The sequence below is a fragment of the Ovis canadensis genome, chromosome 6 (genome assembly GCF_042477335.2).
Source record: "Ovis canadensis isolate MfBH-ARS-UI-01 breed Bighorn chromosome 6, ARS-UI_OviCan_v2, whole genome shotgun sequence".
Lineage (NCBI taxonomy): Eukaryota > Metazoa > Chordata > Mammalia > Artiodactyla > Bovidae > Ovis > Ovis canadensis.
The window spans coordinates 84,874,491-85,316,960 of NC_091250.1; the positions used below are offsets into that span (position 1 = coordinate 84,874,491).

General features: G+C 41.8%; 2 protein-coding genes and 1 non-coding gene across 3 annotated transcripts; 2 read left to right on the plus strand and 1 right to left on the minus strand.

Moving 5' to 3' along the window:
• The first annotated feature begins 24,433 nt into the window (after window positions 1–24,433).
• RASL11B (RAS like family 11 member B) lies at window positions 24,434–30,140 on the plus strand. The gene is made up of 4 exons (XM_069593094.1): window positions 24,434–25,991; window positions 26,631–26,687; window positions 27,826–27,902; window positions 28,690–30,140. Exons 1-4 carry the CDS (start codon window positions 25,850–25,852, stop codon window positions 29,158–29,160), a joined length of 747 nt encoding a protein of 248 aa, XP_069449195.1. The 5' UTR covers window positions 24,434–25,849; the 3' UTR covers window positions 29,161–30,140.
• A 4,072-nt stretch (window positions 30,141–34,212) lies between these two features.
• Window positions 34,213–434,475, minus strand: SCFD2 (sec1 family domain containing 2). Its single transcript, XM_069594121.1, has 9 exons — window positions 433,494–434,475; window positions 416,468–416,636; window positions 382,547–382,674; window positions 360,169–360,344; window positions 275,728–275,977; window positions 82,732–82,877; window positions 65,466–65,600; window positions 47,568–47,687; window positions 34,213–35,727 (listed from the first exon to the last, which is right to left on the minus strand). The coding sequence occupies exons 1-9, from the start codon at window positions 434,329–434,331 to the stop codon at window positions 35,635–35,637; spliced, it is 2,055 nt and encodes a 684-aa protein (XP_069450222.1). The 5' UTR covers window positions 434,332–434,475; the 3' UTR covers window positions 34,213–35,634.
• Window positions 156,826–156,898, plus strand: TRNAC-GCA (transfer RNA cysteine (anticodon GCA)). The gene has a single exon. It is a non-coding gene; the product is annotated as a tRNA-Cys (tRNA).
• Window positions 434,476–442,470: the final 7,995 nt, after the last annotated feature.

Sequence of the window (442,470 nt, forward strand, 5' to 3'; positions counted from 1 at the left end):
CTGCCTCAGCTCTGGTTCTCTCGTCTCCTCTCAACCTCCCCAGCCTTTGGGAAGCAATTTCAGGACTGTCTCACCATCCCTCACTGGGCTTCTCAGCTCTCCCATCACCCCTGTAACAAAGTCCTTGGAAGGCATTCCCTGTTGGAAATCCACAGTGGTTTTCCTTGGCCTCGCTGGACTGAGACTGATGGGATGATTCTGCAGCTTCAGCCCCGACTATGGCATGTGCTCTAGTGCCTGCTGCCCGCGGGGAGTGGGGCTGTGACTCTTTCAGCCCCAGGGATGGCCGACAGCACTGAGCAGCAAGCACTCAGCGGGACAGAGGCAGGGACTGTGCTACAATTCCACCCTTGGGGAACTTCCCTGGTGGTTAAGAATCTACTTCCAATGCAGGCGATGCAGGTTCGATCCCTGGTTGGGGAATTAAGATACCACATGCCACGGGGGAAACTAAGCCCACACACAGCAACTACTGAGCTCACGCACCGCAGCTGGAGAGAAGCCCAAGCACTGCAGTGGATAGCCTGTGCACTACAGCTAAGACCGGTGCAGCCAAATCAATCAATCAATCAATGTTAATCAATATTACAGCTAAGACCGGTGCAGCCAAATCAATCAATCAATCAATATTAATCAATATTACAGCTAAGATGGGTGCAGCCAAATCAATCAATCAATGTTAAGAAATGATGTCCTCACTTGGGGGGTGAGGAACCTGTTCTAGAATCTCACATTTCCTGATTCCCAGCCCATTTCCTTGAGGAGCCCACCTGTCACCTCTAGGGTCCCACCCATTACCCTGCAATCCTTCCTACATGCACCTCAGGTTCACCTGACTTCATTACTATCCAAGCGAGAATTTGTCTGAGCCCAGAACCCACAATCCCTACCTGAAAGTGCTGTTGTTTCCTTAGTGTCCTGAGGTGAAGGGGCAAAAGCTGGGCTGTCATTTTAAGCAGGACAGAGGTCTCAAGTCCAGGGGATCAGCCCGCAGAGTGATCAGGGAGTAAGCCAGGATTGCTGATGGAAGGGCAGGAAGAGGTGACAGGCTAGGCGGTGATTCCCTTGTCTTCAAGGCCCAGAGTTTCCCAGGTGAGTGCCCATCGCTTGGAGCAGTAACAGGTTAAAACCCACTAATATAGTCTCTTGGGCTTCCCAGGTGGCGCTAGTGGTAAAGCACCTGCCAGCCAAAACAGGAGACATAAGGAACACCCTGGGTCAGGAAGATCTCCTTGAGGAGGAAATGGCAACCCACTCCAGTATTCTTGTGTGGGAAATCCCATGGACAGAGGAGCCTGGCGGGCTACAGTCCATGGGTTCGCAAAGAGTGGGACATGACTGAACGTGCATGAATACACACACAGTAGTTTCTTGGTCCTGAACTGGTTGCTGGAGCCCAAAGGAGGGTGAGAACCAGCCAGTGATTTCCACTGGGGACAAATGTTTCTCTCATCCAGCCCTGTGTGTGAAAGCCTGGCCTCCTCAGAAGAGGCAGCCAGAAAAACCCACACTCCTCATAATCCTATGGTTTCCCCTAATCAGATGTCTAGACAAGAACAGCCCCTGCCCCCTTTCCGGTTTGCAAATCTGCCTTGACAAGTCATATCTCCCCTGACAATACCATTAAAGTGCTCTTTTATTTGCTCTGCGGGCCTTCTGCGACTGGGCTGCTGGAAAGACTGTTAGTTTCTGGATCTGCTCATTTCCCTGGACGTCATGCTCTGATACTCCTCTGCCTAAGTTTCATTCTCTTGAGACAGGTCTGTTAGCAAGGCGATTAGTACTCTCAGTGTAAGTTAGAGGACTGCAGGGTTCAAGGCCAGAGGGCCCACAGGTTGAACTTGGTTCAGGGTTACGGCGACTCTGGACAGGGTGCCGTTCTCACCGCGGCCCTGACCGGTTCAGACAACACAATGAGTTCCTTTAAGGCGGTGAGGAAAACGGTGGGAAGAGGGGTTTCAATTTCCACCCACCCACTGGAGACCAGGAGAGGCTCTCAGTTAATCCCTCTCCCTTGGCATGCTAACACAATGAAGGCTGAAAGCAGGATCTATTTACATATTCTAAAATTAGCAATAGAATAGCAGCAGAAGGCTGGCTAAAAGTGAACCTCAGCTTCTTACTGGAGAAGCTGGAGAACCTGGGCCCTGGGCTCATGGTCCTTATCACCCTCACCTCCCTCTAGACACCACCCAACCCACCCCTTACTCTGAGAGCTGGGCACGGGGATGGCGTAACTCTCAAGATCAGAGACAGCTTCAACAAACCCCCTTGACATGAAAAACACAGTGTCTTTGTTTTTCTTTGAAAACAGTACATGTATGCGGTATTTGGAGCCTCTCTATTTGCAATCAAATGGCTGCTCTGCCACTTACTAGAGGTATACACACTCTGTACCACAGTTTTCTCATCTGTAAAATGGTCATAATAAAAGTTCCTACATCTTAGGGCATGGTGACAATTTTAAGTGAATTTAAACATGTTAAGTGCTTAAGAACAGTACTTGGTATATGATAGTGCCAAATAGTGGAAAAGACCCTGATGCTGGGAAAGACTGAGGGCAAGAGGAGAAGGGGGCGACAGAGGATGAGATAGTTGAATGGCATCATTGACTCAATGGACATGAGTCTGAGCAAACTCCAGGAGACAGTGAAAAATGGGGAAGCCTGGTGTGCAGCAACTCATGGAGTCACAGAGAGTCGGGTGCGACTGAGGAACAATGAACGACAGCAAAGTGCCGAATCAGTGTTCATGATGGTAACAATACTTTTAAAAAAGTCCTAAAATTCAAATAGTATACATGGGGATGGAATGAAAAGTAAATGTTCCTTTGAGCTTGATTTGAAAGCTCTTAGTTTTCTTCTCCAGAAAAACCACAGTTACAAGTTAACCAGCTGTCAGCCAAGAGCTATTTAAAGCATACTTGTATACAAATATAGTTATTTATACAGATATACACATAACAGAGAGGCTTCTCAGATTGCACAGTGGTAAAGAATTTGCCTAGATAAGAGAGACTCGGGTTCTATCCTTGGGTCAGGAAGATCCCCTGGAGTAGGAAGTGGCAACCTACTTCAGTATTCTTCCCTGGAAAATTCCATGGACAGAGGACTGTGGCGGGTTACAGTCCATGGCATTGCAAAGAGCGGGACACGGCTGACCACTCACGCTACTACACTACACATAAGGGAGAGAAAGCTATAGATACAGATAGCTCCCAACTTAAATAAAATAAAACAGATTATACAATGATCTGTACTTTTAAATTTTAAGTGCAAGAAAATATTTGTTGTAAATGAGAAGACAAACAAATTGTTCCTTATTAATCTCTACAGATCCAGCTCATTCTCAGCAGCGGCATGAGCCCCTCTCTGGATGTGCAGGGACCCTTTAACCAGCCTTTGGGCATTTGGGTTTTTTCGCCCCCTTTGCCTGCATTGCTTTCGCTCCTACACGCTGCTCTTTGCCTTCCCTCACGTCAGTTAAGTGGCAGGACCCTACCTGAGTCTTTTCGTGAGGAATCTGAAGCAGGCCCTCACTTCTCCTGAAATAATCAGGCCTCATACTGACTCCAGATGTGAGCCAGGCAGCTCTGGAAGCAGCTCCATGTCCAGGTGGTTGACCACAGTCCGTGAGAAAGAAATTCACAGACCTTGAAAATGAACATGGTTACCAAAGGGAAAAGGAGGTGGGAGGGATAAGTTAGGAGTTTGGGGTTAACAGATGCATGCTACTATATATCAAGTAGATCAACAACAAGGACCTGCTATTAATATATAGCACAGAGAACTATATTCAATAGCTAGTAATAACCTATGGAAAAGAATCTGAAAAAGAATATATATACATACATATATACATACATGCATACATATACATATAACTGACTCACTATGCACTATACCTAAAACTAACATGACACTGTAAATCAAGTATACTTCAATTAAAAAAAAATTCAGAACACCTGGGTCTGGTCAGACTTCCAAAAGTTTGTTGAGTTTTAAAATGGATTTGAATGATTTTCAAGAAACCATTCCGAGAAGATAGTTGTTGGATGTATACACAATTGCAGATCACAGACAAGTGAAAGTCTGCATCTGTATTTATATATTTGTACATCAAACTTGTTTTTCTGGTCCTTGGGAACTCCAGGAACAAGCCATTATATGTGCACAGCCATTTATCTCACTTTCTGAATAGTTTTTTTTTTTCAGTTGCTCTTAGAGAATATTTAATTTTAGCATCACAATAATGATAACTCTGGAAAGTAGTCTCCCTTCCATCCTGACAGGCTTTCCAACACAATAACTTTAGGCATAAATAACAACTGGCATGTTAGAGTATTGTCCAAAGATTAGCTAATATGACTGGAAGAAAAAAATATGTCTTCCCTTCTCTCTAGGACAGGGAACATCTTCTGAAAGCTACGCCTTGGTACAATTTTGAAAGTTGGTAAATTTGTTTGAAATAACCAAAGGTCATCAGGGAGGCAGCTCTGTGATTATCAAATATCAAGGTTTTCAGCCAGATGGGTCTGCATTTGAACCTCCTCCCCAGCCCCAGGCTGTCCACCACATATTAGCCAGTCACCTTGGTGACTTGCCCTCCATAAACCTCGGAGACCTGAGCTTTGACACAGGAATCAGGTAACCCATGAGATCAGTGAGAGGGGTGAGAGGAGAAATGAGGTCCTGTGGATGAGCCTAGCAGGTAGCAAGTGCTCAGGAACTGTGCCTCACGTTATGGGCCTGGTGTCACTGTACTGCTCAGCCCTTGGAAGCACAGAGATGACGAGACTAGCAGCCTTCTCATCTTCCTTTCCTTTTAAATTATGTTTCTGTTGAATTTGAGTGAGGGGGCCAGGGCCCCCACCTCACACAAGGCCAGTGTCTGCGGCGGGGATGGCTGGGAGGCCCATTAGGCTGACCTGGGGGCCCACCAGGTCCCCATATGGTTTTCACATCAGCAGGCTTGTTTTGACTTTCTTGAGCTTTCTCGCCACAATCCCTTCATGACTCTGGGAGAGAGGAAGTGAGGCCATCCTGAGTGAGGGCTGTGCACACAGACTCGCTGAGGGTACAGGGAAGGAAAACACCTCTCAGGCCTGTGCAGAAGCCCCCAGAAGGGCCCCCTGCAGTGACTCTCCCCACCCGCCCCTCTCCTTCCCAGGCTCCCAGCCTCTAGCCTGTGTCGGCCTTGCAACGACTCAGTCATGTCTGCTCTTTCTTCCCAGAGGAGAACGGCCTGGGGAATTTGGCAGCGAACAAAAGCCATGAGCAGCGTCTGGTCTGGCGGAGGCGGGCCTTGGGCTCTGCTGGGTTATCCGTGGGCTGCACCCTCCCTCAGCTGCTCTTCGACAGTTGGTCCTCTGGTCAGTTCTAGTACCAGCAACTGGTCATCCAGAAATAAAAATGGATCAAGGAAATCAGGCCCTTCCTGTGCAGGGTAGTGGAGTGGGTCTGGATATAGCTCGCGAGTACTGTGTGAAGCCACATCAGTACTAATGATAATATTACTAATTATCATCAATTCAAGCCATATATGCTGAGCTCCATATTTATTTACTTTATTTATTTATTTACTTGTGGCTTCACTGGTTCTCCATTGCTGTGTGCAAGTCTTTCTCTAGCTGCAGTGAGCTGGGGTTGCTCTCTAGTTGCCGTGCACAGGCTTCTCATTGCAGTGGCTTCCCTTGTGGAGCACAGGCTCTAGGGAGCACAGGGTTTAGGGAGCACAGCTCTAGGCACAAGGGTTTCAGTAGTTGCAGCATGCAGGCTTCCTAAGTCTGGCAGCATGTGCTTAGTTGCTCTGCGTGGGTCATGTGAAATCTTCCCAGATCAGGGATAGAACCTGTGTCCTTTGAATTGGCAGGCAAATTCTTAACCACTGGACCATGAGGGAAGTCCGAGCTCCATATTTATTGAGCCCCAACTATATACCCGGTGCTGGACTAGTGCTGAACATGGGTCTATTGTATCGGCATGGGTGCAAATCGCTTTTCATATGCCATCTTAACTAGCCTGCTCCTTAACCTCATGAAGTAGAAAGTAAAGTTAGCCCCATTCTTCAGCTGAAGAAACTGAGGCTTAGAAAAATAGGGCAACTTTCCCCAAATATTATCACTAGAATGGAAGCTGCTGGTTGGGTGGTGGGCCAAAAAATGAAGCCAAGACCCTGACAGTTGTGCAGAGATCATGTCCATCCACCGTGGATAACCCCAAGGTCCACCCTAAGACTTCTGTTACATGCAGCTCATCTAACTTTAATGCTCTCCAAGATCTCTTCCCATTCTAGAGTCCTGACTATGAACACAATGTCCAGCTTGCATTGCAGCCGTTTACTTTCTAACCTTTAAAACCCATGTAGAGCTTTACCCACTCCTCTGCTTTCTCCTCTACCTCAGGCTTCCCTTGAATAAGGAAAGAGAGGTCTTCCCAGCCCTGGAGAACAGCCCTTCAGTTCAGGGGCGCCTGGCTCCACCCGCTCTTACAATCTCTTCTAATTCCCAAGTCCCTGCCTTGTTCTGAGATGAAGTTGCCATTTCCACCACAACCACCCTGGCCCCCTAGGATCCTCCTGACCCATCCTGCTGCTTGTTTGGTGCTGGGGGTCCCCTGAACCGGGCGCTAGCTGAGAGTTTGCTAATAGGTATAGGGAGGGAAGGAGCGAGCTTATGAAGGTCTGCGACTGGAGAAAAGCTTCCATTTACTGGCTCTAGCAGGTCAGATTGGTGGAAATGGAAGGCTGGTACTTCTGAGGTTTCAGGCCTTGGGTCTGGGTATCTAACTTCAAGGAAAGATGGAGCATAATCTCTTCTGCCCTTGTCTTCCACTCTGGACCCTGCAGCTTTATCATCAGTTGGTTGTGACCAACAGCTCCACCATCTTTTTAAGCTCAGTTTCAAGCATCTCTCTGACACCACTTCCCCCGTTTTCAGCTTCTTTTCCCTGCAGCTCGTCATGCACCATTCTCAGCCTCATTGGGCAGAAGGCTCCCTACAGCCTACAGGCAGTGTGCCTCCCCCACTTCCCTTCCTTAGTTGCCTCCAGCCCCAGTTTAGAGCCCATGGTCCACATCTATAGTCACTTCCTTGCAAGAACCTTCAACCCCTTTCCCTCTCTCTTTCCGCTGAACTTTTTTTGGTAAAACATGAACTCTACTATCCTGTTCCCCAGCTGACGAGATTGGAGGGAAACCCTCACCCATGCTGTCTGGTCTTCCTCTACATCCTCGACCACTAACCTCAGGTCAGTCCTGGGCCTGTCCACTGATCCTAGCATGTGTCTCCACGTCTCCTTACTTGTCCCCACTTGAAGTTGACGGTCTTGCTGTCTGCTTCACTGTGAGAAGGGAATGATGGGAAGAGACTCCCATGTGCCCTCCGCCCTGCTCCCCCTACCCCCTCAACCCCCAACTAGCCTGCTTGCTCCCATACACTGACCTCCCTCTGCCGGTTAGGAGAGAGGCCAGGGCCAGCTGCATCAAAGCCAAAGGTTTTCTTGCAACTCAACAAACCTCCACTTCCTCTGTTTCACTGGCTGGAACCATGCTTCATCCTCCTTGCTGTAAAGGAGACTGAGAAAGGAAAGGCTGTCTCTTTTGCTTCTGTAGCAAAAGCAGCAAGGACCAGGGGGTTATGACTGGCATTGGAGTGTCTGCCACAAATACAGTCTCATTCCCCGAGACTCATTCACAGCAGCAAATTGGTTTCCTGGATTATGTGATGTTCTTCTGGAGGGTCCTTCCCTCTTCGAAGTGGGTCGGGGAGGGGAGCTCATGGACACTGTTCTAGGAGGAGGAGGGTTCTCAGCCAGGCTAGAAGGTAGGGAACAGCTCTTGTGGGCTTTTTGACTTCCTATCTCCCTCTAGACCTTAATCAACACACTAACTACCACCTTATTCAATCTATGGGACACAGTCCCTACAACTTAAACTGAGCTGGAGGTTCTGTTCTGCTTATTTTTCTTTCTTGGTGATTGGTAGGTATTTTTTCATATTCTCTCAACCATGTATTTATGTTGGGGATTGAGACTGCTTTATAAAAAAAAGGCAAAGATACAATGAAATTCTAAACCAATTAAAACAATGAAGGCTTATTGATGAAGGTGCAGAATAGTTATACCAGGGTGTTCAGGATAAGGAAAATGCATTCAGTTAAGGGTAAACCTCAGGTCTGAGCTTCCTGGGCAATGTAATAGTGTATGGTAGCCACTAAAGAGCAAAAGGGTGTCAGGGGTAGGGAGAAAAAAGTGGATGAAGAGAGTCAAAATGTACAAACTCCCAGCTATAAGGTAAATTAGGTACTAAGAATATAGTGTACAACATGATACATATTTAATTGTTGTATGTTCTGTGTGAAAAGTTGTTAAGAGGGTAAATCCTAAGAGCTTCCATCACAAGGAAAAACTTTTAAAATTTTCCTTAGTATTGTATCTGTATGAAATGATGGATGGTCACTCAATTTATTGTGGTCATTTCATGATGTATGTAAGTCAAGTCATTATGCTGTATACCTTAAAATTATACAGTGCTGTATGTTAATTCAGTTCAGTTGCTCAGTCATGTCCTACTCTTTGTGACCACATGGACTGCAGCACGCCAGGCTTCCCTTTCCATCACCATTTCCTGGAGCTTGCTCAAACTCATGTCCATCGAGTCAGTGATGCTATCCAACCATCTCATCCTCTGTCATCCCCTTCTCCTCCTGCCTTCTATCTTTCCCAGCATGAGGGTCTTTCCCAATGAGTCAGTTCTTCGCATCAGGTGGCCAACATATTGGAGCTTCAGCTTCAGCATCAGTCCTTCCAATGAACACCTAGGACTGATCTCCTTTAGGATGGACTGGTTGGATCTCCTTGCAGTCCAAGGGACTCTCAAGAGACTTCTCCAACACCACAGTGCAAGAGCATCAGTTCTTCAGTGCTCAGCTTTCTTTATGGTCCAATTCTCACATGCATACCTGACTACTGGAAAAACCATAGCTTTGACTAGATGGACCTTTGTTGGCAAAGTTATGTCTCTGCTTTTGAGGAGAAAGAGTGAAAGTGTGTCTCACCAGCCTGACTCGGTTCAGAAAACAAGAAATTCTGGGGTCTGGTCTGGATCAGCTTCTTTCTGTTGTGGATGTCCCTGAGGAAGGTGGTGGCAGTGTCTGCTGTAACAACCACCATGTTGAAGTCCCATGGCTACAGAGGCTCCTCACTGGGGACTTGAACTTGGAGATGAACTACGGGAGCCTGAGGAGCTTTGTGAACAATGGGGAATGTTCACCAACTGTGAGGTGTTGGAAGAGGCAGGCACCAATCACTCCAGAGAAATTGTATTTGTCAGCAGGCCCCTGTGGAAGACGTCGAAGCTGCCATGTATGCAAGGCCTCTAAAGGTGGATGGACAAGAAAACTTCAAGAAAACTTCAAGGCTAGCCAAACAAGCTTTTCTCAAGAGAAGGCTCTTGAAAGCCTGCCAACCTGGCTAAGTTAGACACTGAAGAACTCCTCTCAAGAGGTTAGTTGAACAGTATGGAAGTAAATAATGAGGTTGAGTGATATTGTGATAGAATCCACTGTATTGATGGGCAAAAACTTCAGTGGTTATGGTGGTCTTGGTGACAGTCCTGGTGGAGAAGGCAAATGATGTGGGAATGAGGGAGGTGGCAGAACCCACAATACCCTTCCTTGGTCAATTACAATTAATCTTCAAATTTTGTTTCAGGAAAGGACCAAGACGTTAGAGGCAGAAACCCTGGTTCTAATGGTGGCAGAAGTCACTCTTCTGGCAAACCACAAGACCAAGGTGTCTCTGGAGGCTCCAGACGGTGGGAGCACCAGTGGGCACAGATAGTAGTCACTGTGGGGAGATAAGCCCTGGCAGGGGTGAAAAGCAGGAAAGCGAAAGGGCAGCTGCACTTCAGTCTGGGCTGATGGCCATCCCACATGCATTGTGGGGCAGCCTGAGTCCCTTTGAGGTCAGATTTTGTGCTATAAGATTGATAAGTATTTCCGGTGTTGCTCCTCAATAAAGCAGGTCTATGAATTCAGCCAAAGCAGTTCTAGGCCCTCTAAGCCCAGTTGTACAATGTGTCCCTTCAGACCCAGGCCTCCAAAATACCCCCACATGCTGCTCCTCTGGGGTCCTTTTCTTTAGTTGGACTGAATGGCTTGTAGGCTCCCCTAACAGCCCTGGTTCAGAGGTAGTCACAGAATGAGGGAATCTCAGAGTCATGAGTACGTGCGTGCTCATTTGTGTCCAATATGGACTGTAGCTTGCCAGGCTCCTCTGTCCATGGATAAAATCCAGGCGAGATTACTGGAGTGGGTTGCCATTTCCTTGTCCACTGGAGTGAAGAAGAGACCTTAGATGTGTTCTACTCCAACAACCTTATTTTACAGAAGGGAAAAATGAAGTGCAGAGAGAATTACCTTACTTTTCTGTTCAATATAAACTAGAGGCTGTACCAGTTTAAATCTCATTTGGCAGTGATCACTTACAATGAAAGAACGTTTATTACTATTTCCTTACAGAAAGTTTGGAGGGAGGTGATTTCACTCATTTTTTTCACTGACTCAAAGGTATCCACAAAGAGCTAGGCTTCTGCACTGCCATCAAGTTGGCTTTTTACCCTTGTGCTTGCTACCTCATGATCACAATATGGTTGCAACAGCTCCAGGCATATGTCTTCAGACAAGTGATCCAAGCAGAAGAGAATGGGGAAGGAAGAAACTATGTTTCTTTTCAACTAGGTGGAAAGTGATTCTCAAAACCTCCCTCAGAAGACTCCCCTTAATATCTCACTGGTCACTTCTTGTGGCAAAGGAGCCTGGGGAAGTAAATATCCCGTAGAGGGAAGTGGGAGAGTTAGGGTTAGCTTAGACTAATCATGAGGCATGATGAAGAGCTAGGCCCATTTCTACCCACAGCAAAATAGGGTATTGTTGGTGAGGAAGAAAGAATGATGAGGGAAAGAGATAGTTTCTAGAGGCAACCTGAGGTGTCTGCCACTATCTGCATGGTGGAGGAAATGTAGGCTTTGGGGTGAAAAAGGCTGGGATTCAAATCTTAGCTCTACTGTTTACCAGCTGGGTAACTGTGACTATGTTCCTTAGCCTCTCTAGGACTCATTTCTCTTTACTTTAAAATGCAAGAAATAGGCGTTCCCTGGTGGCTCAGTGGTAAAGAATCTGCCTGCCATGTAGGAGACATGGGTTCAATCCCTGGCCTGGGAAGATCCACAGGCCCTGAAGCGACTGAGCCCAGTGCCACAACTATTGAGGCTGCGCTCCGCAACCAGAGAAGCCATCACAATGACAAGCCCATGCACCGCAATCAGAGAGTAGCCCCTGCTTGCCTTAACTGGCGAAAAGCCCACGCAGCAACAAAGACCCCGATAAACACATATTTATATGTTCATTATATAAATAAATAACATTATTTATATATTTATAATTTATGTGTTAAAAGCATGGCCAAAAAAATAAATACATGAAAAATTTAAAAGCAAGAAATACAATGTATGTACTGACACACAGCTATTACTGTAACTACTAATTGTCTATCAAGCACTTTCTCATAATTTCAAGTATTCACATCCTCACCAGTCTTTGAGGTAGGGAGTAATTCCTTTGATTAACCTGTCCAAGAGCACATGGGAAGCAGGTGGTACAGCTGGAACTTAGACCTGGAGATAGAAACATCTCTGCCCTCCCCTCAACCCTCCCCATGACACTCTGATTGTCCAGTGTACATGGGCCAGTCATTGGAGATACAGGCTCTTTCAGAAATGCCATCTAAATCCTATTTTTCTGTCTTCCAGAGAGACACACTAAAAGGAAACAAGAGAAGTACAAAGCTCTCAAGGAGTCTAAGGCAATGTACCTGTTCTATTTCAGTGTCGCAACCCAGGACCCATATGAGTCAAATAAGACCCCAGAAGAGACTGTTCATTTACCTATAGGGGGAGCATGAGCTGGAGATCTGCTCTTTGACCTGCCTGCCATTCATTTCCTAATTATAAGCAACCTGTTTTCACTCCTGGTCCCAGCGATCCAGTGGGGAATCCAGACCTCTCCTGCTCTGCTCCAGGGCTGGGCATGTGATCTATACCTGATCGATCATCATTTTCTATCCTCTTGGTGGAGATGATCGCCTTTGGGTTGAGAATATAACCCAAGCTTAGCCAATGAGACTCAATCCTGGAACTTTCGCTGGAGATACTGGGAGAGAGGTTGTCTCTTTGAGCTGAGAGTTGCATGCTGTGTGGCTGAGCTCAGCCTGGAGCTGCCAAGGAAAGTCACCTGGCTAGAGCCTGCCTGGGAAAGAAATCAGGCAAGAGAGGAGAAGCCGGCCTGGGACCTGTGGACTTATGAACACTGTTGGAGCCTATGAACCCATATGTTCAGCCATACTTGAACTCCCCCAAGTCTACCTTTGGATTTTCTGAGCAGTTACACAAGCTTAGAAATTTCATATTGATCCTTGCTGCTGCTGCTAAGTCATTTCAGTTGTGTCCAACTCTGCGACCCCAGAGACGGCAGCCCACCAGTCTCCCCCGTCCCTGGGATTCTCCAGGCAAGAACACTGGAGTGGGTTGCCATTTCCTTCTCCAATGCATGAAAGTGAAAAGTGAAAGGGAAGTCGCTCAGTCATGTCCGACTCTTCGCCACCCCCATGGACTGCAGCCTACCAGGCTCCTCCATCCATGGGATTTTCCAGGCAAGAGTATTGATCCTTAAGCCAGTTTAAATGGAGTTTCTGGCATTTTTTTCCTGTAGAAAGTATCCTGACTACTTTGAAAAGAAAACTTCTCCTCGTATAGTCTCTAGATAAGATGAAAACCGTTCCACTAGCCTTGCTCCTTTGCTCTGTAGCTGAGACTAGCCCTGCCCTCTCAGCTAAACATCATGGATTATTTATTCTTCAGCATCACAGACTGACACCGTGATGACCCCATCTCCAACAATGACCTCAGGACTGAGGGATTTCGGTTTGAGTGGGAGACAGCTGTAAGCAGAGGCTTTCCATGGAAAAGATTCAGCTTTTCCATTGCTTTGCTGACTCAAGCTTTCTATGGAAATCACTCTTCATCATTGTAAGCAATCAGACATCCGCTGTGACATTAAGCCAGTTTTCTACTATATAAACCATCAGTGGGGCACTACTATCCACTTCCTCAAAGCATCCTGTGCCCTCCCCTGGTACCCGGCTTGTGACTGCTAGCTCATGTTCAAGAACTCATGTAGCTGATGAGAAAGAAAAGTTTTGCAGAAATGAGGGCAGAGAAGTCCACAAATTTTTACTGACTTCAATTTTCTCACTCAAGTAAGTGTTTAATGAGGTAGAGAGAAAGGTATCATAACAGGTTTGTTGTTATTCTTTGTCAGAGGCTTTCCAGAGGGAGTAAAGCCATTTGTTCCACAGCACAGACTAGAGAATCAAGTCATCTCAGGTGTCTGGTCTGTCTCCAGAGGGGCTGGATCTGTTTGTGCTCATACTGACCTTTCATCACCATAGGAAGGCAACCCCCTGGGGGCTTAGCGGAGGCAACTTTTTAATCTAGCGTTTGTCTATAAATGTGCTTTATTTCTCACCTCTCCTTCTCCAGCACCTCTCTGCCTGCAGTTTTCCTCACATCTGTTCTAATGGGCAGACAGGAATGACTGGGCACAAACAAGACCTGATCCCTGGGATCTGGCAGGATTTGCTTTGGGGATGTGAACATGCTTATCTACAGGGCTTCCCTGGTGGATCAGACAGTAAAGAATCTGCCTGCAGTGCAGGAGACCTGGGTTTGATCCCTGGGTCGGGAAGATCCCCTGGAGAAGGGAATGGCAACCCACTCCAGTATTCTTGCCTGGAGAATTCCATGGACACAGGAGCCTGGCGGGCTACAGTCGCAAAAAAGTCAGACATGACTAACGACTAAGCACAACACACACATGCATGTCTTATTCTCTTTTCTATGCCCTTTCAACCCTCAGCCTCGGCTGTTTCTATTCTTATATTTGACCACAGGAGACTTTCCTAACAGTCCAGTGGTAAAGACTCTGAGCTTCCAATGGAAGAGACATGGGTTTGATCCCTGGTTGGGGAACTAAGATCCCACATGCTGTGTGATGCAGCCAAAAAGAAAAAAATAAACGAAACAAAATATCCTTAGATTTGACCAGGAACCTAACTCTTCTGCACCTACATCAGTGCCTGACACATAGCAGCCATGCAATCCAGGCTACCTTGATGCACAGCTCCAAAGACCCAATTGATATTTATTCTACATGGTGCTCCAGTGGTGCCATTTATATGGAAAACAATGTGAATGGGCTCCCTGGAATCAGGCAACTCAGCGACGGCATTCAATATATTTTGCTGATGAATAGACAAATGAATGAATGAAAGAAATCTTGGTTGGTCGTGCTTTGGCTTCTCTCCTTTAATACCCATGGTTCTTTTCACTAAAATTCTATTCATAAATATTGACTGGATGGCATCAGCCTCTAGATTAATCCTGTTCCTGTACCTAGCTGCTTTCCATTTAAGAAATGTGATTGCTTGTTTTAACTTCCGGACAAGTTCCACTCTAGCAGCTAACTCTTCAGGGTTCCTGGCCTGTACCCCTCTCCCCATCCCTCTTTTATTCCTGCTTGATCCTGCATGTGGATTTTTGCTCCTGGACTGTCAAGGCACCAGTATCAGTGGTTTTAGCTTCTTTATTTCTTATGGAAAAATAAATGTCAGAAATGGACCGTAATTCAAGTTAGCCATTAAACCATGGTCAGTTTTTTTCTGCTAATGTTGTCCTTTTTTTTTTTTTTTAAGGTGATACTCTTTTTTGTTTTATTGATGTTTATTGGAGTCTAGTTTTTTGCAGTGCTGTGTTAGTTTCAGGCATACAGCAAAGTGAATCTGTTATGTGTACATATAGCTCCTCTTTTTTTGGATTTCCTTCCCATTTAGGTCACCACAGAGCGCTGAGTGGAGACCCTGTGCTATACAGTAGGTTATCATTGCTGTGGTCCATTTTTGACATTAACTATGGTCTCGATGTTTCTTCTCCCATTTCCTTTGCTTTCTTAAACCCTGCTGTGCTAGCACCTTGTGCCTTTTGGGACCTTGGGGTTCCCTGTTGGGTTTGGGCACCAGAACCAGTGTAAATGCCCTGCCTTCCAGCTTCCAAATGCTTCCATCTTCTGGCTACATCTTACTCACCCAAGCCAAGTAAGTTCCCACTCCATCCTGGCACAACTCCTTCATCAGGGCAGCCTCTTCTGCCCCTCTCTACGAAGCCACATTCATTCTTCCTTTAAATGCACTCTCTTATCCAAAGCTCACTCAACCCTCAATGTCCAGCTCCACTTGCAGTTCTTTTAAGAAGCCTCCCTTGGTTACTCCAGCCCTGTTGATCTTCCTCTTTCTCCTTAAGTACAACTTGACACTCTTTGTGTGTATCACCATATATCACCCATTCTTTCCTCCGTAAATCTTGCCTTCCTAACCAGACTACACATTCCCTGGGAGCAGGCATCATGCCAAATTATTTCAGTGACCTTCACATGGCCCCCCACACATGCCAGTTTAAACAAGTAAACAGATTTTACTTCATATTTAAATACCTAGTATGTCTGATGTATCTTCTTCTGTTAACATTTGAAAAAGCACCGGTTTTTTTGAACTTTTCAGCATCACGTTGATGAGGACAATTGAACATATGTTTGCCAGGGATGCAGAACAAACTAGAATACTCTCCTCTGAACCCCTGCTGAAGCCTGTTACCTGTACATAATGGTCACGTGGGAAGAACATATGAAGCAATCAGAGGGTCTATGAATGACTAAACGCTCAAGTGGGGCTGCGGCATTTGTCAACAGCCACCAGTGTTCAGCAAATGTGCTTCTGGTCACTGAGCACCGGGCCTATTGTGAGGCATTATCTCTGCTCTGAATAGGGCTGATGTTATATAATAGAAGGACAGGAGGTGGAAAAAGAAATAGACGAATGCCACTTCTCCTTTTTTAAAGTACCCTGCAGAGTACCAGGCTTGCAGTTGAAATTAAATGGAATTTCACTCCATAGACCCATTTCTAAGTACCCAGTCCCCCAGTACTGGTGGGGCATTGTTCCAGCAGGCCCCTCAGTGGCCCAAATCCACAGATGCTCAGTCTTCCCTCAGTTTCTGTGGGTTTTGCACCCATAGCTGTGGAGGGCTGACTAGAGTCTCTTTTTCAGACCTCGAGACTTCTGGGCAAAATGAAGAGGTAGTTGAACTGAATGCGTAAGTTAAATTCAAGAAGTGATACTCTTTCCTCTTCCCATCCTGGGAATAAGCTGAAAGTCTTCGTGTTGTCACTGCTCTTCTGATGAAACAATCCTCCACTTTCTGGGCTCTGATCCTAAATTGACACAGTAACACCCTGGTCACATCCCAGACCTGTAGTTGTGGCTGGGAAATGCTCTTACCCTGGTGGGTTATGTGAGAAGCCACTTTTAAATACATATGAGAAGTCATTTTTAACAGCTGCAACTCCTGCTACACCACACACCAAACACACACACACAGAACCTGGGACTCCAGCCTTTCCCCAGTCAGCTGCCCTCTTCATCCTCGCATTTCACATATTCTTTTCCAAATGCAAAGCCTCCCCACCTGCAAGTTGCACCAAAGATCAACAAGCAAGATGACGGCTGAGGACAGAGGGGACTTGGCTCCAGGGAGGTGGGACCGTACTGAGAGGTGGGCTATAGGTTGTGGCTGGCGGAGCTCTGGAGCCAGACTGTCTGGGTTCAGACGTTGCCTTTCCCACTTTTTACCTATATCATCTTGAGCAAAGTGCTGAGTTTTTCTGGGCCTGTCGTTAAACAAGGAGACAACAGTATTAGCCTTGTCTTATGGGTTTGTGGCGACAATTAACTGACTCAATACATATGGAACACTTGAAACAGTGCCTGTGATGTGGCCTCTGCCTAATCAGTATTAATTATCATTGTCAGGGAAGGCACATGAGTCCCCTCAGGACCCAGCTAAGACCCACACGAGACAATAAATGATAGAAAGCCACATAGGACTTGTTCCTGCACAAAATCTCCTCTAGCCATTAATTTTAATCAACAACTATTTACCGAGATCTGCTTCCCCAGTGGCTCAGTTGATAAAGACTCGCCTGCAATGCAAGAGACCCAGGTTTGACTGCTGGGTTGGGAAGATCCCCTGGAGAAAGAAATGGCAACCCATGCCAGTATTTTTGCCTGGGAAATCACATGGATAGGGGAGACTGGTGGTTTACAGTCCATGGGGTCACAAAAGAGTCAGACACAACTTAGCGACTAAACCACCACCAGTATGTGCCTGACACTTGCCAGGCACAGAGAATACAGTCCTGTCCCCCTGTGAGCTTATGGGCCAGCCTGCCTGTCTCTGCACAGACTGGAGGCTGGCTGTGTGGCACAGGGACTGGCCGCAGGGAAGGTCCGACAGTCACTCACCATTACTCTCTCCCTCCTCACAGACAGCCTGCCCATGTAGGTTCAGGAGTCACCTGCCCATCCAAATCCCAGATAAACCACCCCCTTAGTTCCCTGAGATGCCATACTCCTTTCTCTGCTTCTCCTTACCCACGTGGAATATTGTTGCTTGAGCCACAGCCCCCATATTCCTATTCTCTTTTCAGCCGGTCCTTTGGTTTCTGAAGCGTTTCAGTGGATTTGACTTGCCTGTTAGGTTCTTCTTGAGCTATCCTCACCACCACCCTGTCATTTCCTTGTCCTCTCCCCGAGTCTGGGCCATTGGCCTCAATTCTGCTTCCCAAGCCCCCAGTCAGCTAGCTGTAGCACCCTCTCCATCTTCTCCACCTGACAGTAACCTCTGACCACAAAGCCATCCTCTTAGTCCAAAGCCACCCTCTTAGTCCATCTCCTGGCATCAGTGGAAACAGTGAGCCAAGGCTGAGTCAGAGCCTGGAGCAGCCTGGAGCCTGCCTCACCTCTGAAGCCCTTCTCTGTCTGTGTTCTCCTCCCTACTCTCCTCCCTGTGCCCACTCTGGTCCTGACTCCCCCACATTCCCATCCACAGTTCTGGCTTCCTAGGCTGTCTTCACCACCTCCTTTCTCAATCCCTAGAAAATGCACAGATTCTTTCATCTGTTCACTTTTCACAATACCTATAAGTGTTAGTGGGCTTCCCTGGTGCTTCAGATGGTAAAGAATCCACCTGCAATGCAGGAGACCCAGGTTCGATCCCTGGGCTGGGAAGATCCCCTGGAGGAGGGCATGGCAACTCACTCCAGTGTTCTTGCCTGGAGAACCCCCTGGACAGAGGAGCCTGGCGGGCCACAGTCCATGGGATTGAAAAGAGGCAGACACGACTGAGCAGCTGAGCACGCACATGAGTAAGTGGGAGTATGCGCTATGTGCATGCTTCTGGGTTCTGGAGACGCAGCAACAAAGAACAGCGCATCTCTACTGCGTGGAGCTTACACTCCAGTGTGGAGAGTTAGACAATAAACAAGCAAATAGTGTGGCATGAAGGGTAAAGGATACAGCAGGCTGCAGTGTATTCCAGTGGCCCTGGGCCTGGCGGGTGAACTGGGAAGGAAGGATGGAGGAACAGGACAGGTCATGCCACAGAAGGGCCTCCTATAGGTCAAGGCTGTTTCTTTATAATAAGGGAGAAGCTGCTTAGGGCTCCTTTAAGATGCTGCTTGGCCAATTTGAGGAATTCCCTGAGCCGGCTGCTGTACAGCACAACCGCCTGGAAATTGCTCTCCACACGTCCTTGGGCTGGGTGTGCGCCATGACCTCAGGGAGCTGGCCACGTTCTGCCCTCGAATCAGAGTGGGTCTGCTTGATAAGCGGTACACTGGCTGGTCCAAAAGACATGATTCCACCTCTTGCCTGCAGATAGGGAGAGAGGAATGCCTTGGCTGGATGTTTTGACAAATAAACACAAGAAAGGCTTTATTCAGCCTTGCTCTTTGCAGCCTATCTCCACATTTAGGCCCAGGGAAAGAGGGATTTGAGGGAGGATTTGACTGAAATGTAAATAGACTTGTGTGTGCTAAGTCACTTCAGTCCTGTCTGACTCTTTGTGACCCCATGGACTGTAGCCCGACAGGTTCCTCTGTCCATGGGATTCTCCAGACAAGAATACTGGAGTGGGTTGCCACGCCCTCCTCCCAGATGTCTTGCTGACCCAGGGATCGAGACTGCATCTCTTATGTGTCCTTTATTGGCAGGTAGATTCTTTACCACTAGCACTACCTGGAATGCCTGTTGTCAATACTTCCCAACAACTGATTATGGGATGATCCAGGCTGGAAAATTACTCTGCTTCAGTCTCATAATGAAGATATAAAAGTATTAAACCTTGATAATTTTCAGAGCACTTTCATATGCCTAATCTTAATGGATATTCAACATATATATGGCACAAAAACTGTTATAATGTATTTACTATTGAGCTAAACATATTTTTTAGTTAATATGGGAGTACACATTCTTTAGGTGCTTCCCTGGTGGCTCAGCTGGTAAAGTATCTGCCTGTATTGCAAGAGATCCAGGTTCAATTCCTGGGCCTGGAAGAGCCCCTGGAGAAGGGCATGACACCCACTCCAGTATCCTTGTCTGGAGAGTCCTGTGGACAGAGGAGCCTTGTGGGCTACAGGTCATAGGGTTGCAAAGTGTCAAACACAACTTAGTGACTAAACCACCACCACGTATTCTCTGCAAAAGAAAAAAAAAATTAAGTCATTGTTGTTTGCTTTTAGAGCAAGGTAAGAACTGTCTCAAGCTACACTGGAGTTTTCCTAGCTTGACAAATACTAAGGTCATGGAGCGGCTAGCTTTACATTCCACATGAATTAATAATGGACTTCACACAACATTCCCGGCAGAGATGGCCCAGCATACCAAGCTTCATGTTCCTCAGGCTTGGAATGTGTAATTCCTCTATGAGCTACATTCTGCTGTGTGAAGCTCTATTTTGGGACTAGGTTGTTTCTTTATATAGAAACCAGCACCCTTGTCAAATTAAGGGAGTACATGAGTCATTTGTGCATTTCCTAAAAGCGATCGCATCACTTTTCTCATCTGTTATCCATTTTCTTTTTTAATCAGAAGGGAGATGCATTAATGCAAATATCTTGGTGCAAATCCTAAACTCTCATAGAGTTCTGTTGGAAAGAAAATGTTTTCTTATTTTTTGGCAGTGACTGAATTTCATGCTTGCTTAAGAAATGATCACATCACGATTTATATTTCATGAACCAAGTAATTTGCCTATCTTGGCTAACCTGGGGCTCCATTTCTATAATTCACAATATGACCTGTGATATTTTAGACACTCCAGAATGGCCTGAGCCAGAGATGCTAATTAAGGCTTAGAAAGTGTTTGATGGTTCCTGTGATTTTGAGAGCTAATTAAAGTAGTGAGAATCAGTAGCTTTGGCCCCAAACAAGACTTCGGTCCTGTTAATTCCGCCATCCAGGTGATCTTGGAATGAAGGGAAGTAGTAGAAGTTTGTTCTCTCATAATATGGCTGGATATTTATGAAGTTTTAATTTCCTTTTAGCTTCTCACCTTATGCTTAGAAGCTGAGGCTGTAGGGAGAGGCTTTGCTTTCTCTGCAAAGACAAATAAAGATGACTGAAGTGTTCTGAGGTGACCTTTTAAGCACCCTAAGAAAAGTTAGAGGGCAAATAATAGGTGTGTCCAATCTGCTTAGGAACTTGGAACCAATGATTCTACTAAACAATTGGCTCAATTGTCTGATTCTTTCTGAACCGTTTCTTCTTATGTTTATCACCTGATCCCAGAATCCTGTCAATATCCCAAGAGCATCACTCCTGCAGGACCAGTTTTGATTCCTCTTGGCTCCTTAGTCTTCTGGGCAAATGATGGGTTGGAGAGAGAAGGGGCAGGATCCTTGTATGCTTGCAGGATTCTTTGCACTGGAGAAAAGAAGATGAAAACGATCTCAGAGAAAATTAACACAGTCTAGTGCTAATATTCAGAGAAGGCAATGGCACCCCACTCCAGTACTCTTGCCTGGAAAATCCCATGGACAGAGGAGCCTGGTAGTCTGCGGTCCATGGGGTTGCGAAGAGTTGGACATGACTGAGCGACTTCCCTTTCACTTTTCACTTTCATGCATTGGAGAAGGAAATGGCAACCCACTCCAGTGTTCTTGTCTGGAGAATCCCAGGGACAGGGGAGCCTGGTGGGCTGCCGTCTATGGAGTCGCACAGAGTCGGACATGACTGAAGTGACTTAGCAGCAGCAGCAGCAGCAGTGCTAATATTGTAAGATTTTTCATTTAACTTAAGGGAACCCGAATCATGGCTTTATTAATAATGCAGTCCTGGAACTAATAATATGCAGTCCTAATAATAATTAGGAATTAATGCAGTCAGTTCCTAATGCTCAATATTTTAAAAGGCTTTGGGAAAATGCACCCTGTGAGTTTTCTTACTTTCCATGAAAACACAGTGGAAATTCACTAGCTGCTCCAAGTAATGTTTAAAACTTGAATATATTCTGAGTATTGTCATCAGTGTGTGTGTGCTAAGTTGCTTCAGTCATGTTTGACTCTTTGCAACCCTATGGACTGTAGCCTGCAAGGCTCCTCTGTTCATGGGATTCTCCAGGCAAGAATATTGAAGTGGGTTGCTATTCCCTTCTCCAGGGGATCTTCCTGATCCAGAGATTGAACCCACATCTCTTATGTCTCCTGCATTGACAGGCGGATTCCTTACTCCTAGTGCCACCTGGGAAGCCCCACTGTCATCAGATTACTTATCAAATAGGTCTTCTACGTTGCCAGAGAAAAACAACTTAGGCCTTAAGATATAAATCATTGAGAGGAGAAGAAAATCTCCAGTTTTGCCCTAAAGGACAAGGAGGATTATCTCCACTTTTTCTTTTACCTTCACTTTATGTACTACATTGAAGTAGAGAAAGAGAGAGGAGGAAACCTTCCAGAATATAAAGATAAAATCTGGTAGAGCAGCAAGGGATTATAATTGTAGAACACTAGCTCTTCTTTCTCCCTGAGTGTGGAAAGGGGGGTGGGGAGTGTGGGTCATTCGCTACCATAGAAACCAACCAAGGTATGTAGAGGGGAGGGAAGGCCCATTTGAGGAACTTAAAGATCTTAACTTTTTTCAAAGTTAAATTGTTCCGGTCAATAGGTAATCTTTCTAATGGCAAGAGGTATGTGTATGTGTGTGCATGTATCCTTTTTATTTGATTTCCAATCTGCCTTCCCTCCTTTGTCTCTTGAGCGTAGTTATTCTTTCAGTCCAGCCTCTGCAAAAGAGAAGGCTGACAATTTAAAAAAATCACTGTGCCCCCACTGTGTACCAGGCGTGACTCTCTGCAGCGGAATGCACGGAACTGCAAGACATTCAACACACAGTGCACAGAGCCATTGGGTGCAAACCCTCGGTTACACTTACTTCCATCTGGTGCTATTTCCACACTCAGAAAGCTCTTAGAAAATGAGCAGCTCAAAATGAATTCTTTCCCCTCTTTCATCCAGATGCTGCTTCTGAGCCATAGTTCTTCTTAATTGTTAAAACAGAATGATTGAAACGCTATTACAAGCCATCCTCAGTGAAGATGCAGGAGACTTGCCTCCAGTGGGTTTTTCTTGTTCCTTTAGGCAAGTACTTTTCCTTTTCTCTTATTCAGTCCTTTAGTCCTTTCCAAATAACATGGAAGGCTTGGGAGCAATGGATCAGGTGTTTGGAAAGCTGGTGAGGATGCCGACTTCTCCTTTTCAGGAAGGAGGCTCTATTCCCCTTGTGCCTTAATCTGGGTGGGTTCTGGGACTGACCAATATAGCTGAAGTGATGCTGTGCCAGCTGCTGTGCACAGGCCTTAAGAGACTGACAGCTTCTGTTTCCTTTCTTAGAATACTCCTTCTAAAGGAAGCCCCTCGGCATGCTGGGAGGGAGCCTGAACTAACCACACTGAGAGGCGCACGCGCGCAAGAGAGAGAGAGAGAGAGAGAGAGAGAGAGAGAGAGAGAGAGAGAGAGAGAGAGAGAGGGAGATTGGCCAGTGCCCAGCTGTTTCCGCCATTCCAGCTGAGATGCAGAGATGTCAGTGAAGAAGCCATCTCAGACAACTAGCCCAGATGAGGCTTCAGATGACTCCAGCCCAGCTGGTGTCTGACTGCAACAACACGAGAGGCCCCAAGGGAGAACCACCCAGCTGAGCATAGTCAACCCACAGAACTGTGAGATGTGAAGGCTGGGGGTGGTTTGCTGAGCAGCAGCAGAAAACTGCAATGGGAAGTAATGATGGCATCTACCTTTTAGGACTGTCACGAAGGAAAAAGGAGAGTTTTGCTTGTTAAATCCCTAATCTGCAGCCTGGAATAAAACAAGCCTTCAATGTACATCAATTCTCCTGCTCCTTCCTCTTCCTTTATATTAATTCTATGTATTTCTGAGAAGGGGTAACTCTCAGTGTCATGGTCTGAGGCAGGGTGGGGTGGAGGTAGGTAGGTTCTTTGCTTGATATTTGGAATCTGAAGAGCTTTCCCCCATCTTTTTCTTCTTTCTTTCCTTCCTGTGTTCTTTAAAGCACAGTTAGATGGTTTAGACCTAAAATAAGAATACCAAATTCAGCCTTTATGTTTCAGACAGAAAAATCATAGGCTTGGTACAGGCTCATGGTACTGAAAAATCAAGCTCCAGAAGCTAAAATGACTCAAAGCAAATTTCCCCTTGACAACTTTTGTATGTCTTTCTCTGTGTGTGTGTGTGTGTATAAAAAACAGTTAAACAAAAACTTTATAGAGTACACAATTATTTTACCATGTAAGCATCATAGAATTACCGCCTTTTTTTGGAGGGGGGTGGGTTGAAAAGTACATGGTTACCTGTAATTACAGTCTTCCTAAGTTCGATTTTATGGCAAAAAAAAAAAAAACAGCACATTTCTTTGGAGTGTTTATGAACAGCAAAATTCAAGTTTGAGTTAAACTAGACAGAAAAACATAGTGCATTTGGATATATCTTTTCCCTTTGGACTCAAACGGCTGAATTTCTGTCATTCTTGAGACCTCCCTAGAAGCCAGTCTTTCCTTGTGTTTATGGCTAAGGTTGTGTGTCTTGCTAATTATGTTGCCTTTTCTAGCAGACTTGCTGCCAAGCAACTTGAGATTACTCTCCTATTTTGTCCTTGAGTTCCTGCAAACACCTAAACCGTGACAGGCTAGAGAGTTCATCTCAGCATCTGAACTAGGTCAGCATCATAAATTCTGTCACATACCTGGTCAGTGAAGTCAAGGTTGGAAGGGGGAGCTGAACTAGATGCCTGATGTGTAGATAAGGGAATTGGTTTACTTCACGTTTACATTTTATCCTTTAATGTGGGTGTGGACACAGTGCCACAGTGCTTGCTCTCATATACCTCTAGGATAAAAGCCTCTGGAAGATTTGGGGGCTGGCAAGGTTGGGGAGGTGGTGAGGAGAGGGGTGAGATGGGGGGAGGGGTAAGCGGTCAGCCTGAGTGTCTGGTGACATTGTGCAGCAGTCCCAGCTACAGAACGTTGCTTGCATGGGGAATTCAGATGCCTTTCCTTGGTGAGGATGTGAGGGGTTGGAGCTTGGGATTTTATGAGCTCACACTGGCATCAAGTCACTTAACTGACTGCCATTCCTCATAACCAGACTAAGTTCAGATGCTTTTTGCCTCCCAATCTGGTCCCCGAGACAGCTGGGGCAACCGTTTCTTTCCTTTTCACAGCTCCTGGAGGAGGTGTGAGGTGTGTGAGGCGCTAGAAAGCTTGTTCTATAATTACTTCTAGATTTGCCTCTGGGTGTGCTGTACAAGCACCCGACCATATGTGTGTTCACGTGAGCTTGTCACTCTGCCAACAAGAGGTAGAACAAGAAGGGTGACTTTATTTCCCACCACCACCACCCTCCCCACCCCCACAACCCGCCAAAGTCAACGTCAAAGTGGGAGTGGGTACCGAGTCTTTTAATAGGTTGCCATTGTAGTCAAATCTGTGATCCGGGATATGCCACCACGGATGCACCCGAGTCAATGTCTCTCAAATTTAGGAGACAAGCACGCAGCTGGACAGCCAGACGAGAGACCCCGAGGGCTCACACCCTAGAGGGCCCGGCCTCCTGGGCGCAGGTTCCCTGAAGGTGGGCGGGGCTGGGCCCAGAGGTCCGCAGGCTGCAGGGAGTAGGCGGGCGGGCTGGTCATCCGGGAGGGTGAAGATGCCTAGGAAAGCTCATGAGGGACTGGGGCGGCGCTCTTGTGGGCTGGCAGGTAGCCAGGGTGCAGACATCTCCCACCGCCGACCCCAGACCCAGCCTCGCTTCCCCAACCCTACAGCCACAGCATCTGCCCCGTGCCGGTGCAGCAGGACCTAGGCCCGCGCCCGGCGCTGTTGTCCCCGGCGCCAGCCATTGGCTGCGCGGTCGCCTCCAGCCCCCCCGTTACCCGCTCCCAGGCTGCCTGTCCCATTTCCCCCACGCCTCACGGGGCCCCGCACTGGCTCCGAGAGACCCCAGGGGCGCGGCGCGCTAGGAGGGGCGCCGTGGGCGGGGCCTCGCGCAGGACGCCCCGGGATTGGCCGCGGGAAGCAAGGGGTGGGGCCGGTCGCGGAGAAAACAGCGCGCGCGCAACCCGGCTGCAGTCCCAGCCGGGAGCCTGAGCCTGCTCTAGTTGGCCTCCGCGTCCTCTTCGGTGCTTTTTTTTTTTTTCTTTTCCCCTTTCTTTTTCTTTTCTTCTTTTCAACCGCGGAGTCCTCTGCCTGGTCCTCCCGCCGCTGTCGCGCAGCGCGATCCTCTTCCTGCTCAGCAGGTCCAGTCCCCCGCGGTGAAGCCCCGGCCGAAGCGGCGATGCGCCTCATTCAGAACATGTGCACCATAGCCGAGTACCCCGCCCCGGGCAGCGCAGCCGCAGCAGATTTCTGCCTGGGGGCCGCAGGCCGCCGCCTGGTCAAGATCGCCGTAGTGGGCGCCAGTGGCGTGGGCAAGACTGGTGAGTCTTCGCGCTCCGGCGAGAACCCGCTTAACTCTCTGTCTGGAGTTCGGCGGCCCCCGCTGGCAGTTTCGACTAAACCCGGCTTGGAGTAGAGGTTGGAGCTGCAACCGGACCGCCTACCCTCTCCTATTGATCCGCGGTCCCTGGGGAAGGACCTTAGACAGCTTCGTTTCCACTCCCCCTTCCTTCATCAGATGAGGGGAACAAACTGATCCTAAATGGCTTGACGGCCCTCTGCACAACCGACACAACTGGGATTCGAAGTTTTGGGTTCTTGAGCCCCTGGCAGTATCTGGCACAGAAAGGGGAGTCAGTGAACGTAACCCTTCCTAGAGCTCTTTAAGGTTAGGAAAGACGTTTGTCTGCGGGCAGGCTTAGGTGTGGCTCGGCCGGGCTCGGAGAATGGGGGTGGGCCAAATGACCCTTCCAGCTGGACAGAGCCATAATTCACAATGCCTCCTAGCCCCCTCGCCGTTGTGTCTGGAAGTAGGGTCAGGGAGCTGCAGGGTAGGAATTTCATTTGGTGGTTGGCTTTTCCTGAGAGTTGTTTTTTAGGGTAGGGGTTAAAGGGGGGAGACCAATCTAACTTCTTGTGCCAAGGCTAACCCCCTTTCCTTTCTCTTTTCTGACCTGCAGCTCTTGTGGTCCGGTTCCTCACCAAACGATTCATCGGCGACTATGAAAGAAATGCAGGTGAGGAAATGTATTTGAAGAAAGTGCTGTTAGCCTGCGCTAGTACTGCTGTTCCCATTTTATAAGTGTCTACCAGGCAGAGTGACAGCTAGAGCACCGGGATCCTGCCCCTTCCAACTTTCCTAGCCCCCTCCTGTGTGCCCCCCCTTCCCATAACTGCCATCTGGCCTCATTCCATTCCAAACCCATTCATCATTTTATCAAGGGCCTGAAAGTATTCTCCTTGGTATGTTTTAACTATAGGGACCCCAGTTGGAAGCACCCTTTGTACTCAAGAGCCTCTCCCTTCAAAACACTCCTGCGAAAGTCATTAAAAAAAAAAAAAAAAAAAGATGGCCAGAGCCTACCCCCACCCCTCGCCTTCTCTGTTGGCTGCCTTTCAGAGGTGACCTTTTAAAGCAGAGGCCAAAGGAGCGCAGTTGTAAACCTAAAGTTCTCTTTTTTTAACAAAGAAAAATAACTACATGGTAAAATTTTAGGAGGAGAGTTCCTGAATAAATGATTGGACACCCTTTCAATTCCTGTGATTAAGGATATCCACTGGGGAGGCTTAAGGGCTTTCTACCTATGCACTGTTAGCAAATTGCTTAATTCCTTAGACCATATGAAGTACCTACAGGGGATTACTTCAAATGTACTATATAAACCATCCCCTGATAAGGCATGGCAGCCTTCTGCTTTGATGTAGAGTCAGCTATGTTACAATTTTATTCCAATTGATGATGTTGGCTGTGAATTTACTAACAATATCTGCCCACTAAGCCATTATATCTAATGGCTAAAAAATAAATTGGTGCCAAAGAGCAATAAGTACGAAAATAGAACAAGAACATTTTTTTTCAAGGAATTCTCTAAACATGTAAGTTTTGTTTAAAATTAGACAATTAAGTTTCCAGAAATGTAACAAGCTTTGTCCTAGTTTTAATAAACCTGCCTATGCAGGGTTGAAACTGCAGTTGTTTTAAAAAAAACATCTGAAATGTCCATTAAATAGAATAGACTATAGCTTATTTTGTGCATTGGTTCAGGTTATAATTTCTAAGTAAGAATTATCCTATGATGTTTTTTTCCTCCCTACAATGTTTTAAAAGTTGTACAAGAAGGAAGGACATAATCTTTTTTTTCCCCCTCTTTATAGGTAATCTCTATACCAGACAAGTCCAAATAGAAGGTGAAACCCTGGCTATTCAGGTTCAAGACACTCCAGGTATTCAGGTGAGTGTCTGAGATATGTGACTAAGTCTAAAAGGAGTCTGCTTGGCCACAGAGTTGTTCTCATGTTTTCAAAGTACCTTGTGCTGAAGAAGGAAAGAAACATGGGGAGTCAAGTCTAGGCTTTTATATATTGCTTGACACTTCAGTTGTATCTGGCTGTTGATCAGTCTTAGCCTAGATGGGAGACTTGGCTAAAGGGGCAGAAATCTTTTAGGACGATTTTACTCAGCAGGAAAGACCAAACCAAACACACTTGGATTTGGCAGAATGCCCGTACTAGGGTTTAAAAGGTCAGTTTTTACATTTGTGTTTTTGGCATTAAAAATCAAACATCTAAGTATCGTCTCCAAATCCTCAGAATCACTCTTACACTGTGGAAAGTTACTCTATAGACAAAGAGCCATGCTAGCATATGTGTGTGTGTGTTTTCCCTCTTGAACTGGGCAGTTATCCAGGTTTAAATGCTTCCAGCTCCTATCTTTACTTCCCCAGACTTACTGTCTAGCCAGTTAATTTCCCATTTTGTGCAACTACAAAGTCTCTCTGCATGGAGTTCTCTGCAGGTCAATTTTCCACTTGAGTGTGGTGAGCTGCTCTGTTATTTATTCCAGCTCCATGCAGCTGGATCAACATATTGTCGAGAAAGCTAAAGTGTAGGGGGATAGAACTTGTTGATGGCCTGCAACCTGGTGTTCTTGCTCAGGGCTCTTTTGAATTCTCTCTGTAGCTGAGCCAGGGCTCTCTCCGGTCCTTGCCCTTCACCTTGCTGTCACCCCTTCTCTTTCAGGTCCACGAGAATGGCCTGAGCTGCACCGAGCAGCTGAACAGGTGTATCCGCTGGGCAGACGCCGTGGTGATCGTCTTCTCCATCACTGACTACAAGAGCTATGAGCTCACCAGCCAGCTTTACCAGCACGTGCAGCAGCTGCACCTGGGTGCCCGGCTGCCTGTGGTGGTTGTGGCCAACAAGGCCGACCTGCTACACATCAAGCAGGTGGACCCACAGCTCGGACTGCAGCTGGCCAGCATGCTGGGCTGCTCCTTCTATGAGGTGTCCGTCAGCGAGAATGACAATGACGTCTACAACGCTTTCCACGTGCTGTGCAAAGAAGTGAGTCACAAACAGCAGCCCAGTGGCACGCCAGAGAAGCGACGGACCTCCCTCATCCCTCGGCCCAAGTCCCCCAACATGCAGGACCTGAAGAGGAGGTTCAAGCAAGCCCTCTCGGCCAAAGTCAGGACTGTCACCTCCGTCTGAAGCAGGGGTACTTGAGGGGGTTCGGTCTTCCCGGGAACGGGTCCGGGGTGATGCAGGAACGTTGGATGCTGGCGGTTACTTGTGGTTCCAGGAAGGGCTGGAGCAGAGAGGCCAGGAGGGCCTGTTGAACCGCTTCAGGAGAGGAAGTGTTGTCCTGAGCAGGGGGGCAGAACTGACATGGTGTGAACGAGCCACCTCTGATGATGCCAAACAGCCTCCACGACTTTCCCTCTGGAGTGGGGAGGGGTTGGGTGATGGCTTGGGATTTTGTTAACTACCTTGTAAATGACAGTCAGTTGTAGATTCACCCAATATATTGATGTGATTTACAGTGGGAATGAAAGAACAGATTAAGCATTCACAGACTTTTTTTTTTTCCCCCTTCTTTATTTTTCTCCCCCCAAAAGAAAGAATTGATTTTTTTATACAAGTATGTGTCTCTGGAATACTCTTCCTTATAGAGTGACTTTCAAACCTGAAGGATACTCAGATTTCTTTTTTTTTTTTTTTTGAAGAAAAAGAAGAAAATGCTACCTCCACCCTACTAGAAAGAGTGGAGTTTTGGGGCCGAATGTTATATATGCAGACTTGTGTAAGCTCCTGGGCTCAGACACAGTATGAGGATGCTGAGTTGGGAACGTGTTGGCTGGTTGAGAGCACAAACTTTTCAGCCCCAGACTTTTGAATAATTGTGAGGCTGTATAAGTTTTTTTTTTTTCCAAATCATTGCATCAGGTACAGAAAAACAAAATGTGTCCAACTGATTTTGATGTGATTTGTGTAAACACAGCAATAACGCTGGGTTGCTTCGAGACCTGGCCGAGTTGTGGCTTAACTGTGGAAACACTATCTTACAGCAAGTGAACAGATGCAGGGGCGACTGCCGAATCCCCTACACAGATGCACTTTAAAAAGCCACTCATGCTTTGGCTTAAACTGTAATTTATTTTGTGTACAATAAAGCTCATTTTAAAAGGGCAGACGTCTGACTTGGTCTTGATTGAAATGTTCACCTTTTGTCCTTCAGACTGTATGTCTCAGCACCTAGTGTTTCTCAGGCACGTCGAGCGGGCATTCTGCCTTCCTGGGGTGAGCCCTGGAGTTTCCCAACAAACCACCAAGGTGCATTCTATTCTTATCCCTGTTTTACAGATGAGGAAACAAACTTGAAAACAGGTTAGATAACTTGTCAAAGGCCCCGGCCTTTGAGTTTGTAAATTCTGGTTTGCTGCTCTTTAGTCAAGAGTAACACATCTATTCATTTCCTTCCTGATCCTCCAGGGAAACTTAAGACAGATGTCTGGGTCTATATTTTAAGCTGATAAGAGATGTCCTGGCTAAGCCGTGGAAGAGCATGCTCCTATACAAGATCACTGCTTATTCTTTGCCCTATTTGGCGAGCCTTCATTGGGTATGCCACTTTTGAAAAGTGCACGTTTTTCTCATGTTGTAGAAGCTCATAGCCATTGATGCAGGGTGGTTCAGGAACCCCTCCCGCGTGGCACCTGCCCCAGGTGATGTGCTAAAACTCTCATCTGCTTCCATCCGGGCCAGGGAGAACTTTCATACAAGCCAGGTGAGTCACCACCTTTACGGGGAAATAATTACACCTTGTATTTGTCTTGAGAATGCTTTCACATAACTGATCTCATGTAACCCTCAGGATAACCCCGTGGGGAGGGCAGAGGAGGAAATACCAGTGTTTCTACAGGTGAGAGAAACAGGCTCTGAGTTTAGAGTGATGTCCTTGAGTTCACAGGGCATGAATCAATGTCTTCGGACTATATTCAACGTTCTTACTCCTTCACAGCATTTCATATACGGGCCTCTGCTGCATGTATGGGGCCTTGGGACTGAGGGAAGCGGCCATCATGAAGAGTTGAGGGTCTACTATGGCACAATGCCAGACTTTCAAATCTGTTTCCCCACAGGGTGAATGTCCTGCCTGCTCTTGACAGGGCTTCTGGTTATGCCCTACACCTTCCTTAGGTGGAGGGCAATTTTCTACACTTCAAGCCTAACCTAACCTCTGAGAAGGTATTGGGTGCAGGGAGGGAATGGTGCTCACAGGAGGTTCTAAAAATCTCTTCTTTCAAAGGCAGTGACAAGGATCTCTGATTAGATTCTGCTCACATTTGGTTTTATTCATCCTACATGGCTATATTAGTAATGTCCAGTGAGTGAGTGGTTCATCTTTATATACTTAACAATGGTCTTCTACCCATGTTCTGGAAATAAGATGAGTGTTCCCCAGGGCTTTATCTTGCAGTGGTGCTGAGCAGTGTTGGACATCCTCTGTTTATGAGTGGTGCCTGGCTGCCTCCCTCTCCATCCCACCTGCTCCAGGAATCCGCAGAGCTCAGGCAGACCTCTCCTCCTCCCTCATGAGCTGTCCTTCCTGACCTCCTGGCACTTGTCCATTGCCTCTCACTTCCCCACCACACTGGACTCAGTCTCTTAAACTTCCTTTCAGAAATTCGGGCTGAAAGAGTCTCGGTTCTCATCCATCCTGGGGATAATGCTTCGCTGGAGGCCGCTCTGGAAGAGAGAGATTGACCCCTGGCTGGAAACCACCTGAGTTGCATTCCTGTCCACTGTCTCAGGCTGACTTGACTATTTACAGTTCTAGAGTACACCATGTTTTCTTCTCACAAATTTATCATCCTATTTCATTACCTTTGTTCTTCTCTTTCATTATATCTCTGACTTCCTCGTTGGTTTTTAGTATCTGCAATCACATGGCACCAAGGATGGTCCCCTCCTACCTAGGCCGGGGATGGCCTCCCTGCCACCTGGGTAGAAGAAGGGAGAGGTGTGTGTGTGTTCAGGGGAGTGAAGAAAGGAATCAGAATTACTGAGCATTTACAGAATGCCAGACTATAATCCATCTCCTTTAATCTTTTGAAGAATCCTGCAAGGAAGGTAATGATAGCACTTCCAGTTTAAAGATGAGAAAACTGAGAGTCGGAGAGATGAAAGCTGGGATCACACAGGCAGTCATTGTTTCTATTGACTGAAAACCTATGTCCCCAGCACTGGAGGGGGATTTGAAATAACTTTCATTCTCCACACCAACCCCACAATCCATCTTTAGTCCCTTCTACAGACGCAGAGAAGGGAGGCTCAGAAAAATGATCTTCTAAGTGGCAGATTCAGCTTCAAGACTCCACCCAGGTCTGCCTGATGCCCAGACGCCAGGCAGCCAGCTCACGACTCTGCAGCTCAGGCTCCTCTAAGCAAGCCACCATCGCTTCTCTGTTCCTCTGGCTTGCAGATGCGGGTCCTCCCTGTCTTGGCCCCGGTTCTTCATCAGGCTTCCCTTAGCCTCCTTGTTGCTACCCCGGGCTCGTGGCTCCTCCCTGGCCCAGGCCTGCCTGGCTGCCAAGGCCGCATCTGCTCTTGCCATCAGCCAGCTGCTCACTGGCCTCCAGTCCCAGCTCAGTAATAAAGACGTCCAAGCTGGAGCAGGGGCCAGCACGGCCCACAGCCTGTCTGCCTCAGCCCCAGATCCTCGTCTGTAGAGATGTCTGGCTTTCAAGTTTCCTCCCTGCTGCAAATCAAAACCATCCAAACACTCTACAGCCGGCCTGGCACTGAGCTGTGGGCTGAGGTGGCTCAATGCTCCTGGCCTGGGGCTCCCTGTCAGCACCAGGCCACCACCCTGCCTGAATCCCAGGTTCCAGAACTGTGGGCCTGCTTGTGGTGAGCCCCTCGTGCTGGTGAAAAATGAGATTTCAACATTCACTTTATACCCTGTGGAAGATAAAGCTGTTGCTCAAGCTTGTGGTGAAATCCCTTAGGAATGAGCCCTTGGGTAACTCTGGTGTAGGGGCTGCCCTGCTGAGTCTCTGTTGGTAAGTCAAGATGGTGCTTGGAAAAGGCCACTAGGAATTACAGAGCTTTATCTGTTATAATAAATAAACCAGGAGTGAAAACCCACCTTGCTAAGTGCCACAGGCTAGCTGTGTTAGGGATGGGATCCTTCTACAGCAGCCCTCTCACAAGGTGGGGAATGCTCATTATTCCCTGGTTTATAGATGGAGGCGCTGAGGCCTGGAGATCTCCACACTGCTGGCAGTGGCGAGCTGAGACTCAAACCCAGACAAGACTGTGGACCTCTGTTCTAACCACTGCTGCTTCACAAGATGCCAAGAGCACAACTGTTCCCTGCGTCCCCCCCACCCCATCCTCCACCCAGGGCCAGATGTGCTACTTCTGGAGTCCCTGCTTTTTCCTTATCTGCTGAAGGCCCTTTGCAGGATTTACACCAAGTCTTCATTTTGCTCCTGCTTTTCATTCAAGGAGTAGCACCCTGTCCTGTGCCTCCGACCTTTTTATTCAAAGCAAACTCTGGTCACCACGATCTTCTTTCAGCTCACCTTCCTCCAAAGCCTTCTGCTATCTGATTGTCTGCCTAGCTCAGTTTCTACAATCTGTGGCCACAGAGATGGAAAAAGATGATTATAAACTAAACTTTTGATGTTTCCCCCACCACTCAGAGACTGCCTCTGGCTATATTTAATCTAGTATTGTGAGCATTTGGGGAACACAGTAACTGATGATACGTAACATTTACAATCAGAAACTTCCTTTGTTTACCACTTCAGATTAGAAGCTTTGGAATATTCTTTTTATACAAGAGGAAATCAACTTGTAAAAATACAGTAAAGGCCCAAGAGTAATATATCAATACATCTACTGTGAAAATATTCAAATGACACAAATGTATTGAGAGTGAGGCGTCACCCTTTCTTAGTCCTCCTATGATAGACTCCTTCCCAGAGGGAACCGCTTGGTAGCAGTTTGAGTTCTGTATTTTCTGGAAGTTTCCTTTGCATATAGACATATGGTTTGAAACTTAACCTTGAGCAGATCCTCTCACAGGGCCCAAGCATTGGGAAAAGCCCCAGATGTTCATTCTGTGAGAGACATGGAGTCCAGCATGAGCCTCATTCCCCACTGTGTCCTGGAATGTTGGGGACTGCCTGGCACGTGCCACTGGGGAGTTGGGAATGAATGAGTGATCAAATGAATACAGATTGGAGACCCACACCAGGTTACTTATTTACTTTATTAATGAATTAATTAATTTATTGGCCATGCCTAGTTCCCTGGTCAGGGAACTAAGGGAACTGCAGGGAAAATGTTAAGTTGTAACCACAGGACCACCAGGGGATTCAAGAGGTTATTTATTCATTTTTAAAAAGAGTGATCTTGGCTTTAATGATCACTTCTTCGGAGCTATCTGCCATTTTCTCCCTTACTCAAATTCAAACTTCTCAGTAGAATGAATGAAAGCATCTGGGGTCTCCACTATTTCAGCACCATGAAAGAACCAGTGTTAGGTGGGAAACATACTCGGACAAAATAAAGAATGTCGGGGTCAAGAAAACCTGCCTTGATGACATCTCAAAATGATTTCCAACTTCACAGTTTTCTCATAAAATGGTAGTGTTTTGCACAGAACTAAAGGTAGAGACACATTTTGGTTTACATTTTATTTCTTCTGCCTGTTCAATTCACACCAGTCATTGTTTTTCAGCTTTCCCTCTTTATTATAAACATCTTTTAGAGATGCTAGAAATTTCCATCAACTGTACACCTACAAATGCATGGGTTCCAAGAGGTCCCTTTCTGCTGGAGTTCTTATATAATTCCACTCTGTGGGTCTAGGTTTTTCTGTTATGGCTAGAAGGAAGACTAAGATTCACAGAAAAGAAAGAAGTCGAAATGTGTAATCATAAGTCATAAGGGGTAGGGTTCCAACCTAGACCTCCTGGACCAGATATCTTTGCTGGAGCCTTGCTTTGGGAGGAGAGGAAACCTTTCATGGGCTGTCACAGTGCTCCAATCAACCTCTCTCCCACTCCTGTTCCAGGCAGGCTGGCAGCCCTGCCCAGTGAGCAGACAGGAACAACGCAGCTCTTTGTAAAGGCAGGAGATTTACAACAGAGGCAGACGATTGGCACTGCCCTAGCCGCCCCCCTCTTTTCCTTCCCTGTTTAGAAATGTCTCAGATCAAGAGAGAAACAAAGCCTCACATCCCATTTGCAATGTTCCCTCCTCAGCTACATTATCTTGAAAACCAAACTTTCCTGACACCCATGATTCTAAAGCATGTCTAACTTCTCCTGGAGCAACTGCAGATCAAACGGCTTGTAATCTACCAACACTCACTGACAGGCACTTGTTTGGAATGAATGAACTTGCAGGTGGAGTCGGAAAGATCACAGAGAGAGGGGTAAGGATAAATGGGCATTATCATGAATTAGGCCAGCTGAAAGGCAGTTTGATTCCTTTAGAAAAATGATTTTAAAAAAATCTCAGCAATACTTCACACTGTGTGGTTATGAAGATCCTTTGGACAACATTCAGTCATAACCATGATTAGTAACAGGGACACTGATTTGGATTTTAACAGATAACAATATTGGGATTTCCAGCTCAGGTAGGGATCATCTTCTTAGGAGATGCTTAGAAGCCAAGGTCTGGATGCAGCCGGTCAGTCGCAAACAACAGCTCAGGGATGTTAAGTGGCTTCAGGAGTCGCGTGGACAGCACGATTACCTAACAATGGGAGGGGCAAACACATTGCAGACAATTAGGAGAGCCAAGCCCAGCTTATTCGATAACAAGAAATAAAATGCAACACACTTCTTTGAAGGGAAGGCATAGAGTGGATGCTGTGGAGGAGAGGGCAGAAGGCAGCTGCTAGAATGCCAGTGAGTTCTCGAGTCCCAGGTGGAAGAAGGGGAACGCAGGCTAGGAAGGGTGGCTTGCAGGGACAGTGGGGCTGCGTCTGCTGAGCCTTTAACCGGTGGGCACTGGGCAGGGCCAAGCCTAGCCACCACCTTGCTGCTCAGTTGTACTAAATCAGACCTTTGCTTTGTGATCTGGTAATCTGAACTCCACACAGAGGTCCCTCTGTCCTCCAGGGAGGCTTTGCTCCTTCAGGGAAAGAGAGAAGGCATACTCAAGAGCAGCATGTTGCTGTGGGTGATGATGACGATGATGACTGTATCTATCTCCTAGTACCCAGTTTCCATGCCAGAAAGTCATCATCTCACAGCTCAGAAGGTCAGAAGTCCAAGATGAAGGTGTTGGCAGGTTGGTTCCATCTACGGGTTGCGAGGGAGAAGCTTCCCTCTCAAGCTTCCTCATGTCTTCACCCTGTCCTCCCTCTGCGTGTCTGTCTCTGGGTCTCTCTTTCCCCTTTGATAAGGACACAGTTGCATAGGATGAGAGCTTAGCCTAATGACCTCATCTTTTTTTAAAAATTAATTATTTTAATTGGAGGCTAATTACAATATTGTGGTGGGTTTTGCCATACATTAAATCAGCCATGGGTGTACATGTATCCCCCTGTCCCGAACCCCCGTCCCACCTCTCCCCCATCCCATCTCTCTGGGTCCCAGTGACCAGCTTTGAGTGCCCCGTTTCATGCATTGAACTTGGACTGGTTAATGACCTCATCTTCATTGTGCTCAGTTGCTCAGTTGGCCAGGCTCCTCTGTCCATAGAATTTTCCAGGCAAGAATACTGGAGCAAGTTGCCGTTTCCTACTCCAGGGGAATCTTCCTGACCCAGGGATTGAACCCTGCGTCTCCCACATGTCCTGCATTGGCAGGTGGGTTCTTTACCACTAGCACCACCTGGGAAGCCCTCATCTAAACTGATCGTCTGCAAAGACCCATTTCCAAATAAGGCCACACTCACAGGTACAAGGGGTTCGGACTTTAACATCTTTTGGGAGGGGACACATTTCCACCCATGACAATGGTGATAATAATGATATTTGCTAATATTTATTAGTTCTTAGGATGTGCCAGGCACAGAGGATGCTCTCATTTAATATCCATTTAATCTTCGTAACAACCCTATTTGCAGATACGGAAAATGAAAAACAGAAAGATTAAGTAACTTGACCAAGGACACACAGGAAGAAGCTGAATCAGGATTCCAACCCAGGCAGGCTGGCTCCAGCGTCCAAGTGCCTGTTGGGTCACTTTTTCATTATCAAGGGCTCTGGGAAGGCTGCTTACTCCCTGAGTCCACATGGACACTTGGACATCATCGTATCGTTGTCATCGTATCCCCGTCTGCTTCCCCAAGACTCAGCTATTCCTGGGGGGCAGAGTTCCCTCTGCAGCACTGGGAGAGCTCGTTCCCAGTGCTGGGCTGGGGCAGTGATGTGCTCTGTCAATCTGGTGAGGTTTTCCCAGGTAGGGGTTTTACACCCAGATGATGGAGGGAAGTGAGGAAGGAGGCACTGGAGTCAGATTCTGGAGCTCAGCTCCTGAGTGCAGGGGTCCCAGGTGGCCAGAAAGCCTGGGCTTTAAGGGGTCACACTACCTGGCTGGGTCTCTTGGTGGGGAGCAAGAGACTCACTCACTCTCTTCTCCTCTGCACCCCATATTGTGCTAGGTAGAACGAAACCAATAAGTCAGCAATTCACTGGCCAAAAACAGAGCCTACTCTCTTACGTGGAGGACAAGCAGAGGGAAGGGAGGATAGAAGAAAGCATTTTAGAATTCTCTTGTTCTCAGTATTAAAAAGTTTTCTGTTTAAAACAAAAATTAACCTTTGAAAGCAGTGATTACTTTTTATTTTGAAAGAGAATTATCCTTGAAAATATATGGTTAATATCAGTCAAGTCATATTTTTGGCAGAAGAAGTACACTGCAGTCTGTGCTCACGTTTTTCCTTGAAAGCCATGTGATGAGAGTTTGAGGGCAGAGAGTGAACGCTGGCATCGTCTTATCACATGGCGTAGACACCACTGGAATACGTGGCTCTGGAGAGGGCCTCTACTCACCCCTCAGGGTCTTCGAGACCAAGTCCAACAGATAGTTGAGAATGGTGGTACCCAGACCAGCAGGCTCATCAGATGCTACCAGAGCCCGGCACCATGACTGATTGGCTACGTACCCTGGAGAAGGTCATTCCACTTGTGGCCTCACTTTATCCATCCCAGGAGAAAAATAAATTTTGTAGAATTATGGCAAGGATTACCCAAGGTGAAGACTCTAAAGCACACAAGCTGCTCAGCAATTCTGAGCTGCTGTTTGATTGTGATTTTGTGACTGGGTCATGGTGGTTTAGTCACTAAGTCGTGTCCAGCTCTTGAGACGCCATGGACTGTAGCCCATCAGGCTGCTCTGTCCATGCGATTCTTCAGGCAAGAATACTGGAGTGGCGAGCCATTGCCTTCTCCAGGGAATCATCTTGACCAAAGGATTGAATCTGGGTCTCCTGCATTGCAGGCAGATTCTTTACCTATTGAGCCACCAGGGAAGCCCAGGCCTCCTTTTGAATATTATGAAAACTAAGAACTCTCTAGAAAAATACATGCATGTTCATCTATACAAGATTTTGAATACAGTTTCAGGTGAAGTTTGTGGCTAACTAGGATTCATAGGCCACAGGTTGTGCTGTGCTTAGATGCTCAGCCATGTCTGAATCTTTGTGACCCCATGGACTAGAGCCCGCCAGACTCCTGTGTCCATGGGGATTCTTCAGGCAAGAATACTGGAATGGGGAGCCACGCCATCCTCCAGGGGATCTTCCCAACCCAAGGGCTAAACCCAGGTCTCCCACATTGTAGGCGGATTCTTTATCATCTGAGCCACCAGGGAAGCCCAGATAACAAGTTAAAAGACCCTTATTCAGATATTTTAAAAAGAGCACACATAAAGACAAGAATCCTTCGCACGAGAGCAGACTCTCGTGAAGTACAGGAGGACAGGTAGCTAGGCCACAGGCCCCTCCCTTGCCCTGGGCTTGCCAGACCCCTCCACCTGGGTTAGATGGGGCTAACCACCATGGTTAGACCATGCTAACCCCTGGGGTTCTTAGTTCCAAAGCCAAGACTGCAGATTTCTCTCTGGCTCAGGTGAGGGCAAGTATAATGGCTAGAGCGAGTCTCTGAGGATGCGTGCGTCTCATGAACACAGTAGAGGAGCTGGGAGGGAAAGGCTGTAGACTCGGGTGTGTGCAGACTTCCAGGGCAGTGACAACTAAGCCCAAAGATCCATCACTCTCAGGGTGGAGGCTGGGCTTTCAGTCGTGGCTGATGGACTGTTGCCCAGTCACCTGCACTGAGCCAGCACTAAGGACCGGGACCCTGTCACAACTAGACAAGTGGTATTTGGCATGGGGGCTGAACCAGAGGCCGTCTTGGGTGTGTGTTCTGGAGGGTTGGGAAGAAACAAATGGAAAACAAAGGCAGTCTGTGAAGTAGCTGAGAGGTGTCAGTGTCATTAGCAGGGAAGGACGTTGGGACCAAGGACTCCCGCCAGATGGTACGGTGGCCTTAGGAGTGTCCAACAGGCCACCTGCCAGATGACGGACCCTAGAGAATTTGCTGGATCACTTTGAGCCTCAAGTTCTTTGTCTGTGAAGTGGAAATAATGACATCCACCTCACATGACTATCAGAAGGATCAAATGTGAACATAGATATAAAATATTCAGCACAATGACAGGCTCTGGAGGGGCTTAAAATGGTGCCTGCTATTATCACCTTCATTAGCAGCACCACCTTCTCTAGTCTCATCCTCTGCTGCGTTCCCTCTGTTCAGCACAGAGCAGTCACTGGGCTGATACAGGGGAGGCGGATGTGCCAGAGACGTCGTCCTCACGTGTAAGTCTGATAGCATTTACTCACAGGCTGCAAATCCTGACTGCCTTCCTCCACCCTTTCTAAGCTTGACCCTCTGATGCAGAACAGAATAAACAAAGAAGAATGAAAGAACTGAGGACAGTCTAATGGACCTCTGGGACAACATTAAAGGCATCAACATTCACGTTATAGGGGTCCCAGAAGGAGAAGAGAGAGAGAGAAAGGGCCTGAGAAAATATCTGAAAAGATCATAGCCAAAAACTGCCCTAATATGGGAAAGGAAATAGTCACTCAAGTCCAAGAACCACAGAGAGTCCCATATAGGATAAACTGAAGGAAGAACATACCAAGACACATATTAATCAAACTGGCAAAACTTAAAGACAAAGAGAAAAATATTAAGAGCAACAAGGGAACAGCAACAAATAACATACAAGAGAATCCCCATAAGGTTATCAGTTGATTTTTCAGCAGAAACTCTGCAGGCTGGAAGGAGAGGCATAATATATTTAAAGTGATGAAAGGGAAAAACCTACAATCAAGAATACTTTACCCAAAGGCTTGTTCAGACCCGATAGGGAAATCAAAAGCTTTCTAGATAAGCACAAGCTAAGAGCACTCAGCACCACCAAACTAGCTGTACAACAAATATTAAAGGAACTTTTCTAGATGGAAAAGAAGAGGCCACAACTAGAAATAAGAAAATTATGAATGGGAAAGCTCACTGGTAAAGGCAAATGTACAGTAAGGGTAGGAAATCACCCCCACACAAATACGAATTCAAAACCAGCAACCGTGAGAAGAGGAGAGTACAAATGCAGGCTATCGGACATGCATTTGAAATTAAGAGACCAGTCTTATATGTAGATAAATTACTATATCAAAAACTTATGGTAACCACAAACCAAAAATCTATAAGCCTGACCTTCTTAGAGAGCATCGCAAGACTTTGGAGTCTGATGGCTGCTCAGCACTCCACACCCCGGCCCCTGGCCACAGCATTCCCCTTATCATCAGTTCCACATTCTAGACACTCTAAACTATTTGCAGTTTCACAAATGGAACATTGGGGGTGTTTCTTCATCTAGAATGAGAGTTACCAACTCTTTGCCTGAAGACCTTTTAGTCATCCTTCAATGATCTGCTCAGGCATCACCACCTCCAGGAAGCCTTCCCAGACCACCTCTCCCTGATGACTGAGGATGTTCCCATGGCTGTTGCTATTACACTGTACTCCTTGTTTCCTTGAGTTTCTTTGTTGTTTCCTAGCACAGTGCCTGATACCTAGCAGATCCCTGATACAGTAAGTTAGCCAATGATTGATTAATTGAATAAATAAAAACAAGACTAGGAAGGAGGGAGTGGGTTTAGCCATGTTCAGCAGTGAGTTTTTCACACCAAGAGGCTCTGGTAGCTCAAATATAATGGCTCTGTATAAATTTGTTTCAAATTGGTTTAACTGAAAACCCATTTGTCTAAAATTCCTATTTTGAAGAACAAGCAGGATCATATGGCTAACATTTCCTTTACAGTATAATAGCTGATGGTCCTTAAGTATTTTCACATCTCAGGTGTCTTTTGTTCATTTTCAGTTTTCTAGCCTATTCAAGTGAAGGTATTTCTGCATTATTTGACTAAAATAGTCCTTAAAATTATAAAAATCTTAGCTAAATGGCGGGAGGGGGAGCAGAAAGGCACTCTAAAATGAAAAAGAAAATGCTTAAAGCAATCCTAAATCAGCCTGCTGGATATGAAATTTAAATGTTATAAACATAGTCATGAAACGTGCAACATGAGGCAAATTAAGCACTAGAGACTTCCTTTCAGAGGACCGGCTTTTTCTCAAGCAACCGAGGACAAGGATGAAAATCTCCATCTGTGAGGCAGGGCCAGAGGGCCCAAGGGCACCTTGGAACCAAGCCCCTAAAAAGCAGCCTTTGGGGCTCCATGCAGCTTCTCCTCCAGCCGAAAGAAGAACCGCTTGTCTCTGTGCTCAGACTGCCCTAGTTCCTGCGGGAGTGGCCCAGTCCACCTGCTTTCTCTCCACTTTTCGCTTTTTTGGGCCATTGCTATAATTTGGAGGTGCCAGCATCTTCCTGTTCTATTTCTGCTGAAAGACAGGAAGCAGGGCAGCCCAGGATTTAGACTCATATCCCTTGACTTCCAACACTGTGACTTGAAAGGAGCAGGGGACATTAATGTTTTTTCTCCATTTTTCTCTTAAACTTGGGAGATGCTTCCAGTACAAGCAACTCCCATGCACAGGCACCAACATGCGTATTCATCCAGCTGATGAACTGGCTCTTGAGCACATACCATATTCAGGGCACTATTTGTCCTCATTTGTACAGGTGTCACGTGTGTTAAACATAAAAGGTGTGTCTTGTTAAACCACTGGGATAGCGGATTAAAACAGACATGATCAAGCTCTCTGGAAAACCCATTGCCTTTGTGTTGCTGGTGGGGTGAGTGCGTTATGCTTAGGCTCTTCTAAAGAATCCCCTGAGATTTCAGATGTCTCCATTTTTGTCCCTTCCGATGGTTGTTTAAAAATAAGTTACTTGAGGGAAAACAATAAGAAACTTCTGTTGCAAATGACTTCAACATTGCTAAGAGGATTGCATCAAATATCAAAGATACACAAAGTATATAGGAATAAAGGGCAATATTAATATGAATAATATGAACATGTGTGATGCTGTCTAATGTTTCAAATTATAAGGTAAAGAAGAAAAATTGTAAATCTCACTGACATTTTCCTTGGAATAGGAAACTTCATAACAAATTAAATGCAGACCAGAAGAAAAAAAAAAAGAAGTTGCCTGACTTCTCTCCTTGAGGGCTTGCGTTAAATTTTAGAATAACCTGGGGCCAGGGTTTAGAGTCAGGATTTAGTTATCCTCGAACGTCTACAGTGGCACAAAATTGTAAGTGTATGAGCATATTTCTGGGTCTACTTCTTTTTTTTTTTTTGTCTATTACAGTCTCACTGAGTGTTTGGTTCCAGAAATGTAGACGCACATGAAAGCGTGGTTGGGCAACGTGTACCGTGAAGAGCCATGGCGGCAGGTCAGGCCCACTCTGTCTCTCCCTGTTTCCTGCACTGGCCTTTCCCTGTACTTTCTGGGAGGGTCCCTCCCTGTTATTTTCCTCCCACAATCCCAGCCTTTGGCTGGCATCTTGGCCACCTCCCAGCTCCAGGGTTCAGCCTGCAGAGCTGTCTGCAGTGAGAAGAGGCCAGTGCTGGGCACATGTGTTCCAGAGCCAGGGCAAGCCTGCAAAGTCAGCTGCTTGTGGCTGCGGCTGTTTGGGGTGGGGTTGAGAGGCTGCCTGTTTGATCCCTTTTTTTGTAGTCAGGGAAGAGGGCTTTCTCTAGCTGCCCACTTTCTCTCATCAGCACGTTTAGCAACAACCAGGGGAGGAGAGCAGAGAAAACATACCCACTGTAGTGTAGCACAGCCATCCTCTGGGACTAGCAGGTGCTAACGTGGTTTCTGAATGCCACTGTTTCATGAGATCCTTATCGCCCTCTGTAAAAGGGAATTTATTTCTGGATGTGCCTTGAGTGAGTGACAGTTGCTCAGTCATGCCTAACTCTTTGCAACCCCATGGACTGTAGCCTGCCAGGCTCCTCTGTCCATGGAATTCTCCAAGCAAGATTACTGGAGTGGGTTGCCATTTCCTTCTCCAGGGGATCTTCCCAACCCAGGGATGCTACACTGCAGGAAAGTCTTTACCATCTGAGCCACCAGGTAAGCCTACTATTAAGAGACATTTCTAGCTCAGTCGGTAAAGAACCTGCCTGCACTGCAGGAGACATAGGTTTGATCCCTGGGCTGGGAAGACCCCCTGGAGAAGGAAATGGCAACCCACTCCAGTATCCTTGCCTGGAAACTCCATGGACAGAGGAGCCTGGTGGGCTACAGTTGATGGGGTTGCAAAGAGTTGGGCACGATTGAGCAACTAACACACAACACACTCTAAGTATAAAGACAGGTCAACTTAAAAAGTATCAGCAGATACATGCTTGATTTTATCTTATAATCTATAGACAACACATTAGAATATGTAATGAATCTATACATCTTTTCCAAAGGAATATCTAAGACAGAAGTAGCAACAAAGTTATAAATGACAGTCATCAGTCAGATGAAATAATTTAGAGGAAGCTTTTCTCTCTCCAAGAAATGTGGGCCTTACGTGGCTTCTATTGGCAGTTTCCTTTGATGAGTGGATCCCTGAATGCCTTGCACATCTCAGCTCATCAACCCTCTCCTTCAGGAGAAGCTGATGCCATCGGAAGGACCCTCCCGCCTCCACCCCTTTCCTGCAGGTATTCCCATCAGAGCACCTGCCTATGTTCCAGAACACTCACGACTGGCTGAAGCTTCTGTGTTTGATGTCAGTCACTCACTCATTATTAGAGTGTAAATCCCATGAAAGCAGGTACAAGTCTGGCTTGGTCACTGCTCTATCCTCAGCACAAAGAACAGTGCTTGGCACAGAGGAGATGCTCAGTAAATGTTTACTGAATAATTAATCCAATTTAAGAGGCTGTTAAGTTCCTATTCCTGGGTCCAAAAAGCATCTATGTGGTATGGAATAGATATGAATTACAGCAACTGATGCAAAAGACAGGCTGGTCTCAGTTGTCCATAATCTCAGAATCAATAACAGGCTGGTATAGTCTCCAGAAAAACTGCTTTTATCTTACAGTACTTCAATAATGCAAGTAGAGGTTCTAGTGGTCAACGGTGATGGTTTAGTCACTAAGTCATGTCCAATTCTAGCAACCCCATGAGCTGTAGTCCCCCAGGCTCCTCTGTCCATGGGATTTCCCAAGCAAGACTACTGGATACCATTTCATTCTCTAGGGGGTTCTTCACCGACTGAGCCACCTGGGAAGCCCTCTAGTGTTCAATATTCAATGAGTAATCATGACACCCAGTGCCACATCCTTTCTGAGGTGCTGGAATGAAAATAAGTGCAAAGTCCTGAGGCTAGGGAGAGAGGCCAGCAGAAAGGGGTAGGAAAAGAAGGCCCAGCGGCAGGTAGGGGCCGTGGTGGGAGGAGGAGGTGGCCCCAGCACCTTTGCACTGCTCAGCCCCTGGCAAGGGAGGTGCTCAGGTGTGAGTGAGCCTGAAAAGAGAGACCAGGGTCCCAGGAGAGCTGCCTGGGAACTGGGATACCCAGGTTCATGGGCACGGGCTGCGGTGAGGTGGCTGGAGGGACTGAAGACATCTAGTTTGGCGAAGAGCAGCCTGGAAGAGGACCTGTGGAGGAGGGGTGAGCCTGATCTGTTTGGAGATTCTGTGGGGCCCGGGAGCTACAGGCAGCAACTGCTGAGTGAGACCTCAGAGGGAATGGAGGTGGAATCAGCAGAGCAAATGGTCCTAAGGGCCAAGGCCTCCAGGACTCAGGTAGGCTATGGGCAAGGGGCAAATCCTCATCCCCAGGGACCTTTACATGTAGGCTGGATTAGATATGTATCAGACAGCAGTATTAGATTCCTATGTTTAAATCATTGGTCAGGTTAGAGTCACTCTCTTGGTTGCCAGACCTGCCCCACTTCAGTTGTTCCCACGCGCGCCTCAACAGAGGTCTAAGCAGGCGACAGACCAGCAGGCCTTTCCGTGTATAGCCAGAGCATCCAGCCCTCATCCCTCTGAATGCACCTCCGAAGCCGGAGCTGGTTACATCTCAGATCTGGGCTGACTTAGCTGCCAGTCTGTGGAGGTCTAATACCGGGAGACCTGCCTCCGCAGGTGTCGCTCCAGCAAACAGGCAGGTAATCCACCTCCTTTCAGGACTTGGAATGAAGGCCATGATGGTAAATAACTCCTCTCTGGAATCTTCCTAGGCCCTGTTAACTCTTCAGGGGGAGCTTTCTGCACAAAGGACAAGCAGCAGGCACGCCTGCTCCTTAAGCCCCCAATTCTTTGAGCTACTCTCTCTGCAGATGATTGAGCACAAGGTCGGTCAGTTGCAACCCAGCCACTGAGCCACTGCAGATTCCGGGTCTCTGTTGTCAAACTCAGGTCACACGGCTTTGAAAAAGTGTGCATTTCATCCTTTTAGAGGGGAGATTAACATGTCTGTCAGCCAGTTAACAATGCAGCAGCTAAGAATTTGCTTCACCATGTTAGGGGCAGTGAGAAGCATGCTTGCTGATAAAAAAGAGAACGTCTTGCTCAAAAAAACAACTGCTCACTAAACAGACCCTGAACACTGCTGACAGAGTGGGTGTGAGATGAGGCTGAATTTACCACTTTATCCGAAATCCCACCAGCTATGACCAAGACAGGTGTTAGTAAGAGCAGAAGTGGCCATAGCCAATGACGGGTCACTCCTTTGCTCAAAAACATATCATGGCTCCCGGGACACCTGGGTCCCTTTCCTAAGTTGGGTGTTTGGAGACCCACAGATATCTGGCCTTTTTTACAAGGTGACAGAGCTCCTGTCCTGTGCACAGGCCTGGGAAGGCCCAGTCTTTGTCCTCAAGGAATGCACACTTGCTTCAGGAGGCTAGGTCAGCAATGGGGAGCCATCAGCAAGCTGCCTGGGATGCCAGCAGGGATAGGGGCTCCTTGGCTGGCTGAGTGGGTGAAAGTGGGAGACATGGGCATCTGTACCTCTCCCCTGGGGAGTTGGGGGGTGGGTCAGCCAGGCATGGCTGGAATACCACCAGGATTCTGTGCGGTTGTGGCGGACAGTTCTCTTCTGAGCCAGCATCCTACCCGAAGCACTGCACTGGCATCTCTGTTCTGCTGTCTCCAAACCACAGAAGGCTGCTGGCAGCATACAGACCCAACACAAAGCTGAAGACAGGCCCCAGGAGACAAGCCTCAACCTCAGGGTGAAGTCCCAGGCGCTCCAGTTCCGAGGACAGTCCTCGGCCCGGGGTGCCCACAGCAGCAAGCAGCCTGGCCATGCTCTCTGTACCGGCTTTTCTCCTTCCACTCTCTCTCTTCCAGTCCCCTCCCTTCCGCTTCTTGGGATCCCCTCCCATGTAAAGTCTGCTTGCGGCCTCCTGTTTCAGGCTGCTTTGGGAAACTACTAAGGCAAGGAGTTTTCAGTCCTACTGAGTTACAGGCTCTGCTGCCCCAGCCAGCTGAGAGCTTCCAGAGACAGGGAAGTCCTTGCCTGTTCCTCAAGTCCCTCTCCCCGAGCTCCTGCTGCAGGGTAGGGTGGCAACTGCTCAGAAGTGGTTTTTGATAATAACCTTGGCCACCTGTATCGAGGGCTGTGTGCTGCGCACAACACTAAGAAGCATATTCTCTCCCGTCTCTGAGTTAAGATTCACAGTCACCCCATCCTGTCGGTTCAGTGAGAAAACCGAAGGCTTTTCTCACCTGGCTAGTAAAAGGCAGATAGAGGAGGGCTGTGCCTTAACCACCAGGGGCATTTTGTGGGGAGGGAGACGGGGCCTGGCAGGAGGCAGAGAAGAAAGACATTGCACTTGTCACTGTCCGGACGAGGTGTCTTTCTGTCCTCTCCATGGGGTGGAGAGGGTCCCTGGGAGCCGCCCTCAATTATCTAGAGCCTGGTAAGAGTAATTAAGCACTGCTTGGACATCAGAGAAGACATGCCTTTCAGGAGTGGGTGGAACAGCACTGTAGCCCAGGGGTAGGAGAGGTCTCAGGCCTGGGACAGGCAGAAGGAGCAGGGGAGAGGACGCTGGGGGATGGTGACGCAGACGGCTGGGAAGCCTAACGGAGGCCCACCCTTCCCCCTGTCCAGGCTTCCCATTCAGATCATGTCACCAAGCGTCACTGACAACTCAGTACCTGGGTTCCCGGCTTCAGGGAGGGCACTAGGTCTTTGATCATTTTGGCTTCAGAGACTGTGACTCCGCCCACCACGAAGAGGATGAGGAGAGGGTGGTCGCTGGGATGAGGCCGGCTCACCTGCAAAACAAAACCTAGCATTAGAGGCGTCTTCAGGGGCGGTGAATAGCCATTAGAGAGATTATAATTTGTTAGGAGTACAATGTGTTAGGGGGTGTTTGCCCATTGACCAGGAGCATGCCCGGCACGTCGTCGCCTTCCTACAGCCCTTTACATAAATATTTTATTGAAAGAGAAGTTAAAGGAGTTGCTGCTGCTGCTGCTAAGTTGCTTCAGTTGTGTCCAACTCTGTGCGACCCCATAGATGGCAGCCCACCAGGCTCCTCCATCCATGGGATTCTCCAGGCAAGAACACTGGAGTGGGTTGCCATTTCCTTCTCCAATGCGTGAAAGTGAAAAGTGAAAGCGAAGTCACTCAGTCGTGTCAGACTTTTCACGACCCCATGGACCTCAGATATGCAGATGACACCACCCTTATGGCAGAAAGTGAAAAGGAACTCAAAAGCCTCTGGATGAAAGTGAAAGAGGAGAGTGAAAAAGTTGGCTTAAAGCTCAACATTCAGAAAACGAAGATCATGGCATCCGGTCCCATCACTTCATGGGAAATAGATGGGGAAACAGTGGAAACAGTGTCAGACTTTATTTTGGGGGGCTCCAAAGTCACCACAGATGGTGACTGCAGCCATGAAATTAAAAGACGCTTACTCCTTGAAAGAAAAGTTAAGACCAACCTAGATAGCATATTCAAAAGCAGGGACGTTACTTTGCCAACTAAGGTCCGTCTAGTCAAGGCTATGGTTTTTCCTGTGGTCATGTATGGATGTGAGAGTTGGACTGTGAAGAAGGCTGAGAGCCAAAGAACTGATGCTTTTGAACTGTGGTGTTGGAGACGACTCTTGAGAGTCCCTTGGACTGCAAGGAGATCCAACCAGTCCATTCTGAAGGAGATCAACCCTGGGATTTCTTTGGAGGGAATGATGCTGAAGCTGAAACTCAAGTACTTTGGCCACCTCATGCGAAGAGTTGACTCATTGGAAAAGACTCCGATGCTGGGAGAGATTGGGGGCAGGAGGAGAAGGGGACGACCGAGGATGAGATGGCTGGACAGCATCACGGACTCGATGGACGTGAGTCTGAGTGAACTCCGGGAGATGGTGATGGACAGGGAGGCCTGGCGTGCTGCGATTCATGGGGTTGCAAAGAGTCAGACACCACTGAGCGACTGAACTGAACTGAACTGATAGACCACAGCCTACCAGGCTCCTCCATCCATGGGATTCTCCAGGCAAGAGTACTAGAGTGGGGTGCCATTGCCTTCTCCAGTTAAAGGAGCAGGAGCTATTAAATAACAGAGAATACTGAGGGCAACTTTCCCTTCCTTTTCAGTCTGCAAGTCTCAACACAAACGTGCTCCTGCCTTACGGAGCCTGTGCAGTTCCTTCCAGGCGATAGCCACAGCCTGGAGTCATCGTCTCTGCTTACACACGTTTCTTTGATGGCTGTCTCCTTTAATGGAACACAAACTGAGGAGGCAGCAATCTTGTCTGCCTGGGTCACTGCTGAAGTCCCAGAGTACTTAGTGCCGTTTCAGAATAGGTGCTCAATAAATGCCTGTGGCATTGAAAGATGGTCACATCCCTAGGGGGGAGGAGGTGAAGGGTGCACAAAGATGCAAGAGCCCCGTGCCCACCCTTGAGGGCACTTCATGCCCTTACCTTCTGCAAACCAACCTCAGCTGAGGATTGCAGCTGCATGCAATGCTGCAGTGAATGTCATGGAGAATCCCTGCCGGGGCCTTAAGGTCGCACCAATGAGGCACAGCACAAACAACTCAAATGAGAGCACCTCCCAGCACCCTCTCAGGAAATGCACAATGCCAACGTGTACACCTGGTGACTAACTGAAGGGGACAAGAGGGGGTTCCTGAAGACAGTGTGTTTCAGTCCTACCTGCAAGTTCAGGATGGTTCAGTGAGGAGTGGGTGCAAGTGGTATGAGCCAAGTTCTGCAGGCAAGAGGTCACCAGCTGGAAGGAGTGAGCAGGACGGCCGCGTGGAGTCATTATAGGAAGGATGCTGCCAGCTGGCTGCATGACCAGTGAAGCCAGAGGCGGGAGAAGCAGGCTGGTCTCCAGCCAGAAGAGGGTAGGCAAAGTAGGTAAGTGTCTGTGCTCACAACACTCACTAACACGTAAGCCGTCTTTGGGCCAAAGGATGGTCCCCATGAGTGGCAGGGTGGGCAGCAGGTTGAGAGGAAGAGAGCCAGCCCTTCTCTTACCCTGGCTCCAACTCTATTTTCAACTTGGTTCTTCTGACTCCCTTGCCTAAATATAACTTTTCAGTATCTTATTTTAAAACACTTAGGAAGGTAATACATTAAATGCTTCCAGTTACATAAGTTATTCCTTGGCTTCTGAAGAGGAAACTCAGAGTGAAGAGGGAGGGAGGGAAGGATGGGGAGAAATCGGGGGAAGGAGGGGAAAAACAAAAGGCAGGAAGAAAGAAGGAAAAGCAGGTCTAAACTTCTTCCAAATGGGCAGTGTGGAATACTGGACAAAGTTACGGAACTCTTGGATCTTTAGAAAAAGACTCTAGACTCCCCGCCCCACCCCCCAACTTTCTGCCCTGTGGCTCCTTCCCTTGACTGCATTTGTTGATGGCTGTCTTCCAGTCCAGGTACCACACACCCACAGCCGTGCTGCTTCTGTCCAGCTGTCCCCCTGTAATAGCTCTCTCTATAGTCACCAATGGCTGTCACAGATGGGGGTCGACAGACATTTGTCTTCATTTATCTGGGCATTTCTGTGGCATGTGTCCCAGCTGATGACATCCTTCTTGGCCACCACAATAGCACTCTCTCTGGGGTCTCCCTGCTGCCTTTCCCATGGCTTCTTCTCACATTTCTTCATAGGTTCCTTTTCTTGGTCTGCTCAACTGTCGATACTCCTTGGCCTTTATCTTTGACCCTGTGCTAGGAATCAGCGAACTAAAATGGACTGGAATGGGTGAATTTAACTCAGATGAAATGGAGCAGCCATCATAGTCAACAAAAGAGTCCGAAATGCAGTACTTGGATGCAATCTCCAAAATGACAGAATGTTCTCTGTTCATTTCCAAGGCAAACTATTAAATATCACAGTAATCCAAGTCTATGCCCCGACCAGTAATGCTGAAGAAGCTGAAGTGGAACAGTTCTATGAAAACCTATAAAACCTTCTAGGACTAACACTCTAAAAAGATACCCTTTTCATCATAGGGGACTGGAATGCAAAAGTAGGAAGTCAAGAAACACCTGGAGTAACAGGCAAATTTGGCCTTGGAGTACAGAATGAAGCAGGGCAAAGGCTGATAGAGTTTTGCCAAGAGACCGCACTGGTCATAGCAAATACCCTTTTGCAACAACACAAGAGAAGACTCTACACATGGACATCACCAGATGGACAACATTGAAATCAGATTGATTATATTCTTTGCAGCCAAAGATGGAGAAAGTCTATACAGTCAGCAAAAACACACCAGGAGCTGACTGTGGCTCAGATCATGAACTCCTTATTGACAAATTCAAACTTAAATTGAAGAAAGTAGGGAAAACCACTAGACCATTCAGGTATAACCTAAGTCAAATCCCATATGATTATACAGTAGAAGTGAGAAATAAATTTAAGGGACTAGATCTGATAGACAGAGTGCCTGAAGAACTATGGATGGAGGTTTGTGACATTGTACAGGAGACAGGGATCAAGACTATCCCTAAGAAAAAGAAATGCAAAAAAGCAAAATGACCATCTGAGGAGGCCTTAGAAATAGCTGTGAAAAGAAGGGAAGTGAAAAGCAGAGGAGAAAAGGAAAGATATAAGCATCTGAATGCAGAGTTCCAAAGAATAGCAAGGAAAGCCTCCCTCAGTAATCAGTGCAAAGAAATAGAGGAAACAATAGAATGGGAAAGACTAGAGATCTCTTCAAGAAAATTAGAGATACCAAGGAAACATTTCATGCAAAGATGGGCACAATAAAGGACAAAATGGTATGGTCCTAACAGAAGCAGAAGATATTAAGAAGAGGTGGCAAGAATACACAGAAGAACTGTACAAAAAAGATCTTCATGACCCAGATAATCACGATGGTGTGATCACTCACCTAGAGCCAGACATCCTGGAATGTGAAGTCAAGTGGGCCTTAGGAAGCATCACTACAAACAAAGCTAGTGGAGGTGACAGAATTCCAGTTAAGCTATTTCAAATCCTGAAAGATGATGCTGTGAAAGTGTTGCACTCAATATGCCAGCAAATTTGGAAAACTCAGCAGTGGCCACAGGACTGGAAAAGGTCAGTTTTCATTCCAATCCCAAAGAAAGGCAATGCCAAAGAATGCTCAAACTACCGCACAATTGCACTCATCTCACATGCTAGTAAAGTAATGCTCAAAATTCTCCAAGCCAGGCTTCAGCAATACGTGAACTGTGAACTTCCAGATATTCAAGCTGGGTTTAGAAAAGGCAGAAGAACCAGAGATCAAATTGCCAACATCTGTTAGATCATCAAAAAAGCAACAGAGTTCCAGAAAAACATCTATTTCTGCTTTATTGACTAAGCTAAAACCTTTGACTGGGTGGATCACAACAAACTGGAAAATTCAAGAGATGAGAATACCAGATCACCTGACTTGCCTCTTGAGAAATCTGTATGCAGGTCAGGAAGCAATAGTTAGAACTGGACATGGAACAACAGACTGGTTCCAAATTGGGAAAGGAGTATGTCAAGGCTATATATTGTTACCCTGCTTATTTAACTTATATGCAGAGTACATCAGGAGAAACACTGGGATGGATGAAGCGCAAGCTGGAATCAAGATTGCCCGGAGAAATATCAATAACCTCAGATATGCAGATGACACCACCCTTACGGCAGAAAGTGAAGAACTAAAGAGCCTCTTGATGAAAGTGAAAGAGGAGAGTGAAAAAGTTGGCTTAAAGCTCAACATTCAGAAAACTAACATCATGGCATCTGGTCCCATCACTTCATGGCAAATAGATGGGGAAATAGTGGAAACAATGTCAGACTTTTTTTTGAGCTCCAATGTCACTGCAGATGGTGACTGCAGCCATAAAATTAAAAGACACTTACTCCTTGGAAGAAAAGTTATGACCAACCTAGACAGCATATTAAAAAGCAGAGACATTACTTTGCCAACAAAGGTCCATGTAGTCAAAGCTGTGGTTTTTCCAGTAGTCATGTATGGATGTGAAAATGCTGAGCACTGAAGAATTGATGCTTTTGAACTGTGGTGTTGAAGACTCTTGAGAGTCCCTTGGACTGCAAGGAGATCCAACCAGTCCATTCTAAAGGAAATCAGTTCTGACTATTCATTGGAAGGACTGATGCTGAAGCTGAAGCTCCAATACTTTTGCTACCTGATGCGAAGAGCTGACTCATTTGAAAAGACCCTGATGCTAGGAAAGACTGAAGGAGGGAGGAGAAGAGGACGACAGAGGATGAGATGATTGGATGGCATCACCGACTCAATGGACATGAGTTTGAGTAAACTCTGGGAGCTGGTGATGGACAGGGAGGCCTGGCGTGCTGCAGTCCATGGTGTCACAAAGAGTCAGACATGACTGAGTGACTGAACTGAACTGAAGTGAACTGTGGTACTCTCACTTGAGGACCTCATCTACTTATATGCCTCCAATAATCTTTTAATTCTTCAAATCTATGTCTTTAGCATCTCTATTTAGTTCCAGTGGCCATCTCCACCTGGATGCCTCCTGGCATTCCTAAACTTAACACATTTCAAATTTGATGCATGATTTTAACCACTGCCCACCCCCACTAAGTTTATTCCTTCTCTTAACTTTTTATAAGCATCACCACCTTCACAGTCCCCTGAGCCAGATACCCAGAAGTCATCTCAGATTTGCTATCTTTTTGATCTCCTAGGTAAGTCCTATTAATTCTGCCCCCTCCAATTTACTGATCTCTTTTTGATTCCCACTATCCCTGTTCTGGTCGGCTTTCATTTCTTCTTCTTTTTAATATTTATATTTATTATTTATTTTGGCTGCGCTAGGTCTTAGTCACAGCATGCAAACTCTTTGTTGTGGTATGTGGGATCTAGCTCCCTGACCCGGGACTGAACCCTGGCTCCCTGCAATGGGAGCTTGGAGTCTTAGTCACTGGACCACTAGGGAACTCCCTCATTTCTTCTTTACTAGATTATTGCTGCTGCTGCTGCTAAGTCGCTTCAGTCGTGTCTGACTCTGTGCGACCCCATAGACGCCAGCCCACCAGGCTCCCCCGTCCCTGGGATTCTCCAGGCAAGAACACTGGAGTGGGTTGCCATTGCCTTCTCCAATGCATGAAAGTGAAAAGTGAAAGTGAAGTCGCTCAGCCGTGTCTGACTCAGTGACCCCATGGACTGCAGCCTTCCAGGCTCCTCCATCCATGGGATTTTCCAGGCAAGAGTACTGGAGTGGGGTGCCATTGCCTTCTCCAAGATTATTGCTAGGGTCTTCTGACTTGTCTTCCTGTCCCTCTTCTGGCCACCCCCATCCATTCTTCTCATTCCTGCTTAAGTGAATTTTCTAAAGTGCAAGTATTTATTATTGAATCTTTGTGCATTATCTTATCTGATTCTCAAAAATCCTTAGGAGGCAAATACAGTCATTGGTATATGATGCAGATGAAGAGACTGAAGTTTACACATAGTGACTAAATCATGGAGGCAGGGGCCAAACTGCAGAGGTTACACTCTTAAACACCCATCACCTCCACCGCATGCTCAGAGCCAGGAAAGATAAAGTTCAGACTCCTCAATTTAGTACAGAAGGTTTTTCTCACATGGCTTTGCTTTTTGTCTCCATCTTCATCTCCTCCATATACACTGTTTGCTGAAGTCACTCAAAGACCTGAACCATCCATGAATGCATGATATTAAAAAAAAATTTTTTGCTAAACATGTAACATTTTACTGAACACTTGCCCTGAAAAGAGCATTTATCACAAGTGTTCAATTTGTTTTCATAAACTAAACAAACCCTTGTGACCAGTACTTAGATCAGAAACAGAAAGCTGGCACTCTGGATCCCTTCAAGCCCCCTTCACGTCACTACCTCGCCAAGGGGCAACTGCCATCTTGACTTCTAGCCGCTCAGTACTGGACTTTGCTTTTCTTGCTCAATGATATAATCTGAGGGTTTTTCTATATTAGTGGGAAAGATCTGGGGCCCACAGGAATTGGCTGGGACTGCACCGGTGGGTTTGGCCTAGCCACACCAGTGGCCTCTGTCTGCGCCCGTCACACTCTGAGCACCATCTGCATTGTTTTATGTTACGCGGCATGGATAACTTCCTCTGTATAAAGTGCCCTTGCCTCTCCTTCTTTGTATCTTAATATATGCATTTTATTGAAGTACAGTTGACTTACATTTCAGGTACGTAGCAAGGTGATTCAGTTATACAAATACACATGCATTATTTTTGAAATTATTTTCCATTATAGGTTATTATAAGATATTGACTGTAGTTCCCTGTGCTATACAGTAAACCTTTGCTGCTTGTTGCATATTTGTCTGCTCTTCTTTACCTCCTTCTTCTCTCTTTAAAAGCCATCCTTGCTTCTAAAAATCTCTCTCTAACCACCTCTCAACTCCTGCCCCACGACCCGAATCTGAAAGACACCTCTGCTCTGGCCTTGTCACACTGGCTGCAACCTTGATAGGCCTGCCTATCTCCTCTCCTAGACTGTAAACTACTGGAGGGTAGGGACTGATTGTATCTATCTTGGTATTTTGGGCTCTGGGCATAGAGCTAACTCACGGTAAACTTTCAACAAGTGTTGCGTGAATAAAAAGAATGAATGAATGGATGAGGTCCACGGGTTAACTGGAGATGTCTTTCTTTCCTTAGCTCTCTAAGAGAGAGATCTTTTAGACACTCCGTTCTATGCATGCTTTTCCTGGCTGAGTAACAACCTGAAGTTCCTTCCAACCCTACAAACAATTGTTTCTCACTTATTCCTGGGAAGGAAATACAACTGGCTTCAGAACTTCACATTGGTACAGCATGTTCTCAAAGACATATGCTTTCTATAAGAGAGTCCGGACTCTGAAATACACTGCAAGAATCTTGGAAGGATGCATTGAAAGATGAAAAGGAAAAAAGAAACAGCAACAAGGATCAATACCCCTGGGCCAAGGAGTTGAGAGAATGTTGATTTTGGTACAAATTAACGGGTGCCATTAATGCATGTTGCTGTTTGCTATTTTGGATTCTGTTTAGATTTATGTTTTGATACCAGCTTCCTTTATAGAACACATCAAGTTGGCAGACTATTGGGAAGTGGAGTCTTTCCAGTCTTTTCCATCAGAATAATACATTCCTTATAATCAGCCACACTCGGCTGAGTCTCATTTGTATGTGAGTTCACGGTGTAGGGCACTTTGAAGTTGCAAGATGTAAACGTCATTACTGCCATCATAAACACGCAGATTAATAAAGCAAGTCGGGCTCACTGCCCTTTCTTTCATTTTCTAAACCTTCACTGGCTGTGACTTTAAGACATTTCTAAACCTTCATTGGCTGTGATTTTAAGACATCAGTTCTGGTCAGAGAAGACCATTTCTCCCCACCATTTAGCCAGCCTTTGAAGCCAAGGCTGCTGACACCTTCTCTGCAGCTGTGGCCCCAAGAGCACTCTTTGATGTCCTGACTGGTTTCTATGGGAAGTGTTTCCTCTGCTCCTGGTTCCCTGGAGTTCTCTGGGCATTCCGGGAACCCAGCTGCTGATTCTCCTCCACTCTGTTTCTCTTCATGACTGACTCATCTGTCCCCAGCACAGGCAACAGTCAGGTCCTCCATTCTCCAACAGTGGGGGGGCATTGCAGGAGAGAGACAGCATAATGGGAGCATTGGCTCAAAGGACCCTGGGCCCTGAGAGCAGCTGTGCTGACTTTGAAGGTGGCCTCGTAATGGCTCTTGTCCCAAAAGGAGTCAGTAACAGCGCTGCTGCCGCCACTGAACACTTGACGTCCAGCTCCGCTTTTTATTCATTTATTCACTCATTCCACAAATACCTATTGAGCAAGTACTATGGGCCAGGCACTGCTGTAGGCACTGGGAACTCAGCAGTAAATGAACCAAGAAGAATTTCTGCCATCAAAGAATTTATATTTTTGTTGGGGAAAATGACAAAATACAGAAGTAAATTGATAAGTGAGGAAAGCAGTGAGTGCTATGGAGGAAATAAAGCAGGGTTGGGGTTCCCACGTGGTACTAGCGGTAAAGAACCCACCTGCCAACACAGGAGAAGTAAGAGACATGGGTTTGATCCCTGAGTAGGGAAGATTCCCCTGGAGAAGGGAATAGGCAACCCACTCCAGCATTCTTGCCTGGAGAAATCCACAGCCAGAGGAACCTAGTGGGCTATAATCCATAGGGCTGCATGGAGTCAGACACAACTGAAGCGACTTCACAGGCACGCACAGGGCAAGCATTACTTTGCACAATCTTAGGATCTATGAAGTATGTAGAAGCTCCATTTTACAGACAGAGACAGTGAGGCTTACAGAGGTGAAGTGAGTTGTCCCAAGTTTTCCAATTCATAAGCTATAGGGCTGAGACAGAAATCCAGGTCTGCCTCAGAGAAGAGTGGGACACATTCCACACGCCCTCATTTATAAACAGATTCTTCAAACTGAAAGCATTTTTACTAGCTTTCATCTCTTAAAACTCTGTACTTTTAGTCCTTTGGCAATGTCAGCCAATTACCAGTTTCCTCGTGGACTTATTTCATCTCAGTGCAAAGGCTGCCCTGCTGCCAAAGTCCCTCTGTCATTAGCTCGACCTCCCTGCTGCATTTGCTGCCGTGGATGGCGTCCCCATTCTGGAGACTCCCCACTCCACCCCAACCCCTCTCTGTTTTCCAAGCCCTCTCAGTGTCTTTCCTGCCTCCTGGGCTCTCCTCTTGCTTGCCCTGTCCCATCACACACTGTGTTCCTGACTGCTGGGGCCTCTTCTCCCAAACACCCTCCTTGAGTGGCCCTGCCCTGTCCATGGTCCAGGCCTCAGAGGGCTTGTGTCCCCAGGTCGCTACCACAGGCCCAGGCTCTGCTGAGCTGCAAAGCTGTCTCACAGGCACCTAAACTCTAAAACACAAGTTATTTTCTTCTCCATTTCTGCTTCTGAGTCAGAGAGAATGTAAACACCTGCCATCCAATCACCCCCGACTGGACGAGGGGCCCTGGACGATGCCCTCATTTACTTCCACATCCCATCAACGCCCAGTCCAGTGGGACCCACCAGGGCTGCATCCTTGCCTTCATCCCCTCAGCCCCTACCTGACCCCGACTCTTCTTACCTTCTCTCCCTAATCTGATGCCAGTCTGGCCTCGTTCCCTGCTGCCAGGTGATCTCTATAAAATATACACTGGTTGTTTTGGTGATTTGCTTGCTAAGTTGTGTCCAACCCTCATGACCCCATGGACTGTAGCCTGCCAGGCTCCTCTGTCCATGGGGTTTCCCAGGCAAGAATACTGGAGCAGGTTGCCATTTCCTTCTCTAATACACTGGTTCTATATTCCTAAAAAACATGGCATAAAACCTCATGGTTTCTGGTCAAATGTCAAGCCTCCAGCCCTTCGTGACCTGCCTTCTGCTTCTCTCTCTGTCTTAACTTCTTCCACTCCTCACAGGCTGCTCTGAGCTCCAGCCGTTTGGAGCTACCTGGAATTCCTTCGACTTAGCCCAGAACTTCCATCACTTTGTATCTCACTCCTGGTCAGACACATTCAGTTCCTCTGACTCCCTGATTAAGCCCCTCCTTCTCTGTACTCTCACAGCCCGCCCAGACACCACTTCTCTCTTGTCCCCACAACTCTCAAGGTTCCTGTCCTTCTCCCTAACTAACTGTAAGCTCTCCAATGTGAGCTGTGCTGTAGCAGGTAGGACAGCTAGCCTGTCTGCATCTTCCTTACCCACAGCAGCGACTAGCATGTAAGAGGCTCTCGGTAATTGTTCACAGGCAGGCAAAGTTTGTAGCCGGCCAAAACCAAGTTTGTGTTTAATGATTCCTTCCAAGATCTAACTCACTAGAACTTATGGATCTTATTTAGCAAATGTTACACAAAAATCAAACCACAGTATGGAGCATAATTGAGAAGGAGAAAATATAAACAATAGTTATAAATAGTATTGCAAACAAATTCCAAGACTTGTGCTGATTTAATCAACAGACACCAAATGCTGAGATGTTTTCCTCTCATCAGAAACGCTATTAAGTATAATGGGCCTAAGCCAACAGTTCATCTCTGAGTTGTGTTTTTCTTATGTAAACGATGAGGAGCTGGACTTGATGACCATCCTCAGTCCAGGGATCTGACATCAAATTGCACCTGAAGCTCATCATTTTTGCCCTTTGTCCTTACAGCTTCCTTCACCCCATCGTAGTTGCATCTGTAGATGTCTGTCCAGCTCACACATGAACAGTCCCCTCCATCTGCATGGCCACAGGGTGGGCTCCTGGCAGCCGTGTAGTTACAATGTGGTCCTGCCTTCCTCCGACCTCAGCTGAATGGTGCAGGAATGGGCCCCTGACCCAGGCCCAATGTGAGACCCTCCCCTGGGAATGGAGACTTGCTCTAAGACAGATGGGGCCCAGTCAAGGCTCCTAAGAAGCACCAGCACCTGTGGCACAGCTCCCAGCCGTTCACTTGACTCTCGTTCACTGAGCATGGACACTGAGCTGGGATGGTTCTTGGCATCTCTGCAGGCTGCAGCCCGTCTTCAAGAACTGTCTGGTTTCCTGATGGCTTTCCAGTTCTTGGGCCCAGTCTTTCCTGAGGCTCACTGCATGGCTGCCCTTGCATTCTCGGAGACACTCGGTCCTCCCGATGAGGGCTTTCCTTGATGAAGTTGGTGCCACTTGGTTAATTGCCAACAACGTATCTCAGCTCCAGCTTTTCCAGGTGGGCCTGAGCAGCTGCCCCCTCTATCCTGTGGGCCCAGGCCATGGAGCACTCGCAGGAACTCCTATTGAGGGCCCAGAGGCAAGCATTGAGTCTTCTGTGAGTGTTTTTCATAAATCTTTTATTTTTTTTTCCAGTTAAGCACGGCCATATACGAAAGGGAACAACAACACGCAGTTTAACAACGCTCGTAAAAGGAGGTAAAAGGGCCTTGTGCAATTTCATCAGATACAACCCGCCCTCCTCATGCCAATTTCAGCAGAGAAAACATCTTGACAAATCATGTCCTTTAGTCAAAACAAGTCGGAGTCCAAACACATGGAGTAGATATAAAATATATTATTTTCAGGAGACTGAAATCCAAACCACAAATTCCAGAAACGCATTTTCAAAGTGCTGCCTATTAGACATGCTCATTTTAAATTAAATTAACGCTGTTGTGAGAGTGGGAAGGTATGGTTCAACTTATTTATTAGATCGCTATCAAGTTTTTTTCTACAGAGATCAAGGTGCTTCACACACACAGGCATTGGGATAGAAGACTTACTTGACTGTTTAAAAAAAGTCAGGTTCTGCCAAAGCGGTTTCTCTGGACTTTGATACTCCCCTCCACCCAGGGCACTGCCCTTTGAAGCCGACAGTTCTGTGCGGCTAACCACAAGTCTAGCCTCCGGTGGAGGAGTACACCGAGTTGACTCCAAACACTTTCTCAGAACCTCAGGCAGAATGACCTTGAGGGTGCCCAGCTCTACTTCCCCGCCTGTCTCTTTCCTTGACAGGGCCTGATGGGTAGAACTTGGAAGAGCAAAATTCTACAGCTCAGTGTCTCATCCCTCAGGAAGGCTTTTATTATTTTTTGTTAATTTTTTAAAAAGACTATATTATTTAAAATGATTTTAGGCAAATAGCAAGCATGCCTTTTGCTATCAGAGCCTTGCCAGGCTCATTTATTTTGAAACCAGATCAGAAGCATGAGTGAAATTTCTGTCCTTTAGATTGAAGGGAAAACTTCTAGAATTCAAACACCGCTCTTGCTGGGCTGGACAGCCAATCCTACACTTAGGCGGAGGGCGGATGGTATTTTTCCAAAGTGGCCTCAATGATATTTTCTGCTCCTCATGCTCTGGTTCCCTTTTTAACAGGAAGAAAGCAGGTTCCTCCCCTCGAACCCAGGAAGGCATTTGTGACTGCCTCGACCGACAGACCACTGTGGGAATGATGCTCTGCGGCTTCTGAGGTTCCCACCTGGTGCTCTCTCTCAGGATGCTTGTCCTTGGAATGCGGCTGCCTTGCTGTGAGGAAGCTCAGGCCACGTGGAGAAGCCTGTGTGGAGAGGAACTGAGGCCTTCAGCTCACAGGCCGGGCTGAGCTACCAGTTGATGGTCAGCATAACCTTGGAGGCAAATTCTTCTCTGCTGAGCTCTGCCCAGACAGCACATTCATGAATAAAATAAATGATCAATGATATTTAAAGCCAGTGTTTCAACACGGCTTCTGATGCACCCATTGATAACCGGGACAGGCGGGGATGAGAGACTTGTCTGGAGAGTCTGATTTATACAGGAAAGCGTGCTAAAGCAATGGAAGGAAAGTGACTTCAACAAGCTGCAGTCTGATATCAGCACATGAGGTTCTGACTGTACTAAGGGCAGAACCCAGCCGCCTTGACTTCCCTCTCACAGAGGATTTGTTTGCTGCAGAGAATCTTGGACACATGGGCGTATCCCCTAACTTCCACCATCTGCAGACACGTACATCAATGAGACTGAATGCTGTGAGCCACTTTGGAGCATCTGGAATGGAAGTCTCATTTCCCTACAGCACAGAGGCTGTCTGAGGGGCACTTGTGGGGTGGAGCATTTGCCCTCTCCCAGGATGTGGAGACAACTTCTGTAGGGCTCCTGGTGGAGTTAGAGGCCCGAGTTGTTTTGGGCTTCTGCCTCCATCCCCCAGGTGAGGCCCAGCTGGCCTCTCCTTCCTTGAACCATCTCATCACAGCACATGTACGGAATCTCACAGGCTCTACAGCTTGCCCCAGGTGGGACGGTCTGTGTCCCCTGAGACTGAGGACACCCAGGCTGGACTCACAGGGGAGAACAAGGGGGTCTGGAAAACCACAGTGCGGTTGTACAAACACAGCTGTCCACAGGCGCTGAGACTCCATGTCTCTTAGCAAGACCAAGTCAGGAGTGAGAGAGGACATGGCTCGTGGCTCTGTGGGGAGGTGTCTAGTCTCTCCTATGTGATTCACTTGTTCACCCAGCAGTCGATCTGTATGCACCAAATGCCCACATGTTGGCTCCGCACAGGGATACAAAGATTCTCAAGGTGGCTCTTGGGAACCACACTCAGACCAGGACCATGAACTTGTAAAAATAAAAATAGCAAATATGTACTTAGCACTTACTGTAGGACAGGCACCATTGTAAATACTTTGTATGTATGAACTCACTTCATTCTCACAACAGCCCTATAAAGTGGCTACTATCATCCTCCTCAATTTATAGTCTGCAGAGAGTCGGACATGACTGAGTGACTTTCACTTCACTTCAATGTGTAATGATAAAGATGTATAATGATAAAGCAAGGAGTACGTGCAGCCGCAGAGGTGTGTGCGGAAGGTGTGGAGCCCTGACGATACCCTGGGGCCTGGGAACCCCTCTCCTATGGTCTTGCTATCACCGCTGTGGGGCCCACAGCACACCCTGCGGGAACATCTACCGGTCTACTTACTAGCACATCTCTCCCCGGCTTCTCACCCCCTGCCTAGGCTACAGGTCCTCCCTCTGACGACTCTGAGCCGATGTCATCTGTGAAACCAGAGGCGAGCAGCTCCGCTCCCTTTCCAGCACCACGGCTCTCCTATTTGGACGAGCAGTACTCCAAGCCGAGAAGGAGGCCACATGGACACCTTTATTCCATCAGGTTCTGTTTGTTTGCTCCTTTCAGGCTCAGCTTCGGTTGGCTCTGAGTGAGAAGGGGGTAAACAGGCCCCAGAGGCAAAGAGTAGGGCAGCGAGTGGCAGGAAAGCAACGGCTGTTGGCCGCTAATACAGAATGAAGCTGCAGCGTGTGGAGGCAACCCAACACCACTGCACACATTTCTCCTCCCGGGGCTGTACGGCCCACGAGTCCCTGGACTGAGTCCCAGAGAAGCAGTGCCAGCAGATGACCCCGGGAGAGCACCCTCACCTGGGCTGTTCTGAGGATCACTCCGGGCCGGGAGCTGATTGAGGCACTGCATAGATACTGGAGAGGGAAAGCATCTGTGCTAATGAGGCATCAGGAAGAAAAGGATTTATGACACATGAATACTGAACTTCCAAGAGAATACCTAGTAGCATCCTGGTGCCGAGAAACGTTGTGTGTAAGAGCGTGGACTTTGGAATAAGATAGGTCTAGGGACGAATCCTGGCATCCCAGCGGGCAGGATGGCCCAACCCTAGCCTTCTGAAAGTTTCTGTCTGCTGCGTACCCCTTCTGGGCTTCAGTTTCCCCATGGGTAAAGCAGGGATAATGAAAGGGTCATCGTGAGGTTTGAATGTGAGAATGGCTGATCCCCGGGTACAGGTGACCACAGCTTAGCTGCCTGACTTTGGTAGCGAGAAGCCTCAGAGAACAGGACCAGGGAGACTGGTGAATGGCCGCGGCCATGAGAGCCTCTGCCGCCTCCCTCCACATCCTCTTCTTTCCACTGGCCTTAAACCAAAGGAGAAGACATCCTCTCCCGATGGCACACCCCTGTGTCAAAGATGGAGCTCCATAGGAAATCAAAGGTGGTTCCTCAAAGCCCTAGTGTTCTTCTTTTCATTTACTGCAGGTTTTTCAAACCCTGACACGTCGGCTGCCAGTAACTTTCCTTGCCAAGTTCTCTGGAATGATGGTAAGAGCCAGCCATAGAGGCCCAGGTAGAAACAAAACGAAACGATTCTCCCTTGGGGTGCTGGGGTGGGGAGGGTCTGCCTAGCCCACCAAGACTCTCCCACCACCTGCAGACAAATGAGATGCCCCTGGTAAGTGAGTGCAGAGGCCCAGCAGCTGGGGGCTGAGCATTGGTCCTGGCAGCTGCTGGGAGAATGCATGATTCTTTTTCCTAAATCCGTTAAATGGAAACCTCCCTTTGGGATCCATCTCTGGGGGCAGGAGCATCTCTGCATGAGCCCTAACTCCAGGGATTTGAATGGAGAGAAACATGGCAGCCCAGTGATGGCCCAGGACAGTTCTAAACATCTCCCCAGGCAAAGCCCGTCTTAGGACAGTGAAGCTTCCAACTGCGAGGAGAGCTGCAGAAAACACACTGTAGAGTTTAAAAGGGTAATTAAAAGATATGATGTCTCATGGTTCATGAAACAGTGATGGAAAATGCAAGTGGACAATCCTCCTACAACAGATGGTCTCTGTTGGCCGTCGGAGAGTTGCAAAGTCCATTAGTGTATTAAAGGCACTGTGACATATGACAGCAAAGACTTTTGGTTTAATTTTCTGTTTAACTGAGGGTTTTCTGAACATATTTTGTCACAGAACCCTTTTGCCAGGAAACTGTTCTTTTGTGGAACATCACTGGAGAGTTATGTTCGGGCAAGTTAGGTGTCTCACTGACACCGTGGCTCTCTGCAAATCAGAAACTCCCGCAGTGAGCAGAGCATGGGCGGGTTCGAGCCTCCACTTGGGCCCTTGGCCAGACTATGGATGCAGCAGGCTGACTGCAAAAGGTCACAGTGGGCTGTCCTCAGACCTGAGCGACCAGGGCAGGGAAGTCCACACTTCTTATTTTAGTTTCTCTTCAAGGTTAAGTCCAAGCTTATGAATGAAGCAATAGAGTACTCAGGCAGAGAAAGTCAGAGAGCATGTCTAGCCGGGAAGCATCTGTAAAAACCAGCCAGTATGAAGAGCTGCTAGACAACCCTGGCTCACATCTACACAGGAGCCCTTGAACACTTTTGAGACGCTGATCTGTGCTGTATTATTAAAAACAAGAAACAAAAAACAGATAGAGGGAAAATGCCCAGCCACATGTTGCATCAGAAGTTGATGATGACTGGGAGCACTGGGGAGGAGACCTAGCATCCATTCCAGGTGCTCACTGCTTGGTTTAGAGTCTGACTGGCTTCCGCCCTCTGGCTTTTGGAGCGGACCAGTTTTCCTGGCATATGCATTTATTGAACTCTGAAAGGCCAGATTGTCTATGAAGATTAATTCATGATTTCAAAGACGCTTTGAAACTGGCAAAACATTCTGTTATTTCCAAGAGTTATTACAACCGAAATCCTGGCATAGACAAGGAGGTCAGCCTGTAATCTCATTTAGATCTTTTTAAATTTAGAAACTTTACAGTGGGTTAAAAATAGATCACATTTGTGTACTTTGCCTCCTTTCATCTCCACTGCAAAGGCGGTTTGGTAATTTTGACTTAGCCTCGATATTAGCCAGAGAAATTCTCGTACTTGTCACCGGGGAGTCTGCTAAGCCAAAATAAAAGTCATTTTCAAATGGATTTTGGGATGATGCTGGTTATATGACTGAGGAGAGTTACTTGTTATCCACACAGTAAGCTCTAGAATTAAGGGTACAAGACTACCACCAAGATCTGTATGTGGATTTGTGTTAAGTGAAAATGTGAACCAGGAGGGATATTTTCAGTAGTGCTACCCTGGAGGGCTATGTCCTTACCTATTGATCACAAAAGGATCATAATACTTAGGTCAAGGGAAACTAGAGGGTCAGGCTGTTTATAAGCAAAAGTTACATGACGATTGTACCTGGTTTCAGAAAGGCCAGACATTCTCTTCTGCGATACTCACCAGGGTTAAGGAGGTACCAGCATTTTCAAGTCCAGCAAAGATAGCATGACACTTAGGATTACCTCGTCATGGTGACTTTACCTTCATGAACATGCTGAATCCAGTTTTAAGGAGATCAGTGAGGCCTGAAGACATATGTTCAATGTCAACTGGATCCGGCTTCTCGGGATTAAATATTTCCTCCACGACCTGCTTCAACAATGGTTTATAGGATGCCTGGAAAGACAAAATATTGTGCTGTAAGTAAAAGAGTTTGTTTGCTTGTCTGGAGAGAGGATAGTTTTATCTGTACCAAACGAAGCAAAACAAGTTTATTTTTGATCCTGAGCAATGGCTATGGTTTTGTGTATGTGTGAAAAGATAATATAACAACACTGACTTTTTGGGAAAAATGTCTATTCCACTACACTGGCACTATTCTTTGTTTCTCATACTCCCTTCCACAAGCAAACAACTCTTACCAGAGCTATAGTTATAGGATGGCTAATTTTTCAATCTAGATTTAAAGTGACAATTTAATGTATGAAGTATAAGTTCAGTTCAGTTGCTCAGTCATGTCCGACTCTTTGCAACCCAAAAGACTGCAGCACGCTAGGCTTCCCTAATGTGTCCATCACCAACCCTCCCCTGTCCATCACCAACTCCCAGAGCTTGCTCAAACTCATGTTCGTCAAGTCAGTGATGCCATCCAACCATATCTCTGTCGTCCCCTTCTCCTCCTGCCTTCAATCTTTTCCAGCATTCAGGTCTTTTCTAATGAGCCAGCTCTTTGCATCAGGTGGCCAGTGTATTGGAACTGCAGCATCAGCATCAGTCCTTCCAATGAATATTCAGGTTTGATTTCCTTCAGGATTGACTGGTTTGATCTCCTTGCAGTCCAAGGGACTCTCAAGAGTCTTCTCCAATACCACAGTTCAAAAGCATCAATTTTTTGGCACTCAGCTTTCTTTATGGTCTAATTCTCACATCCATACATGACTACTGGAAAAACCATAGGTTTGACTAGATGGACATTTGCTGGCAAAGTAATGTCTCTGCTTTTTAACATGCTGTCTAGGTTGGTCATAGCTTTTCTTCCAAGGAAAGAGTGTCTTTTAATTTCATAGCTGCAGTCACCATCTGCAGTGATTTTGGAGCCCCCAAAATAAAGTCTCTCACTGTTTCCATTGTTTCCCCATCTTTTTGCCATGAAGAGATGGGACTGGTTGCCATGATCTTCGTTTTCTGAATGTTGAGTTTTAAGCCAGGTTTTTCACTCTCCTCTTTCACTTTCATCAAGAGGCTCTTTAGTTTCTCTTCATTTTCTGCCATAAGGGTGGTGTCATTTGCCTATCTGAGGTTATTGATATGTCTCCCAGCAATTTGGTTCCAGCTTGTGCTTCGTCCAGCCTGGCATTTCGCACAATGTAAGTTAAATAAGCAGGGTGACAATATACAGCCTTGACATACTCCTTTCCCTATTTGGAACCAGTCTGTTGTTCCATGTCCAGTGCTAACTGTTGCTTCTTGACCTGCATACAGATTTCTCAGGAGACAGGTAAGGTGGTCTGGTATTCCCATCTCTTGAAAAATTTTCCACAGTTTGTTGTGATCCACAGTCAAAGGCTTTAGCATAGTCAATGAAGCAGAAGTAGACATTTCTCTGGAACTCTCTTGCGTTCTCTAAGATCCAGCAGATGTTGGCAATTTGATCTCTGGCTACCCTGCCTTTTCTAAAAACCAGCTTGAATTTCTGGAGGTTCTTGGTTCATGTACTGTTGAAACCTAGCTTGGGGAATTTTGAGCATTACTTTGCCAGCGTGTGAGATGAGGACAATTATTCAGTATTTTGAACATTCTTTGGCATTGTCCTTCTTTGGGATTAGAATGAAAACGGATCTTTTCCAGTCCTGTGGCCACTCCTGAGTTTTCCAAATTTGCTGGCATATTGAGTGTGGCACTTTCACAGCATCATCTTTTAGAATCTGAAATAGCTCAGCTGGAATTCCATCACTTCCACTAGCTTTGTTCGTAGAGATGCTTCCTAAGGCCCACTTGACTTCACATTCCAGGATGTCTGGCTCTAGGTGAGTTGTCCCACCATCATGGTTATCTGGGTCATTAAGATCTTTTCTCTATAGTTCTCCTGTGAGAACTCTCTCTCTCTTGCCACCTCTTCCTAATATCTTCTGCTTCTGTTAGGTACATACCATTATTTTACCCATCTTTGCATGAAATGTTCCCTTGGTATCTTTAATTTTCTTGAAGAGATCTCTAGTCTTTCCCATTCTATTATTTCCCTCTCTTTCTTTGCATTGATCATTTAGGAAGGCTTTCTTATCTCTCCTTGCTATTGTTTGGAACTCTCCATTCAGATGGATATATGTTTCCTTTTCTCCCTTTCCTTTTGCTTCTCTTCTTTTCTCAGCTATCTGTAAGCCCTCCTCAGACAACCATTTTCCCTTTTTGCATTTCTTTTTCTTGGGGATGGTTTCGATCACTGCCTCCTGTACAGTGTTAGGAACCTCTGTCCATAGTTCTTCAGGCACTCTGTCTATCAGATATAATCCTTTGAATCTATTTGTCACTTCCACTGTACAATCAAAAGGGATTACATTTAGGTCATACCTGAATGGTCTAGAGGTTTTCCCTACTCTCTTCAATTTAAGTCTGAATTTGGCAATAAGGAGTTCATGATCTGAGCCACAGTCAGCTCCCGGTCTTGTTTTCACTGACTATATAGAACTTCTCCATCTTCGACTGCAAAGAATATAATCAGTTTGATTTTGGTGTTGATCATCTGGGGAAGTCCATGTGTAGAGTCATCTCTTGTGTTGCTGGGAGAGGGTGTTTATTATGACTGGTGCATTCTCTTGGCAAAACTCTGTTAGCCTTTGCCCTGCTTCATTTTGTACTCCAAGGCCAAACTTGCCTGTTATTCCAGGTATCCCTTGACTTCCTATTTTTGCATTCCAGTTCCGTATGATGAAAAGGACACCTTTTTTTGATGTTAGTTCTAGAAGGTCTTGTAGGTCTTCACAGAACTGTTCAACTTCAGCTTCTTTGGCATTAGTGATTGGGGCATAGACTTGGATTACTGGGATATTGAATGGTTTGCCTTGGAAATGAACAGAGATCATTTTGTCATTTTTTTAGACTGCACCCAAATATTGCATTTTGGACTCTTGTTGATATTGAGGGCTACTCCATTTCTTCTAAGGGATTCTTGCTCACAATAGTAGTTATAATGGTCATCTGAATTAAATTCACCCATTCTGGTCCATTTTAGCTTACTGATTCCTAAAATGTCAATATTCATTCTTGCCATCTCCTGTTTGACCACTTCCAATTTACCTTGATTTATGGACTTCACATTCCAGGTTTCTATGCTTCGGACTTTACTTCCATCACCAGTCACATCCACAGCTGGATGCTGTTTTTGCTTTGATTCAGCCCCTTACTTCTTTCTGGAGCTATTTCTCCACTCTTCTCTAGTAGGATATTGAGCACCTACTGATGTGGGGAGTTCATCTTTCAGTGTCATATCTTTTTGCTTTTTCATACTCTTCATGGGGTCCTCAAGGCAAGAATACTGAAGTGGTTTGCTATTCCCTTCATCATGAAGTATGCTGAAAAGCAAAATACTGTCAACTTAGATAGACATGAAGATGCTCTCAGGTCTTTCCTAAACATCCTTAGAATTATGCTCCCTTCCTTAGGATCCCAAATGTTTTCTTACAACGTATTGTCACTGACCAAGCCCAAAGAGATCTCTTTTTTCTAGAGAAGTCAACTCCAAGTACAACTTGCCCACAAAAAGAAGCCAAGTTACCCCAAAGATATCTGACCAAGGTCAGGACTTAGAGAAAGGATGCCACGTGAACAATAAGAATCTCAGTAGGGGACTTCCCTGGACACTCCCAACACAGGGGGCCTGGGTTCAATCCCTGATCCCGGAACTAGATCCCACATGCTGCAACTAAAGATTCCACATGTCACAACTAAGACCTGGCACAGTTAAATAAATGAATAAATTAAAAAAAAAAAGAATTTCAGTAGAATTAAGTGGATGTGAATTTACAATACCTACAGTTTGGTAAATGGTGCTACATCTATCCAGGTTTTGGTAATATTTGGAGGCAGCTGCCTCTGACCAAATGTGTATTCTAAGCAAATTCCCTTCCTCCTTTCCTTGGGTCTCCTTACTACCAAGCTTTTCCTCTCTCCTTCCCTTCCCATCAGCTGGACTGCTTTCCTCTCAGTCGTGTTGCTGCCTTTGCTGCTCCAGTTCTGTATGGCACCCCAGTGAAACCATGAAGGGTGAAGGAAGAGGGGTGTCTACCCTCAAAGCACTCTGCTGTATCTATCACAGACTCAGGAAAGCCAGCGCTGCAGAGATGCGGTGATCTATCACAGACTCAGGAAAGCCAGCGCTGCAGAGATGCAGTGAACTGTGTCTCTCTTTGTACTGGCCAGATCTGTGACCGACCTCTAGCCAGTGTTGAGGACATCTGGGGTGCTGACTTCATCTCTGGCCTCGTCCTGCTTTCCCTACAGTCATGTTTTACTCTTAGTTTCCCCTTATTCCAACTTTCTTACTTGAAATATCTTAGAAGTAAATCAGGGTATAAATCATCACAATCCTAAACAATCACTTAGCTAGAAGGCAACTAGTGCATTTAACAGGGATAAGATGCAGGGAGAAATAACAACTGTTGAATTGAAGCTGCAGCTCTCCTCTGTTTATTAATCAAACAGACCATGGCATGCCCAGAGATCTCATAGGCAGATGCTCATGAAAGGGAGAGCACTGTGCAGAGACAGGGAATTTTATAAAGAAACAAAACTACAAGTCAACCTCCTCATTATAAAGCTGTAACACCAAGTTAGATTTTTAAAATTTATCATACAGGCAAAAATGCAGAGGTTTGAAAATATACTCTTTTGACGAGGTCACAGGGAAACAGACATGCTCATATACTGCTGGTGGGAGTGTAAATTGTTACAATCAGCACAGAGAGTAATCTGGAGATACCTGTCAAAGTTATGAATGCATCTGACCTAGCAATCCCACATCTAAAACTTAATCCTACAAATATGCTACTGTATGCAAATGAGATCTATAAAAGTCTATTTGTTACAGCAAAAGATTGGAAACTCATGTGCCCATCAATAGGGAGCTGTTTAATAAATGGAATCCATCTCCATGAAGGAATGCTGTGGAAGTTTAGAGGGGAACTCTGTGTTGATAGGAAAAAGCAAGGTGAATAAACTGTGAGTGGAGAAAGCAAGATGAGGAACAGTATGAATAATGGGCGTTTGTGTAAACTGTGCCAAAGGGAATATGAAAGTTTGCACTTGCTGAAACATGCAAAAAATAAACTCAGGTGTGATATACAGAACCACCATGAGCAGTGATCATGAAGTGGGGGACCGGACAAGAGACGAAGATGGGAGGAAGTCTTTTCACTGTATTCCTTTTTTACAAAGTATAGTTAAAACACTACCATACCCACACACATCAATACCCACACATACTCCCACAGATCAAGAACGGTCTTTTTTTTCCTCACTTGTTAAAAATTAGTAAGTTATTTATGTCTGGAAGAGGTTGTAATAAAGCACACGAAAATGTAAACAAGGGCTAATGCTAGGTTCTGCAAGTAGGGGACTCTATTTTCTTCTTTTTCCAAAACTTCAGAAATTAACAGGTATATTTCTGGAATTGAAACAATCCAATATGTATTTTCAATGTTAAAAAAAAAGTTCACAGAATGGCCTCTGACTTTTCCAAATCCTCCTCCCCGAGTAAACTGTCTTGAGTAATTTTCTACCATCTCAGCCTTTCTGGATATTTAATCTCTTAAACTTTAATCTCTCTAAACTGCTCTCCAAGGAGAAGTCCTTTGGCCAATACTCTGCTAACTTATCAAATATTCATCAACTGCTTCCTTAGAAATAGAACCAGTTTTTGGCCAGGCACATGATCAATTGGCTGAAAGACTTCATTCTGCAGCCTTTCTTGCTGCTGAGTCTGGAAGTTTTGGAGAATGATATGCAAGGAGAAGGGGAGTGGGTCTTCTAGAAGCTTTCCTCCCCTTTCTCTTTTTTGCTGCCTGGAATATGAAAGTGATGGTGGCAGCCCCAGCAGCCACTGTGGAAAACTGAACCATTTCTTGGAGATGCTAGAGCAGAGGGCTGGAAGAAATCTGGGTCAGTGGAGACTCATGGCATTACTACAGCGCAGATGGACTGAATCAGAACCTACATATGTGACAAGACGAAACCTTACATGTTTGAGCCATTGTGTTTCAGATCTCTGCTACTTGCAGCTTAATAAAATTCTGTTACGAAGCACAAAGGGAAGATAAATAAAAAGCCCACTTTTCTTTCCCGGAGCTTATAGTTATTTATTAGTCTACCTATAGTTATACAAACTAACATTGGGCAGAACCAGAGAGATACACATAGGCTGCCACATTTAAGAGAGGAAGGAGAATACCCCTCAACCTACAGAAACCAAAAGAAGGCTGTTGCTCACCATAGGATGCACCTTCAGTAAGTAGGATGAGCAGTGACCTCAAGAAGAGCTCAGGAATAGGAAAAAGGCCGTCCTGTTGTCCAGCAAAAATATTATGTCGGGGCCCCCTCTGTACAAGGCACAGGGTACCAGGGTGGCAGGACTGTGCTCAGGGCCCCAGAAACCCCTGTGTAGACTGGAGACAGGAAAAGAAGGAAGCATGGAGGGTTAGACATCCCCTTTCTCCCTTGCTCTACTTTCAGCTCAGCCCTGCGGAATGCAGCTCCAGGGAGAAAGGCCCTTCGAGTCAGCCTCCCCTTGAGGGTGAGCAGAGATTTGGAAGTGCTATTCCCTTAACACCTTCATTCTTGGGACTTTGTGACCATGGAATGCTACTGGGCAGGGCTGTAAACATGTTTTATTATTTTTTAAGATATGTAGATAACATTTATTTAGATTGAGAAAAGCAGCCACAAATTAAGTACGGAAAAGTCACAGATAACAGGCACATCACATAATCCAGAGAAATAGTCAAAGTGCTTTTCTTAATGAACTGCCTCTCATACCTCTGTAATACTCATTTTTTCTCTTGACTGAACTCTCTCCTATGACATTCTCACATGAGAGCAATTTTTAAAAGTAATTTTATTTTTAATTTTGGCTGTGTTGGGCCTTCACTGTTGCATGGGCTTTTCTAGTTGCAGGGAGGTGGGGCTACTCCCTAGATGTGATGCTGGGCCTTCTCACTGCAGTGGTTTCCCTTGCTGCACAGCACGGGCTCTAGGGCACGCAGACTTCAGTTGTTGTGGCTCCCAGTCTCTAGAGAGCAGGCTCAACAGTTAAAGCACATGGGCTTAGCTGCTCCGCAGCACGTGGGATCTTCCCAGCCCAGGGATCAAACCCATGTTTCCTGCATTGGCAGGTTGATTCTCTACTGCTGAGCCACCAGGGAAGCCCCAGTTCAGTTCAGTGCAGTCGCACAGTCGTGTCCGACTCTTTGCAACCCCATGGACTGCAGTACGCCAGGCCTCCCTGTCCATCGCCAACTCCCGGAGTTTACTCAAACTCATGTCCAGTGATGCCATCCAACCATCTCATCCTCTGTCGTCCCCTTCTCCTCCTGCCTTCAATCTGTCCAGCATCAGGGTCTGTTCCAAGGAGTCAGTTGTTTGCATCAGGTGGCCAAAGTATGGGAGTTTCAGCTTTAGCATCAGTCCTTCCAATGAACACTCAGGATTAGTCTCCTTTAGGGTGGACTGGTTGGATCTCCTTGCAGTCCAAGGGACTCGCAAGAGTCTTCTCCAACACCACAGTTCAAAAGCATCAATTCTTCGGTGCTCAGCTTTCTTTATGGTCCAACTCTGGGCGTGGGGAGGGAAGCCCCAGATATTTTGAAATATCCTTTTTTATAATGAGATGTGATGGTTATTAAGCTGTCTCTCAAGCCCAAATCATCTCTTCCATGCTCAGTTCTGGGAGGCTGGCCTGCCAACCATATTTGTGCTTTGCCATCTAGATCTGTTCGAATCTGCCCACAGGAGCCCAGGAAGGACACTGGAAGGCAGGGAAAGCAAGCGGGAACCTGCTCCTCTCTGTTATTTCTGTTAGCATCACCCCAGCAATGGTTCCTTACCACTTGAAGCTGTCCCTTCTCTGGCTGTTAAATCATAGAATCCAATACATTACTTTTCTTGTTTAAACTGCTTTCAGCTTTTTTCTTTTTCCTATTTTCACTGGTAACCAAAACCTCATTAAATGATATAAGTATGGTTAATTTAAAGATACATGCACCCCAATGTTCACTGCAGCACTATTTACAATAGCCAGGACATGGAAACAACCTAAATGTCCATTGACAGAGGAATGGATAAAGAAGGTGTGGTGTGTATACACACACACACACACACACACACACACACATACACATAGAAAGAATAAGGCAATGTGGTGTACACACACACACACACGCACACACACACACACAGATACAGAGAGTATTATTACTCAGCCATAAGAAAGAATAAGGCGATGTGGTGTACACACACACACACACACACACACACACACACAGAGTATTACTCAGCCATAAGAAAGAATAAGGTGATGTGGTGTACACAGACACACACACACACACAGAGTATTACTCAGCCATAAGAAAGAATAAGGAGATGTGGCGTATACACACACACACACACACACACACACACACACACATGCACACACAGAGAATATTGCTCAGCCACAAGAAAGAATAAGGCTATTTGCAGCAACATGGATGGCCCTAAAGGTTATCATACTAAGTGAAGGAAGCCAGAAAAAGACAAATATATATCACTTATATGTGGAATCTAAAAAATGATACAAATGAACTTATTTACAAAACAGAAATAGACCCACAGACTTATGGGAAAACAAACTTATGGTTATCAAAAGGGAAAGGGGCAGGGAGGGATAAATTAGAAGGTTGGGATTAACATATACACACTACTATATATAAAACAGATAATCAACAAGGACCTATTGTATAACACAGGGAACTATACTTGATATTTTGTAATAACCTATAAGGGAAAATAATCTGAAAAAGAATCATATACATATAACTGAATCACTATACTATATATCCAAACTAACAATACTGCAAACAACTCTACTTCAATTAAACAAAGAGAGAGAGAGAGAATTTACAGTGATTTACGGTCCAGTGATTAGGACTTGGTGCTTTCACTGCTGGGGCCCGAATTCAATCCCTGGTCAGGGAACTGAGATCCCACAAGCTGAGCAGCGCCGTCAAGAAAAAAAAAAAAAAGATGTTTTGCCACTTAAATATTATATAGAAAAAGACTTCTAAATTCTTCTTTAAAACAACTAAGCATAGAACAAATAAATAACATTGTTCATTTAAAGAGCTCAATTTAGGAAAAGACTTTTTCAGGTTCAAAGCAATACTTGTCTCATGATTCGTTAGCAAACATATTTCTTAGTTTCCCCAATCAGGGTTTTAATCATGAGAACTTTTGGCTTCTTCCTTACTCAGTCTGGATTTTTTTCTGCCCCAAATCGTGTCACTGAAATCTGACTAGAATGAATGGCTTTGGCAATAGCGTCTTCTTTGTTTATATTTTAAGACTTTGAGTCTTTTTTTTTTCCTGTGCTGGGTATTCTTTGCTGTGCGGGCTTTTCTCTAGTTGTGGTGAGTGGGGGCTGCTCTCTAGGGGCTGTGTGGGGGCTTCGCGTTGCAGTGGCTTCTCTTGCTGAGGGGCACAGGCTCAGTAGGTGTGGCGTGTGGGCTTAGCTGCTCCTCGGCATGTGGGATCTTCCTGGACCAGGGATCAAACCTATGTCTACTGCATTGGTGGGTGGATTCTTTAACACTGAGTCCCCAGGGAAGCCCTGGCAGTAGCTTCCTAGATGAGGCTCCTCTAACTATTACGGAATTTTCTATTCAGCCAGAAGCTACTTACTTCTCAGCAAAGGCCCATAGAAGGGGGTGATGGGAAGACAGATGTCTTTCCCTAGGGCCCTGTTCAGTTTTCCTCATGTGTTAGAGAGGAACAGAGGGGAGATCAGTTGCGTAGTTTGACTTCATGAGATGTTAATGAGAATAATTTAATTTTCCTAATCAAACATTCACTGGCAGTTCATCTTTCAGGGGGGAAGGAGAGGAATTAAAAACACAGACAAATTCATCCCTATTTCTTGCTTCTACCACATTCAGCGTGTCCCGGCAGTAGGGGGTCTATGCTCTACACAATCATTCAGACAGACATCCGTGTTCCTGCTGTTGAGCAGCCCCTGCCACCCCCTAGGGCTCTGGAATCCCACATGGAAGCCTTTGCATCTCATCAACTGAGGATGAAAGAGAGACAGTGTGGAGGATTTCCAGAGAGATTTTTATGGGCTGAAGGTGATCTGTATCATGTCTACCCATTGTTCACGGGTCAGAATTAATCACAAACCTACATCTACCTGCAAGGGAACTTGGAAAATGTGGTCTAATCGTGCCAGAAGGAAACAGAAATAGAGTTTGGGGAACCCACATAGCCTGTCTCTACCACAGACATACCGCAAAGTCTGAATTGAAGTATTAGTTATTTCCTTAATAACTGGCAGGTTGCTTGTGGTAGGCAAAGGATTATTAAACCTCTTTTCCCTTCTGCATAAGAATTTGACCTTTGGTTAACTTTTGAGCTCTGTTTCCCTGGAAACCTGATAAGGGAAGAATGTCAAACTCTAGCCAAGCAAGATTGCCTATGATAAAAATGACCCCCGCTTAGTAAATTGCATTAGATGGGGAGAACTATAAATACTGGACAGAAAGTCAGGGCTTCGCACTTCTCTGAGTACAATGACCCTTGTATAATTGGCATGTCCCTTGGAGGAATGCTAGAACCATGTCTGTGGAGCTGGTTCAGAGAAAGTGGCTCCTATAGGATATGAGAGTTTCAAGCCAGGAGACTCCTGCCCCCACCCTTCCTTCCTTGTGAGTCTAGTTCCTTCACCCCTCAGCTGTCACTCTGGGACCAAACCAAGCAGCTCCTGGGTAGCTGCATGGACTGCTTCATGGATGGGCACAACGGTTACTCCAGAGCAGAAAAATGCCTGCTGCTGCCTATGGGTGAGCTATGTTCCTATCCTGGGCAGACTGGTGCCAGTGGGGGCTATGAGCACAGAGATGACTGAAGCAGCAGGCACAGAATGCATGATGCCTAGGGCCCATGAGACTGTTAGCAATCCATGAAAAGGTATTAATTTCTTTTAAAATCAGAAGAAAATTATGAACTTTTAGGTGAAAGATAATGTTTTGATATATAATATAAATAGATTTGTCTCTATACCAATGTAACTGTATAATTACATGTACACAATTGAACATATGCAAATATAAGAATATTCATATAAATACATGTATTATATACTCAACATATATATTCAAATGAATATATTTATAAATTTTATTACATAATACTTTAGTCTCAGTGTTAGTCACTCAATTGTGTCCGACTTTTTGTGACCCATGGACTGCAGCCCGCCAGACTCCTCTGTCCAAGGGATTTCTCCAGGCATACTATCATGTAAGAAACGAAGTGCCAGTCTATGTTCGATACAGGATATGATGCTTGGGGCTGGTGCATGGGGATGATCCAGAGAGATGATATGGGGTGGGAGGTGGGAGGGGGATTCAGGATTGGCAGCTTGTATACACCCATGGTGGATTCATGTCAATGTATGGCAAAACCAATACAGTATTGTAAAGTAAAATAAAGTAAAAAAAAAAAAAGAATACTGGAGTGTCACGTCCTTCTCCAGGGGATCTTCCTAATCCAGGGATTGAAGCTGCAGATTCTTTACCATCTGAGCCACCAGGGAATCCCTATATAATACTTAATAAATATTTATTCACATAAATATATATATATATATTAATATAGGAAGAGAGCCATGAAGGCAAACATGCTTAGGGCCGTGGAGATTGCAACGTGGCCCTGTATGACAGTCTCATGAGGCTAGCTTGAAGGTTTGGCAGAACCTAACGAGACCTCCATGGGTATTACACATGAAATAGATGAGGTTTCAAAACAAATAGAAACTCTCTTTTTGTCATTAAATGGTCAGTATCTGTTCCAGAACAAACTGGACTTTTAATATCCCATAGTTAATCAGAATATGAAAAATAAAATACTTGTTTCTATGTCTTTGGTTCCTCTTCATGGTGGAGATAACATATGATTCAGTCCAGAAGGTTCTTGCTGACCTGATTCCAACCCTTGAAGAAAGGTTCTGAGCACAGCAACAGTTTCTGACATTACACATAAGTCAGAGACAATTCTGAAAAATCAACTCCAACATCTTCTTAAATTTGGCCACCTGTAGATGGCCAAGGAGATCAGTTCCAAGAAAACTGTTGATGCCACAACCATATCCCTTCGGTCATGCTGCTGACCCTGGCTTTTGCTGGTTGATACTGGTGCAGCTGGGGCCCCTCTTAGTCTTTCTGCTGCAAATGCTTCTTTTCTGCAAAACTGACTCTAAACAACCAACTTCCCAGGAGAACTAGACTCGTACAGAGGATATTTACTTTGTTTCAATCCAAGATCGCACAGAAAAAACTTTTCTTCAAAACTGATCTTGGCTTTGGGCTTTGACTACTTCATGGCTTATTTAATCTTTTGCTATATAATATGACTGATTTTTTTCCTCCTTTCATCTTCTTAAGGATAATGGTTTGTTCTGGAGATTAAAAAGCGCTTTATTCGTCTATCTGTTCATCCATCCATCCATCCATCCATCCATCCCTCAAACCACAAGCAGATGACCTTTAAAGTTTTCAGTCTAGTCCCTTTAACGTCAATATAAGGAAATCAAAGCCCAAAGCTATTAATCAACTTGCTTGAATTCACACACAGGCAGTTAGAAGTTAGGCTGCAGGAGAGAGTCAAGCTCCCCGGCCCCCGGTTTACACTATCTCACGTAGATGCTTTCAAAAAGGATGTCAGCAGGTCTGGAATTAGGTAGATAGAATCAGGAGGAAGAACAGAGCTTAGCACTTGGAAAAGGACAGCTGGTGGCCAGGGCTGGGGATTGCTGATGAAGAGACTGGGCCTACAGACTGTTCAGAGGCCCTGTTTCACCAGGCACAAGATGAATTGAGCCTCCTTGGGCCCTGCAGGTTCTAAAGGCTCTTGTTCAACACGCCAGAGGCACAGAAGATGGTACCCATCTGTGGGACATTTCCTCCAACACAGCACAGCACTTTGAGAGTTTTGCCAAAGCCAGCCAAGCAAGAGTCATACAGTAGTTTGTCTGAAAGGGCTCTTAAGCTCCTTGCCCTGAGTCATCTGAGGAACAGCAGCACATGAAACGCTGACATTCAGAAAGAGGGTTAAGCCTCCCATTAAACTGGAGCATTTGTAGTCAGAAATGAAAGCAGAAGGCTTGCTATAAAGGCAAAACCGGGGCTTACGTTTCTGGTCAGCAGAGTCTATGGACAAACATGACTTTTCCAAACAAAGGGGTATGAGTAGTAAATTCCGACCATATGTCATAGCTAACGGGAAAGTCAACTTGAGAATGACCCCCTTTCTGTGTAGCCCATCTCCTAACAAAGGAATCAATGAAATGCTACAAAAGAGGACAAAGAGAAGGTCTATTTCGTCCTTTACAACAACAGTTACAGCCAGCACTTACATAGCACTGTCTGTGTTGGCTTGTGTCCTGAAAAGCCTTATATGTATCAACTCACCTAATCATCAGAGCACTTTTATGAAGGAGCTAATAAAAGTAGCTAAGAGGAACTAAGCTCAGAGAGGTAAAGTAATTTGCCTAAGGTCACACAGTTAGTAAGGAGCAGAGCTGGGTTATGAACCCAAAGGCTAATGTTAACCTACATGCTAACCTCTCTCTCACTTAGAATTAAGAACGTAAGAAATACCATTCTGAATTAGACCCATAGTCCAGGATCCATCCACCTACCCCTTTACCCTCAGGTGGCAAGCACTGAGCTGGGCTGTGTATTTATCAGGATGAGCAAACACAGAAGCTGTCTCCAGCTTCGCTGGCATGCTCTTCAAGCCAAGAGATTCAATGGCAGCCTCGTGGTGGCACCATGCCCACTCCCCTGGCTGTGGCAGAGGTGCTGGTTCTCTTGGAACCAAGTGTGTGGTGATGTTCGGGGCTCATTTCTACATACCTGGTCTAGATCCCACTTCTCCAGCTCTTTCAGATACTACAGGTACTTAATTCCTTATATGAAATCACATTTTCTTTAAAATGATGAGAGCGGTGTCTGCTTTCTATATCTGAGCTGTGACCAAAACATTAATCTAAAGGGCTAACGGATGAAGGTTAAATAAGAAGTGCCTCTAGCTAATAGAGTAAAGAGGAGTGGCTCTAAGAGTCAACTCATTTGCATCAGAGCAGGAGAAAGGTTCTCTGGGAGGAAGCCTGGGGCTGAGTAGGGCCCCAAGATCCAGGGGAGAGAGCCCAGATACACAGCACTGGTCAGAACTGAGGCAGGAATCCCTCGCCAGACCAGGTCTATGTCTTTCCTGAGTGCCCCAGGAAGCCCAGGACATCCAAACTAAATGGTGTGTAGAAACAGCATGGAGCTAGAGAGAAAGCACTAATTTTTCCTAGAGCTGAAGACCAAACTGGGAGAAGAGATGGACAGAAAGCTGCCTAGCCAAGGTCCATCTTTAAAGCTAGATGGAGCTGGACTCTGCTTCTAGTCTGGACACCTGTTATTTTCTATCTGTATATATTTTTGTCCCAACGACTCTTCCAAAAAATGATTAAAATATATGCAGTGCATTCAGGATGTACCCCAAAACATTTCTCAGGCACCCATTATGTGCATGAAACCACTATAGCAGGGAAACTATGGCAGTAGACGCAGCAGATCAAATCCCTGTCCTCACAGGGCTTACACCTGTGACTTAGTATTTCTTTACCTCCAAAAGACATTGAAAAGCCCAAACAGGTAAAAATTATCTGTAATCCCATCAAAAATTCTTTCTCTACATATATAAAGCAAGAAGCCAGAGTTCCTCCTAGTCCATTCGACCCTTCCTATTCCCCATAAGTAACCATTATACATTTTTCCTAAAATTTTAAATACTTATTAAGTATACATACCCATGTACTTTTTATTTTATTGTTTTTTAAAAGAAAATTAAGATAACACTTTACAGAATAATCTACAACACTTTTCACCCAATAGACCACAAACCACTGTTTGAGTTCTCCAAGTAGAACCTAAGGATCCAAACACAGTCATTGTTGAGTATGTATAGATCTCACTTTTTGGTTGCGTAGCACTTCACTTGGTGTCTGGATTAATATTATTTAATCCCCTCAAGCTACACATATACTGTCTGCCTTGCCCCCACTTCCACTCATGGACCTTTAGGAGTTTTGCTGAATGAGTTGATAATATTACTGACTCACTATACAGGAAGTGTATGCAACGAGGGAGAGTTCATTTTCCAAAGGCAACGACTGCTCAGACAGGGTTCTGAGGTCTGGGGAAATGACTGAGTTGGTGGCAGGGAGATAAAGTCTAGGAAACTGATCATTGTCTTTGTCACACTCAAGATTTAAAGATAACATGTTTATGTGAAGTTGGCCAAATCAGCCACCACGATGATCAAAAAAAAACTGAAAAGACCTTAGTAATTTAGTGGTTACTTTCCCATTGTTAATGACAGCAGCTACTTGCCTCTCAACAGTCTTTGAAGATGCAAATTTCATCATGCATCTTCAGTTCCATCACATCTTGCAGAACCAGTCTACACTGCCATATTTAATACTGGTAATTTTTTAAATGACAAAACTACAACTGATCAATTATCTGAGTGATTTTATCAGTATTTTTTTAGATCATTGAACAAAGGATGGGAACTTATATTACTAAGTTGAGTGCCAGTTTCTAAGGTCTTCAGTGTCTTGGTGGGTGACTTCAGGTACCCACAGCACCATCAGTTAGTATTTCTAGAACCTCCATGAGAACCATGGTGCAGTGACTGGAAGCTTTGTGTTGGCAGCAAACACGGGGTCGGGTCCTGGCCACCTGTGTGCCTGTGGCAAGTAACTGCAGCCTTCTAGGTCTCTGATAATAATACCTCTCTGGCCTACTTGCGTGAGGATCAAAGGGGAACCAAATGCAGGGGACTCTTCAAGTATCAGCTACTATATGAATAAACGGGAGGAAGAACCTGCATGTCGCTAGGTGATAGTGGGTAACCTTAGCTCCTGTCTACATGCCCACCTTGGAGAGTCAGCACCCTGAAGCTGAACCCCTCACTGGATCATAGTCCCCACTAACAGCTCATTCAACTCTCCACGAAAGGCTTAGCAAATAGAGTGAATTCTGTGGACTATTTTACAGGAAGATGGGAGAGAATATTCCTTCATCCACTCCACACCAAAACCTAATGAGCTTTTCTGTCAGAAGCACTTATTCTTCCTTGAAAGCTCATCTTTGGCCACCAGCAACCTGATCACTTTCTTCCTTGTCTAACAGAGACTACCCAGCCTTGATGGCTCTAGCCTTTCTTTACCCTTTATCTTCCCTTTGGGTCTTTCTGTGCCTCACTCTGCCACCTCCCTCTTCCCTTTGCCATCAAGGTGTGGTATAGTAATTACCCCATTCATCTTGGATTTTCTTACCATTTTCTGACTCCCTACTCAAAACATCCTTGTAAGATTCTCCTACTCTCCTTATAAAGTGGTGAAGGTGAAAGTCGCTCAGTCGTGTCTGACTCTTTGTGACCCCATGGATTATATAGTCCATGGAATTGTCCAGGCCAGAATACTGGAGTGGGTAACCTTTCCCTTCTTCATGGGATCTTCCCAACCCAGGGATCGAACCCAGGTCTCCCGCATTGCACGCAGATTCCTTACCAGCTGAGCTGCAAGGGAAGCCCATAAAGCGATGGGGGCATTTTAAATAACAACTGTTTTTGCTGACATCAACTTTTATTTTCTTTGCATAATATTACTCGGTAATTCTGTTATTCTTAGGTCCAGAAACCTAGGCACTGTCTAAAGCCAGCCCCTCATCTAGCACTTATGGATTTGCCTAAGGTGACAGGACAGGTCTGGGCCACTGACAAAGTAGAGCTGACCCCCAATCCATTGCTCATCTCACAGCTTTAAGCCTGTGGTACAAATAAACTGGGAAGCTTTCAGATTCAGGGGAATCCAGAACTCCGGACTAGAAGAGCCTTAGGTTTCATCTTGAACAAATCCTTCATTTTAAACAGCTTAACATGGAAACTTTTTTTTTAGTCTCTGAATCCTAAAAACACAGCACAGATTAGCCGGTTACTTTAAAACATATGTACTTGCCTGGTGGGTATGATTTCCAGGAACATATACAGACTTGAACTGTTTCATGAGGTTCCGAGCTCCAGCAATATCCCGAAGCGAAGTGAAGAGTTCATCCACAGCACTTTTGGATTTGTGAAATGTCAGGTTAATTGAAGAGTCACAGCCTGAAACAGTCCAGAGATATTTTCTTGGGTGAACAAATCTTTAAACTGAGTTTTAATCATGACAGGCTGAGCTCCATGTAACATAGTTGGGTTCCTCTTTTTTTTTTAACCCTATTTCCCCCTGGCTGTTCACCAATTGGGCTGTTTCAATCATCCCTGAGCAAGGAAACACACTGAATATAAATGCCTTTGACAGAAGTAGAACTCAGAATTGCCCGGGATTGTAGCCACTGGCTTCAACCGCTAGACTGTAGAAGTTTCACAAAAAGAAAGCTCCCTAGGGTCTTATCCTTAGAAAACAGCTCTGAGAAAGGAGGAGGAGACATAGGAGGAAAATACAACAGAGGACTGGGATGAGCCGCTCACACTTGAATCCCACCAACGGTTTCCATAAAATAGAACAGCCAGAACGAGAAAGCTCATAGAGCTGCTCCAATAACAGAACTTGCTGGGCTGGGCATCTAATGTGCTAACAAAGCATACAGCGTATTTCAAAAGGCAACCGTTCCAAGCTGATCAAACACAAAGGGGGCCTTATATGGAGACCGTTCTCGGAAATGGTTCTATTTCTTTTTGAAACTTATAATAGATGGATTTATCCTCTATCTTGTTAGAAGCCTATTCAGAAGAGGAATGATTATGGTAAGTTAGAAGTTCAAAAAATAGAGAAAGACTTTAAGATGAGAATTTTGGGGTGTTGAAATACTGCAGATATAGGAATTCATCAATCCTCATATCACCCTTATGAGGCAGGAGCTATTCTTTCTATTTTAAGGATAAGAGAGATGAGGTCTGGAGAGATTAAGGAGCACTGCCGCTAGCACGCTGACAATGCTCGGCCCACGCTGGCTCAGTCACTGCGGGCCGTGTGTAGGTCTGGAGAGCAGATCTTATGGCCTCTGTGCCCTTCCTCAAGTACCTGCACGCCTGTCTCTGTATCTGTTTCGTGTCTGTGTCTCTCTTCCTGTCTGAGGGCTTCTTCTGGTTAGAAGCATGGAAGTCAGCACTCAGAAGCAACAACACAATTGTTGTTGGGGGGATAGTAACAACTGGGGACAGTTGGAACGATTCTGAATTGTGGTCTCCATAGTCTGATGGGGAGAGGGTGGTAGGGCTGCGTCCTAGTTGCCCACAACAGTAACTCACTCATGAATGCCTTCACTACTGAGCTTTCTTTCCCCCCTTGTCTCACTTCCCTACTTCCTGACCACACTGCCTGGGACATCTTCTCAAATATAGTACTTGCACTCAACCCTTGTCTCAGGAAACCAGAGCTTCCAGGGCGATTTGAACACAGGCAGGCTAGACCTTCCCAGATAGTGCGGTGGTAAAGAATCTGCCCACCAATGCAGGAGATGCTAGAGACACAGTTTCGATTCCTGGATCGAGAAGATCCCCTGGAGTAGGAAATGGCAACCCACTCCAGTATTCTTGCCTGGGAAATCCCATGGACTAAGGAGCCTGGGGGGCTACAGTCCCTGGGGTCACAAAAGAGTTGGACATGAGTTAGTGACTAAACATCAAGAACAACAACAGTTAATACAATGTTTCATCTGGTCTGTTTCAAGTTTTTTGAAAAGTGAGGACGATAATGTTCTTCCATTAGGCTGAGAGGGATAAAACCATATCCTGGATTGTAGAGTACTGAAAATAATAAACTACATGTGGAAGTTGTGGATTATACATTAGAATTAGATTAAGCAAAGGCTGTGTAATTCCAAAGAGGCAGGTTGACTGTGGAGCAGGTTGTTGATAGAAACGTTTACAAGTAAACTGAACTCAAACCCAACAGAAAAATAAAACTGTCAAAGAAATTGTTGGGAAAAAACTCCTAAATTTATAAATAAACTAAAATTTCCCTGAAAACCAGTTAATATTCTCCACTGTTCAAATCAACTGCACAACGGCAACTTCTTCCAAACCATCATCTTGTTCTGATGTGTCTGTTATCCTCAAAGCAAGTGCTCTACAAAGGACATGCTTCTGGGACACGAGGCCAAAGGGGTCTCATTTTTATCATCTCTGAGCATTTTCATAATTATATCAATCTTCACCAAAAGCAGGGTTTACATTCAGTTACCCAAACCCTATAAAGAAAAGTCATACACACACACACACACACACACACACACGAGAAATGTGGATCAAAGAAGACAAATGATGTGCAAAAGCACATCACCATCTCCAGCAAAATGTCCTTCTGATCACAGGCCTGACCTCTTCCATGTACACTGCCTCCTGCCTTTCAGAATACCTCCTTTGTGAATGCAGCTCATTCCAAACTCATGCTGCAACTAATAATAGCTAAAGGAGATGTGGGTGCAAAAGTTATGAAATGGGATGAATTCTTTTTCTGTGTAAAAGCTATAATCACTTAAAGCTCACCTAAATAACCACTTACATCAGGCACTATTCTAAGAAGTTTATAGATATTAGCTCATTTAATCTCCAGAGAAACCCAATGAAGTAAGTAGTATTATTATTACTCCCATTTTGCAGATGGGGAAACTGAGCCATGAGAAGTAACACATGGTCACTCAATGAAAGCAGTAAAGCTATGATGCAAAGCCTGTGGTCTAACTCCCAAGATAGTCGTATTAGCCACTCCACTCTACTGCCTTCATATGTGCTGGAGGCCACATACATAAAAGGCTAGTAAAGCACTTTTTGTTGTTCAGCCACCCAGTTGTGTCTTTTGCGACCCCATGGACTGCAGCACGTCAGGCTTCCCTGTCCTTCACCATCTCTGGAAGCTTGCTCAAACTCTTGTCCATTGAGTTGGTGACACCATCCAACCATCTCATTCTCTGTTGTTCCCTTCTCCTCCTGCCCTCAATCTTTCCCAGCATTAGAAGTGCTTTTAAAATGGAATGAGTGGCAGATGCCTTTCTTGGGAAGATGTGGGCCCATCCCTGGGGGTAGATGCTAATAGTGTGGTTTGCAGTTATACCCCTGGTCTGTCGTTTGCATCCATACAAGGTGTGGGATCTTGGGATCTCCCAGGACTGCTGCACACCCTCCATCAGATCTCTGTCCTGTAAGGCACTATATTCAGTTACTTCTTAGAAGCCCCTGACAGCCTGTTCCATTAAGCCAGCTTATAAGATAACGGTGTTTTGTAAGGGAACGCTAAGTGTACAGTTCCAGTCAATTCTCATTTAATCCACTTAGTTTAATAGATAATAAAGCAGAAGCTGATCCTAGCCTTTGGCCAAGCACAATCTGTGTACTTCAGTTGCCTGTTTCTTGATAAGGGAGGCCCCCAACCCCCAGGGCACCCTTGAGTTCGTCTAAAATGGGGTATGACTCATGCCCCTGCAATTCCTTTCTCTGGAGGGCTTGGCAATCTCAGGCAGGGGTCCAGTTACTTCTCCAAGCAACCAAATAGGGCTCTCCAGTGTCCATGTCTGCCCTCGCCAGGCCCCTCTCACCCGTCTCCGCTTACTGAAGTGGCTTTCCTTGGGCAGAGGGAGGAGAGCAGTTTTCATGGCCCTGAGTGCTGCAGGGACCCACAGTTCAGGCAACAACAAAGCTAAAGTGGAGAGCAAGCTGAGTAGCTGAGTGATCCTTTTGGGAGGGCTGAAATGAAGCTGAACCCCTCTTCAGTCTGCCTACCCCTTCTGTTTGGTTCTTGCATGGAGCAGATTTTAAACTTTGCAGGGTGTGGGGAACTTTTTTCAAAAGAGCCTGGCTTCCAGACTTTGGGTTTTATTTCTTAGGTATTCAGGGAAAAAAAGCATCTTGCAACAGGAGGCTGCCTTATCCAAAGCTTCAGTCTGGATTAGAGATGTAGCGCCTCACCTAAGGTCTTTCAACACACACACACACACACACACACACACACACACACACACGTGGAACCTTTGTGGGTGGATAAGCTGGGGAGCATGGTTGGAATAGGACTTGAAATGCCTCCCTATTTAGAGATATTACTCTCTTCACAGCTGTAAAGTTCCCTCACATCTGAGTAGGAAAAGCTAGGGTCAAAGAATATCATTGGAGCCTGGTCAAGAGGCTCTTTTCTTATCTGGACCCAAATTATCCAAAGATGGCCTCCTCATCCTTCTTCCAGCCCAAGGTTGAGAACATCAGGCCCATTTTTTCAATTTGTATCCAGCCCTCCTGCCTCTGTGCAAACCCTTGGCAGCAGGGGACCCACCTCTGTGGGATCCCCAGGAAGTTAGAGAAAGGGTTGGCTTGGGAGGGCAAGACTGCCAGAAAGGACAGAGCGCTGGGAGGTCATGACCTCCCTCATCCATCCGGCTGTCTGACGTTGCCTTTTCTCTCTTTTCAAGCCATTGTTTTAAAGATGGAGTCATTTTTTCATGGCTCTCAATAAAAGGTTGGTAAATGAAAACAAAACCAAACACAATAAAAAACCAAAATAAACCTTAGCGAGTGGTGTCACATCTGAAATCTCTTAGGGAGACTGTGTAAAACCACTCTTATGTAGGGCAGTCCTGGTAATATTTATAGTAGAAGCCCTCCTTTTCAAATGTGCTTGGGACCAGTAGGTGTTAGGAGTCATTTAACACAGGGGAGGGATCATGAAAAATTGATCTCTCTTCCATGCATACACACATATATGTATACACATAGACATATATGTGTATTTGCGTGTATGTACAGTTTTGTTTAAAATTAAAACATAACCTATGAACCTATTTGCAGGGCTGCAGTGGAGACACAGACATAAGAGAACAGACGTGTGAGCACAGTGGGAGAAGGAGAGAGTGGGACGATTGAGACAGGAGCACGGAAACACATCCATTAACATTGTCAAACAAATATTCAGTGGGAATTTGCTGTGCATGCAAGGAGCTCAGCCTGGTGCTCTGTGACAACCTAGAGGGGAGGGAGGGAGGTTCAAGAGGGAGGGGACATGTGCATACTTATGGCTGATTCACGTTGTATAGCACAAACCAACACAACATTTTAAAACAATTATTCTTCAATTACAGATACATTTAAAAAAATGTAAGGGTCTATTTATTCACTAATCTTTCAAGAAAAGGCCAAGGTCTTTTCTTTGAGTACTGTCTACTGATTAGAGTTCTTTTTTCTTCTTTTAAACCATTACATACCAGGTGTAATTTCCAGTTTTAGTCCATTAAAAGTGGAACAAGAAGTTGAAGACCCCTGAAGCACAATCTGAAAGCAGAACTCTTCTAGATTTTAATCTTGCTTTTCCCTTCAATCTTCCACAATCACCTAGTTCAGACCTAATTCAAAAGCATGTTTAAAATGACTCATCTTTAAATGCTTTTCAAAGCATTCAATTTGGTTTTCACTGAAACAATTTTTTTTGAATTCATATTTTCTCAGAGAACATTTAATTAGAGTTAGCAACTTAATAAAAATTACAATTAGCAGAGGCAGGTTTGGGAACAAACACAACTGGCTCCTGGGAATCACACGCCTAAACCAGGAAGAGCAGATATGCCCAGGCACAGGCAGGCTGCTTCGAGCTCTGCAGGGGTCACAGTTCTGCATGAGTTATTCTGTTTCACAGAAGGGTTGCAGGATGTAAGTTATTTGGGTGAATGGGTCATGCGGAGGCTGGTTGAGAACACATGAATTAGATGTACATATTATTTATATTCATTGGATTTATATTATACTGCATATACAATAAATGAAACATATATATACATATTTCTAAGGTCTCATATTTATACTACACAGGCAATGTATTTATGTCATTAATCTAATATTTATATAATGATCTAGTGTGGCTTTTAAGTTCTTCTAACATAAAACATCCAAAATCTGAGTTTTCAGCCTTTAGATCTTACTGGCCTGATTTCTTTTCCTTGTAGGATCCTTGATCTACACCACACGGCAGGGGCTCCTCAGCAGGTGCCGACATAAACATGCTTGGACGAGACTATTAGTGTGCCTGACCTAACTAAGAAAATCAGGGTCAGAAATACTCAGATGAGGCCACAAAGGGCTGGAGACGGCTCATGGAGACTGGACCACCTTCAGAAGTCCCTTCTAGATCTCCCCTCAGGCTCTTAGCCCAGGCTGATCCCATGGCCCCTTGGTGCACTGGATCCTGCTCAGGGTTCTGGAGTCTCCTAGCCTGTGGCCTCTAGTTATTGTTCAAATGACAGAGGAGGGCAGGAGGCGAGGGGTGGGGACAAGCTGCAGGGAAGCCAGGGCTCTACTTGGTTCTCCATTGGTCTCCAACACAGAGTCTTTGTTCATAGAAGAACTCATGAAATATCTCTCATTCAAATAAATGAATGAGGAAAATAGGTGACGGGAAAAAGCTGAATCAGACCAAACATGCCATAAAGCAACAGCCATGTTCTTGAGGAGCTGATAAAAATGTCTCTACAGGAAATTTCAAACAAAGGGCTCCCAGATGGGTTTGAGCAAGTGCAGCCTCCACGCGTAAGTGGATCATGTCCCAGGAAGGCTACTTTAAAAAAACGACCTCAATTGGCCGCATAAATTCATTTTGTCTCTTTAGCAAGCAAAACTAAACTTACATGGTTTGGGTATACGTGCATATGAGATAAAACTGTTTTAAAAGGAAAGAAAATGGTAAATACAAGCTTCCAAAAGTGGTTACCCCTAGGGGTGAGTGAATAAGCAACCCTTTGGGAGGGGGTGATGGGATCATGAGTGTTTCTTATATAAGTATGCTTTATCACATATATATCATATAATCTTTTAAATGTATCCCCTACCATCTTGGGCTTCCCAGGTGGCGCAGTGGTAGAGAATCTGCTTATCAATGCAGGAGACACAAGAGACGTGGGTTCGATCCCTGGGTTGGGAGGATCCCCTGGAGCAGGAAATGGCAACCCACTCTAGTAATCCTTGCATGGAAAATTCCACAGACAGAAGAGCCTGGCAGGCTACAGTCCATGGGGTTGCAAAGAGTTGGACACAATCTTAAAAACTATAATGAAACAAAAAACCAGTCACACTACTTTCTTAAGCCTCCAGCAAATTCAGCTTTTTTATAACAGTTGGAAAAAGGAAGAAATGACAGCTGAAATGCATTATTATTAGGCAGGTTTGGGATGTGTGGTAGACGTGGAAAGGCTTGTACAATCATGAGAGAATGTCACTGCCCAGAATTCTAGCCCAAGGTCTGAGGCTTCTTGTGAGAAAATTTGTGGTGGGGGAAATCTGAAAGAAGGGACATTGTTAGGAATATGCTTTGGAACTTGCACCTTTAATGAAGGCAAGGAATAAGGTCAAGATGTCAGTGAGGCCCAGGGAGCAGGATGGAGACACAGAGACAAGCAGCCTCAGGATCCTGGACATCCGTACCGCTTCAGGAGGAACCCAGGAGGCAGCAAGGCAGACAATCCTGGATCACTGCACAAATAAGGAGACAGCTTCAGCTATTTAAAAACATTCCCTCCGAGACGCTGCTGAAAATCCAAAGCAGCTTTTTTGACTACCGAAACTATACCCATAGAGTTTCTTTATCCTAAGATTTCATGTGATTAATCAAGGATGGAGTAAGTGTAAAAACTCTTGTGAAGCTATATCATATTAAATAGTACAACTTCATATATCAGTTACTGTGTTATCCTATTAAATTAATCCAAATCACCTTAGACAAAGGGATGTTCAGCATTCAGAGAAAGTGAAATACCATGTTTGAGGCTATTTCTTTCAAAAGATAGACACTGGTTTTTGATCAGTTACCCAATCTCCCATTATTGGGGCTATCACCATGGGAAAAATCAGATTTCTCTCATATCATTTCAACTTTGGGCCCCCTTTGAACAAAACCTGCCACCAGTGGAGATGCCCACATAACCACTGAAACCTGCACTCATAAACCTGCCCAGTCCCAAGCAGGCTGGCATACAGGCTGCTAACAGTAATCACGGATATGGTCTCAAACCCCCATCGCATGCTGAGTGCTTCCTAATAGGCTGATTGTTTTTATTCTGTTGAGTTAATTCTATTGATTTACTAACTTGCCATTGACATCCTAAGTCCCCTTTCAAAGCGTGCTGACATTTCTGATGGTTCTGAATAGCTCAACATGGAGCGCTGGCCTCTCGGAGCCAAGCTGAGAGATAACCTGCCTCTGGTTGTTTTCACAAGCTGTCAGGTGGCAGAGCATCTGCGAGCCTCGGAGGCCCCTGTGACAATGGCTGCTGTTGATCTTGTTTCCTAAACTAGGAGAAAGCAAGGCTGTGCTGAGCTGTGCTTTAGTCGCTCAGTCGCATCTGACTCTTTGCGACCCATGGACTGCAGCCCGCCAGGCTCCTCTGTCCATGGGATTCTCCAGGCAAGAATACTAGAGGGGGTTGCCATGCCCTCCTCCAGGAGATCTTCCCAACCCAGGGATCGAACCCAGGTCTCCCGCACTGCAGGCAGATTCTTTACCAGCTGAGCCACCAGGGAAGCACCGAAGGCTGTGTTATACGCACATCAAGGCAACACCCGAGCACGGCTGTGCGTTGAGCACAGCTGGCAGTTCTGTTAACATTTGCTCGCTTTTCGTCTGTTCTTTTTTGGGTGCTACCAAAGCTGACGTAACAACAAAGGGAAGAAAACACAGGATAGATACAAATTTATGTTGGGGGAAATCTGATCTGCTTACTGTATTTTTCTCTGAACTGAGTAAAGTGTGCCATCGTTCAATTTTATCCATGAATAGTATTCTCCCAGGCCACAGTTTCAGAATCAGTGAGGCAGTTGGGCATTTCAGAGAGAGGGACAAGGAAGCCCAGAGGCTCCTCCTGAGACCTGCGGAGGCTGATCCCACCTGTCCTCCAGGAAGTGAGCCTGATGCGTCACCAGCCCTGTTCCTCTTCACCTCCCATGCTCCGTCCCTCCTTGTTCTCCCATGCAGAGATGTGTGTGTAGGGCGTGGGGTGGTTCTACCTGACACAGTTGCAGCAGAGGTCTAGAGCTCCCCCGAGAAAACCAGCTGGGAACTTCCCTGGCTGTCCAGTGGTTAAGACTTTGTGCCTCCACTGCAGGGGGTATAGGTTCCATCCCTGGCTAGGGAATTAAGATCCTCATGCCACATGGCCAAAAAAAAAAAAAAAAAAAAAAAGGAAACCAGCTGGAAGGCTTCCTGGAGGAGCAGAAGAAGGCAGATGTGAAGGACCCCATCAAGGTGCCCACTTTCTGCTCCATCCTGAATCTTATTCCAGGCCCAGTCTCGCTCCTGGTTTTACAAACAGTACCAAAGGTCCATTGCCCACAAAGGATTCTTAAGAGATAAGGTTGTACTTTATTCTAAAATTCCAATAAAATTTAGAAGGTGGGAGTAATATAGTGTCGCTTCTGGCTATGATGTGTCACTGGGCAAGGCTTTCTTATCTGAGTTCCAGTGAGTAAATCACTCAGGCTTTGATTTGTCTGCTGATTACACAAACCTGTGCTGTAGCTAATCGCTTATAGAAAAGGATGAAATCAAAAGTCCAAATCATGGCACATTTCAAAGCCTTTCAAATGACTCTCTGGCCCTGCCTAGCCTCGTGTTCTCACTGTCATTTAGAGGAGCTTTATAACAAAATCTAAGTCTTGTCTCTTCTACTATGTTTCTGGAGGTCCAGCCTCACTGCGCTTGTTATCATGAGACTTGTTAAGTATGGAGGGAAAGTAGTGTCTCTCTATATTTTTGGGAAAGGGTAGGTGGTTAATGATATGGGATCATTTTCTGATCTGAGAAAAAGGAAAGAATGAAAGGGAAGCTTATTGGCCTAAGGTTTCTTTCATCCCTTTTGTTTCTTAAAAGAATGGAAGAGCAAATGGAGTTTATTTTTCTTCTAAGTAGCAGCCAGATCAAATGAGACCCCACCTCACCCTTCCCCCAATGCACACAAAAATCACTCTCAGCCTCAATCTAAGGTTCCCCTGCACCTGTTGTTGTAAATCTCCATTGAACCGAGCCAGCATCGCTATGCCTGAAATTTAAGCTCCCACTAAATGAGGCCTCTTATCTATCACTTTTGTGTATTTTCTTTCGGAGGCAGCGTGGCTTAATTGTGGGTCAGCCGTTCCTGATGCAGAGATGGGACACAGTCCAGGGAGGCTTGCCAGCAGCCCCTGGCCTGGAGGGGAAGGGGAGAAACACTACCATTGCCCTTGTCTCTCCTGGGGGGCAGAAGGAGCCTTGAGGGTGGACCCCAGAAGCAAATGCAGAGAACTCCGGAAAGCGTACAGCCCGAGGCCTGCCTCCTGCAACTCAGAGTTCAGGTCCAGGGGTGGGGCGGCGGGGGTGGGCAGCTGTTCTCCCTGCCTCCCTAAGCCTGAGTGCGGAGCCAGGCTTCCTGTTTGGGTGGAGCAGGCTGCAGGCTGCTGTCTGTGGGCTTCTGGACACTTTTACTTGTCCCAGCCCCAGTCCGGTCTCAGGTGGGCTCTCACCCATCAACTCCAACCTCTGATGGAGATGGCTCAGATGAACTGCATGTCTACCAAGCGATTTCAACTCTGTCGACAAAAATGAACTATCACAAAGGCTTAGCGTTCTAGGCTTTCACTTGCTTCTGGGCAGGGACATTCTTAAGCCCACAGCTGTTTTCACAGTTACTCTATGTCCATCACACGTCAGGGAGGGTGAGCAAGGGGGGCCCTGGGTTCAGAGCTCTTTCCCCAAAAGGCTGGGTAAGGGGAGGGGTGAAATCACTGAGCTCTAGCCAACTCTGGGACCTGAAGGCAGGAATATCACTGCCCAAAAGAACTGTCTGCCATGAGGGAAATGTTGTCCATCTGTTTTGTCCAATACGGCAGCCACTGCCTACACCTGAGCACTTGAAATGTGACTAGGGGAATCTCAGTTTTAAGTCACGTTAAATTTTAATTTAATTGCCACACATGGCTAGTGGCTACTGTATCGGACCGCACAGCTCAAGAATGTAAGCCTAGTGAGGACTAAGACTTTTGTTTTAATTACAGATGTATCTGAATCTCCTAAATAGTGTTTGTGCCTTGTAGATGGTAGGCACTCAATAAACAGCTGTCGAATGAAATAAACCACGGCCTGTTAAAGGTTGCTACCTATGGAATTACGGGAGACTTTCTACTTGATGTACTTCTGTGTCATTCTGACTTTTAAATAAGTAAATACATTTTAAGTTTCATTGAGTTAGACAAGGCTGTGGTCCTAGTGTGATTAGGGTTCCTGATGATCCTGATGTTCAAGCTGGTTTTAGAAAAGGCAGAGGAACCACAGACCAAATTGCCAACATCCGCTGGATCATGGAAAAAGCAAGAGATTTCCAGAAAAACATCTATTTCTGCTTTATTGACTATGCCAAAGCCTTTGACTGTGTGCATCACAATAAACTGTGGAAAATTCTGAAAGAGATGGGAATCCCAGACCACCTGACCTGCCTCTTGAGAAATCTGTATGCAGGTCAGGAAGCAACAGTTAGAACTGGACATGGAACAACAGACTGGTTCCAAATAGGAAAAGGAGTACATCAAGGCTGTATATTGTCACCCTGCTTATTTAACTTATATGCAGATTACATCATGAGAAACGCTGGGCTGGAAGAAATACAAGCTGGAATCAAGATCGCCGGGAGAAATATCAATAACCTCAGATATGCAGATGACACCACCCTTATGGAAGAAAGTGAAGAGGAACTAAAAAGCCTCTTGATGAAAGTGAAAGAGGAGAGTGAAAAAGTTGGCTTAAAGCTCAACATTCAGAAAACGAAGATCATGGCATCTGGTCCCATCACTTCACAGGAAATAGATGGGGAAACAGTGGAAACAGTGTCAGACTTTATCTTTTTGGGCTCCAAAATCACTGCAGATGGTGACTGCAGCCATGAAATTAAAAGACGCTTACTCCTTGGAAGAAAAGTTATGATCAACCTAGATAGCATATTCAAAAGCAGAGACATTACTTTGCCGACTAAGGTCCATCTAGTCAAGGCTATGGTTTTTCCAGTGGTCATGTATGGATATGAGAGTTGGACTGTGAAGAAAGCTGAGTGCTGAAGAACTGATGCTTTTGAACTGTGGTGTTGGAGAAGACTCTTGAGAGTCCCTTGGACTGCAAGGAGATCCTACCAGTCCATTCTGAAGGAATGAGTCAGACATTACTGAGAGACTGAACTGAACTGATACATTTTAAATTAGCAAAACAATAAAGATATTCTAGTTCCACAGTACAGTGCACACCAATCGCATCCTTTTCTTTTTCCGAACTGCTCTAAGTACAGCTCCCTTTGGCTGGAGGGGAAGGCTGGCCCCTGAGTGGTGGTGTGTTTATTTTTGGCCACCTGGACCACTTTCTCCCAGATGAACACTGCTGGGTGCCACAGTTCCAGCTGCCTCTCCTTGCCTCCTTGCTCCTGATTCATAGTAGATATCATTCTCTCAATTTCATTTTCTTCCTTCAACAAGGCCTTCATGGCTTCCATTTCCCTAAATGAGGTCAGCAGAGAGTCTGTATTTCTAGTGGGGAAGAAAATCTGACAGAAAGGCTGTCCCTGCCATTAAATGTGAGATCAGGCACACTGTTCTCTGTCATGTACAGGGTCAGTTAGAGTCCTGACAACCTTCCTAAGTCAGCGTGTGTCTTAGAATAAGACCTCAAGATGTCTCTTCTCCACCCCTGGTGCAGTCTAGGTCATCTGCTTCTCCATGTCCCCCCACACCCACTCGGCCCTCTCCACGAGCCTTGATGAATGCCACTATCTAGCTTCCTGCTGGCTGGCCCCTCCGGCTCACGTCCTACCTGTTCCTCTTCACAGTGTGACTCTAGAAACTGACTCAAGACCAGTCCACTCTGCCTCCTTCGGCTCGCACATGCCAGATCCCCGCTTCCTGAACTTCACTGGCCACCTTCACTCCTGGCACTGCCTGCTTTCGAGATTGACTCTGCCTGTTTCTATAAGTTAGCTTGAAATCAACTCATTGACTGATTCTACATGATACAGATTCAACTCATTTATTGTTCTATGTGAGTTGACCTGATGTGCTAATATTTACTTATTTTAACATGCATCAGAAAAAAATATAACTGAAAATAGAAAATATTCATTGGTGCCCTCCCCTCAACTCCTCTCAAAGACCACCCTAAGGACTGGTGTGCACTCATGGGTGTGTGATGGATGCTCTTCTCGTGCAATGCCAGGACCACATGCCTTTTCCTAAGAAGCTCATCTGCTTCTCAGAGGCAGGGCCCCCTCTCCCTCCGTCCCCGCCATGGCCCCAGTACCAAGCTGCATGTGGGAAACTGAGAGTCAGCCAACTGTTAGGAGGCGGCTCCCGGGCGCTGGGAGCCGTGCTGATGGTGACCGCTCGGAGCAGGTACTGTTCTGCTCATTTTTCACATGAAGGCACGGACGCTGCAATGGCTCCAGAAAGGCTGGCTTAATGACTAAGCAACTCCTCTAAAAAGAAAACAGCCTTGCAGAGTCAGGAGTTCAGGGAGGAAGACATCTCTTTTGCAGCACAGCTCTGCTCTCCCAGGTCTTCTTTATGACCATGCGACCCCAGAATCTGCCTTTGTTCCGACTGCTTGGTGCCAGTCTAGCCTCATCAGGGGAGTCCCCTTGCTATATATCTGTGATCCAGTCCCACCATCCCTTCCTCCTTGCCCTCAGGGTTCCAGCTGCTCTGGCCTTCTCTTGTTCCCCAGTAGATGTCAAGCTTAGGATCTTTGTACTTTTTTTCTCTCTACCTGTTCTGACTGTTACCATATATATTAGATATCAGCTTAGGACATCTCCTCAAAGATGCCTTTGGTGGCTCAGATGGTAAAGAATCTGCCTGCAATGCAGGAGACCTGGGTTCAATTCCTGGGTTGGGAAGATCCCCTGGGAAAGGGAATGGTACCCGATTCCAGTATTTTTGCCTGGAGAATTCCATGGACAGAGGAGCCTGGTGGGCTACAGTCCATGGGGTTGCAAAGAGTCAGACAAGACTGAGCAACTAACACTTTACTTCTTCACCATCTCAGTTAAGTTGTCTTTCTTAAAGTATAATACTTGGTGTGTGCATGCTAAATTGCCTCAGTCATGTCTGACTCTGCAACCCTATGGACTACAGCCCGCCAGCCTCCTCTGTCCTGGATTCTCCAGGCAAGGATACTGGAGTGGGTTGCCATTTCCTTCTCCAGGGGATCTTCCTGATACAGGGATCAAACTCGTGTCTCTTGTCTCCTGCTTTGGCAGGTAAGTTCTTTACCATCTAGTGCCATCTGGGAAGACCTAAAGTGCTTGATCAACATTTATAAATACATAGAAATGTATTTCCTTTTCTTGTTTTTTCTCCCTCCCTCCCTTCTCTCTTTCCTTCCTTCTGTCCCATCATTACATATTTACCGAGCTACTTGCTGGGCACTGAAGACAGTGTCTGCTATCAGAAGCCTACACTTCAGCGGGGTGGGGGGGGGGGCAGACAATATGGAAATAAATAGGCAAGTAAATAAGTCATAATGTGTCCTTAGAGATAAGTGCTCAGAGGAAAAATAGAGGCAGGAGCTGTTTTAGAGATGGTAAAGAAGGGCTTCTTGGAGGAGGTGGCATTTTAGCAGAAACCATTACGGAGTGATGAGGCAAGCACTGCAGACACCTAGGAAAGACCTTTCTAGGCATAAGGGCAGGAGGTGCAAAGGCCCTGAGGCAGAAAGGGCTTCGGGAGAGCAAGGAGATAGAGCAGCTGAAGTGAGCAGCAAGGGGAGAATGGAGGCAAAGCAAGTGAGAGAAAGGGAAGGTCAAGGAGACAGGCAGAGAACTATCCAAACTGCCACAGGAGGAAACTGGCATATTAGTGCTGCCTCATGGCTACCAGCCCCTGCTGTGAGAGCTCAATGCTATCATGCCAGGCTCACCCACAGAAGGTGCAAAGAGAAGGGCAGCCTGTGAAGCGCAAGACTGGTATGGCTGCTAGAATGTGTTAAGAGACTGAGTTGGCAAGCTAAGGGAAAATGAAAATCCCTGGTCAGGGAGATCAAGAGCTGGTGCTGACCTGAAAATTCCAGGTTGGCTATGGTAGATTTGAGAGAAGGAAGTTCTCTTATTATTTTAAGGAAGGAATTGAGGGTTAGGCTTGATTTCAGTTTCACCAGGGTGGAACCTATTCGTTGATTCACTCAACAAATATTTACTGAGTGCCCAACATGAGGCACTGTTCTAAGCAGCAGCAAATAAAATGTAAAAATGTCTTCCTGCATCAGGTTTCCTTTGTACTTTTCCCCTTTGCCTAAAAACAATGATAATCAGTTCAGTTCAGTCACTCAGTCATGTCTGACTCTTTGTGACCCCATGGACTGCAGCACTCCAGGCTTCCCTGTCCATCACCAGCTCCTGGAGTTTACTCAAATTCATGTCCATTGAGTTGGTGGTGCCATCCAACCATCTCATCCTCTGTCATCCCCTTCTCCTCCTGCCTTCAATCTTTCCCAGCATCAGGGTCTTTTCCAATAAGTCAGTTCTTTGCATCAGGTGGCCAAAGTATTGGAGCTTCAGCTTCAGCATCAGTCCTTCCAATGAATATTCAGGACTGCTTTCCTTTATGATTGACTGGTTTGATCTCCTTACAGTCTAAGGGACTCTCAAGAGTCTTCTCCAACACCACAGTTCAAAAGCAACAATTCCATAAAGATATTGAGAAAAATTTCTTCTCAGTCTCTAATATCATCACCACAGTAAATACAGCATAACTGGGGGAAAAAAAATCAACAATTCTTTGGTGCTCAGCTTTCTTTACAGTCCAACTTTAACATGATAACAGTTAACATTTATTGAGGACTTCTGAGCCAAAGGATATATATTGAGGACTTGCTAAGTCGTCCTGCTAAGTCGCTTCAGTCATGTCTGACTCTGCGACCCCATAGATGCCAGCCCACCAGGCTCCCCGTCCCTGGGATCCTCCAGGCAAGAATATTGGAGTGGGTTGCCATTTCGCTCAGTCATGTCCAACTCCTAGCGACCCCATGGACTGCAGCCTACCAGGCTCCTCCGCCCATGGGATTTTCCAGGCAAGAGCACTGGAGTGGGTTGCCATTGCCTTCTCCGATTGAGGACTTACCATGTGCCAAGTACTAATCTAAGTATTTTATATGTATGCTGCCATCTACGGGGTCGCACAGAGTCGGACACGACTGAAGCGACTTAGCAGCAGCAGCAGCAGTAATAATTTATTTAATCCTCAGTACTATCCTATGCTGCTGCTACTGCTGTTAAGTCACTTCAGTCGTGTCTGACCCTTAGCGACCCCATGGGCTGCAGCCTGCAGGCTCCTCCGTCCATGGGATTTTCCAGGCAAGAGTACTGGAGTGGGGTGCCATTGCCTTCTCCGAGTACTATCCTATAGGTAGATGCTATCATCACCTCCAATTCACAGCTGAGAAAAATGGGGCACAGAGAGGCTGAGTAATTTGCCCAAGGTCTCACAGCCAACTAATGACAGAACTATAATTTGAACCCAGGCAGTTAGGACCCAGAATCCAGACTCTTTCACTACAGAAATCAATAAACAACTTATTAACTAAATTATTATGATTTTTAAAAGTATAGCAAAAACACAGTAAAACAGCCTAAATTTAAGCAAACAGATGGCAGAAGGGTCAGTTTACATTATGACAAATTTAAATTCTAGGTTATTTGGAATAAACTATATTGTTACTACCTGCAAGTGCATACTGAGACTAGGGTTAATTTAGTGACTGGTAATTTATTAACATGGCAAAGCACTGCAGTATTCTTGCCTGGAAAATCCCATGGACAGAGGAACCTGGCAGGTGATAGTCCATAGGGTTGCACAGATTTGGACGTGATTAAAGCAACTGAGCACACACACAATCTATTAACATAGCAAAATGCTGATGCTGGGAAAGATTGAAGGCAAAAGGAGAAGAGGGTGGCAGAGGACGAGATGGATAGATGGCATCACTGACTCAACAGACACGGATCTGAGCAAATTCCAGGAGATGGTGAAGGACAGCGGAGACTGGTGAGCTACAGTCCAGTTCAGTTCAGTTCAGTCACTCAGTCTTGTCCAACTCTTTGTGACCCCATGGCCTCCCTGTCCATCACCAATTCCCAGAGCTTGCTCAAACTCATGTTCATCGAGTTGGTGATGCCATCCAACCATCTCATCTTTTGTCGTCCCCTTCTCCTCCTGCCTTCAATCTTTCCCAGTATCAGGGTCTTTTTCCAGTGAGTCAATGAGAACAGTCCATGGGGTGGTCAAGAGTCACATACAACTTAACAACTGAACAAAAAAAAAAAACAACAGTCTACTAACAAGCAGAGGACTCTGTTGCCTGTTCGGACGAAAATTTAAGACTGCAACTCTAGTGTCCATAGCTAATAACTAACACTTAATATCCTTAAAAACTATCTGTTCTCTTGGGAAGGCTATCCACTCATCATTACAATCTCATTGATTTTACTCATTTGCTCAACAGTAACTAACACTTAATATCCTTAAAAACTATCTGTTCTCTTGGGAAGGCTATCCACTCATCATTACAATCTCATTGATTTTACTCATTTGCTCAACAGTACTCATGCCCTATCTAAGCCAAAGCAAATTATGATTTCACTGTACTTTAAGGTCAACTTATCTTAAATATTCCTGGGTGGTCACTGATGTTCAATTTTTAGCACCTTTGTCTTCTCTTTCTGGTGCGTGGTAGGATTACATGTGTCCCTGCATGAGGTAGGACCACGGTGTTTACTTTGGCCTGTAAAATAGAAGTGGCAGTGATATGTTCCACTTCTAGGGGGAAGCCTTTAAAAGCTATGGTTCAGTTCCCCCCCATCTGTTCCCCCTGCATCAGCAATCATGGAGGCTATAGTGAGAACAGGTCCTTGGCCATCTGGCAGAGTCCCTGTAGGCCTGAGGTGCACACGGAATACAGAGAAGAAACTACCATGGCTGTTTTAAATCACTAAGATTCTGGGTTGTTTGTGTTTAGCCCATCTTAACTATTACAAACACCAACCCTCTAAATTCTTGGTGCAAAGAGGGATGAATAAATAATCTATACAGTCAATTAGAAGGCAAAGGAAAACAAACATTGACCATTACTATATTTTAGGTATTAACATAGTTCAGTCACTCAGTGGTGTCTGACTCTTTGCAACACCATGAATCACAGCACGCCAGGCCTACCTGTCCATCACCAACTCCCGGAGTTCACTCAGACTAATGTCCATCAAGTCAGTGATGCCATCCAGCCATCTCATCCTCTGTCGTTCCCTTCTCCTCCTGCCCCCAATCTCTCCCAGCATCACAGTTTTTTCCAATGAATCAACTCCTCACATGAGGTAGCCAAAGTACTGGAGTTTCAGCTTTGGCATCATTCCTTCCAAAGAAATCCCAGGGTTGATCTCCTTCAGAATGCGCTGGTTGGATCTCCTTGCAGTCCAAGGGACTCTCAAGAGTCTTCTCCAATACCATGGTTCAAAAGCATCAATACTTCAGCGCTCAGCTTTCTTCACAGTCCAACTCTCACATCCATACCTGACCACTGGAGAAACCATAGCCTTGACTAGATGGACCTTTATTGGCAAAGTAATGTCTGCTTTTCAACATGCTATCTAGGTTGGTCATAACTTTTCTTCCAAGGAGTAAGCGTCTTTTAATTTCATGGCTGCAATCACCATCTGCAGTGATTTTGGAGCCCCCCAAAAATAAAGTCTGACACTGTTTCCACTGTTTCCCCATCTATTTCCCATGAAGTGATGGGACCAGATGCCATGATCTTCGTTTACTGAACGTTGAACTTTAAGCCAACTTTTTCACTCTCCTCTTTCCACTTTCATCAAGAGGCTTTTTAGTTCCTCTTCACTTTCTGCCATAAGGGTGGTGTCATCTGCATATCTGAGGTTATTGATATTTCTCCCAGCAATCTTGATTCCAGCTTGTGCTTCTTCCAGCCCAGCATTTCTCATGATGTACTCTGCATAGAAGTTAAATAAGCAGGGTGACAATATACAGCCTTTACGTAGTCCTTTTCCAGTCTGTTGTCCCATGTCCAGTTCTAACTGTTGCTTCTTGACCTGCATATAGGTTTCTCAAGAGGCAGGTCAGGTATTAACACATTATCATACCTAATCCTCTTGGCAACACTGAGAAGTAGGTATGACCTCCACTCTACAGACACAGAAACTGAAGTTCAGAAAGGGAATGGGACTTAGCCAAGATTATACAGCTAGTAAGTGACAGAAGTAAATTTCAAACTCAAGTTTGTCTGAATTCTGTGATTATGCAATGCTGTCAACAGAAGCATATGCAACTAGATTCCTCTGAAGGCCAGACTTAGGACCGCTCCGTGGGAAAGACAGTCCATCAACCAGTCATTCACCAAACACGTACAGCACGCTTACCCTGCATCAGGCACTGCAGTGGGCTCCTCCAGTGACTAACATGGCTATGTCTCCTGCCCTGAGGAACTGACAGACCAGAGTGGGCCACAGATGAGAAAAGTTGCAATTTCAATACGGTCTATGAGCTATATGTTTGGCTAGGGCAAGGATGGGGTGCAGTTTAGGAGTATACTCAAAGTCGTGGAAGGGGAAACTAGGAGGAAAGCACCTTCCCAAATCCACACACAGCACAGAAGGGAAACCTAGAAATGCAAATGAGAGATGATGGTGAAAAAAGACATGCCATTAATGGAATTCTCTTCCTTTTCAGATCTGCACACATTTGGTAAGAATACGCCATATGCCTCGCCCTGGCACATACAACTATGGTGGCATGCTGCCACTGACTGATGACATCAAGACACCCACAGAAGCCAAGAGAGGCAGCTCCACTTGCTAGGAACAGCAGCCCCCTGCCTAGCCAGCTCAGGAATTCAAACCCAAGCAGAGAGTGTGCCTTCCCTGGTGGCTGGCACCCCGAGTCAAGAGGTCTGAGGACAATCTGCTTGCTGGTCTTCCCTGCTCATCTGTTACTTTCTGTAATATTCACCAGACCTCATATGGGGCCTGACATGAGACAGTTGCCCTGTCAATGCTGACTGGTGATGCGCAGGGTATGAACAGAAGCTGTGGAGGCGGAAAGGTGTCTAAGGAAGCTCAGGGGCTGTTGAGCACCCACAGGTCTGAGGCTTGTGGGGACTGGAATATATCGTAGAACAGCTCAGGCTTCTTCCTATAATACTCAGCTATGCAGGACTGAGAGCTTCCCAGATGGCACTAGAAGCAAAGAACCCGCCTGCCAGTGCAGAAGATGAAAGAGACACGGGTTTGATCCCTGAGTCGGGAAGATTTCCTGGAGGAGGGCATGGCAACCCACTCCAGTATTCATGACTGGAGAATCCCAGGACAGAGGAGCCTGGCAGGCTACAGTCCATTGGTTGCAAAGAGTCAGACACAACTGAAGCAACCTAGCATGCACAAACAAATGCATGCAGGTCTGAGCTTCAGGAGACCTGTCCCACTTGGGAATGAAGAAATACATGTCTTAGGGTAGGGGCTGCTAGGCCACATCTGGGGTCAGAGAGTCTGGGGAGAGAAACACAATGTGCTTTGGAAGTTAACGTTAGGGTCTCTGTTTTGGGCGATTTAAGGCTAGAAGGGTTAACACATCACATTGGAGATTAGAAGATGATCTGAGAGAAGTCTTGAAACCTGGAGATTCCAATTGCAGCTGGAAAGAGGCATGTGGGTGGAACAATAGGACACATGAAACACTGCTTTTGTGAGTTCAAATTTCAAAAGGGGATCTCAGCATCCCCAAGCCACATGATCTCTGAGAGCTCGGACAGGGGGCAGTCTGTTCTGTCTGAGGCAAAGGGCAAGGGGCTTCTTGCTGTGGGACAAAGAATTAAGGAGCAAAAGACATAAACTGATAGGAAGCTGGGGAGGGAATGGCATTCCAAGGGTGTAAGGAGCACACGCCCCTCTGTGAGGGTGGGATAGGAATGGGTAGGTTCTAAGGAGAGCAGCGGTCAGGACCCTCAGGCATGCTCTTCCCTCAGTTAGAAACATCTGTCTGGACTCTGTGCCTGGTAAACTCTCCTTTTCTTTGCTTTACCAGCATGGATGTCACCTTTCCCTGTGCGGTCCCCTTCGTGCCCCACCAGGCTCTGGATAGTAGTTTTGTAGCCTAGGGGGTGAGACCCTCTCCCAGGCCAAAGAAAGTCACTGCTAAGTCTTGGTACTTTTCTGTGTAGAAGTGGGAGGCAGCCTCACACCCCTTCTTAGTACAGTTCCAGAAAGCTACTTCCAGCTGACTGAATTAATCACACACATATTTACTGAGTATCCACTTTGCCAAGAGAATGCACTGGTCATAGCAAACACCCTCTTCCAATAACACAGGAGAAGACTCTACACATGGACATCACCAGATGGCCAACACCAAAATCAGACTGATTATATTCTTTGCAGTCAAAGACAGAGAAGCTCTATACAGTCAGCAAAAACAAGACTGGGAGCTGACTGTGGCTCAGATCATGAACTCCTTACTGCCAAATTCAGACTGAAATTGAAGAAAGTAGAGAAAACCTCTAGACCATTCAGGTATGACCTAAATGAAATCCCTAATGATTATACAGTGGAAGTGAGAAATAGACTGGAGGGACTAGATCTGATAGATAGAGTGCCTGATGAACTATGGAATGAGGTTTGTGACATTGTACAGGAGACAGGGATCAAGACCATCCCCATGGAAAGGAAACGCAAAAAAGCAAAATGGTTGTCTGAGGAGGGCTTACAAATAGCTGTGAAAAGAAGAGAAATGAGAAGCAAAGAAGAAAAGGAAAGATATATCCACTTGAATGCAGAGTTCCAAAGACTAGCAAGGAGAGATAAGAAAGCCTTCCTCAGTGATCAGCGCAAACAAATAGGGGAAAACAACAGAATGGGAAAGACTAGAGATCTCTTCAAGAAAATTAGAGATACTAAGGGAACATTTCATGCAAAGATAGGCACAATAAAGGACAGAAATGGTATGGACCCAACAGAAGCAGAAGATATTAAGAAGATGTGGCAAGAATACACAGAAGAACTATACAAAAAAGATCTTCATGACCCAGATAATCATGATGGTGTGATCACTCACCTAAAGCAAGACATCTTGGAATGTGAAGTCAAGTGGGCCTTAGGAAGCATCACTATGAACAAAGCTAGTGGAAGTGATGGAATTCCAGTTGAGCTATTTCAAATCCTAAAAGATGATGCTGTGAAAGTGCTGCACTCAATATGCCAGCAAATTTGGAAAACTCAGCAGTGGCCACAGGACTGGAAAAGGTCAGTTTTCATTCCAATCCCAAAGAAAGGTAATGCCAAAGAATGCTCAAACTACTGCACAATTGCACTCATCTCACATGCTAGTAAAGTAATGCTCAAAATTCTCCAAGCCAGGCTTCAGGAATACATGAACCGTGACCTACCAGATGTTCAAGCTGGTTTTAGAAAAGGCAGGGGAACCAGAGATCAAATTGTGAACATCCGCTGGATCATGGAAAAAGCAAGAGAGTTCCAGAAAAACGTCTATTTCTGCTTTATTGACTATGCCAAAGCCTTTAACTGTGTGCATCACAATAAACTGTGGAAAATTCTGAAAGAGATGGGAATCCCAGACCACCTGACCTGCCTCTTGAGAAATCTGTATGCAGGTCAGGAAGCAACAATTAGAACTGGACATGGAAAGACAGACTGGTTCCAAATAGGAAAAGGAGTACATCAATACTGTATATTGTCACCCTGCTTATTTAACTTATATGCAGAATACATCAGGAGAAATGCTGGGCTGGAGGAAGCACAAACTGGAATCAAGACTGCTGGGAGAAATATCAATAACCTCAGATATGCAGATGACATCACCCTTATGGCAGAAACTGAAGAAGAACTAAAGAGCCTCTTGATGAAAGTGAAAGAGGAGAGTGAAAAAGTTTGCTTAAAGCTCAACATTCAGAAAACGAAGATCATGGCATCTGGTCCCATCACTTCATGGCAAATAGATGGGGAAACAATGGTAAGTGTCAGACTTTATTTTGGGGGGGGCTCCAAAATCACTGCAGATGGTGATTGTAGCCATGGAATTAAAATATGCTTACTCCTTGGAAGAAAGTTATGACCAACCTAGACAGCATATTAAAAAACAGAGACATTACTTTGCCAACAAAGGTCCATCTAGTCAAGGCTATGGTTTTTCCAGTAGTCATCTATGGATGTGAGAGTTGGACTATAAAGAAAGCTGAGCACAGAAGAAATGATGCTTTTGAACTGTGGTGTTGGAGAAGACTCTTGAGAGTCCCTTGGACAGCAAGGAAATCCAACCAGTCCATCCTAAAGGAGATCAATCCTGAGTGTTCATTGGAAGGATTGATGTTGAAGCTGAAACTCCAGTACTTTGGTCACCTGATGCGAAGAGCTGACTCATTTGAAAAGACCCTGATGCTGGGAAAGATTGAAGGCAGGAGGAGAAGGGGTTGACAGAGGATGAGATGGTTGGATGACATCATTGACTCAATGGACATGAGTTTGGGTAAACTCTGGGAGTTGGTGATGGACAGAGAGGCCTGGCGAGCTACGGTTCATGGGGTCAGAAAGAGTCAGACATGAATGAGCGAATGAACTGAACTAAACTGAACTGTGTGCTACTTTCTAGAAGATGCATCTGTGAACAAGCACAACAGTCCTGCTTCGTGGCTCTTATATTTTGGTGGAGGAGACAGACAGTACACAAATAGATACAGAAGCAAATGTTTGAAGATAAGTGACATGCAGAAAACAAAGCAGCACAGGGCAGACAGGGTAAATGGCTTCCTGACATCTCTTTCTGCTTCCTTTGGTGGGTCTTTCTGTACAGCGGATGCCAGAAAACTAAATGCTCCACTTCTTAGAGTCTTGCCCAGGAGCTCAGAAGTTCCCTTGCAGTAGAATCAAAGACCCTAGAGATACTGTACTGGGGCATCATCCCATTGTGTTGAGCCTGGTTCCATCACTGGACAAGGAGCTTCTGGAAGTCAGGCACTTACACCGGTTCACTAGCCTGGCACATACAAAATACCTGTTGAGTGAATGGCTCCATCTAAATCAGACTACCTCGCCTAAACACAAGATCTGTCTGGTAGAGATGAGAGAAATTCAGAGAGTGAGGACATGGGGACAAGTTACCCATTGGATGGTGAATGCTAGGAGGCCCCAGGAATACTGTATTATTAATGAAAGAGAACCTATTGCTGATCTTTAGCAGTGACAGGAGTTTGATGAAAATGGTGAGTGCTAAGAAATATTTTTCTAGTATCTGCGCATGGAGGAACTAGAATTGACAGAAAAGGAGTGGAGGACGGGGTGAAAATACTGAATCTAGATGGTAGAAAGGTAATAGCTAAAGGAAGAGGAAAGTTAGAGCAGAGGCCGCAGAGTGAGTGAAGTCGCTCAGTCGTGTCTGACTCTTTGTGACTCCATGGACTGTAGCCCACCAGGCTCTTCTGTCCATGGGATTTTCCAGGCAATAGTACTGGAGTGGGTTGCCATTTCTTTCTCCAGAAGATCTTCCCAACCCAGGGATTGAACCCAGGTCTCCTGCATTATAGGCAAATGCTTTATCATCTGAGCCAACGCAGAAGATCTGGCAAAAAAACTGACTTTTGAGCTAACTCACCGAGGGACAAGAAGGAGGTGGGCCATGTTGGAGAAAGTTGGAAACTGAGTGTTAGTTTGAAAGAAGCTGAACGTGCTGATTCCAGTGCCGATATTCCCTGAGAGGAGCTGGGAGCAGATGTGCGGAGGTGCCACCATCTTGGTTAGAGGCACTGACTCAGGAAACGCGGAGTCAGGTGGCTGTTAGGAGAACTGGCTCCCAGGCCAGGCAGACTGGTGTGATATTGCCAAGCACAGGCTGTGTGAGCCTGGATGAATGACCTAACTTCTCTGGGCTTCATTAATACAGGTTTTAGTGGGGAGGGGAAATACATGAGTGAATACATAGAAAGGTCTTGAAAGTTAACTATTGTTAATGTTATCTTTAGTTAGCACTGAGTGAGCAGCATTTCAGGGTGAGGGGTATAGGAGGGAGAGGGGCTGAGGTCCAAGGAGAAAGCACTGTAATGAATACCTCTTAAAACAAGTGGGCCATTGGGTTGGCCTTGGAAGTACTTTAGATATCCTGAGCATTTTGATATGAGAATATTCCTCATCAAAATGAGATATGCCTCTATAGCATAGCTTAAGATAGCTGGGGATCCGACTTATATAAATCTATTATGGAAGGGAAAAGCCCAAAAAATGGTTAAAGAAAAAAAAAAAGCATTAGGCAGAAGGGAATTTGGCATTATTTAAATATGACACTGGGCTTCCCTGGTGGCTCAGATAGTAAAGAATCTGCCTGCAATGTGGGAGACCCAGGTTCAGTCCTGGGTTGGGAAGATCCCCTGGATAAGGGGATGGCAACCCACTCCTATATTCTTGCCTGGAGAATTCCACGGACAGAGGAGCTTGGTGGGCTACAGTCCACAGGGTTGCAAAGAGTTGGACACGACTGAGTGACTAACACTTCTTTCACTTTCAAATATGACATTAATCTGCTGCTACTAAAGAAAATCTTTTAACATTGTAAAAAATAATTAAAACAAAGGTGTGAAAATAAGCCAATGATTCAAGGTGGTGTGCCTAACTCAGGAAGACAAGGGGCAGATTCCAGCTTTTCTGGCTTTTGTGACCAGAGTAGGAATATGGTATTTTTAAATCTCATTTTAAAGTGCTAGTTGAAAAAACAATCCCTGTAAAAGATAGGCACTGGGTTTATCCTTTATGTACATGAAAACCCAGCATAACAGGACTGACGCAAAGAGAGACCCTGACTTACACTTGTTTCAACAGCCTTGTACCGTCCATCTCAACTCGCCTGTTCCTTCCCAACCCTTCAGGATGTCTAAAATAGAACCACAAGGAAGGGGTGAATTCAGACACAAGGTACACCTTTATTTTTAGCACACTTAGAACATTTTATTTACCAAACTATATAATGAAATGAGAGCCCAAACATAAAATCTCCAGGATGTCAATATGTCAGTGGCATAGACAATTATTCAGCAGATAAGTCTTTAGAAATTGACAAGGATAATATGCACTAAAAATATTGTCAATGAACTTTATTGTGCAATAGATAAAACTTGTAATTTTAGACATATTCTGTCCCTTTTAGTTGTGTCTAGAATAATATAATTAAGCATAAGACCTCTCAATACTTATGTCAATTGAGACTAAGATTGAGGATTCTTTTGTTCCTTTATTCATTCAAATAATGTATTATCTCATTTTTAAAAAGATTTCCGTGCTGCAGCAATATTATAGAATTCATCACCCAGAAGGTGATGGGCACTGGAGATGATATTGCTTTGTAACAACTATGTCCTGGAAATGTTAAGGTCCCTCTCATACCCCACATGTCTGGGACATAAGAGTAGAACCTCAACAAATAGGGTTAAGCACTAGAGGAAGAAGCTATCAGGCAAAAAAGAATATCAACCTATATTCTTCTCCTATTCATGTAAAACGCTGGGCTGGATAAATCACAGGTTGGAATCAAGACAGCCAGGAGCAATATCAACAACCTCAGATGTGCAGATGATACCACTCTAATGGCAGAAAGTAAAGAGGAACTAGAGAGCCTCTTGATGAGGGTAAAAGAGGAGAGCAAAAAAGTTGGCTTAAAACTCAACATTCAAAAAAACTAAGATCATGGCATCCAGTACCATCAATTCATGGCAAATAGATGGGGAAAAAGAAAAGGTGGAAACAGTGGCAGATTTTAGTTTCTTGGACTCCAAAACCACTGCCAACAGTGAATGCAGCCATGAAATTAAAAGATGCTTGCTTCTTGGAAGAAAAAGCTATGACCAACCTAAACAGCATATTAAAAGCAGAGACATCACTTTGCTGATAACGGTCTGTATAATCAAAGCCATGATTTTTCCAATATTCATGTACAGATGTGAAAGTTGGACCATAAAGAAGGCTGAGCGCTAAAGAATTGATGCTCTCAAATTGTGGTGTGGGAGAAGACTCTTGAGAGTCCTTCGGACATTAAGGAGATCAAACCAGTCAATCCTAAAGGAAATCAATCCTGAATATTCATTGGAAGGTCTGATGCTGAAGCTGAAGCTCCAATACTTCGGTCATCTGATGGGAAGATCTAACTCACTGGAAAAGACACTGATGCTGGGAAAGATTGAGGGCAGGAGTAGAAGGGGTCAACAGAGGATAAAATGGTTAGATTGCATCACCAACTCAAAGGACATGAGTTTGATGAGTTTGAGCAAATTCTAGGAGATAGTGAAGGACAGGAAAGCCTGGCGTGTTCCAGTCCATGGGATCACAAAGAGTCAGACATGACTTAGCGTCTGAACAACAAATTATTCTAATCCTTCAGAGTCCATGCCAGAGAACGATCCAACCCTATAAAGAAACAGATGTTATGACTCTTCTATAAAAGAAAATTGAATTGCCTGTATCTGTTGTTCTAATGATACATTTTATCATCCAAACTTTGCTCTCAATGACATAATTGGCTGACCTCTCTTCTCATGTGTCTTAAAGAACGTCATAGAGGAACTATTTCAACTTTCTAATCTGGTTTTAAAAACATTTCAGTTGATTAGCTGGGAGCTACTGCCTAATGTCTGAATAGACATATCCCTCTGAGCAGAGCTACAGGCAGGTGAGGTGACGGCCGGGTCAGTGGGCGGGTGGGGAAGGTGACCTCCCATCCATATCCCTCCTGCAGTCAATGTCTTTGAGCGCCCCAGAAGTAATCAAATCTTGTATCTGCCCTTTTGTTGCTATTTTTGTTTTAGTCCCTCAGTCGTGTCCAACTCTGCAATCCTATGGACTGTAGCCCACCAGGCTCTTCTGTCCATGGAATTTCCCAGGCAAGAATACTGGGGTGGGTTGCCATTTCCTTCTCCAGGGATTGAACTCGCATCTCTTGAGTCTCCCATATTGACAGGCGGATTCTTTACCATTGAGCCACCAGGGAAACTCTGACTTCTGGACTACCTCCTCCCTCCTGAATTCCATTCTCTCAAGCCCTTGTTTATTCCTGTCAACTATAATAGCTAGTTTCATAGAGGAGTGATAGAACGTCAAGCTGAAAGGGCTACGGAGGCCATGCAGTACTCTCACATTACAGACCAACTCCTTTCCGTGCCAAGGGTCAGTGCTTCATCTAAAGGGATTTGTTTTCTGAAAGAAATTTCCAGGCTTCGATTTACACCAGCAGGTAGGATATTTTCCAGAAACTACTGTCTATCTCGCCTCTCCTCATGTAATAGTCACCCCTTCTCCCCCAGGATCTAACATAAAGCTGGTTGCCATAGTAGCCACCTAGTCTGTCTTCAATTTGGGCTCTAGAGGAAGTACTGACTAGAGGCTATAACAAGGCATGTTTACAGTGAAGCTAAACATGAGCATATGGGCAGACAATAGGCTCCTCTCTGTGTGCATATGAATTTATTAATATGACAGTTCTCAAAAGGCACTGACTATTAAATCTAATTAAATCAAAGTATGATTAATTGCAAGCATTTCAAAGCATTTGACTACATCAAGCATGGTGGTGATATAGCGCTGGTGGAGATGTGGATTGGTGAAATCATTTGGAGGATGGCAATCCACTCCAGTATTCTTGCCTAGAGAATTTCATGGACAGAGGAGCCTGCCGGACTACAGTCCATGGGGTTGCACAGAGTCAGACATGACTGAAGTGACTAAGCACACACACACACACACACAGGGTGGCTTCTATGAAAATTACAAATATGCAGGCCCTTTGACCTAGCAGCTCTGCTTTTAGCAATCTACCCTAGAAATAATCTTATTTGGGTACAAAGAAGCATGTAGAAAGGTGGTCACTATGCCTGACTTACAACAAAGAATGATTAGAAACAACTGTTTAATATGTGCACCAACGAATAAGGATTAAATTAACATAGAATATTTTGCAGCCGTTAAAAACAGGATGGGGTAGATCTATATGTGGTCCCCTGGAAAGAACTCTAAGACGTATTTAGTGGAAAAAACAAGTTGCAGAATAATAGATAGACTATGATATCATACTCATACGACATTTACTTTAAAAAGCCCTGTATACATCTTGGTATATCATTGCACATAAATCTGGATGTGAAAACTTGGAAAATAATGTGGATGATTATATTCAAACTGATGACCAAGGTTACTTATGGAAAGAGGAATGGAATTGGAGAAGGGGAGACATCAAGAGGAACTCGTGTTTTTACCTGTACTGGTTAAGTTTTGTTCAATAGGCTATATTCATATATCACAAGTGTTATAAACTGAATTTTACGTTTAACTTACCTTTCTTTAGGGAACTAGAGGCCTAGCCCCAAATCTACTTGCTTCTTTATTTCTATAGCTCGAGCCTCCACTAAAGATTTTTTTCCCTCAACTCCTCTTCCCCCAACCCACACAGTTTGGAACCGACACACAATTGTATCACATCCTTGTTGTGGAGACAAACATGAGGGTGTCACACTAACCTTCTCATAAATGTTTCCTTTTTTCATCAGTTCCTAGTTTTAATCCGTAGAGAAATGAGTTGTGTTTCTGCTAAAGTCCAGGGGGAAAAAACTCAAATCCAAAGAATACCACTAATAATAAATAAAACCGAGGGGACAGAATTCCTTATCGACAGAAAGTTATGCTTCCACTAGGACATGGCTTTCTCACAGGCTTCAGTTATCAGATATTTCTGGACATTCTTTCCAAGAAATGTAAAAGGACACAAGTTTCAAATGGAATGATTCTTTCACTGACTTTAAATTTAACTCTTTTTCTTTCTCCAAACTTCCACTTATAGAGAGACCCATGAGAACTGTAATGCTCTTCCCTTTTTTTTCAAGAAGGAATTATGAGCTTGGGATTTCTACATCAAACATCTTGTCTTATTCTTCTCTTAAATTATTAAGTTAGCCAGATTTTAAAAGCAAATGCTGCATCCTTCCTTTTTTTTTCCTAATTTGGCAGAGTGGTGGTGAGGGACGCCTGAGGACAGTCCTGGTGAGCCAAATGTGGCATCCTTTTAAAATCATCTTCTAGATCTCATAAAGAGAAAATAAGCCTATAAATTTAGAATGATTAATTATAGTGGAAAAGTGGAATATGTTACTTGTAAGAAGTTGAAAATAGGTTGCATGCTTGTTTCAAAAGCATAGAAAATTGTCCCAGGCAGCTAACACAGAATCTCTCTTGCTCTGGCCACACTGTGTGGCATGTGGGATCTTAGTTCCCCAACCAGGATTCCAACATGCACCCCCTGCATTAGAAGGGCAGACTGTCGATCACCAGGCAAGTTCTGGAATCTCCTGGAGTGGGACTTAGGGATCTGAACTTTTACTGCCATAGTTGGTTATGATGGTCATAGCCAGGTCCCATGTTGGTGTGAAATTCAACTTCAAATGAGTGATTATCCCCCATGGATATCATAGGTTTATCTTAGAAGAATTTTAAAGATATTCTCAAGTCTCATAGGAAAATATTAAAATTTTTTTCACTTTAAAATAAATATATTCAATTGAGTACTTTTATAAGATTAGGGAGGCTGTGTTTCAAAATTACTAAAAGCTAGGGTATTTCAGTTCTAAAAAGGTCGGGAATATCTGTCCCTTAAAAAACATTTGATGTATAAACCTCAAATTCATTATTCTTTCTTGAACAAAGAGAAAGGAGTATTATAATTCTTATGATAATTGGAACTACAAATGACTTACCATGATAGTGCCTATGATTAAAGTCATGAGCAGTCACTATAGTTTTCATCCCTCAACTCAAAAAGATTACATATGTGTCTGTAGTTTACCATAATACAGATGCTTATTTTATTTTCTTGAAAATCTTAAGAATTAAAAGAAACAGGCTCCAATCCTTTAAAAATCTTCATTTAATATGTATCAGAGCCTTCCAGAGTAAAGGATCAGCATTGTTACTCTTCAGAATGCAGGGACTGTTTTTCTTTGACTCTCAGGTAGGAGAGCTGGGAGGAACAGGAAAGCACACATCAGAGGAGAAGGGTAATAATCTTCAGGATGAAATTGGCTGGGACATGTCATGCTCAGCAGGTTTGAAGATACCCTTCTTGTTTTCTCATTATTCTATTTTGAATCTTGTCTCACTGGCAGAGTATCCAGCCTGTGAAAACTGCTCACTGTGTCCTGATGTTTAAGAGTGTTCTCGTACTGGGCAGCAAGAGAATCCAGCTGCCAGAGCTATGTTGGCCTTTGCACTGTTCTTACAGGCTCTTCTCTTCTTAACTACATATATCTGATCACTCGGCTAGAAAAAAATCTTGGCAAATTGCACTATAATGACCATTTCCCACCTTGGCTCACCATGCAGAGAAAGAGCTGTTATAATGATGCACCCGAAGTTCAGTCAAGGATGGCCATTTAGAAAAAGCTCTCCATTTACAGGGAAACCACCAGACAGAAGCCAGGTGTCCCTTCATTATTCAGAGCGAGCTCTGGCCTTCATGCACCTGTGACAAACTCAAATTCCCTTAGGGATTAAGACTGTAACTATATCAATTCTGTCCAGATAAATCTACTAACTCCGTCCACCTTCAGTGCAAATCAAGAAAGTGAAGGGTGTGTGTGTATGCATGTGTAAAACTTAACAATTTGACTCTAAAACTTCTATGGGAGAGCAAAGAGTTAAGAGAAACCAGCAAAAAGCTGAAGCTGGACAAGGTTCATTATACAGATTTAGTAATGAAGACAGTGTGGTATTGGCACGGGGAGAAACCAAAGAATGAAATGAAAGCAGAGAGCCTGTGAACTGTCAGGCACATCATGGAAACTTGATACACAACCAAGATGATGCTGAAATTCAGTGTGGAGAGGATGAACTAATCAACAAGTGGTATTTGGACATAATCAGTATAAAACTTGATTCCTATACCATTTATTACATGCCAAAATGCAGAGATATTAAAGACCTAAATGTGAAAAAGCAAAATTTGAAAAAATTTTTTTAAAAAAGGAGATACCATGCATGCGTGTGTGTGTGCTAAGCTGCTACAGTCGTGTCTGACTCTTTGCAACCCTGTGGACTGCTGCCCCCCAGGCTCCTTTGTCCATGGGATTCTCCAGCCAAGAATTTGAATTCTGGATCTTCCTGACCCAAGGACTGAACCTGCATCTCCTGTAACTCCTGCATTGGCAGGCGGATTCTTTACTGCTGAGCCATCAGGGAAGCCCGAGAGATACCATAAACAAAGTGAAGAGAGACGGCTTCAATGAGTATAAGGCATTTGTAACACACAAAATCAACAAACTATTTGCCAAAGGAGTAAATCAGTAAGAAAATCTGTAGAAAAAAGACAACCAAGTAGAAAAATAGGCAAAGAATATAAAGAGGCAAATCACAGAGAGAAAAAAAATCATGTGAATGGTTAAAAATATGTTCATACATGCATCATTCCACAGCAGTCAGGGAATGAGAATGACACAGATATGAGAGTCTGGTACTACCCAGGGGCTTTGGGGATGTGGCCGAGGCAGGGAGCCTTGGGTGAGAGGGGGCTGGGCTGTGATAGACAGATGCAGGCTCTGAGTGTCGGCAGATGTGCCGTGCTCCTCAGATGTGCCCTCTTCCCTCTTCTATTTCACTGGAGCCTGGTTCTGAATTGGCAGAGCTGAGCTTGGCCAACTCTCTCCCAAGGCCTGGTGCCCCTAAAAAACCAAAGTCACATAACTGTAGGGTCACAGAAGAAATGAGGGGTTCTGAGTCAGAGAATCTGGACTTACTGTGGACCTTTGGACACATGCTTTAACTTGGTATCCCATTTCCTCTTCTACAAAGTGACAGAACTACAGTGACCTCAATCTGACCTTGCAGATGCCAGTGAGCTGGAGAAAGTACAACTTAAACTGTACCCACTACACAGATGTATTGGCGCTGATAAGCCGCTGCTAGCGGTCACACGCCGACTCTCTTCGCTGCCAATGGTTCACACTGGAAATGGCATTCTTTCCAACTCTTGCTTATGCAGCCACCAGCATCAGCACTCAACAGGAACACACACTCGATCACCCTAGATCCATTTTTTTTTCCGATCAGTGTAACCACTAGACCATTCAGGTATGACCCAAATCAAATCCCTTACCATTATGCAGTGGAAGTGACAAATAGATTCAAGGGATTAGATCTGATAGATAGAGCACCTGAAGAATCATGGATGGAGGTTCGTGACATTATACAGGAGGTGGTGATCAAAACCGTCCCCAAGAAGAAGAAACGCAAAAAGGCAAAATGGTTGTCTGAGGAGGTCTTACAAATAGCTGAGAAAAGAAGAGAAGCTAAAGGCAAAGGAGAAAAGGAATGCACCCATCTGAAAGCAGAGTTCCAAAGACTAGCAAGGAGAGATAAGAAAGACTTCCTCAGAGATCAATGCAAAGAAATAGAGGAAAACAACAGAATAGGAAAGACTAGAGATCTCTTGAAGAAAATTAGAGATACCAAGGGAACATTTCATGCAAAGATGGGCTCGATAAAGGACAGAAATGGTATGGACCTAACAGAAGCAGAAGATATTAAGAAGAGGTGGCAACAATACACAGAAGAACAGTACAAGAAAGATCTTCATGACCCAGATATTCACGATGGTGTGATCACTCACCTAGAGTCTGACATCCTGGAATGTGAAGTCAAGTGGGCCTTAGAAAGCATCACTATGAACAAAGCTAGTGGAGGTAATGGAATTCCAGTTGAGCTATTTCAAATCCTAAAAGTTGATGCTGTGAAAGTGCTGCACTCAATATGCCAGCAAATTTAGAAAACTCAGCAGTGGCTACAGGACTGGAAAAGGTCATTCCAATCCCAAAGAAAGGCAATGCCAAAGAATGCTCAAACTACCACACAATTGTACTCATCTCACACACTAGCAAAGTAATGCTCAAAATTCTCCAAGCTAGGCTTCAACAATATGTGAACTGAGAACTTTCAGATGTTCAAGCTGGTTTTAGAAAAGGCAGAGGAATCAGAGATCAAATTGCCAACATCCACTGGATCATAAAGAAAGCAAGAGAATTCCAGAAAACATCTACTTCTGCTTCGTTGACTATGCTAAAGCCTTTGACTGGGTGGATCATAATTGTGGAAAATTCTGAGAGAGATGGGAATGCCAAACCACCTGACCTGCCTCCTGAGAAATCTGTATGCAGGTCAGGAAGTAACAGTTAGAACTGGACATGGAACAACAGACTGATTCCAAATTGGGAAAGGAGTTCATTAAGGCTGTATATTGTCATGCTGGTTATTTAACTTATATTTAGAGTACATCATGTGAAATGCCCGACTGGATGAAGCACAGGTTGGAATCAAGATTGCCAGGAGAAATGTCAATAACCTCAGATATGTAGATGACACCACCCTTATGGCAAAAAGTGAAGAGGAACTAAAGAACCGCTCGATGAAAGTAAAAGAGGAGTGTGAAAAAGCTGGCTTAAAACTCAACATTCAAAAACATGGCATCCAGTCCCATCACTTTATAGCAAAATGATGGGGAAACAATGGAAACAGTGTCAGACTTTATTTTTTTGGTCTCCAAAATCACTGCAGATGGTGAATGCAGCCATGAAAGTCAAAGATGCTTGCTCCTTGGAAGAAAAGCTTTGCCAACACTACTTTCCCAACAACGGTCCGTCTAGTCAAAGCTATGGTTTTTCCAGCAATCATATATGAATGTGAGAGTTGGACTATAAAGAAAGCTGAGCACCAAAGAATTGATGGCTTTGAATTGTGGTGTTGGAAAGACTCTTGAGAGTCCCTTGGACTGCAAAGAGATCAAACCAGTCAATCCTAAAGGAAATCAAAACTGAATATTCAGTGGAAGGACTGACACTGAAGCTGAAACTCCAATACTTTGGCCACCTGATGCGAAGAACTGACTCATTGGAAAAGACCCTGATGCTGGGAAAGATTGAAGGCAGGAGGAGAAGGGGACGACAGAGGATGAGATGGTTGGATGGTATCACCGGCTCAATGGGCATGAATTTGAGCAAGCTCTGGGAGCTGGTGATGGACAGGAAAGCCTGGCGTGCTGCAGTCTATGGGGCTGCAAAGAGTTAGCCACTACTGAGCGACTGAACTGAACTGAATTGAACCTTCATGGGGGTGGACAGGCTAGATTTAAAACAATGGGCGGGTTGGTTCTTTCTGTGTATCTATTTCCAGGATTGTAATGTATATTCTCTCTCTCCCACATCCTGCCTTCTATTTTTCTTCTCTTTACACAGGCACTTTTAATACCAATTAATGAAAAGCAGGCATCTTAAGCTATGGCTTAAAAAGACTCTCTCGCGTCAGGCTAAGATAAAATTCTGAGCATAAAGGCTGCTGGAGGAGAAGCACAGGACAAGCAGCCAGAAAAGCCTGGCGTTGACAGATGCTGCGGAGCCATCCTCTCTCTGTGGGACCCGGGCAAAGCCACATGCCCTCCTGGGGACTCCATGTTCTCACTGTAAATTCTTACAGGGCATTAAAATACCCTCAGAGCGCTAGCTTACTATATACACACATGGGTTTACTTTTTATATTTAGTACTAATATTTATTTGGTTATATTTTAAGAGTAGGATCTTTTCCAAGATGTACATTATGAAAATCTGGTTCAAGGTTCAGATCCGAGGGGCCTGGAGATTGAAAAGGGCTGCTCTTCAGAGGTGGGTAGTATTTTTCCCCAGTAACCGTGCGTGGCTTCAGCTGTTTCCAAAAGTGGCCACCTTCCCTTTGGATGTCTGAAGCCCAATTACTTTCATTTTTAACTGAACCAACAGATGTTCTTGTTCTCTTTTCTTTTTGGGCTGTCTTCCCTCGGCATTCTGCATAGACAGAATGTTTCCAACAAGATTACTGAGAGGCCTGGTCCACTGGCTCCACTGTTGGAGCAGCAGCCTGTTGTGACCACCCTGAAGCCTCGATCTTTTCCATTTCTTGGAAGATGCAGCGATACATGGGTGAACCACAAAGGCCAGGACCAAATGCTCCCTGGAAACAAGGAAAGCACAGATTTCTTATCCTTTGATTTAGGGCCTAAATACATCAGGCCTGTACCACCAAAATGTCAGAATGGGCAGGGTGTCTCTGAACCTTGGTGCAGAATCCAGAGCAGGGGGACATCCAGCTCTGGGGGCAGGGGTGGAGTTCCTCCTGGGCATTGTAGCCAGCATTGCACACGTGCTGTGTAAAGCTGGCCGTGCCTCTGCTCTGGGCAGAGGTGGTGGACAGAGGCACCAGTGCGCCCAGCAGGACAGCAAACCCTGAAAGACAGGGTATGAGACAGATGAAGCTGTCCCTAGACTAAATCTGGGACCTAAGAAGAAGTTGGTGATCCTGAGAGAGGTACTAGGGAGGCAAGATAATAATTTAAAGCATTAATGAGTTTCATATACATGCACAGAATTACATTTCTTTTGACCCTAAGACCCATCTTCTTCCAGGTGTAGAGTGTCAAAAGATAGACTCTGAGGATTCTCAAGAGATTGAAAGCAGCAGCAGCAGAGGTAGGCGTCCAGTCCTCTTGACTAGAGAAAGGCCCCTGGGGTGGGGACGTCCGGGGTGGAGAGAACCCTTGGATACATCTGTAGGTTATAGAACAAAGGGCACCTATGCTTTACCTCTCAAGTGAAGCCCAGGGGAGCAGAAGCCCCAGGGCTGTGTCAGACATCAGAGGAGGTCACAGAGCTTCCCATGGCCCAGAGGGCCTGGCCGGCAATGAAGCCCTGAACAGACTCACAAGAGCCCCTTGGGCTCTTGGTCAAGGGCAGCGGAAAGCTTCTCTTGGCCTAAGGAAGTTCAAAGAGACTCAGAGAGATAGAGAGCTTGGACAGAGAAGCCTTGCAAACAGCTGCCCATCGGGGACTTGTGGACTGACAGCGGGGATCCTGTGGAACATGGATGCTACAGGGGTGCCTTCAGGGACAGACAGCACGTGGCGCACAGGCACCAGCCTTAGATATGTCCTGGGAGAAAGGTGGGAGGATGCGGAATTGCCAGACAGAAACTTTCACCACGCAGAGCAACAGGAGCACATATAACAATGAAGAGAGCTGAGAAAAAAAACAACAACTAAGCCTGCATTTGTTAGATACCCAAATGTGTACATTGGTCAAAATCAACCCATAACGGATGAGTCTAATTTATGACTAACCCACCCCAAGAGGTGGTTTTGTTTGACTGATTAATTGACTGACTGACTCATTCCTTCCCTTCTTTTCTTCCTCTCTGACTTACCAAACAGACAGGTACTCTGCTGAGGACTAACAGGTCTTGCTTGCTTGCTTATTTATTTCTCTATTCATTGATTGATTCATTCTTTAGCTAGCTGTGCCTGGTTTTAGTTGCAGCAAGCAGAATCTTTGATCTTTGTTAGGGCACGTGGGATTTTAATTGCATTGTGCTCTTAGTTGCAGACTGTGGGATCTAGTTCCTTGACCAGGAATTGAACCCGTGTCCCCTGCATTGGGTGCACAGAGTCTTAGCCACTGGACTACCAGGGAAGTCCTGAGCAATGCTTTTTTTTTTTTTTTTTAAACCAGACTTCAAATATGTGTTTTCTGCCCTCAGATTTATTAATTTAGTTAGGAGGGGGAGGCAGGAGGATGCAGAAATAGAGACACTGACAACTAAATCTAACACAGTTTGGTAAGGACTGTGATGAAAGTGCATACAATGTGGTCTAGGAGCACAGAGGAAAGCTTACTAGCCCAAGATTCGGAAGTCTCTGAAAACTGATAACTCCCTTCTATCCAACCAGTACCCTTAGGAAAGCTACCTTAAGCTATCATCCACTCAGTCACATGGAAAATCTGAGGATGAGTTGTGGCAGAGACATCGTCTGCATACTGGCTATCCATGGGGACCCACCACATTTTTTAGCCTCCCTTGTGGTTAGCAGAGGCCATGTGGCTAATTCTTGCCAATAGGCTACAAGAAGGGGGACTCCTATGACCATCCAGCTCAGCTTTCCTCTATCCCTACCATGGTGCCTGTGGAGCCTTCTTATTCCAGGTGGTGTGGCTTCAAGATGTCTGAGCTTTCATTGTCCTGAATCTTTAAGAAAATGTGTGGAAAAGAGACTCCATTGAGCCACAATCAATATGTAATATGAGCAAGAAATAAGTTCTTGATTAAGTCCTTTAACTTTTGGGGTTATGTTGTTACTGTAGCAAAACTCAGAATATCCTGACCAATAGTGAGAATAATGATGGATTAAAAGGGGGAGTTGGGTTATTGAAATGCATTCCAATATTGTTCAGAGGAAAAGGGGCTTTGTTCCTAGGTGACCAGTCTTTTAAGAATAATCTCCTGAAAGAGATGAAAGTGACAGACGGTAAGTAGTGTGATCTCTTCACTTAGAGCTGGTACCTGGATATAGGTTCAGACGTTAAGCTGGTAAAGAGAAGCCTGAACAGAAGACGAGAGGGCGCAGAGGAGAAGAGGGAGGCAGGAAAGCCACGCTTCTGAGTTCTCTGTCTGTCTATGGAACAGTCAAAGCCATTCCCTACCCCCAGCCTCTCCCACCCGTCTACCCCAGATGGTCCCATGCGGGGCCCAGACAGTAAGGCACCCTCATCAGGGACCTCTTGGGTAGTCTCAGGGTAGTTGCGCCTTTCTCTGCAGCCCCCTAATGTCTACTGAGAGAGAATGAATAGCTTAAGAGCTGACACCTTTGAAAGGGTAGTAACTCCTGAGAGAGAAACAAAGAAAACAAACTAAACAAGGCCAGTGTAATTTCACCCTGGAATAAGGTTTCTTTTCCCCACTCCCATACTAAACATAGACTTTAAAATATTTCCATTACTACTGCAGCAGTTAATTTAAAAATATCTTTTGAAATAAGCAGTAACCACATATGGGTAACATGTAGGTGAAGCGAATATCAGGGAGCTGCTTGACAGACTGCTGAAGGCATTTTCCTTTCCTGATACGTGACTCATGATTTCGTGTGGAACAGGAGGGTTTACAGCTTTACAATCTGCTAGTGATAAGGGGACCCATGTTGGAAACAGGTCCATTAGAAAAACGATAATCCTTTCGTGCCCCTAAATGTTACTCAAATTCTCCCTGGCTTTTTCCCAGATAAAAATAGAAATCTTCATGTGTTCCCTGGGAAAGTCACCAAGTAGCAGGGAATGGATGATAAAGTGACAGCTGGCATCCTGAAATCTAGCATAAGTATTTTTTTAGTAACTGCAGAACAGTAGCAAAGTGCTCACAGTTTTATAATGTCCCACAGGGCTGGCAAGCTCCTCCGCTGGTTTGGTTGAACATAAGGGCCTGTTGGACAAGCAACACCACCACAAACAACAGCAACAACTACAGCAACAGCTACATCATCCGAGATCTTGTAAAGCGCCAGGCCCTGAGCTCTACCCATCACCTCCAGTCCTCACAGACAGCTCTCGAGGGGGTTATTATTATTATTACTGCCCCAACCTGGCAAACGAAAACTCTAAAAGCAGTCATTTCACGACATTAGTTTACAGCCAGAGAGTGGTGAAGAATGTGTGTCCAGCTGAGTTTGTTTTATCCCCTCGAGACCTGGTGTCAGTCTATGCCAATAGCTGTGACGTGCAATCTCTCAGCACAGCCTTGGGTAGAACAGATATGTAGGAAGGAGACTCCTAGTGGGTCTACTGCCTAAAGCAGTTCATGACAGTGATGAACACCAATCCTGCACTATGAATACCTCCCTTCTAAAAATAGACACACGGCTTCCAGGGTGGCTCAGTGGTAAAGAGTCTGCCTGCCAAAGCAGGAGACAGGGGTTTGATCCTTGGCCCAGGAAGATCTCACATGCTGCAGAGCAACTAAACCCGTGTGCCTCAACTTCTGAGCCTGTGCTCTAGAGCCTGGGAGCCGCAAGTGCTGAAGCGCATGCACTCTGGAGCCCGTGTTCCGCAACAACAGAAGCCCCAGCAATGAGAAGCCCGTGCACCCCAACTAGGGAGCAGCTCCCACTTGTTGCAACTAGAGAAAAACCCACACAGCAACGAAGCAAAGCCAAACATAAATAAACTTATTAAAAGACACGGAAGCTGGGGGAGGGCAGATGGCCTTACCAAAGCCACAAACCCTAAGTGTAGAGAGGGTCATGCATGTCTTCAGTGTACCAAGTGAGTCCTGGGGTGAACCTCGCATGGAGTTGTGGTCAGCGCCTGCCTGACGGGAGTCACATGTGTGAGCTGGGAAAGCCCTTTCTACTCTCAGCGCGCTGGTTCCCTCGCGCAAGAGACAGGGTTTGTGAAGGATGAATGAGAAGATGACAGTGAAAGGCTTTGTAAGTCTCAGACGCTGCATACGTGTGAGATCAAAGAAGTGCAAGGTGGTGGTAAAATGCCAAATACAAATAAAATCCTCAAGCAGGTAATTACTAATGAATTTATATTAGAGCTTATCCAGAAATGCAGTTTCATCCAAGCCAACAAGAGCTGGGCAGGCGGGGCAGGAGTGTTTGATGAGTGATAACAGTACAGTCTGCAGCAACGGACCTATGGGCACTGCTGACTACTCCACTGTTAGGTCAAACTTTTTTTGTCTTATTTGCATTAAAAAAAAGTATATTCTTTTTTTAAAAAATTGAAGTATAGTTGATTTATAATGTGTGAGTTCCAAATGTATAGCAAAGTGATTCAAATATATATATATATATACACACACACACATATATATATATACACAGACACACATATATATATATATACACATTCTTTTTCAGATTCTTTTCCATTATAGGTTATAAGATATTGAGTAGAGCTCCCTGTGGTATTAGGTCCCTATTGTTTAGTTTATACATAGTAGTGTGTATCTGCTAATTTCAAACTCCTAATTTATCCCTCCCCTACGCCCATTCCCCTTTGGTAACCATAAATCTGCTTTCTATGTCTATGAATCTATTTCTGTTTTGTTAATGAATTCATTTGTTGATTTTTTTTTTTAGATTCCACATGTAAGTGGTATCATATGGTATTTGTCTCTGTCTGACTTACTTCATTCTGTATGGTAGTCTCTAGGGTTCACTCATGTTGTTGCAAATGGCATTATTTCATTCCTTTTTTTAATGGCTAAGCATTATTTCATTATGGGCTTCCTTGGTGGCTCAATGACAAATTCCTCCTACCAATGCAGGAGATGTGGGTTCGATCCCTGAGTCGGGAAGATCCCCTGGAGAAGGAAATGGTAAACCACTCCAGTATTTTTGCCTGGGAAATCCCATGGACAGAGGATCCTGGTGGGCTACAGTCCACGGGGTTGCAAAAAGAGTCAGAAATAGCTTAGCGTCTAAAACAAACAAACAAAATTATTACATTATACGTATTTGGTCAAACATTCTATAGTGTAGTGGTTAAGACCACTGACTCCTGAGCTAAGCTGTCTAGGTTCGAATCCCAGTTCTGCCACTTGCTGGCTGTGTAACAGTGGGCGAGCTCCCTGATCTCTGTGCGTCTGTCCCTCATCACAGAGGGGGACTCCCCAAGCACCCGTGTCATAGGGCTGGTGTGAGGATCATGAGCAAGAACCAGGAGCAGTGCCTAGCACAGAGCACCGCTGGCAAAGCGGGAGCTGTTCGCATGTCCTCTGTCCGCTCTGGATGGTTAACCAGCTTTCTGTCACCATCAAGCCTCAGTGACACGTCCTCAGGGCATGTGGCTATGGCTCCGTGCCTCTGGAAACTTACGGTTATAACCTAAATATGAAAAAAATTCACTTGTACCCTAAGAAATGGCTGTTTTGGTAGGTCAAATATGGAGGGGGGGCGGAAATCCCCAATTTCATATTCTTCAACCTAACACACATAAGCAAACAGAGATAAAGCCTGGAAAAGCAGGGGAGAAAAAGGAACAAGCAGTCTAGCAAAAATCAGAAAGGGAGAGTCAGATGAAATGTAAAATAACCACGGCTTACACAGCTGCATCAGTATCAAAGAGATGTATAAATTAAGTGCAGGATTTAATCATGTCCGTTAAGCACAAACATGAGCTCAAGGGGCTGGTGGGTATGCAGATGTACATGTGTGACTAAGAAGTGGGAAGAGGAGGACTTTTTTTTAAGGCCATAAAAGAGACACAGAAGGGAGCCAGGGAGCCAGGGAGCTCGTTCCTATGTGCACGGCCACACACTCTTTCATGCGCCGCTTTTCTTCTCTGCTCCTTTTGATCCACAAAGGAGAATCTCAACCCGCCCTCTTCACCCACCCCTCCTGCTCCTGACGTCAAGCCTCCTCCCACGCTGTACCCTCTCCTTATTCCATCTGTCCGCGACTCTCCTCCCACCCTTCAAGGTTCACCTTCCATCCCCTCTCTCTGACTAAGGCAGCCTGTTGGGGAGGAAGCAGAGAGTAGACGCGTGGCCAGGCTTCAGGGGTTCTCCCTCTGTACTACTAGGCAGCAGGGCATAGGGCAGTGGGTTTAGCACTGGCAAGAGGTCATGCCAGCATCTTTTTCTTCCTTTATCCCACTGCTCTTCGTTCTGTCAAATTTTCCAAGTCCCATTTCCTAGCAGCAAAATATCTGACCAAACATAAGAAACCAGATCCCAGAGACTCCAGGTGAAAGAACTAATATTATTGTTGGTGAAAGTGAAAAGTGAAGTCACTCAGTCGTGTCCGACTCTTTGTGACCCCGTGGACTGTAGCCCATCAGGCTCCTCCGTCCATGGGATTCTCTAGGCAAGAATACTGGAATGGGTTGCTATTTCTTTCTCCAGGGGATCTTCCTGACCCAGGGATTGAACCCAGATCTCCTGCATTGCAGGCAGACGCTTTAACCTCTGAGCCACCAGAGAAGCCCATTATTGTTGGTAATATTTACTGAATTATTTACTAAATATTTACTGCTGCTGCTGCTGAGTCGCTTCAGTAGTGTCTGGCTCTGTGTGACCCCTAGACGGCAGCCCATCAGGCTCCCCCGTCCCTGGGATTCTCCAGGCAAGAATACTGGAGTGGGTTGCCAATTCATTCTCCAATGCATGAAAGTGAAAAGTGAAAGTGAAGTTGCTCCGTCATGTCCGACTCTTAGTGACCGCCTTGAATGCAGCCTACCAGGCTCCTCCGTCTATGGGATTTTCCAGGCAAGAGTACTGGAGCGGGTTGCCATTGCCTTCTCCTAAATATTTACTTAATGACACTAATGTGATAGAACCTATGTTAAGCCCTGTATATCTTTTAGAATAGCCACTCTTCACAAAGGTCCTTATAACAGGTGGTATGGTTATCCCCATTTGTAATACATGAGAACCCCTTACAGAAGGGGTAAGTGACTGGCCTTAGGAGCCACCATTGGTAGGTGACAAAGCTGAGAGCTCAACCAGGCAGCTGAACTCTGCAGCCGCTGCTCTTAGCCTTACTCTAAATATCACCAAGAATTGGTCTCATTTTGCTATAACCTTGTAGGACATTCATCAGAAAATTCTGGCAGCAAACTCTGCCTCGGGATTGGGAACAGAAAACATACTTAACATACATGAAAGTAGAAAAACATGATTTTCTGTGACGGTATTCCAGGACAAAGGCAGTGGGCGACCACGATGATTCAGGACTGAGAAGAGCAGTCCTTGTATTGCCTGAAATCGAATGCTGAATTCAAGTAAAGGCAGCTACTTGATGAAGGAAACACCTCCCAAGGACAGGTGACCGACTGTGTTAAGCCTGTGTCCCACAACAGGCTGAGATACCTATTGCTGTGGTCAGTGACACCACAGGGACTTCAGATGTGCTGGTCAAGTGAAGGTGATACGGGGGTCCCAATTTTCCTTCCGGCTTTCAGGTCTCTGAAGTATCACATGAGGGGCCTTGATATAAATTTCTCTACAGCCTGAGTCTTGGAAGAAGCCCAAGACTACCTTTAGGAGCTCAAAGAACCCCCATTCCTGAAAGCAGTGGCTGTCTCCCCAACAGCACGTCACAATCACCCGTCACGTGCTGAAGGAAAAACCTCCTTCCTCTCGGAGACCAGCTGGGGAGAGGCTGCCAAGGGGCCAGAGGAGAGTGGAGTGACTTCATGACAGAAGTCAGCGTGACTGCATGAGCTAGGACTCTTGATCACAAGTGACAGAAACCCAACTTAAAGTATCTAAAGGCGAACAAGGGAATTTATTGGCTCAAGTAACTAAGCCAAAGGAAGGGCCAGGTGGCTAGCTGGGTCCTGGGGCAGTGAAACCAGAGCCCACTCTTCCCTCAATGGCTCATTTCTCTTCTCTCTGATGATCAGCTGAACTCTCTTGCAGACTGGCATCTTCCATGAAGCATGAAATGAGGCTGCCAGCAGCTGTCATGAGCCCATCTTCTCAACTAGGAGGGGAGGCTCTTCATTTCAATTAGTAACGTCCCAGACGAGAAATCCAGCTGGCCCACTTCTGTGGCCAACAAGGCAGGTATTGTGATAGACAGCCCCAGTAAGATCAAACAGAGGACGAGGATGAGCAACTGCTCACCTAAGTTTCCCAATAGGAGGATTGGTGTGGGCCAGGCAAAACCACGGATGGCCGCCAAAGGACCTTGCCGTCTTGGACCATCAGGGATCTGCAGTCCCGTGGGGAGTTGCCCCAGGGTGACCAGGGGGAAACAACAAAGCGGATGGAGTTGCTGAAATCCTAGCAAACATGGGCTGGAGGGCAGATGAAACCCTCCTTCATACTCCAGTCTTCGATGCTCTGGGGAACTCACAGCCTGGGAGACTGAAGTCACATAGCGGAAGAGGGCAAGTGGACTACAGACACCCCATGATTCCAGAAACAACTTGAAGCTTCAAACGCAAATGCTGCCCTTCCAGAGGAACGAGACGCAGCCATCCTAGGCCAGGAGTGTTGGTGGATGGGAGGGGCCCAGGGCGGGCTCAGCACCTCCACCTGGGCACTGCAGAGGCCACCGTGACAGCCAGTATGAGAAGCACGCACCTGGATCCGTGTGCAAGTCTCTTGACACGAATAACCCTGGTGCACCGTGTACACATCAGATGAACATGAAAGCTGCAACATCTGGAAAAATGTCACCATCTGCCACTCGGAGAGGAGTACTGAAAGGATCAGCAGGACAGGAGCGGTATGGGGTCTGAGTTAAAAAAAAAAAAGTGTTGGCAGCAGCTGCCAGCTCTCTGCTGCTGAGAATAGCAGCGATCCTCCTGACGTGGCAGTTTATGGACTCTCACAAATCCCGGCTGACCCCTCACAAAGGCGGGGGTCCACACACCGAGCAGCTCCAATGGCCATCGCTCATCAAGCACATTTAGGAGCCTTTGTTCCCATCTCTTCTGCAGCTTCACAATGGCCAGCGCGCACCAGGTCCCACCGCAAGAAAGAAAGGGAGGTGGCGGCTCGTGGAGATCTCAGCAGAAGCATTTTCCTCGTGCCTGACTCCTCTGACCTGCTCATCGTTTGATTTTATCCACAGAGACGAGCTTGCACGTGCGGCTCTTAGTGCTGGTTTAGATGAAACCCCAGACCCAGTGGGGTCATGTGCTCACGTCAGACCAAGGTGATGCTTATATTTTCACGTGTTAATACAAATCTAAGTTAACCAGACTGAGCAGTACTCAGCCGGGGCTGTTTTTTATTAACTGGCTGGTCATTGCTGTTTTTAAGAGAGAGGGCCGTTAAACCCGACAGACGGCCCCCTTGTGCAGTCAAACAGTAAATGGGATTGTTAGGACTCCGGTTGCCATCTCCAGGCTCTCCTCGGAACACAAGCTCTTTGTACACGAGAAATAAAGTCAGACACAAAGGAGAAAAGGTTCATTTTCTCCTACTGCATCTAAAATGTTCCTTTAGACTGAAAGGGGCTATTCTGCTCCCCAAGGTGGGAAGGAAAAACAACGACACTCTGAGTGCAGTGAAAAAATACACCCCTGCATAAACATTTGATCCCGGTCTGCATGACAAGGTTACGAACTTGTGTTCACGTATTAAAAGCTGGCTGGGCTCTGAGGCCCTTGTTGATACTGTAAGGAAAGTACCACGCGTTTGTTTATTTCTGTTCAGGAAGGGAATTCACTGGGTTCTTACCCCAGCTGTCTTGGACCAAGTACTTCTCTCGCTTATTGACTGAGGGAGGGGCCCACTGGACAACGACTGTGTTGCTGTGCCTTTCGGCACTAACCTTCTATGACGCGGTGACTTTGTTCACGTGCTGGAGAGGTTCTCGTTACCGACCTTTCTTAGTGTTTCACACTCACTGCCAACAATTGACGGAGAAGGCAATGGCACCCCACTCCAGTACTTTTGCCTGGAAAATCCCATGGACGGAGGAGCCTGGTAGGCTGCAGCCCATGGGGTCGCTGGGAGTTGGACACGACTGAGCGACTTCACTTCCACTTTTTACTTTCATGCATTGGAGAAGGAAATGGCAACCCACTCCAGTGTTCTTGCCTGGAGAATCCCAGGGATGGGGGAGCCTGGTGGGCTGCTGTCTCTGGGGTCGCACAGAGTCGGACACAACTGAAGCGACTTAGCAGCAGCAGCAGCTAACAATTGACTTTTGTCTGCTTACTGTCTGAGCCAACATCTTCATGTCTGTGACAGACTGCCTCATTCACAGCCACCACAGGCCAAAGGTAAAGCTCCCACATGGGCAGCCTTAACCTGGGGGACAGCGGAGTCTCATGTCAGTCACCCATGTCGTAACTGCAGAATGAAAGCTTGTGGCTGGAGCTGAGGAAGAGGGGCTCTGCCCAGCTCCGCAGTACCTCTCTTCCTCCCCAGGGACACTTTGTCAGTCCATCCTGAATGACCCTGGTACCTTTTAGCAAGCTCTACAGATAACTAGAGTTCAAACAGGGAAATAATATATTTAAAATGGTAACAATAAGCTGATAATAATACATTAACCAGAACCTATTACATATTAATATTAGGCATGATGCAAGTGCTCTATGTGAACGTAATCCTCCCCAAAACCCTTGGAAATAGACAACACTGTCACTCCTGCTTTACTGAATACAGAACTGAGGCCTACAGAGGTAAAGCCTTTATGGCTGTGTGATGCCCACAACTATTGGCTGAAGTTTCTTCCTGCCTAAAAGCCAGAGGTTGGCTGGGGGTCAGTATTTCCCAGAATGTGGTATGTGGAGTACTGTCCCGAGTCACCAGGGGTGCTTATTGACCTGCAGACTCCTGGCTCCACCCCAGATAGGAATCCCTGGGGGTGAGGCCCAGGAATCTAACAAGAACCCCAGGTGATTCTTAAGCATATTAAGGTCTGAGAACCCCCAGGTGTATAATCCCCAAATTTCACCCAGCTCTACTATGATGGCCAGTGCTTTCCTTTTGTTAGAGACTCTTCAAGAATGCAAGCGTTCCTCTTCCATCCCACCCAGAATTAACCCTTAAATATCCCACACATTTTCTTTAGATCAGCTATAGACAACATGCAATCTTGTTTCATACAAGACACAAGCAAATTCTTTATTCTCTAAGATGTTTAAACCATACGAAACAAATCCCTCCCATTTAGAAGGAATGCAAAAACAAGATGACATGACCTTAGCCAAAAGAATTTTCTTAAAGGTATTTTACAAGTGGAAGTCCACACACATATGGAAGTAGTTACTGAGAAGAGTCACTGGACCAGGGAACATCGACAATGATCTCTCTCATTTCTCAGAGAAAGGGAGTGGGAGGAGAGAAGGTGTTTCTAAATCAACACACACACACACACACACACACATTCCAATCATACACATAGAAGACACAGGTAACACTGGGCTGTGAGAGAAGAGTGTGAGAGCAAATAGGCCTTTTTCCACTAAAAACATGTTACCATCAGCCATGGTCTTGACTTTTCCTCCTGATTTATTTCCTTATTTCCCCTAAAAATGCCCTCTTACCTCTTGTTTCCATTTTTCCCTCTAGCTTGCCTTATGGTCTCTTTATATTTGTCCTTTCCTGCTGGCATCGAGGTCAGAGTGACAAGAAAGCCTGCACTCGGCACACCTTGTAATGTCATCATTTTACTGCCCAGCACAAGGATGCAAGACCCCCTCAACTGAGGCCTCACCCCTGGCTGACCAAGATGGCCAAATGCCCACATCAATCATGCAGCCACCAGGCTCAGGCTCAGGGGCTGCTATGTTTCCACAGAGACGCACATCTGCTTTTTCCATGCACTTCTTCCCTCTTTCTGACAGATACACATGAATGCTAATATTAGCCAATGTCACTACCACAACAAAAATTTATTATGTATCAGTTGTGCAAAGCACAGTCCTAGGCACAATGAGAAAAAAAACGAGAAGCTGCATTAGACATGGTCTCTCCCTTCAAGGACCTTAGCACCTAGATATATATATGCTCCAGAAAGCAAGCATGGTGGGAGTTCGGGAGTCACAGTGAGTAGGCTGGTTACCAAACAGCCTCTGGGGGAAAGAGGGACCTGGGTCTTGGAGAAGCTGAGGAGAGCTGGCAGAGTATTTGGAGTCGAGGGGATGACTGCAGTCTTCATTCCCACTATTTCTGGTAACAGTGCCCTGATCTTCCTTAAACTCACGCTTAGCTCTGTGATTCAGGTGGGCCTGAACTTGACCTTGCTCATCAAAATCCTATCCATTTGGCCACTATAAGGGTTCAGGATTGAGTACATGCTCCAGACCAGTCCAATGAGACTGGATCCCGAGACCTTTGCAGGAACCATGGATAAAGAGAATCTCTCCCTTCTTCATGGCTGTCTGCTAAGAGAATGTAATCCTGGGGCCACTGGGGCCATTTTACTGCTACAGGGAGGGGGTGGCCTAAGAGCGAAGCCATCACAGTTGGAAGCAGAGCCAACAGAGGTCTTAGTCCCGAGGATGAAGACTGAGGAAACCAGCTCTATAGCTGGACCATTTACATCATGTGCGCAGGCTGTTTTTGTTTTTTAAAGCTAGTTTGGCTGATTAACTTTTTGTCACTATAGCAGTAAATGTGTAAGAGTGTTAACGCAAGAGTGGGAAGATGAGTCTCATTGGTTGATGTTGTTGAAAGGACAGCTGGAAGAATAAACTGGGGCCAAACTTGGCAGGAGATGGAAGGAAGGCATGATTACAAAGCTAGGGGATAAGAACTTTATAGCCTATAGGCACGAGAAGCCATGGTAACCTCTGAGAAATGGAATACTGATGAAAGAGGAAATGTTTTAGTAAGGGGTCAGGTATGGGATAGAAGGCGGAACAAGATGAATTCCCTGGTTTCTTCCAATCTTGAGACTGTGTGGTAGATGGCAGTCGCTGGTGATAGTCTGCACCATGGCTTAGAGGGGGTAGGACTGGAATCCGGGACATTCCCAGGCCATTATTGACAGGCTAGAGGCAATGCTGTAGTGGTGATAGGAATGAGGAGGGGAGACTCAGAATGGCATTGTAAAAGCACTTTGATGACCAGCTGGGGGAGGCAAGGGAAAGAGGAGGCAGGTGATGTGGAGTGCTTGCTCCTCTGAGTTGGGAGGATGCCAGTTCCACGGATGGAAAGTAGATGTGGGGCTGGTTTGAAAGTGGGGAGGACTTCTCCCGCCTCACACTTAAAGGGTAGCACTGGGAGGAGAGGGACTAGAGCTCAAAGGGGACAGTAGCTAGTCCCTTACCCCCTCTCTACAGGGTTGAATAAGATGGCTTCTGAGGTCATGGCCAATTCTACAGCTCCCTGATTCCAGGAGTGAGGCTGGGGTTGCAAATGCAGGTTTGGTAGTGAGGGGGAATTCACAGTTCTGAGTGACCTCAGAGGTTCCAACCGAAGCATAAGCTCCAACTGAAGACAGGAATCCCCTTTCCAGAAATGTTGACGGATGGCCCTTCATCCCTTCTTTACTCCTGGCACCTCACAAATTCCTAAGGCCATCAAGAGTTTGTCACCAGGTAGCTTTAACACAAAGTGATTCCTTTCACTGAGCTGAAATGGACTTCCCTGTAAACTCAACCCACAGATTGTAATAGTAGTTCCTCTTGAAAGTGACTCAGTTAGGAAGAGCATAGCCGGGCTGCAGAGTGGGATGCCAGAGGCAACTCTCCCTGGCCACACTCTCAAGAAGTGGCAGTATTCTCACCTAATTTTTTAAGCAACACATTAAAATGACAGTCGTGTTAAGACTATGATGTAAACAGTTTAGGGAAAATAGAATGACCACGAACTACGGTAAGCAAGTAGATGGAAGCTGTATATTCTTGGCCCCCCTTCCCCTTCCTCTCTCTAATCAGTGGGTGGAAACTTGCCTCATCCCCAGGCTGGCTTCCAGATGATGGAATTTGGTTGTCTCTGAAATGAAGTCTAATCCCTTTTACCCAGAACAGCCTATCCAATATCTTACTCTCATGGTCATTGTGAACCTTTCTTTTCCAAATTAATTATCTCCACAGATGATGTAGCTAAAATTCTGAGCTTGGATGAGATCCCCAAAGGAGAGAGAGACTAAGAGAAGAGCCAAGGCCTCAAATTCACATAAAAGTGACTTGTTTATATACAAGCTCGTTGATTTCTGTCTTCACACACACACATACTGGTTTTGCTGAAATCAAGAAGTCACTAAACAAACATGTGTTGGACCAAGTTTAAATCCTCACAGTTATTCCACTGGCTACTAAAGCATTTTAACTACCTTCTATTATTATAAAAAGAACAAATGTATTCTCCTAAGCTTGCAAATTATTATCAGAAATGCCCTAGTTACTAATCAAGAAAAAAAAATTACAAGTGAGATTACCATTGGGATCATATGGGTTCATCTGTTTTCTGATGAACAGAAAACAGCCAAAGAACCTATTTTTCTTTATTGCCATCATTTTTGCTGTTATTTTCTTCTGATGCGATACAAGGTCAGAGGAACAGCAGGAATATTTGGGGTTACTCACCACACTGCTATAAAAATGTTTACATATACTTAATTCTTCTGCACTAAGAATTTGCTGGAAGGTCCTTGAACTGCCTTGTCTTCTCCATTTTTTGAAGCCAGGTTCTACAAGGCACTCTATATTTCTGAGAGTACCCATGACCTTGACTTGACATTTTGTCTTTGTGATTTCCTCCCCCAACATTATTGACCTTAGGGTCAAACTACTTCAGATATAAGTTTCAAGGATAAAGGTATAAACTCAGCTGTGTTCAAAAGAGTCTCTATCAAATGAACTCAAATTCTTTCTCTTCTAGCCATGATTATCTCTTTGGTTCTCTCAGGAAGAGGGGAAAAGAGCTTCTCTGAGACAGGAGTCTTTTCATCAGCCTGATGGGCAGCGCCCATGTCTCTCAGTCAGTCTTAGCTCCTCTCTCCACAAGACATATGACCGATAAAAACAGAGGTGATGGGAGGAGAAAAGGTTGCTCTCTGATTTCCTAAGTTGGACAAAACAAGAATCTATAATGACGGAATTTTAAGGTTCCGTTATGTGGTTATCTGAACCGTTAAACAAATACATGGAATGCAAAAAGGTGCATAAGAAAAATTAGACAGAGGAGTGAAGGATTAGTCATACATTTGTCCTTCCCAAAGTACATTATGTTCTTGTTATTAATTTGGAGAAAAAGTAATACAAAGATTTTACTGAATTCTTTCCACTGAAAAGCTCAACAATGGATTAATGAAATCCAACACATCGTTCCCTAAAGCAAACCACTCAGCAATATTCTGGGCACCAGTTTTAGAAATGGAAAGATTCCAAGCTGTAATGTTCCAAGACTTCTCAGTTAATTAGTGTAGAGAACTTATTTTTATCTCTGCATCATGTAAAGATTCAAAAACTAGGTCAGGAATGTTTTCTGCCTATTGTTAGTTGTTTAAGGTCTGGACCAGTTGAAGGCATAAGAGTTTAGCAAAGGGTAAAGCTGTATTGTGCCACCAGGTCAGACCTGATCCAACAATAAGTCATTAGAATCTCATGAACTGTATAAAAGGCCAAAAACCCATTAGTACTGACTACTAATTGCTTTAGCCAACAGGCCCAAGGTTTTCAAAATATTAAAGAGAGAGATTTTACTATACTCAGAGGAGCCTCACCCTTTTCTAAAACCAATATCATTGCCAGTGTCCCCTGAAGCTTCTTGGTTCCCCCATCCACATTCCACTCAGCAGCTTGAATTTTCCTTTCATTGAATGGATGGCTAAATAACACTGGTTAGCAATGTGAAGATAATATACTCAGGTACTACAATCCACCTATGAGTGGATTTGCAATATGATTATAAAGAGAATACTGACCTTAGGGGACTTGTTGCAGGGGTCCACAGAAAAATGGACTCAAAGTCAGAAAGGATCCTTGAATCTTTTAATCCCAGTTCCCATTCAATGTAGTTGTTTGTCCAGCCGTTACCTGAGTGCTTCTAAGTATGGGCCAGCATGAAATAGGATGGGCTGAGATAAGCATTTCAAATAAAATATCACCATAACTCAGTCTGGAATTTAGAAGAGTGTATCACTATAGATTCCATTCCACAAGGGGATAAAAAGAAACCTCACAGAAGCTATGAATAGTTACAAAGACGCTAAACGACATGATTCCTGACCTTAAAGGCAAGAATATATAGTAAAAAATACATTAAAAAAAAACAAAAAGCCTCATATAGTAACCCAGACTGCACAGAGACACACACACACAGGTGCACGTGCTGATGCCACTTACTCCATGTTGTAACCATTCATTCAAAAAGCATCTCTTGGACTTCCCTGGTGGCTCAGACAGTAAAGCATCTGTCTACAATGTGGGAGACCTGGGTTCGATCCCTGGGTCAGGAAGATCTGCTGGAGAAGGAAATGGCAATCCACTCCAGTACTATTGCCTGGAAAATCCCATGGACAGAGGAGCCTGGTAGGCTACAGTCCATGGGGTCGCAAAGAGTCAGACACGACTGAGTGACGTTCCTGTTCCTGAGCACCTACTATGCACAGCACCACCAGGGCCGCTGGAGGCTGGGCTGGAGCATATTAGGTTTCATACTAATCTTTCCATACCATTTGTGCATCCCGGTGCATGTTTTTCCTTTTCTGGGAGCTGCACTGTATCCCAGTAAGTGAAGTAGATTATGAAAGCTCAAAAATATGAGGAGCCTAGTGTTGATATTTCTCATAGCATATTACTAATGTTTAAAGATTTCTTCGCTTATGGCGCAGATTTGCTGATTTCCTGCCTCAGCCCAGGGCTCTGTTCCCTCTTGCAGCCCCACCCTAATGCCCACTTTCCTCCAGTTGCTGAGTGCACATCCCCTTTATTCCACCTCATCATTTCCCCTCCTTCTGCCCACACTGTGACATGTGTTCCTGCATCCCCCACAGCTGCCTCACTCTCTTCCTGTGGTGACTGGTCAGAATCTGTGCATGCCCAATTTTCACAGCACTTGCAGATGTTCAAAACGACGCCCACCCTGCTGACATTGTGGTACTCAGCAGGAGTGGGGCAGGTCACACGTCCTCTAAAAAGGGCTGTGCTATGCCCACATCTGCTCTCCAGTGCCTCCCCTAGGATCTCCTCTGTAGCCAGCACATCTGGCTTGATCAGGCCTTTAGGCAAACTCCTCACCACCATATATGATTTGCTTTGCTTTAACAGCTGTTATAGAAGGAGCTTAGAAACTCACGATTCATTTACATGGTTAGAAGATCATAGTTTGATTCCTTCCTCTATCACTGATTACTTAAATAATGCGATTCTAGTTTTTCACATAATATTCTACAGTAATATGATGACTAGCTGTTACGAGAATTAAAACAATATGAGCAAACATGCCAAATACAGAACTCCATAGGTGCTAAAAAATGTGTTGAACTTAGATCTGATTCATAAAGACTTCCTAGGGACATTCAGGGACAAGAATTTAAAACAGTAAATCTTATTGTAAAATAACATCTGAATTTACAGCATCGACTGTACTGTTCAGTCTTGACAAGCTTAGGTGCTTAGATGTACTTAGACCCACCAGACTACTGGGGTTCTGGAGCCAACACCACCTGCCCTGCTCAATCCCCTTTCTGCCTGCTCCTAATTGTCTGCTTTTTCTTTGGCTTTAAGGAAATGGCCAAGGGTTCAGGTCTACTAATCTTCCTTATCTGGAAGTTGAAACAGCCTCAGTTGATGGTACGTGTGTCTTTATGATTTTTCTCCTACACTCATGCAACGTGGGACTGGGTTGACTGTGGGTCCACTTTGATGACCTGATCCTTTCCCAGTCAGTGTCACTGGTCATCTGTCCCCTCCTGCTGCTGAGTCCAACTTTCTGATTCCTTAAGTCTCTTTCTTCTTTACACGTGACCTCCGAAACCACAGGCGGAACCTCTGTTTTCAGATTCATAATGATCCCTCTAGCTAGCTCAACTGTCCCTCACTCAAGCCAGAGCAGCTCTTCATCTGGTTCTCCCCATCTTCTAGAGTTGTTTCTAAAAACTAAACTTTATTTTGTAGGACAGTTCTAGATTTACAAAAAAAAATTATGAAGATAGTACAGATATTTCTCATACACCCTTAAACCTAGCTTCCCCATTGCCATTTCTTGCTCCAGGAGATCTTCCCAACCCAGGAATCAAACCCAGGTCTCCTGCTTTGCAGGCAGATTCTCTACCAACTGAGCTACAAGGGGAACCCAGATCAGCATGATTCATTTGTTACTATCTATAAATCAAAATTGACCCATTATTATGACTAAACTAAAGTCCATATTTTATACAGACTTCGTTAGTTTTTTTTTAATGTGATCAAAGAAACATAACATTATTTTAACCATTTTTCAGTGTATAGTTTAGTGACAATAAGTCCATTCACATTATTGTACGGACATCACGATCATCCATCTCCAGAACTCCTTCATCTTGCAAAGCTGAAACTCTGTGCCCATGAAACAATAAATCTTCATATTTCCCCTCCCCACATCCCCTAGCAACTGCCATTTCACTTTCTGTGTGTGTCAATGAGGCTGACTGGGCTAGGCACGCCAAATAAGTGGAGTCATCCAGTATTTGTCCTTTAGCGACTGCTTTACTCCACTTCGCATAATGTCTTTCAGGTTTGTCTATGTTGTCCATCTTCTGAATCTTCAGCCGACTTCAAAACGGTATGATTTTGCACATTCTGAATCTTCACTCTACTTTCTGATTCTCTACTATAGAGTCGGTCCTATACTACAGTGAGCGCTAGATTGCCTCTATTTCCAGGACTCTGTCCTAAATCCCCTTTAGTATCTGGGATCCAAGAATTCCTCATAGGAACTTACATATTAAAAGTACTTACTATGTAGCTCCTTGTTCTAAACAATATATATATAATATGTGTAATATTAAATACATATAACACACATATATAATACATATAACAACAAGATACACATGCTATCTTGTTTAAATGTGAAAATACATCCTTGTGAAGTAGGTACTATTATTTATTTATCTCATTTTACGGATTAGGAAACTCAAGCTCCTGAACCAGAAGCTGCTGCTGCTGCTGCTGTCGCTTCAGTCGTGTCCGACTGCGACCCCATAGATGGCAGCCCACCAGGCTCCCCCGTCCCTGGGACTCTCCAGGCAAGAACACTGGAGTGGGGTGCCGTTGCTTTCTCCGGAACTAGAAGCTAGGCAGCCCCATACGTCCTGTAATGTCCCTTAGTTTCTGCAGGGCTTGGCTTTCCTTCCATAGGGGAGGAAGTTCAGTTCTCTGAACTTTTCATAGGCCCACAAATGGACACATTTTCTCATTAAACTGCCAATGTTGCTGATTCCTCTTGGACACTCTCTCCACTGTCCTGTCAGCTAGTTTGGGCCTGGTGGTACCGTGTTCTCCCTGAGCCTGGCCTGAGTTTCCAAGGCCCTCTGCTGGCTGCTCTGTCGACCACCTGGACTCTGAAGCCTATGCCTCATGGCCTGTTTCTGTGATTTTGTCCCTTCACCTTCCTTATGTCACCCTCCTGGGTGCTGAGTTGCTTCCCAGTTTCAACAAAACTTCAGGCAGGTTCTGTCGGTCATTAATGTTTCAGTTCAGTGTAATTATTCCACTACAGGCCAGGTGGCTCTGGTGTCCCACTAACATTTTACTTTATAATCTGGAAGACTGTATGTAAACAACATAATTCAATTCAAAGGCCATGGTAGTTCTTTGACCTGGATTAATAGAATCAATTTTATAACTGGGAAAGGTCACTGCCTTCACAGAGACAGTACGACTCCAATGCACCTTCACTTCATCGCTAGAGTCGTTTCTGTCTCATTTGGACATGACCACTGAGCTTGGGCTGAGGGCCTGCCTGCTATCATTTGACTGTGCGGAGGGGGCTGTTGCTGGATGCTTTAGAGGTTGGGCACAAAAGGCATTCTTAGCAAAAGGCCCAAAGTCAGCGCTGCAGGAGTGAGATGCTTAAAACAGCAACCAGAGTTGCAATGGGAGCAAACTAGAACGCATTAGCGTGCCGGACTGTCCTGCTGAGCCGGGCTTTGTTAGTGTCTGATTTTCAAGTCTGTGGCCAGAGGGCGAACAGATGACCAGAAGTGTGTGTGTGTGAGTGTGAGTATGTGTGTGAGAGTGTGCGTGTATGTGTGTGACCGTGTGGGTATATGTATGTGTGGGAGTGTGAGTGTGTGTGGATGAGAGAGATATATACAGAGAGATTTCATACAGCAGGAGCAGGCAAATGTTGCTTGGTGATGGTACCATAAAACACATTCAAATATAAACTCTAAATCCTATATAAACTCTTTGCTTTTGGTATTAATACCCACCAGTATGAAAATAATTCAATAAATTATGACTTGTGGTAGAATATAACACAGTTATGGAACAGTAAAGGGATGTTTTCAAATATCCCATCTCTTGTTCTTCCAGGTACACAGTAAACGTCCAACCCCATCTCCCCTGAAGTTGGCTTGGCTGCGTGACTCACTCTGGCCGGTGGAAAGGAGCTGAGGTAATGGGTGTTACTTCCAGGCAGAGGTTTGAGGGCCTGGCTATAATCTCCTGTTTCTCCTTGCCCTGCCTCAGTGAGGTGTGCATCACAGTGGGGCCCCATCCCTCGGGTCTGCGCCTCTGTGACTGTGACCAGCAGAGTTCTTGCTGGCCTGAGAGAGAGATGCAGAGTGAGTGAGATGCGAATTTGACTTGTGTTAAACTCCTGAGGTCTGGGAGTCATGTTACTAGAGTTACTCTACTGACTAATATGAGCTGCAAGTACATTATGGAAAACATTATTAGATGGAGCCTGGACTGGAACACATCATGCAAAAATGAAAATCACTGTTAGCTTCTCTAAAAAGCAGTTTTCTTTAATATCGTCATTTTTTTCACTTACGAAACAGTTTAAAAGCATAGAAAGCTCAAAGAACATGAAAGACTATGAACTGATTCTAAGATTCTCTTCTTGTATAAATGTGGAGCAGAAGGCTTTATTAAAGAAAGCACTGGGAATATTCTGCCGAAGGGCGCCGTTGTATTTAAATGAAGTAACACATACCTAGCAGCTTTAATAAACAAAATCTGGCAGGGAGGCATTTCTGGGGTCTTCTAGAGTTAAATAGAAAATTAATTCAAAGTCATAGGCAATTGGTGCTCCCTTCCCTGCAGCTTGCTCTTCGATCAGCAGTGTCATTTCCAAATAGAGATCTCTCTCCCAGGGCTTTACCTTCTCCTGAGATACTGAAAAGTCTGGTGGGGGGAAAGGAAGGCTACACACAAAGAACAAACCTTGATGAACTACAGAGAATGTGGGTTCAGTGAAGGCAGAAAGCTCCCAGACCCCGGCATAAGAAGAGCTCACATTCTAAGGACCCAAACACCGGTGACAAGCTGCCACTCTGGTCCTGAGGCATGGATCGGCACGACCTGGGCCAAAGGCAGCTGTGGTGGCTCCACTCACAGCGAGTGAGCCCAGCCGACCACCAGCGCCTGTAGCTTGTCACAGCTGCAGTGTCTGAGCGTCCTTTGCTTCGGTGTTGAGAGAGGTCAGAGCAGAAATGCTGGCAATGACTCAGGACAGGCAGCCTTGATCTGAATCCTCATTCCACTTCTTACTAGCTGGGTCATCTTGGGAGAGTTACTTAACCTCTCTGTACTTTAGCTTTCCCTTCTCAAAAAATGGGAACAATATTAGTGCCTACTTTGAAGGTTGCTGGAGGGCTGAGTCATACATGTAAAACTCTCAGCTTAGAGCCTCACCCAGGGCCTGGGTTAAAGGGGCACTTGCACACTGATTACAAAGTGAATGATGCCCGCCCCCCGGAGCTGTCCATATGCATGCAGTCCTGCTAGCCTCCCTTCACCCTGCTCTCTTATTAGACCCCTTTCAACCTGCAAATAAGGTTATGCTGCTTCATTTCTTCAAATCTTAAAAATGAATGATAATGATGATGTTTCAGTTCAGTTCAGTTGCTCAGTCGTGTCTGACTCTTTGCACCCCCATGAATTGCAGCACGCCAGGCCTCCCTGTCCATCACCAACTCATGGAGTTCACCCAAACTCATGTCCATCAAGTCAGTGATACCATCCAGCCATCTCATCCTCTGTTGTCCCCTTCTCCTCCTGCCCCCAATCCCTCCCAGCATCAGAGTCTTTTCTAGTGATGATGTTTAAGATGCTAAAAATGGCAGGTACACACCATGTACAAGGTATAGTACTAAATATTTCACGTTTTAACCTTAGTTCTTACAAAAACTCAATTATTCTCCTTGCACAAGTTATTCCCATTTTACAGAGGATGTCGTGAGGTTCAGAGGTGTTGGGTAACTTGCCTAGGATCACAGAATTTTAATGTCTCCTTTTATCTGGGAGGCAGAGTAATAGTGCTTCATAGCACGGCTAACATATGGATGTGAGAGCTGGACCATAAAGAAGGCTGAGCACTGAAGAATTGATGCTTCTGAATTGTGGTGCCAGAGAAGACTCTTGAGAGTCCCTTGGACTCCTAGGAGATCAATTCAGTCAATCCTAAAGGAAATCAATCCTGACTATTCATTATAACTGATGCTGAAGCTCCAGTACTTTGGCTACCTGATGCGAAGAACTGACTCCTTAGAAAAGACCCTGATGCTGGGAAAGATTAAGGGTGGGAGGAGAAGGGGGCAACAGAGGATGAGATGGTTGGATGGCATCACCAACTCAAGGGACATGAGTTTGAGCACAGTCCAGGAGATGGTGAAGGACAGGGAAGCCTGGTGTGCTGCAGTCCACAGGGTCACAAAGAGTCGAATATGACTGGGTGACTGAACAACAACATAGCAGGGCTGAAGAGATGGCAGATGAGGCCTGGAATCTCAGCTCTTCAGGACTACAGGAGTCATTTCATGGAAAGTAGTAGTTAGTGAGTAGTATTTCAGGATCCAATCAAACTTGATGGACAGCATGTAGATCATACCAGACCCTTCATAACAAGGTTCCTTCCTCTTTCCAGCTTTATCTGGCCACAGACCCTCTAGAACCCCCAAAGGATATAGCTGTTGCACTCCTGTTTGTCTGTATACCTGATTTTCTTTCCTGAAATGCTGTTTTCTTCTCTGACAGGTAAATACTATTCATGCATCACACTTTGCCTGATCACTCCATGCTGAGACAGTTGTCCCAGAGCCCACAGCATCTTCCTTTATTTTTTCACCAACTCTTTTACGTGATGGGCTTTCCCGATGGCTCAGCAGGTAAAGAATCTGCCTGCAATGCAGGAGGTGTGAGAGATGCAGGTTCGACTCCTGGGTCGGGAAGATCCCCTATAGGGGGAAATGGCAACCTACTCCAGTAGTTTTGCCTGGGAAATCCTACGGACAGAGGAGCCTGGCGGGCTATAGTCCAAAGGGTCGCAAAGAGTTGGACACGACTGAGCACACACTGGACTTTTACACGATTAGTTTGCATCTGGGTCTGCCTGCTGGACTGGGAGCTCTTTGACAGCTGAGGCCAGGACCTACTCATTGTAGCCTGGTACTTGGTAGGTGTCTGGCATCCAGCAGATACTCGACAAAGTTTGCATAACTGGACTGAATTGGTATAAGGTTGGCTCAGTTAATAAACATGGTTTAAGAATCCACCTTCATTGTGCGTGGTAGACTGGTTTAGGAATATAGGCGGTGGAAGAAAGAAAACGGCTCAAAATCCTGGCTTGGGTGTCTGACAATCTGAAACTGAAAACCTGGTAACACTGTCCTGTCGATGAGAAAAGGATAAACCTTGAAAATGCACTTTTAATACAGGATGGTTGGAATGCCAATTTAGATAGGTACCCACATGTAACTGGTGTGTTCAAATAGAGCCTAGGGAAAGAGCAGTAAATTTACTTTGTAAGGATTAAGTCTCCTGCCCTGCTGTAATTTGAGGCTTTTAGGCTTCTCATATGGTATAAACATCCCTCTATTAATTGAAAACAGTGCTGGTTAACATATACATCTCAGTTTCAAAGCACTTTTTATTCCTGTACTATCCTTGGAAAGTATGTTCTGATGGACATGTGGCTAGCTTCTTCTGCTATCTCAGGATCAGTGTGTGGTAGAAGGTTACTAAAAGACAGATTCATGAGAACTCCTGTCTTATCAAAGGAAATAGGAGGAACACTGCTGGAAAAGGACCAAGCTCCCGCCTTTCAGAGGAGAAAACCAAGGCCCAGGAGACTGAGTGACTTCCCCAAGTCACACAGCCTCCAGGCACAGGCAGCATCATGTGGAAGGTCCCGAGTCCCAAAGACTTTGGAGAGGGTGCAGGGGAGGCAGGAAAGCTGGCGAGGGCTCGGTGGGCCAGCGCCAGGGATTGACATTGCCTTCCCAGCTCAGTGGGCAGCAGCTGAAGGGTTTTACTCAGGAGCATGCCAGGATCTGACCCATGTTTTCAAATATAAAGACCATGCTGCTGCCTGGAGGAGAAAGGCCACTTACAGGCTCTAGTAGTCCACAGGTGTGAGATGATGGTGGCCCAGCTGCAGGTGTGATGATGGAGTGAAAAAAGAACGGATTTGAGGTTTTTAGAATTGGAGGCATTTTTAGAATTAGAATCTAGAGGACTTGCTATCGTGGGTGATCAGGAAGAAGGCCAGGTCAAGGATGATTCTTATGTTTCTGGGCTTGTGTGGATGCAGGGACTATTTGTGAGATGGGAAAAAAAATAAGGGCAAGGAACCAAGAATCCACTGTTGGTCAGGTGGTCAAGTGAGGCTTGAGATGGAACAGTGCAATAGACGTGGGCTGCCCCGTGTCTGGCAGGAGTAAGCATGGTGGCAGTGATGCTGTTGGCTTCTTGGTTGGTGTTTTCTTTGTTTCTTTTTTAAACCACTGCTGTATTCACTACCACCCCAGTGGGGTTACCAAGGCCAAAGGGAAACATCAGAATTACGGTGTAGTTTCTACAAAGGCTGGTTTGACTACAGAGAGAGTGGCAAACACATTTGCTGGGAAGTTGATGCACACGCCTTGAATGCTCCATGTAAGTCGGCATTCACAGAAATGATGATCGATTCTGACGACTCTCCTATACGATTAGTCTGTGGCCTGCTTTAGATTACCATGCTGCTGCTGCTGTTGATGATGGAGCTTGTACAGAAGGTTTTACTGAATGTTTCCATGCCTCCAAAGGGAATAGCCTTAATTCTAATAAATAAACAGCTGTTCAGTAATAAATACTGGCATCCTTATTTGATAACTTATTGTTTGGATGTTACTTAGCCATTCTTTAAAAATGGATACATTTACAATATAGGTCAAAAGTGTCTCTCATTGTCAGTAGAAACTCAACATCATTTTAGGAGAATATGCCTTGATTTTGCTTTACAGCCTCTTGATTTTTGGCCAGCTGTGTGCTCTGACACTCTTCTACTGCTCTCTACTGTTCAAAATTATTCAGCAGCCAGCTAAGCTTGCACACATAGCAATCCACTAGGGAAGTAGCAACTCAACCTGCTATTTCAGCCCAACTTATTTTAGGGACATTCACATGACAGAAATATTCAAAATAATGATTCATGAGGTGTAACAAATATTTTAAAGCAAATCTATTTTCAAAGATGTCCACTGGGTGCCATTTATAATCACCATTCCCTACTCACTCTTAGAGAAGGTATTTTTGTTGAGTTCTAGTGTGAACTATTTGATCCTTTGCTTTGACAATGTAATGGTTTGATGCCTTTAACATAAAACCTGGATACTTGCTAGATAAGAGTCTATGGAAGTTCATAAGTAAAAGGACAAAAGGGCATGATGACTCTGCCTAGCCACCTAAGGGCACCAGAGCCCATAAAACCAAATTCCAATGCTCAATATGTACATCTGTCATTTTTCATACCTATAGAATTGGTTTTAAAAGGTATATATAACTAAAGTCACAGTGCAGCAGAAATTTGCAATAAGTAATATTTATGACTCTTCTTTTGGGCTAAATATTCTACGGGGGGGATGGAAAGCCATATTATGAGGCAGCTTAAATAATATAAAAACAGTAGTTGTGTGTGCACAACACACATGTGCATGTGTGTGCAAATGTTCAAAGGAGATGTCTTTAGCTTAGTTGAGACATTTTAAATACCAAGATCTAACTTAAACTGCTTGAACAATCTACAGTTTCTAGACCATTGCTATTTTTCTTTATGCACAGAATAAAGTGGCCTGTAGATGGTCTGTCCTCTGTTCCAGGAACTGAGGGCTCAGTAATCACGATCTTTCAATGTGTGGATTCTAAGCACAAAATCCATTCAGATCATGAGAATGGTGACCTCTGCTGGGAAAATCAAGAGGAACCTCTCCTTTCCTTTGGCTTGGTCCCACTACCTGGAGCATGGAAAAGGAAACATAAACATCCTAGCCTGCCAGTAAACAGGCGCTCTCCATGACGGATGCTCTATCTGCTCTCACCTACCATGAAGAATTTAAATTTAGGCTGTTTGGTGAGCATTTATTTTCCTAAGAGAAAGCTCTCTCCAAATAATGACTCCACACAGCTTTTAGACTAAGTTCCTAGGGTTATCAGTTTGCCTCCTCTCTGCAGAGTGGTAGCAGTGCCTTGTGTCATGAAGGACTGCATCAACAGAGTCACGGACTTTTCACACAGCACGTCTGAAGTCTGCTCATGGTTGCTTTTCCCGGGTTCCCAAACAGGAAGCCAGTGGAACAGGTTGTAATTATGACACCAGTTGGAAACTTATGCCAAAGGTACTTTTTCTAAAACTCTAACTTTGGAAGAGGAAGGGGCTGGGTTAGATACATTCATATTGAAAGGAAAGGGAGGAACATGTATAATGCCAAAATCACTGACATAACAAGTTGGAGAGTTCTGAGTGCTGATTTGTCTCTGGAGCACCTTTTTGTGCTGCTCTGTAAAATGATGACCTCAACACTATCACAAAGCCACCATTGTCCAGGGTGTCCTGCAAACTCACTGTGAGGATCCGACTCACTTTAAATTCTTATTAGGGAAACAAAAGAGCCAAAAGGTGATTGACACTGAAATCAGACGCTCTCCAATGGGACTAGACTCATACCCGAGTCTGCAACTTATGAAGAATTAAGTTGTTCTGAAATTAAGGTCCTCTGGGGGCATCTATGACCTAAGAGTAACCATTATATGATAGGAAGAATGGGAAATTGCTTGTAAGCTGTGAATCCTAAATGGGTCTAAGTATTAACAGTTCTTCTGTTTGAATCAACAGTGACAAATCCTTAGGTCAGCAGAGGTCTGAGACTGTCTATGCTCCTGAGAAGAACAGGAGAAGGGCGAACCGAGCCACGTGCAACATGTCACCTCAGCTGCCAAGGACTCACCTGGAGTCTTCCCTTCTCATGAGTCATCTCAGGCTTCCCCAAATTGCTCTAACAGAGTGTACTGGGTTTTGTACCTTTCCTAATCATGTAGAAGATGGGAAAAATGATTCCACTTACTCGCCTACACTTTGTATGAGTTAAAGTGTGAAAGGAACTATCAAGACCTTTGAAAACTTATTAAGCTGAATTCTGTCACCAGTAAACACATTTACAGCTTTTTGAAACAGTTATGGAGAGGGACTTCCCTGGCAATGCGGCGGCTAAGATATGTACTCGCACTGCAGGGAGGCATGGGTTCAATCCTTGGGGAACTAAGATCCCACGTGCTGCACAGTGTGGTCTAAATAAATAAATAATTTAAAAAGCTATGGCGAATTTTCAGCAGGGCATAGGCATTTAAAGACACAACTCATTCATTTCATTGGGAGCCATATTGCTAAATTTCAGACAATTTCATTTTTAAAGTTTCTATTGGGGTTTTAAGAGTATTGACCTTAAAATCCTTCTCTAATATTGTTCAGCTGTATGACTGCTTCCTGGTAGTAGGGGTAAACCCTCACCCAATTTTTACCCAGTTCTGAAGAGCGGGGCATAATATTCATGATGTGTTTGTGAAAACATATGAACACATTCAGCCTTATTCCACAGAGCACAGATTTAGGATCTTTTCACTGGAGCAAAGTCATTTTGGTTATTTCCAATAACTATCTGTTTCATTTGTCATGGTGCTTAGCTTCATATTTTCCTAATTAGCCTTATGTTTTATCCTAATAGCCTTTCAAGTTACTGATGATTTCAAATGCATTTATGATAAAACGCTAATATCATCTTTGTGACTGGGGATTTTGGTATTGATAAATCTTAGGATGTTTTAGAGTGGTGTCTAGTGAAAATTCTAGCAAAATTAAAAAAAAAAAAAAACGAAGGTAGTTTTATCTGATTAAGAGAGCATCCCCTCAAAGGTGTCTGGAAAACTTCATTTAGAAGGTTTCAAAATGCCGGATACAAGTATTTTTGTATTAAAGAAACAAATAGATCAGGAACACAAACATCAAATGTTTATGATGTTAGAAGACCCACGTATTTGTCTGGAATTCTGGGTTAGAGTTAGCAGGTTACTGTCGAGTTAGGTTTTAAAAAGTTTCTCCAAATATGTAACAGATGACACTCTGCAATTTCAACTATATTCACCCATTCTAGAGCAAAGCCCTAAACACACTTGGGGAATTTCCAATCAGATCAGACAAACACCAGAGAGAGCGGGGTGGGGCTGGGAATTTTTTCAAATGCTGAAGCGATCGCCAGAAAACAATTTCTCCTTAGACACTGAGTGGGCAGAGGGGGTGCACATTTCCTCTCAAGATTCCGCTTTTGCTCTGGTCCCTGCCTGACATCTGGGAGGAGCATAGGGAAGCCGGCTTGGTCTAGCCACCGCTCTCAGATCCCGGGGGTGCCTGAGGGTAGAGGCTGGACCCCAAATCCTCCCTCTACAGCTGCTCCTCTTTGCATCTTGGGGGAGGTACCATCTTTCCCTCTTCTCCCTTCTCTGGGCCATTTACAAGGGAAAAAAGTACAAAGTTTTCAGTTGCAGGTGACAAATAAGGTTTTTCAACTTCTTGCACTTTTCACTTTCTATATCAAGGTAAAGATTGCTGATTAGAATTGAACTCTGCCATTTTGTGGCTAATAATGAGTTCTAGCCTGACTCTGAATTTGTGATACAAGTTAATAAGTACTGTGTGCTGGGTCCTGTAGGGATTGCAAAGATAAATAATCACCATTCCTCATCTCAGGAAGTTTAGAGATATGTGTGGGATGATAAAAGTACCTCATTTAAGTTTTAAAATTTCTAAATTACAAGGTGGAATTCAGTATTAGTGACGAGAGGGAGTGAAAAAAGTCTGAACCAAATGAAATTGCTAACATTTGAACATTCTTCTAGCTTAAAAAAATCAGAATTTTCATGGCTTAACAATACTTTGTGAGTATTTGAGCTTGATACATAATGCTTTGTAACTTAGTTGCAAACTCACAATTGTTTGAAAGGATTTTAAAATGAATGCTTATGTATCACCTCCCTCTCCCTTCATTGCTTCATGATTTGTTTTCTAAACCACCGATGAGCAAACTCATTGTAAAATGGCCATCCCTTCCTGCTCAAGACAGCACCACAAGATCTGCTCTACTCTGCCTGCTGCTGCTGCTGCTGCTAAGTCGCTTCAGTCGTGTCCGACTCTGTGTGACCCCATAGACGGCAGCCCACCAGGCTCCCCCATCCCTGGGATTCTCCAGGCAAGAACACTGGAGTGGGTTGCCATTTCCCATGCATGAAAGTGAAAAGTGAAAGGGAAGTCGCTCAGTCGGGTCTGACTCTTGGCGACCCCATGGACTGCAACCTACCAGGCTCCTTCGTCCATGAGATTTTCAAGGCAAGAGTACTGGAGTGGGGTGCCATTGCCTACTCTGCCTACCCTACCCCATTCCCAGCTCCCCCTTTTGAAATCTCCAGGGCACAGGTTTCTGTAGAGTTTCTCTTTCAACAGAGCCTGTGGAAAGGTGAGCCATTTCATCTGAGGAGGGGAACCTTTCAAAAACTGGGGATTAGCAATCTGCCAATATCTGACTCTTTGCAACCCTATGGACTATAGCCCACCAGGCTCCTCTGTTCATGGGGTTTTCCAGGCAAGGATACTGGCGTGGGTTGCCATTTCCTCCTCCAAGGGATCTTCTTGAGCTAGGGATTGAACCTGTGTCTCCTGCATGGGCAGGTGGATTCTTTACCACTGAGCCACCTGAGAAGCTCCACTATCATTAAGCCTCTTGTAAATCAGAATAATTGGTAAGTTCTTGGCTGTACTAACTCTAAGCAATAGCATTTCTGCTCAGATTCATCGATCTCCATCTTTTCATGTATTTGAATTATTCTCCATGCTTTTTGCACTATTGACTGAGTAGGTGGTGGCACACACAACTCCTATCCCTAAAAGAGAGGCAGGAAAAAAAAACAAAACACCATGATGCAGTTGCTCCTAACCGCTGACCAACACAGCACAGCATTTCTCCACACTGAAGGACCTACAGGTGATCTCCAGGGATATGGGGGTCTCAAAAGCCCCTGCCAAAGTGCACATGAGAAAAAAGGCAGGTTGATATAGCTGCCAAGACCAAACAGTGTCAGATCCGCTCATCACTGTGTCAGCGAGGCAAGAGTTTCTCTACACCCTGCCCCTCTGCTATCTCTCAGAACCTTGCAGGTGCTGGACAGTGCAGATTTTCAGCTATGGGAGGAGGAGGAGGAACCTTAGAGGAGGGAAGAGAGAGGCAACCAGCCGCACCTCCCTTCTTCAACTGTAGGAGGCAGAAACTGGGAGAGAAAGAATGCCTAAACTTTAAATCAAGTTTGAAGCTTTGACTATTCCATGGGATTAGACACATAAATTACTAAATTGAGACCATTTATATTTCCTAAGGGGGACCATAAAACTTATGGACTTGCCCAATACTTATCCAAAGATAGGGAAAGAACTAGACCTCACTGAAAAACTGAAAGTAACACGGAGAAACAAAGTAAAATTGCTTTATGATCTGACCTCCCTTGTGAGCCATGATTATTCAACATATTAGTTACATGATTTACAGGGCCCATACAACCTGGGGGTCTAGCGAGGATATAAGTGCGGATCATCAAGACCGGGAGGAAATGGTTACTGTTATTGTTTAGGATTTTCAATATCAATAAATCAAGCTTCAACTATGTAACACTGGTTTTTATAGTGTCATTTCCACTTATCTCTTTACCTTAATCTTAAGGTATAGATTAAGACATCTTCTGAAGGATGGCAAACCTCCATTTTAATAGCATTTCCTTATGTCTGTGGCTGAACTGACTTCCTTTCTATATTGATTTTCATTTAGGTACGTTAATCCAGGGCACTATAGGAATACATTTCCCTTTAGTTTGCGATACACTAATTCCAGTATGCTTTCTCAGCAGTGACAGATTTCATTTTCTTGGGCTCCAAAATCACTGCAGACGGTGACTGCAACCATGAAATTAAATGATGCTTGCTCCCTGAAAGGAAAGCTATGACAAACCTAGGCAGCATGTTAAAAAGGCAGAGACATCACTTTACCGGCAAAGGTCCATATAGTCAAAGCTATAGTTTCTCCAGTAGTCATGTACAGATATGAGAACTGGACCATAAAGAAGGCTGAATGCTGAAGAATTGATGCTTTTGAATTGTGGTGCTGGAGAAGACTCTTGAAAGTCCCCTGGACAGTCAATTCTAAAGGAAATCAACCCTGAATATTCATTGGAAGGACTGATGTTAAAGCTGAAGCTCCACCGATACTTTGGCCACTTGATTTGAAGAGCCAACTCATTGGAAAAGACCCTGACGATGGGAAAGATTGAAGGCAAAAGGAGAAGGGGGCAGCAGAGGATGAGATGGTTAGACAGCATCACCGACTCAATGGACATGAATCTGAGTAAACCCTGGGAGATAGTAAAGGACAGAGGAGACTGGTGTGCTACAGTCCACAGGGTCACAAAGAGTCAGACACGATTTAGTCACTGAACAACAGCAACAAGCATGCTTTCTCATGTGATTTTTTCCCTTTTCCTCCTTGATTTAATCTTGCCACTCTCTTCTCTCCTTTTCTTGTTGATGCAATGATGCTTTTACTTGACTATAAAGATGTATATCACTAGTTTCTGTTGCATGAAAATAATAATAGCTAAAATTTATTGACCATCTACTTGTTCCAAATGCTTTACTGTATTTTTATCTCTAATAGGTATAATGATCTCCGGGGGCAGCAGGGGGGAGTGGCAGTATCCCCATTTTACTGAGGGAGGAAATGAAATTTTAGACAGGCCAAGTTAGCCATTCCAGTTTATAAAGTTAACACATCAGGGAGCCTGGACTCTCACCTGAGTATGTCCACTCCCCAGGCTCATTTGTTTATGGAAGACGAACAGAGTCGGGTGTCGTAAGAATGGAACAGAAAACTTAATGATGTTTCTATTCCATGAATGACTGTGGATTATTTGACTAGTCTTTTAATCTCTTCTGGTGGCTCAGATGGTAAAGAATCCACCGGCAATGCAGACCTGGGTTTGATTCCTGGAAGATCCCCGGGAGAAGGGAAGGGCTAACCACCTAGTATTCTTGCCTAGAGAATCCCATGGACAGAGAAGCCGGGCAGGATGTGTCCATGGGGTTGCAGAGTCAGACATGACTGAGTGGCTAAGCATAGCACACGGTGAAACAAAAGCCATGCTCTATCTTATCTGTAAATATATCTTAAAGGGATATCATGAGTCAGATATACCACTGCTAATAAAGCAGACTAAAGAGAGATGATGCAAACAGTCTTATTAACAGCATAACTCCAGTTTTTCTCTACTCATACTATAATTTCCTTTATACTATTATATTACATTATATTATATCATATCAAATTATTTCAGCATTTGAAATGCCACAACTTAGGAGTTCAATTTATTATAAAGATACTCCATAAATTTCCCTAGTTTGTCTATTTCAAATACATTGTAGGAAAAAGAAGAAAAGAATATCACAGTTATGGAATGCTTATGGTAGTGACTTTAGAGGAGCTCAGTAATCTCTATCAGGCAAAACAGTTACTCCTTGGTTTATAAAAATAGCCATAATCTAATATGTGTTCTCCATTTATGCACTGATTTATATTCTTCTCAACTTTCTGTTTCTATTTTGCTTATTCCACTTTTTTCCTAATGTGCCTGATGTATTTTGTTTACTCAAAATTCAGCCTTTTCGTTGGTGGACAATGCCATCTCTCTCTCTCTGTATCCTCTTTCCCCTCGCCTTCTGATGCCCACTTCCTGCCCTCTCTGCTCACGTGTTTCCAGCCCAATTGCTCAGCTCCCTTTATGTTTTTCTTCCCTGACTTGCCTCCTCTGTCTTCACAGTTAACATTCTGGCATTGATTCCCTCCCTCTCATCCTTCATGCCTCCTTCAACTTTTCTTCATTAATGCTGAACTTATAAATCGCCTCCAAGTGATCTATCATTTATCCAAACATGCTCAGATAATCTCCTGCCACATCTCACAGACAGTAGTGAACTGCGACAGGCAAACTTATCCTGCTCATTTATTATCCTCTTTGGAGAAGTGCTGAAGCAGGGGGTCAGAAGTGAAGGAGACATCCTGCCTGATTCAGCAGCTCCTGAAGGGGGAGCGAGTGATAGTTAATAAGAAAGCTGTCTTCTTGTATCTAAGGGTGATTGCAAATGTTTCTAAAGAGACAAAGTTGCTGCAAAACCGAATTATAGCAATCTCTGTACGCCCAAGGTGTTTCCTTAGTTTTATCACTACAATTAATAATAACTTATTATTGTGTACTTACAAGGCATCAGCTCTGTTCTATTAAAAGTGAATGAGCAAATTCAGGGCTCTTAACACAGCTGAGCAGTCTGTTACCGTGCTGAGGAGTCCAGCAGAGAGGAGAGTTGAGGCTGCTTGTTGAACTGTAGGTAAAAGCTACTGTTATTCCATTTTTCAGATGAAGAAGATGACGCACAGACGAGTTAAGTAATTTGCTCCAAAATGGAAGAACCATGTAAATTACAAAGTTAAAACGGGGCCTTTAATACGTTTTAACAATTATATAACCTATCATGCTGTATACTAGTCCCTTACTAAACAGTAAGCAAATTGAGGACAGGCACTCTTGTTCATCCCTGTAGCTATTATTTTTGGAATGAATGAAAAAATAAAGGGTAAAAGTCACAAAACACCAAAAGGATTGATTTTTCCAACAAAAGAGACATACAATGATCTTAACTGTAAGATCTCACCGTTTTAACTCTTAAGCATTAGTTCTCTCTTTACGTCAGAACAGGGCTGAGGTGACCAGGGCGAGTGTGGGAGGGTTTGGACACCTACTCTTGAACTTGGAATAGATGTGGCTGTGGGGGAGCAATGCAAGGCAGGCCTCTGATATGCAGAGTCAGGACATCATGGTGATGGAGATGGAAAGTGGGCGGGAGGAAGGAGGGAGGTCCAGTAAGGAGTACTGGGGAGTACCCCAGAGGCTGAGCAGAGCTGGCGACAGGAAAGCCTGTTTACAGGTGATACAGGGAGACTTGGGAGACACACTGCTGCTGTCCCCTGCGCTTACGGAGAGGCAAGTTCAGCAATAGTGGCGACCGTGCCTTAGATGAGTACCAGTGTCAGGCCCTGCCTACTAGAGGTGTTTTTTTCATCTGCAGCAGAACCTCTGTGATCAATACTACTATTCCTCCCATTTCAAGCTGAGGAAACTGAAGCTAAGCAAGCGGGCAGGGTTTTATGGACAGTGAAAGGCAGATTGACTCTGAATTCATTCCCAGATCTGCTGATTTCAAAGTTTATATGCTTCCCCTTCACTTTAGGAGGAGATGCTGGGGTTCAAGTGGAGACCCTTTGGGATCAGGGTTCAAGGGAGAGCTTTTGCCACAAAGAATACTAGAAGGGAAGGTTCAGGGTGGGAGGACCAGGAAAAAATCACAGACTTTTGAGGATGACCTCAGCCTTGGGGAACAAGACTGACACCCTTAACTTGGGGTAAGGTCAGGGGAGAGGATTTGATCACCAAAGACAGATGAGGAGTCTGGTTATTACTTCTGCACTTCTGAGCAGAACGAGCCTCAAGGTTACTTGGCTTGGCTCCACCCAACCGCCAAGTGAGGGAAGTGCCTTTGATTCTCTCTGGTTCTGGAAACTGGAGTGGAGTTGTTGCTGTGTAGTCCTGTGCTGGCAGGAAGTCATTCTGGCCTGAAAATGTTGAGTTCAGATGGTTTTCTGCCAGTATTTGTCCCGAAGCTCTCTCAAGTCCTTCTGGAATGAGGCAGGCTATGAACTTAACAAATGTACATGTCTGTACAGTGGATACATTTCCCCAAGCAGCCTTAAAAAGTGTGTGCATTTTTCTTTAGTACTTTTTTTCTTTAATTGGATCTTTTATTTATGTGCTGCAACTAAATCATCAAAATATTCACTACGATGCATGTCTGAAAGTAGCTCTGTGTTTTGGCTTCAACTATGTTCATAGGCTCATAATTTTTTACATATGCTGTCTCTCTCCTCAAAATGACTGCTTCAAGAAAACTGAAGACACAGAGACAGTGGCAAGGGGCTGGCACACACAGGCTGTTGGTCAAAACAAAATGCCATGCTGCACAGTGTGGGGAGATGCAGACAATATTGCTGGATTTGTACCCCCAAGTCTCCAAACTACAATCATAATAACTGGTCATAAGAGGCTTCCATGGTGGCTCAGTGGTAAAGAAACCGCCTGCCAAGGCAGGTGACCCGGGTTTGATCCCTGATCCAGGAAGATCCCACATGCCACAGAGCAACTAAGCCTGTGCAGCACAACTATCAAGCCTGTGCTCCAGAGCTTGGGAGCCGCAGCTACTAAAGCCTGAGTCCCTAGAGCCTGTGCTCCCTGAGGAGCCACCACAAAGAGAAGCTCAAGCACCACAATGAAGAACAGCCTCGGCTTGCTCCAACTGGAGAAAGCCCACGTGCAGCAACGGAGACCCAGCACAGTCACAAATAAATAGATTAATAAAATTACTTTATAAAAACACCATAAAGTCAATGGAAATCATTTAAACTCTCTAGGACAGGTACTTTTGTTTGAACACTGAAATTATTTAGAGTGCTTTGTCCTTGACAGCAAACACTGTCAGGAGAAGAGCTGGAGATAGGAGGAGTGTGGGAAATTCTTGGGGGTGTCAAATAGATAGCCAGCGGCCCAAACTGTGGGTCTGCTGGCAGTGCAGTGGAGAGGGGCTGAGGACACAGACCAGCCTTCTGCAGCCCCCGCGCCCCCACCCCCAGTCTGGCCTCCTTGTCTGGAGGCTGGCCCTGCTCTCGACAGCTGGGTTTGGAGCAGGCAGCACCCTCAGGCCAGTGGCTCCCCTGAATGGCTGGAGGGAAGGATGACAAATACCCCAGGGCTGTGGATCCCAGTCTGGGGTACCTGAGGAAGCCCAGGTATTCTGGACACGTCTTGGATGGACCATGACCAAACAGACAGGATCCCTATTTTTTTGTCATGCTGCTGTGTTACTAGACATTTCTGCAGAGCCCTAACATTTCACTAATATCTTACACTGCCTCTGACCACCCTGAAATTATGACAGGGGAAGAGGAAAGGACTGAAGACTTGGCCAGAGAACTGGATTCTACTTCTGGCCCTGCTACCACTGACCTCATGTGAGTTCATTAAACCCTTTGGCATTGATGTTCTTATCTCTCAAAGGTAGAGGATGGATCCAAGCCCTGGTGGTCAGCGAAGAGCCTGACATCATCTAGCCCATTTGACACGTGGAACTGAGCAGGGCGGAAGCCGAAGCATCACACATCCTGCTTCCCTGGAACGCGGGTGCTGGGGCCCACGCTCTGTCTCCTGAGCCCTCCCGCCTCCTCCTCCCCATTCCACACCCAGCCACACTGTCATTAGGTGAAGTCCTGTCTGCCTGTGAGACTCCATAGAACCACGGACACTCACGTCATTTCTGCCCTGAGTGTTGACAACACAAAGGCACCCACTCATCATCACTAACAGAGAAGTGAGAGTTTCTGCATACTATCATAAAGCATATTTACCATAATCATGACCAACATCAACATAAAAAAAAACTTCCTAACACCTACTATGTTTATGATACCACCACTATCTGTTACTAGGGAAGAACAAGATATTGACTAGAGCTCAAAATCATTTTTATTGACCTCTAATAATATCACCTGTAAGAAAGGAAGCAAACTGGTACTATAAGTAACTATGTGTTTACTTGTGTCTCCTCTTCTAGATTCAGCTTCGTAAAGGCAAGGACTGCATGGACTGCTGTTTGGGCAGCACTTACTTAGTTAGCACCATGACCGGTCTCCGTGAAACAGAAAGAAAAATAAAACTTTGATCTCCTTCACACCTTTTCCAACAAAGCCCTGCATGCTTTGAGGAACTAACAGCTCTCTGGATTCACCTCCAAGGAAAGGGGTAAAGAGAGCAAGCGTGGCAGCGTGAGAAGGATAGAGGGGAGGGGTCTGAAGTACTCCAGGTCTGCAGCGGGGAGGGTGGATGTAAGCAGATCACTGTGGTCTTCCTCGCGCAGTGCCAGTGCAAAGCATACCATCCTCTACACAACCTTCGGAGGCTGCCCCATGCCCCCGGCTCTAGAACCCGGCGAGGCAGGGGACTCAGAAGCTGGAAGCAAGACAGGCCCTGCTGATGGTAGTCCAGACACTGAGCTGAGGTCTCTCCCCGGCCCGGATCTAGCCAGAGAGGCACTCTGGTTGCATTTAGCCTCTACTGAGGCTAAAAAGACTTTTTCCTGGTGTCTCAGTTGGTAAAGAATCTGCCTGCAATGCAGGAGACCCAGGTTCGATCCCTGGGTTGGGAAGATCTCCCGGAGGAGGGCATGGCAACCCACTCCAGTATTCTTGTCTGGAGAATCCCCATGGACAGAGGACAGGCCCTTTATAGGGACTACAGCAGGCTACAGTTCAATCCCTCGCAGGCTGTCCATGGAGTCACGAAGAATTGGACACGACTGAGCGACTAAACCACCTGTGGCTAAACAACATTACACAGAAGCCCTGGGCCTTCCTTTGAGTTGCTTTCTTCCCCCACCTTTGGTTAAAAGTGAGTAAGTCCCAAACAAAAGGTCACTGTGGATTGCCCAGACGCTCGCTCACACGTTCACCACTCTGAGTCAGATTGGGACCAGGCTTATTATCTGAATTTTTAAATGCTGAAGGAGACAGAGGGGCCTGCGAGGTCATGCTGACATTCCAAGCTCTCTAGACTTGCGTACCCACTGTCTCCTGGAGCGGGAGTAAAAAGGTCTTGGGGCTCTGATGCGCGGATGGTAACAGGGCAATGATGAAAGCCCTCCAGCTGGAGACAACTCCCCTCGGCCTCACTCCAGCCTCTGTCCTGTTTCCTGCGCGCAGCATATTGGAGACACATTGGGGTTATTTTCCCTTTTAAAAATGCTGTTTTATGTTTCAGCTTTCAAGATGTCCTAGTTTCTGCATCACAGTATCTTCACATACCGACTCCATGTGCTTCACGTTCATGTGGAGAGAGCCCGCTCTGTCCTCTCCTTCTAAGGCATCAAAGGGAAGGTGCTGGCGTAGGGGCTAAGTGGCTACAGGGGTGTATGGGGTTTGGGGTGAGAAGAGGGAGAATGCAATGAAATTATGACTAATTTGGCCCATTTCATCCCAGAAAACCAGAACCCTGTGAATTATTTATGATTCTCCTGACCTCCACAGAAATGCAGATTGTGGTGCCTGCCAAGAATAAATAAAGCTGTCTGCATCTGTTACTCTTCCCAATCAAGCAAACCTCCTTGTGTGAGGAAGGAGAAAGGTCAGCAGCCAGGACAAAGGATCAGCCCAAGAGAAGGAGGAGATAAGGCTGCATTCCAGGGCTTCTACCAGAAAAGCCATTTACTGGAGGCACAATCGGGTTACTTTTCAAAACCCAGGCTGAGGACTTGGTTGCATTTGTGCATCTAAGACACTCAGGACGGCAGCGTCACCAGGCACATTTCAGACATCTAATCTGTACCTGGCTTCAGGGGCATGCGTGACTTCAGGTCAGCTATGGACTAGGTTCGGCTCAGGGGACTGTGACCTTCTTCCCCAAAACCAAGGACCCCTCCCTGCTATAGCATATAGGTATGTCATGTTTACGACTGTGTCCCTCTGAGCCCACTCGAAGTTGTTACTGTTGGCACCATACATAGCTTTTGAAGGTGGCTCATGATAAGAGACTAAATCCCCCTTATTCATTCTCAAATGCATATTCATGAAAATGAAAGGGAATATTAATCTCAAAAGAGCTATCTTAGCTTTCCTAGTGCCTACTCCTTCATCAGCATCAATCCCACTTACGTTTCTTGAGCATCTCCTACGGCTTTGATCATGGTTCTAAGCAGCGGGTCTAAGGGTACAGACAATGCAAAGACAATCCCTGTCTCTGGACTTGAGCACCTACAAACAAATAACATAAATACTAGGTCCTACCTGTATCTTGAGTCCTACAAGGACAGAGACCTTCTTCCTCCCCTCTGCCACCCCGTCTTTCTCTCCTTCACATCACCTGCCAGGCACTGTTCTTGGTGCTAGAAGCACAGCAATAAACAAAAGAATCTCTGGCCTTCTGAGGCATAGGTTCTAGAGCTATTTAATACAGTAGTCATCAGCCACATGTAACTATTTAAACGTAAATTTAAATGAATGGAATTATATACTTATTTCCTCAGTTGCACTAGCCACACTTCAAGTGTTCCATAGGCACAGGGGGCTGGGGACTTCGAGAGCGGGCAGTGTCGATGCAGAACACGTCCACTATCACCCGCAGCTGCATTAGGCCGTGGTGCACTGGAGTCTTAGTTGTGATCAGGTCTTTGGTGTCTCACACTGCGCTGGGCACACAGTAGGTACTATTAGCAGCTACTACGTGTTAAGGCAGTGTGAGAAGTACAACAATAAAGATACGTCCCAGTACATAAATATCAGAGAAGGAAATATTTTACATAACAGAATGGGGGGCAGGGAATATCCTCCAGGGGAGAGAGGAATCGGTGATAGGATTTGAAATATGTTAAAAGTTTTTATATACGGTTTGATCGACACAGGCAGCTTCCTACAATTCTAAGGGGAAAGTGGAAGGGGATTCCTTTCCATGTTGAATGACCACTTTAAGCACTGTTCAGCTGCTCCTTGGACGGGGTAGGCTGCAAAATGCAGGGGAAGAGGAAAAGGCCACAATAGCAGCTTTCAAACTCCTGAGGAATTCTCATTAGGAGGAAGTAAACAAAAGCATGGCCTCCCTATTTTAGGAAATAGACAGTTGGCAGTAAATGCCTGGAATAGTGCTGGTTTTTAAGTATCACTATATGCCTCAAAATGAATGCTCTACGAGGCCTCCCTTTTAATCAGCAAATATGCTAGTCAGAGCCTTCCATAAAAAGAAGCAGTACTTAGGTGTCCACTCCTTAGCCATGAAGGAAACTGAATGACAACGTACACACGCCATGTGGTCAGCGACGGAGACCTCTGGGGTCTCATTCAGAATCACACTCATCTAGAGCCGTCTGATTCTGAGTGTCTCAGCTACACGAGAGCCAGACGGCTGGGAGGTATGGAAGAAAGACGTAAACAAGCAGCGCGTAGAGGTCAGGTCAGGCTGACTTCAGCTACCAATGTCTACTCACCAGAAAGGCATGAAGTCAACCTGGCTGCACCTGTGTAAAGGTGACCAGGCGGCTGACCAGACACCCACCATCTATCACTAACACTTCTTCAGCCCGCACCACATGCCAGGCATCACTGAACGCATTTAGCTCCAACAACAACCCTACGAGAGGGGTACCCTTATGATTCCTCTTGGCAGACGAAGGAACTGAGGTACAGAGAGGCGAAGTGACTTGCCCAAGGTCACACAACTAATTGGCAAGTGGTAAAGCAAGCTCCGGGAGTTGGTGATGGACATGGAAGCCTGGCAGGCTTCCGTCCATGGGGTTGCAGAGAGTCAGACATGACTGAGCGACTGAACTGAACTGAACTGAGCTGGAATCTGAAAGTATTGATCATATGCCAAGTGTGGTTGGGGAGAGACAGGTCAAAGAGGGCAGAATGGTAGGAAGGTTCGACCCTTGCTTATACTGGTGGGGGCATCCTAAAAACTTTCCAGGGTGGTTCCCCTGCCCAAATCCCTGAGGACAGGTGATACACCACCAGGAATGAGGAAGGTAGAGTTAGGGAAATCACTCATCACCCGATTTTTAAGTCTGATATATCCTTTTTTTGCCTCCTAAAATCTCAGTGCTCTCGGGAGAGATGGGGATTTCTACTCTGCTTTGGTCAAGACTGCACTCCCTGAATCCACAGAGGCCAAGGGAACAGATGCTGATGAGATCTGCAAATTCTGTACTTTTCCATGAAGTCCCAAGGGGTATGAGCAAGAGTGACCCATCACAGCAGATCTCTGCTGGCGGGAAAGCCCCTGGCTTGCCTGATGGAGATCTGGCATCTGATCCTGCTCAGCCAGGACCAAGAGCTCCAACTCTTGGCCAGTGCCGCAGCCCCAGCCACTGATGGTGTTTCCAACTCATGAGGGGGCGTTCATGTGCCCGCCCATTAAACTGAGAGGGCTGCAGGTACCACCGACCCTTCATCTTCCTTTAGCCTATAATCAGTAGGTATGCCGATTACAGCCTTACAAATACACCAGCCCCCTGGCTAAGGAAAGATGATTCATTTTCCTAAACCGGCATCTATCTTTTGAAGTCGTTTTGTCCCATAAAGAAGAGTCAAACTGTAATAAGATGAATTAATAAAACCTGCAATCAAAGACAGATAAAGAATATCATGCCAAAATAAATAAATAAATAAAGATTTATGTGCCCTTAGAGTCAGGCACGACTGAGCGACTGAACTGAACTGAACATGATGAAGCAAGCTTCTTAGCTGTACTTTGTGATAACATGCAGATTCTACTGAGATGGCCCACATTCTAAGTGCATTCGCAAAAGCAAAAGGCATCATCCCAAACAGGGCATTCTGCTGTGCACCTGCCTTAGAGGAAGCGCTCCTGCCTGCCATGCTCTACACTCCAGGAGAAAAGAGGAAGAAGAGGGGGCCCCCAGCTCTGTGTGTTCCTGGCAGAACCTTTCCCTTCCTCCATCCCTGCCCCACCTTCCACACCCAGGTTTCCACTACTGCAACTGCTTTGAAGACCATTAGGACTAACTCCAACATATCCAGCACCCCTTTTTATATCTGTCACCCAAGGGTCCCAGTTATCCCTCATCTCGCCTGTTTCCAATATGGCCCTGCACACCCCCACTCTGCCTCCATTTCCTTCTCCTGCCCAACTTCCAAATCCCTGTGCCTTCTAGAACCTATGTCATTCAGCAGCAAGAGCCTCTGTATTCTCAACTTCCACTTTGAAACATTGCTTCACCTTGCTGCTCTTCCAAAGAGTAGGCTCTCCCCTTTCCCACCACCCTCTCAAGCAGTGGCTGCTTCCTTTCCTACGAACTTAACAGCACTGGGCCTAGAGGGGAGGTGGATGCTACTTTAGTTGGAAGCAATAGTGATGCTGCTCAAATCTCATCTAGCTGGAGAAACAGGTGTTCACATGGGAAATGACTAAAGGCACGCGAATGCTCTCTAAAAGGCTACACATTAGAATCCTTCTTATTCAAGGGTCCCAGACCCAATGCTCCTGAGGATGGGAAAGAGCATTTATGTAGGACCAAATGGGAATACCAGACCACCTAACCTGCCTCTTGAGAAATCTGTATGCAGGCCAGGAAGCAACAGTTAGAAATAGACATGGAACAACAGACTGGTTCCAAATAGGAAAAGGAGTACATCAGGGCTGTATATTGTCACCCTGCTTATTTAACTTCTATGCAGAGTACATCATGAGAAACGCTGGACTGGAAGAAACACAAGCTGGAATCAAGATTGCTGGGAGAAATATCAATAACCTCAGATATGCAGATGACACCACCCTTATGGCAGAAAGTGAAGAGGAACTAAAAAGCCTCTTGATGAAAGTGAAAGAGGAGAGCGAAAAAGTTGGCTTAAAGCTCAACATTCAGAAAACGAAGATCATGGCATCCGGTCCCATCACTCCATGGGAAATAGATGGGGAAACAGTAGAAACAGTGTCAGACTTTATTTTCGTGGGCTCCAAAATCACTGCAGATGGTGACTGCAGTCATGAAATTAAAAGACGCTTACTCCTTGGAAGAAAAGTTATGACCAACCTAGATAGCATATTCAAAAGCAGAGACATTACTTTGCTGACTAAGGTCCATCTAGTCAAGGCTATGGTTTTTCCAGTGGTCATGTATGGATGTGAGAGTTGGACTGTGAAGAAGGCTGAGAGCCAAAGAACTGATGCTTTTGAACTGTGGTGTTGGAGACGACTCTTGAGAGTCCCTTGGACTGCAAGGAGATCCAACCAGTCCATTCTGAAGGAGATCAACCCTGGGATTTCTTTGGAAGGAATGATGCTAAAGCTGAAACTCCAGTACTTTGGCCACCTCATGTGAAGCATTGACTCGTTGGAAAAGACTTTGATGCTGGGAGGGATTGGGGGCAGGAGAAGAAGGGGACAACCGAGGATGAGATGGCTGGATGGCATCACGGACTTGATGGACGCAAGTCTGAGTGAACTCCGGGAGTTGGTGATGGACAGGGAGGCCTGGTGTGCTGTGATTCATGGGGTCGCAAAGAGTCGGACATGACTGAGTGACTGAACTGAGCTGAAACTGAGCAGAGATCCCCAGCCCACCTTGTGAGCTGGAGAACACATCCTCACCTCAACGGGGTAGCTCCTACTGACCTTGGGCCAACCGTGGCCATGGCCTTTGGGCCCCAATAACCAGATGATTTATTTTTTCAAGAGACATAGAAATGCAGATTCTAAAGTGACACATGAATTTTAAGTGATAATTGGTGATTCAAAAACTTAAAAAAACACTGTGAGAGGTAACTTAGTATAGTGTTAAGGGCATAGATTCTAGAGCTAGGCAGATTAGGTTTACATCCTAGTTCCAGAATTTACTATTCGTGTGTCCCAGGACAAGCTACCTAACTTCTCTGAGTCAGCATCTGTATTTGTAAAAGGAAGATAATAACTGTGCTACCTGTTAACTTTATACTCTGCTTAACAGTGCCTGGAAGCATTCTATAAAATTATGGTAACTGGCCAGTAGTGGCCAGTCAGGTTGCCAACTGGCAACCTCCACTCATTAGCCTTCCTTCCTGCACACCCATGAGACAGCAGCCGCACATGTGAAGAGCATCAGTCTTAGTGCAGTTAAGTCGGTATACAAGACGGCATTTTTAGGCGGTGATGAGTGGGACAGAGTATAATGGCTAGCAGATCTCAAGAAGAGATTCATGTGGAATGGAGATAGTTCCTGAAGAAGGTGAGCCTGTGCCAGGCTCCACTGAATGGTGCTATTCATTAGACCTCAAGAAAGAGAAGAAGTTACAGGCAGGTGGGTATGTGAGTTAGAGTCTCTGCAGGAAAGAGACAACACAGTCAAACTGGGTAAGATGCGGAGAGTTTCAGAAAAGGGCTATTTACAAAGATGTGGGCAGGGCTAACGGAAACTAACAAGTAGAAGTAAGGCACTAGAGGGCTAGTAATGCCAGAGGCAAGTGCAGGTCTGAGACACGAGGGAAGGAAGCTGTGTCCAGAACACGAGAAACAAGCTCTATGGAGGGGGTGGTGGACAGACACCCAAACCTCAGTCTCCTCCTACAATCTCCAGCTGGTGCCTCTCCACCAACGGATCTCAACCGGAAGTCATAGGGCAAGGAAGCCCACTGGTGCAGTCCATACAGGTTAACCTTTTCCTCCCTGCCCCCACACAATGCACAGTGGTGAGGAGTGGGCAGTGGAGAAGGTCCAGCCCAAAGGGATGGAGGAAGCAAAAGGAAGAGAGGCTAAAACATGCTGGAAAGCAAGAAAGTTATTCTCAGCCTTAGTCTTTCAATCTTTTTGTTCTCCCTAAAGTTCCATAAATAACAGGAAAACATTTTAGAATGTTGGAAGGACACTGTGGCTACATACACATGCTCAGTGAGGTAGGGAAGTGAGAGAAAGGAGGGAGAGTCGACCAGTGGCTCCACGGGTGGAGAGCTGTAATGCATAAAACAGTTTTCCAAAATAGCAAAAGGTTTCCAGGCAAAAACAACCCAAGCATACCAGGCATAAAACTGTTGAACCTGAATCTTTGGCCAGGTTTTTGGAGACAAGCTATAGAAAACAACTGATAGGGTCTTAACGGACATGAACTCAAATCTTAAATAACGGAATGTGACAGGTCAAAAGGTCCAGGAGAAGTGTTTTCCAACTGTCTGTAATTTTATTATGTTGCAGGCCGCTCTGCTTGCTTCAGCTAAAATTTAAATGAGCTGTCTCTATGTACTTGCTCTTTTGATGGTGCCTGTCATGTCCTGATACAACAATCTAAATCCAGGGGCCTGGGTCGAAATTTGTTATTGTTTAGCTGCTAAGTCATGTCCAACTCTTTGGCAACCCCATAGACTATAGTCCTCCAGGCTCCTCTGTCCATGGGATTTCCCAGGCAAGAATACTGGAGCGGGTTGCCATTTCCTTCTCCAGGGGATCTTCCTGACCCAGGGATCGAACCTACATCTCCTGCTTGGCAGGTGGATTCCCTCCCACTGAGCCACTAGAGAAGCCTATGGGTCTCAACAGTAGCTCCCCAAAGCACTGTGTGGACTCTAACAACTTTTCTTCATATTGTGAACCTATACCTCTCAGTTACCTTTGACAAACCTGCCACTGTCCATATGTGTGTGTGTTAGTTGCTCAGTTGTGTCTGACTCTTTAAGTGGCTATAATTTCTACTCCTTGCAAAGTATGCTTTTCTTCCTGTATCAGCTCTAGAAGTAGTAAGTTTCACATGGTCAGGAAGCACTTTCTTTGTCTGGGATGAACTTTCAGGGACCTTAAAGATCTTGGACTCCAGTCTTCCCAAAAGCATTGTCAAAAGTCCTCATAGACACTATGTGAACAAAAGATTCCACATGGTCAAATGAGTTTGGGGAAATAGCGATTGAGATTCACGAAAGTTAAATAGATTTCCCTTAAGAATGAACTTCTGAGAGCTTTTAATATCAAATGCAAATGGTGAATCTCCTGGAAGAACCTGTGGTGTGGAGAGATTTTCAAATTTATTTGGCTAAAGAGTACCTTTTTTCCAGGCAAGCATTTTGCAGGACAGGTGTGCTGCTAATGACACTATGGAATGTGGGTTACAAAGGAAGAAACTTGGACTCCAAGAAAAGAAACATCTTGCTCAAGGCTTCGCAACTGATATGGCTCCCTCCTCCTGCTTCTAGTAACGCTGAGATTTAGCACTGACCTTGTGCGCAACCTTCTTTCATAGACACAACTAGTCTCAACCTCCATTTTGGCAGACTGAAGAATCTCAACCTTTTTGATTTTTCCTAATATGGCCTGCGTCCTCTCTCACCATCACCCTTTGCTCCTCTTTATCATTTTAATTGCATTTCTCTGAACCTTGTCCAATTCCAAACTATTTTTCTCGAGGAACAAGGCCAGGAACAGCATATACATTCCAGGTAGGAACACCGGATAGCTCTGGACATGTTTTCAGTCTGGCTTCTTGTAACCTTCCCAAGGTCCCAGCATTTCATTGGCCCTCCGGCCACAGGAGCCAGAGCTCCCTGTACTTTCTGCGGCTGCACTGATAGCCTGGAGGACATGGTCTTCTAGGTCAAGGGCTTAAGCTTCATTTCCTGCCCTAGGTTAGGCTGGGGACAATCTATCCTCTGTCATGTCTCCCACAGTGTCCTGTCCCCCACTGGAAGACTGAGTCTCCAAAAGTTCTGCATCTGCTTTGCTGAGTTAATATTTTAGAAATTTCATCCCTGACTATCCAGCTCTTGCTCCAAAGAAAATACATGCACTGCTTTTCTATAGACGTGCCAGAGGTTCTTGATGTTTACCCTTGACAGTGAACTTTGGATTTATGCCAAATTTACAGTTACTTTCTTTAAATGACTCAAAAACTATTTTCTATAAACTGTTTCTTAGGGCCTTGTACTGCTTCTTCTAGATCGGAGAAGGCAATGGCACCCCACTCCAGTACCCTTGCCTGGAAAATCCCATGGACGGAGGAGCCTGGTAGGCTGCAGTCCATAGGGTCGCTAAGAGTTGGACACAATTTCCGTTTCACTTTTCACTTTCATGCACTGAAGGAAATGGCAATCCACTCCAGTATTCTTGCCTGGAGAATGCCAGGAATGGGGGAGCCTGGTGGGCTGCCGTCTGTGGGGTCGCACAGAGTTGGACACGACTGAAGTGACTTAGCAGCAGCAGCAGCTTCTAGGTACAACAGAGATTTACGTCCAATTAGAAGGTTGCCTTTAAAATGAATAATGGCTTTCACACAATAGCAAAGATGCCAGCAATTATAAGAACAGCAGCCAAGCAAACAGGTTTGTGCTTTCAGAAGCAGACACACTGAGTTCTGCCTAATGTCAAGGCTGAACTGGGGCATCCAGTTGCTCCTTGCACTGCAGCACTGAAAACAGAACATTCTTGCCAGAAAAGCCTGTCCTTGGGGGCAAGCTGCCTTTAAATTAGACCTCCCAGGACCTGGCATAGTTCCGGGCTCAGAGTAGATGCTCAATAAACACTGCTTAAAGGAATACATGATTGAATAAAGAAATGAACAGATGAGCAAAGAAACATTCAGGAAAAGATACATCTCAGGTAAGGGGTTGGTCTCTGTTCCCTAGCAAGAGTTTTCATTTCTCTGCATTCTCTTTTCCACCCCTTGGGCTCCTGCTCCTCCAACACATCCTTTGTGCTCTGAGGACATTCCTGGGGCCCCAGTAGCAGGAAGCAGGCTACTTAGCCATGTCTTTAGATAATAAAAATAAAAAGTTTCTCCAATTCTTTTGTTCTAAAGAGAATTAAGGCCATAAAAACATTAATGGCAGACCCTTCCAAAAGGCCTTTAGGAAATAAAGGTGACATTTGTTTGAAATGTCATCTTTGAAAACCATTCAGTTCAAACACTGTTCTAAAGCACTAAATATGTCTGTTTTAGTATCCACATTTGGACTCTTATTGTTTTCCTCTAAAGTAAAAAGACAGCAGAATATTCAACGAACAACTGTTATTATACTGTATCCATTTCTATGAGGATATGGTTGTGGGACTGTGCTCATAATAGAACCTTCATTTTAAAGCCCTGTAGGCCTCATGAATTTCACTCCATCTTAGCTTCTCCTCCCCCCTAAAGAAGTCATGCAGATTCCTTTAATAACCCCAGTAAATAGCTGCAGCCTTCCACAGCTGCAGAGGTTTACTGTCCTGGGAGATTTTCAACGTTACAATTCATGCTTCCAATCAAAACAGTGACAGAGTTGACATGATTTACTGAGGAGAAGGCCTTGATGGGGGACTAGCACACCACGCAGTAAATATTAAACAACTACGGGGAATTTTTAATACGCAACACGCTCTTTGTTCACAACAACAACAGGCCAGAAACAATTTCCTGAGCTAACTGAAATGGAAGCTTGTTTCTAAGGCTCCTTGCTGTATGCTGTATGCATTTCAGCAAAGCAGCCTTCACCTAGGAGAAGCACTGGCTCCTTAAACAGCTCCCTCCTTCTCATTTCAAATGGAAACCAGCTGTATGTTTAAACTGTAACGAGAACACCTATCCACAAGGTCAGAGCTGGGCTGAAGGCACCTCACTGGAAAATGCATCAAGCCTCTTTATCTGGGTTAAAGTTTGTCTGCGGTGAATTGTCAGTGACAACCTGCGACCCGGAATTCAGTTCATTGATGCTTTCAGAGCATGATCATTTCTTCCTCTCAGGAGGCAGACATAAACACACAATATATTATGAACTGGAGGCTGTAACAGACCTTGATTTGAGGGGAGAGAGAAACAGACTCTGGAAAGACAAATCTGGGGATTTTCCATTGAGAATAAGTAATTTTGAAAACAAGTTTCAGGCTTAAAAAAAAAATGACTTGACTCCTTCGCACTGGGACACCATTTGCAAACGCCCCATGCCTCCACTCTCTGGCCCCAAATTTCCAAAAACAACAGCAAAAAAGATCCTGGCAGAAGTCAAAGGGTCAATGGCTCCTAAATAGCTTTCAGGCTCAATTATACAATGTCAACGAGAAATGTCAGCCGTGTTATAATGAGTCACCCCTTGACAAGAGATTCCAGACCATAAAACTGAACAACCGCATAGTTAGCACAAATCTCAACAGGGTAAGTTTGAAATTGAGAAAGGCTGAGATATTACACACAGTGAAGGCAAAGGGGGAGGTGGACACAGAGGATGTGCTGTGATCCTGGTCACGTCAGGTTGCCCTCTGAGACGGGCTCCCTAATTGCAGAGGAACCCAGGGCTAGTTGTCTGGCCTGGGCAGCACTCTGATGGACTTTTTTGGGACACAGTTGTTAATAAAACAAAGTTAAAAAAGGAATACTCTCTCTCCCTTCCCCTCTCTTTTTCTTTGTTTCTCTGTTCATGTAGGTTAAAATCAGCACCCCTTTCTGCCCCGCTGAATTTTTGCAGCTTTTCAGAAGAGATGAACTATCTAATGCTTTTCTGGAACTGCTCACAAGCCTGTTTCAGCCAGCAGGCCAAAAAAAAAGAAAAAAAAATATATATCCATCTGCATTTATGGAGTTAATTGACATCTATTAATTTTACTCAGATTCTCTCTCCTCCTTCCCACCTCCCTGTCTCTCTCTCTTTTTTTTTTTTTTTTTAAAGAGAAAGCTAATGAAAACCATGTTTATGTGCTCAAAGGCACAGAGGAAATTCATTACTCTGAGGAATAGCACACTCCACAAGTGAAATGAAAGTAATCTTATTTATGACAGGAAGGGGCCCCAGCTAGACTGAACGCCACCACACTTAGACTGTTCCAGAGACAAGAAGCTGCAGGGCTCTGGCACCAAGTCCAATGGCCGCCTCAGTGACAACAAACCGTTTGCAGTCTGTGCTTGAAAACTGTTAGAAGCCCCCCTCCCTCAAGACAGCCACCTGAAAGAGACAAGGAAAGAAATCTGTCTAGAACAGGCTAATTGTTTTACCTTTGTATTCTGTATTGGGGTATAGACAATTAACAATGTTGTGACAGTCTCAGGTGAAGAGCCAAGGGACTCAGCCATACATATACATGTATTAATTCTACCCCAAACTCCCTTCCCATCCAGGCTGCCACCTAACACCGAGCAGAGTTCCCGGGCTATACGGTAGGTCCTTGTTAGTTATCCATTTTAAATATAGCAGGGTATACATGTCCATCCCAACCCCCTAATTATCCCCTTTGCCCCAGCAACCATAAGTTTGTTCTCTAAGTCTGTGAGTCTCTTTCCGTTTTGTAAGTTAAGCTCACCTGTATTGTGTCTTTTTGGATTCCACATATAAGGGATGTCATATGATATTTCTCCTTCTCTGACTTACTTCACTCAGTATGACAGTCCCTAGGTCCATCCATGTTGCTGCAGATGGCATTATTTCTAGGACAGGCTATTCTTTTTCTCACCTTCCTCACTTTCCTGGGACTCCTTGTTTCTTAATGTCAAAAAGACACTTGGTCACTTCATTAGTTCATGGCATTTTTAAGCACTGATCTGTAAGTACAGCTACACTAGTTTCGAGGTCTAATTCTCTCAGAAAGGTTTTGTGCCGTAGATCCACGGGCCATTTCCCAAGTAAATAAATAATGGAACTGTTTAAGGAACACGTTTTCACAATAAATGTCCACTTTGGCCCTTGCAGACAATTCTCCCTTTCTTGAAAATCACATCAATGGTACACATATTTCTCACTTAACTACTAGGTTCCCCTCTACCGCATCTGTTTTTTCTCATTCATCTTGTCAACAAAAATCATTTAGGTTTTGTGTGCTAGAAGCTACTGGAGCGACAATCTCTTTTACCTTCTCCTCTAAATTCACAGGAGTACTTTACAAAATCTTAACAAACATTACGTGGAATTTTGGCAGTATAAGAAGGTTTTATAGTATTTATGGTGTAGCTTCCTAGAACCACTTTTGCTGGAAGGTACTCTGAGATCAACCAGGCCCAAGCCCTTGTTTACAGGTAAGAGAAGACAATGGCACCCCATTCCAGTACTCTTGCCTGGAAAATCCCATGGACGGAGGAGCCTGGTAGGCTACAGTCCATGGGGCTGCAAAGAGTCTGACATGACTGAGTGATTTCACTTTCACTTTCAAACAGGCAAAAGGGCAGATAATAGACTGTGTATCTTTTTTATTAAGAAAAACAAACAAACTTTCCTGTACTCCAAGAAACTTCCTATGTTTACCACAGAAGGAAAGGACATTGCTTGGATTCTATGCAGTGAAGGGTATATATTCCCCATATCTATATGATAAGAGTTTATCTCTTCTCCCAGCATAAAATAAAATAGGGCAACTAAAATATTTTAGGTTTCCAAGGTCACGCAGAGAGACACAATACCAGAGAGCTATTGGAAATTAATTAGCTAATTTGATCAACACATCTTTATTACTCCTGGAGGTGCCAAGCCAGGCCTGGGCCCTGGAGGAAAGAGAACACACCCTTTTCCACGTGGCTTCAGGTCATGCAGGGAGCCAGGCAGGTAAGCAGGTGAACCTGTTTACATGACGCGTGGCAGGTGCTATGGGGGGCAGCACAGAGCTCTGTGAGCGAGGAGACCCCTCCAGGCTGAAAGGAGAAGATGGTCTGGAGACAGAGTTGCTGTGACTATTCCAGGCAGAAGGAACAACTTTTATAAAAGTCTGGAAAGGAAAGTTTTGGGGTTTTTGATAAATCAGTATCACTGTTCCATACTGGGGGGAACATAAGAAAGAGACTATAGTCAGAGTCCCCGACTTTAATTAGTCACACCTAAAATCTATACATTTCTTATTTGCTTTGTCTAAATTAAACATTTTTAAGTGTGGTATGGAACATTATTTGCCTGACTATTCTCCCCTGTAATTCAAGACACTGTTCTCAGTTTGGCTTTGCAATACACAAAAGTGCTTCCACCAACCTTAAATTCAATTCCTGGAGCACTTACTAAGCATCTCAGAGGCACTACTCTTCATTATTCAGCCCTGGGTGTACAGATCACCTATATTAGGCTCCCCTCAGCCTCCCCATGAAGTCCAGGGAGGACTGTCTCACCCACTTCTGTAACCTCAGCACAACGCCAGCCACATAAAGGGGTCAGTAAATGACTGTTGAATGACCCACGTGATTGGTGGGACATAGTTCAATTCCCAAAATATACTTAAATTCACCTTTAAAAAAAGTGTTTCCTACATAGTATGTTTCAACGCAGATGGTAAGTGAACAGTGAAAAAAAGAAAGTCTTTTTTGGAGGGGTGTCTCTGTTCTCTGAAAAGCAGCATAACTTAGCATTCCCTGCTATTAGGGCAATGATACTATTTTTTTCTCCAAGCTTATTGTATCCACTAGAAGATTTTACTGGTGTAGTACTGGGTGGCAGATGTTTTGAATAAAAAGTAGACATTACAAACTAATGATTTAGCAAAACAAACCAAAAGCCAGCAAGTCAGGAGGGAGAAGGAGAATGAAGTAAAACTGTCCAACTTTATTATAGGGTCTACTATTTACTACCTCGGTTTCTCATTAAGCAAAGTTCACTGTATTTAATGCAATTTTCAAAGAGTAAGTACAGAAAAACACAGTAATAAAGACTAACCATACACGATTGGTGGTTAAGACACAGGTCAAGATTATGGATTTCATGTCTCTGATGCACCACTGTTGATCCTTAAATACCTATCATTTATCCAGCCTTTTTTGAGGACCTACTATGTGCCAGGCAGTATGCTATGCCTTGGGAATACAGAGGTGAGGAACACAACAGCTCTGCTATAAGGAATTGATGACCTAAGTAAGGGATACAGAAAAGTAAGTTTAAACAGATTACAACTCATCTAACCTTTGGGGGAAGCGGTATGAGAGTGACGGCAGGATTCCCAAGAGAAATAGAATCTGTCAAAGGCCTGCTGTCAATCATTGGCTGGTTCAGATGAGGCTTTAAAAATTGATCATCACATGTCTCCCATCACTATTAGAAAAATATCTCAAGTAGAAGCCTGGTTAACACTGGCTTATCTTCCGAGACAAATAGCTCCATGCTCTCTTTTTGTATTAATACCACACCATCAAGTAATACGTTTATGAAAATATATTTTGCCTTAAAAATGTATGAGGTTTGGGGGTGGGGAAAGGAGAGCAGTTTGGCCATCTTCATCCTCCTCTTGTAGTACCTGGCTCAGGCCACACAGAGGCGCTCTGGATTAAAGAATGAGTGGGCTTCTCTTTTCCATCCTACATTTTTTCTTTGCTCTATCAAGGGGCTTTCAGAGAAGAAAATGGGTTTATCTAACATCAGGAAGGCCAGCAGCTCTTGTAGGAAAGCAGATGTTTGTCCAGCATAAAGTACAGATGTTTTTGACTGAAGTTCCAAAATAAATCCTATTTATGAAGGAAGAATTACTTGAAGGTAGAGACTGTTTCTTATGAGAGGGAGCTTCTATTACTAAAAATAACTGTTTTTCCACCCCAGCACCTCTAGGGGAGGAGGGAATAAATAAGTAAAGCAAGCAAACAAAATTAAAACATTAAACAATAACAACAATAAACAATGAAAACCCTCACAAAATAACGCTCTCAAAATAATGAGAACATTTTTGAAAGGGACTAATTCCTTGGACACGTCTCTGACAGTATTCCCCTGGGCGTTGGTTTGTATGATCCTGTGCAAATAGGAATCTTCCTTAACCTTCATCCTGAACCAGTCAATAATCCAATGTTTGTAACATTACAGTCAGTTGCCATGGGAAGAAATCTGATGTTACAAAATAATTTTTGGTTATTATCCTGGATCATATAGGAGCAGAAAGCAAGAAAATCATACCTGCCGTGTGCTAACGTTTTCATTTGTTAGGGGTCAAACAAGCTAGAAACAAACTTCACCATACAAACTTCAAAACTGTTATGACAGTAATCTTTAAAAAGTCTTCAAGATCTTTACATAGATTTTCAAAAAAAAGTACAAAAACTTTTTTTTAAAGTATCTGTTGTTTATAAGCTACTGCTGAGGTTTCTATTTTTTATTACTCTTTTTATTAATGTACATTTTTTTCCTAGCTAAAACTCCTGAGCTCTTTAGCCATCAGTGAGTATTCTAAATCTTCTTCGTATGAGACAAAATAAATGAATCAACTTAGAAATGGGTACGCAATTCTAATTAGAAGATAGGTGAAAGAAAATATATACTTGTTACTTTGGGGACATTTAATTTTAAAATTAGGTTTAATGGATTTTTTTAAAAAGTCTCTCAGGGAACCTGAAAAAACATGAACCTTTCCCAAGATGGTATTCAGGATATACAAAAATGATCAAAATCTTATTCTCCCTCCTGTTTCCATCCCCATTCCTTTCCCTAAAAGAGAGAAGAAGCAAAAATTCTTGTCTAATACTTATGTTTGGGTGGGCATCATTGCCTAATTATAACACAATAGGCTGTTTTCTGCTTTCTAAAAATAAGGAGGGTAATTATCCAGGGGTAGGGGTTATTATGCAATAGACCACATGGACCACACTTCACCCGCTGAAAATAAACGTGGAAAACATTTCAATCACATATTTAAAACAAACAAACAAAAGAGAAAAACCAAGGAGAGAAAAGATGAACAAAAACTAGTTACATAAAAAACACACTGAAATAAAAACATGTGAAATAGGGAACTCACTCGCCCAAATTTTTGCTGCTGATGATAATGCTGATCTGTCTCTATATTTAACATGAAAGATGAAAAAGGAAGTGTTTTATGGATTTTACAAATCTCAATAAAGTTGTCAAAATTATTTTCTTCAATTTTCTTTTATCTTCTAAAGTTAAACCAGCTAGATGACATTACGTTGGGGATTTTAAAATATCCAAGATTAGGTTTTTTTTTTTTTTTAATTAATTTCTGGGGGAAAAAAAGAGAGAATAATTTGTTGTAGTATGAAGAGTCCTTGGTGGGGAACCAGGAGACAGGATTTGAGGTCAGCTCTATGACCACGAGTTCTCTGCCCCGGGCAGGTCACTCAAGCTCCCTGGCGGGCTTTATCTGTAAAATGAAAGGGTTGGACCACATGATTTCTGAGCTCTTTCTGGCTCCATCAGTCCTTGTCTATGAGGATTTTGGTCCTTAGACCCAAACCCCTAGAGTTAAAATGTACCAAGACTGGCAAAGAAAATCAAGCCAAGGGCTACTGAAGGCTGAAGAAGCAGCCAGGCAAAGGGAAATCTGAAAATGATTTCAGAAACAATTTTATACAACTGGTCCTTCACTCAAGTTACTGATAATCACGGCACTCATGGCCATAGCAATTGTCATGCCTCCTACCTTTCTCCACTCAGTCTCCCACCCTCCCAGACCATTTACTTCAAACCTTCTCTTCTCAACCTTCCAGCGCCTCCTCCCTCACCTCCCTGCTGGCTGGAGGCCTGGCTTCCTCCTTCACCAAGAAGCGAAAGGCATTGAATCAGGCCTTCCACAAGTTCCCACCGCCCACCTTCCAAGGGACTCCGACTTCCCTCCTGTTTCAGTGGATAAACCACCTCTGCTGCCAACAAAAACTGAAATCAAATCATGTTACTTCTCTGCTCAAAACCCTCCGCGACCCTCTCCTCACACAGAGCCAAAGCCAAAACCTCCACGAAGGTCAACTAGGCCCCATCAGCTCTAAGCCCTGCCACCTCTCCTTCCGCCCCACCCGTTCATTCCACCCTCCTGCTGCTGTTCTGGAAGAGGCCATGCAAGCTGCTGCTTTCTTTGGGGCCTCTGCATGTGCTCTTTCCTCTGCCTGGCATGTCATTCCCCAAAATGTCCAAAAGGCTCGGGGCCTTGCTCACTTCTGCTGCTGCTGCTGCTGCTGCTAAGTCGCTTCAGAGGTCTGCTCAAATATCTTTCCAGGGAGGCCTCTCCTGATCATCCCATATAAAATCCCATACCCGTATCCCCTCTGTACCCACCCTGCCCCCTTCTCCTGCTCTATTTTCCTCCAAAGCTGTTATCAGCACGTGACATACTTCGTATCTGTTTACTGTCTTCCCATGCCAGAATGTAAGCTCTATGATGGCGTGGATTCACTGGATTTACTCACAGTTCTACTCCCAGGGCATGGGATAGGACCAGATACACTCATGGAACGATTTAATAGATTTCTGGGACATTGTTAAATTTGGGAGAATGACATTCTAACATGTATACTATCATGTGAATTGAATCGCCAGTCTATGTCTGACGCAGGATGCAGCATGCTTGGGGCTGGTGCATGGGGATGACCCAGAAAGATGTTATGGGGAGGGAGGTGGGAGGGGGGTTCATGTTTGGGAATGCATGTAAGAATTAAAGATTTTAAAATTTAAAAAATAAAAAACAAAACAAAACAAAAAAAATAAAAAATAAAAACAAAAAAAAATAAAAAAATAAAAAAATAAAAAAAATTCAGTGGAATCTTGATAATGTTACAGAATGAGCCAAGCATTGTAAACTGTAATAAAATATTATAATCCATTGTTCCTAGATTACTAAAATGGCAACAAAGAAAAAGAAAAAAACAAAAACCTACAACATTACACCCACAGAAAGGTAGCTCTAAATCCCACAGCACTCCAACACTGCTCCAAATAACATGAGATCCAAAGTAAGGCGAAAATGCAATGCTCCTGACAAGCATTGCCCCTGACTGCAATAATCCAATGTGCTCACACTTCAGAGGCCAATTTCCTTCTGGTGATTTCTCCCCAATTCATCCTGAGTGGACACAATCACTCAAGTCAGAGTGATTTATATTCAGTCAATCAATTCTCTGTCAGCAGGAAAACTCCACCGGGCTTACGATGTGCAGTTTTCACGCTTGGAGTTTCCTTTATTGCTTGACAAGACATTTCTGGGGAAGAGACTCAGCAGATCAACTCTGGAAACCAAACACAACCCTCCCAGAGGATTCTCGGGACATGTCTCAGAAACAAAACTCATACCAGTCTGACTCTGCTCACTAAGAACTATCTGATGCACATACTCACGGTGGACACATCTCAGATTGTCTGTGTCCATCTTACTTTAGACTAAGGGTGGCTGTAATGAGGTTTTTTGTGGCAGCCTTCCACACAGTATGTACTCGGGACAGCCAGTTATGAGGCAGAGCAGCCTGTAAAACTATCGAAATGATAGCCCAGCTGAATGCGCCAATTCTCACTCGATAAGTAAAGAATCATGCTCAGTGCAGAAAGGGTTTCTCATCAGTCAGGCTGTCTCATACCCAGATGACAGGAGTAAACAGCAGTACATTTCCTAGGTTACCATGTGACTTACATTCATTAGGAGTCTTAAAAAAGACTGCAGCCTTTGACCTAGTAATTCCATTTCTATGACTTTATCCTAAGGAAGTAGTCGAAGATAAGGACAAAGACTTATGCACAAGGATATTCAAAATCTAGAAAAAACGGAAATGTTCGAAAATAGGAAATGCTTAGGTAAATAATAGTAGATCTTAGAACATTAGGCAACTATTAGGGGTAAATTTGTTCCCTGGTGGCTCAGTGGTAAAGAACCAGTTTGCCAAAGACTTGGGTTTGATCCCTGGGTCAGGAAGATCCCCTAGAGAAGGTAATGGTAACCCACTCCAATATTCTTGCCTGGAAAACTCCATGGACAGAGAAGCCTGGAGAGCTACAGTCCATGGGGCCACAAAGATTCAGACACAACTGAGCAACTAAACAACACAGCAAAGGTAAATTAAAAAAAAAAAAAATCTTGGGAAGTAATCTTGATATCAAGGTTATATACTTAAGCCTTATTTATATAGGTATATGTACATTTATACATACACATGCCTATGAGCTGAAAGAAACTTCCCAAAATATTTATACTGGTTATCTGTAGGAGATGGGATTAAATCTGATTTAAAATCTTTAGCTTCATAGCTTTCTACCATAAACACATATCACTTAATTTTTTAAAATACCATTGACCTGATTACAAAATGACGATTTACTACTTCATCATCGTTAGAAGAAATAAGGAGTAAAAGTTCCATTTAGATTTAAAGGGACCAGAGAACCCCAACACCAGGGCAGCATGTGATCACATTAGTGTGGCTGACATTGTCTCAGCCTCTCAGACCTATTAGTCTTGTAAAAATCACCTCTAGACAGACTTCCCAATGGTGCATGGTCAGGCAACGCTGACCGCTCCCAGCTCCCCAGCGGGTTCTCCGATGGTCATTCATTGATTTAATTTAGTTTAATATGGTAGGTCTTTGCTGGCTATCCTGCTTTGGATTCCAGGCAGTGCTAATTATTATTGTAAAAGACAAGCGTCTCAGGAGTTTAAAGTCGAGGCCCAGAGACCACCATCCATACTTCTGTTCGTCGGCTCCGCAAATTACAAGGCTGGTGAGTCAGTAAGAAAGATTCCAAACACAAGGGTCAACACTGGGCTGCTGACCTTCCTGACCCCACCTCAGAGCCAAGAACTGCAGAGCAGTTTTTCCTCCCACGCCAAAACTATTAGCAGCGAGCTCGTCTTGGTTGATTCTTTTCTTTGACAACTATTTTTGAATACAGAATGGCTCTTCCTGTGCCCACACACTAAATTAGCATGCCATTTCAGGTCTTTATTAATGTCCTGGGAACAAAACTGTAGTTGCATACATTAGTTCACATTAACTAAATGATATTCATTTTCAAATCACACTGTGGTCCCTGTAAAAATTCATCTGGTCTTGAGGGGGTGTGAAAAGTGGGTTTATACATAGCTTATTAAAGAACGGGCCACTGTGTAAGAACAACTTTGTGACAGACAAATGTCTGAGAGCCTTTCCCAGCTGCTTTTCAGAAATCATTTCCAGAGAGCCTAGTAAGGACAGACCCAGGGAGAGGTTAGGAAACTGTCCATGCTCTTGTGTTCCTACTTCCCCATCCAGTCCCTAAATCCTGATGATTCCCATCTGAAGAGCTCTGGGATTTGTATCTTCCAGGCCACACACTACTCTGTGCCTGGAACTGGGTTTCCTAAGAGATGAGTTCAGATCTCAGGGACTAGATGGTTGCTCCCCACAGTGCCTTCCCCTTCCTCCAGGACACACAGCCAGCCTGTCTTCCCCAGCCTTCCCTGCAGGCAGGAAGTGCTGTGGGACTGACTGTGGGGTCCACGTGACGCTCTGCGCCACCACCACATCTGGCCCATAAAGTCCATCCCGATGTGGTCACAGGAATCATGCACTGAAGATGATGGAGCCTGGCATTGAGGTTACTGCTCAGATGAGAGCTGATCATAAATACCAATCTCTGCTCTTGATGAAAATTTGTGTGGAGGGCCTTAATGCCATGGTAGATGGTTTTTGTTTTGTTTTTTTGAGTTATATTTTTGTCCCAGACGTTCCTCCTTCCAGAATTGCTCGAGTAGCCACCTCATCAACTCTCGCTGACTTGACTAAGTCAGCATTAGTATGACACATTAAAAAAAAAAAATCTTACATTTGTTTAGGAATAATTTCTACTATGATTCGCATGTACTTCACTTGTGATGAAATACTAATAATGTGAAAATTTACTTTAAAACAGAAACCCACTACTTTAGAACCACAAGCATGAACTTACTGGGCCATTTAATTAATGATGGTGCCGTCAAATGTCTTAGATCTGTTTTAAGTGATACAGAGTAGCTTCAAATATCCTGTTGGTTTTCAACAATAAGTTCAATTGTTTTAAAAATTGTCTTTAAAAGGATATTGTACAACCCTAACACTGAACTTTCTATTGCTAACTTTTTATAAAAGGGAAAACAGCATTAACTAATATATTTTTCAGAATGGCAAATTTCAACATAGTTTATTCCCGTTGATTTAGTTTAAAGCTAACAGGAATTGCCTTTTTTTTTTCTAAACTTGCAAATCATTCCCTGAACAGGAACATACTGAATGGTATGAACTTTAAAAGATACAGTGCATGTTTTCCTTCGAAGAGTTTACAGTCTAGTGGGCAAGAGAGAAATACAAATAAACAATGGTGACACAATACAAAATGAAATGAGTTCTCCAGGGGGACAAGGAAGGTGAGGGTGTTGGGAAAAGCTCCTGGGAGAAGGTGACATTTGAGATCCGTCAGAATTTGAAGGTGTGGGGGAGAGGAAAGGAAGAGAGACGGTGCTGAGCCTTTTTCCCCTCCCCCCAGTAAATTTCTTTCATATACTTCAGAAAAATCTTGTTTTGTTCACATAAAGTAAACAGTGCTGACAGATGAATAAGGTAATTGTTCTTCTGTAGTGCCTCTAGCCTTGGCCCTAGAGACCAGAAGACAGAACCCAGGTGACACTCTGCGATGACTGGTGCCAAGCCGGCAGATGGAAAACATTACAGGACCAGCTCTACTCCGATGCCTGGATGCCAGCACCCCTGTTTGAAAAATGAGGAGGGGCCACAGGTCCATGTATCACAGAGCATGATGGTTAACGCCACTGCGGGTGCTGTCAAGTGATCTGGGCTGTGGGCAGAAACCCTCCTCCCTCTATGGTTTTTTATTCTTTAAGCTTTTGGGGGTAAGAAAAACACGGTCTCTGGTGGGTTACAAGAAAGACGTTGGTTGGATTACAGAAAGACGTCAAATGCAAGTTAACTATTAAGAGGAACAAATATGGAAGGATGTTACTTTCCTTAAAGGGGCCTGGATTTTTAAAAATGATAGTGACAAGGAATAGGAACACAGTATCTGTCTGTCTTCTCTACCCATTAGGTAGCCCTGGAAATAAGCTGGAACCAACACAGTCAGGGCCCCTGAAGCCATTGGAGGCCTACATTAAATCAGGCAGTAGGTCTAAGAAAAAACTTCTGATTCCTTGCTATCTGTTTGGTTTTCTGAGAAATTTGTTGTAATCTACAGTGTCGCAAAGAACTGCTTATCTCCATCTATCTAGCAAACTGGAGGTCAGAAAATAAAGTTACTAAACTGGGAAAATGGAATAAGAGAGAAAGGTTAGGCCTTAGAGTTAAGAGACCTGGTTTTGAATCCCAGCTCTGTGTGACCTTGGCAAGTCTATACTTTTTCCTGATCTCTAAAGAAGGGATTAATCCCTGCCAAACTACCTCACAGGGTAATTTAGAGATCAGAATAGACATGGGATAATACCTCAGAGACTGATTGGTCAGCTAGAAAAATATGCAAGGAGGGCTGAATTTTTCTTAACATTAAGTAGCAACAGCGAAATAATAATTATAAGCTGTATGTGTATAGAGATTTGGACATTTTTATTCATTGCTTTATCCCCACAAAGTCTGGCATGAATGTGGAGTGTGAGAATTGTCTATTATATAAATGAATGAATAAGGCGAGGTAAATAAGCAGTGCTCCTACAGCCTTCCTGAAAAGTATCCAAAAGGCTAAAAGAAAGGCACAATAGACCTCTTCAGCGCATCACAGGCAACTGACTTAATTTATGGTACACATAGGTAGTTGTGTCTTTTTGAGAACGTAGTGCATAGTGGGTCCGATAAATATTTAGACTCATGGGGACATGGGTCTGAATGCAGAACTAGACTCCAGGGAGGAAAATCCTTTCCTGTGATACTACATCTTATTTTAGACTCTTAATTCACTTCTCATGCCCTTCCTTCTGATTTGAATTTGCTCCCTCAAAGATGAGTGTTGCTGAGATGAATTGAAATCTACATCTGTGTCTCCAATTCAATGAACTGTGTGTCTCCAACAGCATGCTTAAGAAAACTGGGACACCAGCTTCCCAAGGCATGGTTTGGGAAAAGGAATCACAGACGTACATGACCCTGGCCCTAAAAATACTGGTGTGGCTGCTGGAGTTTCCAGAAACCTGGGAGACTCAGTCCAAACTTAGAAGGTGGAGTCTGCCTGGACAGAATGCTGTGACATCAGTCCCCTCTCCCAAATTCTAACCTAATCTTAGTTCTCTCTTCTCCATGGCTGTCAAGAATCTTGGTGCCAAATCTAGACCAGTCCCAACAATACAGAACCCTATGGCTTTTATCTTATGTTTTAGAATTACATGAGAGATTATCTTACCTTTAGTTTCATTTCATTTTCTACTCTCCTCTTTTTGCTCCGGCATTATCACAGTTTTTACAGTGTGTTTCTCTGGAAATCACTTTGGATATCTTTTGGCATAATATCAATAAATGCAACTCCAAGTGCCAGTCTGGGAGGTTTCCCAAGTGAAATCTGAGTATGGAGTGAAACCTGTCGTGTGTGAGCTCTTAGCTCACTGGCTGGGGCAGGTCTCACCATGTGAAGTTAATCATCCAAGAGAAAACTTCATCCCTAACACTGATAACACCTCTCTGTTTGGGTGGGAGATCACAGGTGGTGGTGGTCGGTCGGGGTGGGGCGGGGGGAACCCTGCTGGTGACAAGTCAGAGTTCCAGAGACACTGTCATTCAAATGGATCTGCTCCGACTTGGAACCTAAACACCAGAGTCAGCAGCAGCTCTGTTCTTGGGCATCTGGAAACAACTACCCAATGGAAACCTGCTGTTCGCAAGATGTTTGCTTTCATTAAGTATTTGTGGCTGTGTTTCTAAAATCCTTATGGCAAGTTCTGGTCATCACAAGGAAACCTGAAGACTTGAAGATTCGCTTACCTCACCGGTGTGAAGGTTTCTGGGTTACATACATTTTGGCTCCAGAAAAGTCCTCTAAAGAGGTGATGGCTGGCTCAATTCTTCTCTTATTCAACTCAAACAGGTGAACAAACATTGGGAACTGAAGGCTTTTTTATCCAGCAAGTTCTAGGTGATGAATTTAACAGAATTTAAAGCCCTGTTTAAAAATGGCATGATTGACTTGGAGGAATATATTGATACAAAAGATGGGGGAGGGGTGGAAATTTCAAGAAAAGTGATATCAAGTAGCCAGATAATAAGTATTTGATGAACAAATGGTGGAATGAATAAATTGGTAGGCTAAGACACTATCAGTTCTTTATAAACCCTTCCTTTGGCCTGTTTTGAAGACTGGCTATCTAAAATCTTAATAAATAAAAATAACAAAAAAATTGCATTTTTCCCCTTTAATAGTATTTTAATTGAAAGGTTATTTTTAATGTCTACATCCATTTCCTTTGCCTTCAGCTACTCCAAGTCAGTTCTTAGCTGACCCACAGAAGGATGTTACTGCAAAAGGGTTCAGGTGTCTCTGCTTCTGTTTTATCACCACTTCAGTAAGAAAATTGTAACCACTCCAGTATTCTTGCCTGGAGAATCCCATGGACAGAGGAGCCTGGCGGGCTACAGTCCACATGATCACAAAGAGTTGGACTCGATGGAGCAACTAACACTTCAGTAATCACACATTGGCCCAGATTATTCCAGGCATGAGCATTTTGAAGAAGCCAGTCCTTGGTAACCCAGAGGCATTAAAACAGCTTCTAAAATTGTGAATCCTCCCCACCCCCAGAGCATCAGCTTGGACTGTGAGCACCTGTTACATCTAGCCCCCTGGTTATACTGTACCTTCTCTATTCATGGTTGAGGAGTGCTATGATTGATCCAACCTCAGAGCATCTCCGCAGTCCTGCTGTGTTGCTCTGCTGCAAGCCTCTATCCTTACAGTTAGGAATACAAGGAATGGAATGAAAAGAAGGCGGGGGTAGGGGTGGCTCAGCCCTTCTGGGTGGCCATCTCTTAAACAGAAATCTATACTCACTCATTTAAATACCACTCTAAGTTTTTCAAATTCTCCAATCACATTTACACATTCATAACTGTCTTTATTTCCATATTTTCCTGGATAAAACACAGATGGGGATATCCGTTGTACAACAAAATTATAAAATCAATGCTAAAGCAAACATTGCTGTTAATCCACAAAACATCTTTTAGTTTAATTGATGCCAAATAACATTGATACTTCCAAACCAAGCAATGTATCAAATAAAACCAAATATTCTCTGTGCTACTAATACAGAATGCCCAGTAAGTACAATTTAGAGATCACCGCTACAGGAGGAAGACAGCTCCTCTCCAAGCTCCAGCATTCACTTCTAAAGCCTTCTCAGTGGATTCTATTGTGGTATCACACCTCCACCCCCCACCCAATCCCCCAGTTACTCAAGGGCATCATATTTCTACTATAAATGCTAAAGAATCAAGTTTTTTTTTTTTTTAGAATTTCAAAAAGTTACTCAGTTCATGAAGGAGAAACTACCACACTTTGAGCTCCTTAAAGACAAGACTAAGTCATCTTATTCACTTTTGATGGCCACGTGGCCTGCTGCTGAGCCCAACAGAAGACACAAAAATTTACTAACTAGAGTCGTATTACTGGGTTCATAGGTTTAATTTTGAAGTAAAAGTCTGTCAAAACCCAACCTTTGTTAAATACAAGTAAAACTAACTTGATTTGCACAAGGACAGTTTCATATATTAAACATTTCAAGAAATCTTTTAACTTGGACTGAATTATGTTCTTAAAATCTACTAGGGTTATCATGGATGATATAAATGACTCAAATGTTTCATTTTCTTCTTTCTCCTTCTTAGGAGAAGTCCATAAAATTTTCCAAAAAAAGCAAGCTATCACCACCTAAACAACAACAACAACTCCCCCCAACCAAATTCTTGTGTTAAATTGTTGTTACACTAGGAACTTTTTTCCATACTGCTTCTTAAATTAACCCTCTGTCCCCCTTGGAGACACTGGAACTCTCTGCTTTCAGGAATAGAATATTCTAGTTGGAAAGGACTTTGCAAGAATATTCAGTCCAGATCTTTCATTTATAGGAAAGGAAAACTTACCCAGATTCCAGTGCTAATTAGAGGCAAAAGCAAAGCTCCACAAAGGCAGGAACTAACATTAGATTTTCAATGTCTATCTAGCAGAATGCCTGGCACACAGTAGATATTCAATAGATATTTGTTGGATAAACAAATGACTTAACAGAAGCTGAAAATGCTGTCAGGAGCTAAAAATGCTGTCTCTGAGTTCCCTGTCCAGTGTTACGACAGCACTATGGCCAAGCCATAAGACCACTCTTACAGTGATACACGAAATGGGAAATGGGGATGTCAGACCACATGCTTGAAGCGGGCATCTCCAGGGCTGAGTTACCTCTTGCCAGCTGTGGATACCAGGATGAAGTTACATTGAGAATCCTACACATGATCCAGGCAAACTAGAATCATGTACTGCTATTTCCTAATCTCACATTTTCAGGCAGTTATTCCAGTAGCCTGATCCTTGTGGATATCTGAACCACTCCATAGCTTCCACACAACCAGAGTAGTAGCAACTGTGTCTTCAATGTCACTGGAACAAGCTGTGGTCCAGGGCACTAGAAGGAACTTCATGAAATGCAAATTTTCAAACTCAAACCATTTAAAATAAAAAAAAACAAAAAACAAAAAAAAATTAAAGAAAAAAGCAAGGAATGGAGAATGACAAATTTCAAAGTTGGAAATGGTTACTAAACTCTTCCAGATTTTCCCTACTAGTAAAAATGTAAAGTTAAAATCCCTCTGACTAAATGAGATGTCCAACTGGTCCATTCTGAAGGAGATCAGCCCTGGGATTTCTTTGGAAGGAATGATGCTAAAGCTGAAGCTCCAGTACTTCGGACACCTCATGCGAAGAGTTGACTCATTGGAAAAGACTCTGATGCTGGGAGGGATTGGGGGCAGGAGGAAAAGGAGGCGACCCAGGATGAGATGGCTGGATGGCAACACGGACTTGATGGACGTGAGTCTGAGTGAATTCCGGGAGATGGTGATGGACAGGGAGGCCTGGCATGCTGCGATTCATGGGGTCGCAAAGAGTCGGACACGATTGAGTGACTGAACTGAACTGCACTGAACTGAAATGAGATGTGTATGCCTTATTCTTATAAAAGAGTGGTATAGTAATTATCACCCTGATAACCTGTCAGAATTAATATACACCAACATAACAAGGTTGGGGGGGGGGTGCTTCCCTGATGGCTCAGACAGCAAAGAATCTGTTGGCAATGTAGGAGACCTAGGTTCTATCCCTTGGTCAGAAAGATCCCCTAGAGAAGGGCATGGCAACCCACTCCAGTATTTTTGCCTGGAAAATCCCATGAACAGAGGAGCCTAGTGGGCTACAGTGCATAGGGCTACAAAGAGTTGCACACAACTGAATATGCTACTGGATATCAGTGGAGAAATAACTCCAGAAAGAATGAAGGTATGGAGCCAAAGCAAAAACAACACCCAGTTGATAGAAGCAAGGTCTGATGCTGTAAAGAGCACCATTGCATAGGAACCTGGAATATTATGTCCATGAATCAAGGCAAATTGGAAGAGGTCAAACAGGAGATGCCAAGAGTGAACATTGACATTCTAGGAATCAGCGAACTAAAATGGACTGGAATGGATGAATTTAACTCAGATGACCATTATATCTACTACTGAGGGCAGGAATCCCTCAGAAGAAATGGAGTAGCCATCATGGTCAACAGAGTCCAAAATGCAGTACTTGGATGCAATCTCAAGAACGACAGAATGATCTCTGTTTGTTTACAAGGCAAACCATTCAATATCACAGTAATCCAAGCCTATGCCCCAACCAGTAATGCTGAAGAAGCTGAAGTTGAACGGTTCTATGAATACCTACAAGACCTTTTAGAACTAACACCCCCCCAAAAAAGGTCCTTTTCATTATAGGGGACTGGAATGCAAAAGTAGGAAGTCAAGAAACACCTGGGGTAACAGGCAAATTTGGTCTTGGAATACAAAATGAAGCACAGCAAAGGCTAATCGAGTTTTGCCAAGAGAACACACTGGTCATAGCAAACACCCTCTTCCAACAACATAAGAGAAGACTCTACACATGGACATCACCAGATCGTCAACACCAAAATCTGACTGATTATATTCTTTGCAGCCAAAGATGGAGAAGCTCTATACAGTTAGCAAAAACAAGACTGGGAGCTGACTGTGGCTCAGATCATGACTTCCTTATTGCCAAATTCAGACTGAAATTGAAGAAAGTGGGGAAAACCACTAGACCATTCAGGTATCACCTCAATCAAATCCCTTATGATTATACAGTGGAAGTGAGAAATAGATTTAAGGGCCTAGATCTGATAGATAGAGTGCCTGATGAACTATGGATGGAGGTTCATGACACTGTACAGGAGACAGGGATCAAGACCATCCCTGTGGAAAAGAAATGCAAAAAAGCAAAACGGCTGTCTGGGGAGGCCTTACAAATAGCTGTGAAAAGAAGAGAAGTGAAAACCAAAGGAGAAAAGGAAAGATATAAGCATCTGAATGCAGAGTTCCAAAGAATAGCAAGGAGAGATAAGAAAGCCTTCCTCAGAGATCAATGCAAAGAAATAGAAGAAAACAACAGAACTGGAAAGACATTTGATCTCTTGAAGAAAATTAGAGATACCAAGGGAATATTTCATACAAAGATGGGCTCGATAAAGGACAGAAATGGTATGGACCTAACAGAAGCAGAAGATATTAAGAAGAGGTGGCAAGAATACACAGAAGAACTATACAAAAAAGATCGTCACAACCCAGATAATCATGATGGTGTGATCACTCACCTAGAGTCAGATATTCTAGAATGTGAAGTCAAGTGGCTCTTAGAAGCATCACTACAAACAAGGCTAATGAAGGTGATGGAATTCCAGTTGAGCTATTTCAAATCCTGAAAGATGATGCTGTGAAAGTGCTGCACTCAATATGCCAGCAAATTTGGAAAACTCAGCAGTGGCCACAGGACTGGAAAAAGTCAGTTTTCATTCCAATCCCAAAGAAAGGCAATGCCAAAGAATGTTTAAACTACCGCACAATTGCACTCATCTCACACACTAGTAAAGTGTGCTCAAAATTCTCCAAGCCAGGCTTCAGCAATACATGAACCATGAACTTCCAGATGTTCAAGCTGGTTTTAGAAAAGGCAGAGGAACCAGTGATCAAATTGCCAACATCTACTTGATCGTCGAAAAAGCAAGAGAGTTCCAGAAAAACGTCTATTTCTGCTTTATTGACTATGCCAAAGCCTTTGACTGTGTGCATCACAATAAACTGTGGAAAATTCTGAAAGAGATGGGAATACCAGACCACCTGACCTGCCTCTTGAGAAACCTGTATGCAGGTCAGGAAGCAACAGTTAGAACTGGACATGGAAAGACAGACTGGTTCCAAATAGGAAAAGGAGTACATCAAGACTGTATATTGTCACCCTGCTTATTTAACTTCTATGCAGAGTACATCATGAGAAACACTGGGCTGGAAAAAGCACAAGCTGGAATCAAGATTACCAGGAGAAATATCAATAACCTCAGATACGTAGATGACACCACCCTTATGGCAGAAAGTGAAGAGGAACTAAAAAGTCTCTTGATGAAAGGGCAAGAGGAGAGTGAAAATGTTGCTTAAAGCTCAACATTCAGAAAACTAAGATCATGGAATCTGGTCCTATCACTTCATGAGAAATAGATGGAGAAACAGTGGAAACAGTGTCAGACTTTATTTTGGGGGGCTCCAAAATCACTGCAGATGGTGACTGCAACCATGAAATAAAAAGATGCTTACTCCTGGGAAGGAAAGTTATGACCAACCTAGATAGCATATTCAAAAGCAGAGACATTACTTTGCCAACAAAGGTCTGTCTAGTCAAGGCTATGGTTTTTCCAGTGGTCATGTATGGATGTGAGAGTTGGACTGTGAGGGAGGCTGAGCGCCGAAGAATTGATGCTTTTGAACTGTGGTGTTGGAGAAGACTCTTGAGGCTCCCTTGGACTGCAAGGAGATCCAACCAGCCCATTCCAGAGGAGATCAGTCCTGGGTGAAGGACTGAGGCTAAAGCTGAAACTCTAATACTGGCCACCTCATGAGAAGAGTTGACTCACTGGAAAAGACTCTGATGCTGGGAGGGATTGGGGGCAGGAGGAGAAGGGGACAACAGAGGATGAGATGGCTGGATGGTATCATGGACTCGATGGACATGAGTTTGAGTGAACTCCCAGAGTTGGTGATGGACAGGGAGGCCTGGCATGCTGCGATTCATGGGGTCACAAAGAGTTGGACATGACTGAGTGACTGAACTGAACTGAATTTGAATTTCATGGACAAAGGATAATCTTTTCAGTGAATGGCATTGAACTGATTGGACATTCATAAACAAAACATGAACCTTAACCAAGAAAATTAACTCTAACTGGCCTACAGGTCTGAATGTAAGAGTTAAAACTATAATACTTCTAGAAGAAAACACAGGAGAAAATCACTGAAGTCTCAGGTTAGGCAAGAATTTAAATATGACATATAAGAATGATAATTTGGAAATCATCAAAATGTAAAGTTTCTGACATGTAAAAAACACAGTCTGAAAAGACAAACACAATCTGGAAGAACTACTTGCAGAATATCATCTCCGAAAGAACATGTATCCAGAAAATACAAAGAACTCTCAAAACTCACTAATAAGAAAACAACCCAGTAAAAAAAAATGGGAAGAGAGCTGAACAGACACTTTACATAAGAAAGTATATTGTTGTTATTTAGTTGCTGAGTCATGTCTAACTCTTTGGGATCCTATGAACTGTAGCCCACCAAGCTCCTCTGTCCATGGGATTTCACAGGTATGAATACTGGAGTGGGTTGCCATTTCCTACTCCAGGGAATCTTCCCTACCCTGGGATTGATCCCTGGTCTCCTGCATTGGCAGGTGGATTCTTTACCACTGAGCTACCAGGGAAGTTCTTAAGAAAGCATATAAATGGCAAATAAGGATGTGAAAGGATATTCAACATCATTAGTCATAACAAAAATGCAAATTAAAACCACTATCAGAATGGTTCAAGAAACAAGAAATTTCTGTGTGTTTATTTTATATCCTGCAACTTTACTATATTCATTGATTAGCTCTAGTAATTTTCTGGTGGAGTCTTTAGGGTTTTCTATGTAGAGGATCATGTCATCTACAAAAGTTTTACTTCTTCTTTTCCAATTTGGATTCCTTTTATTTCTTTTCCTGCTCTGATTGCTGTGGCCAAAACTTCCAGAACTATGTTGAATAGTAGTGGTGAAAGTGGGCACCCTTGTCTTGTTCCTGACTTTAGGGGAAATGCTTTCAATTTTTCACCATTGAGGATAATGTTTGCTGGGGGTTTGTCATATATAGCTTTTATTATGTCGAGGTATGTTCCTTCTATTCCTGCTTTCTGGAGAGTTTTTTTAATCATAAATGGATGTTGAATTTTGTCAAAGGCTTTCTCTGCATCTATTGAGATAATCATATAGCTTTTATTTTTCAATTTGTTAATGTGGTGTATTACATTGATTGAATTGGGATATTGAAGAATCCTTGCATCCCTGGGATAAAGCCCACTTAGTCATGGTGTATGATCCTTTTAATGTGTTGGATTCTGTTTGCTAGAATTTTGTTAAGGATTTTTGCGTCTATGTTCATCCATGATATTGGCCTGTAGTTTTCTTTTTTTGTGGCATCTTTGTCAGGTTTTGGTATTAGGGTGATGGTGGCCTCATAGAATGAGTTTGGAAGTTTACCTTCCTCTGCAATTTTCTGGAAGAGTTTGAGTAGGATAGGTGTTAGCTCTTCTTGAAATTTTTGGTAGAATTCAGCTGTGAAGCCGTCTGGACCTGGGCTTTTGTTTGCTGGAAGATTTCTGATTACAGTTTCAATTTCCATGCTTGTGATGGGTCTGTTAAGATTTTCTATTTCTTCCTGGTTCAGTTTTGGAAAGTTGTACTTTTCTAGGAATCTGTTCATTTCTTCCACGTTGTCCATTTTATTGGCATATAATTGCTGATAGCAGTCTCTTTTGATCCTTTGTATTTCTGTGTTGTCTGTTGTGATCTGTCCATTTTCATTTCTAATTTTATTGATTTGACACACAGAAATCCCTTGCATTCCTATACACTAATAATGAGAAGATAGAATAGGAAACAATTTCATTCACCATTGCAACAAAAAGAATAAAATACTTAGAAATATATCTAACTAAAGAAACTAAAGACCTATATATAGAAAACTATAAAACTGGTGAAAGAAATTGAAGAGGATACTAATAGATGGAGAAATATACCATGTTCATGGATTGGAAGAATCAATATAGTGAAAATGAATATACCACCCAAAGCAATCTATAGACTCAATGCAATCCCTATCAAGCTACCAGTGGTATTCTTCACAGAGCTAGAACAAATAATTTCACAATTTGTACGGAAATACAAAAAATCTTGAATAGCCAAAGCAATCTTGAGAAAGAAGAATGGAACTGGAGGAATCAAACTGCCTGACTTCAGGCTCTACTACAAAGCCACAGTCATCAAGACAGTATGGTACTGGCACAAAGACAGAAATATAGATCGTGGAACAAAACAGAAAGCCCAGAGATAAATCCAAGCACCTATGGACACCTTATCTTTGACAAAGGAGGCAAAAATATACAATGGATTAAAGACAATCTCTTTAACAAGTGGTGCTGGGAAAACTGGTCAACCACTTGTAAAAGAATGAAACTAGAACACTTTCTAATACCATACACAAAAATAAACTCAAAATGGATTAAAGATCTAAATGTAAGACCAGAAACTATAAAACTCCTAGAGGAGAACATAGGCAAAACAGTCTCCGACATACATCACAGCAGGATCCTCTATGACCCACCTCCCAGAATACTGGAAATAAAAGCAAAAATAAACAAATAGGACCTAATTAAAATTAAAATCTTCTGCACAATGAAGGAAACTATAAGCAAGGTGAAAAGACAGCCTTCGGAATGGGAGAAAATAATAGCAAATGAAGCAATGGACAAACAACTAATCTCAAAAATATACAAGCAACTCCTGAAGCTCAATTCCAGAAAAATAAATGACCCAATCAAAAAATGGGCCAAAGAACTAAATAGACATTTCTCCAAAGAAGACATACGGATGGCTAACAAACATATGAAAAGATGTTTAACATCACTCATTATCGGAGAAATGCAAATCAAAACCACAATGAGGTACCATTTCACGCCAGTCAGAATGGCTGTGATCCAAAAGTCTACAAGCAATAAATGCTGGAGAAGGTGTGGAGAAAAGGGAACCCTCTTACACTGTTGGTGGGAATGCAAACTAGTACAGCCACTATGGACAGCAGTGTGGGGATTCCTTAAAAAACTGGAAATAGAACTGCCTTATGACCCAGCAATCCCACGCTGGGCATACACACCGAGGAAACCAGAACTGAAAGAGACACGTGTACCCCAATGTTCATCGCAGCACTGTTTATAATAGCCAGGACATGGAAGCAACCTAGATGTCCATCAGCAGACGAATTGATAAGAAAGCTGTGGCACATATACACAATGGAGTATTACTCAGCCATTAAAAAGAATGCATTTCAATCAGTTCTAATGAGCTGGATGAAACTGGAGCCTATTATACAGAGTGAAGTAAGCCAGAAAGAAAAACACCAATACAGTATACGAACACATATATATGGAATTTAGAAAGATGGTAATGATAAACAGCAAAAGAGACACAGATGTATAGAACAGTCTTTTGGACTCTGTGGGAGAGGGAGAGGGTGGGATGATTTGGGAGAATGGCATTGAAACATGTATAATATCATATATGAAACGAATCGCCAGTCCAGGTTCGATGCATGATACTGGATGCTTGGGGCTTGTGCACTGGGACGACCTAGAGGGATGGTACGGGGAAGGAGGAGGGAGAGGGGTTCAGGATGGGGAACACGTGTATACCTGTGGCAGGTTCATGTTGATGTATGGCAAAACCAATACAATATTATAAAGTAAAAATTAAAAAAAAAAACAACAAGAAATTGATAATGCTAAGCACTAATGAAAACACACAATTGGAATCCTCACACATTGCTGGTGGGAGTGCAAACTTGCAAAGGGACTTTGGAAACAATCTGGCAGCTTTTATGAAGTTAAACATACACTTATGTGACTCAGTCATCTCACTCCTGAGTATTTACCCAGAGGAAATTAAAGCTTTCATGAACACAAAACCCTACACATGAATATTTATAGTGGCTTAATTCATAATTTCAAAAACTAGAAGCAATCTAAATGTCCCTCAATAGGAGAACAGATAAACAAACTGGCACCTCCACATAGTAGAAGAACACCCAACAATAAAAATAATGGACTGATATAGACAGTAACATTGGTAGATCTCAGAAGCATTATGCTCAGTGAAATAAGCCACATCTTGCATAATTCCATTTTTATGACATTCTGGAAACAGCAAGATTATAGAAAGAGAAAACAGATTGCCAGGGGCAGATGGTAGAGAAAAGGGTTGGCTACAAAGGGAAACTTTAAGAGGGTTGGAACAGTTCTGTATCTTAATTGTGGTGGTGGTTACATGACTATATTTGTTCATCAAAACTCATAAAACATTACAACAAAAAGAGTAAAATTTTCTGTACATGAACAAAAAACTGGATAAACAATTACTATCTCATGTAAATACTATCCATTAACAGAAAGAAAGAAAGTGAAGTCGCTTAGTCGTGTCCGACTCTTTGGGACTCCATGGACTGTAGCCTACCACGCTCCTCCATTCATGGGATTTTCCAGGCAAGAGTACTGGAGTGGGTTGCCATTTCCTTCTCCAGAGGATCTTCCTGACCCAGGGATCGAACCCAGGTCTCCTGCATTGTAGGCAGACACTTTACCATCTGAGCCACCTGGGAAGTCTCTATCCATCAACAGAGGATTGTCCAAATAAATTATGGGCCACTTCACAAAAAGATAAAATACTCCTTTCAAAAAAGAATAAGCTGGTAGCTTAGATGGTACAGAATCTGCCTCCAATGCAAGAGACCGGGGTTCAATCCCCGGGCTGGGAAGATCTCCTGGAGAAGGGTATGGCAACTCACTCCAGTATTCTTGCCTGGAGAATTTCATGGACAGAGGAGCCTCATGGGCTACATAGTCAATGGGGTCGCAAAAAGTCAGGCATAAGGGAGAAACTAACACTTTCACTTTCACTTTCAGGTTTAGATCCAATAGCCATAAAATATGTCTAAGAGAGAAAAGCATACTCTCTCATTTGAATATGCATAAGGAAAATCTGAATTTTCCCATCAGCAAGTGCCTCATAGGTTTAAAAGAACATTTTATATAATCAATGAAAAACACAAATCAAACCTGGGACATATGCATCAAAAGCAAAGTGTTGTTTTTTTTTTTTTTTAAAGTAGCTTCCAAACCTTAAAAGTGTTTTTTAAACACTTATGTTCTCTCAGATCTGAAGTTGTTTTTCACAGTAAAATGTCTTATCTTTCTAAAACCACATATATCCTTTATAGGCCAGAGAATACCACTTGGCCAAACAAGGCAAGAAAATCTATGATAAACATGCAAACAATCCAACAATGAACATAATGTCATAGTTCAACCAAACCCTGGGAAATGTAGATCTTGAATATTTTCTTGGAACCTTCTTCTTCCCTGTAAGCCAGAATATAAAGTTTTTAAGATTCCATTCAGTGAAAATAAAATGGTGGTGCTATAGTTTTAATGAAAGTGTTGGCCAACGTTAGGCTTTGAGTGTAACATTTAAAAAAAAATTAACTGGAAACACAAATTCACTCTTCGAGAGTCACACAGTTCCCAAGATTTTCCTTAACAAGAACAACATGTTGAAGATACTTCTGGAAAGAAAAATGAATACAAGTCTAGAAAAATTTCTGTTTTCTGATTTACTGAGCTATTTACTGGCATTCACTGGAGTCCAATAAGAGAACTCTGTAGAGGTTGCAAACCCCTAGGGTTGGCAAATCTTTTCATGAGTCTGAAGAGGGTTCCAGAGACCAGGGAGTCTGCCAAAATGAAGTCACCTTTCTTTGGTCCATCCTCAACTGTAAAGGAAATTGCATTTTTTTTTAATACAACTTTTCAGATTGATAATTGGGCTCTTGTACATTTCCTTATGGATATTCAAATGTTCACAGACTAGCTTGTTTAAAATAGCTTTCATTTTAAAGCTGTCTGGTTTTAATGAAAATGAGCTTGAGTGGAGAGTTTTATATAGCAATTATAGCTTATGTCTAAGGCCTCTGAGTTTTCCCCATTATGAGTTTTACTCTTAAATACAAAAGGATGAGGGAAAGAACACAGGAAAGAAGACATCTAACAGAAAAAGAATATATATTTATATTAAGAATTTGCATTCTGAGATTTCCTTCTACCAGCACCAAAGATTCCCTCAATCTACCATCAACAGTAGTCTTCATGCTCTAGTTTATTCCCTTCAGAATTCTGAAAAGCTCTTCTGTACTTTCACTTTCCATTCCATTAAAGAATAAGATTGATTCTTCTTTAGGGGGAGCCCCGTTTGGAATCAGAGACTGGCTCTCAGGACATGGCCTAAAACACAAACCATTGCTGTTCAATAAATGTTCATTCTCCCTTTCTCACTCTTCACCCTTGACTCTCTCATTTGCTATCCAGGTTGCATATCTGATTATCAGATCTATTAAGACAAGAGCCTTAAAACACCGATTTCATCAGATAACTTCCCTGCTCAAAATTTTCCAGTGGCTCCCAACTGCCCACAGAATGTAATCTGAACATCTCTTCCTGGCAATCAAGGCCCTCTGTAATCTGACTCCAATTACTCTAAGCTTCTCTACCACATTTTAAAGACAAATTTCTAGTGGATCAGTTTTGTCACTGATTCTTGTTTTTAAATGGCAAGCCCCAAGCAAATCCTTCATTGTCCTCAACTTCAAGCACATCTTTGCATGAGATCTGACTGCTCCATTCCTCCTCTACTGGATCACAATAGCCACAGGAACACCCGCCAAATAATTAGTGCCTCCTTCACGTCCCTTGGATTGCAGGGAGATCCAACCAGTCCATCCTAAACGATATCAGTCCTGAGTGTTCACTGGAAGGACTGATGCTGAAGCTGAAACTCCAATACTTTGGCCAACTGATGCAAAGAGCTGACTCATTTGAAAAGACCCTGCTGCTGGGACAGATTGAAGGCAGGAGGAGAAGGGGATGACAGAGGATGAGATGCTTGGATGGCATCATCAACTCAATGGACATGGGTTTGGGTGAACTCCAGGAGTTGGTGATGGACAGGGAGGCCTGGCGTGCTGCAGTTCATGGGGTCGCAAAGAGTCAGACATGACCGAGTGACTGAACTGAACTGAACTGAACTCACATCATGCATTTCCCATACAGTATCTCATTTCATCATGGAAACAACTTGTAAAGAAGGTGTTCTGTTCCCTGTTTTACAGATAAGGGAATTGGAGCATGGTGACATTGACTTTGGACTTCCCAGGTGGTGCTAGTGGTAAAGAACCCACCTGCCCATGCAGGAGACCTAAGTGACAAACACAAGTTTGATCCCTGAGTTGGGAAGAGGAAGGCATGGCAACCCACTCCAGTATTCTTGCCTGGAAAATCCCATGGAAAGAGGAGCCTGGCGGGCTATAGTTCATGGAGTCGCAAAGAGTAGGACATGACTGAAGCGACTTAGCATGCACAGCGTGACACTGATTTAAGATCATGCTGCTCTTAGAGAAGGGTGAAAATGAGACTTTATCCTAAGGCTCCCTGATCCCACAGTCACTGCTCTTTCCTGGCTCTTCGCTGCTTTCACCCATCTCTTCTGCTCTGAACCTTGCCTAGATTTCTCTTTGGGATCACTTGTGCTGTGCTGCGCTTACTCAGTCATGTCAAACTTTTTGCAATCCCATGGACTGTAGCCTGCTAGGCCCCTCTGTCCATGAGGATTCTCCAGGCAAGGATACTGGAGTGGGTTGCCATGCTCTCCTCTGGGGGATCTTCCCAACCCAAGGATCAGACCCAGGTCTCCTGCATTACAGGCAGATTCTTTATCATCTAAGCCACCAGAGAAGCCCTTGTTATCACTTAGTTGACACTTAATCTCATTCTGTTTTGAATGGCTAGTTACATGGTTCATTTGTGCTTACTTTCCCAACGTGATTGTTAGAGGGCAGTGACTTCACACTTAGTGAGATATCACCTCCATCAGCCTCTAGCATGGTGCTGTGGACACAGCAAATACACAGCAGGTGAGCGTGGCCTGGAATCCTACATATATGTTCCTTTCGAACTGGGTTCTCCCCTTGGCCTCTTATTTCTGTCAATAACGCTACACTCTGTGGAGCTAAGGTTATCAAATGAAGAGCATATCTTTGTATCTTTAGCCCATGTAATTAGCAGAGGGTGTAACTCATACAGGATATGAAGAAGGAGGTGAGCCTGACTGCAGTATCAGTTGTCTGGCATGAATGAAATCTTGAATAGAGTTAAGTAAATCATCTGATGAAGGAGCTTTATAAACAATCTACATTGGAATTTGATACTTTTCCTCTAAGCATACCTCAATTTCATACAGCAGGATTCATTTAAACCAAAAATTTAATTTTCTCCAATGCAATAAAAATACAACATTTTGAGATTCAATAACGTTTTATTATGGAAGCTTACTAGCATGAAAATTGGAAAGCAGGTAGCTGTGTTTAACACAGATATTTTTCTCTGACTACTTTGGCTGAAAATTTCTTTTCAGTTTAGTCTTTCAGTTGTGTCCAACTCTTTGTGACCCCATGGACTGCAGCATGCCAGGCTTCCCTGTCCATCACCAACTCCCGGAGCCTACTCAAACTCATGTCCATTGCATTGGTGATGCCACCCAACCATCTCATCCTCTGTTGTCCCCTTCTCCTTTTTTAATTTGTGCAAGGACTTCCCTGGTGGCTCAGATGGTAAAGAATCTGCCTGCAATGAGGGAGACCTGGGTTCAATCCCTGGACTGGGAAGATCCCCTGGAGGAGGGCATGGCAACCCATTCCAGTATTCTTGCCTGGAGAATCTCCATGGACAGAGCCTAGTGGGCTACAGTCAATGGGGTTGCAAAGAGCTGGACACGACTGAGCAACTAAGCATACATACACAGCACACACAAACTGCAATGATAAATATCTCTGTATCTCTATTCTTTGGGTTCTCCATCTTTTTTGCAAACCACAGCCACGTTAAGTTCTTCCAGTGGACACTTCTTATTCATTACCTCTTAGAGCAGGTTCACTGTGGAATTCCAAAAAGCACTGGTTTTCTAATGACTCATACCTTACTGATGAATTTGTAAAGGATCTTTACCAAGAGTGAAAATGATAACTAGTTTTGAAAGTGGGGGTTAAAAAGTTTTATATTTATTGATATAAAGTCTTTTATGAATAAGATAAAGAAAACTTTGCTGAACCTAAATAATTATTCAGGTTCTGGGTGTTTATTCATTTCTCTTATTTGGTGGAGAGAGAGAGAAAACCACAGGGACTATTTAGTCTATAAATCTGCTACCAGACATGTTCTGTGAGTATTTTTATAGAATTTCATTATGTAGTCTTTAAGCAGTATGTCCATGCCAGCTGGGTGGACTGGAATAGAAAACACATCTCTGAGAAGAAGCTATTATTTAGTCAATAATATGCTAATTAAAGGGGTTTATGCAACCATCCATGGGATCCCCAACAGCAGGCTTGTTTCTAGAACCCTCAGTGGTGCTGCATCTGATGTAGTTTCCGTTTTATTGGTGCCTGAAACATTCTTACCGATGATGATGATAACAAATGTGTTATTGAACCTTGTGGATTCATAAGAACTTAATAGGGAAGTGAAATCAGGGCCTATAACTTGGAAGACTTAACAAGTTTCGATGGAGTCAGGTTGCCCTAATGACAGTTCTATGGAGAGTATATCAACATCACATTACACTGACCTATTTGTAACAGTTGTGCATAGTATAACAGCATTTAAGCCAGGAGATGAGATGTCCTATGCGAGTAAGTGAATAACTTGTGCACCCAGTCTGGCACTTTGGGATATGTAAGAATTTAGTTTTGCAAGAGTAAGTTTTGGGTGAAGATGAGAGGAACAAAGAGAATGAGCCTTACTGTCTCTGGCTTTGAACATGGAAGCGGTCCCTTTGTACGTGTGGTTCATGGTTGGTTTGACGCAGCTCTTAAGAAATGCACATGTTATTGCTTTACAAACTGTGCTTCACTATGTTGATGGTAATAAAATTACTTGAAATTGATGGTGTGAGAATAAGTTTTATTCTTGTTAAGTACTCCTCAGCACAGCTCTGTTTCCCAGGCCTTTCCCAGCTCTTTACTTCCATCATCTGCTGCCCCCGGGAGTTTCCTTATTTCTGTATCTGCCCTCTCTTCAATGCAAGAACCTGAAGCAAAACCCACTCCTCTTTGTTAAGATAAGCTAAGGGATAAATAGGCTGTGTCCAAAAGATGGAACATCTCAAATATACTAGAGCCAAGACCGAGGCGAACAGGTATCATAGGCAGAACTGGATAGTGCTTCTGGGGACTCCTGGGCCCTTTGGTAGCTGGTAACCCTATGTGGTTTACAGAGCTGGTCTTGGCTGGGCTAGTGCACAGTCTCCTCTCCTTCTCTATGTGCGATGAAGATGGAACTGCCAGCAGGTACCAACGCAACTCTGGAAGAGTGCAAAATCACTGCTCTGATTTCAATAACATGATATTACAAACATTTGTTTCTATGTAGGCAGTAGATGGCTTCTCCTAAAACAAACAAACAAACAAACAAACAAACCCCCAAGATCTGAGAACACTGGGCTCTGATTCCCACCGGTCATAATAGAACTGAGCAAATGTGCCCATTTCCTATGGTATAACCCAGGTCTCCTCATCATCCTTTTCTGGTTCTTGTAAGCATCTGAGTTTGCTGTTTCTGTAGGGGAAGAGCCATTGCACAAGGCCCTTGATACTCTTATGCTTCCCGTATTTGTATAAATCAATCTTGGCTTTTATCAAGGTATATGACTAATTTTAGACCACCATTGAAGGCATAAATGTGTTTAAAAGTTGGTGGGGACAGAACACATGAAGAAGCACTGAAACTGGAAAAAGAGCCAAGATCTTTTCTTGGTTCCTTTCATCCCATTTCTAGGCCTCAGTTTCCAAGGAGTCCATAAGTGTCTGATTTGCATCATTAAAAAATAATAATAAAGCCCAGAAAAACCTCAGTGCATATTTAAATATGTTATGTATCAACTGGAGTTTACCAAAAGCACCAATATGTGCCACACAGATATGGGAGTTAATCCTACTATTTAGTTAAAGAGTATTCTAGTATCCAAAATAACAACAACAACAACCATCTACTTACCTGTATGTATTAGTGTTTTGATAGTATTTTGCAATTGCTGATGCTCAACAATGTGGATGTGCTTCTTTCTATTTCCCAGAGTGCTTTGTGTTAGGCTGGCCACGTGACTGACTCTGAGCATTGTGCATGAACACCCTTCTGCAATCTCCAGGCTCTGCAGTCAGGTGCACGTGTTCCTTCCTCATTCCCTCTCTCCCCACTCCCTCCACCTCATTTGCCTCTTCAAGTATAAGTCAGCAGAGCCTCGGGATGGAAGCACTTGGGAGACATATGGCAGCAGAATTAAAGCATCTGATTAGGTTGGAGCTCTTAGGTGCTGTCAACTAACAAATACAAATGAATTAGGGAGACAACGTGACTCATTGGAAAAGACTCTGATGCTGGGAGGGATTGGGGGCAGGAGAAGAAGGGGACGACAGAGGATGAGATGGCTGGATGGAATCAATGACTTGATGGACGCGAGTCTGAGTGAACTCCGGGAGTTGGTGATGGACAGGGAGGCCTGGCATGCTGTGATTCATGGGGTCGCAAAGAGTCAGACACGACTGAGTGAACTGAACTGAACTGAACGTGTAAGAAGCATGTTGAGAACTCAGTCATACTTAACTCACAATAACCATTGACCATGTCACTGTGACATTCCATGCATTTGTAAACAAAGATTAATTAAATTGAAGAAGTATATAATGAAAAAATAATAACAAAACATGGGGTGTTAGAACAGGAAAAGATATTAATGTATGCTAGAGGTTATCTATCTTATGGGATAAAAAAGGCAACTTACAAGGCAGAATTGCTCTTAATATTGTGCTACTTTTCTATATACAAAGTATGTAAATATATATGACACAGAAAAAGTTTTGCTAGGACACACACCAGATTTTTGAAGTGGTAACTGAGGGAACATTTCAGCTTTTCTGTATTTGTTTTTTTTAAAAAACAAAAAAAAACAAAAAAAAAACAAAACTCTTAAAAAAAAATCTTTTTTAAATAAAAATAGAAAATTTCCCCCCAGAATAGAAAATTTCCCCCCAAATAAACTCTCTTATTGATATTTTTTGGCATTGATATGCTTCCTGCATTTTGCCAGCAGAACATTCACAGTTAATGTTAGATGTTGTGGCAGCCATCTCCCTTCCTTTGAGCTGGAAGGAGTGCAATTAGTGGACAGCTGTCAGCCATCACCCACTGGCATCCTCCTCTGCTTCTAAGCCAAGGCCAAGGGCACACTCCTGGATGGACCGGCTAGTGACTGAGGATGGTGAAGGCATGGTCTTCAAGGGCCTGCCACTAACTCCGAGGAATCTCCCCTGACAGACAGTCTCTGCTCTCAAATCCCCCTTGGTTTGGTCACCTCTCTGTCAGATCTGCATCCAGACCTGAGGCTCTCCTCCCCTGGCCCTGCCTCCCCCAGCCCTGCCTCCCCCTTTTCCCCTTTCGAGGTTGTCAGACCTACATGTTAGCCGAAGGCTTTCCGTGCTCAGTCCCACTCCCTCCCCTTCTTACCTTTCAAAGTCATTACCAGCTACCCTATAACCCTGTCTCAGCACCTGCTTGTTGGAGGGCTCAACCAACACAGGCATCTTTTGGGAGGTGTTACACACTTTACAAGGACTCTTCTTTTATTCTGAGAATGCCTCTTTCCATCCTCACTCCATAATCTCTTGCCCGGCTTTGGTTTTATCATTTGGCTTTGTCGTGACAATATTGGCCGTGGAGGAAGAAGGCACATAACTCAGGCTACACCAATTACTCTTGGAGCTGATAAATACTTCCCCAGTTTCCCCACCTTTTTAAATAAAAATTTTATTGAAGTATATTGATATACAATGATGCATTAATTTCTGCTGTACAGCAAAATGAGTCAGTCATACATATATACATGTGTTAGTCGCTCAGTCGTGCCTGATTCTTTGTGACCCTCTGGATTATAGTCCGCCAGCTTCCTCTGTCCCTGGGATTCTCCAGGCAAGAATACTGGCGTGGTTTGCCGTTCCCTTCTTTAGGGGATCTGCCTAACCCAGGAATTGAACCGGGTCTCTCACATTGCAGGCAGATTCTTTACTGTCTGAGCCACCAGTGAGGCTGCACACATATATGTACCCTTTCATATTCTTTCCCATTATGGTTTATCACAGGATACTGCGTATCGTTCTCTGTGATATACAGTAGGACCTCATTGTTTACCCCAGTTTCTCCTTTATGATGTGCATGCTAGCTCAATTAAACTTCTCTCACTTGTAAACACCATTCTTAGCTGATATATTCAATGACTGTGTCTCTCACTTCTAGTATACTCACGCACTGGACTTTGTTTTACGGAGATTCCCGAAAGGCTCATTTCCCCCAGTGATTTCCATCATAAAATGTCAAGTTTAGACCTTTAATGGTTTGATCCCAAGAAATGTAGCTTGGATTAAGCACTGATTTTAAGTCTGGAGACCCAGTTACAAATTCCAGCTTTGCCATTAACTGGTTATGCGTCATTGGGCAAGCCACATCACTTTCCTGGGGCTTGGTTTTATGATTTATAAAATGTGGAGATTTTAGCCTAACTTATTTCTAAGGATTCTCCCAACTCAATAATTCAATAAAATGCCTAACATTATTTTTCCAGAGACTATAGACAGTGTCTGGCCCATAATATGGACTCAATAAATATTTTCTGAATTGAATCAATTAATAAGCAATTATGAATTTTAAGGATACTTTTGAGACATTAGAAGTAAGTAAATGAAAATATTTAAACATGTGGGCAAAAGAAATATGATCTACTTTTCTTTCCTCTTTAAACTTTTCTGTAGTTTCTGGAATTTGCTTTATTCTCTCTCTAGTCCACACCTTGTCATTCAAGAACTCTCAATCCTGTCACTACTTTCTCCTGCTAAACCTGAATGCAAGCCAAACTTCTTCTATTCTCCTGTCCTACATCAGGTTTTCTGAGCAAGTAGTGCGAAAAGCCACCTGCCATGTGGGAGACCTGGGTTCGATCCCTGAGTCAGGAAGATCCCCTTGAGGAGGGCATGGCAGCCCACTTCCTGGAGAATCCCCATGGACAGAGGAGCCCAGTGGGCTACAGTCCACAGGATCACAAAGAGTCACGTATGACTGAGAGACTACGCACAGCACAGCATGAAAAGTACCATGCAGTAATAGCATATTGTACTTATTTGTTGACTCTCTCCCCCAGCTGGAATGTGGCTCCATGAAGGGATGGATATTTGTCTGTTTTGTTCATTGTTTTGTCTATAGTGCTTAAAACCGTGGCCGACACCTGGTAGGTACTTAACAAATATTTGTTGATTGAGCAGTAATTCTAAATATGGAACTATCCTTCAGAAAGGGGCTTTAAATATGAGGACTTTGAAAAGGGCATAGGAGAGGGGAGGTGGCATTTATCGTTTTAATAAAGGAGAAGACATTCCAGCAAGGACCTGCAACTTGTGAGGAAGGAACTCCTCTTTTGCCTAATAAGGTCCTGGACCCTGTTCTTGGCTTGAACACAGTCCAAAACAATACTAGCAGCACCGACAGAAGCAGCAAAACCCCTACGCAAGGCAGGGACCACAGCAAGGACAAAGGTCCTGAGGCAGGAGCGGCCCCGGCCTGTCTGAGGGGCGGTGTGGAGGCCTGTGTAGCTGACGTGAAGTGACTAAGGGAAGAACACTAGGAGGCGAGGTCCAAGGTGACACGGCAGGTGAGGTTTGTGGGCCACTGAGGAGACTGCAGCTTTCACTGAGTGAGCTGAGAAGCTACTCAGCACAGGAGTGACATGGTTTGAATTATGTTTTTAAAGGCCGATTTTGGCTGCCATGATAAGATCATGGGGGAGCAAAGGCAGGAGCAGAGAGACCCGTTTGGAGATAATACAATTATGCCTGTTAGACAAATGTTCCACAGTCATTCTAAACTACAGGAATCCAGTGTCCTCCCCAGATGTGTTTCTGTTACCTACTCTTTCCCTCTTCAACAACAGCACTGCTTGAGTCCTAGCTGCCCAGTCTAGAAACCTTCTCTTACAACTCACACCAGACCCTGCTGACTCTCCTCCCCACCTCCTCCTCCTCAGAAACCATCACCTCTTCTCCGCCCCACCGCCACGGCTCAACTGTCACTGGCCTGGACTAGGGCAGTAACCTCCTAACAGCAGCCCTTTTTCCAGTGCTGGTCCTCAGAACAATAATTTTTTTCAAGACCTAAACATGAACACAATGGTCCTTGGCTTTCACGACTCCTCACTCCTTAAGGAATAAGGTGACTCTGTGCAGCTGGTCACACAAGGTCATTTGGGAAGTAGCCTTGCTTGGCCATTTGGATTGGGCATGCGCTGTTCACTCCCTTGTATCCTATTATCCAGCCACAGCAGAAAAGTCGTTCAAAAGACTCTAGCCACAGAGACTATGCTCTAGTAGGTCTTAGACTTATTTATTTCTCTCCCTATCCCCCTGCTCCTCCTTTTCAATTTTACAGAGCTCCCTCAGTGATGCAGTGCAGCCAGGATTAGAACGACTAGCAAGCACACTGCATGTTTACAGCTCTGTCACCATCCCAGACCCTGAGTCCAACAAGAGGCAAGAGTATTTCTCTTTACTGTCATTTTTTTCCCCCTTTCTGCCAGCACCTGAGTGAATCCATCTATCTCTCCATCCCGACTCCCACCTCTACTCACCCATAAAAGAAAGCCTGTCTTGGCTTTGGAATGAGCTGTATGAACTTATTATAGTCCATTTAGTACAGAACTATAAATAAACAAAGCTACTGCAATGGGAAATTCAGCTGAAAACTTTGTTGTTTGTATCTGTGGACAGTAACAGGACGGTAGCCACACAGTTCCTAGGGCTAAAGGGTGAGTTTCACAAATACCTAGGTTATCCGGAGAAGAATTCAAGCGTACTTATAGCATTTTACTTTTCCCCTGTGCTAGATTTTATTAATGTTATTGCTTTGACTGCACGTATCCTACTGGAACTCATTTGTTTTTTGAAGTGGGCTTTTTATCGATGAGGTTCAATGACATTTAGTACTTCTATTTGCTTTCCTAACCCTATGAGAGTATAGTCACTTCATTTACCAAATCAATTAATGCTCTGTTGTCTGCTATGCACTAGTATTCCATGGCCAATGTATTTCTTATTAGATATGTAAGGTGAAGGTGCAGCCGCTCAGTCGTGTTCGACTCTTTGCGACCCCATGGACTGCAGCCCACCAGGCTCCTCCGTCCATGGGATTCTCCAGGCAAGAATACTGGAGTGGGTTACCATTTCCTTCTCCAGAGGATCTTCCCGACCCAGGGATCAAACCCAGGTCTCCCGCATTGGAGGCAGACGCTTTAACCTCTGAGCCACCAGGGAAGAAGGTATTAGATATGTAATCTAGCTCTAAAAATGTACTTTTGATGATAACATGTTACCATACATCCAGAGTTTGGGTTTTCATACACTCTACAAATACACACACACTCACATATATATAATATCTTTTTTTACTCTCTATATAATAAAACATATTTAAAATTTTATTTTCCCCCAAATTTCCTTATGAAATTAACTTGTTGTTCAGTCGCTAAGTCATGTCCGACCCTTTGCAACCCCATGAACTACAGCATGCCAGGCTTTCCTTCCTTCACTATCTCCTGGAGTTTGCTCAGACTCATGTCCATTGAGTCAATAATGCCATCCCATCTCATCCTCTCTTGTCCTCTTCTTTTGCCCTCAATATTTTTTGACTCTTTTATATCTACATATTTTATATTCTTAGCAACCTGATATGCAGATGACTCCATTCTAATGGCTTATCTTATATCAAGAACACTCATATATTTTTATATTAACAACCTCAGATATGCAGATAATACCACTCTAATGGCAGAAAGTGAAACTAAAGAGATTCTTGATGAGGATGAAAGAGGAGAGTGAAAAAGCTGGTTTAAAACTCAACATTCAAAAAACTAAGATCATGGTATCTGACCCCATCGTTTCATGGTAAATAGAGGAAAAGGGGAAACAGTGACAGATTTTCTTTTCTTGGGCTTCAAAATCACTGTGGATGACGACTGAAGCCTTGAAATTAAAAGCTATGACAAACATAGACAGTGCATTAAAAAGCAGAGACACCACTTTACCAACAAACGTCCACCTAGTCAAAGCTATGGTTTTTCCAGTAGTTGTGTAAGAATGTGAGAGTTGAACCGTAAAGAAGGTTGAGCACTGAAGAACTGATGATTTCGAATTGTGGTGCTGGAGAAGACTCTTGACAGTCCCTTGGAAAGAAAGGAGATCAGACCAGTATCAGTTCTGAAGGAAATCAACCCTGAATATTCATTGGAAGGACTGATGCTGAAGCTGAAGCTCCAACAATTTGGCCATCTGATGCAAAGAGCCAACTCACTGAAAAAGATCCCAGTGCTGAGAAAGATTGAGGATGACAGAGGATGAGATGGTTGGATGGCATCACCGATTCAATGGACATGAGTTTGAGCAAACTCCAGGAGATAGTGAAGGAGAGAGGAGCCTGGTTTGCTACAGTCCACGGGGTTGCAAACAGGTGGACACGACAAAGTGATTGCACAACAAACCTTATATTCTGCCAAATAAGGTATTTTTCTTTGTGAGATTAACACACAATACCTGGTGCATGTGTAGCAGGTACACTTACGGAGTGTAAAACACTTATTTAATGAGTGAATGAATTCATCTACTAATTATTCACATATTTTAGAAAATAAAGTCTATGACTATCTTGGTGCTCATGCCTATTAACTAAGAAGAGCTTTAATATCCCTTGAAATGCTCTTCATAAATAAATTCTCTTATAATCTAGCTTCTTAAATATAAAAGTTTACTAAATGTTTGTGGAATTTAAAAAAAATCATAGCTTTGAAGAGGTGCAAAGTCTCCCACAGGTCATTTAGCTGAAAACTCCATTTTAAAGATGAGGACACTAACGATCAGAGAGGACATTTAGTTACCCAAGGTCACACAGCTACTAAGGGGCAGAAATAGGACCAGAATCCATCTCTCTAGATTTCCAATGCAATTTTTATTTCTACTTCACTCTGAATAGAAATCCTTTTCATATCCATACTGAAAAATGTTTTCAGAAAAAATCTTCAGTGCTTGTAATCTTAGAGTTAGCAATGTCATGAATGACTATAATATTTTTCAAAGAGCATAAGTTTAAAAAAAAAGCATACACATTTTCTGTGATAACTAGAAGCTCTTAAAGAACAAGTTTCGGAAAATAATGTTTCAAAAGGAACTAGAAAGTTCTAATTTTAATGGTACCTCATACATACCCCCACTTTAACAACGCTATAAATGCTATATGTCCTTGCAATGATAATGTATGATAATTATTTCCCCAAGTTTTGATTTCATTTTTTATATTCAACAAATGTTTTCTGAATGCTTAGTATATTTCAAGAATTGTTCTAGGACTTAAGGAAAGCAAATGAAAAAAAAAAAAAAGACATTTCTTCCTCTGATGGAAGTGCTTTTTGCAACATAAGATCCACCCAGTATGAATGTATCATTACACCTCTCTTGAGCTCTTCTCCAAGAGAAAAACACAGTTCTCTTCCAGGCATTTTCTTTATAGGTTATGTTTCCTCTTGACCCCTTAATTATGTGTTCCTTATCACCTCACCTGTACAGTCACACACATATATCAATGATACACATGTGTGGTAAGTCTATAGAGGTTAAGTTACTTTAGCAAACTTACACGGAGGAAATGGGACTCAGATCCAGGCAGCCTGGCTTCTTTGTACTCTAAGGCACATATGTCACCGCCGTTAACTCCTCCCTCCTCCTCATTTTGTTCCCAAATGACAGAATGACAAATAAGAGTGAGCAGAGGGGCAGCGCAGTGTGATGAATGAAAGAAATTCATCAGTTGGAAGGAAGCATGGGACCTTTTCTGGCCCTGCTCCTTGCACCCAGCCATCTAATCTGAGTCTATTTCTGTATAAAAATGTCTGATAATGTTATCTGCTCTGTGACTACCTCGTGTCAGAAAATTACATCTGATATTTTAGAAAAAAGGCCATAAATTTTTTTTTTCTCCAGAAAAGTAGGATACAAAATGCTGATTAAAACTATGTTAAAATGTACAGGTAAAATTTGTCTTTCAGTGGAGCAATCACAGGTCTTTTTTTGTTATTGGTAAAAATTATTTTAGGTCATTCAAATTTTCTTCTTTTGGCTTTTCAATATTTAAAAATTTCTCTTATTAACATACATTCCCTCATATGTTCACTAACACATCCAACATATTTATTTATTTCTGCTATAGACAAGATGCTATATTGAAGAAAAAGGAAAAAACAATGGAAGATATTTTGATATACATACACAAGTCTAAAAATATTCTAATGTGATATGCAAAAGTGAACGTTGTTGTCTAATGGAGTTAAGGACTTTTTCCCTTTAAAACTCCATCTTTAATATTGTTCTATGTCCATTTTAGAAACCAGAAAATTTTTAAAAAGTCTTTAAAACACCTCTGAGTACTTAAGAGAAACAAGGTCTTATAGGAGACAGCTTATCACGCAATAATGCTGGACGAATGAGGTGTTGATTAGACTTTTTCAAAATGGCAGACAGGGCAGTCATGGGCACTGCTTTTTATTAATACAATACCAGCTTAAGTGGCGGCAAACCTCACCAATAAGGGTCTGGCCACACAGCTGATGTGATTAACTGAGTCAAGACAGATAGCAGAGGCCATGAGGAATATTTCAAGAAGACAAAGAGCTCAGAAGTGGATGAGATTATTCTACCTCAATAATACAGATAACATCTCCACGTTTGGAACTGAAAATTCCAGCGCTTCCACTGTAGCCTATCAGTGTTACGTACAGTGGTGGGAGGCTACGAAGGAAGAACAGAAACCAGAAAGAAGCCATACAGATAAAACACCTGGGTTGCCGACACTGTCCCTGGCCTTATTCCAATCTATCTTCCATGTTGAGGGCAGTGTTTTACAAAACATGTTTATGATCATGTACTCCCAGGTTGAATATCCTTCACTGGCTTCCCACTGCTTTATGCCCCCCACTGTTTGCCTCTCGTGGTCCACCAGGGCCCTGGATCATCCGGCTCCTGTCTCCCCATCCCCCCTAGGCTTCGCCATGCTTTCTTCAGTTCCTTAAACTTCCAGTGCCCCTTCTTGCTCCCTCTGAAAGCTGCCCACTTCTTCTGTCTCTCTGCTCCCTGTCATCTGTCAGGAGACAGCTTAAACCACCCCTTCCTCAGGGGCACTCTCCCTGAACTCACGCTAATTTCCCTCATAACCCTTACTACAATGCCACCCCATTAAACAGCCGTTCCTGTGACTCTGTTATTTCCGTCCCTCTCTTGGCTAAACTGCAGAAACCATGTCTGTCTTGCTTCCCATTGTACTCCTAGGGTCTGGCACAGTGCTGGTACTTAGAATCCTTAGTGAATAGAAAGCTGAATAAATGTAATTTTCAAAAAAGCAACAAAAGTTTGAGCACATTTTCTATCACTGTGTCAGACGGGCTGGATGGCAGGATGCTGACTCCTTAAATCTTCCTGGTACTCAGGAGGTCATTTATCATCCTGTCTCCCTTACAGCTAAATTCTGGGGACATGAGACTGCTCTGGTCAACAGAATGTGTGCAGAAGTGAGAGTCACCTCTTCCAGGACTTGTGGCAGAATGCCCAACACAATCTTCTATGCCATTCTTTCCCCAGCAGTGCCATTGGAAGCTAAAGACTCTGAGATGATGGAAGCACCTGGGGACAGGAGCCCAGGTTCCTGAGTTGCCTCTTGGAAGAGTGCCACCTCCCTCATACTGGGCAGGAGTAAGAACATGAAACTTTAGGTTAAGTCACTTCAATATTTTTTTTAAGTACAGTGGTTAGGGCTAATTAATACAAGTGCTTATGTTACTCTTAATAAATTGTTCTCAGTCTGGATACACAGTAAAACTAATGACGCTGAAGAAGACTAGTGATGTATCAACGTGGTAACCCCTCTGAAGTTTAAATCCTGAGATTTACCACCATTAAATGAAGAGTTCAATTTAAAGAAGAAAGTCAAGATTTTAAATTAGTTCTGAAGAGTACTTCCCCTTACAGTCTAGTCAAAGGGAAGGAAGTTCTGAAAATCTAGGATGCAAGGAAGAGAAAATATATAGAAAAGACCTGAAAATGTTAAAAATTAGATGAAGCCATCAAAGAATAATGACTGGTCCCTTAACTAGGGCTAATTGTCCTACAGGTCCCAAACCAATAGGTCAGATATGCAGCAGTAGGCCCCTTTCTTATAATAAACATGCATCATCAGGGAATCTAAGTATTTAAAAAATGCAAAACAGACCGCATTAGTCCCTTTCTGCTCAAAGGCTTTACGTTGCCTTTACAATAAAGTCCAAGATCCTTAAGGGAACACGAGCTCTCACTTGACTGGGTCACTGTCTCTGTCTCCAGCTCCAACTCTGCCACCCTTCCCCTCTTCCTTTTCATTCCAGATATACCTTCTTATAGTTGCTCAAGCTTTGGGGATTTCCTCCCACCTAAGGTCCGTCTAGTCAAGGCTATGGTTTTTCCAGTAGTCATGTATGGATGTGAGAGTTGGACTGTGAAGAAGGCTAAGTGCCGAAGAATTGATGCTTTTGAACTGCGGTGTTGAAGAAGACTCTTGAGAGTCCCTTGGACTGCAAGGAGATCCAACCAGTCCACTCTGAAGGAGATCAGCCCTGGGATTTCTTTGGAAGGAATGACGCTAAAGCTGAAACTCCAGTACTTTGGCCACCTCATGCGAAGAGTTGACTCATTGGAAAAGACTTTGATGCTGGGAGGGATTGGGGGCAGGAGGAGAAGGGGACGACAGAGAATGAGATGGCTGGATGGCATCACGGACTCGATGGATGTGAATCTGAGTGAACTCTGGGAGTTGGTGATGGACAGGGAGGCCTGGCATGCTGTGATTCATGGGGTTGCAAAGAGTTGGACACGACTGAGTGACTGAACTGAACTGAACTGAAGGGCCTCTGTGACTGCTATTCTTCCTCCCTAGCTAACTGCTGCTCATCCTTCAGTTCACAGATCAACTGTTACTGCTTTAAGAAAGTTCCCCAACCCTCCAGATTAGGAGGGACTCTTGATTGACTGTGTATTACAAACTTCTTGTTGCATGTCCCAGTGTCTGGCACCTTGTCAGTTCTCAATAATCATTTGTTAATTGATGAGGTGGAAGGTCATGGGAGGCAGTAAAGAATAACAGGAAAATAAAGACCTTACATTATAAACTAGAACACCCTTGAGCCATCTTCCCTTGGGATCTTAAATGTTCCAGCTATTGACAGATCCTTGGTCCTTCAGATGGTCCTTGTACGGTGAGCATTTTGTAAGGGGCACAAAAGTGAAAGTGGAGAAGGAGTCTATTTTTGGTCCACTTTTAGGTAATTTTAGGTGAATAAATGAAAAGAAAACAGTAGTCACAAATGCCTGCAGAGGCATTTTTAATACAAGGCAAGGTGACACAGCATTCAAACAGGAACAGGCTACGGCTATACAAAACAACATGGATGATTCTCACACACAAAATGTGGAATGAAAGAAGCCAGACACACAAAGGAACACATACTGTATGAATCCAGTTATACAAAGCTGAAAACTGGCAAACTAACGTAGGCTGAAATAAGGGAGAATGGTGGTTACCTCTGGGGGACTTGATGGGAAGAAATACAAGTGAGTTGCTAGAAATACTGTTCACACATGAGTCAGACACGACTGAGCGACTGTAGGTGCATACGTATGAAAAATTCATTAGGCTGTGGACTCCGGATTTGCACGCTTCACTGTAGGAAAGTGGTACTTTAATGAAAAAGAAAACAGGAACTCTACTTCTGAAACCCCTGCCATGGCCCTATCACAGTCTACTGGATAACGTCTAAATTCCTCAGGAAGGTCTACAAAGCTCTTTGTAATCTAGCCCCTTCCAGAGACGCTCTCATCTCAACATCCAGCGCTCCACATGTGCACAGGATGCTCCAGGCATGTGGTTCTCCCTGAATTCTCTAGACAGGCCATTGCATTGCTCACCTCCATGCTTCTGCATCTGCTGTGCCCATGGTGCTTGTCAGACAGAAGGTGCCTGCCAAACACTGGTTGAACTTGAACTGAAAAATGCACAAGTGCAAGTGCAGGTCGCAAAGTCATGTCCGACTCTTTGCGACCCCGTGGACTACACAGTCCATGGATTTCTCCAGGCCAGAATACTGGAGTGGGGTAAATGCACAGTAAAGCATGTAACTGTTAGCACAGAATAAGGACACGTTGACCAATGGTAGTTTAAAGAAACAAAAACCTTTCAGAGCATAAGGAGACAGAGATAGGTGAAGTAAAGAATCAAAATGAATACCTTTGTCTTCATAAACGAGGTCTTTTTTCAAGTCCAAGTTTAAAATGTTATATAGTTTAAGGGAAGAGAAGCAACCATGATGATAATTTAGGGGACTGTGTTTATGGGTATAGGGCCTGAATTAGGTCAGGATATTCACAGTAATAGCAGTAATAATACTTAATTGCAGTATCTGACATTTATTGAATGCTTACTATCTATCAGGCAGTTTGCATTCATTATCTGATTTAATCTTCAAAGAAAATCCTTGACGGTCTGCTCTTAACCTCCATTTTTACGTATGAGGTAACTGATGCTCTAGGAAGGTAAGGAGCCTGCTGGAGACAGGCTGTGGCAGTGTTCAGATTCTAACCCAGGCCTAAGGGACTCTAGAGTCTGGCAGTGAGACTTTTACCAAAGACACTCTCAAATGAGCATCTCAGAAGCCCACATCATGGCGGGGGAACAGGCAGAAAAGTGGCACAGCCTCTCTCCCATGTTTATGGGCAGTATTTAAACATCCATAGCTGGAGATTTATCCTTGGGAAAGAACACCCCGGAGTCCCAAACGTATGGAAAAGAGTCTAAAAATACGGCTAGTACAAAACCGCACTATGAAGCTGTGTGGCAATTTCCTGTAAGGTACTCAACCCAGCACCGACTACAATAAAGCAGAACCACCCTAGAGGGACCCACAAGAAGATATATCTGAAGAAATGGTTACCAGTGACCACATGCCAGAGAGGAAAAAAAAATGGAGAGAGAAAAGAAAACCCCCGGATTCAACAGAATCTTATGACAGACACACGGGTCCTGCAACAACCCACAATACACATTATACTAAAGGCACTGGCAAGTTGAATGCCACCTGGTTTATTTTGGGCAAATCTTGGACACAGTATATTTAGTGTGGTTTCCTAGGGCTCTGGGTATTGGAGCGTGTGCCCATCTGCTTGGCCTCTCTCCTGACTGGCTGCAGTGAAAATGACCTCTCTGGTCACAGCAGACCACCACTGGAAGAACCACCAGCTTCTTGGAGACTCTTAATGTGGTTCATTCCTAGGCCTGGTACTTAATTGAAAAGGGAGGGTAATAAAGTACCCCCAGGTGAGCATGTATATATCCCTGGCACCTTTAACAAATTACGTTGCCAGATCTTTCTATGTTATTCCTCAAGGTATCTTCCAAAACCAACATTTCCAGGGTGTCCTGCTACTCTGTAATATAGCTAAAAAAAAATTTTTTTTAAGGTCATAGGGGAAGGCAAACAGACACATTTTTTACATTGACAGGCCTAGAAAAATCACAATACACTGCCTGTATTACACAATGGGGCCTTGTATTTTTACAGCTAAGATGCATTAAAATACAGGCAGTGGATCCAGACTAAATCAATTTAATGACCTCAGGTGAGGACTCAGGGGATGTCCATTCTTACAGCAAATCTCGACCACGCAGCCTCGGCCACAGTAATTGAGCCCCATCAGCGTCTCTAAAATCTTACTGTGCAATGTATGTTTTGGCCCCAAAGAAATGACAGCTCCTGGATTTAAGGAAAGGAAAAACAGTTGACTTACAGGAAAGTGCTGATTCTGTTTTATTCACAACAAAGACTTACACCTAATATTTTTTCCCAAGTATTATTCAATTAAATGGAAAAATTGTACATGAACTACAACTTGAATAATAATAACAAATAGTGTGAACTATCCCAGCTCCCTCCCAGGGACAGGATTTTCCATGATATATTGTGTGTCTCTTTCTAACCGTTAGCTTCTCTGCTAATAAACCACTTTTAATCACTAGTAATTTGTTGCTATACTTCCTCTGGGTTGATTCTTGTATGTATCAGAACACCATGATGAAAGGGAGGAAGAATCAGGGTGCTGAGTGGGGAGACTAAAGGATGGGGGAAAAAGAGAAGTAACGAGGGTGTGGGAGGAGATGCTGAGAAAAGGAGGACACTTGAGTACAGCTGATAAAGTCAAAAATATCCGGGAGAGGGCACTTGTTCATCAGCTCAGGGAGAAAGTACATGCCAGGCTAGAGGGAGGGTGACTAGGGAGCTCTTATTGGTTTTCCAAGGTGGTTGAGCATAAAATTGAAGTCATATATACTTTGTGCTGTGTTAGGAGCCAAAAAGTAAAGTTATCAACACTACTGTTGAGCAGTTAGAGGGCAATGCAGAGACCAGCACAAACTACCTCCCTTTCCAGAAGGGCAACAGCTTCGAGGGTAGATGACAGCCTGAGTCATCTCCAGAATGCAAGCACCACGAGTCCCACCTCATTGTCAGCACCTCATTTTCCAGCCTAACTAAGGCTAGCAGGCAAAACCTAAACATTCAGCAGGCAGCTGAATTTATTACTGACTCAGCTCATTACAAATCTTATTCCGAATATGACGAATTTTTACAGTCTACTATAAGTAACAATGCTAAGACACAGAGGGCAATTTAAGTATTCCATGCTATTAAATAGATTATTTAAATGAGAGTCCTATTTCATTTATAAGTAATACTTCACTGGAATGTTTCCAGGTAATTGTGTGGCAGAGAGAAGGAGATTCGGCGGCTTTAAGAAAAGATCTATACTGATGTTATATTTAGTGAAACAAAAATAATATATGTTTTTGATATACAAGCCAGTCAGACAACCACATAGAAAACTGACTGTGTCTTCAGTTCAATTACAATGTTCCAGGGAAAATGGCTGTTTTAAATATAAGCAGGATTTCAGTAGACTGGCTATACACTGGAATCACCTGGAGAACTTTAAAAATTGTTATTCCCAGGCCACACTCCAGAATCTCTGTAGGTGAAATTAGGAGTCAGGAATTTTAATACCTCAGTTCAGTTCAGTTAGTTACTCAGTTGTGTCCGACTCTTTGCGACCCCATGGACTGCGGTATGCCAGGCTTCCCTGTCCATCACCAACTCCCGGAACTTACTCAAAGTCATGTCCATAGAGTCAGTGATGCCATCCAACCATCTCATCCTCCGTCGTCCCCTTCTCCTCCGGCCTTCAATCATTCCCAGCATCAGGGTCTTTTCAAATGAGTCACTTCTTCAGTTTCAGCTTCAGCATCAGTCCTTCCAATGAATATTCAGGACTGATTTCCTTTAGGATTGACTGGTTTGATCTCCTTGCTGTCCAAGGGACTCTGAAGAGTCTTCTCCAATACCACAATTCAAAAGTCTCAGTTGATTCCAATTTGCAAAGTTCAGAATTATATGCTAGGACTTGTGCATTAAATCCTCCCACAACTGTGAAAGGGAGGTGCCATTAGTTCCATTTTACAGATGAAGAAACCTGGTAGTAAAGGACAGAGCCAACATTTGGAACTACCATTGATCTGGCATTACAGCATCTTGTTTCATCCAATCTTCAAAGCGACCCTATAAAGCGGACATTTTAGAGAGGAGGAAACTGAGGTTCAGAGAGATGAACTATCCTGAGGATCTGTCAGGACCAAGTTGCAGAGATGTGTTACGCCTGACTTCAGAGCCTGCCTAATCACTTAAACATTAACTTAAAACATACGCAGAGCCCGATTTACTAATCTCCAATTTGCAAATGCCTTCTGATAAAATCTCCTTTTCTTTTTCCTGACTGTGTCTGGGAAGGGGTAATCTGTAGGGCTCTCCTTCCATTTAGTCAAGTTTCAAAAACTAATTGAAAGCAGTGTAACCCAACTGGAGATTCTAACATGGCAGGAGGTTGACGGAGATGACTTCAGTTCTTCTCAGAACAAACTTATTGCTCCTCGCAATTGTGCAATCTGTAATTTTATGTATTAAGCAATCCCTAGGTCTATCGTAACTAGATACATAAAGCAAATTCTGCTTTCTTCTTTTTTAATGACAATCTTTCCACTTTTAAGTGAGAAGAATAGAATCTCATACCAAAAGGATTCTTGGACTCATCTGATTCAATTTTCTCATTTACACAAGGTCCAGAAAAATGATTCTTTCAAATGAGCCAAAAATTTTTTCCATAATACTTAGACCGAGACAATATGCCCTGCTCAGTGGATGTGATATTAATGAGGAACACACAGGGGTTTTAAAAAAGAAATAAACATTATAGAGTTAGGTCAGAGTGCTAAGGAACCAGAGGAGCAGTTAATTCCACTTCCCTTCCATGGATTTCCTATTTTCAAAAAGATATTATGCTCGTATTATTCCAAAGTTATCACAGGGCTACTAGGGAAGGCCAGGTTCTGATCTATGACGGGCCTTCCAATGTGGATATGTGGCATGAAATGTATTTGTATTTTCCATTCTCATTCTCTCCTGAGTACACAGTGGCTATGTGTCATGTGATATCACAACAGATTAAATACAAAAGATAGATAGGAGAACCCACCTGTCTTTTGTTGACAAAGATATTACAGAAACTTGCAAAAATTTAAAACAATACCACTCACTACCTATGCTTCTTTTTGTTTATGAAACTACAGTTATTTTTTATGAAGATATATTTACTTTCTCTGTTTACACAGTTTTTTATATGTTACTATGTTGACATATTATGGGTTTATTATTGCCTGGCTTCATTTCTAACAGATAAACAGTAACAGATAAAACATATAAACAAAAGTTCTCTGGGGTTTCTGAATTATTTATAAGAATATAAAGATGTCCCGAAGAGCACAAAGTTCAAGAACCACTTCTTTGTTGGGTCATAACACCTAGAGTGAGCTACAGATTAGAAGTTATTCTGTAATTATTTGGTGAGCAGCAAAAATAAACTGCATTGTATTTTTGGTTAAATGCATGAAACCAAGTGCTTTTCCATAAATAGCATATACTAGAAATATCAATAATGAAAATATAAATATTTAAAACATACCATAATGTTTGTAAGTCTGTCTTGACATTTCTCTCTTTTAAATATGCTAAGAGCTTAAAAACATTAGACTTTTCTTGAATTCTGAACATCCAATAGTGAAGAAAATATGAAATTGAATTCAGGTTTGACACTGCCAACACGAATGGCAAGTATTTATTGAGCACTTACTCTGTGCCTGGCCTGTTCCTAAGTGTTTTCCACTTGTGTTCTCCCTGAGTCCTCAATATACAAGAGGATGGGCTTGTCCAAGCTCCTCTTCCAGTAAGTGGGAGAGCCAGGATTCGGACCTGTCTGTCTCCAGAGTCTCTACTCCAAACTACTGTGTGGACCACTGTGATTTACCTCGTCCACCCCTGTTTTAGAAACCTTCCTCTCCTTCTTGCCAGAGCAGAAGGCATTTTGATTGCAAATGATGAAACGGGAAATACAAATCAGAAAAGCTCTTAAGTGTATGACTTAAGGGATATGGATAAGAATCCATGGTTCTGCCTTCTGTTGGCTTTACAGCGTGGGTTCCTTTAGGGCAGAATTGTCCTTACTGCAGTTGCATTATTTATTCATTTGGAAAATAACACCCTATGTGTGAAGTGCTTCAGAGCTGGGCCATCAGATGGTAGCTTTTAAGAATTTTTTTTTCCCCTGGGGAGGTTTTTCACAAGAAATTCTCATAAAGGCAGTATGTCCCCTATTTCCATGGCACAAACACAATTGCCTCACTCAGCCCTTCTTTAGGACTTTAAAAGGAAACGTGATACTAGTAAATGATGATACAAGAGAAATAATAGGTCACCTTTCCTGAACCCACATTTGGACAGAGTGGTGAGAGAGCCCGCTTGTCTGATGTTATTACATTCAGATGCCGCACAGCCTTTAGTCTGGGTGACTATCTTATTGGTGACTTTAAAATATACACCATTATTGTTGTAATTATAAAATACAATATATAACATCACCATCATCACTGTCACAAGTGGCAGCAGTCTCTCATGGAAGAGTGTCTATCTATCTGGCTCCTTACTTCTGTATAGACAATAGGTGATTTGGAAAATTTCCTCTGCATTTGTGCTCTAACCCTAATTATCAGAGAATGGAGCAAAGAATTATAGGTCTTCTTTGCTTAGGCATCTTAACATGCATACCTAACAGCAAAAATAATATTTCTAGACAGTTGGGGAACTCAAGAGTGGGGAGAGTGGTATTCTAATAACCAAAATCAGGAGCTCTTCCTGCGCTTTCTAAAATTTACCCCAATTTTACAACTTTTATGCCACCATAATATAAATGTAATAGCAGGAAAAAAATTATGATTCAACTGTGACACAGGAAAAGGAAGTACTTTCACTTCAAGTGAGAGGTGATACAATATCACATATATGACTAGTCACAAGAAAATTTGCTTTTTGAGTACCCTCCAGGGATTCAGTCTCTTGAGCAACAAGACTGCCATCACTACATGGAACCCATATAATTTAATAGGTGTACACTATGCTTAATATGAAACTGTTTAATGTGAAAATACTATTAAAATGTGAAATAAGCTTGGCCTACCAAAAACAAATTCATCTAGTAACTTCTTGAGTTCCTTTCACAATGAGATGAAAAAATGGAATCTTCATTTATAAAATTATATGTTCCTACTTAAAATTCCTACTTATTATGTGCAAGTCCTGCACATAATAACAATAAGAGCTTAACATGGTGAGGATTAATTTAACAGTTTCATCTTCTTCAAAGAATGTTTGGAATAATGTTTTGCTTGACTTCTTTCATAATTTATTTGTGAATACTGATTTTATGACTTTCAACTTAAGTGGACAAAACAATATACAATCAATCTTTATATTAGAAAAGGCGTGCATGTATGCTCAGTCATGTCCCAATCTTTGTGACCTCATGGACTGTAGCCTGCTAGGCTCTGCTGTCCATGGGATTTTCCAGGCAAGAACAGTGGAGTGGGTTGCCAATTCCTCCTCCAGGGGATCTTTGTGACCCAGGGATCAAACCCATGTCTCTTGTGTCTCCTACATTGGCAGGCAGATTCTTTACCACTGCACCACCTGGGAAGCCCTTATACTAGAACCCAGAGCAATTATGCTGTAGGCAACTTATCCTCTTATGTAACAATTCTCAAAGCAAATAGGAGTATAGTTCCTTAAAAAAAAGGTACCATACAATACATTTAAATGATATTTCCCATTTTATAAAAAGATAAAAAGGGAAGGAAAGAGAGGGAGGTGTCTGATTTCACTTTCACAAATATATCTAATGATCCTTAGGAGCAAATCTTGATACTGCTGCTGCTGCTGCTGCTGCTGCTAAGTCGCTTCAGTCATGTCCGACTCTGTGCAACCCCATAGACAGTAGCCCACCAGGCTCCCCTGTCCCTGGGATTCTCCAGGCAAGAACACTGGAGTGGGTTGCCATTTCCTTCTCCAATGCTTGAAAGTGAAAAGTGAACGCTAAGTCTCTCAGTCGTGTCCGACTCTTAGTGACCCCATGGACTGCAGCCCACCAGGCTCCTCCATCCATGGGATTTTCCAGGCAAGAGTACTGGAGTGGGGTGCCATTGCTTTCTCCCAATATTGATACTATTAGCCCCTTTAACAGATAAGGAGAATGAAGATCAGAGAGGTGAAATTTACCCAAAGTCTACAACCTGATAAACAGGGAAGCAAGGATTCAAACTCAAATTTGTCTAGCTCTAGGGCAATACTCCTGGAAGAGAAAATGGCAACCCACTCCAGTATTCCTACCTGGGGAATCCCATGGACAGAGGAGCCTGGCAGGCTGCAGTCCGTGGGGTCACAAAGAGTCAGACACGACTAAATGACTTAGCACAAGGGCAATACTGCTTCTCTCTCATTAACTGAGAAAAGTGGAAAACAACTGCATAACCTGAATAGGATTCACTATTATTTGATGCATTAAAAATTAGGTACAAATTGCATAGGGTTCAATGAGATAATTCATGTAGTTAGTCTACTGCCTGACACATAAAAAATGCTCAATAAATTACTGTTTATAATTATAATATTATTAATATTTTATTTGGGTCATCTATCATTCTCTAGTAAGATGAGTGCTTCTAGAAGTTTGCTTATATAAGCTTCTATAGTTACAGGAGGCAAGAAAAAGGGGGTGGGGTGAAGAGCAATCAAAAAATAGGAAGGGAGGGGAGAGAACTCTAGTCATGGCACTAGATATCTTGAGAGTGGCAGGGAAACTTTCAGTGGAAGAAAATTTCAGTAGAATAATTGTTACACAAAAGACAAGCATGTAATTAGCAATGGTCATAGATTGCTTTGAACTGTGGTGCTGGAGAAGACTCTTGAGAGCTCCTTGGACTGCAAGGAGATCAAACCAGTCAATCCTAAAGGAAATCAACCCTGAATATTCATTGGAAGGACTGTTGCTGAAGCTGAATCTCCAAAACTTAGGCCACCTTATGCAAAGAGCCAACTTGTTGGAAAAGACTCTGATGCTTGGAAAGATTGAAGGCAAAAGAAGAGGGTGGCAGAGGATGAGATGGTTAGATAGCATCATCGATTCAATGGACATGAATCTGAGCAAACTCCAGGAGATAGTGAAGGACAGCGAAGCCTGGCATGCTGCAGTCCACAGGGTTGCAAAGAGCTGGACATGACTGAGCAACTGAACAATAACAGCATAGACTGCTTACACCACTTAGCACAGTAAATTCAATATGGCTCTTTTGAGTTAAGACTACTTACACCATATATAAATTAATTCAAAGATACAGACCAGGGAAGTAACCTGGGGAAAAGGATAGCTAACACAGATAAACTTTAGTCTAAATATAAAAGGGAAATATAGAAAGAAAATGAATACTTCTACTGAAGAACACATGATACAAATAATAAGTCGATGTTATATTAGAAGAAAGCATGGAAGATCTCTGCAATCCTGCTGAGAAACTATCCCAGCAAACCTTCAATAATTCTATGGTTCATCTAATAGATTTTATTATTTTCCTTAAACTATAGTTAGTCATATTTAAAGACATTAACTGTTATCCTGCTTTTACACTAATAATATCACACTTCAAAGTATGTCATAGTATCTTTTAGGTCAACATTATTCAAAAACATTGACACTCTATTTCAAAATTTTTAATCTTAGAAAAATAATTTAGTCTTTCCAATTGGTTTCTGTTAGTGTGTCTTATCAAAATAGAGTTTGGTTTTTCCTAAAAAAAAATTTTTTAATACACATAATTCTTCCTGTTGCATTCCACTATCACAGTTCACATTTTGTCATTTTCAACAGTTTTAATATATGCACCTCCCTCTGACTCTGTGTGACTCCATGGACTATAGCCCACCAGACTCTGTCCATGGAGTCCTCCAGGCAAGAATAGTGGAGTAGGTTGCCATTTCCATCTCCAGGGGATCTTCCTGACCCAGGGATCAAACCTGTGTCTCTTACGTCTCCTGCACTGGCAGGTGAGTTCTTTACCATTAGTGCCACCTGGCAAGGGCTAACGTATGCACAGTATAGCCCAATACACTGGAGAAATTAATAAGGTGGAGAACTGAAAGTTTGAAAATGATAATGAACCCTTAAATAAGAACAGCGTATGTTTTTCATCCATTTTCTTGCTACTGTACTCATTGAACAGCTCTTCTAAGAATAAAACCGTAAAGAACAGGAACTTGTGGCAAGACCGGACAGAATATTCTGGAACTATGCTTTGAAGTCAAATTATTCCTTAACATCAGGAGATTTAATACTACCATTTCACCATGAAAATAATCACAGATGAATGGTCTAACCAGGACTAATTGTCTTTGAAGTTCTTTAAATTCAAGCATTAAAAACAGTGCTTGACAAAACTCTTTACCTTATCAAAAAATTACAAAGAAAACAACTTGCGGGCAAAGCGCAATCCAATTTGGCTTGTATCCAAAATCAAAGCCGCAATGTTAAACAAAATTTTAAAAGTGTATGAGAATCATGTTATGAAGACAACCTAAATTTGAGAGCCTGACCTTTGGTGCTTATGTTACTTTATCAAGGTGACAAAGTAACTGCTGGATGACATCGGCCATTTAGCAATCAAAATCAGAACAATCAATATGTGCAGTCTTTCCCTGTGATCGTTTTATGATCCCTATTCAAATTCTGTATGAGAAAGTGCAGCTGTAAAAACAAATTTTATAGCTGAAGCAAAACACAAAAGATGAATATCACAGGTTCAGGGGAGCCTTTGCTTGCATCTGGATGAATCCTTTGGGGTGTCTGAAAGTCAGAACATTAAAAACCAAACTTTTTTCTCAGTGCTCTAGTAGCCCCCTTCCAAGCTTCAGCACAAGCTTCTTCCTTCTGTCTGGAAAACCCTTCATGTTCCCTGCCTCATTCACTTGAATTCTTCTTCAGAGTTCAGCTGAAGCATCACTTCCTTGTGGTGTCTAGCCTGACTTCCCAGCTTCAGCCCTCCTATACTGTTGTTCCCTGGTGGCTCAGGAGGTAAAGACTCTGCATGCAATGTGGGAGACCTGGGTTCAATCCCTGAGTCAGAAAGATCCCCTGGAGAAGGGAAGGGCAACCCACTCCAGTATTCTTGCCTGGGAAATCCCACGGGCAGAGGAGCCAGGCAGGCTAGAGTCTGTGGGATCGCAGAGTCAGACACAACTGAGCAACTAACACTTTGACTTTTGACTCTGATACTATACCAGTGTGCCTCTCTTCCATGGCACTTTGGCATAGCTACAATTTTACATTTTTATGTGTTGTTTTGTATATGTCTTGATGAAAGTGAAAGAGGAGAGTGAAAAAGTTGGCTTAAAGCTCAATATTCAGAAAATGAAGATCATGGCATCTGGTCCCATCACTTCATGGGAAATAGATGGGGAAACAGTAGAAACATATTTTGGGCTCCAAAATCACTGCAGACGGTGACTGCGGCCATGAAATTAAAAGATGCTTACTCCTTGGAAGAAAAGTTATGACCAACCTAGATAGCATATTCAAAAGCAGAGACATTACTTTGCTGACTAAGGTTCGTCTAGTCAAGGCTATGGTTTTTCTAGTGGTCATGTATGGATGTGAGAGTTGGACTGTGAAGAAAGCTGAGCACTGAAGAATTGATGCTTTTGAACTGTGGTGTTGGAGAAGACTCTTGCGAGTCCCTTGGACTGCAAGGAGATCCAACCAGTCCATTCTGAAGGAGATCAACCCTGGGATTTCTTTGGAAGGGATGATGCTAAAGCTGAAGCTCCAGTACTTTGGACACCTCATGCGAAGAGTTGACTCATTGGAAAAGACTTTGATGCTGGGAGGGATTGGGGGCAGGAGGAGAAGGGGACGACCCAGGATGAGATGTTTGGATGGCATCACAGACTTGATGGATGTGAGTCTGAGTGAACTCTGGGAGTTGGTGATGGACAGGGAGGCCTGGCGTGCTGCGATTCATGGGGTCGCAAAGAGTCGGACACGACTGAGCGACTGAACTGAACTGATGTATTGTTTTTTGATCAGTTCCTTCCCATTAGACTATATACCTCAGGAAGGAAAGAGGACATGGCTGCTTGTTCTCACCTTACAACTTCAGAATCTAGCACAAAGCTGGGCACAGAATAGATGTCTAATGCATGTTTATGGGATGATGAAAAAGAAGGAAAGAAGTAATTACTGTTACTGGGTTTAAAACAGTTAGCACTGGGTAAAAATGATGACTAGAGTTCTACCCCAAGCCAAGCATAGGATAGTGGACCCCCTTGCCTCTATCTTACTGGGTTCCCTTCTACCTTCTTCCTGAAGCCCATGCTACTGAGAACATGGGGCAAGATATACAGGATTAGAAGGAGATCTCAATACCCTATATCATAGCTTTCTAGTGCCCTCACTCATCCTTACACGCTTTATTCATGCTGGACCTCACACCTTCTTTTTGGTCATATGGTCAGTATTCATTCATACTTCTACTTCAGTGAGAGCTTTCTGGTGTGTGCTAAGTCGCTTCGGTTGTATCTGACTTTTCGTGAGCCTATGGACCATAGCCTGCCAGGCTTCTCTGTCCTGGCGATTCTCCAGGCAGGAATCCTGGAGTGGGTTGCCCTGCTCTTCTTCAGGGGATCTTCCTGACCCAGGGATTGAACCAATGTCTCTTAAGTCTCCTGCGTTGGCAGGCAAGCTCTTTACCACTAGTGCCACCTGGAGGTCAGCCTTACCCAAAAGAGTGGCTGTAATGGTATGGCCGCAAACTTTCAGAGCAGTTACATGCACTGAATTGATTCTACAGCAGTGCCACTGATGACAGGCCCCTGAGAATAGGGGTTATCGCTAACGCCTACAGAATTCCAGGGGGTACACAGTCTGTTTTGTTCTATGGCTAGGAGGGGAAGGGGGCTGATACTGTTTGAGGTTCAGGAGGCCAGGGGAGTCAGTCAGAGGGAGAAACTCACAATATGGGATCCTAACAGAACAGAGTATTCAGCAAGCCCATACTGTTTTCCAAACTACAGTCCCAGCCATCTTGCTCATAAACACTCCCGGCATGCATGCTAAGTCAATTCAGTCATGTCTGACTCTTTGCAATCCTGTGGACAGTAGCCAGCCAGGCTCCTCTGTCCATGGAATTCTCCAGGCAGGAACAGCGGAGCGGGTTGCCCTGCCCTTCTCCAGGGCATCTTCCTGACCCAGGGGTTTGCACTGGTGTCTCTCACGTCTCCTGCACTGGCGGGCAGGGTCTTTACCACCAGTGCCACCTGGGAAGCCGGCAGACACTGTCCTACAGCTTGTTAAAACTTAAGTATTCATGTAACATGTGATTAGTGACATAACGTGATGGAGAAAAAAATAAAAGATGGCCAAGTAGAACAAGTGTAGAAGGGTTTCTAAAATTTTAATTAATAGATTTTATTTTTAGAGAAGTTTTAGGTTTAGAGGGAAATTGAGGTACAGAGAGTTCCTGTATTACCCTCTGCTCCCTCTCCACAGTTTCTGAAGTGTCTTTAAAAAATATAAAGACACTCCACAGTGTCTTTTAAAAAATATAAACTTAACTGCCAGAAATAAAATGCTCTAAAATCTTCACCTTATGTTTCATATTAATTAGCAAATTCTCTATTTTACATAAGGATGAACACTAATCAATCTATTTTAAATGACTTTCTAGGCTATTTCAGAAGTAGAAAAGTTAATACTGATGAAAGAAAGTGAAGACAGAAAGGAAAATTCAGACATAATTCTTTCATTCAAAGGTAACTACAAAAAGTTTATTGGTACATATCTTTCTATGTATATATTTTTAATTTTTAAAAACAAAACTGGGATCATATTCTACATACTATTTTGGTTAAACAGATGATACTTATCCATTCAATGGAATATCCTGGCCATTTGACACTTCATTAAATATTCTTCAATATTATTTTTAATGGTAGCATAATATTCCATTTTAATGGCAAGCATCATCTATTTAACCAGTTTCTCCTAGCTCTGGATATTCAGTATTTATTTGCGCAACTGCAAGCATCTATTTTACCAAATTCACTCTTTTATACAACTTTGAAGAATGGCACTTTGTAGGGTGGGAAAACCAATGCAGTGAAACACTAGACAATTTATTTTAATCTTTATACAAGATTCTAGTGTTGGCAAGACGGGAAAGAAGAAAAGCTCTTCCTATGACCCTTGTTTAACTTTAGACAGATGTGCACGGTTCAAGGCCAGCAAAGTGATAAATAGGTTTTGGCAGCTCATTCTCCCTACCTTGAGTAGGATTACAGTGTGTCATTGGGGTGGATCGTTTAGAGCAGGAAGCCAAGGACACTGTGTGGTGTTCTCCCAGGAGAGACTCACAGATACCTCATAGAAGGCTTTGGCAGGATTCTCAGCATGCACAGAGGAGTACAGAAAGTGGCTTTATTTGAAGGCTTAAATTCAGCTGAAGGGACCGCTGGGGAATCCAGAGAAGGGAATGCCTGGGCTTGGGTGAAAATAGCTGGTTTATTCTTGCTTCCACAGAGCACAAAAGCTTTACTGATGTGCCCCGCAGTCATTTGCTGACCTCACACCTTGAGATAAGTAACACACACACATCCTCATTAACACTGCGTCAGTGACTCTGAAGGGAAGGAGATCCAGGAGACTGAATTTCTAATTCACACTGACTTACTCTACTTTCACATCTCATTGCAATTCAGTGTAGCTATCAGCCCTGCACAGACAAGGCAAAGAAAAGAAGTTTCTTCAACAAAAGCAGCAATGTATCAAGTCTCCTGTGAAATTTCCTAAATGCTATGCTTTAAAATTGCAGTAGTCAGTTGTGGGTATATAATTCTACCTACCTTCTAAATGACTTTTTAATTTCTTTCTTTCTTTTTTTAAGTATATGTGCTGCCAAAGTAAGCACTGTTGACTTTTTCATTTTTAAAGATAGAGCTCTGCAGTGGGAAAAAAAAAAATCCCCAAATGCTACCTTTCTTTATATGTTTTATTATAATTAACTTTTCTTCAAAATGGGAAAAACTGGCTAGTATTTTTTTTTGAGGGGGGGGGGGCGCCAGTAATAAAAGTAATGCAACATGACACTATAAAAATCCATACAATATAGGAAGGAATATTCTAGAAAGTAAAAATCACCTTTAATCCCAACGTTCACAGACAGATGATATTAAATGGTTGGAGAGCTGATGTATATTGTTAGACTGTTTTCCTTCTGACAAGTAAATATTCAAAAAAACACATTAGACATACTTACTTTGTAACCTTCCTTTCCACTTTAACAATATGAATATACATCTTTGTCAATCAAGTTTTTTAAATGGCTGCATAATTAACTATTTTTAAATACTTAAAAAAATCCTGACGCATGTTTACTTTGACAATTACATTAGTAAAAACTTTTTCTTTCTTTTTTGGGGGTTCTTGTGTTTAATGTTGACATCTGGCTTGTTTCTAAAGAGGGAAACTTCTTAGTGGACATTAATTCAAATAAATAATCTAACCATTTATAGCTACAAATTTTTGCATAAGAAAAGACTATGCACAATAAAAACAAAAATTAAACCATTAAAATGTCTAAAAACTATTTACTTTTTTTGAGTTGGTTTTATCAGTTGTTTACTTTCAAAATGATTTAAGTTAGAATTTTTGACATTTTATGTGTTGCTTAACATGTGTTACTTAAAATGGGGTATAAAAAATAAGATCAGATGATTTGTACAAAGCAAAGCTTTAAAAGAAAAATTCAATTAAGCTAGAAAAGATGTTTACTAGGCTTTATTAAATTGAAATTAATTATGAAAAGCAAAACTCAACTAATTCTCAAAAAGAATTGAGATTAGAATCCAAAATGATGAAAAAGGAAGAGGGGATAGATACAATTTTAAATTGCTTAAAAATCTTTTAAGTAATACGTCATCAGTAGAGTGTGTGAAAAAGAAGTCATTAACTTATGTAAAGTGATTGATTTAAGAGGGTAAATTAAAATAATAAACCATCATTATCAAATGGCGTTGATACTATATATAGGACAGCACTGAACTTCTGCTTATTTATTACTTCCTACTCTTCTGCTCAAAGCACAGACAGGTGATAATTAGAAAGATACCCTTAATCTATATATTTACATAGTAAAATAGCTGATTCTGTTCTGAAACAGTGGTTTTTTTTTTTTTCTATTTATAACTTTTAATAGACCTCTTTAAGATTCTGATGAAAGCTCTATTTGAAATACATCTCCCCACTATTCTGTTTAAAATATATACCCATTTTATTGCAGACACAGAAGATTCTCCCTTTAGGTACTCTCCCTTCCTGCTTAGTAATGTGCTCAGTGGCTCAGCTGTGCCCAGCTCTTTGTGACCTCATGGACTTTAGCCCATCAGGCTCCCCTGTCCATGGGATTGTCCAGGCAAGGATATTGGAGTGGGTTGCCATTTCCTTCTCCAGGGCCTTGCTTAGTAATGGATGCCCTAGAAAAAAGACTACATTTTCTTAGCTGCTCTTAAGTGAAGTGCGGTCATGTGACTAAATTCAGTGAGATAAAAGAGTTTAAGTGTCATGTTCAACTTCCAGGAAGTGTTCTTAAAGGCAGCATGTCCTTCTTCCACTCCTTTATTGTTGACTAAGTGTTTAAGCTGTCATTCTGGACCATGAGGTAAAAACTAGAGGCTCAGTAAAGCAAAACAAGATGGAAGGAGCTTGGACCACTGGTGATCGTGGAACTGCCGTACTTGTCCTGGATGGCTTATCTCTGGAGTTTGTATAGTTTGAGAGGCAAGTGGACTTACACTTTGTTAGACCACAGCTACTTGGTGTTCTGTCACTCACAGCTGAACCTATTATTAACTAATACAGGTAGAAACACATTCAAGTTTGCATATAATTTGGGGGCAGGAGGAGGGATGTTCATAGATCCCAAATTCAGAATATTACTTTAGAAACAGGATACAATGATAACTACTTAAGTCTTGTACTCTGTAATTAACAAAAATTTTTTTACATCCATTATCTCTCTTGATCTTCACAATCTGTGAAATAAAAATTGCTTTTAATCCCATCAGTTTATAGATTAAAAAGCAAACAAAACCCCACAAAATTGATTTAAAAACAAAAACAGATACAAAACTGAATCTCAGGCTATATCTCCTGCTCAAAGTTAATAACAGAAAACTGTAACCAAGGGGGATGCCCATGCCCTTATCACTGTGCCAATGACTGTAGTACGTGTGTGTGTGCGCGCACACACTGTTGCTTAGTCGTGTCTGACTCTCTGAGACCCCATGAGCCTGCCAGGCTCATCTGTCACGGGATTTTTCAGGCAAGAATACTGGAGAGGGTTGCCATTTCCTTCTCCAGCAAATCTTTCCAACCCATCAATTCAACCCGTGTCTCCTGTGTCTCCCGCATTGCAGGCTGATTCTTTCCTGGCTGAGCCATCAGGGAAGCCCTGTATAGGCTTTCCCAACTTCTGTAAAAAATCATTCTAAAAACATCCAAGAAAGTTAGATGGGTATAAAACTTAAAAGTAAGAGTTATGTTCTAACAGGGGGATTCTATATTCATTTAACTGAACAAAATTTTTGACATTACAAAGTTCTTCATTAATTAAAATTGCTTCTAGTTTTTATTTTTAGCAACAGATAGTGTTACAATTTGCCTATGATTATTTAAAATACAAAAAGCAAAAGAGAAATAGTTGTTTAATGTGCAATGCTGTACTAATGACATCACCCCCACCTTTCCTCTGGAGAATGGCCTTTTCCTCAGTGGTGCATAACCCAAGATAGGACAATTCAGTGCTCCTCTAATAATTTTATAAAGGGAGCTGGTGGGACAAAATTTCTTCTCTGCTGGATGACTATTAGAATATGGGCCCCATGATGCAGATACTTAAAATCTCATGTGCAATAAATGATCATCACACACACATAAAAAGAGTAGACAAGAGACAGAGGTGGAAAGAGAGTCCTGCTAGTTTTAGCCCCTGAGATGTCCAGGCTTCCCTGGATTCTGTAGACTTTGATTGGACTAGTCTTCTCATGGATGAAACAGGCACAAACTAAGTAACTAAAGCAGCCTTTGAACTGTGGTGTTGGAGAAGACTCTTGAGAGTCCATTGGACTGAAAGGAGATCAAACCTGTCAATCCTAAAAGAAATCAGTCCTAAATACTCATTGGAGGAACTGATGCTGAAGCTGAAGCTCCAATACTTTGGCCACCTGATGCAACAATGAACAGACTCATTAGAAAAGACCCTGATGCTGGGAAAGGTTGAAGGCAGGAGGAGAAGGGGACGACAGAGGATGAGATGGTTGGATGGCATCACTGAATCAATGGACATGAGTTTGAGTAAACTCCAGGAGTTGGTGATGGATAGGGAAGCCTGGGGTGCTGCAGTCTATGGGGTTGAAAAGAGTTAGACACGACTGAGTTACTGAACTGTACTGAAGTAACTAACAAAAGAATGATTTTAATATGGAGGCTTGGGATTTGCTGATGGAAATTGTGCAGTTCAAATCTAGTTAACCATTTCAAAAATTTTGTCACAAAAATGTTAATCATCTTCTTTTCTTGGCAAAGATTCTAGAACAAGCCAGATCCCCAATCAACATTCTCTGAACTTCTTTGGCATTTAAAACACCGAAGGGATAATTCTGTCTATACTTTTAGAGCCCTCCCAATGACTGTATCACTGCATCTTTGGTGGCATCTTTCTAGCATTTTGTATATTTTACTTAGCTTTTTTTTTTTTCACAAAGAAAAACACAAGTGATCAGTTTAAACATAGTGTCCAATTGAGCCTAAAGATTTACTGCTTTTAATGCTCCTTATAATTTCTGATTTGCAGTAATAAAAATTTTTCACTGATTTCTTACATCCATTCAACAAGTATGTATTGAAAGCCTATTATGTATCATATTCTTTTAGGTGTCAGGAATAAAGCAGGGAAGAAAAGAGCCCAAATCCCCTGTTCTCAAGGGGGAAAATTATAGTGGAAGTCTCACTAATAGCAAAACTTTCACTTTTCCATGGCTCATTAATTTTTATAGATAAGTATGAAATACAATAAAATAGTTATATAATTGTCAAAATAACATTATATAAATATGGTGACATTTTCAAGACTGGGTTGCTCACTATGAGACAATGCCATCAAGAGTTAGAGATCTTGGCACATATCTGGAGAAAATCATAATTTGAAGATACATGTACCCCAATGTTCATTGCAGCACTATTCACAATAGCCAGGACATGAATGCAACCTAAATGCCCACCGATAGAGGTGTGATTAAAGAAGATGTGGTGCATATATATAATGGAGCATTATTCAGCCATAAAAAAGAACAAAACAAGAAGGCCATTTTAGTGACATGGATAGACCTAGAGACTGTCACAATGAGTGATGTAGGTCAGAGACAGATGTCATATGATATTGCCTATATGTGGGATCTAAAGAAATGTTACAAAAGGTACAAATGAACTTATTTACAAAACAGAAAGCATTGTAGATGTAGAAAACAAATTTATGGTTACCAAGGGGGGGAAAAGATTCCCTGGTAGCTCAGATGGTAAAGAATCTGCTACAGTGCAGGAGATCTGGGTTTGAGCCCTGGTTGGGAAGATCCTCTGGAGAAGGAAATGGCAACCCACTCCAGCATTCTTGCCTGGAGAATCCCATGGACAAAGGAGTCTGGTGGGCTACAGTCCAGGGGGTCACAAAGAGTTGGACACGACTGAGCAACTAACACAAGGGGGGAAGGGGGAGAAGAATAAATTGGGAAATTGGGATTGACATATACACACTATTATATACAAAATAGATAACTATGGATGTGAGAGTTGGACCATAAAGAAGGTTGAGTGTCGAAGAATCAATGCTTTTAAACTATGGGACTGGAGAAGACTCCAGTGAGTCTCTTGGACACCAAGGAGATCAAACCAGTCAATCCTAAAGGAAATCAACCGTGAATATTCACTGGAAGGACTGATGCTGAAGTTGAAGCTCCAATACTTTGGTCACCTGATGTGAAGGGCCAACTCATCGGAAAAGACCATGATTCTGGGAAAGACTGAGGGCAGGAGGAGAAGGGGGCGACAGAGGATGGATGAGATGGTTGCATGGTATCACTGACTCAAAGGACATGAGTTTGAGCAAGCTATGGAGTCGCAAAGCGCTGGACACAACTTAGCAACTGAACAACAGTAACATTCTACTATATAGCACAGAGAACTCTGCCCCATACTCTGTAATGACCTATTTGAGAATAGAATTTTAAAAAGAGGAGACATGTATAACTGAATCAATTTGCAGTATACCAGAAACTAACAGAACATTGTAAACCAACTATGCTTCTATAAAAACTAATTTAAAAAAAGGTAGAGATCTTAACCAACTAACAAACGAATCCAACTACAAAAATTTAAGTGTTTCAGTTCATAAGATATAAAAATGCAGATTTACAGTAATTCCACTTCTGGGGAACTATCCTACAGAAATAACAGTGAACATACATAGGACCTATGTATACGAATGTTAATATAGCATTGTTTGTAAAGGCAAAAAACAAACGGGAATAACTTGAGCATCTGTCAGTAAGGGAAGACTGTGGTCTTGTGACTAAATCTGGGACATGGGAGAATAAGGCAATGTTTAGAACTTCTGGTTGTGGCCATTGAAGGGATGGTTCATATGTTCTCCTGCCCCTGTCCCCCTTCTAACTGGCTAGAATGTGAAATACTAGTGAGCACCCTGGACCATAAGGATAAGTTAGATCCATGTCTATTTATTGGGGGGTGTCCTTGATATATATGATAATCAAGTGATGAATAAATGCACAAATTTTGTAAAGAAAATAAAACAAAATTCACCAAAGCCTGTATATGCATGTATAAAAATATTTTTATGACTGCAGAAAAAAATGTGTGGACACTGATTACTGCAGGAGCAATGCGAATTTGGGAAAGGGGATGGCAGAGGCCAATCTCATCATAATTAACTCGCATTACTTTGTGATTAAAAAAATACCAACTGTATAAAACTCAAAGACTAGTCATAGAACTTAAATATTCAGAGTAAACACTGGCTAAGACTTCTGCTGTTCCAAATGGCAGAATAAAAAAAAAAATACAAAACACAAAACAGAGTTGAAAAGACTTCTGTGATCTTATTCCAATCTTTATTTAACTTTTTTTTTTCCTATGGGAAATTTGAAACCTACCAAGAGTAGAAAGACTAGTACTACAATAAAACCCTTGACACAACTTCAACAATTATAACTCATGGCCAATCTTTTCAATCTCCGTCACACCCCTTCTTCAAATTATTTTGAAGTCAATCCCAGATATCATATAATTTTATCCACAAATATTTCAGTACATATCCTTAAAGATAAGGACTTTTAAAAACACAACCATAATAATACTATCATACCTAAAAAATTAACAATAATTTCATTTAATCTGATGAAGTGGAAACTAATGGTGGTTAGAGACTTGTTGCTGACAAAAACCATAATAAGATCTTCAGGTCCTCGGAGCTTTAACCTAGAAGTCTTCATTCATTGAAACCACTTTGATTATGAGTTAATATTAATGAAGCCCTTATTAATGAAGGCTAGGTTCTGTGAAACACACTGTTGGGTCATATGCTATCTCATTTTATCCCCTCAAGGACCACACGAAGTTCCTAATGTTTCTGAAGAACTAAACGAGATGTTGCGGATCAAATACTTGCTAATTACATGAGATGGCAGCCACGAAATTAAAAGATGCCTGCTCCTAGGAAGAAAAGCTATGGCAAACCCAGACAATGCATTACAAAGCAGAAACATCACTTTGCCAACAAAAGTCCGTATGGGCAAAGCTATGGTTTCTCCAGTAGTCATGTACAGATGCGAGAGCTGGATCATAAAGAAGGCTGAGCACTGAAGAATGGATGCTTTTGAACTGTGGTGCTGGAGAAGACTCTTGAGAATCCCTTGGACAGCAAGAAGATCCAACCAGTCCATCCAAAAGGAAATCAACACTGAATATTCACTGGAAGGACGGCTGCTGAAGCTGCAATAATTTGGCCACCTGATGTGAAGAGCCAACTAACTGGAAAAGACCCTGATGCTGGGAAAGACTGAAGGCAGGAGAATGAGACGACAAAGGACAAGATGGTTGGATGGCATCACCAGCTTAATGGACATGAGTTTGAACAAGCTCCAGGAGATGGTGAAGGACAGGGAAGCCGGGTATGCTGCAGTTCATGGAGTCGTAAAGAGTTGGACACGACTGAGCGACTGAACCACATAAAGTACATAGAGTGTTTAAAGCAGGACCTGGCTCAGAGAGAAAAAAAACATGGTGATTCTTTTTGTGTTAGGGGGATCTAAGGACAACTTAATCAATAGGCTTGGCTTAGTAAGATCTCTTTCTTGGAAATTTAAAACTGGGCACAAAGATTGAGTTAGTTAGCTGTGAGGAAATGAAGCATAGAATTATATAGAATATAGCCATGGAGTCCTTCATGGCCCATCAAAGTCCTTTGTTGACTAAGCTTATGGAGAAGCAGAAATCAAGGGAGCAGCAGAAGATGCTGGCCAGCTAAGAGGGCACCCAGATGTGCACAGAGAAGCAATATAGGAGACAGTCTTGAGATCGAGACCTTCTGAATCATCATACTGAACACTCAAAGATGTTTTAGTTCCTGTTAAACTTGGCTGTTTAACTTCCTACAACTGGATCCCATAGCACTTTCCATTTTTCCCTATAATCAGTCACTTTTCACTTGGTCTAGTTCATATGGGTTTTGGCTTCTTGCTATCAACTCTTTCTTCTCTTGTTACTAGTACTATTTGTACCACAATTACCACCACTGTTTGGTACCCTAGTACCCCACTCCAGTACTCTTGCCTGGAAAATCCCATGGATGGAGGAGCCTGGTAGGCTATAGTCCAAGGGGTCGCTAAGAGTTAGACACTATTGAGCGACTTCACTTTCACTTTCATGCATTGGAGAAGGAAATGGCAACCCACTCCAGTGTTCTTGCCTGGAGAATCCCAGGGACGGGGGAGCCTGGTGGGCTGCCGTCTATGGGGTCGCACAGAGTCGGACACAACTGAAGCGACTTAGCAGCAGCAGCAGCAGCACATACACCTAGCACAGTGTGTGCAATACAAGACATGTCCTAATACAAGTGAATGCCTAATCAGGACTTAACACTTCTCATCCCTTTGGCTAAACATTCAGATACAAAAGCAATCAGAATTCACCTATGAGGTGACTACTATGGCCTTCCATAATGGTTTCACAGGCAGATTGGTACCATGGGGTCCCTTCTGGCAAATCAGTCAGGCATGGCAGATCAGGTTGAATATTCCGGGGGTTATCCAAGGACTACAGTAAAGGGGGTACTTCTTTGTTTCAAAAATTACACATCAATCATATTTTAACTAATGGAGTTATGTTTTCCCTCAGATTTATTTGGTCTTCAAATCTCTGAGATTTTTGTTGGCAAAAACCACAACATCAGACATTTCTTTCTGGCTGTGTTATGCATTCTTACTGTACCATTTCTTAAACATTTGTAAATGGAATTCTCTCTATAGACTCTAACAGTTTGCCACTTACTCTCATCATCAAGTAATCATAATCTGAATATAAATGTAGGAGCGTATCTAGTCACCACCTAGTTTATGGGCTTTTAATGTTTCTGTTTTTACATATTAGAGCTTCTTGAAGTACGACATACTTGTGTTCCTACTACATAGACACGACAGTAACATATGTGTTATTTTTTCCTCTGGAAATGTTCAGAGCTTTGAAAAATTACTTTCAACTACTTGGGTCAAGCTAAATTTATGGGTCCAATAGGGTTGATAGAGTCCTTACAATTTACCTGAGCCATGTTTAGCCCCCAGCAGTAAATACCATCGGAATGAGGCATTCCAAACACTGTTCATCCTATAAGCACTACATTTGAATTGTCCTTCTGAAAATGAGATCAAGATGCTGAAAGGAAAAGGTAGGAGACATTAGCTTTCCTGCCAAAAGATCTGCAGACATAAGCAGGCAAAATGACATCTATGTACAGGGATTGTTTACCAAAAATATAATAATAATAAGGCAAAGCAGTTTTATAGCAAAAGGTATAATTTCTTAATGACATTTAATGAAATCTGAGCCTAGAAAGAGTTGTTCTCCTCAGTCTTAATTTTCATGCATTACTAGGAAAAGCTTCTATCACAGTTACAATTTTTCACTTGGACATCTGGGCTGGCTACCCCACCCCCTTTTAATCTTTGCCAAAGAAACATTTAATACATAAAAACATTCAGTTATTTTCTTTTGGCTAAAAAAAAAACATCCAGTCTTATAAAGGAGGTGTTCTCTACAGCATCAAGGTTGATGAAAACCATACTCTCGCACAGCAAGTTCAAAAGACAGAACGGCAAGCAAGAGCTGACCCATCTGCTATGGAAACATGTTACCATCCTGCAAGGGCCAAAACCACTGACAAGAACACACCGTTATTTATGAAAAGCCTTTCCTCCCCGCCTCTGGTCAGACTCCTCGCTAAGCTGCCACTGGGCTGGGCGGGCCTGCTGATATCTGGCTGGCGTTGAGTCCTCATAACTGTCAGGAACAGAGGTGCTAGTGAAATATTAAGAGCAAAATGAGGTGGCCAGACCAATCAGTGGCAAAAGAAGTCATTTAAAAAGCTGTGAGGAAAGACGGACCTGCCAGTTCTAAGCATTTAACTATAATTCTCCTTCAAAGTTGACGGACCCTTAAAAGGTGACAAACAGGAGCCCCTCAGCAGCATTTCTTCTCGCTGGCCAGAGTCAACGCCCAGCACATTTGGGTTTACCCAGTGGGGCTTTGTTTTCTTTAAAGATAAGTTATTTCTTCATTCAGCAGCAGAGGAGAATCTGGAGACAATAGGCTGGGTAATTATTCTGATTTAAATGCACTGGAAGAGATTTCATATATTGTTCAAACTTGGCCAAGGAAAGGTCTTAAGAAGAGCATTCAGCTATCAGATGAATATTGTTCTAGTATCCAACAGTATCATTCTTTGCTCTAAGAAAAGTCTAGCACTGGGGGATACATATGTAGGTAATCAGCCTAAGTGTGGTCACTTTTAACTTTAAGATCCCACAGTATGACAGTAAAAATAAGGACACAAAAATATAAGTTTTCCACATGCAGTTAATTCAATATGAGATGAGTGCTTTCCAAAGCTTTATGAAGATGATCTCTTTAAATGCTTGACTATTTAACAGGTTATACTTCAGCTTTAAGATCTAATTTTCACTCCTCCCTTTCTCAAATCCACAAGTTTTCTGAACAAATCATGGCAGACTCCAGGAATATTTACATCCTCAATTGCAAAGGCTCAGTTGTCTCTATGGTATTCAAAGCTTAGTCAAGCTTTTCTGGGTTCATGAATATTTATTTCTCAAAAGTCATCTAGTCCAATGTCGCACATCAAGAACGAGGTATAGAACAGTTAACTTGCACCAGATCCCATAATTAGCTGTCATTATTAGCTTCTTGGATTTTACATCTAAAATATACATCGCTATTTCTTTAAGTCTCCATTTTCAGGCCAAACTTCTGCACACGAGCTTTACATCATGTTCAGCCAGGTGTATTGTTACCACTGTGAAGTTCCAGTGTGGTTAGGAGCATTGTAAGATCAAGGTCGGCACCACTGGAACCACCACATAAGACTTTTTCTATGATTCATGTAACCCTTTCCATGGTTAATAAGAATTAGTTATTGGAACCATTTTTTGAGCACAGCCATTTCCTGAAACTATGATAGGTTGAATGCCTTTTTAGTTTCATTTTCTATAGAAGAATCTCAGGCTCAGAGAAGTTAAGTTCTTGCCTAGGATCACAGTGCAGTAAGTGGCAGAATGGAATCTCACAATTGGGTCTTTATATCTCTAATCATTATATTTTTTCTACTACACTAAATTGCTTTTAGTCACAACTTACCCTTTTTTATAGCAAATAATTCAAATTATCAAAGGATTAGGCCAGAAATTTATTTTAGTTCTACAAATGGAAAAATTTGTCATAATTAAGTAATTAATGAATAATTGGTGGCAAAGCCCAATATTAAAGGTTTTGACAAAAAGACAATTCAGAGTTTTAAGTTATTTAAATTTTTTGAGTGAGAAAATATTCCCAAGATTTCAATTTTCATTCTGTGCCTTGTATGCGTCTCTAAATAATAGGGTCCAAATTCTAAGTCCTTCTTCCTTTCTTCTCCCTTCCCTCTCCTACCTCCCTCTCCCCCTCTTTCTTTCTTCCTTTTTGGAACTGTTCCTCTGCTCCTCTGACAAATGACATTAGGATTCTACATCAAAGTTCACATGATGGCTTTCACTGTTCAAGGCTGCTTTGCCAGCTCAGGCCCTTCCCCAGCTCCAAAGGTAGTTTTTTTCCTATTGCTTGCTTTCTACAGCAAATCAAGAAGCATCCTTGGGCAGTTACTCTATATGCTGGTAATGTTCTAAGAGGTTCACTTCATTATAATGATACTGCTACGTGGCACATGTTGTTGCTAGCCCTACGTTACAAATAGGAATCTTAAGGTACAGAGAGGTCAAATAACCTGCCCAAAGTTAAACAATGGAATCAGAATATGAACCCACAGAATCTGATTCCACTACCCATGGCCTTATCCACAATACCGTATTAGCCAGTATAATAAAACAACCTGCCAAATGGCCATAATCAGTTCTTTTACTCATGCTCATTGAGTTAAGATGGAATATAGAATGAGGTGTAAGTCAAGTAAGAACACATTGTGTTATCTTGCATCTGAAATGAGTTTTTCATGGGTCATCCTGAGTCTAGGCCCTGTGTGCCATCACTCGCTATAATACCAGCTAGGCAGACACGTCACTTTGCTGACAAAGGCCTGTATAGTCAAAGCTATGCTTTTTCCAGTAGTCATATAGAGATGTGAGAGTTGGACCATAAAGAAGGCTGAATACTGAAGAATAGATGCTTCAGCATTATGGTGCTGAAGAAGACTCTCGAGAGTCCCTTGGACAGCAAGGAGATCAAACCAGTCAATTCTAAAGGAAATCAACCCTGAATATTCATTGGAAGGACTGATTCTAAAGCTGAAGCTCCAATACTTTGGCCACCTGATGTGAAGAACTGACTCATTAGAAAAGACTCTGATGCTGGGAAAGATTGAAGGCAGGAGGAAAAGGGGGCAACAGAGGATGAGATGGTTGGATGGCATCGCCGACTCAATGGACATGAGTTTGACCAAACTCTGGGAGATAGTGAAGGACAAGGAAGCCTTGCTTGCTGCAGTCCATGGGGTTGCAGAGTCATACACAAGTTACTGACTGAACAACAACAAGGCAGACAGCACTGAGAGTTCAGCGACTCAGGGTTTTCCCTGTCCTCTAAGAGCTAGTCCCCTTTCACCAGGAGGGGCCTGAACCGTGCTGGAAAGAAAGTGGGAGAGGAGACAATGTCCAGATCATGTGCACGTCCAAGAACCTGAAGTATTTTTTAACAACAGCAAGAATCCAAACTGGAAAGAGTATTCAAAGCACCTAATAATTATCATTATTTGTTTCCTGGCACAGCGATTATTAGGCTCTTACTAATGCTTCCCCTCCCCTCACAGTGTGCTTTATAACTTGGACTTACTATCCAATTTTAAGTTCTCAACCAAGAGTATGAGAAAGTCACTTGCTCCATTACATATCACCATTGAGCAAAGACCTTAGGGAATGTTTGATGGCCATATGGCATATACAGAAATATATCTGTGTTACGTAGAAAATATATATAAGAAGATATATATGTATAAATACACATTTTAATATATACATGAAAACATTCCTTTCTTCACTATGGGAATAGTTAGGTATTCTTGTTGTATAACACATATGGACATATGGCTGGGGTTATACATTTGTTAAAGGCAATGCCAGCAAAATTTTACCTTTGTAAAAGGTCACTATCATACAGAACCAAGTGTTCTAATAGTGAAAATACTCCCTCCCTCTCTACTTTCCTTGACAACTGCTCCTTAGCTTATGGATGCCCTCAGGTTTCATTTTATGTTTATATTTTTAAGAAGTATTGCCATTTGTAATAACCAGGTTCTCTCTGTGTTTAGGGGTAAAACAAACATTTTGTAAACCATGGATTAACAATATCCTCCTCAATCTCCACTCAGAAATCCAAAACCTTCTGCTTCCAAAGGCCTTAGAGAAGATACTTGGGCAAAACTTTATCATATGGCAGGAGTTTATGGTATACTTAAAATATATTAGAGCAATTTTTTAAAAAGCTATAAAATTATGGTCTGTCATAGATACTTTAAAGACTTAATTCTCAAAGCTTCAAATCAAAATATCATATATAGAGACAGGAATTTTTTTAATGCTTGATTATTTCAAGTTTCCATTTAGTCCTTCAAATGATCCAACATGACAGAGAAGAAGAAGAAGGTGGACAACTTGAGAGGCCTTTTTCCTTTCAGTCCAGAGAGAAATGGATGGGAAACGTGGGGACCTTCCTTTAACCTCTGAGAACTATTTTTATGCAACTAGGAGATATGTCAATAACTGGGTTTCCAAGCCTCAAAATAAACATGCCACAGGGGTGCACTGGCAATGATATTTTAATATAAATAGCCCTTTAGGGGACAGCAAAGTTAATTTTGTATAACTACTCTAGAAAGGCATTAAAAGCAAACACACATAGTACAAAATTGCCATATTTTATCTAAGACACTATCAATTGTAAGATACATCCCAAAGATGTTAAAATTTAGAAAAAAATGTGCATCTTAGAGTAGATGAACTACAGTAAGTATGTGATAATTCCAGCTTTGAGGGTGATCCACTACAGTATTTCAGTTAGAATTGCAAATTACAATCTACCTCCTAAAGCCCCTTAAATGCAACATACAGTTAAATCTATACTTGACCACCCAGCATTTCAGGCAATTATCTTAGTGTGTGGGTTAACAAAGTCTAGGTGATCTCTGTATAATTTATCTGTTATATCCTGGGAGGGATAATTGCTCAAACCACTTTCTAATAAGACCTCAAGGAGAAAAATCACAACTGAATGATATCAAGGTGAGTCTTAATTTGCTAACTGATTTTTAAATAGGTTTTCTATGTTGATTTTTTAAAGTTAAGTTGTAGTTCACATACCATAAAATACACTGTTTTAAAGTATGCAATTTATTGAATTTTAGTGTGTAACCATCCCTACTATCTAATTCCAGAACATTGTCACCACCCCATAAAGAAGCCCAGGCCCCTTAGCAGTTATTCCCACTTCTTCTTCCCCACTTCACTAGCCCCTGGCAATCGTTAATTTACTTGTGGTCTGTATAGTAAATTATTTCAAATATTTCACAAAAATGGAATCATATAACCCAACCCTCTTGTGTCTGCCTTCTTTTATTTAGCATAAGGTCTTTGAGGTTTATGCAGGTTGTAGCATATGAGAATGTCATCTATTTTTATGAATGAATAATATTCCATTGTATAGACATACCACATTTTGTAAAAACCATTCATCAGCTAAAGAACATTTGGGTTGCTTCTAAATTGGGGGGATTTTGTGAATATTACTGTGACCACTCACGTACAAGATTTTGTGTAAACACATGTCCTCAGTTCTCCTGGGTACAGGAGTAGAATTTCTGGGTTATATGATAGCTTTATGTTTAACTTTCTGAGGAACTGCTATTTTCTAAAGTGGCTGCATCATTTTATGTTCCAGCCATTAATGTATGAAGGTTTTTCCACATCCTCACCAACATTTATTATTTTACTTTTAAAAATATACAGTCATTCTCATGAGTGAGTGAATATAAAGTGTTATCTCCTTGTAGTTTTGATTTATATTTCCCTCATGGCTCATGAGGAGAAGGCAATGGCAACCCACTCCAGTACTCTTGCCTGGAAAATCCCATGGATGGAGGAGCCTGGTAGGCTGCAGTCCATGGGGTCGCTAAGAGTCGGGCACAAATGAGCGACTTCACTTTCACTTTTCACTTTCATGCATTGGAGAAGGAAATGGCAACCCAGGGATGGGGGAGCCTGGTGGGCTGCTGTCTATGGGGTCACACAGAGTCGGACACGACTGAAGTGACTTAGCAGCATGGCTCATGAAGCTGAGTATCTTTTCATATGCTCATTGGTCATCATCTTTGCATAAAAGTCTATTAAAATCCTTTGCCAATTTTTCAGTTGGGTTATTTGTCTTTTAATTGTTGAGTTGTAAGAGTTTTTATATATTCTGAATATCAGACTGTTGTCAAATATGGATTTGCAAGTGCTTTCTCCAATTCTATGAATTGTTTTATGACTTTCTAGATAGTATTCTTCAAAGCAAAAAAATGTTTTAAATTTTGATCAAGTCCAATTATGCTGATGTATACAATTAGAGATATGCCAACAACCACATTTCTGTTTTAAATTATTTCTGTTTAATTCTAAAGTTATGAAAGAGACAACATCTATGAAGTAGAAAAATTAAAGAATGCATATTAATTTTGTCATGAGACATTTATAATAAAAGAATGTTTTTCTGTACAAGTTAGGGCAAAATTGCTTAACAGGACATTAAAGTAAATCTGTGCCATTTCTTTGACAATGGATAAAAGTTAGGACCATATCTAGACAGCCTATCTGCTTATAGAATTTCTGTATTTTTAAATATTTTGGAATCTGTATCTTGACTAAATGCTAATATTATTAGTTCACAGAACATCTTTGCTTGGCATCATTTCTAAAGATGTGAAGTTATACAAGCATATTTCCCCTGTGACACTTCAAAACATGCTCAATCATTAGAAAAAAAATTAATTTAAAAGACATCTGTGCCAATATGTGTATTTGCTTCTTGTGTAGAGAGCTACAACAGCCAGAACTTCACTTTGGTAAGCATAAAATATGCTATGGTGACTTCCAAGCACTGTATAGTTTTCAAATGGAAAACAAGCTGGAGTAGCTTTGAAGGTTTGTCAGAAACTGCAACGTCTGGGTGGCAAGTGGGATCTCACTGGGCTCAAGGGACATTGCAAAACCCTACTCCCAGCCATCTGTTGCTTTGTATCTGCAATTCTACTGGAAGCCAGTCAAAAAGAGGATAACAAGTGAAAACTATTTTGGCAACAAAATAAAAAATAAGAAACCCAAAACAAACATCTCCCCACAAACAGATTTTCTGTTGGATTCAAATCATACATGGTAAGAATTTTTTGAAAATGTACAAGCTAATCTCACTGAAAATGCCAAAAGAGACAGTGAAGACTGAAAGAAAACCAGGAGGGGACCTCCTCTTCAGGAGGCATTTGTCTGTTTGGTTGTGTTTCCTCCTAAGACAGAAGCTCCTGGAGGCAGAGACCTCTGCCTTCTTAGAACCTCAGGTCTGGCTAAATATGTTAGGAGAAGCTATAGAAAAGGATCATGTGATCTGTAGAGGAAATAAATGAGCTTGAATGAAAATACCTACAGCATGCGATTTCAGATAAGCAAAGAATAGTGACTGTGGAAGTGGTATATTCTACACTGGAAGTGGTATTCTTGAGTGAAGTCTTTAATAGCCATTCATCACTTATTCAGCAAATATTTGTAGAGCACTTAGCATGGGTACTACCTTAGGTGCTGGTGATACAACTAGAAACAAAAAGAATGAAAACCTTGTCCTCATGGCGCATACAATTAAAAGCTAATGTCCATGGAGCACTGATTTGTGCCAACCATTGTATTCAATTGGACAAGACTGAGCAACTGAACAACAACTGTATTCAGATCTTCATATGTGATAGCTTCTTTGATCTTCACTCCAGTCCTATGGATAAACTGTTATTATTATTTCCACCTTACAGGTAAGACAACTGAAGTTTAGGTTAAGGGACTTGCCTAGGTACTGGAATCAGTGACTCACACACAGGTCTGCCCAACCACTGAAACTCTCTCTAGTCTTCACAGCTGCATACTCCATCAGAGATTCACTCTGCGATTCTAAGACCATGATCTTACAGCTGCTGTCATGTTGTTTAATTTTGGATGACAATTATACAAATGACTGTTACACCATTTTTTCCTATATTATAGCAGTACAGTCATTTGTGGGCTTCCCTAGTGGCTCAGAGGGTAAATTGTCTGACTGCAATGTAGGAGACCTGGGTTCGATCCCTGGGTCAGGAAGATCCCCTGCAGCAGGAAATGCCTACCCCCTCCAGGATTCTTGCCTGAAGAATTCCATGGACAGGGGTGCCTGGAGGGTTACAGTCCAAGGGGTTGCAGTGTCAGACACAACTGAAGTGACTTGGCACACAGCATGCAGTCATTTATAGATGAGAGAAAAAGCCTCAAGATTTATAAAGTTTAAATACGATGCTATGTGACGGCATGTCTGTCTGATTATTGTTGAAAGGAGAAAGGAGATACAAAGTTAAAAGAGATATTCATGTGGGAAGAAATAATACTATGAGTTATTCTAAGATGGAAAAGCACTATCTCCCAATAGAAATAAAGAAATGACTCGGCACCTTCGGAAAAGAAGAAAATAGGCAAAAGAGGAAATCTGGCAAACTCTGTGCTACAGAGGTGTGTAAATCCCAAAGTGATTATTAACAGGAGATAGATAATGAAAAACAAACAAACAAACAAACAACTAAAGACACTACAGTATATATTATCTCTGATGGTTTTTCAGTAATTCAGACTCTTGAAAATACCTTATATTATCATAATCCTCCAGGAATATCTACAAAAATATGATTGCTATATAAAAGTTAATTATGGGTATTGCTTCATAAAATGTCAACTTATTTCAACCTTCAGTTCAAATTTAGAATACCAAAGTCCCTCCTGAGTCCTGTGGCTGTAACTTTCATAAAAACGGCTTAGGTGGCCTGTGACATAACACAGGCAGACTGAGGATTTCTGGGAGAAAAGATATGCTCTGAAGTATATGGTACTTTTTAATCTGTTCTAGCAATATCACATCTTCACTATTAAGATAAAGTAGGTCATGCCTTTTTCTAATTACTATAATTTATAGATTTTTCCTCTTAAATAGTAATTTTTCTTGATTTTATTCTGCTGGGATATCAAAACTCTCAAAAGATGCAGTGGTTTAGTAATTAAAGAAATACAAATCTTCCAGGGTCAAAATCAACACCATTGCAGATTTTTAGGTAAGTGTGGAAAAAAGGGAGATATTAAAATGACAGCAGAATGTTATACATGCAAAATAGTCCCAGTGATTCATAGCTAAATTAGAAACTGCCACATGATGTATTGTGCAAATTGCAGCCCAGATTTGTGCTTCATTTCGTTTAACCAATATTTACATAGTAACAGTATGCCAGGCTTTGTGCTACAGGCACATAGACAGAGACAGAATGGCCCATTCTCAGCCTCTGATAAATTTACATTATATAATTACATAATTTTATTATGTAAAAAATACATAATAATACACTGTGTAATATTGATTAATATAAATCAGTGAAAAAAGCAGAGTCCAATGCTGTCATTTGTATAAAAAGGGGAGAATAAAGAAGAAAATATATATTAATTTATATACGTGCTAGTTACTTAGGCGTGTCCAACTCTTTGAGATGCCATGGACTGTAGCCCAACAGGCTGCTCTGTTCATGGAATTCTCTAGGCAAAAATAGTAGAGTGGGTAGGCATTCCCTTCTCCAGGGGATCTTCCCAACCCTGGGATCTAACTCGGATCACATGCATTACAGGCAGAATTTTTACCGTCTGAGCCACCAGAGAAGTCCTATGAGTTTATATATATATCCATATATGTTATATATTTTTTATATATATATATATATATATACACACACACACATACATACACACACAAATACATACACACACACACATACATATATATATGCTCCCCAGGTGGCACAGTGGCAAAGGATCCGACTGTCAACACAGGAGATGCAAGAGAGGTGGGTTTGATCTCCAGGAAGATCCTGTGGAGTAGGAAATGGCAACCCACTCCAGTATTCTTGCCTGGAAAGTTGCATGGACAAAGGAACCTGGTAGGCTATAGTCCATGGGGTTGCAGAGTCAGACACTACTGAGCATGCGCGCATGCGTGTGCGCACGTGTGCACACACACACACACACACACACACACACACACATGGTTGTGCTTCTTTTAGCTGTCTCCAGGAAAGATAAAAGGGTGGCTGGCAGGAGGACCTGGATATCGCTTCTACCATTTCTACAATGACCATGAATGTTAGAAATACAAAAGTAGTTAACAAGTACAAGTCTTTCCCAGTTTTCCAAGTCACTAATATTACTCACAGAACTGTTTCATCAATCTCTCTTGTCCACATGGGATTGCAAAATTTCACAAGGTTGAGAATCGAAACAGAAAAGAGTAAAATTATCATTGCATTCCTCCTACTTGGTGCCTACTAAATACATAATTATTAACATTCCCCTTGTTAAATGTCCCCAAGTAGGTGTTAATGCACTGGAAGCTTCTGTTCCTTTAAAAAAAATTATTTATGGATAAGAGATATGTGAATGTTTATAAAACACTCCATAAACCTCATCCCAGCTCTGTGAAATTGGAAGTATAAAGGAAAAACTAGTGCAGAAGCACAAGAAATACCAACAAATGACAGTGAGTATAAATTAAAAGGACGCCAAAGTGGGTATCAGGGAACTGGTGGAGAAAATGGAAATAACAGGACTCTTACCTGTCATGTTAGTAACCACAGTTCTTAGCCTCATTTCTGCTAAGTGGTTAAGAGCCTAGGGACTATATTACCAATAGTTATTATCTGAGTGAGCTTGGGTAAGTTATTTAACTTGCCTCAGTTTCTTCATTTGTTCAATGTAGGATAATAATAGCAACCACTTAACAGGGCTCCTATGAAGGATAAATATATCATTTGGAACAGTGCCTGGTATAGCTGTGTACAATAAATATTATCTATTATTATTATTTCCTCCAGTACTTTGGCCACCTCATGAGAAGAGTTGACTCCTTGGAAAAAACTCTGATGCTGGGAGGGATTGGGGGCAGGAGGAGAAGGGGACAACCGAGGATGAGATGGCTGGATGGCATCACGGACTCGATGGACGTGAGTCTGAGTGAACTCCGGGAGATGGTGATGAACAGGGAGGCCTGGCGTGCTGCGATTCATGGGGTCGCAAAGAGTCAGACACGACTGAGCAACTGAACTGAACTGAACTACATTCTAAAAGTGTTAGCATTCCCAAGGATGGCCCATTATTAAGAATTAGAAAAATCACAGTTCTAAGAGACTAAATAAATTATATAAACAAAGAAATTTGTGCACATGCAGGCAAGTATATATGCAAAGAGAGACAGGAATGGTTTCTCAATCTGGTTAATTAATTAGTCATAAAACCAATTTTCTATCCAGTCTCGTTAGCAAAATTTAATTACCTTCATTAAATTAGGTGTTAACAGGTCATTAGGACTACATTACAAATTCCTATTATCAGAAAGAGGTATTCTAACAACATACTCATTGAGAATAAGACTTGAATGAATGACAAATGGCTGGAGGTGAACAAACACACAAGGTTCCCTATGGAATCACATATGACCTCAGCCAAACTCAGCAAGTATTAAGAGATAGTAGAAACTGAACTTCTGATTTAATTTCTGCTTTATTTCCTTTTCTTTTTTAGCATTTTCTAGTATTTATCCTTTCTAGTGAGCGTAAAGTACACCAAAGTTGGAAGTAATTTGTAAAAAGCAGTTTGTTGAGTTTCCATTAAAATCTCACAATTATGCAAATACTCAGAGCTTTAGCATAAATACTCATCACTACCCCAAACTCTGTTCCCGAATGAAACACGCAAACCCACAGCTGTGAGATTAAGTACAGAAAACACAGATCTCCACTCTGGCACAACTTCAAATGCCTCATCAGAGACAGAGAAATGTCAAACCCAAAGTTTACACTGAAGCACTGCAGCTCCCAGGGACCGGAAAGAAACTACCAGAGCATTCTGTATGGTAAACTGCTTAACATACTTCACCCCTCATGCACTGTAAAAAGGATCAGCTTGCAGAAACTCAGGATGAGTGACTTTATGGGGCTCCACAAGTCACTCCCATGTGCTGCAGAAAAAGCCAGCTTGAAGAGCTGCACGTTCAAATGGCTGTTGTTCCAATAAGACCCGGTGTGATCTCTTTCTTTTCCTTGATCATAGTTACAATATTCATGCTGCACTAGTCCAAACAGCAGCTCACAGAGCTTCCACAATGATATTCTCCTTTGAACAACAGCTGATCTTCTGCAATCTGGGTGGTGAAGGTTCCAGTGGATTCTAATCCATAGTACATGTGTGAAGCTTGAAGTATCTGCTGACTTAGAGGAAGTTACTCATGGAAAAATTATCTTTGATGCACTGCACACAGTCTGGCTGTGCTGAGATAGTTGTTTGAAAAGAAAAAAAAATGTGCTAAGCATTGGTTTTAGATAGAAATGTTAAAAACACCGGTAGAAGTTAAAAGACACTTTGGTAGAAAAGCTCTTCCCTGGTGGTTCAGACGGTAAAGCGTCAGTCTACAATGCAGGAGACCTGGGTTCGATCCCTGGGTTGGGAAGATTCCCTGGAGAAGGCAATGGCAACCCACTCTAGTACTCTTGCCTGGAAAATCCCACGGATGGAGGAGCTTGGCGCAGGCTACTGTCCATGGGGTCGCGAAGAGTCAGGCACGACTGAGCGACTTCACTTCACTTTGGTAGAAAACACTCAATTTACAGTAACAACAAAAGAGGTAAACTTAAAAAGAACTTAAATTTGAAAAGCTTAAAACTTCTATGAAAAAACACTGTTTTAAAACCCTCCTCTAAAACGCAATGGTATATTTGAACAAATAGAAAGACATCACTAGTTCTTGGTTAGAACATCTAAGCATTATTTTTTTAAAAAATCAAAACCCTGGGTTCTCTAAGTCAATTTATAAATTTTGTGAAATCCCAATAAAAATACCAATAAGTCATGTTTTGGGGAAAAAACAAACTGACACTAGTAAATACTGAAGTTCCTATAAAAAAGTAACAGCAAAATGTTATCTAAGGAAAACAATGGAAAGGAAGAACTGCGAGGGAGTAGCTAACAGAAATACGCGGTTTCTGTAACTGCTCCTACTACGAAGCCTCTTTAACTAAAGTGTGGTCTTGGCGCATAGATAGACAGACCAATGAAACAGAACAGCAAGTTCTCCTCGGGACCACAGATGGAAATTAGCATATGACAAGGGGCTTCCCAAAATGGGGGAATAAAGATGGGCTTTTTAATATATGGCTGGGACAACTGGATAGCCTTTGAAAAACGATAAATATTGATCCATTCTTCATGCTACTCATAGGCACAAACTCCAAATTAATAAGATATTCTAAAAGATAAAATTATATAATTAATATTTAAATGGGTGAATTCCAAATTATTCTTCTCTACCCTGAAAGTTAAAAAGGCTTTCTAACTGTGGCTCAAAATCCAGATGCAATGAAAAAAAAAATGTTATATTTGACTATCTTAAAAAAAAGCAGTAAGTGCCTGTTATGGGCTTCCCTGGTAGCTCAGTGGTAATGGATCTGCCTGCCAGTGCAGAAGATGCAGGTTCAATCCTTGGGTCAGGAAGATCTCCTGGAGAAGGAAATGGCAACCCACTCCAGTATTCTTGCCTGGGAAGAATTCCCATGGAGAGAGGAGCCTGGCAGGCTACAGGCCATGGGGTCACAGTTGGACGATTTAGCGACTAAACAACAACAAGAAAAATGCATGACAAAAAACACTGCAAGCTAAGCAAAAAGACAGCAAATCAGAAGAAAAATATTTGAAAATCTATCCTAGATAAAGGACTAAGGTCCCTAATGTACCAAAATACGTTAAAAAATTGATCAAAAACAGACCAAGAATATTATAGAAAGACATAAATAAAAATTTCCCACAAAAGATATGACACTAAAATATGGCAAGGTGTTCAAATTCACTTAAAAAAGGAATCATGTTAAAAAAATATTGATATACCTCAGCCATTAGATTGGCAAAAGAATCAAAAGCCAGACAATACGGTCTGTGGTGAGGCTAAAGGGAAATAGGCCCTCTCCTACATAGCTGACGGTAAGGGAAAAGGGTACAATCCCTATTTGGGGCGGGGGGATTTGACAACTGAATAAAACTAAATCACTTACTCTTGACCCAGCAATACCATGCCTGCAATTTATCCTGATCATATTATCTCCAACACACATACATAGTGTTATCCATTGTACTATCATTTGTAATCATGAACTATAGAAATTACCTAAACAGTACATGGTTGAATAAAGTATGGTGCGCTCACACAATGAAATACTAGGTGAATGTACTAAAGAACAAGAAAGCACTCTATGAACTGATAGGGAATAATTTGCAGGATATATTGTTAGGTAAAAAAAGCACAGTACAACACAGTATATATAGTATATGCTGCCTTTGTGTAAGAAAAGGCAGGAAGTAACAAAGCATAAAATTCCCTGCTTATTTTTGCAAAAGGAAGTTCAGGAAGAATAAATTAGAAAACAATGAAACTGGTGACCTACAAAAGGAATGAATGAGGAGGGTAGAACACAAATTAAAAGCAACGGAGGAGTGAGTGACATTTCTGAATATATCACAAGTTTAATTTTAAATGTGGAAAAATGTTAATGCTGTACATGTTCAAAAGTATCAATACAATTAAATCAATAAGCTTCAGAGAAATTCTAAAATTGAAAGAAAACAGAGATACCATATGATCCCAACTGCAAAACAGAACTATGCTGTGGCAAGGGGCCAAGCTAGGACAGAACTGATCCCAGTAGCTTCAGAACACAATGCTTTGATACATACCCTCAGTCTGTGGAAAAAAGAACTGCACATACATCTTGAACTATTTTTAGCAGGCCTCTTTTTCATAGCACTATGAGTATAGCAATTCCAAGACTACTTTGTTTGTTTGTGCATTGTAGGATTGAGCAAATGGAGCAAATGTGTTGACATTGCTGAAAGCCAGGGCTCTCATTGTGAGAAAGTGAAATGCAAGCATGGGTTGAGGTAAAGGCAACAAAGAATCTTGGGAGGTAGGGTAGAATGGTAGGTATATGTATCACTAGACAGATATATATTATATACAATTATGTAACTACATAACTAATGATATAACTGTATATAAAAACATTTCCTATATATAATATGCTTCTGATATGAATTTGTATGTATATATGCTTTAATTCATACATTTGTTTAAAAAAACCTTTTTTTTCCCATAGCTTCATCTGCTGATAGGACTGGAGGCTATGATACATCAGTAACAATGAGTATACCTAGATCTTGTTTTCTATACACAACTCTCTAGTAAAAGGAACCAGGGAATTTTTTTTTTAATGGATGATTTCAGGGATGTACGAAGAAAAGCATAAGATGAGTCCAGAATATTTTTGCTGTGCCAGAAATTAAGGAAATGCCCCCAAATAATGAGGTATATCAAATGCACATAGGGACCAGCTTTAAGAGCCTTGCCAGATCTGAGAAAACTGGCACCAAAATTACGATTATATAGCAATTCTGTTTAATCAGTTATATGGTGGAAGTAGCGAATAGATTCAAGGGATTAGATCTGATAGACAGAGTGCCTGAAAAACTATGGATGGAGGTTCATGACACTGTACAGGAGGCAGTGATCAAGACCACCCTCAAGAAAAAGAAACCAAAAAGGCAAAATGGTTGTCTGAGGAGGCCTTACAAATAGCTGTGAAAAGAAGAGATGCTAAAGGTGAAGGAGAAAAGGAAAGATATACCCATCTTAATGCAGAGTTCCAAAGAACAGCAAGGAGAGATAAGAAAGCCTTACCTCAGTGATCACTGCAAAGGAAGAGATGAAAACAATAGAATGGGAAAGACTAGAGATCTCTTCAAGAAAATTAGAGAAACGGTATGGACCTAACAAAAGCAGAAGATTTTAAGAAGAGGTGGCAAGAATACACAGAAGAACTATACAAAAAAGATCTTCATGACCCAGATAATCACAATGGTGTGATCACCAACCTAGAGCCAGACATCCTGAAATGCAAAGTCAAGTGGGCCTTAGGAAGCATCACTACGAACAAAGCTAGTGGAGGTGATGGAATTCCAGTTGAGCTATTTCAAATCTTGAAAGATGATGCTGTCAAAGTGCTGCACTCAACATGCCACCAAATCTGGAAAACTCAGCAGTGGCCACAGGACTGGAAAAGGTCAGTTTTCATTCCAATCCCAAAGAAAGGCAATGCCAAAGAATGCTCAAACTACTGCACAATTGCACTCATCTCACATGCTAGTAAAGTAATGTACAAAATTCTCCAAGCCAGCCTTCACCAGTACGCGAACTGCAAACTTCCAGATGTTCAAAGCTGGATTTAGAAAAGGCAGAGGAACCAGAGATCAAATTGCCAACATCTGCTGGATCATCGAAAAAGCAAGAGAATTCCAGAAAAACATCTACTTCTGCTTTATTGACTATGCCAAAGCCTTTGACTGTGTGGACCACAACAAACTCTCAAAAATTCTGAAAGAGATGGGAATACCAGACCACCTGACCTGCCTCTTGAGAAATCTGTTTGCAGGTCAGGAAGCAACAGTTAGAACTGGACATGGAACAACAGACTGGTTCCAAACTGGGAAAGGAGTACGTCAAGGCTATATATTGTCACCCTGCTTATTTAATTTACACACAGAGTACATCATGAGAAATGCTGGGCTAGATGAAGCACAAGCTGGAATCAAGGTTGCCAGGAGAAATATTAATAACCTCAGATATGCAGATGACACCACCCTTATGGCAGAAAGAGAAGAACTAAAAAGCCTCTTGTTGAAAGTGAAAGAGGAAAGTGAAAAAGTTGGCTTAAAGCTCAACATTAGGAAAACTAAGATCATGGCATCCGGTCCCATCACTTCATGGCAAATAGATGGGGAAACAGTGACAGACTTTATTTTGGGGGGTTCCAAAATTACTGCAGATGGTATCTGCAGCCATGAAATTAAAAGATGCTTGCTCCTTAGAAGAAAAGCTATGACCAGCCTAGACAGTATATTAAAAAGCAGAGATATTACTTTGCCAACAAAGGTCCATCTAGTCAAAGCTATGGTTTTTCCAGTAGTCATGTATGGATGTGAGAGTTGGACTATAAAGAAAGCTGAGTGCCGAAGAATTGATGCTTTTGAACTGTGGTGCTGGAGAAGACTCTTGAGAGTCCCTTGCACTGTAAGGAGATCAAACAAGTCAACTCTAAAGGAAATCAGTCCTGAATATTCATTGGAAGGACTGATGCTGAAGTTGGAGCTCCAATACTTTGGCCACCTGATGCGAAGAGCTGACTCATTGGAGGAAACTCTGATGCTGGGAAAGATTGAAGGCAGGAGGAGAAGGGGATGACAGAGGATGAGATGGTTGGATGGCATCACTGAATCAATGGACATGAGTTTGAGCAAGCTCCAGGAGTTGGTGATGGACAGGGAGGCCTGGCGTGCTGCAGTCTATGGGGTTGCAAAGAGCTGGACACAACTGAGCGACTGAACAGACTGGCCCCCCAAATTAGTAAATTCTAATATGTTAAATAGGAACCCCTACTGATAATAAATAGATAAAAATATACATTGACATCTAGCGGAGAAGAGAGCTTTTCCTTCTAGCAGAATGCAACTAATGAGCAGAGATATAGTGGAGTTAAAACCATTTTTTTGTAACCATAATTGTAAGATTTGTAAGAGTGAGAATCAGTGGGTGATAGCTTTATGTGGAGCAAGATATTTGTATTATATCAAAATAAATGACCATAAATTGGTTATTAGTTGCAAAAGAGAACACATTAAATACATTACAGGAAGAACTCCAACAATGCCTTGATCAGGTGACCAAAATTAACATCATAACTGAAGAAGAATACCTGACCCTAAGACATCTACAACTTCCCATGTGTAGTATTCTGATGGAGGGGAGGGGTGCACAAACTGATTCTAACACATTAAATAAGTGGATGGAGGACAGAGGAAGCCAGGTTTCTATGAAATATTATTGGTATGGATGTATACCGAAAACAAGGGGATGAGGCTACAATGAGCCACATAGTAATGGATTAGACTTGGAGACTCTAATAATATAAACTCTAATATAAACTCATGTTTACTTTAACCTGAATACAGATGGCTTTGTAATGGAAATATTTATAAATGTGTATATTTACACGGGTTTATATATATACATGTAATTTGTTGCTTTGTTAGTTTTGAAGGTCTAGAAGAATAACATCCCAACAGCAGTGAGCATACTTACTACCAGATCTTGATTTCTAATACCATTCTCCAATGAAAGGAACTGGGGCTCCTTATAGAAATAGCTGATTCTAGGACTGAGGCAAGAAATAAAAAGAAAACCCATAACTTGCTTCTAATGATGAGAAAAAATCAGAAAAATCTCAGCTGAGGAACATCCTACAAAATAGCTGAGCAGTACTCCTTAAGAATATCTATATCATCAAAAATACTGAAAGTCTCAGAAACCATCATAGGCAGGAGAAAGTTAAAGAGATATGACGACTAAATGTTGAGATGATATCCTAGAGGTTCTTGGAACAGAAAAAGAACATTGGGAAACACTGTTAATTTTACTGTTTAAAAATTTCCATATTTGAATATGTTAATTTGAGCTTTATGAAATTTTAACGAGTGATTATATATCAAGAGCACTTGTATGTCATAGCCTATCATGGCTTTCCTGGTGGCTCGGACAGTAAGGAATCTGCCTGCAATGTGGGAGACCCAGGTTCGATCCCTGGGTTGGGAAGAACCCCTAGAGAAGGAAATGGCAATCCACTCCCGTATTTCTGCCTAGAGAATTCCACAGACAGAGGAGCCTGGTGGGCTACAGTCCACGTGGTTGTAAAGAGTCAAACATGACTGAGCGACTAACACTTTCACTTTCATGTTCAAAAATCTATGCCAAATAAAGATTAAGATAAGACATCACTGTTCTATTCTTGAGTATATTAAGAAGTGACTGCATACTTAACATCATGATGAGTACATTCTGGAAAGTGAAAGAAGTCTAAAGAATGAGCTCCCCATTCTCCAGGAGAACAATCTACAGAGAGAGATAGGAGGTTAGCCTAAGATAAACTGTATTTAAATTAACCACAGTGGAAATCATTGAGAACTGATCGGCAGAATCGGAGAAGGCTTGGTAGACTGGTGGATATATTGTTCTCGACCCCAAATTCTGATGTCAGTAGAAGGTACGGGAAAGCATTTGCAGAAGGATTTTGCTTGATTTTCTTTTGGCTGTGCTAGGTTTTCACTGCGGCACACCAGATTTCTCTAGCTGTAACGCATGGGCTTAGTTGCTGTGCAGCATGTGGGATCTCAGTTTCCTCTCCAGGGACTGAACTTGCATCCCCTGCAGTGGAAGGTGAACTTTTAACCACGGGACCATTAGGGAAGTACCTATGGAAGGACTTGGGAGTCTACATTATGAATCACTTTGCTATACTGCCCTGCAATAAACATCACTCAAAAAATGACAAAAGTGATGACCACAGTGAATGGATGAAAGAAAAAGGGAACACAGAGTGGAAGGAGGGAGAGAAGAAGAGAGGAATCAGGAGGCATTAAAACCTCTAAGGTACCTTAACCAACCCTAAAACATCAAGCTCCAAGCCTTACTGCATAAATGAATTTAAATGGAAGCATTTGCATAAGATTCTCAACTTTGACTTTTACATCACCTTGCTACAAGACCAACTGGAGGTGGAGTGCAGTGGTGAACAGCATCTACTCCTCAGAGATAAAAAGTGATTCTAAAAAGGTGAAGCATTCTATACAAGGCCAAGCACTGACAGGTCTTGGCCTGCTACCTCCTTCCCACCCACCTCACCTGCTCTCTTTCTTCTTGATTTGCAGGTGTACAGGGGGAGGCTGCTGGTATGCAGACAGACTGGGGGTTCCGTGTCCATTAAAGGAAGAACTCTTGACAAACTTGCAAAATCTGGTCAGGTTCAAGAACAAGTATGCCAACCTTGGTTTGTATTTCTGCTAATTCTCCTTTTACACATTTCTTTACATATAGAAGCAGCACACGTAAAGACCTATAAGTATCACAGTGAAGAGTTTCTTCAAACAGCCAGACAGAAGATAGTAATCAGCAAGAACTATTTTTCTACCCAACCAGATGGATAAAGATTGTTAAACTGGATTTACATTTCAGTAAGTTGCACTCAATTCACCAACTCCCCCCCCCCCACCCTGCCAACATTTATTGAGTACTTCCTGTATGCCAGGTACTCTGTAGAATGAATATGGCATAAATACAAGAAATATTACCACAACAATACAAGCTCTTTCAGGGCAGAAGCTTTCTCTTATATCCCCAGAACCCACTTCTACCTGGCACAGAGTAGGCACTCAGTAAACATGTGGTGACTGATGGTCTACCAGGAGTCAAAGATATATAGTATCAGTCATGTTGGTGACTGCGTTTCTCCACATGTAAGTAGATGGTGATTAGATCAAGAGGTTTGGTGATCAATAAACAAAGAGAGGGCTCATTCAAATACTTCTACCAGGAAAAGAAAAAAGTATTTACAAAATGTTTTGGTGACATGAGATCTCATAATTGAATAAGTGGAGTTCAGTCTAGAGCAAGGCATGGTAATAGTAATGGTAATCATGGTAACGTATTACTTACTGAGTGCTTAAAACACTATGGGCAGCCCAAGCTCTGGTCCTCCCACATTGTGTGATGGTGGTACCTGTGATTCTCAGCTTCACAGAGGAAGACACCAACAGCTAAGAACTAGTCAAGGTCATGGACCTAACTGGCAGGGACACCTTCAATTCTGATTCTCAGAGACTTCCTTCCATACGTCCCTCCCATTTCTTTTATCCACGATAGGACATTCCTCTTATAATCTGCAAGGCATCTACTGTTTCTGGTTTTTTTTTTAATGGAAATCTTTTGCTTCAGTGGGACACATATGACTTGGGGTTCAAAAGCCACTTTGGGAATCAAATATAACTGACAGAATTTGCTTTCTCTTGCAGACCTGAAAGGAATCTGTGAGGAATTGGAAAGAAAAGGCCCCAACACAAACATTTACTTTACAACTCTGTCCCTGAAATCAAGTTTCTGTCCAAAGTAAGTAAGGGGGTGGACTAGAGGGAGAGTTGGTCATAAAACCAGTTTTTAAATCCTGTGGCTTGATAGCTAAGGAAAAAATATCATTCCTTAAGGTCAACCGACACTTAGCCTTGTGAGAACTGCCAGTGTTTGGGACAGACATGTCTTAGCCCTGAAGTGTGCTTTCATTTCAGAACTTTCCAAACCCCTGAAAAGCGCTGTGATCCCCTGTGGAAAACAGATAAATTGAGGTATTCTAATAACACAAATGAAACCCAGACCTCCAGGATCAATCAGCAGCGACATCACACCACATTCCAAAGCTGGCTGTTACCACAAGGAGCTTTACACAGAAACCAGTCTTGTTTTCCCTCAGTAAAAGGTGTGAGAGTGTGTTGAGCTTTAAAGCATAGTAATTACTATGGGAAGACAATAACCTTCCCTCACATAGGCCTCGTGTGCCTTTTATAACCAGGAAGTAATGGACCCCTTATATGTGTATCTTGTTTTATCAAATCAAACTTGACCGCACATTAAGGGCGGGGGCAGGGGGGGAAGTATACAAAACTCTTACAATCCGGTGACAAAAGCACTCCACGATGCTCCAAGGATTCAATGCAGGTAAGATGAAACTAAATCACAAAAAAGCTCTTGGTGGCTACATTCTCATAATTCAAGACAGAGATGACTGCTGCTGTCACTGCCACCACCAAGACAGTAGCTGTCACTCACTGAGCACTCCCAATGTGCCCAGCACAGTTCTGACGATGCTATGATGTAGGGGCTACTACCATACCCATTTTGCAGATGAGAAAATTAAGATATAGAAATGATAGATAACTTTCAGGGCCACAGGATGAATCAGGATTTCAACCCAGGCAATCTGTGAAACCTTAGTCCCAAACCACTGTGATAGGATCATTGAGAACTTGTTTTGGGTCTGATAGGGCAGAGCCCAGGTGTGAGTAACAAAATGAGGGTTCACGGTTGACATCAAAGGGCTCTGGGGCACAGAGGCAGCAGAGACATGGGAGGCAGTCCTGTTTCACAGCCCACACTGGGAGAAATAGACAGTGTCAGGTGAGAGAGACAGTCACACCCAACTAAACCCAAAAGGACTTTTTGCTTAGTTGAGCAGAAAATTTACTGAAATTTTACAAAGTCACTAAAGTTTAACGTCTTAGAGGCTTCAGTATAAAGTGGTCAAAGTGTCCCAACACAAGATCAAGTCCTGTATTTCATGGAAAGTGAAAAATCGCTAGCTGGCTTCCCTGCTCTGCATAGATCTACAGAGTACCAGTAATATTCCCAATCTGCCCCCGATGTCTCCTCTTCCAGCCAAACACAGGACCCTGGGTCCCCAAACCCCTGGACCTCTAGTCAAAGATTCAGTCAGTCAGCAGATGTTTGCCAAGTGGCCAATACATGCCACAGCTTGTGCCTGAAACATTTCTCTAAAAACACTCAGGAATGCGTGGCTCTCAAGTTCCTGTTTACAAAATAGTGATGCAATGATAAGTGAACCTTTTCTAATTGGTCAGAATGGCTGCTTGTCCAGCTCGTCCATCTGCTAACAGGCAGGTGGAGGGATAATATGGCGGTGATAGGAAAGTACAGCCACACACTGCCTGCAGCAGGGGGGCCACAGATACTATAGGAGAAGGAGGTGAGGGACGGATGCTCCAGCCAGCTGGAGAACAGCTGCATGGGCGTGCGTGCTGTCATGTCTGACTCTCTGCAGCTCCATGGACTGCACAGCCCGCCAGGCATCTCTGCCCGTGGTATTTTCCAGGCAAAAATGCTGCAGTGGGTTGCCATTTCCTCTTCCAGAGGATCTTCCCGACACAGGGATGGAAACTGCACCTCTTGCATCTCCTACGTTGACAGGTGGATTCTTTATCTACCGAGCCACCTGGGATGTTGAGAGAGAAGCCACAACTTAGCCTCAATCAATTCCTGCCATTCTTTACATTTTTCAGAGAAACCAAATAACAACAGCTACAAACACCCAGTTCTTTATTTAAAGCTGCTCTATTCCAATCTGGCTTCCAACTGAAGGTTTTCACAAACACTGCAGAGGCCAAACACAACAGGCCTAGAGAACAGCGAGGCTTGCTGGGTATGAGCCTGCAATCCGCTGTGCTTCTGAGGTGTGGAAGGAAAGAGGCAGCCTGGCTTCAGAGAAGGCTGTCATGGGTAGTTTCTTGGGGGCCCTTTCGAGTCCACAGCTGAACCAACTCTGAGTCGCCCAGAGAGCTGCCTCGGTGCGGGGCTGTGAGCTGCTCATGGTTTTGCAGAGACCAGGCTTGGAGAAGCAGCAAGGCATGCAATCTTGACTCCCTCCGTGGAAGAAAGTGACATTTTGGCCAGCCCTGCCCGTGCACTCTCTAATATTACATAAACACAACTAATTGGTTATGACTGCTGCAGTGATTAGAGATGCATTAGCAATTTGATGTTTTAAAAAGCAGACATTAATCAAGAATACTAATATAAGCAGTTACCAGGATTGCTCTCATTTTTCTAGTCTTCTTTCCCAAAATGTGTTGTTGCTTTAAATGTTTCAGCTGCCATCATTGCCTCCTATTATCCATTTAAACCAGGTTCTGACCTAATGGGATCACCTGAGGAATAACTTCCCAAGACTCAATCACTTTGGTACCAAGTTAAAAAAAAAAAATCTAAAGGGAAATAACTCCTGGACCCTGACTTCTGAACACTGGCCGGCTAACAAACTGCAGCTCACTCACCATGAAAGGGAAGGAAGAGTCCCAGCATAAACACTGCCCGGGCAAGAGCTTCGGTCACCAAATGGAACAGCTGTGTCACGATAAACAAGGAGAAACACACACAGTAAACAGGTGGGAAGGAGTGGCTGGAGCTGCTCAGCTGGGAATGAGCAGGCAACACAGTGCAGAGACAGAGACCTCTGACACGGGCCCCAGACAGGACTAGGTTTGACTTCTAGCACCTTCACTAACAGCTGTGTGACAGGCACTGACAGACATGGCCAGCCAGTCGCCAGGTGAGTACCTGTAAGATGCTCGTTGATACCTCAGACTGCCTGCTGACCTACTCCAAGTAGACAACATCTACCCTGTTCAGTAACCTGGGACCTTGCTGCTGCTGCTGCTGCTGCTAAGTCGCTTCAGTTGTGTCCGACTCTGTGCGACCCCACAGATGGCAGCCCACCAGGCTCCCCTCTCCCTGGGATTCTCCAGGCAAGAACACTGGAGTGGGTTGCCATTTCCTTCTCCAAGTACCCCAAAAGAGAGGGTGCAGTCCACATACCTCCAGGGGGGTGACGTCTCAAGGGAAAGCCCTGTCTTGTGCCTGGTCCAGGAAGCTCCAGACAGAACACACTACTCCTTTTCTACCCAGATCCCCAGACCTGACCCCTCAACTCTCTGATAGGGTAGGGCTCAGGTAGGGTCTATAACTCTGTTTGGTGAACAACTCTCTCTAGGGATTCTAACACAGCCGGTTTATAGAACAGTGCTTGGGAACCACTCTAGGGAAGGATTCAAACGGATCTTCACAGGCACGTCTGTGGTAACAAGGGTCTAAGAATTCCCACCCCGCGCAGCCAGAGAACAAAGGCCCTGTGTGCTCTGGTGATAAGCCTATTGGAACAGAGTGCTGCTGGGGCGGGGCTTTGTCCTGCGAGAGCTCTGGACATCTCACTGTATCATTCAGACGATGAGCTCAGTGAGCTAGATCATCCCACGAGATGGTTCTGGAGCCACGTCTAGACATTTTTGGTGTGCCATAAATATTCTTATTAGTGCTGACAGATATGCTAGGAACATGAAACCAATATTTGAGAAAGAGAAGGACCAACTCTCTTACTGCCCTTCTCATATAGGCAAATTCATTGGTGTCTGGTAACTCCACAGAGTTGGACCAATGAAAGCTGAGGGTCAGGAAGTTATACCCAACCTGTAAGATTTTCTTCAGAGAAAAGAAGTATAAGAAGAAAGTAAGTTCTTTCAACTACACATGGGTTAAATTTCCTTTTCCTATAAAGTTAAATCAGTTCCAAATATGTATGTGTGAAGGAAAAATGTGACAGTCGATGCCTAGATGAGTAAAGTAACTTTGGAGGAGAAGAGTATCTAGATCTACTCCCAAGGTGATGATATACTGTTTACAGTGTTTGGCTTATCAGGAATAGAAGAAAAAGTTTTCTGCAATACAGCAGGTTTATAAAGCAATATTTTGCAAAAAAAAACAATGTGTGTGTGCTCAGTCATGTCCACCTCTTTGTGACTCAATGGACTGTAGCCCACCAGGCTCCTCTGTACTCATTATCAAATATTTCTCTTACCATGTAACATCTCAGAACCAGTTCTAGTCCCCAAAGGCTGAGCTGTCAGTCTAGCCTCCATTCCATCTGAAACAACTCTAGGAATAGAGAAAAGTGAAGGGCAGCATGAAAATACACAACCCAGTTTTTATCTCTTCATTCAGCACCACCATTTAAAAATGGGGACTGAGAATACAGGGATGAATAATAAATGGCTGCTGCCCTCAAGGAACTTAATAGAAACCAAACGACAACAGTAGCTGTATACTGTGAAGCGTATATAGCAGTCCAACAAGAGATGTAATATTATTTGTTGTTCAGTTGCCGAGTCGTATCCGACTCTTTGCAACCCAAAGGGCTGCAGCACGCCAGGCTTCCCTGTCCTTCACCATCTCTCAGAGTTTGCTCAAACTCACGTACATTCATTTTAAAGATAGACTAGTGAAGGTAACGAGAGAATAAGTAACTTGTCCAAGATGACCAGGTAGGAAGCACACACGTGTACAAGTATCACCCATGTGAGGTTGACACAAATATAAATGCTCTAGAGATGTCACAAGTCAATACCGAGGCGCAGGGTCACTTCGGGCTGGAATGATTAGAGAAGGAGTAAGAAAGGCAATGCTATTGTAGTTGCATTTGGAATAAGTGGGAGTTTTACAGGTAGGAATGGAGAGGCAGGGGGTGTATTTTAGGCATAAGAAATGGCATTGAAATATAGCACAATTGGAAAATATTGTAGAGTTGAAAATAAAACTGTTTAAATCCTAAGAAGAGAACACTTGAGGTTCTGAAACATACTATTACATGTATCTGGATCTAAAGCTTTTCTCATTCTCATTCTCCTTCACTAGCGTTTTGTAACTTTCCTATTTGCCACAGCAATAAGAAATGATCACAGATTCTTCTATATGTATGAAAAGCAAAAGGTGCTCAGGCTAGTCAGCTCCTGCCTTGAGAAGCAAAACTTCACAGCCAGTAGGCAGGCTCATGTTCCTGTCAATGGGCACACATGCCTGATGACGGGGCCTCAGGTTACACATGAGCAGACAAGAGATTCATGGGGCTGGGGGCAAACCCCCTCCTCCACTTTGTATGATACATTATGTATGCCAAGCCGTTTCCTTATCAGTGAGTACCTAATAGAATACTGTAACTTAGGAATGCTAGTTTCATGACCAAACTCCCTTGGTTTAGGTCTGATAATTAGGTGTGGAGGTGCAGGGTAAAGGGGGTGGGAGCAGCAGATGTGGTGAAAAAAAAAATGTTATTTTAGAAAACATTTCTGGAGAAATGGTTCTGTTCAGGGTAGGAGGGGGAGAGTTTGGGAGAGCAGCCAGAAAGGGCTACAGAAGCTGGCTGAGGAGAGATTTGCTCAGAGACGTTAGTCAGGGCGCTATGGCTGGATACTGCTGACAGGCATTCAGGAGGAAAGCTCTCCTTCTGCCCCGGTGATTCTGTCCATGGGCCACTGAACTTCCACAGATGTTCTGTGGCCAGTTTCACCCTTGATATATTCAGGTGGGAGAAGAACTGTCAGTAGGCCTGAGGTTTAAAAGTTAAGCCAAAAAATGTTTTGCCTTCCAGGTGTGGCTGAATAACAGCCTCACTACCTGGCCAGGAAACAAGATAAGGGGACAAAAGAGAAGATGGACAAAGAAATAAAGATGGGGAAAAAAAAAAAAGAGGAGTAATGGAAAAACAGTGAATTTAACCAAAAACCTCCAGAATTCAAAATCTGGCAGCACAAAAAGACTGCCAGATTTAGTATTTAGCACAAAATAACAGTTCCATCACTGGCTGGTAGTCTTTGTTTTCACTGCATGAATCATTTTCTTCACTATATTGCAAACAATGGGATTTCAAACTCTCATTGGTGGGGCATGGCTTCCTTTAATGTTCTAGTCTCTTCTCTCCTCCGGTAAAGCTGCAACCTATTTGCAGCGCTGCAGTGTCAGATGAAAACTGGAGCTGAGCCAGGCCTGCTTTCTCATTCCCTCCTTCATTCAATAAATACTGTACTTAGGAAAAGCCTTCCATGTTGCTCCTGAGCATAGCTGGTGTTTGAGATACAATGGTGAACCACACTGATGGAGTTTATGGTCTGGGGCAGAGGGAAGACAGACACGAATCAATTTATCACACAAATATATAATAAACTGCTCACTAGACGCATGGTGAGGGTGGAGGCTCTGAGCTAGCAGGCAGGGGCACAAGGCTGAGCCCAGGACACGTGGTCTGCCTGAGCCGTGCCCCAAAGAGGTTACCTGGATTGGGGTGGGGAGTTAGTTGGAGGGAGTGTAATGGATTTAAGGAACTGAAAAGCCTGTGGCTAGAACAAACGGTATGATAGAATACAAAACCTCCAGAGTAAGAAGGTGATTGTGGAAAAATGTCATTCTACTGCTCTGAAGAGTCCAGTGCAGAGGGTGTGTCCCTTTGGTCCAGACACGGAGGACATCGTGGGTGGAGCACACTATTTAGTAACCGTTTCTAGCTCCTCCCTACCCTGGAGAGTAATGACCCAGATTTTTTTTGAGCCTGATCATGTTCATTTTTGCTCTATTATTTTAAGCAAAATACTGATATTTTTTTCACTGCCAAATTGCAAAACAAGAGCCATGTCCTTAAAAGGGCCAATCAAAAGGCCAACATATCTATGTTCCCAGAGCTTTTTCCTGGATTTTTCACATGTTGAATCTGCATTTTAAATAAATGATAAGGCATAACTTGGCTCAAGAGAGAACTGCAAAGATAAAAACAATAAGGAAGTAATTAGAGATCTGATATTTTGATTGTTATTTGCACATACCCTACCAAGAAGTTCCAACAAATAGACTCCGGTGGTTTTGCTCTATTTTAAACTCTGTGCATAGTGTCCCTGACACAGAATGGTGTCAGTACTTGCAGTCAAATATCTGGAAGGACTATTGCTCTGAAATGCTACAGTCGCTCTACATTCAAAAGCCATTAAATACCGATTTCTATAATAAAAGGCTGTACTCATCTCAGATGATGTCATATTGTCTGGGCTTCTGCATTCTCCAGGAGAACAACTTGAAATAATCAAGAGTACAGTGTGCAAACTCCCCAGGTGACCAGTTTTCCGATTTCTCTCGTAGAAGTGTGAGAGTAGGTGAGATTAGGAGGGAGAAAGCGAGAAGAGGGATGGTAAGCAAGAGGTTCAAGTTTAAAAAAATAACAAAGGGAAAACCATAGAAAAATCTGGGAACAAAATTTAAAGCATTCTGCCTTTTTAACAGATGAAAACATGTGCTTCACTTCTTGTACATCAAAGAGACACTCTGAATACTGTAAACTGTAACTCACAAGTGTGCTTGTTGACATAGTGCATTGTTTCCACACTTGGACAGAAAGGGTGTGCATTTCCAGGGAGGAAGTATCCAACCACATTTTAACTATGAAGAAAACTTTTTTGGCCAAAGATTGAATTCTTTGCAAGGTGGTGATTTGTACACAAAAGAAACTCAATTCTACATCACTGTATGCAATAAATAAATAAAAAAATAAATCAGATTTAACTGTTTTTCTTAACCACCACAACAAAAATAAGGAAAGAAAGAATACAATTATTTCAGAGTATAGTTTGGAAAAAACCACAGCATTTAAAATGAAAATTCTAATGCATTTTACACATTGGAAAATGTTAATTGTTAATGAACACTGCATCCTATCAGTTTCCTGTTCCAGATGGCTCTCTGTCAGGCTGGCAACAACTCAAGAGCCTGACGAAGAGGTGCAGGCATATGTCTTGTGTTTAAAATGAAAGGAAAAAAAGCAGAAGGGGGCTTCATTTTATAAACACTTCAGTGAAAATTACCATCCCATTTGGGACCAATTCACTCCAGGTGCTAAGAACAGAATAAACAGGCAACATATGAAGGCAGAAAAAGTCAGGTTTCCATGGGAATTACATTCTTGGTTACGTTTACAACTAAATTTCAAAATACAAATGAATATCACCATGGTTGTACACATATGTTCTCCTTCTGGTTTTTAAAACATTAATCTTCTCTCCTCACATAATAAAATAATATCGGTGTCTAGAGCCTGTTGTGTCTCTTTTTAATTTTCTTTTGCCAAAATTCTAGGCTGAACTATTTGTATCTAAGTGTTTTCCCTCCTACCCAAGGTCCTAATGGTCCTCCTCTTTGGCTGAGAGAATTCTCCTTTGTGTGCATTTCCTGGTGGCTCAGATGGTAAAGAATCCACCTACAATGCAGGAGACCTGGGTTCAATCCCTGGGTTGGGACAATCCGTTGGAGAAGGAAATGGCAACCCACAGCAGTTTGCTTGCCTGGGAAATCCCGTGGACAGAGAAGCCCCTATTCTCCTTTATGTTCTGATTAAGGGTAATTTGACTTTTGAGGGATACTGTCTCCTAGAACTCGGGACATTAGTTCAGTACCAACATTCTCAACAATTAACTTTCCAATGTTAGTTTCAAAAGCCATATATGACATTATTTCTGATCCCCTTTATTTTAGGCACTCTGACCTTGACAGATAAAATACAAAACAAATTTAAAACAAAAATCTCACCTGCCACTTTTACTTGGGAGACTTATATGGGATCTGAATTTCTACTTACCAATAGGTCACCAAGTACACATCAAAATACTAACAGTAGTTTTCTCTCAGTAGTGGGTTCATAGGTAACTTTAAATTTTATTCTGTGTTTATTAAAGAGTAAAAGATAGTCCAAGTACTCCTACAATGAACAAGTATATTTCTGTAATCAGGGAAAAAATCCAATTATAAATATTTTACAAAATGTATAAATATGAATGGAGTTTTAAAATTCATCCAAATGATAATCATTGTCCTGCTAATACTTATATTCAAAAAATTACATATAATTACACAGTCATACATGACAGGCACAATTATGGCTACTTGAGTGCTGACAGCAATTATATAGTGAAAGCAGTTTGAGATCTAAGAATTTTCCCAGTTGTTCTGATGCTGTTTTCTAAAACATTAGTGAAAATTCCAGACAATGATTTTTAGGCATATAAACATCTACTCCTGAAGCAATTATTCTGGTGCCAGTGACATCTTCATCCATTTACAGGCAAAGTACCAAACTCAAGAGGGAGAAGATAAGATACGTTTTTTAGATATAAAGAAAGAAAACTGGTTTATTTGTGAATGTTTTCACAATGGCCATGCCTAGCATTTGTACACCAGTGTCCCTTCCTTTGTGGAACCACTCCAGTCCCTATTCTATTAGTAAATGGTAATGCTGGACTGTTGATCACAGTCCACTGCCCGTTCTCCATATCCTGCCCCCGTCTCTCTCCTGCCTACGCCCCAATGCAGTTATAAGCTCAGGACTCAGCCTGGCCACAGACAACCCTATTCCCCTGGTAATGACGACTGGAAGTCAGTCAGTTTCATGTCTTCGGATTGAAAAACAAAAACTCTCCTTTCTCCTGAGTTGTTGTTCTGAAATGACAGAAGCCAGGAATGCCTTAGAGGGATGAGGGGGTCACATGGAGGCAGTTGAGACAGGAAAGAATGAGCCCAGTACTCAGGAGGAAGATGCAGAGTGTCCCGATCATACCTCTAGAGTCCCTGCGCCCTCATTCCTAAACACAGCTCCATCTCCAGACCTGCCGTTTGAGCAAACATGAAAGGCAAATATCGACCAGGAAGACATGCTAACAAAACACATGACTGAGCACTAATAACCTTAATAAAACAGGTGCTCTGATTTAAAATCATCAAGAACAGAATTAACAACTCAGTCCGAAAAAAAGGAGAAGACCATGAGCAGGCAATTCACAGAAGACGAAATACAAATGGCAAATACCTGATTTTCATCAATATTCAATGAAATGAAATTTATATGTGCCTTCTACACTGTTCTTTACATTTCCAAATTTTCTACAAAGAGAAAGTATGACTACAATAGTGGAGGGAAAACCTTAAAGATATTAAAATATAAAATTAAATTTCAGAATGCTAACCTGGTCATCAGCAAGCTGAATGAATGGGTGGGCAGGGGTGGAGCGGCCGAGGGCCACTGTGTGCTAGGGCACAGGGAGCACTGCTGGAGAACTGTGAACAGAGAAGGCCATCTCAGAGGAAGCAGACACGGCCGCGGGGAGAGGCCACAGCTCTCGGAGCTGAGGTTGAGTCAGTGACTGCACTGCTTCCCTCCCGAGATGACAGTGACAGCCTGACAGAGACAACGGTACTGAGAAGGAGCAGGCTTAGAGGTAGGGATGGGGGTACACTGAATCTGATAAGAATAAAAAACAAATGAAGCTGGAACCACAGAGTGGCAGCCAAAGAGGAGACCTAAGATTCACCTAATAAGACTCTCACTTTACAATGAGGAAGCTAAGTGACTTACTTTCAGGTTACACACCAATGAGGATTTTGAGGAATAAACATTAGTCCCCTTCTCCTCTGTGCTCTTTCCGACCACAACACTCAGTCACTCCCATCTGATCCATAGCTATACGTTTAAGAAAACTACGGTGTATTCCATGCATTCCGTTTGTTGTCTTTCATGACTGGGAAATGTATAATCTAATGTGCAGTTAATAAGAGTCAGCAATTATTAATCGCTCTGTCATACACACAATTATTACCATTGGCATCATGAGCAGACATAAAAATTAATGATTTAGACAGTCTGTCTCATGCCTTTGTGCATATATAAATACCACTGCAAGAAGATCTGTTCCATTGTCTTAATTAAGAATGATCATTTTTATGATCTGGCATGAAAAAATTAAGTACTTGAGAAAGTAATTTGCAGTAATCCCTTAATATCTTTGCAAAATTACTTAACTAGTTACTACCTTAATAGGCAGCTCTAAATATTTTTCTACACAGCTTGTGATGTATTTTAAATATGAACTAAACATTGTAAACTTCACTTGATATAGCCATTTTGTAATACATGCTGCAGTTAACTATTTTAATATGTTGGACAGTAAAACTAAATGTAACAGTTCCAACATTTCTCATGGGAGTGATTTAGGGCAGACATATGTTCTTCATCAGCGTTTCCAGCAGAAATCTTAGAAATCAAGAGGAAAAATAGACCCTATTATAACCAAACAGTGTTACAAATCATAATGGAAAACAACAGTCTTAAAAGCCATTTTGTTTTGTTTTGGTGCCCTGAAACAAGAAATCTGAAACACTAGAAATGAAGGTACATGCCTTGATGAAAAGTCTAATGCTGGAATGCCACAATAACTGAGAATCCATAAATTAGAAGCAAGAGATGAAGCAGAATCTTTCCTGAAATGAATTTTCCCCTGTATCCTGAAAGTCTTTCAGCTGAGTGAGTAGTGGATTCTCGAGTCATGGTTTTGTAAACTGTCACCTCCTGTAATGAGCTCAAGTTTTCACTCAACTGTGGGTAACATTTAAGCTGGCAATGAACTTTCAGGATCATTCTGCTAGTTACCGCGGCAACATCCTTATCATTGCCAATGCTCAAGGTCCAAGGAACAACTTTTCAAGGGAAAGATATCTGAAATCCTGAAAACTGATTTTCAACTGAAATAGTGCCCTTAAGAGTAGAAATCTGCAGAAATGTGTGTTTTGAAATTTGATGAATTACTGAGGGGAAGCTGTGAAAGGAGGAAAGAATGCAGAGGTGACAGAGGAAAGGAAGCACAAAAGAGGAGGAGTTCTCATTAGCTCCTCATCTTTTACAGTCCTCTGTTGGGAAGTACTTTGTATTTTACAAAGAAGACTGACTTTCTACAAGGCTGGGAAAAGTACTTGACCAATGATGAAAAATACTTTGTTTGAAAGAAATACCTCTACTAACATAATAAACAAAATGTCTGTACCTTATGCTGATGGAGATGAAAGTTTTCATAATAAAGTATCAGCCATGAATGGCAATAATAATTTTATATGGTCTATGTTTACCTGGGATTTCTTTGGAGGGAATGATGCTGAAGCTGAAACTCTAGTACTTTGGCCACCTCATGCGAAGGGTTGACTCATTGGAAAAGACTCTGATGCTGGATAGGATTGGGGGCAGGAGGAGAAAGGGATGACAGAGGACGAGATGGCTGGATGGCATCACCGACTCGATGGACATGAGTCTGAGTGAACTCTGGGAGTTAGTGATGGACAGGGAGGCCTGGCGTGCTGCGATTCATGGGGTCACAAAGAGTCGGACACGACAGAGCGACTGAACTGAACTAATGTTTATCTGAACTTTTTCAAAAGAGAAAAGCTGTCATATACAAATCATTGCAAATAGGCTTTTACGTTTGGTTGTAGAATGTGACTTTGTTTTGCTAAGGACAGGGGCATATACATGCTTCCCATTGGCAAGCAGGCCTGAGAGTATCATAAGCTGCCTTCTACAACCCACTGAAAACAAGTTCTCAGCTCCCTCCTCATTCGAAGTCCTCTCAGATTTCCATTAGAGAACACAAGCAGATGCCAGATGAGAACTCTTTAGACTGTTCTTACCTTCAGTCTTTCCTCATCTGTCATCCATGGTTAATCTTAAACGGGGCAATAGGCAAGTGAGGAGGAACAGAAAAGAAAAAAACTCAGGAAACAAGATCCCTTAACAAAGTTGAAGATGATTTAAAAAATCATGGTCCATCATGAAGGTAATTTATACATTTTATTCCAATCAGTGTGAAGTTCTGATTATTCCAGTGAGAGTAACAGGAATCCTGCCATTATTTTATATCGAGGTTTGGGGAACTACATAGGAAAGGGAGCATGACTAAAGATCTTGCTAGGAAAAGTACCACCTTCCCAAAATTGAGGACAACTGAGGCACCATTCCTTCCACAAAACTGACTTTTCATAACATTTTCAAGTCCTAAAATGTCTTGGTAAAATTCCTACTGATGCTCAAGTTCTGGTGTCTGCCTTCTGTGCTGGGAAGCTCTTCTCGTGGGAGTGAGTCAGACTTTCTGGCTGGCTTTATTTTCTTGATATGTCTTCCTAACATTAAGCCCCAAATTGCTTCCTAGCATTTTCCATCCAATAGTCAGAGTTCCGTGGGAGGTCGACTTCCACTTAGATGGTATCTTTACAGTATCGATTTGGAAGGAAAACCTATGCTACTTCACTGGTGAACTCACTGCAGATTAAAATGTAAACGAATGTGATTTTTCTTTTAGTTAAAAAAAAAAGTCAAAAAAGGAGTTCATGAGATCTGTAGCATATAATTTCACTGCCTAGAGATCTTTCAGATTTCTAGTATTAGAGATTCAAAAGCTTTTCTCTATAATAGTCAATACCTGAAGCAGTACTTAGTCTAAAGACTGCAACCTGTATACTGGCTTGTATACTGGATACTAAAATCTAAAATATATATATATATATAAAGATTGCAACCTGTAAGCCTACAGGCTGAATCCTGCCTTTCAGTAAGATCCCTTTGACTCATGCAGCATTTTAGAAAATGAGCCAACTTCATAGGCAAATGATTACAAGTCCGAAAGTTGTGGTCTTCCTATATGAAGAAAGAAGGGCAGATTTCACTAGCATATTCCTTTTACTTTCATCCTTCCTCCCTCCTTGCCTGAAGCATGGATATAACACACGGAAGCGGAGTATCCACCTCATGACCATGATGATAGAATAAATGAAGGAGGAAGCCAAAAAGAGTGTGAGTTCTGCTGCCTGTTTCTGAACTTCCTGCTGGGGAAAAAAAAAATCCCTGTTTATTTTTATTTATTATTTAAGCTAATCTAGTAAATTTTCCATCACATGTAACCAGGTACAATCCTAATACAAGAATACAGAAATTGATAATCCCAAATTATCAACAGGAAGTAAAATAAGAATCTAAGAAATGTAAATCACAGTTTCCATGGTATTGTCATGCTTCTCTCTTGAAGCACAGTTTTTAGATATTTTGAATCTTTCATTCCCTAGCATTACACTGAACCTAAATAAATAGATCTAGCCCCTTTAAAGACATGGAAAAATTAAAGACAGGAAATATAAAAATTCAGGAAAATAAATTGATTAATATAAAAATTGTGTACCAAAAAAATTCTTTTTCCAAGAGTTCTGGTGTCAAAAACTATATACGCAAGTTTTGTTTTTCTTTGTTTCCTGATTCCAGAGCCTTCTGACCAACACACCTTAGTGCACTGATTTGCCCTTAATAGTTTACAGGTGTGCTAAGCTGCTCCTTCACTTCAGGTCACAGGTCAATAGGGTAGGGCCGGAAGTGATCAGAGCCCCTGCTGCTGATTTCCTCCCACAATAGCCTGTCCACTCACCATGGTAGGCTATGCAAGCATTCTCATTGTTTGAATGCATCGCAGTGTGAAAAGGCTGGGAAGCACTGTCCTATAAGATAGCTAGATGCTCGCAAAATAATAACAGCAATGGGAAAAAATTACCTATTACAATAGTAAATGGATCAAAAATTAGCTCATACACATAACATTGTTTTATTCTCAGCAAAACCATGAGTGGTCAATAGGCTGCTTGTATTTATTATCAAAGTTCAGAGACACTGATTTGCCCACTAACACACACGGAGAGGAAATGACACAGCCAGGACTTCTGAGTCAAGGATTTCTGCTCTAAGTCTACACTTTTCTGATATACCTCCCTGTATGAGGACAGTCCAAGTTTGCACAGATCTTTAAAATCAGTGTTTTGATTTCATAGCCTGAAGAAAGTTCAAATGGTTTTCCTTTGTTTTCTCTTGTGACTCCCATGCAAACACTAACATATATAGAAACCGATATTCTCTTTGAACTTAGCAAGACTGAGAAAGCACAACACTAAATGACACATTGAGGCCATATCAATTTTCTTTTTGCAGCTCCCATCCCTGACACCCAAGAGTCAACCTTTGTTATTTTGTGTGAATAGAAAGGAGTTTTTGCCCACTATTTTCCCCAAGAGTACCTATTAAAAAGAAAATAATAGCTGCCGTTGACCATCTTAAATTTTGTTTTGTTTTTCCAATCACAATTTCTCATTGCCCTTTCCATAAAAGGGAAGAATAGAGATGAAAGACACTGTCAAAAGTAAATTACATTTTTAACATATAAAAGGAAATATGAATTTTAAACACAGCACAATTATTGTCAAGAGATACTACTGAAACAAAAAGAATTTAAGTTTGCTACTCCTGTTTTAGAAAGCTAGACAACCAATAGATTTCAATGACTAGAAAAAAAATTTTAATTTCTTTATAGCAATGCGGAACAAAGAGGATACATGCACCAAAACAGGACAGTACAAGGAAATATCTGTAAGTAGCTATTGGGCTTCCCTGATAGCTCAATTGGTAAAGAATCCGCCTGCAATACAGGAGACCCTGGTTCAATTCCTGAGTTGGGAAGATCTGCTGGAGAAGGGATAGGCTACCCACTCCAGTATTCCTGGGCTTCCCTTGTGGCTCAGCTGCTAAAGAATCCACCTACAATGTGGGAGACCTGGGTTTGATCCCTGGGTTGGGAAGATCCCCTGGAGAAAGGATCTTTACAGATAGATTCAAAAACACAAGTAATATCTACGATATTAACCAAATATTAATTCACTGTTCAGAAAATGAGCATGCATGGCATAAAACAATAAATGTAGGCAAGCATAAGTTACAGAATACAATATTCAATGGTTATGGAAATGAATTTGTGTCAGCTTTAGGTCTCATGTTTAAAGACATGGGCTCCAGACTCAGAACACCTGGGTTCAAGTCCTGGTTCTATCACTTAGCAGTTGTGTGATGATAACACGCTTCATCTTTAGTCCAGTATTCAACTTCACTTTAGAAAGTATTGCTTTCTTGATTCTATCAACAGTTAAGATTAGTAAAATTACAACATTATATGAAAAGCACAATTCTTATATTGATTACATGCTTATTTTCAATAATACTTTTAAATCTCATCAACCACAAAATGTGCAGAAGACGTAAAATAATTTCTGCCACCCAGTAACAAGTAAGTCAAGACTAAAAGTTGGAATAACGTTAAGTGCAATACTGTGGGCCAAACTAACCTAGTTCCATGATAGGCTAAGCACATTTGGAAGATAATTCAGTTCTTCTAGTACATACTGGGCATGCCTTGTACTGATACAAGACTGAGTCACCACTGCCTCAACACCATCCTATTACTCCTTATCTTGAGATGTAGGTTAAACATTCTCTTCAGCAGCTAAGTGTAAACATAAACACTACTCCTCAGGCCACAACGCATTTCAACATACTTAATAAGAGGCATATCTATACTGGCCAAGTAAAAGTCTATCTTCAGAAAGCAAGTCCTTTTTGTGTCCACAGAAGTTGACCAATGCACACATGTTCCACTGGCAAGTTAACTTATGTCAAGTTTAGACAGCACATCTTATTCATCTATTTAAATTGCACATTCAAAGTTAATCTGGGTAGGAATGTATACTTTGTATTATAAAACAATCAGCCACACCCATGGCTGATTCATGTCAATGTATAGCAAGAACCACCACAATATTGTAAAGTAATTAGCCTCCAATTAAAATAAATAAATTAACTTTAAAAAAGATGTCTCAAAAGTTTAAAACTGCACTAAAACTTTCATAGATTCTTTTTTTCACCTTCAACTGCTAAGCTTACAAATTTTCCTGATATATAAATACAAATGTACAGAAGTGTTTTCCATCGTGAAATCACATTTATAAGCAAGAAAATGCAATATCCTGAGCAATCAAAAACAGAGAAACTAATAAAGAAGGAAATTCTGGGTCAATAAACACCTTGAGCAAATATCAAATGAACACTCTGACTGCTTGACCTTAATTCCCAAAATAATACAGTAACTCACTAGTGCTGCAGAAAAGCTAGCCAAACACCCTCACTAAAACATACCAATGCTTGCTGTCTGTTTCTGGAATTATGTGTGTTAAGAATAACATCCAATTACACTCTCCTAGCATTCAAATCGACTTTGAATCAAATCACTGTTCTAAAGCTTTATACAAACCGTATGAAGCCTTTCTAAGTCAATATTCATTTATGACCAAACACACACATGGAATCACATACAGTGCTGTACCTTAATGAGATGGGAACAACTCCCACAATTTTCCTTATGTAGATTTTATGTTGGCAAGCAGGTTCTGTACTGGGCAAGGAAATGCTTCACTTCTATGGGAACTTCATTCAGTTGCCATCTCATCAGGGTTTCATTTTCCATGACCAGACATAGGAAAGGCCAGCAGTGGGGCACAAAGGAAAGCACATATGCACAGGACACTCAGGTGGACAGCAACACAGCTTACTTCTGAGCAAGCTCCTCCACCCAGGGAGGCAAGACAGGGGACAGGAGGAAAGGTCAGGAGATACGTTAGTAACCTACCAAGTTGAGCTTTCCCCAGTGGAAAGGTCTAAACACACCCACACGCACATACGCTCAAGAATGAATGGCAACTTGGTCTGTTTTTATAAAGTATTTAAGTTTCACATGTAAGTTTTAATAACTTCTCACTGTCAAACAGACTCAGGCTCAATCCATACTACTGGCAATAAGTTTTACACAAAATATAAATAACATTGAATTTGACATGAAACAATACAACTGATTATCTCCTTAAGTTAGGCTTTCATAAGTTTTATCACAGTTCTTATTAGAAGTGAAAATGGTGAGATTTTATGACTTTTAATTAAATATTTTCCCCAAATCAGCACAGTCTACTCCACTGGGATATTTGGGTATTATTTTGGATGCTATCAATTAACTCAGATTTAAAATGAAAAATGGAAGTCAAAATATAAAACTATTCTTGAAAATGTCAATTTTCATCCTATAACATTGTATAATATCTTAGGGAAACGGGTTTGCTTTTTCTAAGCTTAAAAAGACAATCTCAAAGAGAATACGTCATCAGAAACCTTTTGAATAGGATGCACCATATTTTATTTTTTCTTAAAGATATTACATCTTGTGAGAATTTTGCTGTTTTAATAAGACTTAGGTTCTAAGACTATGAATTCTAAAAAAGCAGCTAGAAGGACATTTTACTACCACAATTGGAAAAAAAAATTACTGCAATAAAAACTTCTAATCCTAAAAGCTGACTAGCATTCATCAGGCCTCATGAAATTCTAAACAACTCTAATGAAGATAGTTACATCCTCTTTCCAAAATGCCTTTATTTTAAAATAAACGACCCAATCAAAAAATGGGCCAAAGAACTAAATAGACATTTCTCCAAAGAAGACATACGGATGGCTAACAAACACATGAAAAGATGCTCAACATCACTCATTATTAGAGAAATGCAAATCAAAACCACAATGAGGTACCACTTCACACCAGTCAGAATGGCTGCGATCCAAAAATCTGCAAGCAATAAATGCTGGAGAGGGTGTGGAGAAAAGGGAACCCTCCTACACTGTTGGTGGGAATGCAAACTAGTACAGCCACTGTGGAGAACAGTGTGGAGATTCCTTAAAAAATTGCAAATAGAACTACCTTATGACCCAGCAATCCCACTTCTGGGCATACACACCGAGGAAACCAGAATTGAAAGAGACACATGTACCCCAATGTTCATCGCAGCACTGTTTATAATAGCCAGGACATGGAAACAACCTAGATGTCCATCAGCAGATGAATGGATAAGAAAGCTGTGGTACATATACACAATGGAGTATTACTCAGCCGTTAAAAAGAATTCATTTGAATCAGTTCTGATGAGATGGATGAAACTGGAGCCGATTATACAGAGTGAAGTAAGCCAGAAAGAAAAACACCAATACAGTATACTAACACATATATATGGAATTTAGGAAGATGGCAACGATGACCCTGTATGCAAGACAGGGAAAGAGACACAGATGTGTATAATGGACTTTTGGACTCAGAGGGAGAGGGAGAGGGTGGGATGATTTGGGAGAATGACATTCTAACATGTATACTATCATGTGAATTGAATCGCCAGTCTATGTCTGACGCAGGATGCAGCATGCTTGGGGCTGGTGCATGGGGATGACCCAGAAAGATGTTCTGGGGAGGGAGGTGGGAGGGGGGTTCATGTTTGGGAATGCATGTAAGAATTAAAGATTTTAAAATTTAAAAAATAAAAAAAAAAAAAAAAAAAAAAAAAAAAAAAAAAAAAAAAAAAAAAAAAAAAAAACAAAATGCCTTTATTTTAAAACCTGTTTTCTGTGTCAGTAATGTATACATCCTCTATTTTTGTTAAACACTTACCTGTGATTTTCTGCAGCAAAGGTGACAATTCAGACTCCTCACAAAAGACCTGAGCCAACGCTTTCTTCACTTTTTCTTCACCTTCACCCAGGTCTTTGTCCACTGAGAACTCTCCACTGACAGAATAAATATATAGCAGGAGGACCAGCAGCTCTTCGGGGCTATAGTCATCATTGGTCCTCTGGTTCAAAGGCTTAATCATGGGCAGCAGCTGATTTAACACAACAGACATTGTTGATTCCCCAATGTTCTGAAATAAAAGGGGGGGGGGAATAGGACATATGTCAATCTGTACAAAGGTGTAATTTATGCACTACATGAGTCCAAGGATAGCATGCAAACAAGTCTGTGATGTTCACTGACTAGATGGGTTTTTTATTTGTTTCTTGTCCTGGAGAGAATACTGCAGGAAATTTGGCATTAGAGCTATTGTTTTTGAAAGATCTAGTTCATCAAAAGGCTAGTCAAGTTGCATACCCTTTTGTATTATCTTACATATTTCTTAAACAAATAAGAGCCCATGTATTCTAACAATAAAAGTGTAAGTACTTCAGACACTAGAAAATGTAAATATCTGTAAAGTAATATGATTAAAAATAAAAACATGCCAGCACCTATGTATACAAATGAATGCTGACACTCTTTCAGAGGAATTACTTTGGATTTTATAACATATTCTTTTTAATATTCTTTAAGTTGGCAAATATGAGTCAGAATAGATTTTTTTAAAAAAATAACAATGAAAAGTCATTTTCTGCTAAATCTGGTCAAAGTGGGTAATGACACTTCAAGATATCTTTGCGTTAGTCTGAAGGTATGGTGATGGACAGGGAGGCCTGGCATGCTGCAGTCCATGGGGTCACAAAAAATTGGACATGACTGAGTGATGGAACTGAATTGATTCACCTTTAAACTTTAAAAAAAAAAAGTGTGCTTTCAGATATTTCAATTTCCTGAGTGATATTTAGCAGAGAATTTCAAAATTCCTTTCAAGTGATAATAGCATCGTAGTACTGAGTAAGTTGCATAATTTCCAAGGCACTATGCACATTGCTTGTACAAATTCTGAGGTTTTTGGTGAATAGATAAATCCCTAACTTACATGGTGATTTAATTTTACTTATAATCTAAAATGACCCTATAAAATAAAGTTCAACTATTTACATTTACATTAAAATCAGGAGCTAAATAATCAGAACTTGCAACTTTCACATGATTCATTTTGAAGCATTCCCTGAGCATCTGCTATGTTCCAGGTACTACTCTGGGTCTGGGGAATACAGCAGTGAACAAAACAAATCCTCTGTTCTCATAGAGTTTACATTTTAGTGGGGGAAAACAGACAAAAAGCTAAAGAAGTAAAATATATAGCATATTAAATGTTGGTAAGAGCTATGGAGAAAAATAAAGCCGGAATGAAAGATGGGACATTAGGGTGTGTTTGTTTATGTAGGTAAATATGCACTATTTTAAAGAGGAAAAGCCATGTTAAGAAAGGAGTATTGAAATAAAGAAAGACCTATAGAAACTCTCTCTCTTAATGAAGTTGACAGTAAGCAGCTGAATTTGGTTCTTATTGGGATAACTACCCAAAACGAGCTTTTCTAGTCAAGTCATTCCTACACCTGGGAAAATTTGGATATATTATCTCAAGGTTAAAGTTCACAATTAAATTCTTTGGTGCATGAGAAACAGCTGTTTTTATTTCCACTGAAAATCTTGGACGTTCACAATGTACCAAACAAAAACAAAATGAACTGGATAAAAGTACAACTGGAAAAGAACAGAATGGAGATTTTACTGTTACCTGGTAACAAGACATGGTTTACCAAGTATAAACATACCCATGTCTCAAAGGACATGGCTGAAAGGTTTGAAGGCATCCTAGGACTGTCCTGGAGCCTTGGGAATCTCTTGAGAGGAACTTTCAAGTGTATGTTCTTTGCTTCACATACTGTCAAAAGCAATTTAAAGAAAGGAGCTGTGTGTTAAAAGAGGGGCTGTGGAGGCTACAGTTTTTGGTTTTTACTTTTTACCCTATCACCAACTCCTGGATGTCATTAAGCAGATTCCTTTATTGTTTTATGACCCACTTCTAAAAAGCAGGTGTACACATCAAGTATCTGTCCTGTAGGAGCCCTGTGATTCCCTTCCCAGAGCAAAAAATACTTTTTTGGAGATAGTTATAAAAAGTAAAATGAGGCAGGGTAATCATCATAATGATCTGAAAAGACTCACTCACTACCATCCAGCCATTACAGCATCAGTTTTGAGTTACTGATCTAAGATATGCCTCTGTGGCTCAGTGGTAAAGAATCCTCCTTGCCACGCAAAGAAGGCGATGGCACCCCGCTCCAGCACTCTGGCTCAGTGGTGACGAATCCACCTGCCATGCGGAGAAGGCGATGGCGCCCCGCTCCAGTACTCTGGCTCAGTGGCGAAGAATCCGCCTGCCACGAGGAGAAGGCGATGGCGCCCCTCTCCAGTACTCTTGCCTAGAAAATCCCATGGACGAAGGAGCCTGGTAGGCTGCAGTCCATGGGGTCGCGAAGAGCTGGACCCGACTGAGCGACTTCCCTTTCACTTTTCACTTCCATACATTGGAGAAGGAAATGGCAACCCACTCCAGTGTTCTTGCCTGGAGAATCCCAGGGACAGGGGAGCCTGGTGGGCTGCCGTCTATGGGGTCACACAGAGTCGGACACGACTGAAGTGACTTAGCAGCAGCAGCAATGCAGGAGACACAAAAGAGGTGGGTCTGATCCCTGGGTTGGGAAGATCCCCTGCAGGAGGAAATGGCACCCCACTCCAATGTTCTTGCCTGGGAAATCCCATGGACAGAGGAGCCTGTTGGGCGGCAGCAAACAGTTGGACATGACTGAGCAACTGAATACACACACACACAAACACACACACACCTGTCACTGGAGAGCAAAATCCCTCCTCAGTGATACTGTGGTGGACTTCGGATTACCTGGTCATACTTGTGCACACCAACTCTAAAAGGCTTATTAATGCATTCTACGTAGTTAATAACTGAGATGAAAACAAAGCCAAGAATACTAATCAGTCTACAGAGGCATTAGATATGGTGGAAATAAAGAGATTTCATTTCAAAAATCCAGAATCCACTTCTGACTATTCCACTAACTAGTTTCTTAACTTCTTTGGACCTCAGTAAACTTCTTAGGAAGTCTTTATCTCTGAAACGACATGATCTGTCAGGAGGATGACTGAGTTCTTAAGTCATAGTTATGCTAAGATTTCCATTTCTACTTTCTTCTCACTCCTTTAAAAAAAATTACCAGTGATTGTAGAATAGAGTGAATCATATTCTCATTGTTTGCTACACAACAAAATATAAATACTCAAAACAGCAGAGCTTTACTATAGGAAGAAATGTAGATGCAGAAGCATCGCACATACATGTGTAACATGCGCTGATATACACTCATGTATTTAATTTTGTCTACTGAGAAGATCTGGAAGTAGTGACAGCCCAGTAGCAATGGGCACCCCAGTGGTCAGATCTTAGTTTCTAATCTCACTCTCCAATAACAGGAACCAGAGATCCTTGGAGAAATGGCTGATTCTAGGGCTGGGGCAGGAGAAATACAAGAAGAACCTGGAATATCTTATAGTGCCACAAAGTAAGGAAATCCTTAGAAAACACACAAATGGGGACACATGAAGAGGACACAAGAGACAACTGGAAGCCCTCCCAGTGGCCAAGGCTGGAACAAGTTGAGCAAGAGAATAATTAAAGCAGTAATGGATTATAACCCAAAGTGTAAAGTAAATATGCATCACTCCAAACTGATACAAATAAATGACTGCATTAATAAATGCAGGAGAAGACACAAACCTTCCTTAACAAAATAATTCCAGATTACTTACTATATAGGATATTTCTCCTCCAGGAGGTAGAACTTAATTGCCCTACCTCTTAAGTATAGGCTGAACATAGTGACTTGCTTCTAAAAAACTATGTATGGAAAAGGGAGGGAAGAGTGACTTTATCTTAGGGGATCAAGGTTAATGTCACCAGTGATGTCATAGTGATATCATGTGTCCCTAACATGATGTGACAAGAACAGCACTTCATTGTTTGCAGTATTCTTCTCCCAAACCCATAAACCCATGAGAAAAACATCAGATAGATGCTGGGGGACATTCTATAAAACACCTGACCAGTACTCCCCCAAAACTGTCAAGGTCATAAAAAATTAGAACAAAAAAACCATCACACACTACATGAAACAAAGGAAACACAATGACTAAATGTAATGTGATGTCCTGGATAGGATCCTGGAACAGAAAAGGGACATTAGAGAAAAACTAGTGAAATCAGACCAAAGTCTGGAGTTTATAGTTAAGAGCTATGTACCAATGTTCGTTTCTGAATTTTGATGAATGGTTGTAGATACACAATACTGTAAAGTGAAGGGTACACAGAAATTCTCTGTATTATCTTGGCAATTTTTCTATAAATCTAAAACCATTCTGAAAACATTTATTGGAAAGGGAAGAGGATGGGGGGGGGGGAAGGGAAGGACAGTAAGAGACAAAGACAGGTACATTCTGATCTTCTTTCTATCAGATTGAAAATTCCAGGAAGACTGATTTTGGCATAGTATAAGGAAGAGGGCTTCCCAGGTGGTGCTGGTGGTGAAGAACCTGCCTGCCAATGCAGAAGGCATAAGAGACACGGGTTCAATCTCTGTGTGAGGAAGACCCCCTGGAGGAGAGCATGGCAACCAGTATTCCTGCCTAGAGAATCCCACGGACAGAGGAGCCTGGCAGGCTACAGTGCAGTGTTGCAAAAAGTCAGACAAAACTGAAGCGACTTAGCCCACCTACCTGACTACAGAGCTACCACTACTACTACTATTGCCTACTACCCCATGGACACGCTTTTTACCCAGCAGAAGTGATTAAGGGAATGAAATACCTTCCAGGAATAAGAAGCCAGTAGTCTCAAAGGAAGGAGCAGCAGCCTACACACACTGGATGTGAAACCAGATTTTGGAACCTAACTGCAAAATTAGTCAAAGGTTAAAGGCAATATAAACATTATTAAACGCTGCCATTAAAAAGCACATACAGAGTAAACCACAAAGAAAGGGGGGGAAATGGCTTATTTATAAAGTACCAGGGATTAAATTTCTCACTTATTTTGATATAAATGGGCTTACTGGTGGGAGGTGGAAGACTGGAGCTGTGTCTGGAATGACCAAAAAAAGAATTTCTTTTTTTAAAATTCTGCAGACTGGGACTTCTGTTATTCTTGAATGAGTCCCCAGTAACTTCATACAAAAGGTCCTCTGTAAAATGTATGTTGTCTTTAGAACAGCCAAGTTGGGGGTTGAATTAAGATCCCTCTGCAAAGTCAGTCAGTCTCTGCTGGCTGGCTCTGCAGGCATGAGGTGTAAACTGGCCATGTGTGGTATGGCTACAGAGCAGACTGCTGGTTCCACACCTGCCCCTCTGGGGCATGAGCCTGAGGACCCTCAGGGAAACTCTAAGCCATCTAAACTGCTGCTCTGCTGAGAACCTGTCTGCAATTCCTCCAACTTCCGCTCAGTTAGGGGGTGCAGGCTCAAGGGATGGTGCCAGTGTGGGGCCTGAGGGAGTAGGTGAGGCCCTTCTGATCCCAAATACCATTTGTATTAATGGCCTTTGCTGTTCTTGCATTAATACTTGCCACAAGGCCTTACATCCCCATAACTAAAGCCATTCTGCTTTTTGGGGGAGGGGATAAGCTTTATATGCTCCAGGGAAAATGCAAAAGTGTAACTTGCTTTGTACAGGATAACTAATTGCTGCCCTCCTGCATTCATCAACAAATATGCATCGTATACATACTATGTGCCCTACACTGTGCTCTACACTGGGCATGCAAGGAAGAAAGCAAGACACAAGGAGCTCACAGGAGAGCGAGGACAGGAGTAAACAGTCATGCTGCTGCTGCTTTAGCAGAGGGATTCATTCACTCCGGAAATAGAGCCAAGGAATACCTACATCTTTGAAGAGGTAGTACCTCAACTGAGTCTTGAACAATCAACACCTAATATCATGACAGAGCAAAGCTCTGAGAAATGAGTGATGGGTTAGGATCCTTTGTTCATCCCTTCAACAAATATTTAATACACACTAGTGCGTGGTAGGCAAAATAATGCACCTCCCCCAAAGAGACCCACACTCTTGTCCCCAGAAACATCCATGTTACGTTATATGACAAAAGGGACTTTGCAGATGTGACTAAGGTTATAGACCTTGAGATGAGGAGATTAACCTACATTATCTTGTTGTTGTTCAGTCGCTCAGTCCTGTCTGACTCTTCCCGACCTCAAGAACTACAGCACGCCAGACTTCCCTGTCCTTCACTATCTCTTGGAGTTTGCTCAAACTCATGTCCACTGAGTCGATGACGCCATCCATTGATATGATTTCCAATCCCATATTACAGCATACCTTTAAGAAATTACTACTTGCAGTGTCAAGGTATCGTATCAAAACATAGTATCTGCAAACATCTGAAAAGGAAATCAAAATGTTCCTGCCTTTTTCAACTATGTATCTGCATGAAGCTGGATTTTCTTCAAATGCTTCAACCAAAACAACATATGGCAGCATATTGAATGAGGAGGCAAATACAAGAATCCAGCTGTTTTTCTCTTCAGGGAGACATTTAAGAGATTTGCAAAAATATGAACCAATGCCATTCTCACTTTTTCTTTGGTTTGTAAATACTGCTATTTTTCATAAAATATGTTATTTATGTTAACTCGTAACAGGTTTGTTATTATTTTTAAAGGAATTGATAAATAAACATTTTAAACTTTTTTCAGTTTTAATTTCTACTATAGTGAAAATTAATATCTACTGGTTTAAAGATGTCACATCTAAAAAAAAAAATTTCATTGCTTTGTGTGCTCTTTTCCCCTTCTTATATACCATCGATCCCTTGAACCAGAGCTTCTCAAAATTATGTGGATGTGGCTTACCTGGGGCTTTTGTTAAATGCAGATGTGAATTCACTAGGTTTGGGGACAGGACTTGAAGATTCTGCACATCTAATAAGCTGTCAGGTGATAACAATGCTGCTGCCCAGTGGACCACATTTTCAGTGGCATCTGGACTGGACTATTCAACAATTTCTAGACTGCAGGGTATATGGGAAATAAACAATCCTGTTTGAGTCACTGTATTTGTGAATTCCTCTGATATCTCACCTTAATCAGAATGCTGCTGCTGCTGCTAAGTCACTTCAGTCGTGTCCAACTCTGTGCGACCCCATAGACGGCAGCCCATCAGGCTCCACCGTCCCTGGGATTCTCCAGGCAAGAACACTGGAGTGGGTTGCCATTTCCTTCTCCAATGCATGAAAGTAAAAAGTGAAAGTGAAGTCGCTCAGTCATGTCAGACTCTTAGCGACACCATGGACCGCAGCCTACCAGGCTCCTCCGTCCATGGGATTTTCCAGGCAAGAGTACTGGAGTGGGGTGCCATTGCCTTCTCCAAATCAGAATGCTAATAACTCATAAATCTACATCTTCAGCCAAATTCCTCTCCTTTGTTCCCTATCTATACAGCCAACAAATGAACTTCTCATATATCTCATTAGCAAATTTAATTCAACTTGTCTAAAACTGAAATGAAGATTTTTACCCCAGATTCTGTTCTGCAGTCTATACAGTCTATACCCATACTGACTGTGTGGTACCATCACTATTCCAGCTGGACAAGACTGAAACTTGGAGTCTACTTGGGTTTTCCTTGTCCCTGCCACATCAAATCAGCCACCAAGGCCTGATGATTTTATATATCCATCTCCTCTATTCCTTCCTCTACCACCTAGGTTTCGAGGACTAATATTTCTAATCATGACTTATCTCATTCTGAACCAAAAATCCGATATCTTTCAAGATATTTCATGGTTTCCATTGTCTTCAAGATAAAGCTTTTACATGATACACACATTTCTTTTGCCTCTGTGGCTCTAATTGACCATTCAGCCTTATCCATCATGAACCCTTTCCTTCCAGGCTACATTTTAGTTTAGCTGAACTACAGGCTTATATTGCTGTCCAGGATGTTTTTGGTTTTTTGCCCCCATATTTTCCACCTGTTCGCACAATTATCTCCCCTGATTTTCCCTGTGTTAAGTGTACTACTCTATAATCCCTGAGAAGCCTCTATTTTCCTCTACTATGGTTCTTACCACCTTGAACTTCATAACTGTTTATTCATGTCTCAGTTCAGTTCAGTTCAGTCGCTCAGTCGTGTCTGACTCTGCAACCCCATGAATCGCAGCATGCCAGGCCTCCCTGTCCATCACCAACTCCCGGAGTTCATTCAGACTCACGTCCATCGAATCAGTGATACCATCCAGCCATCTCATCCTCTGTCGCCCCCTTCTCCTCCTGCCCCCAATCCCTCCCAGCATCAGAGTCTTTTCTAATGAGTCAACTCTTCGCGTGAGGTGGCCAAAGTACTGGAGTTTCAGCTTTAGCATCATTCCTTCCAAAGAAGACTGAAAAATTCTTCATGGCAAGAAACATATCTTATTCCTAACGGCATCTCCAGCATCTAGCTCAGTCCTTTGAATAAAGGATCAAAAGTACACTCATCTCTATAGTGAAGTAGCTGACATCAGAAAAAGAGACACAAACATCTACAAAAATATTATTATTATAGATTACTTCATTTAATCCTCCTGATTACCCTATAACATGGGCATTGTTATTTCAGAGGAAGAAATTAAGGTTGAGAAAGATGACTTGTCAAGGACATCAACTGTTGAATAGTTGAGCTGGGATCCACTTAAGACTGTCTTTCTCTAAAACTGAGAACTGATCCATTACACATTTCCTCTCTAGAGCTTCCCAGTCAGAGGAAAATCCGAGTTTGTGAGGGAAGGGGATTTCAGACCCTTGAAACAGGCTCTGAAGCCAGGATTCTGACTGGGACAAATCACCAAGGGAACCCAGTAAGTGAGATAAATCACACAGAGCAAGAGCAGCAGTAGACCAACTCAGCATGTCAGAGGAGATCTACAGACTGGCAGCTCTTTAGAGCCCCCCAGGAAGGTAGATGATTGGCCCCAGAACCTCATTCAAGGCTAAAAACCCCTGGTGGAAGGATATGTAGTTGCAATGACAATGTTAAGAAAGAATTTTTCATTCAGAGTGTTTCCATGCCATATTTACCCACCATCCCTAAGCCCAAGGGACAGCTGACTGAGGCTTAGGTCAGCCAATGCCACACGGCAGTGTGTGTAGCTGTCAACCCAGTGTGTCCTTTACAAACCACATAATTTTCTATGTACATCTACAACTATGTTCAAAAAAAAAGTATGGGGCACACTGAAAAGATATGCACAAAAAGGAATCAGATCCTGAAGTCATCAAAGAGGGTGGAAATGGTCTCCAGGAGCAGTTGATTTAAAGATGGCAGACTGGGGTCATGGTCTGGGCTTCAGAGGAGGAGCAGCAGGAGGAAGCGGTAGATCAATGGTGTAGAAGTTGTTTAAGCAGGCTCAGTTCCCTCAGCAAGAGAAGTGGGAAGAGGCTAAGACACAAGGCGGATAAGAGCAAAGATCATTCAGGACCACATAGCCCATTGTTAGAACCTTTGCTTTTCTTCTGAGATAAATGAGCTTCCGAACAGAGGAATGGTATGATCTGTTTTACCAGGCTTGGTAGGACGAGGGATAAAACTGAGAGATTGGGATTGACGTAAACACACTACTATGTATAAAATAGATGCCTAATAAGGACCTACAGTATATAGCACAGGGAACTCTAGTCAGTACTCTGTAATGCCCTATATGGGAAAAGAATCTGAAAAGAGTGCGTATATGTATATTGATTCATGTATTTATACTTTGCTGTACACCCAAAACTAATACAATATTGTGAATCAACTATTAAAAAGAAAAGGCTATTACCATCATTTACCATAGCCAAGATGTGGAAGGCACCTAAATGTCCATCGACAGAGAAGTGGATGGAGAAGACGTGCTACATATCGAAAGAGGCATTTCCTAGGCAGGTTGAGAAGAAGTCTAGGGGTCCCCAAGGAGAGGGGGGTCTGGAATCCTCAAGGAGGAAGGACGAACTTTTTTCCTTCTCTACATTCCTTAGGATTATATAACAATAATGTATTCTGCCTGAGGACAGTCTCTGGATTAAACCTTCTGGCTAATTCTGTTATTTTAAAGTGTAAATTATGGGAGTAGGTCTGGTGAGGTCTTTACCACCTCCAGACATTCTTTGGGTTCATTGGAGAGTATATAGCTTCATTGCTAACACTAACAAGCGGGTACTCTTTCTACCCCCTTCTGACGCCTATGTCAGAAGCTTTCTCTATCTCCTTTATACTTTAATAAAACTTTATTACACAAAAGCTCTGAGCAATCAAGCCTCGTCTCTGGCCCCGGATTGAATTCTTCTCCTCTGGGGGCCAAGAATCCCAGCATCGTGATTCAACAACAACCTTTCAATATGTACAAAGGAATATTCCTCAGCCATTAAGAAGACTGAAATAATGCCATTTGTAGCAAATTGGACAGACCTAGAGACTGTCATTCTGAGCGAAATAAGCCAGACAGAGAAGGAGAAATATTGTATGACATCCTTTATATGTGAAATCTAAAAAGAAATGACACAAATGAACTTACTTACAAAACAGAAACACACTCACAGACTTAGAGAATGAACTTACAGCTGCCACGGGGAAGGATGAGGGGAAGGAACAGTTAGGGAGTTTGAAGTAGACATGTATACACTGTTATACTTAAAATGGATAACCAACAAGAACCCACTGTATAGCACATGGAACTCTGCTCAATGTTAAGTGGCAGTGTGGATGGAGGGGATTTTAGGGAAGAATGGATACATGTATATGTATGGCTGAGTCCCTTCACTATTCACCTCAAACTATCACAACGTTGTTTGTTAATCGGTTATACCTCCATATAGAATAAAAATGTAAAAGAAATTTTTTAAAAAGGTTATTACTCAGGCTCTGATGAAGAGAACAGACTTCAGAGGAGCAAGGGAAGCAGAGAGACAGGTAGGAAACAATCTCAGTAATTCCAGTAAGAAGAAATGGGTCTTGGATGAGGTAGACACATTGGAGGTGATGTGAATTAGTTACATTTGGAAATATTCTGAAGCTAAAGCTGGCATAGTTTATTAATGGATTTAATATGGAGTATGAGAGAAACAGAAGAATTTAGAATTATTGCAAGGTTTTTGAATGGAAGTTTAGAGTAGGAGGATATGGTTCAAAGTAGAGAACAGAGAAGGTAGAATTGGAGCAATATGTAAGCATAGAACAGAAACAAATATTTCAAAAAGGGGGGATGTCTGAGCTTAGGACTGGGAGAAAGAGACAAAAATGAATGGAAGGATTCTGGAGTGAGCAAAATACTATCATGGACAAGAAAGTTGGAAGAAGGTATCAAGAAGACCTAATAAAATAAGCAGATGTAAAGGAGCAATGAGAGGCTGATCTCAAAGTATGAAAGCGTTTCCTAAAATTTATCCCTCTAAGGGGCCCTTGGAACTTACTGGCACTCTGCGTCTGCAGAGCACATGGTGTGGGGCCCTAAATGGGAAAGCTTAAAAAGAAGGGCTAGCTTTGTGGTTTAGAGCTAAGATGGCGCCTGGTGGAAGAGATGAGGGCGCAGCTTAAGTTGTTCGTCAAAATTTTTGATTGGCTCTCTTGATTTCCGTGCACGTGGACAATGTGTGATCACCATAGACCCCTGTCATGATGTAAGCACGTGGTAATCTGACCTTTAACTTGATAGGTAGAACTATGGAAAGTCCCTCACAAAACCCCCCTGCTTGCCTATATAAACCAGGAGCTTACGACAATAAAGCGGAACTGCTTAGACAGAACCCCTGTCGCGTCTGATTGTCTCTCGCTCGCAGAGGGGGTGGGTTGGCGGACAGCAGGCTCACTTTTCCTCGGGACCCTTCAGCTCTGCTGAGGGAAGTTCCACTGCCCCTCTCTTTCTGCAGAGCGCCCCCCGCAACATGGTTCTCGGGTACGGGAAATGATGAACTCCTCAGGGAAGGTGCAGACAGACTCTACAAACTTTCTCTCCTACTGAAAATGCTCAGAGAAAACCTGTGTGAGAGCCACACAATGAAATAGTACACAGCAATGAGAATGACTTCCAATTTTATAAAACAATAACACAGATGAATCTCACAAATAAAACACTGAATGAAAGAATCTGTAACAAAGAACATACTATACGATCACTCTTATGTAAAATATAAAAGCCAGGGAAAACTATCTATGTCTTTAGAATTCAGGGAGGAAGAAAAACCAGGACTTCCAGAGTTGCTGCTCATATTTTATTTCTTGACCTAGGTGCTGATTACACAGATGTTTTCAGTTAGTAAAAATTCATTGAGTTGTACTTTCCTACAGTATTATATTTTAGTTCAATAAAAACTCTTTAAAATGCCATTATACCAGGCCACATTTCCTGCATCCTGGGAAGAACAGAGCTATCTACTTAGAGTTCTTATTACAAATTAGCATTTACCCAAAGCCAGAGCAGGACCATATAAGAAGCTTATAGGAGTTATCAAATTATCTCATTTGACTACACTGAACTTGGGCTACCAGTAAAGGCTAGGGTCTTCATTTCAGAGAGGCTGGAAGGAACAACTTTTAAAGGCTATTCATTTTAAAACATACATATGTTTTAGGGGGGATAAAAACTTTTTTGTAATTTTTCCCCCCATCTCTTGAGAAATGATGTTACTTCAAACAGAACTGCCAAGTTTAAGAGGCCCTTTTCTGTACACAGGCCAGCTGGGCCGTAAGTTGCATGAAAGGAGGGACAAGCAGCTCCTTCTGAGAGCAGAACAGAACACCACAGGGAGCTGGGGACCATGCATCCAGTGAAATCTCCAGCCATTTGTCTTTATCTGGCCACCTTTTATGATTTAAGAGCCCTCTCTGCCATGTTATCATCAATCAATTATGACTGAGCAGCATCTAAAAAACCAGAGTTTTTAAAATGCAACTATCCGTGACCTAAATTTCCTGCTGGTTCTGTTGGCCCCAGGTTAGACCAGTTTGTCTGTCATCAAGGGAGCCAATAAAAATAATAAAAACAGGTCAACCTTGGGCTTTCTGAAGCCTATATAAATATATTCACACTCCTCTAATCAGTGCCAACTCACTGTGTCCACTCTTTGCTTGAGTTCTCAGTAAATTTCGTCTTCAATAACAAAATATCCCATAGGCTGTATACATTAACTAAAAATCAATTTTTCCCCTCTCTGCTTGCTTGTTTTTTAATCTAGCTAAGCAACAATTTCACAACTAGCAGGCAACTGAAATGAAGTCATTTTGCTGACTCAAGAAAAGGAGTTACATTTTGGTAAATTAAAGAGTATATGAGAAGATGGAAATATAAACTGTAGCTATCTTAATGGAGAATGTGATACTGCACTTCCCAGCCTGTGAGAGAATTTGAATTCCAGGATCCACAGAGCCAAGCAAAGACTACTGATTGGGGAAGAGGAAGAAAAATGCAGTGGAGGCTCCAGTAAAATAGACCAGCAGAAAGGCTGTCTGTGTAAACCAGAACAGTTATCCTAAGTATTAGTTCAAAATGTTCTGTATCACTTGATGGGAAGTAAGAAGGAAAATGTACTGTAAGGCCTCAAGCCCCCGTAGGAAAATGACCAGCAACAAGGAAATTCTACTCAGTAACAGAACACTTCCTCATATCCACAACCTGCCTGCAGAAACCCATGAGCTGGGTGGAGCCGGGACAAGGCATCAGAGCTGCTTCTCCCAAAAGCACCCCGGCTGGCATCTCAGCAGGCTGTGTCATCTTATTCAGAAGAAACTCTGGAAAGAAACTGTCTGCTCCAGAAGAGAAGTTTGGACAGACTCCAGAAGACGCCTTAGTGCCGGGCTGAGCACCCAACAGCACTGTGGTGAAGGCCACCAACTTGACTTGAGTGGTCTCCACTGTCCTTGCTGTGACTTTGCTCTTCCCTTTCCCCACCAAGTATGCAGAACTCGCTGATTTCCTCCTAGTACCAGTGAATGAGCCATTCTTCCTCTAAGAAATGAATGACTCAATGGCTGGACTTCTGTGTTTTAAAACAAGAGAAGAGAAATAGAATCTAAAAGTGAGACAACTATTCCATGATAAAATTTCTGGTTCATTGGTAGCTGGGCAGCAACCACGTGTCACAGAAAGTCTTTCTAGAGCTCCTCAAAGTCACATTTTACAGAAATTAACTAACGCATACTTACTCTTTTTCCTACTCTATACAATCTTTTGTATAGATTCAGAATATAAACATCTCATTTCCTTAAAGAGACAGTATGAAGGGGTGCAATTTAAGTTCCACTCTACCACTGAAAAGGCATTTAACATCTCAAGGCTTCAAGGTCTCAGTAAAAAGGACGATAATACCACATCCCTCAGCTCAGACTTTTAGCTTAGACTCAGACTTTCAAGGAGTATCAGTGAAATGAGCACTTTATAAACTATAAAGCATTACTACGTTTATTACTACTTTACCACCTTCTTCATCGAAGCCATGCTTCTGTTCAGAGATCTGGTGTCTCACCCCCAAAGACTCAGCTGCACACTGCCCTCCAGTGCCTGGACTTGGCGCCTTGTTGAAGGGAGTGGCTGGGCCACTGCTCCACGGCCTCATCTCTCCACCACCAATGCCCTCAGACTTCCTGGGCACAACTTGACTTGGCTCTCTCATTCCCACCAAGTAAAGGCCATATCAGCAACACGTCCACGTCCAATCCAACAAGCCCTGTGGAGTCCTGACCTCTCTCACGGCCAGAACCTAAAAGAGAAGACTACCTGAAAGAAAGAGGAGTTAACACTTCTTATAATAAATTTTGGGCTTCCCTGGTGGCTCAGTGGTAAAGAATCCGCCTGCTAAAGCAGGAGATGTTAGTTCAGTCCCTGGGTTGGGAAGATCCCCTGGAGGAGGAAAGGGGGAAATGGAAACCCGTTCCAGTATTCTTGCCAGGATAATCCCGTGGACAGAAGAGCCTGGCAGGCTACTGTCCATGGGGTCACAAAGAGTCAGACACGACCAAGTGATTGAGCATGCACGCATAAGAAACTTTAAGACCGATGAAAGGCAGGGGCCCTGGAAAGAAGTGGCATAGAGTCTTAACCTAGCTCCTCCCCTACAAGCAATTTCAAGTACCAAGAGTGCCACACACAGCTACAGCCAGATGTGTTTCTAGGGAGGCCATGGCCAGCTCAGCCTTCTTGTATCTGCTCTACTTCCTTCCTTGACTCATTTCCCTTTTTCCCTCACTCTTTTGCTGGTCTGGGATTCTACCTCCTTCCCCTTTTAAAGCATCTTCATATAAATGTTGCCTCTGAGTCTGTTTCCTAGAAAAATAAGACAAAAGATAATTAAAGAGGCAACAAAGGTGAATTAGGTAACCTAGGGGCTTGATATTGCTCAACTATATGAGAGAGAGAGAGAGAGAGAAAGAAAGTGTGTGTATGTTGTGGTCACAAGTGTATACTTGTAACATTTTTGGAAAAGTCCTTGAGGAAAGGGGAACTCTCTGCTTGTGCTTATATAATCAGTGAAAAATAAACACTAACCAGTGTGATGAAGAAAAGGATCTATTGTTACTCTAAGGCTGATGGAGCTTTAGTCTGGGGAAGCTTTGGAATGCAATGAAATCTGCACTTCTTGCACTGACCCGTACAACCCTCCAGAATCAGGCCTGCCCCACTTCTCACTTGTACCTAGTACCACTGCTCTCCCCAGCCCTTCTCTTCCCTCCTCCCTTCAGTATGCTCTGCTCATGCTGGTTACCACCATTCAGTTCCTCCATTCCTCCAGGCTGTCTCCATAATGATGTCTTTGTACTTGCTCCCTCTGCTTGAAATGCTCTTTTCCAGGTTTTCCCAGGATGGAAATTCACTGATTGGTGAAAACGCTATCTCATCATCCAGGTTTCAGTTCAGCTGTCCACTTCTCAGAGCTCTTCTCTGCCATCTAAGGTAGCCTGCCTTCTACCCCACTGCTAGTCCTAATCACTCTTTAAGCTATTCTCTTATCTTCATAGCTTTTATCACTATCTGAAAAATTTTTTAAATTAATTGCAAAGGTAGTCAGTATGTATTTGTGTGGTATATAAATAAATTCCCTTACTTTGACCTTTTAGGAGTCAGATCTGTGAACATTTTGAATAGAAAACTTGGTTGGGTAAATGCTGTGAATTACATGTTACACAAGGAAATGACAGTGATTATTTTGAACCTGCCCTGCCCAATACAGTAGAAATTAATCACATTAGCTAGTAAATTTTTGACATGCAGTCAAGTCCAAATTGAGCTGTATTATATATATATATACATATATACACTATTTTATTATATATACTATATTTTTAGGACTTAGAGTAGAAATGTAATAAATCCCATTAATAATTTTTTATCTTACTGAGATAATATTTTTGAACATATTTGGTTAAATAAAATATATTTTTAATATCATTGTACCTGTTTCCTTTTATCTTTTAATGTAGCTATTAAAGATTTGAAATTATATATGTGGCTTATGTTGTATCTCACATTATATTCCTATGAGACAGTGCTGCTCTAGAGTCTAATACTTCCACCAACCTCCAAGTTCAAAACTAGCACTAGGTATTCAAACTTTATTGAGTTAAATATAGTATATATCTTCATATTTAATTTTAATGCCTAAAAGTGAGATCTTATTCTACTGGTGAGAAAGCTAAAATTTAGAAATGGAGTAAACTGCCCTGAATAAAAAATTAAGCACATGGACTACCTAGACCACAGAATGATGGATTCTCAAAGATGCCAAGATCCTAATCCCTAGAACCTACGTTACCTTACTTGGCAAAGTAATTTTTAGATGGGGAGATTATCCTGGATTATTCATATAGACCCAGTGTAATCACAAGGGCTCTATAGTAAGGAAGCAAAAGGGTCAAAGTTAGAGAAAAAACATGTGCAGAAGCAGAGGTTGGAGTAATGTACTTTGAAGGAGTAAGGGGCCATAAGCCAAGGAAAACAGGCAGCCTCTAGAAGCTGGAAAGGCAGGGCAATGTTTTCTTTCCTGGAGCCTTCAGGAAGAATACAGCTCTGTCAACACCTTAACTTTAGTTCTGGAAGACCAATTTCAAATTCTCACCTCCAGAACTGTAAGCTAATACATTTGTGCTGTTTTAAGCCACTAACTGTGTACTAATTTGCTACAGCAGCAATTACTAATGTAGAGTCAGGCATTTGGAAGCTGGTGAGCATTCTGGATTGCAGCCATGGTCCAGGGCTAGTAGTTAAGAAATAACAATAATGATCATTATTATGATTTATTCACAGTTGAAATCTGTATTCTGCTGTTGCTGGATGAAGTAGCCTACAGATGTCAAGCATAAGCAATTGACTGATGGTATTGTAGAGTTCAACTATGTCCTTCCTGATTTCCTGCCTGCTGGATCTGTCACTTCTGAGAGAGGGGTGTTGAACTCTTCAAGTAGGATAGAAATTCATTCATTTCTCGTTGCAGTTCTTACCTCATAAAGTTTAACATTCTGTTTTTAGGCACATATGTGTGAAGAATTATGTTTTCACAGAGAATAGACCTCTTATCATTATATAATGACTTAATACCTGATAAATTTCCTACCTCTGATTTCTGCTCTGAAATTAATATAGTTACCTGTGATAGTGACAGTCACTAAGTCGTGTCCAACTTCTTGTGACCCCATGGACTATAGCTCCCCAGGCTTCTCTGTCCAGACAAGAATACTGGAGTGGGTTGCCATGCCCTTCTCCAGGGGAATCTTCTGGACCCAGGGATCAGTAACCTGGGTCTCCTGCACTGCAGGCGAATTCTTTACCATCTAAGCCACCAAGGAATCCCATAGCTATCTGTAGTTTCTTTTAATTAGTGTTAGCAGAATGTATTTTTCTCCAACCATTTACTTTTAATCTACATGGGTCTTTACATTTAAAGTGGGTTTCTTGTAAACATATAGTTGGGTCATATGTTTTAAAATCTACTTTTACAATCTCTTTTAACTGATTAGACCATTGACACTGAAAGTGATTACTGATAAGGCTGGATTAATATATACCATATTCATTACTGTTTTCTATTTGGTGCCTTTATCTTTGTTCTTAGTTTTGTCTTTTGATCTGTTTTTACTTTTGTGCTTTTAACTGAGCATTTTCTACGGCTCAGTTTTCTCTCCTTTTCTAGTATATCAGTTAAGGGCCTATTTTAAAGACAGCGGTTGCCCTAGAGTTTGTGATATTATTGATACAACTGCAACTAATCCAGGTCTACTTTCAAATATAATTACACCACATCACAGGTAGTGTGAGTACCTTATATTAATAAAATAATCCTGATACCTTTTGCTTCCATTCCTTGCATCACTGTTGTCATTCATTTCACATATACCTAGGGGTGTGTGTGTGTGTGTGTGTGTGTGTGTGTGTGTATCATGTGCATATATATGATATATGGATAAGTGCACTAGTTTAACATATTGTTGCTACTACTATCTTGAACCATTATCTATTTGATCAATTAAGAAAAATAAATTTGTTTGGAGATACAAAAGACTGAATAGCCAAAGCAATCCTGAGAAAGAAAAACAGGAGTTGAGCTCCCTGACTTCAGACTATACTATAAAACTCCAGTCATTAGAACAGTATGGTACTCTATCCATTCATTTCACCCTCTCCTCTCTCACCCAATGTCCACAAATCTGTTCTCTATGTCTATGTAGCATGAAAACATATACACTATCATATGTAAAATAGATAGCCAGTGGGAATTTGGCGCATGACACAAGGAGCTCAAACTGGGGCTCTGTGACAACCTAGAGGTGTGGGATGGGGTCGGAGGTAGGAGGGAGGATCAAGAGGGAGGGGACATATGTATACCTATGGCTGATTCATGTTCATGTATGGCAGAAACCAACACAATACTGTAAAGCAACTATCTTTCAAATATAAATCAATTTTTTAAAAACAGTATGGTACTGGCACAAAAACAGAAATACAGATTGGTAGAACAGGATAGAGAGCCCAAAAATAAACCCACACACCTATGGTCAATTAACTATGACAAAGGAGTTATGACTATACAATGGAGAAAAGACAGTCCTTCAATAAGTGGTACCAGGAAAACTGGACAGCCACAAGTAAAAAAACTGAAATTAGAACATTCTTTAACACCATACACAAAAATAAACTCAAATTGTATTAAAGATCTAAATGTAATATATATGGAATTTAGGAAGATGGCAATGACGACCCTGTATGCAAGACAGGAAAAAAGACACAGATGTGTATAACGGACTTTTGGACTCAGAGGGAGAGGGAGAGGGTGGGATGATTTGGGAGAATGGCATTCTAACATGCATACTATCATGTAAGAATTGAATCGCCAGTCTATGTCTGACGCAGAATACAGCATGCTTGGGGCTGGTGCATGGGGATGACCCAGAGAGATGTTATGGGGAGGGAGGTGGGAGGGGGGTTCATGTTTGGGAACGCATGTAAGAATTAAAGATTTTAAAATTTTAAAAATAAAAAACTAAAAAAAAAAATAAAGATCTAAATGTAAGACCATATAGAGGAACTATAAGACCAAACTCTCAAAGGAAAATATAGGTAGAACACTCTTTAATATGAATTATAGCAATATCTTTTTCAATTCATTCTCCTAGAGTAATGGACATAAAAACAAAAATAAACAGATGGGACCTAATTAAACTCCAGAACTATTGCACAGCAAAGGAGACCATTAAAAAAAAAAAGCTGAAAAGAAAATCCACAGAATGGGAGAAAATATTTGCAAACAATGAGACTGACAAGGGATTAATCTCTAAAATATACAAACATCTCATGAAGCTCAATATCAAAAAACAACCAACTCAACCAAAAATTAGGTTAACAATGTGAACCTAAATAAACAGACATTTCTCCAAAGAAGACATACAGATGGCCAAAAGGCACATGAAAAAAGGTCAGCATCGCTAATTATTAGAGGAATGCAAATCAAAATTACAATGAGATATCACCTCATACCAGTCAGAATGGCCATGATTAAAAAGTCTATAAATAGCAAATGCTAGAGAGGATGTGTAGAAAAAGGAACTTGCCTACACTACTGGTGGAAGTGTAAACTGATACAGTGGCTATGGAGGAACAGAATGGAGGTTCCTTAAAAGGTTAAAAATAGAGTTACCTATTTTTATTTAAAATATAGGATCTACTGTATAGCTCAGGGATCTCTGCTCAATACTCTGTAACAACCTAAATGGAAAAAGAATTTGAAAAAGCCAGATATATGTATATGTATAACTGAATCAAGTAAACTCCAAGATAAAACTTAAAAATAATAAGAAAAATAAAAGTTTTTACTTTGACATTTCTTCTTTGATGTTCTTTTCTTTATGAAGATGTGACTTTTTGACCTATACTACTTTCCCCCTCTCTAAAGCACTTTTATCATTTCTTGCAAGGCAGATCTATTAGCAATAAATTCCCTTTTGTTTGTCTGAAATGTCTTTATTTCTCCTTCACTTTTGAAGGATTATTTTGCAGAATATAGGATTCTAGGTTGGTGAGTTTTTTTCTATCAACACTTTAAATATTTCACTCCATTCTTCCTGATTGCATAGTTTCTGAGGAGAAGTTGGATACAATTCTTACCTTTGTTTTTCTATAGATAAAATACTTTCTCCTCTGGCTTCTTTCAGAATTTTATCTATGATTTTTTATAATTTGAAAATAATATTCCTAAGCATTAATTTTTGGCATTTATCTGATATGTCTGGGTTTCTCTGAGCTTCCTAGATCTGTGACTGTCTAAACATTAACTTAGGGAAATTCCAGTCAATACTGTTTCTGATATGGCTTCTGTTCCTTTCCTGTTTTCTTCTTTTGATATTACCATTATACTTAGGTTATACTTTTTATAGTTACCCCACAGTCCATGATAGTCTGTCCTGTTTTTTTTTTCTCTTTGCTTTTCAGTTTGTGAGAATTCCATTGATATATTCCTAGCTCAGGGATTCTTTCCTTAGTCTTAAATATAAGACCACCAAAAGTATTCTTCATTTCTGCTGCAGCACTTAAAAAAAAAAATCTTTAATGTTTCTTTTTTATTCTCTACTAGAATTTCCATCCCTCTGTTTATACTGCACATCTGTTCTTGCATTCCACTTTATACATTTCAGCCCTTAACATATTAATCATAGTTGTTTTAAGTTCCCAAACTGATAATTCCAACATCCCTGCCATGTCTAGTTCTGACACTTGCTCAGTCTCTTCAAATTGCATTTTTTGCCTTTTGGTATGCCTTGTATTCATAATTTTTTGTGGCAGCTGGATATGATGTTCCAGGTAAGAGGAACTGCCATAGAACTTAAGTAATGTGGTAGTGTGTTGTAGGGTTTGGAGGAGAATTCTATTGCTTTATGCTTAGAACTCAGAGTTTTACTAAGCCTATGCCTCTGGACTGTGAACTTCAGAAGTATTTTTCAGTTTTTTCTCACTCCACCCTGCCCCCCTCCCAGGTGGAACAGGATGGCTAGAGTGGACTGGGCTTGAGTATTTCCCTTTCCCAGGTCAGTTGGTTCACTGGCTTCCCCTGAGGGCAGGCCTTGTTGAGAACAGAGTGCTCTGGCATATTTTCCTTGTTCCTTTCTAAAGCCCAAGGGGATTTTTCTCTTATATTTATTTTGCAGCCAAAGATAGAGAAGCTCTATACAGTCAGCAAAAACAAGACCGGGAGCTGTGGCTCAGATCATGAACTCCTTATTGCCAAATTCAGACTTAAATTGAAGAAAGTAGGGAAAATCACTAGACCACTGAGGTATGACCTAAATCAAATCCCTTATGATTATACAGTGGAAGTGAGAAATAGATTTAAGGGACTAGATCTGATAGAGTGCCTGATGAACTATGGAATGAGGTTCATGACATTGTACAGGAGATAGGGATCAAGACCATCCCCATGGAAAAGAAATGCAAAAAAGCAAAACGGCTGTCTGGGGAGGCCTTACAAATAGCTGTGAAAAGAAGAGAAGTGAAAAGCAAAGGAGAACAGGAAAGATATAAGCATCTGAATGCAGAGTTCCAAAGAATAGCAAGGAGAGATAAGAAAGCCTTCCTTAGCGATCAATGCAAAGAAATAGAGGAAAACAACAGAATGGGAAAGACTAGAGATCTCAAGAAAATTAGAGATACCAAGGGAACATTTCATGCAAAGATGGGCTCGATAAAGGACAGAAATGGTATGGACCTAACAGAAGCAGAAGATATTATGAAGAGGTGGCAAGAATACACAGAAGAACTGTACAAAAAAGATCTTCACGACCCAGATAATCATGACGGTGTGATTACTCAACTAGAGCCAGACATCCTGGAAGGTGAAGTCAAGTGGGCCTTAGAAAGCATCACTACGAACAAAGCTAGTGGAGGTGATAGAATGAATGCCAGTTGAGCTATTTCAAATCCTGAAAGATGATGCTGTGAAAGTGCTGCACTCAATATGCCAGCAAATTTGGAAAACTCAGCAGTGGCCACAGGACTGGAAAAGGTCAGTTTTCATTCCTATCCCAAAGAAAGGCAATGCCAAAGAATGCTCAAACTACCGCACAATTGCACTCATCTCACATGCTAGTAAAGTAATGTTCAAAATTCTCCAAGCCAGGCTTCAGCAATACATGAACTGCGAACTTCCAGATGTTCAAGCTGGTTTTAAAAAGGCAGAGGAACCAGAGATCAAATTGCCAACATCCACTGGATCATTGAAAAAGCAAGAGAATTCCAGAAAATCATCTATTTCTGCTTCATTGACTATGCCAAAGCCTTTGACTGTGTGGATCACAATAAACTGTGGAAAATTCTGAAAGATGGGAATACCAGACCACCTGACCTGCCTCTTGAAACACCTATATGCAGGTCAGGAAGCAACACTTAGAACTGGACATGGAACAGCAGACTGGTTCCAAATAGGAAAAGGAGTACGTCAAGGCTGTATATTGTCACCCTGCTTATTTAACTTCTATGCAGAGTACATCAGGAGAAACGCTGGGCTGGAAAAAGCACAAGCTGGAATCAAGATTGCCAGGAGAAATATCAATAACCTCAGATATGCAGATGACACCACCCTTATGGCAGAAAGTGAAGAGGAACTCAAAACCCTCTTAATGAAAGTGAAAGAGGAGAGTGAAAAAGTTGGCTGAATGCTCAACATTCAGAAAACTAAGATCATGGCATTGGGTCCCATCACTTCATGGGAAATAGATGGGGAAACAGTGGAAACAGTGTTAGACTTTATTTGGGGGGGGCTCCAAAATCACTGCAGATGGTGACTGCAGCCATGAAATTAAAAGTTGCTTACCCTTGGAAGGAAAGTTATGACCAACCTAGATAGCATACTAAAAGCAGAGACATTACTTTGCCAACAAAGGTCCATCTAGTCAAGGCTATGGTTTTTCCAGTGGTCATGTATGGATGTGAGAGTTGGACTGTGAAGAAAGCTGAGCGCCGAAGAATTGATGCTTTTGAACTGTGGTGTTGGAGAAGACTCTTGAGAGTCCCTTGGACTGCAAAGAGATCTAACCAGTCCATTCTAAAAGAGATCAGTCCTGGGTGTTCTTTGGAAGGAATGATGCTAAAGCTGAAACTCCAGTAGTTTGGCCACCTCATGCGAAGAGTTGACTCATTGGAAAAGACTCTGATGCTGGGAGGGATTGGCGGCAGGAGGAGAAGGGGACGACACAGGGTGAGATGGCTGGATGGCATCACTGATTCGATGGATGTGAGTTTGAGTGAACTCTGGGAATTGGTGATGGACAGGGAGGCCTGGCATGCTGCAATTCATGGGGTCACAAAGAGTCGGACACAACTGAGCAAATGTCATAACATGTGAGGGCTGTCCTATGACTGGATTTCCCTGGAGCTTTTAACTCTACGTCAGTTTGCTGCAAATGAGCCTCCAGCAAGTCATCAATTACAATCTGGGTTTCCTTACCCAGCACAGGTCCTTGTGGTAGTTTCTGTTTGTGAATCTCTCCTCTGGGAAGTGGCAACTGAGTGTGTTTGTCATTCTCTCCAATCTCAGGGGCAGCAGCTTGCCCTTCCCTCTCTTGTGATCCAAGGAGAGTTACTGAATTTTTAGTTTGTTTAGCCTCTTGCTTGTTAGGCTGGAGTGGCAAGTTCTAAGTTGTAGAGCTAGAATCCAGTAGTCTGTTTATGTGATTTTTTATTATCCTGAATATAAACAAGATCATTTAAAAGGGCCCACATGACATTCGAAGAAAACACTTTTAAATGCTGAGCAACTCATTCTTTGGGGCTACCCCATTAATATTGTTACTTTTGTGCCATAGACAGCCACATGGAAAAGCAGAAAAACAAAGACAGCCACACAGACATGGTTATATATTCCTGCTTTGCTATGGTGACTTCCAAGAATTTCAACAGCTACATCTAAAAAATAAGAGTTACTTGAATTATTTTAGAGATTAATAGTAAAGCATGTATATGTGTGTGTGAGAGAGAGAGAGATGGTGGATATTAACTAAACTGAGTATGGTAATCATTTCACAATATACGTTAAGTCAAGCCATTAGGGTGTATATCTTAAATTTACACGGTGCTCATGGCAATTATATCTCAATAAAACTGAGGGAAAAAGATAAAAATAATACAGTATCTGGAGCCAGTGCTTAGTAAGTGAAATCTATCATTATTACCATCAGTCTGTCTCAAGGCCTTGACCCTTGCTACTTTGTCTTCCTGGAACCCTTCCCACAGACATCTGTGTGGCTGCCCCCTCATTTCCTCAGGTCTTACTTAAGTGCCACTTCTCAGGGAGTAACCTGACAAGTTACAACAGTCCTCACCTAATTCCATTTACTCCATCCTCCCTTCCTGCTTCATTAAAGAATCCGCCTGCAATGCAGGAGACCCGTAGTTTGATCCCTAGATGGGGAAGACCCCTAGAGAAGGAATGGCTGCCCACTCCATTATGCTTGAGAATTCCATGGACAGAGGAGCCTGGCAGGCTGCAGTCCACGGGCAGCAAAGAGTCGGACAAGACTGAGTGACTAACACATAGAGAATTTTCACCATCTACTTACTACATGTTTTGTTTATTCACTTTATTATTTGTCTCACCTTACTAAACTGCTCAGTGAGCCTAGTACTATTGTCTGTTTTGTTCATTACCATATCCCTAGCGTCTAAAACATACATGATACATAGTAGCAACTCAATATTTATTGAATGAATGGATGACTGAATAAATAAAGTATCTTAAATAATGATGGGCTTCTCTGATAGCTCAGTTGGGAAAGAATCTGCCTGCAAGGCAGGAGATCCTGGTTCAATTCCTGGGTTAGGAAGATCCACTGGAGAAGGGATATGTTACCCACTCCAGTATTCTTGGGTTTCCCTTGTGGCTCAGAATGACTCTAGGTACCACGTAATTTTCTCCAAGTCATCTTTTCTCAGGTGCACCTTTTAAATTATGGTAAAAAAAAAAAAAAGTAGCACAAAATTTGCCATTGTTAAAGGTACAGCCAGTGGCATTCGGCACATTCACATTATTGTGCAACCATCACCACCACACATCTTCAGAAGTTGATCATCTTCCCCAACTGAAACTCTATGCCCAATTAAACACTGACTCCCCCAACGCTCCCCTCCCTCAGTCCCCAGAAACCATAACCCTACTTTCTGTATTCTATATATCTCACTTAAGTAAAATAATACAATATGTATCCTTTTGTGTCAGGCTTATTTCAATTATAAAGTTTTCTAATGTTCATCCATATTGTAGCAAGTATCAGAATTTCCTTCCTTTTTGAGGGCGAATAATATTCCATTGTGTGTATATACCCTTTTTAATCTATTTATCTGTTGGTAGACATTTGGGTTGTTTCTATCTTTTGGCTATTGGGAATAATGCTCTTATGAATACTGGTATATCAAATGCACTTTTTATAGAAAACAAAAACAGAATAAAGCCTTAGAAGTCATGATATCCAAGCTATGCCAACATACCAATGTCTTTTCTTTGCCTTTGTGGCAAAAAGAAAAAAAAAATCTGTGAAGCAACCTAGCTACTTGAAGAAATCATTACCTCTGAATTGGTAATGCCTAAAATATTTTTCCTTCATGCTTGTGAAAGAGGCCTACTCTATGGAAAGGCCCACAGAGAGATGGGAAGGTTGGAAGACGTAATAGAAAGTGAAATTTTGAAATTATATGAGAAAAAAAGTGTCTAAGACAAACAAAAAGCAACTCTCTAGCTTGAAAAAAAGTTTCAGAAAATGAGAAAAAAGGGTTATAGCAACCCTAAGTAATATCAAGTACTTCCCCTACTCCTGCCATAAATGTTGATATATAGACACAGGAAGCAAGGTGGAGCCCATTCACAACCAAGGCCACCAGTAATCAAGACTTGGCTTGAAGATCCTAGAAGAACCAGAGATCATATCCTGAGGATCAGAAGTTGCCATCATATCAAAGATGCTAACAAAGATGAAACATTTAGTGGTACTTGAGAAAGAGGGGATGTGAGGGTGAATGGAAGAAATAGAAAATTTGTGATTTTGTAAAACACTAACTTATAGCTTTGATCCCTTATAAGAAAATGAATGTGTTATACTACTATTCAGCTCTTCCTCTGAAAATCCTTTCTAAACTGCTCCATCTACTAATAACCCCTTTGCTTGGAATCCCTCATCCTCCTTCTCTACCTGGTAATTCCTACTTATTCCATAATATCGAATTCACATGGCCCCCCTCCTTCTCTGAGAAGTCTTCTCAGACTGATGGCTGTGCTTAGTTGCTCAGTCATGTCTGACTCTTTGTGACTCCATGGACTGTAGCCTCCCAGGCTCCTCTACCCATGGGGACCTCCAGGAGGGAATACTGGAGTGGACTGTCATGTCCTCCTCTAGGGGATCTTCCCAACCCATGGATCGAACCCAGGTCTCCCTCATTGCAAGCGGATTCTTCACCGTCTGAGTCATCAGGGAAGCCACCCATCTCAGACTGATGAGATTATTATAGGTATGGATGTTCTCTCCTAGATACCCTCTTAATATACTGTGTATTCTCTTCTAGATCTTAGCCCACTGAACTATGATTATTTGCTTACATGACTTTTCCATTTTACTACCATGTCCAAGGCACACATTTCAATTATTTTTAGGTTACCATCCCCTAGTAACTGATCCTGCTAGACTTAAACAATGACAGGGAAGCAAAACTAACTTATGAAGAATCAACTGAATATTTTGCAGAAACACTGATATGACCAAAGTATGTATAACAGGTCAAAAAGTTCCAACACTAAAACACAGTCACATTTTGAGATGTCCACCTGGCCAGTTGTTCTCTGCATTTCCAAATGCTACCTGTAACCCAGCAAGTGAATCAAGACATTTGATTTAGGTTTTAATTTTGTTTCGAAATCATGTAAAAATACCTGGTAACTTAAGATTAAAATTAGTGCCAAGTGCTAAGATTTTCCATTAATTAAACTGTCTGCCAAAACCAGGAGGATAAAGAAAGTTTTCTTTTTTCATATATGACTAATCTCTGTAACTTGAAATGTTTACCCCATGAAAACACTTCATTATGCAAACTTCTCAAGATTAATAATGACATATGTTTTATTTTCTTAACAACACAGATTACTGGTGGTCTATTATTAAAGGGGGACCAAAGTGTTCTGGAGTATTACTGTGCTAGATACTATGATGAGTTCTCCTGCTAAAATAAAGTTCTCTTGCACACATACAATACAATCATAAATAATAATAAACTTTTCAATTCACTGCTGAGTTGTAAGAAAGTAAAGAAAACCTATGCAGGCAAACAAACTGTTAACCAGTGAGCTGAAACCCAGTTTAGGATAATGAGTACCAGAAAGCTGGTGCTGTCTTGGGGAAACTACTGGATTCTACACAGAAATCTAGAAATTTGACTTTGGATCCCCTCAAGGTGAAAGAGCTGAATCTGCATATGCTACATTAATTTAGGGCACTTATGTGGGCTACAGCAGGCTTCCTCAGTGGCTCAGTGATAAAGAATCCATCTGCTATGCAGAAGACATGGGTTCCATCCCTGGGTCAGGAAGATCCCCTGGAAAAGGAAATGCAACCTGTTCTAGTGTTCTTTCCTTGGAAAATCCCACGGACAGAGGAGCCTGGCAGACCACAGTCCATGGGGTCTCAAAACAGTTGGACAAAACTTAGAGAGTAAACAACAACAACAATGTGGGCTACAGCAGTTGCAGATTGGTAAGTGTCCCTAGAGATCCTTAGCTTCAAGGGAGGTGCCTAATCAAATCATCTTTGAAGGAACACACTCCTGATTTAGTCTTGCAGAATTACCAAAGGTTATTCAACCAGCAATGATCGAAGAACCAAAAACTATAAAACATACAAAAAGCAAACCATGGATGAGTCAGCAGACACATTGTTCAGCAGATTCAGAACCCAGTGACTTCAGGATGAAATTATCAAATAAAGAATATAAACTGATAATATATAAAATGTTCAAAGAAATAAAAGATGAAAAAATTTTTAAGTGGGACTATTAGAATAAAAGTTTTTTAAAGAAAAAAACGTATTATTTAAAATATAAAACTTAAATGTCAACTGCAAATACTGAAGAGATAAATAATGAAATAGAGGATAAATGTGAAGATATTACCGTAAATATGTCAAAGAAACAAAAGACAAAAATATGAAAAGACAGTCGAATAAGAAGGTCTAAAATAGGTTCAATTGGAGCCCCAGAGTGATTAAAAAATAGAAAAGACACATAATATTGGAAGAGATAATACATTAAAATTGTTTAGAACTGAAGAAAAGCACAAACCCACAGACCTAAGAAATACAACATATACCAAGCAGGGCAAATAGAAAGAGAGCCGTAATCAGACACTGTAACAGTACAATAAAATTGTAAAAAAAAAAAAAAACACAAAAAAACCCACAAAAAAAACCCCCACAAATCTGAAAAGTCAAAGGAAAATGGATTACAGTCAAAGGAATTGATGTTACAGAGACTACAGATGGATGTCTCAACAGCAATAACGAAGTCTGGATATACAAGGGATAAATAACGTTGTCAAAGTCCTGAGTACCAGTCATCTCTGTGCATGAGCTCCTATTATATCGCCGAAGGGAAGTGAAGTGACAGTCACTCAGTCATGTCTGACTCTTTGCGACCCACTGGACTATATATGGAATTCTCCAGGCCAGAACACTGGAGGGGGTACCCTTTCCCTTGTCCAGGGGATCTTCCAACCCAAGGATCAAACCCAGGTCTCCCGTATTGCAGGCAGATTCTTTACCAGCTGAGCCACAAGGGAAGCCCATTATACTGCTGAGCATACCCTAAACTGTTCAGAGAACAATGGTTGAATAAATCCACTCTATTCTTCTATACGCCAATTAAGTGATTAAATTAGCCACTGGGAAGACTAAACTGAGACTCACAGTAATAAAATCTGAAATTGGCTTATTTCCTCATTTTGTTAGAGTCTTAGGGCAGGAGAAGGGAACAATAAATTCACCACTAAGTGAAAAGTATCTGTTAATAAGAAACAGTCCCTATACCCTATCACTCTTGTTCTCCGTCAAGAGAAATGCCTTTTATTCAGTATAGTTGGCATGGAATGTTTCTGCTTATAATTAAGATCCATATCATCCACGTAAATGTTGCTGCCTGTGCTGTGAGCGCTGATGGCCATCACACACGTTTGTGACTGACCACTGTACCACACTGACTAGAGAAAGTCTGACTCAGCTCCAACTTCAGTTTACTGCGGGGTTTCAGATTCTGCTGACTGCACACCAAGCTTTCTTCCCCAACAACGGCTGCATATATTTAGTCATCCCCATAGAATTCCACAGGAATTTGAATTGAAATTCAGGAATGCGTAAGGTACCTAACAAATAGAAAACACTTCAAACCATTTTAGAGTTAGTAATTTTCCAGTTAAGTAAAAAGAAAATATTATGAGTACAGAAATAAATTTTATTTCTTAAAACAAAGCAGTGTAAGCTAATATACTACAGCTTCATTTGAATTTTTTAATTTCCTCTTTAAGAGACTAGGAAATTGGATGTACAAATTCACTGGAGAGACAAAACTGTAATATTTTCCAAATTATCCAAATATAAATGCTCCAAAATCCATCTAAATTTAAATTTTCATTTGCACATGGACTGAAACTAAATAATTGGTTTAATCTGCAAGCAATTTAATGAGTTCACATGATAATTATGTTCTTCTGAAATCTTTGCAATTTTTAGCATTTATTGTACACCAAAATTAACTCCTAAGTTAACTGAAATATTGCCATGAATCAGATTTATATTTACAGTTAGTTTATTTATGCCCTGTCTCTCCCCACTCCCGCCCCCCCCCCGCCCCCCAAAAAAGACTTAAAGTGAAAAAAGCCTTTTATTTAGAAACTTTGGTATCTTTGAAAATTTGCCTCCATGGAATATTTTAGCAGACTACGGGCTACGACAAGTTTAGAAACTGAAGAGCATTTACGAAATCAGTCCTGAGTGTTCACTGGAAGGACTGGTGCTGAAGCTGAAACTCCAACACTTTGGCCACCGGATGAGGAGAGCTGACTCTTTTGAAAAGACCCTGATGCTGGGAAAGACTGAAGGCGGGAGGAGAAGGGGATGACAGAGGATGAGATGGCTGGATGGCATCACTGACTCGATGGACATGGGTTTGAGTAAACCCCGGGAGTTGGTGATGGACAGGGAGGCCTGGCGTGCTGCAGTCCATGGGGTCGCCAAGGGTCAGACACGAATGAGTGACTGAACTGAAGACAACTGCCCCACCCAGTGACTTTGGACAGATACTTAGGCACTGTTCTTATCTATAAAATGGGATCACTACACAAGTGGATTTCAAAGGTTTCTGGTTCCATTTTAGCAATCTCATGATGCTTACAGAATCTTTATACCTCCCAAGTTCCTGGCTTCCTTCATTATTCACTAATAATCTATCACCATGGCTGTGAATTATAACCATAGTGACGTTGTTTTGCCAGCTCCATTCTTTATATCTCTCTACCCTCCACACAATAGCCCATTTTCAACTATTTCTATTTATTCAATATAATATTTTACAGAACAGGCACATCAATTGGGAAAGACCTTTCAATGTTAAAGACAATAATTGAATGTACCACAATAAAAATGATTCATTGAATACTCAGGTTTAAATTAAATAACAGAGTAAACTAAAAACATGTCCTAGCTCCAAAAAAGTATTTTCAGAAGTCTGCACCTTAAAGCATAAGTAGAATACATTTTATCAAGTCAAAAAAATATATGCTTTTAAATTAGTAATCTGAAAATACAGATAATGCTGAAAGGAAATTTATTTCCATGAACTGATGGAATATAAAAATACAGTTGAAATACATTGCTCAAAAACTCCTTAGAGCTCTCCTTGGAGCTCTTTGGGGATGAACCACTGAGATACCTTAGACAGAAAATGTGACTATTACCTTGACCAGCAGATCTTTCAGCCAACACAGAAATGCCCCCACTCCTACCACACTGATATTGCCTCTTTACTTGTCTTAGTGGTAAAGAATCTGCCTTCAACGCAGGAGCCACAGGAGACATGGGTTCAATCGCTGGGTCAGAAAGATCCCCTGGAGAAGGAAATGGCAACCCACTACAGTATTCTTGCCTAGAGAATGCCTTGGACAGAGGAGCCTGGTGGGCTACAGTTGATGGGGTTGCAGAGTCAGACACTACTGAAGAGACTTAGCACTTTAACTGGTAATAAAACCACCCCTTTAGCTCAGTGCCTAGCCACCTAGAAAGAAACCACATTTTCCAGCTTCCCTTGCAACTAGGTATTGCCCTGTAACTAAGGGGTGGAGGGGTGTGGGATGGTGAACTGTGGTGACAGGTGCAAATTCTGGGTCATGATCTTAAAGGGAACTTGCTGTACCCACCACTACCTTTCAGTGCCTATTTTTTTTTATCTATGGGATAAGGAAATGCTTGTGAAAGTGAGAGCAGCCATTTGGAATCACAAAATGGAAGTGTGCACAGCCAAACATCCGAATGGAAGATAGCTGGGCCCCCAGCACCAAGAAGCTGTCTTACTAGACCACTGATGGAGAATTTTACGTGAGAGACAGTGATATTTCTATCTTGCTTCTGTCTACTATATTTTAGAGTCTGTTTATGATAGTTGCCTAATACGTATCCTAATGAACTGAACCATCATCTGCCTTGTGAGTCCAAAGGCCTTTCCAGATGGCTGGTGCACTTCCCTGAAGCAAATATCTGGCAACAGGGAACTCAGCTCATCAACACCTCATTTTTGTACTCACTATTTGCTTCATGTCAAATGGCAACAGTGCTAAGCAGAAAGAACAATCTTCATTTGTCATCATGAGTTCACGCAGAAGTTTTTTCTTGCTCTAATATAATCAGGCTGCCCATGAAACAGTCTTTCTACCAGCTACAGGAGATTTAGCTTTCCTGATGAGCAAGCATTCTCTTTGTAGCTTGTTTTATTGAGATGGTTTTGACTCATCTCTCATCAGGGGGAGAAAACACTTTTAAAACAAGTTAAATGAAATATAAAAATGCCCTCCCCAAATAGAAGCCAGAGAACATTACTAATTGCTAATTGACTCACAGAGTGTGTTATCTCAGGTCACAGCAGTTGACTTAGGGCTGAATCAGAGAGACATATAATCCAAAGGGAAGTATGAACAATAATGAAACATCTCTGAAAATAATCCTTTGCAATATTAAGTTTAAGACAAGAACCTATATAAGAACCATATTACAAAACATCTTATCTTACTCCCCTGTTGTTGTTCAGTCACTAAGTCATGTCCAGTTCTTTGTGACTCCATGGACTGTAGCGGGCTCTCAGTCCATGGGATTTCCCAGGCAAGAACGCTGGAGTGTGTTGCCATTTTCTTTTCTAATCTTACTCCCTTACCAGTCTGTTGGTTTGCTAATACAATATTGCTTCAGGTCAAAATTGCCATGATCCTACTCCCTTATGAAGGAGAATCATGGCAATTTTGACCTAAAACAATATTTGGCACTAGCAAACCAACAGACTGGTATCCTTAAAAATACTGGTCTTAATAGGAAACTAACACTTTAGATAAATTAGAGAAGCAATTTCCAATTTTTAATGTACTTTGAATTATAATACACAATATTCTTATTTGATTTCAAGTAGCTCTTTGTTATGCAAAATGCTTTCACAAATTAAAGTTTAAAAATTTAAACTGACCTGGTAGAGAAGGGAGAGAAAAACCTCCCAGGGAGATGCAGAGGCTGTCTTAGACTTTATGGATTCCAGGAAGTCAACATTATCCCTTATTTCAAATAGTTCAAAGTCCAATGGGGAGGGGGAGACAGAAAGAGGAATCCTCAAATCCAACCACATGCAGACTAGTATTTGCTCTAACAAGTGGCAACATAAGGTGTTGTGTAGGGGCACATAGGAGGGGTCAATTATACCCAGAAAGAAGACCAGAAATATTCACAGAGGAGGTGACATGAAGGATGAGCCTTTATGCAAGGCAACTTTGAAATCTTCAGGAATGGAGGATTAGTACCATGAAACCAGAGCAGAGGTTCCCAACCTGAATGACATTGTCCATCTCAGGGGCATCTAGAAATGGGAGCAGGGGGATGGGCTGGCAGAATACCTGGGGAGCACTACAGTTTTAGTGTGAAGATGGAAAGCGGGGCCAGGGGCATTAAATATTGTTCAGTGCCCATGGCAGACTTGCACAACCAAATCCAAAATGCCAACTACATCTTTCGTGGAGGACAGAATGGGTGAAGTTATGTGGTAGGATAAACGACTACAAGGGTGAAAGTGTCTTCAAAATGGCCTTTATCATTTTTCTCTCTTCTCTCCCAATCTGCAGTCTTTACTCCCCAGGGCAGTACCATATGGCTGTATACTGTACATTTAGATTACATGCACATTTACTGTATACTTACACAGTTAAAATTATAGACATCATAGATCTGTGTATTGATTATAAAAATTTTCCAGCAGAAGCAGTGGAATGTCTTAAGGAAACATATGTATACCTATGACTGATTCATGTTGATGTTTAACAGAAGACAACAAAATTCTGTAAAGCAATTATCCTTCAATTAAAAAATAAATAAATCTTTTTGAAAAAGCAAAAAAAAAAAAAAGGCCTTTTCTTATTCCTTTTAAGGTACCATCTGGACTAGTGGCAGTTCTATTTTTCTCTCCAACTCCACACATGTACAAAGACAACTGGTCCTAATGGGGAAGGAAGGGATAGTTCTGATGATCTGTATGAACGGAGAGAAGAGAAGAGTAAGGCAGATAGTCTGGTTTCTCACCGTGTCCCATCCAAGTGTTCCATAAGCATTAAAGATAATCAACAGCTGAGCCCAGCCTTTAGTCCACCAACACTGATCTTCTGCCTGTAGGCTGTCCTCAAGGCTTGGAACTGGCTTCTATTCTCAAGGTGACATGAGAAAGGTCTAACAGTCAAAATCATTTGACATAGTCCTGGCCCCAGGCTTCAGACTGCTGTACACTGCTGCTCTCAAATTCCCATTCTGGGTTTCAAATTTCCTGCTTTCTGGTTTCTGTTGCTGATTATTGTTCTCTGGCAGGGGCCTACCTCCAACTGGGAGAGTCCTCCAGGCACCTAAGTCGCCCAAAGGAAAAGGTATCAAACATGGTTTTTAACTCTATTAATTGCCTACATTAAACTTGAATTATTCCAATACTTTAATTTAAACTTACTGCTTTAGTTACTAAGAATAAGTTAAACTGTGCGTGCATGCACACGGGCACATAACTGAAAATACTTCAGTTTAACTGTGATTACAATCTTTGAGTGAGACCGTTAGACTCTCTTAATTAAACAGAAGTCTAAGGTTAATTTGCAATGAATGAATATTTTTCAAAATAAAAGCACGGTACATAAAAGTTAATAAAACTGGCTCCATGTTAATTATATTTATTTTCCTTCAAATTTATTTGCTCCCCTCCAAATACAACATGAATAGCCTTGTGAAAGTAAGGTAGAAAATCATGAAACATACAAATCAGCAACTATTAACAGAGAAAAATAAAGAGGGATATTCTAAAGTATAAATACAAATCTACAAGGTTGGTCTTATTCTAGAATCAGCATTTTTTTTCAAGATTTTGCTCAAGTTGTGATCAAGAAGACAATGCTTAACAATGACCCAACTCTTAACAACATACCAGGCGCTGTCGCACACTCTTTGCATGTTATTTGTTTGATCTGTAAAACGGGTCTATGAACTGGTTCTATTATCATCCTCATTTTATAGTCTGGGACCTTCCTATCCTTTGAGGTCTGATTTAAATTTCAGTTGCTCACAAGTTCTTCTTTAATTATGCCTACCTCGCTCACCAAGTCAAATTTTGTCTACCTCCCCCTCTCCACTACTTTATTTGCCTCTCTTTTGTAAGATTTACCATAGATCACCTCAAGAGTTCTTTATGTATGGCTTTTCTTCTCGCCATTACGTCACAAATTGTCAGAGAGGCAGATTTTTTCTCATTCATTGCTGTATACCTATGGTGACTAACGGAGAATTCTTGCACAAAGTACATGCCCAGAAAACGCTGATGGAACTAGCACTAACATTAATAGGAGAAGAAAGAAGGAAAGAAATGTCTATTTAGTTCTTTGGCCCATTTTTTGATTGGGTCGTTTATTTTTCTGGAGTTGAGCTGCATAAGTTGCTTGTATATTTTTGAGATTAGTTGTTTGTCAGTTGCTTCATTTGCTATTATTTTCTCCCATTCAGAAGGCTGTCTTTTCACCTTGCTTATATTTTCCTTTGTTGTGCAGAAGCTTTTAATTTTAATTAGATCCCATTTGTTTATTTTTGCTTTTATTTCCAGAATTCTGGGAGGTGGATCATAGAGGATCCTGCTGTGATTTATGTCTGAGAGTGTTTTGCCTATGTTCTCCTCTAGGAGTTTTATAGTTTCTGATCTTACATTTAGATCTTTAATCCATTTTGAGTTTATTTTTGTGTGCGGTGTTAGAAACATTTCTCCAAAGAAGACATACGGATGGCTAACAAACACATGAAAAGATGCTCAACATCACTCATTATTAGAGAAATGCAAATCAAAACCACAATGAGGTACCACTTCACACCAGTCAGAATGGCTGCGATCCAAAAATCTGCAAGCAATAAATGCTGGAGAGGGTGTGGAGAAAAGGGAACCCTCCTACACTGTTGGTGGGAATGCAAACTAGTACAGCCACTATGGAGAACAGTGTGGAGATTCCTTAAAAAATTGCAAATAGAACTACCTTATGACACAGCAATCCCACTTCTGGGCATACACACCGAGGAAACCAGAATTGAAAGAGACACATGTACCCCAATGTTCATTGCAGCACTGTTTATAATAGCCAGGACATGGAAACAACCTAGATGTCCATCAGCAGATGAATGGATAAGAAAGCTGTGGTACATATACACAATGGAGTATTACTCAGCCGTTAAAAAGAATTCATTTGAATCAGTTCTGATGAGATGGATGAAACTGGAGCCGATTATACAGAGTGAAGTAAGCCAGAAAGAAAAACACCAATACAGTATACTAACACATATATATGGAATTTAGGAAGATGGCAATGACGACCCTGTATGCAAGACAGGGAAAGAGACACAGATGTGTATAACGGACTTTTGGACTCAGAGGGAGAGGGAGAGGGTGGGATGATTTGGGAGAATGACATTCTAACATCTATACTATCATGTGAATTGAATCGCCAGTCTATGTCTGACGCAGGATGCAGCATGCTTGGGGCTGGTGCATGGGGATGACCCAGAAAGATGTTATGGGGAGGGAGGTGGGAGGGGGGTTCATGTTTGGGAATGCATGTAAGAATTAAAGATTTTAAAATTTAAAAAATAAAAAACTAAAAATTAAAAAAAAAAAAAAAAAAAAAGAAAGAAGGAAAGAATTTAGCAGCCACTTTAGAAACAAAGAGTCATGAATACACAGCAACTAGCAATTATTCTCTGTGTCTGCTGAGGAGAGGACAGAAGAGATCCAGATATAATAGGATAAAGCATTTAATTAAATAAAAGGTAAACATATAACCATAATGACACTGAAAGAAATCACGGAACGTTTACATAATCTTAAGAGGTGGAAGGCATGTTTCTAAACATGACACCAAAAAAACAAAAGCAAGCAAAAGAGGAATGAAATAAATGGTGAAGATGGCCAGCTCTGAGTCAGGCGGCAGACTCAGTTCCCAGGATGCCATTTGTAGAGTCAATTTCTTCACTGTAAAATAGAATGATAATAATACCAGTCTCATACAGTTCACAAGGTGGAATTAATAAGAAAATGACTGTAAAGTTCATACCACAATGTCTGACACAGTGTCTTCCGTACATGTTTAAAAGCAAATCAACAGAGGAAAAGACACAGATGTGGCTGCATGAAAATAATCTTTGTAGTCTAAAAAAGAGTACTCACAAATAAATGAAGATTAAATAATACACAGGATGAAAAAGGATGGATATCCTAAATATATGAAGTGCTTTAACAAATTAACAAGTAGAGTAAAACCCTAATAGAAAAAAAGTAGGAAAGCCTGTGCATTTAGTAGCTCAGTTAAGTCTGACTCTTTTCAACCCTTAGACTGTAGCCTGCCAGGTTCCTCTGTCCATGGGATTTTTCAGGCAAGAATACTAAAGTGGGTTGCCAATTCCTTCTCCAAATATAGGAAGAACTTTAACAAATTAACAAGGAGAGTAAAACCCGAATAGAAAAAAAAAAAAATAGGAAAGCTGATTGAGCATTTCATAAAATATGAATAAATACAATGAAATATATAGTCAAAGCTATGGTTTTTCCAGCAGTAATGTACGGATGTGAGAGTTGGACCATAAAGAAGGCTGAGCGCCCAAGAATTGATGCTTTTGAACTGTGGTGTTGGAGAAGACTCTTGAGAGTCCCTTGGACTCCTAGGAGATCAATTCAGTCAACCCTAAAGGAAATCAATCTTGACTATTCATTATACTGATGCTGAAGCTGAAGCTCCAATACTTTGGCCAGCTGATTCGAAGAACTGACTCCTTAGGAAAGACCCGGATACTGGGAAAAATTGAAGGCAGGAGGAGAAGGGGGCAACAGAGGATAAGATGGTTGGATGGTATCATCGACCCAATGGACATGAGTTTGAGTAAGCTGTGGGTGTTGGCGATGGACAGGGATGCTGTAGTCCATGGTATCGCAGAGTCAGACACAACTGAGCGACTCAACAACAACAGTAAAATGACCAAACATGAAAAAACGTCCACCTTAATTAAGTAATTGAAGGTCGTTAGTTAAAATGAGATATAAGTTTTGCTTATTAAGTCAGCAATACTGATGATGGTATGAAGCAATGGGCATGCTTACAGAGCTTTGTGAAGAGTTTAAATTTGCACGTTTCTATAGACCATTTTGCCAAAGAGCATCAAAAGTCTTAAAATGTATGCATGTTTTGACCATGGAAACAAGGTATTTTTAATAAAGAAATCATCAAATATATAAACTGAATGCTTGTTTGTAAGTGAAAACTGGATGAGAATAGTAAATTACAATGTAATAGTAAATTACAACACTGAATAATGTGATCTCATGGAAGATATTTAATACCATTAATGAAAAAAATGCTATAATAGCACTACTACATGATTCTATTTTAATTAAACAGAAACCATAAAAGAAGATGTGTGTGTACGTATGTGTGCATGTGTACACAGACACAAAAAAAGGTTTGAAAGGAAATATACCAAGAGGTTAATGTCAAATATCTCTAGATAATGAAATTTTAGGTGCCTTTGGAAAGCTATAACATATTTTAAATTTTTATAATGACTATATTTTTACAAATCAAGAAAATAAAAACCGTCTTTTTCAAAAGAAAAAAATTTACCATTAGGGGACAGTCCAGTCCTATCAGAGACCCTTCATGTTAGATGGTATTCATCACCACCAATCAATAGTGGCTGCCCTGTGTTCCTTGAAATGGGCATACAAGAATGAAAATTAGCCTATAGGTTCTATGCATATATAAGCAATTCAAGTAATTCAATGCAAAAGTTCAATTAAATACCAAAATAACTCAAGGGACCATCACATGCTTAATGGTTAAATGGCATTAGGGTAAAACAAAATAAAACACAACTAAGCAGTACTGGATAAAGTTAAAACCTTAATCTCATGCTTACTCAGCAGCAAAGAGAAAAAAAAATAAAAACAAACATTAATTATGAAAGATTTAGTGATCTGTATGGTTATAATTCTAGAAACACTTCAGTGAGTGTTTATCTATGCTATAACTCATTGCTTTCTGCAAATTTAAAGGGACCTCTCGGCTGACAGGTCAAATGCTTGGTCACAACTAAGGGGAAAAAAATCAGTTCAATCATTTTAGAAATAGGCAAAAGGAGAAGGTCCTCATGCTTCAAAAATGGGGCATATCTTTGTGTATGTGTGTGTGTGTGTGTGTTTAGTGTGGCTTTCCAACTTCATAATAAATCTAAGAAAGGCCTTACTCAGAATGAAGTGAGTGTGAATACAAATACGTTTAACCCCCCCCCCCACCCCACATGGAAGGGAGGGAGCAGGCACAGATTGTGTAACTAGGTTGGACATTGATTCATTCTTACATTTAATACTGAACAAAAGTCTCAAGAATTCAGAGTAAGTCCTACGGTATTCACTTGTGCCTTTTTAAAACTAATGAAAGACTAGATCAATTGAAGATTCTTAATTTCATCTAGCAAAATAAATCTTGAACACAAAATGTTAAAAAAAAAAAAAAGGGTAGGGGAGACAGAAAGACTACGTAAATAGCATCCACTGTCTATCCCAGGTAGGCTGGTCATTTGCTTTTTCTGCCCAGTATTCACTGCTCCTTCTCTGGTTGAGAGCACCCAGGTTTCCTCTGGAGGAGTACTTCTCACATTTTGGCCCATATGGTGGAGTTGACCTCATTTCCTAACTTCAGGAACTAATGAGTAACCCAGGAATGGTCATGCAATATAATTCATTCCCCTAGACAGAATGAATATTCAGCAGCCACAGACCCAAGTGAGGACCATTTGGGGCAAGAATTAAGAATAAGAGTAAGAATTGAGAATTCTTAAAGAATAAGAATTCTTTAAGCTCCTGGGAAAGAAGCATATTCTTTCCTCCCTAGCTTCCATGCAAAGAATATAAACTTATTGCTGAAGACATCTTTGTCATTACTTTGCAGTCCACCTAAGAAATAAAGAAGGGAGTAGATCCATGAAACAGAGAGAAACAGACTTGTAACAAACTATTTTTAAAAGTTGGGTCAAACCATGCCTGAAGCCATTCATATCATTTGATTTGGATTTCTGTCAAATGAAACCAAAAGGAGATAACAAATACAGGGAAAGGGAGGTTGGACAGTCATGTCTCCCTCCCCAGTGGATTTACCTATCTCAGCAGGGGCAGCTTTTTTTTTAAAAAAAAAAAAAGATTGGAGTATAGTTGTTAGACAATGTTGTGTTAGTTTCAGGAGAAGAGCAAATGGGACTTCTTTCACAAAATACCATGGACTGGACGGCTTAAAGAACAGACATTTATTTCACACAGTTCTGAAGGCTTGACCTCTGAAGGGTGCCACATGCTCAGGTTCTGGGGAGAGTCCTCTTCCTGGCCTTCAGACTTTGCTGCCTTCTGGCTGTGTCCTCAGATGGTGGAGAGAGCATAACCTCTCCTAGTACAGGCACTAATCCCACAATGAGCATCTCAGCCTTGTGACCTCATCTAAACCAAATCACCTCCAAAAGGCCCCATGTGTCAATGTTATCATACCAAGGGTGTGTGTGTGCGTTCGTCAGTCAAGTCCAACTCTTTGCAATCCCACGAACTATTGCCCGCCAAGCTCCTCTGTCCATGGGATTTCCCAGGCAAGAATACTCACGTGGGTTGCCATTCCCTTCTCCAGGGGATCTTCCCATCTCAGGGATCGAATCCTGGTCTCCTGCACTGCAGGCAGATTCTTTACTGTCTACAAACGAACTGTGAGCAGACACAAGCATTCAGTCCATAATGCTACCTAAACCACCTTTAGACATACACACAAATAGATTGGATGAGGTTAGACTATGCTACTGCCCAGCACATCGGTGTAACCTTCATTGTACTAGAAACCATCACTAGGATGTTGGTTCTACCCTTGAATACATAACACTACTTACTCCAGAGTTTTGTCCAGTGGCTGGCACATAACATCACTCAGTAAGTATCTGCTGAAAAGTGAATGACATATATAAAAATACACAGGAGATGTCTAATACCATAAGGGAAACTAGAGATTCTGGTTTTGCAACCCAACACTTAATCAGTCAACCTATTCTTCATCTTCTCTTTAGCCTGACATTCAACTGGCACAAAACACTTTAATCATGGAAAATAATCCCCAATGGCCTTTTCTATTTAATTAAATGAGGAATCAGTTCTGGAATTTTAGTGGAGACAGATACTTGACTGTGTGTGTGTGTGTCTGTGTGTGTGCGTGGTGTGTTAGACCACAGTCTACAAGGTCCTACAGGGTCTGTGTGACCTCACATCCTTCCCGTGCCTGCTCTTTTCTAGCCACACAGGGCTGCTAGGTCTTCTCTGAAAAATGTCTGGCACCTCTCACCTCAGGACCTTTGCTTTTCTGTAACTGCTGCCTGCACAGGATCTATATGGCTTACTGCCTTATCTCTCTTTAGGTCTTTGTCCAAATATCACTTCAGTGAGGCCTTCCTGACCACTCTATTTCCAATTACAAACTTCACCACTAACACTTCCTATTCCATAGCATTTATCACCTTTTAATACACTACATAATGTACCTATTTATATTCTTTATCCTTTTTCATTTTCTCCACACTAGAAGATAAACTCTATGAGAGCAAAGATTTCATGTGGTTTTGTTCTATCTTGAACCCCCAATGCCAGGGAAATAATTGATGCTAGATAAATGAATGAAAACATGAAACAATAAAACCACAACTGGGTTATTAAATGCTCTGATTCAAATTAAATTAAATACGAATAGTTTCCAATCCAATAAACTATAGCAGGTATATATGTGACCTCTTCCAGAAGTTGAAACCAGAGAGTTGCTTAAATATTTTTAAAACCAGAGTTGCAATGAAAAGGTCCCTGACATTATAGAAATTAAAATACATAAAATTATTTGAGAACCAAAATATGTCATCACAAAAACTATAGTGACATTCAAGAAGTATAAGGTATACATTTACTTTGCTTTAGATCTAGAACAGCATTAAATATAAAAGTTGAGCAATATTTGCTAGCAGAAAAATCAAGTGTGAAAATATTCATGAATCATTTTTTCCTACATACATCAAACACAGGCATGATTACCTGGCTTCTTAACAGAAATAGGTAAGGCATGGTCATAGAAAGCAATAGAGATGTACTTTGAAATTCCAGAAAGGGGTTACTATAGGAAAATTGAAAAACGTCCTTTGGGAATGGGTTTCCTAGATGCCCTAAGGTCCCACACCCACTGCCTGTAACTTTCCTTGTCCCATAGTGTTAGGCGTTCAGTCATGTCTGACTCTGTGCAACCCCATGGACTGTAGCCCATCAGGTTCCTCTGTCCTTGGAATTCTCCAGGCAAGAATACTGGAGTGGGTTGCCATTCCTTTCTTCATCCCTGTTCTAAGAACACCTCTCTTGTGGTCTCCTTTCCAGTCCACCACCCGTGATGTGTGGAAAGATGAGTTTAGTGCCAGGGGTGGCCTCAGTTCTGGCTGCTCCAAATGCGTAGACAGAAGAAGAGCAGGATTTATGTCAGGGGTCCCAAGCTACAGGCCCCGGAAATCAAATGTTTTATTTAGGAAGAAGGGTATTCGAAAAATTAGGAAATTTCCCCCCAAATATTCAAACTTCCAACTTCTCTTAAAAATCCACAAGTTCAAGCAACACTGAGGTGCAACTACTGAATAGAAGGAGAATCTATGAGGAGTCACTGTTCCCTTGAGGCTGGGCATCTCCTCCTGGGGCCACTACTTTCCCCATGGCTCCCTATTGTCTTCCACCTAGTTTACATCACCTGCCTGGCCCCCAAGTCCAACACATCCCCTTGTTGATGTTCAGCATAAACCCTAGATTTAAATCCTGCTGCAGAGTACCATGAAGTCAAGGCCAGAGCACTGAGTTGTTCTTTGACATTGACTATGTGACTGTATACAAATCACTCATCTTCCCTCATTCTCATCTATGACGTGGGGATGACGACTCCTCCCCTGCCTTCCTCACAGGGTTGTTATGATGAGTAAATGGAACAAGAGCATAAAAGTGCTCGATGGAGAAGTGATGTCACCGCATAGTGAACATGAATCCATGATTAGGATAGGCACACTTTAAAAATATTATAAAACAACAGCACCTTACATGAATGTTTGAGGTTGGTACACAGAGAAAGCTTGATCTCGTCATGATTAATGGCACAAAAGAAATTAGTAGGCCTCAGACTACAAATTCAGGAAATGCAAATATATATTTATATATACTGAAAACCATCTCCTTTTAAGGAACTTCATAAGCATAAATAACATTAAACTTGTCAGATTGCTAAACTGGGAAAGAACTAAATTTCCTGAGAACTAAAGATAACTTCAAGGTCAAATCAGGTCAGCCAAAAAACGTTTTCAGGAACTATACACATGACCAAAAGAGTCTATCTAGGAATGACGATATAAAACATGAACAAAATTAGTCTGTGAAGAAAACTTAAGACAAATGCTGGCATTAAAAGGCATGTAATGAGCCAGGATTATCAACCTCCAAAGAGAGCATAACAGGGTTTTATAAGTGGTTAACCAGCTTTAAGATTCCAGACAGTCAAGGTTGCTGTGATTATCTGTGACAGAGAAACAGATCTCCAGAATACTAATTTATTCCAGTAGCGGTAATGAAAAGGCAAACATAATCTAAGAAAGTCCTTGAGGCGTCATGTCACTATATCCATCATTTAAATCTATGAGTCTCAGTAATTTGGGATTGAAAATTAATCAAAATGGTCTACAGGTCATTGGTCAGGTTTATTTAGTCATCAACAACATTGGCCTAATTAACCAGATTATGAAAAATGTCTTTTCTGGAAACCTTCACCTTACCAACAAAGAGAGCTTCTGAGACTAAACAAAACTAAGTAAGGGTAGTTAATTTTTCATACCCCTGCTTAAGGGGACAAAGAAAAGTATAATGGCGTACATGAGGGAATATTTTGTTCTTTCTTTTTAAAAAATGTAGACTCTTGAGTGTTCTTTTGTTTTTAATCAAGTGGGGGTTTTTTGGTTTGTTTTTGGTTTGTTTTTGTTTTTTTGGCTGTGCGGCATGTGGGACAGCAGTTCCCTGACCAGGGATGGAACCCAGGTCCCCTGCAGGGGAAGCAAAATCTTAACAACCAGAAATCTAAACCAGGGAAGTCCCTTAATCAAAGTTCTCTTAAAAGAATTATTCTTATCAAAGTAAAACATGAATATGGTTCATAAGATTTGATTCAAACAGTTCAAGGGGTTGAAATGGAAAACAACAGCCTCCTGCTCACTGCTTCCCAAGTCCGCTCCTACTTGCTAAAGGAAACCACTTTGGGCTGATTTTTGGTTTTGGTTTCTCTGGAGATCACCATCAAATCATTAAATAACATGTTAGATTTATACTATTTCTTTTATAGATCACTTTTTTCCTACATTACACTGACTTTCTACCATGAAAGACTAGAATTTAGCTCATTTGCATCCCTACCCCACTCTCCCGAAATATAACCACACATATCCAGATACCAGTCATTTGTATCACAACTCTGGTTTCTCTACTGATCACCTCCTTCATTTTAAATACTGTACGTGCGATAGGTCCATCTTTGTTTCTTCTTCCACCCCCTCTAGACCACACATCTTATTTCACAGATCAGCACTAGTAGTTAGGAGGGTTTTCTCCATTTTCTTCTCTTCCTCCTCTAATCATTACTATCACTGTTAGCTTCTACCTTTTGGGTTTCCTTTTTTATGGGGGAAGGGGGTTGTCCAGTTATGTGAAGTAAAGAAGAAATTCACTATCATCACAACCTCTTTAAAGCCTAAAATTATGTGATAATTCTGGTGATATATTTGTGCCTTACTTTTGTTTTTCTTTTTTCATGCCTTATTTTTGAGGGCAGTCTGCTATTCATTACAAAAAATCCATTTTAATAACATACACATTCTGTTTGTTATGTTACAGGTGAATATAAATCAAATTTCTCAAAGAACAAGGTTTTACTCAACCAATGAAGTCATAGTTATAAGTGACTAATAGTTCTGCTGCCTTTGAGTAGAGGTCAGCTTATCTGTGAAACTGGAGGTCTTCCTGAGTAAAACTCTAGCCCTCATTGGAAGACAGTATGGATTTAGAATAACTTGTTTGGAAGGACAGATCACAGGCTAACCGCAGATTAACAAGAATCATCATTTATCTTAGTCCTTCTGTACAAAGAGTTCCTTCCATCACTACCTGACAGCCTCTGAACAGTCTCCCTATATCCCTTCTGCCTCCATCCCAGTTCACAACACAAAGCCATTCATTATCACGCTCAGGGCCACTCATCTGAGTAACATGGCTATAGGGGCAGACAGAGCTGCTGATAAAAAAAAGTCCATGGATTTAAACTGGACAGCACTTGGCAATAACAGGATTCCAAGTCGAAACAGGAAAAACCAATACGTGTCATGCCATGGTTAAGTAAACTAAGAACACAGCTCTGCACTCAGAATTCCCAGTTTCAATGACCAGCTCTTTCACTACCAGTGGTGTGACCTGAGCACCACTGTACCCTGGGTTCCTCACTTAAGAAAATGAGTTGTTGCAAAGATGAAAAATAATGATACATGTGAAGTACGTGATACATGGCGTATAATCAGAGCTCAACAAATGAGACTCACTAAGATGATCATTAAGCTTCCCAGGTGGTACCGGTAGGAAAGAACCCGCCTGCCAATGCCAGAAACACAAGAAACGTGAGTTCGATCCCTGGGTTGGGAAGATCACCTGGAGAAGGAAACACCAACCCACTCCAGTATTCTTGCCTGGAGAATCCCATGGACAGAGGAGCCTGGTGGGCTACAGTCCATGGGGTCACAAAGAGCTGGACATGACTGAGCTGCACACACATAAAACTATCATTATTATCTCTATTATTATGTTATTGGCCAGAGAGCTTTGTCTGTGCCTTAAAAAAAAATTTTTTTTTTACACTGAATCTAAGTACATTTTCCACTTCTGCACTGTCCTTCCCTTTCAAAAATCTGCCTTTACCTCTAATGGCAGTCACAGCTAATAGGCCTGGTGGGCAAATAGCCAAGCTGGCCCTTCTGGGCTGAGCTCCTGAGATGCTAACCCCCACACTCCTGTAAGTCCTGGTTTCATGTTATGTCCTTCAAATACTTTCACCACATTGCTTCTTATAGTCAGCCCTGATTTTTAAAGTTTTTAGGTTTATATGATAGGTTTAAGGTTTTAAGATTTTTAAGGTATAAGAATAACATTATGTTTGGAACCAGCTAACAATGCTAAAAACAGATGTGCTATCTTTCAGAAAGAATGAAGAAATCCTAAGAAAAACTGATTCAGCACTACCTGGATTGTGGCTAAAGCCTATCAAATGGTAGCTACTGCTAACAGTTCAGTTCAGTCTCTCAGTTGTGTCCGACTCTTTGTGACCTCATGGACTGCAGCACGTCAGGGCTTCCCTGTCCATCACCAACTCCTGGAGCTTGCTCAAACTCACGTCCATTGAGTCAGTGATACCATCCAACCATCTCATCCTCTGTTGTCCCCTTCTCCTGCCTTCAATCTTTCCCAGCATCAGGGTCTGTTTTAAGGAGTCAGTTATTCGAATCAGGTGGCCAAAGTATTGGAGCTTCAGCTTCAGCATCAGTCTTTCCAATGAATAGTTAGGACTCATTTCCTTTAGGATTGACTGGCTTGATCTCCATGCAGTCCAAGGGACTCTTAAGAGTCTTCTTCAGCACCACAGTTCAAAAGCATCAATTCTTTGGTGCTCAGCCTTCTTTATGGTACAACTCTCACATCCGTACATGCTTACTGGAAAAACCATAGCTTTGACTAGACAGACCTTTGTCAGCAGGGTGGTGTCTCTGCTTTTTAATATGCTGTTTAGGTTTGTCATAGCTTTTCTTCCAAAGAGCAAGTGTCTTTTAATTTCATGGCTGCAGTCACCATCTGCAGTGATTTTGGAGCCCAAGAAGATAAGGTCCCTCACTGTTTCCATTGTTTTCCCTTCTATTTGCCATGAAGTGATATTATTTGCCATGAAGCTACTGCTAAGAAGCCTAAGGAAAAAAGATAACTTGATCTTAGGGCCCTGTTCAACAAGTATGGGGCAAAGGAAAGTACCCGTTTATGGAAATTTTAAAGATCTTAAAGTTATTTTTAAGATAAAAACAAATGAGAGAAAACAGAAATTTAGCCCATGGACTCAAAGTCACCATATGCAAAATATCAAATAAATAGCAACTCTAATCTCAACTGGTAATCTTTCCTTGCAGCCTTTCTCATTTTATTGGGCCAAATATTTCAAGCCTCATCTGTGTTCCATTACAATCCTAAAGACAACATGAAATCTAGGATAGTGTTTATATATAAAAATCATATTCAATTAGGAGGTGATATAAACGGACATCCAGATTCCCTTTTCCCCAAGTCTTCATATAAATACATTGTCTTTAAAAAAAAAAAAATCCTGGAATGACTATTTTCTCCTTTGGCACAGAGGTTTTTTACTCATTTTTTATGCCAACATAGTCTCATCAGGAAAGTAAATTAAAAGTAGGTGGTCTGGTTAGTCTTCACAATGCTACGTTTTAATCAGGCGAAGCAGTGAAAAAGATGATTGTCGAACTCCTGGCGTATCTTCAAACAACAGTGCAAGCTGTCCATTTTACTCACAATGAAAAAGCTCTTGAAGAGATTTCGATAAAGGTTTCCCTCCTACTTGCAGTCCACATTTGTAATGTTTATATAAGTGGGGGATATAAATCTTCCTCCAATGAACCCCCTGGTTTTTCAAGCCGACCTTGCGTTATAAACTGCCTGTTTCCGTTTTGCCTGCCTAAGCAAGCCAGGCGAAGCCCATTCGTGAGGGACTGGAACTAATTTAATGTGCTCCAGGTTGAAGCCCCCAGCCTCTGCGTCTTCCAAGGGAGATTTTACGCAGTGGATTACTGCTGACTTTAACAATGATTCATATGATAAGTGGCTTTTGATTTGTATTTTAATGTCGGAAAATATGCCTTGGCAAAAGAAATGTCATCAGAATCATTTTGTTAAACCAGTATCCATAAAAAAGGAAAATTTTCAACTTTTCAAAAAATAAAACAAAAAGGCAGCCTAAATTGTATTCATGCCAAAGGCTTGTTCACATGTATTTGTAGCTTTACTCAACGTAAAGGAATACAAAGTTGTTTACAGACAGTTTAAGATTGGATAAACTCCAAGATATGATTGGTTGAGTTGATATATTTTACTCCAAGACTCATTCCCATTATTCAAAATACCAAAGCCACACCGAAGATAGACAAAAGCATCATTCTTTATCCAGCCTCAAAGATACCCTGTGTGCTTTTTTTCAAAGATGCAAAATTCCTTAAAACCAACACAAATTAAAACAGAAACACATTCACAAAACCCCTAGTAAGATCAATCCTCTCAAAGTATGTCAGGGGAGGAAAGTTCCCTCTTTTTAACAAAAGGAACAGAGCAGCAAAGACATTAATTCAAAAGAAGACAAACTGAGAAACAAAAGTATATATTTTATTATTATTCTAGATTTCTGCATTTGAAGGGCCTAAACCATTCATCAGAGTGTGCTTTTAAAATGCCAAACGTAATAAGATATACTTGCCCCCGTCATCACTTTCTTTCTCCTGTTTTTTTCTTGATGTTCCTTTGAAAGGGCCCAGTAAAGTTATACAGTAGGGGGCAGTATTGTAACATCATGCTCACACTTGAAACAAGGCCTGACCAAGAGAGGAAAAAGAACCATTATTCTTCATTAAGATTTAATCATGTTGGCATAATTATCCTAATTTATTACAAATTTTAGATTTTTTCCTTCTGATGTCCAACTTGCTTTTTTACCACCTACCTACAATATTAAGATGTCTTAAATAATACAAAAAGGAAATGCTTTTATGGAAAAGAACACCTAAATATCGGAGACATGCTGACAGTTACTTAGCAGTGGAAGGAGAACTATTTATTAAATGTCATATTTCAAAAGCATGAATACTTCTCCAGTTGCAAATATCCAGATGTTCTTTATTGTAAATATCACATTGGGAGCTGGTAAAAAAAAAAATAGAATGAATATTTCATCTTGGTCTAAAATGAAATGCAGAGCTGGTTTATAAACACAAGTCAATGTGATCCAGTTAAATGATGTTAATTTCAAAAAATGGGGTAGGAAAATATTTACAAGAACGTATTCATATTTTCTAGAAATCGACTTCTTTGCACTTGCCTAGGATGGCTCTTGGCTGGCCTGCAAGAAAATATGGAAACCGACACTGTTTGCACTGAATGCTTGGCTTCCAATGACTTACTATGCTTTGGGAGTTTGTGGCGGAAAATAGCAAATTCTTGGCCAGGTACTAAGAATAAAACCTACAGATACATAATGGAAATTTTTTTATCATACATAATGGTAATCCATATGGCTTTCTCTAAATTCTGTATATTTGAGTGACTGGACATAAATTTACACAAAAGCCTTAAGATCATTAAGCAAAACAATAACTAATTATTTGACTCTAAAAGAATCAACCTTTATACAGTCTTAAGTGTTTATGTGTGTCTTTGTCTCTAATTTTGACTCAAAGATTTGTTCGCTTACTTGCTTTAAGAGAGCAAAATATTATAGATTCAAACAAGCATTTTCCCTACCAATCTAATAATTCTACTGAAAAATTCAATATTAAAACTATTCCTTTACAGAAATATAAAGGAATAGTTTTAAGGTTCATAAAGGGATCCTAAAAAAAATTATTGAGACACCAGGAGAAGCCAGCAAGAATTCATGCAATTATTGATACGTTAAAATTTAAATTTCAGGGCTTCAAGTTATGGTAGAGGTTATTCTTTACTTTTTCTCTCCTTCTGTTTAAGTTGTTTTGGAGTTAGAGCTTTTTTGACTGCATGTATACATGTGTGCGTACATGATCCTTCAGGACTCTGCAGTGCATGCCTCTTGAAGAATGTGATCTGCTCCTATGCCTTTCATCAAGGTCTTCTCAACTGTGATAGTTTCCTTCTTCAAGGCTTAACAGAAAAACTGGGTCTCTAATTACCACCAAACTTCCTCCAAATTGAGCTAAACAATGTACATTTCTGTTGCCAGCTGGGACATAATTCTTCATAATTATTGTACAAAAGAGCCTGTGACAGTTGCAACAAAGTAATTGGCTAAACAGGTATGCATTTCCTTGAAACATCTGTTTGAAACTCTGGGTCATTTGAAGTGTATGTAAAATTGTCTCATCTTCTAATTAGTTTCTCACCAGCCAAAATATCATTGCCAAAGTCGTTTTAAGTAGATACAGGAGCTAAGGTTCTGTTCTGTAGCAAAACCTGATATAACCACTCAGTTCTTCAAAGGCAAGCATCATTTCATCCATAAATGCTGTCTGTCATTTGTGACAAGAGAATGGAGCAGCATTTTCCTTCTAACAATAATATATTTTCCTTATTATTTAAGACATTGCTCATTTACCTAGTCAAAAAGCATCCTGACAAGACACATATTCCCTTTTAGTTTGTATCTTACTCTAGTGAGATCATGGAATATAACTGAAGATTCATAAGTCAGATTTTCAATTATAGAAAGATCACAGGAATTCAGGGTTCAGATGGTGGATTAAACATTTATCTCTAAGCATGCTGCCCACTAAAGCCCTACTGAAACTACCCAAGAAAGGTAACAGAAAAAGAAAGGTTTTGTATTTTTAATAAATAAACCCACACATACAAAGAAAAAGCCACCAAGGAAATAACAGCAACAAAATGTTGGAAACTTCAAAGTCAATGCATAAGTGTTAAACTATTTGGGAGAACCAAGGAGGCCAAGCCTTGGGATTTCCCTGACAGTCCAGTACTCTTGCCTGGAGAATCCCATGGACAGAGGAGCCTGGTAAGCTGCAGTCCATGGGGTCGATACTAGTTGGACACGACCGAAGGACTTCACTTTCACTTTTCACTTTCGTGCATTGAAGAAGGAAATGATAACCCACTCCAGTGTTCTTGCCTGGAGAATCTTAGGGACGGGGGAGCCTGGTGGGCTGCCGTCTATGGGGTCGCACAGAGTCGGACACAACTGAAGCGACTCAGCAGCAGCAGCAGCAGCCAGTGGTTAAGACCACGTTCTTCTAATGTAGGAGGTAAGGGTTCCAACCTTGTTTGAGGAACTACAATTCCACATGCCATGAAGAGTGGCAGAAAACAAAAGAAAAGCCAGGCCCTAACTAGTGGCAAAGCTATTGTAAGAAGCAAACCTACTTAAGATTGCAGAATCCACATGAGGCTCAGCAAATGGCAGCAAGAGGCTCTCCAGCAATTGGGAGGGAACTGGGGTACATTAGTCATAGGTGTGATAAAACTGAGTCTCCTCTAACACTCTGCATCACTTGGCAGCTGCCCCTCCCTCAGGCTGGCAGCAGACGAGAGGTTTATTCTCTGGAGAGAGTAAAGCAGAGGGCTTTGGTCTACAGATTGGCTGACAAAGACATAGGAATTAATTGATTGCACATCAAAAGCTGGATGCTAACACTACCCACCTGGTATGGTTGGATGTTTGGGTCAACATAATTCATGTGTTGAAAGCCTAACTTCCAAAGATGATGGCATCAGGAGGTGGGACCTTCGGGAGGTACTTAAGTCATGAGGGTGCAGCCCTCCTGAATGGGATTAGTGCTCCAGAGAGATCCCTCACCCCTTCCACCATGTGAGGACATAGCAAAAAGATGCTGGTTATAAACCAAAAAGACAGACTTCACCAAAAGGTAACCATGCAGGCACTGTGATCTTATACCCCTCAACTTCCAAAACTGTGGAAAATAAATTTGTTTATATGAGGTACCTAGTTGGTGGCATTTTGCTATAGCAGTCTGAACGGACTAAGATACCACCCTTTCTTCTAAGTGACTCTCAGAAGAAACAGACAGACCTTTCCCATTCCATGAAGGAAACTGGAAGAGTACCCTTGGGAGAATACTTCTAACAAAGACCTACTGCTAATCCAGATGGTTTATCAACAAACAACTCACCTGACCACTTAGAGTAAACTTCAAATTTGCAAACCTCCCATAGGTTCAGCATGTCCAATCAGCTGGCTGGACATCTATTCTTAACCTTTCTTATCAGGAATTATCCAACAACTGAGGAAAACTTTTGACATGGAAGGTGGAGGAAAAAACAACTTACAGGGAAAAAAGGCAATGTGTAAAAATTATGCAGAAAGAAGATAATGTAGCTATAAAACAAAGACAAAATGATAGTTTAAAAATAATTATAACACACAGAATACATGTACACCCATATACAGACACACTCACAAAGAATTCTTGACAATGGAGGTTTCAAACAAAAACAGCAACAAAAAAGATTGAAACCCTGACTCTGATGTGATTAATCTTATGGATAATTATAACAACAGAACTAAAAAAAAAACAAAAACTTTTTTTGAAACATGTACAAAAAGTTAATTGGTAAAAATCAAACAACAAATTAAGAAGTTATTTCTTAACTCTAGAAAAGCAGAAAGTAAAAAGGTAAACACAATCACAGTATATTACAAGGCTCAGCTGTGTACATTATTTGTCTAGGTGTTATTAACACTAATTAATAGCCTCAGTTCCCCAAAACACAACTCAAATTTCAGTATATGACCATGAATAACTGTAGAAATTCCACTGTGAGTTCGTTAGTCCACGAACACTACACAAATAACACACGTGCATCATGGTCAGTGACCAGTCACATCAGTCCTTTCAAAGTTTGCTGGTGACCGGTTACTGCACACCTGTTGCTCAGCTCACACACAGACAGCAAAGTATGTAGTGGTGGTGCCTCCTTGTCTGTGAGTGATGAATTCACCCAACATTTTACAAAAATGGATATCTGAAAGTAGAAATTAGCCCCAAAAGATGAAAGTGCAGCAAATAAAACAGGATAACACTAGAAATGAGGTTCAAATAGAGTGCTGATGTAAGTACAGAAAGGAGAGCTGACTTTGAAAACGTTGATATTGCTGCCATTCAAGAAATTCCACATATGCAGCCAACAGAAGGTAAACAACCACATAAGTGAGGGACGTGGTCACAAAGAGGACAAAGATGGTCCAGAGGGAGTGACACAAGCAAAAAACTTCACATTAAAGGAACTGTCAGAGACAGTCATAACATTGAAAGTACAGAGGATAAAATGTTGGAAGCTGCTCCAAACTTAGAAAGGAGTGTGATATTCACCAAGGCACAGAAAAGATGCTTGCTCCACACTGTAAGTTATACGAGAAGACAAGCAATGTTCCAACTACTCAATAAAAATTTTAGCCAAACCTCCCCCCCGCCACAATTCTCAATGTTTCTAATATTTCAAACTACACTGCAGGAAATAAATATTAATTTACCCTTATATAAGGCAAAAGTAGATGAGTTGTCAGTTTTGACAAAAAAAAAATGTTAAAGGTCATGGGGCAACTGTAACTTTTCTCATTGACTGTTAAAGTTGCTTTGCACAGCTTCAGTCACTTTTTACAGTGATTTTTGCTACTGTTCAAGTGATGACTGTATCTGATTTATAAAAATTATACTCATGTATTACTCTGCTAAAGATTAAATTAACAAAGACATGAAAACTAAAACTGCTATATGAGTAAGAGAGGAAGATCAATGAGGAAAGAGTTTCAAGAATCAAAGAACAGTCCTTAGTGCATGCTAAACATGATTGTGTTATTTATAAACCAAGTGCTATTGTATACACTATCTTCTTTTTGCTTCAAAAAACTGTGTGATATGGGTGCAATTCCTTTCTCCAAAACTGGAAAAAAAAAAGTCTCAGGGAAGTAACTTGTCCAGAATCATACAGCTATAAAGTGGTGAAAAGTACATGAAGCCATGTACTTTCCACATCATTTGCCTTTAAATACCTTTATTTCTTTGGTTCTTAATCTACTCCCTTTGCAACCCTTCAAGTTTTTGAAACTAGCTGGAAATATCGAGAAAACTTCTGATAGATAAAATAAAGGACATAAAGTTTGGAAGTTCCAAAAGAGCAGGAACCAGTGTTAACCCATGTGTGTCTAGTGCCTAGGTCTAAAGATGGCAAACCTGGGAACTTAATACATTTTTGCAAAAAAGTGAAAATAAAAAAGTAGGAAAGGAGGTGGGGAGGATTTTTTAAAAAAAGAATGTTCATACTTCACATTTTTAAAATTATTGTGTTGACAAATCAATAATCTCCAGTGTTCAAAAAGGCCAAACTTGAATAACAGAAGTAGATCATGAACAAACAAAAATGTGGCTGAGTAGTTTGAAAAGTCAGTAATAGAAAGTGTTAAGTAGTTATATCAACAAATCATCACATTTTACACCGATTATGTTCTAAAAATAAAACTTGACATCGGAAACAATAGTCTTATCTGTGAAGCAACAAGTGGGTACTGCAGATATATCAGCAATCGCTCTACAAACATTTATTGAAGAATTCAGTGTGTATCATATACTTCCCGACAAGTTGTCCCTCTTAATAACAATCAAAATAATCTGTGACATTGCTATTATATAATTGATCCCATTCTACAGAAAAAGAAAGCCAGGCTCAGCAAAGCTAGGTCACCTGTCCAAGCTCCCCAAACCCGGGTTTGTGGCAGAGCCAGTGTGCAAACCCAGTCTTCTGACTCCCAGCCACATGTTCCACACTGCACCATGGCTGGCAGGGTGCTGCCACACATGCCTTGTATTCCATCATGAGACAAATGGGCACTGTTTTCTGTGGGATTCTTTGGTTCAGACTTGCTCAGTCCCTGGGAGGGCAACTGCCTCGTTCTTCCTCCAGCTTTCCATCCCTGACCTCTCACCCCACAGCTACATTTCCAGTTGCCTTGAAGCTGGGGTTGCTTGTGACAGCTGGTGAGGATCTGAGGGAAATCTCCAGACTTAATACACTCAGTGGTAAACCAGGGGAAGTCTCAGGTACAGTACCCTGGGTAAGATTATCATTCTAAGGAGGCTGCTTAACATCAGGGGATACACATCCCCCAATCATGCAAAGCTTATGGAGTTACTAACACAATATCAATAATTCAAAAGCTTAGACCTTAATGCATCCTCCCATATCGTTGATCAAGGTAGACAAGAAGATACTTTAGATGAGGGCGTAGCAGCCAGCAAGCCTTCCTTTTGAATAAAAATCTGACTTTGGATAATCTCTTCTTCTAAGTCACGTCAGTCGTGTCCGACTCTGTGTGACCCCATAGACAGCAGCCCATCAGGCTCCCGTCCTTCAGATTCTCCAGGCAAGAACACTGGAGTGGGTTGCCATTTCCTTCTCCAATGCATGAAAGTGAAAAGTGAAAGTGAAGTCGCTCAGTCGTGTCTGACTCTTTGCGACCCCATGGACTGTAGCCTACCAGGCTCCTCCATCCATGGGATTTCCCAGGCAAGAGTACTGGTTAATCTCTGTACCTCTCAAAAACTGGAAGCTGACATGGGAAAATGCGGTAACTCTCTTTAAAGATGAAGTAGATGTTGTTCAGTCACTCAGTCATGTCCGACTCTTTGCAACCCCGTGAACTGCAGCACACCAGGCTTCCCTGTTCTCCTGGAGTTTGCTCAAATTCATGTCCATCGAGTCTGATGCCATCCAACCATCTCATCCTCTGTTGCCCTCTTCTCCTCCTGCCCTCAACCTTTTTCAGCATCAGGGTCTTGTCTAGTGAATTGGGTCTTCACACCAGGTGGCCAAAGTATTGGAGCTTCAGCTTCAGCATCAGTACTTTCAACGAAAATTCAGGATGAAGATGTAGTGGAAACACAAAATTAATAGTTTGTTCCTCTTTGAATACAAGAATGTCTACTTATTTGTTCCTCCCTGAATTGCTAACAGTGTATTTCATCATACAACCTCTGCTTCATTCATTCATGGATGTATGCCCACACTATAGACTCGATCAATATTATGAGGAGTATCTTATGGTTTTAGTCACTGTGTTAAGACTAGGAAAAAGATGACAAAGAATGGTCTCTGTCCTCAAGAAACCACATCATAGAGAAATGACAGGCCAGTGTTTGTAGAGCCCTTGGCTTGTTTTGCAAATGACTTTAAGATCTTACTCCACATTCTAAAACTGCAAAACTAGAAACAGTAGATGATGCATTTTGAATGTGGTTTATGCAAAAAACAGGATGGAGAACTCCAATTAGCAAATCCTTAAAGAGAAGACTGGACACTACATGTAAAGATTGATGAATGAACAGATATGCTTTATATGAGTTTTAAAATGCTGATGTGTGGATGAATCTTTTTTTATGTTTCTCTCTTTTGAACTGCTTTTTAAATTAAACAGTCATCTCCTGGCCCTGATCACCATGATAAGACTTCAACTGCAGCTTTAACACTTCAGAAAGTGGGTTCATTCATTCTCAGTTCACTCTTCTGTTATTTTCATAATATCTGGAGCTGAACCCTTCCATGATAGACACAAGTACTGGGTAGATTCCATTTGACTCTAATGCTTAAAATTCCGGTCTCCAAACTGTGGGCAGCTGGGGCATAGGTGGGTGGGAGCGGGGAGAACAGGCTGTCGTGTTAATACTAAGAGGCTGCATGGGGAGCTGACACAAGAGTGTGACTAGAAAAATTTGTCAAGGCCAACAGTTCTCAAACTGTGGTTAGGGGACGCTGGGGAACCTTTTCAGGGGGTCCACAAGGTCAAAATTATTTTCATAATAATACTAAGACATTATTTGCCTTTTTTCCACACATTCTCTCAGGAGCATAGGGTGAAGTTTTCCAGAAGCTATGTAACATGTGATATGACAACAGATTGAATGCAGAAGCAGATAGGAGAATCCCAGCTGTCTTCTATTAAGCCAGACATTTTAAAGAGATTCGTAAAATGTAAAACACTGCCGTTCTTCTCACTAAATGTTTTTCTGAAAAAGTTATTTTCCATGAAAAGCGTACTATTTATATTACATGCATGTATTACTGTTGCTTTTAATGAATTTTAAAAAAATTTCTAAGATGCCTAATAATCAACAGCACCCATATAAACAAAAGCTCTTTGGGGTCCATAATAATGTTTAAGAATTAAAAGAAGTTCATGATCAAAAAGTTTGAGATCCACAAGTTAAAACTATAAACTGAAAGGTTAAAACTGTCAGCTAAGGAGACTGAACTTTAGGCTTAATGAGGTTATTTTCTACTTTCTATTTTGCTACTTCACCTTCACTTTTCCTTCCATTGTTTGGTTGTCTTATAGTATCAGATGGGTGGTATATGCCCAAGCTAAACTTCCTCCAGCTGAATTTTAAATTATTCAGGCATGACACCTGTATTCCTTCTGCTGGGGAAAAAGAAAGAAAAGTCTAGCACTTAGCGGAATTCACTGTTGGGAAAACATTCTCCTCCCCTCAAAACCAAATGCTCTTTTCCTTCCCTGAAGTTGGTAAAGTTAACCGTGTATCATATAGCTTTAAAAGGACTTGAAAGCGTCAAAACAATACAAAATGTGGGAAGTGTGATTGGCTTGGGGCTTCCTAGGTGGCTCAGAAGTAAAGAATTCGCCCACCAAAGCAGCAGACGCAGGTTTGATCCCTGGGTCGGGGAGATCCCCTGGAGAAGGAAATGACAACACACTCCAGTATTCTTGTCTGGGAAATTCCATGGACAGAGAAGCCTGGCGGGTTACAGTTCATGGGGTCGCAAAAGAGTCAGACATAACTTGGCGACTAAAAAGTAAATGTTTAGCGTGGTGTTCTCAGTGCACCTATTGACACAACCATGATGAAAGCAATTAGCTTGTTAGGAAAAATCTGCCCATCTCACTTTCCAAACCAACAACACAGTCCAGAACAGGCTGAAGAGAGTATCCGAACCAAAAGAAAGCAAAGGCTATTTGCCTGTGAACAGAGAACAGCACGATAAAGTATTAAGGAGATAGGGAATTGGGATGAAGGGGAAAGACACAAGGAATTAAAGACAAACGACTCATTCACTAAAATACAAAGAAAACTGTTCACTTTAGATGTGGAGTTGAGTTATTTTTATACAATGGCTACATGGAGTCATTTGTTCTTATGAAATGATGGCAGTTTTTTAAAGGAAACCAATTGAATCATTCAAATTCTGCTTTACAAGTGAACCTTAACTCATTTGCAATGATTACATCAATATATATATATATATATATTAACCAGCACATTCTACTTTTTCTATCTTGTTAGAATATATAGTTGATTAAAAAAAAAAATCCACACATAATTAGGTGCTGGTAGACAGCAGGCCAAGAAAAATACTCAGCCTGAATGCATTCAATATGGCTGTTTCGACTGTTAAAATATTAAAACACTTCTGTAATAATGATAAATGAAGTATGTTTAAGCACATGTGGTACGCATAAATAGTTTCTAACAGTGATGATTATACTAGAATTATTTAGCAGGTTTAGAATTAAAAAGTACTACCTTTTTACAAAGCTTACCGTCCAAAAACAACCCAACTGCACAAAAGCATTTAGATGCAATTGTCTCTAGCATAAGCATGAAGAGATGATGAGTTAAGATAGAACTCAAGTTCACAATCCTTTTACTTTTTATTGCTGCAGGTGTATGGGGAAAAAATTCCTCTTGGAGATGCACAGTACCAAAACAAAAACTCCAAAAAGAAAAAAACCTTCTTTGGAATAGAATTAGAAAAAAACAACACCTCTGACTTAATTCACTTCTCTTCAGGGACCTGACTTTCATTACAGAGAGAGGGCTGAGATTCAAACCAGAGTGAGTGGGGCCTGCGAAGTCCACCTGCCTTCAGTTAGGCTCTGTAAAAAGGTTTTCCGTCACAACTCTTAAGAGCTCATACGTAAAAACTTTAGGCTGCTTCAAACTAAAAGAAAATTTAACAATTAAGATGCACAAGCAAATGGCATAGGATATAAGAGTACCAGTGGGATTCTTCTTCAAAGAGTTCTTAAATTTTTTTCATTCATTCAATTAATAATGTCATGTGTGTTTTCCCCCAGTGTTTAACATTATTTAAAATCTACTAAGATCAAAATAGAGTTTCCCTGGTGGCTCAGATGGTAAAGCGTCTGCCTGCAATGCGGGAGACCCGGGTTTGATCCCTGGGTTGGGAAGATCTCCTGGAGAAGGGAATGGCAGCCCACTCCAGTATTCTTGCCTGGAGAATCCCACGGACAGAGGGGCCTGGTAGGCTACAGTCCAAAGGGTCGCAAAGAGTCGGACACGACTGAGCGACTTCACTTTCACTTTCAAGATCAAAATACCAAAAATAATTATTAATAATAACAATTGATAATAATAGTTACTCCCACCACCACTAGCACTAGAGCCTACAGGGTCTCAAAATCTACCCCCTGCCACACCTGAGCTCGTCCCTACTACCTGACACTCACTCCCCAGCTATGGCCTCCAATCTGCGCCAGGGTTTCGGCCCTTCCTGCCACCTCTACCTGGAACACTCTTTCCCTGGATGGCCTCATGGCTCACTCCCTCTCTTCATTCAGCTTTCCACTCAGAGGTCACTTTAGAAATGTCCAGCCTTCACCACATGATATATGACAGCTTCCCCAGCCCCCAGTATTTATTATTCCCATGACCCAGATTCATTTTTCATCAGAGCACTTATCACAAACAGTGTTACTCAAAGTATTCAAAGCCAGTAGAGCAGAGGCAGCAAACACTGGAATAGAGCTATAGACAACCTGATCAGTTTATAAGCTCAGTATCATACGTGCTTTATATGTTTGTTCATTGTCTCCTTAACTAGAATGTGCATTCTATCAGAGAAGAGATTTCATAATATTCACTGTTCTAGTCCCACCAGAAGGAACACGAGTATTAGAAACAAAGTAGGCACTCAATAAGTATTTGCTGAAATGAATAACTGAGTACTTTCTGTGTGTCTATATATAATATTCTAACAAATTATCAGAAATATAAAGAATATTATTATATGAAATATAGTTAGGTATTGACTTATTTAAAGATCATATACAAGTACACACAGGCAGAATTTTATAGCATTACATACAAGAAAGCAGTTACTAATGACACCTTACTAACCATAAATCAGTATCTTTGCTGATTCTGAGGTCAACTTCAAGGCTTCACATACAGAACAAGAGTCCCAAAGACTTAGCCAGTACTGACTGATTCTACTGCTGAGAGTCTAGAGGAGGGGGACAGTCTCTAAGAAAATAAACATGCCTTACACCTTACCTAAATAAAAAATTTGAAATGCTAAATCATATGTAGGGTTATTTGAAATGTTATCTTCTCTTTCCTTTTCGATAAAATGAACAAAATTTCCTTTGCAGGAAGTGGTGCAAATGAATCTCAGCCATATCATGATGCTTATTTTAATCATGAAAAGAACTAGTATTGACAAAGTCCTAGGACGTAAGGAGGTAATGATAGCACTTGTAACAGCAGTAACTACAATGGTCAAATCTCTCTTTTGAGGAACCATGACCTAGCAGGCACCATGCCTAATGCAGTGCATACATTATTCCTGACACCCAGGACCACCCCAAAGTCAGCCCAATTAAACAACTGAGAAATGGGGGGTGGGATTAGAAAGATAAAGCAACTCTTCTTGGAGACTTGAAAGTCACATAATATTGATCATTAGAGTATTTCCATGAGGAAAGAAGGAAAGAAAATGTTTGTGTTTGATTGATGAAGAAACGAAAAAGCAAAGGGTTTAAAGACTGAAAATCAGGTCTCCTGGCTCCCATTCACAGGAGTCTTTGTCTGCTGAGCCTGAAAAAAAAAATTCTCCCATGCATTCTCAATTTTGTCAAGACATTGCCTCCGAACAAACAAACAAAAAAAAAGTAACATTAAAACCCTTGTTAAGAGTAGCTATCTACTCTTAAGAATATTACAACAGTTTGGGGTGTTTATGCCTCCCTATCTCTAACTCCTTTTTCAATGGTGATTTATAATATGAATCCCCATCCAACAGGTATTTCCAGATTTTACATATAACTTTTAGAATGTGATTGCACTGATTGCTTGCTTACTTTTTTACTTATTACTTAAATGAATTTCAAATCAAGACAATTGTAATAGAAAAAAAAAAAAACAAGGTAAGACCAAAATGGCATCACAAGGGGGCAAGTTAGAGGAAGGTGAAACAAGATTAACATTGCTGGAAGATGGTGATGAGGAGCTTAACAATGGGGAGAAGCCAGAAGTTCTACCAGAGCCAGGCCCTGACCCCCCCCCACCCCCCATCAACACCATGGGAGGCTACAAGAAGAGGCAGCAAAGGAGAAAAAACAAAACAAAAAAAAAAACTATTTTCCCAACACATGGGACTGATTCTGCTCATCAGGCCCCTTTGTTCCTGGTACCTGACATGACTTTGAAAGAGTCAAATTTCAGTATCACTGAGTTTCCTGACCACATTGTTTTCCCATTTGGCTTATTACTAAAACAGCTTTTTACAACATCAGTTAACACTTTGGAAAAATCTGTTTCAATACAACCATCTTATCTGGATTATGTCTTTCCAGCTTTTCCCCCACTTTGTTTCTTTAGCACAGGAAAAATGGTACAAATTTTAATCATGTTCTAAAACAGTGGGAGAAGCAACAGTGACTCAACAAATTAAGAAGAGAATAAAAACTCTGGTGTTGAAACACAGAACTCTGATTGTGTTACCAGCACAGTCTTGCACATATGTGTGCTTCAGCATTCTTCTCAAAACTTTGGTCAAAGAAATTATTTTTAAATGACTGCAGAGCATACCAGTACAAGCGGTTGCTGAAAAGCTTAATTGTCACTTTTATCCATGGGACAGTGGATACCTATGATCAATTTTAAAAATATTAAGTGATAAATATCTGTTAATGATATCTTGAACTAACTTCTTATTTGAAATTTTTATTTGGTTTAATAACTTATGATAACTACTTTAATGACAGCTAAGGAGGAAAAAAAGATAAAAATTAAATTCATTAAATTTAGAAGAACTTTTCCAAATAGCATTGTTTTCCCTATAATATTGATTCTGAATTACTTACCAGTACAATAAGCCAGTACTAGCTTTGGTTACCATATTTAATCACGATTTCAGAGATATGTCAAAACATCAAAGGGCTATCATCACGAGTAATAAGCTGGAAGAAAAGAACTAGCGCCAAAAAGTTTAAAGCCCTAATTTGTATTGTGTCTCATTTAATCACTGTTATCTTTGAAAAGTAATACAATTTCAGCTTTATGCATTTAATTTGGGACCCAGATATTTGCAGACATGGGCAGTAGCAGATTCTACAGAAATGTATTTATGTAGTACCTCAAAGGAAATTTTGTTTTTCACCCCTAAAAGACCATGGACTGGTCACCAGATGTGGAAGCCATATGGCACATGAGTATGAGACCTGGGACAAAAGAATGGAGCTAATAAGCTAAAAGGCTGGAACAGCCACTCTGAGATGATGGACAAGTCTTCGGTTGCTGACTTTCTGAAAAATATATGTATATATTAATCATTTTACTTTTAAACCAAGAAATACAGCTTAGCCAGTCATTTTTCCAAACTCTTTATTTTTTTGGTTTGAAAGGAAATTTATCCATGTGTAGTTTATTTCTAGCTCTGAATCTGTCCTTTTCACATACAATTCATGCTGAAGTTAAAAGAAAGAAAACGGAATCAGCAACAGATACCAAAGCTTTAACTAGAGAACAGATACATTGTATTTGCTATAACTCTCAAGGAATTGTTAGAGCTAATCAGTCACTAAAACCTATATACTCTGATTCTGGATTACCTCTTGAATTTAATCCTATTCTCAGCCCTTTTCTCCCCAGATGTGCATCTCATATTCGAATGCTGCACACTAAAAGATTCTCCAGCACCCATGCACTACCCGGAGTCCATGTCTGAATACACAGCTCCTACTTCCCTGAGTGCCTTTCCCCCTCTTCCCAAACTGGTGAATTCCCTTTTGTCCTTCAAAACATTATTTAAGAATCAACTGCTCATGAGATCTTATTTGGCTTCCCCAAGCAAAATTATGCCTTTTCTTTTTAAAGCCTTTTTCAATGAGCCTTTTTCAATTAGTGAATAAACCCATGAATACATTTCTATTATAATGAGAAAGGAATAAAGATAATACTGATGGCAGCTGGCATCTTATTTATGCCAGATACACTGTTAAGTATTTTATGGGAACTATTTCACTCAAACTTATAAACTTAATATATAAGGAGCTCTTATAAATGTACACAAAAATACATTCATTATAGACTTTACAGAAACAAAGAAATAAAAATCACTCAATTCAATTGAGGTAGACTAAAGATGGTCACAAATCCTTTGCTTCTCCTCCCCTTCTGAAGTCCAGTTTCATCTCCTTGATCCTGGGCTGGTGAATAGAAACAATGTGCTGGGACTTCCAAGGTTAGGTTATTAGCATTAGAAGCCCAGCAGCTTCCACCAGGAAGCTGGAACACTTTCCCAGAAAGACCTTGGGCCTACCCCATAAGAAGTCTGAGCCCTCTGAGACTGCCGTGTGAAGAGGTCATGTGTAGGAATTGCAGCTGAGCTCATCCTCCCAGCTGCTCCCTTCAGGCCCAGACATATGACTGACAGTGCCTAGGACCCACTATTTCAGCCTCTCTCCCAGCTGAATACCACCACCACCAAGCCACCTCATTAGCTGCTGCTGCTGCTGCTGCTAAGTCGCCTCAGTCGTGTCCGACTCTGTGCGCCCATAGACGACAGCCCACCAGGCTGCGCCGTCCCTGGGATTCTCCAGGCAAGAACACTGGAGTGGGTTGCCATTTCCTTCCCCAATGCATGAAAATGAAAAGTAAAAGTGAGGTCGCTCAGTCGCATCCGACCCTTCGCAACCCCATGGACTGTAGTCTACCAGGCTTTTCCGTCCATGGGATTTTCCAGGCAAGAGTACTGGAGTGGGATGCTATTGCCTTCTCCCATTAGCTGCTACATGGAGATAAAGAGCTGCTCAGCTGAAAGCTGGGCTTCCCTGATGGCTCAGATGGGAAAGAATCCATCTGCAATGCAGGAGACTCAGGTTCGATCCCTGGGTTGAGAAGATCCCTGCAGAAGGGAATGGCTACCCACTTCAGTATTCTTGCTTGGAAAATTCCACAGACAGAGGCGCCTGGAAGGCTGGGGTCACAAACTGTCCAGCTGATTACTGCTTAAAATACTGCTATACAAAATAAGTGTGAGCTATAATAAAATGCTTGTTTTAAGACACTAAATTTTGGGGTAGTTTTGCTGCTGTAACAATAGGTAACTGGAAAGCCCACTATAAACTGAAAACTATGATAATCATTCCCATGTATTTTTTCCATTGTTTCTTCTAATTTTGTCTATGTACCTAACCTTCTTTACTCTCTTCATCCTTTGTTGTTGTTATTTAAGAGTTGGATTCATATTATATGCAGTTTTGTTTTCCATATTCATGATTAAACTCTTATTCCATTAGCATTACATGATTAACATTTTCTCACCTCATCAAAAATATTTTTCAATAACTTGATTTTTAATGACTACATACTGTATTCTACCATTCTACTGTGGAATATTTGTGTTTGTGTGTGCTGAGTCACTCAGCATTGACTCTTTGTGACCCGATGAACTGTAGCCCACCAGGTTACTCTCCATGGAATCTTTCAGGCAAGAATACTGGAGTGGGTTACCATTTCCTACTCCAAGGGATCTTCCTGACCCAGGAGTCAAACCTGCATCTCTTGCGTCTCCTGCATCTGCAGGCAGATTCTTTACCACTGTGCCACCTGGGATAGTTAGGCTGTTCCTAATTCTTCATCACTATAAATAAAACTGCAATGAATACATATCAAAGTGAATCATAACAGCATCTCTGATTGTGTCCTTAAGATTAATTACCAGAAGTGAAATTACCAGGAAAGGTATAAATCTTAAGAGTCTCACCATACATTGTTAAAGTGCTTTGACAAAATTCATCTTCCCAAGAGTAATGTTTCTTGATCATGACATTGAATTCTGCCTAACACTAAATTATCAATTGTTAATCTTTAATTTAAAGTGGTAAATTGCTTTTTAGTGTAGCTTGAGTTTACTTTTTTAACTAGGAAAGGTGAATATTTTTTCACATGCTCACTAACCACAGTTATTTCATCTGGATAATGGTTGGTCACATTTTTTAACGATTTTTTTCTCTGCTGAACCGTTAGACGTTTCTCTTATCTATGAGTGGTTTAGTTTCATGTCATGTATTGCTGTTGTTTAGTCACTAAGTTGTGTCTGCTAAGTCGTGTCCAATTCTTTGGGACCCTCATGGACTGTAGTCTGATAAGCTTCTCTATCCATGGGATTTCCCAGGCAAGAATACTGGAGTGGGTTTTCATTTCCTTTTCCAGGGAATCTTCCTGACCCAGGGGTTGAAACTGCATCTCCTGTGTCTCCTGCATAAGCAGGGATATTCTTTACCACTGAGCCACCTGGGAAGCCCCATGTCATGTATATCAATCTTCATCTTTATGGCAGTATTTTTCCTATTTTTCTTGCCTTTTATGGGATTTTTAATTTACCAACTTCCTATATAAAAATTTTAAGGGTGAGAATGGTGAAAAATTTTTGCATTTTTCATGTGACTGGCAAAGGGTAAATTTTTAGGTAAATTTTTGTATTCTAAAGGTTTAATGAGTTTGCTATTATTATCAGCCCTTCCAATTTATAGATGAGGAAACTGAGGCTTAATGAGGTAATAATTTGCTGTAAGTTCACTTGCTAGGTGTCAAAGGCAATATTCGGATCAAAATTCAGATGGACCAACTGATTTAAAGTCCTTTCTCTTACACATTAAGCTATACTGAAAGAAAAAGAAAGTGAAACTCACTCAGTCGTGTCCGACTCTTTGTGACCCCATGGACTATACAGTCCAGGGAATTCTCCATGCCAGAATACTAGAGTGGGTAGCCTTTCCCTTCTCCAGGGCATCTTCCCAACCCAGGGATCAAACCTGGCTCTTCTACATTGCAGGCAGATTCTTTATCAGCTGAGCCACCAGGGAAGCTCTAACACTTTCCCTATTCCTAGATAAAACATATGCTTACCAAAATTTTATAGAAGACTTATTTTGGTTTTGGTTTTTAATATACCATTTTTACACAGTAATAAAAAGGCACCAGTTGCTTTTGCCCATTTATTATCCTTTGTTTTTCCAGGGCTTATGGTACTGCTTTCATTAAATAAACAAAATTTATTAATACACTAAAATATTACAGCATCTATTTCTGAACTATTTTATAGCAGGGAAAGGTAGTGATTATTATTGAATTAAAATGGGAAATACAAGAACAAAAACAAAAAATACTAGAAAACATTAACAAGTATTATTGATACATATATTGGTAGTATCATAATGTAGGCTAAAATGGACAAGTGTCTCAATCAGCATTACTGTTTTTCATGTCTTTATTGGCTATTTTTAAGAACAGTTTAATCAAATTAAAAAAAATCATTCGCTAGAATTCAGAATGACATTGCATTAAATTCACAAGTCAAGAAGAAATCTTTATTGAACAGCTACTATGTGGAAAAACAGCAATAAACAAAACATACAGGACCCCCACCCGCAGAGAGCTTAGTAGATAAAAGTAAACTAGGCAATAAGAAGACAGGGTGATCAGCAAAATTGGCAGGAGCATCCAAGGAAAGGCAGCTAATTTGAACTTGAAGGAGGGGGCAGGTATTCTAGATAAGTAGAGACTATGATCTAGTAAAAGCAAACAGCATGTGCGAACACACAGAGGACAATGAAATGACTGGATGTGCACATTCAGATCACTGTGGCTAAGACTCTCCGTAGAACACTCACTGCTACTACCACAAACCAAAGAAAGAAAGAAAGTGAAGTCGCTCAGTCGTGTCCGACTCTTTGCGACCCCATGGGCTGTAGCCTACCAGGCTCCTCTGTCCATGGGATTTTTCCAGGCAATAGTCCTGGAGTGGATTGCCATTTCCTTCTCCAGGGGATCTTCCCAACCCAGGGATCGAACCCGGGTCTCCCGCATTGTAGACCACAAACCAACTGCCCTACAAAAACCCCTCATCACCAACAAAATTATTTTTAACACACTCTTTGCACAGTGGTCAGATGACTACATTTGCTATGGGTTATTTAACCCTAAGGGAAAAACAGAAGCCCCCAGAGAGGTATACTTGGGAGATCTAGCTGTTAAGGATGTCTTGGATTTTCTCATGTCTTCTTACCATTCTGTCTTCCCGAGGGAAAAGATGGAGCACGTGGCTGGCAACATAGAAAGGTAGCTAGCATGGGTGGCCCCTGCGAGCATCTCTTCTGGCCTCTTGGTTGGGTTGAGTATCCATTGTCCCTCAATGATAAAGATCCTTCGTATCACCATTCATAATCTTGTATAAAAGAGCACCAAATGTAATTTCAGCCACGGAAAGATGACAAAATGAAGTACAGTTTGAGAAAAGAGCATTGTATAAAAGAGTGCATCTCCGTGCTCAGTCGCTAAGTTGTGTCCGACTCTTTGTATCCCACCAGGGGCCTCTGTCCGTGGGATTTCCAGGCAAGAATACTGGAGTGGGTTGCCATTTCCTACTCCAGGGGATCTTCCTGACTCAGGGATGGAACTCACGTCTCCTGCATCTCCTGCACTGCAGGTGGATTCTTTACTGCTGAGCCATTGGGAGAAGCCCATATATATGAGATACCAACATGAAATTTTAAATAAAGAAGTTTTTTTTAAGAGAAAAGCAAGTAATCCATTGCCTCAATTATGTTACCCCCTCAAAGCTAAGAGCAAAATCTGTGCATGCAATATTTAGAAAGAAATCTAGACTTTAAATGCAAATAGATTCACACAAGCTGTCCATAGAGAAGATGCCATAGAGGGATTCTTACATAGATGACCACTAAAGTACTTCCCAGCAAAGAGCATCTGTGGCTGGTACAATCAAATACAGCCGAGAGTGCTGAAATAAACGAAGACAATAGGTCAAAGTCTTTCCAAAAACTCAAAAGCTGTGTCCATTTGGATTAACCTCACTACGCTTGAACATCCAAGTTTTGCACCTCAAACTATGGAGCCTAAACCCTCTACTCCTTACGCACTGCTCATCGCTCATGATGTATAGCTGAAAAGGGGCAAATAAAATGAATTTGACATAGTGAAGGGGCTTGTTCCCTGAAAACACTACAAGAAATTTTTTACTTCTACAAAAAATAAAAATCAGTGAAACTGACTTTATATTTTCTGGTAAACTGATGTACAGATGGTTGCTTCATAAATAGGCAGATTTTCACGTTCTATACTAGACATGTAGCTTGACAACATTATTGAGTTCACATTTTCAAGAAAGCCTTTTGAAGTAGTGTAGTATAATTGCTGAGAGCACAAACTTTGGGACTGGGAGGAGTCAGGATAGAATCTAGTCTCTACACCAACATGTAACCTCAGGCTGGCACTTCTCTAACCATGTAGTTCCTCATCCGTCATAGCCACTGGAATGGTATGTTAATGTTTAGTCACTGAGTCGTGTCTGACTCTTTTCGACCCCATTAACTGTAGCCCAGCAGGCTCCACTGTCCATGAAATTTCCCAGGCACAAATACTAGAGTGGACTGCCATTTCCTTTTCTAGGGGATCTTCCCAACCCAGGGAATGGTAAGGTTTGAATAAAACAGTGCATATAAAGTACTTAAGTCTGGTTCCTGCACTTAGCAAAAGCTCAATGATGGAGGTATTGAGGATTGATTATCTTGTAACTTCAGTACAAACATCTTGTACAAGCTTCAGAATGATTTCACAAAGTGTAAGGTAAAAATGAGAGTGGTTTGGCAAAAGAAAGATGATGAATTTTTGGTAAGATTTGTAAATCTGACAAAATTTGAAAAGTTACATTAGACATGATCAGTTACACCATACTTGATGACCTTTCACAACAAAAATGGGAAATTTAGGTCCAAAGAAGTATTCTTAAAGTTGACTTGTCTATGACCCATGATTCTTTCATATGTGCATAAAAATATATGTATTTTCCATGCAACCATAGGTAGTCACTGAAATTCTTTCATCTTCTGTTGCTTCAACCATTAAATTACCTCACTTACATGGATTTGTTGAGAATCAATTTGAGACAAAAATCAGATGAAAATGTCTAACTGTGAAGAACTACATTCAGTGAACCAATATACACCGTGAGCCTCATATATCACATAAGCAAGCTCCAAGTGAAGGGGAAGCATGGGTAAATAAGTCCTAAGATGCTAGTCTGTCAGTGTTGGTGCGGCTATGACAGATGGAGCTGGATGCAAGCAACTATCACTCATGTTATAACTAACGTGCATATTATGGATGCATGTGAAGTGGGCTATGGCATACCCAAAAGGAATCACTCATGAGTTCAAACATGCATCTTTTATCAACTGAAAACTAATTTTTTAAAAACCCTTAACTTCTAATAGTATGCTTCACACCAAACTTTTAAAAAACATTTATTTATTTGACTATCTGAGGTCTTAGTCGTGGCACGCGGTACCTTCTTGCATCATGTGGGATCTTCCTCTGTGGCATGCAGACTCGCTTGCTGTGGTGTATGGGCTTGGGAACAAATGGGCTCAGTGGCTGTGGTGCATGGACCTAGCTGCTCCTCTATATGTGGGATCTCAGTTCCCCAACCAAGGATCAAACCCAGGTCCCCTGCATTGCAAGGTGGAGTCTTAACCACTGGACCACCAGGGAAGTCCCAAAATGCTCAAAATCTGTGCTGACTGCCGGCTCATTATTTAACTGTCTGTTGCTTGACTTTACTCATTATATGATGTAAGCTCCAGAACAGCAGAGACCTTGTTTTACTTGTTTACTGATTCAGCCTCAGTGCCAAGATGGTGTCTGGTGTCTAGTAGGTGCCCAATAAATATCTGTTGGTTAAGCAGACAGATTTTATATTCTGGGAACATAAGAAATAATCTTCATTTGGAGGTAATTTCACCAGTACAAATGTGAAATGCCTCTGCTTCTAAAATTTGATCTATATTTCCCTTTTTTCCTCTATTCTTTTATCATGTTAAGCAAGAACACAGTGAATTAGTCCTTTTCACAATCAGTATAGTAATTATTCATAAAGAGAATTTCAATCAGGTGGGTATCATTAGAAACTATTGTTGTCAGTTGAGTGCTGGTAACCCATGCCTTGGTTATTGTATTTTATCCTATTTAAACAGGCAGCTTTCCTCTAAAGAGAGATATTTATGGGATTATTGGTAATGTATTTTTTTTCTCTTCTAATTTAGACTATAATCTTTAAAAAAAAAATTCTATGGGAGGAAAGGAAAAAAGAAACCCATCAAACAAAATTACCTTAAAAATAATGTTTTTCCACTTTCCTTATTTTTTTTCCATTTAACATTACAAATCCAAAACATTGCAAAGAAAACAACACTTACTAATACATCAAACAAAACAGCAACACCGAACAAAACGACTCACTTAAAAGAAAAAGGACTATATCAACTCTATGTGGACTAAGTAAAAAGGAATCTTTTGTACTCTTTTTGTCAAACTGCAATAGATTTAAAAATATATAATAACAGAAATAGCTCCATGCGGCAGCATGGTAATCTATCACTTTTTAACACATTTTGTCCCTAGGAATAGGCTTATTGGCAACTGTTTTGCTTATTTGTTACTTTTTTTAAGAGCTTAAAATCAGGAGATTAAAGAAAAGTAAGAACAGTGTTCCTGCATACTATAGTAGGGAAAATTCCTGTTAAAGACATACAGTACAACCAACATGGAATTGCCCAGTTGTGGATTTTTTTTTCTGTGCAGATATGAAATTACATCAATTTCTCTAGAAGAACTATTTCCATAATGTTTGTAAAGTGACACTGCAACAGTATCTTGCAAGTTATAAGCTAACACTGCTCCTTGAAACCTCGAGGGTGCAGAAGTGCCACGTACAGCGCCCCTCGTAAGGGATGTCTGCTTTAGAGGAGTCGGATCATTCGATGTTCTTCTCTTCAAGGGCTAACACTTCCTGGAGAAAAAGGGACAGACTGGTCAGCTTCCACTCAGTCCTCTTGCTCTTCTGCTTTGAGCCACTCACCTTAGAAGCAAAGATGGAAGTAACAAGGGGGCTACCAAGACACACACATTTGGTCAAGGTGCTAAGGTAAACCAGGTATGGCCATATCCTCAGCGTCCCTCACCAGAAAGAAACTTGAGATCCTGAACAAATATTTCTCCTACTTTTGAAGATCAGTAGCACTGTTCTCCTCCATTAAAAAAAAAAAAGAAAGAAAAATCCTCAATAAATAATTCATTTCATGCACCTCTTTGTGACTGGTAAAAAATAAAAAAACTTTTTAGGTTTCTCCACATCCAGGCCCAAGCCTACCATCTAGTCTCAGATGCTCGTTAGTGATGTCAAGCAAGTCTCTCGCACCTTAGGTATTCTACGTCAGAAGTGAAGCACTGGGGTCCTTGAGACATTCAGCCAGCCTAGGCATAGGCTGAACCCCCCAGTGGCTCAGGAGATAAAGAATCCACCTGCAATGCAGGGGACACTGGAGACGCAGGTTCGATCCCTGGGTCAGGAAGATCCCTTGGAGAAGGAAGTGGCAACACACCTCCAGCACTCCTGTCTGAAAAATCCCACGGATAGAGGAGCCTGGCAGGCTACCATCCATGGGGTCGAAAAGAATCTGACTCGACTGAGCAACTATGCATGCAGGCAGACACAGGCTTCCTTCAGAAAGACCTGCCATTAGGTTGCACCCAAGACATCCTGTGACGGGGCATAAGCAAGACTTGGTTTCTCCAAGACTGACAAACACTATGAAAAGAAAACATCAATTAGACAGTGCTATTGCCTTCCATTCTTAAAGACCCAGATGTTTAAATAGGAAAAGAGAACCCCAGCATTGGAGTGGCCAGCATAGTACAAACAGCTGGAGGGAGAGGCTTGGAGAGAAGATTCAGTCCATGCAGGGAAGCACGAACCATTATTATTTCTCTTTTGGTCAAGCAAACCAGAATGGCTGTACCCTTCTTGTTTTTCATAAAACGAAGCCCCACCCAGATGTACCTTTGGTCACTGGCATAATGTCTGTATTTGAAACGTTTTTGGTAGACCCACAAAACGCTAGAACCAAAATTGCTAGCCTTGAACTTACTTTGCCTGATTACGAGCTCTAGCTTCCAGCTGGAATAACATATGACATCATTGCTTCTAAGGCAAACCCAGTTTAAAAGCAACAGTTTACTTAGCCTATATATTCAGCTCTCACTTTCTAATCAGATGCTTGGCACGAATCCACCTAACACCAAAACCTGGCAATGTGCCCTCCCTGGGCAAAGGAACAAAAGGTTCATGGGTATTTTTCTACTTTCCATGTGTCTTTCTCTTTTATTATTCAAAAACATAATATCCTAATGTGATAGAAGAGAAGAACCAGATTAAAATAAAATATTCTGTGGGATAAAAGTGAAATAGTGACGTTGCATCCTTACAGAAAAATGTGTAAGTCTCATGTGGTTTCAACAAAAGGCTTGCTGAGGAGCAAAGCTCAAGATGAAATTCTAACCTGGATGCTAAATTTATAGATCTATCAATAACAAACAAATTAGTGAAAAACACATTTAAATGATCTCAGTATTCACAGAGAAAGTTATCAATTTAAATGATATAAACTGAAACCTTAATTAATGAATTATGTAGACCTTATTGTGTTTTGAAAACTTTTTTATACTAATGCCTGAGAACAAGCCTGAGTGGAGTATGAGAAGAAAGTGGCCAACAGTCACTTGATGCCTTGCCCCAGGATAAATATTCCAGCACTACACAGCAGTGAAGGGCATGGCTTCAGTATCAGACATATCTGGGTTTTAACCTGGTTCTGACTCTAGTGGTAGGACCGTGATCAAGTTCATAACTTGTCCAACCTCTGCTATACAATCCTCAAAGTTAAATCAGCAGTTCAAGAAATTTTTTTAAAAATACTATAAATGCAGTACTCAGGTACTCAGACCAGGCCAGGAAATCCTACTTGGTCCTGTATCCCTGAAAATAGCACAAATGGTACTAAGTACTGACATCTAATCCACATTACAGAATAAACTGAACACTCATCCAAGAAACCATATATGCTTTGGTTTTATAACTTTACTATCCGGCAAACAGCTTGTGTTCAATAGATTGTTATTATATGAAATGGAAAAGAATATTTTCTTTTAGAAAATGTGTTTGGGTTTTTCCCTCCACCATCTGGAAGTGACACCTCTCTTGGCAAGGAACTAGAGGGCAGAGCTTCCCTGGAGGAGGCAGAAAGTGATGAAGAGACAATTTTTATTTCTGAGGGTCAGTAAAGTTTATTCAATCTACAGATGAGGCAGTGTCTCCCCAGGTGTTCTGAACTGTGGGGAGAAAGAAGAATAGAGGTCTTTTGAGTTAATATAAGAGTCTAATTACGTGACCCCTGAAGAACCAACATCTTAGGCTACTCAGATCTCTTTAATTACAAATGTCTTTCATCTGGAAATTTACCCATAAATTTCTGTGGAAAAAATTTTAAACTCTAACAATTTAGTGTTTCATAAAAATAAGTTAAATCTCCTACACTGTTTCCAAATAACTCAGAATCTAGGGATGTTTAAGAGTACAAATGTTAAGACACTCCATTATGGTGATCACTTCCCCATGAGATCATAAATGATCAGAAATACAAGACTCACAGCACAGACTTCTGTGATGAAAATTATAGTGAAAGACAGCCATGTTAATTAGAATGCTTGGCCGCTATCACTGAAATTCAAAACTGCAGTGCCTTAAACAAAATAGGAATATATTTCTCACACACATGAAGACCAGGTCAGGAGTCCAGGGCTGGTATGGTGTTTACACCATCTTCAGCGAACCAATTATGGTTCTTCCATCTTTCCATTAAATATCTTCAACACCGAAGTCAGCCACATCCTATTCTTACATTTCAACACAAAGAAAGTGTAGGAAAAGCACATACCTGTCCTTTCACTGAACAGCCTGAAAGTGGCCCACATAATCCTACTCATTTCTCACTCAGGAGAACTTGGTCACATTAAGCTGGTAGGCTAACTGCAAATCACTGTCATTATTTTGGGTGATCACATAATATGTATGTAAAAAGGTGACACTAGGTGGTGGGAACATTAAGAAGCCTCTGTCCTAAAGGTCATAGGGCAAGATATCATTTAAGACTCAGGTAAACCACTCGAATCTTTATTTACTGCAAGCCAATCAAGAAATGGGAATACCATATCACCTTACCTGTCTCCAGAGAAATCTATATGCAGGTCAAGAAGCAACAATTAGAACCAGACATGGAAAAGTGGACTGGTTCAAAATTGGAAAAGGAGTACATCAAGGCTGTATACTGTCTCCTTGCTTATTTAATTTATATGCAGAGTACATCACGTGAAATGCCAAGCTGGATGAATCACAAGCTGGAATCAAAAGTGCCAGGAGAAATATCAACAACCTCAGAGATGCAGATGATACCAGTCTAATGGCAGAAAGTGAAGAGGAACTAAAGAGCTTCTTGACAAGGGTGACAGAGGAGAATGAAAAAGCTGGCTTAAAATTCAACATTCAAAAAACTAAGATCATGGCATCTGATCTCATCACTTTATGGCAAATAGATGGGGGAAAATGGAAACAGTAACAGAATTTCTTTTCTTGGGCTCCAAAATCATTGCAGATGGTGACTGCAGCCATGAAATTAAGATACTTGCTCCTTGGGAGGAAAGATATGACAAACCAAGATAGCATATTAAAAAGCAGAAGCATCACTTTGGTGACAAAGGTCCATATAGTCAAAGCAATGGTTTTTCCAGTAGTTACGGACGGATGTAAGAGTTGAACCATGAAGAAGGTTATGTATCAAAGAAACGATGCTTTGGAATCATGGTGCTGGAGAAGACTCTTGAGAGTCCCTTGGACAGCAAGGAGATCACACCAGTCAATCTTAAAGGAAGTCAACACTGAATACTCATTGGAAGGACTGATGCTGAAGCTCCAAAGTTTTGGAGCTTCTCAGGGAAAAGCTATCCAGGGAACGCTTCCCTGAGGAAATGGCATTTCAGTTTTAATCTGACTAGCCATGAGAAGAGCTGGAAAAGAACATTCTAATAAGAGAGATTAACAATTGTTAAAGCCCCAAGGCTCCCTATTTGTCAGAATCAAGTTGCTTTAGCTCTAGTTTTCTTTATTTAGGCCTGCTATACATTGGACATGGAGAAGGCAATGGCACAGCACTCCAGTACTCTTGCCTGGAAAATCCCATGGACTGAGGAGCCCAATGGGCTGCAGTCCATGGGGTCACTAAGAGTCAGACACGACTGAGCGACTTCACTTTCACTTTTCACTTTCATGCACTGGAGAAGGAAATGGCAACCCATTCCAGTGTTCTTGCCTGGAGAATCCCAGGGACGGGGGAGCCTGGTGGGCTGTCGTCTATGGGGTCGCACAGAGTCAGACACGACTGAGGCGACTTAGCAGCAGCAGCAGCAGCAGCATACATGGGACAGGATGAAAGAACATGTGTGTGTTTGTGTGTATGTGTGTATGCATGCATGTGTTCACGCTTAGGAAGAGGAGATCTATGATTCTACTCCTAGGATTAATATTTAACATCCAGTAATAATGTGGAACACTCCGAAACCAGGAAGAAAGAGAGCCTGGGGCCATACAGAGAAGAGATGAAAAACAAAACAAATGGTTACAGAAGTTGAGAGATAGTATAGCCTTTTTATTTAAAAGATTTTTTTTGTTGTTTTCACTTGTTCTAAATAGCGTTTCTCAGTACATATATTTCTTTTTTTTTTTTTTACTCTATTTTATTTTACAATACTGTATTGGTTTTGCCATACATTGACATGAATCCACCACAGATGTACATGAGTTCCCAAACATGAACCCCCCTCCCACCTCCCACCCGATATCATCTCTCTGGATCATCCCTGGGCACCAGCCCCAAGCATCCTGTATCCTGTATCAAACATAGACTGGCGATTCGTTTCTTACATGATAGTACACATGTTTCAATGCCATTCTCCCAAATCATCCCACCCTCTCCCTCTCCCTCTGAGTCCAAAAGTCCGCTCTACACATCTGTGTCTCTTTTGCTGTCTCGCATACAGGGTTATCATTACCATCTTTCTAAATTCCAGATATATGCGTTAGCATACTGTATTGGTGTTTTTCTTTCTGGCTTACTTCACTCTGTATAATTGGCTCCAGTTTCATCCATCTCATTAGAACTGATTCAAATGTATTTTTTTAATGGCTGAGTAATACTCCATTGTGTATATGTACCACAGCTTTCTTATCCATTCATCTGCCGATGGACATCTAGGTTGTTTCCATGTCCTGGCTATTATAAACAGTGCTGCGATGAACATTGGGGTACATGTGTCTCTTTCAATTCTGGTTTCCTCGGTGTGTATGCCCAGCAGTGGGATTGCTGGGTCATAAGGCAGTTCTATTTGCAATTTTTTAAGGAATCTCCACACTGTTCTCCATAGTGGCTGTACTAGTTTACATTCCCACCAACAGTGTAAGAGGGTTCCCTTTTCTCCACACCTTCTCCAGCATTTATTGCTTGCAGACTTTTGGATTGCAGCCATTCTGACTGGCGTGAAGTGGTACCTCATTGTGGTCTTGATTTGCATTTCTCTAATAATGAGTGATGTTGAGCATATTTTCATGTGTTTGTTAGCCATCTGTATGTCTTCTTTGGAGAAATGTCTATTTAGTTCTTTGGCCCATTTTTTGATTGGGTCATTTATTTTTCTGGAATTGAGCTTCAGGAGTAGCTTGTATATTTTTGAGATTAGTTGTTTGTCAATTGCTTCATTTGCTATTATTTTCTCCCATTCAGAAGGCTGTCTTTTCACCTTGCTTATAGTTTCCTTTGTTGTGCAGAAGCTTTTAATTTTAATTAGATGCCATTTGTTTCTTAAATAAAGCTAACTAATTTCAGGTATATTGTTCTAACTAACTTTTAGCTCCCAATGAGAAGTTGGCAGCTGTAAATAAAATGTCTTACACATTTTGTTTTAATTAAAATGAGAAGGCTGAGCACCAAAGAATTGATGATTTCAAATTGTGCTGGAGAAGAGCCTTGAGAATCCCTTGACCCACAAGGAGATCAAACCAGTCATTCCTAAAGGAAACCAGCCCTGAATATTCATTGGAAGGACTGAAGCTGAAGTTGAAGCTCCAATACTTTGGCCACCTGATGCAAAGAGCTAACTCATTGGAAAAGATCCTGATGCTGGGAAAGACTGAGGGCAGGAGGTGAAGGGGCATCTCATCCTCTGTTGAGATGGATGAGATGGTTGGATGGCTCCACTGACTCAATGGACATGAGTTTGAACAAACTCCAGGAGATACTGAAGGACAGGCAAGCCTGGCATGCTGCAGTCCATGGGGTCACAAAGAGTCAGACATGACTTAACAACATACACAACAACATACACAAAACAGGGTAAAAATAAGCAAATTTAATAATCAAATATTTGTACATTATGGTACATTTGTACCATAAATTAATATATATTTCAAATATCACACAACTTATATTTGGGGATCCAAACTAAGTCACATTCTTAAGCTATCAGGAATCTACTCATAAGAATCTTAACCTAAGGATTTGGTAGCACCAGCCAAGAGATCTTTCCCAAAGCATCTATTCCTTGGTCTGAGAGCAGTTTACAAGGAAGTTCAGTACTGCTTAAACTATCATGATGTATTCACAGCATTGTCTAATAGTCACAAATTTGAATAAAGAAAGGCCAACTTAACTTATGAAAGGTACTACAGCGAGATAACTACTCCAAGTGACAAATCTTTCTATCAAACTCATGATCGGGCTTCCCTGATAGCTCAGCTGGTAAAGAATCTGCCTGCAATGCAGGAGATCCCAGTTTGATTCGTGGGTCGGGAAGATCCACTGGAGAAGGGATAGGCTACCCCTGAGCTTCCCTTGTGGCTCAGCTGGTAACAAATCTGCCTGCAAGGCAGAAGACCTGGGTTCGATCCCTGGGCTGGGAAGAAACCCTGGGGATGGGAAAGGCTACCCACTCCAGTATTCTGGCCTAGAGAATTCCATGTACTGTATAGTCCATGGGGTCACAAAGAGTTGGACACGACTGAGCAACTTTCACTTTCTTTCACTTTTCATGATCAGTGAAGGCAAGCTGCCACTCAAATGTCACAATTTTAACACAACGGCTTTGCCAAAAGAGCAGTAAGAAAGGTACCAAGTCAGACCCAAGGTCTGGGGAAATTTTCATTGACTTATACCTTCAAAACCCAAGTTTGTTGACTCTAGGACACAACTGACTGTAACACACATCATTATTTGATGTACCCTAACAAGGGGAGAAAAAAAATACTGCACTTAAAGTGAGAAATGCAACTGATTCCATGATGCATCCCAATTTCAGAAATGTGAAACAAAGGATTTCTTAGAATCAACAGAAATGGTAGTATTCTTCAAGCCAAATACGCCCCTTTTCTTTTCCGCATGGAAAATGACTTTAACTATTTTCGGCTCAGTCATAAAAAATGTTTTCTTCTGTACTATGTTTATCTCTACTTCTCTTTGTGTACAACTCCAAAGATATAACTGATAAATCCCCATTTAACATTTTCTCCCAAATATTTGACATTTCATTCAAAATAACCAAGCTACCAGAATAAGAAGGGTAGAAAAAGAAGAGGCTGCCAGCCAATGAGAGCAGATTCTGACTTTGAAAGAGCTGAGCCTCACACTGCCCTCCACAGACAGGACACCTCCCAAGAGGAGAAAAGAGAGCTGAGCCCATTCACTTGTCCTGAACTTGCTAACTGGATAAAATCCCCTCTCCCTAGGAAAGGAGGGAATAAAGGGTCAGAAACAGACCAAGAACATGCCTAGGAAGAACCTCTTCTTGTGGAAATCTGTGGTGGGGGTGGGGTGTTTCCTCCTAATAACTTGCCTTTGCAGTTAAAAACACATACTAGATCTCTGCCCCAAGTTCCCGGTACATAAGTCCTTGTAATTTCATGATCAACAGAGGTGCCAGGAATATCTTTGTTTCCAATATTTGGTCTTGGACCCTGACTTCTGGCACACAGAACTCCTAAATCTCTAGGAATTTCCTGGGTGATAAAGAGCATCTTTTGTTCTAATGAGGGGTTACTGGTGAGCTCCTGGGTAGCTCCTAGACAGCGGTCGTCACCAGAAAGGCCAAGCCAAGAGTAGAAGCTTGGACTTTCAGTTACATACCCACCCTCCATCCTCCAGGGAGGGGAGAAGAGCTAGAGACTGACTTACTAATCATGCCTACAAGATGAAGCCTCCATAAAAATCCCTAGAGGATAGAGTTCACAGAGCTTTTGGGTTAGTAAACACACCCATGGGCTGGGAGGGTAGGACACCCCAACTCCATGGGAACAGAAGCTCCTGCTCTCAGGACACTTTTGGACCTTCAGTTCAGTTCAGTTTAGTCACTCAGTCGTGTCTGACTCTTTGTGACCCCATGAATCGCAGCAACGCCAGGCCTCCCTGTCCATCACCAACTCCCGGAGTTCACCCAAACTCACGTCCATCAAGTCAGTGATGCCATCCAGCCATCTCATCCTCGGTCGTCCCCTTCTCCTCCTGCCCCCAATCCCTGACAGCATCAGAGTCTTTTCCAATGAGTCAACTCTTTGCATGAGGTGGCCAAAGTACTGGAGTTTCAGCTTTAGCATCATTCCCTCCAAAGAAATCCCAGGGCTGATCTCCTTCAGAATGGACTGGTTGGATCTCCTTGCAGTCCAAGGGACTCTCAAGAGTCTTCTCCAACACCACAGTTCAAAAGCATCAATTCTTCGGTGCTCAGCCTTCTTCACAGTCCAACTCTAACATCCATACATGACCACAGGAAAAACCATTTGGACCTTACCTGAGCTCTAATGACCCCATAATCTTAAATAAATGTTTCCTTGAGTTTTGTGAGCCATTATAACAAATTATGGAACCCAAGGAGGTGGGGGTGGGGATGGGGCATGGGAACCCTGATGGATAGTGGACTGGTCAGAAGTATCAGAGGCACAGACTTGTAATTGATGTCTACAGTGGGGAGCAGTCTTGTGGGACTGAGTCCATAACCTGTGGGGTCTGTGCTCCTCCATTTAGTCAGTTATAATTGAATTACAGGACACCCTCCAGTGGGTGTGACACCCAGGAGTGAGGATTGCCTGGCGTAGGAAAAACTCCTACACATTTGGTATCAGAAGTGTTAAGAGTAGAAAGTAAAGAAACAAGAGGTTTTCTTTTAAGCATGCTCCACAATTTTTCTTCTCAAGAAAAATCCTATGAAAAATCTCCATAAATGTCAACAACACTCTGGCCTGACTTTAGGGATCACTATTTTCTGCTTCCTCCCTCACTCTTTATCGAAATAATATTGCCAGTACTTGGCAAGTCAGGACCTCCCAGGGTGCTGGCGAAGTCAGGAACAGACCTAAAATGAGCCACTACATTTCCAAGCCTAGCCATCTGGCTGGGGGACCTAACAGAAGCACTAGAGGACTGAGAAGGTAAAGCTCATCAATTTGCTACAGGACAAGCAGACATACTGTCATTTAGTTTAGCTAAACTTGATCTGTTACAGAACAGATACTCTGAAATTTAGTATCTCATAAAGAAAACTAATTCTACCTATTAAAAACTACTTTGGCAACTGACAAGATGCTGCGCCTACTTTTCACTACAAAGATGAGAACATTTAAAACTAAAGCAACGTTTACCTGGGAAATCTTGAGTGGCTCTATAAATCATTTACATTTTATTTAAAAGTCATTTTCCAAATTGGATTTTTTTTAAATTTCAAAATGTAAACTCTTACCTAAAAAATAACTGGAGATAGATATTACATACATATTTATAAAGTATGCATTTCAGGAAGTATAAACACAGATGCTCCCTCTGCTATATAGTTTGTGATTGTTTCATAACCATCATCAAGTTATGATCAATAAAATTTTTTCTTTGAAACAATTAGCATAACATCAGATATATAGTGTAGAAACAATGGTATTTAAATCTGGATTTAAAGAAAAATACTGTTAAACATTATCAAATAGTAAGTAAAAAAGATGGTAACATATTTCTATGTAACAGCCTCATTATTCCTTAATAAATTTTAATTTAGAAAAACAAAACCTAGGTGAGAATATGTTAAAACCATTATTTCCATAAAGTAAACTGGCAAGCATTGGCAATATTTCTGGCTCAGCTAAAAGAATAATAACTAATACTTATTGAGCATTTACTATATGTTAAGCAGCATAACTTAGTGATATACATATGTAATCTCATTCAATCCTGATGATATAACACTGTGATATAGGTGCTTTATTCCCATTTAATTGAGGAAGCTAAATCAAACTGTCTTGCTAGAATATAAAAAAATAATTCTTCATAGGCTACCCAAAGAATTCTTTATAGGTTATGAATTTTTCCTAGGGTTTACCATAGTAAACCCAGCTGCATGTGTGTCTGCATGCAGTCACGTTTGATTCTGCAGCCCACCAGGCACCTTGGTCCGTGGGGATTCTCCAGGCAAGAATACTGGAGTGGGTTGCCATGCCCTCATCCAGGGGATCTTCCCAACCCAGGGATCAAACCTGTATCTCTTATGTCTCCCGCATTGGCAAGCAGGTTCTTCCCCACTAGTGCCACCTGGGAAGCCCATATATATATATACATCTAAAAATTCAGACTCTGTATTAAGTGAAATTCAATACTTAGGCATGACAAAAATAGCAATAATAATTACTCAGCAAAATTTAATTAAGAAGAAACTTAAAAACAAAAAATAATATTTAACAGTAAAACTTTAGAACATTTTCTTTATAGCCAGGAATAAGATGAAAACACCTACTTTCACTGCAAGTTTTAGTATGCCTGGTCAGTGCACTAAGAAAGTGCTATCACACTGGGATGACCCTGAGGGATAGGATGGGTAGGGAGGTGGGAAGGGATTTCAGGATGGGGAACACATGTACACCCATGGCTGATTCATGTCAATGTATGGCAAAAACCACTACAATATTGTAAAGTAATTAGTCTCTAATTAAAATTGAAATTAAAAAAAAAAAGAAAGTGCTATCACATGTGGAAAGGAAGAAACAAAACTGTTATTATTTACAGATATCACTGCCTGCAGAGGAAATACGACTGAGTGTCTTCACTTTCACTTTTCACTTTCATACACTGGAGAAGGAAATGGCAACCCACTCCAGTGTTCTTGCCTGGAGAATCCCAAGGACGGAGGAGCCTTGTAGGCTGCCGTCTATGGGGTTGCACAGAGTCGGACACGACTGAAGCGACTTAGCAGCAGCAGCAGCAGAGGAAATACAGGAGAACCAAATACACAGCAAGAAAAAGGAAAACAAGCTCAACCCAGTGCTGTGTAACAACCCAGAGGGGTAGGAGGTGGGAAGCTGGAGGGAGATTCAAGAGGAAGGGAACATATGTATACTCATTACTGATTCGCATCGTTGTATGGCAGAATCTGGCACAACACTGTAAAGCAATTATCCTCCAATGAACATTTTTTTTAATTGGATAACAAATATAAATGCAAAATGCAAGGCTGCTGGATGTGTGATTACCAATCAAAAGTCAAGAGTATTCCAATAAACCAGTAGGCAATTAGAAAATTCAATTTACATATGGTATTAGAATCATTAAAATACCCATGAAAAATCTAGTGGTCAGTTTGGTCACAGATATTTTTTAAACTCATCAATATGCATGGTCAACAAATTTAACAATCCTCTTCAAGGTATGTGCCCTTAGAGACACTCTCTCACATGTAAACCAGAAGACAAGCTCCATGATATTCATCTCATTCTTTCTAACCACACACACACACATATGTGGGACAGTCTAGCTATATATCAATATGGATTGGATAAATTGTTGAATATTCATACAATTAAATCTGTATATGTCAATTTGGATTATCTTAAAAACAGAATGCTGAGAGGGAAAAGCAGGTTGTTCAGGGATATTTATAATATGACATCACTTACATAAAAAGTAAAACCCGTAGCACAATACTCTGTATTATTTATGGAAAAATAAGTTTTTAATAAATATGTAGAAACAAGGAATCAAGCTTCTGATTATCCCAGGAAAGGAAAAAGGAGAACCAGAGCATGGAAAGGGTTAAGTATCAGAGATGTTTCAACTTTACCTCTAGTTTTATTTCTTTAATGAAAATACATATAAATATAAAAAATTACTAAATTATATTGAATCTATGTGTAAAATACCTAAATATTCATAATATTTTGTGTTTCAAAATACCTTATAATTTTAAAAATACATGTTTTTCAAAGTATCCCATGTAAATATTTTAACAATAATGAAAAGGCCGTACCCCGTGTACATATCTCTTCATAAAACTACAAAGGGAGTTTGCCTCCCTTTCATCTGTTATTAAACATCATTTTAAGCCACATGTTATTATATGTTGTTAAGGATTAGAAACTATTGACAGAAGAAGTGTAAAAAGTAGCATATTCTACTGGAAAAGTAGCAAGGATTGAATAAAGATGCCATAAAGATTAAGAAAGGTCCAAATGGCATAAAATCGAAAAGAGGTTTTCAAAGTTTAGTTAAATACTCAAAAAAAAACATTTATCTAAGTTTTGAGTGAGAAGCCAAAGACATTACTGTCAAGAGAAAAAAAAAAAGTAGAAAAACTAAAAAAATAGATAAAGCTGCTACTTGCATTTTAAATTGAGGGCACTTACATGTCAACAATATGATTTATTACTCAGATTATAATAAATATTAAATTTTCCCCTGGAAGTAAAAACTTTAATTATTAATATCCCAAGAAGCTCCCAGAGCAACATACCTGGAGAAGGAGCCTTTCAAAAGCCAGAAAGTTGTCCCACTTGGCAGTCTGTGGGTGTTTCAGAGTTTGGACAGTGGCCAGCCCAAGCTGTAGGAGCCCACAGTGATTCCCTAGAGATTTGAGGTTGTTCTTGAAGAGCTGAATATAGGACATGAGCTGCCCCGGAGTGACTCTCCCTGGAAAAACATACAATATATCAGTGTAGCCTCTTCTGGGAGCGGTAAAAATAAAGAGGAGTGTGCTATTAATACTACTACCGCCTTGTTGTTGTTGTTCAGTTGCTCAGTCATGTCTGACTCTTTGTGACCCACGGACTGCAGTACGCCAGGCTTCCCTGTTCTTCACTATCTCCCATCAGCACAAAACTTCAGAGTCAACTGCAAGCTTTCCTAAGCTTTTGTGACTCTTAAAACAACATGGTGACAACAGCAAAGTTGAAACTACCAACTGCATATTGCAAGCAAGAAAACAGATGTGAAGTGCTCTTGCCAAAGCCATATTGCTATTAGGATTCATTTCATAACTCTGCAATACCCCATAAATGCATTTTCAAATAAAGTCTTATGAATAAATATTTCTTGAGGTCAACGTGGAGTACCTCTGCAAGACATATGATATAGCAATCTAAGAGCCAAAAAGGCAAGGTTTCCAATTGTGTGTGTTACGTATATAAAGCAAAGGAGAAATCTGTTAGGACTATAGCTAAAACTTTATCATTGATATCAATGGGTTTATGACAATATCCTTGAGCATAAAAGCAGACTGTTGTTGGAACAAAAATGTATGGAGAACCAGAGTGGAAAAAACCCTGGAAGATGAGATATCCAAAGAAAGGGTTTCTTGTGGGTGAGAGGACATTTACTATCATGGTCACCTAGATCTAGAACAAGACTCTCACCTCATTAAACACTAGAGTACCAAAAACACAAACAAACCTTGTTGAAGATTCAGTCTTTCAGACCCCTAACCTTTTCCTAAATAGCACTCCTTCCGTTTAGTCACTTCCCATTCTACTATGTCAGATCTCATTCCTGCCATTCATCAATGCAATGGGCAGAACTCCAGAACACTACAGTTTCTCCTCACTGGGCAAGAAGAGTGCAATGGAGCCAAACACAAATGCAAGGCCAGTAAATCCTTCCTGTACATTTCAGCCACACTGTGTTCCTGGTTTACCCTCTGATGCTTAAAATCCAGGTTTGTTTGCTATGCCTAGGTTTGCTAATATTTCGCAACAAAACTACCTGTATTTATTTAGCGCATGTCCTCTTCTGATTTTCATAGCAATTCTATGGGGTAGCAAACAAGTGAGAGTTCCGTGTCTCACATGGTGCTAAATGGCATCTGTCAATTAGTGGTTTTGCTACAGATTATAATACACAAAAAATAAAGACCTTGTCACAAGAAACTTACAAGCCCGTAATATATTCTACCTTTTTATTGCATGTTTTGGAGAGATTAAGGATTCTAAAGTGCCTTATTACCCACTTATATGGTGCTTTCCTGATAGCTCAATTGGTAAAGAGCAATGCAGGAGACCCTGGTTCAGTTCCTTGATTGGGAAGGTCCGCTGGAGAAGGGACAGGCTACCCACTCCTTGTGGCTCAGCTGATAAAGAATTTACCTTCAACGAGGGAGACCTGGGTTTGATCCCTGGGTTGGGAAGATCCCCTGGAGAAGGGAAAGGCTACCTATTCCAGTATTCTGGCCTGGAGAATTCCATGGACTTGTATAGTCCATGGGGTCACACAAAGTCAGACATGACTGAGCAACTTTCATTTTCAAACAATAACAGCTGGCGGCGGGGAAGAACAGTGGAAATGAATAGTACAGAGCTGAGTCTCACTAGTTTCTTTGGTCCCTTGGTAAAGCATAGCTCATTCCTGATTCTCAAGCAGCAAGCTAACAATTTGCTAGCTTAAGTACTAACAGAGAAGAGCCTCATTAACCCCTTCTTTGCTTGGTTTTAAGTTGGCTTGATTAAGGTATAATTTACATACAGTAAAATTCACTCTTTTCTGGTTCAGGGTGTTCTCAAAATAGTTCTATGAATTTGACAAAAACACAGTCATAATCAAGATAGATTATTTCCTTTACTCCCAAAAGTTCCCCTTTTATAGTCAATTCTCTTTTCCCATCCCCAGTCCTTGGTGAACACTTGTCTGTGTTTATCTGGTTTCTGTTCCATAGTTATTCCTTTCCAGAATGTTCTATAAATGGAATCATATAGCACATAGCCTTTTGAGTCTAGCTTCTTTTACTTGAGCATAAGGTATTTTGTGTTCATTCATGTTGTTGCTTGTATCAGTAATTTGCTCTATTTTCTTGTTGAGTAGTAATCCGTTGTACGAACCATAGTTTGTTTAAACTTATCCATTCACCAGTTCATGATCATTTGGGTCATTTCCAATTTTTAGAAATGATGAATAAAAACTTCACATACATCTTCATACAGTATTTTATGTGCGTATGTGTCTGTGGACATACGATTTCAGTTTTTTCGTAAGAAATTTCTAGGGTTGCTGGATCATATGCTAAATGTATGCTTAACTTTACAAGAAATTGACAAACTAATTTCCAAAGTAAGCCATCCTACTAGTGACAAATGAGAGTTCTATTGCCTCACATCCTCAATAGCCTTAGTATTGCCAGGTATTTTGGTTTTAGCCAGTCTAATAGGTTATCTAATAGGCAACAGCTTACTAGGGTTTTAATTTGGATTTTTTAATGACTAATAATGTTGTTCATCTTTTCATGCGCCTATTTGCCACCCTATATCTTTTTTGGTGAAGTGTCCGTTCAAATCCTTTGCTCATTTTTATTAAGTTGTTTGCTTTCTTGAGTTAAGAGTATCATTAACTTTTATTAATCCATTGGTTCAACACATGTTTTTGTGCTAGGGACTGTTCTTACTGCTAAGCACAAGCCCATGAACAAATCAAAGAAAACTCTGTCCTCATGGCCAGCAAATAAGGAAGACAAATGACTCCCAGAATGCTCTCCTAACTAATCCAGCTCATTACATGTCACTCTCTTAGGGGATGGGATCTTTTGTGCAGAGGATGAACATTTTTACACAAGAACATCTTCTGACACATTAAACATGTGAAAACAAATTTTCACTTGAAATGGGTTCAGATCTAACACTGCAGTGAGCTCCATTTATTTCTTTAAACATTGTGCTGCAGTTGATGGCAGTGTAGTCCCTGGACACACAGAGCTTTGTTGACCAAGAGAGATCGTCATAGAACAATTACATGAACAATTACTTAATCATGATTGTGACAAGTACTGCTAAGGCAACAACTAAAAAGTCTTGAAACCGTGAAAGGGTCTATGTGCTACATAACTGCCTACCTCTCCAACCCTATCTCCAGGACCTGAAGAAGAAGAAATTAAAAAGGCTCAGAATACACACAATCCGTTTATAGCATAACTGCCCTTTAGAGAGACCTAAAAAAATGGAAATCATCAGAGAAAGTCATCAGGTCTGTTTCAATTTCAATTGCAATAACCATATGTTCAACTTAAAGATAATAATGTCTTCAATTCAAAAATATAGTTAAACTTTATTCAGTTAGCATCTTCCAATCTCAGACTTGGACTCAACAACCATATTTACATAACACCACCTTCCAACATAAAGCATGAGATCCAAAGAACAAATGGCTATATTTCATAATAGGAACTGCCAACAGAATACTGCATTGTGAATTAGCGATTATTTACCCTTGCTGCTCTAGTCTCTTTCCCTCCGTATATCTTTTTCTTACATACACAGGCCACTAACACTTCTTATACATGTCATGAAAGCAGGGGGGTTTTGGTAAAAATCCCAAACATGGTAATTTAAATTTATTAAAAGAGTACTTTACACAAATGCTTTAAAATATAGACTAGTGACATTTTAAAATATGTTTAATCAGAATCTTACATAAAACAAGTAAAATTAACCGAGTATTAAAAATGTTATACAATAAGACTAATAACTTGAGAAATCTTCCCAGTTTATTTCAACTAAAACTGCAAGCAACTAGGACCAGGTGTTGAAAAAGTAATAGACATAACATTTATTCATATCTCATGTTACCAAAAAAAAAACTTCTCAGGTAGATTTACATAGTGATTTAAAAATGTCAACCCAAGAAGGCTTGCCAACACACTTTTTTTCAGTCATAAAAACAAAGGTTATTTTATATCAAGACATATAGCAACTCTGTGAAAAGGGACAATTTTGAAATTTGAAAACTAGTTTTCAAGTAAGAAAATCTATTAGGCTCTTTTTTTAAAATATAGTTTTTAAGAAAGAGAAACAGGCTTCTGATATTTAGTTAAGAAAAAAAAACAGAAAACTTTAACAACCATTAATTCTATGTATATTTTGAAACAGTAAAATAGAATTATTGCTTGGAAGAAAAGGGACAGATTTAGAAAATAAAATGATTTAATATTTTAATATTGTCTATGATCCTTATAATATTTAATTCCATTGTATTCAAATGAATTATGGAAATCACCTTTCTACTTACTACATACATTTGATAAACTAGACTGCAGCCATGAAATTAAAAGATGCTTACTCCTTGGAAGGAAAGTTATGACCAACCTAGACAGCATATTCAAAAGCAGAGACATTACTTTGCCAACAAAGGTCTATCTAGTCAAGGCTATGGTTTTTCCAGTAGTCATGTATGGATGTGAGAATTGGACTGTAAAGAAAGCTGAATGCTGAAAAATTGATGCTTTTGAATGGTGGTGTTAAAGAAGATTCTTAAGAGTCCCTTGGATTGCAAGGAGATCCAACCAGTTCATTCTAAAGGAGACCAGTCCTGAATGTTCATTGGAAGGACTGATGCTGAAGCTGAAACTCCAATACTTTGGCCACCTGATGCGAAGAGTTGACTCATTGGAAAAGACCCTGATGCTGGGAAAGATTGAGGGCAGGAGGAGAAGGGGATGACAAAGGATGAGATGGCTGGATGGCATCACCGACTCGATGGACATGAGTTTGGGTAAACTCCGGGAGTTGGTGATGGACAGGGAGACCTGGCATGCTGCAGTCCATGGGGTCACAAAGAGTCATACATGACTGAGTGACTGAAACTTCTGAACTTGTTTTCTGGCTTGGTAAGATATATTTAAAATATTTACACATATATGATTTTTTGTTGATTTTCTTAACAACAACAAAAAAGAGCATTCTGTCAGTGGTAGGTTTGACTTAATCCTCAAAATGTGTCTTAATGTTAGAAAGCAACCATCAGAAATTTTGTCTAAAATAGTATACTTAGCTACTAAATGTTTTCTTCAAAAAAAAACTCTATAACAAATAATAACACTATCATGCATGTTTTTTATTCATCATTGTCTTGAAACTGTGAATGAAAACCTAGTATGTGAAATCTGAATAAACAAAGTTCTGTATTAAGACATGTATTCCCAGAATTCAAATATCAGCATTTCATTTGTCTACTTTTTAATTACTCTTCTAATATAATAAAGACAAAGCATATTAAAATAATTAAATATAACATGTTCTGCTAAAACTCTGGTTTATTAACCGACACACAACTGGCAAACAGGGATACTTTTAATATTACACAAAAAGTCACACCTATTCATTTGTCACTTAACATCCTGTGCCGCCAAATAAGAGCAGTTGAACACAAAGTAAGCCAACATAGTTGAACACTGCAAGCCATAAGAGGAAGTGAGTCCTGACTGCATTCCTAGTTCTTCCTCTTAGCTCTGCTTGATCATGTGCCCTGTCCTGGAAGTGCTTCCTGTTTGGTCCTCCCAGATCTTCAGTGCAGTTTGCCTTTGCCTCCATTAACAAACAGCCTCAACTTCTCTTTACATTCCCCTTCCAGTGAGCTACCTTCAACTCTTTTGTTCACATGAAGTCCCAAATACACTGTAACATTTCTTTATCTATAGGAAACTGGCATACCTTTTGAACTGTGCTAGTATTTTAATCAAGATTTTTACTGTTTTTTTTTTTTGTTAGTGCTCTAATTATAAATTTGTATAGATTTTTAAATGGGCTTCTGCTAATGATATTTTTTATCATGAGCCCTGATAACCAGTATGTGATTTTGCAAAACAAGTTTTCCAGGAATGCATGTAAATTACAGCAAAAGCGCTCATACTAACATGTAGACAAAGGTGGTGATGCTACTAAAACATAACTATTGGTTGGTAGGCAGCATGGTCAGGGAAAAGTTCCAATGTTAATTCTACAGTTGACAATAGAAAGCTCTTGTGTACAAAAGATACATTCAGAGTTCTGTAAATAATGTACAAAAGGTTGAGAGGGTAGACTGAACACATGGGTTTATATCCTCATCTCATTTCATCAGAAAGAAAAAGGAATTACAAAGGGAAAGGAATACACAACAAAGAGATCGTGAGATAGTCTCTAAACTGACAGAGGCTCCGAGCACTATTCCTCCCCATTTGTTGGTTATCTTCGTAATTTACATTACATTCTTAAACTTTCTTCTTTGTTCTGTCAATTACAGATGGTATCCTATGGCTTTTCGTCTTCTGAGCAGAGGATATTAATCCCTCTTTGCCCCCCCTCTACTTTGTATCTCCTCCTTTCATCTTTCAAATCATCTGTACTTTTACTTTCATCAAGATGGATAGCATTTATAATTTGCCTTACGACCATAATTTAGTCTTATGTGCTTTTTTAAAAAATAATTTTATTTATTTATTTTTGGCTGTGCTGGGTCTTCGTTGCTGTGAGGGCTTTTCTCTAGTTGCGGTGGGTGGGGGCTACTCTCCAGTTGCGATGTGCAGACTTCTCTTCCCGTGGCTTCTCTTGTTGCAGAGCAGGGGCTCTAGAGTGCATGGGCTCAGTAGTTGCAGTTTCCAGGCTCTAGAACATAGGCTCAGTAATTGTGGCCCGTGGGCTTGGTTGTTCTGCAGCATGTGGGATCTTCCCAGACCAGGGATTGAACTCATGTCTCCTGCACTGGCAGGCAGATTCTTTACCACTGAGCCACCAGGGAAGACTGTACGTGCTTTTTGTATAGCTTGATTCAAACAGTTCAAAATCAGTCAATTGTGTTTCCATCATAATGAACTATATATCTATTAATGACAGACCCAAGGTACAAATTATGATTGCATTTCCTTATGCATATACTTTGGTCCTAGAACGCTTATGGGCTTTTTCTAAGGGGATGGGGGAGCTGAATTCCCTGCCTTAATCAAAGCTGTGAAGTCTCCTAATTTCAAATACACTGTCTCATCTTTGAAGTCCAGGTTATGTTGTTGTTTCTTTTAACTGAGGTATAGTTGAGCTGTGGGGGTTTATGTTTTGCTTTTTCCCCTCCCTGAATACTTTACAACCAAACCCCTTCATTCTCCGGTCCCATCATGGGCGAGCTGTTCTCCGGGCCTTTCTGTGTAGTCAGCAGCCTGGAACTGACTCTGTTGCTTTCCTCTATTGGAACACTGTTTGGTTAAATTTCGGATTTTTCTTTCCTGCTATGTTGCCTTGTTTCGCTGGACAATCTCAAATAACTTCCTCAGAAAAGGTGTGTGGAAAGCAAAGTTCATTTTATCTCTAAAAAGGTTTTTTCTTGCCCTCCAAGTTTAATAATAGTTTATCCAGATCTACAATTCAAGGTTGAAAATAATGCATTGCTTCATTATTTTCCGGCTGAGCATTGCTCATAAGAAACCTGGGCTAGTCCTATTTTTGTTCCTTTGTAGACGAGCTTCCTTTTTTCCATCTAGAGGTTCATAGGACCTTTTCATTCTCTTGTACTCTAAGGAGTCATAGTGATGATGTCTAGTTTAGAGGGGTTTTATTCTTTCCACTTGCTTTTCAGTTAAGCCTGTTCTACTATTTGATATGTCTTTCTTCACATCTGGGAAGTCTCACATTCTTTCCTTACTAATTTCCTGTCCTCCGCTTTTTCTCTCTAAAACTTTCAATAGTTCTTTGGTCTCCTGAATTGGTTTTCTATATATTTTGCTTTTTGTATCATATTTTCAATGCCCTGTTCTTTCTACATTTTAGGAGATTGTCTTGATTTATCTTTAAACTTTGGTTGAATTGCTGACTCTTTGTGACCCCAAGGTCTGAAAGCCCACCAGGCTTCTCTGCCCATGGGATTCTCCAGGCAAGAATACTGAAGTAGATTGCAATTCCCTTCTCCAGAGGATCTTCCCAAACTAGGGACTGAACCTGAGTCTCCTGCATTGCAGGCAGATTCTTTACCATTCAAGCTACAGGGAAGTCCTGAATTTTTTTTTTTTAACCATAAAACCTTTATTACTAAGAGCTTCTTCTTTTTTTTTTATCATTTTGTTTATTTGTTTGGCTGCACCAGGTCATAGTTGTAGCACTCAGCATATTGAATCTTCATAGCAACACGAGAACTCTTAGTTGCAGCCTGTTGGATCTCATTCCCTGACCAGGGATCGAACCAGGACCCCCTGCATTAGGAACATACAGTCTTGGCCACTGGACCACAGGGAGGTCCTTAAGAGCTTCTTTTTTAACATGAGCTTTATAGAGATATAACTCACATATCATAAAATTCACCCTTAAAATGTACAATACAGTGGTTTTTAGTACACTCAGAGTTATGTAATCATCACTACTATAAAATTTCAGAACATTCTCATTATCCCAAGAAGAAAGCCTATACTCAAATTTCTCCAGTTATGAAAAAGATATACAGCTATATAAATCCATACATATTAGAATATAGCCTAAATAAAATTTCCAGTTGGGAGATATAACTGTACTTAGTTAAACCAGGAAACAGAAATAACAGAAGGGAGAATATTCAGGTAATTATAGCTATAATAGAATTCTGGCTTTTTTATATATGATAATACTATGGTGATACACTAAATGGAGAAGGCAATGGCACCCCACTCCAGTACTCTTGCCTGGAAAATCCCATGGACAGAGGAGCCTGGTAGGCTGCAGTCCATGGAGTCGCTAAGAGTCAGACACAACTGAGCAACTTCACTTTCTCTTTTCACCTTCATGCACTGGAGAAGGAAATGGCAACCCACTCCAGTGTTCTTGCCTGGAGAATCCCAGGGACGGGGGAGCCTGGTGGGCTGCCGTCTATGGGGTCGCACAGAGTCGGACACGACTGAAGCGACTTAGCAGCAGCAGCAGATACGCTAAAAAAATTTTTTTAATTGAAGTATAAATTCCTGGAAGGTAATATAGGACTAGAAAAATACTTACTAAATCACGGAGCAAAACAAACAATAAAAATAAACTTCCTCCTCTCCTCCAAACACTTTGTCTAGAATATGTGACAAGGCATTGCAACAAAGAGGGGTCACTTACCTAGAAGATATAACCAGTTTCAGACTCAGAGGCCTCAGATATAATGGAGGAGGAAAGTGAGGAGTATAACATAAAATAAAGGATACACATCCTAAGTATGTAGTTCAGTTACTTTTTACACATACATCTATCCACGTAACCACCACCCTGATCAAGGTATGGAATATACCCAGCGCTCTAGAAGATTCCCTTGATACCTACCTAATCAATAATCCTACAACAGCAAACCATTGCTTTTAACTCTCTCAGTACAGCTAACTTTTCGTTTGCCTTTGAATGTCATATACACAGATATACTATTTTGTAACATCGTCCAAAATCTCAATCTTTTTTTTCCCTTCCTCTGTTTTACTGTTCTGTACGACTCTAACTGCGTCTCTGTCCATTCTACTTTGAAGGATATTTAGGGCCGTTATAAATAATGAGGCTGTGAACAGTCTACCACATGCCTTTTGGTAGACTCGCTTCCATTGGCTACATGCCCAGTTGTGAAACCAGTGGATCAGATGGGTATACTTCAGTTAATACAGCTGGTTTTCCACGGTTGTATCAATATATCCACACACTTTAAATGTGATCAAATTTAACCTAATTTAACATAAATTTTAAAGTATACATATAATGTTTAAAACCTGGCACAACTATATAATTAAGTTTCCTTCATGGTATTTTATGTTGGGTAGCCAAAATTCTAATAAGAGAGAAAAGAAGTCACAATGGAAACCACACTGTCATGCTCTTAGTACACACCTTTATTTTGCTTATTGTTGGTTTACTAGCTTATTTACTTACTTTCTTACCGAATTACACAGAAAAAGGCCTGGAAGTCAAGATACTAATTTAGGAACAAAGGTTACACTGAAGAGTAAGATGATGGTGGGGGGCCAGTGGGGGGGTGGATAGACAATTACTTTTTATTCTACTAATGTTACAATATGAATTTTCTAGAAACGTGCTATATTACTTTTTAAATAGTCTCTTGGTTCTGAAATAAAATAATGTCTGTTTCATGCGGAATTAATAGACAAGCATTTTTCTCTGAGAAATTTGAGTCTATTACTATCACTGATTTGTACAAGGGATGAAGCACTGTCTTTCAAGAGAAAAAGAAATATAAGAGTAATAATTACTGCTAGTTCCCCACCTCTACTGAGGTCAAAGGACAAAGAAATATGGTTAACATGCAGGTAGGGAGATTTAAGTCAGAACTGAGAAAAAAAACTCCACATTCGTGATGACTATTAGACATGGAAACCAGTTACTAAAGGAGGAAGAGGGAAGACATTATAAATCTTCTCCCGTAGGGATTTGAAGGGCAGTATATACAGCCATCTGTATAGTGAAACTTGGATAAAAACCAGCTGGGAATCGATGTCTACTTTTATAACACTATAAATACTGAAGAAGGTTTTCCTGAGATTTCCTTTAAATAGTATGTTTCTTGTTAAACAAATTTTTGAGTTCTACAGTATTACAAAGACAGAATAAGAAAGCAATGTGAAAAAAGCATTTTAATTATATGAATCAATTCAATCAAATGGATCCAAAATTGAGAAATCTATTGCAAGATACGATTTCAGGAGAGTATGGAATAAAGCATAACTGCTGCAGGACCAGGGGTCACAAATAGAAAATAAACAGCTCTCCCTGAGATTTATACAAAAACCATGAAATATAAAACCACAGAAACATTTATGGTTTGGCTTTCTTTGGAAATGCAGCCTTTCTGAGGCTAATTTAAATCACTGCATCAATGTTTACAAACTCAGCTGAGCACACGGAAAGACACTGATAGACTACTCTTGTTTTCCACAAGGCAGATTTCCAGCCTGCCAGGTAAGGAGCCATTCCTTGGTGGGTCCACCCTGACTTGGAAGGCTGTACTTCCAAATAAAGCAACTCCCACCCCACAGCCATGGATCTTTCCTTGGGTTTTTTTTTTTTTAACTCCTAGCCCATATTCTCATGTGCTAAGGATTCCTTCTGTTGAGAAAACATAAAAATTAACAAGAGGAGGAGGAGGATGAAAAAAACAGATGCACCAATTAAAGTTAGAAACATAGAGTCAGAGGACAGATGCTTGAAGAAAGGGTATTAGAAATTCAGATGACCATTTGCAGACAAGGAAATAACAGTAGCAGAGGCAATTCAGGTTTTGTTTTAGGTGATGAAGTATAAGAAGGAAATATTTGTTTGCTGACCTTAAGGCTTTGGGGCATTATTAATTATTAATTCAATAAACACTCTTTCTGGCTCTTTCTGAGATTCTCTACTTCTTCATATCCCTAAGTGGATGTGTTCTTTACAGCTCTGCCTTCAACCCTCTTCTCATTCATTCTATATTCTTTTCCTGGATGATCACTCTTGTATTTCCTTAGAAATTCACTACTTAGGCTCCAACATAATGACTAGGTAACTACATCTCCAACCTCCACTTTCACTTCTGGAATCACTACTCTAGCCACATGTCACCCATCTAAGGTGATCAGCGAATAATCCTACAGACAACGTAATCCCACCCCTAGGTTGGGTAGAATACTCTTCACACTCAATGGTATGACTTTTACTGGAAAGACAACTGAAAGCGTATGGTTCTTCATACATTCTTCCAAAAGAAAAAGAATAAAGTGAGCCTATCACTTCAAGGAAAACAGCTATTTGTTTTGTCAAAATCAAAACTCAAGTTTTCATGTGAAATCATAATTTTGGAAAGCTTGTATCTGCCTCTATATCTTTACATCCTAATATGTAAAGATTTTCTAATGATAACAATGGGGATACCAACAAATGTGGTCTGCTATATTGTATAACATGTGTCAACATTTGGAAAATCTGCATAACTCAGAGAACCTTTATTGTCCAAGTGACTAATGTAAAATGCTATAAAATAATGTGTGAGTAAAAGAGCCAAAGTGAAAGAGATCAATGGTCCTTAATGTACCAGAGTGTGGAAAATTTAATGATATGGTTTCATATTCCACACTGCAATTACCTGTAAGAAATTACCTCTTGTAAATTTGGTATAGTATATCTGCAATTCTAGAATAGCCAAAATTTTCTGAAAATTATTTTTAAAAAATCTTTCCCTTTTCAACTACAAATCTTTGTAAGGCCAGCTTTTCTTTCAATCACAACAGATTCTATAAAGAAGCAGATATGAGTACAGAGCTGCCTTCTATTAAACCAGGCGTTAGAGATATACAAAAATGGAAAATGGTGCCGCTCTCTTCCCCACATTTTATTTGAGAAAATAGTTATTTTTCACAAAAATATGTTATATTAACATGCAGTATTGGAGAAGGAAATGGCAACCCACTTCAGTGTTCTTGCCTGGAGAATCCTAGGGACAGGGGAGCCTGGTTGGCTTCTGTCTATGGGGTCGCACAGAGTCAGACACAACTGAAGTGACTTAGCAGCAGCAGCAACATGCAATAGGTTTATCATATTTTTACATTAATTAATATTTTAAAAATTTTCCCTACTTGAATCACTAATTGATGTTTTCTTCCAAAATATTTTTAGAAATTTTCCCTGCTTAAATTCCTAATGTGATATTTTCTTCCTATCTATCAGTCTCACATATATTAATAGATAAACTCCACATAACAAAACCTTATGGTGTCTTCAATAGGTCTGTTTTGTTTTCCATTCATAGGTTGTTGTGAACATCAACAGCTTTTGACAATGTAAAGGGGTTCTGAGACATAAAAGTTTGAGAACTGAAGGTCTAAACCAGTGTCCCTCTTGGATTCCATAGGAGAGAGATAGAAAAAGTAATCCATTAACTACATAATGAATACCAACTGACAGTATTAATTAAAGGATTTATTTATTCATTCCATAAACACTTACTGACTATATAGGAATTTCAAGGTCTTGTGTTAGGTGCGGAGAATACTAGGAAATACAGATAAGAATTCTCAGCCCCAACTACTCAGGGTCTGGCGGTAACTGCTGTGACAGAAATATGAACAAAAACAGTACTGACAGGAAAATAAGATGTCACCTTTCAGAAAGGATGATGAGGGATGAGAGATAGCATGGAAAAAATGTTGGAGAATTTTAAAATACAGGAGACTAAAATGAGCATTCTTTCTGGAGAGTGAATAGAGCAGGATAAGGCTTTAAGATCAGTAGCAGTTATTAACTGAGTAAAAGAAAGTGAAAGTGAAGTCGCTCAGTCGTGTCCGACTCTGTGACCTCATGGACTGTAGCCTTCTAGGCTCCTCCATCCATGGGATTCTCCAAGCAAGAATACTGGAGCGGGTTGCCATTTCCTTCTCCAGCGGATCTTCCTGACCCAGGGATTGAACTCCGGTCTCCCTCACTGCAGGCAGACTCTTAACCATTAGCTGAGTATCTACATGCAAAGCACAACAAGGGATACAAATAGAGCTACAGTCTAGAGGAAGCTAGAAGTAAGGAAGCTTCTAGAGGAAGCTAGAAGCAAAGAAGAGGAAGCATGAAGCAGTTATCAGAGAGAAGAAGATGATCAGAGAGCAGAGTGACATGAAGACCAAGGGAAAAGAATCAAGAAAGAAGACACAATCAGATGCTACAAGGTATCAAGAGGAACAGGAAAGAGTAGAAAGGACAGTTGTAAACAGAAAATAGTACTGTACCAACCTAGAGGGGTGGGGTAGGAAGGGAGGTGGGAGGGAGGTTCAGAAGCGGGGGATATATGTATACCTATGGCTGATTCATGTTGAGGTTTGACAGAAAACAACAAAGGTCTGTAAAGCAATTATCCTTCAATAAAAAATAAATTAAAAAAAGAAATAGTAATGCACGTAACTGGAAGCAGAAATACCCATCATCAATCTACTATTCATCCATACTCATTAGGCAATCATCCATCCAAACAGCAAGTACCAAGCCACCCACTATGTACCAAGCCAAACAGCCAACAGAGAATATATGACGTGGACACTGTCTAGTATAAAGTTTTGGATCCACACACACACAACTATTTTTCACTGTCTTAAGTGCTAAGACAGCAAAAAGAGAAAGAGCTGTGGGTCCTTAGAAGGCAGAACAGTCAACGCAGCCTGCTGAGGAGGGGAAGGAAGAAAGGTAAAGGGGAATTAAATATGGTTCCACAGAGAAAGTGACATTTGTATGAGATCATGAAAACTAAGATGGGTTTCATAGGAATGTGTGTATGTGTGTGTGTGTATGTGTGTGTGTGCATGCATTGGAAAGTGTGTGGTTGTATTAATCAAGGTCCCAGCAGGAAATAAATGGCACACACAAACAGAAAATAAGGTGACCTTTCCAGTAGTCATGTATGGATGTGAGAGTTGGACTGTGAAGAAGGCTGAGCGCTGAAGAATTGATGCTTTTGAACTGTGGTGTTGGAGAAGACTCTTGAGAGTCCCTTGGACTGCAAGGAGATCCAACCAGTCCATTCTAAAGGAGATCAGCCCTGGGATTTCTTTGGAAGGAATGATGCTAAAGCTGAAACTCCAGTACTTTGGACACCTCATGCAAAGAGTTGACTCATTGGAAAAGACTCTGATTCTGGGAGGGATTGGGGGCAGGAGAAGAAGGGGACGACAGAGGATGAGATGGCTGGATGGCATCACTGACTCGATGGATGTGAGTCTGAGTGAACTCCAGGAGTTGGTGATGGACAGGGAGGCCTGGCGTGCTGCGATTCATGGGGTCGCAAAGAGTCGGACACGACTGAGCAACTGAACTGAACTGAACTGAACAACATGACTTTCTAAGAAGTGAGGCTAAGGACAATCAGGAGTGTGAAGGGAATCCAACAAGGGAAGGGCAGAGAGAAACAACCAACTGCATCCTGGCATGGATGGAGTGAGGCAATCAACACCTGGAAGCATAACTGCCTCTCACCCTCTAAATCTCCCACTCAGGCCTCCCAATAGCCAAACTCAGCTGAGAGGCCAAGGGCAGAAAAGCCTGCTGAGGCAGTCCATAATGGTGAGCCCCTAGAAGCACAGCAAGAGAAGGGTGGAGGACATCTAAAGGGACACCAAATGAGATTATTTCAGGCAAAAATAACAAAGACCTGGATCTATAGAAGTTCCTTGCTGGGGAGTAGGGAGCAGGGAGGAAAAGTAACATGAGTGGTGGATGAAGCATGGGGCTAGAAGTCAGAGATTTACAGAAATAGCAGGCTAAGGAGTTGGTATACTGTCCTAAGGCAATAAGGAACCATTAGAGGGTTTAGACAGAGGACTGCCACAACCATATCTGTGTTTGAGCCTCTATAGCTGCTCCTGCCAGTAGTTTGATTCCTGATACAGAAGTCACACAGACCAGGCCACATCTTGGCTTACTTGGTATATGACTGTATCAGTCAGGGCCCAGGCAGAAGGTAGAAAACACAACAGTTATCTGAGTAGAGAAAATTTAGCATACAGAATTGTTCACTGGGAAACTGAAAGGTAAAAAGAGAACTCCAAGGTATCATGCAGGCAACAGCTGTTGGAAGCAGCTACCTGGCAGGAGGGTGGAAGGAAAAACACAAGGAGAAGGCCTGGAATTACACCTCTGAGAACCAAGCCCTACTCAGCTGGGTTGGTACCTCTGAGGAAAGGGTGCCATGGAGCTGGTTCTGCAAGAACTGGAAGAACTGCAAACTGGATTCAGCTGCTCCCACAGGAAGGACCTGCCACTGCCAGGGTGAAGAAAGTGTTGCTGCCATGACACTCTCAAGTAGAAGTGGACTCCATGGGGCAGGGGCAGACGGGAAGGCGCAAGCTGCTTATTCCCTTTCAACCTTGCAATTTCCCTCTGGCACCCCCCCACCAGCACAGCTCACCAGGGAGCCAGAGGGTGGAGCAGGATGTGGACTGCAGAGCCCCAGCCCCAGCAGCACGGAGAAGGGTGGGGTGAGATCTGCGAGACAGCAACTTAACTAGCACAGTAATTCCGGGAAAAAACTCAACCTTTCTGAGTCTCAGTTTTCCTTGTCTGTGAAATGGGGATGGCGGGGGGGGGGGAGTACCAACTATATAAAACTTGGTATCAGTTCAGTTCAGTAGCTCAGTCGCGTCTGACTCTTTGCGACCCCATGAATCACAGCACGCCAGGCCTCCCTGTCCATCACCAAATCCTGGAGTTCACTCAAATTCATGTCCATTGAGTCGGTGATGCCATCCAGCCATCTCATCCTCTGTTGTCCCCTTCTCCTTCTGCCCCCAATCCCTCCCATGTCTTTTCCAATGAGTCAACTCTTCGCATGAGGTGGCCAAAGTATTGGAGTTTCAGCTTTAGCATCAGTCCTTCCAATGAACACCCAGGACTGATCTCCTTTAGAATGGACTGGTTGGATCTCCTTGCAGTCCAAGGGACTCTCAAGAATCTTCTCCAATACCACAGTTCAAAAGCATCAATTCTTCGGTGCTCAGCTTTCTTCACAGTCCAAATCTCACATCCATACATGACCACTGGAAAAACCATAGCCTTGACTATACAGACCTTTGTTGGCAAAGTAATGTGTCTGCTTTTTAATATGCTGTCTAGGTTGGTCATGACTTTTCTTCCAAGGAGTAAGCGTCTTTTAATTTCATGGCTGCAGTCACCATCTGCAGTGATTTTGGAGCCCCCCAAAATAAAGTCTGACACTATTTCCACTGTTTCCCCATCTATTTGCCATTAAGTGATGAGACCAGATGCCATGATCTTCGTTTTCTGAATGTTGAGCTTTAAGCCAACTTTTCCGCTCTCCTCTTTTACTTTCATCAAGAGGCTTTTAGATCCTCTTCACTTTCTGCCATAAGGGTGGTGTCATCTGCATATCTGAGGTTATTGATATTTCTCCCGGCAATCTTGATTCCAGCTGGTGCTTCTTCCAGTCTAGCGTTTCTCATGATGTACTCTGCATAGAAGTTAAATAAGCAGGGTGACAATATACAGCCTTGATGTACTCCTTTTCCTATTTGGAACCAGTGTGCTGTTCCATGTCCAGTTCTAACTGTTGCTTCCTGATCTGCATATACGTTTCTCAAGAGGCAGGTTAGGTAATCTGGTATTCCCATCTCTTTCAGAATTTTCCACAGTTGATTGTGATCCACACAGTCAAAGGCTTTGGCATAGTCAATGAAACAGAAATAGATGTTTTTCTAGAACTCTCTTGCTTTTTCCATGATCCAGCGGATGTTGGCAATTTGATCTCTGGTTCCTCTGCTTCTAAAGCCATCTTGAACATCTGGAAGTTCACGGTTCACGTATTGCTGAAGCCTGGCTTGGAGAATTTTGAGCATTACTTTACTAGCATGTTTGATGAGTGCAATTGTGCGGTAGTTTGAGCATTCTTTGGCATTGCCTTTCTTTGGGATTAGAATGAAAACTGACCTTTTCCAGTCCTGTGGCCACTGCTGAGTTTTCCAAAACTTGCTATAGTACCTGAAAAAAGTATCTATCCCATAAAATTCCCTTCCCCATTCTCCAAACTGTGGCAACATCTAAAACATGAAGACAAGCATGTGTGAGAGTCAACACTCAGTGTATGTGCCTATGAGACATCTAGATTTTCTCATCTCTTATCAGTTACCATACATGAAATGCAACATTGGTCTTACTAGGTTTTAACCTATCCATTTTGCCAAGTGTGACAATCTCCACACCCACTTCACACTCACACACGCAGATGTATATGCATACATGTTCCTTTTAATCCCAAACAAACAAACAAAAAACCTCTCCGTAATGAAGGCAAAAGATATAAATGTGATTAAAACACAAAACAGGATGAACTCAAGTACCAATACTAGGAATCAGAGTAGTCTCAGTGATGTTGAAAAAGTACATATTGAATAAAATTTTAGAGTGTGTTGATTTATTGCTGTTTTTCAAAGCCAGTATATGAAAGCAGGAAATGATAGGTGTGTGTGTCATTGGTGAAAAGCAAAAATCACTAATTTCATCTGGGGCTTCATTAAGAGAAATATGACGTCCAAAAAGAGGCAAAGAACAAGACGTCTTTATTCAGCTCTGAACATCACATTTTAGGCCAAACATTAACAAACTAGAGCTTTGTCAGTGGCTCAGAACTAGAAAAAATTGTAATGGTTAAAGGCTAGTCCTTTCACAAATGGTTGGATGAACTCATCACATTTAATTTACAAAAGAGAAAGTGATGGTGATTACACAGAGCTGACACTCCTGTGCCCCAAAATGAACAGAGTAATCATGAAGCTTCACAATACAATGGATCTGATTATTATCTGGAAACACAGCTCAAGAGATCTTCCGGTAAAAGTGTGACCACAGAGGTCTGGGAATCCCAAATATAGCCAAGGTGATGTGAGGGTGAACAAAGTCAGGGAAGACATAACAGAATGTAATCATAACTAAGCTGAAAATGGAAAAACTATTTAGAATTCTGCTCAAAGAAAGAATGTGTTATCAAAAGGGGAATACTCAAAGACTAGGAAAAAGACAAATTAAGTGAAAAGAATAAATTGGTACATTTCCAAGAAAGAAAGGAGAAAATCATTGAACTTGATCTGTTTTTATTTTACTCTCATTAAACACTCCTTTTATAATATGGCTTTCCATGTAGATTTCCCCATGTTGTTGTTCAGTGGTTAAATCGTGTCTGACACTTTTGCAACCCTGTGGACTGCAGCCTGCCAGGCTCCTCTGTCCATGGGACATCCCAGCCAAGAACACTGGAGTAGGTTGTTATTTCCCTCTCCAGGGGACCCCCTCTGGATATCTATCCCATAGACAGAACACAACTGCAGCACACCAATTCCAGTTTGCTTGATAATCATAATCTTCACTTTCTCAGCAAAAAAGTACCAGAAGCCAGACTACACTGAACTAATCAGCAAGAAAATTATAAAGAAACAGAGGCATCAAGCATAGGACACTCTTTCAAGAAATCTGGCTGGGAAACAAAGGACAGTGTCATAAAGAGATCTGTTTCACTTCAGCCGTAATAGGATCTTTCCACCAGCCATTAAATACAGCCACTCTGCGGAGAGCTATGGGATAAACCAGGGAAGATGCACAACCAGTGTCAGTCCAGAGAAACAGATTCTCTGTAAATGGAGACACTACCATGGGCATCTTCTACTCATTTCCTCTGTGAGTGAACATTTTGGGTCCAAACAAATGGGTTTCTTAGAGGCTATTTGTTTTTTACTTTCAGAATACGTTTTCCATGATGAAAGGCCAGTGGGAAAAACACAATTCAGTTTGCAATGTTGTAAAAAAAATAAAAATCACTTTTCTGGAACATATATGCTTAGTTAACTGACAATTTAATAACAAGTTCTTGGAAAGAAGGCATATGTTTATACGTGAAATGACAAAATGAATGTTTTCTTTCTTTTAGCAATTAAACTTTTTTCTCCTAAGAGAATGATGCTTATTTCTCTTCATGCTCATGATGTTTTAATATGAACTTTCCTTTCACTGGACTCCCCTGGTGGCTCAGATGGTAAAAGTGTCTGCCTACAATGCAGGAGACCCGGGTTTGATCCCTGGGTCAGGAAGATCCTCTGGAGAAGGAAATGGCAACCCACTCCAGTACTCTTGCCTAAAAAATCCCACGGATGGAGGAGCCTGGTAGGCTACAGTCCATGGGGTCGCACTTTCACTTTCACTACCTTTTACTGGGAAATTTTATATTTAAGAGCTGAGGTTTCAAACATGGGATCCCTCCCTGTGAATTTCAATATAAGAAAAATCTAAATTAAAATATCTGTTTAATGTCCCCAAAATGCTAGAACCCTCTATCACAGTCAGAAGCATGTATACCTCAGTAGAATTTACAGCAGGGGTTGAACAGTGCATAGTTTGAATTTCACATTTTGTAATGTGAAAAATTAATTTCCTGCTAGAAATAGGATTTCAGCTATCTAGGATATCAGAACATTATTTCTTTTTTCTTTTATGATAAGCAGTTTTCAAATATCAACATTTGTTTAAATTCCAGTCTTTTCCCTTGCTGTTCATGGTTATGTATCTGTTTGTAAATGGAAATGAGACACACCAGAAATTCTGACCAGTGATATGAAGCAGAAATGCATAGCTGTAAAGTGTTATCTTTTCCTAAATTACAGTTGGCACATAGATAGAGCATGATTTGGATCAATCTTTTTGGTCCTTCTTACAACAAAGGTTGCTAACAATTGTCTGATTCTTTCCTTCTCCCCCCAGCCCCTCCCCCATGTCTGGAGTTTGGGGATAAATCAAACCATCTTATCTAAATTTTTTTTTTGTCGACAGAAAACTCAAATATTTAAACTGAATTCCTTATGGGCTTACCCGCTTTTTTTTTCTGACTCTGATTATTTTTAAAAGATACAGAGCTTTAGAAATGTAAAGTGTTTTGAACTTTTAAGAGTTCTGCACTGATTGAGCAATAAAAGCTCATTTATGCTCTGGGATAGCATCATAAGATTCTATCACTGAAACACAATATAAATTAACCTTTCACTGAGACCTTCTGTGCATTGCTACTCTTCTCTATTCACAATGTGAATCAGTTCTTATTTCAGCATATGCACAGACAGAGAACTATACTAGGTAAACATACCTTATTAATGGATACCTCTAACTATGGGAAAAAGGAAGGAAGGAGGCAGGGAGGGAAGGAGAGAGGGAGAAAGAAAGAAAGAGGGGAGGCAGGAAGGAAAGAGTGAAAAAGAAACCAGAATTACAGTCAAATACCAGAATGACCTCAAATAAACAACTTTATTTCTACTCCAAAACAACATGTATAACTCTGGCATTGGTTGTATGGAGTTGGGATAATCTTATAAATAAAAAACACATTCTTTCAGATTACAATGTCTAGATTTAAATTCCAGTCTTACTGTTTATCAGATGTATGGGCCCTGCGTACCATACTTTTTCTCTGTTTTAGGTTCTTTATCTGAAAAATGGGATACTCACAGTATCAATCTCATAGAATTACTGTGAATTTTAAATAACACATGTAAAGAGGTAGGATAAGACCCGGTACAAGTGCTCAATAAATGTTAGTTACTTTCACTTTTCTTATCATCCTTCATGTTACTTAAAACCTTCATATGTAATCACTTAACACACTGAGAGTTACAGTTTTTTTTTTTTCGTATTATGACCTTCTAAATTTTTTTTTCTTCTGGGTTCATCTGTATTCTTTTATTTCCAAAATTCTGCTCTTCTATTTCAACTTGACAGTTTGATTTTTTCATTTTTTTTGTACTCATCAGTAATCAAGAATTTGGGCAAGAAATCTCAATAAGAAAAATTTACCCATCTAGTAAAGTGTATCAGTATTTATCAGATACCTAAGATCAGATTATAAAAGAAACCTTACTTTTAAAATAGAGAAATAAACCTTTGCAACTTCCCAGAAATAAATTCTACCTATTCATCAGATTCAATATCTATATTTAAATATTTCTACATTAATAAAAGTATTTATTTCAAAAAATGTAAAGCCAAGTTTATTTTTCTCAAAACATTAGCTCTCTGATTTTTTAAATCAAAAGAAAACAGCAATTTAAAACTTAAATTTCACTGTAGCCCCATTCTTCTAATACTAAAGATAAAACTGCATGTTAAAAGAGAGAGAGAGAGAAATGAGAAGTTATAAAACACCACAGTGAAGAAGGGGTAAGAGGGATGTGACCAGACAATCAGCAGACCAGTCTAAGAGTGAGGAGCCAGAACAGAATACGTCCATTTGCTCAACTGATTTCTCAGCATCATCATTCATTCATCAGTTCAAATCCAATAAAAGATCATTTTATCACAGCAAGTGGGGAGTAGGGGGGTGTGGGGCAGAATGAAGGAGGAGTTCAGACTGATTTTAATCATTCTAGATGAAACAACTAACAGCATGACCCTTTGTGGGCAAGGACTTGCCTGGGCTTCCCAAAGCTGAGTCTACGGAAAGGGCTCATGGTTGAGCCCCGGGGGGCATCCTTTCCTACTCTTTCAACAGTTTAAAGATGTCTTCAATACGTTTATCTAGATGCCATGATGACTAGGTTGGCCCACAGGTCAGAGCAGGCTTAAAGGAACTTCCTCAGAGCAGGCGGTCATGGTCTGCTGGGGAAGCTGGTAACTTACCCATACTCATCTTGATTGGCAGGTTTTCTCTGCTTGCTGCCTCCACTAGGTGTCTCCGGACTTCCATCACTGCTTCTTTGTGCTTGGTGTTCAATAAGGCTTCCCACAAGGCTTTGGCTGCAGGGTCCCTGCAATAAAACCACAAAAAGAGCTTTAGAGTAAATTTCTACTGAATAATGGAAAGAGTAGCAAGCAAAATAATTTCTTAAGCATCTTTTTTGAGTACCAGTGTAGTCCTTCTAACTGATGGCCTCAAAGTATTAAAAATATTAGGATTAATTAAAGAATATCTGATCCATTCTAAGCAGCACAAAATATTGAAAAATTAAGAAGACAGCAAAATCAAGCACCTTCAAAGTGGGAGGGAATCATACTATACTATGAGAGGTGTAGGAAAACTGTGTGATATCCTGAGAATTTGCATTTAAAAGTATTTCAAAGTAAAACTGAACACTGCTAGATAAGATATAAATGTTATGTAAACCAAAATTAAATACATGTCCCAAACTGATGTGATTATAAGCATATTGATTTCAGATAATACAGTTGTCTGAGAAACAGAAAGCAACCAGCAATGATTCAATGATTCAATTTTTCCTATTCAAAAATTACTCAACAGAATTCTTAATGAGTAGATTTCCAAGTGAATGGCAATCAGGAATTAGGTTAAGAAACCATGCAAGTAGCCCACTTAGGGGCCTTGGGCTGCAAGGACGGCGCTGCGAAGCCCTTACAATTAACCGTTGATAAGCGCATGAAGCACTGCACTCTGCAGGGTCTCATCTGGCCTCACTTCTCCAACAGCCCTCTGTCTCTCCCAACATGCCATGTCCCAGTTATAAATGAGTACAGTGTTCTTTCCGGAAGATCTCTGCATGGAGCCAAGTATACACATTTGTAGTAACGTTTTAAAAACTGAGTATAAAGAAACAAAGGTTACTTCTGTCTCTTCCTAAGGACATTTCCCTCTACTTAAAGCTCCAGAAATACCTCCTATTATTCAGTTAGCCATAGTTCAAACATTGATACATTTTTAAAAGTTTCATCTTTAAAGTTATATCTAATAAGATATTAACTTAGCTTTAAAATTATACCTAATAAGGTATAACTTTCACATTTGAATGTGATTTGGAATAATGGAATGATGTATTTCAGGCTGAGTTTAGAGTCTGGCACATAATAACCTTTCATTAAAAGTAGTTGCTTTTATTATCATTTATTTCTTCCTCAGTGAACTAACATCGCTGCTCAATATATTCCACTTGTTTTGATCTGACCAAAACTGTCATCATTAATATTAAAATTAATATTCTGTTTAATTTAAAGGAGCAAGTAAACTAGGTGCCATGCCCTATTCTCCATGGTTAATACACAGACCAAAAAAAAAAAAAAAAAAGCTAGGGTACAAGTTTTTAGTGATTTATTATCTGGGAATAGGCAGACATATGAACAAAGAAATTAACCCCCCAAAAGAGCATGGTAAGAGGCATAGCAAACACTGGCATAGATTTCTATGGTAGCACAGAGGGGCTCCAATCCTCACTGGGAGAGCAAGGACTCAGATAATGTTCTCTACCAGAAATGATAAGCAATTACACAGATACAAAAGCAGCCAACAGAAGAAATTATAAATCAAACTGGAAATTATAACTCAACCTTCAAGAAAGTTATAAAATCTTAGCCACAAAACAAGAGGAAGGACATTTCAAAGCATTCAAAGTTTAGATCTTAAATGACTCTAAGAAGCAATGGTTTGTTCCATGCTAAGGTGGAAGGGGAGGGGCAGCAGATCTAAGTGTGAAAGAGATCGGGGGAGCTACTCTGGGGGAGCCCTGCATCCTGCAAGTGACAAGAAGCCCAGGAGCATGTGACTGATTTCACTTTCTGAGAAGAGTAACATAGCTCAGCAGTCATGAACAAAGTTTTCATCATCATTCAAAACTAGGACTACATCTAGACATGGAACCTAAAAAATAATACAAGTGAATCTGTTTACAAAGCAGAAACAGACAGATATAGAAAACAAATTTATGGTCACCAAAGGGCAAAGGGAAGAGGGGGAAGGATAAATCAGGAGTATAAGATTAACAGATACACACTACTATACATAAAATAGATAAACAACAAGGATTTACTGTGTAGCACAGGGAACAATATTCAATACCTTCTAATAACTTATAATGGAAAATAATTTGAATATATAATTGAATTACTTTGTTTTACACTTGAAACTAACACAATATTGTAAATTAACTACACTACAATTAAAAAAAAAAGTTTTAACTAGATCTATTTGCTATGGGGCTTTGGGAGAGTTACTTAATTTCTTTAAAGCTCTGAAGGCAATGGAGAACCACTGAGGAATTTTGGGAAAGGAAGATATACACCTCCCAGTTTCCCAAGTTTATGGTCTATAGACAGCATATTAAAAACCTAAGACATCACTTTGCCAACAAAGGTCCGTCTAGTCAAGGCTATGGTTTTTCCAGTGGTCATGTATGGATGTGAGAGGGAGAGGGGGAGGGGGAGAGAGGGAGGGAGGGGGAGAGAGGGAGGGAGGGGGAGAGAGGGAGGGAGGGGGAGAGAGAGAGGGAGGGGGAGAGAGGGAGGGAGGGGGAGAGAGGGAGGGAGGGGGAGAGGGGGGGGAGGGGGAGAGAGAGGGGGAGGGGGAGAGAGAGGGGGAGGGGGAGAGAGAGGGGGAGGATGTGAGAGTTGGACTATAAAGAAAGCTGAGTGCCGAAGAGTTGATGCTTTTGAACTGTGGGTTGGAGAAGAGAGAGTCCCTTGGACTGCAAGGAGATCCAACCAGTGCATCCTAAAGGAAATCAGTTCTGGGTGTTCATTGGAGGACTGATGTTGAAGCTGAAACTCCAATACTTTGGCCACCTGATGTGAAGTGCTGACTCATTTGAAAAGACCCTGATGCTGGGAAAGATTGAGGACAGGAGAAGGGGACGACAGAGGATGAGATGGTTGGATGGTGTCACCGACTCTATGGACATGGGTTTGGGTGGACTCTGGGAGTTGGTGATGGACAGGGAGGCCTGGCGTGCTGCGGTTCATGGGGTCACAAAGAATGAGACATGACTGAACGACTGAACTGAACTGAAGTGAATCAATCACTTCCTACTTTTATTTTCCAAAGCTCCTAAACCACAGAGATTTCTCCTATACTCTCAACTCTATACACAGACCCTCTAGAGTAGAAATTGACTGCCCTCTTGTTTTCCATGAGGCTTTCCTGGCGGCTCAGCAGTAAAGAGTTTGCTTGCAATGCAGGAGATGTGGGAGACATGGGTTCAATCCCTGGGTTGGGAAGACCCCTGGAGAAAGAAATGGCAACCAACTCCAGTGCCTGGGAAATCCCACGGACAAGGTAGCCAGGCAGGCTACAGTTCATGGGGTCGCGAAGAGTTCATGGGATTGCAAAGACAGGATTGAGCAACTAATGCTCTCTCTTGCTTTCTTTTCCATGAGAATAATAGTGTCTCCAAGATCACAACAGGTTGGGCAATGCGGTGGCTGCCCCATCAGACTACCGTAATTGTTAAAATGTAAGTTCTGGGGTCAGATAAATCTAGGTTCCAAACCCAACCATCCTCCCTTCACCCATAGCAATTACATGGCCTCTGTGAGCCTCCTCAGGCACTCCAAGCACAGGGACCTCTTCGCTCCTTTGCCAGGAATTTCCTTCTTACAAACATTCCTCTCTCTCTTCAAGTGTCAGCTGAGATGTCACTATTTCAGAGAAGTCCCTCCTTCAGTTCAGTTCAGTTCAGTTGCTCAGTCATGTCCGACGCTTTGCAATCCCATGAACTGCAGCACGCCAGGCCTCCCTGTTCATCACCATCTCCCGGAGTTCACTCAGACTCACGTCCATCGAGTCGGTGATGCCATCCAGCCATCTCATCCTCTGTCGTCTCCTTCTCCTCCTGCCTCCAATCCCTCCTAACATCAGGGTCTTTTCCAATGAGTCAGCTCTTCGCATGAGGTGGCCAAAGTACTGGAGTTTCAGCTTTAGCATCATTCCTTCCAAAGAAATCCCAGGGTTGATCTCCTTCAGAATGGACTGGTTGGATCTCCTTGCAGTCCAAGGGACTCACAAGAGTCTCCTCCAACACCACAGTTCAAAAGCATCAATTCTTGGGCGCTCAGCCTTCTTCAAAGTCCAACTCTCACATCCATACATGACCACTGGAAAAACTATAGCCTTGACTAGACGGACCTTAGTCAGCAAAGTAATGTCTCTGCTTTTGAATATACTGTCTAGGTTGGTCATAACTTTTCTTCCAAGGAGTAAGCATCTTTTAATTTCATGGCTGAAGTCACCATCTGCAGTGATTTTGAAGCCCCCCAAAATAAAGTCTGACACTGTTTCCACTCTTTCCCCATCTATTTCCCATGAAGTGATGGGACCGGATGCCATGATCTTCGTTTTCTGAATGTTGAGCTTTAAGGCCAACTTTTTCACTCTCCGCTTTCACTTTCATCAAGAGGCTTTTTAGCTCCTCTTCACTTTCTGCCATAGGGTGGTGTCATCTGCATATCTGAGGTTATTGATATTTCTCCCGGCAATCTTGATTCCAGCTGGTGCTTCTTCCAGTCCAGCGTTTCTCATGATGCACTCTGCATAGAAGTTAAATAAGCAGGGTGACAATATACAGCCTTGATGTACTCCTTTTCCTATTTGGAACCAGTCTGTTGTTCCATGTCCAGTTCTAACTGTTGCTTCCTGACCTGCATACAGATTTCTCAAGAGGCAGGTTAGGTGGTCTGGTATTCCCATCTCTTTCAGAATTTTCCACAGTTGATTGTGATCCACACAGTCAAAGGCTTTGGCATAGTCAAGAAAGCAGAAATAGATGTTTTTTTCTGGAACTCTCTTGCTTTTTCCATGATCCAGCGGATGTTGGCAATTTCATCTCCGGTTCCTCTGCCGTTTCTAAAACCATCTTGAACATCAGGGAGTTCACGGTTCACGTATTGCTGAAGCCTGGCTTGGAGAATTTTGAGCATTACTTTACTAGCATGTGAGATGAGTGCAATGGTGCGGTAGTTTGAGTATTCTTTGGCATTACCACTGGTGTAAAAAACTGATGAGAATCCATCGCAGCACCTTTTCCCAGCACACCCTTCCACCTATGGGGTTTTATTAGCCTGCATAATCCATATTACCATCGACTCATTCTAGGTTTCCATGTTTCTCTTTGTTCTCTAGCTCCCTCACTGAAGGTAAGGTCCTTCTATGAAGGCAGAGGTTCTTTTATACTCATTGCTAATTCCCCATTACCTGGAACAGTGCCAGGCTGTGGTAGTTAACACTCAACAAACAGTGAATGAACAAACAATGCTTGCTAGCTGCGTAACCTCGTGCATGTAACTAATGCTCTCTTGTTCTGTTTCCTCGTATTTGAGATGGAAGTAACATAGCGACTACCTCAGATGGTAGTTGAAGGGTTAACTAAGATAATGCACCTAAAGCACTCTCCTGATTTACAGTAAATGCATTTGTGTGGTTGTTGTGGTTGTTATTACTATTGCTATAAAAGGTATTGTCTTAAAATTCAACAAGCTTAAGGGTTTGTGATATATTAAATGAATCTACTTAATTACACTGAGTATGTTTTTCATACAGTCTTGATTTGTTCATCTGTACTGAAGTCACTGGGGTCTTGAACTCTCAGGCCCTTTTCTATTAAAGCACTAAGAGAAATATACAGTTTATACAGTCTCTAACACTGATGTGGAGCTGGGTCATGAAAACTGTTTTGTTGTTATGAACAATTCAAACTCTCTAGATAACTACCCTTGCTATTGTCTACTTTCTGTCCCAAACAGTTTTCTCAACATATCATACCCCCACATTGAACATGGTCATTATCAAGCTTACCAAGTTAACATTCATGAACTAGCTCTGGTTCTCTGAAAAATCAGAGCTGAAGAAGATCAGACTTGCCGGCCGCTCTACTGTGTCCTGCACTCACTTCTTCACCAGGTCACCCTTGCTGCCACTTGGTGGCTTACACACATACTCAATGTGTAAGCATATATCAGCATCGGAGCTGAATGGATGAGCTAACCACTGCCTTTCTCTGATGTGTTCACAGAAGTTGATTCAATAGACATTCAATAGACATTTCATGCATGAAATCAATTCCTGATGTCCAATTTCATGTCAAGTAAAGTTCACTGAAATTCACATTCTAATCATGAGAGTACGTTTTGAATAATTCTCTGTCCTCTCTGAGTGTACAAGCTCTCTGTTTTCCCAATGAGGGAAAAAGCACTACACAGAGAGCAATCACAGCAGGGCCAGTGTGGCACACGGGTGGTAGCAGCTATGTAGATGCGTAGAAGCACAGGATCTGGATCCCAGACACGAGGGGCTCTACATCCCTAGCAGGGTTACTTAAACGCTCTATGCATGTTTCTTCCTCTGTTGTCTGGGGATGATAATAGTACATTATCAGTGGGTTGTTATGAGAAATGAATGTGCTAGTTTATCTAAAGACCTAGGACAATGCTTGGCATACAGTAAGTGCCCCCCAAAACACAGCAGTAGCAGCAGCAGCTGTAATACTAAAAAAAAAAAAAAATCAGTCAACAGACATGAAGAACAGAGTTGTGGTTTCCAAGATGGGAGTATGGATTGGGGGTTTGGGATTAGCAGATGCAAACAACTGTATAAAAGATGGATAAACAACAAGGTCTTACTATATTCATAGCACAGAGAACTATACTCAATACTGTGTGATAAATCATAAAGGAAAAGAATATATATGTATAACTGAGTCACTTTACTGTACAGCAGAAATTAACATAACTTTGCAAATCAACTGCTGTTGTTGCTCAGTCGCTCAGTTGTGTCAGCTCTCTGGGACCCCACTGACTGTAGGCCACCAGGCTCCTCTGTCCATGGGATTCCCCAGGCAAGAGTACTGTAGTGGGTTGCCATTTCCTTCTCCAGGGATCTTCCCAACCCAGGGATCAAACCCATGTTGCCTGAGTCTCTTGCACTGGCAGGTGGACTCTTTACCATCTGAGCCACCAGGAAGCTAAAATCAACTATATTTTAACAAATTTAAAAAAAAATCAGTGGTCAGGATCTTCTCATAAGATATATAGAAGGAAGCCTGTTTTAGAAGTACTTTCATTTCTTCTACAAAATTATATATACACATGGACGGAAGAGCCTGGTGGGCTGCAGTCCATAGGGTCGCTAAGAGTTGGACACAACTGAGCGACTTCACGTTGACTTTTCACTCTCATGCATTGGAGAAGGAAATGGCAACCCACTCCAGTATCCTTGCCTAGAGAATCCCATGGACGGGGGAGCCTGGTGGGTTGCCGTCTATGGGGTCGCACAGAGTCAGACACGACTGAAGCGACTTAGCAGCAGCAGCAGCATGGATAACCACTGTCAGTGGGTTCATTTTCTAATATGAAAAGGTTAACAATATATAGTACAAAATTCATAATGAAACATATTAAGACCAACCTAACCAATCCCCATACATAAGACAGTGTGATGAATTTTGACTTTCAGGAATAAGATAAGAAACTTTACTAAAGATAGAGACTCAAAGTTTTAGGGAATTAGCGTTTTCTGTACAAACTTTTTAAGCAATGACTTTGGTACTCATCAGTTTAACAACACTGAAATTCTGTAGACTGCACACAAAAAGACATTTTAAGACTACAATTTTTACTTTTACAAGGAGTTCAGGTCCTATAAATATTTCCAGACTGACTTATAAAGTGGATGTACAACTTCAGGGGTAGAACTGAACATCAGAAATAATGCTAATCAACTCTACATCTTCTGCAGGATGCTACTTAACCCAACACAAACAGATATAAATCTATCTCTAGTTTTTGAAGGCATCTAAAGAAAACTTTATGAGAAAAACACTACAGCTTCAAACAAATTAAACCGTTATTAGATACTCTTTACGCCAAATCTAAATCCTTTGTGCTCTACTGTAAACCAACTTCATCATGATTTATCTTTTAAATTAAGGAACAGCTGGACAACACCTTGAAAAAAAATCTTTATATTTTCTATTGGGTTATAGCCAATTAACAGCATTGTGATAGTTTCAGGCGAAAAGAGAAGAGACTCAGCCATACATATACATGTATCCACTCTCCCTTAAACTCCCCTCCCATCCCAGCTGCCACATAACATTAAGCAGAATTCCATGTTATACAGTAGGCCCTCGTTGGTTATCCATTTTAAACACAGCACTGTGTACAGGTCCATCCCAAACCCCCTAACTATCCCCTCCCCACATCCTTCTCCCCAGAAACCATAAATCTGTTCTTTAAGTCTGCTGCTGCTGCTGCTAAGTCGTTTCACTTGTGTCCGACTCTGTGCGACCCCATAGATGGCAGCCCACCAGAATCCCCCATCCCTGGGATTCTCCAGGAAAGAACACTGGAGTGGGTTGCCATTTCCTTCTCCAATGCGTGCAAGTGAAAAGTGAAAGGGGAGTCGCTCAATCGTGTCCATCTTTAAGTCTGAGAGTCTCTGTTTTATTAAGTCCATTTATATCATTTCTTTTTAGATTTCACATATAAGGGATGTCATATAATATTTCTCCTTCTCTGACTTACTTCACTCAGTATGACAATCTCTAGGCTCATCCATGTTGCTGCAAATGGCATTATTTCATTCTTATTCAGTTCAGTTCAGTTGCTCAGTCGTGTCCGACTCTTTGCAACCCCATGAACCGCAGCATGCCAGGCCTCCCTGTCCATCACCAACTCCCGGAGTTTACCCAAACTCATGTCCACTGAGTCGGTCATGCCATTCAACCATCTCATCCTCTGTCATCCCCTTCTCCTCCTGCCCTCAATCTTTCCTAGCATCAGGGTCCTTTCAAATGAGTCAGCTCTTCGCATCTGGTGGCCAAGAACTGGAGTTTCAGCTTCAACATCAGTCCTTCAAGTGAACACCCAGATCTCCTTTAGGATGCACTGGTTGGATCTCCTTGCAGTCCAAGGGACTCTCAAGAGTCTTCTCTAACACCACAGTTCAAAAGCATCAATTCCTCAGCACTCAGCTTTCTTTATAGTCCAACTCTGACATCCATTCATGACTCCTGGGAAAACCTTGCACTAGCCTTGACTAGACGGACCTTTGTTGACAAAGTAATGTCTCTGCTTTTTAATATGCTGTCTAAGTTGGTTATAACTTTCCTTCCAAGGAGTAAGCGTCTTTTAATTTCATGGCTACAATCACCATCTGCAATGATTTTAGTAATATTCCACTGTATATACATATAGCACATCTTCCTTATCCATTCCTCTGCTGACGGACATTTAGGTTGCTTCCATGTCCTGGCTATTGTAAATAGTGCTGCAATGAACACTGGGGTGCATGTATCCTTTTGGATCATGACAACATCTTTTTAATAATTGAGCCCAGCCAAAAACAATTTTTTTCATGGGTAACTTAAGGAAGAGTTTTTAAAGGTAAATAAAATATGAGTAAAAAACACCATCACTACATTCCCTTTTAGAAACATTTCAGAATTTACAAAACAAGTTATGTCTCACACAATCCTCATCTCATGAGCTAAGCCACTATCACTGCCCCAGTTTAAAGAGCCTCAGAGAAGCCGACTGACTTCTGTAATGACTCAGTCTGCATCTGGCAAAACCAGGACTCATACCCAAGTTACTGGCTCTGATCCAGTAATCTTTCTACTATGCCGTGCCATGTTGCACTACACAAATCAGCAGGGAGAATTCATTATTCATAATATGAATTATTTTAAACTTTTCATGTCAGCTCTCTTTTCCAGTTCTTAATATAGCCTCTATTCTGCCTTAGAGAAGAATGAAGCAGATCCACATTCACTCATGAAGCAGGTAAAGCTTGATCTCAGGATTCTGCACACTTTTTATTTTAAACAATGTCATACTACTCCCCTTGTAGGTCACCATTGGTCACTGACGTCCTTGGGACACAATGACCATCATGTCCCACCTTTAGACAACTCTCTTCTTTAAATGTTTCTAAGAAGACTTGCTGAATTTTAAGTCAACATTTAAGTCAACATATATACATTTATGTAACTGAACTGACAAAAAAAAAATCAAAGTCTAAATTGCCCTGAGATATTTTTAGCTCTTATTTGATGTTCATTATATCTTTGGGAAAGAAAGAAAGAAATGGCCTCCAGCTATTTTATCACTGATAAAAATGGAGACAAAATGAAGCCACCTACCTAATGTTCCATTGTTAACATTAAAGGAAGGAATATTTCGATAGAGGAATTGACACTCAAAGCATCAATGGGATGTTTCTGTGACCTTGAATAATTTGCTTTACTTTTGGGGGGCTTTATATTTTATAAATATTATTAATCTATCATTTTCATTTATTGGAAACTCACTAACATGACTATATTAGCTTATTGATCAACAACTCTCAAGGGTAAGAATCAATGCCACATTACAAGTGAGAAAGCTGAGTCTTAAATAAAATAATTTACCCAAATCACACAGCCAATAAATAAGAATTTGAACCTAGGACCCTGTGAACTCCAAAATCTAACTATTTTACCACAGTTCTACACAATTCTGTAAAACAAAATGCTCAAACTAGAATACTACTGAGATTCCCAGGATCTCTAACAAGCCATACTCACATGGTTTTCCTTATGCCTTGGTACTCCAAGTTCACATGTATGAATTTGATTGATTGTGCAACACAGTGAAAGATGGGTGAATATCCCCTGCTGTTACTTTTATTAAAACCTTTTTTCTTCTTCACAAGCCCAGTGACAAAAAGAGCTAACAAAAGAATATTCCTGACAGCTTACAAAATATATTAAATTATTTTCTACCTTTTCCTCTGTTTTTAAAGTCATTTTCCTATGAGACAAACTTTATTTCCCTATAGTTACTAGAATACAATTTTATTTGCTTCAATAGATCCCTTGAAATATGTAATATAAAAGTAGAATATTTGTCCTATGAAAAGATCCATTTTATTACTATGAATTATACAGAATTTGTTTCTATATTGTCATTGTAACTACATAAGATGCGAAATGCATACTAAATTCATGTTCTTTTTTTGATAAACTGATTATCTTGTATCCTTAAAAATCAAACTGTTGTGTTTGAAGACTACAGACCAGCAATATACATAATAATAACCTTCTAGAATTAATTTTAAGTCTCAGGAGACTTCTATACAGGAAGATATGGTCCTTCCAGATAATTCTTGACATTTTATTCACCAGAATTACTCAACTATGAATGAAATCTTAGAAGCATATTGGTTTGGCATGCATAAAATGTCAGGAACAGGAAATATTCTTCATCAAATAAAATATAAAAAAGACAGCATTAATTTTTTAAAGGTGGCTAAAAACTGAATCATGGTTCTACTTAATCAGATGAAAGGCTTGCAATTAAGAGACCGAGGGTAAAACATGAATGCACACTATTATCTTATGACTAAACTCAGAGAAATAGTTTCTCCACAGCATGCACGAGAAGCTAAGTTGACTCACACAGTTTGCAGTAACAGTTACAGTATTGCAACAGAAACACAATGATACAACAACAAAAACAGCCCAATAAGCATTTTCAGCTAATTTTAAACAGAGGGCCATCTGAGTCATAGTTTTTCACAGCAGGGAATAATGGCTTCCATCAGCGGTAAGCTTAATGAGCTATGAAGGTAGGTTTGTTAACTGAATTATTCACAGAGCTTTCAATAGTCATCTTCCCTCTGGACTACTTTTTAAAACAATTACCTCATCTTAAACAAAATAATCCGTTAACCTTCATCTCAACAGAACAGAAAACAGAAGGATAAACACAGAAGGATCCTGAAGTAGACGCCTGGCACTGGAAAGCTGTTCTTCATTGCTTCTTTCTCTCAGAATATGGGCACATCCTGTGACCAAGCGCTCATCACAGCTGGCGAGCAGCTTCTAGTGCCCAGGCCTCAGGGAGCTAGCAAGCTGGCAGGGCGGCTGGAACTAAGCATACGCCTAGGGACTAGGCGACGGAAGAGGATACAGGAGCTCAGGGGGAGTAGAACACTGGTCTGGGTGTGAGCGCAGAGGACAGGGAGTGGCTAAGGATGTGACAGTGAGACCGGAAAAATCAGCAGGAGCTCGCCAGTTAAAACACAAGTAAGATCTGTCTAAGTAAGAGCAGCATCACAGGAAGGGGTTCTGAGGAGAGAACTTGAGACCTTCTCAAGGAAATGAAAACTAGTCTGAATGGAGCAGGAAGATCTAGTCTGATACTGCCTTCAGCTTATGTCAAATTATCCAAGGCTTGGGAATCCACATTAGAGATTGTAGACATTTTTTCAAGGGCAACTGAAGGGTCTTTAGCAACAGACTAACCTAATCAGATCTGCGTTATTAAAAGACCACTCTGGCCCCATTGTTCAGAATGGATCTAAGGACTGGGAAAGAGGTTACTGCGCAGTACAGACAAGAACTGATAGCTTGGACTAGAGTGATTTCCTAAAGCTACCAGATCATATCATTCTGTTCAAAACCCTTCTAAGCTTCTTACTACTATCACACTGAAATTTAATTTCCTTATTTTGGCCAACAAGCTTATATACTTCAGTGCATTCCTATACTTTATATCTTCATGTCTCACTTTCACCCATTAGGCCCCAGACCCACTGCTCTGATTTCAGCCCCTTGAATGGGTCAAAGTATGTTCTCAGGGCCGTTGTATTTGCTATTCCCTTTGCCTAGAACCCTTTTCCTCCAGGTATTCACTGATTAACTCTCGTTCATTCAACAAATACTCACTGAGCACTGACCAAGTGTCAGTCCTGTCGTAGGCACTGCTCAAGGCTTCCCTCCTCGATCACACTAGCTAATGTGGTGCTTCCTATTTCAAATCCCACATGTCCTATTTTATCTATAACATTTGTCATTAACTCAAATTACAAGCTGTTAAATAGAATTTATTTTCATGAAGCGAGAGGGAACTGGTTTCAGGGCACTGAGCACAGAGATATTCTAGCTTTAGCAGAATGTCAGCATCCTGGGTCCATGAGTGGCAGTGTACTGAGGCCATCAACAACTTATGACCATGGACTGTGCCAGGCACTGGAGGTGTAACAGGGCACAAGGGTGAACAAGTCAGGCACAAACCTCTCAGAAAGGCTCAGAAAGGCTCCAAAGTCTAGTTGGGGAGAACAGATACTAAACTAGTCATCTAATAAGCTAATGCACTATGAGCTATTGGAAGAAATAAAAGATGAGGAAAGGAAAAAAGTAACATGTGGGATGGCCAGAAGATGGAAAAGCAGGATGCTAAGGTCCTGAAAGAAGTTTAGTGTAGCTGCAGCCAAGAGTGTGAGCACATAGGAGGGAAGAGAAGGAAGTGGCAGGAAAACATGGACGAGATGAAGGCTGAAGAAATAAGCATGGTACAGATCTAAGAAGGCATTCTAAAACAAGTGAAAGTTTTAATCTTTACTTAAAGGGCAATGGAGAGCCACCAAAGGATTTTACCAGGATGGGGTAAGAATAAGATGTATTATTATTTGCAGAGTTAAATGTATGTATAAATAGCCAGTCTTATAAAATTAACTCAAGATGAATATTAAAATTATAATGCTTTCAAAGTATGCAGATAAAATTTAATTTTAAAATATAATCATTTATTTCTTTTCTATTGAAGATTCTTCTGTTGGGTTTTATTCATTTTTTCCAACAAATATGAGTGCTTACTTTGCACCAGGCCCTGTTCTTGGGACTGGGAATATTTTAGTGAACAAATGAGACATAAAATCACTCCCCTCATGTATTGCTAAATCAAGTTTAGAGCTTATTTTTCAAGCACAGCACATGAAAATCATAACACAAAAGGAATCTGAATCAAAGTTTCCTTAGAAATCACTCACTGAACTTTTCTTTTACAGAAAAGGAAACTGTGACTATGAGAAAGTAAGTATCTTGCTCAAGGTCATAAAGTTTTGGTGGAAAAGTCACTATACTACAATAATGATTAGAAAACAAAAACTGCACAGAAACTGTTCAAAGACACACACACACACACACACAAAAAGCCACATCAACACATCCTCTCTGGTTCAACTGAAAGGAAGGGATTGCTTTAAGGACGTTTTATATCCACTGTCCTATTTGTTAACGAATGTTCCCATAACTATCAACTATATTGCTGAAAAAGATAAGGTCACTTCAAAAATGTTAAACTCACTATGGCCCTGAAGTACACTTCAGGGAAGAAGCAGAGGAGGATGGAAAAAGCAGGAACCATGATGTAGCTGCTACTATGATCAGGTCACTGGTATCAACCCCCCAACTCTCACTGATACTCTGTATCTCTTATACTATAGGGAAGTGATTTTCATTATTTGCTCAGGATATTCACTTAAGAATAAACCACCACACCAATTTATTCTGCATTAGTCTACCTAGGGAAAGAGCTGTCATTTTAAAAGCATAAATAAATGTATTGTCTGCTATCAACTTTCACTAATCTTGTGAACTAGACTTTCAGCTTGGTATTCAAAAACTGTGAATGTCCTAAAAAATGCATGTGCCTTCTCTATCAATCTACAGCTAATAGAAATCTGTGGGTGTGACTGGTTCCACATGATAAATGACACTGGAATAACTTTAACAGTGCAGAAATCACAACCATGTGTTAAGCAAACTAAATAAAGTTCAGGATAAAACATTGTTTAAATCCAGGATAAACAGCTCCACACAAGCTTTATAATGTTCAGAATAATAAAAGAATAATCTCCACTTGATATATAATCAAAGTTTCCTCTCATCATTTCTTCCTTCAATATGATGCTTTCATTCAGCATAGCAAATTTCATTCATAGCAATGGGCCTATGAAACTATAAAAAATGGACCAGAATGCAACATATAAACTGTTTGACAATCATATAAAATAACTGTGGGAAGCTGAACTTCATCTCAGTACAGATAAATATTTCTATTCCTGCTCTCCACCAGCTCACTAATGATAGTAACCATAATCGATACAAACTTATTCATAAACAAAGAATAGGGGTTTTCTCATGGATTTTTAATGCATAAACAGATTAACTCAGTATGAAGACTTTAAAATTACTAACAGAACTAAATTACTTAAAAAACCAAATACATGTCCCTTCTATGAACATTTTTCTGACTCTGAAGGCTATGAGTTCCATGACCCATTCCAAAGGTCAGCATCTGCTTCACAGGGGAACTCTCCTCTGTGGTGGATTACATCTGTGTGTTTTGGCTTGAACTCGAGATTTGCAAAGTTGAGAACTAGTTCATGTGTAGAGAAACTATAAGATAAAGAGTTAGCGACAGTTTTATAGAGACTCCTGGAGACAAACTCAACCTGTTCACTTCATACCTTCAATCACTCCACTCTATGAGGAAGATGGAAAGTCAAAATCAGCACACCTATTAATATTCTACTACCACACAGTAAGTCCAGAATCTAATACTCTACTCACCCTGGTTGACACCACTGTACCTATACACATATTAAGAGTGAGTTTTCAAAGCTACTAAATCAAGAAAACCTGATTTGTTGAAATTATTACAGTCATTAATTCAGGTGGAATATGAGTTTATGTTGCTCATATTATTTTATATCATCTTAACACCCACATTTTAATATTTTGTTAAGGCATTTTGTACATGTCCCTTGCCACCTCAGAGATACAAAACCTTGTTGAAGTGCTACTATGGATGCAAATCTGAAGAGAGAATAATATATAACAGATTTTTTTATAAGGGTGGTTGGGGGGTGGCCATATGTTTAGAGGCTAGAAAAAAGAACTTATTTTTAAAGTTACATTTGCACAGCAAGCTTGCTTACAGTGAGGATAAGGTAGAGTTTCTCATAAAGCTAAATATTTGAATTAAAGTGTTTCAACACTGTAAAATAAAGAATCTTTAGTGTCTGTGTTGTATGGCAAAACTGGAGGATTTTACTTGACTAATAAAAGTCAGGAGCTTTACACTGTTGTTGAATTGCTCTGCTCCTTGAAATCTGAACATCTGAAAACCCTTCACAGAGCTCAAACCATAAGAAAGGGAGTAAAAAGAAATCTTCAGGCTTTCTTCTAGATTTTTGTAGTTAAAATTATTCTGTTAGTAAAAGATAGTAATTCAAAGTAAAAACCCAAAATGAAGGGATTATAAGTACACATGTCTGAAACAACTCCAATTAAAAACAGCCACCATGGAAATAATTCGGCATGCTAAATCAGTGGGTTAAAGTTAGATGAGGAAAAGCATATTTACATAATCTCAAAATGTCTCCTTTAATCAAGTGATCAAAGTTGTCACTATGAGTGGACAAAGTTAAATTGTGTGCCACCTGACAGAAAGTAATGAAAAGAACACAGCATTGCTTATGTGATATTCTAGCCAAAAATGCATAATTGAAATCTACTCACGAGGAAACATGAGACAAACCTAAACTAAGGGATATTCTACAAAATAACTGGCCTATGCTCTTCAGCAGTGTGAAGGTCATGAAAGTCAAGGAAAGACTCATGATAAAGGGCACTAAGGCGATGTGATAACTAATGTGCGATTCTGACCAATATCCTTTTGTTTTGATAAAGAATATTATTGAGATAAGTGGCAAAATGTGTGGGTTAGATGGTACTAGTTTAACAGTGTTGATTCCGTGATTGAGATTAAAGTGGAGAATATCCCTTTGAGACAAATACACACTAAAATCTTTGGGACTGATGGGCACAGGCGAATTATTCGCAAATGTTTCAAAGGAAAAAGAAAATGTTTCTTGTACTATTCTTGCCACTTTTTTACATGTTAAAAAATATTTGAAAAAAAAACTTTTATGACATCAATCAGTTCAAAGAAAAATATCAAACAGCTTTGGAAGGTCAGTATATCAATAAGGTATTCTTCAATTAACAAAGTTTGGGAACACTGTTCTAAGTAAAGGCAAGGAAAAAAAACTCAGTAATACCAAACACCTAAATGCTCACAACCCTTTCTAAGTTCAAAATTTTATGCTGGGAGCTTAACCAAGGTGATAAAAGTGGGAAGACTCTGAGATCACCTTCTGTTATGGGCACACCAAAATTATAACTGTTTACAGAGCACGCATTGATGAGAAAGACTAGAATCTAGTTTAAAATTATATATATATATATCTTTTACAACTAAAGATGTGAAGAAGGAACCACAATGAGAAAGGTGGAGCAGAGACATATAGTATAGTCAATACCTACATCCCTGGGTAGGTGATAATTAAGATAATTACAATTGTAGAGTCTCACCCCAAGAAGCAAGAGGCTCCTTCCTCCACACAACAGGCTCCCCATATCAGGTGCCACAGCCGAGGCGTCCAGCATCAGACAAGCCATCGGACCATTTGGTTTTGAAGGTTAGCAGGGAGGGCTGTGGGAAATAGAGACTCCATTCTTAAAGGGAAACAGAAACTTCACTCTTAGAGGGAAATAGAGACTCCACTGTTAAAGGGTGTACACAAAATCTCACACTCTCTGGGACCCAGGGAAGAAGCGGTAACTTGAAAGGAACCAGGTGCTGATCCTGAGCAGTCTCCCAGAGAAGACAGAAGGCAAATGGAGCTCACCGTGGGGATATAGACACTGGAGGCAGCCATTCTGGAGTGATCATTCTACCATGTGGACACTGGTCCTGGCAAGCGACATTTCTGAATTCTCCCTCTAGCTTTTTAGCATTGGGGTCTGGTCCCACCCACCAGAAGGCCTCGAGAGCACAAGCTTCAGGACCAGCCTCATCCAGACAAACCACAGAATCCCCTGGATCCAAGGCCCACCCACAAGTGGGCCAACACACCACCTCTGGGAGCCCCAGGGCCCTGCAACCAGACTCTGTGAAGCAGCTCCACCTATCAGTGAGATGGCACCAGCCCCACCAGAGGACAGGAACTAGCCCAGAGACGAACTTCACACACCGAAGGGCAGGTACCACCCTCAGGGCCCAATGGGCCCAAGCTACAGCTAGCGTGGGTAGACACCAGCTCCAGGACCACCACAGTCATACAGTCTGCCATGGCAGGCCCTGGCCCATACACCCACAAGCCACCAGCACCCCAGGGACCCCCTGGGTTTCCATGGCCAGCCACCTCATGACCCAGCCCCAACAACCAGTGGCCAGTAGCCTCAGCACCAGGCAGGGCCTGGCAAGCGACAGGACCAGGGCCCGCTATGCCTACCAGACCACCAACAGCAGTCAGCCCGAAAGAAAAGAAGGATCCCACAGAGCCCAAAATGAGGGCACCAACGAGAGCATACAGCTCTGGTGATGAGAGGGAAGTCTGCTGCTGGGACATATCTGCAAAAGGCCATTGCTCCAAGGCCAGGAAATATAACCAACAGACCAGAAACACAGAAATAAAAACAAGTCGGGCAGGACAACGGGACCGAGCAGCATGTTCCAAATGAAAGAACAAGATAAAACCCCAAAAGAACTACTAAGTGGAGTGGAGGCAGGCAATCTACCTGAAACGGGGTGCAAAGTAATGATGGTAAAAATGAGTGAAGAACTCAGGAGAAAAATGGATAAACAGAGTGAACAGTTAGAAGTGTTTTAAAAAGTTAGAAAATACATGAAAACAATCAAACAGAAATGAAGAATGCAATAACTGAAAGGAAAAACACACTGCAAAGACCCACCATAGACTAAATGATACAGAGGAATAGATTAGTGGGCTAGAAGATAGAGTCGTGGAAATCACTAAGGGTGAATACAGAAAAGAAAAAAATACTAGCAATCCAAATTCAACTAACTATACATTAAAGGACCATACACCATGATAAATTGGGATTTATCTCAGGGATGCAAGGATTTTTCCACAAACCAATTAGTGTAATATACCACATTAATAGACTGAATAATAAAAGCCACATGATGATCTCAATAGATGCAGAAAAAGCTTTTGACAGAATTCCATATTCATTTATGATACAAACTCTCCAGAAAGTGGTCACAGAAATAACATGGTGGTGGTGGTTTAGTCACTGAACCATTTCCGACTCTTTGTGACCCCCTGGACTGTGACCCACCAGGCTCCTCTGTCAATGGGATTCTCCAGGCAAGAACACTGAAGTGGGTTGCTATTTTCTTCTCCAGGGATCTTCCTGACCCAGAAATGGAACCCAGGTGTCCCACATTGCAGGAAGTTTCTTTACCAACTGAGCTACGAGGGAATCATATCTCAACATAATAAAAGCCAAGTAGGGCAAACCTACAGCTAACATATTCACCAGTGAAAAGCTGAAAGCATTTCCTATAAGTTCAGGAACAAGACAAGGATATTCATTTCCACCACTTTTATTCAACATAGTTTTGGAAGTCCTAGACACAGCAATCAGAGAAAGGAAAAAAAGAAAAAGGAATCCGAACTGGAAAAGAAGTAAAACTGTCACTGCTTGCAGATGATATGATACTATACATAAAAATTCTAAAGATGCCTCCAGAAAACTACTGGAGCTAATAAATGAATTTGGTAAGTCTCAGGATACAAAATTAACACAGAGACATCTGTCTCATTACCATAAACTAACAATGAACTATCAGCAAGAGAAATTAAGAAAACAATCTCATTTACTGTCATATCAAACAGAAAAAACACCTAAGGAAAAAAATCTAACTAAGGAGGTAAAAGAACTGTACTCAAAAAACCGTAAGATATTGTTTGGGACTTCCCTGGAGATCCAGTGGCTAACCCTCTGCATGTACAATGCAGGGGATTCAGGTTCAATCCCTGGTTGAGGAACTAAGACATTACATGCCACAGGGCAATTAAGGTCACTCACTGCAACTGCTGAGCCTGCACTGAGCCTATGCTCCACCTCGCACCACAACTAGAGAAAGCCTGACTGCCCCAAGCAGAAGCCTTCGAGCCACAACAGACTCACCTCAGCCAAAAGAAAAAAGAAAGATGAGAAAAAAAAAATATTCTCAGTATTCTCAGATTAATGAAAATTAAGAGAGTCTGTCATCAGCAAACCTATCCTAAAAGAATGGCTAAAGAAAATCTCTAAAAAGGAAAAGGAAAAATAGGAAATCTTAAAACATAATGAAGAAAGAAAACAGTAAGCAAAAATATAGTAAGGGCTTCCTGGGTGACTCAGTGGAAAAGAATCCACCTGCGAATACCGGACTCACGGTTCCATCCCTGGGCGGGGAAGAACCCACATGCCACACAGCAACTAAGACCATGCAACACAGCTTGCATCGAGCCTGCGTTCTAGAGCCCGGAAGCCGCAGTTATGGAGCCCAGGTGCTGCAACTACCCAAGCCTCCACGCCCTAGAGCTTGTGCTCTGCAACGAGAGAAGCCACCACAATGGGAAGCCTGCACATTGCAACTAGAGACTAGCTCCACTCACCACAACTAGAGGAAAGCCCATGCAGCAACAAAGGTCCAGCACAACCAAAAATTAAAAGAAATTAATTATTTTTTTTAAAAAAACCAGCTTAAATGTGTGTGTGTCTGTGTGTAAATACAATAAGCATTCCTTCTTCTCCTAAGTTTTGTAAACTATGCTTGGCAGTAGAAGTAAAAATTTTAACACTGTGTTGCAGTCCTAAATGTATGTAGAGGAAATATTGAGATGATTATAAGTGTGGGAAGGTAAAGGCAAGTAAGGCATGGTAAGCTTTCTACATTTCACTTAAACAGGTAAAATACCACCAATAAATTGTGATAAGGAACTTCAATATTAAAAAAAAAAGTCCAATTAGAAAGTGGGCAAAAGATGTGGAGACATTTTATTTAAGAGGATATGCAAATAGAAAATATGTACAGGAGAAGATGTTCAACATCACAAGCCATCCAGTTCAGTTCAGTTCAGTTGCTCAGTCGTGTCCGACTCTCTGTGACCCCATGAATCGCAGCACGCCAGGCCTCCCTGTCCATCACCAACTCCCGGAGTTCACTCAAACTCACGTCCATCGAGTCGGTGATGCCATCCAGCCATCTCATCCTCTGTTGTCCCCTTCTCCTCCTGCCTCCAATCCCTCCCAGCATCAGGGTCTTTTCCAATGAGTCAACTCTTCGTGTGAGGTGGCCAAAGTACTGGAGTTTCAGCTTTAGCACCATTCCTTCCAAAGAAATCCCAGGGTTGACCTCCTTTAGAATGGACCGGTTGGATCTCCTTGCAGTCCAAGGGACTCTCAAGAGTCTTCTCCAACACCACAGTGCAAAAGCATCAATTCTTCAGCGCTCAGCTTTCTTCACAGTCCAACTCTCACATCCATACATGACCACTGGAAAAACCATAGCCTTGGACTAGACGGACCTTTGTTGGCAAAGTAATGTCTCTGCTTTTCAATATGCTATCTAGGTTGGTCATAACTTTCCTTCCAAGGAGTAAGCGTCTTTTAGGGGAAAGCAAATCAATACAAGTAATTTCTAAATACCTAGTCTTTCCACTGGGTTGCAGTGCTCTAGTCTCAGATACCCATGAGGCTTACAATTTACTTCACTGAGGTCTTTGCTTGAAAGATACCTCCTTAGAAAGGCCTTTTCTCCCCCATCCATACATCTCACCACCTCAAGTCCCTATTTACTCTTGAATTCCTTGCTTTATCGCCTTCATGGCACTTATTCCCAGCTGACATTGTATAGTCATTTGTTCATCTGTTTGTTGTCTGTCTCCCCACTTGTTAATAGAATAACTTCCAAGAGGCCAGAGATCTTATCTTCATCAAGTGTCTGGCGCAGAGCAGTCAACAAATATTTTGGATAAATAAACTACAACACATTCAGAGGATGTGCTTTCATATTTCCACTCATGAAGTTTTACTCAAATTTCCTGGATTTCCAACCTCATCTGCCTGCTGTGTCCTAAAAGCCTTCTCTAAATGCTAAAGCCATTGCCTTGTTCTTAGTTCTTACTTAATCCTCCTTCCAGCTTTGCTAGAAGGACATTTACCCCCACTCTGTTGATTCCAGCCACCCCATCACCAACCAGTGTGACACGGTAATAGAAGACAAAGTGAAAGGAAAGACCCTCGAGCAAGAAGGTCAGCAGGTGTTAGACGAGAGAAGCTGCAGCCAGAGCTTTGGGACATTCTTGGCATGCTGTTGAATACAGCCTGGTCTGTATAACACAAGAGCGAGAAGTCAACCCAGTAAAGACTGTGGTTGGCTTTGCAAGATATTTTTGAACTTGTTGATTTTTGCTTGGCAGTGAACATCAAACTAATTAAGAACTTGTCACTCAAATGTAGTGAGTCTTTTCATTCCTTCTTTTCCATTTTAGCTAATTTTGGAGCATTCCTGGTTTTATTTAAAGGACTCACAGTTTCCATTTAAATTATGGATCCCAAAGCCACAGCAACCCAGAATTCAGTCTTCTCACAACACATAGACCACAAATCATTGAAAATTTTTCAGATGAGCAAGATTCTGGGGATTACCTGCACATGCCTTAACAAACAAATACCACGACAGAGTTGTAATATGTAAGCGATTATAGAATAAGAATTTCTACCTTCAAATTTTCTTTTCTTAGCATGCATTTTAGAAATTCACAAAAATATAACTATTAAACATAATTCTTTATCAAGAAATATAAGTTCAATGTCTCTGGCATACCAAATTATTTAGCTATTTCTTAGTAGACTCACTCATCCCTTCATTTGTAGAAAAGAACCTGGCTTATAGAACTCCTCAAAACAAAACAAAAAAAAAGAAAGTTAAATATAGCAGCTGTATGCTGAGAAGAGGTAAGTCTTTCTCCTGCTCAATTTGCAATGTTTATTTAAAAAGTAAAAACATAAAATAAGACATAATGACATTTTTGCAGGGAGGTCCAAGTGGGGAAAAGAAGATACCCGCAGTGTGCACCAACAGCCAGGTCATTCATTATACAGCTACATGGTGACATCCTCTTGCGTACTGGCTTTACACCTCAAAGTCAATGCGACATAGAGTTCAGTAACTCTATCTGCAAGGAAATTTAAAATCAAAGGAGTATCTCTGATTCTGCGCTAATAAAAATTATTTTTCTTCCCTCTGAAAATGTTAGTCTTTCTTTTTTTTTTTTTTCCTGGCTGCATCATGCAGCCAGCAGGATCTTGGTTCCCCCACCAGGATCGAACCCAAGTTCCCTGAAGTGGAAGCATGGAGTCAACTACTGGATCATCAGGGAAGTCCTAATGTTAGTCTCTTGAACAGTAATATTTAATTGGTATTTGGAAACCAAGGAGAGAAGATAAAAAATTACCACTATTAAGAGGTAATTTAACAGCTTTTGACATTGAGTTAGTGATTTAATGTACACCACTAACAGGTTGCTTAATAATGTGAAAGTTAACAAAAAACTCGCTCAGCAGTGGTTAGGGTGAAACCACTGTTGCATTTGTCTCTCACTATAAGATCTACTCTATTATTCCATTGTTCTAGAGTCTAAGAAAAAAATGCCATCTTCAACATAAAAACTAACAAGAAAATTGGATTTAAGATGTCCCTGGTAGTTCAGTTGTTAAGAATCCACCTGCCAGTGCAGGGGACATGGGTTCAATCCCTGGTTTGGGAAGATTCCACAGGTCATGAGGCAAGTAAGCCTGTGCTCCACAACAAGAGAAGCCACTGCAAGGAGAAGCTCAAGTACCGCAAGCATAAAGTAGCTTCTGCTCGCCACAACTAGAGAAAACCCACTTGTAGCAACAAAGACTCAAGGCAGCCAAAAATAAATAATTAATAAACGAATTAACTAAGTATGCAATTTTAAAAAGACCCTTGGGGCACAGTGCCCTGGTCTTGATTTATTTAAAACTATATTTTCATTTTATAAACCAGAGTACTCATAATTTCTGAATTCATTGGTCTATTTATACATTCATTAACTAACCATGTATCAGAGAGTTGGTATGGTATAGTAGAAAACAAATGTGCCTTGGAATTAAAAAACAATAATTTTTTTAAACCAAGCTCATTGATACAGAGAACAGACTGGTGGTTGCCAAAGGCATAAGGCAAGGTACCAATATGGGTAAACAGAGTCAAAAGGTACAAACTTCCAGTTATAAAGTAAATAAGTCATGCAGATGTAATGTGTAGCCTGGTTACTACAGTTAATAATACTGTATTGCATATTTGAAAGTCACCTAGGAGAGTAAATTTTTAAAATTTTTATCACAAGAAAAAAATCTTTAACTATGTATGGTGCTGAATGTCTATTAGATTTATTGTGGTGATGATTTGCTAATACAATCAAATGTCAAATCATTATGGTCTATACCTAAAACTAAAATAATGCTGTATGTCAATTATTCCTCAATTTTTTTAAAGAAACAGCAAAAAGATATTTTCAATGACCTGATTCAATCAATTAGGGAAAGTTTGGCTTAAAGCAAGTTACTCAGTCTCTTTCTCTTAACTTTTGAACTGTGGTGTTGGAGAGGACTCTTGAGAGTCCCATGGACTGCAAGGAGATCAAATCAATCAAACCTAAAGGAAATCAACCCTGAATATTCATTGGAAGAACTGATGCTGAAGCTGAAGCTCCAATACTTTGGCCACCTGATGCAAAGAGCCAACTCACTAGAAAAGACCCTGATGCTGGGAAACACTGAAGGCAGGAGGAGAAGGGGGTGACAGAGGATGAGATAGTTGGACGGCATCACCAACTTAATGGACGTGAGTCTGAGCAAGCTCCAGGAGATGAAGGACAAGGAAGCCTGGCGTGCTGCAGTCTATGTGGTCACAAAGAGTCAGACACGACTGATCGACTGAACAACAACAACAAACAGTTGTTTTCAGAATTAAATGAAATAATACATTTAAAAAATTGAGTACAACGTTTGAAAAAATTTAGGCACTCGTTTTTACCACCCTTCCTTCTCACTGACCTAGACAATAGGTGCATTTGGTGAAAAGTACATAGAAAATGCCTACACTATAGGACCTTACAGAAGAAATTAAAACATATCAATGTTAGACAATGACTGAAGTGCTAAAATGAAACAGTTAAGGCTCTTCAGGGATTTATGTCATCATTTTTATACTTGGCCTCAAATCTAATAAAATTTATTCATTCTTTCTTTATGCAATTTATTAGCACTTTTGAAGTGCCTGTACACTTACTACCTTCAAGGAATTTATAGTATAGCAGGGGAAATGGATGGGGCTTCCCAGGTGGCTCAGTGGGTAAAGAACCTGCCTGCAGTGCAAAAGACACCAGAGATAGGGTTTCGATCCTGGGTCAGGAAGATCCCCTGGAAAAGGGCACAGCAACCCACTCCAGCATTCTTGCCTGGAGAATGCCATGGACAGAGGAGCCTGGAGGGCTACAATCAATAGTGCAAAGAGCTGGACATGACTGAAGCAACTGAGCACAGCACAGGGGAAATGGACACACAACAAATTACTGGGGTATAATGTTTTCACATTTCGATAGAAGTATTAAAAGAAAAGTATGGTTCATTGGGAAAGGAAGACAAGAAGCTCTGTAGAGGTTCCAAATTGAGAGACAGCAGTTTTCCTTCTTAAGAGCACAGAATCCTACCTTAAGCTAGCTTAATAAGGGAGTAGTATTTTTATTTATTTCTAATTTGTTTTTTAAATTTATTTTCAATTGGAGGATAATAGCTTTACAACATTATGCTGGTTTCTGCCACACAAGAACATGAATCAGCCGTAAGTATACAGCTGTCCCCTCCCTCTTGGACCTCCCTCCCATATGCCACCCCAGCCCACCTCTCTAGGTTGTCACAGAGCACCAGGTTGAGCTCCCTGTGTTAAACAGCAACTTCCCTTTAGCTATCTATTTTACATATGGCAATGTACATGTTTCAACGCTACTCTCTCAATTCGTCCCGCACTCTCCTTCTCCCACTGGTCCACAAGTCTATACTCTCTACCTCTATGTCTGCATCTCTATTCCTGCCCTGCAAAAAGGTTCATCAGCACCATTTTTCTAGAATCCATGTGTTATGCTTAGTCGCTCAGTCCTGCCTGACTCTTTGTGGCCCCATGGACTATAGCCTGCCCAGCTCCTCTGTCCATGGGGATTCTCCATGAATGCTGGAGTGGGTTGCCATGCCCTTCTCCATGTTATCTTCCCAACCCAGGGATCAAACCCAGGTCTCCCACATTGCAGGCCAATTCTTTACCAGCTGAGCTACCAGGGACGCTCCTAGATTCCATATATATGCATTAATAAACGATATTTGTTTTTCTCTTTCTGACTTACTTCACTCTGTATAACAGGTTCTAGGTTCACTCACCTCACTAGAACTACTCAATTTTTTTTCTCTTTATGGCTGAGTAATAGTCCATTGTATATATGTACTACATCTTCTTTATCCATTTGTCTGTCAATGGATGTCTAGGTTGCTTTCATTTCCTGGCTATTGCAAATAGTGCTACAATGAACACACGGTACATGTGTCTTTTTCAATTATGGTTTTCTCAGTGTATATATCCAGTAGTAGCTCAGCCGGTAAAGAATCTGTCTGCAGTGCAGGAGACCCGGGTTCCCTCCCTGGGTTGGGAACATCCCCTGGAGAAGGAAATGGCAACCTACTCCAGTATCCTTGCCTGGAAAATCTCATGGACAGAGGAGCCTGGTGGGTTGCAGTCCATGGGGTCGAAAAGAGTTGGCCACGAGTGAGCGACTAACATTTACTTACTTATACCCAATAGTAAGATTGCTGGGTCATATGGTAGTTTTATTCCTAGTTTTTAAAGGAATCTCCATAAGGGGCTGTATCAATTTACATTCCCATCAATAATGGAAGAGGGTTCCCTTTTCTCCACATTCTCTCTAGCATTTACTGTTTGCAGATTTTTTTGATGATGGCTACTCTGGCTGGTGTGAGGTGATACTTCATTGTACTTTTGATTCTGAGTAATTTCTATGTTTTTAACAGGATGATTCATTCACACGACTGAAAACACAAAACACACAAGTATATAATATATGTAATAAGACATCTTCTACCATCCTCCACCTTCATTCATTTCATCAACTTCTCAGCAAGCTCTGGCCAAGTAGTACCCCTCTACAAAGGCAGCCAACATCATCAGTTTCTTGTGCACTTTCCAGGCATACTTAATGTATCACAAGCAAATGCAAATACATATCTCCCCCTTTCTAACAAACGGGTATGCTATACCTTGCCAATTTCATTTGAAGTATGTCATTGAGCTCATTGCTTCTTAATATATAAATGGCTTATTCATTCTTCATCCTATTTCAATAGCTATATATTATTTTATAGTACGAATATACCACAATTTACTGAACTGATAAGACATGAAAATTATTTCCAGTCCTGTTGTTAGAAATGTTGTTACGACAAATTAATGTAATATATCATTCTACATGTGTACAAAATACATCTAAGAAATAAGGTCTTAGAAGCAGAATTTCTAGGCCTATTTGCTATGTTTAGCTAACACGATGTGACTGTTTTAATATTCAGTAATTAGAGTCTAGGGACTTCCCTAGCAGTACAGTGGTTAGGAGTCCACCTTGCAAGGCAGAAGATGTGGGTTGGATCCCTGGTTAGGGAACTGAGAACCCCACAAGCTAGGGGGCAACTATGCCCATGCACCACAACTAGGACTGCCTGCATATCACAATGAACGATCCCGTGTGCCAAAACTAGGACTCAATGCAGCCAAATAAATAATTAGAATCTAGACATCCCCATACTAACCTCTCCTATGCTCTGGTTTGACGTCACCTCTCTATCTTAGTCTTCAGCTTCACTCTCTCACAGATCCTGCCCTAGCAGCACCATCACCATTAAACAAACATCTCTTGATGAGAATTCCCTGGTAGTCCAGTTGTTAGGACTCCATGCTTTCACTCTTGAGAACTCATGTTCACTCCCTGGTCAGGGAACTAAGATTCCCCAAGGTGTACAGCATGGCCAAAAACCAATAAACCAAAAAACCAATCAACAAACAAAACAAACAAACAAAAGCAATCTCTTGAGTGCCAGGTATTGTTCTAGGAAGGGGGTCTAGCAGCAAAGAAAACAGACAAATATCCCTCCTTTCATAGGACTCGCTAGTAGGAGTCCACTCTGTGGGTCTCCAGGAAAGGGACAGATAAATACACAACATCAGTAAGTTCATTAGAAAGTTATCTGGGCTGAGGAGGAAAACTAGCTAAAGAGAGAAAGGAAATATGAAGGCCTGAGAAGGAAGGAAGACAGGAAATCAGGGCAGGTTTATATCGGCAGACAGAATGATCCAGGAAAATCAAGAGGAAAGTCCCATGGCAGGAAAGTGAGTGCCCTACTGGAGGAAGAGAAAGGAAGCTAGTGTGGCTGTAAGAAGCGAGGAAGGAGGAGAGAAAGAAAGATGAGGCAGGCACCTGGGGTGCTATGGGAGGAAAAGCGGGCACTGGACAGAGTGGAACCAGCCGCACTGCGGGTGTGGGGCTGAACCAAGGCAGGGGCACCAAGAACACACACAGTCAATGCAGGTATGGCAAGAGGGAAAGCATTCTTCAGGAACTGAAAGAGTAATAGGTTAGGAGAGTGGAGCTGGGGCAGAGGATAGAAACCCACTTCAACAAAAGGTGAACATGAGAACAGAAAAGATCCTGCCTCTTTCTTGAACAATATATTCCACATAATCCAGGGACCAGTGGACAGGAACTGGAAAGCCAGGCTATAATGCATCTAAGTTATCAATTTTGCATCTGCATAGGATATAATTTTAATTGCTGTAATTATAAACAACCTTTTATAAAAATTATTTTCGCAATCAATTTTGCCTGTTAAGGTTTATATCCTAGTTAGAGACTTGGTTTTTAAAGCTTATTCCACTGCAGTCACATTATTTGGTGCCAAACAGCGATCTGATTTGCCTTTTAGTACTAAATTTTTAATCCTCACACTCATTTCACTAAGAACTTTCTTGGGAGTGGCACTGGAGATAGTAATGGCTCTCATTATTTTGATGGAAGTACAGTAGACACTAGGTTGGCTGTAATTGATTTCAATATCACTTTACAAAGAAATTAATCAGCACAATTCCTTCAGTCTTCAAAGCAACTATAAAGAAAATACCATATTTTCTCCTAATTATTGTTTTATATTTTTATTTGGTTATAATTTTCTCACTATCTTTCTCTTTATCATCTGCGACCTGCCTTCTGGTCTCACTATGTCACCAAACTTGCTCTTCTGACAGTTTTCTTTAGATCTTTCTAGAATTCACCACAGCCTTAGATATTTATGACTGCACTCTGATACTTGAGTGGCACTGAAAACTGATATTCTATGCAATACTCACTCATAGTCTAAAGAGAGGAAAAGGCACCCATTAAAAACACAGACCAGAAATGGAAAAGACATATGCTCAGGATCTCTCTCCCTCCTTTTGATAAACATTTCAGTTTTCCTTTGAAGAACTATCCCTCTGCCATGCCATATGATCCTGGCACAAATCTGTCAGCATGAACTGCTCCCAACCCCTACTGGCACCGAGTTAAGCCAATCTTACTTTTTTCACCTGGAATCTGAATCTTAGGTAGAATGACTCAAGACAGAAAACAACTGAAATTCAGTCTCTCTGGTGTCAATGATTGGAAGAGCTTTTCCTAAGTTCTTGGCCCCTAGGTTCCTGGAACTGTACTCAGTTCAGTTCAGTTCAGTCCCTGTCGTGTCCAACTCTTTGTGACCCAATGGACTGCAGCACGCCAGGCTTCCCTGTCCATCACCAACTCCTGGAGCTTGTTCAAACTCATGTTCATCAAATTGGTGATGCCAACTCTTTGCGACCCCATGGACTGCAGCACGCCAGGCTTCCCTGTCCATCACCAACTCCTGGAGCTTGTTCAAACTCATGTTCATCAAATTGGTGATGCCATTCAACCATCTCATCCTCTGTTGTTCCCTTCTCCTCCTGCCTTCAATCTTTCTCAGCATCAGGGTCTGTTCCAATGAGTCAGTTCTTCACATCAGGTGGCCAAAGTATTGGACTTTCAGCTTCAGGAACTGTACTAATCCATTCCAAAATCTGATTAACCATTCTTCCTTTGATTCTGCTAGCTTTCCAATCCCCTTTAATAAATTCCCTTTTTGCTGAAATTAGTCAAAACTGATTCCTGTTGTTTGTGTAACCATTATGTCGAACATATAGGTTTTCCCAAATTAAATCATGAAATAGCTTTGTGTTTTCTCTCATTGTTTCTTTACAGCTATTCATGAGGCTAGATTTTCTCTTGCCCCTGCATACATAGTACATAAATTAACACAGTGCCTCAGAAGTCAAATATTCTGGGCTCAAATTCTAATCCTATGTCCTACTAGTTACTTAATGTCTCTTTGTCTTAGTTTCCTCAAACAGAATAAAAACATCTGCCTCAATGGGTCACTGCGAAACTTAAATGACTTCCCCAATGCCTGGCATGTATAATAGTAAGTCCTGAAAAATGCTAATTAAGCTGATGCAGTGATGGTCTGGTGATGGTCCTGTCACTGTCTTTATTTCTCACAACCTATCACTTTAGGCCCTGACTGTTCTTACTTCCGTTCTTACTGTTCTTACTGTCCTTACTGTCCTTGTCTTCATGCTGGCCCTCTCTCCTTTTCTGAATTCTTCAAGACATAACTGAAGTAAGACCCACCACTTCCACAATGCCCACATTGATCTACAAAGGCCACATTAACTTGATACTTCACTTATAGGGATCATAATCTATAGCAGATACATGAGTCTTAATTCTGTATCATTCTATTACTTTTTTTGTTGTTGTTTTATTTTTAATTTTAGTTTTTTATTTTTTAAATTTTAAAATCTTTAATTCTTACATGCATTCCCAAACATGAACCCCCCTCCCACCTCCCTCCCCATAACATCTTTCTGGGTCATCCCCATGCACCAGCCCCAAGCATGCTGCATCCTGCGTCAGACATAGACTGGCGATTCAATTCACTTGATAGTATACATGTTAGAATGTCATTCTCCCAAATCATCCCACCCTCTCCCTCTCCCTCTGAGTCCAAAAGTCCGTTATACACATCTGTGTCTCTTTCCCTGTCTTGCATACAGGGTCGTCATTGCCATCTTCCTAAATTCCATATATATGTGTTAGTATACTGTATTGGTGTTTTTCTTTCTGGCTTACTTCACTCTGTATAATCGGCTCCAGTTTCATCCATCTCATCAGAACTGATTCAAATGAATTCTTTTTAACTGCTGAGTAATACTCCATTGTGTATATGTACCACTGCTTTCTTATCCAATCATCTGCTGATGGACATCTAGGTTGTTTCCATGTCCTGGCTATTATAAACAGTGCTGCGATGAACATTGGGGTACATGTGTCTCTTTCAATTCTGGTTTCCTCGGTGTGTATGCCCAGAAGTGGGATTGCTGGGTCATAAGGTAGTTCTATTTGCAATTTTTTAAGGAATCTCCACACTGTTCTCCATAGTGGCTGTACTAGTTTGCATTCCCACCAACAGTGTAGGAGGGTTCCCTTTTCTCCACACCCTCTCCAGCATTTATTGCTTGCAGATTTTGGATCGCAGCCATTCTGACTGGTGTGAAGTGGTACCTCATTGTGGTTTTGATTTGCATTTCTCTAATAATGAGTGATGTTGAGCATCTTTTCATGTGTTTGTTAGCCATCCGTATGTCTTCTTTGGAGAAATGTCTATTTAGTTCTTTGGCCCATTTTTTGATTGGGTCGTTTATTTTTCTGGAATTGAGCTGCATAAGTTGCTTGTATATTTTTGAGATTAGTTGTTTGTCAGTTGCTTCATTTGCTATTATTTTCTCCCATTCAGAAGGCTGTCTTTTCACCTTGCTTATATTTTCCTTTGTTGTGCAGAAGCTTTTTTGCAGATGACATGATCCTCTACATGGAAAACCCTAAAGACTCCACCAGAAAATTACTAGAGCTAATCAATGAATATAGTAAAGTTGCAGGATATAAAATCAACACACAGAAATCCCTTGCATTCCTATACACGAATAATGAGAAAGTAGAAAAAGAAATTAAGGAAACAATTCCATTCACCATTGCAACGAAAAGAATAAAATACTTAGGAATATATCTACCTAAAGAAACTAAAGACCTATATATAGAAAACTATAAAACACTGATGAAAGAAATCAAAGAGGACACTAATAGATGGAGAAATATACCATGTTCATGGATTGGAAGAATCAATATAGTGAAAATGAGTATACTACCCAAAGCAATTTACAAATTCAATGCAATCCCTATCAAGCTACCAGCCACATTTTTCACAGAACTAGAACAAATTATTTCAAGATTTGTATGGAAATACAAAAAACCTCGAATAGCCAAAGCAATCTTGAGAAAGAAGAATGGAACTGGAGGAATCAACTTGCCTGACTTCAGGCTCTACTACAAAGCCACAGTCATCAAGACAGTATGGTACTGGCACAAAGACAGACATATAGATCAATGGAACAAAATAGAAAGCCCAGAGATAAATCCACACACATATGGACACCTTATCTTTGACAAAGGAGGCAAGAATATACAATGGAGTAAAGACAATCTCTTTAACAAGTGGTGCTGGGAAAACTGGGCAACCACTTGTAAAAGAATGAAACTAGATCACTTTCTAACACCGCACACAAAAATAAACTCAAAATGGATTAAAGATCTAAATGTAAGATCAGAAACTATAAAACTCCTAGAGGAGAACATAGGCAAAACACTCTCAGACATAAATCACAGCAGGATCCTCTATGATCCACCTCCCAGAATTCTGGAAATAAAAGCAAAAATAAACAAATGGGATATAATTAAAATTCTATTACTTTTTAATTGTACCTGTGTGTAAATCATGACTACCCAACAAGAAAAGTGTTCCTTGAAGGCAAGAATGACATTTCATATTATTTTATGTCCTCCATATTACTTGGCCCAGAGTAACGCTTATAGTAAGCCCTTAATAATAAAGTTTTAAATTGCCCTCTGAGAAGCTAAAAATATTTCCAATAATAGTTACTTCTGAGTTTGTATGGCTTCAAGCCATTAGGCCGACATTTTAGCATATATGCTGCCAAGCACAGGCCGTTGTTTTTATTGCGTGTAAGAGCACACAAAAAGACAGGGACAGAAGTTTCTGTTTTCTTCACACACTAGCCCATACACACTAGGCATCCAATAAATGTTATTAACTGTCTACAAAAAAGCTGAAAATCTCAGGAGCTGAAGATTAATCCCAACTATGACAGGAAATTCCAAACACATCTATTACTGTTAACATTGGAAACCGTACAGCTGAAAGGTCCTGCTTTGTTTAAAACTTTAAAACTTGGGAGGTGAGGGAAATAGCTCCTCAAACACTTTTTTCTCTTGAAATATATATTTTTTTCTCATAAAAACTGCTGATGAAGGAAAAAGTAGGAAAGGTAATTACTGTTTCTTTTCATTGTCATGTTTCTGGAATTATTATTATTATTATTATTTTTTGGAACTCTGCATAATACAAGGTACCCCACCTTCTTGTGCAAAAGTATACACAGAAATAAAAACTTTTCCCACTGATGCCCAAGAGTATATCATTTACATAAAAAGATGGCACTGTTTCAGAGCTTTGTGGGCAGTATTTTCGTCATGTGGAAGAGTCAGCTGGGAAAGAGAAGTTGAGTAAACCTAGCCTCAACTCCACGTGAAACTGTCTGAGAAATGGAGATGTATAAACTGACTCACTTAGCTGACCCTGGGAACAAGCTTATATTGCATCTAAATAACACCTTTTCAAAATTCTGTACTTCTTGGCTTACATTGTTTAACAAACACAATTATTTCAAAGTTTAGAAAAAATTCTTTTTTCTAAATGCTCTCCACTATAAATTTTTTAACCAGACTAACTCTTCATTGTTTCCCTTCTACAGGAACACTCTAGAAGAGAAAGAAAAGGAAAAGAGGGAAAAAACCACACATCTTACTTGGATTGTGCAAGACAGCCAGGTACAACCACATTCTGATTCTCCTCCTCAGCTTGGAGTGCAGTGAGCTCCACCATGTTAACCATCACATCATTGGTGTGGCCTGGAAGCCGGGGAAGCACTGCAAGGATCTTCTCCACCAAGTTATCTCCATGATGTCCTACAGCCCCTATTTAAACAGACAAGAAAATATGAACTCACAAAATGGGAGGAAAAAGAAGCTGTTACAGAAATCAGTAACACAATCCTAACATTTTGCCCTTGGTAACACTAATCATGAATTGATGGGACCAGATGCCATGATCTTAGTTTTCTGAATGTTGAGCTTTAAGCCAACTTTTTCACTCTCCTCTTTCACTTCATGGCAAATATATGGGAAACAGTGTCAGACTTTAATTTGGGGAGCTCCAAAATAACTGCAGATGGTGACTGCAGCCATGAAATTAAAAGACGCTTACTCCTTGAAAGGAAAGTTATGACCAACCTAGATAGCATATTCAAAACCAGAGACATTACTTTGCTGACTAAGGTCCGTCTAGTCAAGGTTTTTCCTGTGGTCATGTATGGATGTGAGAGTTGGACTGTGAAGAAAGCTGAGCACCGAAGAATTGATGCTTTTGAACTGTGGTGTTGGAGAAGACTCTTGAGAGTTCCTTGGACTGCAAGGAGATTCAACCAGTGCATTCTAGAGATCAGTCCTGGGATTTCTTTGGAAGGAATGATGCTAAAGCTGAAACTCCAGTACTTTGGCCACCTCATGTGAAGAATTGACTCATTAGAAAAGACTCTGATGCTGGGAGGGATTGGGGGCAGAAGGAAAAGGGGACGGCAGAGGATGAGACGGCTGGATGGCATCACCGACTCGATGGGCATGTGTTTGAGTGAACTCCGGGAGTTGGTGATGGACAGGGGGCCTGGCGTGCTGCAATTCATGGGGTTGCAAAGAGTCAGACATGACTGAGCAACTGAACTGGACACTAATCAGGTTCACAATTACCTAGACAATGTATGTCTTGTGTGTTGGACTTAATTGTCCTTGAGGGTAGGCACTATGTCTGCTCTGGTTACTGCTATATTTCCAGCACTTGGCATAGTGCCTACACATGGAAGGCATCAACAGGTACTTAGTGAATAAACAAATAGTCAACATTTGGTAGGTCAGGTAAATGGTGTCATAAGATGACATTATCCTGAAATTTTCAAGCCAAAAAGATTTTCTTAATTTTACTGATGAAGACTATAAGACTTAGAAGGGCTTAGTGACCTGACCAAGAATAGCAGATCTCCCCTTTGCTAGAAGCTTATCTTCACAATGGCAGCTGTTTACCTAGTTCATTCTCTACATAAAGGCAACTTGGCAGCTGGTAGGTTTACTAATTATTTGTTAGATGAAGAAAACGAATGAATGGAAAAAATTTGTACTGATAGAAGGATTTATAGAGCATTTTCTATTTACCAGGCACTGTTCTAGGTGCTTTACATATATTAACTCCTTTAATAACAAATGAATTAATAAGCTCAAATTAAAATCAAGACCAAATACATAGCTTAACGCTTTTCCATAAGGCCAAGTTATCTTTCCAAAAGTCATCAATGCTTGAAAGATACCATTTCAACAACCAGCTATTGTTGTTGTTCAGTCACTGTCATGCCCAACTCTTCTAACCCCGTGGACTGCAGCACAACAGACTTCCCTGCCCTTTACTATCTCCTGGAGTTTGCTCAAACTTATATCCATTGTGTTGGTGATGCCATCCAACCATCTTGTCCTCTGTTGCCTCCTTCTCCTTTTGCCTTCAACCCTTCCCAGCATCATTCCAGTGAGTCCGCTCTTTGCATCAGGTGGCCAAAGTATTCTTCCAATGAATATTCAGGGATGCTTTCCTTTAGGATTGACTGCTTTGATCGCCTTACAGCCCAAGGATCTCTCAAGAGTCTTCTCCAGCACCACAGTTCAAAAGCATCAATTCTTCAGTGATCAGCTTTCTTTATGCACCAACTCTCACTTCTGTAAATGACTACTGGAAAAACCATAGCTTTTACTATATGGATCTGTGTCGGCAAAGTGACGTCTCTGCTTTTTGAAATGCTAACTTTGTCATAGCTTTTCTTTCAAGGAGCATGCATCTTTTAATTTCATGGCTGCAGTCAACATCTGCAGTGATTTTGGAGCCTTAGAAAATAAAATGTGCCACTGCTTCCAATCTTTCCCAATCTTCCAATCTTTCTATTTGCCATGAAATGATGAGACCGGATGCCATGATCTAATTTTTTTAAATGTTGAGTTTTAAGCAAGTTTTTTCATTCTCTTCTTTCACCCTCATCAAGAGGGTCTTTGGTTTCTCTTCACTTTCTGCTGTTAGAGTGGCAACAATGGATGTGACTGGCCAAATCAACTTGTTTTGATCTCACTCGCTTCAAATCAATTAACACTTGATTTCCTAATGTCTTTCTATCTGTATCTCTCTATTGTATTTGCCATGTCATATTAATTGGGCAGAAGAAATAGGTGGAAAAGACTAAACCAGAAATTCAAGGAATCACTGTCATCACCCTCATCATCAGAATAGTTAATATTTATTGAGACCTGGTCAAACAGGAGATGGAAGTGGTCAAACAGGAGATGGCAAGAGTGAACATTGACATTCTAGGAATCAGCAAACTAAAATGGACTGGAATGGGTGAATTTAACTCACATGACCATTATTTCCACTACTGTGGGCAGGAATCCCTCAGGAGAAATGGAGTAGCCATCATAGTCAACAAAAGAGGCTGAAATGCAGTATCTGGATGCAATCTCAAAAATAACAGAATGATCTCTGTTCGTCTCCAAGGCAAACCATTCAATATCACAGTAATCCAAGCCTATATCCCGACCAGTAACACTGAGGAAGCTGAAGTTGAACGGTTCTATGAAGACCTACAAGATCTTCTAGAACTAACACCCACAAAAGATGTCCTTTTCATTATAGAGGACTGGAATGCAAAAGTAGGAAGTCAAGACACACCTGGAGTAACAGGCAAATTTGGGCTCAGAGTACGGAATGAAGCAGGGCAAAGGCTAACAGAGTTCTGCCAAAAGAACGCACTGGTCATTGCAAATACCCACTTCCAACAACACAAGAGAAGACTCTACTCATGGACATCACCAGATGGTCAACACCGAAATCTGACTGATTATATTCTTTGCAGGTAAAAACCCAGAAGCTCTATACAGTCAGCAAAAATACTGGGAGCTGACTGTGGCTCGGATCATGAACCCCTTATTGCCAAATTCAGACTTAAACTGAAGAAAGTAGGGAAAACCACTAGACCATCCAGGTATGATCTAAATCAAACCCCTTATGACTATACAGTGGAAGTGAGAAATAGATTTAAGGGACCAGATCTGATAGACAGAGTGCCTGAAGAACTATGGACAGAGGTTCGTGACATTGTACAGAAGACTGGGACCAAAACCATCCCCACGAAAAAGAAATGCAAAAAAGCAAAACGGCTGTCTGGGGAGGGCTTACAAATAGCTGTGAAAAAAAGAGAAGTGAAAAGCAAAGGAGAAAAGAAAAGATATACCCATCTGAATGCAGAGTTCCAAAGAATAGCAAGGAGAGATAAGAAAGCCTTCCTCAGCGATCAATGCAAAGAAATAGAGGAAAAGAACATAATGGGAAAGACTAGAGATCTCTTCAAGAAAATTAGAGATACTAAGGGAACATTTCATGCAAAGATGGGTTCAATAAAGGACAGAAATGGTATGGACTTAACAGAAGGAGAAGATATTAAGAAGAGGTGGCAAGAATACACAGAAGAACTGTACAAAAAAGATCTTCATGACCCAGATAATCATGATGGTGTGATCATTCACACTCACCTAGAGCCAGACATCCTGGAATGTGAAGTCAAGTAAGCCTTAGGAAGCATCACTATGAACAAACCTAGTGGAGGTGATGGAATTCTAGTTGAGTTATTTCAAATCCTAAAAGATGATGCTGTGAAAGTGCTGCACTCAATATGCCAGCAAATTTGGAAAACTCAGCAGTAGCCACAGGACTGGAAAAGGTCAGTTTTCATTCCAATCCTAAAAAAAGGCAATGCCAAAGAATGCTCAAACTACCACACAATTGCACTCATCTCACACACTATTTAAGTAATGCTCAAAATTCTTCAAGCCAGGCTTCAGCAATACGTGAACCATGAACTTCCAGATGTTCAAGCTGGTTTTAAAAAGGTAGAGGTACGAACCAGAGATCAAATTGTCAACATCTGCTAGATCATGGAAAAAGCAAGAAAGTTCCAGAAAAACATCTATTTCTGCTTTCTTGACTATGCCAAAGCCTTTGACTGTGTGGATCACAATCAACTGTGAAAAATTCTGAAGAAGATGAGAATAGCAAACGACCTAACCTGCCTCTTGAGAAACCTGTATGCAGGTCAGGAAGCAATAGTTAGAACTGGACATGGAACAACAGCCTGGTTCCAAATCAGAAAAGGAGTACGTCAAGGGTGTATATTGTCACCCTGGTTATTTAACTTATATGCAGAGTACATCATAAGAAATGCTGGGCTGGAGGAAGCACAAGCTGGAATCAAGATTATGGGGAAATATCAATAACCTCAGATATGCTGATGATACCACCCTTATGGCAGAAAGTGAAGAACTAAAGACCCTCTTGATGAAAGTGAAAGAGGAAAGTGAAAAAGTTGGCTTAAAGCTCAACATTCAGAAAACTAAGATCATGGCATCCGGTCCCATTACTTCATGGCAAATAATGGGGAAACAGTGGAAACAGTGGCTGACTTTATTTTGGGGGGCTCCCAAATCACTGCAGATGGTGATTGCAGCCATGAAATTAAAAGATGCTTTCTCCTTGGAAGGGAAGTTATGACCAACCTAGACAGCATATTAAAAAGCAGAGACATTACTTTGTCAACAAAGGTCCATCTAGTCAAGGCCATGGTTTTTCCAGTGGTCATGTATGGATGTGGGAGTTGGACTATAAAGAAAGCTGAGCACCGAAGAATTGATGCTTTTGAACTATGGTGTTGGAGAAGACTCTTGAGAGTCCCTTGGACTGCAAGGAGATCCAACCAGTCAATCCTAAAGGAGATCAGCCCTGGGTTTTCATTGGAAGGACTGATGTTAAAGCTGAAACTCCAGTACTTTGGCCACCTCATGCGAAGACCTGACTCATTGGAAAAGACCCTGATGCTGGGAAAGATTGAGGGCAGGAGGAGAAGGGGATGACAGAGGATGAGATGGTTGGATGGCATCACCAACTCAATGAACATAGGTTTGAGTGGACTCCAGCAGTTGGTGATGGATAGGAAGGCCTGGCGTGCTGTGGTTCATGGGGTTCAAAGAGTCAGACACAAATGAGTGACTGAATTGAACGGATTGAGACCTGATGATGTTCCAGATGTTAACTTCCAAACTATACATTTACTATCCACTTAATTCTTAAAATAACTCTAATACACAGGTATTATTATGCTCAATGACACAGTAGAGGATTCAGTTTAAGTCACTTGCTCAAAATTATATATGCTGTAAATGACAGAGAAAGAACTCAAACACAGGAGGCAGATAACCACACTATTAAAAAAAAAAAAAAAAGAGCCATAAAAGTGACTCATGACAGAACCAGTATGAGTGCTTTGAAGGGGACTTCTGCTGCTAAGGAAGAGTTCTTATTCCACCAGAAAAATATTCACTTATCAGGGCTGGAAGGAACCATATCTTATTTATGTTTTCTATGATTTATGGTTGTCTCCCCAGCACTCAGACTATAACTTAGTCATTAAATACTTGTTAAATGAATGCCTAGTGACTATTAGTGGCCCTGAGACCCATAGGAGAGTCAAAAGTCTCTAAATGAATCCTATCTTGAACCCTGGAATGGAGATACTAGATTACCCCCACAGCATCATGAATTTCACTTTCCACTAGTAACCTTCTCCATAATTTAAAAACTTCTCCTCATCACCACAATAACTTTTCTTTGAACTCATTGCCCAAATTTGGAGTCTTGCCCCTAAGTTATTCTCATCTGTCACCTGCCATTCTTAGACACATGGTACCTACGTGTTGCCTACGTGTTCTGCCTTTCTTTCTTAACTTCTTTAGCGCCTACAGTCTAGCTGATACTCCTCCTCCCTATGCAAGCACAGGGGACTTTAGCAAGTCTCAATTCATTACACTCCCAGCAAATTAAAACAAAAACTCTCAGCAAATCTAGAAACTAATCTAGAAACTCTTTAATATGAGAAGTCAAGGTACTTAATTTTCCTTAAGGTTCAGTGGCTAATAGCTGTTTTTACAGAACCAAAGTATTATTTACATCCTTAAAATATTATATACTAACACCCAAAATAGCATAGAATATAGTTCCCGACAAATGGTTAATTCTAACCAACTCTCATTTAGTGTGCTGTTGTTTTTCAGTCACTAAGTCGTGTCCAACTATTTATAACCCCATGGACTATAGCACGCCAGGCTTCCCTGTCCTTCACCATCTCCCAGACCTTGCTCAAACTCATCCACTGAGTTAATGATGCCATCCAATCATCTCATCCTCTGTCGCCCCCTTCTCCTCTTGCCCTCAATCTTTCCCAGCATCCTGGTCTTTTCCAATAAGTTGGCTCTTCACGTCAGGTGGCCAAAGTATTGGAGCTTCAGCATCAGTCTTTCCAATGAATATTCAGGGTTGATGTCCTCTAGGATTGACTAGTTTGATCTCCTTGTTGTCCAGGGAACTCTTAAGAGTCTTCACTAGCACCATAATTTGAAAGCATCAATTCTTTAGCCCTCATTTACTTTAGTGGCAGATAATAGGTTAGGTAGTAGAATTCTTCTGGGTTATATGTATGGCAAATTATTCTTATACTTACAGTCTTAGCCTTATATTGAAGGGGAAAACATACATTTCAAAGACATTAAATCATTTTAAAGGCATGTCATTAATTAATAATGGTAATAACTGACATTTTCGTCATCATGCACCAGACACTATTCTAGGAGCTGGACCTGTTAACTTATTTTACCCTGTTATTCTCAATTCACAGATCAAGAAACTGAGACCTATAAGTTGAAACTCGCCCAAAGACTTATGACTAGGAAGGGCAGAGCTAAGGCCACTATGACTGCCACACATGCCTATTACACACCCTAGAGAGCGGCAGCAGCTACTATACATTGAGGATCTGCCTCAATCCCCTCACTCCTTTCATATGTGATCCTGTGGGATGTAAATGCGAGCATGTCACATCACAGCTCAAAACCCTCCAACTTTCCCGTCACATCCAGGTTTTTACTCTTTCTTGTCCTTCTGCCTCTCTCTCTCCAACTTCATCTCCTCTCACTGCCCTCCTTGCTTGCAGGGCAAGCTGAAGGAAGCCATGCTGGACTCCTCAAACTCGTCCAGCATCTTCCCACCTCAGGTCCTTTGCACTTGCCATTCCCTGGGTGTTACGTATTCGATAGCTGGGTCTTTTGTGTTCTGTACCTGGGTCTTATATGTTCTATACCAAGGCTGTCACACATCCTATTTCCCCTCTCCTGTCATTCTCTGCTCAAACATCACATCCTCAGAGAGGTCTCCCTAGCTATGCTATCTAAAATGGAAACACTATCCCTTTTTAATCTCTTATCTACTGTATTATATATTGAATAAGTAAATGAATGGATGATTTTATATTTTTCCAACAGTACTTTATGGTCATAATTTCCCCCATTTACAAATGAAAAATCCCTCAAAAAGCTCAATGAAAACCAAACAGCAGGTAAGTCACTGAGCTAAGCCTTGAATTTATTACACCGGTCTAGATCTAACACTCGCAACCTAGTCGGAGCCTTACATGGCTTCTCAATTGTTCTCACTACCTATGCTGATTTTAAACACTATCCTCTTAACCCTAAAATAAAGATGGTGGTGGTGATTTAGTCGTTAAGTTGTGTCCAGCTCTTGCGATTCCATGGACTGTAGCCTGCCAGGCTCCTCTGTTCATGGTATTCTCCAGGCAAGAATACTGGAGTGGGTTGCCATTTCCCTCTCCAAAATACAGATATTCATTGGTTATTTTACATTTTGTGGAAAACCAGATGTGGGGGGGAAGAATAAGTAACTTTTCTGAACACTAAAGCAGCACCAGAGTCCAACAACTGTGCTGAGTCTCTGAGGCTGCCAGCTTCTAGAGACCACATCAGCTTCATCTCTACTATCCAGGACGAGAATAGCCTTTCATGTGAGAGAGATTATGAGCACAGGCTCTGGAGCAAGTTGCCAAGGTTCAAACCCCAGCTCTCCCACTCACTAGCTGTGTGATCTTGGGTGAGTTCCTTAACTCTTCCATGTCTCTGTTTCCTCATCTGTAAAATGGGGATAGTTATAGAAGACTTGTCATAAAAATTAAATGAATTTATCCCTTGTACAGCAAGGAGATCAAACCAGTCAATTGTAAAGGAAATCAACCCTGAATACTCACTGGAAAGGCAGATGCTAAAACTAAAGCTCCAATGCTTTGGCCACATGATGGAACAACAGACTCCCTACATAAGACTCCAAAGCTGGGAAAGATTGAGGGCAAGAGGAAAAGGGGGCAACAGAGGATGAGATGGTTGGATGGCATCACTGACTCAATGGACATGAGTTTGAGCAAACTCTGAGAAATAGGGAAGGACAGGGAAGCCTGGCATGCTGCAGTCCATGGGGTCCCAAAGAGTCGGACACAACTTAGCAACTGAATAACAACATGTACGTACAGTGCTGAGAAAAGTAGTATGATCCCAAAGGTTAGCAATTATGAATAGTCTCAAATTTTAAGACTTTAATAAAACAATATACAATCACATCTTGAATGAACCAATAAATCCTAATCCAAGGATTAAGAACCACCCATTGGATTGGGAGTTAATCTTTAACTGGATGGATTTAATTTAAAAGTTTACATGAAACTAAAATTCAAAAGAATTGAACCAAGAAAGGAAATTTAATTCCCAGGGTTACTGCTCCCTCTTATCTTTTAATCTTGAACCTGTAAATAATCACCAAAGCACTCTAGCCCATCTGAAAAGAGCCAAAAAATATTAGGAAAAAGAAAAAAACAGACTCAAATCTCTCTGATATTCATAAATCATGTCTACCTTTTTAATTGTCCCTTGAAACAAAATCAGAAGCCAGAACGGTCCATAGAAGTTTGTCTTGAAATCCCCTATGCAAACATGTCTGAAGAATATTGCAGACAAGCTTCTGTGTGGTCTAGATGTGGTAAAGGTATACCAAAATCACAGCAACAGATACTGGGGGCCTTCTCAAACAACTACAATAACTTCTCAAACAATTAGAACAAACTTATTCTATTTTTCAGCCCTGAGAGTGTATTGACTGCTTCAGGGGATAACAGAATGTGTCTATCTTGTTCACCAGTGTTCCCCTAGGCCTGAACAACACCTGGCACATAACAGGCACTCAATAACTGTTTATTGAAAAAATATAAAGCAACTATTAGACAAAGTGACATTACTTTCAGCAAAGATGATGACAAAAAGATGAGAAGCTTCTCTATATTTCTAAGCATGACATTAACACTGTGGAGTATTTATGAACTATTGGAGGTTATTTGTGTTATTTTGGGTAGCATCAATTTTACCTCTAAGAAGAATACATGCAAATGCATATATACTTCTAATGGTAAAGGGTCAAGAATAGCACCCAAAATATTCAACAACAAATAACATTTTAATACACTATGTATATAAATTAACATTTAAACCAACAACTGAAAATGGATTTTCTTTTGGTCACTATATGAAAATCGCTGTCATATGTAATTTAAATTGAAATTCATATCAGATTCAAACCTTTCTGATGATTTCCAGTTACCTTTTGATTTTTAGAAATTGTTGGTGCAATCTTCTACATGCTGCAGCTATCCTTAGCTAAGCAATGCCCCAATCTAAGCTGCAATTTGATGTAAGAAACCACATCAAAATTCTTGTCACAACAAATTCTTTTTTTGTAATATTTATTTTTTATTTATTTGGCTGCCCCAGGCGGCATGTGGGATCCACTTCCCTGACCAGAGATCAAACCCTGCACTAGGAACTCAGAATCCCAGCAACTGGACGAATAGGGAAGTTCACAACAAACTCTTAGCAACAAGTCATGAGCTCCCCAGCTCCCTATGCTTGCTGCAGCCAGGACAGATCAATTGAAAAAAAAAAAAAAAGGCATGGTGATCAGGTATGCTCCTGGATGTCAGAGCCTAGATCAAGGTTGGAAAGCACCTGGGCCAAAAGTAATGCCACCAACTCCACTTACCTTACCACCCCAGCCAGTTTTGGGCCACTGTGGAGCAAAGGACACGTGTTGCTTCTCTACAATCATCATTACCAGCATGAAATCCTTCTGCGGCCTCAGTACCGTCAGCACCCCCACTGTCTTAGGCCCTATCACTTACCTCTACCAAGCAACAGTATTAAGTGAGTTGTGGTCTCACCAAGTAGAGGATTTCTCTTTACTTACCAGTACAAACATCTTTGGGTTTCCCAGGTGGTTCAGTGGTAAAGAATCAACCTGCCACTGCAGGAGATGCAAGAGACGTGGGTTCAGTTCCTAGGCTGAGAACATTCCCTGGAGGAGGGCACGGCAACCCACTCCAGTATGCTTGCCTGGAGAATCTTATGGACAGAAGGGCCTGGTGGGCTACAGTCTATGGATTCGCAAAGACTGAAGTGACTGAACACACACGCACAGACGTATTTCAGTCTTTAAAAAACAAGTTTGACAATACAACTGTATACCAGCTGAAAATCAGTCCTAAGAATCATCAATATGAAATTGCAACACTATCTTGAAACATCTTTGACATAAATGAACCAATAAACTGATTATCTGGAAGACAGTTTGGATGATTACCACAAACGCATCCATTAAATAGACTTTAATTTATAAGTTATTAGGACTATAGCAACAAATTTGTTCCAATCAGAATCTCTCCTCCAAAATCTTCCCTCTATCAGCCAGCAATGATTTGATCCCTTTTGAAGGAGAGCATTGTCATAATTTAAAAATGGGATCTAGATCAGTGAAACTTTCTTGGCTACACTCTGCAAAGTCGATAGGTTTCAAACTTGGTTCCAGGCCCCAGTAGAGAGGTAAATACGCTGGGCCCCATGGATACCATTATGCCACCCATTCTGGCTTCCCTTGACCCCCTCTCCCACCAGGGCATTCCTGCTGTCACCTGCTACCCCAGGCAGGTGACCTCTCCCGCTCAGGAGATCTCACCTAACTTGAGTTCCCTTACCCGGGCCTGGGAGTGCTTTCCTCGACGCATAGACACTGCCTGGCTGAGCCCCACCTGGTGCTTTTCAAATGAACTCTTCAGGAAGGAAACAGTCCTTATCATTTTAAACATACTTGGGAAATATCTCAAGAGACTTTCCGGAGGTTCACTCTCCTTGCTCTGTCATCACATTGCACACTGCTCTCAGCACGCTATTGAAAATAATACTTTCACGGTTCCTCACAAGCCCTGGACAGAGTAGACTGATTTTTCTTTCTCTTTTACCTGTTTGTTGCCTTGAATCTACCCTGAGAAACTTTTCTATTTGCTCCCTTTGAACAATGTCCCTTTCAAACTTGAAAGTCAACTGTCTGTAGTATTTCAGTCATTTTCGTGTTTTGTTGTACAGCTTCCCTCAGTTTGGTCATCTGTTAACAGTTCTCCAACAACTTAAATCCTTCTTATGAAGGCCTGTTGTGAATACTGGTATCTGCACATTTCTAAAAGGTTCCCAGATGGACAGTTCTCCTCCATGTCAGCGTAAGTCCAGTGTTTCAACCTTTGGCTAGATGCAGTTGCTTTGTTTAACAGGGCAGTGCACATTAGGGATGTACTTATCCATTACAGCATTTAATTAGTTGATTTTAATTGCTATTTTGCTTGTCGCTAAAGCTATGCTCTGCTAGTCGCTCACATGATCTTATGGACCTAAAATGTTTTATCCCACACCAATTTCCTGCTGAGTACCTTCACCAAATTAAAGAACACCCTGGAAGCCCACCTACTGGCAGAAGGCTCCTAAACAAATACAGAAGAAAATGAGGGCTTTACACTAACAACACTGATAACTCAGAAAACAAAAGTTGCTGAACATGGACGTTTATAAAAATATTGGAGCAATCCTGTCACATCTGGCCTACTACTTAATGTTTCTGCTTTTCTTTTTTCCAGTAAAGAGAAACTTCAGAACTTCAATTTCTTATTCCTGAAATGATAAATAGCTCACCTAATTTCTTGAAAAGATCAAATAAGGTAGTGTAGAAGTGATTTTTATCTATTAATCACATAAATATGAATAGTAATTATTTCCTTTCTCAAATACTATCATAGACCCAAACTATCAAATTTTAGAATATTCAGAAAATGCATGCCCTGGTATACTTCCACTTTATTTGTGAATGACTAATGATGCAACTTAGGAATCTCAAAAGTATTTTCTATCACAAAAAATGAGTATACTAACCTCACTGAATATCCAAATAACAGCAAACTTTAATTCACTTGTACACTCATCCAGTCCTTCAATAAATATTTATTGAGTACCTAATATTTTCAAGACACTCTTCCGACTGCTGGTTAATAAATAGTTAAACAAAATGGAGCCCCTCCCCTCAGAAGCTTCCATTCAAATATGAGGAGATAGGCAATAAACAACCAACCTCTAGAGAATGTCTCTAGAAAATGGTCAGGGAAGGGTTGTCGGAGAAGGAAGTGAGCAAGAAAGCCATGCAGATACCTAAAGGAAGAACCTTCCAAGCTGAGCAGAACTTCAAAGGCCGGGAGGCTGGGACACACTTGGCATGTTGCGGAAGAGCGAGGTGGCTAGTGTACCAAGAAAGCTATGTGTGACGGGAGATCATTTAGGGTCCAGGTGGGCGAAGTACACACAGGCAGGTCATGAATGATATTGAAAAAAATGCTAAGGAACCCAGATTTGCCGGAAGGACTGTGAGCAAGCAAATAAAGCATCAGTTTTATGTTCTAATGGGATTACACAAGAAACTGAATTATCTGTGTATCTTCTGCATTTCTTTAATATCTGTATTAATATTATATTTTAAACTATTTGCATCCTCTACTCTGCTGTGACAAATGATGCTTTGAGATTGACTAAAATGAATCCTGATAATTGAACACTAGATTTGACAACATGGAGGCACACTGGTGATCTTGACAGAGGAAACTTCTGAGGAGTACTGAGGCGAAGTAAGCCTAAAAGAAGTGAAGTCAAGGGGAAACTGAGCAGAGGATTGTAGAGATAGCAAGAATAGACAAATTTTTAAGTTTGCTGTAAAATGGAGCAAAAATGAATCTGAAGTTGCAGGAGCTGGAGGGATTAAGAAAGGAGATGTTCCATTCTGTGTGCATGCTAATGGGAAAAATCTGGTAGAAAATACATTTTTTAAAAATGATGAGCTAGGAAAGGGGGAGGATATTTGAAAGAAGTCAATCTATGAGAGGAGTGAGAAAGGAAAAGATCTAGTCTCCAAAGGAGGAAATGTTGGCACTACATAGTAGCAGAGACAATATATCTCATTTTAATATGAAGGAAGGAGAGAGAAGTACGTGGCTATAGATGTAGAAAGGTTGGTAGATTTGGTGATGGGAGGATACAGAAGCTTCCTGATGGCTCATATTTTCTCAGTGATAAAAAGCAAGAAATGTGAGGGGTATATACGGAGAGATGGGGAGACTTGGCAACTTAGGCCTTCCTACATGCCCTTATTTTCTAAATCATTCCTAATAGCTTTGCTTTGGGAGCTTTCGGAGGGCAGAAGCTATGCTTTCCTTGTTTTTTTCTGGTTTTAGAAGTCATATATAAGGAAGAGATGCATATTATATAAAAAAGTAGTTGCTATGATGCTAGATGGCTAGGACATTAAAGTCTGTCTAACTGGAGTCTTGGGGCAGGGCAGGGAGAGAAGTGACCTTGCTTGATTTATGCAACTGTATGTCACTGTGTGGATCACAACAAACTGCGAAAAATTCCTCAAGAGATGGCAATACCAGACCACCTGACTTGCCTCCTGAGAAATCCATATTCAGGTCAAGAGGCAACAGTTAGAACTGGACATGGAACAACAGACTGGTTCCAAACTGGGAAAGGAGTACGTCAAGGCTGTATATTGTCACCCTGCGTATTTTACTTCTATGCAGGGTACATCCCATGTGAAATGTTGGGCTGGATGAAGCACAGGCTGGAATCAAGATTGCTGAGAGAAATATTAATAATCTCAGATACACAGATGACACCACACTTATGGCAGAAAGTGAAGAGGAACTGAAGAGCCTCTTGATGAAAATGAAAGAGGAGAGTGAAAAAGTTGGCTTAAAACTCAACATTCAGAAAACTAAGATCATGGCATCCAATCCCATCACTTCATGGGAAATAGATGGGGAACAATTGAAAGAGTGTCAGACTTTATTTTGGGGCTCCAAAATCACTGCAGATGGTGACTGCAGCCATGAAATTAAGAGACGCTTGCTCCTTGGAAGAAAAGCTATGACCAACCTAGACAGCACATTGAAAAGCAGAGACATTACTTTGCCAACAAAGGTCAATCTAGCCAAAGCTATGGTTTTTCAGTAGTCATATATGGATGTGGGATTTGGACTATAAACAAAGCTGAGCACTGACAAATTGATGCTTTTGAACTGGGGTGTTGGAGAAGACTCTTGAGAGTCCCTTGGACTGCAAGGAGATCAAACCTGTCAATCCTAAAGGAAATCAGTCCTGAATATTCATTGGAAGGACTGTTGTTGAAGCTGAAACTCCAATACTTTGGCCACCTGATGTGAAGAACTGACTCACTGGAAAAGACCCTGATGTTGGGAAAGATTGAAGGCAGGAGGAGAAGGGGACAACAGAAGATGAGATGGTTGGATGGCATCACAGACTCAATGGACATGAATTTGAGCAAGCTCTGGGAATCGGTGATGGACAGGGAATCCTGGCACACTGAAGTCCATGGGGTCGCAAAGAGTCAGACACAACTGAGCGACTGAATTAAACATTTGAAATGTCACATTTTGAGCAAAAAGAAAACGAAGCATAAGCGGTATACACCATGACTCAAAAACTCAACAAGCATATACTCATCAGGTGTTTTTAATCCTCTAAGAATTTAAGGGTGTTTAAAACATTTTTATTTATCTACTGAAGGGAATGCTTACCAAAATCAGTTACCTGATCATTATCCATGAACTTGGGTGTTTCCAGCCTGTACTACCAGCAACCATACATTTACCTAATTAGAGATCAATAAAATTGACCTTTGAAAATAAATATAAAGGATTTCTCTGGTGGTTAAGTGGTAAAGAATCCACCTGCCAATGCAGTGGATTCAATCCCTAATCTGGGAAGATCCCACATGCCACAGAGCAACTAAATCCATAAGCCACAACTATTAAGCTTGTGTTTTACAGCCAGGGACCCACCAAACACTGAGTCCACGTACCACAGCCCCTGACGCTTGCAAGTCCTGTGGCTCATGCTCTGAAACAAGAGAAGCCACCACCGTGAGAAGCCTGCGGACTGCGACTAGAGAGAAGACCCCACTCTCCACAACTAGAGAGAAGCTCACACTGTAACAAAGACCCAGGACAGCCAAAAATAATAAAAATAAAAATTATTTTTTAAAAAAAGAAAGTAATGCGCGTGTCAAGTATGAGAAAGTGTTTTTCCTTCACCTGTTTAATGGTGGGCTTCCCAGGTGGCTCAGTGGTAAATAATCTGCCTGCCAAGCAGATGACTCAGGTTCAAACCCTGGGTCAGGAACATCCCCTGGAGAAGTAAATAGCAACCCACTCCAGTATCCTTGTCTGGGAAATTCCATGGACAGAGGAACCTGGCAGCCTACTGTCCATGGGGTCGCAGAAGAGTTGGACATGACTTGGGAACTAAACAACAACATATTAAGGGTAGCATTTGTTACTTATGTGTATAAATATTATTATAATTTGGGACTACCCAATCTTAAGCGTCTGCCTGCAATGTGGGAGACCCGGGTTCGATTCCTGGTTGGGAAGATCCCTGGGGGAAGGAAATGGCAATCCATCCCAGCACTCTTGCCTGGAAAATCCCATGGACGGAGGAGCCTGATAGGCTTCAGTCCATGGGGTTGCAAACAGTAGGACAGGACTGAGCGATTTCACTTTCACTTTCACTTTTCAATCTTCAATAGAAAAAGAGGTAAGAATAAATCAATGAACACTTGAAAATATTTTCTACAAGTCTATTTAGTCTCATTTTCTGGTGAAATTTAAGTTCAGCCTCATTAACACTCATGTAAAGAGATTTGAAAGTCAACTTTCTGTAATATTTTTTGTGTTTTGTTGTACAGCTTCCTTCAACTTGGTCATCTGGTAATAGTTCTCCAACAACTTAAAGCCTTCTTATGAAGGATTGCTGTGAATACTCATATCTGCACATTTCTAAAGGTTCCCAGGTGGACAGTTCTCCTCCATGTCAGTGTAAGTCCAGTTTTTCAATCTTTGGGCTAGATGCAGTTGTTTTTAACAGGATAGTACACCTTAAGGATGTATTTATCCATTACAGCATTTAATAAGTTGATTTTAATTGCTATTTGTTTGTTTCTAACACCCTCTAGACCATAAACTGTGAGATTAGGGACTGTGTCTATTTAGTTCTTCTTTGTCTCCTTAACCTGACACATAGTCAAAATGTCAGTCCCTCAGTCATGTCTAACTGTTTGGGACCCCATGGACTGTAGCCTGCCAGGCTCCTCTCCAGGGATTCTCCAGACAAGAATATTGGAGTGGGTAGCCATTTCCTTTTCCAGGGGATCTTCCCGACTCAGGGATCAAACCCACATCTCCTGCCTCCAGCACTGCAGGGTTCTTTACCGTCTGAGCCACCGGGGACACATAGAAAGAGGTAAATTAATTATAGGTTGAATCACTTTGGAGAGTGGTTATGAAGCCCCCCACAGTAACTGCCACTTACCTGTGAGATCCAGCGTTCTGTCCACAAAGACCACTGATGCCCTGCCTGTGGCAGTCTTCCTCCTGTTCTTGGCAGGAGCAAAATTGGCCAGATCTGCAGCGATTATCCGACTGAGGGAACCTACAGCAAAGCACTCCTCTCGTACCCCTAAATGCTCACACAGGGAACTGAGCCCTGACACCAGGCACCTAATCTGCAGCAGCAGCTCAGGGGTCAGGGCAGTGGCATCCACCTCAGCCAGGCTTCCCAGCCTCCTTCTGTCAGGTCGGGCACTGTTGAGGATATGCACATCCCGGGGTAACAGTGGGAAAAGGGAAGCAAAAGCTGGAGTCAGGGCAAGGTGGGGAGCCACAGGGGCGAGTAACAATGGTATGTGCAGCACCTCAGCTGTGTAGTTCATGTTGCCCATCCACTCACACAGCTTCTCCTCCAGTTGCTCGAACACTGGCTGCTGCCCTTCCAACTCGGCTGCTGCCGCCGCCGGCACATGATTAGCCGTAAGATGGACTGCGTGGTTCACAGCCGTGACCACCACACAGTACTGGAAGTGACTTCGGCAGATGATGTCCCGCAGGGTCTCCACGATCCGGCCTTTCAGCAGGGAGCTCAACACAAACACTGCCTTGGGCTGCTCGGCTCCGCCACCAACTGCGGCGGGCTCGAACTCGCGCAGGTAACACGCAGGGCTCCCCACCGCCTCCAGCAGCCTCGAGGACCCGCAGCCCCAGTGCAGGCTCTCCGCGCAGGCGGCGTCCAGGTAGACCACGGCCCGTTTCGCTTTGGCCAGCACCTGCTCCCAGGCTTGCTGGGTAAAGGACAGCACGCCTGGAGTGTTCATTTTTGGGAATTCGCTGACTTGGGGCACGGAGTGCAGGAACTTCTCGCAGAACTCACAGCTTCCGGGAATTAGGCTTCAAGAGACACTGACAGTCAACACAGTACACGTGGGGCGGCCTCTGACTTGTCCAGTGTGGCGCAAGGTAATGACGCCACGGAGCGTGATTGGCTAGTCAGGAAATCCGTCGCGGAAGAATTGTTTACGGCTGAGACGAAATGGGCGGGGCTCCGAGCCTCCAGGGTACCACCGTAGGTTTGTGGAAGTGGGAAGGCGCTGAAAGAAATAGCTGAGGAATTTTGTCCTCCTCTCCCTCTCTGCTCAGATTATCCTTCGCTGCTCCTTGAGAAATCTGAGTGATAAAACCTAATTTGAAATATGATGTTTTTCATGGATCTGAACACATGTCTTTAAACGTACTGCCACTTTGCCCAAATTAAGAGCGGCCAGAGATTAAAAACAACCAACTACTGTGAGGTTTTGTTGTTTATAGATTACTATCCCATGCATTTGATACAAACCTGTAATACACATACGAGTTTCGCTTTCACTTTCTCTATCTTCCTTCCCGCCTCTCATTGACACTAAATCTTGACCTGCTTCAAAATTCGAGAATCCAGTCCTTTCTCCTCATCCATCTTTTTTCTCAGTGCCTTAATCCACCGTCGTCACTCAACTGGACAATAGCAGTGACCACCCCTCTCTTAGGGCTTCCCTGGTGGCTTAGAAGGTAAAGCATCTGCTTGCGATGCAGGAGACCCGGGTTCAATCCCTGGGTCGGGAAGATCCCCTGGAGAAGGAAATAGCACCCCACTCCAGTACTCTTGCCTGGTAGGCTACAGTCCATGGGGGTACATGGGGGATACCTTACCCCTCTCTTGTCGTTTCCCAGTTTCCCACCTCTTCACCCTTTGATTCACTTTTTTTCCTAGTAAACTAAGCTTGTTCAGCCAATTTTCTGTTTAAAACCTCTCCTAGCCCAATTGCCTACAGATCCAGCCAACGCATTATAATGGCACCAAAAACCTTCACAATTTTTCAGTTTCTCTCCAGCCATTTCTAGCTTAGAACGTTAAATGCCTGCACAATGAAGTTAACAGATTGAGCCCGGATTGCATCATAGGTTCAGTTTGTTCAATCACTATTTATTAAGCACTTATTGTGATCACTGAGCTAGGCTCCAAAACAGTAGTTAATGAGATATATTACATGATCTATGAAAAATATACACCTCTGCTAAGTACTTGCCATATCATGGAGTAAATTTTAACATACTTGTTTTCCTTAACGTATCTGTTCTACTAGATGGGGCACTAGAAGCTTGGCTTCACCAGCACTAGAAAATAACTAAATAAATGTTGAATAAATGTTTGTTGAATTCATATCATTATAATAAATAATATATTCATCCAAATTTTAATGCATATGTACAATATTCCATACACTGTGTTGGGCACTGAAGATATACATGGAAGCGATCCATAGCCTTGCCTTCAAAATAACCTGAAGTAAAAGGACTCACACTGTTTTGGCTAAAGTTTTACTTTTCGTTTTAGGTGCAAAGGATTCATTAACAAAAGAAACCACTTATTAAACACAAAATAAACAATTTTTAATATTTCAGAGTTAATATTTAACTTAATTTCAATATACAATCATTAAAAGAAAAGAAATAGAAACAATAGAGAGAGTAATGGCATAAACATCACCGAGTTGGGTCAAAACCTACATCCCGACTTGAACAGCACTGGGAAGTCCTGAGTAACAGCAATCTGGAGTCCCACTGGGGAAAAGGGTCCTGGGCAGTGCGTCTACTCCATGGGTGAGACTTCAGATTGCAGTTTGCGAGGTGGAGGCAGGCTCCCATTTATAATCCCAGGCTGTAAACTAATATCATCATCAGTTGCAGGCGCTAATTAAGCCCCCAGGGGCTCAAGAAATTCTAAGACCCACTTCCTTTCTTATCTAAGGTACTGCTTGACTTGCTGGTAACAGTTGGTGTGCTTGCAGGCAGGCTCATAGTCCAGGCAGGGTGCAGGCAGGTTGGAAGTTGGTCAGAGGCCTGTTGTCCTACTTTCTGAAGCCTGAACAAGACTTTTAATTTCCCTAACACACACAAGTAAAGCAAGCAAATGAAATAAAACATTACAGAAGCAATTTTTTTTTAAACTTTGAGCTATAAAGTGGGAAAAATAAATTCTAAGCAAAGGAAAAAGGGAAGTGGTCAGAAGTTTCATATAGGACATAAGTTTTTATTTGTCTTCAAAGGAAACCAGGTGTTAACCAGGTGTACAGGGCGAGGAGGGGCATTCCTGGCAGCCCAAGCAAAGAGTGAAGCATAAACAAAGGTACAGAATTATGAAACCTTACAGTATGTTCTTTGGAGCTACAAATGGTTTACTGTGGCTTGACTGTCTTCTTTAAAGAGAGGCCCATGAAGAAATAGGAGCTAGGATATAGAAAAGAATGGACTATATTAGAGTAAGTCTTATTTCCTTATTCTACATAGTAGCAGCCAATGGGGAGCTATTAAAGTACAATCTCTTGGTAACCCTATGCTGCAAGTTTGGTTCCAGTACAGCCCCTGCGCTGACATCTTACAAATAACAAAATACCATATGCTCATCTGTTATATAAAATGCTGTAATATTTGCATACAGCCTGGGCACTGTGCACTTTAAATCAGGTTTAGGTTACTTGAAATGTCTAATACAAGGTAAGTGCTATGTAAATGATTGTGAATATGATGTACAAGCTAAGTAAATAGCTGCTGGTACACAGCAAATACAGGTTTTGCTTTTTGAAACTTTCTGATTTTCTTTTCAAACATTTTCTATCCAAAGTTGGTTGAGTCCATGGATGTGGAACCCACCAATATGGAGGATCTCAATGTATTTTTAGGAGCAGAAACATTTATTCAGATTTCAGTTTAGGGGAAAAATATTCTAAATGGAAAACAGTTTGAACGGAGTAAGATTTAGGGCAGGAAGTGCAGCTAGAAAAAAGTAACAGCAATACCTATGGAAAACAGCACATAAGAATAGTACTAATAAAGAGAGTAGATAGCCTGGGATTTATGAAAAGATGTTAAGAAGATAGAGACACAATTCAGGTAACTAGATTGACAAAGGCAGAGGCAGAGGGAAAATCACAGATTAATGGCCAGCTTTCTATTTGGGAGACTAGTAAGTGGCAGTAACTGAGATGTGGAAAAGCAGATTGGAGAATAAATATACTGAATTTGATTGGGACATGTTTTTGTTTCTGTTTTTTTAACTGTGGAAAAATATATGAAATTTACCGTCTTAACCATTTTTAAGTGCACAGTTCAGTATTTTCACAGTTTTCCAACCAATATTCAGAACGTTTTTGTCTGCTGAAACTGAAACTCTGTTAACAATTCTCTAGTCCCCCCAACCCCAGCAACCACCATTCTACTTTCGGTTTCTATGAGTTGACTATTCTAGGTCCCTTATATAAGTTGAATTATATAATATTTATCTTTTTGTGACTGACTTATTTCACTCAGTAATATCCTTAAAGTTTCTCCATGTTATAACATGTGCAAGAATTTCCTTTTTTTTTTTAAGGCTGAATAATATCCCCCTGTCTTTTCATACTGTTCATACAAATAGATGGGGAAACAATGGAAACAATGAGAGACTTTATTTTCTTGGGTTCCAAAATCACTGCAGATGGTGACTGCAACCATGAAATTAAGAGATGCTTACTCCTTGGAAGAAAAGCTATGACCAACCTAGATTGCATATTAAAAAGCAGAGACACTACTTTGCCAACAAAGGTTCATCTAGTCAAAGCTATGGTTTTTTCAGTAGTCATGTATGAATGTGAGAGTTGGACTATAAAGAAAGCTGAGTGCCAAAGAACTGATGCTTTTGAACTGGGGTGTTGGAGAAGACTCTTGAGAGTCCCTTGGACTGCAAGGAGATCAAACCTGTCAATCCTAAAGGAAATCAGTCCTGAATATTCATTGGAAGGACTGTTGTTGAAGCTGAAACTCCAATACTTTGGCCACCTGATGCGGAGAACTGACTCATTGGCAAAGACCCTGATGCTGGGAAAGATTGAAGGTAGGAGGAGAAGGGGACAACAGAGGATGAGATAGTTGGATGGCCTCACTGACTTCATGGACAAGAGTTTGATCTGGGAGTTGGTGACAGACGGGAAAGCCTGATGTGCTGCAGTCCATGAGGTCACAAAGAGTCGGACACGACTGAGCAACTGAGCTGACTGAACAGCCCCCTGCATACACCATTGTGTATACTGTATTTTGTTCATTCATTCATCTCAGTAGACATGTGGATTGCTTTCATGTTTTGGCATTTGTGAATAATCCTACTAGGAACGTGGGTATACAAATATTTCTTTAAAATTCTGCCTTCCATTCTTTTGGATATATACCCAGAAGTAGAATTGCTGAATCATACAATAATTCCCTCTTTACCTTTTTCAAGGACCCTCTGTTTCCACAGCTGCTGGATACCATTTTACATCCCCACCAAAAGTGTAAAAACATTCTAATTTCTCCACATTCCTGCTAACACTTGTTATTTCTGTTATTGTTATTGTTTTGATAATAGCCTTTCTATTGGGTGTAGGGGCTTGTTGTTTTAAAGGTACCATGGGACATCCAGGTGGAAACATGTATATGGTAAACAGTTGGATTATGATTATGGATTGCAGGAGAGATGTCTAGTAACTTGGGAGTCATTAGCAAATGGATGTGCTTGAGATTTCTTGTGCATAAAGAAGACCAAAGACAATGAGGGTGATGGACAGATCTCTGAGCAACATTTCTGGATCTGCAGATGAAGGGAAGCCACTGAGGGAATAATTTTGATGTTATAATTTTGATAAAGGCATAATTTTATATAACATCTGCAAGCTACCTATCTTTCAAGTCTCCCCTGGTAGGAGACAAAGATACCTTTAACCAAGGAAGTATATCCAGGCAAAAACTCAGTTTGCAAGTATGAAAGGAAGAGGTATTTTAAAGAGTAGTTATTAGTGATTTATGGGCTTCTCTGCTTGTGAAAATCTTTATTTTCAAAGCTTAGCTCAAATGCTACCTCCACCATGAAGGTGATTCTAATACATTCATTATTATTTATCAGTTCTTCAGTTTAACTAATGCATTGAAAAAAAAAGCTAATTTCAGGCAGCAGAAAGGAGAAAGAGGCTCCTCAGCAAATGGCAATTGGCCTCTCATGAAACTATCAAAGTTTGTTACAGACTGGATGGTAAATAAATAGACAGGACTGTGAGTGATCGCCTTATGAAACTCTCAAGCAGAATGTAAAATCTTTATTTCATTAGTGTCAGCAGAGGCTAAGATCTCCTTAGTACTAGGCACAACACCAGGAATTAGAATGACGCATAAGAAGATGCCCTTTTGGAGAGAGGACACGGTGAAGAATCTTAGGAAAACAGAGATGTAGTTAAATAATCACTATACGATGTGATAGACACATGCCACGGAATTGGCCCAGTGTACAGAAAGGAGTGTTTAGCTCTGCACTAGCTACTCCAGAATAACTCTAACCTCATCTGTATATCTTCACCCTCCCTCCCTCTCTCCACTCCAGCTATATTTTGGGTTCCTTGAATGCCCCAAGTATGCTTCTGCCTCAGGGTCTTTGCACATGCTATTTTCTCCATCTGATAAGGCTTCTCCCAGAAATTCACAAGAGTTTACTTCTTTCCATTCAGGTTTCTACTCTTCTGCAACCTCATTAGAGTGGCCTTTCCTGACCACATAAGATTACATCCTATCCGTCTTCATCATTTTTCTCTGGATCCCCCTTTCCTGCTTATTCTATCATCCTTATCACCATTTGACATACTGTACATTTACACGTTTATTATCTGTCTTTCTCATTAGAATGAAAATTTCATGAGAGGAAGGACTTTGTTTTACTCACTGCTGAATTTACATAGTTTAGAAGTGTCTTTGGAACTTGGTAGGCCCTCCATATTTATAGGATAAAGAAATGGGGTTCAGGAAAGATTTTAAAAGTTGATTGTATCTCAACAGACTTCAGAAATATACAAGAGATTATCCTCTACAGATAATGGAGACTGAAAATAGCAATAGAGGAACATCTAATGGTGCACACAAGCATGCTAAATCTTCAGTGGGGTCTAACACTTCACAGCCTTACTCAGTAGCCTACCAAGTTCATCTGTTCATGAGATTCTCTAGGCAAGAATACTGGAGTGAGTTGCCATGCCCTCTTCCAGGGGATCTTCCCTACCCAGTAATGGAACCTGTATCTCTTTACTGCTGAGCCTGTGGAAAAGCCCAATATTTAACGGTAATGAGGATTAAAGCCACATGACTTAAATAACATAAGATGCTGTGGCACTGGTGGTATAAAAACATTTTATGCGTCTATTAAGACCCACTTTTCCCTTGTAGGAGAGTTAATCTTTTACCACCCTTCTGACTTTCTCAAAAAAGAGCGATGTTCAAGCTGGTTTTAGAAAAGGCAGAGGAACCAGAGATCAAATTGCCAACATCTGCTGGATCATTGAAAAAGCAAGAAAGTTCCAGGAAAACATCTATTTCTGCTTTATTGACTATGCCAAAGCCTTTGACTGTGTGGATCACAATCAGCTGTGAAAAATTCGGAAAGAGATGGGAATACCAGACCACCTGACCTGCCTCTTGAGAGACCTATATGCAGCTCAGGAAGCAACAGTTAGAACTGGACATGGAACAACAGACTGGTTCCAAATAGTAAAAGGAGTACGTCAAGGCTATATATTGTCATCCTGCTTATTTAACTTCTATGCAGAGTAGATCATAAGAAACGCTGGGCTGGAAGAAGCACCAGCTGGAATCAAGATTGCTGGGAGAAATATCAATAACCTCAGATACACAGATGACACCACCCTTATGGCAGAAAGTGAAGAGGAACTGAGAAGCCTGTTAATGAAGGTGAAAGAGGAGAATGAAAAACTTGGCTCAAAGCTCAACATTCAGAAAACGAAGATCATGGCATCTGGTCCCATCACTTCATGGGAAATAGATGGGGAAACAGTGGAAACAGTGTCAGACTTTATTTTCTGGGACTCCCAAATCACTGCAGATGGTGATTGCAGCCATAAAATTAAAAGACGCTTACTTCTTGGAAGAAAAGTTATGACCGACCTAGATAGCATCTTCAAAAGCAGAGAAATTAGTTTGCCAACAAACGTCCGTCTAGTCAAGGCTATGGTTTTTCCTGTGGTCATGTATGGATGTGAGAGTTGGACTGTGAAGAAAGCTGAGCACCCAAGAATTGATGCTTTTGAACTGTGGTGTTGGAGAAGACTTGAGAGTTCCTTGGACTGCAAGGAGATCCAACCACTCCATTCTAAAGATCAGTCCTGGGTGTTCTTTAGAAGGAATGATGCTAAATCTCAAACTCCATTACTTTTGCCACCTCATGCGAAGCGTTGACTCATTGGAAAAGACTCTGATGCTGGGAGGGATTGGGGGCAGGAGGAGAAGGGGACGACAGAGGATGAGATGGCTGGATGGCATCACTGACTCGATGGACGTGAATTTGAGTGAACTCTGGGAGTTGGTGATGGACAGGGAAGCCTGGTGTGCTGCAGTTCATGGGATGGCAAAGAGTCGGACACGACTGAGCGACTGAACTGAACTGAGGTTGGTCGTAACTTTCCTTCCAAGGAGTAAGCATCTTTTAATTTCATGGCTGCAATCACCATCCGTAGTGATTTTGGAGCCACCAAAAATAAAGTTAGCCACTGTTTCCGCATCTATTTGCCATGAAGTGATGGGACCGGATGCCATGATCTTAGTTTTCTGAATGTTGAAATGTTTCTGAATGTTGTACACTTTAAGGCTCATTAATCTCAGGTTCTTCCACAACGATATACTTGAAGCAGCTATGTATAAAATTTCATAATGCTGCACGTGAAACAGAAAAACAAGACCTACTTCTGGAAAGGAGGGTAGTGGATGAGTTCTTTTTGACAAGGAAAACGCATGCTTGATTTTTTGGTTTGACTTTTGTTTGCTGTTAAAACTAATTTTTCAAGAACGTGAGCATGAGTTAGATTTCTTCTGTGATGAGATACAGGGACCGATAGGGTAACGATTTTATATCACTT

Coding starts and splice junctions, on each gene's coding strand:
- RASL11B (XM_069593094.1), top strand. CDS start 25,850: ATGCGCCTCATTCAGAACATGTGCACCATAGCCGAGTACCCCGCCCCG. Junction 26,688..27,825: donor CGACTATGAAAGAAATGCAG/GTGAGGAAATGT, acceptor CCCTCTTTATAG/GTAATCTCTATACCAGACAA. Junction 27,903..28,689: donor AAGACACTCCAGGTATTCAG/GTGAGTGTCTGA, acceptor CTTCTCTTTCAG/GTCCACGAGAATGGCCTGAG.
- SCFD2 (XM_069594121.1), bottom strand. CDS start 434,331: ATGAACACTCCAGGCGTGCTGTCCTTTACCCAGCAAGCCTGGGAGCAG. Junction 382,675..416,467: donor GGCTGTCTTGCACAATCCAA/GTAAGATGTGTG, acceptor GTTTTATTGCAG/GGACCCTGCAGCCAAAGCCT. Junction 35,728..47,567: donor CCCTGAAGCCGGGAACCCAG/GTACTGAGTTGT, acceptor TCCCATTGTTAG/GTAATCGTGCTGTCCACGCG.